We start from the raw sequence: 576,716 nt of genomic DNA, 5'->3' as shown, positions 1-576,716 counted from the left end.
CCACCGGGGGAGCAGCATGGTTGGGTGACCTGTATGACTTCCTGCGATTAGAGAAGATAAAGTATGAGTTAAGGGGCTCAGCAGAGGAGTTTTAGAAAAGGTTGGGATGTTTGTGACCGTGTTTGAGGAGCTGTTCGTCGCAGGGGGTTGGGGGGGTGGGGGGGTTGATGGGGAGGGGAGGGTGAAAGAGGAGAAAAATCTGTACAAACTGGATAGTTGATTGTTGGGAAGAATGTTTCCCGGGGTGTTTATTTGCTGTAACCTACTTTGATACAAGTTTGAATAAAATGCGTTTTAAAAAAAAAGAAAAATCTTTCCAACACAGCTTCGAAAATATTCAATGGAGCTTATTGGGCTGTTAAAGGGCAGCACGGTAGCATTGTGGATAGCACAATTGCTTCACAGCTCCAGGGTCCCAGGTTCGATTCCCGGCTTGGGTCACTGTCTGTGCGGAGTCTGCACGTCGTCCGCGTGTGTGCGTGGGTTTCCTCCGGGTGCTCCGGTTTCCTCCCACAGTCCAAAGATGTGCCGGTTAGGTGGATTGGCCATGATAAATTGCCCTTAGTGTCCAAAATTGCCCTTAGAGTTGGGTGGGGTTACTGGGTTATGGGGATAGGTTGGAGGTGTTGACCTTGGGTAGGGTGCTCTTTCCAAGAGCCGGTGCAGACTCGATGGGCCGAATGGCCTCCTTCTGCACTGTAAATTCTATGATAAGCAGATTTCCCTTTACCTCCCACCACCAGCCCTTTGAAAATCTGAAACTGTCCCAGAGGCATCATGATCCCAAGACTGTGATATTAAAATTGTGCCTGCACCGTGTCCCGTCCGTATGGTACAATCCCAACCTCACACTCCCTCTCATGGCAATGTCCTCTTGTTCTCAGTGAAGGGCATCATGACCATCACCATTATCACCAAGTCCCATAATAATTTCAACACCGCGGTTATCACTTGCTATCGCTAACAGACAGCTGTTCAGGCCCCCTGTCAATCTCCATGGCTATTTGTCCAACAGAACAGAAGGGTCTCGGGAAGGCTGACCTGGATATCTCTGTAGTGTTCTCCACTCTTTTTGACTGCAATTACAACATGAATTTATGTGAGCCTGGTATGTAGTGCATAGTGGGATATTGCTCTTCACTGCATCAGTGCATCATGATGCTCATTCACATATGCTCTGTGCACACTTACATGAGCTGCTTACACATACAAGTCTCAATGCTTTAAAAGAGGTATGCACCATGTCTTGTATCTTACCTGCAGCATTCAGATGTGACCCTTTCCCTTGAACCTCCATGTGAACTGAAGTGGATAATAGCCCCTTTTTGGGAAGATCCCGGTACTCCTCGGATGATCACTCTAATTTAAGGTCTCAGAGGTTTATTTGGAATCTCGAGCTTTCGAGGCGTCGCTCCTTCATCAGGTAAGTCACCCGATGAAGGAGGTACGCTCCGAAAGCTAGTGATTCCAAACAAACCTGGTGGACTTTAACCTGTTGTTGTAAGACTTCTTACTGTGTCCACCCCAGTCCAACACCGGCATCTCCACAAGACTCTAATTTAAGATTGAGAAAGACATGGTGTCCTGACATTTAAATGGGTCAAATAAATGGATCTAACTCTCCCTGAAGGGAAGGAACCAACAGAGGATATTACCGCCCTCCAGACAGTGTTTTTAACAAGTTTTAACCAGATGATAACAACCTGGATATTAAAAGTGTTTGGACATCTTTCCTCAGTAATATACCTCTCCACTGAAGAGCATAGGGAGATTTATTTCCAAGTTTGGTCACAGAAGAATATATGTGACGCTACATTTTCTAAATCAAAGAAAAGTTCACTAAAAACCAAACATGGTAAATCAATCACAACATTGACAGTTCTAGGAAAAGTAAATGCAATCTTGTTTCTATTAGAGAATCCAGGTCTTAGTAATGTGACAGTGAGACATTTAAGATATCCATCAATATTTAAAGTAGAATTTACCTTAAATCTGTGAGTAGATAAGTACCGAACCTAGCGAGATACCTCTAATCCCATTAAGAACTATTATTATTAAATTATAGCAGCTGATACCTTTACCTTCAGAAATGCTGGAGTGAATCCAATGAATGTGTAATCCTACTGTTCCAATATTTTTACATTATCGAAGAGCAGAAGCAGCAGGAAGCATATTGAGCACACATGTTGGACAAGATCCTTTGTTTAATCAACATCCTTAATTTTAGTCAACGTGCTTCAAACAAACAGGGTACTGAGGGGGGCAGATGGTGTTCATGACAATCATTTTCCAGGATTTAGCTGACAATTTATTTCAGATCATCCTTAAGATTATCCATTGTTAGGTTGCAGTATCTTACAATTTATCAACTTCTTGCTGAGGTGATGTAGAGGCCAGCTCCTAGTTTTTTTTCAAGAACTGCTTTGTGTTAGAGGATATATCATACCCTATGCTACAGGATGCTGGTGTCCTTGAGCACACAATGAGGCCCAGGTACGTTTATACACTTCCAAACCTTTGCCCAGCAGAGGAATTCTGCTTTTAATTTTTAATCCCTGCTTCGTTGGGGTATCACCCTTGTGAATCTTAAAACCCACATTTATAGCTGGATTTTCTATTGACTCCATATATATATATAGATGCATTCCTTCACCGGTTGAGCCAAGATACTCACCTTGCCGGAATGAAGCAGATCATTGAAGCTTTCCCAGCACTGAATCCACAAACCACGCTGCGCTCACTGCAGCTGCGATTTGAATCCAGGCACTGGTTGTGGCAGGCAGATTGCAATGGTCAGCAGGGGAAAGAACTGATCTCTTACTCTGAAGCTCTTCCACTCACACATGATGGTCCTGATCCGGGTAGCATGCAGGGCAACTGGGCCTATCACTTGTCCCACTCCTCTGTGTGATATTCTATGAATAAAAATGTGACAGGGTTGCGAGCCATTCATAGTACAGTGCTTTCATTCATGTTTTGTGCTTACAATAAACTAAATGTTTTCATCATATCATTAGAAACATAGAAAATAGGAACAGGATTAGGCCATTCGGCCCTTCGAGCCTGCTCCGCCTTTCAGTATGTTCATGGCTGATCATCCAACTCAATGGCCTAATCCCACCTCCCCCCCCCCCCCCCCCCCATATCATTTAATCCTCTTTGCCCCAAGTGCTACATCTAACTGTCTCATGCAGCTGGTGTGTGACCATCAGATGCGCATCATGCATGGCTGCGCCCGATACTGGGCAGTGTGCACAATGAATTCATCCTGGCACACTGGACAGTTCCTGGCCTCTTCGATGCGCACAACCCGTCTTGGGGGTTGGCTCCCCGGCGATAGGAGTTATCCGCTGCGGTCGTGGCTGATGACGCCTATCCGGAGGCCACAGACTGACGCAGAGACCCGCTACAACAACGCTTTGCCGCGACCAGAGCCGTGATCAAGTGGTGCTTCGGCATCCTGAAGATGTGGTTCAGGTGCCTGGACCACTCTGGAGTGGCCCTCCAGTATGACGCTGGCAGGGTTGCCCGCATTGTGGTGGCCTGCTTCGTCCTCCACAACATCGCACAGCAGAGGGGTGGTGTGCTGGAGGAGCAGGACGAACGGCAGTCTTCGTCCAATGAGGAGAATGCGAGGGGAGGGTGAGGATGGACAGGATATGGGACCTGGGCAGGCATGGGAAGCTGCACACCATGTGCGCCGTGGCCAACCGCATGGGGCGCTCTGATTGCTTCCAAGTTCACTGACAGGAGCGGGGGGGGGGGGGGGGAGGCTGGCAAGGGGCATGGACACAGCATCCCACCCCCATCCTCTGTTGGCAGTAACAGCGGGTCTGGCCATGGGATGGAGGATGATGACAACCTGCCCTGCGATGAGCTCTGGTGCTCCGCATCGTTCGACAATGTCTGATTCCTGCCGACAGTAGCACATTCCAGTGTCTCCCTGGGCGATCCATCCATGCGAGCTGGCCATTCCATCACACGGATCCATTGGGTCACTGGGGTGGTGGAGGTGGGGGTGGAGGGTGATGGGGGTGGGACACCGGATTGGTGAGCACTGGCAGAACTGCAGTCCCTGAGCTAAGCTCAGCGCCAACGTCCACCCATTCCCGCCCCTCCAGGGTGTCCTGGGATGCGGATCGATGGCTCCCGTCCATGTCGGCCCTTGGATTCTGTCTGTGCAGGTGGCTGGAGTCGGGAGCCGGGGACACCAGAGGGGCTCGCCCCATCGCCAGCAGTTCCTGCAATACCCCACGCAAGATGCAAGATTAGACCACGGGCCAGGGGGAATGGGGTGGTGGGGGTATGTTGGGGAGGGGGGGTAGGGGTGGTGGTGGTGGAGCAGGGGTGAGGGGTGGGTGTGACTGTGAGGATGGTGTGGGGTGAGGGTGGCGTGGGGGTGAGGGTGGTGTGGGGTAAAGGTGGTGTGGGGGTGAGGGGTGGTGTGGGGGTGAGGGGTGCATGTGGGTGTGAGTGTGAGGGTGGTGTAGGGTGAATGTGGTGTGGGGGTGAGGGTGGTGTGGGGGTGAGGGTGGTGTGGGGTGAGGGTGGTGTGCGGTGAGGGTGGTGTGGGGGTGAGGGTGGTGTGGGGGTGAGGGTGGTGTGGGGTGAAGGTGGTGTGGGGTGAAGGTGGTGTGAAGGTGGTGTGGGGGTGAGGGTGGTGTGGGGGTGAGGGTGGTGTGGGGTGAAGGTGGTGTGGGGTGAAGGTGGTGTGAAGGTGGTGTGGGGGTGAGGGTGGTGTGGGGGTGAGGGTGGTGTGGGGTGAGGGTGGTGTGGGGGTGAGGGTGGTGTGGGGGTGAGGGTGGTGTGGGGTGAAGGTGGTGTGGGGTGAAGGTGGTGTGAAGGTGGTGTGGGGGTGAGGGTGGTGTGGGGGTGAGGGTGGTGTGGGGTAAGGGTGGTGTGGGGGTGAGGGTGGTGTGGGGTGAGGGTGGTGTGGGGGTGAGGGTGATGTGGGGTGAGGGTGGTGTGGGGGTGAGGGTGGTGTGGGGTGAGGGTGGCGTGGGGTGAGGGTGGTGTGGGGTAAGGGTGGTGTAGGGTGAAGGTGGTGTGGGGTGAGGGTGGTGTGGGGGTGAGGGGTGCATGTGGGTGTGAGGGTGGTGGTTTTGAGGGTGGTGTGGGGATGGTGTTGGGGGTGGTGTGGGGATGGTGTTGGGGGTGGTGTTGAGGATGGTGTTGGAGGTGGTGTGGGGGTGTCACATGAAACCGCAACTCAGCGGGGTCTCACTTCCTCACCCGATGCCGACCTCCACCCTGGCAACTGCCCTGTCCTCGGGCCCACCGACCACGTCCAGGGCCCTCTGCTCTGCTGTGGTGATGGCCCACAGGTTTGGCAGTCCCCCTCCAGTCTTTTCCCACTCCCGGAGGAAACGGGAGGCCTTCTTCTTGCGGGGTGGGGTGGGGGGGTGGGGAGACAGAATATGCAAAGTGTCAGACAGTCTGACACATGCAGCACAGAGGGGTGGGCATCTGGTGGTATCTGTGGCCTGGGTACCCGGCCTTGGCGGCTATTATGGGTGTCGGCATGTGGAGGTTCGGTCCCTTTCTGGGTGGGGGAGGGGGGGTGGGTGGGGGGGGGGGGGGGGGTTTACAGGTGTGTGGGACGGGGATTGGTGCCAGGGGCACAGTGCTGCCTCCGCACCCTGTCCACCCTGAGGAGGTCATTCAGTTTCTTCCTGCTGGCCAGTGTTGCTCGCGGCGCTGACGACCTGTCACCTGCGCCCAGGCCCGGAGAATGGCGGCAGCTGGCAGCCTCCTTCCTTGCCCGGGCTACAGGATCGCCTGCTTCTCCTCCACCGCGTCCACGCGAGCTTGCCGTCCGTATCACAGGTTGCCGCTCTCCTCACTGCCATCGTGTTGGTTGGGATGGTGTGTGTTTGGAGTGAAGTGTGTATCTGCAGCTGCAACGTGTCAGTCTCCTGAGTGTCAATCGTGAATCCGGCGAATCCTGCATCTTTTCCCATTGGAATCGATTGTGTGCCACACATCGCCGGTGCTAACCTCTTAATGGTTGTTGAATCGGTCCGGGTGCGCTGCCAGTTTTGCTGTCGTAGAAGTCGACGAACCTGTCCCGGTGTCAACACTTAGGGCGGGGTTCTCCAGTTCCCGGCACCGATTTCATAATCAGCAATCAGGCGGACAATCCATTTTTATGACCGAATCAGGGGCGGGTTTTACGCAGGTTGCACCAATATGGCATCATCGCGGTGCCCGCCGCGAGCCGCTGGAACGGCCTCAGGCCGTCACCTGAAGGCCACCCCCCTGATGATCCGCCCCTAATGGGTTGAATTTCCGTCTGCGCGGTTGACGTGTGGCCTCAGCGGGCGGGAACCCGGCGTGGCGGCCGCGCGGCTACGGACCCGGAAATTGTACAGCCATTTATTTTGTGGAGGCCGGGCGTTTTACATGGTGCGGCTGCTAGCTCCTCACTGGTCGGAGGATTGGTGCTGAGGCGGTGCCAATTTTTCCTACGTAAAACGCCACGGATCCTCCGGACATAGGGCTGGATTCTCCGATTGCCGCGGCCGAAATCGCTACACACTGGTGGGGGGGTGGTGGTCTGGGGTTGGCGAGGGGGTTACAGGAGAGCAATCTCTGGCAGCCTGGGTCCACTCGCGGCCGGCGCCTTGTTGTACGGCTTGGCCGCCACAGGCCGCTGCCGTGTGCATGCGCGGCCACGGAGCCAGTAATTCTCTGGCCGTATCCACAGATAAAGCTGGGGGCTTTACTCGGCGCGGCTGCTTGCCTCCCACCGGGCGGAGGATCAGTGTGGGGAGGCGCCGACTTTTTGGTCATAAAGCCAGACGGATCCTGCGGACATAGCCTCTAAATCGGAGAATCCAACTCTTAGTCTCAGGAATGGAAATTTCCGCCGACAATGTTTTGGCCTCAACCACTTCCTGAGGTAATGAATTCCACAGGCTCACCATTCCCTGGGTAAGAAATCTCTCCTAATCTCTATCCTAAATGTTCTACGCCGTATCCTCTGGTGTGACCCCTGGATCTGGGCTCCCCCACCATCGGGAACATCTTTCTCGCATCTACCCTGTCCAGTCCTGTTAGAATTTTATACGTTTCTTCCTCATTCTTCTGACCTCCAGCGAATGCAATCCTAACCGACTCCATCTCTCCCCCCAGGTTCGATTCCACCATGGGTCACTGGCTGTGCAGAGTCTGTACATTCTCCCCGTGTCTGCGTGGGTTTCCTCCGGGTGCTCCGTTTTCATCCCACATGGCCCGAAAGACGTGCTGTTAGATGAATTGGACATTCTGAATTCTCCCTCAGTGTACCCGAACAGGTGTCCGAGAACAGGTGTACCCGAGTGGCGACGAGGGGCATTTCACAGTAACTTCATTGCAGTGTTAATGTAAGCCTACTTGTGACACTAATAAAGATTATTATTATCATACATTGTTCCTGCCATCCCAGGAATCAGTCTGGTAAACCATCAGAGACCCCCAGCTGCATGCCCTTTGGGAAGGGTGGTGCCCTGGCACTGCTGGTGCCACCTGTGTACCTTAGCTGTGCCAGCCTGGCACTGCCAAGGTGCCTGTGTGGCACTGCCAGGTGGCTAATGCCAGGGTGGAAGTTTGGCACTGCTAAGGTGCTAAGCTGGCATTTTTGTGTGTGCGTGATAGGGCTGGAGTTGCCCGGCATGGGTGTTGGGGATGGGGGGGGGGGGGGGGGGTGCGGGGGTGGGGGGGCGCAAAACCTCCCATATTGTATTTGGGCTGGAGGGTAAGTCGGGGATTGTTTTCGGGGCCTCGGAGTTCAGAGCGGCGTCCCAATCTCTCACTACATTGCGGAGTTCCAGTGAGTGGAGCTCTCCATTGTACAAAACGGATCTAAATGCGGCCTCAACCGCACGTTCCCCGTTCTACATAAAGAACAAAGAACAAAGAAAAGTACAGCACAGGAACATGCCCTTCGGCCCTCCAAGCCTGCGCCAACCATGCTGCCCGACTAAATTAAAATCTTCTACACTTCCGGGGTCCGTATCCCTCTATTCCCATCCTATTCATGTATTTGTCAAGATGCCCCTTAAACATCACAATCGTCCCTGCTTCCACCACCTCCTCCGGTAGCGAGTTCCAGGCACCCACTACTCTCTGTGTACAAAACTTGCCTCACACGTCTCCTCTAATCCTTGCCCCTCGCACCTTAATCCTATGCCCCCTAGTAATTGACCCCTCTACCCTGGGGAAAAGCCTCTGACTATCCACTCTGTCTATGCCCCTCATAATTTTGTTGACCTCTATCAGGTCGCCCCTCAACCTCTGTCGTTCCAGTGAGAACAAACCGAGTTTATTCAACCGCTCCTCATAGCTAATGCCCTCCATACCAGGCAACATTCTGGTAAATCTCTTCTGCACCCTCTCCAAAGCCTTCACATCCTTTTGGTAGTGTGGCAACCAGAATTGAACTATACTCCAAGTGTGGCCTAACTAAGGTTCTATGCAGCTGCAACATGACTGGCCAATTTTATTTTCCTGTCCCCTTATTCAACACGCGTTGAATAGCCATGTGACACTGCGAGTGCCAGAAACACACGGCTAAATGGGCTCACTAGGGAACTTTGTTCCCTTTTGGGTGAATTGTGCCCTTTGTTTCCTGTCTGCCTGCCAGTTTTCTATCCATCTGAATACCCTATTCCTAATGCCATGCACTTCAATTTGCCATCTTGTCCCTTCGGTGAGACTCTGTCAAAAGCCGTGTGAAAGTCCAAATATACCACATCCACTGGCCCCCCACCATTCACTCTACTATTTACATTCTTGAAGAATTCCAGTGGATTTGACAAGCATGATTTCCCCTTCATAAATCCATGTTGACTCTGTCCGATCCTGCCACTGTTTTCTAACTGCTCCACTTTGAATTCTTTGAGAACTAATTCTCGAACTTTCTCCACCACTGACGCCAGGCTTACCGGCCTGTAATTCTCTGTTTCCTCTCTACCTCCCTGATGCACGATCAATGACCACTAAAGCAAGGTTGTAGTCCAACTGAAGGCTTTAATAAGCTAGATGTTTCCCCCAGCGGCTCAGGTACAGAAAGAAGGCTGCTGGGGCGGCACGGGCTCTTATACCCTGCCTTTCAGGGCGGAGCTACCATGCAGCTTGACCAATAGGAAACGTACAATATCTACCGATGGTGTTCCAACATTACCAGGTACCGTAATACCTCTATACAGACTACCACACTCCCATTTTAAACAGTGGAGTTACATTAGCTACCCTCCAATTTGCAGGAACTGCTCCAGAGTCTATAGAATTCTGGAAGATGCATCCACTATTTCTTGATCCACTTTCTTAAATACACAGGGATGTAGATTATCAGGCCCTGGGGATTCATCAGCCTTCAATCCCATCAATTTCCCCAACACCATTCCTCTACTGATATTGATCTCCTTCAGCTCCTCCCTCGTGCTAAACCCTGAGTTCCCCACATTCCTGGTATCTTATTTATGTCCTCATTCGCGAAGACAGAACCAAAGTAGATTCTGTTAACTGTGTGGTGAAGAGAATGGCTTTGCATTGGTGGTTGGTGGCATGGGTGTTGCGGCCGTCATTCCAAAGTGGCATGCTGTGCCCCACGACCACTGACATCCCTACTGGCTGACTCACTTTTAGCCGCACTGTTACGCCATGACAAGTGTGTAGCTTTGAGGAACCTGGTAAGACATCAACAGCAGTGTGGGCGTACCTTGGTGGATGGGTAGCAAGAGAGCGACTGGATGGGCTCATGAGTGTGGCAAGTGTTCGTCATTCATCTACCCACTGAGTCCTGACAGCTAATTTCATCACTGTACCAGGTAGTGGCCGTTAGACGATGCTCGCTCCATGAATGTGAATCAAGAATTCACTCCATACTTTCAGTGGCTCAGTAGAGCACACATTGATTAAACAGGGAAAATGACAATTCTCCCATAAGAAAAGACCATGATGAGGCATCGATTCAAGGATCAGTTACCATTGGACATCACTTGCACTCACCTGACAAGGAAATGGCGTCTCCCCAGAGGCTCAGGAAGTTTACTATTGGCGATCTGCCTCTCAAATCTGCCTTCCCGAATGCCCACTTTTTGTAGGCACCCAAGTTGCCCAACCTGCCTCTGACCCTTTCACATGATTTGGGGGTCACCCACCCTGCCTTCTAATCTAGCATGCGTGGTTATATGCATCACTGTAAATACACAAGGGGTTAATGTAGACACACTAGGACACTGTAAATACACAAGGGGTTAATGTAGATACACTAGGACTGAGTAAACGCTAGAGGGAGCACCAGAGACATCATGACACACAGACATTCAACCAATAGGTCAGTAAGATAGGACACGGCCAATGGGCAGTCAAGACACCCAGAGGTGACACTGCCACAAGGGGGCTACCCATATAAAAGGACAGGGCACACATGCTCTTTCTCTTTCCACAGGCGACACAGGGGCAGATCAGAAGCATCACACCCACCGCATGGCTTAGAGCAGACTGGTTAGTTAGATTGAGTTACTATAGCAAGATCAGCAGGAGAGTCGAGCTCAAGTAGGAGAATTGTTAACTGTTCAATAAATGTGTTAAACCTATCTCCAAGCCTGAACCTTCCTTTGTCAGAGTGCACATCAAGGAAGCAGCTTATGCTACGTGACGAAGCAGAACACAACAGCCTGTCCCCTCGGACCGAAAACTGTAAGCTCAAGCAGGCATTTTTATGGGTCTGATTGGATGCTCGAGTCTCTGACTGCCTGACTCATGGACAAAAATCCAGGCCTGAGCAGGCATTAGTGGTTGGACGCAATCCTAGGGAGACTGTAACAATTTTGTCTGAATGTGAAAGTGCAATCTAATCATGATTACATTTGTAGCCAACACCAGGCAAGAGCCCTGTGCTGGAGGGACGGAGAATGAAACAGCTGTGTCACTGAGGCTGAATCGAGTGGTTGTATAGACATTCCGAGCATTTAGGGGGAAAATCATATTATTTCTAATAAGGTTGGTTCCAATCCCTCCTAAGAAAATCTTTGCTTTACCGTTGTGGTTTTTAGCAGTTTGTCTCCTGCACGCATCGAGGGAATTCTAACAGGCTCTTGTGGTGCAGAATTCTATTAAAAATGCATGCCCAGCCGAGGGGCATGTAAATTAACAAACCTCTCCCTTCGCTTCACAAAGTAATGGATCGAGACCAGAACGTCACATGACAGCATTAGATCAGAAAGACTAAACCAATTTTAATTTCGGGGGGGGGGGGGAGGAGGATGGGGGAGGGGGATGGGGGAGGGGGGGGGGGAATGTCTGCTTGTATCACATGACCTCCTGCCTCCAATTGCCCTGCCCTCACAGCCCTGCTATTGGTCGCACAACATGTCCGCCCTTCCCACATCATTACCAAAGTTAACAGTAGCCCAGTCAACAATTCGTGGCTGCCAATCAATCAGACCTTTTTTTGTCCCCCCCCCCCCCCACCCCGCCCCATGCTCCAATATACTTCATCCAGTTGTGGCAGTGCATTCAGCCACTGAGAGGAAAGGGGAAAGATATGTGCCAGAACTCCCAGCCGTGATCTCAATGACCATGCTGGAAGCTGCCTGCATGCGACCGTCAAAAGGATGAGAATAAATTCACTTGTGATGCCTCTGCAGTTGAATGGATTGCTGATGTATTCACATAGAGAATGGGGACTATAACAACATACTAGGAGGTAGAATGTTCTCCAATAAGGATCAGTGTTTTCAGAAGAGCTAGCGGAGAAGATTAAACAGCATGTGGACATGGAGAAAATGGCATTTGCTTTGGTACATGCAAGTTATTCAGCGTCTTTGAAACTTGTGACCTTTAGGGGGAGCACTTCATTGCTACCAGTCAGGTTGTAATTACAGTGCCAACCTCTGAATGTATTCTGGCATCTCCTGAGAATCTCCTAGATTTCACTCAGTCAAATTTCAAAGTGCAGTGTTCATGCGATGGAACAGTTGCAAGATTGAATTCTAAATGTCTGTGCTTTATTTCTCTGCTTCCCAAATGCCAGCCCGTCAATCAGTGGGGAGTTCACAGCCAAACGCCCATATGGCTGAGGTCACACCGTTTGAATTTGCACTGTGACGTTTGCAACTCCAACCAAGTGTTCCTCACAAGAAATTAAAGAGAAGTTCGTCATCATTTTCAGGAATATTTGAAAGGAAAACATGACTCCTGAAGGGTCGAATAGGTGAGATGCAGTGACATTTCCTTTTATCACTCACATCAAAATACATGTCTCACAGAAAACCTCACCGCAAAATGAGGCTCAGCACCTCTGTATTTACATCAAGCAGCAACCATCTTGCTATCCATCTGAACAAGTTGGTAAAATTGGTCAATATTAACAGTGTTTGTACAGAATGTTAATAAATGGTGATTAGATAAAGAGACAGTCCCTCTCCAAAACGCCAATATCTGTTGGCTAACTATTCGAACAATACCTGTGCATCATTGCTAACCGGCAGTGATTAATTGGCAACAATATTTGTACTGATAAGATATTGGGCGTTATTATGAAACTGTACTAATAAACAGGAGTAACAATGTGTGTATTTTATTATTTCTTCAGTTCTCTTAACAAAGATAGATCCAAACCACAGCACATCACCTGCACCAAGGGGATTGGTAGGGCAATGAAGCAGGACTCAAATCCACTCCAGCCAGAACAGGGATTGAACCCAGTGACTGTTGGCGTCAATTTGATCCAGATCAGAAGCCACCCACTGCACCACAAGACCGATTATTAATACTAACTAATGAACTAAGTTGACAATACTTATAGACTATTATTGAGCATTACTGGGGAATTAATTTAACAATCATAGAGTCCCTGCACCGACCCTTTAAAAGAGCACCCTACCTGGGACCCCGCCCTCACCCTATTCCTGTAACCGAACCAATCCTTTTGGACACTAAGGGGCAATTTAGAATGGCCATTTCACCTAACCAACACATCTTTGGACGATGGGAGGAAACCGGAGCACCCGGAGGAAATCCACGCAGACACGGGGAGAAAGTGCAAACTCCAGACAGTCACCCGAGGCCGGAATTGAACCCGGGTCCCTGCGCTGTGAGGTAGCACTGCTAAGCACTGTGCCACCGTACCGCCCATTATTACTTTTTCCACACTATTACTTTTATTTAACTATAATATTATTATTTTATTCCCAATTAGCATTTTACTGTGGCTAGTTAATACAGTATTAGCAACATTTGCTAACCTATATGAATTTGTTAAACACTATTACCGCCATCACTCGAGTTCAGTGGATATATAATTACTATTAATGTGTGGCTCCCCAATTCACTCCTTTCTGTGAATGGGCAGACAGTCAGCTGTGTTCTCCAGATCAACATGTTAATACTATGCAAAAAATAATTGAGGATAACAGAATTTCTCCAAGTCATTTAATGAATAGCTATTAGGAATAGCTTGGTCAATGAAGTAGAGTTCAAGGAGCTTCTTAAATGAGGAGACGTTGAGGGAGGGAATTCCAAAGCTACGGACCTCTGCCAATATTGGAGTCGTGACAATTGGAGGTGCACTCAAGGCCATTATTGGAGAAGCATTGAGATCCAGGAGGGATATGGGGCTCGCAAGGATAGGAGGCTCATCGAGGATTTCAATAGGGTAGTTCCAGTTTTCTTTGGTTCTGTTAGGGGTTGCTCTTATTAGCCTTAGTTTTATTAGCTCTAATTCTGTCACCTTTGCTCATGAGTCGCCAGGTATCTTTCTGATACCGCCACGTAGTTCAAGCTCAAGTAATGATTAATAATACAGCACACCGCTTAGTAAATGTTAAATCAATGATCATTTATTATATACAGCAATAAATACTTATACAATAATCCTACTTCTAGACTATTACCTACCACTAAAGGCCAATACTTAACTTTGGTGATGGCCCACCAGGTCAGGGAAACGAATGGTCTATCGAATTGGGTCTGGCCTGCGAGATTCAAAAAGGCTGGTACGGGTCGGTAGTCTGGAACACCTATCTGGTAGCGATCGCTGGAGTAAAACGTACTTGTTCTTTCGTCGGAGGGTCTCGAAGGTTGTGAGTAGGAGAAGAAGGGTCGATCTGAACTTGGCCCCTATTTTTATAGTTCCTAGAGGCTTCCCGCCTCTCGGGGCGGACCTTGACCCTGGTCCCAAGTGATTGGACTTGGTCCCAATCACTGGGTTCGATATGCTCCAATAATGGGGCGATTCCTTGATCGGGGGGTGGTCGTCCACCTTTCTTTGTCTCAGCCACTGCTGGCGCCGAAAAGTCTGGATCGGCTTTCAATTGCTAATTTGTAGCAATTGTTCCCGGGGATGGCCGATTAAAATGCAGATGGCTGGGTTGATGTGCTGTTAATGGTTGCAGGTATCGGTCTGGGCCGACTTCCCCAGAGCCGAATACACTGTTCTGCCTGCAGCTGTCCGTTTTGAGTCCTGTAGGCTGATTTTCCCATCAGCCTCTTTAGTTCGCCATTTTACATCGGGGTTTGGCCAAATACTCGGGAATCAGCCATTTTAGGTGGCTACAGCGTTAATGCCAATAACTGTATATGGTGAAAGAATGAGTCCGAAGCTGATCTTTTACCTTAGGCAGGTTTAGTCTTAACTCAGCTCAGCCGCGTGACAGACTCTTCCAGTCCCTTCCACATCCACTGTTCCAGCTGTGTCCATTTATATGAGGGAGACAGTAGTATAATAGTATTGTCACTGGACTAGGAATCCAGAGGCCCAGAACAATGATAATCCCACCATAGTAGATGATGAAATTTGAATTCAATAAAAGAAATAAATCTGGAACTAATGACCATGAAAGCATTGTTGCAAATACCCACCCGGTTCACTTTGGGGACGGAAATCTGCCATCCTTACCAGGTCTGGCCGACATGTGACTCCACATCTACAGCAATGTGGTTGACATTTAACTGCCCCTCCTAAAGGCAAGTAGGGATGGGCAATACATTCTGGCCCGGCCAGTGATGCCCATGTCCCGTAAAAGAATGAAGTACTCTTTTGAGAATCAAATTACGAATAAAGGGGACAAATTAACGGAATGTGTCCAGTTATATGTGAGCCAATGCTTATGACCTATCTTTAACAATGCAATTGGCTTTGCAATATAATTGGCAAACAATGTAATTGCTGATACATTGACATGAGGGAGGGAAAAATGGATCGACCAGGGTTCCAACTCTTGATCATTATCTAGTGACCCTGCTGGTGTGTGTGAATATCGGTTGAGAATACAATTAGCTTGGCTGTGATGCATCTGCTTTCCTTCCACCACATCTGGCCAGAAATCACAGGTTTAGGTACATATGTAGGCAATGTGGTGACAGGAGGCCAGAATGGAAGAAATTGTGCCTGGCTCGACTCACCAGCTTGAGGATAGAAGGGGGGAAATGCGTAATGAAAGTGAGAGGCCAACATATGAAATCAATACCGACGTTGCCATTTATGTGATGCCCGCAGCATCTTTGCTCGATTTAAAACGGCAAGGGTATCAGCTGTAGCTCAGTGGGCAGCGCTCTCACCTCTTGAATCAGACGATTTTAGGGACTTGAGCACAAAATGTAGGCTGACGCCAGTGTAACACAGCAGGAATGCCGCTCTGTTAGAGGTCCGCTTTTTTGGATAAGAAGTTAGACCGAGGCCCTCTCCGTCTTCCCAGATGGGCATAACAGGTCCCATGGCACTACTCGAAGAGCAGGGGAGTTTGCTCCTAAGCCCTGGTCATTATTCATCCCTCAGTCAACATCCACTAAAAATAAATTGTCTTGACTTTAACACTTTTGCTGTTTGTGAGACCTTGCTGTGGGTGGATTTGTAGCCGCATTTTCTACATTGCAACAATGACTACACTTTAATTTACCCAGAGAGTGGTGAGCCTGTGGAATTCGTTACATCAGAAAGCACTTGAGGCCAAAACATGTATGTTTTCCAGGAGTTAGATACAACTCTTGGGGATAAAGGGATCAAAGGATATGGTTGAAAAGCGGGAACAGGTTACTGAGTTGGATGATCAGCTATGATCATTATGAAAGGCGGAGCAGACTCAAAGGGCCAAATGGTCGACACCTGCTCCTATTTTACTCTGTTTCTATGTTTCTAAAATGTACCAGGTCCTGGAGATTCATTGGCCTTCAATCCCATCAATTTCCCCAACACCATTTCCCTACTAATACTGATTTCCTTCAGTTCCTCCCTCTCACTAAACCCTGTGTTCCCTGGTATTTCCGGTATGTTATTTGTGTCCACCTTTGTGAAGATGGAACCAGAGGTATGTATTTATATACCTTTTCAAATAATGCAAAAGCAACTTAACCATATTCTTTGACAAGCAAATGGTTTGAGGTCTCTAATTCTTCAGAAAACCAAAACTAAAACCTTTGCCAATTTATTAATAAACCAAAAGTTATTGTCAAATCTATTTCCGTTGGTCTGTTTCACCCTGTCCACCTTCATTGCTTTCCATTTCATTGTCATGTATTCAGTTGGTCAGTGTAAGGATCCCTCTTGTTATTTCCTTTGTTCCCATTTATTTTACTTTATTATTTTTGGTCCGTGGACCAATAATCAGATTGTGCCTTTAAACAGAAGACTAAGTTAAACCAGCTGTATTCCCAGTTTTTTGTATTTTGGAAAGAAGAAGCCAGACTCCTCGGCACCGAGTGGATCGTAGGAACCAGCTTTGGAGGGACTTGGTTCGATTGGTTAACTGGCAACCGGTGGGTTGACCAGGGACAGTGTTCTGCCTGACAGCAGTCTTTCTGAGAGAACTTAGCAGAAGTGTTTAAACCTTGGAAGTGAAAGGAACTCTCTCTCTTTCATGCTTGCTGAAGTGAAAGAACTGTTCGATTGTTCTGAAAGTAGTGAGTGCTTGGTACACACTTTGCTTTAACCTGAAATGATGTTGAGTCTATCAAGGAAGTAGACAGCCTTGCCAGAGAAAACCATTTCAAGCTTAGAAGGAAGAAGTACCAAAACGAAAGCCTGAACTTCAGAAAGATATTGTCATCCCAATGCATCAAAGATCCTTATCCTTTTATTTTTTATTAATATTTTTCTTTCCCTTTCCACCATCCTTTCCCCTCTGTGTTGCTTGTCTGTGTGCCTGTGTGTGTAGAAGCTAGGGCGAGTTAGGAAGGGGGTGGGGTTTAGAAAGGGGTAGTAGATCGTTATATTTTATGTCTGTTTAGTTATAATACTGTACATAATGAAAGGTTACTTGTGTTTCAAAGTTACAAACCTGGTGACTGCAGTTTATTGGACTCAAACAAGGACCTTGGGTATTTAAAGAAATCTAATTTCATCTGTGTTGCGTCTCCAGGTCACGTGCACTAGCCCAGAATGTCGTAACAGTCAGCTATTTCTTTGTTCCCCATTATAACTTCCCCCAGTTTATGACTGTAAGGGACCTACAATTGTCTTTTTCTCTTCACATACCTACAGAAGTCTTTACATTCAGTTTTTATGTTCCTCGCAAGCTTACTCTGATACTCTATTTTCCCCTTCTTAATCAATCCCATTGTCCTCCTTTGCTGAATTCTAAACTGCTCCCAATCCCCAGGTCTGCAGTTTTATCTGGCCAATTGGTATGCTTCTTCCTTGGATCTAATACTATCCCTAATTTCCCTTGTAAGCCATAGTTTGTCCATTTTCCCCATTTTATTTGTGTGCCAGACAGGAATGTACAGTTGTTGCAGTTCGCCCAGGCGCTCCTTAAATATTTGCCAATTGCCTATCCACCTTCATCCTTTTAAGTAATGTTCCCCAATCCATCATAGCCAATTCATGCCTCTTACCATCATAGTTTTCTTTTAGATTTGGCACCCCAGTCTCAGAATAATTTACGTCACTCTCCATCTTGATGAAGAATTCTATCATATTATAGTCACTCATCCCCCAAGGGCCTTGCACACAGATTGCCAATTATTTCTTCCACATTACACAATACCTAGTCTCTGATTGCCTGTTCTTTAGTTGGTTCCTCAACATATTGGTCCAGAAAACCATCCTGTATACACTCCAGGAATTCTTCCTCTACAGTACTGTGGCTAATTTGATTTGCCCAATCCATATGCAGATTAAAATCACCCATCTACAGATGTTCCTTTAATGCATGCTTCTCTAATTCCCTGTTTAACGCCACTCCCAAAATCACCACTACAGTTTGGGGATCCATATACAACACCCGCTCATACTTTTTGCCCCTTAGTGTTTCTCAGCTCTATCCATATAGATTCTACATTGTCAGAGCTAATATCCTTCCTCACTATTGCGTTAGCAACCAGGATCCCAGGTTCAATTCCTGCTTGGGTCACTGTTTGTGCGGAGTCTGCATGTTCTCCCCGCGTCTGCGTGGGTTTCCTCCGGGTGATCCGGTTTCCTCCCATAGGTCCCGAAAGACATACTTGTTCGGTGAATTGGACATTCTGAATTCTCCCTCAGTATACCCGAACAGGTGCCGGAATGTGGAGACTGGGGTTTTTTCACAGTAACTTCATTGCAGTGTTAATGTAAGCCTACTTGTGAAACTAATAAAGATTAGTATTATTAATTTCCTCTTTAACCAGCAATGCAACCCACCATATTTTCCTTTTTGTCTGTCCTTCCGAAATACTGAATACCTCTGGATGTTCAGTTCTCATCCCTGGTCACCCTGCAATCATGTCCCAACTTTCCCACACCCGTTTACACCTATTTGTATGATTGATTAATCCACCTTATTGTGAATGCTCTGCATATTAAGACATAAAGCTTTAAGACTTGACTTTTTAATATTCCTTGTCTCATTCCCATTACTTTTCACTGTGGCCCTGTTTGATTCTGGTCCTTAGTTTCTCTTGCCCATCACTTTTGTTATTCCCTTTTCTTTTGCTCTTGTCAGTGTTTCCCCCTCTTCTCATGTAGCTTCCCATTCCCCCTGCCATTAAAGGATAAGGCAGAACAATGGAGATGGAGATGTTTAGTGAGGGAATTCCAAAATCTAGAATCAAGATGTCTGAAGCCATGGCTGCCAATGGTGAGGCAACGCAATGAGGCTGCAAAAAATGCCAGGGGCGAAATTCTCCGTTATCGGCGGAAAGTCCGCCGATCGGCGCAAAAAACGGCGCAAATCCCACTTGCGTCACGTCATAAAAATGGGCCGATAGTCTCCGGCCCGAAATGGGCTCGCAGCGACGTGACGGGATCCGCGCTTGTGCAATGGTTCACGCCGTGCAGCGTCATACGCGCTGCACGGCGTGACAGCTCATAAGGCCGCGCAGCTCCCCCCCACCCGACCGGAACACCCGACCGCAACACCCGACTGGATGGCTAGCCGTCGCTCAGCCCCGAGGTTCGAGTCACGCAATGTGGAGGCGCTCCTGGACGCGGTGGAGCAGAGGAGGGACGCCCTGTATCCCGGGCACAGCCGCAGAGTTGCCCCACGCCACAGCCGGCGTCTGTGGAGGGAAGTGGCAGAGGCCGTCACCGCTGTGGCCCTAACACCACGGACTGGCACCCAGTGCCACAAGAAGGTGAACGACCTCGTCAGAGCAGGCAGGGTGAGCCTCCCCCATATCCCCCCTCCCCCATATCCCCCCTCCCCCATATCCCCCATATCTCCCTCTCCCCATATCCCCCCTCCCCCATATCCCCCCTCCCCCATATCCCCCCTCCCCCATATCCCCCCTCCCCCATATCCCCCCTATACCCCCCTCCCCATATCCCCCTCCCCCATATCCCCCCTCCCCCATATCCCCCTCCCCATACCCCCCTCCCCCATATCCCCCCGCCCCCATATCCCCCTCCCCATATCCCCCCTCCCCCATATCCCCCCTCCCCCATATCCCCCCTCCCCCATACCCCCCTCCCCCATATCCCCCCTCCCCATATCCCCCCCCCCAAACCCCCCTCCCCCATATCCCCCCTCCCCCATATCCCCTCTCCCATATCCCCCATATCCCCCCTCCCCCATATCCCCCCTCCCCCATATCCCCCCCTCCCCCATATCCCCCCCTCCCCCATATCCCCCTCCCCATATCCCCCCTCCCCCATATCCCCCCTCCCCCATATCCCCCCTCTCCTATATCCCCCCTCCCCCATATCCCCCCTCCCCCATATCCCCCCTCCCCCATATCCCCCCTCCCCCATATCCCCCCCTCCCCCATATCCCCCTCCCCCATATACCCCCCTCCCCCATATCCCCCCCTCCCCCATATCCCCCATATCCCCAAGTGAATCCAGCCCTAACCTTAACCTCTGCAATGCACGCGCAACCGATGGCGTGCATTCATATACCTGCCTAACACTGTTGCCTTTTACCCCTGCCACCACCCCCCCCCCCCCACAGGAGAAGCGCGCACACAACAATAGGGAGCATGTGAGGACTGGAGGAGGGCCCGCTGATGAGAGGCCACTGACCGTACACGAGGAAAGGGCCCTGGAACTGGCTGGCGGACCTGAGGACCGGGAGGTTGCTGATGTAGAGGCCGGGGCCCCACGAGCAAGTGAGCCACCAACAGCCCGTTCCCATATCCCCCCTCCCCTATATCCCCCTCCCCCGTATCACCTGATCACTGCCTGATTCTAACCATGCATGCTTCATTGTGTATCGCAGGACCAAACGTCCAGGCACCCATCCCCGCAGATGCACACCGCCCGCAGGATGCCCCTCGGAGACCACAGGAGACGGAGAGACCCGCACCCTCCAGCATGCGACGCCCGCAGGATGCCCCTCGGAGACCACGGGAGACTGTTGGAGGCTGGCACCTGGCCAGGTGGACCAACTCATTTGCCCTCCAATCACCCACCCCGGCACGGACCCCCTCCCCAACCTCCACCCCAGCACGGACCCCCCCCCCAACCTCCACCCCGGGACGGACCCCCTCCCCAACCCCCAACCTCCACCCCAGCACGGACCCCCCCCCAACCCCCAACCTCCACCCCGGCATGGATCCCCCCAACCTCCACCCCAGCACGGACCCCCTCCCCAACCTCCACCCCAGCATCGACCCCCCCCCCCACCTCCACCCCGGCACGGACCCCCTCCCCAACCTCCACCCCAGCACGGACCCACCCCCCAACCTCCACCCCGGCACGGACCCCCTCCCCAACTTCCACCCCAGCACGGACCCCCCCAACCCCCAACCTCCACCCCAGCACGGACCACCCCCCAACCTCCACCCCGGCACGGACCCCCTCCCCAACCCCCAACCTCCACCCCAGCACGGACCCCCTCCCCAACCTCCACCCCAGCACGGACCCCCCCAACCCCCAACCTCCACCCCAGCACGGACCCCCCCCCCAACCTCCACCCCGGCACGGACCCCCTCCCCAACCCCCAACCTCCACCCCAGCACGGACCCACCCCCCAACCTCCAGCCCAGCACGGACCCCCTCCCCAACCTCCACCCCAGCACGGACCCCCTCCCCAATCCCCAACCTCCACCCCAGCACGGACCCCCCCCCCACCTCCACCCCGGCACGGACCCCCTCCCCAACCCCCAACCTCCACCCCAGCACGGACCCCCCCCCCCAACCTCCACCCCGGCACGGACCCCCTCCCCAACCCCCAACCTCCACCCCAGCACGGACCCCCCCCAACCCCCAACCTCCACCCCGGCACGGACCCCCCCAACCTCCACCCCAGCACGGACCCCCTCCCCAACCTCCACCCCAGCACGGACCCCCCCCCCCACCTCCACCCCGGCACGGACCCCCTCCCCAACCTCCACCCCAGCACGGACCCCCCCCAACCCCCAACCTCCACCCCAGCACGGACCCCCCCCCCCAACCTCCACCCCGGCACGGACCCCCTCCCCAACCCCAACCTCCACCCCAGCACGGACCCCCTCCCCAACCTCCACCCCAGCACGGACCCCCCCCAACCCCCAACCTCCACCCCAGCACGGACCCCCTCCCCAACCCCCAACCTCCACCCCGGCACGGACCCCCCCCCAACCTCCACCCCAGCATGGACCCCCTCCCGGCACTCCCCCGGAGCCCAGCCTACTCTAACCACCCCCCCCCCCCCCCGCCGCACACACACACACACAAGCCGAGACACACCTCTCCTCACGCAATCAGTCTGCGGCCACGCCATTTCCTGCCCAGAGCCAACCCCCCAGGCCGTCACTCACCTCCTCGCTGGTCGGCGTGAGCCTGGAGCACCGGGTCACGCCGATGAAAAGGAGGTTTGATTCACGTTGACGTGAACGGTCATCACGTCGACGGGACTTCGGCCCATCCGGAAGGGAGAATATCGGCAGGCCGAAAATCGGCTGCCTTGCGCAGACCCGTGACATTCTCCGCGGCAGCGGCGCCATTAACGCCCCGCCGACTTTTCTCCCTTCGGAGACTTCGGCGGGGGCGGGGGCGGGATTCACGGCGGCCAACGGCCATTCTCCGACCCGGCGGGGGGTCGGAGAATGACGCCCCTGATGTGGTGGAATGCAGGGATCTCTGAACTCTGTAGAGCTGGAAGAGTTAGCAATGAAGGGCATGTTGCGGCTACGATGGAATTTGAACATGAAAATGAGAATTTCAAAACCTAGGTGTTGGTGAGGTAATGTAGGTCAGCTTAACAGTGGTGATGGGTGAATTGAGTTTGGCGCAAGTTAGGATACAGGCAGCAGAGTTTTGGATGAGTTTTTAAATGGTGGGCGGAAGGAGGCCTTCCCGCCAAGGCAGATGGTGAAAGTGTAATGATGACCATGAAACCATTGTTGATTGTCATTAAAAATCCATCTGGGTCACTAATGTCCTTTAGGGAAGGAAATCTGCTATGCTAACCTGGTCTGGCCTACATGTGAATCCAGACCCGCAGCAATGCTGTGGTTGACTCTAAAATGCCCTCCAAATAGGCCTAGCAACTCACATAGTTCCAGGGCAATTAGGGATGGCAATAATTGATGGCGCAGCCAGAGACACCTACATTCCATGAATTAATTTTTTTAAAGTACACCAGGAAATTGAGCAGAGATTGAAAATCAAAATCTTTGACTTTCCTTAAATTTGAGCTCAGTATCATACTACCTGGCACATTTAACAACTAACCAAGTTAACTGGATAGCTGCATGTCAACTGGCAAGTAGGGAACTCTAGATTAATCAGTAACTAAGTAAAATAAAATCCTTGTTAGTTCAGATATCGCTGCTACAGTTCCTTGTGTCACAGTCTATTATCATTACACAGCTTCAATAGTATATTTTTTTGCTTTTTTTTGACACTAAGTGTACCTAAAGGCTTTTTGTTATCTTGAGTCCCTGACTAAATGGGTTCAATTACTGTTATGTTCTGTGGGCCAGTGTCTACTAAGTACTGGATGGAGAGTGTGCAAGATAATTCAACAGACAGGAATAATTCAGGCTGGCCTGAATTTGAACTCCTGCCTCAAAAGAAAGACTCAGTGAACCAGATGGCACCACCCAGTACCCAGTTCCTTTCCTGACAGTGACAATCTATTCTTAGTCAGGGTCATCAAACCTGAACCTGAGCTGACAAATTCCCTTCGCTGGTTGACTGGCACTGAGAATGTCAGGCCTCGTGTCAAGCTGCCAACAGACATGTTTGTCAGGAACTTTTATTTTGTATTTGAACGGGCGAGGCAAGTTCCTCCACCACTCAAGAAAGTCATTGGCCAAGTGTTTGGAGGGACAGCAAGTTTATTCTTCATACTGACACACTATTCAATTTGGTTTGGATTTTATGTTTAGGACAAGATGCCTATGCGATTAGGGGCTAGTTTAACACAGGGCTAAAGAGCTGGCTTTTAAAGCAGACTGTGGTGAATGGAACTACTGTTAATTCACCAGTGCACTGTGATATCATGTTACTGCTGTATCGTGTTATGTTATGTGTTTAACCCTGTGGGCTCCACCTATGGGCCATTGTACAGCTTCACCCACAGGGGGATATGTCGGGGCATGTACGGGCTCACCCATGGCTTCACCCCTTACAGGAAGTATAAAGGCAGCTGACCTGCAGGGCCGCATTCATTGTTGTACCGGTCACAGGCAGGCTCAGTTGTAAGCTGATTAAAACCACGGTTTACTTCTCAACGTGTCTCTCAGTGAATTGATGGTCGCATCACAGACCAAGTCAGGCCAGCAGCACGGTTCAATTCCTGTACCAGCCTCCCCGAACGGGCGCCGGAATGTGGCGACTCGGGTCTTTTCACAGTAACTTCATTTGAAGCCTACTTGTGACAATAAGCGATTTTCATTTCATTTCATTCAAGTGATTTCTTTCATTCAAGGAGCTGTGGTCAAATCCAATCTAAGCTGATACACCTGTCTCCTTCCCCCAATTGGTCAAGAGCATGTGGACTGAATCAATCTCTTAATGGGCATGAGATGATTGTGGAAAACTTACATTAATGCATTGAAAATTTCACAGAGATCATAAAGATTGCTGGTAGCTTTCAGAGTTGGTTCTGAGGCACAGTGTTGGGACAGAGCAGAGGGAGATTTATTCTCTGCCTAACTCATGCTTTACCCAACCTGAGAGTGCATGATGCATGACATTATACAAACATCCCCACCTTGATAAACACAAAATAGATTGGTTTAGCGTGACAGGGTTTTTCTGCAATAGCCTTGAATATGTGTCAGATAAAAGGGAAGATCATAAAAAAAGAGGAGGCTTCACTGGTCCAGGGGAGGTTTTAATTGCAAAGTCTAACTGCTTGGTTACCATACTTATCTTCTTCCCAAGTTTAATTTGGATCTAGATCAGTAAAGCTCCATACTGACAAACGTACATGGTTGGAGCACTGGAGATGTAGCTGTTGTTGAAAATTCAGATTCAGTAAGATGGGTACTTTGACATTCTTGACATTAATGCCACCATTGCATGAGAACTTTGAGCTAATAGCAGCTCAAATCTTGGTATAACATAAATATGTTGGCTTTGTTGCCACCGTGGAAGCAATGCATCACATCGAGACATTTAACACAGTTTCTCCTGATGGAAAATGTGGACATTTATCACCACTTCACCTGGCCATTGGGAAGCTTCCCAGGATATGTGGCACAGAAATAAGGCCATCAGCCTAATCGGTCCATACTCCACTCCAACCTCCTCTCATTTTCCCTCATAGAACATAGAACATACAGTGTAGAAGGAGGCCATTCAGTCCATCGAGTCTGCACCGACCCACTTAAGCCCTCACTTCCACCCTATCCCCGTAACCCAATAACCCCTCCTCACATTTTTGGACACTAAGGGCAATTTAGCATGGCCAATCCACCTAATCTGCACGTCTTTGGACTGTGGGAGGAAACCGGAGCACCGGGAGGAAACCCACGCAGACACGGGGAGAACGTGCAGACTCTGCACAGACAGTGACCCAGTGGGGAATCGAACCTGGAACCCTGGCGCTATGAAGCGACAGTGCTAGCCACTTGTGCTACCGTGCTGCCCAATTAAGTCAGTCATCTAAGCCAGTCAAAGTCCTCTATTCCATTCTTCCCCATATGCTTGACAAATTTCTCAGTAAATGTGCCGATACTATTCACTTCAACCACTCCCTGTGACCATGAGACCCATACTCTTACCACTCTTTGGTCAAAGAAATTTCTTCTAATTTCCGGTTGAATATCTTACGGACTACCTTATACCTGATATGCTCCAGTTATGCTGTTCCCCACAAGAGGCTTCAACAGGCTTACCAATGCAATTATCTCACCCATAATCCCCATGGACCTTCTCAAGTCATCTTAAACTAGAAGCCAGAACGAATATTTGCAGTTTGTGACTTTGAAACAGTTCTAATCTGTTGGCAATGGTTCTGAAATTAACATCTACACCTACTCTATACCCATATTTTGTTTCTTTATCAGTCCTATTACCATCTCCTTTTGCCTTGCCCCATCATCTCTTTTGTCATTTAAGCACTCCAGAATTCTACCCTCTCACAGGCCTCCCCCTTTCATTTTTCTGCCCTTCACCTCTTTCCCTGCCTCGTACTTGCTTAAAATTCCATCTCCAACCTTTTCCAGTTCTGATAGAAGTTTGACCTGCAATGTTGGGGTTAGTTTAACCCTCATCCCCACCAAAAATGGATGGATTTGGATTGGTGGGATGTTAAACCTCTAAGAGTGTTGAAACTGAATTATGCCACCTTGAACCGACTCACTTCTGGTTATAATGAAGGCAGAATGGGTGCGGCAACCAATCTGCTTTCAGGACGGGGTTGCTCACTTAAATATTTTAAATACTTAAATGCCTCAGATTTTATTTCTCTTCCACTTTTTAATGCCGGCAGACTGGATTTCTCTGGCCTCGGGAACCTGGCAGTTAAAGGAAGGTGGGGACTCCTGCATAGAAGAGGTAAACACATTTCTAGCACAGCTTGTGGGCCAGAACCAGCAGGAGTAGGGATTTGACCTCCAGCCCTATCAGCTAACCTGCATCCCTCCCTTTGATTGGATCTGCCTCAGGATCAGAACATACCCTGCAATCATCAACCACTCTGTGATTGTACAACCTCCCCCTGCCCTATCTCTCACCCCCCCTCCCCCCCCCCCCCCAAAACCATGCCACGGTCATTAACCATCCCCATGAACATCGGCACTCCAACAAATTCCAGCGGCTGCCCTCAATATTTCTATGAACCCACATGATTACTCCCAGGATTCACCAAATGGTGCCACCGCTCCCTTCTCCACCCCTGGCAGTTTGTACCTGTGGTGCCAGGCTGTGGCTTATTCTGTAGTCTGATGCCTACCTAACAGGGAGGTAAACCATTCAGTCTGACAGGTTCCCCAGGAGGCAACAGGTGTCAGATCTCTTCCCCACTGCCCTTCAAATCCAGTCCTATTAAGTCTCTTCCTCGCTTCAGCGATGCTACCTGACCTGCCTGAGTGTTTCCAGCATCTTCTGTGTCTATCTCAGGTTTCCAGCATCTGCAGCATTTTGCATTTGTGTCGTGCTGTTATTGCTATGTTACCATAGCTTGGACTTGGCTCCTCATTCTGCAACTGGATCCTCGACTTTCTGACCCATAGATCACAATCAGTAAGAACAAACAACAACACCTCCTCCCAATAGTCCGCAATACTGGGGCCTGTAGCCATCTCAGATGGCCACCTGCAAAGGACCATGGGAATTATGGCCAAGCCAAGACTCAGACAGATTTAGAGCTTGTGTGTGCATTTGCAACCCAGATAGCTAGACGCGATCGAAACCCCTGCTCATTTGCAGTCTAATGGCCCATTTCCCCAGAACAAAAGGACTGTACTCAGGTAACCGATACAGATACAGACTAAGCGGCGCCACTCCCTTTACTAGGGAGCCCAAACAGCCAAGGTCAATGACCGCTAAGGACATGCCCAGACATCAAAGCACCCGCCCCTTTATTGGCCAAAATTGAAGGCAATGCTCGAAGCCTGTTGAATTATTGGGTCCAAGTTAAGGACCGCCCCAAAGACCGCAAAATCCCAGAGGGATAAGAAGAGACACAGCCATGTGCTCGGTCTCTCTTGGATGTGGCTTGTGCCAACCCACGTGCAGCATAACGACCAGACAGACAAGTTCAAGACCAACAATCGCTACTAGACGGATTAGCCCAGCAGAAACAGAGCCATTTCTTCCACCCAGCCACGCAAGATCCAGACAAAGGCCTTGTCCATCTGCATAGAGCCGGTTGCCTTGAAGTTACATATAGGTCATTGTAGTTGTTGGGTGTAGTTTAACTTCTAGTGTTTTGTGTTGCATGTCGAAGTAATCCTTGTGTATAAATAAACCATCTTTGAACTTGAACTGACTAACTGGTTGTGTGGTCCTTTGATCGATATCCAGTAAAGCCTTGTGGTGGTATCATTTGATACCTGGCGACTCTAAAGAGCATCATTATTAAAAAGAGCAACAGGCCCTGCAAGGCTGCGTACTTAGCCCCCTACTATACTCCCTTTACACACACGACTGCATGACAAAATTTGGTTCCAACTCCATCCACAAGTTTGCTGACGACACGAGTGTAGTGGGTCGGATCTCGAGCAACGATGAGTCAAGAGTACAGGAGGGAGATAAAGAACCTAGTGGAGTGGTGTAATGACAACAATCTATCCCTCAATGCCAGCAAAACTAAGGAGCTGGTCATTGACTTCAGGAAGTAAAGTATCGTACGCATCCCTGTCAGCATCAATGGTGCCGAGGTGGAGATGGTTGACAGCTTCAAATTCCTAGGTGTGCACATCACCAAGAATCTGTCCTGGTCCACCCACATCAACGCTAACCAAGAAAGCACAACAGCACCTATACCTCCTCAGGAAACTAAGAAAATTTGGCCTGTCCACATTGACTCTTACAAACTTTTACAGGTGGACCATAGAAAGCATCCTATCTGGTTGCATCACAGCCTGGTATGGCAACTGCAAGAAACTTCAGAGAGTCGTGAACACAGCCCACTCCATCACACAAACCTGCCTCCCATCCATTGACTCTGTCTACACCTCCCGCTGCCTGGGGAAAGCGGACAGCATAATCAAAGACCCCTTCCACCCGGCTAACTCACTCTTACTTACTCAGAGGCTTTACTCACTCTTCCAACTTCTTCTATCGGGCAGGAGATGCAAAAGTCTGAGAACATGCACAAACAGACTCAAAAGCAGTTTCTGCCCTGCTGTTACCAGACTCCTAAACAATCTTTTTATGGACTGATCTGATTAATACTACACTCCTGTGTGCTTCACCCAATGCCGATGTCTATGTAATTATATTGTGTACCTTGTGTTGCCCTTTACGTATTTTCTTTTCTTGTACTAAATGTTCTGTTATACCTGCACGCAGAAAAATATTTTTCACTGTACCTCGGTACACGTGACAAGAAACAAATCCAGTCCAATCCAATTGGTGCTTTGGACAACACTCGGCAATGTAGCCAGGGCGGAGTCCAGAGGACTGACAGCTTGCTATATGCAGGCTGTGCTTAAGAGGGATACACTGCAGGAACTAATTGGTGCAGCCTATAATTGGGACATCTTACATCCATCTACTGTGGTTACATATAAACCTGCAGTGCTGAAATTGTCAATTGGTGTAAAATCAGATTTGAAAGAATGCCCTAATGCTCCAAGACAGAAGTAGAAATGCCTCTTCACTACCTGCGTAAAGATGAAGCTGGTACATCACTTGCTACTTATTACCAAACATTTCCTGACGATACCTTCACACATTACTTGTAACTAGGATATACACTTCATACTGATACACAGCAGTGCATTTGTGTAGAACATTCCAATGTCAACCAGTAAAGCTGCTGCTCTCTAATCTGTCACCATTTGGAACAACGCAAGGCTGTTGGAAGTGAAAGATTTGCTTTAAGGACCTACAATAAGGGGGTCAAACAAAAGTTGCATTGCCACCCCATATCCAGTGGCCTCCCGTCATTGAGCAGCCGCCCCAGCAAGTGGTCACGGTGGCGCCGATTAGTACTCCTTTTGAAAAATGTGAACCTGGCGGATAGGCTGCTCTGGGGAGCCAAGGAGGTGAGCAGCCATCTTTGCTCACAGGCAATGAGCCGGGGGCCCTGCGCTTGCCACACCAGTGCTTGGGGAGTGGGGGCGGTGATGGGGGGGGACAACCAGGGTCTGCAGCCCCGGTTGGAGGTGGGCCAACATGGGGGACTGGGGATATCGGGACTGGGGGGGTGGGGGGCCCTGCAGTGCAGTTGGGGGGGCGGCGGGGGGCCGGACATGTGTGGGTCAGCCATGCCAACCCCTGGACTGTGCATTCCCGTACAGGGGCAACCCAGCCACTGCCTGTCTGCCCCACCCACAACTCGCATCCACAACTCGCACTGACCGCGGACGCCTCTGACCGTACGGCTGAAGGCTATTGCTAACAGGGATTTGCAATTGTGGTTAAGTCAGCACCACACACATCCCAAGTGGATCTCCAGAGTGGGCAGCCCATGTAGCATGCGGGGTTCATTGCCTAGCATTCCAATCACACCTTGATGCCTGGACACCGTGTTGAAGACTGAGGGAGGCAGCACCATAGACGCAGTGGCCAACCTTCGATCACCATGGGGATGGGCCCTTCCCCCAGCTCATGTCCATAGCCGGGTGTGCATGAGCAGGACGGGTCAGGTGGGGGGGAACGCGGGGTGCATGTCTGGGGGTGGGGGTGGGGGCATTGAATTGGTGGTCAGCCCGCATTGCAGAACAAAGAGACAAAAGCATTGTACTAGTTGTGTTGAGGGTATTTTAATGTTCCTCGTCCAACTGTACACCAGTGCCCCACTATCCAGATGGTGTCGCCCCATTAGCCCACCCTCCCCCCCTCCCTCCCCCCAAACCCCCCACAATGCTCTCTCCCCATAACGCACACTCCACTCCTTCGCCCCCACCACCCTCGCCCCCCCCCCCCCCCCAGTGTCAGTGTCCTCAGTGACCCTCGATGTGTTTGGCCTTCCTTGCTCTTCCGCTATGTCTAGGTGTATCCCCAGGATGCACATCAGAGGTAGAGGCAGCTCACTGCTTACCACGTCTCATGGCCTTCAATGCCCTGTTGGGCGTTCCCTGAGGGGTCTGGGGCCGGAGGGCCCTGGAGCACTTGTCAGAGGCACATGCAAAGCCGTGCCACCCTGTTCCGGCTGCGAGATATCGCCTCGTCAGGGGAGCTGGTAGACATCGTCGTATGTCCATTGGATGAGTCCAGGTTGCCACCCAATGCCCCCTCCTCCCAGCGGGTTTTCATAGGCCCCGGGGTTCATCTCGAGATGGCAATGTTTATCAGCAACTGTGTGGTGCTCACCAGTTTGAGCCCCAGAAGCCTGTCCACTAACGTTTTCCACGCGCTGCTGGAGGATGGGGATGACAACTGTGGCATCCTCGGAGCTCTCCTCCGAGGTGGTCTCATGGGAGGCAGGGGAGGGGCCATCCCAGATGGGTCGGCGCCGTTGGCTGAAGGACCTGCGGGAGAATGAACACGTGATCAGTCGGGGGGGTTGGCTCAGTCTGTACGGCATTAATAACTCACGTGGGACAGTCCATCTGCGTGGGGCCTGGTAGATCCTCACCTTTGTGGCTTGCGCTGAACTCCAGCTCTGTCCTCAGCCACCTCCGTTACCTACAGGGCCCATTCCTTGAAGGTCATGAGGATTCTCATATCCGTCACCCGTCCACTGCTCTGGGCCCTCTCCCGGCGATTGTGGAGAGCGTCTCCTGCGGAGATACAGAGAGGACATGGTTAGCCACACACGTGGTTCACAGTGGTGGTGGGGGGGGGGGGGGGGTGAAGGGAGGGTTGGGGTGCTGGGAGGACTGGGGTGAAGAGATGGGGTGGTGAAGGGTGATTTGGGGGGCATAATGGAGAGTTGAGAGGGGTCTGATCACATTGGGGGTGGGAAGGTTTTGGGGGGTGGGGGTTGGGGGGTGTCAAGTCACCCGTGCTGCCCAGTGTAGGTCATTGACCTTCTTGCAGCACTGGAGGTCAGTCCTCCTGGTCACACTGCCCAAGCTTATGGCCGGTGTCACTTCCTCCCAGCTGGCACTGGCTGCCCTGTGGCTCACCCTCCGGGACCCCTGGGGGAACAGGACATCCCTCCAGGCCTCTACTGCATCTAGGAGCCTCCCCAGGTCTGCATCTCAATGCCTTGGGGCCGGTCGTTTGGGCTCCATGGCTGTGAGCTGAGTGGGCTTGGCTGTGCAAGTGCTGTTTAAGTGCTGCTCGACCTTGTTAGCGGGGAGTGGGGGGGTGCGAGCGCGGTCCTGGCACATCGGCTGGCGAGCCTTCATTTGCGGCGTGAGGCCCGTAAGGCCTCGTTAAGTGGACGAAGTAACATTGAATAGTTTTTCCGGCCTCGCCGCTTGCCACCACACTTGGAAATCTTTCCGGAGAATCATGCCCAGTGACTACCATAACACAGTTGAACCATTTCCAGGTCTACCTCTGTTTAAAAATGATTACAAATCCCCACTTGTGACAAAAGTGGACCTCATTTTAATCCACCAGAGTACTCGGGAGCTAAAGGGCATGCGGGTCGCGATGTACCATCCACCCGCGCCCGTCATTGTAACAGAAGCAGCATGCCAACTTTCCACTACCTGTTCATTCGAACGCTTCCTGCATGCAACCAGCACTAACAGAGTTGCTCATTGGTTGTATTCTTCACCAGGGAACCCAAGATTGTGCGAGGTTAACACCAATTAAAGGTAGACTGCGCTGCCTAAAGGGGAGATGTATTGTGGTTGGGGCAGATGCTGGCTATAGAAGTATTGGGTTCCAATAACTGGCAATCAGGGACTAACAACAGTATATGTTTACTAACAGTGACTGAGCAGCTCTTAAATGCTGTGTCTCTGCTTGCGCTCCGGAAGAACTCCTGCGCTCCCGACACATGAGCACTTTTGCACCCGCCAAATCCCAACATCCACGTAACAACCCGATCTACACCAGCAACAATGCAGGAAGTGAGCCTGAGTTTGGAAAAAGTGATGATTAGCACAACAGAGCGAAGTGCGGATTCCAAGTTACTCCGACCTGGCACGGGACAGTGGCCTCAGTAGAAAAGCTGAAAAGAAGGCGAGATCTTCTGGATCCCAGAAGATCCTTCCTAGAAAAAGACTGAAAAGGCAGTGGTTGCATATCGAAAGCCTCGGAGGTCAATGGCTGGAGGCAAGCCCCAGAGAACTGTCTGAGGGCATTCTCCAAAGCTGCCTGTGGCCTCCTCTGCTGAATGCCAGCCTATTCCTAGCCATGCTGCGGTACTGAGGCAGCACTCCTCCGATAGGAGCACTGGCCAGTTAAGACACACAAAAAGAATGACATTTTTACATTGATACAACCACCGGGCATCTCAAAGCATTTGAAGTATCGTCTCTATCATAACTTGAGAAACGCAGCAGCTAATTTGTGCATAGCAAGCTCCCACAAATAGCAGTGTGGTAATGACCAGATAATCAGTTTTGGTGATGCTGATTAAAGTATAAATATAAGCATAACTGTTCTTTTTCAAAATAATGTCATGGGACCTTGCACATCCACCTGAGCAGGCAGATGAGGCCTCGTCTCAATGTCTGATCCAAAAGACGGCACCTCCAACCGTGCAGTATTACCTCAATACTATACTAGAGTGTCAGTCTTGATTTCTGACAGGCGCCAAGGGAATGTACAAGCTTGGTTCGTTGATTTTTCCTCACAAAATGGCATAATTTAATTTATAAATTTGCACTGTGGCCTAGGAAATGTGATGGTGCTCTTCATTTCCCATCATGCCCCTCTACCTCCTCCAGCTCATGCCCTTTTTTAAAAATTCACTCATGGAATGTGGACATCACTGGGCCAGCATTTATTGTCCATCCCTAATTGCCCTTTAACTGAGTGGCTTGCTCGGTGTTGCCTGATGAGTATGCGGGAAGACACCAGCAATGCCTGATGGTTAAAAAGGCTAACTCTGCATCAGTATAAGAATTATGGGAGCAGCATAAACTGCTGTGGCCTGCAGCAAAGAACAGTATAGGGCAGCCACGGAATGGGCACGGGAGATGTTTGGGCAGTCACCTCATGCGAGACATGGCTGTTGCTAAGACTTGGTTGCACAGTGATTGAACACAGACCTCTGTGAGTAGAAGTGCGCAGAAACACGACCTGCTGACACAAATATGACCCCCCTGAGCATTTGTGACCAAAAGACAGTGATTGATCAGTGCCATCAGGATCTGGATTAAAAAGTAGAGACAAAGGAACATCGGGAGCAACAACCTCCAGGAATAACCATTGGGAAGAAGCAAGCACCCTGGGCCTGAGACTCAGGGTATTGAGAGGACATTGGAATCCACCGAGAGGGAGACTGATCACCTCGCCTCATAGCAGGTGGTATTTAGGTCCAAGCTTTGAGTTTCGATAGTATTTATGGAGTTTTGATACTTTGTGTAAGAGAACATTTGATACCCTTTATAGTGGATCTTTGTTATTTTCGTGGTAACCTGGTGAGGTACAATAAAGAAGATTGTTGGGCGGGAATTTGAGAGTTTGAGTGTTTTGTCCATAATGCTGGTGACCCGTATCCGAGGCACAAAATTAGCTAATTAAGAGGGTGTGAGTCTGAAGTCCCATGTAGACCAGACCAGATAAGGATGGTGGATTTCCTTCCCTAAAGGAAGGCGTTAATGAATCAGATAGATTTTTAAGACAATTGAAAATGCTTTCATGGTGACCATTAGACTCTTAATTCCAGCTTTTTATTTATTGGATTCAAATATCACCATCTGCCGTGGTGGGATTTAAACCCAGGCCCCCAGAGCATTACCCTGGGTCTCTGGGTTACTCGTCCAGTAACAATACCAGTAGTCACCCTTTGGTTTGTTGTGGTGGTTCAAATGCATTGGTACAGCAGGCTGCCATAAGAGTGAAGATATCAAGGCTGCTGCTAGGGTACCAGGCACCGAGCGGTAGGGTTTGCTGGCAATGATCACACAACAGGTAAACACTGAGGGAGTGGACCCGCATGGCGGAGGAGACTCACTATTGGCCGTCAACAGGATCTTACATTCCACTGAGGTCAATGGAAATTTGCATGGATCGCCCATCCTGCCATTGGTGAACCTGCGGCGGGGTCAACTTCGGCAGGGCCAGAAGATCCCACCGACAGGAAGGGCCGGAAATTCCTGCCCATTGTGTGCGTGTCGTCAATGGCACCCTACACCATGGGGAAGCCTGCAATCCTAGTGAAGCCCTGGGTTTACCTTGCCTGCTCTGTATGTTGCTGGTAGCCATTCACTACATATGCAACACCTTCATCATGATAACATCGGACATGATTGATGCCACAAGTGTGTGCGAGCACCTCAAATCCATTTTGGTGCTCTACGAGCACTCATAACAGCCAAAAAAAAATGAGTGCTAACAAACTCAACTTCTTGCCACATTGCCTTTTAACTACCTATCATAGGTCATTTCACTGCAGTAATAATGCTGCCTGTCAGAAAACCATTAATTGAAGATTACGCTCAGTGCACCAGTACTACACGGCAGGAGATATTCTGTGCTGAAGACAATAGACAGATCCTTGGATTGAGAAGTAGGCCTCTTTACACATGCTGCTCAGACTTTGTAAGGTTGCTGGACCGATGTTCTCTGCAAAAGCCACCATCGCTTGCATTATGATTAAAAAGAATCAGTTATTCAATGCACATTGTGAACTAAGAAATGTTCATTCTGACCTTTAGAAGATTCTGTAGCTGGCATTTATGCAACGGTTTTAGACCTTGTAAATGAACAAATTTGCTTTTGTCAGTATGAGAGTAAGGTTTAAACAGAGATCACACATTTAAGTTACAGATGGCTATATTGATGGAAACAACAGAATTGCATGTTTTCTGAAAGAGCGACTGGAATAGGAACCGGTTGTGTTTGGCTGGTAACATTAAGTGAAGCCATGCAGACGGAAGTGCATCTTACAATCAGGGCTGATGAATGTGTATTACTGGGATGGAGCCTCACCTATTGGCTCTACATATTGGAAACGTACAAGCAAAATAAGTGGCACTTTCCATCTATCCCTTCATTGCAAGTAAACTAACTGGTCGCCCTCCGGCTTTGCAAGGACAGAGCACTGAGATAATTGCAGCCTTGACATCTGAGGGAATAAGGTCCTCTTCATGAGGACAGCTGTGAAAGTGTCCAAAGGGAAAACGCTGAAAGTATTTAAAATCTTAACAGTTCAGCAGCCACACATAATGCAATAGATGATGGGAAATTTACAGGTCTGGTCTAGCATTGAGGGCGTGTGAAACCCTAGACCGATTTGTAGTTGAAAAATGCAACAATTTACTTTTCATCTGGACCCTTACTTTAATTTAATGCAAATTGCTATTTGCAATTTGAGACCAAATCATTTCACTATGAACAGGCAGCATTGATATTTTGTTTGGGAGATTAGTATTTGTGGCCTGAAGTGTGAAGAAAGCGGCAGAGAACGAGTTCTATGGGCTGAGCAAAACCATGGGCCTGAAGCAAGACGCACGTTTCTTATTATGGGTAGAAATCTATCTGGAAATCTGATTTCAAATTAACTGAGAAAGCTTGTGCTAGTGAAATAGAATGAGGGAGATCAGTAGATAGGGAAACACTTTCACCCTCTCCACTGCTAAATAATTGGTTACGGTTCCATGCGCATCTGCTGACTTCTGTTACTTCATATGTACTTCAAATGGGAGTCTAAACAGTGTCAACAAATGGTTTTACCATGGAGGGCAGACTAACCTGTCTTCACTGATTGTCACCAGTGTCCTACTCCAAGGGTGTCTATCAGAGGAGGGAGCTTTGGCTGCCTTCCCCCCTTCACTGTCTGGGAATACTGAGGCCAATTGTAATGTTCAGAAACTCAAAGTTGTAAACTAATGTCAGCAGCAGGAGCAGGTCAAAGGTTAGGAATCCTGCAGTGAGTAACTCACCCCCTAACTCCCTAAAGCCTGTCCATCATCTACAAGGCACAAGTCATGATGGAATCCTCTCCACTTGCCTGGATGAGGGCAGCTCCAACAAGACTCAAGAAGGTAGATTTCATCCAGGACAAAGCGACCTGCTTGATCGGCAACTCTTCCACAAACATTCACTCCTTCCACATACATAGAACATAGAACAGTACAGCACAGTACAGGCCCTTTGGCCCACGATGTTGTGCCGACCATTTATCCTAATCTAAGATCAACCTAACCTACACCCCTTCAATTTACTGCTGTCCATGTGTCTGTCCAAGAGTTGCTTAAATGTCCCTAATGACTCTGACTCCATCACCTCTGCTGGCAGTGCATTCCACACACCCACCACTCACTGTGTAAATAACCTACCCATGACATCCCCCATACCTTCCTCCAACGACCTTAAAATGATGTCCCCTCATGACAGTCATTTCTGCCCTGGGGAAAAGTCTCTGGCTATCCACTCTATCCATGCCTCTCATCACCTTGTACACCTCTATGAAGTCACCTCTCTTCTTTCTTCACTCCAGTGAGAAAAGCCTGAGCTCCCTCAACCTTTCTTCATAAAACATGCCCTCCAGTCCAGGCAGCATCCTGGTAAATCTCCTCTGCACCCTCTCCAAAGCACTCACATCCTTCCTATAATGAGGCGACCAGAACTGGACACAATATTCCAAGTGTGGTCTAACCAGGGTTTTATAAAGCTGCAGCAAAACCTCGCGGCTCTTAAACTCAATCCCCCTGTTAATGAAAGCCAACGCACCATACGCCTTCTTAACAACCCTATCAACCTGGGTGGAAACTTTGAGGGATCTATGTACATGGACCTCAAGAAACCTCTGTTCCTCCACACTTCCAAGAATCCTGCCTTTAATCCTGTATTTAGCATTCAAATTCGACCTTCCAAAATTAATCACTTCACATTTATCTAGGTTGAACTCCATCTGCCACTTCTCAGCCCAGCTCTGCATCGTGTCAATGTCCTGTTGTAACCTGCAACAACCCTCAACACTATCTACAACTCCACCAACCTTTGTATATCGGCAAACTTACTAACCCACCCTTCCACTTCCTCATCCAAGCCATTTTAAAAATCCACAAAGAGCAGAGGTCCCAGAACAGATCTCTGCGGGACACCACTGGTCACCGATCTCCAGGCAGAATACTTTCCATCCACTACCACTTCTTTCGGCCAGCCAATTCTGTATCCAGACAGCCAAATTTCCCTGTATCCCACGCCCCCTAACCTTCTGAATGAGACTACCATGGGGAACCTTATCAAATGCCTTACTGAAATCCATATACACCACATCCACTGCCCGACCTTTATCAATGTGTCTCGTCACATCCTCAAATGATTCAATGAGGCTTGTGAGGCATGACCTGCCCCTCACAAAGCCATACTGACTATCGTTAATCAAACTATATTTTTCTAAATAATCATAAATCCTATCTCTCAGAATCCTTTCCAATATTTTGTTCACCACAAACGTAAGACTGACTGGTCTGTAATTCCCAGGGATTCCCCTATTCCCTTTCTTGAACAGGGGAACAACATTCGCCTCCCTCCAATCATCCGGTACTGCTCCAGTGCAGAGTGAGGACGCAAAGATCATTGCCAACGGCGCAGCAATCTCCTCCCTCACTTCCCGTAGTAACCTTGGGTATATCCCTTCAGGCCCAGGGGATTTATCTATCCTGATGCTTTTCAAAATTTCCAGCACATCCTCCTTCTTAATATCAACCTGTTCGAGTCTATTAACCTGATTCATACTATTCTCCTGAGAAACAAGGTCCCTCTCTCTATTGAATACTGAAGCAAAATATTCATTTAGGGCCTCCCCTATCTCCTCAGACTCTAGACACAAGTTCCCTCCACTATTCCTGATCGGCCCTACTCTCACTCTGATCATCCTCTTATTTCTCACATAAGTGTAGAACGCCTTGGGGTTTTCCCTAATCCTTCCCGCCAGGGCTTTTTCATGCCCCTTTCTAGCTCTCCTAAGTCCATTTTTGCGTTCCTTCCTAGCTACCTTGTAACCCTCTAGAGCCGTGCCAGATCCTTGCTTTCTCAACCTTACGTAAGCTTCCTTCTTCCTCTTGACTAGAAGCTCCACTTCTCTTGTCATCCAAGGCTCCTTCACCTTACCATTCCTTCCTCGTCTCAGTGGGCCAAAACTATCCAGCACTCACAGAAAGCGCTCCTTAAACAATCCCCACATTACTGTTGTGCATTTCCCCAAGAACAACTGTTCCCACTTTATGCTTCTCAGCTCCTGTCTAATAGCAGTATCATTTCCCCTCCCCCAATCAAATACCTTCCCATACTGTCTGTTCCTATCCCTCTCCATGACTATGGTAAAGGTCAAGGAGTTGTGGTCACTGTCACCAAAATGCTCTCCCACCGAGACATTGGACACCTGGCCTGGTTCGTTGCCAAGAACCAAATCCAATATGGCCTCCCCCTAGTCGCCTATCTACATATTGAGTCAGGAAACCTTCTTGTACACACCTGAGAAAATCTGCTCCATCCAAACCATTTGCAGTAAGGAGGTTCCAGTCAATATTAGGGAAGTTGAAGTCACCCATGACAACAACTCTGTTACTTCTGCACCTTTCCAAGATCTGCCGCCCTATCTGTTCCTCTATCTCTCTGCTGCTATTGGGATGTCTATAGAAAACTCCCAATTCAGTGACTGCTCCTTTCTTGTTTCTGACTTCCACCCATACTGACTCAGTAGACAAACCCTCCTCGACTACCTCCTTTTCTGCAGCTGTGATGCACTCCCTAATTAACAGTGCTACACCCCCTCCTCTTTTACCTCCCTCCATCCCCATTCTTCTTAAAATATCTAAACCGCGGAACATCTAACTACCATTCCTGCCCCTGTGAAATTAATGTCTCCATAATGGCCACAACATCGTAGTTCCAAGAACTGATCCATGCTCTAAGTTCATCTCCCTTATTCCTGACACTTTGCCCTATCAACTGTCTATCCTTCCTCACAGACTTGCTGCATACTATTTCTGTTTGTTCAACAGCTACCCTATCCTCTGATCCATACCTCTGGTTCCTATCCTCCTGCCAAACTAGTTTAAACCCTCCCGAAGAGCTCTAGCAAACCTCCCACCCAGGATATTGGTGCCCCTCCAGTTTAGGCGCAATCCGTCCTTCATGTACAGGTCCCACCTTCCCCAGAAGATATCTCAATGATCCACATATCTGAAGCCTTCCCTCCTGCACCAGCCCTGTAGCCACGTGTTCAGCTGCAATCGCTCTCTGTTCCTTGCCTCACTTTCACATGGTACCGGTAGCAGTCCGGAGATTACTACTCTGCTTGTCCTGCTCTTCAGCTTCCAACCTAACTCCCTAAAATCACTTTTTAGATCCTCATCCCTTTTCTTAGCTATGTTGTTAGTGCCTATGTGCACCACGACTTCTGGTTGCTTACCCTCCCCCTTAAGAATCCTGTAGACTCGATCCGAGACATCCCTGACTCTGGCACCCGGGAAGCAACATACTTCCGGGAGTCTCGTTTGCGACCACAGAATCTCCTATCCATTCCCCTAACTATTGAGTCTCCTCTCAATATTGCTTTTCTATTCTCCCCCCTTCCCTTCTGAGCCACAGAGCCAGGCTCAGTCCTGGCCGCTCGGGCCTTCCCCCGGTAGGTCACCCCCCCCCCCCCCAACAGCATCCAAAACGGTATACTTGTTTTGAAGGGGAACGGCCACAAGGGATCCCTGCAGTCTGCCCATTCCTTTTCCTTCCCCTGACTGTAACCCAGCTACTCTTGTCCTGCACCTTGGGTGTGGCTACCTCCCTGTAACTCCTCTCTATCACCTCCTCTGCCTCCCGGATGATCAGAAGTTCATCCAGCTCCAGTTCCCTAACGCGCTCTCTGAGGAGCTCGAGTTTGGTGCACTTCCCACAGGTGTAGTCAGTGGGGACACCAGTGGTGTCCCTCACCATCCACATCCTACAGGAGGAGCATGCAACTGCCCTAGCCTCCATCGCCCCGATCTGAATTCCCAAAGAGATTTAAAAGGAAAAAAATGATTAAACACCATTTGGCCCTTAAAACAATATATATATATATATATATACTGCTGCTACTCTCTCAAGTGAACCCTCTAAAATTGGTGATTATGCTAAACGATACAAAGGTAGCTTGCTGTCCCCCCCAAAAAAACCAAAAACAAACAAACAACTCTTACCTTACAGAATGTAGCTGCCCTGTGAACCAACTGGAACTCTGCTCCCAGTCAGCTGCGTTCTCTGTAAACTCTAGGCTCCCTTCATGCTCTTTAAGGAAATGTAGGAAATGAAATGAACGGAGCACCTTGCTCCCTCCTCACCTAACTCCCTCAGTCACCAAACTCTCACTGTAGCACTCAAATGCACCCAAATTCAGCACTCACGTGCAGTGGGAGCCTTGTGCACCATCTACAAGATGCACTGCAGGAACGCACCAAGGCTCCTTAGGCAACATCTTCCAAACTCATGGCCACTACCATCTAGAATGACAAGGGCAGCAGATACTTGGGAACGCCACCACTTGGAAGTTCCCCTTTAAGACACTCACCATCCCGACTTTGAAATATATCGCCGTTCCTTCACTGTTGCTGGATAAAAGTCCTGGGACTCCCTCCCTAACAGTACTGTGGATGTACATACACCACAGGGGCCGCAGCGGTTCAAGAAGGCAACTCACCGTCAACTTCTCAAGGGCAATTAGGGATAGGCAACAAATGCTGGTCTAGCCAGCAACACCCGCATCCCTTGAATTTTTAGAAAAGTTATTGAAACAATTTGTCCTGGATTATTTTTCTTCTTCGGGTCACCCACGTGCCGCCTCCCTATTTCTTGTTTCACAGCTCCTTCGAGGCAGGAAAGCCAACAATCTGCAAAGTACACTCTCAGTATTACCTAGTCTTTGGCCAGGGGTTGCCTTGTGGGGTGAGCTGAGCCCACCTAAGCTCTTCCAAGGTGGAGTGCATCACCACCAACCACAGCAAATCCAAAGAGCACACAGGGGACTGAGCTTAATGGATGTCATGGGTGAGATATAAACCTCCTGGTGAGAGAATGGAGGTGGGAGGCAATGGAGAAAGAGCCGAGTGTTGTAATTTTCTAACACTAACCTCTCCACGGTGTGGTGTTCTTTGTGTTGCTAAATTCAGGATGGTTGGCGTAGTGTTCACAAAGGCCACAATAGCTTTAAATTGAACAGAGCTATAAATTTATTAACACTACTTAATTGGATTCGACACTTACTCCTATATGATACACAGTTGATAATAAACATATTATCTACACTCATCTACTACTAATCTCGACACTATTACATCAACTATGATCTGTTCTCACTCACACTATCTTTCCTTCAATCTGTACTCAAGCTATCTCCTTATCTTCTCTCCCGCCAAGGCTCAGCATCAATGTCTCATATACTTGTACATCTATCTCCCTCTAGTGGTTGATTTAGACATTCCATTAACCCTTGCATTTCTTACATTTATGATAATGTCACACATGGTTGCTCAGGTACTCTATTGAAGTTATTGTCAAGTTCTAGAAAGCCTGATTTCTATTTGTGAAAGGTTAGTGTGGGAACATATGTTATGTGCCCATACCATCTTATGATTGACTGTAATATATAGCAGTTTGGTTTAAAATTTAACCAGAGGGCAAGTTTTAGTCAGAAAATAGAATTTGGAAAAATAGAAAAAGCTCCATTTTTTTTCTGCCTACAGGAGGCCGAAGGCAAGAGATTTCCATTTCAAATCGGAATCTGGGCAGTTGTTGTAGGAGTGATCTGTCACAATACGGTGCTATAATTGAAATATCCTGACATCCTGGCATGACCACTGATCCATGGAGTAGCAGACTTTCTGTGAAATATTTTGCAATCCTGAACTTGTTAAATAAATGCTGACTACAAATATGCGACGGCTGGGAAGCAGAATGAATCCAGTGTAAATACAATATTTTATTATTAGCTGAATAATCATGAAAACTGACGCTGTGCGAATTGGGGAGCGCTGCTAATTAATGGGTAATAAAGATGCAGATGTCGCAATTGTAATGATAAAGATATAGGGCCGCATACTGCCTGTCGACTCAACACTTTCAGTTATTGCCACAGCTATTGCTAAACAGCTGCGGGAAGTCATCTTTCAGCCCATTCTGTGGGAATAAAGAAAAATCTTTTGTTCACATAACGCATTCCACTTCACCAAGGTGGCTCATAGGTCATCGACTTCAACAACTGAATTCTGGTCCGTTTTCCTCTCCACCACCTGGGGCCATCCGAGCCAAATACCGGACATCTAGCGTGACCATCTCGGGGTCAAAATCAGTCTATCTGTCTCCTGAATCCTGTGGTATTGGGTTTGTTTCTGTCTCAAATCCTTTAGCACACAGTCTATCTCTGTCCTAAATCCTCCCTCACCCAGTCTATCTGTCTCATAAATCCTGCAACACTCAGTCCGCCTCCATCCTAAATCCTCTACCACTCAATTCATCTCCTAAATCCTGCAGTATATGATCTGTCTCTGTCTCAAATACTCTACCACTCAATCTTTCTCCCAGGACCTACACAACGCAGCCTGTCTCTTTCGCAAGCCTTTCCCCATTCCAAAATCAACAACTAGTTGGTCCTACTCTCCAACTTAAATTCCCTATGACTCATTCTAGCTCTCTCTGTCTCATGCTATATGCCTTCAGACAGTTTAATATTGTGACATAAATTAATAGTTGTAGTTGATGTATTGGCAGCAAAGTTAACCTTTTCGTTTTGGAAAGAAACACAGTGATGATAGTCTCTGTCTACCTCAACAGTGAGTATTGATTGAAATTTTCGGAGGCACAGGTGGCAATGCCTCCTCATCCTGGTAACCACGAGGGTACTGGCAACCATGGGTCGGATGATTATGCTTGGAAAAGTATTGCAGTGGTTTGCCATTGACGTCTATAGTCTGACTGACCAGGAAACTCTCCTAATCTTGGAAGCATTTTCAGGTTGATTATCAACTTGTTTAGCCGTGTTACAAACCTTCCATGGCCAACCAGTTCTGACGTGGGCCTTGAACCCAGCGATTTTGGCCCACAGATAGAGACACTGCCCACCACACCACAAGCCCCCCCCCCCCCCCCCCGGGGGAGTGCCTCACACCTTCCCTTTTTCTAGCCTCGCAATCAGTACTCTTATCTCAAACTCCTTTGAATGAAAACATCCAAATGTAGAGTTACCAATGGACAAGTGAGGTCTCCAATTGCCTCCGTCTGCTTTTTGTTGGGAGAAAAACACTTACCTGTAATCTTAGCAATTACAGAAATAAATTGGCGTCAGTCACCTCCTTAAATGACAATTATTTCTAGCTGCAGTTTCTGCCACTTATATAATCACAGTATCAAGTTAGCTGATGTAACAACACTCTCACCTCAGGGTCAGAAGATTGTCTGGCAAACCTCCATTTGAAGAACAGTGCATAATCTCTGCTTCCACTTTGGTATAGTGCTTGAGATTCTATCTTCAGGATGAAGCTGTAAACTGAGGTCCAGTTCATCCTTTCCAATGGATATAAAAGCTCCGAAGCCACATTTTGAAGACCACGGAGTTCGCCTGATCAATATAGTGCATATCATCTACAAGGTCCACTGCAGTAACTCGAAAGCATCTTCAAAACTCTCAACCTCCTTCACCTAAAAGGACAGCAGGTGCGTGGGAACACCACCGCCTGCAAGTTTCCCTGTGAGGCACATACGATCCTGACTTGGAACTACATTGCTGTTCCTTCACTGAGCGGGATTTCCCAGCCCTTCCCGTCAGTGAGATCTTCCCGCCCCACTGAAGGTGAACCCGGCCGGTGATCAACGCAAAGGTCCATTGACTTTGATGGGACCGGCAGATCCTGCTGGCAGCCAATGGTGAGCTGCCTCCGCTGCCGGAAAACTGTCCGGTGGGAGTTGGGGGACATGGAAAGTCCGGGCCACTATCTCTGGGTCAAAATCCTGACGCTCCCTTCCTGTGGGTGGACCTATACCAGACGGACCACAGGGGTTGGAGATGCTGCCTCACCACAACCTTCTCAAAGGCGATTTGATGTGGGCAACAAATGCTGACTTGGCCGGCGATACCCACATCCTGTGAAGGATTTTCTTTTAATATCTTCCCTCCTCCACTCCTCCATTAGCTGCTTGTCAGACTTTGAGCTATGCAGGTTGACCTGCTATATTTGCCCACATAACAAAGTGGATACACTTCAAAAGTAAATCATTGTGGAAAAACCTTGGGACATTCTGGAGAATTGACAGGTGCAATATCCATACCAGTTGCTTTCTTTCTCATCGTGTAGCACATGTTATGCCTGACCTGACAGAGCTAGGTACTAAGGATGGAACGTCTGTACTATTACCAACACCTACACTGAGACAAAGCTAATTAACATTTGGAAATGTATGCGCTAACAGATGAAAGTGCAGATTTGTTGAATTCTCCGCCGCCAGTAGCGGAGTTCCCGATGCAGCAGAGAATCCAGCGTCGTCCAGAAAATGCGGCAATCCCAGTACCCCACTGGCAGTGGCATCGAGGTTGGTGACCCGAACAAGTTGGGCACCGGATTCTTCATGCCCGCTAGACTCATCGGTCCGCCAGGCCAGGATTCAGGTGGGCTGGAACTGGTGCAGGCGTTTCCCAATGTGGTCTGGCACAGCAGACCTTGCAGTGGGACAACTTGTTACTCTTTAAAAAGGTAGTCCCCAAAGTCCATCGGAGGGTCCCCCTCCTGCCCACAATGAAAGTCCTGCCCATCCCACCCCTACTATATCCCCCACCAGACCGCTCCGCCAGAGACCCCCACCAACCCCCCCCCCCCCCCCCCCCCTGATGTGTTGGGTGCTCTGGATCCGTGAAACACATACAGGCCACCAACACTTAAAATAGTGCAACACTATTTTATTACGTTAGAAACTGTTGAACATACTTTCACTGTGGGTTAACACGATGTTAGATTAAACTAAAGACCTATGCCTGTCCGAACCAGTCTATGCACTCAGCGCATGGTGAGGACCTGTGCTGTAAGCTGTAAGCTCTGTCCTTGTAGGAGGCTGCATCCCGAATGAGCGGGAACTCTGATGCCCCCTGTCTTTATAGTGAGTGTTCTCTAACTGGTGATTGGCTGCGGTGTTGTGTGTGCTGATTGGTCTTGCTGTGTGTCCATCAATGTGTGTGTATCTGCACCATGATATACTGGTGTATATTATGACATCCCCCTTTTTATAAAAGAATGTATGTGTGTGGCAATAAATAATGTATGGTGAGAATGTTCCTAACTACGTGTGGGGTGCGAAGACATATTTACAGGACTATATACATGAGAACTAAGCTATTTACATGGGAAGGTGCCTGGTGCAGAGAAGCAGTATGCAACAAGATTAACGAGATCAACACTATATACAAACCAGGGAAACGATCAAACAAAGCAACAAAACAATTCAGAGACTCTATAAGTCTGCAAAGTTTAGAAATTAAGTCCCTGAGGTGGGCGACGAATTCTGGTTGACTGCCTCAAGGGGGGGTCGAGAGCCGCCGGTTCAGGAGCGGGCTGGACTGTGTCAGAGTCAGGCGGAGGCAGAGTGTCAGGGAGCTCTGCATAGTCCATGGCAGGGTCAGCATGAGGGCGAGGCAACAGTGGAGGATCACGTGGCGACCGTGGAACGAGACGAAGGGCGCGTCGATTGTGGCGCAGAATAGAGCCATCCGGTAGACGAACCAGGAACGAGCGGGGGGGCCACCTGCTGAAGGACAACAGCAGTTGTAGACCAGCCACCATCCGGAAGATGGACGCGGACGTTGTCATCTGGAGCAAGAGCAGGGAGATCAGCTGCACGGGAGTCATGAGCCGCCTTGTGCTGTGCACGAGACAGCTGCATCCGGCGAAGGACCGGAACGTGGTCGACATGGGTGGATGGCACCGTCATCCTCAGGGTACGACCCATATGTAACTGGGCTGGCGATAGGCCAGTGGACAGCGGGGCGGAGCGATAGGCCAGCAAGGCAAGGTTGAAATCGGACCCAGCATCGGCAGCCTTGCATAGGAGCCGTTTGACTATATGTACTCCCTTCTCCGCTTTGCCGTTGGATTGGGGGCACAGGGGACTGGATGTCACATGGGCAAAATTGTACCGCCTGGCAAAGTTGGGCCATTCCTGGCTGGCGAAGCAGGGGCCACTGCCCGACATAACTGTGAGCGGGACGCCGTGTCGAGCAAATGTTTCTTTACATGCACGAATGACTGCAGACGAGGTGATGTCGTGCAACCGTATCACCTCCGGGTAATTCGAAAAGTAGTCCACGATCAGGACACAGTCTCTACCCAGCGCGTGGAACAGGATGATGCCCACCTTGGTCCATGGTGACGTGACCAACTCATGGGGCTGCAGGGTCTCACGTGGTTGGGCCGGCTGGAAGCGCTGACAAGTGGGGCAGTTGAGCACTGTGTTGGCTATGTCCTCATTAACGCCGGGCCAGTACACTGCTTCTCGGGCCTGTCGGCGGCACTTTTCCACGCCAAGGTGGCCCTCGTGTAGTTGTCCCAGGACAAGTTGGCGCATGCTATGCGGGATGACAATGTGGTCCAGTTTTAGAAGAACCCCGTCTACTACCGCCAGATCATCTCTGACATTATAGCACTGAGGGCATTGGCCCTTGACCCACCCGTCCGTTAGGTGGCGCATGACACGCTGTAGCAAGGGGTCAGCCGCCGTCTCGCGGTGAATGTGGATGAGGCGTTCATCCGTGGCAGGTAGATTGGATGCCGTGAATGCCACATGGGCGTCAACCTGGCAGACAAATCCCGCTGGGTCACATGGAGTGTTGACTGCCCTGGAGAGAGCGTCGGCAATGATGAGGTCTTTGCCTGGGGTATACACCAGCTGGAAGTCATTTCGCCGGAGCTTGAGAAGAATACGCTGGAGGCGAGGCGTCATATCGTTCAAGTCTTTCTGTATTATATTGACCAGCGGGCGATGGTCGGTCTCGACGGTGAATTGAGGAAGTCCGTACACATAATCGTGAAACTTAACCACACCGGTCAGAAGGCCCAGGCACTCCTTTTCTATCTGCGTGTAGCGCTGCTCCGTGGGGTCATCGCACGTGATACATATGCAATGGGGGCCCATGATGAGGCCTCATCACGTTGAAGGAGCACTCCCCCAATGCCGGATTGATTGGCATTGGTCGAAATTTTGGTCTCCTTTGCTGGATCAAAGAAAGCTAAGACCGGGGCCGTGGTTAGTTTTGCTTTGAGTTCTCTCCATTCGCGCTCGTGGGCAGGGAGCCATTGGAAGTCTGCCGTCTTCCTGACAAGGTTCCTGAGAGCCGTGGTATGAGAGGCGAGGTTCGGGATGAATTTCCCTAACAAATTGACCATGCCCAGTGATGCGCAATCAATTACTCTCGAGACAAGGTGAGGCATAACTAATAGGCTTTAATCTGCTAGAACTCTTCCCCAGCAGCTTTGATACAGAAAGTGAAGGCTGCTGGGACGGCATTGGTTCTTATACTCCGCCTCTCAGGGCGGAGCTACGTACATCAGCCAATGGTAGACTCCTGGATCTAACCAATGGTCATCCACCTCTCAGGTACCGCAATACCTGGTATTACCACATTCACCCACTGTTAAAAAAGAGCCCGGCGGGGTGATGGACAGCGTTAATAGTCGTCTTTCACATGGTATGACCAGGTATGGAGGTACCGTGATGTCGAGGGTAATAACAAAGTGTTCATAGTGCAGCAATCAGTCGATCGGGTGGCCTGGTCGTCCTTCTGGAGCGTCTGGGCTTCGGCGGTGATTCTGATGGGGGTCCCGGCGGTTGCGACTCCGGGAGCGTGATGTCGTCCTCCCAGGCAGATTCGTCACCCCTAGGTGGCGCTGTTGGGGCAAAAGGTGGACAGGGGGGGAAAACGCCTGTAGGAGGCGTCGGTGTGTCCCCGGGCCTAGGCAGGGGAGGCGGGAGTACTGACCCTCCAGTTAGGTGCTGTGGGGAGGGTGGGGGTGGGGGCAATGGTTCGGGTGCGCGTGGGGTTCCGGAGGGCACCAGGTCCCGAAGTGAGACCGTGTCTTGGCGGCCGTCAGGGAACGCTACATAGGCATACTGGGGGTTGGCGTGCAGCAGGTGGATCCTTTCGACCAACGGGTCCGACTTGTGCGCCCTCACATGTTTCCGAAGCAGGATGGGTCCGGGTGCCGCTAGCCAGGTTGGGAGCGAGGTCCCGGAGGAGGACTTCCTGGGGAAAACAAGGAGACGTTCATGAGGTGTCTGATTTGTGGTTGTACAGAGCAGTGATTGGATGGAGTGGAGGGCCACCGGGAGGACTTCCTGCCAGCGGGAGACTGGGAGATTCCTGGACCGTAGGGCCAGCAGGACGGTCTACCAGACCGTTCCGTTCTCCCTCTCTACCTGCCCGTTTCCCCGGGGGTTGTAACTTGTCGTCCTGCTCGAGGCGATGCCCTTGCTGAGCAGGAATTGACGCAGTTCGTCGCTCATAAAGGAGGACCCCTTATCACTGTGAATGTATGCGGGGGAACCGAACAGTGTAAAGATACCCTGGAGGGCCTTGATGACGGTGGTTGTGGTCATGTCTGGGCAGGGGATGGCGAATGGGAACCGGGAGTACTCGTCAATCACGTTAAGGAAGTACGTGTTGAGGTCGGTGGAGGGGAGGGGGCCTTTGAAATCCATGCTGAGGCGTTCAAAGGGACGGGAAGCCTTGATGAGGTGCACCCTCTCTGGCCGGTAGAAATGCGGTTTGCACTCCGCGCAGATTTGGCAGTTCCTGGTGGCTGTCCTGACCTCCTCGATGGAGTAGGGCAGGTTGCGGGTCTTGATAAAATGAAAAAAACGAGTGACCCCCGGGTGGCAGAGGTCCTCGTGGAGGGATCGGAGGCGGTTCACTTGTGCGGTGGCACATGTGCCGCGGGACAGGGCATTGGGAAGCTCGTTTACCTTCCCCGGAAGGTACAAGATCTCGTAATTGTAGGTGGAGAGTTCTATCCTCCACCGCAAGATTTTGTCGTTCTTAATCTTGCCCCGCTGTGCATTATCGAACATGAAGGCAACCGACCGTTGGTCCATGAGGAGCGTGAATCTCCTGCCGGCCAGGTAATGCCTCCAGTGTCGCACAGCTTCTACTATGGCCTGGGCCTCCTTTTCGACTGAGGAGTGGCAAATTTTGGAAGCATGGAGGGTACGGGAGAAGAAGGCCACGGGTCTGCCCGCTTGGTTGAGGGTGGCCACCAGAGCTAACACAGACGCATCACTCTCGACCTGGAAGGGAAGGGACTCGTCGATGGCGCGCATTGTGGCTTTTGCAATGTCTGCTTTGATGCAGCTGAAGGCCTGGCGGGCCTCCGTCGACAGGGGGAAGGTCGTGGACTGGATCAGGCGTCGGGCTTTGTCTGCGTAGTAGGGGACCCACTTTGCGTAATAGCTGAAGAACCCGAGGCAGCGTTTTAGGGCCTTGGGGCAGTGAGGGAGGGGGAACTCCATGAGGGGGCGCATGCGCTCAGGGTCGGGGCCTATGACTCCACTTCGCACTGCGTAGCCTAGAATGGCTAGACGGTCGGTGCTAAACACGCATTTATCCTTATTGTATGTCAGGTTAAGGATTTTCGCGGTCTGGAGAAATTTGCGGAAAATTGTTTGACTAACTTGACAACCCAGAGGATGGCAAATCTGTGGAACTCTTTGCCGCAGAAGGCTGTGGAGGCCAAATCACTGAGTGTCTTTAAGACAGAGATAGATAGGTTCTTGATTAATAAGGGGATCAGGGGTTATGGGAGAAGGCAGGAGAATGGGGATGAGAAAAATATCAGCCATGATTGAATGGCGGAGCAGACTCAACGAGCCGAGTGCCCTAATTCTGCTTCTCTGTCTTATGCTCTAAGTCATAGAGCTTTATGAGGAGGATAGTGCAGTTGGTGTGTATCTAGACTTTCAAAAGGCATTTGACAGAGTAGCACAAAACAAAATTAGCGGCCGGAATTCTCTGTCTGTACACGCCAGCGGAAATCTCCGATCCCATTGTAGACAATGGAATTTTGGCGGAGCAAACTCGGATCGGAGAATCCTGGCTAAAGTCTGCAAGATTAAAGGGACAGCAGGAACATGGATGTAAAATTGACTGAGGAACAGAAAACAGAGCAGTGATGAACAGTGTGTTTGTTTCCAAACTGGAAGGAGAAGTACAATCATGTTGCCCTCTGGGCCATTATTAGGATAATTGCTCTTTTTGATGCACAACAACAAGCTGGACTTGGGTATGCAGGGCACGTTGACACGAAACCTGGAAAAGTGGAGGATAGAAAACAGACGTCAGAATGACAAAGGCAGACTGGTGAGTGGGCAGACAGATGGCAGATGAAGGTTTACATGGAGAAATGTAAAGTGATGTACTTTGGTTTGAAGAATGGGACGAGGCAATGTAAAGGAAATGGTACAATTTTAAAAGAGATGCGATAACAAAGAGGAACCCCGGGAGGAGTGTGTACACAAATCATGAAGGTGGCGGGACAAGTTGAGAAGTTAAAGAACCTGCAGGAGATCCCTGGCTTTATCAACAGGGGACTAGAATACAGAAGCAAGGAGGTTTTACTAAACTTTAATAAAACCCTGGTTGACTCTCAGATGTGGAGTTTTTTTTTCAATTCTGGCCATCACACTTTAGGAAGGATCTCATAGAATCATAGAATTTACAGTGCAGAAGGAAGCCATTCGGCCCATCGAGGCTGCACCGGCCTTTACAAAGAGCACCCCACTGAAACCCACATATGTGCCCTATCCCATAACCCAGTAAGCCCCACTTAACATTTTCTGGGCACTAAGGGCAATTTAGCATGGCCAATCCACCTAACCCGCACATCTTTGGACTGTGGGAGGAAACCGGAGCACCCGGAAGAAACACACGCAGACACGGGGAGAACGTGCAGCCTCCGCACAGACAGTGACCCAGCCGGGAGTCAAACATGGGACCATGGAGCTGTGAAGCAACTGTGCTAACCACTATGCTACTGTGCTGCCCTGAAGTCTCAAGGCTTTAGAGAATGTACAGGCGATTTACTGGACTGGGACAGGTGTGAGGGACCTCGAAGGGCCGAATGGCCTCCTCCTGCTCCTATTTTCTATGTTTCTATGTTTTTTAAGTTGGGATTAATCTACTTAGGACAAGGGAAGGCTAAGAAGAAATTGGATAGAGTTTTTCAATCATTTTGTTTGTGTCGGTGAAGAGAAACTGTTGCCAGTGGCAGAGTGATCACGAACCAAACTGTACACAGATTTAAAATGATTGGCAAAGAAGCCAAAGACTACATGAGGAAACATTTGTTTTTACACAGTGAGATATGTACGGTGTGCAGTGCATGAAAGGGTGGTGGGAACAGATTAAATGGTAAGATTCTGGAGAAAATTGGATAAATCACTTCCGGTGCAGAAGGAGGCCATTCGGCCCATTGAGTCTGAACTGGCTTGGGGACAGGGCATTCTCCCTAATCCCACTCCCCTGCCGCATCCCTGTAACCCTGCGCGCTCTTTCTTTTCAGATTTCTAAGTACATGGAAGGGAAAAACAAAGTTGCAAGGCTCCGGGTAAAGGAGAGGTGGGAGTAATTGGGTAACTTTACCAACTGGCCTGTAAAGACAAGATAAAATTAGTGGTCACAATCACAAATGGACACTGACTCAAACCAGGAGATATTAAGTGGGATAACCAAAGACTTAACCAAAGCTGTAGGGATTAAGGAGTGTCTTAAAGAAAGGCAGGAGGAGATAGAAAGGAGAGGATTCCAGAACATGGGGTCTATTAGATGACAGCACAACCACCAAAAAGGTGAAGAAAGAGGAGGGCAGTAGTGGCAGAATACATGAGCCCAGAGTAAAAGGGAATAAAAGTTCAGTGGGGAAGGTGGGGATTAGTTTCTGTTCCTTCAAAACTGAATTTGTGAATTGTCCACCCCACACTTTCTACATGCACAATCTCCAGCAGGAGTCACCAGGTAACTGTCAGAACAAGCGGCAGTATCGTTAGCATAGAATCCCTAGAGTGCAAAAGGAGGCCATTGTGATGGCCCCCTGAAAGAGTGCGCCACCCAAGCCCACTGCTCCCGTCCTTATCCAATAACCCCTTAACCTAACCTACACATTTTTGGACACTAAGGAGCAATTTAGCATGGCCAATCTACCTATCCTTCACATCTTTGGACTGTGGGAGGTGTGGGTTTCCTCCAGGTGCTTTGGATTCCTCCCACAGTTCAAAGATGTGCAGGTTAGGTGGATTGGCCATGCCAAACTGCCCTTAGTGTCCAAAACGTTATGTGGGGTTATTAGGTTACGTGGATAGGGTGGAGGTATGTGCTTAATTAGGGTGCTCTTTCCAAAGTCCGGTGCAGACTCGCTGGGCCGAGAGCCCTCTTTCGGCACTGTAAATTCTATGATAAGGTAGCTCACCACCACCTTCTCGGGGATAGTTAGGGATGGGAAATACATGCAGCCCTGGTCTCATCCCATGAATGAATTCTAAAAATAAGCAAGGATCCTGAGGGTACTCTTGAGTGTGAGAGTGGGAAGTCAAGCCATTTCGAGCCATATTCTGGCTAATATCGTACAGGGAAAAGTGGAAGCAAGAAAAGGTCATCTATATAAGTTGGACAAAGAAGAGAAGGGATCAGGGTGGTGCCAGGATCGATCTTTGATCTGAGCTGAGTTTATCGATTCAGTGAGCTAGTGGTAGGCCTGAGATAATTGACCTCAACAGCTCTGGGGACAGGGAGAGCCAATTGTAGAGTTTCTACCACTCACTCCAACAGATATCTGGTGACTCCTGCTGGAGACTTGTGAATGGCAAAAGTGTGGGGTGGGCAATTGACAAATGCCGGCACATTCTGCTATAATTCCATCCTATACCTCAAGAGACATGCAATCAAAGCCAGATCCATATGCTTGTCTATGGATTTTGCTGAACTACAGTGAGTCTTAAATACGGTGATGGTTACAATCAGTTACGTACTCCTCCAGAGGCATTTATTTTGCAAATCAATGGATGTTGAGCAGCCTTCAAAATCTAATAGTCATTTCCAAAACATTATTTTTTTCTGATTCGGGCCTTTACTTTCACATGTGCAACAACTAGAATCAAACCAAGAAAATCAATTCCCATTCTCATCGACACTTTGCTACTTCAAATTCAAAATTAAAAAGGAATGTCGAAGAAATTGCAGCTCGGATCTGTAAATTGTTGCCCAACCATCGATTAGAAATACTTTTTGAAAATGTATTGGAAATTGAAATAAATAGCGCTTTTTAACTGGTCGGAGGTTGCGAAGCTTCACAATGAGCACAGCATGCTATCCTTCGCCTGAACATCTGATACTGAGATGTATGCACAATTTTCATAGTGCGGAAGAAAGAAAAACGTGGAATTACATCTCAGGTCCTCACAACGGACTAACCTAGATTTTTAAAGCATCTTATCATGCCAATATGACCCAAAATACTTAACGCAATGAAATACAACTAAAGCGCAACTATAATTTTTCTGCTCGGCCGTCACTGAACGTTGATCCAGCAACGCAAAAGGGTGACAATAAAAACTGGGAAATAAGAACACTGTTCTGAACTGTATTTTCCTATTGGAAATCCACAAGCTCCAACAAGTAGCGAGTTAATTGATGTGTGGGATGGTTGGTTGGGAGAGAAATGTTTGCAATTTGCACCAGGAAATCTCCCATCTTTGTAGAATCCTAGAATCTACAATGCAGAAGGAGGCCATTTGGCCCATGGAATCTGCACCGGCCCTTGGAAAGAGCACCCTACCCAAGCCCACACCTCCATCCCATCCCCGTAACCCAGTAACCCCACCCAACCTTTTTGGGCATGGCCAATCCACCTAACCTGCACATCTTTGGGCTGTGGGAGGAAACCGGAGCACCCGGAAGAAACCCACACAGACACGGGGAGAATGTGCAGACGCCACACAGACAGTGATCCAGGCCGGGAATCGAACCTAGGACCCTGGAGCTGAGAAACAACTGTGCTAACCACTGTGCTACCGTGCTGCCCTAGAACCCAATAGAGTGCCAATGGGTTCTGGTACATCCACCTGAACCGCTGGTTTATCATTAAAACTGCTGGACCAGATTGCCAACAATGCAGCCACTCTGTCACTGCTGTGCTAAAGTGGTGTCAGCTGAGACTTTGCATTTGTGGTATGCAGATGGCTTAAATATGCAAACCGAAGACCCAGAAGTGAGACAATTCTTCTTTTTAAAAAAAAAATATTTATTAAGATTTTTAACACAATTTTGCACCCTTACAAACAACCCCCCCCCCCGTAACAAATAGAAAGAAAACGCGCATAGCAAGACATAAACATGGTAAAACGATATGTTACAGAACTTTGTACATTGGATTCCTCCCGTACATGTCATTTTTCCAGATCCTTCATGTATTTTCTTGCTCAAATACCCCACAGACAGACCCCCCCCCCGCAAGACATCCCCCCCCCGGGTTGCTGCTGCTGCTGACCGACCTTCATCTAATGCTCCTCGAGATAGTCTAGGAACGGTTGCCACCGCCTGTAGAACCCCTGCGCAGACCCTTTCAAGGCAAACATTATCCTGAAGTGAGACAATTCTAACAACTGAGTCCAATTTCCTAAATTGTGGAGGCAAATGTTGCAAACTATTTTTCATTTCATGGTGATGTACAGAAAGTATAAATTCCCAGCTCAATGCTTGTTCAGTGATTGTGCTCAATGACAAAATGTCCTCCTCGAGCACAGACAGATAATGAACCTCTCAATACTTCAAATTGGTGGCGATGTGTTATCAATACTCACATGGACAGTGCAACTCCACTAATAACTTGCTGTTAGCCAATTCATAAAACTTGCACCTCCTTAATCTTTACCAATTAAGGTGGCATTTTTCATCTGTCCACTTTACTAGCAATGGTCAATACGCTTTGATTTCATCTTTGGTGTTTAGCACGGCTGCCTCATAGCGCCAGGGACCCGGGTTCAATCCGGGTTCAATCAATGTCTGTGCAGAGTCTGCACGTTTTCCACCCGGTGCCTGTGTGGGTTTCCTCTGGGTGCTCCGGTTTCCTCCCACAGTCCAAAGATGCGCAGGTTAGGTGGGTTGGTCATGCTAAATAGCCTCTTAGTGTTCAAGGTTAGTTGGGTTATGGGGATGGTATGGGGGAGTGGACATAGGTTAGGATGCTCTTTCATAATCTTTAACTTTATTAGTGTCACAAGTCGGCTTACATTAACACTGCAATGAAGTTGCTGTGAAAAGCCCCCAGTCGCCACACTCCGGCGCCTGTTCGGGTCCACAGAGGGAGAATTCAGAATGTCCAATTCACCTAACAAGCACGGCTTTAGGGACTTGTGGGCGGAAACTGGAACACCCGGAGGAAACCCATGTAGACACAGGGAGAAGACTCCGCACAGAGAGTGACCAAGCTGGGAATCGAACCTGGATCCCTGGCACTGTGAAGCGACAGTGCTAACCACTGTGCTACTGAGGGTTGGTGCAGACCCGATGGACCAAATCGCCTCCTTCTGCACTGTAGGGATTCGAAGATTCTTGCCCCTTGCCCGGTTAATAATGTTTTTCCTTGCAGTGACCTCAGTAAATTGAGCTCAAACTTTATTGTAAAATTAATTCCCTTACACTTTCCTTCCTCCTTCAAACTTTTCAAATCAAGCAATGCTGTCATCTATTCACTATTACTTGATTCACCTAAAGGTAGGAATTAATGTGTGTAATGCGTATAAATCTTTAATGTGCCCATATTAAATTCTGCTCTGCATCTAATTTGATGGAGACATTAACCCAGCTCATTCTAGCTTTCTTCACAATGACGGCAGCTTTCCTTTGAATAAATCATTGTATTCAATCCATTCTTGCTTTTCTCGCAGCCATTTCCCATTCTGCTCTTCCCCCTTCACGGCCCATCCCCAACCATCACAATTTCGCCTGACCCCCCACCCCCACAAACCCCTGCTCAGATTTTCAAGGGAATATTGTTCCTGACCAACCTTTCACCCTCAACCAAAAACCATCAAGAACAGACCATCCATTCATTTGTTTAATTGCTATTGGCGGGACTTTGCCGTATGCAAATTGGCAGTCGCACCTCCTGCAATAGTCGCTACGCTGCAAAAGTACTTCATTAGCTATGAAGCACTTTGGTACGCCCTGATGTTGTGAAAGGCACTATATAAATGCAAAGCTTTCTCTTCTTTCATATGGCCATGTTACTCACCTGCATGGTAGCACAGTGGTTAGCACGGTTGCTTTACAGGTCCCAGATTCAATTCCCGGCTTGGGTCACTGCCTGTGCGGAGTCTGCATGTTCTCCCTGTGTCTGCGTGGGTTTCCTCCGGGTGCTCCAATTTCCTCCCTCAGTCCAAAGATGTGCAGAATAGGTGGATTGGCCATGCTAAATTGCCCTTAGTGTCCAAAAAGGTTAGGTGGGGTTATTGGGTTATGCGGATAGGGTGGAGCTGTGGGTTTATGTAGGGTGCTCTTTCCAAGGGCCGGTGCAGACTCGATGAGCAGAATGGCCTCCTTCTGCACTGTAAATTCTATAACTTCTAACTTTTTGACTTCTGTCCTTCTCTTTTCAACCTGGATGCTGAGTTGTACTGAAGGCCTAGATCGCTCAATCAGAAAAGAAGAATCAAACCATGATGCCAATTAGCATATTTGGCATTATTCAGGCTCCCTGTGGCCCCTATCTATAATTTTCTGGTCAGTTTAACCTCAACTGCACTCAGTAATATATTGAACTGGGCTAATGAGAAGTAATTTTCATATGCATCCATTTAACAAGTTGGTCATTTATAGCAACAAAGTCCTAATTTTACAAATCTCAGAGAGTCTAAACATTGCATTATTGGAAATAAACCAATACCAAACAATGCTAATTATATTCTGTTTGTCTATGCAAATAAGATTTGTTCAAGCATAAGCAGAAAGCAACAATTCAAAAGCTATAATTCTAATCTTAATGAATCATGGGGAGTAATTGAATCAAATCATTTTCTGATTCTAGTGCTGATTGGTCAGCATTATGCAATCTCAGTAAATGGGTGGCTTTATATGAAAGTAAGCAGTGAGCATGTTGTGAATTTGGTCATAAAGGGATAACACCAAGCCCAAGAGGCAATGTGTGTTGCCATGGTAAAACCACTTGAGTTGATACTATATTCAAGTTGCCCCCTTGGTTTAAAAAAAACTACTTTCAATATAGCACTACAGTTTCATAGAGATCACTCATTAATCCTTCAAGAGGAAACTGAAGTGTTGGGTGCTCTGAGGTACAGACGAACCAACACGGTTGCGATTGGTACAACGCAGTTTTATTCCATTAAATTATTTATATATCAGACTTGGTACTCAGCACGTTGTGACTGTGTGAGTGTCTTGCTTTGAGGTCCTGGCCCTGTGCTGTCTCCAGATGGACTGCCCAGGAAGTGTTGTGTTTCTTGACTTATACTGTGTCTGCTCTTGTCTGTGATTGGCTGTCATGTTATGTGTGCTAATTGGTCCGTTGCTCTGTCTATCATTATGTATGTGTTATGATGTATGTTTGAATATCATGACAGAAACTAAAGCATGTAAATCTTAGGAATTCTCAGTCGCCTCAAGGAGTGCAATTTGGAGACCATTGAGAGAGCCCTTGTTGGAGTTGGAGCAGGGTGAGGTCGAAGATGCTACTGAAATACCAAACCTACTCCACAATACTGGAATAAACCCAAGTGCGCACCACCACTTTTTGAACATCAAACACCCAGTTTAATCCCTTGACCCTTCGCCATGTACCAACCTGAGGCTGAAGACTGATCCATAAGTGAGCAAAGTGAACAGCCAAATATGAGTCCCCTCATTCCTGATGCTGGCGACTTCCGGTGGCGGCTATGAGGGAGTAGGTTGCACATTTGGTGGCTCCCGCTCGTGACGGACTTTTTGAACCTTTGCCCCCGACCTTTTTCGGAATTTTGTTGATGGGCCGGTGGTGGATGAGACTGTGAGGAGGAATCCCATCCAGTATATGGAGACAAGTTACAGAAGTGGACGTAAGGGAAGGAAGAACCGAATCAAGCACACACGTGCAGATTCTGCAGCAAAGGAAAGCATGGCGGATCTGCAGAGTACTGGCTCAGCGGCCCAGTGGACACTATACCAGCTGGTGGAGTTTATTCGGGAGGGCTTTGCCAAGCAAAAAAAGGAATGCCTGGACCCGCTCACTCAGGTGGAGCAGAGACTGGAAGCCCAAGGTCGGGCGGTCCAGAAGGTGGGGGAAACGTTGGCTGAGCATGAGGAACACCTAACTGCGCTGGAAGCGCAGGTGGGGCTGATGAAAGAGCAACAGAAAAGGCTGCAAGACATGGTGGGGGACCTAGAGAATAGGTCCCGCCGGCAGAACCTGAGGATCGTTGGCCTCCCTGAGGGATATGAGGGAATGGACGCAAGCTTATGTGGCGAATATGCTTGAGAAGTTAACGGGCAAGGGGCCCTTTTCTAGACCACTGGAAGTGGACAGAGTGCACAGAACTTGCGAGGTTGCCGCAGGTGAATGAGCCACCGGGGCCAATGGTGGTACGAATGCACAGATTCCTGGATAAGGAACAGATTTTGCGTTCGGCCAAGCAGACACGGAGCTGTAAGTGGGACTATAACATTCTGCGCGTCTACCAAGATCCCGGTGCGGACTTGACCAAGAGAAGAGGGGGTTTCAACCGAGTGAAATCGACCCTTTTCAAGAGGAAGATGAAGTTTGGTATACTTTATCCAGCTCGTTTATGGGTCACCTATGAAGAGCGGCAATTTTACTTCGAGTCGCCGGATGAGGGAATGGACTTTGTGAAAAGCAAAGGTCTAGATAGAGATTGAGGTGACTGATGTTTGCTGTAGGGATTCTGCTAAAATTGTTCTTACTTTTGCACTACATGAGAAATGCCTTTTGTAACGTTTTTTTCGGGCTGTTGCTAAGTTTTGGGAGTTAACTTTATACTGGTGGGGGATGGGTGGGTGAATCTTTGATTATTTTTTGGATGTGTTTGGGTACCTTTCGAATAGGTATGTCCGAGCGGGGGGAGGGGGAGGGAACAATAGGAGGTAAGATGTCTGATGCCATGGGGGGGAGTCACCAAGCCAGCTGGGCGGGTTGGCTCACGGAAGCGCAGTGGGGGGTGAGCAGATGTTTTGTTTGTTGAAGGGAGTTGCATTTATTGTGCTGCTAACGGGGGGGGGGGGGGGGGGGGGGGAATTTCTCTGATGACAGGGGAGGGGCGGTTGCTTGGAGATAAATGCGAGGTCGAAAACGGAGGCTACCTGTGGGCGGGCCAGAGGGAGCGCCCACAGAGCGCCCAAAGAGCTGGAGGTTGGCCTAGGAAGGCGGATGGTTGATCAGCAGGGGGTGGGGGTCAGAAGCCTCCTGACCAGGCTGATCACGTGGAGTGTCAGAGAGCTGAATGGGCCGGTTAAGAGGGCTTGCGTGTTCGCACATCTGAGGGGATTGAAGGCGGACGTGGTAATGCTACAGGAGACACACCTGAGGGTAATTGATCAGACCAGACTGAGGAAGGCATGGGTCGGTCAGGTATTTCACTCGAGGCTGGACTCGAGGGGTTGCGATCCTGATTAATAAACGAGTGTCATTTGAGGTGGGGAGAAAAGTTGCGGATGTGGGGGGGGGGGGGGGGGGGTAGATATATCATGGTTAGCGGGAAGGGTTGCCGGTGGTTCTTGTGAATGTTTACGCACCAAGCTGGGATTATGTGGAGTTTGTAAGACGGATGTTAGGGAAGATCCCGGATCTGTATTCACACAAGCTGATCATGGGAGGGGTCTTCAATACAGTCATTGACCCAAGGCTGGGCCGGTCGAGTTCAAGGACAGGCAGGGTGCTGGCAATGGCGAAGGAACTAAAGGGGTTCATGGAGCAGGTGGGTGGGGCGGACCCATGGAGGTTTGGACGGCGAAGAGCAAAGGAGTTCTCCTTCTTCTCACATGTACATAAAGTATACTCCCGGATTGACTTTTTTATTTTGAACAGGGTTTTACGGGCGGGGGTAGTTGACACCGAATATTCGGCGATTGTGTGTCGGACCATGCCCCACATTGGGTGGACCTACAGGTGAGCAAGGAGGGTGGTCAGCGCCCGCAATGGAGATTGGATGTGGGACTGTTAGCGGACGAGGGGGTGTGCGGGCCAGTGAGGGAATCCATCCAGAATACATGGAGATTAGCAATACGGGAGAGGTCTCAGCAGCAATGATTTGGGACGCTCTGAAGTCAGTGGTCAGAGGGGAGCTGATTTCAATTCAGGCCCATAGGGAGAAGGAAAAGAGGGCAGAGGCGGATAGGTTGGTCGGGGAAATACTTCAGGTAGACAGGAGATATGCGGAGGCCTCGGAGGTAGGATTACTGAAGGAGCGACGGAGGCTTCAGGTTGAATTTGGCTTGTTATCCACGGGGAAGGTGGTGGAGCAGTTGAGGAAAGCGAGGGGGGCGATATATGAGTATGGAGAGAAGGCTAGTAGAATGCTGGCACACCAGCTCAGGAAAAGGGAAGCAGCTAGGGAAATAGGGAGAGTGAAGGACAGAGGAGGCAACACAATCTTGGACCCTTCAGAGGTTAACGGGGTGTTTAAGGAGTTTTACAGCAGGCTATACGAGTCGGAACCCCCAGCAGGAGTGGAAGGAATGAAGCAATTTCTGGGAAGGCTGGAGTTCCCGAAGGTGGACGAAGGGTTGGTAGAAGGGCTGGGAGCCCCGATACGGATTGAAGAAATAGCAGGTGGACTGGAGGCCATGCAGTCGGGCAAGGCCCCGGGACCAGATGGTTACCCAGTGGAGTTTTATAAAAGGTTCGCTGAGATGCTGGGCCCACTGTTGGTGAGGACGTTTAATGAGGCAAGGGAGCACGGTGTTCTTCCCCCGACAATGTCACAGGCCTCGATCTCACTGATCCTGAAGCGGGAGAAGGACCCTGAGCTATGCGGGTCTTACAGTCTGATCTCCCTGTTGAATGTTGATGCCAAACTGTTAGCGATAAATCTTGTCCTGAAGGATAGAAGACTGTGTCCTGGGCTGATAGGGGAAGACCAGACGGGGTTCGTTAACGGTAGGCAGCTAATGACCAACATTAGAAGGCTCTTGAATGTAATCATGATGCCCCCAGAGGGTAGAGACATAAAGGTAGTGGTTGCAATGGACGCGGAGAAGGCCTTTGACCGGGTGGAATGGAACTATCTGTGGGAGATGTTGGGGCGGTTCGGGTTTGGTCGGGGTTTCATCGACTGGGTCAGGCTGCTGTACCAGGCACCAGAGGCGAATATTCGAACGAACCGGCTGACGTTGGGCTATTTTAGACTGCACCGGGGAACTAGGCAGGGATGCCCCCTCTCTCCATTGCTGATCGCTCTGGCCATTGAGCCACTGGCTGTGGCGTTAAGAGCTTCCAGTGCTGGAAGGGGCTGGTCCGGGGTGGGGTGGAACACAGGGTCTCGTTATACGCCGACGGCCAGCTCCTGTATGTTTCTGACCCGTTAGAGGGGATGGGAGAGATCATGAAGATTTTGGGGGAATTTGGCCGTTTTTCGGTGTACAAATTTAACATGGGGAAAAGCGAGATGTTTGTGATCCAGGCAAGGGGGCAGGAAAGGAGACTGGGAAAGCTGCCGTTCAGAGTGGTGGGAGGAAGCTTCTGTTATTTAGGGATTGGGAGGATGGGAGATTTATTTATAGATGGGAGCTTCCCCGCTTTGAGGGAGTTAGAAAATGAAAAAATGAAAATCACTTATTGTCACAAGTAGGCTTCAAATGAAGTTACTGTGAAAAGCCCCTAGTCGCCACATTCCGGCGCCTGTTCGGGGAGGCTGATACGGGAATTGAACCATGCTGCTGGCCTGCCTTGGTCTGTTTTCAAAGCCAGCGATTTAGCCCTGTGCTAAACAGCCCCTGCTGTTCCCCAGAGGGGAAGTTTGGGTTGACGGGAGGGAATGGGTTTAGATATCTGCAGATTTGGGACTGTTTGCGAAGGCAGGTTCCAACCTTCCCGCTCCTACAGCCACGTGGGATACAAGATAGGGTAATTTCTCGAGTATGGGTGGGAGAGGGGAAGGTCTCAGATATCTATAAAGAACTCATGGAGTCAGAGGAAACGCAGACAGAGGAGCTAAAGCACAAATGGGTGGAGGAGATGGGGGGACAGATAGAGGCTGGTCTTTGGGCGGATGCGTTAAGCAGGGTCAACACGTCCACATCATGAGCCAGGCTCAGCCTGATACAATTTAAAGTTGTTCACCGGGCACACATGATGGTGCATCATGATGATTTTTTGGGATAGAAGACAGGTGTGCAAGGTGCGCGGGAGGGCCAGCGAACCATGTCCACATGTATTGGGCATGTTCGAAGCTTAGGGGATTCTGACATGGTTTGCAGATGTCCCGTCCACGGTGTTAAAAACAAGGGTGGCACCGAGTCCAGAAGTGGCGATTTTCAGAGTGTCGGAGGACCCGGGGGTCCAGGGAGTGAGGCCGACTTCTTGGCCTTTGCCTCCTTGGTAGGATCCGGAGGCAGATACTGGAAGCATGGAGGGACACGAAGCCCCCGAAATCAGAGTCCTGGGTCAATGACATGGCTGGCTTTCTCAGTCTTGAGAAAATGAAGTTCGCCCTAACAGGGTCAATGCCAGGGTTCGTCCGGAGGTGGCAGCCGTTTGTCGACTTCTTCAGAGAAATTTAGAAAATTAGACAGACAGTCGCATAACTCTGCTTTCGAAGAAACCCCTGTTCTGACAAAGGGAATGTGGCCTGAAATTAATGGTTATAAGATGTGTCAACTGTGCATAGTTATGATGGGCGGCACAGTAGCACAGTGGGTAGCACTGTTGTTTATCAGCGCCAAGGTCCCAGGTTCGATTCCGAACTTGGGTCCCAGTCTGTGTGGAGTCTGCATGTTCTCCCCGTGTCTGCGTGGGTTTCCTCCGGGTGCTACGGGTTTCCTCCCACAAGTCCCGAAAGACATGCTGTTAGGTCATTTGGACATTCTGAATTCTCCCTCTGTGTATCTGAACAGGCGCCGGAATGTGGCGACTAGGGGCTTTTTACTTCAATGCAGTGTTAATGTAAGCCTACTTGTGACAATAAAAGATTATTATTAATTCCTCGGAATCAACAAAGGGACCAAGGCGGAGATGGTTAGCAGTTTCAAATTCCTCGGGGTACACATCTCCAAAAATTTGTCCTGGTCCACCCATGCCGACGCTACAACCAAGAAAGCACAACAGCGCCTATACTTCCTCAGGAAACTAAGGAAATTCGGTATGTCCACATTAATTCTCACCAACTTTTACAGATGCACCATAGAAAGCATCCTATCGGGCTACATTTCATAGAATTTACAGTGCAGAAGGAGGCCATTCGGCCCATCAAGTCTGCACTGGCTCTTGGAAAGAGCACCCTACCCAAGCCCACACCACCCTATCCCCATAGCCCAGTAACCCCACTCAACCAACACTAAGGGCAATTTTGGACACTAAGGGCAATTTAGCATGGCCAATCCACCTAACCTGCACATCTTTGGACTGTGGGAGGAAACCGGAGCACCCGGAGGAAACCCACGCACACACGGGGAGAACGTGCAGACTCTGCACAGACAGTGACCCAGCCGGGAATCGAACCTGGGACCCTGGAGCTGTGAAGCAATTGCGCTAACCGCTATGCTACCGTGCTGCCTGGTATGGCAACTGCTCGGCCCAGGACCGCAAGAAACTTCAGAGAGTCGTGAACACAGCCTAGTCCATCACACGAACATGCCTCCCATCCATTGACTCCATCTACACCTCCCGCTGCCTGGGGAAAGCGGGCAGCATAATCAAAGATCCCTCCCACGCGGCTAACTCACTCTTCCAACTTCTTCCATCAGGCAGGAGATACAAAAGTCAGAGAACACGCACGAACAGACTCAAAAACAGCTTCTTCCCCACTGTTACCAGACTCCTAAACGATCCTCTTATGGACTGACCTCATTAACACGACACCCCTGTATGCTTCACCTGATGTCGGTGTTATGTAGTTACATTGTGTACCTTGTGTTGCCCTATTATGTATTTTCTTTTATTCTCTTTTCTTTTCATGGACTTAATGATCTGTTGAGCTGCTCGCAGAAAAATACTTTCCACTATACCTCGGTACACGTGACAATAAATAAATCCAAACCAATCCAATCCAATCCAAACTTGCCCCCACCCACTGTGCGCGCACACACACATACATCGACACACGCGACAAAAAACACAGACGGTAAGAGAGGAGTGAAAATAATAAGTAAAAGTAAAAGATCAGAGTCTTTGTTTCAGATGTTTGTTTGACCACACTGTCCTTCAAACCAGGTTTTCAAGTCGCGATTTCTGCTTTCCATTCTGTAAATGTAGATTCATTCAAGTCTCTGCAGTTTCAGAAGAACAGCAGTTTTTTTCTGGAGAAACATGAGTGAGAGAGAGCAGTTCCTTTTCTCTGAGTGTCCAGGGGCGGGATTCTCCGACCCCCCGCTGGGTCGGAGTATCGCCGGGGGTGGGGGGGGGGCGGGGGGGCGGCCCCATGCCGGTCGGCGGGCCCCCACGGCGATTCTTTGGCCCGCGATGGGCTGAAGTCCCGCTGCTTCTATGCCAGTCCCGCCGGCGTAGATTGAACCAGGTCTCTTACCGGCGGAATCTGGCGGCGCGGTCGGGCTCCGGTGTCCTGGGGGGGGCACGGGGTGATCTGGCCCCAGGGGGTGCCCCCACCGTGGCCTGGCCCACGATCGGGGCCCACTGATCTGTGGGCGGGCCCATGCCGTGGGGGCACTCTTTTCCTATGCGGCGGCCATGTAGGCCTCCGCGATGGCCGACGCGTAGGTGATCCCCCCCCCTGCGCATGCGCGGGGATGACGTCAGCAGCCACTGACGCTCCTGCGCATGCGCGGACTCCCGCCGGCCGGTGGAGTCCCTTCGGCCCCGGCTGGTGTGGCGCCAAAGGCCTTCCACGCCAGCCGGCGGGGCGCCAACCACTCTGGGGCGGGCCTAGCCCCTAAAGGTGCGGGCCTAGCCCCTAAAGGTGCGGAGGAATCCACACCTTTGGGGCGGCCCGACGCCGGAGTGGTTCACGCCACTCCATCCCGCCGGGACCCCCCGCCCCGCCGGGTAGGGGAGAATCCCACCCCAGGTCTCAACTTTGCTTTCTTTAGACATCTGGAAATCATCCCACTCAGGCAGGATCCAATCATCGCCTGTTACTGGGCAGAATACGGCCGGTTGGCCAATTCATTGGCCATCAGCCATCCAATCCAACCAAATCCCACCCCATTTCTTGGGTGCCACAAAGTCTGAGTTCTTCTGTTCGAACACCAGCACTACATACTATGCTGCAACTTCATGACTTCCTCATTCTCTCTGCTGCTTGACCTAAAGATATGTTTCCATTAAGCATCCACAAATTTAAAATGATAACAGCAAAAATAAAGAAAGGGGAAATAAAGGAATCAGCAGGAAGGACCCTTAAAACATTACGTCTAAATCAAAAAATAATCACTCATCCCTTCCTTCCCCCCAATTTTCTGCCCTTCTCTCCTGAATGCACTGATTCTTATGTGGTTAGACTTCCTTGGGTTTGAGCAGTTTTCCAATACCTCAGCCAATTAGGCACAATACATACATGAACCTTGGCAGTTAGGTCAGAAGACTGTTTGGCAATGGAAGGCCAGGGGCTGGTTTAGCATAGTGGTCTAAATAGCTGGCTTGTAATGCAGAACAATGCAGCAGCGCGGGTTCAATTCCCGTACCAGCCTCCCCGAACAGGTGCCGGAATGTGGCGACTAGGGGCTTTTCACAGTAACTTAATTGAAGCTTACTTGTGACAATAAGCGATTATTATTATTATTCAAGTCCAATACTGTTCTCCCCCAACACCCCACATGCATTAATAACTCTCAAGAAACCCAACACCATCCAGGACAAAGCAGCCCACCTGATTGGCACCTCGTCCACAAACACTCACGGCCTCCACCACCGACGCACAGTAGCAGCTGTGTGTACCATCTGCAAGATGCACCTCAGGAACTCACTCCCCTGACAGCACCTTCTAAACCCACGATCACCACCATCTAGAACAATGTTTTTCAAACTTTTTTTTCCAGGGACCCATTATTACCAACTGGCCAACCTTCAGGACCCAACCCGGCCGACCTTCGCGGACCACACTGGCTGACCTTCGCGACCCACACCGGGTGGCCTTCACGGGCCACGGCGGCCGACCTTTGCGACCTACGCCAGTCAACCTTTGCGACCTACGCCGGCTGACCTGCGCGACCCACCATTTTCTCTTACCTTGTTTGCTGCTGACAAAAATGGAGGAATTGGTTTTGGGTCCCTTTCGCCCTCGTACACGCTCCTCCAATGGATGAAGGTGAAGCCTTCTGGCGTCGGAAAGTATGGAGTCTCCATCTGTCCCAAGTTCTGCATTTTTGTCCTGTAAAGTTTTATCAAATAAAGCCCCCCCGAACTTGTAAAAAAAAGAATAAAATAAATGAAGAAAATGAATAAAACCCCCCCGAACTTGTAAAACAAAAAGCTGTGACCGTTCAAAAAAAAAGCGGCCGCACTGTGCATGCATGCCAAATCATCGGGGCGCATGCGCAAAACTATGCGCATGCGGGCTAGTGATCTGTCACACATCTGCAGTGCGGCCGCTTTTTCTTTACATGTTCGCGGCCATTTTGAAGGCAGCTTGCAGCCGCCCTTATTAACAGCCGGCTGCTGCGGCTGTTGCGCACAGATTTGCGTGATTGGGAGCGACGCCACGGACGGCTCCGCGACCCTCCCGACACCCGCCCGTGACCCACCCGCGGGTCTCGCCCCCGAGTTTGACAATGCCTGATCTAGAAGGACAAGAGCAGCAGATACAATGATACACCACTACCTGTAAGTGCCGCTCCTAGTCTCACATCACCCTGACTTGGAAATATATCACTGCTCATTCACTGTTGCTGGGTCAGAATCATTGAATGCCCTCCCTAACAGCACAGTGGGTGTACCTACAGCTCAGAACCACCACAATTTAAGATGGCATCTCACCATCACCTTCTCAGGGGAATGACTGATGGGCAATAAATGCTGGAATAGCCAGCGATCTCCACATCCCATTGGAAGGACCCTTCCTGTTGATTGCTTTATTCCCCATGTCTTTTACTTTGCCATTATGATTTTTGATCCACGGATATTTAATGGACTTATTCCTTTAAGTCGAGCAGAGGAAGTGAGAAACTCAAAAATTGTACACTGAGCTATGAAGATTTAACATTTTAACAGAAGAACTCAGACGTTCTGGCACCTGAGAGATCGGAGGGATTTGGTTTGTTTGTTGACGGGTGGCCAATGGATTGTCCAAAGACCGTATTCTGCCTGGCAATAGACAGTGATTGGCCTCAGTCAGGTGGGACGTTTTCAGAGGATCCAGGAAGGAAACAGAACTCTTCTGGGCATGGCGAGAAGAAGCTGTGAGTTGCTCTCTCTCTCTCTTTCACCAGAAAGGTTTTCCTGCCTAGAATTGGAAGATGTCCATCTGGCATAGAGCGCTCTCGCTGAAGCGTAATGAGGCCAGGGAATAGCGGGAGAGGCCAAAAATGAGATCCGCGCCAGGCGCCAAACAGTTTGCGATGCAACTGGCCCGCTCCCATAGGTGAAATCGGGATTTCGCCGTAGCATGGCGAGAAACCAATTATCACCAATTATCAGCCACATTTCCATATTAATGGGAGCGACCCCATATCCAGCGGCCTTGTGGTTCACAGTGGTGGGAGAGGGTGTGTGAAGGAGGGGTTGGTTGGTTGAGCCGGGGAGGGGGGGGTGGAGGGAGGTCTGGGGGTCGCATTGGGAATTGAGGAGTGGATGCTCCCTGAGGGGGGTGGAGGTGGTGCATTGATGTCTACTCATTCGTGCTGCACAGTGTAGGTCATTGACCTTCTTCCTGCACTGAAGGCCAGTCCTCCTGGTCACACTGCCCGAGCTGACTGCTGCCATCACCTCGTCCCAGGTAGCACTGGCTGCCTTGTGGCTCACTCTCCCGGACCCCCGGGGAAACAGGACATCCCTCCTGGCCTCCACTGCATCTAGGAGCCTCCCCAGGTCTGCATCTCCAAATCATGGGGCCAGTCTCCTGGGCGACATTATTGCGAGCTGGCTGGGGTTGGCTGAGCAAGTGCAGCTTACGTGCTGCTCGACCTTGTTAGAGGAGGGCTGGCGAGCGTGGTTCCAGCAAATCAGCTGGTGTGCCTTCATTTGCGGCGAGGAGCCCATGAGACCTCGGTTAAGTTTACCAATTAACATTGAATTGCGTTGCCGGCCTCGCTGGACTAAGTGCCGGGAAGCTCATAGCATTTCCCGCTCGCTACCACACTTACAATTTTTTCCAGAGAATTGCTCCAGAGACTTTTACTCTTTTTTACACCACTCTTTCCCCTTTGTGTTTGCCTGTCTTGTGTGTGTGTGTAGAGAGTGGGGCAAGTTAAAGGGAGGGGGGGTTATGATTTAGATAATAATTAGCCAGTTGTATTTGCTGCCTATTTAATTATAGCCACTGTTATGAATAAAATGTAATTGTGTTTAAATTTAGAAACCTGGTGATTGTATTTATTGGGCAGCCAAAGACCAAAAACTTTGGGTACTTTTTAAGAATTAATAGTTAATTTCAATTATGTTGCGACGCTGGGTCAAGTCGGGCTGAAATTGACCGTGCACTAGCCCAGGATGTTGTAACACAATGAATGAATGAATGAAAAAAGCATTAGCCCATTTTTTCCTTTGCCCCACTAGCACTGAGAACAATTGTAATGGTCTAAATATCAATTACTATGCTTACTGTTAAACTCACCCATGGTCAACCTTTAGGTTTTACCCTTTAGCCTGATTTCTGGAGGATCTCCCACTCCTCATGGTCTATCATACTCTCCCAATCTTGAAGTGTTTCAAACCAAGTTTGGCATCACTGAGTCTGCAGCTTCCCAATTTATCTTGTCTTTTGTTTTTCACTTTTCGACCCTCGTTGTGGCCTCCCCTATGGGTCGTGATCCTTCATCTTGATTCCTGAATGATTCTTATCCAAATTCCAAATTAATTCCTCGCAGAATAATTCCCCCTTTCCTTTCCTGCTCTCCAAAGTAATGTGAAGAACTCTTGAATAGTCCATTATTCTTTCTCACTTCATAAAATCTGTGCCCCCCCCCCCCCCCCACCCCCCACACACAACCCTACCTCTGCCCTCCTGCAGAATTACCTCCTGATGTACAAAATCACGGTCGACATCCCAGGGCAATGCTGAGGGAGTGCTGCACTGTCGGAGGTGCCGGTTTCTGAATTAGGTGTTAAAGTGAAGTCCCAGTTGCCTTCTAGGAACACAGGAACAGGAGTATGCCATTCAGCCCCTCGAGTCTGTCTCGGCATTTTATGAGATCATGGCTGATCTGTGGCCTGCCTCCGGTGACGGGATTCTCCATTCCTGAGACTAACTGGTGACGCCAGGGCAAGATTGGTGGACTTCCATGACAGCAAAACTGGCGCCACACCTGGACCGATTCAATGACCGTGGCGGGGCTAGCACCGGAGCCAGGTGGAACACCATCGATTCCAATGAGAAATGGCGTGGGATTCGCAGTGTCCATGATTGACACTCGGGAGGCTGTCAAGCAGCAGCCATATATACACACTTCACTCTCCACATACACTCATCCCAGCCAACAAGATGGCAGTGATTGCACTGGAGGGCGCCCATCCTGCTGCTGGGTCGGCTGGGGCCAGAGGACACCTAGGGGCTGGCCTGGGGAGATACCCATATGACCCGTGGCCCTAAGTTCACAGTGGACTGTCAGTGGTGTGCGCACCAGCATGGCTGTCTGGCAGGCCGCGCCAATGGTGTTCCGTGCCCTTCCACCCCGACCTCACAGCCCACTGCCTGGCCACCCTCCCCGCTATTCCCCCCAGCCATGGCAGAAGCCCCCGGCCAGCGGCACGACTTCCAGCAAACTATGGCGATGTTGGACATACACCCTCTCTCCCCTTCAGCAGCCATGGCGCCTGTTTCACGATTGCTAAAAGCACAAGTGAACTGCGCCATCGGGAACTCGCCCCAGTGGAGACGGAGAATCGCGGAGGCCTCAGAGAACACCTGATCAGGCCCGCTAATGATATGCCAACGGCATTTACTATACGCGAGTTCTGGAACGCATTGACGCCACTATAGTTGCACTGGAGAATTGTGATTTGGTATGAAACCAGCGCCCACCATGATTTTGGCATCAAAACCGATTGTCCGTCGAATTGCGTTTCCCGATTCTGTGTTTCCCGATTCCCACGCAAAATCCTGCCTTTGACCCATGTCCCTGAATATATTTGCTTAACAAAAACCTATCTATCTCAGTTTTAAAATTAACAACTGATTTCGCTTCAACTGCTGTCTGTGGGAGAAAGTTCCAAACCTCTACCACCCTTTGAGTGAAGAAGTGCTTACTAACATCTCTCCTGAATGGTCAAGCCCTAATTTTTAGACTATGCGCCCTAATTTTAGAATCTCCTACCAGTAGAAATAATTTTGGCTGGATTCTCCACAGCCGCGCACCGTAATCGCGGCCAGCGCGGGGGCGGAGAATCCAATTTCACGCCGTAACCGGGCCCAGCGCCGGTTCGGCAATTCTCCAGGACCCGAAAATCGGTGTGACCACAGAGCACACCGCGCAGCCGGGGGGCCATTGCCAGAGGCCCACCCAGCTATCCTCTGCTCCCGACCGGCTGAGTTCCCGACGGCGTGGAACTAACCACCTATTGTTGGTCGGGATGCTGGCATGGTGGCTGCGGACTCAGTCGGAATCGGAGACCAGGGGGGGCCTTATAGGCGGCCGGAGATTAACTGTGCGGGGGTTGAGGCTCGGGCGCACGGCCAATCGGGGGTCTCTTCCTTCGGTGTGGCTCCGAGTCCACCATGGAGCACGGCGCGGCCGCTGAAGGCCACCACCGTGCGCATGCGCGGACTCCGAACCTGAAGTGCGGGGGCCCGTATCCGCAGCTAAAGCACTCCGGGTCCCCGCTAGCCCCCTGCAGGGGCATTAAACTCGTTCAACTTTTTTCTGGGAATTCTGAGAGTAAAACTCCACCGTTTTTACACCGGTGTGGAGACATAGTCTCATTTTGGGAGAGTCCAGCCCTTTATCTTTATCTCCTCCCGCTTTCCCTGTTAATAGCTTGAATAAGTGGACATACATAAGATCCCAATGCACGATTTCAAAGAGGGACAGAGAAGTTCTCCCCAGTTCCCTGACCCATATTTGTCCCTCAATCAACAGGTTAAAAAGAAAACAGATTATCTGGTCATTTGCATGTTGCCATCTGTGGGATCTTACTATGCACAGTTTGGTTGCTGCATTTCCTGCACTGCAGCAGTGACCACACCTCATTGGTCTTCAGGACATTTTGAGGCTGTGAAAGTTACCGTATAAGTGCAAATCAGTTTTTATTTATGCGAAGGAACCATTCAACTTACAGCTCGGAGGGGATCTTTATCCAAATTCCACTATAGGTGCTGAAAGTAAAACCCAGCCAGTTTCTAATTGTATGATTCATGAACAATCTGGAGAAGCAAACCTTTATTTGACTGTTGTAAATCATTCTGGCATGTTGCTTGCTTTCAACGATTATTAATGGCAAAATTACTCGCCCTGGAAAGGTTTCCTTAAACCGGGGCTATCCACACAGTGGGCATGAGGTTGACAGATACATCACTGCGTTACTGGTGCACGGTATCATTGTGAGGAAAATGGTACAAAACTCTCCTTGGTCTTCTCCCTGCCTAAGCACAAAACGTTTGTCAGATACATTTTCCATAAAAATGGTGCCCGAGGCAGTAGGACTGCTTACTTCTTCTTATCCACTTTGTTACTTTAAACACCACAGACATCAGTTATAAAAGCACAGAATCAGATCTTCAATTAATTAATGTTACATGATCCAACATTCAGGTGCAACACATTACACAATTTAATATGACTACAACATACAATAGATTATTCAAAACTCTTACGCATCAATTCTACGTTTATCCCTACGTTCCATGGATACAACCAATAACCAAACCACGGGATGGATCTCTGCTGCCTGGCGCCGGTAGCGAGGTTCCGGATGCGGTGGAGAATTGAGCATCAGATCCCCCTGCCGGCGGCGGCAGCGAGCTACACACACAGCGCCAGCGGGAGGATGCAAACAGGTCGCCTGAACTCACTTGCATCCGATTAAGAGGCTGGATGCTCAGTTCTCCATTCCCCATGATGTCCCAGCTCTCTCGGCCGCGGGGGGGGGGGGGGGTCAATTGGTGCAGATATTTTCAAATGCAGTCTTGGCGCGGTGGACCCCCTCATAGAAAGCCAAAAGCACAATGCATATAAACATCTAGCTATGATTGATGGGTCCCCACAAAATCAAAAGAAATTAAGTGCTTTCTGCTGAGAAAAAGATGGTTTAGAAACATGGTGGGTAGCTTCACAGCAGGGTGAAATGAAATGAAAATTGCTTATTGTCACAAGTAGGCTTCAAGTGAAGTTACTGTGAAAAGCCCCTAGTCGCCACATTCTGGCACCTGTTCGGGGAGGCTGGTACGGGAATTGAACCGTGCTGCTGGCCTGCCTTGATCTGCTTTAAAAGCCAGCTCTTTAGCCTGTGCTAAACCAACCCCAGTTGGTACCCGAGATGCAGTCAAACGTGAAGGGAAATTAAAATAAACAATCCTGACAGACGGTTGTCTGAAGCTATTACCCTCTCCGTACAGCCTACTGAAGGCTATTTCTCTTTGAAAGTGGATAGCGGCTTCGCAGATCAAAGGATCTCAGGGGGTTTAAAGCCTTGTAATGTGTTCTGGCTTTCTATGAAGTAGCAGCTACTGTTCTCAACACTTCTGTCTGAGCAGCAAGTGTAAGGTGCTAGTAAGTGAAAAGGCAATGATTTTTCATTGTTTCTGCCTGGACTGCTTTTTAGCTTCCAGACAGGGGTGAGTGTTGGGGGGTGGGGGGGGGGGGGGAGTTGTCTCTGACATGGAGGGTCTCTATGATGGGGGTGTCTCTGATATGTGGGTTCCTGTTGGGGGACCCACTGGTGGGGAGCCCCTGATACGGGGGTTTCTGATGGGGGGTCTGATGTGGGGGCCAGATTGGGGGGGGGGTCAGTGGGGGGGGGGCATTGTGTCACCCTCATGCATGCCTGCTTTGGGGGCTGCCCTTTAATTCCCATGGTGGGGGAGGGAGGATGCTCCTAGTTGTCAGCAGGAGGGTGGGGTGGGGGGGCGGATTTGCACTGTGGGGGGGGGAGGGGGAACCAGTCATCAGACCTCGATATCGGGGTGCCCATTCAAAATGGCGGCCTAATGGTGGGAATCCAAACGGAATCCCATGAACTCCCCGCTATGCATAAATGTGCATGGCAACGGGCAGTGAATTGCACTTGGGCGCTACTCCTAGCGTGAGTGCAACCAGGAGAGATTCTACTCCGGCAGGAGAACACAGTTTCGCAGAAGGAGAACCCTGTCGCACGGTACATCTAAAGACACACAAATAATAACTTATAGATGCATTTGAGTCTTCTCTATGTTTTTTAATCATTCTCCTACCATGGCTATATGATCCATATAACTCCTTCCAATCACTTTTTTGGTTCTGTTCATTCACGGGATGTGGACGTTGCTGGCTGAGCCAGCATTTATTGCCCTTGGACTGAGTGGCTTGCTGGACCATGTTTGGGGGCGAGAAGAGTAAACCTCGTTGCTGTTGATCTGGAGTTTCATGTGGACCAGACCAGATAAGGATGGCAGATTTCCTTCCCTGAAGGACATTGGTGATTTTTACCACAATCAACAATGGTTTTGTGGTCATTTAACTGCAGGTTTTTATTCAATTCAAATTTCACCTTCTTCTGTGATAGGATTCAAACACAGATGCCCAAGCCTCTGAATTACTAGTGCAGTGACAATACCACTACCTCGCCTACTTCCACACTCCTGCAAAACTGCCTCCTGATGGACCATGTACAAAATTAAGGGCAACACTGAGGGAGTGCTGCACTGTTGGAGGTGCCATCTTTTGAATAAAATGTTAAAGTGACTGTAAACACAGGGGTCCCAAACCGACATCTCCCAGATGATCTCGACATGGAAGAATGATCTTCACACATTCCTTCAGCTCCTTATTACCTTATTATGCCTTAGGCCTACTTCACATCATATTCCTAATTCAGCCGAAAGTTGTTTTCACTCATTGCATGCTAATCCCATAAACCGCCAAGATATTGAGGCACACAAGTCGTGGGAATCCCCATTCTCACGCCAGGGAGCACTGACTCATGCCTGGACAGGGGAAGCAGGTTATTCAAAAGTGGATGTATAATAAGGACACGGGAGCCCACACCTAGTAAGAATAAAGAACTTTGGTTTATTTGCAATTACATTATATGTAACTCCTTGGAGATGCCTAACGGGTCTCCTCAATCGGTGTCTTCCTGGCTGACCTTTTATACATATGGAGTTGCCCCACCCCTCAGCGGGGGAGCTCGTACTCCACGAGAACCAGGGGGAAGATAATCATTGCCACCCCATAAGTGCGGTGTGGGATATGGCAGGGTGATATCATGGTCAATCCCAAACCTCATTTTGAAAAAAAAATATTTTATTGAGGCATTTATATTTTCACAGAATGAACAGAATCACAAATCAACACAAGCCAACAGTGCTGCAAATAACAAATTCAACAAAATACCCCACCCCCCCACTTCCCAACTCCCCTGCCTCCCGATTTTAACGCCCCCCCCCCCCCCCCCCCCCCCCCCAATGCTGGCATCTTAACTTTTCTCTAAGGTCGATAAATGGCTGCCACCACCGGGCAAACGCCTCCACAGAACCCATCAAGGTGAACTTTATTTTTTTCTAACCTGAAAAACTCTGCCATGTCACTCACCCACACCCCCAGTTTTGGGGGCCCTAAGTTGCTCCATTCCAACAATATCCGTCTTCAGGCTACCAGCGAGGTAAAGGCCAACACACTGGCCTCTCTCGCCTCCTGGACTCCAGGGTCTTCTGCCACTCTGAAGATCGCTACTTCTGGACTCGGGACCACCTTCACCTTCAGGTTCTCCAATATAACGTCGGCAAACCCTGCCAAAATCTCCCAAGCTTTGGACAGGCCCAAAACATGTGGAAATGATTTGCGGGCCCCCCCCCCGCACACCACCCACACCTATCCTCCACTCCTTCAAAAAACCTGCTCATCCTGGCCACAGTCACATGTGCTCTGTGGACCACCTTAAATTCGAAAAGACTAAACCTAGCACACGACAAGGATGCATTCACCCTCCTGAAGGCCTCCTCCCACAGCCCAGCCTCTAACTCCCCTCCCACTTGCGCTTCATTACCCCGATCTGGGCTCCCACCCAATCCATCAGCTCCTTGTAAATTTTCGATACCTTCCCATCCCCACTCCTGTTCTTGACACCATCTTGTCCTGCAGCCCCTGGGGCGACAGCTGAGGAAAGGACGGTACCCGCCTCCGAAGAAAGTCCCTCACCTGTAAATACCGGAACCCATTCCCGAATGGCAGCTCAAATTCCACCTCCAACGCCTCCATGCTCGGAGAGCCACCGTCAATGAACATATCCCCTCCCAAACCTTATTTCAGTAAATGTCCGCAGGCATACGTTTTCCTTTGGGGATTAACTAAACAAGTACAAGAAACTCAATCTGATTTTAGCCTTTCCTTGCACATCAGCACACACTGGGAATTGAACCGAGGATGTTGTGTGCCACATTGGCCAGTGCACCCACCCATTAAACCGTTGGTAGGGCAACAAGTGCCAACTCCAAAAGAAAATATTTGGCAAACCACTACTCACTTATTTAGAAACAATTGACACAGTGACGTAATTTGTGTCACGTGGCTCACCCGCATCTAATCAGCGATTTTGGAACAGTTTCCGTTATAAAATGCACAAATAGGTTTGGAAAGAGCACAGTTATTTCCTGAGAATGCGAAGCAGCCCGAATACAGGTCAATAATTCGAAGCAAGACAATTGCACTGCTCTTTCAAACTTGAAAGAATTATTTCAAAACTGCCATTGTCTCAGGACCTACATGTATAACAAGGTCCTTCCGTACACGGTAGTTCTGCTTCATTTATTGATTCCACAAGGCTTCTTTTCCTGTTACGTTCCTTTGGGCTGTAATGGTGTTTTCTTTCGCATCGATAACCAAATCTGTTTACCTCCTAGCCATTTTCGCATTTTTTCCAATAAATGTCTGCACACCCTCAACACCTCCACCCAAATTATCCCCATCATGTGTAACTGTGGACCATTTGGGGCATCACAACTGAGGCCAGCTCTCTCCTCGCCCAGCATATATATTATATACACAAACACAAACACACAACTGATTTTCCCCTGCCTAGAGACAAATGGCAGCAACCTTACCTTCACCTTGAGAATTCAATTTGTCTTTGTTCAGCACTGCTTCGTTACCTATTGCCCTGACCAGCTGAGGAGCTATTTTTGACTATCTTCCCTTGGTCGAGGGGAGGACGATCTCCGGCAGCATTGAGGCCAGGTCCAATATAAACTGGTTAATGTAAAAGGTTATCAGCTGAACACAGGAGTCATCTTGTCCCCAGTCAAGAAGTCTGGATTGCAGACACTAAGCCAGATTAACAATGTCAATCCATATATCAATACCACAGCAGAAGCACCCTATTATTTAAGGACAGCACCAGACACAGTGATATTAATATTGTCTGCCATTCCCGGATGAACACTTATCACCGTCGCATCAAATTCCTCTCTCACTTTTTCTTTCACCATGTTTATCAACATGCCTGTGGTTCAAAGTAAAGAGGAATTTGTCAAGTGTTTGGATGGCAATAGCACTGATTGGAAACTATAGCCTAAACTTCTATTCACAGACATGCTATGAATGTATAAAGCCATGGGTCTCCTTTACAGGAATTATTTTCTCCAATGCTAGCTGTCTGCATATACCGTGAAAGGCTTAGACCTCACCCTATATATTTTTCTTATAAAATACATAGAGATATCCTCGTTGCTAATTCTAAAAATTTCAAAGTGGCCCAAATCCTAAAATGGCTGAATCTTTGTCTAACTGGAACCCCGAACAAAAGGAGCTGTATCGGGGGTAACCTACATATCGTTATCCCTGAAGAATCACCATCGACCCCCTGTCAACTGCATAGACTGAATTCAAAGCGAGCTATACAAAGGCCATCTGCATTTTATAAGCCAGGCTGGCCAACAGGAGTCTGCTCGTCTGCTAGGACAAAGGGCCCCACAACCTTCCTTTCACTTTTTATTGTTGAGACATTTAACAATCTCGGGGACACAGGCAGGGTACACATGTCTTTGGTCGAAGACAATGTGGAGAGGTGGGGGGTCATGTGACATGGGCCTCTGGCTTGTGGAACCAGTAATTTTGCCTTGCTGAATTGTAAAGTCTGAGTCTACTTTTTACCATCTGACTAGCAGCCTCATGGACAAGGAGCTCTGGCCTAAGTTGGACACTTGGCCCAATGTACACTGCTTCTACTGGAAACACTGACTACTAATCTCTACATGACTCTCTCACAGCGTGAAGTCAACACCACCGGAAAAGTGAATTATCCAGCATTGGTTTTCAACTCACCGACCCCCATGAAGGAATACCTCACTGGACTTTAATTCTGGACTCTGGAACCCAAGCGAAACAAAATGTTTCTTTTCTCTCCGACCTCTGTACAGTAATTCTTTTTTTCCTCTTTCCCCCTTTTGCTGTACGAATGCAAAGGAGACAACGTTGCGGCCTTACTCCCGTTTTTGAATGTGTGCAAAGTAAACTAGCCAATAAAATAAAATAACTAGTTCATCCTATCTCGAGCTTGCTGTCGGGTTAGTAATAGAAAGTTGGATCTTACAAGAACCGAGGGGGTTACAAAGAGGGAAGCAAATCAAAAACACCTTTGTGTTTGCAGACGTATAGTGAGAGGAGAAATTAATGCTGTTTAAATTAACTCCCACCCACTGTGCGTAACAATACAAATCAGGTTTTCCTTTTTTAGTTAAAACGTGGAATCTAAATGATCGCTTCCAACTCAGAAATCCACCCTACTTATGGACAACATGTGGACATCTTTACATATTTAACTGAATTAGCATTCTATTCTTGGTGCAATCTTTGACATAATGAAGAATTCAGGTGTAAATGTGTAGAGGTACATTTATGATCGGTGCTACATAAAATGTCTGCCACCGTTGATATAGAATTTCTCGTTCATCATAAAACTGTGAAATTTTACGTTTATTAATTCCAAATGGATAAAGCGCGCTGGCCCCTGTGACTTGTCATGCACATTGGGTGCAGCAAGACTGTGAGGTACACGCAGGTTTGCATTCCTGACTTTTCCTTTTTATTTATATCTGAATTTGGGTCAAAGATCGGTCGTACATATGTCTAAAATAATCATTAGAAATCCTTAAATTTTAATTGGAACACACACTGTGTGCAGCAGAAGGCAGTGAGCTGAGGTGTTGCATGTGAATGTAGGTTTTAGTATACAAATGATGCGTGAATGAACTGTTCCATCTGTTTATGGCAGGGGTGGGGCGCACAGTCTTTTGACCTTATGTCTTCAGGCAACTTGAAGATGGCATTTGTATATGGAGGTTTGTCTGGATGATAATTATTGGGTTTAATCACGGGGCCTACGGGGTGGGAATGGTTATCTTTCCCGTGGTCCTTGCAGAGAGCAAGCTTCCCCGCTAGGGGCGGGGGATCTTTATAAAATGTAGGCCAGTAAGGCACCGACCAGAACAGGAATCCGGTAGGGATTTACCGGGCTGTATATATATCGTGCTGTAAATAAAAGTACGTTTCTATATTTTACTCGGTGTGGACTCCCCGTGTCCTTATTAAACAATCGTAAAATAAGGGGCAGGGTTGCCCAGTTTCCCAGCCGCGCGTTTCTCGGTAGCACACCATTCGCTGGCACCGGGATTCTCTGTTCCCCCCGCTTGTCAATGGATTTCCTATTGAAGCCGTCCCATGCTGCCGGGAAACCCACGGGTGGGGGTGCACTGCCAGTGTGAAAAGAGAATCCGAGTGTCTGGAGAATTCCAGCCAGGATGCCTTAACCAGGGCACATCATTATGACTTACACACGCACACACACTGGTACCTAAGCGTGATTAAATATGGAACACTGGTGCATATACACACCAACATGTAAGTACACTTTTGCCAATCAATGCTATTGAATACTTTTGCCCAAAGTGTGATTGCCAAAAAATAATTGTCATGCCCCTTCCTGACCGTGGAAATCCACCCATGTGCACGATTACCAATGGTGGGTGCAGTACAAGGGCCTGGATGCTTGCTAATTTCCTCCTCTGTAACCTGGGGGGGGGGGTGAGGCTAATTGCAACATCCAAACAAGCTGTCACAGGACTATTTAACTGACTTTTACCTGCTGAGTCATCAAAGGACTGCTGTTGTGTATATTTTTATATATTAGACACAGTGAATGGTCCTATTACACTCCAGAGGTTATGTGATTAATGGCACGGGCAGTAAAGAGGGATCTGTTTCTGTGTCAGAAACTTACCTCTGGTCGGATACCGACTGAAGTACAGATTTTTGCAGGGGTAAGCCCTTAATTGCCATGGAGACGTGCTTCCTGTCCAATTAGAGCCAGTCGGGGTGGGAATGGAGGTGGGGCAGATGAAGCGTAGGATTCACTTGGACACCCCAAGGCAGCTATTACTGAGGCTGTTACAAGGATAAGATCTGTGGTTTGTGCCAAAGTCTTCCACATAGCAGAGGGAAACAAGATGTCACAGGAGAGCTGGAGGCCTGGTATCCATGAGGAAGTGGTGGAAGGTCCTCTCCCCGAAGGGTGGGAGTAGCCCACCTCATTGGGCAGCAGGGGGCACTTCTCACTTCTGTGCCACCTCTCTGCACCTCCAATTCTTCCTCCTCTTTCACCTTCTGTTCCTCCCCTCCCAGGGCCTCACCATCCTCACGGTCCACACCTCTCTGGAGGGCCTTGTTATGGAGAGTTCAGCAAATCACCACAGTGTCCAAGACCCTGTAGGAGAGTAATGCTGAGCACCATCTGAAGAGTCCAGGTACTGGACTCGGTGTCCTCTGAGCCGATGATGCCCGATCAGTTGTGAATCTGATGTGTTGCCCAGCCTTGGCGAAGAGGCACCTGTTACCTGGACGATACACTGGTGTGCTGCCGCCTATGAGACCCCCACAGAGGTCCACAGCTGTCTCTTGAAAGGTTGTACCTGTGAAGAAAATCAAGGGCACAGTTACCTTGACTGCTATGGGCAGGGCCTGGCGATTAATGATGCGAGGTTTGAGGCCCGCATCGACAACGATGCAGTCTGTGACCATCTGCCCAGAGAGTGGCAGTCTCCGTTAGTCATGTCCAAGTACCTTTACCTCCACCTGCTGATCCTGTGCTCAGGTAAGTGTCTCCTTCTCCCGTGTGCCCCTCCTGCCTTGCCTCTGGTCTCCTGATGCCGAGGACTCTGCCCTTAATTTGCAGCCGTCTACGTCTCATCTCCAACACCTTTGATTTCAGAGGGTAGAGCATTCATTTCTAGCTGCAGCTGTCCTAGTGCTCACATGAAATTGAAACAGCCTTGTCCATGCAATGATGTGGAGGTGATGGTCCCTGAACTGGCCGAGTTCTTCATGCCAGCTCCTCCCCTGAATTGTGATGGGCTACTGTAGTCTTTACTTCGAAGACGTTAGCTCTTTCACCGAGTTAGACATGCGTTCGAAATGTTTTCTGCCCTTCCTGACTCACCCCCGACTTAGTGCATGTCTGCTTCCAGCCAGCCTGGGTGAGACAGCTTGTAAATGCCTGCCGCCTCCCCAAAAGTTGATATCCTGCAGAAGGTTGGGCCTATGGCAAGCCCCCAACTAGGTTAAGTGGCCCCCGTACAAGCACAGGCCTGTGTTCTCAAGCCTTTGCGCGACTTCCAACCCCAGACCCTCCCAAGAATCTTTGGGTGACCAGAGCAGAGGCGAGATGTTGGCACATGCGACGCCACCGCCATTTTTGGTCAGGGGGCCCACCTCCGGTAGAACCTGATTCAGGCCACCGAAAAACCTGCCCAATACCTTTGAGATGGGCCAGTACCTCTAAACGTTACGTGACAGCCGAGGATTTCACTTCCCAGTCATCCCCAGCCAAAGAAATAATGGTTGCTGTCTCCCAGGATAGCCACTCGTTGGAAAGCTGAAAGTATAAAATAACCTTCAGAATTTATTAAATGTTCACCTTTAAATGATTTGGAGTGTCTGCAAGCAACTCCTGCCTTTTTAAAGACTGGCATTGAACCCACCGAAGAGGGTCACTCAGCTTACAAGCTATAGAATGAGGGATGAATGTGGAGAAACATTGCTATGGCGATGAATAAGCAACACCTGAAAAAGACAAAAGGGTGTTGGTGAGCGAACCAGAGTAACTTGACAGCTTCAGAAATGCAGCAATAGGAAAGAGCACTCTCTCGGTTTATTTAACCTGTTCCAATTTCTCTTAAAACGGCACACAATTTAATTTGAGAAAAAATCAGCTCTGTCTTTTTCTTTTGCGGCCAACCATCTTACTCCTCATTTCCCCGTCCCTTTCCCCGAGTCTCTCTCCCATTCCTACCCTTTTTCTCTTTATCCAATCCTCCCTTTCCGGTGCCCTCTCTTCACCATTTTCCTCCAGTTCTACTTTGCCGTGCTCTTCAGAGAATCATAGAATTTACAGTGCAGAAGGAGGCCATTCGGCGCATCGAGTCTGCTGTGGCCCTTGGAAATAGCACCCCACTTAAGCACACACCCGTAACCCAGTAACCCCACCTAACCTTTTTGGACATTGAGGACAATTTAGCCTGGCCAATCCACCTAACTTGCACATCTTTGGACTCTGAGAGGAAACCGGAGCACCCGGAGGAAATCCACACAGACAGTGACCCAAGCGCGGGAATCGCACCTGGGACCCTGGAGCTGTGAAGAAATTGTGCTAACCACTGTGCTGCCCCAGAAGTTGATAAATTCTTGATTTCTCGAGGAATTAAGGGCTATGGAGAGAGAGCGGGTAAATGGAGTTGAAATCAGCCATGATTGAATGGTGGAGTGGACTCGATGGGCCGAATGGCCTTACTTCCGCACCTATGTCTTATGGTCTTATTATATCTTATAATGATATAAGTCCTTGAGTTTATTTGACCAGTGTGCCGTGGTGCACTGGCGTGCCATGAAGACCTGCCAAGTGTGCCACGACAAAAGATTCAAAATGATTCAAAATTCATGTAATTAAACTATAACTAACCTTCGTCGTCAGCTCTATGGTTGGCATCTACAAGACCCGGTGTATCCCGGGACTCCCGCGCATGGCGCCCGCTAGGAAAGAGTTGCACATGTTGCACATCCGTGGTTTAGATTTTTTTCTGTCGGTCAGGCCCTTGCACATAACCAACGGGTCTTAGAGCTGAAGAGAAAGGTGCCCATCGCGCCTACGCAAAAAATGAAAACTCAAAAAGGGCGGAAGAACCCTGGGGGAAGTGAGAGAGACAGGGAGAAGTTTTTAAAAAAACAGGAGAGAGGACAAGGAGAAGTTAAAATCCCAATAAGGGAAGAAGACAGAGAAAATAGTAGGTGTGCCTGAAATGTTATTTATAGATGTGTACCGTGGCATTTAAAAGGTTGGGAACCACTGTTCTGGACACAAGGCACCAGTCACTCATAAGGAATTGACTGGGTAAACACCTTTCCCAATTCTCTTCCCACACCTAGTGGGTGCATTACTTTTCTACAGTTAGCAATTACCGGAACAGGTCGCTAGGCCGCTGCCAGGGGCTTACAGCTTGAGGAGGGGCCAGTCCACATCAAGTGTGGCTGAGCAGGAGTCTCTCCCACTCTCACCACCAGCCAGCGGCGCGTTTGGTTGGAAAGATTTTGAAGTCTGATGCTGTGAAACAACAGTGCTAGCCACTAGGCACATGAGAACAGTCTTACATTGTTGCAAAACGTGAATACACCCGGCGCTGTGTTGTCTGCTCTGATGTTTAAAATAAAATTGAAACTAAAACTAGAACGCACAATATATAAATAATTTTCCTTCAAGAGATGTATATAGAGACATACTGATATCCTTACATGTGTACCAGCACACACTCTTCTTGGTTGACCCTATGAGTATTTTTATGGCCAATCATACTTAGCTGCAGCTCTGCTCCAGCATAATATCATAAAATATCATAGAATCCCTACAGTGCAGATGAAGGCCATTCAGCCCATCAAGTCTGCACTGACCCCCTGAAAGAGCACCGCACCCAGGCCCACTACCCCACCCTATCGCCGTAACCCGGCAACCCCAATTAACCTTTTGAAACTAAGGGGCAATTTAGCATGGCCAGTCCACGTAACCTGCATATCTTTGGACTTTGACAGTGGCCTTTGATTCTCTCCCATATCACCGAGGGTCTTTAACCCTCCTTTATCCTGCGCTCTGTCCGATCATATTTTTTTCTGAAAACGTTTCACTTCAAAACAATCTTTGAGAGGTTTTACATGATACAATAACAAACTATCCAGCTCATCTCAACATAAATAAGCAAACTGACCGTCCCTCCCCACCCCTCCGAAATAAACAACCACTAGAAACTCACCCAGGGTCAGTCGGAAACTGATTGATTGTGCAGGAGAGGAGGAAGTTGCTTGCAAACTCTGCAACTTGTACTTGACCCCTCCCTGTGCAGCTGGATCCTTGACTTTCTCACCAACAGTCCGCAATCTGTCAGGATAGGCAACAGCACCTCCCCCACCATAGTCCATAACACCGGGGCCCCGCAAGGATGTGTGCTCAGTCCTCTACTGTACTCCCTATACACGCACAACTGTGTGGCAAGATTCAACTGTAACTCAATCTATACATTTGCGGATGATCAGACTGTGGTGTGTTGTGTTGGGTGCTCTGGATCCATGGAAAATGCCACCAACACTTAAAATTGTGCAACACTATTTTATTAAGTTAGAAACTGTTGAACATACTTTCACTGTGGGTTAACACGATGTTACATTAAACTAAAGACCTATGCCTGTCCTAACCAGTCTATGCACTCAGCACATGGTGAGGATCTGTGCTGTAAGCTGTAAGCTCTGTCCTTGTAGGAGGCTGCATCCCGAATGAGCGGGAACTCTGATGCCCCCTGTCTATATAGTGCGTGTGCTCTAACTGGTGATTGGCTGCGGTGTTGTGTGTGTTGATTGGTCTTGCTGTGTGTCCATCAGTGTGTGTGTCTGCACCTTGATATACTGGTGTATATTATGACATCCCCCCTTTTATAAAGAAATGTATGTGTGTGGCAATAAATAATGTGTGGTGAGAATGTTCCTAACTACGTGTGGGGTGTGAAGACATATTTAGAGGACTACGTGCATGAGAACTAAGCTATTTACATGGGAAGGTGCCTGGTGCAGAGAAGCAGTATGCAACAAGAGTAACGAGATCAACACTTTATACAAACCAGGGAAACGATCAAACAAAGCAACAAAACAATTCAGAGAGTCCATAAGTTCGAAAAGTTCATAAATTTAGTTTCTGAAGTGGGTGACGAATTCTGGTTGACCGCCTCAATGGTGGGTCGAGAGCCGCCGGTTCAGGAGCGGGCTGGACTGCGTCAGAGTCAGGCGGAGGCAGAGTGTCAGGGAGCTCTGCATAGACGGTGGCAGGGTCAGCAGGAGGGCGAGGCGACACTGGAGGATCACGTGGCGAGCGTGGAACGAGACGAAGGGCCCGTCAATTGCGGCGCAGAATAGAGCCATCCGGTAGACGAACCAGGAACGACTGGGGGGCCACCTGACGAAGGACAACAGCGGTTGCAGACCAGCCACCAATTGGAAGATGGACGCGGACGTTGTCATCTGGAGCCAAAGCAGGGAGATCAGCTGCACGGGAGTCATGAGCCGCCTTGTGCTGTGCACGAGACAGCTGCATCCGGCGAAGGACCGGAACGTGGTCGAGGTCTGGGACATGGATGGACGGCACCGTCATCCTCAGGGTACGACCCATGAGTAACTGGGCTAGCGACAGGCCAGTGGCCAGTGGGGTGGAATGATAGGCCAGCAAGGCAAGGTAGAAATCGGACACAGCATTGGCAGCCTTGCATGGGAGCCGTTTGACGATATGTACTCCCTTCTCCGCTTTGCCATTGGATTGGGGGCACAGGGGACTGGATGTCACATGGGAAAAATTGTACCGCCTGGCAAAGTTGGGCCATTCCTGGCTGGCGAAGCAGAGGCCATTGTCCGACATAACTGTGAGGGGGATGCCGTGTCAAGCAAACGTTTCTTTACATGCACGAATGACTGCAGACGAGGTGATGTCGTGCAACCGTAGCACCTCCGGGTAATTCGAAAAGTAGTCTACGATCAGGACATTGTCTCTACCCAGCACGTGGAACAGGTCAATGCCCACCTTGGTCCATGGTGACGTGACCAACTCATGGGGCTGCAGGGTCTCACGTGGTTGGGCCGGCTGGAAGCGCTGACAAGTGGGGCAGTTGAGCACTGTGTTGGCTATGTCCTCATTAATGCTGGGCCAGTACACTGCTTCTCGGCCCCTTCGGCGGCACTTTTCCACGCCAAGGTGGTCCTCATGTAGTTGTTCCAGGACAAGCTGGCGCATGCTATGCGGGATGACAATGCGGTCTAGTTTTAGAAGAACTCCGTCTACTACCGCCAGATCATCTCTGACATTATAGAACTGAGGGCATTGGAACTTGAGCCACCCGTCCATTAGGTGGCGCATGACACGCTGTAGCAAGGGGTCAGCCGCCGTCTCGCGCCGAATTTGGACAAGGCGTTCATCCGAGGAAGGTAGATTGGAGGCCACGAATGCCACATGGGTGTCAAACATATCGCCGGAGCTTGAGCAAGTCTTTCTGTATTATATTGACCAGCGAGCAATGGTCGGTCTCGACGGTGAATTGAGGAAGTCCGCAGACATAACCGTGAAACTTAACCACGCCGGTCAGAAGGCCCAGGCACTCCTTTTCTACCCGCGCATAGCGCTGCTCCATGGGGGTCATCACACGTGACGCATATGCAACGGGGGCCCATGATGAGGCCTCATCGCGTTGAAGGAGCACTGCCCCAATGCCCGATTGACTGGCATCTGTCAAAATTTTGGTCTCCTTTGCTGGATCAAAGAAAGCTAAGACCGGGGCCGTGGTCAGTTTTGTCTTGTGTTCTCTCCATTCGCGCTCATGGGCAGGGAGCCATTGGAAGTCTGTCGTCTTCCTGACCAGGTTCCTGAGAGCCATGGTATGAGAGGCGAGGTTAGGGATGAATTTCCCTAAGAAATTGACCATGCCCAGAAATCGGAGGACTGCCTTCTTGTCCTCTGGTGGATCGTATCTCAAACAACGACGAATCAGACTACAGAAGGACTACAGATAGATCACTTGGTTGCATGATGTACCGAACACAACATCTCTCTAAATGTCGGAAAGACCAAGGAACTGATCATCGACTTCAGGAAGCGTAGCCCGACACACACTCCCATCTGCATCAATGGCTCCGAAGTGGAGATGGTCGATAGCTTTAAGTTCCTGGGGGGTCACCATCACCAATAGTCTGTCCTGGTCCACTCACGTTGATGCAACAGTCAAGAAAGCCCAACAACGTCTCTACTTCCTACGGAACCTAAAGAAATTTGGCATGTCTGCATCGACTCTCTCAAACTTCTACAGATGAGCCAGAGAGAGCATCCTATCCGGCTGCATTACAGCCTGGTATGGCAACTGCTCGGTCCAAGATCGCAACAAACTGCAGAGTGTGGTGAACTCAGCCCAACGCATCACACAAGCTTGCCACCACCACGTTGATTCTGTCTACACCTCCCGCTGCCTCAGGAAGGCAGACAGCATTATCAGAGACCCCTCCCACCCAGGTATTGCCTTCTTCCAGACCCTTCCATCAGGCAGACGATACAGAAGTCTGAAGATCCGCACACCCAGACATAGGAACAGCTTCTTCCCCACAGCTACAAGACTCCTCAATGACTCCCCCTCGGGCTGATCTGTTCCCTGTAAGAACACTATTCACGAGCTCTTGCTCGTGTATTTGCTTTGTTTGGCCCCTTGTTCCACACTGTAACCAATCACTGTTTGTCGATGCACCATTTGTCAATGCACTCAATCGATTATTCTTTTTTGTCTACTATGTACGTAATGTGTACGTTCCATCGGCCACAGAAAAATACTTTTCTTTGTACTTCGGTACATGTGACAATAAATCAAATCAAGTACTGCCTCTGGAATACATTTACATGTTTGGGAACATTTTCCAGAATGTATGTGAAGTATAGACTGGACACTGTTTTTCTTGGACATCCAGAACATGAAGCTGACTGCTCCTAGCACCAAGTTTCAGGGCCTTAGCTGAAAGGGTGGGTTTGACATTTCTTAAAGGGAAACCTCTTCAGTTGCTTGTTTAAAGGGGAAAGGAACTAGGTAAGATGCCCATTACTGTCGCAATAAACAAGTGACTCCCAAAAACCCTTTTACAATCTAAAGGAGAGTAAACGTGACCACTAATGCTTGGATCAGTTCCAAAATTGTGTATTGTGAGATTACAATTATCTTGAATTATTTCATAACTGGATGGTGTTCCTTAGCCATATCGTCCGAAACCATGGGGTCAGGTCCCATGTGAATGCTACTGATATGTTGTACCTCTCCACCTCTCTTGTCTTCTTCCCCTCACCACCGCTATCAGACTGCCTGTCCTAGGTGAGCAGTCTCTTCCTCCAGTTAAGCATCGGGCAGAGAGAAGCCATTGTCTTTTGTCCCTGCCACAAGCTCTGTACTGTCACTACTGATTGCGTTGTCCTTCCCAGCCACCACCTCACGATGAAACTCTCACTTGTGCCTTTTGTCATCTCCAGACTACTCCTGGGTGGCCTTGCATTTATCATAACATTACCTGTGTCATGATATTCAGATAAACATCATGGTGCAAACACACATACACACTGATGGACAGATCAACGGACCAATCAATACACACGCAACATCACAGCCAATCACAAGCAAGAGCAGACACACTATAAAACGGGGAACACAACACTTCCGATTCTTTCCAGCAGGAGACAGCTCAGGGCACAGAGCTCACAACAAGCCACTCAGACATACACCATGTGCTGAGTGCCTCGCCAAGATAGTGTTAGGGCTGGGTCCACAGGTTAGAGGGTAATGAACGAACCACAGTAACCAGTTTACAAACGTTAATGTTGTTAGTAATAAAACTGAGTTGTACCTTCCGCAACCGTGTTGGTTCGTCTGTGTAGCAGAGCACCCAACACGACAATCTGAACCAGAACTTTGCTGTTTTTAATCCACAACACTTTCCCATCTCACTCATCCCTTCGATCTGCACTTATTCCTGGTCAGCTCATGTCTCAGTTAAAATGTTCATCCTTGTATTCCAATACCTCAATTCTTTCCACTCGCCCGACCCTATCTCCGTTTCTCCAGTCTTCCTGGGCGGGATTCTCTCAGCCCGCGCCGGTTCGGAGAATCCCCGTTCACGACTGCTTCTGGCGCGACGCCGGTCCGACGCCCTTTCGCGATTCTCCCAACAAGCCAAAGCGGCGTGGTCGTGATCGGCGCCGAGCAGCCCGGAGAATTGCCAGAAGGGGTCCTTTTAGCGATTCTCCGGGGCCCCGGCGATTTTGCGGCCCGGATGGGACGAAGTACCGACGGCAGGACCCCAGATCACGCCGGCGCCGTTCGAACATGCTTTTAAAAACCGTGAGCCAGTCGTGCTGGTCCACGATCCGGAGACAGGAGATGAGGGGGTCGGCATGGGGGGACCTTTGGGTGGCCGGACAGGCGCGGCCGTGGCTGTGGGGGCGAGGGGGTGACGGGGAGGGTGGGCCTCCAGGTTCGGGGGGGGTGGCGTGGGGAGCACAGCCGCGCCGGCCGATAACGGCCCGCCATGGCAGGGCGGTGCCTAAACCACAGCCGCCATTACGGCAGCCAGGCTGATGGGCACCGACTCTGGGCGCCGGCTGAGCACGAGCTCCCAGCCGTGCGGATGGGGGGCGGGCCACCCAGCCGGTGGCACCCACCGTCGGTTGGTTCAGGGCCACACTCATGGCATCCCCCAGTGAGGGCACTGCCATCCAGTGGTGGCGCCATCATGAGGGATGGGCAACAGGAGTCGGGGCACAGAGGGTGCGCCCAGGGGTGGGTGTGCATGCGTGTGTGTGGCGCAATTGGCCAACCAGGGCGGCCATTAAGACCATGGCATATGGTTGTGGAGGGGGCCATGCGCCATGGTTAAACCTGTTGTCTACCCCCCCACCCCCCTGCAGATCATAATGTTTGGTCACAAGCCAGTGATGTTGGCCGCCGTGGCGGGGGCCGCTGCCCTGCATGCAGCCCGTGGCAGCATCGGCACAGGGGGCTCAGAGAGGCAGCGGCAGCGGCGGGTGCAGCAGAGGGACAGGCTGCAGAGGTGGCACCCGCTCAGGCTGCAGGACCGCCCGCCCGACAGGCAGAGGAGGAGGAGGAGGACAATGACGGGGGCGAGGCACAGGATGAGGATTCCGATGTGGATGGGGGGGGGAGGAGGAGGAGGAGGTGGAGGAGGAGGAGGAGGAGGAGGTGGAGGAGGACAATGACGGGGGCGAGGCACAGGATGAGGATACCGATGTGGATGGGGGGGGAGGAGGAGGGGGAGGTGGAGGAGGAGGAGGAGGTGGAGGTGCCAAGGTGCCGGAGGTGCCCGCTGAGGCCTCGTGTCTACCGGCGCCGGACAGGGCATGCAGGAGGAGACTCCAGATGAGCCCGAAAATTGTCGCCCATATCTGCCACCTGGTGGCACACCTGGCACCGCGTTGGACGGGGGAGGACATGCTATCCCAGTGGCCATCAAGGTTACGGTGGCCCTGAACTTCTATGCCACGGAGTCGCTCCAGTCGCCGAGTGGGGACCTGTCCTGCATCCCCCAGGTGCATCCGTGCGTTGACTGACTCCATGTACGACAACATGGCCCGCTACATCCAGTTCCCTGTGGGCCGTGTCATGATATTAAAGTGAACATCACAGCACATACACACACAAACATAATGATAGACAGAGCAACGGACCAATTAGCACACATAACACGACAGCCAATCACAGACAAGAGCAGACACAGTACAGAACAAGAAACACGACACTTCCTGGGCAGTCCATCAGGAGACGGCACAGGGCAAGGACCTAAAAGCCAGACACTCACACGTGCTGAGTACCAAGTTTGTTATATAAATAGTTTAAAGGAATAAAACTGCGTTGTACCAATCACAACCGTGTTGGTTCGTCTGTATCTCAGAGCACCCAACACTTCAGACCGGGCCCACCAGAATGCCTGGGCAGCGGGATTTGCAGCCGTGGCGAGGATACCCATGGTCAAGGGGGCGATCGATGGGATGCATGTCGCCATGCGGCCACCAGAGGAGAATAGGGACGTGTTCATGAACAGCAAGGGGACCTACTCCATGAGCATTAAGGTGGTCTGCGACCATCCGATGAAGACCCTACATGTCTGCGCCCGGTACTTGGGCAGTGCGCATGGCGCATTTATCCTGGCGCAATCGTTCATCCCCGCCATGTTCGAGGGACGTCCACCCCGGCTGCAGGGCTGGTTGCTGGGCGACAAGGGTAACCCGTTGCGGTCATGGCTGATGATGCCTATACGGAGGCCACAGACCGACGCGGAGAACCGCTACAATGAGGCCCATGCTGCCACCAGGGATGTGGTCGAGAGGTGCTTTGGGCTGCTGAAGATGCACTTCCGGTGCCTGGACCGCTCTGGAGGGGCCCTCCAGTACCCGTCGGAGCAGGTCGGCCGCATCGTTGTGGTCTGCTGCCTCCTGCATAATATAGCCCAACAGAGAGGCGATGTGCTGGAGGAGGAGGAGGAGGCCGAGGGGAAAGGTACGGCTCTCCAGGTGAGGAGGATGGGGGGGGGGGGGGGATCGACGGGGCATGGGGGCCGGATATGGACGGGAGGCTGCACGATGCCACTGCTTGGCCAGCGAGCACGGGAGGCGTTGATCGCCGCACTTTTCACCAACTCGGTGGTTGGGGCTCGCTGAGCATGGGCTCTGACCCCACTGTACGGCACCACCTCACCCCCCCGCACCCCCACCTCTCACAACACCCATGAGGCGCACCACCCACACCACTCACCACCCTTATCTCCCACATGACCTCATGCACCATAACACTCCATTACACATCCACCTGAGGCACAACAGGGGCTCACAAGGTTGCTTGTGGAAGCGGTTGTTCTCGATGCCATGGAGGATGATGCCAACCCGCTCTACGATGGGCGTGGTGCCACCCTGTTCTGCCTGCTGTCCACCAGATGCACTCGGGACGGGACGGGGGAGCCCGAGGTGCTGCAGTGTTCCGGGACCTCCCCTGCAGGATTCACTGGCACAGGCCCCAGCCCCTCCTCCTCCCCCGGAGGCCCCCGTGCCTCTCTATGGGACGGGGGTGCGAGCGGAGACAAGCCCTGAGGCACCACCGACAACTGGCGCTGCTAGTCCTGGATGCCTGCTGTGGTATCGACCAGGGTCTGAATGTTAGCAGCGATGGAGCTCAGGGAGTGGGCCATCACTGTCCGGGGACTGCGCCACCTCCCTGCGCCACCTCCCTCGGGGCTTGTGCGGCGCCACCCAGCATCTGGCCAATGCCGCCAATGCTCTCAGCGATGGCCTGCTGAGACTGGGCCACCACCTGGGCAATGCCACCGATGCTGTGAGCGATGGCCTGCTGAGACCCGACAGACTGCGGAGCGCAGCTGCAATGTCCAGTTGGCTCTGGCACATGGCTGCCTGTGAGAGGGCGGCAGCTGTTTGCTGGGGCTAGGCTGCCCTCCGACCGTCCGGCCCCTCGGCTGCTCCTACCTCCACCTGCTGTACCAGTACAGCTGTGTAGTGCGCACCAGTCAGTGTCCCAGAAGCCTCATCACGAAAGTGTCCAAGCGAGGTGATAGTCTCTGCGATGGTGGAGGGTGTGGGAGACAGCAGTGCCGATAAGCCAAGGTCGTCGTTGGAGCCAAAGTCCAGGGTCTCCTGCGTCGACCCCTGGCCCGATGGGCCCTGATTCACCCCCATCTGCGTTTCACTGTCCGGTCTGTCAGCCCTCTGGGTTGCCGTCCTCTGTGTGTCGGTCCTCTGGGTTGGCGTGCTCTGTGTGTCAGTCCTCTGTGTGTCTGTTTCCTGGGTTTCAGTCCTCTATGTGTCAGTGTCCTCGGCGTCGTGTGCATCTGGGTCCTGGGTGTCCGTGTCCTGGCTTTCGGTGTCCTGGGTTTCCATCCTCTGTGTCCTGGGTCTCTGTGTCAGTGGAAGGGCTTCCCTGGCGTCTGGCCTCCCCGCCGTGGCCTGCGCCCCTGGGGGGGCCTGGCACTGACCGTGGGCCTGCAACGCCAGGCTGGTCCTGTAAGACACAAGACAGCACGTATCATTAGACAGGCGGACGGCGGTGAGGGGGTGCAGTGCGGCATGGGGTGTGGGGGAGTGCAGTGGGGCATGGGATGTGGAGAGTTGCTGTAGGGCATGGGGTGAGGGGGGTGCAGTGAGGCATGGGATGTGGAGGGTGCAATGGGGCATGGGTGTGGGGGGTTGCTGTAGGGCATGGGGTGAGGGGGTGCAGTGGGGCATGGTGGGATGGGGGGCAGTGGGCCATGGGGGGGATGGGGGGTGGGGAGTCAGGCAGGGGAGTCTCACTTGCTGGTTCACCTCCAAACCTGACAGCCGGCAACTTCCCGGTCCTTGGCTCCGCCTGCGAGGTCCAATGCCCTCCTGGGCGGTGAGCGGGTGCAGTATGGGTGGACCCTCTCTGGTTCTCTCCCACTCCCTGTGGTTGTGGGCAGTCCTATCCTGGGGGGGTGGGAGGGGAACAAACATCAGTGTTAGGCGGTCCGACGCAGGCAGCGCAGATGTTGGGTATATGATGGCATGGCCGCACGGGGCACCCGGCCAAAGCGCCTGGCATGGGTGGGTGCAGCCCATGTGGGTCAGGTAGGGGTTTGCGTCGTCCCCCAGGGGGTGGTGGGGGCGCTTTTCACATGTGTGGGTGGTATGGGGCTGGTTTAGCACAGGGCTAAATCGCTGGCTTTGAAAGCAGACCAAGGCAGGCCAGCAGCATGGTTCAATTCCCGTACCAGCCTCCCCGAACAGGCGCCGGAATGTGGCGACTAGGGGCTTTTCACAGTAACTTCATTTGAAGCCTACTTGTGACAATAAGCGATTTTCATTTCATTTCATTCATGTGGGGGTGGTGCCAGGGGTATGTCACTGTGTACTCACCCTGCCTGCCCTTCTTCCGGCACTGGTTGCTGGTACATGGCATGTGCCCCACGGTGTTGACGGCATTGCCCACCTCCCTCCACAAACGCCGGACAGGGCTGCGCGGGTGGTGTCCACGTCTGGGGCACAAGACCACCCTCCTCTCCTCCACCGCGTCCAGCAGCGTGTCCAGTTCGTGATCCCTGAACCTCGGGGCGGCAGGGCGGGCGGCGGCCATCTTGCAGGTCTCGGGACTGAGCACCACTTGTGCACCTTAAGCGACGTGGGCCGACGTGTCGCGCCTATCTGACGCCGGTCTGGGGCCGCTCCCACCCCGCTTCTCGCGCCGCCCATCCTAGCCCCTTTTGCAGGCCAGAATCGTTACTCACAGCGGCCCATTCATGCCATCGTAAAACTCTCCGGGTTTTACGACGGCGTCAACACTTAGACGCTGGATCAGAGAATCCCGCCCCCTATTCCTGCCCTATTTCCTGGAGGGATATCATGGTTGTGTTGTAATTCACCGACTGACCACTAGGAGTCTCATTAGGTATACAAGTGAATGATGTGGAGATGCCGGCATTGGACTGGGGTGGGCACAGTAAGAAGTCTGAAAACATCTGGACTTTAACTTGGTGTTGTCAGACTTCTTAATAGAAGTGAATGTTAGAGTCAGGTGACTTCAGACTGACTGGGGAGCTAGTAGAGAGGTTGCTGGTGTATATTCAGACTGTTATTCATCTGTTAGTTTTGTATATATTTGACCCACAGCTACTGTAAATAAATCATTTGTAGCTTTAGCTACAAGTTGTTCTTGTAATATATATCAGGCCATCCGACAAGAACATTACATTCCGTTCTGTACTCTCTGTTCCTGTAACATTGGCCACTTGTGCATTACCCCTTTCTCTCCCCCATTGGTAACTGTGCTTTCAGTCACTCAAATCCCACTCTGAGCCCCTCTTTCTTTCTACCCACTTACTTTAAGACCTTCCTTAAAATTCACCTGTTCAGTGCACTTTTAGTCAAGTTCCTTAATCTTCTCTTTGGCTGGGTTCCCATTTTCCTTTCACCTTGCAAGTGTCTTGGGACATTTCCGATTATAAAGGTGTTATTCAGGGTGGCATGGTATGACAGTGGTTAGCACTGCTACCCCACAGCGCCAGGGATCCGGGTTCAGTTCCAGCCTTGTCTGACTGTGTTGAGTTTGTACATTCTCCCTGTGGGTTTCCTCCAGGTGCTCTGGTTTCCTCCTACACTCCAAAGATTTGCAGTTTAGGTGGATTGGTCATCATAATGTGTCACTTGGGGCAGCACGGTGGCGCAATGGTTAGCACTGCTGCCTCATGCCGCTGAGGACCCGGGTTCGATCCTGGCCGCGGGTCACTATCTGTGTGGAGTTTGCACATTCTCCCCATGTCTGTGTGGGTCTCACCCCCACAACCCAAAGATGTGCAGGTCAAGTGGATTGGCCGCGCTAAATTGCCCCTTAATTGGAAAAGAAATAATTGGGTAATCTAACTTTATTTCTTAAAAAGTGATAAATTGCCACTTAGTGTCCAGGGATGTGAAGATGAGGTTATGGGACTATGGGGATAGGGCGTGGTGGACTTTGAATTGAATGAGTAAAGTGCTCATTCGAATGGTCGGTGCAGACACGATGGGCCGAATGGCCTCTTTCTAGACTGCAGGGATTCTTTGATTGTCCTGTCGCCATCTCCAGTTCCAAATCTTTCCATTTCAAACCTGCTCTACTTTCCATCGCACACACATCAACCCAATGATACCACTAATCTGTTTCTGCTTTTTTGTCCTTCAGCCTCGAACCTTGTTCCGTTTTCCCCTTACTCCTCTCCTGCTCTGTCTTCCTCCTCCCAGCTTTACTTTCTCCCTACCACAGCCTACGCTACCTTTCCCATTCTGCTCTCACTTACCTGTGAAAAGAAGGAACTTACGTTCACGTACCACCTTTCACACGCCTCGGGACAATCGAAAACTGGAGTGCCAGCGGAGGTGTTGCACTCAGATCCGCGGAGTGGGACGTGAACCCACCACCCTCGAGCTCAAGAGGTGAAAATGTCACCAACTGTACGCGGCCCCAGCCTATGTGGATTCCCCGAGTCTCTAATGTCAATCATCCCCCCTTCTCTGTTCCTCAATCGATTATCCTATGTCCACTGTACCCGAGGGGTCCACTGATTTGCTCGCCCTGTGCAATGGCACAGGAAATTAATGAAAGATATATTGGAAACCTTGGAGATAGCATACACTTCCTCAAAGTGCCAGGCTTGCATACTTAAGACATCACCCTTGAACCTTCTCCGACTTGCCATAAGAAACATCACGGCAGATCTACTAGCATAAATATATCATTGGTTGTTGTACTCGCCAAACCTTGCTCCATTGTACTACGTATGAACTTCCTTAGATTTTAACATTTGTACACTGGGCTTAATTGCATTTATATTCCTAAAATTATACAACTATCTCATAGTATGGACAAATGCAAAACTAATATTAATGAAGGGCTTTTAAATTCTCCTCCATCGTTCTGTTCTCTTTCAATGTACAACTATTTGCTTTTCGGTAAAACATTTTGGTCTTTTTTGACTCTCCTGATGACTCACTTTGGCATGGGTCTTGTGAAAGTAAATCTGGAAACACTCAGTTGTTGCGGTTTTGAGCACACGGAATTAGGTGGTCACAGTTGGGGCGGAGGTTTCTGCAATTTCTTTAGGCTGGGCTAAAGAGAGTAATCATCAACCATGATCCTGACATCATCCAGTATGTGCGTGAGTTTGTGTGGACACCAGGCAAGGGTAGGGCTGAGCTCAGCTGAGTTGCTCACTCCACATGGCTGGGTTGCTAGCTGACCTTTACTGTCTCGGTTCTCGTGGAAGACCATGAGGGAGAAAGGGCAGCAGAACCATAAAGAAAGACACACAATATTGGGTGCATTCACAATTCAAACATGGAGGTGCCAATGCTGTCAAAAAATATATCTTCTTTCATTTTGCAATCATGTTTGTATAAAGTGCGCTCGTCTTCCGAACATTCCGAACATGGATCCCAAGCCAGGCATCCTCCTGGCCTATCTGAATGTGTCTGCCAAGGTATTGCCAATTAGCGGTGAGTTACGGCGTGCAATGTAATGGATTTGCACCCACTGGTAGCCAGAGCTTTAAGTACCATCAATTCATTTCAAATTGAGCCCTCCCAGCCATTTAAAGAGATTTTAACCCAATGAGTCTGGGCTGGAATCAAACCCAGGCCTGATGGGGGTATGTTGCAATGCCCCACATAAGGCATTTAATATTCTCCTGAGTGAGTGCACATTTCATAAATAAATTACTATTGGGTATCAGTACCTTCCAAGGATTCTTCCTTCAATTCTTTTGACATTCTCCCCATTTTCCCAAACTCCGTTCCAGTTCTAGCCCCCCCAATTGGTCCATCTTCAGGTGGGTTTAGGGCTAAGGTCTGATTTTAACCCAGAGCGGAAATCAGGTGAACAGGAGGCAAAGTAAGTGCCAGCCCCGTCAATATATTATTAATCACTGTGGGTGGCAATTACCCTGTTAAGTGAATTGCTAGTTCAACACATGACATTGATAATGCTCTAAATACGGACAGCTGGATCACTTTGGTGTGAGAGCTTCTTGTGGGTCAGTTGCTATGGGGAAGTGTTTCACAATAACTAACCTAAAAGATCAGACTGGATTGATTCTTCCACCGTAGTTCCTGATTGTGAGTAACAAGCCCTTTCCTAATCTTGGTGATGTTAATATCCGAGCAATTTTGACTCCCAGTTTATATCTGAATGCTTTATTGTTCAACCACCCCCATCTGAAATTGGTGCAGCGTGGCAGCTGGCAGGCGGGCAGGAGCGGAACTTTGGGATCATCGGCTGGGTCAGATAGATCAAAGGGCAGAACTTGGGTACGTTGCACAGAGGGGTCGTGCTAGTAACCTGGTTGACCATGATGGAAATCGCAGTTCAACCCTGTCCTCATCAGACGCGCGCGCACGTACTTTGGTCATCGGTCACTGCAGTGCAATCAAGAACCATCACACAAACCGCTTCCGCTCTCTTAATCTAGGAGTTCTGAGAGCAACGGAATCAACCCTACAGTTTCAGATCAGTGAACTCAGCATGCACTGGAGCGTGAACCTGCAACATTCCTGAACAATATGACTCAGTTCCGTGTATTTGACAGGTGGCCTGGCAGGAGAGGCGAGGTTAGCTATTTATGAGTCAGAGAAGCTGAGCATAGGTCACAAACTCTGCAGCTTTTTTTTTACACCCTTATGCACTCTTTTCTATCACCAGTTGCGGCTTGGTAGCACCATCACTGATTGCCACCTCCTGGAGATGTGTGTAGCGTGTGGTGTGAGAATAATTTACTTGTCCTAGGCCTCCCAACCTACCTGTCACAGACGTGTCTGTCCATGACAGCATTGGTACGACTTGTCAGTTGTATCAATTAGGGTTAAGTGTCTATAGGTGGATGTCATTGATTGGAAGGTTACTTGAGCACATATAAAGAGAGACATTTACTGACACCGGAGAAGAGTGGAGTCAGAAGATATATACCTGTAATGTTTCACTCCGTGAATAAATCTGTTACAAGATTAGCTCTGATTCCTTCCTTCACCAACTGGCTATCAGCAATATAACAAATGTGACCACCAACAAGAAATGAAAACAAAGTGCTGGAAATACTCAGCAGATTGTGACAGCTTCTGTGGAGAGAAAAACAGTTAATGTTTCTGCTCTGTGACCCTGCATCAGAATTCTCATGAACGTTTTGATGAAAGGTCACAGGCTGAAGCGTTAATTCTGTTTTTCTTCAAAGATGTTGTCATAGCCTAATGGGTATTCCCAGCATTTTTTGTTTCTATTTCAGATTTCCAACTTCAGCGCTGATTTTTGACCACCAGTCCTTGTGGAGACTAGCGCTGGGATTATCCACTGGGAGTCCGGGACGCTCTGATGCTGGCGAAGGTGAAGAATTTGGTGTGCTGTTCCCTGGCAGCGGGATTCTCTATTCCCGCCACTTGTCAATGAGACTTCCCATTGAAGCCACCCCACACCGCCGGGAAACCTGTGTGTTGCCAGCGGGAACAGAGAATCCCACCGCCAGTGAACGGCTGGAGAATTCCGGCCCAAATTCCATCTTCACATTGACAGCACCCTCCAACGTGTTGTGTGGCACTACAACTGTGCTGTGGTGTAGATTCAGAACAGACGTAGCAGCCCAAAGTTAGCCACCCATGAGATGCTGAGGGCTGTAAGTAGCAGCAAGATTATAACCTAATGACCAGAAATCATAGGAGCAGAATTAAGCCATTTGGCCCATCGAGTCTGCTCTGCCATTGGATCATGGCTGATATGTTCCTCATTCCAATCTCCTGCCTTCTCCCCATAACCCCTGATCTCCATATTAAATTCCCTTATTTATCAAGAACGCCAGATTTGTGCCTGAGGTGCTGTTACAGTGATACGGACCAAGAGCTGGATGGTGAAATCAGACACAATAGTTATTTTTTTGAACATCAGAACAAGGAGCAAGAGCAGGCAATTTAGCCTCTCGGGCCTGCTCCACTGTTCAATACGATCATGGCAGATCTCATCCTGGCCTCAGTTCCACCATCCTGCCCACTCTCCGTAACCCTTCAGCCCATTACCAGCTCAGCCCCAGGACATTGTTTGCAGTAGTTACTCAGAGAGGTGTCCTAGGCCCAAATATCTTCAGGTGCATCATCGACAGCCTCCATGATAAGTAAGAAGTGGGGATTTTGCTGGTCATTTCTAGCCATAGAATTAGGATTCCATAGAATTCCTACAATGCAGAAGGAGGCATCGAGTCTGCATCAACCCTCTGAAAGATTACTCTATCTAGGTCCACTCCCCACCCTATCTCTGTGACCCCACCTAGCCTGCACGTCTTTGGACACTAAGGGGCAATTTATCATGGAAACATTCCCCAATGAAATCTACCATTCCATAGAATTCCATAGATCAGTCGAAACATAGAATGCCGATAGTGCAGAAGGAGGCCATTCAGCTTATCAAGTCAGCACATATCAAAGAACAAAGAACAATACAGCACAGGAACAGGCTCTTCGGCCCTTCAAACCTGTACCAGTATCCTCTGAAAGAGAACCCAATGTAGGCCCATCCCCCGCCCTATCCTTGTAACCCTACCGAATCTGTACATCTTTGGACACTAAGGGGCAAGTTAGCATGGCCAATCCTCCTTACCGGCACAGCTTTAGACTGTGGGAGGAAAGAGGAGCACCCGGAGGAAACCCACCCAGACACGGGGCAAATGTGTCAATGCCTCAGAGTCACCCAAGGCTGGAAACGAACCCGGTTCCCTGATGCTGTGAGGCAGCAGTGCTAACCACTGTGCCACCATGCCGCCTTTCACAATTCCTCAGGTAACGAAGCGGATTGTGCCCACGAGGAACAACGCTGATTAACCTGCAGGCTTGGGATGTTGTGTTGACGTCACATATGTCAGGCAAGACCATCTCTGACAAGAGATAGTCTAACCACCTCCCTGTGACACTTAAATGGCATTACCATAGCTAGAGGCTTACCGTTTATACACTGGGAGTCACTCTGGCCTGAGAACTCCACTGCACCAGCAGCATTAATACCATGGCTACCCGAGCAGCTCAGTGAATTGAGGAAGACCTAAAAACAAGAACATGGATTGTGATGCTGAATTAACCCACGGCAACTCATCATGCTGCAGACAGGACATTAAATTCATGCTGCCTGCTGATTCCTATAATTGCTGCATACAGTCAGCACTACCTGCGCTGTTTACTGGCTGCACACTTCAGCAGGGGGCATGGTATTCTGAATTGTGAGTGTTGCTTAAAGGCAACCTGCACTTCTTAAAGCAGTGCGGCTGCTGGATGAGGTATCCGGAATTTAACTGAGGTTTATGATTTCTGTTCATACGTCACATCCTACCTGACAGCGTGGACCAAGGTTTTCTGCTATTGACCTGGATGCCTTGGTACAGCACGTGGCGAGCAGGGCCCTCCGTCTGCACAGGGGGGGGGGGGGGCGTGACCCCATCTAAACTATGCTCAAGCAGCAATGGGAAGAAGTAGCGAGCGCCAGAGCTGTGGCATCAAGAGCATGGATTCAACACAGGATGAAGTTTGATGATCTGATACAAGTCATCAAGGTGAGTAAGTGCTATCTTCAAATGGCACCTCTCACCAACTGCATCAATAGCGCCAGTTCACAGCGCTGCATTACCCACCCCTAATACTCTCTAACACAATCCTTCAATCTGTATGGTTTGCCTAATCCTCATACATTCAGCATTATTGCAAGCTTCGCCGACGTTACTCACAGCTCATATACACTGGCAGCTATTCTACCACGACATCCACATCATACAAGCACATTGAAGAGCACTCACTGACACACTTCACTTTTTCTTGCATCAGGTGGCACGTGACAGCAGGAACGAACTGGAGAAGGACTGCACTCTAAATTCTATGATTCTATGACAAGTGCACCTGCACTTTTTACCAACCCCACTCCCTCCTACCACCCCACCCCCCAGGAGATGGTGTTGGCCATCACGAGTAAAGGCATCGCTGAGGCTGTGGCCATTGATGGATCTGGAGAGATTGATGGTGAGGCTATCCTCATCCTTGTTGCTCCCTCATCCCATATTCTCTCTGATTGACAAGTTGCAGGATCGAATCCCTTTACCAAGTTGGCGACATCGTGTACGTTTCAGGCACCAGCTAGCTTCAGAATAACTTTCCATCCCTGACAATGGTGTCGCCATTCTGACCAGGCCAGGGGGGCTCCCCAGGAGCCTGGAAGAAAACTGATGTCCGTAATAAAAATATCAGAGAAGTCTCGTGTGTGAATAACAGATGGTTAGCGCCATTGGGCATGTGTATGTCACAAGCAAAAATGATATCCGGGATAATGGATAATGGGAACCAGCCAGCATTAGCAGAAATAAGCTAGTGGATTTGAATTTTTATTTTGGACCAGCTGGGAGTGTGACACACGTGGATGTCCTTCACCACGTTTAAGAATCTCCAACTCACTAAAGAGCAGACTCACGAGCCATTCTTCACGTTGCTATTTGTCGACCTTACCCTAGCTTTCACGCACTTGAATTTCCACTTTGGCCCCCTTGACACACACAGATCAGCAGCAGCAAGTGCTGATGATGACGACTTACACAAAGAACACAAAGAAGTACTTTCTCTCGAGACTTTCCTCCTTGCTTTACTCCAAACACGTCTGTGACTTTTTGTTTTCACCATTGCGGGTCTTATCTTTGTGTCAGTTGAGAGGGACGTCACAATCATAGCAGAAATGCCCTACTCAACTGATTTAAAATAATCCAGGATCACTGCACAAACATTGTTTCTGTGCCGATGTTCCATCCCATGGGCCAGGACATGCCTTTGTACGATGAGTTGCTTTCAATATTTAAATAAGATTGAATATTCTGTGTATAGCACCTGCGCTGTGCATGGAATACTGATACATTTAGATTCTTCAGGTAGCTTTTGGCCAAACTATATTCTGCACCGTGACACATAAGGAGATAATGATGGGTGGGGGGGGGGGGCCTTGCTGGCAGAGGGGGAGAGATGGGAGGAGGCACTAGTTCGATTCTATGGATAATTCTACTCCAACTCCTCACTTTCAGTGACACTCCTGACTATCGACCTGTACCAGCTTGGAATCCCGCAGGCTCAGAACCCATACAAAAGGCCATTCGTTTCCCTGACCTGGTGGGCCATTTCCAAAGTTAAGTATTGGCCTGTTAGTTGTAGGAAGTAGTTTAGAAGTAGAGTTAATGTATAAGTATTGATTGCTGTATATAATAAATGTGCGTTGATTTAACTCTTACTAAGCGGTGTGTTGGATTATTGATCATTACTTGGACTTGAACCACGTGGCAGTATCAGAAAGGTACCTGGCGACTCAAGAGCAAAGGTGATAGAACAAGAGCAATTAAACTAAGGCTAAAATGAGCAACACGCCCTAGGGAGGGTGAACTCTTCCTCTTCGTGCGCGAGGCTCAGCCTCATACAGTTTAAGGTGCTGCACAGGGCACACATGACGGGGACAAGGATGAGCAGGTTCTTTGGGGGTGAGGCCAGGTGTGTTAGGTGCTCAGGGAGCCCAGCAAATCACACCCATATGTTCTGGGCATGCCCAGCGCTGGAGGAATTTTGGAAGGGCGTAGCGAGGACGGTGTCGAGGGTGGTAGGATCCAGGGTCAAACCGGGCTGGGGGCTCGCAATATTTGGGGTGGCAGAGGAGCCGGGAGTGCAGGAGGCGAAAGAGGCTGGAATTCTGGCCTTTGCGTCCCTGGTAGCCCGGCGAAGGATTCTCCTTCAGTGGAAAGATACGAGGCCCCCAAGCGTGGAATCCTGGATCAGCGATATGGCAGGGTTCATTAAATTGGTGAGGGTGAAATTCGCCTTGAGAGGGTCGGTACAAGGGTTCTTTAGGCGGTGGCAACCGTTCTTAGACTTCCTGGCAGAACGATAGACATTGGTCAATGGCAGCAGCAGCTCGGGGGGGTGGTTTACTTTATTTTTGTTTATGTTATTTACACTGGAAGGGTCTGAGGGGGTGTATACACCTGTTGTCTTAAGTTGGGGTGTTAATGTTAATTTATTATTTAGGCACAGGGGGGAGGGGTTTGGGGGGTTGCTTTTTTAGATTGTGTTTTGTACTTAACCCTGTTGGGTTCTTTTTTCTTTCTCATTTTGTTATTGATATTTTATGAAAATCTTTAATAAAAATTATTTTTAAAAAAATAAAACGAGCAACACTGCAGAAGGACTTGGACAGGCTAGGAGAGTGGGCGAAGAAGTGGCAGATGGAATACAATGTGGAAAAGTGTGGGGTTATGCACTTTGGAAGGAAAAATGGATGAATTAACTATTTTCTAAATGGGGAATGCTTAGGAAATGGGGAATGCTTAGGGCAGCACTGTAGCATTGTGGATAGCACAATTGCTTCACAGCTCCAGGGTCCCAGGTTCGATTCCAGCTTGGGTCACTGCCTGTGTGGAGTCTGCACATCCTCCCCGTGTGTGCGTGGGTTTCCTCCGGGTGCTCCGGTTTCCTCCCACAGTCCAAAGATGTGCAGGTTAGGTGGTTGGCCAGGATAAATTGCCCTTAGTGTCCAAAATTGCCCTTAGTGTTGTGTGGGGTTACTGGGTTATGGGGATAGGGTGGAGGTGTTGACCTTGGGTAGGGTGCTCTTTCCAAGAGCCGGTGCAGACTCGATGGGCCGAATGGCCTCCTTCTGCAATGTAAATTCTATGAAATCTATGAGTGTGTTACACACAGGCGAAGAGGAGTGGAGTGACTCCCTTATTCTCCGGCTCCTCATTTGACCATAACAGGGTTTTTCTATTAAAGAATATAGTGCTTTGCCTATTCTGTAAGTGTATCCCCGTTTAGGTGTCGAAGTTTTAGAGAATTACTCAGACAGGTTTTCATTGATTTATTGAAAGTATTCCGGAGCTATAAAATAGAAAGACACAACACTGTTCATATGGTTACACGCATTCATCTGGGCCCACACATATGTATGTACAATGGCAGAGTAAGAGGATACGTTTATAAGGCTCTTACAGCCATGAAATTAAAAGTGGAGTATACGGTGGTGTGGGGGATGGGAGGGCGGGGGTTGGGATGTTGGGGGGTTGCTTCTGGGCAGGGAGAGGATCCAGAAGTGGAAGCTGGTATTTGTACTGAGCTCTTGGAGAACAATAAAACAGTTGTAGATCCCAGAATATCTTCTGCTGCCTGAATTGGCCGATGGACATCCACCTGTTAAACACTTGGCAGGGGTTCACTTGAAATACCTTGCTGGTTGTCTACTCCAGAGTCGTTTGATTAGTTCATGCCTGCTGCAGTTATTGTTTCGGAACATGAATTGAATTTTAATGCCTCATCTCAGAAACATTTGCAAAGTCCCTGGTGTGGTGTGACTAGTCAGGAGGTGGGGGTCTTTCACATTCCCCGGAGGCTGATTGTCCATCTTCATTTTTACTTTGTGGAATGTGAAATCGTGTTTTCTGGCAGCTCGGCCTGTCTGAGCTGTTTCTTTGAAACAAAAGACAACCATCTGTACAGGGTTCCAGTTTAAAATCCAGCCAGTGGAAAAACAAATCCAGAAATCCTAAACTTAAAAAAACACACACTGCTTAAGACAGGTTTAAGGAATCATTCAGAATAAGAGATAGAGGAAGTGTGTCAGAAAATAGACAGAAATGGAGGAAGGGTCGATGGCAAAGAGCAAGGAGGGAAGTAGAAGGAGAGAACAAAGTTAGACATAGAATAACAGATAATTTGCAGATGATTAGATGTCAATAATGGCATTCAATTATTTAAACAACATCATTAACTATGATAAACTATCATAAATTCAGTTATAGCTATTAAATTAGCTCCGTGATTACTGCCCAGGAATTATACTATTCCTATCAGAGAGTAACAGAAAGAGCAGATGTGAAAGGGTTTGTTTTATTCTGTTCTGATTGATAATGTAGCTGGGAGAGAATGGTCCAGCAGGTTGCAAAATCAAGTATGCTCCTTGCAGTTAGTGTGTGTTGATATCTCACTGGAAGATGCAAAATGGTGATCATCAACAATTCATCAAAATGATATAATAGTCAACACATGTTATCAAGGTGATAACATGTTTTTTGTTTTAATCTTGTTGCTCTGATATTTCACTGCTGTTGTTCACCAGCAATTTGTTTTCATTCTTACCTTACAAGGCAATTTCAAAGGTGCTGCGTTGGCTGTAAACACTCTTGCAATCCCGGAGGCAGTGGAAGGTGCTAAAGAAATGCAAGTCCATTGCACTTCTTACTTTCCACGGCCCTGTTCTCATGTGTGTCAGTGTACTGGGGAATAAGGAAAATAACGAGAGGGCTGTGGTAGTCACCACTGTTTGTATAATAGTTGTATTAGAGGTAATACGGTAAGGCTCCTGTACTACAGGTACGGGGGTAGATCCCTGCCTGCTGGCTCCGCCCAATAGACGGAGTATAAATGTATGTGCACACCGAGCTGCTCCCATTTCTGGTAGCAGCTGCAGGAGGCCACACATCTCTGCTTAATAAAGCCTTGGTTACTCTCTACTCTCGTCTTGTTGTAATTGATCGTGCATCAATTTATTAAGCAGAGATATTACAATGATGGAACTATGCATCATGCCTGATCGCCTACAGCTGCACCTGAAAGCAGCCAATGCCACGTCGGCCTTAGACCACTGGCTCGCTTGTTTCGAGAGCTACCTCCGATCCGCGACGGACCAACCCTCGGACGCACAGAAGCTCCAGGTCCTTTACTCACGGGTGAGCTCCGATATTTTTCCCCTTATCCGGGATGCGCCTATTTACACGGTAGCAATGGAGCTCCTGAAAGGACATTATATTCGCCCGATCAACAAACTGTGCACCAGGCACCTCCGGTCCACGAGACAGCAACTCCCTAGTGAGTCTTTAGACGATTTCTGCCGTGCCCTGAACATCCTGGCGAGGAACTGTGATTGCCAGGCAGTTTCAGCAGTCGAACATACTGAACTTTGAATCAGGGACGCTTTTGTTACAGGCATGGGGTCAGCGTGCATCCGCCAGCGCCTATTATGAAAAATGAAATGAAAATCGCTTATTGTCACAAGTAGGCTTCAAATGAAGATACTGTGAAAAGCCCCTAGTCACCACATTCCGGCACCTGTTCGGGGAGGCTGATACGGGAATTTAACCGTGCTGCTGGCCTGCCTTGGTCTGCTTTCAAAGCCAGCGATTTAGCCCTGTGCTAAACAGCCCCGAGAGGTTACCCCCTTAGAAGGGGGTACGCTCAACCTTGCGGCAACCAGGCAGCTCACAAACTCACGGACTGTTGCCTTCCGTAACATACAGTTGTTCGCTCCCGACTGCACGGCACCCTCATGGACATCATGGGTCCCACCAGCTTCCGCCATCAGCCCACCCCAAGCCTGCGCCGCACGGCAGCCAGCCAACCCCGGGGGGCCCAAATGCTACATCTGCGGGCAGACCAAACACACCCGGCAGCGCTGCCCAGCGCGGAGTGTAAACTGCAAGGCCTGCAGAAAGAAAGGACATTTTGCTGCTGTGTGCCAGGCCCGGTCGATTGCTGCAGTTTCTAGGCCCAGCGTTACTGCACCCCCCCATTGTGCGACCCGTGGGCGCTGCCATCTTCCTCCCAGCAGACCACGTGCGGCCCATGGGCTCCGCCATCTTTAACGGCACCCACCATGTGCGTCCCGTGGGCACCGCCATCTTCGGCGCCATTTTGGACGGCACCTCAGGACCACGGTTCATCAGGAACTTCGTCTGGCCGTTCATCGCCTGCCACCGCCGCCGACCAGCCTGGGGCCTACCAGCACCAGCCGCAGCTCGCCTCCATCACGCTCAACCAGTCCCGGTCTCTCAACCTCGCAACCACAACAATGACGGTGAAAGTTGAGGGGCACAAGACTTCCTGCCTTCTTGACTCCGGGAGCACGGAAAGCTTCATCCACCCCTCTACGGTAAGGCGCTGCTCCCTCGCGGTACACCCCGTTACTCAAAGAATCTCCCTGGCCTCCGGATCCCATTCCGTGGAAATCCGGGGGTACTGCATCGCCACCCTCACTGTCCAGGGCGTAGAGTTCAGCAACTTCCGACTCTACGTCCTCCCCAACCTCTGCGCTGCCCTGTTAATCGGCCTGGACATCCAGTGCAACCTCCAAAGCCGAACTCTAAAATTCGGCGGACCCCTACCACCCCTCACCGTATGCGGCCTCACGACCCTTAAGGTCGACCCGCCTTCCCTGTATGCAAACCTCACCCCGGATTGCAAACCCATCGCCACCAGGAGCAGACGGTACAGCGCCCAGGACAGGACCTTCATCAGGTCGGAGGTCCAAGAGCTGCTGCGGGAAGGCATCATTGAGGCCAGCAACATCCCCTTGAGCACCCAAGTGGTAGTAGTAAATACTGGGGAGAAACACAGGATGGTCATTGACTACAGTCAGACCATCAATCGATACACGCAGCTCAACGAGTACCCCCTCCCACGCATATCTGATATGGTCAATCAGATTGCACAGTACCGGGTCTTTTCTACAGTGGACCTGGAATCTGCCTATCACCAGCTCCCCATCCGCAAGGCGGACCGCCAATACACTGCGTTCGAAGCAGACGGCCGCCTTTACCACTTCCTTAGGGTTCCCTTCGGCGTCACTAACGGGGTCTCGGTCTTCCAACGGGAGATGGACCGAATGGTTGACCGGTACCTAGATAACGTCACCATCTGCAGCCATGACCAGCAGGACCATGACGCTAACCTTTTCAAATTTCTCCACACTGCCAAACTCCTGAACCTCTCGTACAATAAGGAGAAGTGCATGTTCCGCGCCAACCGCTTAGCCATCCTTGGCTATGTTGTGGAAAATGGCGTTCTAGGGCCCGACCCCAACCGAATGCTTCCCCTCGTGGAACTCCCACTGCCCCAAGGCCCTGAAACGATGCCTGGGGTTTTTCTCCTATTACGCCCAGTGGGTCCCTAACTATGCGGACAAGGCCCGCCCACTCATCCACTCCACAGTTTTCCCCCTGACAGCTGAGGCCCGCCAGGCCTTCAACCGTATCAAGACTGACTTCGCCAAGGCCACGATGCACACGGTCGACGAGACCCTCCTCTTTCAGGTGGAGAGCGATGCATCGGACGTCGCTCTGGCCGCCACCCTCAACCAGGCAGGCAGACCCGTGGCATTCTTTTCCCGCACCTTCCATGCCTCCGAAATTCGGCACTCCTCTGTCGAAAAGAAGGCCCAAGCCATCGTAGAAGCTGTGCGGCATTGGAGGCATTACCTGGCCGGCAGGAGATTCACTCTCCTCACTGACCAACGGTCAGTTGCCTTCATGTTTAATAATACACAGCGGGGCAAGATCAAAAATGATAAAATCTTAAGGTGGAGGATTGAGCTGTCCACCGACAATTACGAGATTTTGTATCGCCCCGGGAAGCTCAACAAGCCCCCCGATGCTCTATCCCAAGGTACATGGGCCAGTGCACAAGTGGACCGACTCCGGGCCCTACTCGCTGGTCTCTGTCACCCAGGGGTCACCCGGTTCTTTCACTTCATAAAGGCCCGCAACCTCCCCTACTCCATTGCGGAGGTCAGGGCTGTCACCAGAGACTGCCAGGTCTGCGCGGAGTGCAAACCGCACTTCTACCGGCCAGACCGAGCGCACCTGGTGAAGGCCTCCCGCCCCTTTGAACGCCTCAGCATGGACTTCAAAGGGCCCCTCCCCTCCACCGACCGAAACACGTACTTCCTGAACGTGGTCGATGAATACTCCAGATTCCCCTTCACCATTCCATGCCCCGATATGACGTCTGTCACGGTCATTAAAGCCCTCAACACCATCTTCTCCCTGTTCGGTTTCCCCGCTTACATCCACAGCGACCGGGGATCCTCCTTTATGAGCGAAGAGCTGCGTCAGTTCCTACTCAGCAAGGGTATTACCTCGAGCAGGACGACTAGCTACAACGCCAGGGGAAACGGGCAGGTGGAGAGGGGGAATTGGACGGTCTGGAAGGCCGTCCTGCTGGCCCTGCGGTCTAAAAATCTCCCGGTCTCTCGCTGACAGGATGTCCTCCCCGACGCGCTGCACTCCATCCGATCGCTACTCTGCACTGCGACTAATGAAACACCCCATGAACGTCTCTTTGCCTTCCCTGGGAGGTCCACCTCCGAGGTTTCGCTCCCAACGTGGCTGGCAGCTCCTGGATCCGTCCTCCTCCGCAAACACTTGCGGCTCCACAAGGCGGCCCTGTTGGTCGAAAGGGTACAGCTGCTGCATGCGAACCCGCAGTACGCCTACGTGGCGTACCCCGACGGCCGCCAGGACACAGTCTCCCTCAGGGACCTGGCACCAGCTGGATCCCCACCCACAGCCCAACACCACCTGACACCCCCCCCCCTCCGATTGCCCGGCGCCACCCACCCTCCCCCAGAGCACCTCACTACAGCCCCTGCCCCAGGACGATCCGTCCTCCCACTGGTTCCACCCAGGGATGAAGATGAGGACAACACGCTCCCGGAGTCACAGGCGACCAAGTCAGCGCCTGCATCACCACCGGGACCGAGGCGCTCACAGCGGAGGGTCAAGGCACCCGACCGGCTAAATTTGTAAATTTTCACCAGACTGTAACCTTTAAATCCTCACAAACCTGTAAGTAGCTTTCCACCAACCCCGCTGGACTCTTTTTTTAACAGGGGGTGAATGTGGTAGTCACCACTGTTTGTATAATAGTTGTATTAGAGGTAATACGGCAAGGCTCCTGTACTACAGGTACGGGGTAGATCCCTGCCTGCTGGCTCCGCCCAGTAGGCAGAGTATAAATGTGTGTGCACACCGAGCTGCTCCCATTTCTGGTGGCAGCTGCAGGAGGCCACACATCTCTGCTGAATAAAGCCTCGATTACTCTCCACTCTCATCTCGTCGTAATTGATAATGCATCAAGGGCACAGATTTTAAATGATTTCCAAAACGAAACAAATTTGATGGGAGAAAATGCTTTTTCACCATGAGTGGCTCGGGTCTGGAATGCACTGCCTGGAACTGTGGTGGAGGCAGGTTCAATCAAGGCATTCGAGAGGGCATTAGATGATGTGCAGGAAAAAAAACGGGGGAATGGCAGTAAGTCATGATGCTCACTTGCAGGTGAGATGGGCCGAATGGCCTCCTTCTGCACCATAATAATTCTGTGATTCTGTGCACAAAGTACGGAGGCACCAGGAAAATCTTGGAACACTGAAAGATGGCAAGAGAGTAAAGAGGAGGAAAGAGGCAACGGCCTATCTAACTTGATCTGTCACTCAAATTAACAGCCAAATGGACCTTCATCTTCTGGTGCCCAGATATCAATGCCCACTTCCCTCAGAAGCTTTTTTTCCCCAAATCTATTATGGAATGTGAATGTTGCTGGCAAAGCGAGAATTTGTTGCCCAAAACTGACTGGAACGCCTTATATGGCAGGGTTCATTTTGCAAATGAGCAGACCCAAGGGGAGATGGATTCTGAGTGATCTTATCACTTGTGGAAAATTAAAATGTAAGTTTACCACATTCCTTCCATCTACTAACAGTACCACATCCTCAAAGAGCTGCAGTGTATTTGTCAGGCACAAGTTGTTTTTCATAAGAACGTAATAGATTGAATTTATTGCCTTCATTCTTGTTGGCCTTGGATAGCTTTCTACATGTTAAAGTTCAATATTCTTCACACCACAGATGTCAGGCTCACGGGTCCATGGTTCTCCATGATTTGTGATATTGGGGTGGGAGGTGCTGCAGCATGGGTGAGCTCCAATTTGGCCTCAGCATTTCCTCTAGTCACAAATGGAACTCCCACGTCCTCTGCATCGCTGGAGCTGCCTCCAAGAAGTATGGCTTCCTCTTGCACCAAAACACACTCATTCCACTCAACAAGCCCCCAGTTTGCTGCAAAGCTTATTTCAATTCAGACTTGAATCTTGTCTTTCTTGTGTCTCGTTCCTGATCCTGATCCTAGATAGAACTTGGGGTGGGGGGGGGGGGGGGGGGGATGGATGGAGAATGAATAACAAAGAATCTACAGGCCATTTTGCCCAAATGGTTGAAGCTGGCGTTCATTCTTCACACAAGCCTCTTCCCACCCGCGATTTTCCATTCTCTCCCCCGCCCAGCGGTGTATGTTCCGGCAGGGACTTTCCGGTCCCGGTGACGTCTACGCCGTTGTGCGTGCCCATCGGGGAACCTGCCGCGGGGTTGGGGGGGTTGCCGTCAGCGGGATTGAAAGATCTCACCAGTGGGAAGTGCCAGAACATTTTGGCCTACAGTATCTAACCCTATTACAATAACCTTCTATTCCTTTCTCCCATATCTGTTACATAGATTCTCATATGTTCTTCATTTCAGTTACTCTGTGTGGTAGCAAGTTCCACATCCTAAACACTCTCTGGGTAAAGATAATCAATCTCTTCTCTCTTTCTAATGCATCAACGGTGCCATCATCAGTGCTTCCAGATCTTCTCCCATTCCTACCATCCAACAAGTTATGATCCAATATACTAATCCTGCAAATCACCTCGTATTCCACACCAGATAATGCTCGAGCTCATTGGCCTGATGGGTAGGGTCGTGCTGAGGAAGTCACATTTCTTGACTTTGATGGTGATGCCACACTGTGTATTTCTACCTGAGTGGCCTTAAACAAAAGCTAGGTTCTTCTGTAATAGAATCATAGAATTCCTACAATGCAGAAAGAGGCCATTTGGCCCATTGAGTGCACCGACCCTCTGAAAGAGCACTCTACGTAGACCAATCGCCCATCCCCATAACCCCACGTAACCTTTGGACACTTAGGGGCAATTTACCATGGCCAATCCACCTAACTGTGGGCGGAAAGCGGAAACCCACGCAGACACGGGGAGAACGTGCAAACTCCTCGCAGACAGCCACCCGAGATTAGAATCGAATCCAGATTCTTGGCATTGTGAGGCAGCAATGCTAACTACTGTACCACCATGCCACCCTTGTCAATTAATGTTGTGACAGGTTTTCAAAACTGTAATTCCTGAAAACACCAAGTTCCGGATCTTGGTCTTGCTGTCGGTGGAGATATGGAATAGAGCAAGGCACCTTTTGCACAGGGACGGAAGGGAAGATGAAAGAGTACCCTCTTCCCAGGATACTCTTGAGATCTCTCAGAAGGTTTAACAGCAAAACTGTAATTTCTACAACATGCTGGCAGTGGTACCTCAGCCATCATGTCCCCGTAATCTGGAATTCCCTAATTACCCCCCTGAAACCCACCTCTTTGCCCGAGGATCTGGGGTGGGATTCTCCGCAAATGGCGCAATGTCCGCTACCCGGTGCCAAAAACGCGAGTATCAGTCCGGCGTCGGGCTGCCCCAAAGGTGCGGAGAATTCCGCACCTTTAGGGGTCCAAGCCCTTACCTTGAGGGACCAAGCCCACGCCGGAGCGGTTTCCGCTCCGCCGGCTGGGGGGGTCGGAGAATCGTGCCCCTGGTCAGCCTTCCCAATAATTCCTTCTTTGGTTTGGCAACCATTTTACTCGAATTATATCTCTGTGAACTGCCTTGTGTTAAGATACCGGACCAGTCCCCAAATTTTGTTAGGACACAGGACGCGAAACCCCAAACATTTTGCCATTTGTAAAGCTGTGAGGAAAGGTTACCTCATCCCAGGAGTGATGATACTGGCCAATGGCTATCTTTAATGTTAAAACAAACTTTAATGGAAACACAGAATTAACCACATTAACGTCAAAGAAATAGATTTACAATTCACAGTTAAGCCGTTCTTAAATAAAAGAAAAAGCTTTAACTCACTATCAACACCTGCCAGTATATATATCCCAAATAAGCAACCCAATACAGTTCAAAATACACTCATAAATAAAGTTAGCAGTCAGGGTTACTTGCTGTACTCTGTGCAGACATTTGGAGAGAGACCCTTTCAGGAACAACCTGAAAATCCTTCTGTCTTGTCAAACTCAAATCCTATGGCAAAACTGCCAAAGCCACAGAGAGACCTAGCTCCTCCCATAGATTGCATAATTTGTAACCCACTAAGATGTCCCATGGCCTGCTTAACTGAGACTAAACACCATGCCCTCATAAATTATCTACATCCCAGGGAATCTCCTGTCTATAAACAATTTGAAGATAGCACTTACTCACCTTGATGACTTGTGTTAGATCATTAAACTTAATCCTGCGCTGAATCTGGCGGTGCTCCTCCTCCTTACTGTGACAGCCAACGACCTTAACCTGGTTCTCACCTTCATTCACAACCTTTGTAGTTCTGAGTCCCAGCTGGTGACTGGTTAGTGGTGGCTACGGGGGTAGGGGGGGGGTGCCAAGGGGTGGGGACTGGCTGCTGGGGGCTGCAGATGGGCTTAAAAATTGGCTGCAGATCATTACCAAGTCAAAGTCCTGTTGGGCCATTGCTGGTGCAGCCACGATGGGCTGAATAACCTCCTTGTGCGACGTAACAATCCTGTGATTTCTTCTTCAAATTTAATCATGTACAGCACCTGCGCATACATATTTTGGAAGGGCCTGTTCACAGAGAAATGTTGTTTTTTTACAAAAATAAACCTTTATAAAATTTTTAAAGTACATTACATGGCAGTTCAAATTTGACATAAAAGTGCAACGCGGTTGTTTTTTTCAAGATCGTGCATGGCACTCTGAGGTGCCTCACGACACTTACAATTACATATTATATTTACAACATTCATTTATATTTCATACTGCACGCAGTCTGAGATATTTTACACCGGTTCCAAACCCTTGGTGTACAGTTACAGGAGTGTGCATTGAACTGTAGCCTCTCCGAGAACTGTGCATATTAGCTGGGCAATAATAAGGTGAGTGGGAAGTTAAATGCAATCTACGGGATTCTCCCTCGGCGAGATCCTCCGCCCGCCAGCAGCGCACCAACGCCCGCGGGATTCCCGATGGCGTGGGGTGGCCCACAATGGGAAACCCTATTGCCTTCCTGCGCATTGTGCCGGAATACGGGGCTGGCGGGCTGGAGAATCCCACAAAATGTGTGAGGATTATGTATATGTGACATATTGTGTACAATGACTGTGCTGGAGGTTGTACCTTTCCATGGTTCTCCTCGATTTTCTTTCATTTCAAATTCTTTCGTGAGTTATTCATTTAATGTTTGGAAATCATCAGTATCTAAATAAATGCCGTAATTCTCCGGCCTTTGTGATTCTCTGTTCCCACTGGCAGCCCATCCCCGGCCAAGGGTTTGCCGGCGGCGTGGGGTGTTCAGTGGGAAATCCCATTGACAAGCAGCGGGAGTAGAGAATCCCACCAACAGAAAACAGCGCACCGCTGAGAAATACCCGGCTGGGAGACCGGAGAATGCAGCCCCATTATCTTGGTTGTCACATTGTTTGTGAGGCCTTTGTGCAACTTGGTTAGGCCTTCTATCTCCTCCAAGAAATGATCTAACTATCGCCCCTTGACATTAATGGCATTACCATCGCTGAAACCCCACAATCAACATCCTGGGGGTTACCATTGATCACAAACTGAACTGGACTAGCCATATTAATACTGTGGCTACCAGGGCAGGTAAAAGGCTAGGAATCCTATAGCAAGTAACGCATTTCCTGACCCCCAAAAGCCTGTCCACCATCTACAAGGCACAAGTCTGTGATGGAATACTCTCCACTTGCCTGGATGAGTGCAGCTGCAACAATGTTCACCATCGATGCCATCCAGGACAAAGCAGCCCGCTTGATTGCTACCCCTTCCACAAACATTCAAACCCTCTGCCACCGACGAACATGGCACCATCTACCAGCATATGTACCATCTACAAGATGCACTACAGGAACTTGCTAAGGTTCCTTAGACAGTACCTTACAAATCCTAGACCACTACCATCTAGAAGGACAAGAGCAGCAGATACCCGGGAACCCTACAACCCGGAGGTTCCCCTCCAAGTCACTCACCTTCCTGACTTGGAAATACATTGATGTTCCTTCATTGTCGCTGGGTCAAACTCCTGGAACTCCCTCCCTAACAGCATTGTGGATGTACCTACACCTCAGGGACTGCAGTGGTTCAAGAAGGCTCCTCACCTCCATCTTCTGAAGGGCAACTCGGGATGGCCAATAAATGCTGGCCTAACCAGCGACGCACACATCCTCCTAAATGAATTTTTAAAAGATAAGTCTGATTGTGGCTTTAATTCTAAATCTAGATGCCCATTCACCACAGGCACACACACATACACACTGGACCTGCTACAGAAACAGAAAATTCTGTAAAAACTCAGCAGGTCTGACAGCATTTGTGGGGAGAGAGAAAATAAAAGGGAACGTTTGGAGTGCACACTTCAGAAAGATTGGGCTCAGCAGTCGAATAGCTGCCAAGAATAAATACTTGGGAAGCTGTTTGGCATTTTGCCTTCAGGAAAGGAAGGAGGAAAATGAACACAAAACGTTCCATTTAATTGAAATTTCACAAAATAAAATCTTAAAATGATTTTTTAAAAATTCTAATCTCCCTTTAAACCAGGAGGAGATTTAGACAAATGTATCTTTCTGTGAGCTATTGGATACATTAATTGTATTTAATGATATTCAAAGCATGTCGAAAGGTCGGGGGGGGGGGGGTTAAGTAGTGAGAGCGGGAGCTAGGCAGTAAAAGAAATGGTACCACAATTGGCAGAGTTAGAGTTAATTTTCCAAGGAGGAGACAAATGTGTGTTACAGAGAGAGAGGGAGAGAGAGAGAAATCCCCAGCATTGTTAAATCGGCTTAAAAACCAGAAATAGTGAAACCGTTTTCTGAACGGGGAGGGCTGGCTCCAGCTCGGGTTTAAACACATCCACTGTGTTTTAAAAAAAATACCAGACAGTGAGGGGAAGGGCTTGAGTGGGAGAGGTTTTAACAATATCTCCCAGTCAGTTTTTTTTTAAAACCCTGGTGTTTAGACTGAGGGAATGGAACAGAATTCTCATCTCGGAGATCCCAGCTAAACAGAAACACGCAACTGAGACAGAATTATTACATTTGATTCCGTTTCCAAGAATATCTCTCAAACTCCCATCAACTTGTCAAGGAAGGCTTGAATTTTTCAAGCAATGTGATTATTTTGGTGGTTTTTTTCTCTCTCTCTCAAAATTGTGTGTGTGTTTGGGTGGTTCGCGTGCTGGCGTTTTGTTTGCTTTAGGATGAGGATATGCCGGTGCTCGATGTTGGATGGAGCATTTTACCAGGCGCCTTCTGAGCCCCAAGTTTAAAATTGACCGAAAATGAACAGAAAGAGTGCTTATTTCCACCTCTCCTTCCTTCTGCATCATCTGGTGGACATTACTCTCGGTGAGTTGAACAGAGATAACATTTGTTACACTTTTATGGAGCGTGTTGTTGCATTGGAAAGATAGGTCTGTAGCAAAAAAAAAGATATGTTGAAAGAATGCATGCATTTATTATCAAGATATTTAGGATGCATAATCCCAATTTATGTTTAACCAACTCCCATCAATCTGCTGTTCGGTCCAGGCCACTTTTACACGGTATTTAAGTTCCGTGTAATTTATATTATACGTGCATGGTGGATTCCAATTGTTTTAATGAGAGCTTGACATGTTCTAACTGTAAATTATTTTATTATAAGAACGTCTCCCTTTAATGTATTCTTAGCCCTCAGAACACTCATCTTAAAAGGGATTAAAATGGAAATGAGACAGTGTGGTTTTCAGAAAGGCACGGACACGGGAGATCGTAAGGATATTAGGAGCTGGTTTTATTCCATGTTGGATCATTTTTATTCCCGGACTTTTCATCAGTCAGGAATTTCTGACTCCGAGCAGCCGGGGAGGGTGACAGAGAAGCTTCATTGCCCTCCTCTCCCCCCCCCCCCCCCCCTCCCCCGCCATTCATTGTCCCGCTTCACACACCCGCTGTGTTATTTCATATTTCTCCTGCAACTTTTTTTTGTTTTGGCTCATGCAGTTTGTTGCTAAACGCTGCAGCTGACGAGTGAGTGAGATCTGACTTGGGCAGGGCAATGACTGGGCTTCATCTCCTTATCCATTTCTGTGGAGAACTGTCCATTCGGGCAACTCCTGAATGAGGAGTTTGTCAACTGAGGGGAGAGGAAGGATGTGTCCCCCGCACCCCCCCCCCCCCTCCTCACTCCTCCTTCTTCCATCCTCCTCCCCCCGCTCCCCTCCCCATCTCACCCTCCCCTCCCCATCTCCCCTCACCCCTCACCTTCCCCTCATCACCCCTCACCCCTTCCCACTCACCCTCCCCCTCCCCATCTCCCCTCATCCCTCACCTCATCACCCTCCCCCTCACCCCTCCCCATCTCATCCTCCACTCCCCATCTCCCCTCATCTTCCCCTCATCCCCCTCACCCCTCCCATCTCATCCTCCCCTCCCATCTCCCCTCATCCCTCACGTCCCCCTCATCCACCGTCATCCCCCTCCACCCCTCATACCCCCTCACCCCTACCCATCTCATCCTCCCCTCCCCATCTCCCCTCATATCTCACCTTCCCCTCATCCCCCTCCCCCTCCCTCCTATGCTCCACCTCCTCCCCCTCCTCCTCATCCTCTCCTCTGCCCCTCACCCTCCCCTCACCCCCTCCCACTCTCCTCCTCATCCCCTCCTCCTACTGTCCCCATCCCCCAACCCCATCCTCCTCCCGTCTCCACCCCCCATCCTCCTCCCCCTCCCTCCCTTCCTTCTCCCCTCCCACTCGCCCCCTCCACCCCCATACCCCCTCTTCCCCTCTCACCCCACTCCCCCTCCCTCTCTCACACCCGCCCCCTCTCACCTCTCCCTCCCTCTCCCCCTCTCGCTCCACTCCCCTCTCCCTCCCCCTCCCCCTTCTCACCCCCTCTCCCCCTCTCTCCCTCGCCCCCTCTCCCCCACATCCCACCCCCTCACCTCCACTTTCCACCCCTCCCCCACTCACCTCCCCCTCCCCATCTCCTCCCACTCCCCCCACTCACCACCCACTCCCCTCTCTCTCCCCTCCCCTCCCACTCTTCCCCTCCCCCTCCCCCTCATCTCCATCCCCCCCTACCCCTCCCACTCTCCCCTCCCCACCACCTCCCCCTCCCCCTCACCCCCCTCCACCCCTCCCCCTCTCCCCCACTCCCCCTCCCCCCACCCCCACTCCCCCTCACCCCACACCCCCCCCCTCCCCCTCTCCCCCACTCCCCCCCACACCCCCTCTCCCCCTCTCCCCCTCCCACACTCCCCCACCCCCTCACCCCCTCCCCCTCTCCCCCCCCCACTCTCCCCTCCCACTCTCCCCTCCCACTCTCCCCCTCCACACTCACCCCCCACTCTCACCCCTCCTCACCCACTCGCCCCCTCCCACACTACACCTCTCCCCTCCCCTCCCACTCTCCCCCTCTCCCCCACCCCTACTCCCCCACCCCTACTCCCCCTCCCCCTCTTCCCCCTCCCCTCCCACTCGTCCCCTGCCACTTAAACCCCTCCCATCCCACTCTTCCACCCTCCCCTCCCACATTCCCATCCCATCCCACTTAACCCCCTCCCCTCCCACTCTTCCCCCTCCCCTCCCACTCTTCCCCCTCCCCTCCCACTCTTCCCCCCTCCCCTCCCACATTTCTCCTCACTTCCCACTTAACCCCCTCCCCTCCCACGTTCCCCCCTCCCATCCCACTCTCCCCCACCCCTCCCACTCTCCCCCTCCCCTCCCACTCTCCCCCTCCCCTCCCACTCTCACCCTCCCCTCCACACTCACCCTCCCCTCCCACACTCACCCTCCCCTCCCACTCTCCCCCTCCCCTCCCACTCTCCCCCTCCCCTCCCACTCTCCCTCCGCCCCTCCCACTCTCCCCCTCCCCTCCCACTCTCCCCCTCCCCTCCCACTCTCCCCCTCCCCTCCCACTCTCCCCCCTCCCCTCCAATTCATCCCCACTCCCACCCACTCTTCCCCCTCCCCACCCACTCTTCCCCCTCCCCACCCACTCTTCCCCCTCCCCACCCACTCTTCCCCCTCCCCTCCCACTCGTCCCCCTCCCCTCCCACTTTCCCCCTCCCCTCCCACGCTTCCCCCTCCCCTCCCACTCTCCCGCTCCCCTCCCACTCTCCCCTCCCCTCCCACTCTCCCCTTCCCCTCCCACTTTCCCTCCTTCCCGCCCACTCTCCCTTCTCCCCTGCCACTCTCCCTCCTCCCCTCCTACTCTCCCCCCTCCTCCCACTCTCCCCCTCCCCTTCCACTCTCCCCCTCCCCTCCCACTCTCCCTCTGCCCTCCCACTCTCCCTCTGCCCTCCCACTCTCCCCCTGCCCTCCCACTCTCCCCCTGCCCTCCCACTGTCCCCCTGCCCTCCCACTGTCCCCCTGCCCTCCCACTGTCCCCCTGCCCTCCCACTGTCCCCCTGCCCTCCCACTCTCCCCCTGCCCTCCCACTCTCCCCCTGCCCTCCCACTCTCCCCCTGCCCTCCACTCTCCCCCTGCCCTCCCACTCTCCCCTGCCCTCCCACTCTCCCCCTGCCCTCCCACTCTCCCCTCCCCTCCCACTCTCCCCCTCCCCTCCCACTCTCCCCCTCCCCACCCACTCTCCCCCTCCCCTCCCACTCTCCCCCTCCCCTCCCACTCTCCCCCTCCCCTCCCACTCTCCCCCTCCCCTCCCACTCACCCCCTCCCCTCCCACTCTCCCCCTCCCCTCCCACTCTCCCCTCCCCTCCCACTCTCCCCCTCCCCTCCCACTCTCCCCCTCCCCTCCCACTCTCCCGCTCCCCTCCCACTCTCCCGCTCCCCTCCCACTCTCCCGCTCCCCTCCCACTCTCCCGCTCCCCTCCCACTCTCCCGCTCCCCTCCACTCTCCCCCTCCCCTCCCACTCTCCCCTCCCCTCCCAGTCTCCCCTTCCCGCCCACTCTCCCCTTCCCGCCCACTCTCCCTTCTCCCCTGCCACTCTCCCTCCTCCCCTCCCACTCTCCCCCCTCCTCCCACTCTCCCCCTCCCCTCCCACTCTCCCCCTCCCCTCCCACTCTCCCCCTCCCCTCCCACTCTCCCCCTCCCCTCCCACTCTCCCCCTCCCCTCCCACTCTCCCCCTCCCCTCCCACTCTCCCCCTCCCCTCCCACTCTCCCCCTCCCCTCCCACTATCCCCCCTCCTCCCACTCTCCCCCCTCCTCCCACTCTCCCCCTCCCACTCTCCCCCTCCCACTCTCCCCCCTCCCACTCTCCCCCCTCCCACTCTCCCCCCTCCCACTCTCCCCCCTCCCACTCTCCCCCCTCCCACTCTCCCCCCTCCCACTCTCCCCCTCCCACTCTCCCCCTCCCACTCTCCCCCCTCCCACTCTCCCCCCTCCCACTCTCCCCCCTCCCACTCTCCCCCCTCCCACTCTCCCCCCTCCCACTCTCCCCCTCCCACTCTCCCTCTCCCACTCTCCCTCTCCCACTCTCCCTCTCCCACTCTCCCTCTCCCACTCTCCCTCTCCCACTCTCCCTCTCCCACTCTCCCTCTCCCACTCTCCCCCTCCCACTCTCCCACTCTCCCCCTCCCACTCTCCCCCTCCCACTCTCCCCCTCCCACTCTCCCCCTCCCACTCTCCCCCTCCCACTCTCCCCCTCCCACTCTCCCCCTCCCACTCTCCCCCTCCCACTCTCCCCCTCCCACTCTCCCCCTCCCACTCTCCCCCTCCCACTCTCCCCCCTCCCACTCTTCCCCTTCCCACTCTTCCCCTTCCCACTCTTCCCCTTCCCACTCTTCCCCTTCCCACTCTTCCCCTTCCCACTCTTCCCCCTCCCACTCTTCCCCCCCCACTCTTCCCCCTCCCACTCTTCCCCCTCCCACTCTTCCCCCTCCCACTCTTCCCCCTCCCACTCTTCCCCCTCCCACTCTTCCCCCTCCCACTCTTCCCCCTCTCACTCTTCCCCCTCTCACTCTTTCCCCTCCCACTCTTCCCCCTCCCACTCCCACTCTTCCCCCTCCTCTCCCTCCCACTCTTCCCCCTCCTCCCCCCTCTCACTCTTCCCCCTTCTCCCTCCTCCCCCGAGTCCCACTCCCCATCAGCCTATCCCCTCCTCTCCTCGCCCCTCCCCTCAATCTGACGTAAAACCATCCACTGTAACATTTGAATAGGATCAGGGGAAGTCACCTTTGGTCCCTGTTGGAACATGGCTAATCTGGTTATCTGGTCATTTACCTCATTGCTGATTGTGGAATCTTGCTGTGCAGATTGGCTGCCTTCTCACCCTAATTTAGAACAGTGGCCACACTTCAGAAGTATTCAATTGGCTGCGAAGCAATTTGAGACATCTTGAACTCCTGAAATGCATGTTTTCCAACTGATTTTTTTCATCATAAATTGGGCACAAAACCCTCCAACTCTGCTTCTTCAAGGCTCCTTCACTCCTCGCTCAGAAGAGCACCCTCTACTGTCCTGGGGACGCATTGCTGTCTCCTACACCAGGCTACTTTGTGTTGAGGCTGACAGCTTACAGCCAACTTAAAGAGACCTGTGTTTCTTTTTTTAAATGTATTCACAGGCATCGCTGGTTAGGCCAGCATTCATTGCCCATCCCTATTTGCCCCTCAGAAGGTGGTGGTGAGCTGCCTTGTTGAACCGCTGCAAACTGATTTGTGCCCAGCAGAAGCATCTCAGACTTCACTTCCAACTTCTTACAGCCAAAGAACTCCATTGCTAAAGTGTATTGAACACCTTGCTGGCTCTGTTGAATCGAATGTTCCCCGGCTATCTCTTCGGCTGAAAGTCGAGTTGTATTCCCTGTGAAAATAACCGCAACCATTTTGTGAGGTAGATGATTCTCCCTCTTTGGTGAACTCACTGGAAGGAAAAACATGGGGAATGGCCAACAATTACTCAGTCAGCAAACTTAACAGCTTAAAAATAGTGTTTTATATCTTTGACATAGGTATTTAGCTCGATAGCAAAGTAATATCTTAAACTAATCAGACTCAACCTTGAATCTGTTCTCTTTTAAGTACCTTGATTTTTGATGGATTATTTTCCTTCTGCGCATCGGACATGGGTTGAACCCTCGTCTGACTAACCCCCAGCAACCTGATTCCTTTTTAATGACAGAACTAATCTCACAGAACTGAATTCAAGTTGCTTGACAACTCGATTGTTCTAGATTTTTTTTTAAACCACCTGGTTGGTCTTGGATACAAGAATGAAAAGTGTAATTATGAATTTTGATGTGAAGATGCCGGCGTTGGACTGGGGTGAGCACAGTAAGAAGTCTTACAACACCAGGCTAAAGTCCAACAGGTTTGTTTGGAATTACTAGCTTTCGGAGCGCAGCTCCTTCATGACGCACCTGATGAAAGAGCTACTCTCCAAAAGCTAGTGATTCCAAATAAACCTGTTGGACTTTAACCTGGTGTTGTATGAATTTTTAACCACACATACCCATGGGTAATGGGACTCTGCAGTTTTGAGCTGCATAGTGGCGTCTTAAATCTCATGTAGGATTGCTGTGTGATCAAGGATAACTGGTTTTGGAAACGGGAAAGTAGGCAACACTTCCTTGCTGTCAATTTTCCAGGGTTACAGAAGGACAGCCCTCCCTCTCCCCCTCCTCCTGGGGATGGGCATTTTCAATGTAGATCTGCTGCAGGAACATGGGAACTGGATGAATTACACAGATTGAGGGCGATAAGGGAAACAGGGATATGGTTGAAGGGTGCAGTGTTAATATGCTTAACCCCAGTGCCACAGAATGCAGCTCAATCACCAAAGCCACCCACTCCCCCATCCCTGCTGTGAGAGAAAGTGTAGTCGAACCTAGTTACAAAAGGCAGCAAACGCTGTACCTGCCATTTTGGCCACAGAAAAGTGTCTGGCCAGGTAGATGAAAGTGAAAAAGGATGCAAATTACAACCGGAAGTGGGTGGGAGCAGTTTCAATAATCTGTCACTTCTCAGTCCATTGGCACTGTAGTGGAACCTTGCTGGTAGTAAGAGCCAGGAGCGGTACTGCCAGATGTTCCATCTATGAGCTTGGCAGGAATCGCCACCTCCTCTGCCGCTGGACCTTGGCGAAGGAAGATATGGAGGACTGCAGCTGCTGAGTTGTTGCCTGGGTTTCCTCTTCCCCATCGGGTGTTGGAGTATTTTCTACTTCAAAAAGCCTCAGGGAAAGGCGGAGGCTTGTTGGCACAGAACGCCACTCAGAGCAGAAACACTCTGCGCAAAACCCATAAATGTTCATGCTTCGTCGTAACAAATGGACAAAGCTGTGAACTTGGTTCTTGCCAAAGCTGTCTTTTAATTTGAAATCGGGGATTGGAAAAAAATATGTTTGACTTCTCCTTCCGCACACTTTTCTGCCTTTCACTCCCACTGTTAATGGGAACCAGGTTTATTGCTGCCTCCAGCACCTGACTCCAAGGGGCCATTTTGTCTTGTTGTGAGAATTCAGGTAATGAATGGTGTAATTTGACTTCTCAACCTTGTAACTCCAAATCCTGTTCTCACCTAAAATTCACCTGTACTTCCTAGCAGCTATTGCTGGAGAGTAAATGAGGCAGGGACGTTGGCTTGTTATTTTGGTTCGTTTTCCATCCCTTTGGCCACTCCATCCTGAGCTGAGATGCATTAACTGAACGTGGACTGTGTGATCAAACTGGGGGATTGTTCCGGTCGCTGTGGGGCTCAGCGTTACACCAAGCAGTAGACCCACTAACCTGAGGAGCTCTGGGCGACCAACTTCAATGGGGCAGCATGAGACCAGAAGATGTAGGAGCCGAAGTGTGGCCATTCGGCCCGTCGAGTCTTCTCTGTCATTCAATGAGATCAAGACTGATCTGATGTGATAACCCTCAACTCCACTTTCCTGTCTTATCCCCCATAATCCTTGATTCGCTTACTGATTGAAAATCTGTCCATCTCAGCCTTGAACGTACTTGATGATCCAGCCTCCACAGTTCTCTGTGGTAAAGAATTCCACATGTTCACCACCACGTATTTCAAAGGTGCGCAGCAATTTTGGGCCCTTACGATGGCGCTACAGATCAGCGTCCTTTGATGTGACGGTGAATGATTGTACAGTCGGGTGGTGTCCTCTTAGGTTCAGTTGGCAGCACTTTGCCTCAGTGGGTTTGGATCCCTCCTCAAAAACCTGAGTTCCCAATGCAGATGGACACTTCACTGGGGGTGTGCTGCACTGTCCGAGGTGCCGAGGGGCGATAAAAGCAGAGCAAGGGCGTTTTCCCTGGTGTCCTGGTCAGTTATTTTCCGCCCTCGACCAACATCACTAAATTAGAGTATCGGGTTGTTATCTGCTTGTGGGAGTGTGCTGTTTACAAATCGGCTACTGCATTTCCAACACTTCGAAAGGGCATTATTGACTGTACCTCACTGAGGGGTGCTGTGAGCGACATTCTGTAAAAACACATTTTTTAACAGAGAAAAGGTTTGTCAGAAATTTTGTTGTTGTTGTGTCCCTTCAACAGTTTTTCTTTGGGCGTTTGCATGCCACGGTGAGGCGTCGTATGACTAAGAATGAAATGCTTCAGCTACTAAGGTCATTTAAATACACAGGATTTGATCCTGGGGGTTGCACCGCCGTTTTCCACACTGCCACTCTCCAGGGTTTACTCTGCCAGATTTTGCAGGTTATCGAGCCAACACATGGGCACCCACGCCTCCAGGCACATTTTTGGCACCCCTGCCCATCCCGTCAGCTGCTGGGAGCTCTGTCGTCTGTCCTCAGCATCCATCGATCGCCATCCATGGCCACTCAATTGCACGATTGTTCAATGCCACATCAAAGGACACAGATGTGTAGCCATGGAGGAGTGAAGCTCCAACCATTGCAAAGCCCAGCAAGAAATTCCAGGGTTTTTTTCCACTTTAGCGTGGCCAATTCCACCTCACCTGCACATCTTTGGGTTGTGGGGGTGAGACCCACGCAGACACAGGGAGAATGTGCAAACTCCACACAGACAGTGCCCCAAGGTCGGGATCGAACCCGGGTCCTCGGCGCCGTGAGGCAACAGTGCTAACCACTGTGTCACCGTGTCGCCCCGAGAAATTACAATTTTAACGAAATTTTGAGCAGCCACTTCAGGCCTTTTATTTCAGCCATTCAGTCAGATTTTTTTTGTTGTTTATTTACGGGATGTAGGTTTCGCTGTTTAGGCCAGCATTTATTGCCCATCCCTAGTTGCCCTTTAGAAGGTTGTGGTGAGCTGCCTTCTTAAATTGCTGCAGTCCTTGAGTTGTAGGTACACACACTGTGCTGTTAGGGATAGAGTTCCAGGATGTTGCCCCAGCGACAGTGAAGGATCGGCGATATATTTCCAAGTCAGGGTGGTGAGTGACTTGGAGGGGAACCTGCAGGTGGTGGGGTTCCCAGGTATCTGCTGCTCTTGTCCTTCTAGATGGTAGTGGTTGTAGGTTTGGAAGGTGCTGTCAAAGGAACCTTAGAAAGTTCCTGCAGTGCATCTTGTAGATGGTACTCACGACTGCCACTGTTCCTTGGTGATTGAATGTTTGTGGAAGGGGGAGCAATCAACCGGGCTGCTTTGTCCCGGATGATGTTGAGCTTTTTGAGTATTGTTGCAGCTGCACTAATCCAGACAAGTGGAGAGTATTCCATTCCACCCCTGACTTGTGCCTTGTAGATGGCAGACAGACTTTGGGGGGTCAGGAGATGAGTTACTCGCTGTAGGATTCCTAGCCTTTGACCTGCCCTGGTAGCCACAGTATTAATGTGGCTAGTCCAGTTCAGTTTCTGATCAATGGTAACCCCCAGGATGTTGATTTTGGAGGATTCAGTGTTAGTAATGCCATTGAATGTCAAGGGTAGATCCTCTCTTACAGGAGATGGTCATTGCCTGGCACTTGTGTAGCCTGAATGTAACTTCCCCCTTGTCAGCCCAAGCCTGGATATTGTCCAGGTCTTGCTGCATTTGAACCTGGATTGTGAGTGCTGAAGCAGGAGTTTCTTAGAGTAAATTTGCTACCTTTGTGTCAATATCGGTTAGGTCCAAAGTAAAGGTCTTTCTATTCCACTGATGTTCACAGTTCTTCTGAATGGCTCACTTTTTCCAAATGTTGATAAAATCACAGGAAGTCCCTGAGCTAACCTGTGAAAGGCATCGTCCATTATTCAAAGGTACATCGTGCCATCACCAAAAGCCTCACTTCAGACCTTGCTAATATAATCTAGTTTGTCACCAGTGTCATATTGCGAAAATGCTTCATTGTCTCCCGATGAAGAACTAAACTGAAGTTCCATCCAAGCGTATTTTCTCTGCTATAGGTCCCAAAGCACTATGTGAGGGAGGACGGAGATCGCCTAATGCTCTGGCCAACGTTATTCCCCTAACCACCTGTGTCATCAACAGATTGACAGACCATTTGTTCACCTCATTGCTGCTGGCATTTGATTTTGTTGCCACAAATGCACACAGAACAACAATCACACTTCAAAGTAATTGAGGCGATGTGAATATTTGAGAGATATAATAATTCGCTGCATAAATTCCACTCTTTTGCTAAATGGCTTGTTTTTAAAAAAAAGCATGTTCTTTTGATTCCAAATATTGGACAAATTATACCTGTTAATATTCGATAATAGTGCTTGATAGAAATTCATTTACACAAAGATTTTTTCTGACAAAAGGGTAGTGTAGGTGGCTTGGCTGTGTGTCACAACAATGTCTCCTAATCTCTGGAAACTATCTTTAAACCCATCCTACGCCAACAAAGCACTGATAGGTGATGGGGGCTGGCTAAGTGGCACTGCAGTTCTTTCCCCAGTGAATTCTGTCCCATCGAGCAAACAGTGGATGTAAATCTCCTGTTGCTGGATGATAAACACTTGTGCTGGGGCAGCGTCTTTCATCCCTGGGACTGGAGTTCTGAATCAGATGGTAAGGACAATAAAGCTCTTTCTGACCAGGAGTGGGAGGCACTCTGTATTAGAAGTGAAACATTATCTTTCCACTCAAGGTATTCGGATTTGAAATGGTGCCGGGACCAATCTCCCATTTGCGACGGGCATGGGCCGGTGGAGGATATTATCGCACGGTACTTTCATTCTGACAGCTCAATTGAAATCCAGACTCGACTGAGCTGATCAAATCTGCCTTTGATAGAATGAGCTGCACAGTGGGCTTTAAACGCTGCCTGTTCAATGCTGAGCTTTGAGCTCGAACCCAAGTCAGATGGAGAAGATGAAAATCACCTGTCTTTGAGGGAAGTCCAACTGGTGCATGCTAATCGAAAGCACAGTCTGTCATCAAAGCATTACTCTGAGGAATTAGATCGCTCCCACCCCTGAACCTTAGTGACGGTTTTAAATAAAATCTTCACATGGATCTTGAGAATCATGTAGTCAATAGGATTGAGCGAAGGTTGCACATGTATAACCACACCACATTACACTGCAAAGCAAGGCTGGGCTCAGATGCAACCCATTACAGCGGAGTCAAGTCGTCCCTGCGTAGCTGTTTTTATAAGGGTTCCCTGTTGTTTCGGAAAGATACAGCGTATTACTCCCAGCACTCAACTTTCTCTTGGTTCTCCGAGAGGCCATAAGGGGTGTGGAAAACCGGACTTACCTCCAACAGGCCTTAGCGGGAATGGTGGCACAGCGTTAATGTTACTAGAACAGCATGAAGAGGCCTGGAAATATGCTCCGGGTACATGAGTTCAAATCCCACCGCAGCATGGTCATTGTGATCATGAAAATTCCCGTAAAAAAACATCTGGTTCAGTCATTCCTTCAGCAAAGGACATCTGCTGCCCTGACCTGGTCTGGCTTGCATGTGACGCCAGACCCCCAGCAAGGTGGTTGGCTCTGAGCTGCCCTCTCTGGAATGGCCTCGTAAGCCTTGTGTTAGGGGTGAGGAATAAATGCTAGCCTTACCAGTTGCTGCAAATGTGCTCGCTCCAACTTGGAGAAAGAGGATCCAGGCACTATCTAAAGGAAAAACGGTAAAGCATTACTCTGAAGAATTGGATCGCTTCCACCCCTGAACCTTAGTGACAGTTTTAAATAAAATGTTCGCATGGACATTAAGAATCATGTCGTCAGTAGAATTGAGTGAAGATTGCACACAAATAACCACCACATTACACTGCAAAGAAAGGGATTGGGAACATCGCAGGAAGTTTTATCTTTAATTCTTTCCTTGGCAAGGCTGAAATTTGGCACAGGTTAGCACTGCTGCCTCACAGCGCCAGTGACCCGGGTTCGATTCCGGCCTTGGGTGACTGTCTGTGTGGCTTTTGCACATTCTCCCCGTGCTCATGTGGGGTTTCCTCCGGGTGCTCTGGTTTCCTCCCACAGTCTAAAGATGTGCAGGTTATGTGGATTGGCCACGCCAAATTGCCCCTTCACCTCAAAGGATTTGCAGGGTAGGTTACGGGATAGGGGAGAATAGACATGGGTAGAGTGCTCTTTTGGAGGGTCGGTGTGGACTCAATGGGCCGAATGGCCTCCTTCTGCACTGTCTGGATTCCATGATATTTATAAACCATTCTGAGTTGTCCTGAGAAGGTTATAATGAGCCTTCACCTTGAACCACTGAAATCCATCTGTTGCCTTCCATGCAGCTTTGGTACAAGAGTCAACATATTGGCATGAGACTGAGTAAGATGGTTGGTTTCCTTCCTTAAAGGACATAATGAACTTGTTGGGTTTTTGTAACAGTCATTCCCATAACAGCCTTTTCAATTCCACATTTGAAAAAATAAATAATTTGTACTCTTATGTTCTCTGGATTTTTTGTGCAGTAACATAACCGCTCCAGCATGGTGCCCATTGCAGTTATTAATGTGCATGTTTCATTTATGGTCTACTTCAGCAAGGTGCTCCCGCAGTTGAAACTTTCCAATCTGGGTCAGTGTCATCAGCTGAATTTATCCCTCAGGGCAGCGGAAATAACAGCTGCAGTCGCACCCTTGCTCCTCGGCCTCCGACAGAGAATGCACCACAAATGTCAACAGTTTCACATTTTTACTACAAGAAAGAGCGCTACTCGTTAACTTTTTATCAAAGGCCATAAACCCAACCAAAGTCATTGAGGATCATCCTCACAAACAGGCTGTAACATGTGCTTGTATCTATAAAACAATTCTATTTTTTAAATTCAACGATTAATTGTGAAGAGCTGGCATCTTCCTGAATTTAAATGGTTCCGGGCAGCGTTAGCCCCGTTCCCCATGGACAAGATTTTGCTCCAAGATGAACGCTAATTGGGTAATCTAAAGTGACAAACTGTAAGAGATGAAGAGTGTGGAATGAAACATGCTAGGCCGATTAGAGCTCAGCTTGTGGAGACTCCTTCCCTTTGTGCACACACAATGCAGACACTAATAGATTCAGCTAACTGCTCTCCCGTCTATCGGTACACTCAAAAATGAGGACCAGCCTTTCTATTTTCCTCTCCTATTTCAATGCAAGTGCTCTCTATCGGCCCAGTTGATACTGAATGACACAAATTACCCACCGCCGATTCTCAATCTGTGCTTAGCTGCTCTAGGCCTGGGAGGCTGCAGACGTTGCTCTTCAGGTGAGGTGAGGGAGGCACTGCCTCACCTAGAATTCTCCTGTGGGGTGGCAGGCACAACCCCAATGAGCAGGCCTAGACCCTGCACCCCATTGCGCTGGCGGGATTCCACAAGAAGACTGGAAGTTGACAGGATTCCCTGGCTCTGAGATTAGAGGAAAAGGGTTGAAGGCTTACAAGGTGCAGATCGTGAGGAAAGCGCTCACGAAAACGAACTGGCTTGCCAGATGATAATTGACATCCTCTCCCCCCTTGTCTGTTTTCTGGCCCCCTTTCCTTGACTTTGCTCCTTGAGGTGAAACAGGTTTGTTCAAGAAAATGAAACTGTTGCTAACTTTGCCTTAGTTCAATTGCTCTGTTTTATTACCTTGGCTCTTGAGTCACCAGGTATCTTTATGATACAGCCACGTGGTTCAAGTCCGAGTAATGATCAATAATCAAATACACCAACTTCCGGTTGCGGCGATGCGGAGCTAAGCCGCACACTTCGGCAGCTCCCGCTAATACGGACTTTTGGGCTCTCCGGAGGAGCCCCAACGGAAATTTTTTGATCAAATCCCGTGTGGGAAGGTGAAGTAAGGTCCCCCTTCCATCGTATGGAGGGGATTAGCAGTGGAGCGGTGGAAAAAGAGGCTTTGGAGCTGCGGCAGAAACGAGGGGGAAAAATCAAGATGGCGGAGGGCGGAGATCGAGGAGCATGGGGGGCCGGTCCAGCAGGAGTTTCTCAGGCGCTGCATGGAGGAGCTTAAAAAGGAGGTGCTGGCGCCAATGCTGTTGACGATCGAGGGGCTGAAGGAGACCCAGAAGGCCCAGGCGGTAGAGCTCCGTGAGGTGAAGGACAAAAGTAACGAGAACGAGGACGAGATCTTGGGCCCGGCGGTGAAGATGGAGGCGCACGAGGCGCTGCACAAGAGGTGGGCCGAGAGACTCGAGGTCCTGGAGAACAGGTCGAGGAGGAAGAATCTCCGGATTCTGGGTCTCCCCGAAGGAGTGGAGGGGGCTGATACCGGGACGTATGTGAGCACGATGCTCCATTCGCCGATGGGTGCGGAGGCCTCTCCGAGCCCCCTGGAGCTAGAAGGGGCTCACCGGGTCCTGGCGAGGAGACCCAAGGCTGATGAGCTGCCAAGGGCGGTAGTGGCGAGGTTCCATCGCTTCGCGGACAGAGAGAGTGTCCTGAGATGGGCCAAGAAGGAGTAGAGCAGCAGATGGGAGAATGCGGTGATCCGAGTCTACCAGGACTGGAGTGCGGAGGTGGCAAAGAGGAGAGTTGGCTTCAACTGGGCCAAGGCGGTGCTGCATAAAAAAAGGGTGAGATTCGGAACGCTGCAGCCAGCGCGACTGTGGGTCACTTATTAGGACCGACACCATTATTTTGAAACGCCAGAAGAGGCTTGGACCTTTATCCAAACGGAAAAATTGGACTCGAACTGAGGGACCGTGGATGTGGGGGAGATGTTGACTGTATACAGGGCTGTAAATATGGGTAAAGAATGTTTCACGGGTGGGACGATGGATGGGGATGGGGGAAGAGTTCTTGATGGGGGGACAGTGAGGAATGTGGGCGTCGGTGCTGGAGGGAGGTGAGACTCGGGGATGGGGGAATTGGGATAAGGCTGCAACAGGACCTGCACCACAGTGGAGGAAGGCACAGGGGGCGATGTATGAGTATGGGGAGAAGGCGAGCCGGATGCTGGCACATCAGCTCCGTAAGAGGATGGCAGCTAGGAAAATAGGTAGAGTCAAGGATGGAAGGGGAACTACGGTGCGGAGTGCGGTGAAAGTGAATGAGGCATTCAAGGCCTTCTACGAGGAGCTGTATAGGTCCCAGCCCCCAGGGGGAAAAGAGGGGATGCGACCATTCTTGGACCAACTGAGGTTCCTGAGGGGGGGAGGAGCAGGAGGTGGCTGGTTTGGGGGCGCCAATTGGGGTGGAGGAGCTGGTTAAAGGACTGGGGAGCATGCAGGCAGGGAAGGCCCCGGGACCGGATGGGTTCCCGGTGGAGTTCTATAGGAAGTATGTAGACCTGTTAACCCCGTTGCTGGTAAGGACCTTCAATGAGGCAAGGGAGGGGGGGACTCTGCCCCTGACAATGTTGGAGGCGATGATCTCTTTGATCCTGAAGCGGGATAAGGACCCACTGCAATGCGGGTCGTATAGGCCGATCTCGCTCCTCAACGTAGATGCTAAGTTGCTGGCAAAAATCTTGGCTACGAGGATTGAGGACTGTGTCCCGGGGGTGATTCACAAGGACCAGACGGGATTTGTAAAGGGCAGGCAGCTAAACACCAATGTGCGAAGGCTCCTAAACGAGATAATGGTGCCATCGGTGGAGGGAGAGGCGGAGATAGTGGTAGCTATGGACGTGGAGAAAGCCTTTGACTGAGTAGAGTGGGAGTATCTCTGGGAAGTGTTGCGGAGGTTTGGGTTTGGGGAGGGGTTTATCAGTTGGGTCAAGCTCCTATATAGAGCCCCGGTGGCGAGTGTGGTTACGAATCGGCAGAGGTCGGAGTATTTTCGGCTGTATCGAGGGATGAGGCAGGGGTACCCCATGTCCCCCCTGTTGTTTGCATTAACAATTGAACCTTTGGCCATGGCATTAAGGGAGTCCAGGAAATGTAGGGGGGTGGTTCGAGGGGGAGAGGAGCATCGAATGTCGCTTTATGCAGACGACCTGTTGCTGTATGTGGCGGACCCAGTGGAGGGGATGGTGGATGTCATGCAGATCCTAAGGGAGTTTGGGGATTTCTCGGGCTACAAGCTCAATGTAGGAAAGAGTGAGCTCTTTGTGGTGCATCAGGGGGATCAGGGAAGAGGGATAGATGACCTACCGTTGAGGAGGGCGGAAAGGAGCTTTCGATACTTGGGGATCCAGGTAGCTAGGAGCTGGGGGACCCTGCACAAACTTAATTTGACGCAGCTGGTGGAGCAGATGGAGGAGGACTTTAAACGGTGGGACATGTTGCCACTCTCGCTGGCGGGCAGGGTACAGTCGATTAAAATGGTGGTCCTCCCGAGGTTTCTTTTTGTATTCCAATGCCTTCCAATTGTGATCACTAAGGCCTTTTTTAAGAGGGTAGGCAGGAGCATTATGGGTTTTGTGTGGGCGAGTAAGACCCCGAGGGTAAGGAGGGGGTTCCTGGAGCGTAGTAGAGATGGAGGAGGGCTGGCGTTGCCGAATCTGGGTGGCTACTACTGGGCAGCCAACGTGGCGATGATCCGTAAGTGGGTGATGGAGGGAGAGGAGGCGGCATGGAAGAGGTTGGAGATGGTGTCCTGCAAAGGAATGAGACTGGGGGCGCTGGTGATGGCACCGCTGCCGCTCTCGCCGACAAGGTACACCACGAGTCCGGTGGTGGCGGCAACGCTAAAGACCTGGGGGCAGTGGGGACGGCACAGGGGTGCGATGGGAGCCTCGGTGTGGTCCCCGATCAGAGATAACCATCGGTTTGTCACAGGAAGGATGGACGGGGGGTTTCGGAGCTGGCATCGGGCAGGGATTAGAAGAATGAGGGACCTGTTCATCGATGGGACGTTTGCAAGCTTAGGGGCGCTGGAGGAGAAGTTTGGGCTACCCCCGGGAAATGCTTTCAGGTACATGCAAGTGAGGGCATTTGTGAGGGGGCAGGTGAGGGAATTCCCGCTGCTCCCGGCACAGGGGATTCAAGACAGGGTGATTTCGGGCGTATGGGTCGGAGAGGGCAGGGTGTCGGCGATATACCAGGAGATGAAAGAAGAGGGGGAGGCTTTGGTAGAGGAGCTGAAGGGTAAATGGGAAGAGGAGCTGGGGGAGGAGATTGAGGAGGGTCTGTGGGCTGATGCCCTAAGTAGGGTTAATTCCTCTTCTTCGTGTGCCAGGCTTAGCCTGATACAGTTTAAGGTAGTGCATAGAGCGCATATGACAGGGGCTAGGCTGAGTAGGTTCTTTGGAGTGGAGGACAGATGTGGGAGGTGCTCAGGAAGCCCGGCGAACCATGCCCATATGTTTTTGGTCGTGTCCGGCACTGGATGGGTTCTGGAGGGGAGTTGCGAGAACTATATCTAAGGTGGTGAAAGTCCAGGTCGAGCCAAGCTGGGGGCTAGCAATATTTGGAGTAGTGGACGAGCCGAGAGTACAGGAGGCGAAAGAGGCCGACATTCTGGCCTTTGCGCCCCTGGTAGCCCGGCGGAGCACCTTGTTAGTGTGCAAAGATGCAAAGCCCCCCCCAGTGTGGAAGCCTGGATAAATGACATGGCAGGGTTTATCAAGTTGGAGAGGATAAAGTTTGCCTTGAGAGGGTCTGCGCAGGGGTTCTACAGGCGGTGGCAACCGTTCCTAGATTGTCTCGCGGAGCGTTAGATGAAGTTCGGTCAGCAGCAGCAGCAACCCAGGGGGGGAAGAGGGGGGGGGGATATCTCTCTTTGGGGGGGGGGAGGAGAGTGAGGGATGAGGAAGGGGGGTTTCTGGGGGGCATCTGAGCAAGAAAATACATAAATGATCCAGAAAACTGATATGTACAGGAGGAATCCAATGTACAAAAGTTCTGTATCATATTGACTTGCCATGTTTGTGTCTTGCTATGCAAGCTTTCTTTTCTTTTTGTTACGGGGTGCGGGGGGGGGGGGGGGGTGCAGTTTGTTTGTATGGTTGAAAATTTTGTTGAAAAATTCTTAATAAACATATTTTTAAAAAATAAAATAATCCAATACACCGATTAGTAAGATTTAAATCAACGCACATTTATTATACACAGTAATCACTACTCATGCACAAATTCTACGTTTAAGCTACTTCTACAACTAACAGGCCTATACTTAACTTGGAACTGGCCCACCAGGTCAGGGAAACAAATGGCCTTTCATTCGGGTTCTGAGCCTGCGGGATTCGAAGTTGGTACAGATTGATAGCTAGGAACGCCTATCTCGTAGCGAGCGTTGAAGTAAGACTTACAGTTTTCGACCAGCTGCTGAAGAGTGAGGAGCTGGCGAAGCGGTGGTGAAGAGCTGAAGAGCTGGGGAAGAGAGCGATTTGAATTTGGGGCTCAATTCTTATAGTTCCCAGGGGCTTCCCGCCTTTCGGGGCGGACCCTGTACCTGGTCCCAAGTGATTGGACTTTGTCCCAATTGCTTGGTTCGATTTTCTCCAATGCTGGAGCGGTTCCCTGATCGATAGGTGGTCGTTCACCTCCTTTTGTGTAGGCTTCTGCTGGCGCCGAAGAGTCTGGTTTTGCTTTATGTGTCTAAATGTTGCTTATTGTTCCCGGGGATTGCTCATTAATATGCAGATGGCTGGTGTTTTGTTATGCTGATGGTTGCTGGTATCAATCTTGTCTGGCCTTTCCAGAGGTAAATACACAGCCAAACTGCAGTTGCTCGTTTTTGTCCTGTTGGCTGACTTTCCCATCAGCCTTTGCCGTTCGCCATTTTGAATCGGGAGTTGGCCATTTTTAAGTGGCTGCAAAACCCACTGCACTTTGCAGAATCTTTACCGTGCACAAGGAGGCCATTTGGCCCATTAAGCCTGCACTGGCTCTCTGACAGAGCACTCTACCTAGTCCCACTCCCCTGCTTTATCGCCGTAACCTTGCATGTTCTTACTTTTCAGACAGCAGTCCGATTTCCTTCTGAATATCTCGATCGAATCTGCCTCCATCACCCGCTCAGGAAGTTTGTTCCAGACTCCGACTACCCTCTGAGTGAAAAACAAAATCCTCACATCACGTCTACTCCTCTTTGGCCATTATTTTGAATCTGTTGTATGAAGGCCCATTGCCATACCCAGTACTGGCTTGGTTAGTCATGTATAGCTGTACCCGACCTGTCATCAGATAGCAATGAGTGCCACGATGTGGCTAAATCAGATTAGAAAGCAAAACTATCAAAGGTGCCTTCGGGCTGATTCTTCTGCCATCTGCAACCTTGCTTTTCAGCAAACATTTCACCTCCACCTAAGTGACATTTTACATTGCACACATCACCCCTTAATTGTTCTCGCGTGACTACAGTTGGAAAGGGCTGGAGTACGGCTCGTGGACAATGACTGCATTGGGTATAACGGGAGGGCTTCAAATGGTTGAACCCACAGGTGCTCAGTATCCAGCTTTCCGCATGGCTACTTGAGCGCAGCACTGGAAACATGCTGTTATCCATGGAGCCATTGCCAACAAGAGAGGAAGAGTGGGAGAGATGGCTAATTTTCCTGACCCTCTCCACACCCACATCCACCCCAGTCATCTGATTGGAGCGGCATCTGTCTAGGCCCAGGATCGTCACTGTTTCCTGACCCCGATTATCACATGACCCAAGGACTTTCCAGGAAGTGACCCATCCCTTGGTAGGCCCAGCTGCATACCCATAGAACCTAGAATTCATAGAGTGTAGAAGAAGGCCATTCGGCCCATCAAGTTTGACCCTCTGAAAGAGTACCCGACCTAGGCCCCCACCCCTTCCCTATCCCCATAACCCCACAATCCCATCTAACCTGCACATCCTTGGACACTAAGGGACAATTTAGTATGGCCAATCAACTTAATGTGCACATCCATGGACACTAAAGGACAATTTAGCATGGCCAATCCACCTAACGTGCACATCTGGGTGCTCCAGAAATATGAAGACACCTTAAGTAGGACAGGGGCCCACCTTACTGCCCCGTTTTCCTGATTTCGCACCTGAGGCATTAATATTTTCTGGGGTCAAAGATTAGGAAACCCTGCCCCTAAATAAATATTAATAGGGCAGCACGGTGGTGCAGTGGCTAGCACTGCTCACCATGCCAAGGACCCGGGTTCGATCCAGGCCCCGGGTCATTGTCTGTGTGGAGTTTGCACATTCGCCCAGTGTCTGTGTTAGTCTCACCCCCACAACCCAAAGATGTGCAGGGAAAGTGGATTGGCCACGCTAAATTGCCCATTAATTGGAAAAATTAAAATCTATATATTAATAGGAACAGCAGCACGAACAAATTATCGCACTGTGTCATAATACATTAAACAGAATGAAAACTGGAATGTAATCATATATATAGCACTGAGGGGAAGAACACATACAGTATACCCTGTATGAGGAACCGCTAATTCCCTGTCTAACGTCTGCCCATTAGTGCACCTCCGGGATCTCCTCGTAGTTAATTATTTTCTCTACAGGTTGCAGGAAGAGTTGAGGCTTAAACAATAACCTGACTCCCATCCAAATTTCTCGTTTAGATTCATAAACATAAAATATTTCACGTCAATCATTATTATTTGCGGTGATATTGCTAATACTTTTAATGTAAATGATTTGGGCCGTAATCATTTTAAAAAATAAAAATTCAGCAAACAGCGAATGGAATTTTCTTCTTTGGTGCCAGTAATTAGAAGTGTTTTTGGAGTCAGTACTAATTAGACCGTGGCCTCATTAATTAACTGTCATTCTGCTGTAGTGCACTTGTCTGGTGTGATTGCATTGTATTATTTTAATTTAGTTTAATACAAACAAGCTTCTTGATTGATTTGTAGTTTCGGGATATTGTGCTCTTGTAACTTAATGTTGCGAAACGCCCATTCTCTAGATATCCCAACCTAACTCATCCTCTTTCCTGCATCCAGGATGATCATGCCATCTCCTATTGTAATGCATTCCCTTGCCAAAAGGGTGGAAGAATATTTCCTTCATGTCGCCCTTTCACCCACAATCTCTTCAGGTCTAGGAGACCATGGGCGGGATTCTCCAGCCTCCCACTGTGTGTTTCTCGGCAGCGGGAGGAGGCGCGTTGTTTACTGGCGGTGGCATTCTCTGCTTCCGCCACTGAGAATGGGATTTCCCATCGATGTTCCCCCTTGCCGCCGGGAAACCCGCGGACAGGGGTGCAGTGCCGGCAGGATCAGAGAATCCCACCACCAGCGAACAGCCGGAGAATTCAGACCAGTATCATTGTGGTAATATCACTGGTCCAGAGGTCCGGCCTAGTGCTCTTGGTTCATGGACTCAAATCCCACTGTGGCACCTGTGGAATTTAAATTCAATAAATAAACCTGGAATTATAAAATTCATCTCGGCAACCGTGACATCCATCATTAATTGCTGTAAATTAGGGAATTCTGTAAATTCATTTAGGGAACGAAATATGCCACCTTATCTGGCCTGGCCTACATCTAACTCCAGGTCCATGGCAATGTGGTTGACACTTAGCTGCCCTCTGAAATGGCCAAGTTAGCTCCTCACTTCAAGGGTAATTAGGGACAGGCAACCAATGCTAGCGCCCGACTCCCATGAAGCAATGAAGATTGGCCTGGAGTTTCCAGGAATTGAAGATCAACCTGTGTGCGATCTTGGAGCAACATCATCGGGACATTAAAAAGATTTTTTTTCTTTAATTTTCTTTACCAGATATGAAAATATTGAAAATGTTGCAGGATGGTAAAATCCAACTAATAATAAAAATAATCTTTATTAGTGTCAATAGTAGGCTTCACTGCAATGAAGTTACTGTGAAAAGCACCTAGTCGCCACATTCCGAGCGCCTGTTCGGGTACACAGAGAGAGAATTCAGAATGTCCAATTCACCTAACAGCCCGTCTTTCAGGACTTGTGGGAGGAAACCGGAGCACTCGGAGAAAACCCAAATGGGAGTTGCATTGGGAAATATTACTGAAATCCCGTCTCGTTGCTCGCGTGCATTTTTATTTGAGAGGACTGACCCTCCGAGGCTCTTTCATTTCACAAAAAAGTGATCCACTCCCACTTTCAATTGAGATTGTAGAAAATAATGCTTTAACTGATTAACATTTATATTAAAGTAAAATATATTAAAAATCACGCGCAAGCCAGATTTTTCCATTATAAATTTCCGCGTTTGCTATTTATAATAAAAATTGCCCGCGTAAACTCGTGCCTACATTGGAGTGACACGTTTACATACCAGTTTCCAATATAAACTGTAGACATGGAAATTATTAAGGAAAGATCTGACAGGAATGCATACAGACATAAGGTGCCATACTTGTATGTGTCACTGAAAACCATAATCCCATCAGAAGTCCTTCAGTGTGTTATCATCTGTACTCAGTTCGCTCATCATTCCTTGTTTTTAAATCCTTTCGGGAAGGTTTCCTTCTATCCAATAGTATGGAACTACTCTAACCGTGACTGAGACTGTACCTATTTTCTTCTCATCTTTGCTACAAACTTTGCCAGGTCCAAAGTACATCCTTCTCCAACAAGACAAATTGCTCTTGCTTGGTTCCACTCACATGTTACCAGATACCATCTATCATATAATAGTCAGGGCATCTTCAGCAATGCTTTCCTTTCCTGGCCCCGCACTATTACCTCCTGGAGTCCCCCAAACATTTAGCCTGCGTCTCTGCCATGCTTCATTTATGCTGCCTGTTGGCGATAACATTGACAGGCTCCCACCCTACACCCCCTCGCCACCACCTCTCTTGACTGTCTTCCTGCCTCTGAGCTGTCAGACATCTCTACCAGTGCTACAGATTTTTTCAAACACAATTCCTCTGACTCTGTACTCTTTTGTATTGTTATGGGCCAGGGTTTAGAGAACCCCAAAGTGTATCATGGAGTTCACCTGACCCACAACTTTTAATAGATTGTGGTATGGGGAGCACATGGCCCACTCGAGAGGTGTGGTACAGCAGAAATGGACCAGTATTTTTAAAAACAAAACAATGTTTATTCCATGAACTCAAGTTAACCTTTTTAAAACAAACAGTGAATATCTTAGCAACCATTAATTCAAATACACCCCCCAAAGAATACAACACTAAGTACTCTGTATGCTGTCCTTTTAACACCCAGAAGACTTAACAAACCTCTAAACAGAAGCACGTCAGGGTTTACATTCAATACTGAAAACATTTATAATTCTGAATTCACCAAATGATTAAGAGATAGTCCTTCATGGCAGAGAGCTCAGCAGTACAGCTGCTTTTTCTGACTTCAGCTGCAACACACTGAAAAACGAAACCAAAAAGACAGACACACCCAAGCTTTTCTCAAAGTGAAACTAAAAAGCAGAACCAGAGCTCAGCTCCACCCACACTCTGACATCACTGCAGTAACATGAGCAGCCAAACATTTCTTAAAGCGACATTCTCATGACAGTATGTAGCCCGCCATCAATCGTTGTGGAGGCAATTTTGCGCCCACATTTGCGGCAACATGGGCGTAAAATCTTGCGAGAATCGGAAAACGATATTCTCACTGGCAAGATCTTGGGCTGGATTCTCCGCCACCAGTAGCGGAGTTCCAAATGCGGTGGAGAATCCAGCGGGAGCAATCCGTTTCCGATGCTCTGAGGCATCGAGGTTTGCACCTCGCGCCAGAGAGAGGATGCAAGTAGGTCAAATGGACCCATTTGCATCCGACTAAAGGGCTGGGCACTGGATTCTCCATGCCTCCATGATTCTCCGGTCCTCTTGGCCAGGATTCGTGTGAGCGTGGATTGATGCAGATATTTCCCAGCTTGGCCCTGGCTTGGTGGACCTCGCGGTAAACTAAGTGGATAGGTCTTCAAGGCGGTTGCCCCCAAAGTTCATCGGAGGGCCCCCTCCACCTCCACAATGCAAATCTATCCCCACCAGACCGCCCACAAGAAACACCTTTCAGGTCCCCTCATTTTCAATCCCCCTCTTAACCCCCAGCCTTGGGGAGACCTCCAGGAACCCCCCTCACCCCACCTCACACCTTGTCGGGGCAGCACGGTAGCATAGCGGTTAGCGCAATTGCTTCACAGCTCCAGGGTCCCAGGTTCGATTCCCGGCTGGGTCACTGTCTGTGCGGAGTCTGCACGTTCTCCCCGTGTGTGCGTGGGTTTCCTCCGGGTGCTCCGGTTTCCTCCCACAGTCCAAAGATGTGCAGGTTAGGTGGATTGGCCATGCTAAATTGCCCTTAGTGTCCAAAATTGCCCTTAGTGTTGGTTCAGTGAGGTCACTGGGTTATGGGGATAGGGTGGTCTGGGCTTGGGTAGGGTGTGCTTTCCAAGAGCCGGTGCAGACTCGATGGGCCGAATGGCCTCCTTCTGTACTGTAAATTCTATGACCACATAACAGAGCTCCACACCACAGAACCCCATAACTGAGCCTCTCCCACCAGAGACAAACCCATAACAGAGCCCCACCACCAGAGACCCCTGCCTGGAAGACCGGGCAGTACCCAGACAGAGACATTGGGCACGATTGAGTGGCCCAGCCACGCCCGGCTTTGTGTCGGGGACACAGCTCAGTTAAATATGCGTTCACCAGATTCACCTGGCACCCGGGACTCCATGGCCACGCCTGGGAGACCTCACAGGGCGCCGTTTAGTACTGGTCCACACAAACATGGACCATACTGGCTCTCCTTCTGGCACCTTTGCACCTTGGCACTGCCAGCCTAGCACCTTGGTAGGCCATACGGGCACACTGGCAATGCCAGGGTGCCAGACTGGTGGTGCCTGGTGCCAGGTTGGCACTCCAAGAATTGGGTTCAGGGGCCTTGTCAAGTAGAAGTGGGGTGAGGGGGGTTCCTGGAGGTCTCCCCAAGGCTGGGGGTTAAGGGGGGGATTGAAAATGAGGGGACCTGAAAGATGGGGAAAAAGATTGGGGCAGCCTTCCAAAATGGTGCCTTGATTTACGAGAAACCTTTGCTCATCAGTAGGAAATTCCTTTAAGTGCGGCATCAGTGGAGAGAATCTCCCCGAGGCCAAAAGAAACATCAGAGGGCCATTGAACAGCAAGTCTGCTGAATCGTGCCCAGTGAAAATTATCACTGTTTTAACACCTGTGTGCCCAACACCTGCTGCCTCATACAGAGAGCACAGCAGCTATAAATTCCAAGAAAGCAAAATCACGGGCCGGAGTCTCCAATTTTTGGACTATATCCCCACGCCGTCGTGAAAACTGTGATCTTTTACGCCAGGAAAACTGGCATCAAAAGGCCACAGATTCATTGGCTTGCTGGGGACTAGAAGGCAGCTGTAGTAGAGCTCGCAGCTCTAGCTGCCAATACATCCCCCAGCACTTACGGCTCAGAGTCATGGCCTCCAGCAGCCGCACCGTGCTCCATGGCGGACTCAGGCCGTGGACGTGGATCGGCAAAATAGTGCCCACATCGGCCAGTCGCGGGCCCCGAACCGCCCGCACACATTGTCCCCAGCCTCGAATGAAGCCCCCCCCCACTGCCCGCCAATCGGCCCTCCCCCGACTGGCGGCCCCGGACTGAGTCCACAGCCGCCACGCGAGGATCCCGGACGTTGGGACCGTGAGAGATCCACGCCATCAGGAATTAAGCCGGTCGGGGACAGAGCATCGCAGGGCGGACCTCAGGCAATGGCCTGAGGCGGTGGATACTCGGCGCGGTGTACTCCCCGAGTATGCCGATTTTCAGGGGGTGGAAAATTGAAGAACCAGCGCCGCTCTTGATTTTGGGTGCCAAAACGGATTCTCCGCCCCGTCGCCAAATGCGATTTTGGCGTCGGGGAGCCGAGAATCGAGCCCCACATCTCTAGGGTTTAAATCCCTTCAGATCTTTGATATGCAAGGTTTTCATTGACATCAATGGGAAAGCTCTTGTACTAGGCTGTGATTGACATCTTCTGTACAGCCAGCTGTCTGGATTATTTAATTTAATTTCCCTTAATGCTTGAATGGACCTCAAGTAGCCTGCTGTGAAACTAACTACAATGTTTATAAATATTTCATAGAATTTCATAGAATTTACAGCGCAGAAGGAGGCCATTTGGCCCATCGAGTCTGCACCGGCTCTTGGAAAGAGCACCCTACCCAAGGTCAATATCTAGCTATAATTGACAGCTCTTGACCATATCAAAAGCAATTAAGTGGTCTCATTTCCTCTTTTTCTCTGCAGAAAGCACTTTACTCTGGGGGGGGGGGTTAGGTCACCCTCCTACTGTGGCGGATGGTGTGACCCACAAAATCCTGTGGTGATGGGGAAGGGGAATTACATTTTGGGGTGGAGAGGGGACCAGCCCCTCTTTTTCAGATTTTCCACACCCCTCGCCTCTGATGTAATGAGATCCTCGCCCAGGAAGGGCAGCAACTTTACTTAAATAAATTATAATAAACTCAAATATAAGTAAAGGGCTTCCCCGTCATATATTTCCCCCTCACTGAATATTCGTACATCCCATCAGTGAGGTTTACAAGAGGTGTTTAAAAATGGGAGACAGTCGGGGGAACCCATCGAGGGCACAAAGGTTAAGTAGGGCCCCGGGGGGCAGAGAGACCTGTCGCGCGGTACCCCGGGCACTGCCAGGTTGGCACACCAAATGGGCTGTGCCGGGGTGGGTTGCCCTTCTGTGTACGGGGAGTTGCCCCAATGTTTGGAGAGGGCTCCTCTATGTCCTTGTGTGGGTGTGAGGGAATTTATTTCAAATGCTGATTGGGGTGGCCTCTAAAGGTGGCGCTCCGATCTCTGTGTAGCCGGCGTTGCCGATTCTATAGGGCTTCACCCTGCCAGAGTGACGGCACAAACCACACCCCAGATTACCTGTGGACAGAGTGCCAGAGAACCTGTTGAGAAAACCGGGCTGTTCAGCTGGAGAGCTCAACGCCAGTTTTCTCGCTGAAACTAACACTCTGGGGAAAGAAATATCAGGAGATTCCACCCTGTGTCTTCAGTGTTACGTTCCGTTAATTTCCTCCATATCACTGCCACTCTCGCTCTTTCAGATACTCCATCAAAAATTACTTCTTTATTTAAGCTCTCATATCGTTTCACATCCATTTTATTCTTTCTGCCTCTATGAAACACCTCGGGACATTTTTCTATATTAGAGGAACGGTGACATTAGAAGTTGTTATTGATTAAATCTGGATGCATATGGTTGTGTCAGTTACATTATTTAAGTTAAAACGATAACACAGTGGGATGGTAGAAAAAAACATCAGTCTAAAAACTTCACGGCATCGCAGTTAAGCCACAGGAAATATTGAATCTTAGCAAAAAAAGTTAACATGGATAAGGGTCCGGGGGAGCACCCTTCACAACGTCACAAGGTAATTAAAAAATCGAGAGGCCATGCATCCCACTTAAATTTTACATATAGGGAGGATCTGCAACATCCAATTGTTTCTGAAAGATTCCAGGATTTTGGCTTCCACTATTTTATCTGGAAGTTGATTCCGCAAGATAATTACTCCTGTGCAAAGCAATTTTTTTGATTTCGTCCCAAAAATGACCTCTTGCTATTTTCAATCTATGTTCTCTGATGCTAGTCCTAAAGTTTAATTCAAAGTACTCTGCTAGAACGGCCTTTTCTATATCCTTAACAATCTTTTTTAAGATCACCTTTCAATGTTTATTTCGTGCTGAAAAGCCTAACTTTCTCCAGTTTGACCTCTTATGTTAAGAGCCCTGACACTCAGAATTAGCCTGAAATCCTTCACTTCAATGTCCCCAGCGCCTACATCTGATATCGAATAGACAAATCAGGAGCAGAAATAGGACATAGTCCACATTCCTATCACTCTTGTGTTAAAGCAATTTTTCCTGAATCCTCTATCAATGTATTAATAATTATCTTATATTTAGACTCTACTTTGAGCTCTCCTCAAACAAATGGAAACATTTTCTTGACATCAAGCCTGTCACCTATGTGTACCCTGTGCTCCCCTACCCCATGTTGACTATACTATCCAAGCAGAACATAGTCCCTTTATTCTTCATCCCAAAATGCACCCCCTCACACTTATATTTACGAATTACACGTCCATCTGTATATTTATTCTTGTAGTTTGTCACATTTTTTTCTTTATGATAAATACAACCCCAATTTGGTGTCATTCCCAAATTTTAAAATTGTCTTCCAATTGTTAATATAACTGATCCCTGTGGAATGTCACTTCCCTTCCTTTGACCCCCCCTCCTCTATGCTTCCTGCCAGGCTGCTATCCATTTTGTTACTTGTCCCCAGACCCAACGTGCTCCCACCATTTAGAATATAGGACATACAGTGCAGAAGGAGGCCATTTGGCCCATCGAGTCTGCACTGACCCACTTAAGCCCTCACTCCCACCTTATCCCCGTAACCCAATAACCCCTCCTAACCTTTTTGGACACTAGGGGCAATTTAGCATGGCCAATCTACCTAACCTGCACGTCTTTGGACTGTGGGAGGAAACCGGAGCACCCGGAGGAAACCCACGCAGACATGGGGAGAACGTGCAGACTCCGTACAGACAGTGACCCAGCAGGGAATCGAACCTGGGACCCTGGCACTGTGAAGCCACAGTGCTAATCACTTGTGCTACCGTGCTGCCCATGAATCTACTCTGTAATGTCCTATTAATGTTCTTTTGGAAGTCTGAGTGTATTGTATCCCGAATTGTATCCTCTCCTTTGTAAGCAATGAGAACTAGATGTAATAGTTAAAGAATAATCTAGTTGGATCATTATGTGCACTTTGATCATTTTCTTCTCTGACCTGTTATTTTAGCTGTGTAGGGCAATGTTCTGTTGATTTTGTTGATTGTTGTACAGCATTGATTGGATGTGCTTAGTACCAAGACTCCGAAGACTTCTAGATTTCTTTCAGCTTTATCCTTATCTTTTTCAACAACATTGAAACAACAGGCTGTGTACTATTCCTGTCTTTGAAGTTAATGCTTCCTTGCTTTAAGGGTCACTAACAAAAGGCCGATCCAAATTAACTTTGCCTCACTTGGCTGCCTTGACAACCAAGAAGCAGTAACACACTACTTCTACCAACTCCGTCTGTGGCTCTCACCCTGGGTGTTCCCAGTCTACATTGGGTTGATTTTAAAGAAAGAAAGAACTTGCATTTAAATAGCGCCTGTCGTCATCTCAGAACGTCCCAAAGCATTTTGCAGCCAATCAAGTACTTTTAAAGTGTACTCACTGTTGTAAAGTAGGGAATACAACAGCCAGAACAAAGCAGCCCACTTGATTGTCAGCCCATTCCACCTTATTTTACAACTTAAAACATTCACTCCTTCCACCACTGATGCACAGCGGCAGCAGTGTGTACCGTCTACAAGATGCACTGCAGCAACTCATCAAGGCTCCTTTGACAGCACCTTCCAAACTCGCAACCTCTGCCACCTAGAAGGACAAGGGCAGCGGATAACGCCACCAGCTGTAAGTTTCCCTTCAATCCACACACCATCCTGACTTGGAAATATAGCGCCGTTCCTTCATTGTTGTTGGGTCAAGATCCTGGAACTCCCTTCCTGACATCACGGTGGGGTGTAGATGTGGGTGTACCTGATGCACTACCAATTACGACGAGACGAGAGTAGAATGTAATCGAGGCTTTATTACACAGAGATGTGTGGCCTCCTACAGCAGCTTACAAAATGGCTGCTGTTCGGAGAGCACACACATTTATACTCCGCCTCCTGGGCGGGGCCAGCAGATAGGGATCTACCTCCGTACCTGTAGTACAGGGGCCTTACCGTAATACCCATATATACAATATAATACAACAGTGGTGACTACCACAGTACCTACACCACATAACAAGCAGAGTTCAAGAATGCAGCTCACCACCAGCTTTTCAAGGGCACTTAGGGATGAGTAATAAATGGTGGCATAGTCACTGACGCCCACATCCCGTGAATAAATAAACAAAGCCAGTCGACATACTGAAGGGTTCCGTAAACTGCGATACTGTGATGACCAGATCGTCTGTTTTTCAAAGATAAGCGATACGCTTGGTCAGAACATCAAGGAAAAGTCTGCCTGCTCTTCAAGCTCGTGCCATGTTCACAGCCATCGGAGGGGCAGACATGACTTTGGTTTGGTGTCTCATCAAAAGTTACCCTTTGACAGAACTTTCCCACTGTCCCAAACTCTTCCTAACCTTTCACGGGGCACTCTACGTTCCTGTTTATTCTGTCTGGATGATCCAAAATAATAATAAAGCTCTGTGCTGTTGGCCTTTTAAAAAAAAAAAAAAAAAAATTTTTTTGAATGGACTTGAATTCAAATTTAACAATAGGACTAGGAATTCAAAACATTGCCAGAACTGGGAGAATGAAAAGGATTAGGCTCCAGTCCCTGAAAACATGTGCTGAGTGCGGCTTTGGACAGTGTGGACGTTTGGTGAGAAGAGGGAGTTTGTGGGGAGAGGAGGGTGTCACTCCTGTGCTTTTCTAACTTATTCACTCTGTAGGAATTGGTTTCTGCTATTCTACAGGGGAGGAGGTGAGCTGTCAGTGAATAGCTCGTGAATACCCGGTAAGCGGTCAAGGTTTATTTTCCGAAGGTTTAGACTTGTCCTGCAGTTGGTGTTAAGATCAATTCGTAGCTAAAAGAAAATAAATCATTGAATAAAATAATTAAATGCTAAGTTAACGATGGTAGGACAGGTGATGTGTCAAGGCTGCAGCATGTGAGAGCTCATGGATACTGGTGTTACCCAGGGCTAACAGCAGTAAGTGTCTGCGACTCGAGGAGCTTTGGCTCAGAGTCATTGAGCTGGAGGCTGAGCTGTGGACACTGCGACACATAAGAGAGGGAAAGAGTTACCTGAATGCTTTGTTTCAGGAGGTAGTCACATCCCTTAGAACAGAATCTTCCGGTTTGGAGAGTGGTCAAGGACAGCAGGTTGCGGCTGTCGCTGAGGCAGGTAAGAGGACCCAGAGGGCAGGAATCAACCACTGCCATTGTCCAACAGGTTTGAGGTTCTTTCCGCTTGTTGGGGGCTGCAGCATGGATGGACTGACTGCCCATGGCTGGTTAGCAGACTGGAAGCAAAGAGTTGAAATAAATGGGTCTTTTTCAGATTGGCAGGCAGTGACTAGTGGGGTACCGGTACCTCAGGGATCTGTGCTAAGACCCTAACTGTTCATATTGGGCGTAATCTAATAGAAATGAAAGAGTCCTGTATTGAGTGCTCGCAGCGCCAAGAAAGACCCCGCTATCTAACGCGACTCTGTTTTATTTCAGGGCCTCAGCGGGGAACATAGAACATTACAGTGCAGTGCAGGCCCTTCGGCCCTCGATGTTGCACAGCCGCCGCCGAGGCTACATTTAGTCTAATTCCCGCACTGAAGATCTCTGCTCACCAGTGCAGGAAGAGATCAGATCGAGCCCCAATCTCGAGGCCCTCCAACGCAAACCCCGGACCCCCCAACTCGCCTAAAGGGGGTCATCAAGCCCCCAACACCCCACCTCATAAGGGAAGGACACCTCCAGGCCCGATCCCTGGAGCAAGCAAAATACCAGCTGGGCATCTTGGTACTGCCAGTGCCCCTTCCAGGCTGGCAGTGCCACCTGGGCACCCTGACAATGCCAGGGCGACACCCAGCTGTTGGTGCCAGGGTGCCCAAAGGTAGCATTAGTGTGCCAGGGTACCATTCTGTCCAGAGCTCAGCCACCCAGGGGTCCCTGATCCCCTGCAAGCCCTCCAACCCCCTCCCCCCCCAAGTGCCATTCCACCTCTGAGGCGAAGGGATTAGGCCTTGGATAGATCAGACGAGTGCATATTGAAGGGAGACTAGCTGCTCATTTAATATGCAAACTTGCCAAATATGGATCCTGCCCATTGTGAGCAGGATCTGGATCGCGAGATCCTGTTAGATCTCATGAGGCGTGGTGAGCCACATAAGTCTCGTGAGAGGCAGCACAGATAGATTTGGGGGTCCGCATGCATAAATCACAGAAGTCTAGCATGCAAGTTCAGCAGGTAATTGAGAAGGCAAATGGAATGTTGGCCTTTATTTCAAAGGAAATGGAGTACAAAAATAGGGAACTCTTGCTAAAACTATACTGTGGAGAGTATAGTTGGAATACTGGGAACAGTTTGGGTCCCCTTGTCTAAGAAAAGATATACTGGTATTGGAGGCAATCCAGAGAAGGTTTACAAGGTTGATCTTGAGTATTGAGTATGGAGGGATTTTCTTCTGAGGAGAGGTTGAGTAGGTTGGGCCTGTACTCATTGGAGTTTAGAAGAATGAGAGTTGACCCTTATTGAGACACATAGGATTCTCAGCGGGCTTTACAGGGGAGATGCTGAGAGGCTGTTTCCCCTTGTGAGAGAGTCTAGGACCAGAGGGCATAATCTCAGAGTAAGGGGTCAGCCATTTAAGACAGAGATGAGGAGGAATTTATTCTCTCTGAGATAGTGAATGTGTGGAATTCTTTACTGCAGAGGGCTGCAATGGCTGGGTCATTAAGTATGACCAAGGCTGTGATAGACAGATTTTTAATTAGTAAGGGAATCAAAGGTTATATGGATAAGGCGGGAAAGTGGAGTTGAGGATTATATTAGATCTGTCAACATTAAATGACAGAGCAGACCTGATGGGCCAAAAGGCCTACTCCTGTCCTACATCTTATGGTCTTATGGAGACTGCTCCCCATTTGCTATTGTCATGGGAGTGTCCATTGAAGAAAGGTTTTTGTCTTATCACATGGCTTCAGTGATGTCATTTTGTGGGTGGAGCTCAGATGTGGCTGCGAGTTTTTTTTTAGTTTCATTTTCAGTTTGACTGCTGTGGACTCAGAGGGATAAAGAAGTGTTTTTTCCTGTCTTTCTATGGTTACATTTTAAAGAGTTGTTCCAGTAAAAACAACATTTATTATAGCGACCTGCTTTGGTAACTTAAAATATATAGTTTGCTTTCCGGAAAGAGTTAAATCTGCTGGTGAGACGGGGTCAGAGTCTCAGGAAAAGCCAGTCTTATACAAGTGAGAATGCAGAGTGCTGGGCCACGCCCTTGAAAAGGGGTTTTTGGATTTTGTTTTTGAATTGGAACAGTTAAGGGAGAATTCATTAAGTGTTATACATAGATTAATGTAGCTGTAGGGTGTCTTTATGTTTGTAATTGATAAAAATTCTTGCTGTGTGTTTATATATATATTTATTAACTGAGTTCTTAGAGTAAAGCTTGATTGATCAAAGTGTCTTGGAAGACTGTTGAATCATACCTGAAGGGAAGGCTCTTGTGCTCATCTGAGCCAAATTCAACATAAAGGTTGCAGGTCAGGTGGACTTCATAATACGCTTTGGAGTTTCTAAGCCCTGGCCCATAACGCTATAAACTGGACAATGAGTATGTAAGTAAAACATTTGGATAGAAGTAAAATCCTGCACAGAATGTGTGCTGTGGCTAAATGAAATGAAAATGAAAATCGCTTATTGTCACAAGTAGGCTTCAAATGAAGTTACTGTGAAAAGCCCCTAGTAGCCACATTCCGGCGCCTGTTCGGGGAGGCTGTTACGGGAATTGAGCCGTGCTGCTGGCCTGCCTTGGTCTGCTTTCAAAGCCAGCGATTTAGCCCTGTGCTAAACAGCCCCAGCATTTCTTGAATTTCCTTCCACTTTGCCCACTCCTGAGCGGCTGACATATATTGCAATATGGTTTGTGAAGATCAGGAACACTTAGGGCGGAATTCTGCCGTAATCGGCGGGGTGGGCAACTCCGGCGGGAAAGAGTGGCGTGAACCACTCCAGCGTCGGGCCGCCCCATAGGTGCGGAATCCTCCACACCTTCAGGGGCTAGGCCGGCCCCGGAGTGGTTTGCGCCACGCCGGCTGGCGGAGAAGGGGCTTGGCGCCACGCCAATCGGTGCCAAAGGGCCTCCGCCGGCCGGCAAAAGTTGGCGCATGCGCGGAAGTGCCAGCGTGTGCTGGTGTCATCCCAGCGCATGCGCAGAGGGCTTCGTCTCCGCACCGGCCATGGCAGACCGCTACAGCCACCGGTGCAGAAGAATAGAGTGCCCCCACGGCACAGGCCCGCCCGCAGATCGGTGGGCCCCGATCGGGGGCCAGGCCACCGTGGGGGCAACTCCCGGGACCAGATCCCGGAGGCCGCCCTTGCCGCCAGGTCCCGCCAGTAAGGACATACTCTAATTTACGCCGGCGGGACCGGCAGAAAACGGGCGGCCACTCAGCTTATCGCAGGCCGGAGAATCGCCGGGGGGGGGGCCACTGCCAGCGGCCGTCGACCGGCGCAGCGCGATTCACGCCCCTGCCAAATCTCTGCCGCGGAGAATTCGGCAGCCGGCGGGGGCGGGATTCACGCTGCCCCCTGGCGATTCTCCAACCCGGCGGGGGGTCGGAGAATCACGCCCTTAGTATCTCAGCCAAGGTGCTACAGTTTGCATGTCAGCCTTGATATTGTATATCAACAAGCTCACAATTAAGTTAGATGCTGTCCCTGGTTAGCTTCCAACAGGGAAAAATGGATAGTAATAGGAAATGGGAACCTTTGTATATTTTATATTGCAGAGCTCTGCAGAGATGACACGCCAGCATCAAAGTGTGTTACAGGAATTTGTGCACAGTGCTTTCAACTGTCTGCTTTTCATGCTTCTCGCAGCCAGCTATCAGCTTTGTTTTCTTACCTCTGAGTCCACGCCCAGGTTTAACTAATTAAGCACAGTGAGCATCACTAGTAAACTGACTCACATAATTAAACACAAAACAATTCAACACTGCAGCAATCTGTGCTAAGGGAAAGCAACACTTCTATGTGAGGGCTTGCAAAAAACAAAAGACGTGCATTTTAACAACAGAAAGCCATTTAGAGAGGTGTGGTTTGAGGATTGTTTCTGATGATAATCTGCTGCACTGAGTGCCAGTGGGGCCTTGATTAGTGTCACAATATACACCAGTATATCATGGTGCAGACACACACACACTGATGGACATGCAGTGGGACCAATCAGCATACACAACACCACAGCCAATCACCAGTGAGAGCACACGCACTATAAAGACAGGGGACAGGAGAGTTCCCGCTCATTCTAATAACAGCCAGCTCGGAGCACAGAGCTCACAGCCTGCAACACAGACATTCACTATGTGCTGAGTGCATCGCCTAGTTAGGACTAGGCAAGGGTCAACAGTTAAAGCTGGTATTGCATTTACCCACAGTTCAAGTATGTTAATATAGTTAACCTTATCATAAAATAGAGTTGCACCACTTCCAGTCTTGGTGACCTGTTTGTGATCCAGAACACCCAACACATCATGGTACAAGGAGTGGTTGCATACTAGCACTTCTGAGACCCACCTGCAACTAATCAGCATTCCGGCATCCTGAAGTATGAAGAACATCAACCCGCTGCCACCGCTCCGCACCGCCGGCACCTCAGCGTACAGTGACAACCAGCAACGATACCCAGGCAAGATATTCAAGATCCGGGTTCCGCAGCAGCTCCAGTGCAACGGCGATCTCCGCGAAAACTGGCGGGCATTCCGGCAAATGTTTGAAATCTTCCTGCTGGCAGCCGAACTAGAAGACCTGGCCGAGCTTCTCCTCACCATCGCCGGTGCCAGAGCAGAAGAAATCCATTAAAAATTCAAGTTATCCAAGGGGCAAAACAGGAGCGACTTCCAGGCAGTCCTCGACAAATTCGGCAAATACTGTGAGGAAAACACACTCCAACCAGCAAGGAAAGGTAAGAGAAGCGCCAGTATCCCCCTCGAAGCCAAAATCCCGGCGCAGAGAACGATTTTGGTCGGCGGCCATCTTTCTAAAGGAACTGCACTTGCGCAGTTGCGCGACGCCACGCCTGTGCAATCACGAAAACGGCCATCAGTAAAGGAACCGCGATCTGCGCATGTGCAAACGCCTCCTACGTGCTACGTCACGCGCGTCATGACGTCAGAGGCCCCGGACCACGCCCATCTAAAGGGGAAACGTCCCAAATCAAAGCAAAAATCTTTCAAAGCTATAAAACAATCTTCCTTCACCTGGAATGACAGCACAATGCCTCAGATTGAATCAGGAAATGAAATAAACCTCCGAAGAACCCTGCAGCAAGCAGTTACCTATCCCCAAACCAAGTCCGATTCCAACTTCCCGCAGACCAGTGACACCGAGGACCCAAGGGAGCCTTTTCGAGTCGCTGTTATAACAAAGAACAGGCTGTCCCCGAATCAAAACCACCAGCCGCTGTCGGTGCACAGCATTGATCCAGACGACGAGTGGTGTGCCACTCTGACGGTCAACCAATCCCAGATACGATTCCGCCTGGACACTGGTGCTGCCGCTAATCTCCTAGTGTGGTCAGCCTTTCAGACCCTTGGGGTTAAACCAACCATTCTTCCGTCGACCTGCCAACTAGTGGACTACAATGGCAACGTCATTCCTGCTACCGGTTCATGCCAACTCGAAGTGACGCACAACTCGCGAAAAGCCATCCTTCCCTTCGAGATCGTGGGCTCCTCGAAGGACTCTCTGCTAGGCGCACAGGCGTGCAAACTCCTAAACCTCGTTCAACGAGTACACTCTCTCTCCCAGAGGACACGTCTGCCTTCCAGGATGCGGACTTCAGGGCGCAACTCAATGCCATCACCGCGACATTTTCGAAGGCATGGGCACGCTTCCATACACTTACAAAATCCTGCTCAAACAAGACGCCGCGCCTGTGGTTCATGCACCTCGCAGAGTCCCAGCACCCCTCAAGGACCGCCTCAAGCAGCAGCTGCAGGAACTCCAGGACCAAGGAGTGCTCTCCAGAGTGACAGAACCAACCGACTGTGTCAAATCCATGGTGTGCGTAAAGAAGCCTTCCGGCGAGCTCCGGATCTGCATTGACCGAAAGGATCTGATTCGCAACATAATGAGGGAGCATTACTCTATCCTCAAGCGCGAGGAGATCACGTGCGAGATGGCTCGGGCCAACATCTTCACCAAACTTGGCGCCTCAAAAGGATTCTGGAAAATTCAACTAGACAGGTCCAGCAGAAAGTTGTGTACCTTAAATACCCCGTTTGGCAGATACTGCTACAACGGATGCCTTTTGGGATTATATCGGCATCAGAACTATTCCACCGGATCATGGAGCAAATGATCGAGGGCATTGAGGGTGTTCGCGTCTAAGTTGACGACATCATCATTTGGTCCACCACCCCGCAGGAGCATATCAGTCGCCTCCAACGCATTGTCAAACGAATACGGGACCAAGGCCTTCGCCTCAACAGAGCCAAATGTTCCTTCGGCCAGACGGAACTCAAGTTCCTAGGGGACCACATCTCCCGGTTGGGTGTGCGGCCGGATGCGGACGAGGTGGCAGCCATCACGGCCATGCAGAAGCCAGCGGACAAGAAGGCGGTCCTCCGATTTTTGGGCATGGTCAACTTCCTGGGGAAGTTCATTCCCAACCTCGCCTCCCATACCACAGCTCTCCGGAACCTGGTCAGGAAGACGACAGACTTCTAATGGCTTCCCGCACACGACGCGAATGTGAGGAGCTTAAGACCAGGCTTACCACGGCCCCGGTATTGGCATTTGTTGATCCCACGAAGGAAACAAAAATTTCAACGGATGCCAGCCAATCTGGCATTGGGGTGGTGCTCCTGCAACGCAATGAAGCCTCATCATGGGCCCCCGTTGCATATGCGTCACTTGCCATGACCCCCACGGAACAGCGCTACGCGCAGATCGAAAAGGAGTGCCTGGGCCTGTCGACAAATTACATGATTACATGTACGGCCTCCCCCAATTCACTGTTGAGACCGACCATCGCCCGCTGGTCAACATTATACAAAAAGACCTGAATGATATGACCCTTCGCCTCCAGCGCATTCTGCTTAAACTCCGGCGGTACGATTTCCAGCTCCCATACACCACGGGCAAGGGCCTGATCATAGCCGACGCTCTGTCCAGGGCAGTCAACACCCCGTGTGACCCACAGGGGTTCGTCTGCCAGGTTGACGCCCATGTGGCCTTCACGGCCTCCAATCTGTCGGCCACGGATGAACACCTTATCCACATTCGCCGCGAGACTGCGGCTGACCCCCTACTACAGCGTGCCATTCGCCACATGACGGATGGGTGGCTCAAGGGCCAATGCCCGCAGTTCTACAATATCAGAGACGATCTGGCAGTAGTCGATGGTGTCCTCCTGAAACTGGACCGCATCGCGATCCCGCACAGCATGCGCCAGCTCGTTTTGGAACAGCTACACGAGGGCCATCTTAGCGTGGAGAAGTGCCGACAGAGGGCCCGAGAGGCTGTGTACTGGCCCGGCATCAATGAGGACATCGCCAACACAGTGCTCAACTGTCCCACCTGTCAGCGGTTCCAGCCGGCCCAACCACGTGAGACCCTACAGCCCCATGAGTTGGTCACGTCCCCTTGGTCGAAGGTCGGCGTTGACCTGTTCCACGCGCTGGGCAGGGACTATGTTCTGATTGTGGACTATTTTTCGAACTACCCGGAGGTCGTACGCCTGCACGGCATCACATCATCGGCTGTTATCCGTGCCTGCAAGGAGACCTTTGCTTGTCACGGCATCCCACTCACTGTGATGTTGGACAATGGCCCCTGCTTCGCGAGCCAGGAATGGTCCAACTTTGTCAGCAGTTACAACGTTGTGCATGTGACATCCAGTCCCCTGCACCCCCAATCCAGTGGCAAAGTGGAAAAGGGCATCCACATCGTCAAATGGCTCCTCTGCAAGGCTGCCGATGCAGGATCCGACTTCTACCTCGCCTTGCTGGCCTATCGTTCGGCCCCACTCTCCACGGGCCTGTCGCCAGCCCAGCTGCTCATGGGTTGCACCCTCAGGACCACAGTGCCGTCCATTCACGTCCCAGACCATGACCACGTTCCGGTCCTTCAGCGGATGCAACAGTCTCGTGCACAACACAAGGCGGCGCATGACGCTCGGGCAACTGATCTCCCTGCTCTGGCGCAGGATGACAACGTCCACATCCATCTCCCGGAGGGTGGCTGGTCTGCAACTGCTGTGGTTCTTCGGCAGGTGTCTCCCCGCTCGTTCCTGGTTCGTCTGCCAGATGGTTCCATTCGCCGCTGCAATCGGCGTGCCCTTCGTCTCGTTCCACGCTTGCTACATGATCCTCCACCGGTGCCACGCCCTCCTGTTGTCCCTGACCTGGACTATGTTGAGATTCCGAATACTCTGCATCCTCCTCACTCTGCCGTGGCCCAGCCCGTTCCTCAGCCGGTGGCTCCTGACCCACCCTTGAGGCGGCCAACCAGAATTCGTCGCCCACCTCAGAGACTTGACTTATGAGTTTTACAATGTTGGACTCTTTGATCTGTTCTGTTATCCTGTTTCATCGTTCCAGTAGTTTGTATATAATGTTCATTTCGTTGTTGGTGTGACACCCTATTTCTCGGCACCAGGCACCCTCCCGTGTAAATAGATTAGCCTCATGTACATAGTCAAGTAAATAACACGCACACACATAGTCAGGTACATTCACTACACGATATTTATTGACACGCAGGCACATGTTCTTTATATAAAAGTGGGGATGTCATAATATACACCAGTATATTATGGTGCAGATACACACACACACACTGATGGACATGCAGTGGGACCAGTCAGCATACACAACACCGCAGCCAATCACCAGTGAGAGCACTATAAAGACAGGGGACAGGAGAGTTCCCGCTCATTCTAGTAGCAGCCAGCTCAGAGCACAGAGCTCACAGCCTGCATCACAGACATTCACCATGTGCTTAGTGCCTCACCTGGTTAGGACTAGGCAAGGGTCAACAGTTAAAGCTGGTATTGCATTTACCCACAGTTCAAGTATGTTAATATAGTTAACCTTATAATAAAATAGAATTGCACCACTTCCAGTGTTGGTGACCTGTTTGTGATCCAGAACACCCAACACATCAATTAGGAGAACATTTACGATTGACTATCAATAAGGAGAAAAGTTTTGCATTTCATTGGTGCAAAGCACGTTTGAAACCAAGCAGCAGGGTATGGATTCGCATTGAAAACATGTAAGATCATGGTGCTTATCAGCTCAATGTGAAATGGAATCTAAGTTGGACTGAGAAATTCAGGACAAACTTCTACGGGTGAGAATGTGGAACCTGCCTCAGTGGTGAGTAGAGTGATTGAGGCAAATAGCATGTTTGCCTTCGATGGGAATCTGGATAAAGCACAAGAGAGAAAGGAAATGAACTATATGTCAATGGGTTCAGATGAAGTAGAATGGGAGGCCTCTTGGGTGGAGCATGAATAGTGGAATGGACCAGATAGGGGCGAATGTAAATCTGCGTGTCTGATTTTACCTCATCTTTTTTACACTTCTCAGTCTCGGCAGTGGCCTGCACTGTTGTCTTAGCCCTTTAGCTGCCTTTCTCAACTTCATGCTAACAGCAGGAAGGGTCTTAAGTAAATCACACAATGCTCATGGAAATGTTTTATAACAGTTTGATTTTATTTTTATGATTAGCCTTAAAGCAACGACCTGGAATAATTTAAAGATGGAAAGACCCCCACCTCTGGGCTAGAGTTTGACGATTTGAAGTAACATTATTCTCCTTGTTTCTTTTGGGATTACAGGATATTTGACGGTGAATATTGAACCGATTTCCCCCGTAGTGGCAGGCGATGCTGTCACTTTGAAATGCAACTTCAAAACAGATGGGAGGCTGCGGGAGATAGTGTGGTATAAGGTAAGCCATCGACTGTAGCCTGACACTGGACCTCTTGTAATTTAGTGCATGTGCTGGCTGAAATAGATGGAAAAGAATTCATGCTTGGCAGATGTGCAATCCTGTTAAGGAGGGTAGTCCACATTGTGATGGTTTCCCCCCTTTATCTTCAGCATTGAAACCAGCTTCCACAGGCGGCTGTGGTCCTGGCCCACAACATGGACCCACTTGCTCAGCATCAGCTATCTGCTCTTACTTTAGGCAAACCCTGGTAGAGTTAACCCAACATCGCACCTATGAGTCTGTTGTGACGTGGTTGATTACCCCAAACACTGGACCATTCATCCAACAGCATGTAGTCAATGGTGGGGGATCTCGATGTTTGCAGTAAGCTACACCTCAATGGTTGTCGAACTATCATGGTTGCTCTGAAGAACTAATAGAGGGAGGGCTTAAAGGGCCTTGCTGGCCCTCTGTGCTGGTACACAATCACACATATTGCCAGGCTTGTATAGTTGGACTGACCTTGTAGCAAATCCAGCACTTTGCAGGGTGTGATTGGCAATCAGCTCATTGCTTTAACTTGTTTGACAATGATTCATCAAATAACCTGACAACTGGTGCTTCTGCATCAAGAGGCACAGATGGTTTTTTGAGCAAAGAATAGAGCTGTCTTTAAAAATATTTCATGTGTCATGTTTAATGTGGTGGAAATGTTGTTCAAAAATCTGGCTGTCCAAACCAAAGTAGGAAAAGGGAGGCAGGTTTGGGAGGAGGGAAGGAGAATGATGAGGTGCGAAATGTGGAACTCCATGAAGAAGGCATTTTTAAAATTACAGAATGGGTTCAGCACTGAGGAGACCATTTGGCCTGTTGTGAACGTGTCAGCTCTCTGAAAGAACAACTCAGCTAGCCCCACTCGCCTGACTTTCCCCATTGTAATAACTTAGTTGAGTTAAGTCGCTGCAGTCCCAGATGACCACATGCTGCTTTCCCCTTTGAGGAGGAGAGCTGACTGGTACCGATTTAAGCTGAGTGTCACCACAACTTAGGCACGGAGCAAGGTTGAGAAGGGGGGGTTTTCATGAATGACCTCAACCAGTACAGGAATTGAACCCACGCTGTTGACCTCGCTCTGCATCACGAACCAGCTCTCCAGCCAACTGAGCTAAAGCGGCCATCTTAGTTGGGTAATCATGTACTGGAGTAAATCATTTAACACAATTTGTTCTCTTCTCCTTTTGTCCCTCCTAACCAGCCAAATTTGACACCCCTCACCCATCAAGGGCCTGTTGCTAGGCATCAGACGTTGCGGGAATTCACCTGATGTTTGGTTCACTTGAGGCAGGAAAGTCACCAAAGGCAGAAATGTTCTGCTGCTTCTGCAGAAAGCATTGTCATGTCCGTGGAAGTAACAGCCTCCTAAAAACTGGTGTTTCCCTGAGTCAGTTAGACCGTGTTTTAAAACTTTGAGATGAGTTGAAAAGTTTGAAGTTCAAACTTGGAGAGGGAATTGATTTCTGGTATCTTGTAGATTCCATGGATATGAGTAATTGGGATGTTAAATAAAGAGGCTGTATCGGGGTCACCAATTAACCAGGCTTCCATTGAGGAGACTCTCCTATCCAAGGACCATGTCCTGAGGGAAGATTTGGTTCCCAGCATTAAAATCAAACCTGCGGCGTGATTTACTGGCCATGTCCCACCAGAGTATGGATGGGATGTGGCTAGTAGATCCTGGGAGGGGCCTCTTCAGGGTTTCCTGATGGCCATTACGCCTCGGGAGGTCTAACGGGATCTCGTGATACGGCGCGACCTGGACCCCGTCCACAATGGGCTTAAAAGCTCACTTAACTCTGCCGATGCCAGATCTAACTGGCTCCCGGGATCTACCGGCCTTGCCGAGGAGACCCCAGCTGCTGCCGTTTAGTGCTGGTCCCCACAAATGGGGGCCGGGCGGGACGGCACGTGGGGAGGTTTCCCTGGCGATCTGAGTACCCCCGGGTGGCTGCTTTCTGGGCAGTGAGGCACCCTGTCATTGCTGTGCTACCCGGGCGCCTTGGCACTGCCAGTCTGGCACCTAGGCCCTGGTCCCGCCCTTAATGGACGTTTTTTTGGGGTTAGATTGCGCCCCTGCTCTTTTTTCCTCGTAGAATGTCCTTTGTGCTTTGTCTCCTCTTTTAAAATTCCTGGTTAAATCTGGGGTGGGATAAAGTGAGAGAGACAACCATATAAAGCAGGGGCTAAATGGCATATCATTAAACTGCACAAAATGGAGGGCGGGAAGTTAGCTCCGCAGTCTGAGGTGTTGTAAAAAAAAAAGGTTTTTAGAGTAAGAGATTGTCCATCTGGTGTTCAATACCGTGGAAGCCATTTACAATGCACTGCGGAGATTTAGACTGTGAAACAAGCAATGAAAAATAACACTGCTAGTTTGTGCTGGAGACTCTGATCAAGTTATAATTAGTTATTCTTAATTGAGGTCACAAGGAAGGTAATGCAATTTGCAGTGTGGTTTGATGAGATTAGTTTCATAACCAATTTCGGGACATTATTTGGAATTTCTACTATTTATCTAACATATGCAGAACTGCAATATTCACGGAACGTCTTGAAGCAGTAATTGATGCACAGATACTGCAGAAAAGGAAATGTCTCCTGAGTTTAACAGTCTGCAAAGGAATGGGACTGAAAGTGGTACGGGTACATTGAGACACAGGGGATTCATTCATAGAATGTTTGTGTTTTTTCTTATTTGATCTTGAGTTGCGGGCATAGTTGGCAAGCCTGCAATTATAGCCCACCCCACTTTCAATGAGAAGATGGAAATGGGCCCACTCCTTGAACATTTGCAGTTCTTGTGATGATAGTTCTCCCATTACATCACAGCTCAACTCTGCTTACCGTTGGCAGTTGTTTAGGTGAAAGTTAAAGATCTAATTCAAGGAACAATATGGAATTCTGGAGGGGATAGTGGCATAATCCATAAGGAATAGGAACAGGAGTAGGCCATTCAGCCCTTCGAGCCTGCTCTGCCATTTAACTGATCTAACACTCACAAAGTCCACTTTTCTGCCTTCTCTGTAACTCTTAATTCTTAAACCTATCGATCTCAGCCTTTGAAAACATTCAAGGACTCGACCTCCACAGCTTCGTGGGGTAAAGAATTCCAAAGATTCACCACTCAGTGAGAAGAAATTCTTCCACAAATCTGCCTTAAATAAGCTTTTCCTCATTCTGCGACTGTGCCCTCTGGTCCTACACATCCTCCCCACATTTACATTGTGGAAACGTCCTCCCAACATTTACATTGTGGAAACGTCCTCCCCACATTTATGTGGAAACGTCCTCCCCACATTTACATTGCGGAAACGTCCTCCCCACATTTACATTGCGGAAACGTCCTCCCCACATTTACATTGTGGAAACGTCCTCCCAACATTTACATTGTGGAAACGTCCTCCCCACATTTACATTGCGGAAACGTCCTCCTCACATTTACAATGCGGAAACGTCCTCCCCACATTTACATTGTGGAAACGTCCTCCCCACATTTACATTGTGGAAACGTCCTCCCCACATTTACATTGGGGAAACATCCTCGCCACATTTACATTGCGGAAACGTCCTCCCCACATTTACATTGTGGAAACGTCCTCCCCACATTTACATTGTGGAAACGTCCTCCCCACATTTACATTGGGGAAACGTCCTCGCCACATTTACATTGCGGAAACGTCCTCGCCACATTTACATTGCGGAAACGTCCTCGCCACATTTACATTGGGGAAACGTCCTCGCCACATTTACATTGCGGAAACGTCCTCGCCACATTTACATTGTGGAAACGTCCTCCCCACATTTACATTGCGGAAACGTCCTCCCCACATTTACATTGTGGAAACGTCCTCCCCACATTTACATTGCGGAAACGTCCTCCCCACATTTACATTGTGGAAACGTCCTCCCCACATTTACATTGCGGAAACGTCCTCCCTACATTTACATTGTGGAAACGTCCTCCCCACATTTATGTGGAAACGTCCTCCACACATTTACATTGCGGAAACGTCCTCCCCACATTTACATTGTGGAAACGTCCTCCCCACATTTACATTGTGGAAACGTCCTCCCCACATTTACATTGTGGAAACGTCCTCCCCACATTTACATTGCGGAAACGTCCTCCCCACATTTACATTGCGGAAACGTCCTCCCCACATTTACATTGTGGAAACGTCCTCCCCACATTTACATTGTGGAAACGTCCTCCCCACATTTACATTGCGGAAACGTCCTTCCCTCATTTACATTGGGGAAACGTCCTCCCCACATTTACATTGCGGAAACGTCCTCCCCACATTTACATTGCGGAAACGTCCTCCCCACATTTACATTGTGGAAACGTCCTCCCCACATTTACATTGCGGAAACGTCCTCCCCACATTTACATTGGGGAAACGTCCTCCCCACATTTACATTGTGGAAACGTCCTTCCCACATTTACATTGCAGAAACGTCCTTCCCACATTTACATTGCGGAAACGTCCTTCCCACATTTACATTGCGGAAACGTCCTCCCCACATTTACATTGCGGAAACGTCCTCCCCACATTTACATTGTGGAAACGTCCTCCCCACATTTACATTGGGGAAACGTCCTCCCCACATTTACATTGCGGAAACGTCCTCCCCACATTTACATTGCGGAAACGTCCTCCCCACATTTACATTGTGGAAACGTCCTCCCCACATTTACATTGCGGAAACGTCCTCCCCACATTTACATTGCGGAAACGTCCTCCCCACATTTACATTGGGGAAACGTCCTCCCCACATTTACATTGCGGAAACATCCTTCCCACATTTACATTGCGGAAACGTCCTCCCCACATTTACATTGTGGAAACGTCCTCGCCACATTTACATTGCGGAAACGTCCTCCCCACATTTACATTGCGGAAACGTCCTCCCCACATTTACATTGCGGAAACCTCCTCCCCACATTTACATTGTGGAAACGTCCTCCCCACATTTACATTGTGGAAACGTCCTCCCCACATTTATGTGGAAATGTCCTCCCCACATTTACATTGTGGAAACGTTTACCCCACATTTACATTGTGGAAACGTCCTCCCCATATTTATGAGGAAACGTCCTCCCCACATTTACATTGCGGAAACGTCCTCCCCACATTTACATTGCGGAAACGTCCTCCCCACATTTACATTGTGGAAACGTCCTCCTCACATTTACATTGCGGAAACGTCCTCGCCACATTTACATTGTGGAAACGTCCTCCCCACATTTATGTGGAAATGTCCTCCCCACATTTACATTGGGGAAACGTCCTCCCCACATTTACATTGTGGAAACGTTTACCCCACATTTACATTGTGGAAACGTCCTCCCCATATTTATGAGGAAACGTCCTCCCCACATTTACATTGGGGAAACGTCCTCCCCACATTTACATTGTGGAAACGTCCTCCCCACATTTACATTGCGGAAACCTCCTCCCCACATTTACATTGCGGAAACGTCCTCCCCACATTTACATTGTGGAAACGTCCTCCTCACATTTACATTGCGGAAACGTCCTCGCCACATTTACATTGTGGAAACGTCCTCCCCACATTTACATTGTGGAAACGTCCTCCCCACATTTACATTGCGGAAACGTCCTCGCCACATTTACATTGGGGAAACGTCCTCCCCACATTTACATTGTGGAAACGTCCTCCCCACATTTACATTGTGGAAACGTCCTCCCCACATTTACATTGTGGAAACGTCCTCCCCACATTTACATTGTGGAAACGTCCTCCCCACATTTACATTGTGGAAACGTCCTCCCCACATTTACATTGCGGAAACGTCCTCCCCACATTTACATTGTGGAAACGTCCTCCCCACATTTACATTGTGGAAACGTCCTCCCCACATTTACATTGCGGAAACGTCCTCCCCACATTTACATTGTGGAAACGTCCTCCCCACATTTACATTGTGGAAACGTCCTCCCCACATTTACATTGCGGAAACGTCCTCCCCACATTTACATTGTGGAAACGTCCTCCCCACATTTACATTGCGGAAACGTCCTCCCCACATTTACATTGTGGAAACGTACTCCCCACATTTACATTGCGGAAACGTCCTCCCCACATTTACATTGCAGAAACGTCCTCCCCACATTTACATTGTGGAAACGTCCTCCCCACATTTACATTGTGGAAACGTCCTCCCCACATTTATGTGGAAACGTCCTCCCCACATTTACATTGCGGAAACGTCCTCCTCACATTTACATTGTGGAAACGTCCTCCCCACATTTACATTGTGGAAACGTCCTCCCAACATTTACATTGTGGAAACGTCCTCCCCACATTTACATTGTGGAAACGTCCTCCCCACATTTACATTGTGGAAACGTCCTCCCCACATTTACATTGTGGAAACGTCCTCCCCACATTTACATTGCGGAAATGTCCTCCCCACATTTACATTGTGGAAACGTCCTCCCCACATTTACATTGTGGAAACGTCCTCCCCACATTTACATTGGGGAAACGTCCTCCCCACATTTACATTGTGGAAACGTCCTCCCCACATTTACATTGTGGAAACGTCCTCCCCACATTTACATTGTGGAAACGTCCTCCCCACATTTACATTGTGGAAACGTCCTCCCCACATTTACATTGCGGAAACGTCCTCCCCACATTTACATTGTGGAAACGTCCTCCCCACATTTACATTGTGGAAACGTCCTCCCCACATTTACATTGTGGAAACGTCCTCCCCACATTTATGTGGAAACGTCCTCCCCACGTTTACATTGGGGAAACGTCCTCGCCACATTTACATTGTGGAAACGCCCTCCCCACATTTACATTGTGGAAACGTCCTCCCCACATTTATGTGGAAACGTCCTCCCCACATTTACATTGCGGAAACGTCCTCCCCACATTTACATTGTGGAAACGTCCTCCCCACATTTACATTGTGGAAACGTCCTCCCCACATTTACAATGCGGAAACGTCCTCCCCACATTTACATTGCGGAAACGTCCTCCCCACATTTACATTGCGGAAACGTCCTCCCCACATTTACATTGCGGAAACCTCCTCCCCACATTTACATTGTGGAAACGTCCTCCCCACATTTATGTGGAAACGTCCTCCCCACGTTTACATTGGGGAAACGTCCTCGCCACATTTACATTGTGGAAACGCCCTCCCCACATTTACATTGTGGAAACGTCCTCCCCACATTTATGTGGAAACGTCCTCCCCACATTTACATTGCGGAAACGTCCTCCCCACATTTACATTGTGGAAACGTCCTCCCCACATTTACATTGTGGAAACGTCCTCCCCACATTTATGTGGAAACGTCCTCCCCACATTTACATTGTGGAAACGTCCTCCCCACATTTACATTGCGGAAACGTCCTCCCCACATTTACATTGCGGAAACGTCCTCCCCACATTTACATTGCGGAAACGTCCTCCCCACATTTACATTGCGGAAACGTCCTCCCCACATTTACATTGCGGAAACGTCCTCCCCACATTTACATTGCGGAAACGTCCTCCCCACATTTACATTGTGGAAACGTCCTCCCCACATTTTCATTGCGGAAACGTCCTCCCCACATTTACATTGGGGAAACGTCCTCCCCACATTTACATTGTGGAAACGTCCTCCCCACATTTACATTGTGGAAACGTCCTCCTCACATTTACATTGGGGAAACGTCCTCCCCACATTTACATTGCGGAAACGTCCTCCTCACATTTACATTGGGGAAACGTCCTCCCCACATTTACATTGCGGAAACGTCCTCCTCACATTTACATTGGGGAAACGTCCTCCCCACATTTACATTGTGGAAACGTCCTCCCCACATTTACATTGCGGAAACGTCCACCCCACATTTACATTGTGGAAACGTCCTCCCCACATTTACATTGTGGAAACGTTTACCCCACATTTACATTGCGGAAACGTCCTCCTCACATTTAGATTGCGGAAACGTCCTCCCCACATTTACATTGTGGAAACGTTTACCCCACATTTACATTGTGGAAACGTCCTCCCCACATTTACATTGTGGAAACGTCCTCCCCACATTTACATTGCGGAAACGTCCTCCCCACATTTACATTGGGGAAACGTCCTCCCCACATTTACATTGTGGAAACGTTTACCCCACATTTACATTGTGGAAACGTTTACCCCACATTTACATTGCGGAAACGTCCTCCCCACATTTACATTGCAGAAACGTCCTCCCCACATTTACATTGGGGAAACGTCCTCCCCACATTTACATTGCGGAAACGTCCTCCCCACATTTACATTGCGGAAACGTCCTCCCCACATTTACATTGCGGAAACGTCCTCCCCACATTTACATTGCAGAAACGTCCTCCCCACATTTACATTGTGGAAACGTCCTCCCCACATTTACATTGTCTAACTCCCTGCGAATCTTATGGCCGTGATTCTTCAAAACGACAGCTAAGTATTGACACCGGCGTAAACACCGGAGTGTTTCACGCCGGCGTCAAAGGACTTCCTGGCCCAGCCATTCCGTGGCCCACAGGGGGCCAGCATGCCGCCGGAGTGCTCAAGCAGCTCCAGCTGCCGATACGCGGCCCTGCACTTCCGTCCGCGGGTCCATGCATGTGCGTGGCGGCCGCTGCCGCGCCGGCCCACTGTGTGGGTCAGCCATGTTGCCCGGGGTGATAAGGCAGGCCCCCTCCCAGTTCACGCACACCTGCCAATCGATGGCCCACGATTGCGGGCCTGGCCACTGTGGAGCCCCCCCCCCCCCCCGGAGACTGATTCCTACCCACCCCCTACCAGGATGGCCACCGCCGGTCGACCGCGGGGAATCACTACGGGGGCCTCCTTTAACGGCCCCCGACCAGCTCCGCATCGACCGCGCGACCGGCGCCGATTCTCCGGTCGCTGGAGGTTCGTGTCCCAGCGTCGGACCTGATCGTGGGCCTGCACCCCATTCACCGCCCCTGCGCCGAGTGCAATTTCGGCGGGGAAGCTCGGAGAACCCCGGCCCATATGTTTCAATTAGATCACCTCTCATTCTGCTTTACTCCTAGAAATAGAGACCTAACCTGATCAATCTTTCATCATACAGCAGTCCCTCCATACCCAGGATCACCCTCGTAAACCAAGGCTGAGATTGATTTGTTTTTATTCAGTAATGCCTATGTATTGTCTCCAATGATAATCTGGGTGAAATCTTCCTAAAAAACTGCAAGGTGTCAGGTTCTGACTGAAGATTGATGTGTCACAGCCAGGTTTTCACTCCATATCTCTTCCCCCCCCTCCCAGCCCTCACACCATCAATGGCATCGTGGCATCAGTGCCCACCCCTTCTCTGCATCGCCCCCCCCACCAATATAATGCGACCCCCCCCAATGGGGTTCCCGAGAGGCCCTGCCTAAACCAGGCACGGCCAGGTTGGCAATACCGGAGGCCTGTGCCAGGGCACTGCCCAGCCGTGTTCCTCGACAACCGAGATCTATACTCACCTCTGAGCCTCCAGCATAGTCATCACGACTGGTTTCCTTCACACCTGCAAGGGGGGGTGGGGGAAGAAACATCTGGCGACTCCAGAAGCAATGGCGTTAAACCATTTATTACTACGGAGATGAATTCAAATTCATGGTAATTAGGTTCACACCTTCACTGGGCGTGAACCTGATTACGCTGCCGGTGATGAGGGGTAAGATCCCAAAGTGAAATCTTGCTACCAAGAACCCCATTACAGCCCCCTTATAAGTGTTAACGGCCATAGTGGGTTGTGCGCCCACGGTGAATGGGCCCAGAAAATCGCAGCGTATAAGCAGAATTCTCCATCGGCGGGTTCCTCCGGTCCGCCGACAGCGCACCCTCGCCGACGGGTTTTCCGACAGCATGGGATGGCCACAATGGAAACCCAATTCCGCCTACGGGAAAGGAGAATCCCGCTGCCGGCAGGGGCGCGCTGCACAGGAAAATGTGGCCGGCAGACCGGAGAATCCCGCCCCATATCTTTCCTTAAATAGCGGGACCAAAGCTGTACACGGTAATCTAAACGTGGCCTCACTAGCACCTTGTACAGTTGCAGCAACGCCACTTTACTTTTATAGTCTAACCCCCTTGAAGTAACAGCCGGAATTCCATTTGCCTTCCCCGTTACCTTCGCCGCCTGTTTGCCAGCTTTCTGGGTTTCATGAGCAAGGACCCTCCCCCCCCCACTCCCAAGTCCCTTTGTTCTACAGCTTTCTGCAACCTCTCTCCGTCTAAATAATAATCCGCCTTCTCATTCTTTCTTCCAAAATTAACAATCTCACATTTTCCCACATTGAATTCCATTTGTCAGTTTTCTGCCCAATCACTCAACCTGCCAATATCTCTCTGTGAACTATTTATATCCTCTTTACACCCTGTTTTCTCTCCCATCTTTTGTACACTCTGCAAATGCGGCCATGGTACACTGTGCGCCTTCTTCCAAATCATGAATATATATTGTGAAGAGCTGCGGTTGGAGCACTGATCCCTGTGGTACTCCGCTGGTGCTGCCCTCCAATCTGAGAAAGACCCCCCTTATCGCTACTCGCCCTGCTTCCTGTTAGTTTGCCAATCCTCCATCTTTGCCAGGTGAATCTGCACCTTGTCCTGCATGGGACTGGAAAATGTCTACAAAAGTCACATTCTTCAGCCTTGCAAGGAGAGAAATGGGAGAGATCTTTTGAGGTATATAAGATGACGAGGTTAACCCTGAGCTCTATTTTAAATTAAATCACAGCTGTCGCACAAGGGAACATATGTACAGGCTGGCAAAAGGTGCATTCATTTAAAAAAAAAATTTAGAATACCCAATTAATTTTTTCCAATTAAGGGGCAATTTAGCGTGGCCAATCCACCTACCCAGCACATCTTTGGGTTGTGGGGGCGAAACCCACGCAGATACGGGGAGAATGTGCAAACGCCACACGGACAGTGACCCAGAGCCGGGATCGAACCTGGGACCTCAGCGCCGTGAGGCAGCTGTGCGAACAACTAGGCCACCGTGCTGCCCAGCAAAAGGTTCATTCATGCCTGATCCCAGGAAGAAGTACTTCACATGAAATTATTATGTATGACATAGCCTCTGGGCAGGATAGTGAAGGAAAACATTTTAGGAGTCATGAAAGAAGCAAATAATTGAACATTTCCTACGAAAGGGTGGATCAGGTGGGCCGAATGGCCTATATCGTTTGTACTCTTCTCTCTCTCAGATCCTGAGGAACATACCCATTCCAAAATACTCCATAATATCCCCTGATTTCAGTATCACATGGTTAAGTAAAATGCAAAAGAGCTCAGATTTGAGAGGAGACAGGAAGGCTTTTTAAAAAATGTATTATTGAATACCAGATTTGAGTGCATTACGCTTGAAGTTCAAAAATACAATAACAGGTAATTGAAAGAAGCAGGCACAGACTTTGCTGCATTTTGAACTAGATGAAATCATCAAGCTGCCTTCACTATCAAAACAAAAAGTAGATTCTGTCTCGCAGTCTCTTCAGTAAAAAGATGACTGGCTTTCACGGCTGCATTTTGCACCACTCAACTCTATGTCTTTGCAATGGAGCAGTGATTTGGCAATTCTGCTTGGGTGATCCTTTAACGTTTAAGAACCAGCCAGGCTTCCCATTCCTGCCAGCAAATGCACACAGGTGGATGTTACATCAGGACAGGGTCAGACATCCGGAGTGACTGGCTACTTGAATGAATGGACAAGTGGCTTACAAAATGAAGCCAGTAAATACAGACTGCCTTCTCCAGTGGTGACATTGGTGTTTATTCTGCCCATGGGCAGTTAATAAGGGTGGTAACTGGTGGCCTATACTACAGAAAAAGATCAATACCTTCAAGAGATAATTGAGAGGCCATAAAAGAAAGCGAAGTGAAATAGAGGATATGATTTGTCCATTTAAGAAGAATTGGATTTTCAGCTTGGTTCCATCTTGCCAGAAGGTTTCCACCCATGGTGAGATTTACTATCTCATCTGTGCCGTACTATTTATTCAAACAGAGTCGGGGGGGGGGGGGGGCGGGGAATTGGAGAGAGGTGAGTTACCACTTCCCTCTCGTGCACCTCCCTGCAAGGTTGGTGCCAATATACAAATGCTGGATAAGCTCAGCAGGTCTGACAGCATCTGCAGAGAGAGAAGCAGTGCTAACTTTTTGGGTCCATATGACTCTTCTTCAGAGGTAAAGGGGGGTAGAAGTGTGAATCATAGAATCCCTACAGTATCAAAGCCATTCGGCCCATCAAGTCTGCACTGAGCCTCTGAAAGAGCACTCCACCCAAGCCACTCCCCCACCTGATCCCAATAACCCCTTAACCTAACTTACATATCTTTGGACGCTAAGGTACAATTTAGCATGGCCAATCCACCTACCGTTCACATCTTTGGACTGTGATGTATGATGTGATGTATGATGCGAGTGTGAGGTATTATATAGTCAGAGATGTGGGTGGAGGGGATGGAGCAGAATAGAAGGTCGGGGAATGGACAGAGCTAAGGAGAGATTGACAAAGATGCCATGGACCCATGACAAAGGGAGTGTTAATGGTAGCATTAAGGACTAAAGAAGGTGCTGATAGTGATATAAAGGTACAAAAGCGGAATGTATTAATAGGAGAACAAAGGCCCATTCCTGGTGAAAGCAAAACAAAAGAACAGGTGACAGGTGGCCCTGTGGGGGAGGGAAGGTTTGCGTTTGGACAAACAAAGGAAACGAAAAGGGGGCCGAGTTGGACTGGCACAATCTTCAGTGAGTTAATGGTGTCACTGGAAGACTCATCTGAAAGGTGGATAATCACGCAATGGTGCAGATTCACCTTTTTTGAGGTTGGAGGTTAAGGAGCATTATTGGGTCAGAGTAGAAGTGACATTGCCTGCCCTTGACAAGATTGACGGAGATCTTGGAATACAGTTCCACTTATGCCATTTTGGGAAGGGCAAATACCTTCATCCATAGGATCCCTACAGTGCATAAGGAGGCCACCAGGTCTGCACCAGCCCTCCTAGGTCCACTCCCCCGCTCTATCCAAGTAACCCCTTTCATTGATCATGGCCAGTCCACCTAACCTGCACATCTCTGGACTCTTCATGAGGGGGATGAGCTATTATATTGGTCCAAGACCTGCATTTACCCATTGACCTTATTTACTGCACAAAGAAATCTAATCGTGTCTGGTTTTGTTTGTGCTGTGAGCTGGCTCCATTTTCCATGGTTACCTGTTGATAATGGAAACAACAACTGAAGCACAGAGACTGGGGGAGAGAGGCGACATTTGAATGGAAAGCTATTCAAATCTGCCACAAGCAAAGATGCAAAGTTTCTGGACTGTGCCAGGTTTTCTGCCAACACCACCTGCCACCTTGTGTCAAAGTGCTAAACTGTGCCCTTCATTCCTATTAAACAAATTGTTTTGACTGGTTGGAGAATAAATTACTGTCTCTACCAGTGTTCCCTTTAAACAGATGTTCTCCGTGGCAGGATGCCAATATGACTAGCATCTACACCATTGTGCTTTGCCCTTCGAGGTTTGGCTCTGTACTCATTTCAGGCATTGCTGCACAATTCTTCATTTGGAGTAATTAAACAGTATTGACTGACTAATTTTGATTCCATGCAGCTTTTACAATCTAGACAGAGAATTACTCATCTCAATAAAGAAATGCCAATCATTGTTTTGGACGCCACTCTTTAAAAAGGAAATAGAAACGTATGACAAGCGTTCTTCATTTGGAGGAGCCCCATCCCCAACACATATTCAGAGCAACCTCCTTGCTGCCTTAAGGGAAACTTAAAGTTTTCCAGATTCGCCAACTTTTCTTAGGCTTGTTCAAGTGGCATCAGTGAAGCAGAGGAGAGACCCCTGCAGCCTGTGTCACCTAAGCAATCCCCCTGGCTTAAGATTGGGCCTGGGGGGGTCCGGTCAAGAGGCACCAACCCCACCCCCAGCCAGCAAGCTTGGTGCTGTAGGATTGGACGTGTCTCCGCTGCCTTTCCTTTGCATTAGCCGCCCCCAGGTCTTGGGTTCCTACTGGCGCGTCAGTGGATGAAACCAGTTTGGGATGCTAATGGACCTTCAGTAACGTCAACAGGGCAGCTTCCGGGAAAAGAAGTTTCAAAATGGCCATTTTCAGTGTACAGTTTAATCATTATTGATTTAGTTTAATCACGGTAGCACAGTGGTTAGCACAGTTGCACCACAACTCAAGGGACCCAGGTTAGATTCCCCACTGGGTCACTGGCTGTGCAGAGTCTGCACGTTCTCCCCGCGTCTGCGTGGGTTTCCTCCGGGTGCTCCGGTTTCCTTCCACAGTCCAAAGATGTGCAGGTTAGGCGGATTGGCCATGCTAAATTGCCCTTAGCGTCCAAAAAGGTTAGGATGGGTTACGGGGATAGGGTGGAGGTGTGGGCTTAAATAGGGTGCTCTTTCTAAGGGCCAGTGCAGATCCGATGGGCTGAATGGCCTCCTTCTGCACTGCAACACGCATACGTATCAAATTCCTTTTTTTGTTGCTGGAACTTAGGCATTATAACTGTACATTTCAAAATGCCTCTGTGCTTTTATTGTTTAAATAGGCATTCACACGCTGCAATTTCACTCCAAGCACTTCTTTTTTCAGACTCTGGGGAGCTACCTTTCGGCTGAAATTACTCCCCTGAGAGCTTCCTTCTCTTTTAAGCTTTGTATTTTACATTCTTTTCCCGCGATAGATACAGTCGTCTCAAACCACTCTGCTTGCACTTCAGTCAATAAAACAACTGTAAACTCAGTGCCCTTCTGAATTTTAAGGAATATGTTTGATTGAAGCAGTCTTCATCCAACCCTTTCACAAAATCCGATGATTGTTGTCATATTTAATTTGGTCGGAATAATTCCCAGATGGAAAATGCTGTGTGAGGGAAAGGAGTACTTTGCCGCACTCATTTCCGCCTTGATAACATGTTCAGCTCAATCACTTTGATGAGTACGGTAAATGCCAAACAAAGGCAATGGCCTGCCCAACATCGCTGGAGTCAATGTTCTGTGTGATAGTGACTCTCGTGAGTCCAACTAACTGTTGTCTCTATCCTTCATGAAGCATGATTCAAAGCAAAGTACATATGGAGGAAGTGAGGAATCTGCTGTGTTTTTAATTGAATTATTGTGCCTCATTACACTGTATCAGCCCCGTTGATTACTAGCATATTATCCGGTGCACTGACCTCTAGCTGTAGATCGAATGATGCGTGCTCACACACCTCGCTATTCTCAAGGGTAGATCTGACCATTTGTTCTCATTTACAGGCGTGCAATTAATGGTTTCAATAGTTTGCTGCCTTCACTTGCCTTGCCTTTTGTTCTACAGGCGCTAGTGTTTTATGGTACAGAGACACTGAGGTTAATTGTGGCTTCCATCCATTACCCAGCAGAAATCGGCTCACACAGCTAGACTGCCATTAGATCACAAGGGTGGGCAGGGGGGTCTGAGACCCAAGTAGGAATTGAGGAAAAGCCAAAGTTAATGGAGACAGCTACAATTTTGAGCCTCCTAGTATTTCATGTGAGGGTAAGCTGTGCCTCGAGTGGTTTCGCTCTTGTCTCTGAGTCTGCATGTAGGGAGGACCCCTTCCAAAGACGTGAGCACAGAATTCAGACTAACAGTCCAGTGGAAGGGGCGCTACATGGTTGGAGGTATACCGTCGTTTGGATGAAATGCTAAACCGAGGCATCATTTGCTTGCTAAACTGGATGTAAACGATTGTGTGGCATTGTTACAAAGAAGAGCTGGGGCGCTCTCCCCTCTGGCCAATATTTATCCCTCAATCAGCATCATTGATATGGGTTATCGGCTCATTATTATACTGCTGTTACTGGGAGCATGCTGTGTGCAATTTGGCTGCTGCTTTACAACAATGGCTACACTTCAAAAGTACGTAAATATCTGTAAGTGTGATGTTACGCATCAGCAATCTTTTTGAAAATATTGCACACGACCACCAACCAGCAGGTGGCAGTGTAAACCTACCTTGTGACTCGGTGCCGAGGGGAGTTGGGAGTAAGTTGTGTTGGTGGATAGATGTATTTTGCAGTAGCTCTAGATTAATTAATTAGTGTTAGTTGTTTGTTATATATTTATTCCAGTTATCTTTACCATGCATTTGTTTTATCACAAATTATTTTAACTAGTCAGGAACTAGATGTTCTGTAGTGCATCATTCATACCAACCAGTCTACAGAACATGACATGGTACCAGGTCACAAGATCAACTAAGAAAAAGAAGATTCTACAGAGATCCGAAAATTTAAAGATAACTCCGAATAAGAAGGAGGTACAATAAGTAAACAAATGTTTTCTACTAACCTCGGAAGCTACTGGCAACTCGTACTCAATGCGTGGTAAGACTTCATAGCCCAGGTTGGAAGGTCGCAAGGCACTTCAACAGCTTCGGGATACCAGTGGCGTAGACTAGAATTGGCGGGTGTTCAAGCAGTGGTTCAAACTCTATGTTGCAGCCCTTCATCTGCAGGCACTGCCCGATGAGAGGCGTATCCCGTTGTTGCTCACTGTAGCAGGTCCCCAAGCAATTGAAATTTCCAACACGTTTGTCTTAGATAGCGAGGTGGACAGCAAGAAATTCGACAAAGTTCTCAAGCAATTTGATCAGCACTGCTCTCCTAACAAAAATTAAATCTTTGAGGGCTATATATTTCACACGTGCACCCAGAAATTGGGCAGGTCATTTGATAGTTTTCTAACCGACTTGCGGTTGAAAGGGCAGTTGTGTAATTTTAGTACGTCCTGTCATCGATGATCCGTGATCAGATCGTGTTCGGGATCTCTAACGATAAGGTACACAAGAGACTTCTAAGAGAAAATGAGCTTCAAATTGATGCTATCAAAATATGTCACACTAGTGAACTTGCAACAAAGCAGATCAGCATATTGAATCGCCGACATTTTGGCGCAAAGGTAGAAGAGCGGCTGACGCCATTAGTGTAGTGACGCACTTGAATAAAAAACATCCCAGCGCAGGTGGCCATTTTAAGTGGCCAACCCGATCCTCCATTTCATGCCCGCGATGCGGCAGATGACGTTTGCCATGCGAATGTCCAGCATTTGGAACGATGTGCTCCAACTGTAACAGCAAAAATAATTTTGTGACACAATGCTTTTCCAAGAAAAAAGCGGAATAAACAAAAGTTATCAACACAGTTGATGAAGTGTGCCTCAAAGTCACATTTTATTGTCGACATGATTTCCAGTGAAGACAAGTATAGTCAAGTCATGCCAAATGACAATGCTGTCTTGACAATTTTCAGCAACAGTGAATTGAATGCAAATAATCCAAAAGACAAATGGACAGTTCCATTAATAATTAATGACACACGAATAAACTTCAAACTTGACACAGGTGCGAGGGCCAACCTTACCAACTTGCCAGATCGAAAAGAACTGAGAATTGAACCGCAAGTTGTAAACAAAGCAGTTTTATTAAGAGACCACAATGGAAATGCAATTACGACGTTAGGAGCATGCGAGCTCGATGTATATGTGAAAAACAGAATTCACACTGTAAAATTCTCCCATGTAGCGACGGAACGTGAATCTCTGCTAGGAGTAGAAGCGTGTGAGGAACTTCAGCTAATTAAGTGGGTTTACAGTGCAGACAACTCTGCGACCAGTCCACATGCATCAGTAGACTTCATACTGAAGGAATTTCCTGAGATATCTCAAGGCTTTGGCACATTACCGAACATGTATAAAATCCAATTAAAGGAGAATGGGAAGCCTGTGATACATGCACTGAGCCATGTACCAATTCCATTGAAAGACAAATTGAAGGCTGAGCTAGAAAGGATGACAGGTTTAGGCATAATTAAGCACATAGAAGAACCCACAGACTGGGCACACTCTATGGTTTGTGTCAAAATAAAGGAAGAGACAACCAAAGACTCCGTCTTGCAAAAGGTGAGATGAGAACATATATTCACGAGGGAAGGCCCAAAAGTTCCTGCCCAAGCTTTTACAATTCTAAGAGCAGAATTAAGTGATGCAAATGGATTTTTGCTACAAAAACATTAAAGAATTGTAACTCCACACACATTAAGGTCGGGGAAAAAAGTGTCAGAAAAAAGCTGAAGACACAGTCTATTGGATGGGCATCAGCCGAGAGATTGAAGCAATGGTAAAAAACTGCGCACAGGGCAAGGGAGTGAACTGCTGCACACAGTGTAGGAAGCTTCAATTCAAACAGCCAAAAGAGTCCGTTACTCAAATTTAGAGAGGAAACGGACCTTTCAAAAAATGAGGCAAAGGAGATTTGAGGACAAATCCACAAGGAGATTTGAGGACAAATCCACAAGGAGATTTGAGGACAAATTCACAAGGAGATTTGAGGACAAATTCACAAGGAGATTTGAGGACAAATCCACAAGGAGATTTGAAGACAAATCCACAAGGAGATTTGAGGACAAATCCACAAGGAGATTTGAGGACAAATCCAAGAAGAGATTTGACGACAAATCCGCGAGAAGACTCCAACCATTGCAGCCAGGTGACACAGTCAGACTGGAAGATTCCAAATGGAATGGATTGTCAAAGTATGCGAAGATACTGTGACAGGCAGGTCCAAATTCATATCTCATCATCATGGATGATGGCATAGTCTTAAGAAGAAACAAAAGAGCTCTGCTGAAAGTTCAGCAACCTTTTGTAATGCAAACGCAAGAAGTGGTTAGTAGTCCTAAGACAGCTGAAGAAAATACAGAGCAGCATACAGAGCCACAACAACAAGTTAAAGACACAACAATACAAGAATAACAACAAGCAGCATCCACGGCTATAAAGGAAGATGAAGTAACTTCACAAATTCAGCAGCCACTCAGAAGATCTACAAGGTTAAGACATAAACCTGAGAGACTGAATTTGTGATGGACTGTAAATAGTTGAATATTAAAGGGCAGCACGGTGGCGCAGTGGGTTAGCCCTGCTGCCTCACGGCGCCGAGGTCCCAGGTTCGATCACGGCTCTGGGACACTGTCCGTGGGGAGTTTACACATTCTCCCCGTGTTTGCGTGGGTTTCGCCCCCACAACCTAAAAATGTGCAAGCTAGATGGATTGGCCACGCTAAATTGCCCCTTAATTGGAAAAAATGAATTGGGTACACTAAATTTATTTATTTTTAAATAGTTGAATATTACAATGATTTGTGCATATCATGTTGAATTGTATAAAATGATCCCATGAATGTAAACCACTACATTTCCAAAGGAATGGGCGTGTAATAATAATAATCACTTCTTGTCACAAGTAGGCTTCAGTGAAGTTACTGTGAAAAGACCCAGTTGCCACATTCCGGCGCCTGTTCGGGGAGGCCGGTACAGGAATTGAACCCGCACTGCTGTTTTGTTCTGCATTACAAGCCAGCTGTTTAGCCCACTGTGCTAAACCAGCCCCTCGTGATGATATGCTTCAGCAATCTTGTATATAATAATGCGCACGACCTCCGAATAGCTGTTGGCAGTGTAAACCTACCACGTGACATGCTGCCTAGGGGAGTTGGGAGTAAGTCGGGTTGGTGGCTAGACGTACTTTGCAGTAGCTCTAGATTAATTAGTTAGTGTTAGTAGTTTGTTGTATATTTATTCCAGTTAACTTTACTGCGCATTTGTTTTATAATAAAGTATTTTAACTAGTCAAGAACTAGATGTTCAGTAGTGCATCATTCATACTGGCCAGTCTACAGAACATGACATAAAGAGTGTTAGCTGAGGCTGTGAAAGGCACTTTACAAATGCAAGATTTCCTTTGCCCATCCCTTCTCCACTGCTTTAATCAGGGAAAAGTAGAGAATGCTGAAGAGTGTGGAGACAAGACAGAGAAAAGGCAATGGGTGTCGCACAAGGTGTTGGACATGGCACAGACTGAGTGAGGAGTGGCTACTCCCCCTCCCATGGACCAGCCCTGAAGCCTTTTCTGGAAAGACATGTCGACAAACTAACTTTGCCTTTTCGTAGAGTACATAGAGTGCTCAATCAAAACCAATCCACTTCCCACATTGTCAATGCTATTGCAGGTCTGTCAAGCTCCACGCATTAATTGCACGAGTCATAGATTTTGACCTCCACCCCCATTCTCATGAATTATTGCTTGAATCACCTTCCAAATAGACTTTTTTTAAAAACTGCGAAATGGCTATACCTTATCAATTTTACATTATTTTTCCTGATTGGAGAGGGCAAGGCGGAGATGTGGGGAGCTGGTTACTTGTGATCAGTAAAACCAAAGCATCTGTATTCAGTGCAGAGTCTGGCACACAAAGTAGGGTTTTCTCAAAAGATAGGTATTATGAAATCATGTCGTTTTTATGCTGTGAGAATGTATTTGTGTGTTGTATTGCTGTACACAGCAGTTCTCAATTATAAGCTGTTATTGCTACTGTCTGACAGCTAAACTCGAGTTTCATGCACTGCACATGCCATGCACAAAAACCCTTCCTGTAGAGAGAGATTGCATCCTTCATCATCCACTTGTGCTTAATTCATTGTTCACTTCATTCTCCTTTCATCAAACTTCTATCTGTAGTCATATTTCATGCCTCTCCCGTTCTGTGTCGTAGAATGACAGAATTGTTATGACACAGAAGGAGGCCATTCAGCCTGTCCTGTCTGTGCTGGCCCCATGAATGTGTAACGTAGGTCGTGTCACTCTCCGCCTTTCCCCGTAACCCTGCACATTAATCAGTTTCAGATCTAATTCCATCTTGAAAGCCTCAGTTGAATCTGCCTTCACCACACTCTCCGGCAGTGCATTCCAGGCAAGCGTTCCTCTGCATGTCTCCATCACTTCTTTTGTCAATGACTTTAAATCTGTGTCCTCTCGTTCTCAATTCTTCCACCAGCGGGGACAGTTTATCCCCATCTACTCTGCCCAGACCCTCATGACTGCCTCGATCAAATCTCCTCTCAGCCTTCTCTTCTCCAAGGAAAACAGTCCCAACTTCTCCAATCTACCCACGTACCCAAAGTTCCTCATGCCTGGAACCATTCTCGTGAATCTAATGTGTGTCCCTATATATTTCCAATTCCCATTTATTAGACCAGTCAGTTCGCAGAATTTGCAAATGTTCACGGAAGGGTGTTTGGTGTTAGAGTGAGTGATGTGGTTTCTATCAGAGCGCCACAGGAGCAGAGTGTTGTGTGGATGGAGGGTGTGGGGTACATGGAGTGACAGTGAAGGGCGTGGGATACAACAGAGTGCTGGTGAAGGGTGCGGGGTATAGTGACAGTAAAGGATAGGGTGTATGTCAGAGAACGCGTTGGAGCGCTTTAGTAAGGAGGGTCAGGTAAAGCAGAATGCCAGCAGATAAACTACCTCCTTCCTTGAGCCAGATGTGCTGCAGTTAATTGAAATAACTGTACAATCACTAAGTTCAATTGATTCAGCAGAGGTTGGGGATCAAGCCTGTTTTATGTGGTTGGACTAATCACTCCTGCTCTAGCTGTCCTACAGGGGTGCTACTAAAATCATTTAACCCATTTGGCTTACTATTAAATCAGAAATGTACACACTTTCTCAAAATACTGAACTCAAGTCCATGCACAGCGCATAAGTTAGGAGTCCAAGAAAGTTAATGATAGGGTGGCACGGTGGTGCAGTGGTTAGCACAGCCGCCTCACGGCGCTGAGGACCCGGGTTCGATCCCGGCCCCGGGTCACTGTCCGTGTGGAGTTTGCACATTCTCCCCATGTCTGCGTGAGTCTCACCCCCACAATCCAAAAAGATGTGCAGGGTAGGTGGATTGGCCAGGCTAAATTGCCCCTTAATTGGATAAAAAAAGAATTGGATACTCGAAATATATAAATCAAAAAGGTTAATGACGTGAGGACAACGAGTCCTAAAGTTGTTTGCTTCAGTTATCTTCAGCTCTGATTGGTTTGTCGATTCAGGTTTCGTCCTAGTTATTTTGAATGTTCCTGTCAATAGTGCAGTGGTCAGGCCTCCCTCCGGATTGGCACAGGGGATTGTACTCTTACCTCGGAGTCAGAAGATTATCGATTCAAATCCCAGTCCAGGCACTTGGTCACCTATTCTAGGTTTGACACTTAATTGCCCTGTTGAGGGAGTGCTGCCTTGGTGGGGGTGCTATGCTTCAGGTGAAATGATCAACTGATGCTCCAGTTGCCCTCTCAGGTGAATGTAAAAGATTGCATGCAACTGGTTTGAAGAGCGGGGGAGTTCTCCTGGTGTCCTCGCCAATATTTAGCCTTCAATCAAGATTGCTAACACACTGTTGCATTTTTTTTAAAAAAAAATTTTATTAGGGTACTTGCAAGTTTTTATAATAATAACAAAAACAGCGACATCAACATGGTACAATAAACATTTCCGCCCCCATCACAATCTTCACACACCCCAACCATAAAGCAACACAGACACACTATTGCATTCATGGTTCCTATTGCATTGCTGTTTGATGTGCTGACTGGCTGCAATGTTTCCGACATTACAACAATAACTAGTGCTTTGGGACTTCATGAGGTTGTGAAAGATGCTACATAAATGCAAGCCACTCTTTGTTTATTTCTTTGTTGCTCATACAAGCATCGCTCTGGGACCTGAGCACATAATGTGAGCTGAGGATCCAGGCGAGTGCGGAGGGAGCTCTGTACCGTCCTTTGGATAAGACATGGTTAGGTTGCAATATTCAACTTTGCACGGGTGTCTTGACTGGCATTCCTGCATTGAGCAACACGACGGAAAAGCAGCAATCTCATCGCCGTCTATGCCATCTTCCCACAAAATTGGTCCTGTGTTTACTTGCATTAACAATTGCCTCATTTCCTACGGCAAGTTGTTGTATCGGAGCTGTTGCTGAGTGGTTTTCTATACATATAAGGATTACTTTCCCAGAGGGATCTCACTGGTGTCAGAGTCAATTTGCATGGATTTGCATTCTTATCAGTCTGCTATCTGGATTGGCAATTTCCTAACGGCATCCAGATCTTTTCATTTCCCCATGTTATTTAATGACATGCTCGTCAGATCAGAAGTAACCTTTTAAAATGACTATTTAGTTCATTAAAAATGAATCTTCACTCATGGGCTTTGGTGAGGTTACATTTTTTTTGTGCTTTTAATGAGCACAAATATCTCATTACCAGATATTTAATTTTCCTAATGTTACGCTCCGTTTGACTACCTCATTCTTTGGCCTCTTAAGCAAACCTTGCACAGTATTTTTTTTTTTGTCTTTTCAGCATCTTTAGTCATGCCTGGAGAGAGGGGAAAGAACAGCAAAGGAAACTGGCGGGACACACTGAGGCAGAAATTCATCCCGCGATGCTGCATTCATTTTCCAAACTGAGCCGGGGCAAAAATGATCAGGAATGTGGGTACATTGGTTAGCACTGCTGCCTCACAGGGACCCAGGTTCAATTCCAGCCTCGGGTCACTGCCTGTGTGGAATTTGCACGTTCTCCCCGTGTCCTCCAGCTGCTCCAGTTTCCTCCCACCGTCCAAAGACGTGGAGGTTAGGTGGACCGGCCATGCTAAAATCCCCCTTAGTGTCCAAAGGTGCGTGGGTTAGATTAAGGGGTTATTGGGATAGGGCGGGGGAGTGGACTTGGGTGGGTTGCTCTTTCAGAGGGTTGGTGCAGACTTGATGGGCCAAATGGCCTCGTTCTGCACTGTAGGGATTCTATGATTTTATTCTATGACTACATCCCACAGCCACAGGACACCTGAAAAAGGTCCAACACCCATATTAATCCCAGAGGATTTTCAGGGGGCCCTGTGTGGAACACGTAAGTAGGCATTGCCCCACTTACATATGTTAAAGGAGGGGCCTAACATCCATCTGAAGAATTTCTCAGCAACATTGATCAGTGCGGAGCACTGTATAACAAGGTTGTGGCCACTAGTCATTCTTCAATGACCATTGTGGGGTTTGAACTCGCATTCTCTGTATTGTTATTATTTCAGGCATTTATTGAACTGGTCCAGTAACAGAACAACCACACAGCCATGACCTAAGTTGCGTTTCATATTTTGCAATAAAAAGGAAGTTTGCAAAATGATTTCCCATGGGAATTGTTCTCTTTTTTGTTATTTTTTTTCCCTCCTTCCTTTTCCCTCTTCCCTTGCCTGTTCTGGCCTAGATTTGACTCCAAACCCACAGCCGTGTGACTGATTCTTAACTGCCCTCAAAAACGGCATCGGAAGTCACTCAGGTCCAGGGCAATTGGAGATGGGCAACAAATGCTGCTCTTGTCCGTGACACCCACATCCCATGAAATAATTTTTTTAAGTGGTCTACTTTTTCCATTCTGTTTACTATCATCTATCCATCTCCAAGATCATTGATATAACCAGGTAGGACAGTTATTGAAAAACCTGCTGTGCGAACAGGAATTCACGAGAGGAGCTGGATAGGTCAATCTAATTAATACTCATTCAGTACCTACACAACTATATTGTTGCAAGTCCTAAAAGATCAATCAGTCTTGTCTTTTGACATCTCGATAATGCCTTTGGTGGTGTTACTGGCTAAGAATATGGAATTAAATGTACTAGCCTAAGCTGCTTCAGATCCCCAGCTTTCGAGTGGAGGAAAGGAACAAATCAATGTGTTCAGACAAAGAACAATGTGTCTAGTCCAAGCTCTTAAGATGCTAGTGTCCCGCGGGGCACCTCCTGTAGAAGTAGATTTAGGAGCTTTTCTTCCCCGGACCCCTTAATACAGCAAAGTCACCACTTGAACAAACATGAAGAAAACTGAACAACATTGACAATGATTTCCCAGCTAACTAAACTTGTCTAAATACGCTTGTTCCTGATTGGTTGCCCCTGCAGCGTGTGAAACTCTTAAAATGAGATTCCTCGAGACGTGACATTTGGGTCGGTTGTAACGATCTCACCTGACCCTCGAGGTTGTGAGTTTTAAGCCCCTTTCCAGGTCTGGAGAGCATAACCTTTCAGCGTAGTGCTGAGGAAGTGCGACATTGTGGGAGATGCTGTCTTCAATCAAGTTCCACATCTGTCTGTTCTGATTAAGGTGAAGATAAAACATTCCAGCTCTACTCTGGCTAAGATCAAGCGTCAGAGCAAGCCCGAGATGGGGTGCACTTCCTTTTCTTGTCGGCTTGGATCTTGTACAACCCTCTTGTGGAGACTGTGAATGAAGTTCAATTTGAATTTCAATTGGTTTTTGGAGCAAGCAATGAATTGGATTAAGGGCTTGCCCTGTCCACTCTGTGCATTGGCTTTGTTACTTTAAGAATGCAATGTTAAAAAATTTAAATAAAACAATCAGGCACTAAAAGAGAAAAAAAGGGAAGTTTCCCGGTATCCTAACCCAGTCATTTTCAAACTCAGGGTCGCGACCCACAGACGGGTGTCGGGAGGGAGGTTGAGCCATCAGTCGTGGCGGTCCCGATCTCAGGAAGAAGTGCCCAAAGGCCATGACCAGCTTTTATAAATGCCGGTCGTGACCGGCTTTCTGAATGGCGGCCATCTCGCGCATGTGTGCCCCCCTCAGCAGTGCGCAGACCTGGAGCTCAGTGAGGCAGACCACCTCCTCCTGACGTCAGCGCGCTGAGCCAGGAGCTGATTCTTTTTGAAGATCTATGGAATCTTCTCTCCAGAAGTGGCAGCAGAGAGCAGGTCACGCACCCCGTACACTGACGTCACTTGCTCTGGGCACGAGAGAGTTTCCTCCATTTTGTAGCTGCCACCAATGCTGGTGTGAGCTTCAGGGCCTCTCATGAACAACCCATGAAGAAGAAGTTAAAATCAGGAGCAAAGCAGGATAAAGATGATTTCTTTCGCTTTGAGTTTATTAAATGTGCCAATGCAAATCAGGATGCAAAGCTCATGTGTGTTATATGCAGGGAAATATGACAAATGAAAGATTAAATCTCTCAAAACTTCAAAGGCATTGGAAGACCGATGAGGACAAACCTCTTGATTTTTTTTAAAGGTTGCAGTGAGAACTTAAATCATCAGCTGAAGCAGAAATATAACATGAGTAAGGAGTAAATCGGCTCACCTGTCATTCAAGCGAAAATGGTGGGTCGCGAAGGCCGGCCGGCGTGGGTCCCGAAGGATCGCGGATTGGTAAAAATGGGTCCTGGGCAAAAAGGTTTGAAAAACACTGTCCTAGCCTGTCATGCTTGCTCATTCAGCACAAAAAAAACCCAGATTAATTAGTGATTTAACTAATTGCTGTTTCTGGGATCTCTGCGTCTGATAATTGGCCAATGATTTTCACAGTAACTTCATTGCAGGGTTAATGTAAGCCTACTTGTGACACTAATAAAGATTAATGATTAATGCTCTTCTCTTCCGGAATACTGTGTACTGTTTTGGTCCCCGTATTCGTAAAAAGATATAATCATATTTCTCCCCGTGTTTGCGTGAGTTTCACCCCCACAACCCAAAGATGTGCAGGTTAGGTGGATTGGCCACGCTAAATTGCCCCTTAATTGGTAAAAATGAATTGGGTACTCTAAATATTAGGGAAAAAAAGATATAATCGCATTACAAACAGTACAGAGAAGGTTCACTTTACTCTATAAGGTGCACTGCAGGAACTCATGAAGGCTCCTTGGGTAGCACCATCCAAACCCATGAACTTTACCACACAGAGGGACAAGGGCAGCAGGGCGACACGGTAGCACAGTCGTTAACACTGTTGCTTCACAGCTCCAGGGTCCCAGGTTTGATTCCCGGCTTGGGTCACTGCCTGTGCGGAGTCTGCATGTTCTCCTTGTGTCTGTGTGCGTTTCCTCCGGGTGCTCCGGTTTCCTCCCACAAAGACATGCTGTTAGGTGAATTGGACATTCAGAATTCTCCCTCTGTGTATCCGAACAGGTGCCAGAGTGTGACAACTAGGGGATTTTCACAGTAACGTCATTGCAGTGTTAATGTCAGCCAATTGTGACAATAATAAAGATTATTATTATTATGTGGGAACATCAGCACCTTGAGGTTCCCCTCCAAGTCACTGACCATCCTGACTTGGAAATAGGTTGACATTTCTTCACTGTTGCTGAGTCAAAACACTGGAATTCCCTCCATAACAGCACTGTGGGTGCACCTACACCTCTGGGATTGCAGTGGTTCAAGTAGGCAGCTCACCAACACCTTCTGAAGGGCAATTAAGGATGGGCAATAAATGCTGGCCTAGCCAGTGACACCCACATCCGTGAATACTTTTAAATACAAATCTCACTCCTGGGATGAGTGGCTTATCTTATGAAGAAAGGTTGAACAGGTTGGGGCTATACCCATTGGAGATCAGAAGAATGAGAGATGATCTTATTGGAATGTATAAGATCCTGAGAGGATTTGACAGGGTAGATATCGGGAGGATGTTTCTATTTGTAGGGGAGACTAGAACCAGGGGGACACAGTTTAAGAATAAGGGGGTCTACCATTTCAGATAAAGATTAGGAGATTGTTTTCTCCCCCAAAGAGTTGTTAGTGTGTGGAATTCCCCTATCCAGAAAGCAATGGAGACTGAGTCACTGATTTTATTCAAGGCAAAGGCAAAGTTGGACAGATTTTTGATTGACAAAGGAGTCGATCATCATGGTGGGGCGGGGGTAGGGGGGGGGGGGGGCAAACGGAAAAGTAGAGTTGAGACTTTATTTGGCACTGATTGAAAATTCTGGGCCATTATATTTTCTGCCAGAAATATTACTGAAAACTGGCTTCCCTCTGCTACCCCTTGCCATTAGTGGTTATGATGGCAACCATCCGCCATGCTATAATCAAGAAGTCGGTGGTACAACACTTAACCTCTGCAGGCTGCAGGTTTCAAGCATCCACTACTGGGACCAAAGCACTTAGTCCAGGCTAACACGTCAGTGCAGTATCAAGAGAGTGCTGCATTGTTGAAGGGGCAATCTTTCAGACGTTGAATGAAACTATCTCCCTGGACGGATGTGAAAGATCCGGGGCGGGATTCTTTAATCTTGAGGCTAAGTGTTGACGCCATCGGAAATGCCGTCGCGTTTCTCGACAGTGTTAACACGGCCTCAGGATCAGCAGTAGGGGCCAGCATGGCACTGGAGCGGTTCATACTGCCCCAGCTGCTGATCCTGGCGTCAACTGGGCTCCGCGGGGTCCGCGCATGCGCAGTGGCACCGGCGCCAACGCGCACATGCACAGTGGCTCCCTTCAGTGCGCCGGCCCTGACACAACATGGCTCAGGGCTACAGGGGCCGGCGCGGAAGAAAGGAGGCCCCCAGCCAGAGAGGCCGGCCCGCCAATCGGTGGGCCCCGATCGCGGGCCAGGCCACAACGGAGGCCCCCCCCACCCCCGGGGTCGCCCCCCCCCCCCCCCCCCCCGGCCCCCCACAGACCACCCCCGACCCTTCCACGCTGAGGTGCCGCCGGCTGAGAGCAGGTGTGGACGGCGCCGGTGGGACTCGTTTTTTTTACGACGGCTGCTTGGCCCATCCTGGGCCAAGAATTGGCGGACCGGCGCCGCACCAACCACGCCGGCGCCAATGGCGCCGATTCTCCGCCCTGCGGAGAATCACGTGCTGGTGTCGGGGCGGCGTGGTGCAATTCGCGCCGGTCGCAGGGATTCTCCAGCCCGGCCCCAGGCTGAGAGAATCGGGCCCCCGGTTGCCTGATATGAAGCCGGGCACTGAAGCTCTCCTGATGGGGTTGTTAAGATTTGCCCGTCAATGACTATGTGTGTTTTGAACATCCCGTGAAGTCCTTCTGGTGTCACAGCCAACATTTTTTCTTCCACCAAATATTCAGATGGATTATCCAACCATTCAACTCATTGGTACTGGGACCTTGCCACGTGTAAATTGCCTGCTCTATATTTGTTTATATCTTTGAATGTCCTGAACCTATATAAATGCAAATTCTTACAAGGTATTATTATTCAGTTGATCTACACTGGCTGCCGTTGTCCAGTCGCAAAGCATGGACAACCTTTTGCAAGCCAAGAAAAGAGGCTGAACAGCTTCCATCACCGCTGCCCCAGATGAATATTGGGCATCTCCCAGCAGGACCGAGTGTCGAATATGGAAGTAGACCAGGGTGCAGGGAACCCCAGCATGCTTGCTCTCCCGAGTAGGTGGTGACTCCGTTGGCTGGGTCATCTGAGCTGAATGGATGTCGGCCGCATCTCCATAGACATGCCTTAAGGTGAGCTAGCTTTTGACACGAGATTCAACAGGTGGCCCATGTCTGCAATATAAGAACGTCTGTAAACAAGACCTCCAGTTGACTGGGATCGGAGTCAATGCATGGGAAAACCTCACTGTAGACCGAAGTTGCTTGGAGACAGGCAATCAGGAAGGGCATGGAAAAAGAAGAGGACAGAGAAATGACCAGATGGATTGGATTGTCTGGATTTTGTTTATTGTCACGTGTACCGAGGTAATGTGAAAAGTATTTTTCTGCGAGCAGTTCAACTGATCATCAAGTACATGAAAATAAAAGAAAATACTTAATAGGGAAACACAGGTACACAATGTAACTACATAACACCGGCATCAGGTGAAGCATACAGGGCTGTAATGTTAATGAGGTCAGTGCATAAGAGGGTCGTTTAGGAGTCTGGTAGCAGTGGGAAAGAAGCTGTTTTTGAGTCTGTTCGTGCGTGTTCTCGGACTTCTGTATCTCCTGCCCGATGGAAGATGTTGGAAGAGTGAGTAGGCCGGGTGGGAGGCGTCTTTGTTTATGCTGCCTGCTTTTCCCAGGCAGCGGGAGGTGTAGATGGAGTCAATGGATGGGAGGCAGGTTCGTGTGATGGATGATGGAAAAGAGAGCCCGCGGGGAGGAAAAACATCAGTTGACCTCGGGCCAACATCTGTGCCAGCTGTGGAAGAGACCGCCATTCACGAATCAACCTTTACAGCCACAACAGTGTCCAACCCAGAAGTGACATGCGCTGAAGGCAGACGGGTGCCATCGCACTGGCTGATATTTGTTGGCGATACCTCCATGGTAGTTCATGCCACCCTTCTTACTAAATCATATTTTGAATTTTAAACACCAACATAATACATGATTTAATTATTTTTGGTACAGTTTCTGTGTGTTGGTAAGTTTTTTTCCAGGTTAGTTAAGTTACTGGGGCTAAGGTTTTAGTAATTCCTGAAAAATTGTTTCAAGTAGCATTTCCCACTGGCAGCCTCAGGCCTCAGGGCAGAGGACAATGTAGTTCTGATGCTTAATGCAAATAACTATCTAAACACAACTGCTGGGCCATCAGGGATTGACTTGAGAGAGACTTTCATCTGATTATTTTGGACTTGCATTTGATGCCAGATCCCGGAGGCACAAGAGCAATTTTGCTGATATAAATAGCACTGAGCTCCTGTGTCCTTAGTGCATATGGAATGGAGTTTTTGGCAAATGAGAATGTCTGGTTCTTCATTGCTGGTCTGCAATAAAAGTCTGAGTCCTTAGGGGCAGCATGGTGGCGCAGTGGTTAGCACTGCTGTCTCACGGCACTGAGGACCCGGATTCGATCCCGACCCCAGGTCACTGTCCGAGTGGAGTTTGCACATTCTCCCCGTGTCTGCATGAGTCTCACCCCCACAACCCAAAAAGATGTGTTGGGTAGGTGGATTGGACTAGCTAAATTGCCCCTTAATTGGACAAAAATAATTGGTACTTTAAATTTATATTTTTTTAAAAGTGTGAGTCCATCTGAAAGGGTGGTTTGACTGTGCATAGGGTAGACAATTTCTCACATTCAGTACTTTTTCTTAAGTCTGCTCTTGTCTGTTTTTGTGTGAACAAAGTTGCCTACTCCAGGCTTATCTCACATATGAGAGCAGAACGCCTACTTATCCCATGACCATTGACGCAAAATTTCAGTGCTGGGATCCTCTATTTGGCTAGACCCAACTCCTGGTCACTCAAAGCCATATCAATACTCACCCAGTGACCATGAAACCATTGTAAAAACCCATCTGGTTCACTGATGTCCTTTAGGGAAGAAAATCTGCCGTCTTTAACCCGGTCTGGCCTACATGGGACTCCACACCCACAGCAATGGCTTCACAAACCATTCAGCTCAAGGGAAGTTGGGGTTGGGCATCAAATGTTGGCCTTGCCAGTGATGCCCACATCCCATGATATGGTGAGGTTCCCAGGTATCTGCTTCTCTTGTCCTTCTAGATGGTAGGGGTCGTGGGTTTGGAAAGTGATGTCTAAGGAACCTTAGTGAGTTACTACTCAGCACGGTAGCCTTGTGGATAGCACAATTGCTTCACAGCTCCAGGGTCCCAGGTTCGATTCCGGCTTGGGTCACTGTCTGTGCGGAGTCTGCACATCCTCCCCGTGTGTGCGTGGGTTTCCTCCGGGTGCTCCGGTTTCCTCCCACAGTCCAAAGATGTGCAGGTTAGGTGGATTAGCCATGATAAATTGCCCTTAGTGTCCAAAATTGCCCTTAGTGTTGGGGTTACTGGGTTATGGGGTTACTGGGTTATGGGGATAGGGTGGCGGTGTTGACCTTGGGTAGGGTGCTCTTTCCAAGAGCCGGTGCAGACTCGATGGGCCGAATGGCCTCCTTCTGCACTGTAAATTCTATGATCTATGATCTACACTGCATCTTGTAGATGGTACACACGGCTGCCACTGTTCGTCAGTGGCGGAGGGTTTGAATGTTTGTGGAAGGGGTAGCAATGAAGTGGGCTGCTTTGTCCTGGGTGGCGTTGAGCTTTCTGAGCTTTGTTAGAGCTGCACTCATCCACGCAACTGGGGAGTATTCCATTATACTCCTGACTTGTGCCTTGTAGATGGTGGACAGGCTTTTGGGGGGGCGGGGGGCGGGGGGGGTCAGGAGGTGAGCTACTCACCGTGGGATTCCTAACCTTTGACCTGCTCTGGTAGACACAGTATTAATATGCTACATGCTAGTTAAATGCTTTCACACCAGTGAACCTTGCACACCCTAAGGGCCATATCAATAGCATGAGTTGCATAACAAACCTTTATGCCCTAAAGGACTTATATGATCAGCACTCTCCAGAAAAGCCTTGGGAACAAACTCTGTTTATTGTTAGAGGGACAGGCATTAAGACAAAACAGATTAAATATGGTTTCTGGCAAAAATAAAGAGAGACCAATAATACCTAGCTGTGAGGAGTTCTACTCGGATGAACAATGTATCTGGAACAAAACCATCTGTTTAATATAAACCTATATGTAGACAAGATTGGAAATTGAACAATGTTCTGTATACTTGACCAACAGTGTATAAATAAGGTGAAACTCTGTGATTTGACAGAGTGCTGTATTGGGGATCTCTAAGGCAGGGCTCTTCCTGCATTCTTGAATAAATGATCATGACCTGTACCTGAGTCTCCTGTGATTAGTTCACAGCATTCCACCACAACACACTGAGGTATGCAGTGCTACCTTAGCCTAAGCAGAGGCTTGGACTTTTCGGAAGGCCTCAAATGAACCTTTGCCATCTTCCAAGTACCAACCATGGCTGTGATGAATAGAGGATTTTAGGAATAGTGAATTATAACTATTGGGCAATTCAAGGGATAAAAGAAGTGTGCTTGACTGCAGTGGTCATGTTTTTAAAAAGGGGTTTGTTTTATAGGTTCTGGGAGCTTTTAGCAGCCAGTAGGTGAAATTGACAGGAATGTGCTTTTCAGTTTAGGCTAATGCACTGTAGTTTGACTGGGGACAGTATCTGGGGAGTTAATGTGCTTTCAGTCCCTGGAAAGTTAATTCATTTTACTTTTTTAAAAAAATGTATTTTATTACCAACATGTATCAAAACAGGTTACAACACATAAACGCCCCGGGAGACATACTTCCCAGCAATCAACGTTAATTAATTTTTCAGCTAGGAGAGATGATGTCAGTGCTGTGTGGAGCTAAGAGATTCAGAGAGACAGCTTGAGAAAGTTTTTGAAGAGGTCTGATCTGGCTAGCACAGAGTCCACAAGTAAAAGAAGCTTTCTTTCCCAGTAGGATAGTTTAAAAAGAGTAATAATATTTTAAAGTAGAGCAGTCTTGTCTGAAGACAAGGAAGTGGCTGGAACAACCTAGTTGGAGCAGCTATTTGAAGATGTTCAGCCAGAGTCTGCTGGGGTTCTAGCTGGGCCCCAAATCTGTTCTGCAAAGCAAGTATTACTCTGCGCCCTGCTGCTTTTTAAGCTGGATTGAGAGCTGTATGTTTCTTTTCTTAAAAAATGAAAGAGAAAATGCTGGCAAATCTCAGCAGGTCTGACTGCATCTGTAGGGAGAGAAAAGAGCTAACGTTTCGAGTCCGATGACTCTTTGTCAAAGCTAAGTTTCTTTTCTTGTTTAATGGGGAAGTGAGCAGTAGTGTTCAGGGGTAATTGTAAGCTGTTCTTTTTGGGTATGAAGTTAAAGAGTTTAATATTGTATTCATAATCAAGTTTTGTTTTAAAATACCAAAGCCCTATTTCTTTATGCAATCACCCCTGGAGTGATCCATATAGTCTTACAAAATAAACTAAAATATTGAGGTTTTGGTCCAGTATCCTAGGCAGTGTTGGGGTCTGGTCTGGGATCATAATGTGGCTTAGTGGCCACCCTCTTGCCTTTTACTCAAATGGTCTTGAGTTCAAATCTTGTTCCGGGGACTTAAACACAAAATCATTACTGACACTTCAGTGCAGTACAGCCTCTTCATAAAGCCACTAAAGAACAGAGAGGTCCTGGCCAATCAGTATCAAGCAACGTCACTTAAACACATTATCTGGTCATTGTCGCATTGTTGTTGTTCGAACTACTCTGTCGGCGGCACTTGGGACAAGCTGATATTCTGAGGAGTGTTGTATAAATGCAAGTCTTTATTAAGGGTGTAATGAGTGAAATTCTGCAATTAGCCCAGGGACACCCCCTGACATGTCCCCTTGACGTTGTGGGAGTGGTCAGGTGAAGATCCAACAAGGCCCTCCAGTGAGAAGTGACTTTACCAAAACAAAATGGTGGGGTCAAATCTCAACAGAAACAGCCCACATTCTGGTTGCTGATGACACTCAGCAACCCTGACCTAGCCCAGAGTTTCAGGATTGTGATACCCGTGTGTTTATATTCTTCTCTCCTGCGTTGTGAACTCTGTTGCCCAAGCTCTGTTAATTCCCAAGAAAAACCACTTTTCCCTCATGCAACAGCGCACGCATGTACTGCCGAAGGCCAAGTCAGATCAAGGTTGCTTCAGTGTCGAGATGCCTCCGCTCTCGTGGCCTGACTGAAAACTTAATTTAAATAACATAATCATAGCTTCCTGAAATGCCTCAAAATACAAAGCCATGATGAGAGAGTTTGAGCTGTAATGATGGTAAAGAAGATAAATCCAGCAGCCCTGTTTCTGCACAGGAAGATCCACAAGCAGCCACCAGATGGATTATTGGTTAAGACGTTTTTGGTGATATTGGTCAAGAAAGTTCGGTGTTGGATAGGCTGGAGTTGCTTTCCTTGGAACAGAGGAGGCTGAGGGCAGGTTTGATTGAGATGTACAAAACTGTGAGGGGCCTGGATAGAGTGGATGGAAGGGGGGTCTGTTTATTTTCAGAGAGTAGGGCGTATAGATTTAAAGTGATTGGTCGAAAGATTAGAGGGCAGATGTGGAAACAATTTTCCACCCAGCAGGTAATGGAAGTCTGGAACTCACTGCCTGAATGGGTAGTAGAGGCAAAAACCCTCAACTGATACCGGGCACATGGTAGCACAGTAGTTAGCACAGTTGCTTCACAGCTCCAGGGTCCCAGGTTCGATTCCCGGCTTGGGCCACTGTCTGTGCGGAGTCTGCACGTTCTCTCCGTGTGTGCGTGGGTTTCCTCCGGGTGCTCTGGTTTCCTCCCACAGTCCAAAGATGTGCAGGTTAGGTGGATTAGCCATTCTTAATTGCCCTCAATGTCCAAAAAGGTTATGTGGGGATAGGGTAGAGGTGTGGGACTTAAGTAGGGTGCTCGATGGGCTAAATGACCTCCGCCTGCACTGTAAATTCTATGATTCTATGATTTAAAAGGTGTTTGATTTGCACCTCTAGTGCCATAACCTACGGGGCTGCGGACCCAAATACTAAGAAGTGGGATTAGGCTGGGTGATTCGTTTTTCAACCAGTGCCGACCGATGGGTCACGTGACCTTGTTCTGTGCCATAAGCTTTTTCACCTTTTCATGATTCTGAGAGGAATGTTGGCTGGAATAATAGGATGGCTTCCTCCCTTCCCCATTCTTTTCCAAATCATGTCATGTGTACTGTTCAGTTGTTCTGTGTTCGATGATGTGAGGCTGGTAACTGGACTATGTTCGCTGTGCTTGATTGGTTAAGCCTGGGTGTTGACTCAGAGCCAAAGTAAACAAGAGAAGCTAATGGGAGCTGTGCTGCCAGCATGAGTGAAGACCATTTGTGATTGCAGAGATATTTTAGAGCACTGCAAATAAATCTGATGCACACTTAGAAACCAGTGCCACCTCTGCATTTCCCTGAGCCAAATCAAATATATAAAATACACAAGAATGGCAAGTACATAGCACCATGGTGTCTTCATGACCTCCACTGCTCTGAAGGGCTGAGGATCAGAATGTGATACCATTTTTGTGCAAGAGTGAATAGTGGTAGTAGTCCAATAGGCAATGAAACACTGGGGTTTCTGACCTGCAAGTTTAATGTATTGCCGATGCAAAATAAAATCTAAAACAATCAAAAAAAGATAGCAAGACATTTAAAAGAGGGAAAAGGGCAGATAATTGATCAACTAATTAAAGTTGGAGTGGATAAAACTCCCCCAGTGCAGGTGGATCGCATCAACACACAATATAAACAGTTAGGGAGAAGATAGCACATTACAGAAAAACAGATTCAAATTGATCACTATGGCTTTGCTGATTATGGGAGCTTGCTGTGCCCAAGTTTACTGCCATGTTTCTTATGCCACACCGGCGCCCCCACTTCACTCAAATGGCTCTAGGGTGCTTTGGGGGAAACAGAGATCATGACAGGCGCTATATAAATGCAAGTTGTAGTTTTCAACAATCACAACAGTGAAATGAACCCGCTATTTTTAGAAATATTCTTCATGAAGGGATTTTTCATACATATGAAAATACAAAAGACAAACCTTGCAAACAGGTAGCTATTTATAAACATTGATTGGAAGTTGGTATAGAGCCAATGGGATGGTAGCCTGGATCCTCCATATGACTATATAAACCTTTCCTTGCAGCATCAAAGAAATCCGTTATACGCAAACCAGAAAAATATATCCTTAAAAAAAAGTGTATTGAAGGATCTGAAGTAAGATTGAACAGTGAAGGTGGGATGAAGCATGCGAAGAAAGAAAGGGGGGGAGCTTAAAGAAATGGGGGAGGCAGTGGTGTAGTGGTATTATCACTGGGCTAATCACCCAGGGACCCAGCACAATGCTCTGGGGACCCGGGTTCGATTCCCACCCCAGCAGATGGAATTTGAGTTCAATAAAAATCTGGAATTAAAAATCTAATGATGATTTTGCTAATCTGCCATCCTTACAATAGTCTTGCCTTTGTGTGACTCCAGACCCACAGCAATATGGTTAACTCTTCAATGCCCTCTGGAATGGCCTATCAAGCCACCCAGTTCAAGGGCAATAGATGCTCGCCCGGCCAGAGACACCCACATCCCATAACGGAAACATGAAAGCGTGCTTTTAACACCATTTTACTATTGTCATTGATAAAAAGTGTAACTTGCATTTATATAGCGCCTTTCAAGTCCCCAAGCTGCCTAAAAGAATTGTTCGAGCCAATTAAGTACATTTGAACTGTGGTCTGTTGTGGCAGTAAATGTATATGTAGCAATCTCCCATAAACGGCAATGTCATAATGACCAATTCATCTGTGGTTTTTTTTACAAATCTGCTAGTTGAAGGATATTGGATGGAAGTCCCCTGCCACGTTATCCTTTGCATCTACTTAAAAGACCTTGTCTCAACATCTCATCCGAAAGACAGCCCCTCTGACAGTATGGCATTCTCTATGCTGTACTTGAGCGCCTGCCTAGAGTTTAGTCTTTGTTATGTGCCATGAAACCACCACATTTTGACTCAGGGGTGAACTAGTTAATGTAATATGCAGGATAAAATAACATCCTTTAAGGTATCCGATTTAAGCAACACTGCTCCTGTGGCATTCCTGCAGTCTGGAATTTGGAGCACAATTGTGATGTTTAGTTGATCCTTAATCTGGTCATTGCTCTTCATGACTAACACAAGGTAATTTAGCACTTCTGTGGGCAAAGTTCAGACACCGAATGCTTCATTCTACTGTCATAAAGACCCAGCAAAATAAACCCAGTAGTGGTGGCAGAAGAGAAAAGTGGGCTGTGCTAACCTTAGATCAGACATGCTTGCCTGCTGTTGCACAACTAATTAACTTTTATAGTTCTAACAACATAATTACTGTGATTTAGGAGCACCTGAGGATCTTTTCATTCCAGGTTTTGATCATCGATCAAGTGAAGCCTAACACATCAGGAATAAGTGTAACATGCAGTGTCCTACAGGGGCAATTTGACAACCAACTACTGGAAGGTGGGCTTTGGGCCCTGTGCATTTGTGAGTTAACGTCTCAGATCCAACAAATATGTCAAAATTATTCCGTTTGGCCACAAAGACGTTTCAAACAGAGGTTTACATCATAGCGTGTTCCTGAATGATATCAAAGTGATGTTTCAACCAACATTTATCAGTTCTCTCAGGGAAAAAAAGATACAAATTGAAGCATACCATGTTTGGTCTTTGACTTTGTAATCTACCAATAACTTTTAGGCTGATCGCAGTCAGTTAAGTTCATCTAATAGTCAAGCGCAAGCCAGTGTCTGTGAGCACGTGCATGTGAGCATGTGTGTGTGCAAGCGTGTGGGCGTGTGAGTGCGTGCGTGCATTTGCTCGCCACGTTGTTCCAGATGGGTTCTGGACTGCTGAGTTTTTCCATTGGTGTCATGGCGGGTGTGGGGAGAAGATTCCGGTCAGGCCTTCAGCTGCATCCCCTTAGCAGGATTCAAATTGGTTTCATGCCGTCTTCCAGTGGGATTCCTGATCCCCCATGACGGGCAGCATCGGGAGATCCCGCTGTAATTTTATGCCCGCTTAAAACGGATTTTTGAGCCCCCTGTCAAGTGTTGCCCCAACATCCACTATTGATCCTACAGGTCGGGCATGGGAGAATTTTTCAGTATGTGTGCGACGGAGAGAGACAGTGGGGTTAATAATAATCATAGTAATAATCTTTATTAGTGTCACAAGTAGGCTCACATTAACACTGCAATGAAGTTGCTGTGAAAATCCCCTAGTCGCCACACTCCGGCGCCTGTTCGGGTACACAGAGGGAGAATTCAGAATGTCCAATTCACCTAACAGCACGTCTTTTGGGACTTGTTGGAGGAAACCAGAGCACCCGGAGGAAGCCCACACTGACACGTGGAGAACGCGCAGACCCCGCACAGGCACTGAACCTGCACCAAAAGCCATTCACTTTATATTGCTCCTGTGCTTACAGCCGTACACCATACACTTCCTCCATAGCCTGGCCACCTCCCTTTTTCTGTAATTTCCTCCAACCCCACAAGCCTCCGAGATATCTGCACTGCTCTAACTGCAGCCTCTTGAGCATCCCTGATTTAATTGCCCATGCCTTGTGCTGCTTGCCCAAAAGCTGTGTCTACCTAAGCCCCTTTGCCTCTCTCTGCCTCACTTTCTGCGTTTAAAGCGACCCTTACAAGCCTGCTTCTTGGACACTTTTGCGCCGTACTAGAGATCATTGTTCTTCAATTATCTGCCTGCTGGAATGGAACATTCCACGTTCAAAATTGGGCACGCGACCCAGCAAGGTGTTGAACTTGGTCAGCTGGGAAAGAATAGCCGCCCCTCACACAACTATGAATCACACCATTGATCCCTTGTGTAAAAACCATTGAGGAACCACAAAAGCGAGGTTACAGGGATTGGAGAGGGAGTGCGCCTAGGTAGAATGCCCTCTCTGAGAGTCGATGCAGACTCGATGGATAGAGTGGCCTCCTACTGCACTGTAGGGATTCTATGATTCTATGAAACAGAACCAGAAAATAAAGAGGAAGTGCTGGAGAACCTGAGGCATGCGGCGACAGCACGTAGCGAAGGGAAGGTAATAAACTGTAGACAAGATCACACTGCAAATTTCAAATGTGTAGAGTGAATTTCAGACTGGAGCACACAGCTAGTAATTGTGTGAACTCTCAAACAGAAGCAACAGGCGAGAGAAAGATTATTTCACCTGTTGACCCTGTATTTTCAAACAAAGAAGTGTGGGGGGTGGCGGGGGGTGGGGCTGGGGGGGGGGGTGGAAATGTGACAGAGAGAAAGCAAGAATGTGTGAGGAAATAAAGGCAAGAAAGTGTGCGGGCGAATGAACCAATGTCAGGCAAGTTCACCAAACAGAAGTTCCCTGTGGGGAATTGTGTTTGAAAGAAGTGAAGGCTGCAAATGGATTTAGCTGATTCCTTAATCACATCCAGAGCTACAAATACGAGATCTCTGCGCTCGTCCAATTATCATCTCTTGAGCATCCCTGACTTAAATCGCTTCACCTTTGGTGGCTGCACCTTCAGTTGTCAAGGCCCTCAGCTCTGGATTCCCCTGCTTCCACTTCTCTGTCTCTTGACCCCATGTTTCGCCCTTAAGGTACCCCTTAAAACCTACCTCTTTGATCAAACGTTTGGTCATCTGATTTAATATCTGCTTCTGTGGTGCAGCGTGCTACTTGTTTTAATAACTCCTGTGAATTACTTTTGGATGTTTTCATATTTTAAAGGCACTATATAAATGTAAGTTGTTGTTGGATTCTCCATGCATAAGCACAGCTTCCTGCTGGGACTATGGGATTGACAAATTTACACAGGTATGAGAGGGAGAACAAGTGAGGGTGGGCATGAGTAGGGGCGGGTGGGGGTCGGTGCTTTTGATGGGGTGCGCAAGGGTGGGCACGAGGGTGAGGTCAAGCGAGAGATGGAGCATGTGAGGGTAGGTGTGTGAAGGTGGGCAGGAGGAAGAGTGCGAGGGAGGATGTAACAGGGCGGGCAGGGTTAGAAACATCTGCCTAGAGCAAGTGTACTATTAACTCTACTAAAAATATCTCCAATCTTTAATGTTCTTTGCTGAGTGTTGATCATTCGCACTTACAAGTGACTTACAAGTGACTCCACACTTGACTTCACAGCTTGATTCTCCGCAATCCCAAGGGAATACTGGAAATCTGAAATAAAAGCAAAAAAAGCTACAAGTACTCAGCAGCAATAAAAACAGAAAATGACGAATAAGCTCAGCAGGTCTGGCAGCACCTGTGGGGAAGAGAAACAGAGTTAACATTTCGAGTCCTTATGACTCTTATTCAGAACTGAAGAGGGATAGAAATGTGATGAATTATATATTTGGGTGAAGGATGTGGGGCAGAATAGAAGGTCAGAGATGGAATAGAGCTGAGGAGAGACGGGGCCGAGGTGGAGATGGTTAGCAGTTTCAAATTCCTTGGGGTACACAATTCCAAAAACCTGTTCTGGACCACCCACGTCAACGCTCCCTCCAAGAAAATACAACAGCGCCTATACTTCCTTCGGAAACTAAGGAAATTCGGCAAGTCCACATTAACTCTTCCAACTTTTACAGATGCACCATAGAAAGCATCCTATCTGGCTGCATCACAGCCTGGTATGGCAACTGCTCGGTCCAAGACCGCAAGAAACTTCAGAGAGGGAGTTGGGAGAGGGTATGGAGGAGGGGTTTGGGTGTGAGGTGATCCGGAGAGTGAACGCCTCCACCTCGTGCGCGAGGTTGGGCTGATACAGCTAAAGATGGTGTATAGAGCATACCACACAAGGGCGAGGATGAGCCGCCTCTTTGAGGGGGTAGAAGATTATTATAGAATTTACAGCGCAGAAGGAGGCCATTTGGCCCATCGAGTCTGCACCGGCTCTTGGAAAGAGCACCCTTCCCAAGGTCAACACCTCCACCCTATCCCCATAACCCAGTAACCCCACCCAACACTAAGGGCAATTTTGGACACTGAGGGCAATTTATCCTGGCCAATCCACCTAACCTGCACATCTTTGGACTGTGGGAGGAAACCGGAGCACCCGGAGGAAACCCACGCACACACGGGGAGGATGTGCAGAATCCGCACAGACAGTGACCTAAGCCGGATTCGAACCTGGGACCCTGGAGCTGTGAAGCAATTGTGCTATCCACAATGCTACCGTGCTGCCCCCTGAAGATGTGCGTGAATATTGCGGGGGGGACCCCGCATACCACATCCATATGTTTTGGTCCTGTCCAAAGCTGGAGGATTACTGGAAGGAGGTTTTTAGGGTAATCTCTAAAGCGGTGTACGTGAAACTGGACTCGGGCTATTGGGAGGCCATATTCAGGGTGTCGGACCAGCCGGGGTTGGAAACGGGTGTGGAGGCAGATGTTGCAGCCTTCGCCTCGTTGATCGCCCAAAGGCGGATCCTGTTGGGATGGAGAACAACCTCTCCGCCCTGTATCCTGGTGTGGACCTGTTGGAATTCTTGACTCTTGAGAAGGTTAAGTTTGAACTGAGGGGAAGGATGGAGGGGTTCTACTATTTATTGGCGTTATTCAGTATGCACTTTCAAGAATTGGATAACATCGAACATTAGTGGGGGGGGGGGGGAGAGTTGGGAGGAGGGGGACTGTATGTGTTAATGGTGACTATGAGTGATTCCTGATTCCTTTTTGTTATTTGTTTATGTTAACATGCGGGCAGTTGTTTGGGGGTTGGTGGGAGGATGGGATAGTTGTTGTTGATATGGGGTTTGACATTATATTCATTGCTGCTTATTGTTTATTGTTGGTGGGTGCAAATTTGGGAGAAAATGTGAAAAAGGAGGAGAATAAAAATATTTTTTTTTTAAAAAGAAACTTCAGTGAGTCGTGAACACAGCCCAGTCCATCACACGAACCTGCCTCCCATCCATTGACTCCACCTACACCTCCCGCTGCCTGGGGAAAGTGGGCAGCATAATTAAAGACCCCTCCCACCCGGCTTACTCACTCTTCCAACTTCTTCCATCGGGCAGGAGATACAAGAGTCTGAGAACACGCACGGACAGACTCAAAAACAGCTTCTTCCCCGCTGCTACCAGACACCTAAATGACCCTCTTATGGACTGACCTCATTAACACTACACCCCTGTATGCTTCACCCGATGCCAGTGTTATGTAATAACATTGTGTACCTTGTGTTGCCCTATTATGTATTTTCTTTTCTTTTCTTTTCATGTACTTAAAGATCTGTTGAGCTGCTCGCGGAAACATACTCGGTACACGTGACACTAAACAAATCTAATCCAATGTCATCCTTATTTCTGCCTCCTCAGACGCTGACAGTCCTGCTGCGCAATTTCCAGCAATTTCTGTTTTTTATCTCAAGAAACTGCTTCCCTTGAAACAACAACAAAATCTCGAAGCGAGATTTTGAAGGTTTTTTTTAAGAAACTAAAGTTAATTAGTGGAAAGTGATTTCAGCTTTGCTAATTAACAGATCTTCAGAGATGAGTTTTTAATGCTACCGTTTGATCACAAGAACTCAGAAATGCTGCCAGCTATCACTCTCAAAACCGCTCCAAAAAGCAAAATTAAAAAGGAGGAAGGAAGATTTCTTCTTTAAGCTGAGAGACTGAATGATTTTAATTAACACAAGTACTACAGCATTCTGTCCTTCAGTGATAATAATCAGGCAGTGAAGGAGCTTGTTTCTTCACTGAGCGATAGATGCTGTGTTCAGAAGATGACTGGGTGACAAAACATTTTGCTCCCCATCTCATCACATCTTTTTTTTCTTCATTCTTTCATGGAAGTAGGTGTAGCTGGTGAGGCCAACTATACCCATCCCTAATTACCCTTGAACTGAGTGACTTGCTAGACCATTTCAGATAGCAGTTAAGCATCAGCCATATTGCTGACGGTCGGGAATGACACATAATGTGGGCCAGACTGGGAAAGCAGATTTCCTTCCCGAAAGGTGACCAGTAAACGGGATATTACAGCAATCTGCGATCATTGCCCCGATCACCATTACTGAGGCCATATTCTAGACTTAGTCATAGAATCCCTACAGTGCAGAAGTAGGCCATTCGGCCCAGCAAGTCACCACCACCGATGGGGCAGCATGGTAGCATTGTGGATAGCACAATTGCTTCACAGCTCCAGGGTCCCAGGTTCGATTCCGGCTTGGGTCACTGTCTGTGCGGAGTCTGCACATCCTCCCCGTGTGTGCGTGGGTTTCCTCCGGGTGCTCCGGTTTCCTCCCACAGTCCAAAGATGTGCAGGTTAGGTGGATTGGCCATGATAAATTGCCCTTAGTGTCCAAAATTGCCCTTAGGGTTGGGTGGGGTTACTGGGTTATGGGGATAGGGTGGAGGTGTGGACCTTGGGTAGGGTGCTCTTTCCAAGAGCCGGTGCAGACTCGATGGGCCGAATGGCCTCCTTCTGCACTGTAAATTCTATAATCAAATCATTTCGACCCTTCGGAAGAGCACGCTAACCGAGGCCCACTGCCCCACCCTATCCTCGTAACCCCACCTAATCTTTGGACACTGGGGGGTAATTTAGCATGGCCAATCCATCTAATTTCTCATCTTTCAGATTATGGCAGGAAACCGGAGCACCCGGAGGAAACCCACGCAGACACCGGGAGAAAGTGCAGACAGTGACCCAAGGTCGGAATTGAGCCTGGCTCTGTGAGGCAGCAGTGCTAACCATCGTGCCACGCATAAATGTATTAAATTTAATGATCAAATTTAAATTCCATGGTGAATTTGAGCACATTCCTGTTGGACGTCTTGATTACTGGTCGAGTAGCATTATTACTATGCACCCCCCCCCCCCCCCCCCCCCCCCCGCCCTTCTTATTCACTCTTATTGGAGATGGTCATTGCCTGACACTTGTGTGCCGCGAAAGTTATTTGCACTTGTCAGCCCAAGCCTGGAAATTGTCTCTGGACTGTTCTGGAAGAGCTCAGTAAACTGGACGGATCCATCCCTAATTGGAATTCACAATAGGGGGCGGAAGGAATGGTTGAGCAAGGAGTTTCATTGGATCGAAGCAGCATTGGTACCTTTGCCAATTGAGTGTGTCTACACATCCCCGCATGATGACAGTTGTCGGGTCTTGGGGCTAAAGGGAGGACGGGTGTACAGGTAGGGGCTCCATCTCTCTTGGTGTTTTTCCAGTTCTGTGTGTTGCTAAGCATCTGACTGAAAATATATTGTTCACTGGAAAGCTCTAGTGGACACTAAAGAGGTTGTTCTACAACCTGCTGAGTAGGTGGGTTAGTGAGTGAATGCTGGGACCCGTTCAGGGCAGAGACTATGCAGCAAACCCCCAGTCGGAGATGAAATTGAGTAGTGGGACAGTTTATCATCCAGCATCTCATTGGCACTCGACAGAACTTGCTCCCTCCCGAAAGCAGCGAGTGTGATGTCAGGGCCGATGGGCGGGAGCGGCAATTCAGCCGTGAGTGCATCGCCCCTGGAGACCCAAGGGAACGGTCCTGGGCATAAGGGAGAGGGAGGGTCGGGCTGGGAGGGTGAGAAAGGGTTTGAGTCCAGGAGGGGCAAGGAAGGGTAGAGTCGGGGGGGAGGCCGGGGGGGGTCGACGGATGCAAGGCTGGAGAGGTCAAGACAGCAATAATGCAATCATGTTGTCTCAATACATCATGGGTATGGCAATGGAAAATCAGCAAGTATTCACACCTGTCATCCAGCAGAGAATTGCACGTATGCACATCAGTTGAAGTCGAGTTGTGACACTCCAGTGATCAAATACTCTGCTGGCACTCATTAAGCTGACACTCATCAACGTATGAAGATTGGGCAACTTAGATGAGCTATCAGAAGGCTGGGCACATAAGCTGAGAAGGTCAAAGGGTGACGTGGCAGCAGCTTTTTAAATGATGAAGGATTCGGATGAGATGGGTAATGATAAATTGTTCCCACTGATCAGCCAGTGAGGGGGAACAAATTTAAGATTATGAATTTAATTAAAGGAGGGGCTCGGAAATTGTCTTGGAAAGTGTTTAAATTTGGAGTATCTTGCAATAAATCACTGAAGGGAAAAGGCGACAGGCAGCTGCTAAAGTAAAAGGGGAATACCAAAAAGGCACTGGGCAAGGAGAGGGACAGCGAGGCCGTGACTTATGGGAATAAGATCACATAAGGACCAGACTTAGTAGGCCTGATTTTCTTCCGAAACATCCTGAAAGTTGACTCTGTCAGGAGGGGAGCAGCAGGAAATAGGAAAAGGGCAAAAACGGACATCAGATTGGTACTTTCAATGCTTGCAGTTTGTGGAAACCTAATCTAGAAGTGGCTTTCGGAATTGGTATGTGTGTGAGAGTGTGGGTGGTTGGGGGGTGGGGGGGAGAGCGGGTAGTGGGGGAGGGTCACTCTGCCAACATCGCAACATTCCACCAAATTCCTTCTAGAGCTTTTTTGGATTATCAGTCCGAACCTGTTTGAGCTGGGTTTTTTTACAGCCTGGAACATTGTATTGGCAAGTTTTTTTTTTTCCATGCCGCCAATTTGCCAAATTGGAACTGAGAAACAAATGGTATCTCAGATCCTAAGGACAGCAGATTGTTAATGACAGGAGCAGCTATCACAGTTGTAATGCCACTATTTCAGCAGCTGCCTTCATTTCATTTTGAATGCACAAAGGCTTTGGCTCGATTCCCAAAGGCTGGCCTATAATTATAAACTATTTGGGTCAGTCACCAGCAATAGATTACCGGCATGGTGCTGAGGAGAGCTCCCATCACCTAGAGACAACATGTCTGTGTAAAAATGAGATTGTGTGTTTTGTAATTGAAACTTTTCTTCTGGTTACAATTTCGATTTTAATGCAATCAGAATGTTCCAGTAAATAAATGGCACCTCGCATGTCTGACTTCCCTCCAGCAGCATCTCTCTCGATTATTTTGTACAAAATGAAAAGCATTCAGTGTTTGATAATCTGCATTCTAATTATCGAAACCAGGGTAACTGCAAACCTTTCTTGTATACCCTGCAGAGTTTAACACTAAGATTCCTGCACTTTGATTTCTAAAACGAGCAGCCATATCATTTTGCGTGTGGTGCATGTTTGTGTGAGCTCTTTATGTAATGCACTTTGTACACCCTGTTACAATCGGTTCTCCATCAATCTCTTTCCCTCCTAAAGGTTACAATGCATGCCCGTTGCTCTCCAGGCTCTTACCCAAGGTTGACCCCTGCGCTTCCTGGGTCTAACACTGTTTAATTGCAACTGACATCTGGATCAGGATGACATTAACCAACACACTCACGCACACAGGGAGAGGGACACATACCACGCAGATCCACACAAGTGCCCTTTTCTAGCCGAAAGTACTGGGTAGTAATCATGAGAAGGAACCTGGTGTCATGATATGCAAACATGCAACCAATGAACACTCAGAATAGGACACAACCAATGAGCAGGCAGGACACGCAGAGGTGGCATCACCACAAGGGGGCATGACATAAACACTATAAAAGGGATGAGGCACTCACACCCTGCCTCTTTCCACAGACAGACATCTAGAGAGTTAGACAGGGTTGATCAGCAGCATCACACCCCAGCATGTGGCTTCGAGTAAGCTGGTACAGTTAGACTGAGTTACTGCAGTTAAATTAGCAGAGAGTCGCACTCATTTGGGAACTGTGTTAATAGTTCAATAAACACGTTGAACTCATTTCAGAGTCTGGAGCATCCTTTAGTTAAGACTGCATCAAGTAGCAGCCTGTGTTATCCGAAGCAGCATAACACAACATGATACCAGGAGTGACTGTTCAATCTATTTAGTTCAACTCAGCAAGACCCGTGACAACCAGCTACTGAATACAGGCACAATGGACAAGATTCAGGCTCCTCATCAGCTCCTCATCAGCTCAGGACCACCGGCAATCTTAGTGCCAACTGGCGATTTCAACTATGCGTGGAAGCATCCGACCTCAATGGTGCGATCGATTCTTGGAAGATAGCTCTTCTACTCACCATTGCGGGTGACCATGCGATAGAGATCTTCAACTCCATTCACTTTTCTGAAGGGCAAGACAACACGAAGTATCAAACCATCCTGGAAAAATTTGACAGCCACTGCGAGGTGGACACAAACAAAATCTTCGAGCGCTACATTTCACAGTAACTTCATTTGAAGCCTACTTGTGACAATAAGCGATTTTCATTTCATTTCAAGGTAAAGACAAATCCTTCAACTCCTATCTAACTAACCTCAGACTGCTATCACAATCCTGCAACTTTGGTGATATCACTGACTCCATGATCAGAGACCAAATCATTTTTGGAGTCCACTCTGATCCTATGTGAAAATTGTTGAAAATCAAGCACATGACCCTGCCAGTCGCGATTGAAATGTGTCCTGTGCATGCGCACTCTAAAAATCGCTATTCACAGTACAAAACGGCAGAAAGTGAAAAACAAGCCTCCCACGAGGTGGAGAGTGTTCAGGCCATCTCCCGGATGCAGCGCCTCCACATTGACGAAAGCGGCCATTTCGCGCGCTCTTCCAGGGGCCCGACGCATGCGCAATGCGATCAGGAACACGAAGCGGCCGAAAACCACACTGTGCAGGTGCAGACGTCCGAGAATCGCACCGCGCATGCGCAACGACGCATTGAGCGTCATGACGCTGATGCCATGACGTGTGCAAACTGCGGCACCGCCCATTTTTAAAAAACTTCCCTGCAAGAGGCAAACGCCGTTTAAACTGTGGGAAACTAAACCACTCTGCAGCCCTGTGCAGATCTGCACCACCAGTAAGGAGCCAGGGCTCCCAATTTCGACAGCGGCGCATCAGAAGTGTGCAACACCGAATGCATGACTCTGATCTAGGCAGTGCGACGGATCCAGATGATGAATACCTGGACAACACTTACCGAGTGAGCATTATTATGAAGTACGAATACGCCACACTGGACACATCGCGAGTCTAATCAATCCTGGCTGTGGATTCAGAGGACGAATGGCATGCAGTGATGAAGGTCAACCACTGCCCCATCCAGGTCAAACTGGACACAGGTGCCTCCACCAAACTTATTTTGCAGGTGGACCTCAAGAGAATCAAGAAGCCCCCCACAATCCTTCCAGCTGCCTGCAAACACCTGGACTACAAGGGAAACGCAATCAAGGCACTGGGGTCCTGCCATCTGCAGGTGTCCAGCTGACACACACAAGCAAGCTTACGCTTCGAGATTGTTAAACCAGACAGGGCGTCCCTGCTAGGTGCGCACGCCTGCAAGCAACAGAACATCATTCAAAGGGTCTACACAATGCCGTCCCATTCGATCTTCAGGCCAGCATCGACGACATCCTAACCCAGTGCCCAGATGTATTTAGCGGGATGGGCACGCTGCCGTACGAGGACAAGATTCTGCTGCGGCCTGATGCCAAGCCAGTGGTCCACGCACCACAACGTGTCCCTGCTCCACTGAGAGAGCGCCTGAAGGCAGAGCTCACAAGTCTACAACAAAACGGCATCATCTCCAAGGACACTGAACCAACTGACTGGGTCAGCTCGATGGTGTTCGTAAAGAAGCCTTCGGGGGACCTACGCATCTGCATTGACTCCAAGGTCTAAACAAAAACATTATGCCGGAACACTACCCCATCCCGAAGAGGGAAGAAATCCCGAGTGAGATGGCACACGCGCGCTTCTCACAAAATTGGACGCATCCCAAGGACTTTGGCAAATCCAACTGGAAGAATCCAGCAGAAGGCTCTGCACCTTCAACACGCCTTTTGGAAGATTCTGCTACAACCGAATGCCATTTTACATCATCTCAGAATCAGAGATGTTCCATCGCATCATGGAACAGATGATGGAGGGAATAGAAGGGGTTTGTGTCTACGTTGATGATATCATAATCTGGTCCACAACCCCAGAGGAACATGTGTCGCGACTCAAGGAAGTATTCCGACGCATACATGAACATGGCCTCAAGCTAAACAGGTCCAAGTGCTGTTTTGGGACATCCACACTGAAGTTACTGGGCGATCAGATTTCGCAACACGGTGTGCGCCCGGGCACAGACACAATTAAAGCCATCAAGGCAATGAAAGTCCCCGAGGTCAAGAAGGCAGTACTGCGCTTCCTGGGAATGGTCAATTTCCTTGGCAAGTTCATCCCGAATTTGGCCACACACACCACAGCCCTACGCAGCCCTGGGGAAAAAATCAACCGCCTTTGAGTGGAAGGCGGAGCACCGAACAGAGTGGCTGGAGCTGAAAGCCAAGCTCACCACTGCACCCATCCTTGCATTCTTTGACCCAGACCGAGAGACCAAGATATCCACAGATGCGAGTCAGGATGGCATTGGGGCGGTGTTGCTTCAAAGAGACGACACGTCATCCTGGATACCAGTAGCATACGCGTCACGGGCAATGACACCCATTGCGACCAGGTATACGCAGATTGGGAAGGAGTGTTTAGGTCTTCTCACTGGCATCCTCAAATTTCATGATTATGTCTACGGCTTGCCAACATTTACTGTTGAGACGGATCATAGGCCCCTGGTCCACATCATCCAAAATGGCCTGAATGACATGACGCCTCGTTTGCAGAGAATTCTGCTCAAACTCCGGATGTATGATTTCAATTTGGTGCACACACCTGGCAAGGAGCTCATCATCGCTGATGCATTGTCCCGCTCCGTCAACTCACCCAGTGAACCACTGGAGATCACCCAGCACATTGAATTGCAGGTACAATTGTGTGCAAGCACTCTCCCGGCAACAGATGCGAAGATCGTTCTCATCCAAGAAGAGACGGCCAAAGACCCCCTGTTGCAGCGAGTCATCCACAACCTCAGCAATGGCTGGCAGAAAGAGCAATGCCCTCAATTCTACAACGTCAAGGATGACCGGACACTGATCGACGGCATCCTGCTCAAGCTGGACAGGATAGTCATCCCGCTACGTCTCCAGAGCATGGTGCTGCGGCAGATTCATGAGGGACACCTGGGCGTAGAAAATGCAGACGCAGGACCCGGCAAGCTGTCTACTGGCCCAGCATCAACCAGGACATCACGGACATGGTCCTGAACTGTGACACCTGTCAGAGGTTCCAACCAGCGCAGAGCAAGGAGACGCTCCAACTACATGACCTAGAGACCACTCCGTGGTCCAAGGTTGGCATTGACCTATTCCACGCGAATGGTTGCGACTATATCTTAATCATCGATTACTTTTTGAACTATCCTGAGGTGCTGAAGCTGCTAGACCTCACCTCACGGACCGTCATCAAAGCGTGTAAAGAGACATTCTCACGGGATGGCAAACGAACACCGTCATGAGCGACAATGACCCATGATTCCACAGTCGAGAATGGTCCACGTTTGCCAAGAGCTACAATTTCAGGCATGTCACCTCCAGTCCGCACTATCCGCTGTCCAATGGCAAAGTCGAAAAAGAGATGCACATCGTTAAGCAGCCCATCTGCAAGACCTCGGACTCCGCTTCCGACATACACCTTGCACAACTTGCGTACCGGGCAACTCCTTTGTCCACTGGCATGTCGCCAGCTGAACTGCTGATGAACAGGGACCGGCGGACAACGCTTCCAGCCATACACCTGCCCAACCTTGATCACCTCCCGGTGCTGCAGAAGATGCAGCAGCTTCGCGACAGCCAGAAGCAGGGCTATGACGCACATGCCACCGATCTGGATGTGCTATCCCCAGCAGACACAGTCAGGATCAAGATACCAGATGGTGGGTGGTCTGCTCCGGCTGTCGTTGTTCGACAGGCCGCGCCCAGATCCTATGTCGTACGTATGGCTGATGGCTCCATTGTGCGAAGGAATCGAAGGGCACTGCGAAAAGTTGCTTGCCCGCAACCACTTTCCCCTCCATTTCCACATGTTGAATTGCCACCTCCAGACACCTCGAACCACGAGGCCACCAGTCATGCCTCCCACTCGCCTGTCAAGTCACCGTCATCCCCTCCACTACCTCTCCGGCGGTGGACGAGGATCAGACGCAAGCCTCAGAGACTGGACTTATGAGCATTTGTTTTGTTTGTTCTGTATTCCTCAGTCAGTCATATTAGACAGACACATTCACATGTATATACATCTGGGAAAAAAAAGGGGAGATGTCATGATATGCAAACATGCAACCAATGAACACTCAGAATAGGACACAACCAATGGGCAGTCAGGACACCCAGAGGTGGCATCACCACAAGGGGGCATGACATAAACACTAGAAAAGGGATGAGGCACTCACACTCTGCCTCTTTCCACAGTCAGACATCGAGAGAGTTAGACAAGGTTGATCAGCAGCATCACACCCCAGCACGTGGCTTAGAGCAAGCTGGTACAGTTAGACTGAGTTACTGCAGTTAGATGCGCAGAGAGTCGAACTCATTTGAGAACTGTGTTACTAGTTCAATAAACACGTTGAACTCATTTCAGAGTCTGGAGCATCCTTTAGTTAAGACTGCATCAAGTAGCAGCCTGTGTTATCCGAAGCAGCATAACACAACACCCGGGTCATTTCCCCGAGGTCACAATGCTCATTCGGAGAGCCGGGGCAGACTCAATGGGCCAAATGGCCTCCTTCTGCGCCGTAACAATTCTGTGGTTTCCTCCTTCTTGCCTGGAGATCCTGAGGCTAACCCTCGGGACTCATCTAGCCAGCATTACCTCATTCAGCAGCCAACATGGATCAAACCTGCCGGGTCATGGAGTCACAACAGGCCCTTCGGCCCAACTTGTCCATGCCGCCTAGTTTTTACCACTAAGCTAGCCCCAATTGCCCGTATTTGGCCCATATCCCTCTATACCCATCCTACCCATATAACTGTCTAAATGCTTTTTAAAAGACAAAATTGAACCGCCTCTACTACTGCCTCTGGCATCTCGTTCAAGACACTCACCACCGTCTGTGTGAAAACATTGCTCCTCTGGACCTTCTCACCTTAAACCTTTGCCCTCTGGTTTTAGACTCCCCTATCTTTGGGAAAGGATGTTGACTATCTACCTTATCCATGCCCCTCATTATTTTATCGACCTCTATAAGACCGCCTCCTACGCTCCAGGGGGAAAAAGTCCCAACCTATCCAGCCTCTCCTTATAACTCAAGTCCCGCTAGCATCCTCGTAAATCTATCTGGAATGAAAGGAGGAAGAAAAGACCCAAGTGATAGACATCCGAAATGCTGCAACGTCACAGCAGACTGTTGAGCATCTGTAAATAGAAAAGACGGGTTGACATTTCAGGGTGGACCGTTTATCATCAGCACCCAAACTCCCTTCCTGCTTTACCACACAATGGTCAGCACTTTCCTCAGTTGGTCCAATATGGGAGCTCATTAAAAAGATAGAATTCTAACCATGGACAACTGAGCAAAACAGTCAGGAGTCTCAGCAAAGGTACTTTAGAAGATTAGACTGATGACCACTTTCCACAATCAGGCATTATTGGAGCAAGCTTGTTCTGATTCTAAAGGTCCTGTTGCTGAAATCATCTGGTGAAGAGGGAGTCTAACCACTGGGACACCTTGATATATAACAGCTAAAAGACCTGTGATTACATTTAGAATCCTAGAAACCCTACTGTGCAGAAGGAGGCCATTCGGCCCATCGAATCTACACGGGCCCTTGGAAAGAGCAGCTTACTTAAACTTAAGCCTACGCCTCCACCCTATCCCCGTAATCCAGTCACCCCATCTAACCTTTTTGGACCCTAAGGGCAATTTAACATGGACTGTGGGAGGAAACCGGAGCACCCGGAGGAAACGCACACAAGGAAAGTGCAAACTCCACACAGTCACCCGAGGCCGGAATTGAACCCGGGTCCCTGGTGCTGTGAGGCAGCAGTGCTAACCACTGTGCCACCGTGCCATCCGACATTTGATGTCGTTTTTATTTAATTCTGAATTTTGGGGGGAATATCTTTGCTTAAAATGTGAAGAATCAGTGACATGGCTGGGGAAATGGATACAGATGAGGTTTCAGTCTATCAGAGCTAAGAAACTAAGTTATAATACACAATTAAAGTGTGAGATTTACAATCTGTTTGTGTTTTGCACAGTATACTAATTATGACCCACAATGCTGAAGTATTTAAGAGACTGTATAACCAGTAATTAAGAGGTGGAAATTTAGAATACTGTCCTGTTACCTTTCCCTACGGCAAACTCGATTGTGCAAAGTGGAATATGTGATGACTTATTTCAGGGGTTTTGTTTCTCCTTCTCCCTTGGCAGTTCTACTGTTGCTGAGTGCAAATCTACCATCACTGGTCACGCTTCGTGTGTTAGTTAATGCAGCAAGTGTCAGACTGTCCGTCAAACAGAGCACCACAGCCTAGCTCCATCAAGAATAGTTTTGACTGTGATAGTGCAAAGAGGCCAGTAAATCAACAGCTCATTTTACATCTTTCCCGATCTTCCCTTTTATCGCCACTGTACTCCAAAATTGTCCCCACTCACCCCCTAGAGTTATTGGATAAATACGAGAGATGGAAGCTTCACCTAATTCTTCATTTGTGTGCCATGTCAGTGCATGTTGACGATCTATTGAACAGCGGAGGGCATAAGATCATAACCTAATCCTGTCCTCACCTAATGCTTGTGCACACTTCCCAGTGGAGGTGGTCAGGGCTACCGTGGCAGCACGGTAGCATTGTGGTTAGCACAATTGCTTCACAGCTCCAGGGTCCCAGGTTCGATTCCCGGCTTGGGTCACTGTCTGTGTGGAGCCTGCACGTCCTCCCCGTGTCTGCGTGGGTTTCCTCCGGGTGCTCCGGTTTACTCCCACAGTCCAAAGAGGTGCGGATTAGGTGGATTGGCCATGCTAAATTGTCCTTAGTGTTGGGTGGGGTTACTGGGTAATGGGGATAGCTGGGGTTACTGGGTAATGGGGATAGGGTGGAGGTGTGGGCTTGGGTAGGGTGCTCTTTCTAAGAGCCCGTGCAGACTCGATGGGCCGAATGGCCTCCTTCTGCAGTGTAAATTCTATGATTATGTAATCTCCCTGTTCCAAGACTGCCAGACGGTACACGTCTACCCTGGCTGAGGTCAGCTAACATAGAACAGAGCAGAGGTTGACTGGGAAGCTGGGCATCCTTTTTAGCATTGGTTCGCGTGGAACGTGATCATCGCTGCAAGTCCTGCTACTCTGATTGCAGCTAGATTAGGTCTGGATCACTGGCAAAGATCTAGCACAAAAAGTGCATTTGTAAATATCATTTCATTTAATACTGGAGGAGACCCGCTCATTTTAGTTACGGTGTTGTAAAGGAGGAGGGGAAGAGGTGGAGGCGGGGGTTGGTGGGGTTGGGGGAGGGGGCGGCGGGGTGATGAGATATTATTTATTCACAGCTCAGAGTGCACCGACAGCAGAGGTATCAGGTCGTTTCCCAAATTTCCCTGCCTCGGGAGATTTATGCTCAACAGGCAAGCTGATCCGTGCCAACAATTGCAGGTTCTTTTCAACACTCCATCTATAATTACTAATGCATTACCCCGAGCCAAGAGGTTTCAACAGCCTCCGACTCGAGTGACTGTGGCCTCTTCCACACATCTAGTGTTGGGCAGATTGTCATGCACTCACCAGGTCACCAGGGGTTTTGTTTGAAAGATTTTAGTTCATAAATATGACAATATGTATATAGTTCCTATCACACTATCAAAATATCTCAAGTGCTTTACACAGTGAATTACTTTTGTGGCTGTTGTTGGCAATACAGTGGCAATGACTGGAAACATTGCAGAACTGCTGAGGGAACTCGGTGCAATTGCCTGTGTATGTCTTGACAGTGGGCACCTGTCCATAATACATTCTACATCTCAATAGAAAGGGATTCTAGTCCATGAATATCAAGTAGTAAAAAGTACCAAAATGCCGTTGCGGATTTTGAACCCAATTACCCTTATTCAATGGACGACGACTTATTTCTGACTCAATCATCCATGACCCAAGTCTTTAAGAGAGATAATGGACTCTTTTAAGATTTGTTAACTCAGTGACAGTGGATATGACCGTCAGAAATTGTTGGTGACTCTTATCCTTAATCCCCAAGACCCATAGCGCACGGAGATTGCAGTGCGCTGGCATTCGCATATGGTTACTGAGAGCATGTTTAACTCGTCGAAGATGATCTTCCGAAATCTCGGCTTGTCAGAAGTTGCATTGTAATAATCCGTGGGAAAATGAGGGAACGATTTGTGATCATCAGTCTATTGTGCATCATTATCACCCAGCGTGAACCTTTATGAAGCAGAGCGTGTGCCTCAGACCTGTAAGGCTGAGGAATTACATCGAATGGGGATAAAAGTGAGAGACCTGCTATGGCAAGAGAAATGGGACACTTAACCCAGTCGTCCTTATCCCAGTAACTGCCCCAACAATAGTGATTATTCTTGGTGCCTCTGTGGTACCACAGCATGTAGTCAGCTCTTCGTCACAAAGATATGATTGCAAGCAGTTCCACTACCCAAAGGTACTGCTTTAACATGGGCAGTTCCACGACCCCCATCATAGAGAATTGTTGTATATTTGGCTTTCAAAGACACAAAGGTCTTTGCTCCATGTGATTTCTGTTGACATTTCTGAAGTTGCTTCTTCCTGGCTACTTATGAAATAAATATTTCTTAGGAAGAGGCAGATCCATCCAGGCCAACAAGCCTATCCCTTTTTCAGTGATGGCTGGCCCATCTGCCTCCCTTCTGATCATCTCCCTTGATCCCTCTGACTCTGCAGAGTACACCTCCCTTTTGAAGCAATTTACACTGTCCGCCTCAATAGCCTTTCATGATAAGTTACCCCACATCCTCCTACACATCAGACAAGTCAGCTCACTTCTAATTTCCTCTCCCATTCCAGGCTCCTTCAGATTTTACTCACTCCCCACCCTGTTCAGAAAAAGGTGAGGGAAACCCAATTTTCTTTTGTGCTTTATGTGGCCGGCCATGAAAACCCCAGGGTATTAAGAATTTTGAAACTGGAACACCATTGCACCAGTGGGAATGAAAGCCAGCCGACAGCTTAAGAGTTCACTGAAGGGCAGTAAACACCACATGGGTGGTGAAGCAACTGCTGATTGTGTGATGCTTGCGCGAGAAGACTCTCCGATAACTGAGAAAATCCCCATTTACCCAGGAGGTTCTTCATTTTGAGGTTCGAGTCTCAGTGGGCAATCTAATCCTGCTGAACTTAAGGCACAAAATCGTGGCCTTTATTCAACCAGCTTGGCAGCATCTGAGGAGGGAGGCACAGAATTAACATTACAGGCAGGTCATTGACCTTTCGTCGGACTGGCAAAGGTTAGCGATGTAACAGGTTTTATGCTGGTACAGAGGGTGGGAAAGAGTGACAGGGAGAAGGTACAAAAGGGCAGGTCTGTGATGTGGGTGGGGAGGGGTGGGGGGGGGGAGACAGAAATGAATAAATGACAAAAGGGACGATGGTGCAGTGGATCGTTTTCCACCATTTCTGCCCCTCCAGTGTGACGCCGACACTAAACACATCTTTCCCTCCAGCTTCTTTTAGCATTCTGAAGGGTCCTCGCTGCAACACAACATCCTGAACACGACCGTCCTCTTGGCCCACTCTCCAACCACCCTCAATAACCTCACTGCTTCCAATGGCGCCTTCCCGTGCAAGCGTGGAGAGGTGATACGCCTGCCCTTCGACGTCCCCCACCGCAACCCCCGCTCTCCTGGGCCCCAAACCCACTCTCCAGGTGAAACTGCGATTTGCTTGTCATTCTTTCAATTTCTTGTACTGTATCCACTGCTCACGATGCAATTTCCTCTACACTGGGGAGACCAAACACAAATCACTTTGCTGAACATTTCCATTCAATTCGCAAGCATGATCTTGGTCGTTCAGTCGCTCACTATTGTAATTCTTTGCCCCACTCCCACTCTGACCTCTGTGACCTCGGATTCTTTCCACTATTGGGACGAAGGTCAAACAGATGCTCGAGAAACAGCACCATATCTTTCCGCGTGGTCATCTTGGCGCCTACCACACTTAACACTGAGTTCGACAATTTCAGATGATATCCACCAATCCCATTTTTTTCACATCGCAGGGGGTGCCATTTACAGATCCTCCAAAATAATTTTTTCTTTCTATACTTGTCCCATTACCACCTTTTTTTGCCTGACGCCATCATCAGTTTTGCCATGTCACCCGCCTGCCTCTCACCTTATCATAGACCTGCCCTTTTCTTCTTTATTGACTTGGACTTGGGTGAACAGGACACAATTCCCAAATTTGCAGATGACACAAATCTTGGAAGTATTGTGAACTGTGAGGAGGACGATGACATTTCAATAGGATGTCGACGGGCTGATGGAACAGGCAAACACAGGGCAGACTCAGAATCACAGAAATGTTACGGTGCAGAAGGTTGCCATTCGGCCCATTTTGTCTGCACTAGCTTTCCAAACGGGCATCATGACTTAGTGCCATTCCCCTGCCTTTTGTCCATACCCCTGCACATTGCTTCTATTCAAATAATCATATAATGCCCTCCTGAATGTCTCGATTGAACCTGCCTCCACCATTCCTGGAAGGGCATTCCAGACCCCAGCCACTCTTTGTGTGAAAATGTTTTTTCTCACATCACATTTGCTTCTTTTGCAAATCACTTTAAATCTGTGCCCTCTCGTTCTTGATCTTTTCACAAACGGGAATGGTTTCTCCCTGTCTACTCTGTTGAACCCCCTCATGATTTTGAACATCCCCATCAAATCTCCTCCTGGCCTTCTGACCAAGGCAAAATATAACGATTGGAAGAAAAGGAGACAATAATATAACGGTAGAGTTCTAAAAGGGGTGCAGTAACAGAGAGTATGGACGCGATTCTCTGGCCGCATTCTGCTTGAGCGAGAGCACAGCACGGCCGGAGAATTCTGGGCGAGACCTCCCGCGGGCCTCCAGGCAGCCTCTGCGCCTCGCAGGATGCACCCAAGTCCCATGAGGCGTGGGAATTGAACACCATCCAAAAAGGGCGGGACTGAAGTAGGTCTTAGACCCACTTCAGGCCTACCTACCCGGGATACACCGGCCTCTCTCGATTCTCTGACTTCCCCAGCGAGGCTGCAGCCGGGCATCGATCCGTACTGGCCCACAAGAACATGGACTAGGCGGAACAATACACGAGGGTGCTCCTGGGCTTTCGGATGGCAGGGTCAATGCCAGGTGGCTCCCTGGCCCTCCCCCTGGAACATGGGCACCTTAGCACTGCCCAGCTGGGACCTTGGCACTGCCACCCTGGCACTGCCAAGGTGTCCGGGTGGCACTGCCAAGCTGGCTGGATCACTTCCAGGGTGGCAATGCAAGGGTGTAAAGGTGCCATGGTGGCACTGCCAAAGGTCAGGGGCCGAGGGTAGCCATTGCCATGAAAGGCGGGTGGAGAGGGGAGGTTTGAAGGGCGGGGGTGTGTGGGGCAGGTAAGTAGGGGCATCCAGGAGGTGGGGGTGGTGACAAATGGGCATCCTGGAAAGGGAGGGTGCGCTGTAAGGAAGCTTGGGGGGGCCTGAAGAGGTGGCATTCCCAGGGACCCCATAGCGGGCTGTCCTCATTTGGGGGTGTGGGGTAGTACCCATGTGTGTGAGGGGTGATGTTTCCCATGGGTGGAAGCTGTGGAGGCTTGGGGTGTGGGGCTCACTGGATTGTTCTTGCAGGGAACCAGAATGGACTCAATGGGCCAAATGGCCTCCTCCTACAATGTAACCATTCCCTAATTATCTGAACCCAGCACAATTCGAACCTTTATCAGTCCTGATATTGGGTCCCAGGCCAACGAACCATAGAATTCCTACAGTGCAGAAGGAGGTCATTCAGCCCATCGAGTCTGCATCGAACCTCTGAAAGAGCACCCTACCTAGGTGCACTCCCCTGCCTTATCCCTGGAATTCCATAACCCCACCTAACCCGTCACATCTTTGGAGACTAAGGGGCAATTTAGCATGGCCAATCCACCTAACCTACACATCTTTGCAGACTAAGGGGCAATTTAGCATGGCCAATCCACCTAACCTACACATCTTTGGAGACTAAGGGGCAATTTAGCATGGCCAATCCACCTAACCACATCTTTGGATTGTGGGAGGAAACTGGAGCACCCGGAGGAAATCCACACAGACACAGAGAACATGCAGACTCCACACAAACAGTCACCCGAGGACGGAATTAAATTCGGGTTCCTGGCACTCTGAGGCAACAGTGTTAACTACTGTATCGCCCCGTGAACTACTAACAGTTCCGCAGCCGGAAAACCCACTGCAGAGGGAAGGGATAGTCTCAACTCTAGAGTGTTTCCAGCAAGCTCTGATTTTATTTCAGATTTCCAGCATCTGCACTATTTGACTGTTGTTTTAAAACTCACTCACTACACCACGTATTTTGACTTGGCTGAACAGAATGTAGTGCAAATTCCTCATCAGTGACCTTAATTAAGATTAGAACCAACATAAGTTAGATATTGCCTGAACTTTCTGCCAATATTCAATGATGCTTTTACCAGTGTAGCATCCAAATGGTTTTCAAATATTTCCAGGGCATTCATCTCCACTATATCTGAAGGCCTATTCCATTTATTGATCACCCATCTCTGGAGAAGGACTGATTGATATCAGTTTTTAAATTGCTGTACTTGTTTGAGTCAATCACCTTGTCCTACTGTTGCAGTTTAGCTCAAAGTGATTTTCCAGATTACGCCTTTCAATATTGTTTAATACTTTTTAATAACATGATACACACAGATGCCTCCTCTCCCCACTCATGCATTTGCAGTTATCACTCTTAATCCAAAACTCTGACCCTGAGGTCACTTTATCACCTTTCAGCTTCAATATTGAGTTCAACAATTTCATCTTCCAATTTTTCTGTGCAGCCAGTCGTTTAAAATAAATTTTGTGGGATGTGGGCATCGCTGGCTGGGCCAGAATTTATTGCCCACTCCGAGTCGCCCTTGAGAAGATGGCGGTGAGTGGCCATCTTGAATCGCTGTAGTCCCTGTGCCGGTTATATTTCTGCTGTTGCCATTTGCATCTCTTAACCCATCATTTTTTTCTCTTATCCCATTACCACCTGCTATTGCTGTGAATCATCATAATTTTTTGCCATTTAATCCCTCCTGCCTTCCACTCAGTCAGAAAACTTTTGTTCTTTCCTCCTCTTCCCCTTTCCCTCTCTCGGCACTTGCGAGAAGTTACCGAACAGCAAGAACTGATGACAAGAGACTAACAACAATGGGAGTTTATTAACAGTACTGAACAGCTCATGCATGCTGTCTGCATTCCTGCATGCCATGGGGAGAATTCCCATGCCACGGACATGTGATTCCTTTGTACCCTGTAATGATGCAAGTTCACAGACTTCTTTAGAAGCATGAAAGGATTTTATTAATAAGAAAAGCTGTACAGAGGCTAACAGCCCCACGACTGCCCTGGTTCCTACGTGCCTTCTGCAAGTCTTCCAGATATCTTCTGCCTAAGAGGGGACTCTGGCCCCTGGAGTGATTACCCATGCTCAGTCCCAATTGGTCCCTCAAGGAAGGTAACCTTCTTCTGCTGTGTTGCCCTTTAAGGGCCAATCACCACAAATCACCACATCCCTTCCCCTTTAATTCCTTTGTACAATCTTCAATAACTAATTTACACCGTCCTAAAACTCTAACTAAACATCAGACACATGAGTTGGACAATTGTAAATTGAGTCCTTGAGGGGTTTTTCTGTTTCCTGCAGAGCAGCGTAATTCTGTAGTCTGAGATGCTTCCACCAGATCGACATTAACAGCGAATTGCAGTAATGGGTACCTCTTCTGGCACAGGCAGTTCATTACTACTTGCTTCCATGGAGACATCCAGATATGTCCATAACAGGTCGATCAGGTACTTCAATGCTTACAGATTCAAAAACATTTCTTGATGGCAACATGGACTGCTGGAGTGTCCCTCTACACCAGGCATTGTCAATGGGGGGTGTGACCTACGGGTGGGACGCAGGCGGGTGTCGGGAGGGTTGTGGAGCCGTCCATCGCGGCGCTCCGGATTGCGCAAATTCACGCGCAACAGCCGCAGCGCTGGCTGCGTGAGCGTGCATGCCCGCTCATCGGTGCGCATTGCGGCCCCATTTTTTAATATGGTACAAAGGCCGCTCGCAGCCGACATAGTTAAAAGCCGGCTGCTGCTCACTCTGCCCGGTTCGGAAGTGCTCGGTTCTTCTGAACAAAGCTAAGGCCGAGTTTCCCCCCCGGCGACCAGCACCATCAGACCCACCCGCAGCGATCCAGCGCCACGGCCTCCACCTCGAAACTCGTCTGTATATACAGCGCGCTCATCCTGCACAACGATGAGGTCACTGTCACCGAACACAAACTCAATGGCCTGATTAAAACAACTGGTGTGACCTTTGAGCCTTTCTGGCCTAGTCTGTTTGCCAAGGCATTGGCTAATATTGACGTCAATAGTCTGATCTGCAACGTTGGTGCTGGTAGCAGTGCCCCCGCTGCCCCTGTTGCTGCCGAAGAGAAAAAGGAAGAGAAGAAACAGGAAGAATCTGAAGAGTCTGACAATGACATGGGCTTTGGTCTCTTTGATTAAACGTGCCATGCAACAACACTGTTACAATTAAAAATAAATAAATAAAAATTGAATATAAAAGCCGGCTGCTGCTGCTGCAGACCTTGAATTTGCGCAATCGGAGAGGCAAAAGATTTTTTTTTTAAATTCTATGTAATCTTCCTGCCAGAGGGAGGCAGAGAGCAGGTCACGGCCCCCGAACGTCGGCATCACTTGCTTTGTGTGCGATTGCGATTCCTCCATTTTGTCAGCAGCAAACAAGGTAAGAGAAAATGGTGGGTTGCGAAGGTCAGCCAGCATGGGTCACGAAGGTTGGCAAGCGTGGGCCACGAAGGTCGCCCGGCATGTGTCCCGAAGGCTGGCCAGTTGGTAAAAATGGGTCATAGAATTTACAGTGCAGAAGAAGGCCATTCGGCCCATCGAGTCTGCACCAGCTCTTTGAAAGAGCACCCTACCCAAGCCCACACATCCACCCTATCCCCATAACTCAGTAACCCCACCCAACACTAAGGGCAATTTTAGATACTAAGGGCAATTTAGCATGGCCAATCCACCTAACCTGCACATCTTTGGACTGTGGGAGGAAACCGGAGCACCCGGAGAAAACCCACGCACACACTGGGAGAACGTGCAGACTCCGCACAGACAGTGACCCAAGCCGGGAATCGAACCTGGGACCCTGGAGCTGTGAAGCAATTGTGCTAACCACCATGCTGCTGTGCTGCCCCGGGTCCCCGGAAAAAAAGTTTGAAAAACACTGCTCTACACCTCAAGTGATCCACATGTTTACAAACTATCCGTCCCTCCATGCTTACTGGGTATGACAGGAGTCCAGTTATAGAGACAATAATTTCCGGGATCCAGCTTGATCTGCTAACAAAGTTTCATATTACGACACCATGTCATACTATACACTTAATATGGGTTTTTGTATTGTTGCAGCGATGATGGTTCATTGAGGAGATCTTGAGGCTTGTGAGTTAAGCATAAACACTTTATTGATAGACTAACTATATACAGTTCCAAATACAGTCTTGCCAGTTTTTTCACAATTTTGGTCTGTCACTGGTGAAGGAACGGTGCTCTGTTTCTGGTACTTAGGTCATGTGATAACATTTCTTCTCTTTCCAAAATTTCACTTCAGCAAGTTTTTCGTCAACCATTTTATCATATTATTTCTTGCGCTTTGCCATTCACGTGACCGTTTCAGCAATCTGGTTCTGGCACGCAATCTCAGTTTCTTTCAAAGTCCATCATGTTTTTTTCTGGACATATACATTTCACAAATGGAATCTTCATTTCTACTTGTCTTAACTTCAGTCAAACCCTTTTGGCTTCACTGTTGGTCAGGCCTGTCTCAAACAAAGTGTTGACTAGTTTCCATTCTGCAATTCTCTCATTGCCCTTCATTTGGTCATTTATACTCTTTTGGTGCCGTTGTTCTGGGATCTTTCATTGTCCGCTTTTGGGACCTTTCATTGCCCTCCTTCTGGGGTCTTTCATTGTCCGCCTTCTGGGACCTTTCATTGCCCTCCTTCTGGGGTCTTTCATTGTCCGCCTTCTGGGACCTTTCATTGCCCTCCTTCTGGGGTCTTTCATTGTCCGCCTTCTGGGGTCTTTCATTGCTCTCCTTCTGGGGTCTTTCATTGTCCCCCTTCTGGGGTCTTTCATTGCCCTCCTTCTGGGGTCTTTCATTGTCCCCCTTCTGGGGTCTTTCATTGTCCACCTTCTGGGACCTTTCATTGCACTCCTTCTGGGGTCTTTCATTGCTCTCCTTCTGGGGTCTTTCATTGTCCGCCTTCTGGGGTCTTTGAGTGCCCTCCTTCTGGGACCTTTCATTGCACTCCTTCTGGGGTCTTTCATTGCTCTCCTTCTGGGGTCTTTCATTGTCCGCCTTCTGGGGTCTTTCATTGTCCGCCTTCTGGGACCTTTCATTGCACTCCTTCTGGGGTCTTTCATTGTGCGCCTTCTGGTGTCTTTCATTGCTCTCCTTCTGGGGTCTTTCATTGTCCGCCTTCTGGGGTCTTTGAGTGCCCTCCTTCTGGGGTCTTTCATTGTCTGCCTTCTGGGGTCTTTCATTGCCCTCCTTCTGGGGTCTTTCACTGTCTGCCTTCTGTGGTCTTTCATTGTCCGCCTTCTGGGGTCTTTCATTGTCCGCCTTCTGGGGTCTTTCATTGCTCTCCTTCTGGGGTCTTTCATTGTCCGCCTTCTGGGGTCTTTGGGTGCCCTCCTTCTGGGGTCTTTCATTGTCCGCCTTCTGGGACCTTTCATTGCCCTCCTTCTGGGGTCTTTCATTGTGCGCCTTCTGGTGTCTTTCATTGCTCTCCTTCTGGGGTCTTTCATTGTCCGCCTTCTGGGGTCTTTGAGTGCCCTCCTTCTGGGGTCTTTCATTGTCTGCCTTCTGGGGTCTTTCATTGCTCTCCTTCTGGGGTCTTTCACTGTCTGCCTTCTGTGGTCTTTCATTGTCCGCCTTCTGGGGTCTTTCATTGTCCGCCTTCTGGGGTCTTTCATTGCTCTCCTTCTGGGGTCTTTCATTGTCCGCCTTCTGGGGTCTTTGGGTGCCCTCCTTCTGGGGTCTTTCATTGTCCGCCTTCTGGGACCTTTCATTGCCCTCCTTCTGGGGTCTTTCATTGTCCGCCTTCTGGGACCTTTCATTGCTCTCCTTCTGGGGTCTTTCATTGCTCTCCTTCTGGGGTCTTTCATTGTCTGCCTTCTGGGGTCTTTCATTGTCCGCCTTCTGGGGTCTTTCATTGCTCTCCTTCTGGGGTCTTTCATTGCTCTCCTTCTGGGGTCTTTCATTGCCCTCCTTCTGGGGTCTTTTATTGCTCTCCTTCTGGGGTCTTTCATTGTCCGCCTTCTGGGGTCTTTCATTGCCCTCATTATGGGGTCTTTCATTTCTATCCTTCTGGGGTCTTTCATTGTCCGCCTTCTGGGGTCTTTCATTGCTCTCCTTCTGGGGTCTTTCATTGTCCACCTTCTGGGGTCTTTCATTGCCCTCCTTCTGGGGTCTTTCATTGTCCGCCTTCTGGGGTCTTTCATTGCTCTCCTTCTGGGGTCTTTCATTGTCCACCTTCTGGGGTCTTTCAGTGCTCTCCTTCTAGGGTCTTTTGTTGTCTGCCTTCTGGGGTCTTTGAGTGCCCTCCTTCCAGATCTTTCAGTGCCCTCCTGCCAGGGTCTTTTGATGTCCGCCTCCCAGGGGTTTCCGTTGCCTCTTCATTGAGGTCTTTGTTGCTTATGGATCTTTTTTTGAGAAGCCCTCTATCTGGGGTCTTCTCCAAAGTTCCTGTCCATTGCAGTTTGTTTCTTCTTAAGACTCTTATTTTTTTTAAACTGTCAGCAGCTGTCGGTTCGCTTTGTGTTTTCCTCTCACTTTTGAGGTCTTGGCATGGACTTGGCTGCTATTTTTTGATCCTTTGAAAGTTCACATTTACTGGTAGAAGCTCTCTAAGCGATCTCTGCCACTTTTTTCCTTTCCTTTAAACACCTGGAGAGTCCGTTTGTTGCCCTTCTCATTGATGTGCCTGTCCATTACGTCAATTTCGCTGCAAAATCCAAAGTGCCCCCACGGAACAGGCCTGCCCGCAGATCGGTGGGCCCCGATCGCGGGCCAGAGCCACTGTGGGGGGCCCACGAGGGGTCGTATCTCCCCGGACCCCCCTCCCCGAGGACCACCCCCACCGACTTATGTGCCAGGTCCCACCGTGTGGGGCCATATGTAACCCACGCCGGCGAGACTGGCCAAGAACTGACGGCTGTTCGGGGGCTGTTGTTTTTTTAAAAACTCTTTAACGTCTTCCTTTCAAACAGGCTGAAGTCCTCTCCTCTTTTTAAAACTTTAGAACATCGCTGCCTGCAGCCCCTCACTGCAGGGACCGCCGCCACGGACCCCACCCCCTGCAGGCGGTGCTCCAATTGGAACCCTGTCAGTCTCAGCCTCTTCATTTTGGAGAACTCGCTGCAGCTACTTCGGGCATTCTTTCCTTTCCACTCAAGCATTGCTTTCTGTGCTCTCTTTTTCCTTTTTAAATCACAGCTCCGCCTTCTGAGATTTATTTTGTCTACACATTTCTAAACTTCCGATTCCACCGTCCAATTCTGGTCCCCTCAGAGTCGGACAGTGTCTCAACATCTCATATTCGTCTATTTGCCCAATGAAGGGCATTCGGGTGAGTACTTTTTTCTTCAGACTTTGATTAAAACAGGATACTGGCAGGTGTTGGGCCAGAGGCAGTATCATCGTAATTTTATCCTCGTCGCCAAATGTAATGATGCACGGTTTCGGATTTCTTTAGCAGTACGAAAAGAGAATTGCAGGGACCAGCAGCCCCATGGCTGCACCAGTTCCTACATGTGTTCGACAAGTATTCTAGATGTCTTCTACCTAAGAGAGGGTTCCACCCCCCGGGGTGATTTCCCACTCTTGGTCCCACTTGGTCCCTCAAGAGAGGTGGCCATCTTCTGCTGTGTTGCCCTTAAAGGGACAATTGCCATAAATCGCCACATACCTGTGCCATCCAAGTGTCCACATGACCATCCAGCCTACGCTTGGGACCTGTTGCACTTTTCCGCTTCTGATGGAAGGTCATTTTCCAGAAATGTTACCTCAATTTTCAACTGCAGATGCCATCTCATCCATTACCTATTTTCAGCATTTCTGTTTCCACACTACATGCTGTTTTCCGTGTTTTTAAAAACATTTTTAAGACTTGTTTTTCAGTACACTTAAGCTGAGGCAGAAACTGTTTCCACTGTTCTGCCCAACACAATCCATCTCCACCAACCCTCCACCTTCACCTCAAAGTTTCTAAAGGCCGGCCAACTCACCTGCCACCTAATTTTCATGTGTAAGTGAGGCCCAGTGGCTTTGCAACTCTGAATTTCCTGGCTTTATGCTCAAAGAGTGCTGGGATAAGTTAGAATGAAGAAATATGGGATGTAGTTGTTGCCTGGTGCAGCTGAGACAGGTGGAAGTGAAGTGCTTTGGAGCCTAAAGGCTGTTGAATGTTTGAATATTACTGCAGCAGGGAATGGGTTTCTGCCCCCACTCGGTTCATCTTGCTTGCAGTTGCTTCAGGGAAGGTGAGACCACTGGGAAATATGGACATCCCCACAATGAGGACTCCTCAGGAGCAGTTAGGACATGTTGGCTGGGATTCTCCCTTCTGGGGACTAATTCTCCGCACTTTCAGGGGCTAGGTGGACGGTGGAGAGGTTGGTGCCGCTCCAGCTGTCGACGAAGGGACGGTGCGAGTTCGCGCATGCGCCGAAGGGCCGACGTGATCTCGCGCATGCGCGGAACCGCCGGCCTGGTTCCGCACATGCGCAGACCGGCCGTGGGGGTTCTCTTCTCCGCGCCAGCCATGGCGGAGTCCTACAGGGGCTAGCGCGGAAGGAAGAAGTGCCCCCATGGAACAGGCACACCCGCAGATCGGTGGGCCCCGATCGCGGGCCAGGCCACCGTGGCCCCCCCCCCAGGGGTCGGATCCCCCCGCGACCCCCCGAGGACCGCCCTCGCCAACGTACCTGCCAGGTCCCGCTGTATGGGACCATACGTAACCCACGCCGGCGGGACTGGCCAAAAACGGACGGCCACTCGGCCCATCGGGGCCCGGAGAATTGCCGGGGGAGGGGCCGCTGCCAACGGTCCCTGACCGGCATTGCGTGAATTCTGCCCCACCCGAAAAACGGCAGAGGAGAATACGGCAGCTGGTGTCCCCCCGGGGATTCACTGACCCGCTCGATATTTCCACCGAGAGGAGGAGGAATGAATGAAGGAAAAAGGAGAGAGGTAGTATTTAGGGAAGGTGGATTCTACCAGAATGAATCCATGGTCTGGGGACCACCGGGGGGGGGGGTGTCTTGGCCAGGTACACTTTATCGGTGAGGCATAAGAGGGGATGTGGAAGTACTTGCATAAGGATCTGCAGCCACAGCCACCTAACTACAGCTACCTGTAGAGATGGTGATGAGAATGCTGGATCTTTTGGCCATTCAGGTAGCCACATGGATCTCTGTAACATAGCATCAGAGTTAAGAAGTGTGTTGTTAGGATCCCAGAGGAGAACCCAACTATTTTCAATTTGTAAAATTATGAGGAAACGTTACTGCACCACAGAAGTGATAACACGACCCATCGGTATATTTTATGTTATAACAAACTTTAATTTAACCACATTGACAAGAGAGGAATTGCTTTACAGTTAACAGTTCTTAAGTAAAAGGAGAAACCTTTGCTTACTTTGCAAACCTGCCTCTGTAGTCCAATTAAGCAAACCAATATAGCCCAATTACCACCCATGAATACATTTAACAACCAGATTTCTATTTGCTTTTCTCTGTGCAGAGTCTTTGGAGAGAGAACCTTTCAGGATCAAAACTGAAATACCTCTGTTCAGATTAAAATCCCAAGAAGAACCTAAGAATCTCTGAGAAGAGCGGCACGGTGGCACAGTGGTTAGCACTGCTGCCTCAAAGCTCCAGGGTCCTGGGTTCAATTCCAGCCTCAGGTTACTGTCTGTGTGGAGTTTGCACTTTCTCCCCGTGTCTGTGTAGGTTTCCTCTGGGTACTCCGGTTTCCTCCCACAGTCCAAAGATGTGCAGGTTAGGTGGATTGGCCATGCTAAATTGCCCCCTTGTGTCCAAAAGGTTAGGTGCGGTTACGGGAATGGGGTGGAAGCATAGGCTTAATTAGGGTGCTCTTTCTAAGGACCGGTGCAGATACAATAGGCTGAATGGCCTCCTGCACTGTAAATTATTTGATTCTATGATAAGTAACTTTTCAGACAGACCTGGCTCCTCCCCTTAATTACATCATAAGGTATTTTTCTGTCAGCTCCCACAAGGTGACCCATGACCTGCTTAACCAGGACTAAACACCATACCCCTCTTGAATTATCTAGATCTCAGTTGTCCTGTAAATATAAACAACATTCTATTAGCTAACGAGCCATTAATAATCAAATGATTCTCAAACGTATTAGCAGAACCCTTCACCTGCAAAATCAATGATTATCTCACTTTTATGATCCCTTACTCACAGCTTCAGCAGACGTACTGTTTGCATGCATCTTAACACAGGTTTTAATAACATTACTGCAAAAATATATAAAATATGACAATTTCTAACATTCATCACAGTGTAAGTACTCATTCTGTGACTGACACAGTTGAAAGGAGAACTGTGGTATTCCAGATCCTTTGGCAGTGCAGCAAAACCAAAGCAGGACAGGGCCACCTGATTTATTGGGGTTACTGGTTTCCCCAATGGTGCAACATTTGGCACGATCCCCCTCTCCCACCTGAAAATCAGGACGAAAGACAATGCATTGGTAAGTCAGCATGACCATGTGTCACTGAGAATGTACATCCATCACTTGTGTTCCCCCCTACCTCAACTCTCTGTGGGATTCTTGAGACTCCAACATGAGAGTTTCAGATGAGGAGCTTGCTCATGGTTCTTATATCTCAAGTAGGGGCTGGATTCCCTGGTTCCCCCAACCACATGTTTCTCAGCGGCACACCGTTCACTGGTGGTGGGATTCTCTCTCCCTGCCGCTTGTCAATGGGATGTACCATTGGAGCCATCCATGCCACCAGCGGTCTCCCCCTTAGCACACCCCACCCCAACCATCTACCTTTGCAAAAGCCAATTCCTTTGATCAGACACTGAGTGTATTTGAATGAGGGTCTCCCCTCGGAGTCTACAGGTAAACCTGACATTCTTTTGCTTTTCGGGCTCCCGGCATGACAGCACCCCTACCTGCCTGCTGAATACCAGCGACAGAAGAACAAGGCCCTTAACTGAGCAATAGTTACGCAATTGAGCGGAGGCAGGAAGGCAGCAGGGGCCCGGTAATCTTACGCCCGATAACGAACCTCCAAACTCGCTTCATGGGAGCAATAAATTCCACCCCATGTTCTGGCCTCCAATGGTTCCCCTGACCTCCCAGAAAATGTATGGGCCTTAGATTTTTTTATTAGTTCATGGGATGGGGTTGCGCGGATGGCAAGGCCAACATTTGTTGCTCATCCCTGATTGCCTTTGAACTGAGTGGCTTGCTCGGCAATTTCAAAGACAGTTAAGAGTCAGACACATTGCTGTGGGTCTGGAGTCACATGTAGGCCCGACCAGATAGGGATGGCAGATTTCCTTCCCTAAAGGAACATTAGTGAAGCAGATGAGTTTGTACGACAATCGATGATACTTTCATCGTCACCATTACTGAGACTCGCTTACATTTCCAGATGCTTTGATTGAATTTAAATTCCACTAGTTGCCATGGTGGGGGTTACATTTTGACGTTGCATCTTCAGTATAATGGCCAATTACTGCAATGTTACAATTTACTGGACTCCTAGTTGCCATTGTACTTTTAGAAGTTTATATTAAGTCACCTTAAAATTCATCTCTCACAAAGAATGAATGTAGCCTCGGTCCTCCTTGTGTAACAGCTCTTGAGGTCTTAGTAAAAGGTGCAAAAGATTTACATTTATATAGCGCTTTTTACGTGAACACAGGACATCCCAAAGTGCATTAGAGCCACTGATGTACTTTTGGAGTGTAGATACAGAATGTCCCACAAACAACAATTCTCGACCCCTTCCCGCTGGCGGAGCCTTCTGGTCCCACCAAAGTCGACCATCGCTGCGGATGACCCGATGGTGGGATGGGCAAGGAATGCGAACTGCCATTGACCGAGGTGGGACCGGAAGGTGGGAAAACCTGCCGCGGGGGCCGGCGGCTGGAGAATGTGGGTCTGCATTCTCCAGCCGGGAAACCCGTGGGCAGGAACAGACTTCCCAACGTCCAGAAAATTCCGGTCCTGATGTTTTGTGATGTTGAATGGTAGACAAATATTGGGCAGGACACCGGGGATAATTCCCTTCCTCTTCTCCACCACCGAGTCTTTTGTGTTCACCTTGGAGAACAGAGAGTGCCTCAGTTTGATTTCACTGACAGTGCAGAGCTCCCTCAGTGCAGCACTGGAGCGCCAGCCTTGACTTTTGTTCTTGCATCCTGGCGTGAACCTTGAAATCCTCGGACTCGGAGGTGAGAGTGATACCCACTGAGACACACGGAATTAGTGCCAGATAGTGGGTCTGACACAGTGGGACCCAACCCGCAAGAAGGCAGCACGGTGGCACAGTGGCTAGCACTGCTGTCTCAGCGTTCGATTCCCATCTTGGGTGACTGTGTGTTGGAGTTTGCATGTTTTCCCCGTGCCTGCGTGGGTTTCCTCCGAGTACTCCGCTTTCCATCCACAGTCTAAAGATATGCAGTTTAGGTGGATTGGCCATGATAAATTGCCCCTTGTTGTTGAGGTCAGGTGGTGTTCCGAGGATAGGGTGGGGAAGTGAACATAAGTAGTGTGCTCTTTCAGAGGCTCGGTGCAGACTTGATGGGCCGAATGGCCTCTTTCTGCACTGCAGGAATTCTATGGTTCTAAAAGATACTCAGCTGATCAGTTAGGTCTCTGGTTGGCATGCTGACCCCAGAAAGGTGGGAAACGTCCTATCGTTGACCACAGTCCCCTCAGACTAAGGCACTGCGTACTAAAGCTGGTATAGATGGGGCAGGTGGGTTTGGGAATGGGGGGTTGCAGAGAGTGCAGGGTGGAATCAGCCAGCGATCTTGCTCTCAGCTGTATCCTTTACAAGTAAATAATAGGTGAGGACAGGATAAAGTACAACCATAATGTGCTTGATGGTGGAATCAGGCTTGATCGTCCCATTGTTAGCACAGGGCTAAATCGCTGGCTTTGAAAGCAGACCAAGGCAGGCCAGCAGCACGGTTCATTCCCGTATCAGCCTCCCCGAACAGGCGCCGGAATGTGGCGACGAGGGGCTTTTCGCAGTAACTTAATTTGAAGCCTTCTTGTGACAATAAGCGATTTTCATTTCACTTTTCATTTCAAATATTAGCTTTTCTCCTTCTGAATGCATTTGCTTGTCCTTACTCCATGGCTAATTAGCATCTTGAGCAATGTGCTCCCGTTCACTATTATTCGTTTAATGATATTACCACATAAATTAATCGCTGCTGTTAGTAGAGAAACAACCGTAAACATATTGCAGAAACAATTTCCTGGCGTTGTCAATTACCAGCTTACAGGTGGATGACAAGCCTCGTCAATTACTCTCATCTGCGTGCGTGAGAAGCTTGTCAATGGCCTCCACACAGGTATGAGCAGCTGTACCAGCTACAGGCACACGCTTGCGGCATACCGTGTCACGTCAGTTGCCTCTCCAGCTCCACCCGAGCAGGTTTCGTTGACAGTCTAACTAAATGAAAAATGAGTGAACAGGAAAACAAAGGCTCTTAGGGTAATTACGGTAGCCTCAATCAGCCAGTCTCTCAGGCCAAATACATGTGAATGGTATAAAGATTTCAACCTTTGATTCTGTTGAGTCTATGCAGAGCCTGGGTGGAGGGACAATGCCATCATCATCCTTGGCATGCCTGAGTGAGAAAGGCAATTGTCAGAGCGATATAATAGAAATGAAGCAGAGTCTTGTGTCGAGCGTGTTTAGCTGTGTGTTTCCCAGTGCTGGTAGCGCCAAGAATAACCCCGCTATTAAACAGGACTCTGCTTCATTTTGGACCTCGGTAAGGAATGCCCCACTGAGGCTGAATTTAGTCCAATTTCCACCACAAACAAGCACCACTCGCAGTGCAGGAAGAGATCGGGGCGCCACCCCATCATGGCCTCCGCCGGAAGCACCACCGGAATCCTTTTTTCATGGCCACTATTTGTTGCCCAACCCTAATTGCTGTTGAACTGAGTGGTTTTGCTCGGCCATTTCACAGAGCAGTAAAGAGTCAACCACATTGCTGTGGGCTGGATTCACATATAGGCCAGACCAGGTAAGGATGGCAGATTTCCTTCCCTAAAGGACAATAGTGAACCAAATTGGACAATCGGCGATAGTTGTCATGTTCACCATTAATGAGACTTGCTTTATAATTCCAGATTTATAAACTGACTTTAAATTCGACCAGATGTCATGGTAAGGTTTGAACCTGGTATGGGATTTGTAGTGGCACCCTTCCGATATTTAACTGGAGGAAATTGCAGGCCAAGTTGCTAGACCTGCAGCTCTGGGGACAGTAAGGTGGGATGGTGTTGGTGTGTGTGTGTGTGTGTGGGGGGGGGGGGGGGGTCACGACATATAAACTAGGTAATGTCAACATAGGTGTGAAAGCCGATCTTGATGTTGCTGATATTGCTGTGAGGGAATACATGGATGAAGAAGTGGAATGGGAGAAGGGTAGATCCATGGGGGTCTCCAGGGGAAGTGGTGCAGAGGAGGGAGACAGGATGCGGTGTTGGAGCTTCTCCACCTACGATTGAATGGTTACGAGTCTAGGGGACGGGGACCCCACTGAACAGGAGGTGTGGCATTGGAGGAAGATAATGTGCTCAACCGTATCTAAAGAGAAGCTGAGGAGCATAAGGAAAGGTTAGTGCACCCCAGTCATGCAAGGATGCCATTGGTGTCTTTAAACAGGACTATTTCAGTGCTAGGACAGCAACAGATATTTGACTGGGGAATTTCAAACAAGGAGCTGCAGGAAAGGCGGGCACGATATTTGGGAAATGGCAAAGCATTCAAGGAATACGAATAGAAAAAAATGGGAGACAAAGACAAAGGACTTTCAAGAAATTGGGATGAATTTTCCCTGTCCTGTGGAGATGAAGTTGAAGATGGTTGGGCCAGGAAAATGCGGGGGGGGGGGGGGGGTGGGGAGCCAAGTCGGGAAGGCTCCCTGAAACATTCCCACTTCCAAGGGATTTTCCCTGAGGCAGACTGGGAACTTCAGTTGCCCGCTCCGGGGGCGAGGGGGATGGGCAGCCAAAGAGTCCAATTAAAATCCCGCTTAGGGGCTGCTGGTCTGACATAGTTGGGAGTCCTTAAGGACGGATGTGGGCCGATAGGAGGCCTACTTACGGATTGTTCCATGGACCTCAGGATGTCTGTCCTACATCAAATCATGAATGAATCAGAGCTTCCACCAACAGATCACTCACAAGTTAAGGGTTGCACATGAGAAGTGAGCACAGTTTTCGTTAAGGCTGTGCTGGTGGGCACATTGACAACAGGGCTGGCCCCAAGATGCCCATAATGGACCTGACATCAGAATCCCAATGTCCATCTGAGAATACAGCTCTTTAAGTCTGCGGGGGTGGGGCGTGACAAAAGCATGGTCGTGGATTTCAATGACTGAAGAACTAAGGTGGGCCGTACCGCTGGCGTTGAAGCAAGTGGTCTTGATAATGAATCAGAATTTAGGTTTGAAATCCTGGGTCGAACAGGTTACCAAGACTTTCCAGAGTGTGGTTTAGCCTGAACATTTGGCCGGCGCAATGGGTAAAGAAGCAAAGTGGATCCGAGTGATCAGTTGGAGCAGCACTGTGACTCATTCATGACTTGACATAGGACAGGCTTCCTGCAAGCACTGCGATAATATCAGGATCAGGGGAACACTCTGGCTTGTATGTGTACTCAGCGTCCATAGAGAAATAGAGAGGCTCTTGAGTCAATACTTAACGAAATGCATATAATAATTTATTTAGACAAATGCTCCTTTGCATTTACAATAATTCAACAGTTTGAAGCAGCTTCACATTAAACAGCAGAGTATTATGGTTAGATTAGTTGGACACTGGAGATTAATGAGGCATTAAACTGACTGATTCTGTTAGTTGAACAATTAATATATTTGTATTTGTTTATGTGACAGCTCAGGCCATTAATCTGCTACATTATTTTTGTTCCATTTGTTCTCGTCCTTTCTCGAGCTGGAAGAAAACGGCATGGGTTCCGCGAAGGCTGTGCTCATTTTTCATGTGCGATTCAGAACTTCTGGGCATGCTATTCCGATGTGCAGGCATTACAGCCAAGTCTGATTTCATGTATGCACTCCTAGAAGGAGGGATTAAATAATGATCAGGAACAAGAGCCTCTGCTGAATTCCTGACCCACAGCACCCCATCTAATGCACAGTTGCTTCGGCTAATTGTATACCATCCACACTGCCAAGCCAAATGAGGTCAAACAACTCAGCATAGGCCAAGGATCAGAACTTCCTTTCTGGTCTGTGTAGTTCAGTGCCACACAACATGGCACTCCAGATTTTTGGATAGGAAGGGTTTGAAGGAGAAGTTGAGGTACAGGATCAGCCACTGGCCTGGATTATCCGACCCGAGATCGCCCCGTCACCACTGCCAGAGAGAGTGGAGAATTGGGCGTCCGCTGCATTCCTTACCCATTCTCCGACTCCTACCAAACGGAAAATTATTACCATTGGGATTTCCAATTAAAGCAGAAAGAGAAATTATTGAGTCATTAGTTCAGGAACAGCGTGTAGTGAGCAGCTTCCATTCACCGTGGGTTCAGGGGTCCTCTGCATACCTTGGCACAAAGAGGGAAATGTGTCAAAAATAGGAGCACAGGACTTAGGAACAGAGGTAGGCCATTCGGCCCTTCGAGACTCCTCCACCTTTCGACAAGTTCATGGCTGTTGGTTGTGGTCCCACGTTTGAATGTTCAATGGCCCAGCTTCCAACGCTTTCTGGTGAAGACAATTCTACAGACCAATGATCCTGAGAGTAAAAAATATCTTCTCATCTTTGTTTTAAAAGGAGGACCTCTTATCCTTAAATTGTGTTCCCTAGTTCCAGCCTCCCTGACAAGAGGAAACATCCTCCCAGCATCCAGTCTCCTCAATGTTGCGTATGCTTCAATAAGATCACCTCCCGTTCTTCTAAGCTCCAATGGGTATAGGCCTGTCATTGGGCTCCTTGATTCCATTAGAAAAAGGTTCACCGTTAGTTCATGAGTACTGTTATTTGATGACGTTTCTCAGTACTGCCCGCAACTCTGGATGCTAAGCACTGTGCTACCGTGCCGGCCATGTTCTACTGTGCCGCCCTATACCCAAGAGGTTGAGCCAGTTTGTGTGTATCTCACGGCCACATAGACCTCCTCATTCTGTGCATACCCTCCTTATTTAGCAGTCACTAATGACCCTTGATGATGGATAAAAGCAAATTCCTGCGGATGCTGGAATCTGAAACAAAAACAGAAAGTACTGGACAATCACAGCAGGTCTAACAGCATCTGTGGAGAGAGAAGGGAGCGAACGTTTCGAGTCCGGATGACTCTCTGTGAAAGCTGATGATGGAAGTGGGTACGAACTTGTTTTGCCTGGTTTATCCAGTGTTAACGCCGGCTCAGTCACTGATGCTGCTCCACATGAGGGGAGAGGCCAGTTCAATAAAAATGGGTTTCAGAACATGCTAGTCGAACTGGGTAATGAAGGGGCTGCTGCAAGCTGACGCATTGTGGAAGTTCCCCTAGTAGTTAAGTAGGGCAGCACGGTAGCATAAGTGGCTAGCACTGTGGCCTCACAGCACCAGGGTCCCAGGTTCAATTCACTGCTGGGTCACTGTCTGTGAGGAGTCTGCACGTTCTCCCCGTGTCTGCGTGGGTTTCCTCCGGGTGCTCCGGTTTCCTCCTACAGTCCAAAGACGTGCAGGTTCGGTGGATTGGCCATGATAAATTGCCCTTAGTGTCCAAAACGGTTAGGAGGAGTATTGGGTTACCGGGATAGGGTGGAAGTGGGGGCTTAAGTGGGTCGGTGCAGACTCGATGGGCCGAATGGCCTCCTTCTGCACTGTATGTTCTATGTTCTTAGTCATAAGAGAGTATAACAGAAAGGAAATGAATGAGCTCATGCCTATGTACCATTAGTTCCAAACACACCTCCTTACCTGATGCTTTTGAGCAGAATTCCCTGCTGAGCTGAGATAAACGGTGTCTCCAGCTGCACATCCTCCGTGGGATTAAAGGAGCCTTGGGGGATTAAAGTAACATGCACAGGAATCTACCATCAACGTTTTAACGAGTCCATATCTCGCTGAGCAATTAAATCCCAAGCTTTCATTTTGGAACATTTGACTGAACAGGCCCTGTCCTTTTCTTAATAGATTAATCTCACTTTAATCAGATTCCTTAATCATTTCAGCAGAAAAAAAAAGTCTTATTGCTTCCTGAACCTATTTATACTGTCATCTTCAATGTCCTTCCTTCATAAGTGACTGCACAACTCCATTACCCTTTCTGTGAAAATATTCCTTCAACATCGCCCCTCACACCTAACACTGTTATTTGACACTCACGTCCCCTGATGGTTGATACCATTGCTACAGTGAGCAATTGATCTGAATGAAGTTTGTCAATTATCTTTGTAGTCTTGAACTTGAATTGAGTTACCTCAGAAACCTCTTCCTTTTTCATCAGAAAGAAACCAAGCTCCTGTAAATTGGTAAAGTGCGCCCGGGGTGGAATCAGCCAACCAGTGCAAAACCGGCTCATCGCACATTAACCGCCAGCTGGTTTTTCACCTCGCTCGCATTGTCACTTTCAATTGGCTTGGAAGAAATATTGCCAAGGCTTTTCACGTCAAGCCAAGTAAAAGTGACAGTGAGAGGAAACGTGTCTCCGAAGAGAGTTCGAATGATCATTTCCAGAATTTCAGTGAAAAGATGACAAGGAGCAGAGAAGAATCAGCTCCAATTTGCTGGCATGTACCAATTTCGTCGCTCCTTGATCCTAACAACCAAGGGAAAACTGCGGCCATCATTTTGACACATCCACACCCGATCAAAGCGCGCCCGACCCAGTGTCATGATATGCAGACATGCACATAATGAGATACAAACAGGCAGCTAATGAATACAGAGAACAGGACATAACCAATCAGCAGGCACTTGGGGGTGGTATCTCACTATAAAAGGCACAAGGCACTCACACTCCGCCTCTTTCCACTGGGGACATCTACAGTGTGAGTCAGGGTGCGCATGTCATATAACTCCTACAGCACGTGGCTAAGAGCTAGCCTGGTTTAGTCAGACAGATTAATCACTCTAGGTTAGCAGAGAGTCAAACTCACAGAGGATTGAGCTAACTGTGTGACAAGTTCAATAAAACATATTGAACTAACTTCAAGGTGCGTAGTATCTCTCAGGTAAAGCTGCATCCAGTTGCAGCCCGTGTTATCTTCCTGTGCTTATCACGACATGATACCAGGAGACTGCAATCCCCAGATGATTTACCTCAATCTGTTCCGTGACGACCAGCAAATGTATCCCCGCACCATGGAGAAGATCCAGGCTCCTCAGCAGTTGAATACCTCCGGCAATCTCAGTGTCAACTGGCGGACTTTCAAGCAAAGGTTTCTGCTGTACATCGAAGCCTCAGACCTTGAGGGTGCATCTGATACAAGAAAGATCGCGCTGCTCCTCTCAACTGCGGGGGATCAAGCCATCCAACTCTTCAACTCGCTGAACTTCACCGAAGGCCAGGACAAGACAAAGTTTCAGACCGTCCTGGACAAGTTTGATAGTCATTGTGAAGTGGACACCAATGAAATCTTAGCACTATATGTTCAAACAACGCCTCCAAGGTAAAGATGAATCTTTCAACTCCTTCCTAACTAATCTCCGTCTACTAGCGCTGTCCTGCAACTTTGGTGATATTGCTGACTCCATGATCAGAGACCAAATCGTTTTCGGAATTTACTCTGATCCTCTGAGAGAGCAGCTCTTAAAAATCAAGAATATGACCCTGCCAGTCGCGATTGAAACATGTACAGTGCATGGGCACACCAAAAACCGGTATTCCCAATATAAATCGGCTGAAAAGGAGAAACCTGCCTCCCACGAGGCAGAGAGTGTGCAGGCCATTGCCCGGATGCAGCGCCTCAGCATTGATGAAAGCGGCCATTTTGCGTGCTCTTCCCGGAGCCCCACGCATGCGCGATGTGACTGGGATAACGAAGTGCTCGATCGCCACACTGTGCAGGTTCGAACGTCTGCCGACCGCACTGCGCATTTGCGACGATGCATGGAGCATAATGACATCATGATGTGCCCGAACTGCGGCACCGCCCACTTAAAGAAACTCTGCCCTGCAAGAGGCAGGCGATGTTTAAATTGCGGAAAGCCTGGACACTATGCAGCCGTGTGCAGGTCTGCACCGCCAGTAAAGGGCCAGCGCTCCCAATTCCAACGCAGACGCGTTCGGAGTGTACAGCAAGGTTTACAGGATTCTGATCCTGGCAGTACAACGGACCCAGAGGACGACTGCCTTGAGTCCCCTGCCAGCTCCTGGACTATAACGGCAATGCCATCACAGCACTGGGATCCTGCCATCTGCTCGTCTCCAACAAGAGCAATCGCGCAAGGCTACGGTTTGAGATCGTCAAGCCAGACAGGGCCTCGCTGCTCGGCGCACAGGCATGCAACAATTGTATGCCGTTTGGCATTGTCTCGGCCTCGGAGATATTCCATAGAATCATGGAGCAGATGATGGAGGGCATTGAAGGGGTTCGTGTGTATGTGGACGACGTTATCATATGGTCCACGACCCCCGAAGAGCACATCTCTCGTCTCCAGCAGCTATTCCGCCGTGTCCATGCCAATGGCCTCAAGCTGAACAGGGCAAAGTGGTGCTTTGGCATGTCGACACTTAAGTTTTTAGGTGACCAGATATCTCAGCAGGGTGTGCGCCCGGACGCAGACAAAGTCAGGGCCATCGAAGCCATGAAGGCCCCTGAAGACAAGAAGGCGGTGCTGCGCTTTTTAGGCATGGTAAACTTCTTGGGCAAGTTTATCCCAAACCTCACACACCACGGCCCTCAGGCACCTGGTAAAAAAGTCCTCTGTCTTTGAGTGGCAGGCAGCTCATCAAGCAGAGTGGTTGGAACTGAAAGCCAAGCTCACCACTGCACCTGTATTGGCATTTTATGACCCTAACAGGGAAACAAAAATCTGGACAGATGCGAGCCAGGATGACATCGGCGTGGTGTTGCTCCAGCGCGATGACACCTCATCCTGGGCACCGGTTGCCTACGCATCACGGGCGATGACACCCACCGAGCAGCGGTACGCCCAAATTGAAAAGGAATGCCTTGGCCTTCTCACTGGAATTACCAAGCTCCACGATTATGTCTACGGCCTGCCGTCGTTCACCATCGAGACGGACCACAGGCCTCTGGTCCTCATTATCCACAAGGACCTGAATGACATGACGCCCCGGCTGCAGCGCATCTTCCTCAGACTCCGGAGGTATGACTTTGAACTCGTGTACACGCCTGGCAAGGAGCTCATTATTGGGGATGCCTTGTCCCGCTCCATAACCTTGCCCAGTGAACTGCCGGCATTCATCCAACAGATTGAATCACAGGTGCAGCTGTGGGCCAGCAACCTCCCAGCGTCGGATGAAAAGGTGATTCGCATTCGCGCCGAGACAGCCAAAGACCCTCGTCTGCAGCGTGTCATGCGCCACCTCGCCAATGGCTGGCAAAAAGGGCAGTGCCCTCAATTCTTCAATGTGAAAGACAGTAGTTGATGGTATCCTCATTCCACTCAGTCTCCAGAGTTTGGTGCTCCGGCAAATCCATGAGGGACATCTGGGTGTCGAGAAGTGCAGGCACAGAGCCAGGCTAGCTGTCTACTGGCCTGGGATTAGTCAGGACATCTCAAATATGGTCCTCAACTGTCCGACCTGTCAATGCTTCCAGCCAGCACAGGGCAAGGAGACGCTTCAGCAGCACAAACTCGTGACCTCCCCATGGTCCAAGGTGGGCATCGACCTCTTTCACACCAATGGTTGTGATTATGTGTTAATCATTGATTATTTTTCTAACTACCCAGAAGTTGTGAAGCTCTCGGACCTCACATCCAAGACCGTCATCAAGGCCTGTAAGGAGACGTTCTCCAGGCATGGTATTCCACTCACTGTCATGAGTGACAACAGTCCTTGCTTCAGCAGCCAAGAGTGGTCAAGATTTGCCCAGTCATATCAGTTTAACCACGTTACCTCCAGCCCACATTACCGGCAGTCCAACGGGAAGGTTGAGAAAGGGGTGCACATAGTGAAGCAGTTCATCTGCAAGGCCGCGGATTCTGCTTCTGACGTCAACCTAGCGCTGCTTGCGTACAGGGCAACCCCTCTGTCTACCGGCATGTCACCGGCTCAACCCCTGATGAACAGGGACCTACGGACGACTCTTCCAGCCATACACTTGCCTGATCTGGATCACCTCCCGGTTCTGCAGAAGGTGCAGAAACTCAGGGACCGGCAAAAGCAGGGCTATGGTGCTCATGCCACCCATTTGCCTGTGCTATCCCCGGTGGATGCTGTTCGAATCAAGCTACCTGATGGTGGCTGGTCAGCTCCAGCTGTTGTTGTTCGACAGGCTGCTCCCCGATCGTATGTTGTGCGTATGGCTGATGGCTCTGTTGTGCGGCGAAACAGACGGGCACTATGCACAGTTGCCCACCCGCAACCACACTCTTCAGTGTTTCCATCCATTATTGTGCCACCTCCTGATATCTCGAACCACGAGGCCACCAGCCAGGCTTCAATCCCGCCTATCAAGGCGCCGTCGTCCCCACCACCACCTCTCCGGCGGTCGACCAGGATCAGACGCAAGCCCCAGAGACTGGACTTATGAACACTTGCTTTGTTTGCTATGTTCTGTTTTCGCACCTTAGACACCTGTTTTTACATGTCCGTATGTTCTCCTCTGCTACTGTATGTAAATAAGCTAGTTTTTCAGCCTACACATGTAAATACTTTCACATAGGCCATAGAAAAACATTTCAAAAGGGGAGATGTCATGATGTGCAGACATGTACATAATGAGATACAAACAGGCAGCTAATGAATACAGAGGACAGGGCATAACCAGTCAGCAGGCAGAACACTTGGGGGTGCTTTCCCACTATAAAAGGCAAGAGGCACTCACACTCCGCCTCTTTCCACTGGTGACATCTACAGTGTGAGTCAGGGTGTACATATCATATAACTCCTCCAGCACGTGGCTAAGAGCTAGTCTGGTTCAGTCAGACAGATTCATCACACTAGGTTAGCAGAGAGTCGACCTCACAGAGGATTGAGCTAACTGTGTGACGAGTTCAATAAAACATATTGAACTGACTTCAAGGTGTGGAGTATCTCTCAGGTGATGCTGCATCCAGTGTTATCTTACTGTGCTTAACACGACACCCAGTATGCGGCAAAGAATGCAAATCTTGCAAGAGGCCTCTCGCGAGATTTACCAGCCCCATCATGCGTCGCGAGACCTAACAAAATAAATTTGCATATTCAAGTGTGCAGTCAAGTTCACTTGAATATGCTCTCACCGGAGATACCCAAGGCCCGGGATCTAACCCCTGTGATTTCTTGGCCCCAGGCATACTGGCACTTGGGTGGTAGGGGGGGGGGGGGTCTCCTAAGGCGTTCCCCACTGAAGCCCCAAAATGAAGCAGAATTCCGTTGAATAGCGGGGTTGTTCTCGGGGCTGACAGCTAAATGCACTCAACATGGGATTCTGTTTCATTTCTGTTAAATCGAGCCTGGTGTTGTTGACACCGAATCCATTCCCCCTAAACTCCCCTTCCCCTGCATCCAACTTTGCCCACAAAAGCAGTTGAGGCCAAACTAGAGTGCATGGGGTCCTCAGCCTTTGTTCTACTTGGAGGTGAACTTCAAGCTTCCAACCCCTTGCTGCTTACTGCCAGCCTCTCAACATCACCCGTCTCCTTTCGAGTCTCACTGCAACAACTCCTAAAATCCATGACCACCTGCTTATCATCTCCTAAACTTGATTTCTCTAATTTCCAGAGGACTGAGGTTCCCCACCACCATAATCTCTTAATTTGTTCAATATTTACCTGCTCAAAGTCTTCCCCTTGTGAAGTCCAGCTTACCCATCCCGCCGGTTCCTGCATCGGTCCACTCTTCCCCAAAGCCCCAAATTTGAAATCGTTCTGCTCACCTTCAAATCGTACCATGGCTTCACCATCAGTCTATCTCTACAACAGCCCAGGGCCTTCTACCCCCTGCCGATCGTTGTGCTCCAAACTTGGCATTTTTGCGCATTACCATCCTCTTCACATCTTCGCAGACACTTCCGCCGCCTCTGTCCTGCTTCCTTGTGTTCCCTCTCTCTGAACCCCTCACTCCTCTTTCTACCTTTAAAAATCCTCCACAAAGGTGTTTCTGACAAACCATTGCTCACTTCTTCTAAAGTTTACATTGTGACCCCATGATTTACCCTCGAGTATTTTCTCCATTGAAGTCGCTATGTAAATGCATTGTTAAGACGAGCTGTTGTTGGTTTTTGTACTCATGAGTGGGATGCGAGGCCAGCATTTATTACCAGTCCTTAATCTGCCCTTGAGAAGGTGAAGCCTTCTTGCAGTCCATGTGGTGAAGATACATCCACAATGCTGTCAAGGACGGATTTATGACCCGACTGTTCCCCCCGCGTGAGCAATAATCCCCTCCCTTTGATATGGTAACTAGGGTTTACAAGCGATCCTCCAAGTGGAGTTGAATCAGCATCTTAAACAGCAACAATACAATATGTAGAGCAGTTCAAAAGAGGCAACAGATCTCATGAGCAGCGAATATATTCAAGGAGAATTAAGGGGATTCTTATCAAGAGATATTAAAACTATAACTTGGCATTGGAGACACTCGATGTAATTATAACCATCTCTCTGGGGGAGAATTGAAGGGTCATCAGGACAGAAAATATAGGAAGTTGTCTGTGATTGTCGCCTGAATGGGGGTGTTGTCTTGCTGGGGAAGCAAATACACAAAGCAGTTGGCGGGCGGCACGGTGGCGCAGTGGTTAGCACTGCTGCCTCACAGCGCTGAAGAGCCGGTTTCGATCCCAGCCCCGGGTCACTGTCCGTGAGGAGCTTGCACATTCTCCTCATGTCTGTGTGGGTCTCACCCCCACAAACACAAAAATATGCAGGGTAGGTGGGTTGACCACGCTAAATTGTCCCTTAATTGGAAAAAGAGAATTGGGTACTCTAAATGTTTTTTTTTGAAAAGCAGTTGGCAGGGACGGCAGGCAAAATGGAGATTGGTGTAGGAGCAGTAATTCTGCGGAAAAAAGTCTTGAATTGTTGACATTGTGCAATTAATTTACGAGGTAGATTTTCTGAATCATTGTTCCCAACACAGAATTCCATGTGACTGGGAAAATGCAATGAGAATTCCGTGATGGTTAGGAAACCAAAGTGGGGGTTGGAAAGAGCAAGTTGAGGTGGCACGGTGGCACAGCAGTTAGCACTCCTGCCTCATAGTGCCAGGGACCGGGTTTGATTCTGGCCTTGGTTGACTGTATGGAGTTTGCGTGTTCTTCCCTTGTCTGTGTGAGTTTTCTCCGGGTGCTCCGGCTTCCTCCCACAGTCAAAATATGTGCAGGTTGGGTGGATTGGCCATGCTAAATTGCCCATTAGTGTCCAAAGGTTAGATGGGGTTACAGGGTTGTGGGATAGGGGGGGAGAGTTGGCCTAGATAGGGTACACTTTCAGAGGTATGGTGCAAACTCAATGGGCTGAATGGCCTCCTTTTGCATGGGAGGGATTCTATAGTGCTGTGCTGATCTTAGCACCTAAATTCCTGATACAGTCCTGTTAGCCCAAGCTCTGTCCCTGCAGTGCTAAATCATATCTCTTGGCTAAAGCCAGGCTGTGAGGGAATTGTCTACAAGGGAAGGGACTCCAATCTCTGTTGAGTTAACTGAGTTCAGTCAAGGTGCCAGGTTCAAACATCGGTGAGCACAATTTGGGGGTGGAGTGGGTGCAAGATCTCTCTCAGCACCCACACTCATTGCGTAATTTAACAATCTAGAATTAAAAGCCTAGCGATGTCCATGAAACCATTGACAATTGTTGTAAAAAACCCACCTGATTCACTAATGCCCTTGAGGGAAGGAAATCTGCCGTCCTTACCTGGTCTGGCCTACATGGGACTCCAGACCCACAGCAATGTGGTTGACTCGTAACTGCCCTCCGAAATGAACTCAGTTCAAGGGCAATTAGGATTATGCTGACCCAGCCAGCAATGCTCACAACCCATGAATTAATTTTTAAAAAATTTTGTGCAGGAAGAACAGCCACTAGATCGGGTACTGGCAGACAGCTGAGTCCCAGTGAAAGTCAGTGCCTTCAGGGGTGAGCAGGCGGAATGAACACAAGGCACAAATACAAAGAAGCCATGAAATCCGGAAATGCCTCCAGAGTATATTTTGTGGATCTGGCACACAAGATGGGAATTGGCAATCCAGGTGTACATTCATCTAGCCAGATAGAACAATTGATCACAACGTTCCCAGCAGCATCGGCTGGGCTAATCTGTTTTCACCCAAATAGTGAGAGCTTTATTAAATATTCTAATTTAATTAAATGGAGTTGAACTTGCATGACTGCATTATCTGCTCTGTTAACCTGCCTACGGTAAGGGATGCTTCATAAGTAATGGAGTTCTTCAAAGGACAAAACAATTTCAGTTTAAGTCATAGAATCCTGGAATCCCTACAGTGCAGAAGGAGGTTATTTGGGCCATTGAGTCTGCACCGACCCTCTAAAAGAGCACCCTACCTACCACATAACCCCACCCAGTGGCAATTTAGCATGGGCAGTCCACCAAACCTGTGCATCTTTGGTTGTGGGAGGACGCCGGAGCACTCAAAGGAAATCCACGCAGACACAGGAAGAACGTGCAGGTCGGAATCGAACCCGGGTCCCTGGCGTTGTGAGAGAGCAGTGCTAACCATTGGACCACCATGCCGCCTTTCTTCCAACTTTGTGGTCCATTTTTATGACTGTCTTTGTTTTATTTTGGAATATTTGTGGAAAAACTGTAATTCATATGAAAACAATTTAGAGAACTGTTTTTCGACATGATGTTTGCAAGAAAAGCAAACTGGGTGGATAATGTTTACTAGTTCACCAGAAGATTGACTGTAACTGAGGCACTTCAAGCTATGACTCACCTGAAGCTACCTCCTCAAGCTTTTGTAAGCCGTGGTGAGTGAGATTCAGGATATTGCAACTTGAACTAGCACAACAATATGTTTGTGTGGCACTGTGTGGGTTTGACTGACAAGGAGACAAGATTTAAGAGCTGTGTGGCACTCATGCTAATGTTGACTCACTTTATCCTACTCCATCTGTGCTATTACATATTTAAAACAGCATTGTCAATGAGAAAAGTTGCATTTATATAGAGCCTTTTCAAAAGTGCATCACATCCAATAGGTACTCTGCGATCGCTGTTGCCAAGTGGAGAATTAAAGCAGCCTATTTGCACAAAGCAATGTTCCAACGTTGAGATAAACTCCCAGATTATTGGCTTTACAGGTTGAGGGATGAATGTTGGCTGAGACATGGGGAGAATACCACTGCATTTCAGGGACTGGTCTGACAGGGGGCGTCATTCTCCGACCCCCCCGCCGGGTCGGAGAATGGCCGTTGGCCGCCGTGAATCCCGCCCCCGCCGAAGTCTCCGGTACCGGAGATTGGGCGGGGGCGGGAATCGGGCCGCGCCGGTTGGCGGGACCCCCCGCTGGATTCTCCGGCCCGGATGGGCCGAAGTCCCGCCCAGGAATTGCCTGTCCCGCCGACGTAAATCAAACCTGGTATTTACTGGCGGGACCAGGCGGCGTGGGCAGGCTCCGGGGTCCTGGGGGGGGGGCGCGGGGCGATCTGACCCCGGGGGGTGCCCCCACGGTGGCCTGGCCCGCGATCGGGGCCCACCGATCCGCGGGCGGGCCTGTGCCGTGGGGGCACTCTTTCCCTTCCGCCTCCGCCACGGCCTCCACCATGGCGGAGGCGGAAGAGACTCTCCCCACTGCGCATGTGCGGGAAACTGACAGCGGCCGCTGACGCTCCCGCGCATGCGCCGCATTTCCGCGCCAGCTGACGGGGCAACAAACGCCATTTCCGCCAGCTGGCGGGGCGGAAATCCCTCCGGCGTCGGCCTAGCCCCTCAATGTTGGGGCTAGGCCGCCAAAGATGCGGAGCATTCCGCAGCTTTGGGCCGGCGCGATGCCCGTCTGATTGGCGCCGTCTTTGGTGCCAGTCGGCGGACATCCCGCCGTTGGGGAAGAATTTCGCCCAGGGTCTTTTACACACGAGGCCAGACAAGGCCTCATTTTAACATCCCCTCTGAAAGATAGCGGGCTGAATTTGATGTGCCTCCGGTGAGCAGGATTCCTGGGGGGGGGGTGTAAATTGGAATGGGCGCCCATCCCACCACCACCCTGCTCCCCCCACCTCCCAAAGGTCTCCTGCATATACCGGGGGGGGGGGGGTTTGGTAGACAGGCGCTGAAATCCGCAATCTTCCTTGATATTGAAATGAATAATTAACGGTTAATTAGTCTATTAGCCCTGATAATACACTGTCCATGCCATTAAACATTTGGCAGGAGCTGCAAGCATGTCCTTTAAACAAAAATGTTTAAAGGGTGAGAAGGACAGGGGGAAGGTGTCGCACTTCGGGGGGTCCCCATGGCCAATCGTTGGGTGGCTGTTCTTCTGTCAAAACCCCCACCCCCATCCCGCCCCAGCTCTCTCCTAACCTACACAAATCCTGTGGGCCCAAGACCCGAGACTTCCCTGCCCCGGGGAGTCATGGGCCTTGATTGCCCTCGTTACCTGCAGTCCCACTAGCTGCCACTGATGGGGCTGCTAGCTAATCTGGGTGGGTAGTTGGTGTGGAGCATTTACGACATGGGCCAAATGGCCTCCTTCTGCACTGTAGAGATTCTGTGATTCTATGTCGGATCCACTCATAAGTCATGCTGGCTCCACACCAACATGGTTTCCTGGGGAGGTTGGGTGTCTTATTCTGCATAGGAGAGGCAGTGGCATAGTGTTATTGTCGCTGGACTAATAATCCAGAAACCCAGGGTAATGCTCTGGGGTCCTGCGTTCGAAACCCACCAGTGCAGATGGTGGAATTTGAATTCAATTTTTAAAATCTGGAATTAAAAGTCTAATGATGGCCATGAAACCATTGTCAATTGTTATAAAAACCCACCTGGTTCATTAATGCCCTTCATGGAAGAAAATATGTCATCCTTACCTGGTCTGGCCTACATGTGACTCCAGACACAGCAGATGGTTGACTCTTAAATGCCCACATCCCATAAACGAATAAAGAAAAAAAAAAGCACCTCTAACAGGAGTGCTGCACTACCAGTGAGTCAAAGCGAGCACACTTTGCTGTGCCTGTAGAGATTTGGGAGATGTACGTTAAAGGATCACACTATCCAGTGACAGAGGTGTGCCCATATGAGCGGTGCTGTGTTAAGAAATAGGTAGCCAGGATATTCAAGATCCCTCCACATCATATCCACACCAACACTCTGCCCACCTAGTTTGTTATTTCCAACTTGGTAGCTCCCACAACCTGTGCAAGATGTTTATGTTTCGAGTGCCCGAGTTGCCAGCTTCTTTGCCTCAGTTCTCAGGGGTTGCCTTACAATGTAATGTGTATTATCAGGTCATAGTATTTACTTTGGTCTTGCTCCCTTTGCCTCCTTGTTGATGCTGCGAATAAAGACTGGCAGAGAAAGGCTTTGGAGGCAGGGGAGGTGTGTGGGCGGTGGGGGAGAGTCTGAGCTGCCCTTCTCCCCAGTTAATAGTCAGTTAATAGCTTTTATAGTGGGGGTTGGATACAGGGCTGGGGGGGTGGGTAGTGGGGGTTGGGTCGGGGGTAGTCTGGTTGGGTCGTGGGTCCCGCCACATTGGGTCAGGGGGTCAGGGATCAGGTCGACGGTGATGGGGGACATCCCATGCGGATTGGAGGTTGGGGGCTAGGGAATACCATGGAGGGGTGCTTTGTGGGGGTGAGGGAGTGAGGAACTCCCCTCGGGGCTCCATAATGTGTGGGGAAGTGGGTGTCCCAGGCTGAAGTTGTAGCTGCTTTTATTTCTTACTCTTTCAGAGTAACTATTAGTGCTAAACAGGAGAACCATCCAAAGTTTAACGATTTAAATCGCTGTGTTGGGTGGTTCCTGGTTCAGCACAGTTGTACCCAGGATATTAGCCCTTCTATACCATTGACAGGTAAACCCTTACCTGGGAACCTCCAAGAGGTTCATCTTTGGCGTACCCCAGCGTGTCTTTGGCAGAGGTTACATCTAAAATTATTGGACTCAATATGCCCAGAAGGCTGTAAGGTAGCCAGTTGAAGATTGTACTTTGAGTGTACATTGAGCTTCATTGGAAGACTGCAACAGGCCAAGGTCAGAAGGGATATGGAGTTGCGTGATCATTGAAAGAGCTGCAAAGTTATGTTGGAACTTGTCATGAGAAGCAGTGGATGTGAGGGCCAACATTTTGTGACATGTACCTTTGAGGTTTCTCCCTGGGTAGTTTTAAGGTGTGCCATCTTCCATATCATTTCCCACGACATGTGGATAATGTAATCTAATAGCCATCTCTCTAAAGTGACACTCATCACTTGCCCATGAATTCCATTTCCCTTCTCCACACGTACTTTATCTTCCCTTCTTTTTTTGCCCCTATCTTTGGAAATGTTGGAAATACGTTTAAAATATTTGCAGTCTTCAAAAGGCCAAAACAAGTTTTTCCCCTTCCCATGCCAACTTTAACTGGTCCAAACCCTTTAAATCTTCGCTCCAGTCTTTATAAGGATTAAGCCACATACCTTTTAGCCCTTGGTCTCTTTTGTTGGGCTGCCCGTGCAGATTCAATATGAACCAAGAGCTTGCCGGCCATGGGATCGGTTGGTCAACCTGACTAAAATCCAACAGTGCACAGTGGATAGCACTGTTGCTTCACAGCTCCAGGGCCCCGCTTCAAATCCAGCTTCGGTCACTGTCTGTGCGGCGTCTGCACATTTTCCCCATGCCTGCGTGGGTTCCCCCCGGGTGCACTGGTTTCCTCCCACAGTGTAAAGATGTGCAGGTTAGGTTGATTGGCCATGCTAAATTGCCCTTAGTGTCCAAAAAAGGTTAGGTGGGATTACTGGGTTATGGGGATAGGGTGGAGGTGTGGGCTTAAATAGAGAGCTCTTTCCAAGGACCGGTGCAGACTCGATGGACCGGATGGCCTCCTTCTATGTGATTGTGTCAAAGTGGTGACAGCAAACACGCAGTTCGTCTCCCGCAGTGCCAAAAACTGATAATCTGCCCTTCCATCTTCCCCATCTCTCCCTCTGCGTCCCCGCTGTAAGGTATGTGTTAATGATTGGTATCTACTTTTGCAAAGAGGCAGCCCAGTAGAACTAGGCTACGGCCTCTTCCTTATGTGAAGCTCTGCATTCCTGCTTTCACATTCTAAGCACAATGGAAGGATTCACTTGGGAAACGGAAACATTCTCATGTGTCAAGTGTAATATTCTGACTTTTCCTTTACTTTGCGATGCTTCACTGGGGAATGCAGGCTGCCTCAGGTGCTGTGTGCTGTGATAAAAAGGACTTTTTAATTTTCACTCACTCGTCGTTGACTGTGATGTATTGTTCCTTGATACCAGGTGACAGATGGAGGGACCATCAAACAGAAAATATTCACATATGATGCCCTGTTCTCTACAAATTACACTCACATTGATGAATATCAGAAGAGGGAGGATTTGGTCTATCAGTCCACTGTGCGGTAAGTGGAGTTTTATTTGTTCACAGTAGCTGGGACGCTGTCCAATTCACACGAGGCATTTTGCTGGTAGCTGAGCAGATGAGAAAACACTATTACCTTTATAAAAACAATTCCCATAGGGTTTCCTCCGGGTGCACCAGCTTCAACCCACAGTCCAAAGATGTGCAGGTTAGGTGGATTGGCCATGCCAAATTTCTCCTTAGTGTCCAGGGATGTGCAGGTTAGGTGGGGTTACGCGGATAAGGTGGGTGAGAGGGTAGTGTGCTCTTTCGAAGGGTCGGTGCAGACCAAATGGGTCGAATGGCCTCCTTCTGCACTGTAGGGATTCTAAGGATTCTATGAATATGGGAACCTCTGGTGGCCCAGCTCCCCTTCACCTCTGATCTTCAGCTGGCTGATTGCTCCTGGATTTTAAAATCATCTGCTTCCCTCCTCCATGGTTCAATTGTTGCCTCAGTTATTCTCCAAATTTGACGAGATGATGCCTCCCCCCCCACTTTGCTTTTCTTTTCTTTAAATAAACATTTTATTGAGGTATTTCTTTGGCAATGTAGCAGCAACAAAATCAACAATGTACATAACAAGGAAAATATAAACAGGGTGCAAATACCGCCTCCCTCTCCCACAGCTCCTAACATTGCTTACCCCCCCTAAACTACGCCAACCTAACCCACTCCCCCCCACTCCCCCCCACGCGCCCCCCCCCCCCCCCTTCTGCTGACAATTAATTCTGACAAGGAAGTCGATGAATGCTTGCCACCTCCGGGCGAACCCTAACAGTGACCCTCTCATGGCGAACTTAATTTTTTCCAGGCAGAGGAAGCCGGCCATGTCCGAAAGCCAGGTCTCCGATTTTGGGGGCTTTGAGTCCCTCCATGCTAGTAATATCCGCCTCCGGGTTACCAGGGAAACAAAGGCCAGAACATCTGCCTCTTTCTCCTCCTGGATTCCCGGATCCTGCGATACCCCAAAAATCGCCACCTCTGGACTCAATGCCACCCTTGTATTTAATACCTTGGACATGACGTCGGCAAACCCCTGCCAAAATCCCCTCCGCTTTGGACATGCCCAGAACATGTGGACATGGTTCGCTGCCCCCCCCCCCCCCCCCCCCCCCCCCCCCCCGCACACTTCGCACACCTGTCCTCCACCCCAAAGAATCTGCTCATCCGGGCCACTGTCGTGTGAGCCCGGTGAACGACCTTAAATTGGATCAGGCTGAGCCTGGCACATGTAGGGTCGCGTTGACCCTGCCCAACGCTCCCGCCCAAAGGCCCTATCTCTCCCCCCCCCCAGCTCCTCCTCCCACTTTTGCTTCAGCTCCTCGGTCTGCGTCTCCTCCAAACCCATAAGCTCTTTATATATGTCTGAGACGCTTCCCTCTCCTATCCATCCTCTAGAGACCACTCTGTCCTGAATCCCCCTCAGTGGGAGGAGTGGGAAGGTTGGTCCCTGCCTCCGCAGAAAGTCCCGCACCTGCAGATATCGAAATTAATTTCCCCCCGCCAATGCAAACCTCTCCTCCAGCGCCATTATACTCGGGAAGCTTCCATCTATAAACAAGTCTCCCTCATTCTCTCAATCCCCGCTCTCCGCCAAATTCGGAACCCCCCGTCCATCCACCCCGGGGCAAACCGGGTGATTATCGCAGATTGGGAACCATACCGACGCCCCCTCTGCTCCCACATGTCTCCTCCACTGCCCCCAGACTCTCAGGGCCGCCACCACCACTGGACTGGTGGAGTATTGCGCCAGCGGGAGCGGCAGAGGCACTGTTACCAACGCCCCAGACTGGTGCCCTTACAAGAAGTCGCCTCCATGCGCACCCACGCCGGCTCACCCCCCACCAGCCACCTCCTCACCATGGCTATATTCGCCGCCCAGTAATAATTGCGGACATTCGGCAGCGCCAGCCCACCATCCCCCCGACTCCGCTCGAGCATTGCCCTCTTCACACGCGGGGACTTGCCCCCCCCCCCCCACACAAAGCCCACAATAATTTTATTGATCCGCTTAAAAAAGGACCGCGGGATGAAGATGGGGAGGCATTGGAAAACGAATAGGAATCTCGGAAGGACTGTCACTTTTACCGATTGAACTCTGCCCGCCAGAGACAACGGGAGCGCATCCCATCTCCTCCGGAAATCCTCCTTCATCTGCTCCACCAGCCAGGCCAAGTTCAGTTTATGTAGCCTGTCCCAATCCCTCCCACTTGAATACCCAGGTACCTGAAACTGTCCCCTACCACTCTGAATGTCAGTTCCCCCAGTAGCCTTTCCTGACCACTTGCATGGACCACAAACATCTCGCTCTTCCCCATATTGAGCTTATACCCCGAAAACCAGCCAAATTCCCCAAAAATTCCCATAATTTCTTCCATCCCCTCCATTGGGTCTGAGACATACAGCAGTAGGTCATCCGCATACAGCGAGACACTTGTGCTCCACCCGCCCCTCCCCCCGGACCAACCCCTTCCAGCCCTTTGAGGCCCTCAGAGCAATTGCCAGCGGCTCTATCACCAGCGCAAACAGCAGTAGGGAGAGGGGGCATCCCTGTCTCGTCCCCTGGTGCAGTCTAAAATAGACCAAAATCGTCCTGTTTGCCCGTACAGTTGCAACCTGAGCCCGGTACAGCAACCTAACCCAGTCAACAAAGCCCCTCCCAAACCCGAACCGCTCCAGCACCTCCCATAAGTAATCCCACTTGACCCAGTCAAAGGCTTTTTCCGTCTCCATCGCGACAACCACCTCAACCTCCCTACCTTCCGGGGGCATCATGACCGCAGTTAGCAGCCTTCTTACATTGGCCACCAGCTGCCTGCCCTTAACGAACCCAGTCTGATCCTCCACAATAACGTCCGGTACACAGTCCTCAATCCTGGAGGACAACATTTTGGCCAGAGCTCTGGCACTATGTTCAGCAAGGAAATCAGCCTGTAAGACCCACATAGCTCCGGGTCCTTGTCCCTTTTCAGAATGAGCGAGATCATGGCTTGTGACTTCGTCTGGGGCAGAGTTCCCCTTTCCGTGGCCTCGCTAAAGACCTTCATCAGCACCGGCCCCAATATTCCAGAGAACTTTGGGGTCTTGCCCGACTGCATGGCCTTCAAACCCTCCACTATCTCCTCCAGCCCGATTGGGGCCCCCAGCCCTTCTACCAGCTCCCAATCTACCTTCGGGAAAGTCAGCCCATCCAAAAAGTGCCTCATCCTCACAGGGGGTTCCGACCTGTACAACCTGTTATAAAAATCCCGAAAGGTCTTTCTCACCCCCGCCGAGTCCCCAACTAAGTTCCCATCCCCGTCAATAACTTTCCCTATTTCTCTAGCTGCCTCCTTCTTTCTGAGCTGCTGTGCAAGCATCCTGCTGGCCTTCTCACCATGCTCGCTGTGGTAATCTGTTAGAAGGATTACGGTACCTGGTAATGCCGGAATACCATTGGTGAAGAATGTACTTGTTCCCATTGGTTAAGTCTGTATGTTAGCTCCACGCTGCAAGGCGGGGTATAAGAGCCTGTGCCGCCCCAGCAGCTTTCTTCTGTACCTGCGCTGGTGGGGGAAACATCTAGCGTATTAAAGCCTTCAATTGTCTCCAACCTCGCTTCTGGAGTTATTGATCGTGCATCAATTTAATACGCTAGTTTTTAAAGAATGGAGCTCCGAATCAAGCAGGAGTGTCCTCTACTCAGCCCCCACGCGGCAAACTCAGCGGCAACCTTCAAGCACTGGCTGGCGTGCTTCAACGGATATCTCGGGACGGCCGAAAACATACCCACGGGAGCACAGAAACTACAAATTCTGCACTCGAGGGTGAGTACAGAAATCTACACCCTCATCAAGGACGTGGACGATTTCGATACCGTAGTGGAGCTGCTGAAAGGACATTATATTCGCCCTGTAAACCAGGTCTATGCCCGACATCTACTAGCGATGAGGCGACAAATCCCTGGGGAATCACTGGAAGAATTCTACCGTGCGCTCCTGGTGTTGGGGAGAAACTGCAGCTGCCCGCAAGTTTCAGCAAACGACCACACAGAACTTTTGATTCGGGACGCTTTCGTTGTAGGTATGCTGTCCTCCCAAATCCGCCAGCGATTGCTGGAGAAAGAGACACTAGGCCTCAAGGAGGCACGGGCCCTTGCCGGCTCCCTGGATGTGGCCTCCCCAAACGCCCGCGCTTACGTCCCCGACCGCGCGGCAGCCCCCTGGACAGCGTGGAACCCCCCTGCGGCTGACCCCAAGGCATCTCCCATCACCCCACAAGCTTGTGCTGCGAGACGGCCTGGCAACCCCGGGGGGCCCCGCTGCTATTTTTGTGGGCAAGCCAAGCACCCCCGACAGCGCTCTCCGGCCCATTCATCCACCTGCAAGGGATGCGGCAAAAAGGGCCACTTCATGGCTGTATACTAGGCCCGGGCGGTCACTGTGGTCTCTGGAGGCGAATACGGACCACCACCACAACCCTCTCCACGGACCCCGTGCGGCAAGCGGGCACTGCCATCTTCCTCCTCCAGGGCCACGTGTGGCCTCCGGGCGCTGCCATCTTGTCCCACGGACGCCACGTGCGATGGATGGGTGCCGCCATCTTGGATGGACTCCCAGGACCCCAGTTTGGCTGACCACACACCGCCCGAAGAAAACATCCAACTGCTGGCACGATTAGCCTCGGGGACCCTGGACCAGTCCCAGCCCCGAACACTCTCGACTGCTACGACGACGGTGCTTATCAATGGGCATGAAACGTCCTGCCTAATCGCCTCTGGGAGCACAGAGAGCATCATATACCCCGACACGGTAAGGCGCTGTTCTCTCCCCGTCCACCCCGTTAATCAAAAAATCTCCCTGGCCTCCGAATCTCACTCAGTAGAGATCAAGGGGTTTTGTGTAGCTAACCTCACGGTCCAGGGAAGGGAGTTCAAAAACTACCGACTCTACGTCCTTCCCCACCTCTGCGCGGCCACACTCCTCGGGTTGGACTTTCAGTGCAACCTCCAAAGTCTAACCTTCAAATTCAACGGCCCTTCTGTTATATTCGCCCGGTAAACCAGGTCTATGCCTGACATCTGCTAGCGACGAGGCGACAAATCCCTGGGAAAACATTGGAAGAATTCTACCGTGCACGCCTGGTGTTGGGAAGAAACTGCAGCTGCCCGCACGTTTCGGCGAGCGAACACACTGAACTCTTGGTCCGGGACGCTTTCGTGGCACGTATGCTGTCCTCACAAATCCGCCAGCGATTGCTGGTAAAAGACACTCCAGGTCTCAATGAGGCACGGGCCCTCGCAGGCTCCCTGGATGTGGCCTCCAGAGACGCCCGCGCTTACATTCCCGACCGCGCGGCAGACCCTGGGCAGCGTGGAACCCCTCCGCAGCCGACCCAGAGACAGCCCCCATCCCCCCACAAGCTTCCGCTGCAAGGCGGCCTGGCAACCCCGGGGGCCCCGCTGCTACTTTTGCGGGCAGGCCAAGCAAATCCGCCAGCGCTGCCCGGCCCGCGCATCCACCTGCAAGGGATGCGGTAAAAAGGGCCATTTTGTGGTGGTATGCCAGGCCCATGCGGTTGCCGCGGTCTCCCGCGGCGAATGCGGACCGCCACCACAAACCTCTCCACGGTCCCCATGCGGCCAGCGGGCGCCGCCATCTTCCTACTCCAGGGCCACGTGCGGCCGCCGGGCGCCGCCATCTTGACCCGCGGACGCCACGTTAGATGGATGGGCGCCGCCATTTTGTGCACCCCCAGCCATATGCGACCAATGAGAGCCGCCATCTTGGATGGACCCCAGGACCCCTGCTCGGCTGACCACACACTGCCCGAAGAGAACACTCAACTGCTGCGATTAGCCTCGGTGACCCTGGATCAGTCCCGACCTCGAACACTCTCAACTGCTACAACAACTCTATTTATCAACGGGCACGAGACTCCCTGCCTAATCGACTCTGGGAGCACGGAGCTTCATACACACTGACACGGTAAGGTGCTGTTCTCTCCTCGTCCACCCCGTTAATCAAAAAATCTCCCTGGCCTCCGGTTCCCACTCAGTAGAGATAAAGGGGTTTTGTGTAGCAAACCTCACAGTCCAGGGAAGGGAGTTTAAAAATTCCCGGCTCTACGTCCTTCCCCACCTCTGCGTGGCCACACTCCTAGGTTTAGACTTCCAGTGTAATCTCCAAAGTCTAACGTTCAAATTTGGCGGCCTTATACACCCCCTCACTGTCTGCGGCCTCGCGACCCTCAAGATCGACCCGCCTTCCCTGTTTGCGAACCTCACCCCGGATTGCAAACCTGTCGCCACTAGGAGCAGACGGTACAGTGCCCAGGACCGGATCTTTATTAGGTCAGAGGTCCAAAGGCTACTGAGGGAAGGAGTCATTGAAGCTAGCAACAGTCCCTGGAGAGCTCAAGTAGTGGTGGTAAAGACCGGGGAGAAGCATAGGATGGTCATCGACTACAGTCAGACCATCAACAGGTATACGCAGCTAGACGCGTACCCTCTCCCCCGCATATCCGACCTGGTAAACAGGATCGCGCATTACAAGGTCATCTCCACGGTGGATCTCAAGTCCGCCTACCACCAGCTCCCCGCACTAGTGACCGCAAATACACTGCCTTCGAGGCAGATGGGCGGCTCTATCATTTTTTAAGGGTTCCCTTCGGTGTCACCAACGGGGTCTCGGTCTTCCAGCACAAGATGGACCGAATGGTTGACCGGTACGGTTTACGGGCAACATTCCCGTATCTCGATAATATCACCATCTGCGACCATGACCAGCAGGACCACAACACCAATCTCTGAAAATTCCTCCAGACCGCTAAAATCCTTAACCTTACATACAACAAGGATAAATGCGTGTTTAGCACCGACCGCCTAGCCATCCTCGGCTACGTAGTGCGAAATGGAGTTGTAGGCCCCGACCCTGAACGCATGCGCCCCTTATGGAGTTCCCCCTCCCTCACTGCTCCAAGGCCCTGAAGCGCTGCCTTGGGTTTTTCAGTTACTACGCCCAGTGGGTCCCAAACTATGCGGACAAGTCCCATCCCCTGATCCAATCCACAGCCTTTCCCCTGTCGATAGAGACCCGCCAGGCCTTCAGCCGCATCAAAGCAGACATTGCAAAGGCCACGATGCACGCCATCGACGAGTCCCTCCCCTTCCAGGTCGAGAGTGACGCATCTGACGTAGCTCTGGCGGCCACCCTCAACCAAGCGGGCAGGCCCGTGGCTTTCTTCTCACGTACCCTCCATGCTTCCGAAATCCCCCACTCCTCAGTCGAAAAGGAGGCCCAGGCCACAGTAGAAGCTGTGCGACATTGGAGGCATTACCTGGCCGGCAGGTCTGATTCACTCTCCTCACTGACCAACGGTCGGTTGCTTTCTGTTCGATAATGCACAGCGGGGCAAGATAAAAAACGATAAGATCTTGCGGTGGAGGATCGAACTCTCCACCTACAACTACGAGATCTTGTATCGTCCCGGGAAGCTAAACAAGCCTCCTGATGACCTGTCCCATGGCACATGTGCCAACGCACAAGTGGACCGTCTCCGAGCCCTCCACGAGGACCTCTGCCACCCGGGGGTCACTCGCTTTTTCCACTTTATCAAGACCCGCAACCTGCCCTACTCCATCGAGGAGGTCAGGACAGCCACCAGGGACTGCGAAATCTGCGCGGAATGCAAATCGCACTTCTACTGGCTAGAGAAAGTGCACCTGATAAAGGCTTCCCGTCCCTTTGAACGCCTCAGCATGGACTTCAAAGGCCCCCTGCCCTCCATCGACCACAACATGTACTTCCTGAACGTGATTGACGAGAACTCCCGCTTCCAATTCGCCATCCCCTGCCCCGACATGACCGCAACCACCGTCATCAAGGCCCTCTATAGCATCTTTGCACTGTTCGGGTTCCCCGCCTACATACATAGTGATAGGGGGTCCTCCTTTATGATCGACGAACTGCGTCAATTCCTGCTTAGCAAGGTCATCGCCTCGAGCAGGACGACCAGTTACAACCCCCGGGGTAACGGACAGGTAGAGAGGGAGAACGGAACGGTCTGCAAGACCGTCCTACTGGCCCTACGGTCCAGGAATCTCCCTGTCTTCCGCTGGCAGGAAGTCCTCCCAGATGCCCTCCACTCCATCCGGTCACTGCTTTGTACCACAACCAACTAGACACCTCACGAACATCTCCTTGTCTTCCCCAGGAAGTCCTCCTCTGGGACCTGGCTCCCGACCTGGCTGGCAGCGCCCGGAGCCATCCTGCTCCGAAAACATGTGCGGGCGCACAAGTCGGACCCGTTGGTCGAGAGGGTCCATCTTCTCCACGCTAACCCCCAGTACGCCTACGTGGCGTACCCCGATGGCTGACAAGATACGGTCTCCCTACGGGACCTGGCGCCTGCTGGACCCCCACACACACCCCCGCCACCAGTCGTACCCTCCCTCCCACCGGCGCACCCCACAGCCGCCCCCTTCCCAGGTCAGTCGGTCCTTCCACCGGCCACATCTAGGGGTAATGAAGCTGCCACAGAAGCCGAAACCACGCTCCCGGAGTCACAGACGCCCGAACCTCCACCGGCATCACCACCAAAGCTACGACGATCGCAGAGGATGACCAGGGCCCCCGATCGACTAATTGCTTCATTTTGAAATGTACATTACTGTTGTAAATAGTTAAGATGTAATAAGGCAAAACTGTGTAAGGAGGTATTGCGGTACCGTCATAACTGTAACCTCTACCACTTTACCCATCATACGAAGCCACCACCCCCGCCGGACACTTTTTTTAACAGGTGCTGAATGTGGTAGTCTGTGTTAGAAGGATTACGGTACCTGGTAATGCCGGAATACCATTGGTGGAGAATGTACTTGTTCCCATTTGTTAAGCCTGTACATTAGCTCCGCCCTGCAAGGCGGGGTATAAGAGCCCGTGCCGTCCCAGCAGCTTTCTTCTGTACCTGCGCTGCTGGGGAAACATCTAGCGTATTAAAGCCTTCAATTGTCTCCAACCTCGCTTTTGGAGTTATTGATTGTGCATCACTCGTAAATCGCCCCCTTCACCTTTCTGAGCTGTTCCACTGCCCTCCCGGTGGTTAACAAACCAAATTCCGCCTGTAGCCTCCGGCGTTCCCTTAGAAGCCCTGCCTCTGGAGCCTCCGCATATCTCCTATCCACTTGGAGAATCTCTTTTACCAGTCGGTCCGTTTCTGCCCTATCCGTCCTTTCCCTGTGAGCCCGGATCGAGATCAGCTCTCCTCTCACCACTGCCTTCAGCGCTTCCCAGACCACCGCTGCTGAGACCTCCCCCGTATCGTTTACCTGCAGGTAGTTCAGCATGCACTTCCTCAGCCTCTCGCACACCGCTTCGTCTGCCAATAGCCCTACATCCAGCCTCCATTGCCTTCGGAGGGTCCCCCGCCCGCGGCATCCTAGCAAGCGCCCAGTACGCCCTGTCCACCTCCAATGGTCGGGGGAATGCCCCCTCCCCCAGCAGCTTTTCGAACATACCCGCCACGTATGCCCCAGAATCTGCTCCCTCAGCTCCCTCCGGGAGCCCGACAATTCTTAGGTTCTGCCGGCGGGACCGATTCTCAAGGTCCTCCACCTTCTCCAGGAGCCTTTTCTGCTGTTCCCGAAGCATTCCCACCTCCAGTTCCACTGCTGTTTGATGCTCCTCTTGTTCCAGCAGCGCCTTCTCCACCTTCTGAATCGCCCGGTCCTGGGCGTCCAGTCTGCTCTCTAGCCGATCAATTGACTCTTTGATCGGGTCCACGCATTCCCGCTTCTGCCTGGCAAAGCCATCCTGAATGGCCTGCATCACTGGGTCCGTTGGTCGCTGCGCTTCCACCCCAGGGGTCCAGCCCTCGGCCATACTGTCTCCCGTTGTAGCTTCAACACAGCTCGTGACTGACTTCTTGTTTCTGCCCTTTCGTGCACTTCTGGTCCTCTTCTCCATACACCGATGCGTGGAAACGATGCCCAATTGTCTCAGCCTTCGAATTTGCCATTTAAAACCGGAAAAAAGTCCAGGGGAAAGGTCCAAATGTCCGACCAGAGCGGGAGCCACCAAATGTGAGACTTACTCCTCCATAGCTGCCACCAGAACCACTTTGCATTTCAATAAGAAACAAACACTCTATCTGTATTCCTATGGTTGGAACATATAACCTAATGTTCTGATAGAACAATTGGAAGTGCAAAATGTAATCAAAAAGGTTAACCAAAATTAGGCTTTCAACGCAAATGGGTTGAAGGGTAACAGTGAGGATGTGATGCTTCAATTAGATGGAGCCTTGATGAGAGCCCATCAGGAGTGTTGCTCTCAAATTCAAACTCTGTGCCTCAGGTAAGAAATATTGGAGATTCACCAGAATAATACCAGGACTTAAATGGTTGCATAATGAGGACAGGTTTGTAGCCCCTTGAGTTTAAAGGTTATGGGGTAATGTAATTGAGGGATTTAAAATGATAAAGGTATTTGATAGAGCTGATGCTGAGAAACTATTTGGTCTAGTAGGAGAATCAAAAACAAAAGGGCATAATCTTAAGATCTTAAATGAAATCCGTAAATACCTTATCCCACAAAGACCTTTTTTCAAAATTGAATCATACAATTTGGGCCTTGCTGCCTCGGTCAGCATTTGTTGCCCATCCCTAATTGCCCTTGAGAATGTGGTGGTGAGTTGTCTTCTTGAACCGCTGCTGTCCATGTGGGTAGGTACACCCACAGTGCTGTTGGGGTGGGGAGGGGGGGGGGGGGGGAGGAGATGGAGTTCCACGATTTTGACCCAGCAACAATGAAGGAGCGGTGATATATTTCCGAGTCAGGATGCTGATTGACTTGGAGGGAGACTTCCAGGTGGTGGTGTTCCCATGTATCTGCTGCCCTTGTCCTTCTAGATGTTAGTGGTCTAGATGTTGGAAGGTGCTGCTTGAAGGAGCTAAGGTGTATGTTGGGCCGTTGAAATGGTCAAGCCTATTTTTTTCTTGGTTGAGGGTGTCAACAGATATGATATAAAGACAATCATATGGAGTTAAGATACAGGTGAGCCATGTCTAATTAATTTGCAGAACAAACTCAAAGGGCTGAATGGCCTACTCTTATTCCTATGTCATGATTTTGTTTTTCTATCTTTGTGGGTAATGCCTAGCAGATCTCTCCTGGTATACTTAAAAATAAGAGCTCAGTGATAGGGGAAAGTCACACTGAGCAGAACCACACCCTGTGAATGTCTCTCAAGGAAGACGTTTGTTGGGAATTGTAGCTTTTGATGTAGTAAGTGAGTAACATCGTAGAGTAGCTCTATACGCCGAAGGATTTTTTTTTATAGTGCTGAGGGGGTGGGTTTTATGATCTAGCATTCATGGCACAGAGATGCAAGGCTTGACTTTAACTCTGGGACTCTGTGGGTGAATGGGCTTTGAGCGAGATTGCCTTAGGTGGCAGGAAATACAGGTTGGGAATTAGCCATGGAGTTTGGAATGCCTTTCCTTCCCCACCCAAGGGCTTCCCATGCCTGCCTCCAATTTGGTTCCTCACAGCATGCCCGTTAGGGGTGAGCTAAGAAGTTGATTTCCGTATCTGAGAAGGAGGGTGTATGACCAAAATGGGATTGTGATCAGCATGACTCTATCCTGTGTCATTGGGGCATTTGAACAAGTCCTGGTTGAACAAGCCGAGGTTGCTCAGTTGCTGTTGAATCCATCACAATAGCAACCAGATGGCACTTCAGCTTAGCTTCCAATGAAAGAAACAATCCTGTCAAAGATCAGAGGTAAAACATTGGAATATCAGGCTAGTGGAAGAATTCCTACCTCCCCGTCACGACAGCCGAAACAGAATCGAATGCAAATCTGTTGTTATCTATTAAACACTTCTTGCCTTGCAGCCTGACAAATCTGATTGTAGAAATCGTTTGATATTGGAGTGGTGATGAACTGATTAAATTTGCAGCAAAATCCAATCTTTGCTTTTGCAGAAAGATATCCTTAATAGCTTTGCCTGCTCTCTATCTCTTCGGTGTGATGGATTTTGATAATTTTCCAACAGTGCAGCTCTGCAAGTTTCAAAGCCAATCTGCTTATGATGCCTTTCAATCGTAATTTCTTAACAATCAAGAAAAAATAAGCACAATAAAGTCCCAATTATGTTATGGATCAACAGCAATCAACAACAAAAAATTATCAGTTCTCTGAAAGCTCTTTAAACGGTGCTGTTTTTGCAACATATTTAGGTGGTTATTTCTAAGAAGTCAAACTCTCTTTAGCAGCCAGTTCACTCTGTAATGTTCTCAGCAAATTGGAGCTCAACATTGTCTTGCACTGGTTGGTCCTTCTTGGATGGCTGCTAATTCTCTCATGTAACCTTTTTATTACCAAACTTTCATTTTTACCAATGCTGCTCTGTCGTTGTCCCTCTAAACTTTCACGCTTGCTCTTTCACTCTTCACTCCTGAATCCGAATGTACCAGTCTCCATGCTTTTCACCTTCCCTGTCAATCAAGGTCCATTGCGCCAACTTTTGTTGTGACTTACTCTTCTCCGAGAGATGCCTTCCCTCCTTCCTGCTTCCTTCCCTCCCACACTCAGCGGCTTCAGCCTGTGTTGTCATTAGTATCGTACAGCACCGATAATAGCCATTCAGTCCATCATGCCTCTGACAGATCTTTGAAGGAGCCATCCCTTGCTCTCTTCCCCCGAACCTTAACAATTGCTTACTAATTTACCCCCTCACCTCATCTACTCCATTTTAATTAACAGGAAATGCTGGATAAACGCAGCAGGTCTGGCAGCATCTGTGGAGAACTGTTCACAACTGTAGAAGGGTCATTTACACCTGAATTATTAACTCTGACCGGAATTATCCAGCCGTTGGGATGCTCTGTTCACGTCGCCAGCGCACCCCCGCCTGGTTTCAATGGGAACCCCGTTGACAAGCGACAGGAGTAGAGAACCCCACCGCCAACAAATGGTGGGGCATCAAGAAACAGGCAGGCGGGGGACCGGAGAATCCCGCCCTCTGTTTCTCTGTCTCCACAGCTGCTGCCAGACCTGCTGAGTTCATCCAGCATTTTTATTCTATTATTTCAGATTTCCAGCATCTGCAGTAATTTGCATTTACTCCATTTTAATGTTGGTAAATTGAGGAAATGGTTTTGCATCACCTGATCCCCTCATTATCTGTGATTAAACTGCACTAAGTTCAATGTGAAGTTGAAAATAGCATTGAAAGCAACATTTCAAAATTTAATTTTGAACCTTTTTTTATTGCTGGCAATGAGTCAATTGTCCCATTGTCTGCTACCAGTGAAATACAATCTGCAGACATTTGCTTTGCTTGTCTAGAAAGTAACTGGAACCATCAGCAGAATTTGGGCTGTTAACTCTTTTTTACAGAATGTGAGCATCGCTGGTTAGGCCAGCACTTATTGCCCATCCGTTGCCCTTCAGAAAGTGGTGGTAAGCTGCCTTCTTGAATGGCTGCTGTCTTGAGCTTAAACTTGTGTAATGCCTTTAACCGAGTGTAGTGACCTAAGGCTACCTAGTGTAGTGATCCATGGTAACCTAGTGTAGTGATCCAAGGTAACTAGTGTGGTGATCCAAGGTAACCTAGTGTAGTGACCCAAGGTGCCTAGTGTAGTGACCCAAGGTAACCTAGTGTAATAATCCATGGTAACCTAGTGCAGTGACCTAAGGTAACCTAGTGTAGTGACCCAAGTTGTTTCACAAGATTAAAGAGGGAAACAAGGCCACAATTGGAAGGAGATTTGGGGGAGGTCATTGCGAGAGAATATGAGGAGCCATAACTGGTGTCCTCTATGATTCACTAGCCTGCTGATCCTCACTGTCCAGGTTCACACCTAGATTCTGGTTGTTGCCTTATAACTGTAATCCAGCAGCATCGTCAAGTCAAGAGTGAAGAAAGTAAGAGAAAGCAAAGCACCGATTTAGTTGCTTGGGCCATATACTTCATTTACACAAGACTATTTTACCTCTTCATAATGCCAAGATATTCCAGCATTCACACACTGTTCCCATTCTCACACTTCACTTCTCCTGAATTCCTCATCCCTTTCTCATCTTTATTTTACTGATAAAATTGCGGCCTTCCTCCTCCCACCTTATCTCTGCTGTGCTTTGGACTGTGTCCAACTCAACTAGTTCTCCCCCTGTACCCGACAATTGTGGCCTTTTCCACTCACAGACTTCCTTCCTTCCACCATTTCAGGTTTTTAAAATCCAAACCTGGTGTCACCTAAACACTGCCCCCTGCCTTATCTCATCATGTCTTTTACCTGTTTTAATGGTGATGCCCTGCATTACGAGCCTTTCATTTTTCCAATTAAATACATAAATACCTTTTAAAAATCTTTTCCCACTCTCCCCCGTGCATCGCAAAGAATCGTTGGGCAGGGTTCGCTGGCCTTTCCCGCCAGCAGGGTCTTCCGGTCCCACAGCCCACAGAACGTGACCCCCCTCCCCGCCCGCCTCCCAACAAGGTGGTGGGACGGGCATGCCATGCGAAACACCAGAGACATTGGTGGGGGATGGGGACGGGGACAGTGGGGGGGGGGGGGGGGGGCTGGCGAGGACTGCACCAATGGCAAGTTCCTCCAGTAAACACACTGTGAGTGGGGATGGTGGTGGTGGTGGGGGGGGGGGGGGGGAAATCCTGCCCATTATCTCTTATAATGCATGCTTGTCCTTTTTTGGTGATTCAAGCTTAGCCCTGCCAAAGCAACAGTCACTGTGGGCATTGTAATGTTCTTTGATCGGGCTGATGTGAACAAAGAACATTAGACTTTGTTTTATAAACAAAGCTATTCATTACTAACAATACATAAATCGGGCTGATGTGAACAAAGAACATTAGACTTTGTTTTATAAACAAAGCTATTCATTACTAACAATACATAAACGAATAACTAAAATATCTAAGATGAATACAGTTGGAAATAAACATCTATCACTAACTTACACTAAGATACAACGGAGATACTTTAAACTGCGACTGCTATCAACTCCTGACAAACACCTTCTGAAGGAGCACATGCTGCATCCCGGGTCCTGGGTCTCCTTACGCGCCCCATCTGCTGGTCGGATGGTAGAACTACAACAGTAAAACATATAACTTATACTACACATGCAGATCATAGATCATAAAATTTACAGGGATGATGAACTCATATTATATACAGATGATAGTCTGCCTATCGTCACAGGTATTACCCTCACTGAGCTCATGGCCGTGGTCCGTGGCCGGGATGGGAGAGTGATTGAAACTCCTGTTCCCTTCCCTTACTGTCTGAAATCAGTGTGCTTTTGAAAAGGAAGGAGTATGTGCTTCTTAACCCCTGAATGTGTGGACAATGTGCATGACCAACAATCAGCTTTTCGTGGATTTAAATAAAGAGGATAATTTATTCAGATATTCACCCGAAAAGCCTAATGCTACTTACTCACCACTCACACACACACACACACACACACACACAATCCTGAGGAAAAATATAGTTAAAGAGAATAATACACATCTGCTGTTAGAAATAGTCATTCATGGGATTGGCTTGATTTGGGAGAAAAAGCAAGCTTTGCAGGTACGGTGAAGATGGTGTCTTCACTCATGGAATCATAGAATTTACAGTGCAGATGGAGGCCATTCAGCCCATTGAGTCTCCAGCACCTCACTCAAGCACACACCTCCTCCACCCCATCCCTTTAACCCAGTAACCCCAATTAACCTTTTTGGACACTAAGGGTCAATTTATCATGACCAATCCACCTCACCTGCACATCTTTGGACTGTGGGAGGAAACCAAAGCAGCCGCAGGAAACCCACGCAGACATGGGGAGAACGTGCAGACTCCGCACAGACAGTGATCCAGCCGGGAATCGAACCTGGGACCCTGGAGCTGTGAAGCAGCTGTGCTAACGACTATGCTGCCATGCTGCCCTAAAGGGATTCAATAGCCATAGTGGTAAATTAGAATTGTTGCAGGATTCCATCCAAGGGACTGGTTTAGCACACTGGGCTAAATGGCTGGCTTGTAATGCAGAGCACGGCAGCAGCGCGGGTTCAATTCCCGTACCGGCCTCCCCGAACTGGTGCCGGAATGTGGCGACTAGGGGCTTTTCACAGTACCTTCATTGAAGCCTACTTGTGACAATAAGCGATTATTATTATTAAGAGCTGGATTTTCAGCAGGTTACAGAGTTGGTTACTTGTAATCTCATTACCAGGAAGTCGGTTTTCTCTACTGGTGGACTTGAAAAGGAACAGGAATAGAGTCCTTAAGATGTTGCAGTGTCTAGTCTTTAAAAGAGAAAATAGAAAATATTGCTGCCCTTTTTGCTGTTCCTGAATCTGCAATTGTTGTTCTGTCGTCTGCAGTCAGCACTTAAAGCCTTTTTATATGGCTGCCTTATCATGTGCTCCTTCACAGCTGTCTTCCAAATATGGCATTGGGCTGAAGTTAATTAGCCACAACTTGGGTCTTTTAATGTAGACATTGACCGTGGGGCTGTGAAACAACCACTGCCTTTGTTCCTGAAAAAGACCCATTCAAGTCAGGAAATCTCTTCTAGGTGGTCGCAGGATATAGATATTAATCATTCTTAGCCTTGAAGCTCCCTTCTGTCCTTCCCAGACGGTGCGGCAGTTTGAAAAATACACAGATCAAGTCAGAGGACACTCGGCAGCCATCTTTTTCAGCATTTTGATGTCCATTTTTTAAATGAAAAGCTGGTTCCAGAGGATTCCAAACTGATGACAGTTCATGTTTAAAAGTTATGGATAGGACTTACCTGTGCTAGGCATGGCAGTCTGAAGCTCTGTGCAATAGTTGGCAGGCCAGTGTAATTATGTTCGGAATCTTGCGAATGTAGGAAGCCATTCCCTTTCTCTTACATTTATGAGACCACCAAGGAATTAACTTAATTGCAGGATAAAGGCAGTGCCCCTTGTTGTGTTGGTTGCTCTGGATCCGTGGAACACATACAGGTCACCAACACTTGAAATAGTGCAACACAATTTTATTGAATCATTAACTGTTGTAACAAACTCTGACTGTGGGTTAACACGATATTGGTTTAACGAAAGACATTTGCCTTGTCCTAACCAGTCGATGCACTCAGCACATGGTGAATGTCGGTGTTGCAGGCTGTGAGCTCTGTCCTCCTAGCTAGCTTCAGCTCGAATGAGCGGGAACTCTGATCCCCCTGTCTTTATAGTGCGTGTGCTCTAACTGGTGATTGGCTGTGGTGTTGTGTGTGTTGATTGGTCCCACTGTGTGTCCATCAGTGTGTCGTCTTTTAAAATCTTTCCTACTTCAAGACTGTGAAAGAAACAACTTTACACCTTGGTTTCGATAAAACTAACTTCGTCTTTATTGACCAAAGTCTGCATGCAGATGGCTACAGGTTAGAGAGAGAGAGAGCTGTTAAGGTAAACCTGCTCATTCTTTCTCAAGCTCAAAACGTTCAATATTTATACAAAAGCTGTATCATTTTACAAAAACAGACCTTGTTCAAAAATGTCAATACAGTCATAACTTCTGATCAAACATGTTGTCATGGAAAGACCCTGACTCGGCTTATTTGCAGTATTTTGTCTTTAGAGGATTTAAGACGTGGTCCTATTTTGTTTTTCACCTCTGCCCTCATGATGCCTTGACGCAGATGGACCTAGGTCATGAGGAGGTTGTGTTACTAAGACATTCCTAGATCGTGGCTTTGTTATCAGGTTTTACTAAGGTCAGGCACTATTTTCCCTCTTCTGGCCTTATATGATACGATTATGTGGATTCTTAGCTTTGTCTAGTTTGTCAGGGTCTGATCTTGGCACTTAGCTGACACAGCTTTCTTACACTTGGTTACATAAGTTGACTATTTTTCCCATCATGCTATTGCTGAGTTTGTACACTTTCACAAGTGTGTGTCTGCACCATGATATACTGGTGTATATTATGACATCCTCCATTTTATAAAAGAATGTACCTGTGTTGCAATAAATAGTGTGTGGTGAGAATGTCCCTGACTACGTGTATGCAAAATATTTACAGGACTATGTACATGAGAACTAAACTATTTACATGGGAAGGTGCCTGGTGCAGAAAAACAGTGTGTCACAAGAATAACGAGATGAACACTATATACAAACCATGTAAACGATCAAATGGAAGAACAGAACAAATCAGAAAGTCCATAAGTCCCCAAAGTCCACAAATGAAGTCTCTGAGGTGGGCAACGAATTCTGGTTGACCGCCTCAAGGGTGGGTCGGGAGCCGCCGGCTGAGGAGCGGGCTGGACTGCGTCAGAGTGAGGAGGATGCAGAGTGACCGGGATCTCTCCATAGTCCATGGCAGGGTCAGCAGGACGGCGAGGCGACAGTGGAGGATTACGTAGCGAGCGCGGAACGAGATGAAGGGCGCGTCGATTGCGGCGTAGAATGGAGCCATCCGGCAGACGAACCAGGAACGAGCGGGGGGGCCACCTGCCAAAGGACCACAGCGGTTGCAGACAAGCCACCATCCAGAAGATGGATGCGGACATTGTCATCCGGAGCCAGAGCAGAGAGATCAGCTGCACGGGAGTCATGAGCCGCCTTGTGCTGTGCACGAGACAGCTGCATCCGTCGAAGGACCGGAATGTGGTCGAGGTCTGGGACATGAATGGACAGCACCGTCGTCCTCAGGGTATGACCCATGAGCAACTGGGCTGGCGACAGGCCAGTGGACAGTGGGGTGGAGCGATAGGCCAGCAAGGCAAGGTAGAAATCGGACCCAGCATCGGCAGCCTTGCAGAGGAGCCGTTTGACTATGTGGACGCCCTTCTCCGCTTTGCCATTGGATTGGGGGTACAGGGGACTGGATGTCACATGTGCAAAATTGTACCGCCTGGCAAAGTTGGACCATTCCTGGCTTGCGAAGCAGGAGCCATTGTCCGACATCACAGTGAGTGGGATGCCGTGTCGAGTAAAGGTGTCCTTACAGACACGGATAACTGCAGGCGATGTGATGTCGTGCAACCGTATCACCTCCGGGTAATTTGAAAAGTAGTCCACGATCAGGACACAGTCTCTACCCAGCGCGTGGAACAGGATGATGCCCACCTTGGTCCAACGTGACGTGACCAACTCATGGGGCTGCAGGGTCTCACATGGTCAGGCCGGCTGGAAGCGCTGACAAGTGGGGCAGTTGAGCACTGTGTTGGCTATGTCCTCATTAATGCCGGGCCAGTACACTGCCTCTCGGGCCCGGCGGCGGCACTTTTCCACGTCAAGATGGCCCTCGTGTAGCTGTTCCAGGACAAGCTGGCGTATGCTATGCGGGATGACAATGCGGTCCAGTTTCAGAAGAACCCCGTCTACTACCGCCAGATCATCTCTGACGTTATAGAACTGAGGGCATTGGCCCTTGAGCCACCCGTCTGTTAGGTGGCGCATGCCACACTGTAGCAAAGGGTCAGCCGCCATCTCGCGGCGAATTTGGACGAGGCGTTCATCCGTGGCAGGTAGATTGGAGGCCACGAAGGCCACATGGGCGTCAACCTGGGAGACAAATCCCGCTGGGTCGCACGGAGTGTTGACTGCCCTGGAGAGAGCGTCGGCAATGATGAGGTCTTTGCCTGGGGTGTACACCAGCTGGAAGTCGTATCACCGGAGCTTGAGAAGAATACGCTGGAGGCGAGGCGTCTTGTCGTTCAAGTCTTTCTGTATTATATTGACCAGCAGGTGATGATCGGTCTCGACGGTGAATTGAGGAAGTCCGTACACATAATCGTGAAACTTAACCACACCGGCCAGAAGGCCCAGGCACTCCTTTTCTATCTGCGCATCGCGCTGTTCCGTGGGGGCCATGGCGCATGGCGCATTTGCAATGGGGGCCCATGATGAGGCCTCATCGCGTTGCAGGAGCACTGCCCCAATGCCGGATTGGCTGGCATTGGTCGAAATTTTTGTCTCTTTTGCTGGATCAAAGAAAGCTAAGACCGGGCCCGTGGTGAGTTTGGTTTTGAGTTCTCTCCATTCGCGCTCGTGGGCAGGGAGCCATTGGAAGTCTGTCGCCTTCCTGACCAGGTTCCTAAGAGCCGTGGTATGAGAGGCGAGGTTAGGGATGAACTTCCCTAAAAAATTGACCATGCCCAGAAATCGGAGGACCGCCTTCTTGTCCTCTGCCGTTTTCATGGCTGTGATAGCAGCCACCTTGTCCGCATCCGGCTGCACACCCAATTGGGAGATGTGGTCCCCGAGGAACTTGAGTTCGTCTGACCAAAAGAGCATTTGGCTCTGTTGAGGCGTAGGCCCTGCTCACGTATGCGTTTGAACACGCACTGGAGGCGACTGATATGCTCCTGCGGGGTGCTGGACCAAATGATTATGTCGTCGACATAGACGCGAACACCTTCAATGCCTTCCATCATTTGTTCCATGATCCTATGGAACACTTCTGAAGCAGATATGATCCCAAACGGCATCCTGTTGTAACAATATCTGCGAAAGTGGGTATGTGGACAGTTTCCTGCTGGATTTGTCGAGCTGGATTTGCCAGAATCCTTTTGAGGCGTCGAGTTTGGTGAAGAGCTTGGCGCGAGCCATCTCGCATGTGATCTCTTCTCACTTGGGAATTGGATAATGCTCCCTCATGATATTGCGATTTAGATCCTTGGGATCAATGCAAATTCTCAATTCGCCGGAAGGCTTTTTCACACATACCACGGAACTGACCCAGTCGGTTGGTTCCGTGACTCTGGAGATCACTCCTTGGTCCTGGAGGTCCTGCAGCTGCTGCTTGAGGCAGTCCTTAAGGGGTGCTGGGACCCTGCGAGGTGCGTGCACCACAGGCGTGGCATTCTGTTTCAATAAGATCTTGTAGGTATATGGGAGCGTGCCCATGCCTTCGAAGACGTTGTGGTGCTGATCGATGATGGCGTCGAGTTGCGCCCTGAAGTCAGTGTCCTGAAAGGCAGACGTATCATCAGGAGAGAGAGAGTGAACTCTCTGAACTAGGTTCAACAGCTTGCATGCCTGCGCGCCAAGCAGGGAGGCTTTTGAGGAACCCACGATTTCAAAAGGAAGGATGGCTTTGCGTGACCTGTGCGTCACTTCAACTTGGCACGAGCCGCTAGCAGCAATGACATTGCCATTATAATCTAATAGCTGGCAGGCTGATGGAAGGATGGCTGGCTTGACACGAAGTCTTTGGAAGTCAGTGAGATTGGCGGAAGCACCAGTGTCCAGGCGGAATCGTATTTAGGACCGGTTGGCCGTCAGGGTGGCACACCACTCATCGTCTGGATCATGCTGTATACTGACAGCGGCTGGTGTCTTTGCTTCGGGGACAGCCTGTTTTTTGTCACAACACCGATTTGAAAAGGCGCCTTCGGGTCCTCGGTGTCACTGCTGTGTGGGAGGTCCGCATCGGACTCGGTGACCGTGGGTTGAATTGCCCAGACATTCCTGCAAGGCTGGCTGAAGCGATATGAATGGGCAGGCTGAGCTGCTCGGCATTGTCGAGATTTGGCAGGGCATTGCCGTTTTAAATGGGCGGAGCCACAATTGCCACAGGTCGTAGCGTCAGAACGTTCGCTGTGCCACCGCGCATGCACGGTGCGGTCGTGCGTGGTGCACTGCTGCGCATTACGTTCTTCGACGTCGCCATCCCCTCAAAACTTTCATTCACCTCTACGCTGCAGTGAGTGTCAAACTTGAGGAGGACCGTCTTGAACTTTGTTTTTCTTCCTCATCCGCAAAGGTGAGAGAATTGAAAATGTGGATGGCATGGTCTCCGGCCGTGGATAGGAGGAGAGCAATCTTCCTGGTATCCGAGGCGCCCTCCCTGTCTGTGGCCTCAAGGAAGAGCTGGAAGCACTGTTTGAATATCTTCCAGTTGGCCCCTAGGTTGCCGGCAATGCGGAGCGGTGGCGGTGCGCTGATGTTATCCATGTTCCAGGATGACGGAATGCTGGCGGAAGGCAGATCACTTGCAGGTAGGTCTAAGAAGTGCTAATATCCCTCAACTCCTGGTATCATGTTGTGCTGGGTGCTCTGGATCCGTGGAACACATACAGGTCACCAACACTTGAAATAGTATAACACTATTTTATTGAATCATTAACTGCTGTAACATACTCTGACTGTGGGTTAACACGATACTAGCTTTAACTAAAGACCTTTGCCTTGTCCTAACCAGTCGATGCACTTAGCACATGGTGAATGTCTGTGCTGTAAGCTGTAAGCTCTGTCCTCCTAGCTAGCTGCTACTCGAATGAGCGGGAACTCTGATGCCCCCTGTCTTTATAGTGCGTGTGCTCTAACTGGTGATTGGCTGCGGTGTTGTGTGTGTTGATTGGTCCCACTGTGTGTCCATCAGTGTGTGTCTGCACCATGATATACTGGTGTATAATATGACAAGCACCATAGTGGTTATCACTGCTACCTCACAGCGCCAGGGACCTTGGTTCAAACCCGACCTCGGCCGACTGTGTGGAGTTTGCCCATTCTCCCCGTCTCTGCGTAGGACTCCTCCGGGTGCTGCGGTTTCCCACAGTCCAAAGATGTGCAGGTTAGGTGGATTGGCAATGCTAAATTTCCCTTTAATGTCTAAAAGATTCGGCGCAGCTACTGGTTACAGGGATGGGATGGGGGGGGGGGGGGGGGGGGGGGGGGGGCTTGGGCCTTGGTAGAGTGCTCTTTCGGAGGATCGGTGCAGACTCTAAGGGCCGAATGACTCCTTCTTGACTGTACGATTCTGTGATTCTATGATATGAGATCACTTTGCATGGTTCTACTGTCTCCAAATTATAATTTTCTCCAGGATTAGAAATGCTATGTTGTTCTCATGTGAACATAATACCTCAAACAATCTGTAATAGAACATGGATAATTGGAGAGATAAGTAACTGGAGACCTGATGCAAGCACATATAATTACAGGAGAGATAAATCCCCAACTCATCCCAGCGGCTACTGGATGAAATACCGATGGCCAAACCACTTCTATTTGGTACAATTACAAATACCCAAATTCCTTCCAATTCCCTTCATTGTGCAAGATCCTTGCTTCTAAAAAATGTTTTCATGTTGTATCCCACTGAGCGCATGAACATATCCCAATTGTAAGTCTTGATGCTGAACAGGCTAAATACAGATAATCTAGCGTGAAATTTAATTCCAATGTCTGCAGTGCACTTCATAATTCTAATCATTTGTGAGCAAAAGGTTCTTTGTTTAAAATGTTCTGGTGATTTGGAATCGATGGTATCACTGAATGAGTTTACAAATTGTCTCTCTCAATCCACAATTTTAGGAATACTGATCCAAGCAAAACAATTCTCGGGAAATTATTTATGCATTGATCATAGCTCAAGTAGTTGAAGTGCTCCTCTAAGACCATTGCCGTGCATTAACCAGCTAAAGCTGACTGTGATTGGTGCAGTGAATTTTTGTAGCATTAGCTTGTTGAAGTTCCAGTGTCCATTTTTGAATGATTATACTTCTGTGAAGTGCCTTGAGACATATTTTGATGTTATAACGGTGAACTGTTGTTTTTGCTGGATGTTACAAAATTAAGAAAGAGACTTGCCATTAATTTAGAACCAGATATGCCATTTAAAAAAAAAATTTGAGTACCCAATTATTTTTTTCTCCAAATAACGGGGCAATTTAGCGTGGCCAATCCACCAAACCTGCGTATCTTTGGGTTATGGGGGTGAAACCCACGCAGACATGGGGAGAATGTGCAAACTGCACACAGACAGTGACCCAGGGCCAGGATTCGAACCCGGGTCCTCAGTGCTGCAGTCCCAGTGTGCCACATGCCACCCCACATCCATTTTTGAGATGTGGATGTTGCATTTCCATGTTTGCTTAAGTCAAGCTTGCCAATATCACATAGGGCTAGTAAACTAAATCTAGGTTTGATTTATTTGAACAAGTAGTACAGAATTCCTCAGCAGACAGATTTACTATAAAGATTTAACAGCTTTGTTAATAGGAAAGCTGTGATTCATTCACACCACAGGCTGCTAACTAAAGTGAAAGTTCCCTCTGCACATTGTCTGCTGGTCACATGGTTTTCACCCTGGCTCCTTCCTCATATTCTCTCTCAAAGCGATATCACAACAGTGCAAGCTTAAGATAGGACCGTGGAAACAGCATGCGAGCCAGCAGTGTGAAGTTATGCACCAACCCACCTCTATTCCTGCCCCCCTCCTGGTTTCACTAGTATTGCGATCCCAGCTGATGTTACTACTTGCCAGTCAGGTCCCAGAGTGCAACCTTAGCTTGATAGATCACAACTTATTTTTTTGTTCAGAGATAAACAGAGGTGCAGGACTGCTGATTAACTTTTGACAAAAGAATAAAACATTTATTACTCCAGAAAAGACTAACTATAATATACTACTCCTTCACCTTACCTATATATCTTTACAGATGTACAAGGATTTTTAAGGAAAAAGGTTAAACTAGAGGCTGCAGATTCTGTGTATTGTAAATTTACCAAATATATCATGGGCTGTATTTTCCCAAAATGGGACTATGTCCCCACGCCAGCGTGAAAAAACTGGCGTTTTACCCTGGGGATTCCTGGGAATAAGTGGAGCTAACTCACAGCCCAGCAGGGGGCTAGCAGGGACGCAGAGTAATTCACGCAGCTTTAGCTGTGGATACGGGCCCCCGCAGTTCCGGTTTTGAGTCCGCGCATGAGTACGGCGGCGGCCTCCCGATCGGCCGCGCGCCTGAGCATCCGACCACGTGAATCTGTCCCTCGGCCGCCTATAAGGCCCCCCCTGGTGTCCGATCCCCCCGCCCCCCCACCAGGGCGGCCATGGACTGAGTCCGCAGCCGCCACATGAGCATCCCGACCGGCAATAGGTGGTTAGTTCCTCGCCGCCAGGAACTCGGCCGGTCGGGAGCGGAGGATCGTTGGCCGGGCCCCTGGAAATGGGCCCCCAGCCGCGCGGAGTGCTCCGCGATCACGCCGAGTCCCGGGTCCCGGAGAATCGCCGGACCGGCACTGGGCCCGATTTCGGCGTGAAATTGGATTCTCCGCTGCGGAGAATCCAGCCCCATATATTCTAATTTTCTTGGTAAGTACACGGACTATGTAAACCAAGAGGCCAAATGTGGTCAGACACACCACACTCTGAAATCAAGTGGGCAGATGCCACCCAATGCAACTTCTGTGGATTTCTCATCAAATCCTCCCAGATGCTTATCACACTGTAAGTCAACTGGCCCCACTGGAACTCTGGTATCTACACAAGTGTTTCAAAACTCTACTCTCGAAGAACATGCTTGGAATCTTCTCCTAAACAAAGCTTCATTTCATATACCTTTGCCAAGGATCCGCCTCCAGGATTTCCAACTCTCCTTTCAGTATTCCTCTATGTTGAATTGCCACGTGCATTCAAACTTCCACACAATCTACCCAGTGCCCAGCCACACTAACAGAATACTACTGCTTCACAGGCTGTATTTTTTAAAAAAGAATTTAGTGTACCCAATTAATTTTTCCAATTAAGGGGCAATTTACCGTGGCCAACCTACTTAGTCTGCACATCCTTGGGTTGTGGGGGCAAAACCAACGCAAACCCAGGACACAGGCTGTATTAAGGTGTCACCAAGCATTTGATTTACCTCGGATGTCTGGCTTCTCACCTAACCAACTTTAAATCTGGTTCTTGCAGCTGTCTTTTTACCTTTGAGCACTTTATTTGCTTTTTACTTTAACTTCGTCGAACAGGGTTATTGTAATCAATGAGGGGTCTCAAAAAGGCGAGTCAAAAGTCGTTTATTTCCTACTCATAGCTAGGGAATACAGTAACTAAGCAACAGCCCAAGTCCCAGCCGGCACCGTCCTGAGATGCCGGCTCCATTCTGGGCCAGCTTTTATCTCAAGGAATTAACGAGCCCACTGTTGGGCCTCCGACCTCAGCGGGTGAGCTCGTACTCCACGAGCCCTGAGGGGGGATCAATAATAATAATAGGGCTGGATTCTCCGTTGTCGGGATTCTCCGTTGCGCCGGCAGCCCGGGGATTTGCCGGCGGTGTGGGGCTGCCCACAATGGGAATCCCCATTGGCTGGAAGGCGAGACGGAGAATCCCGCCCATAATCTTTATTAGTGTCACAAGTAGGCTTATATTAACACTGCAATGAAGTTACTGTGAAAATCCTCTAGACACCGCACTCCGGCGCCTGTTCAGGTACACAGAGGGAGAATTCAGAATATCCAATTTACCTAACAAACACGTCTTTCGGGACTTGTGGAAGGAAACTGGAGCACCCGGAGGAAACCCATGCAGACGCGGGGAAAACATGCACACTCCGCACCAGTTCATCCACGTATGTCTCAAGGGGTTATAACAAGGACCCTGTTCAACTTCTTGTTCTTTGTTCCTTTAATTTAACTGTCTTCCTGAGATATTCTTTTTGTCACTACTTCCTGGCTTTTTGGAATCTTTTTTGTTGTTTTTGGAAATTTCCTCTCTGCAGACCCTGTGTCCCGTTTATTCCTGCACCAGCTGACAACTAACTCTAAAGTTAATTTCTGTTCTAGGGTAACCCCTGGTTGCCTAGCAACAGCCTAGTTTTCTGTTAAACCTTGTTTGCTCTCACATCATAAACCCTCATTACCATACATGCATCTAAACCAAACTGCAGCCATTAACCCTTTCAAATACCGAAGCACAAAATTAAACTTACTTAAAGCTTTACCCCATTTCTAATACCCACAAATACAGATTTAGATAATTTAAAACTATCTCTGTTTCCTGACACCAGGATGGGTTTTAAGGAGAGTGGGAAACTTTAGTGGATATTCAGTAATTCTGTTTTTAACCTGTAATTCTAGAACTTTACAGCCAGAGTATGGCTTTGCTGATCTGAAACTTGGCAGGATCAAGAAGGCAAGAACACATTGTTCATTGAAGTTGCCAGCCTGGAACTTATTAGGTGGTGAAACTGATTTGCTGCAGCTCTGCCTATAGGAAAAGCTTTTGATCTCAGCGCTTGACCTATGAACCTGATGTTCCAGTTCAGGACCCCAGGGGGCAGTAATCCGGCCGCAGAGGCCAGCGGCTGGGCATTGCTCGGCAGCACCACTGGAGAGGCGGTGGCTGCTGCCAGTAAATCACCCAAAAGAGGCTCAGCATCATTGAGGATCTCAGACCACAGGTGAGTGACGACAGGGGTTGGGAGTGGTGTTTGTGCGGTTGGAGGGGGGAATAGTGGTTGGCAGCAAAGGAATGGGGGTGGCTCTCAGCAGACCCCCTCCTCCCTCTCCGCCCATCCTTCCCAATTTGGGATTCCGCAGGCAGACACAAAGTTCTTGACAAAGAACAACCCCCTGGAAGCTCTCAAGCAACCTTGTCAGGGTTGGGCCTCCTGCATGGTGAGGCCCCGACCTGCAGTTGTATGAATAACAATGGTGGTGTAATGAGGCCCTTAAATGGCCATTAATTGGTCAATTGAGGGCCTCAATTGGTATCGGAGTAGGGCTCCTCTCAGCATGTCTCGAGTCAATCGAAGCTTCTTGCTGTGACGTTTGCCGCACAAAATAGTAACTTAATTAAAATTCAACAATGCTGGGAAGGTGGAAAAGGTGTTGCAAGAACTAGGCAGGGCTACTTAATTATTTAGCCTGAAGCCCATTAAATTGGTGGGCTTGGAGTTTGCAGTCCAAAAGAAGCACGAGTGACTATGTTAGTAGTTAAAGAATAGTTTAATGCTAACTAAAATGCTTTCATATATTTAGAGCAAGTGGTTTTGCATTGCTTGCATTTAGAAACTAGTCATAAATATTTTTCACATTCCAACATGTACCACAGCCAATATTCGAGTCACCTAGGCAACTCAACCTTTCTCATGCGCACTTCCAGATTGAGAATAACCTTGCATTTATATTGCATCCCTCAGGACATTCCAAAGCACTTCACACACAAATAATTGCTTCTAAAGTGTAGTGGCCTCTGCTATGAAGACAAACACTGCGGTTATGTGGAGCACAAACAACAATGAAACAAATGACAAATTAACCTGATTATGGTGTTGCTGGTTGAGAGACAAAGGCGAGTCAGGACTCTGGAAGAATTCCCTTCTCTTTTTTTTATATTCATCCACAGTGTGTGGGCATTGCTGGCTAGGCTGGCATTTATCACCTATACCGAATTGCCCTTGAGAAGGTGGTGATGAGCTGCCTTCTTGAAATGCTGCAGTCTGTGTGGTGTAGATACACCCACAGTGCTGTTAGAGAGGGAGCCCTGGAGACAGTGAAGGAATAGCAATATATTTCCAAGTCAGTATTGGAGAGGAACTTCCAGGTGATGGTGTTGGTATGCACCTGCTTTCTTGTCCCATTTGGTAGTGATCGTGGGTTTAGAAGTTGTTGGGTCACTGTCTGCGCTCCGGTTTCCTCTCACAAGTCCTGAAAGACTTGCTTGTTAGGTGAATTGGACATTCTGAATTCTCCCTCAGTGTACCCAAACAAGCGCCTTGGTATGGCGATGAGGGGATTTTCACAGTAACGTTTTTTTTAAATTTAGAGTACCCAATTATTTTGTTTCCCCAATTAAGCGGCAATTTAGCGTGGCCAATCCACCTAACCTGCACATCTTTGGGTTGTGGGGGTGAAACCCATGCAGACACGGTGAGAATGTGCAGACTCCACACAGACAGTGACCCAGGGCCAGGATTCGAACCCGGGTCCTCAGCGCCGCAGGCAGCAGCGCTAACCACTGTGCCACGTGCCGCTCTTTTCACAGTAACAGAATTGCAGTGTTAATGTAAGCTTACTTGTGACAATAATAAAGATTATTATTATTATTGTAGCAGGAGCTTTGGTGAGTTCCTGCAGTGTATCTTGTAGATGTCACACACTGCTACCACTATGCGTCAAAGGTGGAGGGAGTGAATGTTTATGGATGGGGTGCCAATCAAGCGGGCTGCTTTTTCCTGGATGGTGTTGACCCTTTTGAGTGTTGTTGGAGCTGCATTTGTCCAGACATGTGGGAAGTGTTCCATTACATTCCTGACTTGTGCCATGTCAATGGTGTGCAGGGTTTGGGGGTGAGGAGGTGAGCTACTCTCCACAGGATTCCCAGTTTCCGAGCTGCTCTTGTTGCCATACTAATTATATGGCCAATCCAATTCAGTTTCTGGTGAATGGTCACCGTCAGGATGGTGATAGTCGGGGGATTCAGTGATAGTAATGCCATTGAATGTCATGGGGCGATGGCATTGAAGAGTCACATTGGATCGTTCACGTCTACCTGAACAGGCAAACAGGGCCTTCACTTGACAGAAATTGTCCAGGTCTTTCTGCATTTGGATATGATAACATGATGTCAAAATGTGTGAGCCTCAGTGATAGTTTCAAATGAAGCAGTTTTATAGGTGAAAGCCGTCAAGAGGAGTTCGTGAGACAGAACGAGACTGGAGCCAATCAGTGTCGAGCTGGACCATAAGAGTGGTGCAGTAGGGAGAGCTCAAAACCGGAGCTGGGCCCAGGTCAGGAGGCTCCAGTACCTCGCGACAAAACAGGAGGCAAGAAATGGCATTTTGAACCTCTGTGCATTGTGAGATATTAAAGAAGATTAAAGCAATATTAATAAATGTTATGTCACACAGTCAATCATGTGTTCTAGATTTATAGATCTGCCGGTCTTGATGTGTGTGGCCAGGCTGTAGGCTGTGAAAGGGAGCTGTTGAGGGGAAAAGGAAAGATTGCAGAAAAAGGGAAGCTGGGCTCCTGAAGGCACCTTTAATAATTAAACTCTTTTTAAAAAATCGTTTTCTAAATGCAGACATTGCAGGCACAACAGCATTTATTGCCCCAAGAGATTGGTGGTAAAATCTCTTCTTGAATTAGAAGTTGGCATTTATTTTCAATGTTGCTGCCTGGGCAATAGCCAAAAAGGAACCATTGAACTCAACGGAAATTAAAATTGGGCGGGTTTTCATAGAATTTACAGTGCAGAAGGAGGCCATTCGGCCCAACGAGTCTGCACCGGCCCATGGAAAGAGCACCCTACCCAAACCCACACAATCACTCTATCCCCGTAACCCTATCCAACCTTTTTGGACACTAAGGGCAATTTATCATGGCCAATCCACCTAACCTGCGCATCTTTGGACTGTGGGAGGAAACCGGAGCACGCAGAGGAACCCACGCAGACACTGGGAGAACGTGCAAACTCCACACAGACAGTGACCCAAGCCGGGAATCGAACATGGGACCCTGGAGCTGTGAAGCAACTGTGCTAACCACCCTGCTACTGTGCTGCCCACAGTTCTGTTATGGGCATGCGATTCATTTCACTGCGTAATCACTTGCAAGGGAAGGCACACTGAATTAAGTGCCACTGAGGCACTTAACAGTTGCAGGCATTCCCGGGAACAAGGATCCTGGGGGCGCAAGTCATGTCTGCTGAGAACTGCCAGGCAATCAGAGACCGCCAGGTCTATTGAATAGCAGCACGATTGGGGAGGTGGTGCCGTTGCTGGTACGACTCCCACCCAGGGCCTAGGATCGCTGCTGGATCCCAGACCAGATGGCGGGAGTGGAACCATGGGGTGGGGTCACACGGGAGGGGTCTGCTTGTCATACTCTTCTCACGGTGATCCCCTTCTTGCCATTGGGCTAATTGCACTCTTAAGGGCCTCAATCGATGGCACGGTAAGAAGACCATCTCAGGGCCTTCCCTCCACGGACTTAATTGGGGTGGAGGCAGAGAGATGGCGGAGTCCACATCCAATGCCCTCCTGCCCCTCACCACCAACCTCTTCATGAGCGTGGGCATTACATTTCCTTCCTTCAGTGTGTCTTTCCCCTGAAATTATTTAGCCTTCTCCCTTCAGCTGGAAAGGTAGGGAATTGCGAAACAAAAGAAGATCAAGACCAATCTATTCTGCCTACCTTCCACACCTACACCCAGCTCTTCAGACAATAAGATGATACTAGAATTGTTTACTGCTCCTAGCTACTCATTACTGAATCTGCAATAGACCATGCACAATCCACGGAAACGCCAGTACTGGACAGCTTTGGAAAATGTTGGTCCAGAGCCATCGGATCCTCCCAAGCATGTTCCAATATCCATTTTTCCGCCTGGTTTCGGTGGTCAACAGAGTTGTAAAGTGTTGGTTACAGTTAGTTAGGTCTTAAAGTCAAACATAGGTTAATGGTAAGTCTTTATTGACTCTTGGGAATTATTTACAAATATACAGTAAAGTACAAGCCAGGAGCTGTCTCCATGCTTGCTGTGACACACCGCTCTGTCCAACACTCGACTGACCCGGGGTGCAGGTCACGTGCCTCTTACATCACTGTGTGGGCAGTACAGTACTCGGTCCCACACTAACTCTATATATGCCAGACCTGTATACTACAAACAGTGACCAAACGCAGCTCGCTGATCATTACACTTTCATCTGCCCGCAGAATCTGAGTGGGTTTTCATGCACAAACCTATGATAATTTGCACAGCCCAATTGCCAAGGAATCCGGGGCCTGGATGAACAGAGCACGTGTACTCAACCAGTGAGATTGAAAAAATGCTTATTGAGACATGCAGGATGAGATCTTATCATGTTAGATTTTAAGTGAGGACGGGACCATTGCTTGGTTTCGTTTACACCTACCCCGTTCCCCCAGCCCCAACCCCACCCCACACCATCTAGGCCAATGTCCAATTAACAGGTAATTTCCAGGAACCCAGACCAGTAAAGGACGGTGGACACGCTGGGCAGAAGGGATAATCAGTGGTAGTGTCGGAGGCTCTGGGTGCCCAGCAATGCCACTGGTAGACCTGGCTGCTGCCGATTGTAGGAGGGAGAATGTGAAGGTGCCTCAAGATGGAGGAGTCCTCTGAACATTTCAAAAATAGATGAAATAATTTGTGACAACAAACTGTCAATCACTGTGGAGGGGTCCCCTTTCACAGGATGACCTGCAGCTACAGCCTTGGCCCTCAGGCATAAACGGTTCTGGGAGTGGGTGGGATTTGGAGAGGTCTTGTTGGCTCCTCTATTATTCTGTCAGCTTTGGCCTCAGTGGAGGCCCATACACCACTGGTAAGATCCTGGCGACTGCACCAATTAGCCGCTGTGGGCACCTAATTTCTTATCATTAGCTGCCTGCACTGCCATTCAGGTAGCTGATGTTGGTAACACCCCACCTTTGGCAAGAGCACTTGGAGGGAGAAGCGCGTCAGACAGAAGGCCCAATGAGTAGATTTCAAAAATTCTCCGTTCCACATCCAAAGCCAGCTCCATGCATATGAGGATCTGCTGCAGAATAGAAATAGAAGGAATATTCAATTCAATGTAAAAGCAGTACAGAAAGCAAAAATAAAAAGAGGAATAATTGCGGGATTCAGAGACGGAGGGAACTGAAAGACATAAGGAAAAAAATAAGAACAATTTTTTTCTTTTTCAAAATCAGCAAAAATTGAAATCTGTAGGAATGTGACTCCACACTTGTATAAGTCCATTTGTAGTGTAAGAGGTTGTTTGTTAGTAATTAAAACTTGCCACGTCAATAATAATTGATTAATTGTTCATGTACAATCTTCAACTTTTATCTGGTGAGCTTAGAGTGTTTAGGGTCTAATGGGTAGATACTGCAACTTCATATTCAATGTGTTTAATGTCAAATCTCTTGCCAACGTAGCAGTGCTGCCAAGCTCCTGGAGGAGCAGGGAAATTCTTCCAGCAACTTCCTGATTTCCACGTTGCATTGCATGTGTACGGACGCCGCAAGTCGATGTCTGATTTACTCCTAAGTAATGGTCAGCACCATTTGCCTGCCACAAAACCTGGGCCATCAAGTCTCAAACTGCTCATTGACTGCATCACCAAATGTTGTTCACTAAATGAAATCCATCTCATTTGCAAGGTGCCTTGGCTTCTTGACTTACTGCCCTTTCAAAATTCCTGTCTGGAAGGAATTGTACCGAGCACTGCAGGCAGAGATAAGGCAGAAGTCAATTTATGATGTATGTGGTGAGGTATTTATTATGATGAATTGATATCTGCCTTAGTGCTCTTTCAGAATTCCCAACTGGCAGAGCTGTTTAGGGCTTTTGTTACATCCCAATAATATATATTGAAAGCAAACCCAGCATCACCACAGTTTAAATTAAGCAATTTTCTGGCTGGGGCTTTTTTGTCCTTCCTTTCTTTGTTATCACACCTCTCATCTGCGAACATTGTCCCTCCAGCCTTCCCACCTGAGCTGCATTCACAGAGCAGTGGCATTCCGATTACTCAATCTTCCTGCGAAAGGAATTGAGTTTGGATTAGTGGCTGTGGTGTGGCTGGATTTAGCGCAGGCCTGATAAGCATCAGGGGAAAGAATGTTGGTCAGAATGTATAACCTGTGGTTGCCCGTCTCATTGGGTCCAGAGGTTTGCTAGGGCAGGCTTCTGAGCTGAGAATCATTGCTGAAATGAACCTATTTGGCTTCAAATCGGCTGACGTGAATAACTAACCGTTTGGAGGATTGAGACATCAATCATGCTGTCGGCTCCTGTCACGTCTGCCACCACCACTTGGAGATCCTTAAAGCCAGAGGGGAAACATGATTGGGTAAACTAAGCCACTGTGTGCATAATTTTGAATTCAAAGCTGCCGCCATTGTCTTCACCCTCGCTGAAAATTATTAGGCCACCAGCCAACTACGATTAAAAATGTCTTTCAGGCTCATCCTATCAAACTGGGAGAATGTGAGTATTGTTCAGGCAAATTCTAGGCTCACAATGATAAGGGTAATGTGAACATATCTTTAGACATCTCTGCCAACTCTCGTTTGAGGTAATTGAAGTATTGTGTCTTTACATTGCTCTCTTAGTTTAGCCTTAAGCTCCCTGTGGTCACAAAAGTATCTTTGCTGGCCCCGAGATATTTCTGATAACCTGACCAGGGACAAGAAAAGCCCCAGAAAACCTTTCTGTTAATTACTTTAGCCCCTGGATCTCTTGTGTAGCTCTGCAAACATTTTCTAGGTTTAAACGTATTACGCCTGACCTCATTCCGGCTTTAACAGCTGAGGAGAAACTTCACTGAACAAAAACGTGAATAAGTGCAGGACAGATTTAAGATGTTACAGCAGCTCCTCAAGAGGAAAAAGAGAAACCTTTACAATCTCTGCACTGAATAATTGTGGCTTTGATTTAAACCTTTCTAAATATATCGTGGTCCAGAAATTGGATTGCACCAATGTGCTTATAGCGGATGGTGACAGGCAGCTGCAGCGAATTGGGCCATCGGCCTCGTTTGCATGGTTCCTGATGCAGATTATCAATCAGGGCGACTGTGTGGGTGGCGGAGGGGGGAAGGATCCACATGCTTAAAATGGCAGAGTTGCGGGCACCGAAAATCGGAGATGCGGGCAGGGCGAGTGATGTGCAGTGGCCTGCAATTTTATAGTTGATCTGGAAAGGCATTCCGGCTCCTCCCAGCTCTACGTTGAGCTAAGTATAAAGTATTTCACTTAACACTGTGGGGACTGTTGATTTAGCTGCCACGCACGTCACCTGGACTACTTGCTTGTGGGCTCTCCTGTGTTTCTCACAGACCCAAACACTCACCCAATACATCATGGGCAGGATTCTCCGACCCTCCGTGCCGGAATCTCGCCTGGCGTGGGGGCGGAGAATAGCCGTTCACGCCAGAAATCCGGCGCGACGGGGCTTCCGCGACCCTCTGCGGACCCACCAGTAGCGCGCGGGCGGCCGACGTGGCGCCGGTCAGGGGCCGCTGAAAGAGGCCCCCGCGGAGATTCTCCGCGGTCGACCGGCCGAACTCCCGCTGGCGTGGTTTACATCTGGTACCGGCGGGAGCTCGGACCAGCGGCCACAGTGGCGGTCCTGGCGAGGGGAATCTGACTCCGGGGGGGGCCTCAGCGGTGGCCAGGCCCGCGATAGGGGGCCACCGATCGGCGGGCCATCGCGATCTGTGGGGGACCTACATTACGCCGCACGGGCCCGCTGTGTGACTCCGCCATGTCGGCGGCGCCCGTGCCGAAGTGGGCCGCCATGCATGAGCTCGCTTGCGGCCGCCGTGCGCATGACCGGTGCAAGCGTGGTCTGGACAGCTGGCTCCCTCGGCAGCCAGAGCTGCGGGACGCACGCCGGGGCTCTGCTAGCCTCCTGGAAAATCACCCCGGACTTTCGAGGAAAACGGCTGGAGTGATTCTCGCCCGATTTCCGGCGGGTGTGGGGACATAGTCCCCAGAAGGGAGAATCCCACCCCATATATTTCTGCCTTCTCACCGTTAACCGGCACCGCGGCTTTTAATTCACTTGCCAGCTCAATTAACTTTCGAAGCCCTTGTAAATAAACCAAAGACAAGTCCTCCACCTGGAGAAAGGTTTTAGCAGCTTCCAGCACCATCCTGTTATTCTTTTACAAACCTGGTGCCTCTTTAATATATACTGTCCCCCAAATCGTTGCTGTCTACTGTTCCAAGGATCCCGGGATGGGCCCCCAAACAATGTCACGACACTCTGGGTTAATTCCAGCCCCACTTGACCCGGAGTTGTATCACAGGTGAGATTAAATTTTATTTAAAATACCTGAGGTCCTTGGTTGAGCCCAAATAGACTACAGTCACCAGGTTTGTAACTTTAAAACACCATCAAAACACAAACAGCATCACTAAGTAGGAAATTAATGGAACTAAAGAGTGACAAATCTCCAGGACATAACTGTTTCCACCCGAGGGTGTTCGAGGAAGTAGGGGAGCACATTGTAGATGCCTGAACTATAATCTTCCAGCGTTCCCTGGATTCAGGGATAATCCCTCTGGATTGTGAAATTGCTCATGTCACTCCACTTTTTACGAAGGGTGAAAGGGGGGAAACTAGGGAATTACAGACCAGTTAGTCTAACATCTGCAGTGGAGAAATTGCTGGAGCCTATAATCAGGGATGGAGTAACTGAGCACCATGAAGATAAAATTCCACACAAGAAACTGTTAACTAAGCTGAAAGCCAATGGGTTGAAGGCAAATTATTGGCATGGTTAGGAAATTGTTTGAGAGACAGACGATGGAGAGTGAGGATAATGGGTAATTACTCTGATTGGCAGGAGGTGACTAGTGGTGTACCACAGGGATCTGTGTTGGGGCCCCAATTATTCACACTATTCATTAACAACTTGGATGATGGCATAGAAAGTCATATATCCAAATTTTTGGAAGATACAAAGTTAGGTGGCATTGCAGACAGCCCAGATGACAGCATAAAATTGCAAGGAAATATTGACAGACTAGTTAAATGGGAAAAATTGTGGCAGATGGAATTTAATGTAAGCAAGTGTGAGGTTATCCATTTTGGACAAAAAAAAGAATAGAGCAGAGTAGAATCATTGAATCATAGAATTTACAGTGCAGGAGGAGGCCATTTGGCCAATCAAGTCTGCACCGGCTCTTGGAAAGGACACCCTACTTAAGCCCATACCTCCAGCCTATCCCCGTAACCCAGTAACCCCACTTAAACTCAGGGCAGTTTAGCATGGCCAATGCACCTAACCTGCACATCTTTGGACTGTGGGAGGAAACTGGAACACCCAGAGGAAACCCGCGCAGACACGGGGAGAATGTGTAGACTCTGCACAGACAGTGACCCAAGCCGGGAATCGAACCTGGGACCCTGGAGCTGTGAACCAACAGTGCTACCGTGCAGCCCTTTCTAATTGGAAAGAGGTTAGGTACAGTGGATGTCCAAAGAGACTTGGGGATTCTGGTGCATAGGTCCTTAAAATGCCAGGAACAAGTGCAGAAAATAATCAAAAAGGCTAACGGAATGCTAGCCTTTATATCTAGAGGATTGGAGTATAAAGACAGGGGTTGTGCTTCAGCTATACAAAACCTTGCTTAGACCCCACTTGGAGTCACAGTGAGCAGTTCTGGGCACCACACCTCAGGAAGGATATTTTGGCCTCTGAGGGAGTACAATGTAGGTTTACAAAAATGATATCTGGACTGTATGGGTCGAGTTACGAGGAGAGATTCCACAAATTAGACCTGTTCTTGCAAGAATTTAAAGGTTAAGGGGTGATCTGATCTAGGTACTCAAGATATTAACAGGGAAAGACAGGGGGCTAGATTCTCCGCACCCTGACGCCGAAATCGCGGCCGGCGGTGTGGGGGGGGTGCGGAGAAACCATTATCCTGCACGGAATCGGGACCGGGGCCAGTTCCCCGATTCTCCGGGCCCCGCCTGGGACCTACCAGAGGCCATTGCTGGAGGCCCGCCCGCCATTCTCCGGCCAAACTCCTGACGACGTGTATCTAATGTGGTCCAGCCGGTTGGGAAACTAGCGTGGCGACTACGGACTCACTCCACGGCCACCCTGATCGGGTGCGGGCCGATTGGAGGGCGGGGGGGGGGCCTTATTCGCGGCCGGGAAATGTTTGTGCGTGCGGACAGGGTCAGGCGCGTGGCCGATCGGGGGTCTATTTTCAGTGTCCAGCTCCGTGGTCCGAGTCTGCGGGGCCACCGCACCCATGCGCGGCCTCCGACCCGGAAGTGCGGGGGCCCATATCTGCAGCAAAAGCTGCTATATTGACGCCGAGTCCCTGCTAGCCCCTGCAGGGCTAGGATTAGTGGTCCTTTCATGCCAGTTTTTCACGATTTTGGCGTTGCCGGTCGGAGAATCCCGCCCAAAGTATTTCCACTGGTTGGAAATTCTATGGGCTGGATTTTTACATGCCCGCCGCAGGAACGCCATGGGCATGACGCTGACAATGGAAAAATCCATTGACCTCGGGCGGGATTCTCCGGTTGCCGGGCGAATCCGACTGGAGAATCCCACCCTATAATTAGGGGGCTTATTCTAAAACTTAGGTCTAGATCGTTCAGGAGAGATGTTAGGAAGAACATTTTCACTCAAAAGGTGATTGAGGTTTGGAACTCTCTCCCACAAACAGCAGTTGAAGCGAGATCAGTTGTTAATTTTAAATGTGAGATAGATAGGTTTTTGCTGAGCAAAGATATGGGCAACAGGCAGGTATATGGAGTACCAGTCATGATCTCATTAAATGGTGGGGCAGGCTTGAGGGACTGAATGGCCTACTCCTGTTCAAATGTTCCTAATTAATCTGTTATTATGTACAGTATTATATTAAATGGACAGAAAATGTAACTGACTACAACCCCTTTCCCAACCCCCTCTCCCTAACTCTCCCCACTCTCTACAAACACACACAAAGACAACTGTGGTGGAACGAAAAAGAAACTGTGAATAAAAATAAAAGGATAAAGATCTTTGATACACTGGGATGATGTCCATAACTCTCATGAGGGAAAACAAAATCCCTCTCCAGTAAGAGAGTTTGCGTAGCCCCTCTGTCCGTTAAAATAGTTATGGGTCATCATTTAGTGAATTGGGGTGATCTTCCCCTTAGACAAAAGCCCTGTTTATGTCTCATCTACCTCATTCACCACATCTGCTCCCACAACAGCGTTTACCTCCGGTCTCCAGGTTCTTGCTGGAGCTACAGCCTGCCCTGTCGTATTCTCCATAGAACATAGAACAATACAGCGCAGTACAGGCCCTTCGGCCCACGATGTTGCACCGAAACAAAAGCCATCTAACCTACACTATACCATTATCATCCATATGTTTATCCAATAAACTTTTAAATGCCCTCAATGTTGGCGAGTTCACTACTGTAGCAGGTAGGGCATTCCACGGCCTCACTACACTTTGCGTAAAGAACCTACCTCTGACCTCTGTCCTATATCTATTACCCCTCTGTTTAAAGCTATGTCCCCTCGTGCCAGCCATTTCCATCCGCGGGAGAAGGCTCTCACTGTCCACCCTATCCAACCCCCTGATCATTTTGTATGCCTCTATTAAGTCTCCTCTTAACCTTCTTCTCTCCAACGAAAACAACCTCAAGTCCATCAGCCTTTCCTCATAAGATTTTACCTCCATACCAGGCAACATCCTGGTAAATCTCCTCTGCACCCGCTCCAAAGCCTCCACGTCCTTCCTATAATGCGGTGACCAGAACTGTACGCAATACTCCAAATGCGGCCGTACCAGAGTTCTGTACAGCTGCAACATGACCTCCTGACTCCGGAACTCAATCCCTCTACCAATAAAGGCCAACACTCCATAGGCCTTCTTCACAACCCTATCAACCTGGGTGGCAACTTTCAGGGATCTATGTACATGGACACCTAGATCCCTCTGCTCATCCACACTTTCAAGAACTTTACCATTAGCCAAATATTCCACATTCCTGTTATTCCTTTCAAAGTGAATCACCTCACACTTCTCTACATTAAACTCCATTTGCCACCTCTCAGCCTTTCATTCCCTTTTCAAAATCCTCCTTATGAATCCAACAAGTCCCACGGGCTTTCCTCGCAACTTCCAACATACTGAATGAATGTGTCCCACTTTATTGAAAAGGTAACACTTAGGCCTTGGAGTCTCACTTCCACCCTCAGGACCTTCCTTCCTGGTCTGAGGAGGGAATCTCGGAGCTTTCCCAGCTATCAAGTCCTTACTTTGGCTACCTGCCTTCCTTTCATTCTCCCGCTTTCTATCCTTTTCAAAATTATGGGGGTGGGGGAACAAAGGTTTAATTTTATGGATCAGGTCTTAATCATCAGCTATTATTCGTGCTTATCTTGCGGTCTTCACCCTTTGGTCTTCAACATGTGTTCCTATCACAGAGGGTAGTGAATTTTTTTTTTTTAAATATAAATTCAGAGTACCCAATTATTTTTTTTCCAATTAAGGGGCAACTTAGTGTGGCCAATCCACCTACCATGCACATCTTTGTGTTGTGGGGGTGAAACCCACGCAGACACGGGGAGAATGTGCAAACTCCACACGGACAGTGACCTAGGGCCGGGATTCGAACCCGGGTCCTCAGCGCTACAGTACCAGTGCTAACCACTGCGCCATTGTGCTGCCCTAGTGTAGTGAATTCTTAAATTCTTCCAAGAGAATGGTTTGTCTCAGAGCCTCATAGGTAGTTTCAACTCCTAATGCTCATCTCCACCAATTAAGATTGTTCTGCTTAACCCTTTTCAATTCAACATAAATCTGACCTGACTGTTTCCTTATATTCTGAATCTTTTGCCTATATGCCTCCAGAACTAATTAATTGGAACCCTGAATAGTCTTTTTGACCTTGTCGTAAATAAGCTCTCAGTCATTTATGTCAATGTGTCAATCACACAGCGTTGTTTCTAATTGAATTCTGGGGCTTACTTACTTCAACTCTCTCAAACTTGCAAGCTGGTTTAGCACAGGGCTAAAGAGCTGGCTTTTAAAGCAGACCAAGGCAGGCCAGCAGCATGGTTCAATTCCCGTACCAGCCTCCCCGAACAGGCGCCGCTTATTGTCACAAGTAGGCTTCAAATGAAGTTACTGTGAAAAGCCCCTAGTTGCCACATTCCGGCGCCTGTTAGGGGAGGCTGGTACGTGAATTGAACCGTGCTGCTGGCCTGCCTTGGTCTGCTTTCAAAACCAACGATTTAGCCCTGTGCTAAACCAGCCCCTTGACCTAATCGACCTGTTATAGACATAACTAATGTCTCCGTGGAAGCAAGTAGTAGAAGAGGTACCTGTTATTGCAGTTTCCGTTAATGTCGATCCTGTAGAAATATCTCCAACTACAGAATTATGCCGCTCTCCAAGAAACAGGAACACCCCCCGCCCCCCCCCCCCCCCCCCCCGCCCCCCCAAAAAGACCTGGGGTAGGATTCTCCAGCCTCCCAGGCGCATGTTTCTCGGTGGCAGGAGGCGGCACGGCGTTCGCTGGCAGTGGGATTCTCTGCTCCCGCCATTGTCAATGGGAATTCTCATTGAAGTCACCCCCACGCCTCCAGGAAACCCATGGGCGGGGGTGCACTGCCGGCGAGACTAGTGAATCCTTTATAATTTATAATTGTTCAACTTATATATATCTAATGTTTAGTTAGCATTTAAGATTGAGTAACTTAGTTATTGAAGATTGCATAAAGGAGTTAAAGGGGGAGAGACGTGATGGTGGTCCTTTTAGGGCAACACTGCTGAGTAAGGATCATCTGACTTGGGGGACCAATTGGGACTTGGAGTGGGAAATCATCCCAGGGGGTAGAGCTCCGAGGAAAAAGAGACATGTAGGGGGCTAGCTGTAGCCATGTGGCTGCTGAACCATTCTTATTAATAAATATTCTTAATATTTTACTAAGAAACCAGGGAGCCCAGGACCACACGGTAGGAAGGACAACACTTATAGCGAAACGAGTAGGGCAATTGATAAAATAGACCGAAAGATTGTCATAATAAGGAGACAGCAATGAAGTTGTCTTTAAAAAACTAAAGAAAAATACTGACAGTGTTGGAATACTGAAATATAGAAAACAGAAAATACTGGGAGTACTCAGCAGGTCAGGCAGCAGCCGCGGAGGTTGAAGCCGAGGTAACATTGCCACGTGATGGCCTTTTATCTGAACTGGAATATGTTAGAGATGAACAGCTTTTTAAGCAAAAACAAGACCAAGGGAAATGAGCCCATAAGAAAACAAAAGGGAAGGTTTGTGATAGAGTGGAGGGCTGCACTGATTAAATTGCAAGGAGGATGATGATTGTGCAAATCAGAGATGGGCATTAAGGGGCACATAAACCAAAGGCGGGTCAGAAAAGGAACCTGTGAAAGGAATACCAGTGATCTAGAATCCAAGGATCGACACCACCTCCCGGAAACACCTGCCAAGCGTGCGGTCAAAGATACGGCTCTAGGATCGGGCTCCTCAGCCACGCAAGGACCCAGAGAACCCATAATCAGTTTCATGGAGTTTCTTAGATGGACAATCATACTTGTCAGTGAGTAATCACCAAAGAAGAAGATTAAGAAGAAATGGTCACGGCAGTATGGCAGAGTGGGGTAGAGAGCACAAAAAAATCTGGTACAGGTTAAGTAATCCCTTATCCGAAATGCTTGGGGCCAAGTTGAGTGTGTGTCAGATTTTGGAACTTTTCAGATTTCTGCATATAGTGTGATAATGCCCCTGTGCGGCAGGTTGGGACCTGCGCATGTGCAGATCGTTGGGACCTGTGCATGTGCAGCACATTTGGACCTGCGCATCGCCCGGGTACCATCCCAGAGCCTTGTGGGATTTCCCACTCGTGACGTCACATCAGCATTCGAAAAAAAGTGCGGATTTTGGAATTGTTGGGCTTTCGGAATGTCGGATAAGGGATGCTGAACCTGTAAAGGCGAAGGCTGGGATAGGCTCAGGGATGCTGCCCCCCACACCTTGATAGGGGATTCCCAGCACAGGCACCACCCTATACCTCCTTTGCTCAGGCAAAAAGCTTATAGGCTGCAGAAGGAAGTAAACCTTACAACACCAGGTTAAAGTCCAACATGTTTGTTTCGAACACTAGCTTTCGGAGCAGTGCTCCTTCCTCAGGTAAAGGAGCAGTGAGGATTCACCTGAGGAAGGAGCAGTGCTCCGAAAGCTAGTGTTCGAAACAAACATGTTGGACTTTAACCTGGTGTTGTAAGACTTCTTACTGTGCTCACCCCAGTCCAACGCCGGCATCTCCACCTGAAGGAAATAAAGACTGAGAGAAATTACAGATGAAACGCTAGACTAAAAACTGGAGCCAAGAGTGCTGCAAATTGCACCTTTAGTTTTCTCCTGTGTGCTTCTGTCATGTTTTCACTGAATCTTTTTTTTTGCCTCCTTCTCTTTTCACTCTTTGGTCCTTAAGCGCACTTTTCCTTTAAGTCTCCTGTTCTCTAATCAGTGACCCGTAAGTTCAACCGCTCCCAGCAAAAAAAAGGGGCAAAAGAATTTAACTGAACAAAATTCATTGAAACAAACAGCTGAACCCCAACCTCCAGGTACTGAGGTGACAGATTGAGCGTGGAAGTGAATTATTGCCTTCAAATTGCAATACTGTAAACTCTGGGAAATCAATTTCTTATCCGTTGGGAATGACGGTATTCCGAGGAGGTGGCCACACGAAAGGATAATGCTGGTTTTTGTTCACATGCAAACAGGCAGAGCCCCAGAGGAGTGCAATCCAAAATCCAATATCAGCCTCAAAACACTCTACATTGTTCTGTCGAAGATCCTTCAGGCACAGTCTTTGCATGTTGTGGTGAATGTATTCACCTAATGCATGTATGGCACTGTAACCTATGACCTGGAAGTGGTGATATGAGCTGCGTCCAGGTACTGTACTGTAACCCCGGTGGGCTCCGCCCTCACCGGGGCCATATATAGACCGGCCGCCTGTGGGCGGCATTCATCTGTGCAATCGACTCTGGCTAGGCAAGTTCATGATTAATAAAGCTTAATGTTCACTCGCTCTCTCTGCCTCTCGGTGAATTGAAGGTATATCACACCTGCTTTTAATTCCTTCCTTTTTCCTCTCCTCAAATCGTTGACTATTTCTGGGCTGTGGTACAATAGGGGTCTGCTGCTGTCAGCATTTTAGTGAAGCCCATCCTTCATGTCCGAGACCGACAGGCCCCGAGTTTAAAGGGGTGCAGGTCCTGGACAGACCTCATTGGAATGAATTTTCTCCAGCTCCCCCACCCAAACCTGGCCATGCCCACGTTCCTGTCGGGCAGCAGGAGCTAGACTCCAGCTGCACGAGGCCACAGCCAGGGCCTCCTGGAATTAGGTTTGCCAACTGTGATTAAATGTATTCCTGGAGGTCTCATCACATGACTTTAATTGGCCAATGCATTCATCCTTTTGGCCTTGCAACCCCAATTGGGAAGCAAAAAAGAGCCATTACCCAATTGGATGATGCTCGACAGTCAGCCAAAGATACAATTTCCCCCACCCCCCCTCCCATTTTCAATATTTTTATATCTGGTGAACGAGAAATGCTCAAAGGAAATGTTCAAAGAAAATCCCAATGATTTTTTTCTGTCTGCTGGAATCTTCAATTCCTGGAGACTCCAGGCCATTCCTGAAGGGTTCGCAACCCTATGTGGGAGAGGCCTCCAGCAGTCATTTATACTGGTTGGGGAGCAAGGGAGGCTTTGGGGGTGGGAGGAGGTGGTGGTGGGGTGTGTGGGGGGGGGGGGGGGCGGTTGGGGTGGCGGTTCCGCATGTCTAATGCTGTCCTGCGTCACCTCCCCAGCAATGATCACCAGATTGTGATCAGCAGCAGGAATCTCAGGTTTTATTTCCCCTTCGCCTCCTCCCTCTGTAGTAATATTGCAACAGGACCCATTGTAGAATCTTTCTGAGTACTCTGGCTGACAGGGACAATCACAGGGACCTTTGGCTTGGAGGTCAAGGGGATTTGGGGGAATGTCAGGAGGCCACCGAATGGTCAAATGGATCGGGAAAACGATGTTGGAGAGGATGGCGGAAGGGCAGGAGTGGGGTTAAGGAGATGCTCTGTAGTGGAGAAACGAAACCAGTGGTTGCCCTTTGCAATCCTGGAGTGGTGAGCTGTTTTGCTAAAGAAGATCGAGGTCTGATGTTGCTCATTGTGGCCCAGCCACATCTGACGATGAAATCGTCCAAAGATGTTGAATGCCATAAACTTTCAAGTCCCTTGTACAAAAGAGAGCAAGAATGGGGGCCATACCAGGGCGAGAAAGAGTGAGGTTTCCTTTCTGAGATTTGGATATCAAAGGGGGAGGGGAGAGCGATTGAGCAGATTAACGCCTGACTTCACAAACAATGCTGGGAATGGAGGATCGAAGGCCGGACAGTTCATGGCTTGAAAACTTTGTACATGACTTGGAGGACAGATTTCTTTCCCCCAGGAGCAGGCTCAGGAAGGACGTGGAGTTGGAAGGGTAAGGAAGAGATGTGAGCAATGAGGGATGCAATCAATTAGAAACCAGAGACGACCTTTTCTGAGATTGAGATGATGGGAATGGAGCAAACATGCGATGTCAAGGTCGAGGAGTTGGATTGGTACAGAATTTATATGAAGTGGAGGTGGCGAGGGCAGTGAATTCCAAAGAGAGAGGGCATGATGTTTTGAGATGAAGACTGAAATAATTGAAGTAAAGGAGCCGCCCCAAATTCAGGCTGAGGGAAGAAGAGCATGAAACGTTGGTGAGAATGAAGATTTAAAAGAGTTAAGGGCAGCATGGCAGCACAGTGGTTAGCACAGTTGCTTCACAGCTCCAGGGTCCCAGGTTTGATTCCCGGCTTGGCTCACTGTCTGTGCGGAGTCTGCACATCCTCCCCGTGTGTGCGTGGGTTTCCTCCGGGTGCTCCGGTTTCATCCCACAGTCCAAAGATGTGCAAGTTAGGTGCATTGGCCATGTTAAATTGCCCTTAGGTTAGGTGAGGTTACTGGGTTATGGGGATAGGGGGAGGTGTGGGCTTCAAGTATGGTGCTCTTTCCAAGAGCCGGTGCAGACTCGATTGGCCGAATGGCCTCCTTCTGCACTGTAAATTCTCTGGAAAGGGAGAGGCAAGAAGGGCGCAATTTAATGACCTTGTCGCGCCCGATTTTGTTTCGTGACTAGGCCATTGAATCTCAGAAGAGACCTCTTGCGAGATCCGTGACGCTCCAAAGCGCCTCACAAGATTAAATGGAGTCTTGCGAGAAGTCACGATCGGGATGTCGCCCTTGTTGGCCGTGATTCAGATCAGCATATTTAAATGAGTTTGCCAGATTCTCCCGGCGCCCGGGGCCTAACAGCTGTGCTTGGGGGACCTCACCAGGGTGCCATTTACTACTGGCTTCCACAAACGTGGACCAGTCATAATGGCACCTGGGAGGTTCCCAGGCCATTAGAGACCCCCGGGTGGTCAGGGACAGGGCAGGGTGGCACCCTGTCACTTTCTCTGGCACCCGGACACCTTGGCTCTGCCAGCCTGGCACTGGCAGAGTGCCTGGGTAGCACTGCAAGGCTGGCAGGGGCACTGCCAGGTACCCAGACTGGCACTGCCAGGGACCAGGCCCAGGGGGGCCTTACCAGGTGGAGGGGGGGTGAGGGGGTGTCCCCAGGGGCTTCCCTGAGTATGGGAGAGGAAAGGGGCTGTCGGAAATGGGGAGCTGAGAGGGGGGGGAGATCAGGGCAGCCAGACAAAATGGCCAATTCCCATTTTGCATGCAAGGAGCCTTTTCTGCTGGGACTGCCAGCAGGAAATGACTCGAAAGTGCGGCCTCAGTGGAGAAAAACTCCCGTTGCCAAAAAAACCAGCAAAGTGCCGTCGAATAGCGGGGTGTTTCTCGGCGCTGCAGCCTCTGAGGAACACTCCACTAGACACACCCAAAACCGGACATCGGGGGGGTTTTCTGGTTAAATCGCGCCCTAAGTTGTTGCATTAAATCAACGCTGTCCAATATTTCTGAAGCATTGGCAATAAACCCAATGCGTCAGTGGGTCTTTCTGCAAGGAGCGGGAAATCCAAGCGGTGAAAAATAAAAAGCTGAAACCTTAATTAAAGGAGTTAGTGTAAAAGTGCTTTAACTGGACATCATTGGCAGCAAGAGACAGCATTCAGAACCACACAAAACCTGGCACAGAAGCTGCAGCCTAAACATGGGAAAAGAATGAAAGCAAAACATTAGAGACAAACTGACCGCTGTTGTGTCCCTTTGTTATGCAAAACAATCCGCGCTGAATTCAGTTCCTCCACTGGGAACACATACACAGCCTTTAGTAAAGTCACTAATTAAAAATGCATCAGTATAATTATGTGTCATTATCACAATAAGCAATTCAACATTTTATTACATTGAACAACATTCACTGTAAGGTGCAGCTTAGCTCAGTGTTTCTTTAGTTATGTACAGTTGGTTTCAGCTCAGTGGTTGACTGTTATTCTATTGGATTTTCTCAATTCTCAGGAATGTACAGTAATATATAAAGCCCCACGTTGGCAGTCTCAATCCCGCGGAAAAGCTCCCTCTCACACTGATGTGCAAATCCGATAGTAAGGATTTCCTCTCACTCAGGTCGACTGGTCAATCCACTGCTGAAACCTCCACTGTACGCTGGAAACTGATTCCCCCATGGTGAGGGCCTCTCTTATATAGTCCAATCCCACCATGAGAGCAGCCTCACACCTGACCAGTCTGATTTTCACACTGACCACCCTTCCCACATTCACAGTTCTCGGCCATAGAGAGTGTCAGGGGTGACATTAGGACTGTGCAAACCTTGCAATTGCCCTGAATTAGTAAGATCAGTCCGAAGGAGAGTCGTTGAGGAGTCTAGTACGGTAGCATAGTGGTTGGCACAGTTGCTTCACAGCTCCAGGGTCCCAGGTTCGATTCCCGGCTTGGGTCACTGTCTGTGCGGAGTCTGCACGTTCTCCCCGTGTGTGCGTGGGTTTCCTATGGATGCTCCGGTTTCCTCCCACAGTCCAAAGGTGTGTGGGTTAGGTGGATTGGCCATGCTAAATTTTCCTTAGTGTCCAAAAAGTTTAAATGGGGTTACTGGGTTACGGGGACAGGGTGAAGTGTGGGCTTGGGTAGGGTGCTCTTTCCAAGGGCCGGTGCAGACTCGATGGGCTGAATGGCCTCCTTCAGCACTGTAAATTGTATGATTCCATGATTCTTATAGCTGTGGGGAAGAAGCTGTTCCTATGCCTGGATGTCCGGGTCTTCAGACTTCTGTTTGCTAGTGTCACACGGGAGGGTTTAAACTACTATGGCAGGGGGGTGGGCATGGGAGCAATAGGTCAGAAGGTGAGAGCATTGAGGGAGAACTAGGGAATAGGGACAGTGTGGCTCTGAGGCAGAGCAGACAGGGAGAAGTTGCTAAACACAGCGGGTCTGGTGGCCTGAAGTGCATATGTTTTAATGTAAGAAGTATTACGGGTAAGGCAGATGAACTTAGAGCTTGGATTAGTACTTGAAACTATGATGTTGTTGCCATTACAGAGACCTGGTTGAGGGAAGGGCAGGATTGGCAGCTAAACGTTCCAGGATTTAGATGTTTCAGGTGGGATAGAGGGGGATGGAAAAGGGGTGGCGGAGTTGCGCTACTGGTTAGGGAGGCTACCACAGCTGTACTACGGGAGGACACCTCAGAGGGCAGTGAGGCTATATGGGTAGAGATCAGGAATAAGAAGGGTGCAGTCACAATGTTGGGGGTTTACTACAGGCCTCCCAACAGCCAGCGGGAGATAGAGGAGCAGATAGGTAGACAGATTTTGGAAAAGTGTAAAAACAACAGGGTTGTGGTGATGGGAGACTTCAACTTCCCCAATATTGACTGGGACTCACTTAGTGCCAGGGGCTTAGACGGGGCGGAGTTTGCATCCAGGAGGGCTTCTTAAAACAATATGTAGACAGTCCAACTAGGGAAGGGGCGGTACTGGACCTGGTATTGGGGAATGAGCCTGGCCAGGTGGTAGAAGTTTCAGTAGTGGAGCATTTCGGGAACAGTGACCACAATTCAGTAAGTTTTAAAGTGCCGGTGGACAAGGATAAGAGTGGTCCTAGGATGAATGTGTTAAATTGGGGGAAGGCTAATTATAACAATATTAGGCGGGAACTGAAGAACCTAGATTGGGGGTGGATGTTTGAGGGTAAATCAACATCTGACATGTGGGAGGCTTTCAAGTGTCAGTTGAAACAAATTCAGGACCGGCATGTTCCTGTGAGGAAGAAGGATAAATACGGCAATTTTCGGGAACCTTGGATAACGAGAGATATTGTAGGCCTCGTCAAAAAGAAAAAGGAGGCATTTGTCAGAGCTAAAAGGCTGGGAACAGACAAAGCCTGTGTGGAATATATGGAAAGTAGGAAGGAACTTAAGCAAGGAGTCAGGAGGGCTAGAAGGGGTCACGAAAAGTCATTGGCAAATAGGGTTAAGGAAAATCCCAAGGCTTTTTACACGTACATAAAAAGCAAGAGGGTAGCCAGGGAAAGGGTTGGCCCACTGAAGGATAGGCAAGGGAATCTATGTGTGGAGCCAGAGGAAATGGGCGAGGTACTAAATGAATACTTTGCATCAGTATTCACCAAAGAGAAGGAATTGGTAGATGTTGAGTCTGGAGAAGGGTGTGTAGATAGCCTGGGTCACATTGAGATCCAAAAAGACGAGGTGTTGGGCGTCTTAAAAAATATTAAGGTAGATAGGTCCCCAGGGCCTGATGGGATCTACCCCAGAATACTGAAGGAGGCTGGAGAGGAAATTGCTGAGGCCTTGACAGAAATCTTTGGATCCTCACTGTCTTCAGGTGATGTCCCGGAGGACTGGAGAATAGCCAATGTTGTTCCTCTGTTTAAGAAGGGTAGCAAGGATAATACAGGGAACTACAGGCCGGTGAGCCTTACTTCAGCGGTAGGGAAATTACTGGAGAGAATTCTTCGAGACATGATCTACTCCCATTTGGAAGCAAATGGACGTATTAGTGAGAGGCAGCATGGTTTTGTGAAGGGGAGGTCGTGTCTCACTAACTTGATAGAGTTTTTCGAGGAGGTCACAAAGATGATTGATGCAGGTAGGGCAGTGGATGTTGTCGATATGGACTTCAGTAAGGCCTTTGACAAGGTCCCTCATGGTAGACTAGTACAAAAGGTGAAGTCACACGGGATCAGGGGTGAGCTGGCAAGGTGGATACAGAACTGGCTAGGTCATCGAAGACAGAGAGTAGCAATGGAAGGATGCTTTTCTAATTGGAGGGCTGTGACTAGTGGTGTTCCGCAGGGATCAGTGCTGGGACCTTTGCTGTTTGTAGTTTTTATAAATGATTTGGAGGAAAATGTAACTGATCTGATTAGTAAGTTTGCAGACGACACAAAGGTTGGTGGAATTGCGGATAGCGATGAGGACTGTCAGAGGATACAGCAGGATTTAGATTGTTTGGAGACTTGGGCGGAGAGATGGCAGATGGAGTTTAATCCGGACAAATGTGAGGTAATGCATTTTGGAAGGTCTAATGCAGGTAGGGAATATACAGTGAATGGTAGAACCCTCAAGAGTATTGAAAGTCAGAGAGATCTAGGAGTACAGGTCCACAGGTCACTGAAAGGGGCAACACAGGTGGAGAAGGTAGTCAAGAAGGCATACGGCATGCTTGCGTTCATTGGCCGGGGCATTGAGTATAAGAATTGGCAAGTCATGTTGCAGCTGTACAGAACCTTAGTTAGGCCACACTTGGAGTATAGTGTTCAATTCTGGTCGCCACACTACCAGAAGGATGTGGAGGCTTTAGAGAGGGTGCAGAAGAGATTTACCAGAATGTTGCCTGGTATGGAGGATATTAGCTATGAGGAGCGGTTGATTAAACTCGGTTTGTTCTCACTGGAACGACGGAGGTTGAGGGGCGACCTGATAGAGGTCTACAAAATTATGAGGGGCATAGACAGAGTGGATAGTCAGATGCTTTTTCCCAGGGTAGAGAGGTCAATTACTAGGGGGCATAGGTTTAAGGTGAGAGGGGCAAGGTTTAGAGTAGATGTACGAGGCAAGTTTTTTACACAGAGGGTAGTGGGTGCCTGGAACTCGCTACCGGAGGAGGTGGTGGAAGCAGGGACGATAGTGACATTTAAGGGGCATCTTGACAAATACATGAATAGGATGGGAATAGAGGGATACGGACCCAGGAAGTGTAGAAGATTGTAGTTTAGTCGGGCAGCATGGTCGGCACGGGCTTGGAGGGCCGAAGGGCCTGTTCCTGTGCTGTACATTTCTTTGTTCTTTGTTTCGTCTGCCTGATGGAAGAGTCTGGAAGAAGGCAATACCTGGGTGGGAGGGGTCTCTGACAATGTTGTCTGCCTTCCTGAGGCAGCGGGAGGTGTATACAGAATCAATGGGAGGCTGGCAAGCTTGTGTGATGTGTTGGGCTGAGTTCACCACACTCTGCAGTTTGTTGCGATCTTTGACCGAGCAGTTGCCATACCAGGCTGTGATGCAGCCGGATACGCTGGTCTCTATGGCACATCTGCAGAAGGTTGTGAGAGCCGATGCAGACATGCCAAATTTCTTCAGCTTCCGTAGGAAGTAGAGGTGTTGTTGGGCTTTCCTGACTGTTGCATCAACGTGAGTGGACCAGGATAGATTGTTGGTGATGGTGACCTCCAGGAACCTAAAGCTATCGACCATCCCCATTTCAAAGCCATTTATGTAGTTGAGGGCGTGTGTCATACTACACTTGTTGAAGTCGATGATCAGTTCTTTGGTTTTACTGGCATTCTTGGTTTTGTGAGAAGGTGGTGCTGAGCTGCCTTCTTGAGGAACGTTTGAGGACTCAGGGTCTGTACTCGTTGGAGTTTAGAAGGATGAGAGGGAATCTTATTGAAACTTACAAGATTCTGCGATGCCTGGATAGAGTGGATGTGGAGAGGATGTTTCCACTTGCAGGAAAAACTAGAACCAGAGGACACCATCTCAGACTAAAGGGTCGATCCTTTAAAACAGAGATGAGGAGGAATTACTTCAGCCAGAGGGAAGTGAATCTGTGGAACTCTTTGCCGCAGCAGACTGTGGAGGCCAAGTCACTGAGTGTCTTTAAGACAGAGATAGATAGGTTCTTGATTAATAAGGGGATCAGGGGTTATAGGGAGAAGGCAGGAGAATGGGGATGAGAAAATATCAGCCATGATTGAATGGCGGAGCAGGCTCGATGGGCCGAAAGGCCTAATTCTGCTCCTATGTCTTATGGTCTTATGAACCCCAGCGGTACAATATAGTAGATACACCCACATTGCTGTTAGGGAGGGAGTACCAGGATTTTGACCCAGCGACAGTGAAGGAAAGCTGATATATTTTCAAGTCAGGGTGGTAAGTGACTTGGAGGGGAACTTCCAAGTGGTGATGTTCCCAGGTATCTGTTACCCTTGTCCTTCTAGATGGTAATGGTCGTGGGTTTGAAAGGTGCTGCCTAAGGAGCCTTGGTGAGTATCTACAGTGCATCTTGTAGATGGTACACACGGCTGCTACTGTGTGCCGGTGGTAGAGGGAGTGAATGTTTGAGGAGGGTCACCTCTCCCACAGGCAGTAAGGATTCCCCATCACAATGAATGTCCAGTCCCCTAAAGATAACAGAATCTTGTTTCAAAAATCACACATGGTCTGATCCCACCCCTCCCGCACTGACAGTCCCCAATCCCATAGTGAGTGGGCAACTCCTCTCTCAGTGACAGTTGCTGCTAGCCGAAAATACTAACATAGACACAAATAAGCTCCATAAAAATGACATATTCTGAATAGCAAAGGGTTACTAGGAATGTTTGGAGATATAAGGCAGGATACTCTGACTCCCCCGGCCAGGTCGGAGGATCCCCGGGGGGGCGGTGCGAATCCTGCCCAGACGCCTGTTGGTATATTCTCTGGCGTCGTTTTTCGGGCGGGGGCGGGGTTTACGCCACGCCGGCCGGGGGCCGTTGGCCGTCCGTTTTTGGCCAGTCCCGCCGGCGTGGGTTACGCATGGTCCCACACGGTGGGACCTGGCAGGTAAGTCGGCTGGGGCGGACCTTAGGGGGGCGCGGGGGTATCCGACCCCGGCGGGGGGGGGGGGGGGGGGGGGCCACGGTGCCCTGGCCAGCGATCAGGGCCCACTGATCTGTGGGCCTGTGCCGTGGGGGCACTTCTCCCTTCTGCGCCGGCCCCTGTATGGCTCCGCCAAGGCCGTGGCGGAGAAGAGAATACCCCGCGCATGCACCAAAACACGCCGGCGGTTCCGCGCATGCGCGAGATCACGCCGGCCCTTTGGCGCATGCGCGAACTCGCGCAGTCCCTTCGGCACCGGTTGGAGCTGCGGCAACCCCTCCGACGTCCACCTAGCCCCCGGAAGTGCGGAGCATGCCATACTTGCGGGGTCTGTTGACGCCGGAGTGGTTGGCGTCGGTCCTCCAGCCGGTGGGGGGACTTAGTCCCCAGAAGGGAGAATCCCGGCTATAGAATCCAATCTTGAGCCTTGTATCATGGTTATGGATCATTCCAAGAGTTTAGGATCGCCAGTGAACACTTTGATTAGGTTCCAACTGTGCTGTAACTCACAAACCTCCATTATTTTATGTACAATTATGATGAGGCATTTACAGAGTACTGTTATCAGTCTCCTGTGAATTACTGTTGAGTAATACGGCACTGTCTGTATACTGTTTACAGCAGGCAGTTAGAGTTTAAAATGGCTTTTAAACCTTGCTAAAATTAACTTTCATTGTATCCATGGTAAAAGGTAATAATTTCCAGCTGTCTAATATTGTACAGCTCATGCATTTTTCAATGTTGGCTTCTGTACATTTATATTGCACAGGGTAAAAGCTAACAATTCCCTCACATCTGGTGCCGTTGGCTCCTGTGCAAGTGCAGCGTACCCAAGGTAAAAGAATGATTCACTTCCATCTGGTTCTCTCCACCTTGTCAATGTCTCAGAATCAACTTGTGCACACATACACGACACAACAGGTAAACGAGAATGATGGGTCCTCATGTGGCTTGTCTATGTCTGAGAGTATCTCTGCCTGTGTACAGTACAGAAGGTAAAATGGAATAATTACTTTCACTCTGATACTGTGCAACTTGTCAGATTTGCTATCTCTTCCTGTCTATATACAGAGCACACTGAGGGAACAAGGGGCCCCTTATTCCTGTTTTCTCTGGGTTTCCTCACCTTCATATGTTCGGGGTTATACATTTGATAGGGCGGGATTCTCTGATCCTGAGGCTAAGTGTTGACGTCGTCGTAAACGCCGCTGCGTTTCTCGACGGCGTCAACATGGCATCAGAGGCAGCAATTCTGACCCCTACAGGGGGCCAGCACGGCACTGGAGCGACCCACGCAGTGGGACCGGCGGCAACACGCGCATGCGCAGTGGGACCGGCGTGATTGCTGCGCATGTGCGGTGGCTCCCTTCTCCGTGCTGGCCCCGATGCAACACGGCGTAGGGCTACAGGGGCCGGCGCGGAACAAAAGAGGCCCCTAGCCCGAGAGGCCAGCCCGCCGATCGGTAGGTCCGAATTGCGGGCCAGGCCACAGCGGAGGCCCCCCTGGGGTCGACTGCGTGCATCGTGGCCTTGGCGATGTCTGCCTTGATACGGTTGAAGGCCTGGTGAAAACTGTGGACTGAATGAATGGGTGGGCCTTGTCCGCATAATTAGGGAGATATAATTAGGGCATAGTAGGAGAAAACCCCCAGGCATCGTTTCAGGGCCTTGGGGCAGTGGGGGAGTGCTGTTTCCATGAGGGGGCGCATGCGGTCAGGGTTCGGCCCTAGGACTGCATTTTCCACAACATAGCCAAGGATGGCTAAGCTGTTGGTGCAGAACATGCATTTCTCCTTATTGTATGTGAGATTAAGGGGTTTGGCGGTCTGGAGGAATTTTTGGAGGTAGCTTTCGAAGCAGGCTAGCCAGTGGTCAAAGGCGGATGTAGCGTTGGCTGCTTGAGGGCTCAGCTGCAGGCGATCAGGCTTGATGCGGAGATCCATCGTTTAAAAAAATCTTTGCTCAATAAATTGATGCACTATCAACCACCACAAAGACAAGAGTAGTGGAATAATCGAGGCTTTATTGAGCAAAGCTGTTGCGCCTCCTGTAGCTGGAACCAGAATGTCTGCAGCACCGGCGAACACACACATTTATACGCCGCCTACTGGGCGGAGCCAGCAGGCAGGGATTTACCAATGTACCCCTACTATACGGGCAGTGCCGTAATACATGTCATATACTACTAGTGTGACTACCACAATCAATAATAAGCAAGATTAGATAATCAAACACAGAGCAATTGAACACTACGGGCGGGATGTTTGAGTCTCACCTCAGGTCAACGGACCATTTGCTTGTCCATCAAATTCTCCATCCCGCTTGCGACCATTTAGGCCTAAGGTCAGGATCAGCTTCTGCATCTATCAATAAAGGAACACAGATTTGAGCCTTTGTTAAACGGCTCCTGCATGTCTCATTGTCAGCTTTTGCACAAATACTTTTGACAAATGGTTCAGATAATTGTCTATTTCACAGAACAACAGCATTGGATTGGATTGGTTTATTGTCACGTGTACCGAGGATCATTCTGTACATGAAACGAAAATACATAATCGGGCAAACATAAAATGCACAAGTAAATACATAGACACAGGCATCGGGTGAAGCATACAGGAGAGTAGTACTACTCAGTAGAGAAGATGTATGAAGAGATCAGATCATTCCATTAGAGGCTTGTTTCGGAGTCTGGTAACAGCGGGGAAGAAGCTGTTTTTGAATCTGCTGGTGCATGTTCCCAGACTTTTGTATCTCCTGCCCGATGGAAGAAGTTGGAAGAGTGAGCATCAATTTGTACTAGTGAAAAATAGATAGCCCAGTGTGCACATGAGGGCACTTTTATCAGCTGTGCTGTGCTCAACACACAGGTCCCCATGTTGGTTGGCTTTTGAGGAAAGATTGGACAGACTGGGCTTGTTTCCGCTGGAGTTCAGAAGACTGAGGGGTGACTTGATTGAAGTATGTAAGATCCTGAATGGTCTTGATAAGGTTGACATGGAAGGGAAGGATGTTTCCTCTTCTGGATGAGTCCATAGTTCGGGGGGGGGAACTGTTTTAGGATATAGATGAGGAGAATCTTTTCTTTGAAAGTTCTGCGACTTGGAACTCTCTGCCTCTGAAGGTGTTGGAAGAGGGGTCATTGAATATTTCAAAGGTGAAGGTAGATAGATTCATGCTAGGCAAGGTTATCGGTCAGCAATATTCTTATTGAATGGCGGAGAAGACTGGAGGGACCGACTGGCCTTCTGCTCCTATTTTGTAAGTTCGTAAGGAAGAGCAAAACTCATCATGGGCAGGGAGTCTAGCCAAAAGCAGTTGTTCAACCTCAGTCTGATTCCTAGTGACTGGCTTCAGATTGATGTCACAAGAGGCCGGTGCCTGCAGTTGCTGCAAAGCCAAGGAGAAAAGGGCCGGAATTTTACGTTCCTCTGGATTCTCTTTTCCCGCCAGCGGCGCACCCCCATCCATTGGTTTCCCGGTGGAGTGGGGTGGCTTCAATGGGAAACCCCATTGACCAGCAGCGAGAAGCGAGAATCCCGCCGCCAGCGAACGGCGCGCCGCCGAGAAACACGCGCGGCTGGAGGACCGCCGAATGCCGCCCAGGAAGAGGGGGGAAAGAAAAAGGAGCCGCTGCATAGCCTTTCGGAAAAACATCCATTTAAATGTTGCTTTCACATTTGCACCATCCTCCGGCAACCAAATTGAACACTCTGTAACAGCCCCAATTCTAAATATGATGCATTTAGTATATCAAGCAGCTGACAGATCCAGGGAAATTACCATCTCTCTGGGCCAGCTGTTTTATAAACAGCTTTCAGCTACCACCGTGATACTGAAACAAACACTAATACTACAGTAATAAAATCACCCGAATGTCAGGGGGAGCATTCTGCTTTAAAAACAACAATTGAAACATAAAGCAATCATTTTAAACACCTTGATGCGCCTCATTTATTTTGCCCTTTATTCTCCCTCACCATTTTCGAGCCAATATTGTCTCATCTCGGATGCCAGATCCCCTCGCCTCAGCGGAATGCCAGACAATATTGGTTGCGGTTCTCACAGGAAATTTAATCTGAATGCTGTGAGGAATGATGTGGTTTTGACTATTACAAACTGTCAGGTCGGCGCAGCTTCACCCTACGCTTATGCTCTTGATACTGAGTTTCCCAAAGCAGAATACATTGTCAATATTTGGAATGGTTCCCTGTACGTTCTGTGCTGTGCCTCAGGAATAATTTTACTTCACTTCATTTGGGCAGCACGGCGGTTAGCACTGCTGCCTCACAGCGCCAGGGACCCGGGTTTGATTCTATGAACAAATGATTGAACCACTCCCCACCGCCCTGATCTTCAGTGAAGAAGATTTCCAATGCTTCTTGTTTCTTCCACTCTTAAACACGGCTTATTGCAATGGGTTTCAAAGATGTTTCAGTTGAAGTTTATCAATATTCAGTCAGAGAAGGTGCCACGCAGTCGAATACTGAACCTCAGCCCGTGGCAAGTTGGCGAGTCTCGATTTTCTCCCGATTCCTTTCGTCTGCTGGGATACAGCCCCAATGTCTCCCTACCCTACCCGGCTACTCCTGAATGCGGTGACTTGGTGTTTGGGCTCTGGTTCATAGGTCCTGAATGCCCCTCTGGTACATCATCCATCTGTACATTCTCCATGTGCGAGTAGAGATAGTGATCAGCGGCAGACTTAAACACAACGGGCTGGATTCTCCCTTTCTGCAGCTACGTGCCGACGCTGACATGGGAACCGTGGTGTTTTATGACGCCAAAATGGGCACCGAACCCCCACCGATTCTGGGACTGATGAGAGGATAGCAGCGGCGCCGAGTAAAACTCCTGTGACAAAAACCGCTGGAGAATGGCCGGGTCTGGGGCTGTGCATGTGCACGCCGATTACCTGCAGTGGTCACGACGTACAACATGGCGCCGGCCAAGTACGGCCCCACTGGACAACCCCTGGCCACCCCCCAACCCTCGCGGAAGCACCTCCAGCCAGCAGCACAGCTGCCGGCCGACTGTGGCGCCGCTGGACACAGTCTGTGGCCGCCACGCTGGGTTCCCGACCTCTCAGACCATACGTCAACCATACGGTCGGGAACTCGGCCCATCGGTGATGGAGCATCGGGGGGGGGGGGCCTTCCGATGACGTGCCAACGCTGTTCCAACGGCATGCTGCACAGGAAGATGCCATTTTTGGGGGGGCGGGGGCAGAGTCTCGAAAACCACCGTCAAACCGCGCCCCCCCCTGATTTGAGCATCGCAAGGGATTCTCCGCCCGATTGCCGATTACGATATCGGCGTCGGGCAACGGAGAATCCCACCCAGCATATCTAGATTGCACTCTCCCGTGCAGGACTGAGGGATAGCTGAACCGTCAGAGCTGCCATTTTCCCACATGAGGCCCCTGTCCATCCTCTTTGGTGGACGTAACAGTCCCATGGTACTTTTTCAAAAACGAGTTGTGGAGTTATCCCTGATGCCCTGGCTAATAATTATCCCTCAGACAACATCATTGAAACAAACTATCGGGTCATGGGCCATCTTTGACAAAGAGTCATCCAGGCTCGAGACCTTAGCTCCGTTCTCTCTCCACAGATGCTGTCAGACCTGCTGCGATTTCTAGGCATTTTCTCCTATTGTTTCAGATTCCAGCATCCGCAGTAGTTTGCTTTTATCATTATCACATTGTTGTTTGCGGTAGTTTGCAGTGTGCTCCTTCCATTACAACAGTCATCACGCTTCAGAAGGACTTCATTGACTATCAAGCACTTTGGGAAGTACTGCGGTCATGAAAGGCGCTATACAAATGCAAGTTTTTCTTCCTTCGTTTCAACCAACCAGAAATACAAACTAAGCATGATCCTGCTTTCGAATCCCCTCATGTCCATTTTCCAACAGGAAATACAGGACCGTTAGCCCTCCGCCAGTGTAATCCAGAGAGTCAAATTATAGCATCCGTGCCACAGTGCTGGGTGAGCCTTATGGTTGCTGGTCAATAGCCTATCACACACACACTAATAATGGTTGCCTGGGCTGAGGTATCTGTGGTAATCAATAGTTAACGGAACAGCGCGTGCCAGGGAATCAACGCCTTCGCGAAGGAAGGGATGGCAGGAAAACTGCCCGAAAGAAAAGAGCATTCTTCCTTTTACCTCTAGAAAATGCACCTGAGCTGGATTTGAATCTGCTGGAACTGATGCGATGGAAATCTCCTCTCCACTAACATCGGAGAATCCATGGGGATTAGGTCTTATCGTCATTATGGTACAAAAGACCATTCATCCCATCAAATTCATGCAGGCACTGTAGAGCGATTGAGTCAGTGCAGTTCCCCTGCTTTTTCCTCATAAATCAGCAAGTTTATTTCTCTTAACTCTGCAGTCATTGACCATTTCAATTCACTTCCCACTTGGTGCCCATTGGAGGCTGGAGTTGATACACTATTGGGTGAGTCTACAGACAGCTCTACATTTTACCATAGCTCAGAGCATTGTGATGTTGACATTTTGCCTCTCCCTAAAGTAGGAAAAAGTTTCAATTCCAACACTGGCATCACTGATTTAACCTTAATAAACACTAAAATACATTGACTGACTCCAGACAGAGAAAATATCATATTAATCTTTCTCAAATGCTGCAGGGGATAAGAGTTCTTAATAAATAAAGCTTTTTACACTGGTTGGATTTTAAATATGCACTGTGGCACTGAAAGCTGAAATATAAATGAAACTACATAATGTAAAATGCAAAAAACACTGGGCTGGCTTCTCCGATTTTGAGGCTATGTCCGGAGCCTGTGTTTAGTCTTACGACCAAAAAGTCGGCGTCACCCCCCGCACAGATGCTCCGCTCGGTGGGGGGCTAGCAGCTGCAACACCTAAAACCCCCGGCTTTACCTGCAAATATGGACGGAGAATTGCTAACTCACCTTGGCGATCAAACCAAGGATTAAAGTGGACCCTTGTGCTTACTGTTACAAACAGAACCTTTTTCTGACAATGCCCAATATTGATGATTCCTGATTGAACCTGCAAAAGATTACTAAGGTTGACTCTGCTGCAGCACAATGACTGACGGGTGCTAAGCTGTTCTTCGGGAACATGACAATCGGAGTTCCACTGAGAATCGGCTGAGTGTTAAACATGGACTACTTATGCCAACTCCTTCAACATCCTGCTTAATCATGTTGCCGATCAAATCCTTTCATAGCTGTTGACTGACAAAGGGTCAGGATGAAACCCAAAGTATTTTACAACACTTTCCACACTGTTGTGGAGCCAAGTCTCACTGAGCAGGAAGACCCCAGCACCAATCCCTCATCTTGACCCAGCTAGCTGGCCTCAGCCAAGATGGCCGTATGGATGCTGCCATTGATTTCAATGCTATAAAGTCATAGAACCATAGAACCCAACAGTGCAGAAGGAGGCCATTTGGCCCACCGACCCTCTGAAAGAACATCCTACCTCGGCCCATCCCCAACATTGTCCCCGTATTCCCATAACCCCACCAAACCTGTACGTCTTTGACACTGAGGGGCAATTTAGCATGGCCAATCCACCTAACCTGCACATCTTTGGACGGTGTGAGGAAACCGGAGCACCCAGAGAAAACTCACGTAGACACGGGGAGAAAGTGAAAAATCCATAGTCACCCAAGGCCAGGATTGAACCCCAGTCCGTGGTGCTGTGAGGCAGAAGTGCTAACCACTGTGCCATCGTGCCGCCCACAGCCAGTGTGGCTCCTGCCAGCTATCCAAGGATACACATGGAGTGAGGTTAAAATTGCGTTGGATTGTAATTTGCCCACTTGAATCAATAGCCTCCCAACATTCACGGTCTTGGATCAGCCATGATCATGAATGATGCCCACCTGAGTGCAAGGAATTCCCTTACAAACAGACCAAGCATAACGGCCCTTCATCAGAGAAAGCGTAGCAATCAGGGAGGAGGGTTGGGAAGAGACATTTGGAGGGTGACTGCTTTTTTGTAAACATTAAATCTGTTGAATGTATCTTTAATATGAATCAGCTCTTTTTTATTAGAGTAATAACTCTGCCAAGGTCCCGAAGGGTTGGATGGTATACTCGTACAGGCCCTTATGGGTGTTTGTCATAAAGTATTTACAGGAGGTTTCGTCTAGTTCGAGCTGGAGATGGGCGTGGTTCATGTCACGTTTCATGAAAGTCTCGCCACCTGTTAGCTTGGCATACAGATCCTCAACACATGCATGGGGTACATATCCAATTCTGAGACCCGGTTGACTGTTTATAATCCCACAGAGGGGGACTGATATATCGGGTTTGAGGACGGGAACAACGGGTGGGGCCCTCTCTACAATGTCACGTGTTTAATTATTCCGAAACCCCCCAGATGCCCAAGCTTAGTCTCTACTTTCTCTAGCAGCACATATGGAACCAGCCATGCTCTGAAGTATTTTGGCCTGTCGTTGAGGTCAACAGAGATTCTGGCTCTGATTCTTTTTATTTGTCCAAACCCCTCTGGGGAAACATCAGGGTATTTACTAATAATTTTGCCAAGTCCACCAATGCCCATTCTGAAAATTTCCAGCCAATCCAGTCTAATCCGTTGGAGCAAGTCTCTGCCCATAAGACATGGTTCCTGCCCTCGCATGACATTGGGGGGCTAGTCGGGCTAACTGTTGTCTGTAGGTCAATGGGGCGGTCAAGGATCCCATGACCCATAGACATTCCCTCATATAAGTGGCTAATCCAGATCTGGCATTCTTTAAACTCAAAGACAGGATGCCTGTCTGAGGGCGGCACATGGCACATGGCGCTGAGGACCCGGGTTCGAATCCCGGCCCTGGGTCACTGTCCGTGTGGAGTTTGCATATTCTCCCCGTGTCTGCGTGGGTTTCACCCCCACAACCCAAAGATGTGCAGGTTAGGTGGATTGGCCATGCTAAATTGCTCCTTAATTGGGAAAAAAAAATAATTGGGTACTCTAAATTTATATTTTAAAAAAGGATGCCTGTCTGGAGGTGATTAAACTTCTCATCTCCAATGATGGAGACAGCAGCCCCTGTATCCACCTCCATTTCTAATGGATGACCATTCACGAGGAGCCTTATCATTTTTGGGCAACTTTAGTTGGAATGATACAGTTTAATTGCATCGTCTCGTTGTCTGGACGTGGACATACTTGCATGTTACAAGCCAGTGCTGGCCTGGCCTTCTTGCCTGGGTGATATGCATATTGCCGATTCTGACACAGTTACCTTGATTGTACCATCTGCGGTGCTTACTGCAGTCTGTAGATTGGTACTTGCACTCCTCCAGAGTGATTTCTCTGGTGTACCTGGGGTTGTCCTGTTGATTCATCAACTGTCAGGATGATTCTGTGGAGCTTTGGCTAGGCAACGGGCGACTCCCATGGGCGCTTTCATCTCGGGCATGGCCTTTCTTGTGCGAGGCCCCTCCCCTCCCAACCTGAGAATGCTACTGTTCAGTGCTCCTTGTAGTTCTTGAGTGTCATCTCAACAGCCTTTTCCGGTCTACAGTAGGCTCTGCCAGTAACTTCATTTTGAGTGGTGACGTTATTTACTCCGCACACCAGGCTATCACGTAGCATCTCGGTCAGGGATGGGCCAAATTCCATAATTCTGCCAACGTGTGCAGCCTCCTGAGCAATTCAGGAAGGAATTCCCTCCAGGGGCCTCCTTGCCATATTAAAACGGTATCTTTGGAGGGTGACAGCTTTGGGTCATAGTGATTTCTCACTCGTTTACAAGCTTGTCAAAAATCTTCGAGTCAAGACCTCTGGGTAGATTAGGCTTTCTTATTATACTGAACACTGGGGCATCGCAAGCTGTTAAGAGGGTTACTTTCTGCTTCTTGTCCTCTGCAATGTTATTGGCACAAGAAAAAAGCCACATACACTCCACATATTGGGCCTAGTCTTCTCCATCAATATTGTAAGGCTTGACTTTATCGAAAAAAGGCATTTTGCATTACTTACGGGAGAGCTATTTGTTTCACTCTGAAGGCTGTCCGAACATCTCGGTTTTAGTCCTCGTCGCCAATGTAATAACTCTGCAAGGCCCTGGCTGCCTACAAATGGTAGTTTATTTGCAAAGCAAAAAGAGCTGCAGACACAGCGTACAATGCTTACGTCCCAGCCCAGGGACCGTTGGGAATGCCGGTCCAAGTCTGGGCTCCATGTTTTAAACTCCCCCTGGGAATGGGCGAGCCTCCACCCTCTCAATAAGAGAACTCATATAACACGAATCCCACGGTGAGATCTATCGACGATCCCCTCTGGCCTTCGGGGCCGTCACAACAATCAGAAATATATTTCTCTCTCATTGTTAGCTAGAAAAGTTCTGACCCACATTGAAGTATGTTTAAAAGAGCACAGTTTGCCTGCCTGCCAATCCCACAGCCTCTCCTCCTCACAGCACTGTGGCACAGTGGTGAGCACCTATGCCTCACAGTGCCAGGGACCCAGGTTCAATTCCGACCTTGAGTGGCTATCTGGGTGGAGTCTGCACTTTCTCACCATGTCTATGCGGGTTTCCTCCAGGATCTCCGGGTCTGGATTCTCCGGTCGGCAACGTCGAAATCGCGTTCGGCGACCGGCCGGAGGATCCGAGCTCCCGACCAAATCGGGGACGGCGTCATTTTCGCGATGCTCCGCCCCCTCCAAAACGGTGTGCTCTAGCAGTACGCTGCACCATGTATCGATGGCCTCAGGACATTGCCTGAGGCCCGCCACCCGATGCTCCGGCCCCCTCCGGCCGAGTTCCCGATGGCGTTGGACATGTGTGGTATCACCCATCGGGAACTCGGCGTGACGGCTGTGGACTCAGTCCAATGCTGCCACTGTTGGGCGAGGGCCGATCCGTGGGCAGGGCGGGGACATTATTCGGAGCTGGGGCACTGTGGGGGGGGGTGGTCTGGGGCGGACGAGCCGGCCGAAGGGGGGACTATTTCGCGGGCCGGTCCGCGAACGGCCGGTGACATGTAGCACGCCGTGGCCTCTGCAGGCTGCCACCGTGCACATGCACGCCCACGGACCCGGCAATTCTGCGGGGTGTGTCGGCAGCTAGAGCCAGGTGTTCTACGCTGCCATCCTGCTAGCCCCAGCAAAATGGGGATCGGTGGCCGTTTTGGGCCATTTTGTCTGGCATAAAACGCCACCGTTCCCATGCCGGACATAGCCCCAGAATCGGAGAATCCAGCCCTCGGTTTCTTCCCACAGTCCAATGATGTGTAGGTCAGGCAGATTGGCCATGCTAAAATATCCCATAGTGTCCAATAGTTAGGTGGAGTTACAGGGTTACAGGGATAGGACGGGGCAGTGGGTCGTGGTAGAGTGCTCTTTCGGAGGGTCGGTGCAGACTCGATGGGCTGAATGGCCACCCTCTTCACTGTAGGTATTCTATGATTCTACGATAATCTCTACGAATCTTCATTCTATCCTCATCCCACAATTATTACCTCACCCAAAGAATAAGCTGATGTGCTGGTTTTAGCCATTCTGTATCCTGCTTTTGGCCACTTGAATCTTTCAATTATTCAAGACCAGTTTCTTTATGCCTGGCAGCTCTAAGCAAAGCACCTCTTACTTTTCATGGGCCCATCACGCTCCTCCTTCACCAAGCAACGGTTGTCTCCCTCTCAGATGGAATTCCCACATGTCATGCTATCTCCGGGAACCTTTGTTTTCTTGTGCGCGCCGAACCTTTCCTCTCCCTTCTACATTCCTCCCAAAACACAAGCGAATTTAAGGCCTGAACCCTACTCCTAAATCTGGTAAAGTTCTTCTATTACTACTTCTGTGGACCCGCATCCACTCCTGCACTGAATCCAATATATAAATAAAGTTTTTTCTTCATATGGCTGATCCCTCTCTAGCCTCTAGCTCCCCTTCCCAGACTTTTGGGCTCTCTCTCTGTTTTATCAATATTCCAGTCATCATTGATTCTCTAAATTTTCTTCCCGTTGCTATAAGTTACAAGCAGCATTTCTCTACACTCGTCACCCTCACTGTGTTAAAATCAAGGCTGGTCACTCGGTCTCTTACTTACTCTTTTGCCCAGCCTCAAATTGCTTGGTTTGCTCCATCCCGCCCCGATTGCTGTGTCCTCCTCCAATATTCAGACCTTTGGAGCATGGCAACACCAGGAATAACTTCCTCACGTTCCTTTCCCGATGGCTTCTATATTCCGAGCCATGACCTTTTAGATGAGAACATGTGCTTCCATTTTACTGGCCAATGATCTGACAGCCAGCTTGGATTTACCCATGTTTGCGCAGTGTGTTCAGATTAATTCATGCTGTGTACTTAGATTGACTTGTACTGTGTACTTAGATTAATTGATGGAATATGTTTCGCTTGACTTGTGCTGTGTAAGTTAGAATGACCTGCAGTGCAATAACATATATCATAGCAGTTTTTAGAGTCATAGGGCGAAATCTAACGGCCGTGCCTAACTCGGGACGCGATGCGGCCGGTTTACGTGGCTCGTTACACCTCGCAAGATCGAAGCGATTTTGCTGGACATTGCAATCTGGATCCTGCCCACAATGGACCAGACCTAAATCTGTATATTAAAGTGTAGAGGCGATTGGAGGCCTCCGGGCGGTCAGCCTCTGGGCAGGCTAGCACCCTGGCACTGCTGATGCCACCTGGGCACTTTGACACTGCCAGCCTGGCATCCTAGCAATGCCAAGGTTTGACGGGGCCCAGTAGTGCTCTGCCCTTATGAGGTGGTTTGAGAAAGGCTCGAGAACCCCCAACAGGTAGGTTGGGGTAATGGGGGGGGGGGTTCGGAGGTGGATCGCATTTTAAAATGGCGTCCCCATATCTTCCTCAACTGGCGAGCGGAGCGCCTCTACCAAGGCCCTTCCCGCCGAAGACCAAAAAAATCCCAGAGTCCCATTGGATAGCGGAGTTATTCCTGGCACCACAAGCACTGGGAAACACCCCATTAAACCTGCCCACAAGGAGACTCTTTTTCATTAAGTTGCACTCATAGAGTTTTACAGCACGGAAAAAGGCCATCGCCCTATCGCTTCTGCGCCAACCACCAAGCACTGAACTATTCTAATCCCATTTTCCATCACTTGGCCCATGGCCTTGTATGCTATGGCATTTCAAGTGCTCATCTAAATAACTCTTAAAAGATGTGAGGGTTCCCACTTTAGCCATCTGGGATGGCCACTTACAAAGGAAACATGGACACTTGCAAAGACTCAAGGGAAATATGGCCAATACAGGATTCAGGCAAACTCAGAGCCTAAATGTATATTTGCTAACGGAGAACCAGACAATATCGATACACCGGGCCGATTTACATTCTAATGGCCCATTTCCCCAGGACAAAGGACTGGTGCTCAGGTATCAGATACAATTCCAGACACATTGGCGCCACTCCCTTCACTCAGGAAGCCCAAACAGCCAAGGTCAATGACTGCTCAGGACACGCCCAGCCATCAAGGCACCCGCACCTTTATTGGCTCCAATCGAAGGCAGTAATCAAAGCCTGCCAAATTATTGGGTCCAAAGATAAGGACCGCCCAAAAGAGCGCGAAACCCCAAAGGATAAAGAGAGACACTGCCATGTGTTCGATCTCTTTTGGCCCTGATACACCAGCACTCTTCGGCCCGGCCTATACCTGAAGCCAACTGCAGCACCACGACCAGAAGCAAGTTGAAGATCAACAATCGCTACCAAATGGATGAGCCCAGCAGAACCGAAGTTACTTCTCCAGACCCAGCCACTCCAGATCCGAAAAAAGGCCTTGTTCCTCTGCCAAAGCCGGGTGCCTGAAATTAAGCACAGGTTGTTGCAGTGTTAGGTGTAATTTAGCTTGTAGTGTTTTTATGTTGCATGTGTGAGTTAATCTTGTGTGTAAATAAACAATTATTGAACTTGAACTAACTGACTGGTTGTTGGGTCTTTGATCAATATCCGGTTGAACCTTGTGGTGGTATCTTTTGACTCTGAAAAGCAATATCATCATTATTAATTGGCAACATTATTGGTGACACTGATGGGATAATATCCCACTCATTAAAAAGGGCAACATCACCTCTTCCACCCTTTTACGCAGTGAGTTCCAGATTCCCACCACCCTCTGGGTGAAGCAAGTTTTCCTCACATCACCACTAAACCTGCAGTCCCTTAACTTAAATACATGCCCCTGGTTATTGACCCATCCACTAAATGTTCCTTCCTATCCACTCTTTCTATGTCCCTCACAATTTTATACACCTCAATCAGGTCCCCCCTCAGCCTTCTCTGCTCCTGGGAAAACAACCCCGGCCTAACCAGCCTCTCTTCATAGCTGGAACGCTCCTGCCCAGGACACATCCTGGTGAATCTTCTCTGCATCCTGTCCTGTCTAATCACTTCATTTATATAGCGTGGTGACCAGAACTACTCACAGTACTCTAGCTGGGTCCTAACCAGTGTTTTATACATCTCCATCGTAACCTCCCTGCTCTTATATTCAATGCCTCGGTTAATAAAGGCAGGATTCTCGTAAATCTTCTTAACCACCTTATCTACTGTCCTGCTGCCTTCAGAGATCTGTGGATATGCACACAAAGGCACCTATGATCCTGTGTACTTCCTGGGGTCTGACCGTTCATTGCACATTTCTTTGCCTTGTTAGTCCTTGTTAGTTGTGGAATCCCAATCAAAATCAAGGAGTTGGTGTGCGTGTGTGTGTTTGTGTGTCTTGTAATATTATTTTTAATATGATGAAAAAAATCAGAATGTGTGCAGACCGATGTTCCGCGTCAACCCAACTCCTGTACAGCCTCATCTCCGAAACCTCATATTCAGGCTACGCACCTTGGCATTGATGTTACTTTTCATTGTGCCTGGGGAACACTTAGGCACAGTGAGGCAGAATTTGTGTGCGGAGACATGTTGGAGTAGGTCTCCGTCCCTGCAAATCTAGCCAGGGACCTGGGGAATTATTAAAGTGGGTCTGTGTGCAAATCAGATGCAGGATCAGCATCACAATGGTTGGAGGGTGGCTGTTAAATGCAGAGAGGGTGAGTACATTGGGAGGGTGGGGAGGTTTCTTGGGAACACCTCAAAAGAAAGAAAGGGACATAACTGTAGGCCTCTCATACCTTCAGATCTTCTCCTGTTGTCATCCAACCCATTCCCAGTACAAAGCACCACCAGGGGGCTACCAGATGAGTGGCCACACCCTGGTGGAGGCCAAAGAAAATTGGCTGAATGCTTGCCCTTATCGGGGCAGCTCCCTTCCAGTAGGCTTAGCCATTGAGGGAAGGCCCAAGGGGAAAGTGAGTCCTCATACCAACGCAGACAAATGATTGGCGGGAACCCAAAATGCTCTTAGAATTGTTCAGGTCTCAAGAAGCGATTACCCTAATGATCTACAGGACAAGCTTGGTCCTGAAACAAGGAAAATGATGCAGGTTCTTGGCTGAGGCCAACAATGAAGCTCCCTTTGATCAATAAATATATACAAACTGCCAACTGAAACAAGCGCTTATCCCCGAAAATACCAACAAGAATAGTCAAAGGGTTGTGTTTGTAAATAGAGCCGGAAATCTAGAACGAATTAGGATGGTTTGTATATTTTGTACACGAAAGTGACCTTGTGGATCTGTGTACATTTTTTTCAAATGAAGAATGTGAAGTGGTGATAAACCTCATCTTAACCTGGAGCCGCAGTTGACAAACTGGCAGGCAGCCAGGTCAGAGAGTCGCGTATGGGTCATCCAATTTACCAAAAAAACAGGGGGGTCCAATTGAGCAGTCCATATCATCTCTTGAGTGTCCCAATTTGCCATCCCCCCACAGAGTGATTGTCCATGCTGGGAGCACAACTTTAGTGATCTTTGTCCCTTAATAAGCATTGGTCCTGAAAAGCTCCCCCTGATTCGCCACTGATTTGACACAAATACGGCAATATGTGATACTCCAAAATAATGGTTAATGAATGATTATACTCATTAGCACCACTCAAAGAAAGAAAAAAAGGACTTGCATTAATATAGTGTTTTTCATGACCTCTGGACATCTGAAAGCACTCTACGGCCAATAAAGTACTTTGGAAGTGTAGTCACTGTTGTAATGTCGGAAACTTTCTGCCTGGGTGAACTCGGTCATGTACCTAACAAATTAAGTTCTTGATCGTTGTGCTTTAAGAAAGTAAAAGTTGTGGACAGTGGTATATTGAGTTTGACACTGGCCTTTCGTGCTTAACTCCTGGGCTTGAGTCAGTCCAGACTGATGGAATGGAGGCTAGCGTGGGTGAAGTCTCCTGTGTGAACAATTTTGGTCATCTCAGTCCAGATCCTTTCAATTCAGTTGAATAGTAATGAGCACAAAAGTGACATCGTCCTCGGAAAGGACACAGGTCCTCGGCGATGGGGAATGGAAAAGTGTCCCATTGCCGTGCAATATGTGGTACTCACTGAGATTGGTTGCTGAACCACTAGTGGGGATCCTCTTACTCTGCGCTCATGCATTGCCTGACCTGGAAATGTCCCAGGCTGAAAATGCTCCATTTTCCCCCAGCGCTTGCATTTTGATGATCACAAAATCCATTGAAACAAATAGAGTCACATGTTATAACATTCAAGTGTGACACAGACTGACTTTGGTGTGAAGGCATCACTTTTACTCCACAACTTTGCATCCCTCTATAGACCAGACTTCCTTTCTATGATCCAGACCATGAGAAACTGTAATGTCAGTTATATTCAATCCACATGAAGGATAATTACACACCCAGCATTTTCAGTGGGGAGTTATCCTCACACAACGCACAACTGAGCCTCCAATGTCCTAGCCCAGTTATAACCTGTGCTTCCTTCGAGTGGGAGAGCAGTTTGGAGAATTTCCCTTATTGTATTTTCATACCAAAGCGTGACTGAATCATGTTTCTGTTCATTGAAGTGTGTCTAACTTCTTTACCACTTATTTTTTTCTTTTAAAAAAAAAACAGAATTCCAGAAGTCCGTATTTTGGATAATGGGCCTTTCGAATGCCATGTCGGGATCTATGACAGGACAAACCGAAAGAAGTTTCTGGAAGCATATGGTCATGTCTTCCTCAATGTCATGTGTAAGTTAACAAAACTCAATATTGTTTTTGCTATGCGTGGAAACAGTCAGAGCGCGGGAGGATTTCTGTGTGGGACGAGAGATCTTCTGTGGGATACAGTTTGTACATGGTGGGCCCTCCTCAGAGTGAGTAGGTATATCCATTGATTGCAATTTTGGAAGGAAGAACATGTTCGAATATTAGCACTGCAGGATTGTGGGCCCCTTTCAGCATGACTGCCCACCTCACTACCAATCTGGTGGTATTCCCACTGGATCAATGTACCAGGCCAGAATTCCCAAGAATTTGTTGCCTTGAAAAAGAGAAAAGGCTTGTTTCATGCAAAAGGAAGGAAAACTTGCATTTATACAGCACCTTTCACAACCTCAGGATGTCCCAGAATGCTTTCCAGCAAGGAAAGTACATTTGTTTGAAATGTAGTCACTCTTGTGGAGGTCTTGTGAGTCAGAGGCTCCAGTTTCAAGTTGCACTCCAAGACTTGATGGCCAAGGAAGGTGTGTTCATAGCACAGCCAAACAGGTTGAGTATCAATTTGTAAATCCTTCCAACACATGTTGAGTGTGGGAGAGAGTCCCAGTCAGCCATCTGGAGAAGGCAATGACAAACCACTGCAGTAACTTTAGCCTGAGATTGTATCCTCTGGTTCTAGTTTGTCCTACAAGTCGAACCATCATCCCCACATCCACTCTATCCAGGCATCGCAGTATCCTGTAAGTTTAAATAAGATTCCCCTTCATCCTTCTAAACTCCAACGAGTTCAGACCCAGAGTCCTCAACCATTCCTCGTACAACAAGCTCTTCATTCCAGGGATCATTCTTGTGAACCTCCTCTGGACCGTTTCCAAGGCCAGCACATCCTTTCTTAGATACGGGACCCAAAACTGCTCACAATACTCAATGGAGTCTGACCAGAGCCTTATAAAGCCTCAGAAGTACATCCCTGGTTGTGTATTCTAGCCCTCTCGACATGAACGTTGCATTGCATTTGCTTTCCTAACTGCCGGCTGAACTTGCACGTTAACCTTAAGGGAATCATGAACAAGGACTCCCAAGTTCCTTTGTGCTTCTGATTTCCTAAGTACGTCCACTGATTCTCCTTTGTCTAACTTCCTTGTTACCTCCTCAAAGAACTCTAACCGATTTGTCAGACACGACCTCCCCTTGACGAAGCCGTGCTCCGCAATCTCATCTTTAATAATGGACTCTAAAATCTTACCAATAACCAAAGTCAGGCTAACCGGCCTATAATTTCCCATCATATGCCTCCCTCCCTTCTTAAACAGCTGTGTTACATTAGCCACTTTCCAGTCCTCTGGGACCCTTCCTGCCTCCAGTGATTCCTGAAAGGGCCCTGCCCCTCAGCCGGGAAGCTCATTGGGAGGCTAATTGCTCCATCCCCGTAGGTTTGTGCGGGCTTTGATAGTTGCAGGTTCAAGTCCCATTCAAGGACTTGCGTTCGTAAATCTAGGCTGACACTCCAGTGCTGTACTGAAGGAATGCTGCAACTTCAGAGTTGCTGCTTTCAGAAGAGGTGTTAAACCGAGGTCCTGTCAGCCCCCTCGGGTAGGGTTGAAGGTTTCCATGACTCCATCTTGGAAAAGAACAGGAAGTTCCCCCTGGTCTCTTGGCCAACATTCATCCATTCATCAATCAACATCACAAAGAAACAGATTATCTGGCATTTGTTGCATTCCTATTTATGGAACCTTACTGTGTGCAAATTGTCAACTGCATTTTCTTCACTACAATAGCACGGTAGCATGGGCAGCACGGTAGCATTGTGGATAGCACAGTTACTTCACAGCTCGAGGGTCCCAGGTTCGATTCCGACTTGAGTCACTGTCTGTACGGAATCTGCACATCCTCCCCATGTGTGCGTGGGTTTCCTCCGTGTGCTCCGGTTTCCTCCCACAGTCCAAAGATGTGCAGGTTAGGTGGATTGGCCATGATAAATTGCCCTTAGTGTCCAAAATTGCCCTTAGTGTTGGGTGGGGTTACTGGGTTATGGGGATAGGGTGGCGGTGTTGACCTTGGGTAGGGTGCTCTTTCCAAGAGCCGGTGCAGACTTGATGGGCCAAAGGCCTCCTTCTGCACTGTTCTATGATAGCGATTGCACCTTTAAAAATACATTGGCTTGAAAGCATTCTGGGGTATTCTGAGGCTGCGCAAGGTAGTGTATAAATGCAAACCTTTCTTCCTTCATTTGATTATGGGCGGCACAGTGGTTAGCACAGTTGCTTCACAGCTCCAGGGTCCCAAGTTCAATTCCCGGCTTGAGTCACTATCTGTGCGGAGTCTGCACATTCTCCCCGTGTGTGCGTGGGTTTCCTCCAAGTACTACGGTTTCCTCCCACAGTCCAAAGATATGCAGGTTAGGTGGATTGGCCATGCTAAATTGCCCTTAGTGTCCAAAATAGGTTAGGTGGGTTATGGGGTTAGGGTGGAGGTACGGGCTTAAGCAGGGTGCTCTCTTCAAGGGCCAGTGCAGACTCGATGGGCCGAATGGCCTCCTGCTGCACTGTAAATTCTATGATTCTTTGATTCTATGACCCATACTTCATCTTTTCACGGAAAGATATGATCCCATCAATTACCGAATCTAACTGTCTCTTGAATATGTTTGAGTTTTTCTGAATGGTGTCCATTCGGATATTAATCATTCTCTGAGCAAGAGCATAGAATCATAGAATTCCTACAGGCAGAGGTTGGCCATTCGTACCATTGAGTCTGCACTGACCCTCTGAGAGAGCACCCTAGCTAGGCCCACTCCCCGCCCTATCACCGTAACCCCACCAAACCTGCACATCTTTGGACTGTGAGAGGAAACCGGACCACCCGGAGGAAATTCCACGCAGACGGGGAGAAAGTGCGAAATCCACACTGACAGTCAGCTGAGGGAGGGAGAGCGGGTCTGAAAAGTGTCCAACATCGCTATAATGTGCTTACGTTTGTGCTGCTGGCCGAGAGACTTCTGCCGGGGGGGGGGGCGGGGGGGAGTAGCAGGGGGCCGCCAGGAGGTTGGCCATGGGGTCGGGGTGGGTGGGGGCATTGCTGCAGCCTGCAAGGCAGCCATGTGGCTGCGTGCGTCACTTACTGCCCACTGTGAACCTAGCGCCATGGGTCATATGGATGCCTCCCAGGCCACCCGCCCAGGTACCCTCTGGCCCCAGCCAATCCATCAACAGGATGGATGTGCTCCAGCGCAACCAGTGCCATCTTCTTGGCTGGGTTGAGAGTGTGTGCGGAGCGGAGTACCTATACGCAGCTCCTGCTTGTCAGGCTCTCGAGTGCCGATCCCCATCCCTGCGAATCACATGTCAGCGTTCTTTGGAATTGCACTACTTCCACGAGGCATCTGTGCTAGCCCATTATGATGTCCTGAATTGCCTCAGGACCGGCGCCTGGCCGTAGAACTCGCGTAATTCAGTCCCAACGTCAGCACTTAGTCTCTGAAATGGAGAATCTGGCCCAATATATCTTCATCGCCATTCACCCAGAATGTACAATTTTCAAGAGCATACAATAGCAATGAGAATTATCTTAAAATCATTGGAAAACTTTGAATCCTTTATCTACAGAAATCCTGATTTCAAACTCCTCATTATTGAGGTACCATGAAGGGTGATCTTATTGATCCTGAGGGGACTTGAGAGGGTAGATACACAGGAGGACATTTCCTCCTGCAGAAGAGACTAAAACTAGGGCGAGGCGGCCTCTCTTTTAAGACAGGTGACAAATCTTTTCTTCCAAAGTATCTTTGGTCTGTGGAATTCTCTTCCCCAGGAAGTAGTGGAGGCTGGGTCTATCAATTTATTCCTGGCTGAGTGAGATAGATTTTTATTAGAAGCGAGTCAAGGATTATGAGGGGTAGACAGGAAAGTGGAGCTGAGACCACAGCAAAATCGGCCACGATTTTATTGAATGATGGAGCAGGCCCGAAGGGCCCAACGGCCTATTCCTGCTCCTATATTCTTCTCATTGATATGGACCAAAAAACCGAAAGGAAAATGATGTTATAAACTTTGTAGCGCAGATTAGTTTTGTAAACAAACAAGCTACCACATCGAAGACATATTCCGTTACTATAGGCTGGTAAAAATTGCAATAGTTTTGGATCAATGTGAACACCTACTGAGATGATGCTTTTGAAACCCAGCCAAGCATTCACAATGGAATAGCTGCCATAGCTAAGATTTCTAGCTGCATTGACAGATAGATATCTATTCCAGGTAGAGTGCCAGTCAATCAATGGAGGGGGAAGCAGATGCAGACCAGTATTCTACCTTCATAAGCGGTGTTTTTTCTAAACAGTCAGATCAGCTAGTTCAATTAAATCAGAGTACAAAAATAAGACCGCAGAAGACATTTAAACAAAATTTTAAAACTACATTATTGTCCTTTCTCCATTGGGAAAATACAAGTTGAGCATCCCTATCCGAAATTCCAAAAACTGAAAAATTTCAAAATCCGCCTTTTTTTCGAGCACCCCACACATGCGTAGTTCCCAATGAATGCTGCACATGTGCAGTTCCCAATGTTCTGCAATTGCGCAGTTCCCAATGTGCGGCACGGCACACATGCTCAGCTCCCAACATGCACCACAAATGCGTAATTCCCAATGCACATCGCACATGCATAATTCCGAATGCACGCGACACCTGAGCAGTATATTGGGAAATCCCCAAAATTCCGAAATACACAATCGGCCCCAAGCATTTTGGATTGGATTGGATTTTGTTTATTGTCATGTGTACCAAGGTATAGTGAAAAGTATTTTTCTGCGAGCTGCTCAAAAGATCATTAAGTACATGAAAAGAAAAGGAAATAAAAGAAAATACATAATAGGGCAACACAAGGTACAAAATGTAACTACATAACAACTGCATCGGGTGAAGCATACGGGGGTGTAGTGTTAATGAGGTCAGTCCATAAGAGGGTTGTTTAAGAGTCTGGTAACAGCGGGGAAGAAGCTGTTTTTGCGTCTGTTCGTGGATGCTCTCAGATTTTTGCATCTCCTGCCTGATGGAAGAAGTTGGAAGAGTGAGTAAGCTGGGTGGGAGGGGTCTTTGATTATGCTGCCCGCTTTCCCCAGGTAGCGGGAGGTGTAGATGGAGTCAATGGATGGGAAGCAGGTTCGTCTGATGGACTGGGCTGTGTTCACTACTCTCTGATGTTTCATGCGATCTCGGACCGAGCAGTTGCCGTACCAAGCTGTGATGGATAGGATGCTTTCTATGGTACATCTGTAAAAGTTGGTATGAGTTAATGTGGACATGCCGAATTTCCTTAGTTTCCTGAGGACGTATAGGCGTTGTTGTGCTTTCTTGGTGGTAGCGTCGACATGGGTGGACCTGGACAGATCTTCGGAGATGTGTACCCCTAGGAATTTGAAACTGCTAACCATCTCCACCTCGACCCCGTTGATGCTGACAGGGGTGATGCTTTCTGAAGTCAATGACCAGCTGTTTAATTTTGTTCGCATGAGGGTTAGATTGTTGTCGCTGCACCACTCCACTAGGTTCTCAATCTCCCTCTTGTATTCTGACTCGACGTTATTCAAGATCCGGCCCACTATGATGGTATCGTCAGCAAACTTGTAGATGGAGTTCGAACCAAATTTTGCCACGCAGTACAGGGAGTATAGTATGGGGCTAAGTACGCAGCCTTGCGGGGCCCCGGTATTGAAGACTATTGTGGAGGAGGTGTTGTTGTTTATTTTTACTGATTGTGGTCTGTGGGTTAGAAAGTCGAGGATCCAGTTGCAGAGTGAGGAGCCAAGTCCTAGGTTTTTGAGCTTTGATATGAGCTTGGCTGGGATTATGATGTTGAAGGCAGAGCTGTAGTCAATAAATAGGAGTCTGATGTAGAAACGCACCTTTGCACCCAGGCGGAAATTCGGCCTGTTGATTTTGGATTCACTTGTTTCATTCCACTTTCTATTCCTTGTACATCTAAAAGTCCACACTCATTTGCCTTTTCACAAGGTTATGTATAATTGGAGGCAGCCGGTAATTTGTAGTGTTCCTGCCTCTGAGTCAGAAGGTTGTGAATTCAAGCTCGGCTCAGGCCCTGATAACATTAACTTGAGTCAACAGTGCAGGGCTGAGGGAGTGCTGCATTGCCAGAGGTGAAACATTGAGCCAATGCCTTTGGCTCCTTGTGCAAGTGGAATTCAAAGACAAAAAGAGCAGATGAATTCTCCTCGAGTCCTATACAATATTTCCTCTCCAGCCACTAGGTGCCCAATACTGTAAGACAAATAATCTGTTTTCAAAACATGAAACACGGAATTCTTTTTGATTTGGTTTCAACTCAGGTTGAACCTGACAGTGCACAGCTTAATTGTTCTATTTGAGCCTGAACTGAGTTTCAATAATCCATTCATTACTCAGCTCATTTATCTCCACTCGTACTGCAGTGCCCACCTTTACTCCACTCTCAGCCTCACATTTGCTGCAATGATTTTCTACACTTCCGTTATCTTCAGTTTCAAAGCCCCAATCCACCCCTCTTTCGTTTCCTCTGCCATCCCCATTACCTTGGCAACCATCTGCTCTCCACCCTAGACAAACTTCAACACATCCAGGACTCTACGGTGCACATCCCGAATACATGGAGTCCTTCTCGCCGCCTTCCTTGCTGACACCTACTTAGGTGTCAGTCTTGTCTCAGTGATGATATTCCTCCTACCTGTATGAGAGACGGTTGTGAGTTTGTGGAGCTTATAACCCAGGCTGTCACTTCAGTGCAGCACTGAGGGAGTGCCATCATGTCGGAGGCTTTGTGATTTTGATTAGAGGCTAAACTGAGTCTCAATCTGCCACCTCAGGTGAATGTGATAGACCCACAACACTATCTGAAGATGAACAGGGGCCCGGCTTCATTCTTCAACCAACATCAGTAGAATCAGATTATCTGGTCATTATTTCATTGTAGTTTCTGGGACCATTCCTTGTACAAACTGCCTGTCACATTTCTCTATATGAACTGTGACGATATTCAGAAGTGTCTTGTCGGCTGCAAGTACTTTGGGATATCCTGAGATTGTGAAAGGCTCTCTATAAATGCAAGTCCTTCCTACCCGTGAGTTTCCTGTCCTCACTATACGTTGAGTTGAATAATCCTCTTCATTTACAAATTGCTCACTACTTCACCCACCTGTACCTCACCCCACCCGACCACATCCCCTCCGACCTATCCAATCCTACCACATCCCACCCTATTCATCCAATTCTACCTCATCCCACCTCACCACACCCTACCTCACCCCACCCTACCTCACCCCACCCTACCTCACCCCATCCTACCTCACCCCACCCTACCTCACCCCACCCTACCTCACCCCACCCTACCTCACCCCACCCTACCTCACCCCACCCTACCTCACCCCATCCCACCTCACCCCACCCTACCTCACCCCACCCTACCTCACCCCACCCTACCTCACCCCATCCCACCTCACCCCACCCTACCTCGCCCCCTCCTACCTCACCCCACCCTACCTCACCCCACCCTACCTCACCCCTTCCTACCTCACCCCACCCTTCCACATCCCATCCTACTTCACCCCAGCCTACCTCACCCAACCAATCTCACCCCACCCTACCTCGCCTCGCCTCACCAACACTACTTCACCCCACTCTACCTCATTCCACCCTACTCATCCCACCCAACCTCACCCCATCCTGCCTCACTCCACCCTGCCTCATCTCACTCTACCTCACTCTATCCTACCTCATCCCACCCTACCTCATCCCACCCCACCTCACCCCACCCTACCTCACCTCACCTCACCAATGCTACTTCACCCCACTATACCTCACCCCACCCTACCTCACCTCACCCTACCTCGCCTCACCTCACTCAACACTACTTCACCCCGCCCTAACCCACCCTACCTCACCTCACCCTACCTCACATCCCCCTACCTCACCTCACCTCACCCAACACTACTTCACTCCACCCTACCTCACCCCACCCTACCTCACCCCACCCTACATCATCCCACCCTACCTCACCCCACCCTACCTCACCCCACCCTACCTCATTCCACCCTACTTCACTCCACCCTATCTCACCCCACACTACCTCATCCCACCCTACCTCATCCCACCCTACCTCACCCCATCCTACCTCACCCCACCACACCTCACCCCACCACACCTCACCCCACCCTACCTCACCCCACCCTACCTCACCCCACCCTACCTCATTCCACCCTACCTCACCCAACCCTACTTCACTCCACCCTACCTCATCCCACCCTACCTCACCCCACCCTGCCTCATTCCATCCTACTTCACTCCACCTTACCTCACCCCACCCTACCTCACCCCACCCTACCTCACCCCACCCTACCTCACCCCACCCTACTTCACTCCACCATACCTCACCCCACCCTACCTCCACACCCTACCTCACCTCACATTACTTATCTCACCCGACCTCACCCCAGCCTATCTCAACCCACTCCACCCTGCCTGTGAAATCTGCTCTCGTCACCCATCTTAGTTCATACTCTCTAGTCTTCCAATGGCTGCACATATGCTGCTCCATCGTAGGTGGGGAGCGTGGTCAGCCATGGTTAGTCCTGCTCTCTTGAACTCTATTCCTAAGCCAATCTGCCTTGCTACCTCTCTCCCCACCTTCAAAACCTTCTTCAAACCCATCCCTTTATCTGTACCTTTAGTCAGCTCACCTCATTCTTTTGTACTTGTTCAATGTCTGTAAAGCATTTGGGCTCTTTACTGATTTAAAAGCACCACATAAGATAAAGTGATAGAAGGATCTCAGTGCTTAACGGTACTGGGAATGTTCTCAATTCAAGAGGGGTTGAAGCAGAGAGAGGGGGAGAAGTGATTTGAAAGATAGGACGTTAATGTAACACCGTTGTCCCTTCCTTAGACTGCACTGAATTGGAGCAATGGTAATTATGGGCTTCAGATAATGATGAGCCTCAATAAATTGGAGGTGATGTTGGCCATCGTTTCACTAATGGCCAGACCTTGGAGAGTGTGATCTCATGGTGACAGATTAAACAATGGAGTCAGGATAACTGATGCTCTCTCAGCGATCTTTTCATTCTCCTTTTATCGTCCTCTTGCCTCCAAAATATAACTTAGAAAGCGTAAGATATCAGAACCATCCACCTAACAGTCCCTGGGGCCCCCGAGTTAAAATCAACTGCTGGGTGCGTCTCCTGCTGCCACGATGACATTGTTTGTGGGGGAATTACAAGCCTTGGCTCAGAAACATACCGTATTGTAAAGGATATTGCATGGTTCCACAGATTGATTAATTATTTGCAAAACAGATATGCTATGCCTTCCAGATTAACTTTCACATTGAGTTATCGCAAGCATCAATCAAACTGTAAAATATAAACAAACCCGGGGCTATTTAGTTCACCGCTGACAGGTGAACTAGCTGAGCACCGAATGCATATTTGGCCCATGATTTCCCGAAATCAAAACTCGTTCTCCAGCACACAACCCGTTGGTTCTAACAAATCCTAGCCTGTTTAGACTGAACACTCAGTTATCATCTTTAACTTTATACAGCGTCTGTTGGATGGATTTGTCCCATTAGCTTGAATGCCAAGTTAACTGGCATAGAAAATGGATAAGATAGTCAGGTAATGGAATAAAGATGCTGCGGTTCCATATAGTTCCTTCACTGTCAAGGGACTAATGCTCAATGATGTGATCATACTCAGAATAAGGAAATGTGTCCAGCCCATTGAAACTCACTGGGTGGGATTCTCCGACCCCCCGCCGGGTCGGAGAATCGCCGGCGGGCGGATTGAATCCCGCCCAGCCGGCTGCCAAATTCTCCAGCGCCGGAAATTCGGCGGGGGCGGGAATCGCGCTGCGCCGGTCGGCGGCCGCTTGCCCCAGCGATTCTCCGACCTGCAATGGGCCGAAGTCCCGCTCGTTCTATGCAGGTCCCACCAGCGTAAATTGGACTAGGTCCCTTACCGGCGGGACCTGGCGGCGCGGACGGGTTCCGGGGTCCTGGGGGAGGCGTGGCCCCGGGGAGTGCCCCCACGTTGGCCTGGCCCGCGATTGGGGCCCACCGATCCGCGGGCGGGCCTGTGCCATGGGGGCACTCTATTCCCACGCGCCAGCCGTGTAAGCTTCCGCGATGGCCGACGCGAAGGTGAAACCCCCCTCGCGCATGCACAGGGATGACGTCAGCAGCCCTGATGCTCCCGCGCATGCGCGAACCTGCGCCGGCCGGCGGAGTCCCTTCGGCCCCGGCTGGCGCGGCGCCAAAGGCCTTCCATGCCAGCCGGCGGGGTGCAAACCACTCTGGTGCTGGCCTAGCCCCTGAAGGTGCGGTGGATTCAAGCCACTCCGTCCCGCCGAGACCCCCCGCCCCGCCAATCCCACCCTCCAATGCTCCAAACAAAGTTATGAGTAAACACTCTCTGATCTCCAAAGGTTGGCAAAGCCCAGAGCAATCATCCATCCTTTTATATCGATGATTGAATCTTGGTCTACTGCCCTTCAAATGTTGTCCTCTACCCCAGGAGTATAGGAGCTGTCTGCCATAGAAAACTTAATTATCTTACTCTATTCTCAACCCACCGGGGGCTGAACTGGGCTCTGTGGCACCAGTTTATTATGTGCTACAAAACCACTTAATGCTCAAAATGAGATTTCAGAAGCTCTCATTCACATCCCAATGGCAAGTGCACAGGACGCCCTCTTGGCAAAGGTGTTTGTGCACCTAATGACAGTGACCATAGCATCCAGTTGATGTGTAGTGTGCATGTAATTTGACATTGGTGTTGCCATTTTCTAACTGCATACTCCAGCCCTGTCTTCATCTTGCACAGTTGAATGCAACTTAAAATTCAATGAAGCAGGGCAGCACGGTGGCACAGTGGCTAACATTGCTTTTTTAAAATAAATTTAGAGTGTCCAATTCTTTTTTTTCCAATTAAGCTCAGCCAATCCACCTACCCTGCACATCTTTGGGTTGTGGGGGCGAAACCCACGCAAACACGGGGAGAATTTGCAAACTCCACACGGACAGTGACCCAGAGCCGGGATCGAACCTGGGACCTCGGCGCCGTGAGGCTGCAGTGCTAACCACTGTGCCACAGTGCTGCCCTCTGGTTAGCATTGCTGCCTCACGGCGCTGAGGTCCCAGGTTTGATCCTGGCAGCAGTCCCGATTTCTTCATTCTGTGGCAGTTGTCTGTGCCAGTTCTATTTGACACCATGGCAAGTCAAAGGCTGGCGACTGGTCAACAAGATCTACTCACTCAGTACATGGCTAATGATTCTGGCCTTGAACCCATAAATATGTACACAACGCATGCATTGAGATGCATGCTCCCATGAGGATCATTATTGGCACCCTTGGGCAATGTTACCTGGACTGCTTTGGAGGAGGCCTTAAGGCCTCAGCTGAGGAGGTATCAATATACTGGCTGTTGTGAGGGAACAGATCGTTCCATCACCTCTCGGGTGAGAAGCTGTGGTAGGTAGCATGAGGAAGAGGAGGAGGAAGAAGTGAAGGAATGGGAAAAGGTTGGGAGATTGAAGTCTAAACAGCCCCTTTCTGCACAGGTCCCTGTGATCAAATCATTAATTAACAGCCTCAATAACCATAACCATATTTCCCATTCATTAACAGTCTCACATTCTTACCTTTCCTCTATCACTGAACATCTCATTGATCTCTTTTCAACAACACAAAACTAAAAACCACCAGAAAATGCACATTCCAACCCAATTTTATGAATTCAGTCTTTACATGATGCATGTGTGAGTAAAACAATCAATCATCAATGTGGGTTCCCATGCTGCCAGTCTGCCATGTGCCTTTCCTATCCAAATTCTCCTACAAGGTGCTTCCCCAATAGCTGTACCACATAGGTTGGTGAGCTCCAATTGTGGGGACCACACATGGCATTTTATAATCACCTAAGCCTCGACAATCCAACTTCAGACTGCACCATCCTGGGGGCTGCAGCAGTGACATACTGGTCGACAGGCAATATCAAGGGCACTGACAGTGTGCCAGAGGTGGGAGAAGAGATGCTGCCATCCTGAGAGAACATAGCAGGGTTGTGTTCCATGGAACCACTGCCAGTCCCCTGGGTCAGCAGTTCAGCATCCTGGTGATCGATTGGAGAACAGATTGATGGACTGCTGTGACTCCCGAGAAGCTCCTTCGAGCAGTAGTATCCACAGTTGTGATGGCAGGAGTTTGAGCTTCCACGGCAATTCTTTGACCTTTGATGGACGTTGCACTGCAATGGAAGCTGTGAACATCAGATGGTGTACTATGGTGGGTTCCACTGATGGGCTGATGGAGGTGAGCACCTGTTCAATGTTGGAAAAGAAGGGCTTCCAGCTCTGCACAAAGCCCCATGCGAAGTTGCCGCTGGACTCGTCCATGCAACTTGGCATTGTGCATCGGATCTCGGTCAAGCTTTCCCAAGCACCAAGTATTTGGTTCTATACAGTCAACTACCTCCTTCAGTGAAATCAATGAAAAGTGCTGCGGGATGTGGAAATCTGAAATAAAATTGAAAACACTGGAAAATCTCATCAGGTCTGGCCGCATCTGTGGAGATAGGAGGCGTGATTTTAAAGGGAAAAAACGAGTCCCGTTTCAGGCACCTGCGGCATCGAGAATGACCCCGCTATCAAATGGGACCTTTTTTTCAAGCCTCAGAGAGGAACGCCCCGCCAAGGCTGCACTTACCCTCATTTCCCGCGCCATTTTTAACGCTGCCCTGATCTCTTGACCGCCCATTGAGGGCGAGACCCAGATCATGGTGTCTCGCGAGATCTCATTAGATCTCACGAAGCGTCCCGAGTGTCGCAAGTCTCGCGAGAGAGAGGCCTCTCGCACGTTTATCGGCCTTGTCGCGTCCTGAGTAGGCCGCAACGAGGCCGTACGATCGTGCCAGAGTTAACATTTCAAGGCTTCAGAACTAAAGAGATGGAGAAATGTGATGGATTTTATACTCTTTAAGAGGGAGGAGGAGCAAAATAGAAGGTCAGTGATAGATGGGAGCGAGGAGAGATTGCACAAAGAAGTTTAGTTTCAGGATATGTGCTAATGGAGAATTCCTTCAGTTGACTGGTCCTCTGAAGTCCTCTACATCAAAACCAGTGCGCGACCCTTTGTCAAGTTGTCACCTGCACTATCCTTGCCCCCAGCCCTGGCCCTTGCGCACTTGTGCCAAGAGTCTCGTGGTTTCTAGACCCCTCCCCTTAACTCAACCTCGAACGTGCATACTTCATCAGATTTTGAACTGGTGGCTGCGAGCGCATATCGAGTGGCAATGTCGCATCATCGTCACTGTCCTCTTCCTCCACTGGCTGGGAATGTTCCAGTTCTTCAGTATCTGAAATGAAGAACAAACAAGGATAGTGTTTTAGTGCTGACAGAGAGGAAGGTGAAAGGTGCGTGCTTACCCCACATGCAGCTTGTGAGTCAGAAGAGATTTGGGGCTGATGAAGGGGTGATGGGGATGGAGAGAATTTATGGGGGTCGTGATGCAGGCTGGTAGGATATACCTTTTGAGGATCCACTCACTCAGCTCGACAACCCGTGTCATATCGTTAAGCTTCTTCCCACACCGCATCCGTATTCTTGGAGCAACATTCCTGATGGTGACCACCACCGTTCCTTGTTTTCACTACTTCCTAGGTGGAGGTCCTCCTGGTCCCATAGATTACAGGGTGTTTCCCCTTCCCTCCACATCTTGCACAGTGCATGGCATTGCACCAGTCCAGTGCATTTTAAGAGTATCTTTAATGCACGCTCTTTCATATATCCAGCCATTCATCATAATATCGCAGCCCAGATTCACATTACAAAAAGCTCCCACCACTAGGTTGCAGACATCCCTTTAAGAGAGTGCAAGTCACCTTTAAGTACCACGAACCACTCATGACATCAGGATTCAATTTTGCCAATGAGCGTAGCCAATGAACAGCAGGGTTATTGCTGTCTGCACACAGCAATCATTTGAAACAGCAGGCAGCATAAATTTAAATTAACATTCTGCCAACATCTCAAAGAACGGGCATGGGTTAATCATGTGCCATAACCCCATATTCAGGGATTATGAATAAATCCAAGCATTCATCTGCTCTACTTTGAAGAAGTTTTAGCTGCTTTTAATTGGGAGTTTTTCCCAATCTCAATGCAGCCTGATCATACAACCCAGAAATACAGGAAATACTCAAAAGGTCGGCCAGTGTCTGCAGAGAGAGGAATGAATCAACATTTCATGTTGATGAACTTTCATCATAATCTTTTAATCTCTAGTTTCACTCAGGACTTCTGAACTTTAGGACAGATTTCTCCTGCTCTGCGCAAACAGTCTAAATCAGATCACTTGTTTGCAGGTACATCATTTGTTCATTATCATGACTGTGTAAAGATTACGTTAGGTCGTGAGTTACATGCACACTGAATTATTGAAGGAACTTGCTCTTCACTTTCATGTCATTGGTCCCTGAATGCTAGAAGCTTAAGATGTATCGGAGACTTGAATGCTGCTCCTTTTCCGTGCCTTTTTGACCCCCAGCTCCAACAGCTTCCTTTTCCCTTGCAGCCCCTTGTGTGTACAAATCAAATCTCATCTTGCCATCTTCCACTCCATCCTCTTCTTTCCCAAGACCACCAGCATTGGCTGTCCTTACATCCCTTGGTCGACTCATTTCAACGTGACAGATGTCCTCCTCAGTCCAGTATTGTGTCATGCTCAGGGAAGGTCAGCGATACAGAAATAATTCCTGCTGCATTTGAACTCCTTTACTCTGACTCTGTCTTCCACAGGTTTGCATATCAGGACTCTCAATGGCGTCAATAATCTTTGTGGTAGACGATAGTCTGAAGTGCGAAACCTTTCAAGTCGCTATTACTTGCAAATCAATATATTAATCATTATTAATGGTAGCTTTGTGTTTGTTCAACGAACCAGAGTCACATAACAGTGGCTGTACGTAATCTACATGGAGAAGAATCAATTGCAGACCCACATTAAGGGTATAGATCGGGGAGGGGAAGTTTCTCTTGGATGATAAAGAATCGATGAGTGTCGGCGAGGGCTCCTTGGTAGCATTCTCACCTCCTGGGCCAGAAAGTTAAGGATTCAAGTACAGGGGCTTGAGCGCAGAATTTAGGTTGACATTCCAGTTCAGCACTGAAGGAGTGCTGCACTGTCAGAGGTGCCACATTTCAGCTGAGGCATTAAACTGTGCTGTCTCTCTCCAGTGGGTATAAGAGATCCCATTGCACTGTTTGGACAGGTGTTGGGAGCACACTGGTAATGCTATGGAGTAATACCCTGGGGGGTGGGGGGGGAAAGCAATTAAATGAAGATGTCAAATTAGGCAAATAAAAATCTCAAGCAGGTATGGTGGCTGACAGTGACCCTACATAGCTTTTTTTTTAAATTTAGAGGACCCAATTTTTTTTTTTAAATGAAGGGGCAATTTAGTGCGGCCTAACCACCTAACCTGCACATCTTTGGGTTGTGCGGGTGAAACCCATGCAGACACAGGGAGAACTCCACACAGACAGTGATCCAGGGCCGGGATTCGAACGCGAGTCCTCCGCGTCGTTGTCCCAGTGCTAACTACTGCGCCACATGCCGCCCTCATCATACCTAATTTTTTATGCAATTCCCCCAGTATACACTCCAGGAAAAAAAACTTGGCTTTGATCTTTTCACCACCCCTGAATCAGAAACCTCTCCTGACAGCTCCCTTGAGGGAACCCATTCGAAATATTGACCTGCCATCTCCCTCGGGGGATGAATGAGACAGGTATATCTTCTGTTTGGAAATAGGGGTCGATTTAGATATGGCCACCCCAGATCCTCACTCATCAGCGAGGGCAGATCATACATTTGGCCGAGGGGGGGGACACTACTTACTCTCTCCCCAGATTCTTGATTTTTCCTTTGCTAGTTTTAATGATTGAGTAGGTGGTGAATTGGGTCCACCGCTATCTGCCCGTGCCTGTCCTATCAGCCTTCCTATGATGCTCACATCCGTACCATTTGTGCATAGTACCATCTCCCACCAGAAGTCTTCAAAAACTAGTATCATTACCTAAAGAATCATACAGTCCCATCTGCTCTGTCAGCCACAGATTGTCTGAAACAGTGTCACAGCCAAAGAGCAAAGTAGCAGAACACCATATGGGGCGACCACGCAGAACTTCAAGTCTGTCAAGCTGGAGCACCTAATGAAGCAAGAAAAAGGACATCCATCTCCTGGCATCAGGATATGAGACTGGCGGACATTCTCTGCAGCCTTTTCTAAGGTGGAGGCCTTTTGTCAGCGATATCTCCAGAGAACAGTTGCAGCTCGGCCTTGAGTCGAGTCAAAGCATAGACACTCTGGGGCTCGGCCCTCAGCCCGCCGAGTGCGAGGAATGGCTTTGGCAGCAAGAAGGAAGAATCTGCACTGCGGCATTCGCAAATATAACTGATGTGCTGCTTCCACCAGTTCAGTGACTATCCGTGAGCGTTTCTGCTGAACATTTAGAATTTTCCAAATTTAAATAAACTTCCACAGTATTTTCGATTCTCCATCTGCACTCACATAACTGAATAATTTGAGCAAACAGTTACTTATTTCACTGGGGAGATTTATGATCCCGTCATCAAAATTTAAACTTCCCTCTGAAAAGGTTCTGTCAGCAAGGTTCTTACATTCCTTTTTAAAGAAACCTGCCTGGGTTGAGACTCACTCCCTCAGAAATGGGCATTGTTCCTTTGTCGGAGTTGATATTTAATTTCATTTGCAAAGAACCTGCGGGAATTAATGGAGAGCTCAGCTGGGTTTAATAGATTACTTGCTGGCACAATATTCTGCCAAGGATTGTGAATCGGGGATTATTTTTGCAAAAGTCAAAGCAAGTCTTTATTACTTTTCCAGCAGCCAGAATGGCACTGGTTGTCCATTGCGAGATATTCCACCCAGAGTTCATTGGAGGACGTAGAAAAATGGGTTCCCTTCCCTTGATGAAGAATGAACATGTCTCGGACGCTGAGCGACGTTCGCCCATTGTCCAAAAGGTCAAGGTTCGCTGTGTTCAACCAAAGGCTTTGACAGGGCCGCTGTCAATTTATTTCAGTTAGATTCACACTGCAGGCCAGCTGCCCTTCTCCTGTGACCCGACTGTGCAACAGGATTATCCAAGCGTCAATTCAGCATGTTGAAAGGACCCGATTAAAATAGAACTACCTGCGCTATGGTTTCTAAAAACTAGAATCCAATTCATCTCCTGCTACTCTTGAAGCACTTTTAAGTGTAACCCCAAGCAAGAAAATGCTTTGTTCTTGTAACATGGGATTTAAGCACGCGGACTGCACAAATGTTATTTGACAAGGTCCCTTTATTCCACTGGCATCAAAACTGTATAAACGTACAAGAGAAAGCATAACTCCAAGAAACAGACTATTTACAGAGACTATTCACTGACGATGCTTCAGATCTCTGTCCCATTTGGGCCTCATCTCCTCCACACAGTCACTCACCAGGCTTGTTCTGCTGCCCAGCTTCTGCCTCTCTCTCATGAGGCTGCTCAGGCTTAGGAGTACTGCCAGTCATTTTGACAAGCTTTATTATTCCCTCCCTGGTTTCGTTGCCCCCCCCCCCCCCCCCCGCCCCCCACCTTTCAGGCTACCGTTGGCTCCTGCCACTCACAAACCCTGGAACAATCCTTGCTCCATGCTTTCTCCCTCACCTCCTGACGTCTGGCATGGCCCCACAGCTTCCCAAAGTCACTGGGCTGGATTCTCCCATTTTGCGGCTATGTCCGGAGGAAGCGTCCTGTCTTACGACCAAAATGTCGGCGGCGCCCCTGCACCGATACTCCGCCTGGTGGGGGGCTAGCAGCCACGCCACGTAAAGCTCCCGGCTTTACCTGCAGATATGGACGCAGAATGCCAGGATCCATGGCTGCGCTTGCGCACGGTGGTGGCCTGTGGCGGCTGCGCAGTACAACATGGCGCCGGCCGCGCGCAGACCCCGCCTGCCAGATAGTGCCCCCCTGTAAATCCCCTCACCACCTCCGGACCAGCCCCCACCAGTCCCCCCCAGCCCCCGCTGAGGCCCCCGCAGAACAGCTCTACCCCCCACCCCCCCCCCCCACCCCACCCCCCGCCAATGTGGTGCCACGGGACACAGTCCGCAGTCACCACGCCAGGTTCATGGAAATTGAGAGGACACGTGTCTCATGCCGTCGGGACGTCGGCCCATAGGGATGGAGCATCAGGGGATGGCCTCAGGTGACATCCTGAGGTCGGCCCAATGGCGTGCGGCGTATTCCCCGATGATGCTGTTTTTGAGGGGGCGGAGCATCCAAAAAACGGCGCCACCCCCATTTCAGCGTAGAAACGGATTCTTCGGCCTATCGCCGAACGCGATTTTGGCGTCGGCAATCGGAGAATCCCGCCCTCTGTTTCCTGCAAGAAGATGCCTAGGGGGGCCACCCATTCCCCTTGCTCAGTGCTCTTCCCCAACATTCCTCCCCGCTACACTCCCAACAAAAATGAGTCACACTCTCTTTGACCATGCTTCGCAAGGTATTCTACAAACGGTTCTACCTAAAGAAGTCAATGCGATGAGATCATTGATGCACGGCCATTATCCTTCCAGATAGCTTCTGTGCCATAACAACTCATTTTACCATTCACCGCCTGCAACATTGTGGCCTCATGAACCCAGCAGCTAACATGCACAGTTAATCCACCGAGCAGATAGATTGTTGGAGCATGTATGTGGTGATTGTCCCTTTTAGGGCAACACAGCAGATTAAGGGTCAGTCACCAAAATGTGTTCGGCAACAGTAAGTTTTCCTCGTGACACTTCAGGACAAATTCTTCAGGAATTAAAAACAGAAAAGGATAAAATTCACAGCAGACCATTTGGTGTCCGGAAATGGGTTAATGCTTGATTGAGTGGGCCCTGCTCCAAACAATGAAGTATATAGCAGGGAAGACCTCTGGAGATCTGTACAGAACAAAGAGGTAAGGGCAGGAGGGAAGCAGGCAAAATAATCAAAGTTTTTCAAGCCAAATATTGTATTTAACCAGAAAAGGTTAAAAATGTGGACGGGAAGGGGTAAACTGGGTTCAGTTATGGGGGTGTCGCATTTTGGAATGAAAGTTGGACTTGCTGAGCATCTTCCCCCTCAAAGGTTATTTCAGAAATTCCAAACCAGGAGTGGTAGAGGCTTCTTCTGTCTCCTTCAGTCATAAAAGTGGCAGTTCTGGGAGTATTCTTGAGATTCCCTGGGAATTCTCCTTGGCTCACCCCAACAGACCGAGCAGGTCCATCGTCTTCTAAGGGTCAAGTACAGACATGCAAAGGTTTTTCCCCGCTCTCCCTGGGGAACATGAAAGAAATATTCCTGACCATGGCCTGGTCATACAGATTCCTCACCCCCCCAACCCCCACCCCTCACAGTGGCACGGTGGCAGTCCAGATTCCGCTAGCTCAGTGCGTTCAAACTCCAGCAATTTACTTAGTCTGGCCTACATGTGACTCCAGATCCACATCAATGTGGTTGACTCTTCAATGCTCTCAGGGATGGGCAATAAATGCTGGACCAGCCAGCGACACCCACATCTCCTGAACAAATAAACAAAAACAGCTTGCGACCTCGCTGCCATTCCCACTGCCCCCCCCCCCCCCTTCCCAGGAGTCTTCACTTAGTTGCAGTAACAGGTCAGACCCTAAATGTGAATTCAAGCTGAAATTGCACTGTGACTGCTGCCGAGGAGTGCAGCGATGTACAAATGCACTCTGAACTATTGCGCCACCCAGTTTTCCATCACCGCCAAATTTTAAAACGGGATACAGGTCTAACACTGCGACCGCGGTAGCACAGTGGTTAGCAATGTTGCTTCACAGCTCCCGGGTCCCAGGTTCAATTCCCGGCTTGGGTGACTGACTGTGTGGAGTCTGCATGTTCTCCCCGTGTCTGCATGGGTTTCCTCCGGATTCCTCTCACGGTCCAAAGATGTGCAGGTTAGGTTGATTGACCATGCTAAATGGCCCTTCATGTTCAAAAACTAGGTTACTGGGATAGGGTGGAGATGTGGGCTTACATAGGGTGCTCTTTACAAGGACCAGTGCAGACTCGATGGACCGAATGGCCTCCTTCTGCACTGTAAATTCTATGAATTGACTTGCTGACACATGGTAGTTGCCGTGACATGATCAGAAGGTCAGTTATTGTCGGCCTTTGCTCCAAGTCACCTCGCACAACAATCTTCCAGCCAGCAGAGGGTGGAGATTTCAATCCCATCAGTCTAAGGTAGATTGGAAACCATATCCCAGGAGCGAAAAAGAGAGTGTTCTAATTGAATAAGCTCTTTAATGTTTCTGTGGAGACAAGTCTATAAGTATTCACTAGCTAATGAATATTTCTGGAGCTGTACAGCAGTCTATCTCCATTTTATGGTTGCAATTATGCAAGCTGATGGGGTGGAGTTAGTTTTTGAATAGTCAGGTTATTGCACCAATTCCGTCAAGTGGAGAAGATGCATTACCCCTCAGTACAGCAAGCATGACTGAGATACTAAAGCCATTTCCCAAAAAAGAGCAGCAGTACTGTAGGATTATCTTATGCTGCACTGTTTATTGTATACCTGATGTGTGTACGTCCTCCATAAATGCGCAGTGTAGTTCCATTGACCTGGAAACTTGGACAATAGAGAACGACCTTACATTTGTACAGTGCTTTTCATATCCTTGGGATCAAGTGCTCTGCAACGGATGCCCTGTTGCAGCGTAGCTGATTTATTCGCAGCAAAACCCCACAATCAGAAAATGAGTTAAATGCTGATTAATCTGCTCTGGGGTGGAGGTTTATGGGTGAACCTTGGCCAGGAGTTCTGAACAGGTATAACATTTATCTGGAAAATGGTGCCTTTGTCATTACAGCACTCCCTCGGTACAGCAGTGAACTGTCACCCGTGATTAAGCTTCTTAAGGCAAGGGTAGTCCAGAGCTGAACTGACAGACAACCTCTGTAAATTATAGGCACATCCACTTCAAAATCAAACCACAGAGATGAGTCGCACTGACTCAGTGGGAGAATGCACTACTCAGTGTGTCACTGAGCTGTGCTGATCAGCAAGGACTTAGTGTTAGTCACCCTGCCTAGACTGAGAGTAGATCTAAGCTGGCAATCTAATTAGACTGAGGTGCTGTACTAATTGTACCTGTTAGCCAGATGGCCATTGGAACGCCCAAAGCTCCACTTCAAGGATGCTTGAAGGCCATAAACATCGATTATCGCAGCTGGGAGTCACTAACTGACGACAGAGGAAAATGGCGACCTCTTCTGCGCACCACCACAATGGCCAGCAGCTTGGCAGCAGACGCCAATGTCGAAAACAACAGGGTCGAAAACTCCACACAGACAGTCGGCCAAGGCCAGGAATTGAGTCCAGGTCCCTGGCGCTGTGAGCCAGCAGTGCTGACCACTGTGCCACCCCAATCAGCAGCTGGAAATGAGAGTGGAATTCTGGACATTTCTCACCATCAGCTGTTGAACATAGTTGGGGGGGGGGGGGGGGGAGCTAGTCAGTGGAAAATTTCAAACCTCAGATGGAAAGATTTTAGTCAGTCAAAGGTATTGAGGGGTATGGAACCAATTGTCATGTGAGGGTCCCTATGAGAAAAGTATGTTTTATCAAGTGGCTGCAGTGATGTCATTGTGTGGGTGGAGCTGAGCTGTGTTTCTGGTTTTTACTTTCGTTTTGAGCTGGAAGCTGTTTTGTAGCTGAGCTTTTGGTTTTGTTTTAAGTTGGGAGCTGCATTCAAACAAGAAGGTGTATTTTGATCTCTCCCTCTCTGCATGCTAAAGAATATCTTCAGATCACTTGATAATTTAAAAGTGATAACTGCTTTAGGTAGAGAATTCAAACCTGCTGTCTTTGTTAAAAAGGATATTTGACTTATGGATGTTGTTAGGAAAGTTATTAAAGGTTACCTATAGAGTATTGTATCTTTGGGGGGGATATCTGTGTGGGTAGTTGATAAACTGTTTACTGTGTGTTTATAAAATGTTAACTGGATTTAGAGAATAAAAATTGTTTTGTTTAAAAATACTTAAGATCTCTGTTGCATCACACCTGGAAAGTGGGCCCTTGTGCTCCCCATAAGCAAAATCAATTAAAAGTTGTGGGTCAGGTGAACTCCATGATATACTTTGGTGTTCTCTAAACCCTGGCCCATTACACAATCAAGACACATCATGGGAGTTATGGTGCTGAACAGCCAGGATCTAATTTAGTAGCGAAACAGGCCAGAAGGCCAGACTGGCCTATTCCTGCCTCTATGTCCCTGAAGTGTTGGAACACCCTATCAGAAACAATGCTCCTGCTCTGGTTGTGTAAATCCATGCAGGATTTTGGATATATTGCTGCCTTTTTACCGCACGTGACTCTGTTTGTAACACCCTCACCTCTGAGTCTCTGTGTTAAGTTCCCGCTCCAGAGCTTGAACACAACAATCAAGGGACACACCCCAGGGGACGGCATGTGGCGCAGTAGTTGGCTCTGGGACAGCGCCGTTGAGGACCCGGGTTTGAATCCCGGCCCTGGGTCACTATCCGTGTGGAGTTTGCACATTCTCCCCAACCCAAAGATGTGCAGGTCATGTGGATTGGCCACGGTAAATTGCCCCTTAATGGGAGAAAAAATTATTGGGTACTCTAAATTTATAATATTGAACGGCTGACACCCCAAGTGCAGTACTGAGGGAGTGCTGCACTGTTGGGAGACACTGGGCGGGATTCTCCGACACCCCATCGCCACGTATTTCCCAGCGGCGGAAGATGGCGCGCCGTTGTGTGGCGGCGGCATTCCCTGTTCCTGCCGCTGTCAATGGGATTTCCCGTTGAAGCCGCCACTGTGAAACTCGCAAGTAGGGGTGAGCTCCCAACGGGATGAGAGAATCCCGCCACCAGCAAACGGCTGGAAAATTCAGGCCACTATCTGAGGCCCCAGCTACCTGCTCGGGTGAATGTAGTGGCACTATTTGGTGGAAGCACAGTGACTTGCTCCCTAATGTCCCGGTCAATATTGAACCCTCAGTCAACATCACAAAAAACATACGGCGGGATTCTCCGTATGGGGGGTCCCGGTGGGACGGAGTGGCATGAACCACTCCGGCGTCGGGCCGCCGCAAAGGTGCGGAATCCTCCGCTGACGTCATCCCCACGCATGCGCAGGGGGGGTCACCTACGTATCAGCCATCGCGGAGGCCAGACCGCCCCACGCGCCCCCCAGGACCCCGGAGCCTGACCGCGCCGCCAGGTCCCGCCGGTAAGGGACCCAGTTCAATTTACGCCGGTGGGACTGGCATGGAACCAGCGGGTCTTCGGCCAATCGCGGGCCGGAGAATTACGATTCCCGCCCCCGCCGAATCTCCGGTGTCGGAGAATCCGGCGGCCAGCGGGGGCGGGGGATTCACGCCGCCCTCCAAGTGATTCTCCGACCCGGCGGGGGGTCGGAGAATCCCGCCCCTGATTGTTGGCATTTCCTATGTGCAAATTGATTGTCGCGTATCCCACAAAACAACAGTAATTGTACTTCAACACGTACTTCCTTGGCTGCAAAGTGTTCTCAGGCAGGTAGCAGTGAACAGTGCTCTATAAATGCAATACTTTTTATTAGGAGCTGGCGTGAACAATTGACTCTACTCCATCCCTCCGGTGCTATTGGAACTGGCTCCCAGGAATTTTGAGCACGTTGTCTGTAATATTCTTATAGATCATACTTTACCATTTGCCATTTCATGCATGGAGGTAGCGTGGCGATGTTGTCACTGGGGACCCGGGTTCGAACCCCGCCACACCAGATGGTGAAGTTTGAATTGAATAAAAATCTGGAATTAAAAGTCTAATGATGACCATGAAACCATTGTCGATTGTTGTAAAAACCCATCTGATTCACTAAGGTCCTTTAGGGAAGGAAATCTGCCATCCTTACCTGGTCTGGCCTACATGTGACTCCAGACCCTCAGCAATGTGGTTGAGTCTTAACTGCCACTTAGTTCAAGGGCAATTATGGATGAGCAACAGATGCTGACCTTGCCAGGGATGCCCACATCGCATGTAATTTTTTTAAAAGGTTGGGTGGGGGGTAGCGGCCTACACTTTAGGATAACAAAGGAGCTAATTGGGAGAGAAGAGGACTCCATTATACCAGGTCCCCAGGGGTCTGTGCTAGTGGCGAATTTGAGGCAAAGAAGATGCCAAAAATACTCAACGTCCAACTCCATGACATTTTGCCATGAGAAGATTAGGGCTGAATATCCATGCAGTTGCACGCCTGGGTCCCACTTTGCATTTTCAAAAATTGAATTATTCATCACAAGAAATTCAAGAGATGTACCGAGTTATGAGTTTCCACCAGGATAGCCACTGATAATTAGAGGTGACCTGGGGCCTTTGATATATTTGCAAGTCAGGCACTCAAGGTCAGCGCTTACCCTTTTGCCCTCATCAACACACAATGGATTCGCATCCCATTGGATTCAAAGGCTTTTTACCCTTGTTTCAATTGCAAAGAAAAGATTCAAAATAGGTCAGTAATGGGCAGATATTCCACAGCTTCTAGTAAGAGTATGGGGTATGTGAATTTACTCGGCCAATTCCCACTCTGTGCTGAGTTGGCTGATTTTAGAGCCATGGAGTTTTACATCACAGAAAGAGGCCCTTCGGCCCATCGTGTCTGTGCCGGCCATCAAGCACCTCTCTATTCTAATCCCATTTTGCAGCAGTTGGTCCGTAGCCTTGCATGCTATATTTATATACTCCTGCGCCACCCAGGGTCCCCTGTCTTCATCCCTACCCAATGAATCCAGCATAGACGGGTGAGGATCGAGCTGTGCTGCCTCCCACAGTCAAACAGCCTGCCAGCACTCATTCTGCAGGCTCACAACTGAAGACAGGGCAAGGCGTGCTGCGGCCTGCAGCGCTGATTCTCGGCGAAAGGCAGCGGCTTCAGAGTGCGAGGTTGAGGTAATTGGGAGAGACGGTCACAGTCGTGGATAATGATTACTGCAAAGAGTAAACATCGGTAACGGCACTTTCCTCAGCCGCCACGCCTTCCCCCACACTGAAAACGAGCATTAAAGCCCGAGGCTAAGATTCAGAGTTCCATTAAATAGTCCTGTGTAATCGAATACAGGTATGTCGCTGTTAGGCATAGCTAATCTTCGAACATAGCGAAAGGCTGCCTGTTCATACTTTATTAATGTGTTGCATTGGAAGAGCAAAAAAAAAATCTAATTAAAAGGAGAGTGGGTGAGGTGGTTCTAATTTTGCGAGAAAGACAATTTGGTCCTTTTTAAACACTGATCAAAATAAAATGACAATTTAAATGCGGGCGATATCAATAACCCCAATCTGACGAGGGAGGAGTGAGCCTGGTTGTTGGAACATCAATGATATCTATTATGAAAATGATGATAAGATCATACGGGCGAGACTAGAATCTAAAAAAGGGGTATCTCTTCAAGCCCAAAGCTTCTTGATGCTCTTTAATCCCCCAGTGATGCAGTCGTTTCAATATTAAATGCACGGTGCTGACAATGTTCCCACGTCATCTCAAAGCCTGCTTATCTCTGTTGAAGCTGCACATTCTCTCTCGGCCTATTAGTCAATTCCCAATAAACAGCCCCTTGTAAAATCGACTTTCACTCTGACCAGCACTCGCAGTAATCCCAAGGCTGCTGCAAATAGGCCATCAAAGCCGTGTGTACCTTCTAATTCTTAGACTCATTTACCACCACTTTGAACCTTTACGCCACAGCGCTGTATTTTAAATGATTATTAAAAGGAGTAATTTGAGGATTTTTATAAAATATGCCTCGGGAGCTGACAGACCATCCTATCTGCGAGTTGACAGGATGTGGGACTGGGGTCACATTCAAACACTTGCAAGTAAGAGGTTAATTGCCTCACGCTTGTGTCTATGATTCTTTAAGGGGGACAGGAGGCGGCCTTGAATTAAAAAAAAAATCTTTCCCATTAAGAGGCAATTTAGCGTGGCCAGTCCACCTGCACATCTTTGGGTTGTGTGCGTGGGACCCACGTAGATACAGGGAGAATGTGCAAACTCCACAGTGACCCAGGGCTGGGATTGAACCCCGGTCCTCGGTGCTGAAAAGGCAGCAGTGCTAACCCGTGCCCCATCGTACTGCCTTAACACATTTCTATCCAGAAATAGATGGTCACTCTGCTTGCGTTTTAGAGGGGATATTTGATGAGGAAATGATTGCATTGCCAATGTCGACCCAGGGCAGGATAGTGTTCTGTCCAGTTTGGACTAGTTTATAAAGTGCATGCCCTGCTCCTTGTCTGACGGAGCAAAGTGCAACACTGCTCAGTGTGGAACTGCTCAATGTGCCAACATTCCGGGCCAAACTTCTCAAGTTAACTGTGTTCTAACAGAGAAGGCAGTCATGAGCAAAGGAGGACCAATACAAGGTGAAGCAATCGAGAAAGCACAGAGAGGGAAGTGAATATGAATGCATGAGAAAGAAAGGCAAAGGAGTGGGGGTAAAAAGAGATGGAGTGGCAGCAACTATCTTCTCTTCATTCACCAATTCAAGTGAGTGGGCAGCCAGGTGTGGTGTACAACAGTTGGCACCTTCGGTATTCTCCCTTTTACACTATTTTTCCCAAAGAAGCAGAACTAGTCGGATAAACTTTCAACTGGCCAGCCAGAGATATTAAACTTCCTGTTAAGTAGCTCCCAAAACTTTGTTTCTCCAGCGCTTTTGATCAAGGGCAATCTTGTCCGCATCGCCAGTTTTACATCTGGCTGACAAGTGTTAACTCCTCCAGTGTTTGTGCACGAAATGTGTGGGAGCGTGAGAGAGAGAGACAGAGAGAGAGAGTCAGAGCGAGAGAGAGTTTGAATCGATCCCAGAATAATAGGATGGAAGGAAGGCTTCTCCTTGCAAGGTGTCCTTGGTCTGCAGTCCAATCTGTTGAGTCAAGTCTCAGACTTAGTGGGCGCAATTCCGCAGCGCGGGTCGCCATCAAACGGTTCATCTCAGGCAACTCTCAGTGCTTAGAGTGGGAAATGGTGAACTGGGATAAAGAGGGGAAAAGATGTGTATCTGAACTTTTGAGAAAGGGAATGCGAGGGTGGAGGAAATAAGACAAAGGGATAAAAGATCCACAACAGCGAAAGCATAGTGCTGCTGGCATTAAGCAGGAACATTTCCGACGGTAATTCCATACTGGATAGAGTAACAGTTGGGGGCCTGGAGCAAGGCTGTGCACCTAGCAAAGCGACAGAAGGGGTGACACTGTTGTTGCTTTTCATTTTAACTGACAGTCGATTAAAAAAAAAATCAATAATTTAAGGCAGCAATTGTGGTAGATTCAGATAACATCAAAGTCTTTCCAAAGCATGGAGCTGCATATAAATATTTCACCATCTTGACAGCATCGCATGTGGCATAAGAAATATGTATAAACACACGCACCATACATTAGAATGCATTTTAATTATTTCCTCACCCACCACCAACGCCAACCCACACCCCTTGGCTTTTTTTCCCTTCAACCACTAGTGCTGACAACTTAGGCTACGGTCCCCATCAAGACTTCCTCCCCTCCCACTCCAGGGATCATTGTGTTTTGTGTGAGCCAGATTTGCTGACCGGCTATTTGACCACACAAAGAATCACAGCCCAGCCTTCTCCTGCCTTTGCCCAGTGCTTACACACATGCCCACTCTCCAGCAGGGGTCAGTAGCACGCAGAAAGGCTGTCTGACTCCCTTCTCCAGTTCAAAGGTGGTGTGGCAAATTGTACTGCCCCCTACCCACTCCCTCAGCTTCAGAATCGGGTAACTCCTTACAGAACAGAGGTGTAGGCTCGAATCTTCCTGGGCTCACTGGCTCAGTGCCCACAGCAGGCCGCTGCCCAGAGAGTGCACAAAAAGCATTAATATATCTTGGCTGAGATGTCCAAAAACTCAAAGCAAAATAAATCAACTTGCACATCATCGTCTCTGACATGTGTTAATGACAGCTTCACAAATGCAATCTAACAGAAGACGCTGACTTAAAAACTGAACACCTTTTCATAAAAACTATTGTAAAATGTGCAGTTGCATTGAGATACAGTTTGGTGGTGTTATTTATGCTGCTGCAGCAACTTGTATTTAAATAATGCCTTTAATGTAATAAAACATTCACACTTGACAGTTATAAAGAAAACTTGTCACCAAGTCACATTAGAGGATATTCTGGCAGATTACCAAAAGCTTGCCAAAAGAGGTTGGACTTAAGGAACATTATGAAGGAAGTGAGGGGGCAGCACGCTGGTGCAGTGGGTTAGCCCTGCTGCCTCACAGCACTGAGGTCCCAGGTTTGATCCCAGCCCCGGTCGCTGTCTGTGTGGAGTTTGCACATTCTCCCCGTGTCTATGTGGGTTTCACCCCCACAACCCAAAGATATGCAGAGTAGGTGGATTGGCCACGCTAAATTGCAGAGGGCTGGATTCTCCGATCCCCGACACCGCAATCGCGTTCAGCGACGGGGCGGAGAATCCTGAAAAGCGGCGTACGCAGAGTGTACCGCGGGCCGCATCCACGCCCTCCTTACGTTGGCTGAGGCCCACCCCGCGATGCTCCGTCCCCGACCGGCCGAGTTCCCGACGGCATGGGTCGTGTGTGGTCTCACCCGTCGGGAACTCAGCATGGCGGCTGCGGACTCAGTCGGGGAGGGCTGCTCCATATTCGGGGCTGGGGGCACTGTGGTGGGGCGGTCCCGGGAGCACGAGCTTGCCGAAGGGGGGGACACTATTTTTGAGGGCTGGGTCCACGAGCGGCATCCGCCATGAAGCATGGTGCAACGTCGGACCCGGCAATTCTCCAGGCCATATCGGCAGCCAGAGCTGGGAGCCCCGTTTTCGCGCCAATGTGTGGACTTAGTCTCCAGAATGGAGAATCCAGCCCAGGGACTGGAAACAAATACCAGGTGGGAATTGTGGGAAAGTGGAGGTGAGGGTTGTTAGATCAATCATGATTTTATTGAATGGGGGGAGAAGGCTCAATGGGCTGGATACCCTACTTCTGATTCTACATCCTATGATCTAGGTCTGTTGCCCACAAATGGCATTTTAACACTTCTCAATTATGAACCCTATCAGCACACAAGGAGGCCATTCGGTTCTTCACACCCCAGCCGACTCTCTTAACCCACCTCCCCAGCTCTTTCCCCATAGCCTGTATTCATGCAATTTCCTTTTGAAAGTTACAATTGAAGCTGCTTCCACTACCATTGCAGGCTCAATATTCCGGATAACTATATCACTGTGACTGACCGCATAAAAATTATTGGGCGCGATCCAAAGGCCACGCTGCGCCGGAAAAGCAGCAAGCCACGCGCAGGGCAGCGTGGCCTTTGAAAGCCGGGAGACCCCGCTCCAGGGATCTACCCGGCTCGCAGCGCTTCGTGAGATTCCATGGAATCTTGTGAGACATTGCGATGTGAATCCTGCCCACAATGGGCGGGATCACTCTTTAGCAAATCTGCATATTAGAACGAGGCAGTATATCTCACTCTAATGTCCAGATTCTCTGAGGCCCCAGAGACGTCGGGCGAGCACCTTCAGCACTGGTCCACCTGACACTGCCAAAGTGCCCAGGTGGCACTGCCAGCTGGCATGGCACTGCCAGGGTGCCAGATTGACACTGCCAAGGTACCAACCTGGCATCTTGTGGCACACGCGATTGAGCCGGGGGTGCACAGCGTGGGTGTTGGAGGGGGTGGGGTGGGGGTGGGTGGGGGGTGGTCAGGGGACCCTCCAATAGTACATTCGGGCTGAGAGGAGGTCGGCGATTATTTCGGGGGCCTCAGAGATCAGGACGCCATTTTTCCGATCTCTCTCTACAATGGGGAGTTCTGGCGAGCGGAGCTTCAAACTGTGCAAAGCAGGTCCGCGCGTCCCCCATTCAGGCCCCTTATTCAATGCGAGTCGGGTTGAATAGCCATGTGTTTCTCGGCACTGTCAGTGTTGGGACACACGCAGGTAAACACGCTCGCTAGGGGACTTTGCTCCCTTTTGGGAGAATCACGCCCATTGCTCTTCACACTGTATTTATTTGTGTGCCAATTATCTTAAATCTGTTTACCCTGGTTAACAATCCTCCTTCCAAATGGAAGCGCAAGTAGAAACTGCTTCTCCCGACCTACGTTTTATGTACAAAAAATCTGAAGGTGCATTTTAAAGGGGGTACCAAGCAAGATTTTGGGAGAATGTGGTAACCCTCATGAGGGGCGAAATTCTCCGGTATCGGCGCAATGTCCGCCGACCGGCGCCAAAAACGGCACAAACCAGTCCGGCATCGCGCCGCCCCAAAGGGGCGGAATCCTCCACCCCTTGACTAGCCGAGTCCTAACCTTGAGGGGCTAGGCCCGCGCCGGACTGATTTCCGCCCCGCCAGCTGGCGGAAGTGCCCCGCCAGCTGGCACGGAAATGACATTGCCGGGCGGCGCATGCGCGGGAGCGTTAGCGGCCGCTCACGGCATCCCCGCGCATGCGCTGTGGAGGGAGTCTCATCCGCCTCCGCCATGGTGGAGACCGTGGCGAAGGCAGAAGGAAAAGAGTGCCCCCCATGGCACAGGCCCGCCCGCAGATCGGTGGGCCCCGATCGCGGGCCAGGCCACCGTGGGGGCACCCCCCGGGGTCAGATCGCCCCGCACCCCCCCCCCCAGGACCCCAGAGCCCGCCCGCGCCGCCTTGTCCCGCCGGTAAGAGAGGTGGTTTAATCCACGCTGGCGGGACAGGCATTCTAGCAGCGGGACTTCGGCCCATCCGGGCCGGAGAATCGCGGGGCGGGGGGGGGGGGGCGCCAACCGGCGCGGCGTGATTCCCGCCCCCGCCAAATCTCCGGTGCCGGAGAATTCGGCAACTGGCGGGGGCGGGATTCACGCCAGCCCCCGGCGATTCTCCGACCCGGCGGGGGTTCAGAGAATCTCGCCCGAGGACCTGGGGAGAATCACTCAACGGCCTTCCTGTGGAGCTCAAAGTGTACGCGTTTCCGTGGTAGCGGGGGGTGGTTAAATCACCGCCAGTCAGCTCTCCCACTCAAGGGGGAAAGCAGTGACTTTACCTTTTACTGGAGGAGGGGAGAGTTAGGATGGGAGCTGAGTAGTCTTCCAGAGGTCAAAATAGACATTGCTGGTGATTCTGGGAATTCTCCGAGGTTGCGTTGACCCCTTGGTTCCCCCGGGTATTTTGGAAGAGGGAATATGATTTACTTTAAAACGGGGATTTCATTCACTGAAACCAGTTTGTAAAATGGATCTTTCAATCAAATGGCCAGAGCTTGGGGGCCTAGCATGGGCGACACCATAAACGAGGCCAAGTCAAACAGTGTCCACGTGCATGAGGACTGCTGTCATGCAAAATACTCATGGTACTCCCAGCCTAACAGCACCCAGATAAATGACGTCTCAGGAGAGGATCTAGATTCACCCCCCACCCCATCAAAGACACATTTCGGAAAAGCATTTTAAAAAAATCAATCACAGTTTGCTGGAGAAATGAGCAAATAAAACAGAGACTGTGATCATGTTTACAGTCATTCTGAAATCCAGTGCAATAGAAATGTTGTGGAGCTGCACTCAGTGAAATGACTAATTAATCATGCATTTTTAATAAGGAATAATAAATAAGAATGATATTCGTTTCTTTTGAAGAGCATTTTGATTAAATCTGGATCCCCCCACGTGGTTGTTGCTGACCCTTTCACTCCCTGTGCCGCGTTGCAGACTCAGTGGAGAGATCCAAGTTGCATCTCTCTGATACCCTTCCCCCCCCCCCCCTCCCTCCCTCCCCACCTACATCTAGCTCCCTCTAGTGGTTGATTTGGACATAACATTGACCCTTACAGTTCTGTGCATTTATCATAATGTCACACCAACCTAGAATTGCTGGGCATCAGCCTATCTGTCTGTAATGTAACATAGGTTTGCATTAAATAGGCAAACTCAGTAATGTAACCCAGTCGGTATTGGGGGAAATAGAGCTGCTGTAGTGATGCAAGAAGAGCCACTCTTTTGAAGTGTATTGGAAACTGGTCACCAAGATATGCATCTCTATTGCACTTAATCAGACAGGGCTAGATGGTGCCACTGGAGCCAGACATAGAAAGATTTGCCCAATTCTCTTATACCGATGTCCCGCGTCCTGATGATCATACAATCAACAAATAAAACGATTGACAGGAGGTACCGGCAAGGGGTAAACAAATGTGAATGATTCTTGTACCATCACCTACCATTCAGGTCCATATCAGCAGAAGCATGCGTCCTACAGGAATCTGTGTTTATACAGTCAGCATCACTATTCCCTTTTAACTGCTCTGAAGATATGTTTTCCTGAAACGCAAGTCCCATTGTGGCTCTTCAACATATTCTGAATTGGTAACTGAAAATATTTTTCCAGCGCAAGGAGAATCATGAAAGGAAAGCATTGTGTGAGAGTTTTCTCAAGGCTGCAGTAACTTGGCCAACAGCAGGCTGATGATGCTGATAGCAACATGCACACCTCAGTTCTTGACAGATGTTGATGGGAAGTCTCACTCACGGCAAGTGTAGGTCAGAGAATAGTATTGTAATGATATCTCCAACACATGCCTGAATTTAGCGAAGCTTAAGCATCAAGAGACAAGCCTCTGAAAATTACCATGCATTGCAGGACCATCTGCAACTATCCCATAATCTTGCAATCTTTTATTTTTTCTCTTGGAATGTTCAGCGTCTATTGCAGAAGATGGTGATATAATGGTGCTATCAGTGGCCTATTAACCTAGAGGCCCAACATAATGCTCTGGTGACATGGGTTCAAATCCCACTGCGGCAGCTAGTGGAATTTAAATTTAATTAATAAATTTGGAATATAAAGCTCATCTCATTAATGGGATCATGACAACTATCATTCATTAAAGCCCTTTAAAAAAAAAATTTAGAGTACCCAATTCATTTTTTCCAATTAAGGGGCAGTGTAGCGTGGCCAATCCACCTATTTTGAAGAATAAAGGGATTAAGGGTTCGGGCCGGAAAGTGGAGCTGAGTCCACAAAAGATCAGCCATGATCTCATTGAATGGTGGAGCAAGCTCGAGGGGCCAGATGGCCTACTCCTGCTCCTAGTTCTTATGTACCCTGCACATCTTTTTGGGTTGTGGGGGCGAAACCCAGGCAGACACGGGGAGAATGTGCAAAACTCCACACGGACAATGACCCAGAGCCAGGATTGAACCTGGGACCTCAGCGTCGTGAGGCAACAGGGCTAACCCACTGTGCCACCGTGCTGCCCTCATTAAAGCCCATTTAGTTCATTAATGTCCTTTAGGGAAGGAAATCTGCCATCCTTACCCGGTCTTGTGACTTCAATGTGGCTGATTCGTAACTGCCCTCTGAAGTGGCCTAGCAAGCCACTCAGTTCAGGGTCAATTCGGGATGGGCAACAAACGCTAGCCTTGTCGTCGATATCCACAACCCATGAAACAATTTTTAAAAACTAAGGTATGACCAATACTACATAATGTGGCACAGGAGTCACAGATATAGCAGACTGGGTCAGGTCAGAATGTCCCCTTCCCCGAATGCAATTAGGAGGCCCGTTGGGCTTTTACAGCTGCTTCCATGCCACTTGTTCAGCTACAGTACAAATCTCAACACAGGTTATTACTGAGGATCCATATTTTATTTGTCATTAAGAAGCCAAGGTGAAAAGGACAAGGGCTCTAGTGCAGAACTTCATCCTTGAGAGGAGTAGGTGAAATCTGAGGTAAATCAAGCCAATGCGTGCACAGCAGGATCCCACAAACAGCCATTGAGACAAATGACCCACCCTGCTGGTGGAGGGAAGGCGATTAACCGGGACATCAGGAGGGATCCTTGCTGGTCTTCGAATGCTACTACAGGATCTTTGATTCCTGAGCCATTGGCATTTGATGGGTTTTGGCAAAATGGTTGCAAAAGAAAGTCCGTTATTAAAAAGCTAATTTTTAAAACATTGTTTATTTACACCATAAATGGCAACTTAGTGCAGCCCAAGAGGTTACCTTGGGCTGATTGTCATCTCCAGGCCTATGTCCATGTTCCTTTTCATATATTAATATGAATAGCTTTCATTTTAAGAAGAAATCTCAGCGTAAGATTTTAAGGAGGTAATTCACTGATGGGGTATGCCAGTTAAATCTAATTCACAAGATTACTTGGAAGCAGTTCACAGAATCACAATTGTTACGGTGCAGAAGGAGGCCATTCGGCCCATTGTGTCTGTACCAGCTCTCCAAAGACACATCATGACTTAGTGCCATTCCCCAGCCTTTTCCCCATACTACCCCTGCACATTGTTTCTATTGAAGTACTCATCTAATGCCCTATCGAATGCATCGATTGAACCTGCCTCCACCACACTTCCAGCCTGTGCATTCCAGACCCCAACCACTCGTTGTGTGAAGAGGCTTTTTCTCGCATCACCTTTTGCTTCTTTTGCAAATCATTTTAAACCTGTGCCCTCTCGTTCTCAATCCTTTTGCGAGCGAGAGCAGTTTCTCCCTGTCTACTCTGTCCAGCCCTCTCATGATTTTGAATATCTCCATCAAGTCTCCTCTTAGCCTTCTTCTCGCCAAGGAGATCAGGTGGCACCTTCACCAGGGCCTAAGCTTCGCACAACCTATAAACACAATGCACTATAATTTTACAATGCTGGAAGGAAACCACTTTGCCTCACCACATTGGCTCCATCACTCCGAAGGAACTATCCACTTTTTCCCATTCCCCTTCTCCCATAATGAGCTAATATGCATAACTCCACAGGCAAGGAATGCCATCTGGCCACCTCATCCAGGGTAAATTGGCATCCCTGGAAAACATAAATGGCACTTTGTGCCTGTGATGCCTCGGGCAAGCTGATGCAAAATGTGTTTATTTCTATGGATTTCCTTGTCATGCTAGAATGTGCAAAGCACAGAATATCAATTTGTAACATGTCCATGTTAGGTTCCATCCAAAACTTCTTCATCTGCTTTTTTAATGCAGCTATTCATTCACAGGATGTGGCTGACTCCAGTGGGAGTGGTGGGGCACCTTTCTCGAATACAGCTGGGTAGCGAGTAGAGCATTTCACAATCAACCGCATTGCTGTGGGTCTGGAGTCACATGTAGACCAGATTGGGCAAGGATAGCAGGTTTTCTTCCCCAAAGGAATGGGGTTCTTTTTAAACACCAATCCAGTCGGCTCATAATCACGACCACTGATATCAGCTTTTTAGTTCCAGATTTATTTAATTGAATTTAAATTCCCTTGCTGCCACAGTAGGTTACGAACCCATGGGCGGGATCGGAAATACCCGCCCGAAATCGGGAATTTTGCCGGTCCATCAAATTTTCCGTCCGGCCCGTGAGGATGTTCTGTCCGGTCTGCGCTGGTTCCAGTGGTGGGCGGGGATGGAAAATCCCATCTCCACATCATTAGTCCAGGCTTTGGGATTCGCAATCAAGTAACATAAACACTATGGTGTTCCAGCCTTTTTTAAAAGATGGATTTTTGAAAATGTATTTTATTTTCAGAGCATCACAAAATGGTTCACAGTATCAATCGTTTCTAAGTGTAGTCATTGTTATTATATAGACCACAAAGCAGCCAATTAGTATTGTTACGACTCCCTGGGCTAGTGCGCAGTCAATTCCAGCCCCACTTGACCTGGAGTCTCAACACAGGTGAAATTAGATTTTATATTAATACCCCGTGGTTTCGGCTGAGTTAAATTGACTACAGTCACCAGGTTTGTGAAATATAAACAAAAGTAACCTTTTATTTTAACAGCAATTATAATTAAATAGGCAAAAGAAAATACGACTGGCTATCCATTATCTGATTCCCAACCGCACGCCTTGTTCTAACTCCCCCCACTCTCTAAACATACACACACACAAACAGGACAGTGGGAAATGGGTAGTTGAGAGGTAAATAAAAGCTTTGATTCAGATAGGTGTCTTCCAGTTAGTTTCTTTCTCAAGGTTAGGCCTTCAGTTAGGTACTTGGTTTTCCTTCAGCTGGTAATGATCTTCACTGCAGACTCACAGAGAGAGCAGGCAACCGGCATCTGAGAGAAGGAGAAACTCAACTCCAATTCCTTCGAGGGTACAGAGGCTTCTGGCAGGTTCACTCTGAAAAAAAACACCTGGCAGGAACCAATCACTTACTGTTGTCCGGCAGAACACTATCCCTGGCCACCGGTAGCTAGGTAGCCAATAGAACCGACTTCCTCCAAAACCGGTTCCTACGATTCACTCAGCATCGACGAGTCTGTTTCCCCTCTCCAAGATACAAAACCTAGGAACACACTGTCCTGGCAAGCAGTCTTCTGCTTAAAGGCACATTCCGATTATGGGTCCATGGATCTAAAATAATATAAAAGAAATGGGAACAAAGGAAATAATAGGAAGGATTCTTACAGTATGCATTCATCTCCTACAAATTATGTAAATAATCAGTTAATCTGTATTATAGTGATTTTTGGAAAGCGAGGACTGTTGGCAAGGATAATGGGAGAACTCCCTAGGCTTCACATAGTTTATAATTTGAATATCCATGGGCCTGAATTTTTTAGATGGCAGGGGGCCACCTGGAGGATCGGCAGGGAACTCATCCCCACCGACTCTGAAAGTGTCCGGCCCATGAGGGGAGGCCCCGCCCCTCCTCCAGTCAGAAGGGGATTCCCACCTGGGTTCGAGGCCAATTACTTTTTTCTATTTCCCACCCTCAGCTATCCGGTGCCCCCCCCCCCTCATGCCTGAAAACTGAGGCTGGGCAGGAAAAGTGGTCACTTCAGGGCCTTAATAGGGACAAGTGCAGACTGGAAGCCCCATCCAAAAATCATGTCCTGGGTCAGGGTGGGCGAGATTCTGAAGGGAATACCGTCCCATGCAAATTCACGCTCCCCTCCACCCTGCCTCGAAATCCGCCCTAGGTGGTGAGTGTAAAGCTCAGGCCCATTTGAATGTGGGGGCTGGTTAGCTTAGATGGCTAGCATGTGGTCCTGCGAAGTACCAACAGTATGGGTTCGATTTCTCTTCCAGCTGAGGTAGACCTGGGATCTGTCTTCTTGCCCTGTCGCCATGAAGGGATGGCAATGACAAAACACCACTGACAGAAACTGCCAGGAAAGCAGTTCAGGTGAACGCATCATCAGGCAAATGAGGCAAATTGTTCACTCTCAGGATATGGGTGTAGCAAGCCTATTGTCCATGCCAAGTCGCCCCTGTACAGAGGTCAGTGAAGTTTCAAAAATGTGGCTGCAGTGATGTTTAGGCCACACCGGACAAGGACAGCAGGTTTCCTTCCCTAAATTATATTAAAGATCCCATTAGGTTTTCATAATAATCTTACAGTTTTGCGGTTACTTTTGCTGGAAGGGGGCCGGTTTAGCTCAGTTGGCTAGACAGCTGGTTTGTGATGCGGAGCGAGGCCAGCAGCGCAGGTTCATTTCTGGTACCGGCTAAGGTTAGCCATGAAAGCCCGCCCTCTCAACTTTGCCCCTCGCTTGAGGTGTGGTGAACCTCAGGTTAAGCCACCACCAGGTGAGGTGAGGTGAACCTCAGGTTAAACCACCACCAGGTGAGGTGTGGTGAACCTCAGGTTAAACCACCACCAATCAGCTCTCCCTCTCCAAGGGGAAAGCAGCCTCTTGTCACCTGGGACTATGGCAACTCTTGCTGTTCATGGTTTTTTGGAGTTCCAAATTTTTAAACACTGAATTCACATCCTCAAAATGCCATTCTGGGATTAGAACTTCCATTCTCGGGCCTCTATGTTACTCTCCCAGAATGAAACGTTTAGTGTGGAGACAAGTTAATGTAGTGTCTATTTTGTTTTAAATGGATGACAAAACTGATGCAGGCAATGAATAATCCATTCGACTGACTTCCATTTCTTGGAAATTAATGGCATTTTTTAAGTGGAGTAAATGTGAAGATCATCTGTACATTAAACTATTTAACAGTGCTCAACATGAATTCAGAAAGGGGAGATGCTGCTTTGCCAACCCTCTCGACTCCTTTGAGCAAATCATAGATTATCATAGAATTTACAGTGCAGAAGGAGGCCATTCGGCCCATCGAGTCTGCACCGGCTCTTGGAAAGAGCACCCTACTCAAGGTCAACACCTCCACCCTATCCCCACAACCCAGCAACCCCTCCCAACACTAAGGGCAATTTTGGACACTAAGGGCAATTTATCATGGCCAATCCACCTAACCTGCACATCTTTGGACTGTGGGAGGAAACCGGAGCACCCGGAGGAAACCCACGCACACACGGGGAGGATGTGCAGACTCCGCGCAGACAGTGACCCAAGCCGGAATCGAACCTGGGAACCTGGAGCTGTGAAGCAATTGTGCTATCCACAATGCTACCGTGCTGCCACGATCAGCCACGTGTGAGAAGCATGAGAAGGGGCATGAGAAGTCCTTGGCGGGTTGGATCAAGGAAAACCCTAAGGCTTTTTACTCTTATTTGAGAAATAAAAGAATGACCAGGGTGAGGGTAGGGTCGGTCAAGGACAGTAGTGGGAACTTGTGCATGGAGTCAGAAGAAATAGGAGAGGCGTTGAATGAATACGTTTCTTCAGTGTTCACAAAGGAGAGGGGCCGTGTTTTTGAGGATGAGAGTGTGATACAGGCGGAGAGGCTGGAGGAAGTAGATGTTCTGAGGAAGGATGTATTCGCAATTTTGAAAAACCTGAGGGTCAACAAGTCCCCTGGGCTAGATGGGATATACCCAAGGATTATTTGGGAGGCAAGGATGAGATTGCAGAGCCTTTGGCTTTGATCTTTGGGTGCTCGCTGTCCATGGGGATACTGCCAGAGGACTGGAGAGTGGCGAATGTTGTTACTCTGTTCAAGAAAGGGAATAGGAATGACCCTGGTAATTATAGGCCAGTTAGTCTTACTTCGGTGGTCGGGAAGATAATGGAAAAGGTCCTGAAGGATAGGATTTATGACCATTTGGAAAGATGCAGCTTAATCCGGGATAGTCAACATGGATTCGTGAAGGGTAGGTCTTGCCTCACAAATTTGATTGAATTCTTTGAGGAGGTAACTAAGTGTGTAGATGAAGGTAGAGCAGCTGATGTCGTATATATGGATTTTAGTGAGGCGTTTGATAAGGTTCCCCATGGTCGGCTCATGAAGAAAGTAAGGAGGTGTGGGATAGAGGGAAATTTGGCCAATTGGATAAGTAACTGGCTATCACATAGAAGACAGAGGGTGGTGGTGGATGGAAAATTTTCAGACTGGAGACCAGTTACCAGCGGTGTACCACAGGGATCAGTGCTGGGTCCTCTGCTATTTGTGATTTTTATCAATGACTTGGAGGAGGGGGCTGAAGGGTGGGTCAGTAAATTTGCTGACGACACGAAGATTGGTGGAGTAGTGGATGAGGTGGAGGGCCTTTGTAGGCTGCAAAGAGACATTGCTAGGATGCAGAGCTGGGCTGAAAAATGGCAGATGGAGTTTAACCCTGATAAGTGCGATGTGATTCATTTTGGTAGAAAAAATTTGAATGCGGATTACAGGGTCAATGGCAGGGTTCTGAGGAATGTGGAGGAACAGAGAGATCTTGGGGTTCATGTCCACAGATACCTGAAGGTTGCCACACAAGTGGATAGAGCCGTGAAGACGGATTATAGTGTGTTAGCGTTTATTAACGGGGGCTTGAGTTTAAGAGCCGCGGGGTTATGCTGCAACTATACATGACCCTGGTGAGACCACATTTGGAGTATTGTGTGCAGTTCTGGTCACCTCATTATAGGAAGGATGTGGAAGCATTGGAAAGGGTGCAAAGGAGATTTACCAGGATGCTGCCTGGTTTGCAGGATAGGTCTTATGAGGAAAGGTTGAGGGAGCTAGGGCTTTTCTCTTTGGAGTGGAGGAGGATGAGAGGCGACTTAATAGAAGTTTATAAGACAATGAGAGGGATAGATAGAGTGGACGCTCAGAGACTATTTCCTCGGGTGGATGTAGCTGTTACAAGGGGGAATAACTATAAGATTCAGGTTGGGAGATATAGGAGGGATGTCCAAGGTAGGTTCTTTACTCAGAGAGTGGTTAGGGTGTGGAATGGACCGCCTGCTGTGATAGTGGAGTCAGACACTTTAGGAACTTTCAAGCGGTTATTGGATAGGCACATGGAGCACACCAGAATGACAGGGAGTGGGATAGCTTGATCTTGGTTTCAGACAATGCTCAGCACAACATCGAGGGCCGAAGGGCCTGTTCTGTGCTGTACTGTTCTATGTTCTGAGTTCTATGTTCTATGTATACTGTGATTAGTCTTATGATGTGTTGAGATACATCTCAATTTCCAAAAGGCTTTCGACAAAGTTCCACTTGAAAGACTCTTATTTAAACTTGAAGTTGTGAAGATTCAGGGTCAACCCAGGGAATTGATAAGAAACTGGTCACAAGGTAAGAAATAATGAGCTGAGTTACGTTGGAGTTGCTCACACGAACGTGTATTCCTTACCAGCTGCATGGATTGCAACATTGTGCAGTTTGGCTACCAGTGTGAAGCCTTGCTGGATGAGACCTCAAGCTTCAGAATCTGCTTGGTAGCATTACGTGCATTCTCATCGACAGGGACTTGAGACTGGAGATTCAGTCTCCCAAAACCACCTCAATGCTCGTTGTGTTGTAACTGTGGTTCACAATGCCTCCATGCAAACCACGTACCAGCTGAAAATATGATGCCATGAAGTCCATGCTCAGAACGGGGAGCTGACTGAGTACATCTTTAGTGTGTTCACATCTGCCCTGAGAAAGTCACAAATTGTATCCTCCACAATATTGTCATTGATAGAAGCGGCAGCATTAAACTCTTAATAGAGGCCGCTGGCTAGATAGGATAAGAAGCACCAACACCTCCCCCCCCTCCACCCCCCCCACCCCACCCCACCCCCACCCCCCCCCACCCCCACTCCCCCCCACAAAGGAAACACCAACCCAAAGATGAATTTATCAAGGATTTAGACATTTTGTCCTTTGCTTTAATCTATAAGTCCTACATGTTGTAGTCCCGAAGGTGTTGCTGATGGGGTGGGGTGGTGAGGAGTTTGAGGGGGCTCATGATTTCACTTGCCTATCACTGAGGAAACAAGCCACTCATTGCCTCCCAGCTTCATACCAGCCTGAAGAGGTTGCCCCTACAATTCAGATTGGAATTTCCTACCTGTGCCAGAGGTACATAGGCTCTTCATAAGTAAAGGGAGAGGGTGAAAGGTTATAGGTGTTAGGCGGGAATGTGGAGAAATCAGATCAGGCATGATCTCATTGAATGGCGGAGCAGGCTCGAGTGGCTTATTCCTGCTCCTAATATATATATGTGTGTATGTTCTACTGATAATCGTACTGGGCAAGCTATTGACATAGGGCTGTCTCCAGCATGAGAGCCAACCGCAAGCCACGCATGCTATCTCACATCATGTTGCAGAGGGCATGTTCACTCAACATGCACAGGTTGTCAGAACACAGTAGGAGATACTACAGTCCCTCAGGTAGAGTAGTTTGTAGTCTTGCTGCTAATGAGAGAAGTTAATATGAAAGCCAGCAGCAACATTTTCCTAATGAGTTGGAACAATCCTTCACAGCTTCCTGTATTTTGTCATCCAAAGCTTCCCCAGGGCTACAGTGTGAGCATTGATGTGAGATATACACACGCTCCTTATGGTCCTACAGAGGCTACAGCAGAATATACAATGCCAGCTGGCATTTTGCTGCACATCAGACTTGAGACTAAAGAAGCCTTCCCTGATTGTCTGTTAACCTTTTGATTCAGACTCCTCAAGCTATTGACTCTCTCAGAGTATCCGGACCTCGCCACGCAGCCTTCCACAGCCAGGTGAAGCCGACATACCCCATACATGGTCCAGCATTCCCCATTCGCGAGCATTATTTTTATGCACTAAGTTGTTATGATCTGGAAGCACTGTCTGAAAGGATAGTTGGAAGCAGATTCAATAGTAACTTTCTGAAGAAAAATTGGTAAATTCTTGATTTTTAAAAATATCTTTATGGGATGAGGACTTTGCTGGTTAGGCCAGGATTATTGCCCATCCCTAATTGTCCACAGTACTGTTAGGGCAGGAGCTCCAGAATTCTGACCCAGCGGCCTTGAACTTCTAGGTGGTGGCGTTTCCCAGTATCTGCAGCTCTTGTCTGTTCGATGGTTGTGGTTGTGGGTTTGGAGGGTGTTGTCTAAGGAACCTTGGTGAGTTCCTGCAGTGCCTGTTGTAAATAGTACACTCGGCTGCTACTGTGCGTCGGTGGTAGAGGGTTTGAATGTTTGTGGAAAGGGTGCAAGTCAAGCGGGCTGCTTTGTCCTGGATGGTGTCGAGCTTCTTCAGTGTTGTTGGAGCTGCACTGATCCAGGAAAGGGGAGAGTAGTCCATCACACTCCTGACTTCTTGTAGATGGTGGACAGGCTTTGGGTGTTAGGAAAGAGTTAATGTTCCCCAGTGCTGAAGTCAGAATTGGAGCTTTAATTGTTTAATAGACCACACTTAATGTTTGATAGATTGCATATATATATATATATATATATATATAAAGGAGATACATAGAAACATAGAAAATAGGAACAGGAGGAGGCCATTCAGTCCTTCAAGCTCCTCTGCCATTCATTATGATCATGGCTGATCATCCAACTCAATAGCCTAATCCCGCTTTCCCCCAATATCCTTTAATCACTTCGCCCAAGTGCTAGATTTAACAGCTTCTTGAAAACATACAATGTTTTGGCCTCAATTACTTTCTGTGGTAACGAATTCCACAGATTCACCACTCTCTGGGTGAAGACATTTCTCCTCATTCGTGTCCTAAATGGTCTACCCCGTATCCTCAGACTGTGACCCCTGGTTCTGGACACACCCACCATTGGGAACATCCTTCCTGCATCTACCTTGTCCAGTCCTGTTCAAATTTTATTGGTTTCTATGAGATCCCCCTCATTCTTCTGAACTCCAGCGAATACAATCCTAATCGACTCAATCTCTCCTCTTCTGTCACTCTTGCCATCCCAGGAATCAGTCTGGTAATCCTTTGCTGCACTCCCTCTAGAGCAAGAACGTCCTTCCTCAGATAAGGAGACTAAAACTGCACACAATATTCCAGGTGCGGCCTTACCAAGGCCCTCTATAATTTCAGCAAAACCACCCCTGCTCCTGTCCTCGAATCCTCTCGCTATGAAGGCCAACATACCATTTGCCTTCTTTACCACCTTCTGCACCTGCATGACCTTCAGTGACTGGTATACGAGGACAAAAGAAGAAATTCCCCCTTATTTCAGTTTTAAAGGATTGTCCCTTCAGTCTGAGGTTGTGCCCTCGGGTTCTAGTTTCTCCTACTGGTGGAAAATCCTCTCTCCGTCCACTCTATCTGGGCCTCTCAGCATTCTGTAAGCTTCAATGACGTATAACAATTCTGTGATTCCCACCGCAGTTACTTTTTTTTGCCTAAATACCTCTATGTTAACCTTTATATTGACCACAGATATATTGGGCGGGATTCTCCAGCCCCCCAGCCACGTGTCTCTCAGCAGCAGGAGGCGGTGGGCCATTTGCTGGCGGCTGGATTCTCCGTTCCTGCCGTTATCGATGGGAATTCCCATTGCAACCGACATACGCTGCCGGGAAGCCTGCAGTTGGGGGTGCACTGCTGGTGGGACCAGACAATCCCACCGCCAGGAAACGGACAGATAATCCAACCCCCCCCCCCCCCCCCCCCCCCCATCCCACCGTCAGCCAACCCTCCCACCTCTGGGAAACTACTCTGAGAAGGATTTCATGGCTAATAAAATCACCGAGCTAAGCCTCCCATGGAAACATGATGACCTTCTCACAGAGACTACCCCCTCTCATGCTACTTCTGTTCTGGGATTGTAAGACAAATGTCACGCTTTAATCTAAGGTATTGACAACACACAATAATATAGTTGTTTGTGTAGGTGGATGAGAGAAGCACCTTTGTAATTCTTGCAGTGCCAATTGATAGTCAGTTTAATTCAGTTTGAGCATTTTCAAAGATAAATGACATAGGATGTAGCTGCTCCTTCCCCACATAAAACATCTTTTTTCCCAGAGAGTCACCTGGCTTCGACATTGTCTTTCCAACGAACATAAATTTACACTAAATAATTTTCTCTGTATATGAGCATTTTAACTATTTGTTCAGCCTTTAGTGGTACATTAATCTCAGTTATTACACTATATTTAGCTCATTTTACAACCTGTACGTTACGAGCAGCTATAGACGGGCTCACAATCCGGATCGTCTCTTAGAGCTTCTGTTAAGGATTCGGATTTCCAAATGTTGCGGAAGCTCTTAGATGGGTTCTAAGATTCACCATTCAGCCCCGTTGGAAATTTCATGGCTGGACTTGCTGATTTTGACTTCAAATAACCAAACAAACTGTACAAGCACGGGCGCTATGGTGGCACAGTGGTTCGATCCCGGCCCCGGGTCACTGTCCATGTGGAGTTTGCACATTATCCCCGTGTCTGCATGGATCTCACCCCACAACCCAAAGATGAGCAGGGTAGATGGATTGGCCATGCTAAATTGCCCCTTAATTGGAAAAAAAGAATTGGGCACTCTAAATGTTGTTTTAAACTGTACATGCCCTGCATCCACAAGGCCAACCGGTGCCCCACACGAGATGAGGTTTGGAACAATGCGACTAATGTAGAGTGAATTCTGAAATGTGTCCTTTGTAGTTGGGTTAATGTTGGCTGAACCACTGCAGTGAAATGGCTGTTAAACCATTGGCAAAATGTGGAAGTGCCTTGAGCAGAGATCAGTTGGGATTGGACAGATTTCTTGTCTTACACTGGAGTGATATAATAAACTGAGGGAAAAAGAGCAGGAAGCATGTCTGATCAGTAAAATCTACTTTCTCCCTCAGCTTTGCTGTCCCTTTCTTGGCTCCTTTACTCGAAAATGTTGACACGAGTAGCGCGAGCAATGTGAGAGAGCACCTTCCAGGCTTTGGAGGCACTCTTCTAATGAGGCACCTGAGAGTGGAAATGCTATGGGGCAGCCTTCATACACTGGTTCTGACGGTGGCACGTGGATTGCCACTGCCATCTTGGGCCCAACCTGTTCACTGTTTCCTCACTGTGATGAAATGGGATGAGTCGACCCCAGACCAGTAAGCACTTTCATTGAGGCTACTTCACTCATGTCCAAAGGCCACTGAAGCCCCGTTGAGTTTCTGGCACATCAGGGGCACCATTGTCGCTGCGTTGAAAAGGCTCGACGCGTAGCGTACCAGCGAACTTTGTGCCTCAGGATTGCGCCCTCACATCGATTTCAACTGTACTGATATTAGTCATTTTTGACATTCCTGTCCGTAACGCAATGGTTTCAAATGTACCCCAGAATTCACAGGGTAGGATTTTCCCGCCCTTCCCTTCGGCAGGATCCCTTTGGTCCTGCCGAAGGTGACCCCCCTCGCCACGGTGTGTTTCCGGCTGCGGAGGCAGCTCAACATTGGCCGCCAGCGGGATCTTCCAGTCCTGCAGGAGGCCATGACGAACTGCCTCTGCCGACTTTGGGGGGTCCAGATAATCCCACCCATGGGGTCATCACACATTACCAGCATGGGAGTATATATCTTTTTCGAAATCTTTTTAATGTGGCTCCTCAGAGATACCAGGCAGGTTTTATGGATTAAAACTCTTTTGTTGGCATGACAGAGCGGAAAAAGATACCTTTTCTGATATTGACTCACAGAGGTATCGGCCATGAGATAAACAAAATTCCCATCAACACACAACAGTGTAAATATGCAAATTTGCCTTGTCAAATCTAAAGGGTTTGGGCTCCGAAAAAGAAACACATGCGGGAGAAGACTTCAGACTTTTATTACCAGAATCACTTTTTTGAGACCATGGTCAGGATTCTCTGATCCTGAGGCTAAGTGCTGACGCCGTCGTAAACGCCGTCGCGTTTTACGACGGCGTCAACAGGCCCCCTGGTCAACAGGAGCAGCGTTCCTGAGCCCTACAGGGGGCCAGCACAGCACTGGAGCGATCCACGCCATTCCAGCTGCCGATACTGGCGTCAAATGGGCACTGCGGGTCTGCGCATGCCCGCTGCGACCGGCGCAAATGCATGCATGCGCTCTGCGACCGGCGCGAAAGCATGGATGCGTGGTAGCGCCCTTCTCCACGCCGGCCCCGACGTAACATGGCATGGGGCTAGACAGGCCAGCGGGGAGCAAAAGAGGTCCCCACCACGAGAGGGCCGGCCCGATCGCAGGCCAGGCCACGGTGGAGGCTCCCCCTGGGATCGGACACCCCCCCCCCCCCCACCCCTCCCTCCCAGGCCCCCCCCCGCAGAATGCCGAGGTCCCGCCAGGTAACACCAGATGTGAACGGCGCCGGCGGGACTCAGCTTTTTTGGGCAGCCACGCGGCCCATCCCGGGCGGCGAATCGCCGGAGAATCGGCTGACCAGCGTCGCATGATTTGCGCCCGGCTCGCCGATTCTCCAACCCGGCGGGGGCTGAGAGAATCCCGCCCCATGACTCAACATTGATGATCCAGTGGCCACCTCAGCTCCCTGATAAAGACATAGCAGACAATTCACACTGCTTTCCTGAGACACCTTCAGAGATGCAAATAGAATTCTAACAATGAGAGAGGGTCTGACAGGCAAAGCCATCGACTGCTGCAGCCAATTAAGCATCAAAGGAACTACGTACAATATCTTGAAAGAGAAAGTACGCCTCTTTCTCTCCTCGAACCTATTCCATTTTCCAGCCTACCTGCAAAAAAGCAATTTCCGGGTCGATAAATTCAAGCTTTGATCCCAACTGCTGAGAAATCTCTGCATCTTAGAGACGTTCGCTTTAGCTGGAGTAATAACTCAACTTCCAAACAGCAGGGGCGGGATTCTCCCATTCCAGCAGCCGCCCAGTGGGGTTTCCCATTGTGGCCACCGCTCGCCGTCGGGAAACCCGTGGGCGTGGATACGCTGCCAGCGGACCGGAGGATCCCGCTGATGGAGATTTCCTCTGCAGGCCTGGGTCAAAATAGGGTCCGGAATTCTCCGGGCATTCCGATTCAATTTTCCCGCCGGCAGCACATCCCCGGCAGCGGGTTTTGCGACGGCGTGGGACGGTTACAATGGGAAATCCCATTGACAATCGGCGGGAAGATGGAATCCCACCACGAGCGAACGGCGCGCAGCCGAGAAACAGGCGGCTGGTGGTCGGCAGAATCCCGCCCAGGGCCGGAGTTGAATTCCATTATTATAATCACTGTTTTACCTTCAACTGCGTCCAGTTATGGTGAAGGCGAGTCGTGTGAGTGAGGCGTCACATTTTCGTTAACCTCTGGGGCAAGTGTGTGAGAAATAAACCACCCTTTTCCATTTTAAAACACAAAAGCTTGCTGGTGGGCTATTTAAATTTGCTCAGTCTGTCCAAGGGTTCAGTACACGCACACAGGCACATACTTTTTTTCCGCCCATGAGGAAATAAATTTGTGATTCCTTCAGATTGTCTGTGTTAACAGCAATAATGAAAAGCTTCTGTCAAAACTATAGGGCTGGTGGGTAGTGTCATGTTGGGTGTTTCGCTGTACAAACGAACCAACGGTTGTAGATGGTACAACTCTGTTTTATTATTCTTGATAATATCTACTGTATACTTCTGGCTGTGGTTCGTACTTTACCCGTTAACCTGTGGACCCAGCCCTAACACTATCTTAGAGAGGCACTCAGCACATGGTGCATGTCTGAGTGGCACGCTGTGAGCTCTGTGCTCTGAGCTATCTCCTGCTGGAATGAGCGGGAACTGTGGTGTTCCCTGTTTTATAGTGCGTGTGCTCTCACTGGTGATTGGCTGTGATGTTGCGTGTGTGTTGATTGGTCCGTTGATCTGTCCATCAGTGTGTGTGTGTGATTGCACCATGATATGTTTATATGAATATCATGACAGGTAGCTCCCTCACAATCTTCAAGTTACGTGCCAAGAAGACACATTGCCCGGTAGCAGAGAGGAGAACTGAGCTACTGAGAACAGGTTTACACCACTTGTCAGCTCTCGTTGGCTCCATCACAATCTGTCAGTGTTGTATCCCATTCTGAGATAACAAATTTAATAATTAGTCACTCAAGTTAGGTGGTGCTAATTGTGTGATGTAGCCCCGTTTGAGTCGGCACCATTTGAAGATCAGGGAGGAACTTTTCCACAGAAACGCCTGTGTCCCTGTTCTTGGTTCTTGAGATCCTGTAAAGTCTCTGGTGCGTGGGTGGGAGGGCTGCCCACCCTAGTGGGCCGGCAGATGGCGGACACATGAGCATTCCCCCAGCGAGAGTCCACCCGGCCATTTTCTCTCAGTGCCCGAAGGGTAGAGCACCACGCGGTGCCTCACCTGAGAGATGTGTGACGGGATCCAGGTCTCAATCCTGCCATCCCGTCACGCTGTAACGTTGTGTAAGCGCCAACTGGAGCAGCTATTCCCTTCTCCTGTTAATGGCGTGAGTAACATCACATTCGTGAGGCAGCAGAAAAGTTTGGCCGATTATAACAACCACAAAAGGGCTGCGTCTGGATCATTGTCACAACAAATTACCATCGCACTGCAGGGCATCCATTAGCATGATGAACCTAACCCACACACCACATATTAATAGAGGTCAGTATAGCAAAACAATAATTGGACGTGACACACATTACCCTTTCTTTATCTCTTTTTTTCTCCTATACAATTATAAAACCTGGATTCAGATGTCTCAGTTATGCTAATCCAGCGACAAATTACTTCTGCTTTAATGAATGAGCTCACTGGTAAGAAAACACGATGCAGGATAATCATCTGGCCCTCTCCCTCCACAATCCTCCACTATACATTGACTGTGGCTGAGGTACCGGCTCCCCCTTCTAACACTTTTCCCAAGAAACAATCCTTCAAGTGTCGCCATGAAATCTTGCCATGCAGGGCAATTCGGGCCCAATGTCCACTCTTTCCTGAAAGGAAACAAGGTCATAAAGCAGAGGTCGGGGTTGATTTTCATTGAAGTTGTCCTGGGTAAGGGGAGCATTATCAAGCAGATTTTAACCTAGGATCTTGCAATCCATATGGCCTTGTGCTATATGGCTTGGCGTCCTTTACTCATTAACCTATCAGGTTAGCCAGATTTTTATCTTGAGCAGGTGGTATGCTGTGATTTTATTGCTGGGCAGGGGTGTGGGGGGTGGGGGGGGGGGGGGGTGGGGGGGGGGGGGGAGTGGGGGCACAGAGGGACCTGACTATAAAAGTCTGTTTTGTATGTGATATTAGCTGGGAAATGTGTATCCCTCTTCATCGAGGTGAATTCAAACCATGGGCCTAACTGCAAAGGTAGTGTCCTAATAGACTCTTCAATCACCTACTATGAGCGATGATGCGACCATCAATTCACACAAAACCAGGAGTAGAAGTAAACTGTGGCATTAATCAACTAGAACAGTGCCTGCCTGCGACTGATCTGTTCGTGGGAGCCGCCTACAGGGCGACTGCTCTTTATACCTCCCTTCAAGGTGTGGAACAAGGGGCGGAGCCCACACAGGCCCCAACATGCTACATCACAGGTAATACCTTACAATGGTCCATAGGTGGAGCCCACATGGGCAACAGCGTAATAGATATGCACATGGTGAATTGTTACAGCAATACATTCACCACAAGTGACAATCATTTGGGCCTAGATTTCAATTGGTGCGTCGGGTTCACAACCTGGTCAATTTTCAGCTCCATGAATCCAACTTCTAAAAGTATCTGACCGAGCGTCAGAATTTCGGTCCCAGGGGGCACAGGTTTATTTAGTTGGTGCGGTTAACCCCGGTGGGACGTAGGCCTGGTTGGGTGACTCGGGTGCGTATAATAAGCAGGCCCTCAGAAAAGCCCATTTGAGAGGTCGCTCATCCATGGTGAAGAGTGTGCGCCTCAGAGGAGACGTCACTAACTTGTCAGGTGAGTGGGAAGTCTGTAAATGTTCTCCAGTTGTTATCTGATCCTGGATTGGAAGGCCCCTCATGGGCTTTCCCTGGGGGAATAAAACTGGCATTGATGCTGCCTATTCACAGTGTACTGTACTGAAGCACTGAAAACATGCAGTTGATTCACAAGGCACAGCCATTGTCTGGCCACCACTACCTGGTACAGATATTCTGCAACAAAGTAGTTGCTGCCAAGACTCAGAAGATGAATGGTGAACAGTGCCATGGTCATTAGCCCATCTACTTGCCCTCTTGTAACCCACCTATCAGGATGCACACACACAGTTAACCCTTGCCCAGGCTCCTCACATCTACACACTGTCACAATGTAACAGAATGACTCAGAGGGAGTAGACCAGTATGGCTGTCCGTGATCGTAGAGCACAGCATTCCACATTGGAGACACAGCCCAACACACATGGCACCAAACAATTGTGCGGAACCAATTTCTCCACCTCACCAGTAACAGTCATCATTGATGATATGGTGAAAATGGTTAAGTGCAGCTAAGTTAAATGGCTCACAACCGTTTGTTTACATCTTACATTTTTATTCATAGAAGGTCACACAGCGGGAGCATTGGAGGAGAAATGGGTCCAGTTGGCCCATTCTTTTCCAATCAGGGCCTTCGAGTTTTGGTGGAAGAGATCCAGGATTCAGCCCTATACCCTGTTGGCCGGCATAACCCGCCTGGATTACAATTACAGCTGTGGTGAGTGCAGCAGGAGGCCGTCAGCGTTCATGGGTTCAGTACCGGAAAAGAGTCAATGACCTGCCGCGTTCCGGCAAGGTAAGTAGCTTGACACAGCCTCACTGAGATCCGAGGGAAGGGTCACATCTATCAGCTGCTGATACAGTGTGACACCTGGCACATACCTCTGCTTCAGCACTCAGGCTTGTATGTAGATGCTGTAGGTGTGCATAGTGTCATGTGAGAGTACCTTTAAGAAATGGGTGTTTAAGAAATGTACCTTTAAGAAATGGGTGTTTATCAGTGATGTCAGAATGTGGGTGGAGCTGGGCTTTCTGTCAGCTTTTTACTTTCGTTTTAGGCTGTTTGCTGCCGGGTGTATTTTAGTTTCGTTTTCAGTGTTGGAGCTGAAGCCAGACAGAGCAGGTGTACTGTTGATCTCTCTGCCATGAAAAGACTATCTATTGATAATTTGGTGAATTCAGAATTATAAATGTTTTCAGCAGTGAATGTAAACCTGATGTGCTTCTGTTTAAAGGTGTTTCTTCTGTCTTCTGGATGTTGTTTGGGAAGTTATTAAGGATTACTTAGTGTTGTATTCTTTGGGGGTTGTATTTGAATTGATGGTTGCTAAGATGTTCACTGTATGTTTCAAAAAGGTTAACTTGAGTTCATAGAATAAACATTGTTTTGCTTAAAAATTACTTTTCCATTTCTGCTGTACCACACCTGTAGAGTGGGCCGCGTGCTCCCCATACCACAACCGATTAAAAGTTGTGGGTCAGGTGAACTCCATGATACACTTTGGGGTTCTCTAAACCCTGGCCCATAACAAATTGGGGGCTCGTCCGGGATAAAAGTCTATCTATTGGATTGGCTTTGTGAACTTAAAGACAGTGAGGGGTGAGCGTATTGTGGGTGCTTTACAGGTGTGGTATTTTAGCTTAAGTAGGGAGTGTGTTGTGGACAATGGCTCTTTCAGAGGATCTGAAGTTTTTGGGGGTGGAGATGGTCACTCGCAGTACCGTACGGACAGGGATTAAAAGCAGACTGTTAGATTTAGCAAAACCATTGGCGGCGATTCTCCGGGTCCCGCTCAGGGCCGGAGAATCGGAGCAACCGCGCCACGACGCCCCGACGCCGGTGCGCTATTCTCCGAGGTGTGGAGAATCGGCGCCATTTGCACTGGCGCGGCGCTGGCAGTGGGCCGCTGGAATCGGCAAGGCCACCGATTCTCTAGCCTGGATGGGCCGAGCGGCCGCTCAAACACAACAGAGTCCCGTCGGCGCCGTTCACCCCTGGTCGCTGCCGGCGGGAACTCTACGGGAATGCTCGGGGGGCGGCCTGTGGGGGGTGGGGGGCTCCCTCACCGGGGGGGGCCTCCGATTGTGTCTGGCCCGCGATCGGGGTCCACCAATCGGCGGTCCGGCCTCTCTGTCGGCGGGCCTCCTTTCCTCCGCCGGCAATGTTATATCCCTGCGCCATTTTTGTGCGGGGCAGCCTGGGGGAGGACGGCCACTGCGCATGCGCTAGTTGGCACATGCCCAACTGTGCATGCGTGGGACCCAAGGCGCCGCGTCTTTTATGCGGCGCCGGGTCTCCGATGCCGTGCCGAGGCCCCGCCCCTGCAAATCGCGCCACGCCTCTGCCAGCCCCACGGAGGCCACAGAATGGGGCCTGGGAACGGGCGCTGACGCCGGAGCAAAACACTCCGGTTTTTACTCTGGCGTCGGCACTTAGACTCCTGTTGGAAGAATCCTGCCCATTGCAGTTAACATTACCTGACAAAATGCGAAAAGATAAGGTAATTATGGCGGTGGCTAAGCATTTAAAGTTGCCTGAGATACAGTTTGACTTAATGGTAATGGAAAAATTCAGTTACAAATTAAACAAATGGAACATGAGAAAGAATTAAAGCAGCTTGAATGCGAAAGAGAGAGAGAGGAAAAAGAAAGAGAAAGAGAGAGAGAGATAAAAGAGAGAGAAGAAAAGAAAACAGAAAGAATAGCCCTAGCAGAACAAAAAGAAAGAGAAAGGGAGATACAGATCAGGGGAAAAGATAAAGAGAGAGAGTTTGAACTTCAGAAAATGGCCATGAAACATGACAGTCAGTTAAAATTGGCAGACGTAAATGGAAACGTACAGTTGGTTGATAGTGATGAGGATAGTGAGAAAGGGCGTCATAGTCAAAGGCTTGGTGGGGATCTATTTAAATATGTCCAAGCATTACCAAGGTTTGATGAGAAGGAGGTAAAAGCCTTTTTCATTTCATTTGAGAAGGTAGCTAAACAAATGAAATGGCCACAGGACATGTGGGTATTACTGATTCAAACAAAGCTGATAGGTAGGGCTAGTGAAGTGTTTGTATCACTACCGGAGGAGGTATCTGGGATGTATGAGGAGGTGAAAAAATCCATCTTAGGTGCATATGAACTAGTGCCTGAAGCTTACAGACAAAGGTTTAGAAATTTAAGGAAAGAACCTGGTCAAACATACATGGAGTTTGAAAGAATCAGAGTAATTTTGATAGGTGGATAAGGTCTTTGAAAATAGACCAAACGTATGAAGCTCTCAGAGAAATTATACTTTTGGAGGAGTTTAAAAATTCAATTCCGATGTAGTGAGAACTCATGTGGAAGAGCAGAGAGTTAAAACTGCGAGATTGACAACAGAAATGGCAGATGATTATGAATTAGTTCATAAGTCAAAGCTTGGTTTCCGACATCAGTTTCAGCCTGTGAGGGATAGAAACTGGGAACATGGGAAATACTCAAGTGCTAAAGGTAAAGGTGATCTGATGGGAGGTAATAAGGAGAGTGTACCTCAGATTAAAAAGGAAATCCAGGAGGGTGGAAAAGAAATGAAAAATTTCAAATGTTTTCACTGTAATAAACTAGGCCATGTAAAGTCACAGTGTTGGTGGTTGAAGAAAAGCACTGGGAAGGTTGATGTGGTAAAACAGGAAAAGACAGTGGGGTTTGTTGAAGTGGCAAAGGAAAGCCCAAGTGAAGCGAAGGAGGTGCAAAAGATTGTACAGCCTGATCAAGAGGTGATTGATAAGAAGGTGCCAGATCTCTTTAAAGAATTTACTTGTGTGGGTAAAGTTTACTCATGTGGATCAGGAGGAGCAGGTAAAGAAGTCACAATTTTAAGAGATACGGGAGCTAGTCAATCTTTAATGGTAAGAGATGAGGAGTTATGTAGTCTGGGAAGAATATTGCCAGAAAAGGTGGTAATATGTGGAATTCAGAGTGAGAGGAGTAGTGTTCCATTATATAAGGTAAGGTTGGAAAGTCCAGTGAAGAGTGATGAAGTGGTAGTAGGAGTAATAGAGAAACTATCTTGTCCAGGAATACACTTTATCTTGGGTAATGATATAGCTGGATCGCAGGTGGGAATTATGCCTACTGCGGTGGATTTGCCAGTGGAAACTCGGACAACTGAAGTGTTGAAGGACGAATATCCTGGGATTTTTCCGGATTGTGTAGTAACAAGGTCGCAAAGTCACAGGTTAAGACAAGAGGAGAAATCAAAGAGTGAAGATGATGTTGAAGTAGAATTATCAGAAACGATTTTTGATCAGATGGTTGAAAAAGAACAAGAACAGGTAGAGGATGAGGCGGATATTTTTAGTTCAGGTAAATTGGCGGAGTTACAACAAAAAGATATAGAAATAAACCGGATGTATCAGAAAGCATACACGGAAGAGGAATCTGCGTGTATGCCAGAGTGTTATTACCGTAAAAGTAATGTCTTGATGAGAAAATGAAGACCTTTACATATGCAGGCGGATGAAAAGTGGGCAGAAGTTCATCAAGTAGTAATGCCGGTAGGATATAGAAAGGAGGTGTTGCGAGTTGCACATGAGGTATCAGTGGGAGGTCATTTGGGAATCAGGAAAACTCAAGCTAAAATTCAAAAACATTTTTATTGGCCTGGACTACATAAAGATGTAGTTAAATTTTGTCCATCATGTCACACATGTCAAGTGATAGGGAAACCTCAAGCAGTGATAAAACCAGCACCTTAATATCCAGTCCAGCATTTGAGGAACCTTTTACAAGGGTCCTAATTGATTGCATAGGACGGCTTCCGAAAACGAAAAGTGGGAATCAATATCTTTTGACTATAATGGATGTGTCTACTAGATTTCCAGAGGCCATTCCAAATATGTAATATTCCAGCTAAAAAGATAGTGGAGGAGTTACTTAAATTCTTTACTAGATATGGACTACCCACAGAAATACAATCGGATCATGGATCGAATTTTACCTCAAGATTATTCAAAGAAGTTATGGATAGCTTAGGAATAAATCAATTTAAATCAACTGCATACCATCCAGAATTGCAGGGAGCGTTAGAAAGGTGGTATCAGACATTAAAGACAATGTTGAGGGCTTATTGTCAAGATTATGCAGAGGATTGGGATAAAGGAATTCCATTTGTACTGTTTGCAATTAGGGATGCACCTAATGAATCAACCAAATTTAGTCCTTTTGAACTAATTTCTGGTCATGAGGTAAGAGGACCACTTAAATTGATTAAGTAAAAATTGGTGAGTGAGAAATCAGAAATTACATTATTGGATTACGTGTCAAATTTTAGGGAACGATTAAATAGAGCAGGTGAATTGGCTAGACAACATTTAAAATTTGCACAAAATGTGATGAAACGGGTAGCGGACAAGAAATCCAAAGTTCGTAGTTTTGCCAGTGGAGATAAAGTTTTAGTGTTGTTTCCAGTGATAGGTGAACCTTTAAAAGCTAGGTTTTGTGGACCTTATCAGATTGAAAGGAAATTAAGTGAAGTGAATTATGTGGTAAAAACACTAGACAGAAGGAAGACTCACCGAGTGTGTCATGTGAATATGCTTAAAAGGTACTTTGAAAGGGAAGGAGAGAAAAAGGAGGAGGTTTTAATGATTCTAATTTAAAGTGACGAACCAAATCCAGATGACTGAGAATTTGACATACCACAAATTAAATTGGAAAATGAGGATGTTCTTAACAATTGGGATAAATTGTTGAGTTACCTTCCAGAGGAAAAACGAACTGACCTGAAAGAGTTATTGATATCACGTGGGCAAGTTTGTAGAGATAAATTGGGAAGTACTAAAATGGCTATACATGATGTAGATGTGGGAAATGCTGTTCCAATCAAACAACATCCATACAGACTTATCCCTTTAAAATTGGCACAGGTTAACAAAGAGATTGAGAGTATGCTTAAAAATGGCAAAGTTGAAGTGGGTTGTAGCCAATGGAGCTCACCCATAGTGATGGTACCTAAACCAGATGGTACCCAACAGTTGTGTGTGGACTATAGAAAAGTTAATGCAGTTACAAGAACGGACTCTTATCCAATCGCACGTTTGGAGATTTGCATTGAGAAAGTGGGACAATCAGCTTTTATTTCCAAACGGGAGTTACTTAAAGGTTACTGGCAGGTACCTTTATCCGAAAGGGCGAAGGAGATTTCAGCTTTTGTGACTCCAGATGGTATATACCAATTCAAAGGTATGCCCTTTGGCATGAAAAACGCCCCAGCCACATTTCAACGGTTAACTAACAAATTTGTTTCAGGATTACACAATCGTGCGGTATACATCGACGATCTGGTAATTTTCAGCCAGACATGGACAGAACATTTAAAACATCTGATGGAGTTATTCGATCAACTTCAGGAGGCAGGTTTGGTGATAAACCTAGCCAAAAGTGTATTTGGAAAAACCCAAGTCACTTTCCTTGGCCATACAATCGGACAGGGTCGAATGGTCACACGGGATGTGAAACCAACAGTTATTGAGGAGTTTTCGATACCCTCATGACGAAGGGAAATAATGCGATTTCTTGGCATGAGTGGATTTGATCGAACATTTGTGCAAATGTTTTGTAGCGTGGTTGCTCCACTGATGGACTTGCTGAAGAAACGTCGAAAATTTCAATGGACAGCAGAATTTTAACAGGCATTTGACTGCCTGAAAGCTGTGATAACCAATGCTCATGTGTTGGAGAATTACAAGGGACTCTGTGATCAGATTGAACTAAAGTATCTGACTTTGAAGAGACATGCCGAGGTGTAGAGGAATGGATGGATCTTGCAGAGACCTTCTTGTTCAACGAGACTGTCAATCAAGCGGGATTCCAGTTGGTGGAAGAACAAAAATGGACTATATTATTATACCTGTTTGCGTGTGTTGTTTTTTGAAACAAAAAAGTTTATTTAATGTGTGCATTTGTTAAACGATAGTGAAAAGGTGAAAAATGAAACCATCTTGAAGTTGATGGTTTATTTTTTTTTCTTGGAGGGAGGTGTCATGTGAGAGTACCTTTAAGAAATGGGTGTTTAAGAAATGTACCTTTAATAAATGTTTATCAGTGATGTCAGAGTGTGGATGGAGCTGGGCTGTCTGTCAGCTTTTTACTTTCGTTTTAGGCTGTTTGCTGCAGGGTGAGTTTTAGTTTTGTTTTCAGTGTTGGAGCTGAAGCCAGACAGAGCAGGTGTACTGTTGATCTCTCTGCCATGAAAATGATCTCTGGATCATTTGGTGAATTCAGAATTATAAATGTTTTCAGTAGAGAATGTAAACCTGATGTGATTCTGTTAAAAGGTGTTTCTTCTGTCTTCTGGATGTTGTTTGGGAAGTTATTAAGGATTACTTAGTGTTGTATTCTTTGGGGGTGTATTTGAATTGATGGTTGCTAAGATGTTCACTGTATGTTTCAAAAAGGTTAACTTGAGTTCATAGAATAAATATTGTTTTGCTTTAAAAATTACTTTTCCATTTCTGCTGTACCACACCTGTAGAGTGGGCCGTGTGCTCCCCATACCACAATCTATTAAAAGTTGTGAACTCCATGATACACTTTGGGGTTCTCTAAACCCTGGCCCATAACAATAGAACATGTGAATGAGCACCGTGATTCCAGACACAGTGAAGAGAATTGTGCAATATATATCAGGCAAACATGAATTCATGTTGAAACTGCAATCGAAAAGAGCAAAGAATGCTCAGGTGTTGGCCCAGACTGGGGTTGGTCAGCCTGGTTGAAAACAGATGACTCTGTTAAACAGATAGCCGTGGAGATTGCCAGCATCCCTGAGCAGCTGTCTATTGGTGAGTCGCTGGTCGCAGATGATAAATGTGGTGTTAAAATTATCTTGGGACATGGAACGCCCCTCAGAGGAGGGAGGAATGTCCCAATGATGCTAAATTGGGCAGGAACATAGAGCCTCAGGAGTCACCTTTTGGGGAACAGTATTTGTCCAATCTGATGTGTAGACATCTGCCGGAGTTCCCTAAGGCAGTGGGAGCTCCTGGGCTCTGAATTCAGGAGCCCATCGCTGTCAAGAGCTCCACATTGTCCAGGGGCTCAGCCATATGGTCTCTGACCATGGGAGACAGGCCAGTCTCATGGAGAGACACATGCAGCAACACTTGCAGTGGATGCAAGAGCAGCGCCTCGGCCAGGAAAGACTCCCTCAAGAGCCTGGATCGGCCCACTCAGAGTATGAACACTGACAACTATAGATGTTCATCCACAGGTGGACAGCACGGTACCACAGTGGTTAGCACTGCTGCCTCACGGTACCAGGGACTCGGGTTCAATTCCGGCCTGGGACGACTATCTATGTGGAGTTTGCTTGTTCTCCCCATGTCTGCGTGGGTTTCCTCCCAGCGCTCCGGTTTCCTCCCACTGTCCAAAGCTGTGCAGGTTAGGTGGATTGGCCATGCTGCGCTGCTGCCTCATGGCACCGAGGACTCGGGTTCGACCCCGGCCCCGGGTTACTGTCCATGTGGAGTTTGCACATTCTTCCCATGTCTGTGTGGGTCTCACCCCCACAACCCAAAGATGGGCAGGGTAGGTGGATTGGCCACACTAAATTGCCCCTTAATTGGAAAAAAATAATTGGGTACTCTAAATTAAGAAAAAAAGGATTGGCCATGCTAAATTGCCCGTTCGTGTGCAAAGGTTGGCGGGGTTACGGGATTGCGAGGGAGTGCGGCAAAGTGGGGTGCTATTTCGGAGGGTTTGTGCAGACTCTATAAGCTGATTGGCCTCTTTCTGCACTGTAGGGATTCTATGTTGGCACAACGGTTGCTGGAATGGACGACTGCTGCACTCTAAAAGCCAGGCCCCATCAAGCACACCTTACGGCCAGCCCAGGGCTGTGGAGGTCACTGAGGAGGGTGAAGGTACCGGAAACCACTCGGCACCCTCATCGGCATCCAGCTCCCCTCCAGAGCCCCTGTCAGCTCCAGCCAGTGACCACGGCTGCCTATGTAGGGTTGGAAAGGCCGCAGTCGGCAGGTGATCCCCAATGGGTGCCAGCAGGACGGGACAGACCACCCACGCCCCTCATTACTGTGTAGGCCGCGAGGTGAGCAGCCTGCCTCCAACTCCCACCCCCCAAGCAACACAGGGGCACTTTGTAGGAGTGTGTGTGGACACAGGGCGTCAGCTGCGAGAGCACTAATGAATTCCCTGTTGTTACACTATTCACATCGTATGCATCACATTTGAGCACTTTTGGAATATAATTTGTCTTTGACTCATCCGTGTTTGAACACTGTAGATCTCCAAAAGAATAGTAACAATGTGAAAGATGTTTTTACCAGGGACAGAGTATAAAAATATGTCTCCCATTTATGACAGAGATGAGGAGAAATGTTTTCTCTCAGATAATTGTAAATCTTTGGAACTCTCTTCCCGGAGAGCGGAGGAGGCAGGGTCAATGAATATTTATAAGGCAGAGGTAGATACACTCTTGACTAACAAGGGAGTCAAAAAGGTTTTTTACCCCTTTATTCATTTGCGAGATGTGGGCCAGCATTTACTGCCCATCCTTAACTGCCCCCCCCCCCAATTTCAGAGGGCATTTGAGAGACAACCACATTGCTATGGATCTGGAGTCATATGTAGGCCAGACCAGGCAAGGATGGCAGATTTCTCCCCGTTGTATTTCTTTAGTTAGCTGCAATGAGAAAAGAAGTAAAGTTGCCACGCTCTACATTCGTCAAAAACACAGTGCAGGGTTTATTTGGAGATGTTGCTCTTTCAGAGCAAGATAGTGAACCAAAAGCCCACGCAAACACTCTGCTGATGTCACTATAGATCACGTGACATTCTACCTGTAAGCTGTGTTACTTGAATATATAACACCTCCCTAAAGGACATTAATGAACCAGATAGGTTTTTCCAAAAATCGACAAGGTTTCATGGCCATCATTAGACTCATAATTCCAGAAGGAAAACATATTGGGCTGGATTCTCTGTTTCTGCAGCTAAGTGCTGACGCTGGTGTGGGAAATTTGACGTTTTACGATGGCAAAATCGGTGTAAAACCCTCACCAATTCCGGGACCGGTGAGGGGCTAGCGTGTGCGCCGGGTAAAACTCCCGGCTCCCATGCCAAAACGGCCGGAGAATGGCCGGGTCCGTGGCCGCGCATGCGCACGGCGACGAGCTGCAACGGTCGCACCGTACAACATGGCACCAGCTGTGCGCGGATCCGACCTGCCCCGTAGGACTGCCCCTGACCAACCCCCACCAGTCCCCCAAGCCCTCCCCAAAAAACCCCGGCCAGCAGCACAGTTCCAGGCCGGCTGTGAAACATTTGATAAGACCATGGCTGATCTGGCTGTGGTTTCAATTCCATTTTCCTGTCTGCATCCCCTCCCAACCCCCTTGTCCCATGATCCTTGATTCTCTTGCCCATCAAAAATCTGTCTCAGCCATGAACAAATTCAATGACTAAACCTCCACTGCTTTCTGGGAAGGAGAATTCCAAATACTATCACTCTCTGAGAGAGAAATAAAATTCGACTCGCCTCAGTCTTCAAAGGTAGGCCCCTTGTTCTTAAACTGTGTTTCCTCATTCTCATCTTATCCACAAGTGGAAAAATCCTCCCAGAATCCACCCTGTCAAGTCCCCTCGGGATTTTAGATGTTTCAATAAGATCGCCTTCTCAATGGGCAGAGGTCCAAACTTCTCAGCCTTTCTTTATAAGATTCCAGGAATTCCCTCTCATTCCAGTAATGAATTGATAGAACTTTCTCTGTACTGATTCTAAACCACTGATATCCTTTTACAAATAAGGAGACCAAAACAATACACTCCATCAACCCACAGAAGAATGTGAGTTAATAGAGACAAGAGGTAACATATACAGTTGATAGTGAACTGAAAGGTCAACATTGGTGGCCACCATTGAGGCCAAATAATTTGCCATGTGTCTATAAAGTTCACCCATTTTTGAAAGAAATTCTATTACTTGGGCAATGAATTTTAAACCCAGTAAAATGTACTGCTGCAAGAACTATAATTATGGATAGAAAATTCTAGAGATATGGAAGGTATCTTAATGAATTGCATTCTGCCAACCGCCATTTTAATCTTGCTTGATATTCCTTCTGGCTCCACTGTAATATGGTTAAATGTGCTGAAACCTCAAATGTTTTTCTCCTCCAGCACCCCCTTCCTCAATCTCAGTCATCGCAGCAGACGCACCGGCAGCTTTCAGCCGCTACGAGGCTCAGAACTTCACGCTGGTCTGCATCGTTTCTGGAGGGAAGCCAGCTCCCACGGTATGTCTGCAGGAGGAGGGGAGGGACAGCAATTTTATCTTGTTTTCATTCCTCTCCCTCGCTCTCTTCATCTTTTCCCCGATACCATGTTCAGAAAGGCCAGGCTCAGAGCTAATCCATTGACTCTACCATTTGTACAGGGGGAACTGGACAGTAGATGTCCAAGCGTGTCTCTTAGGGCAGTGTCATGTGAGTGTCCCTTTAAGAAAGGTTTTTGTCTTATTACATGGCTTAATTATATCATTGTGTGGGTGGAGCTGCGCTGTGGCTCTGTGAGCTGTTTTTTGGTGTCGCTTTCACATTTGGCTGCTGGGGACTCAGGCAGAGAAATGTTTTGGCTTGTCTCTCTATTTTCATTTTTAAAGAGTTGTTCCAAGACAAAAAAATTGATTATAGCTACCTGCTGCTTTGGTAACTTAAAAGATATAGTTTGCTTTCCAGAAGAGTTTAAACCTGCTGGTGAGATGGCGTCAGAATCTCAGGAAAATCCAGTCTCATTCAAGTGAGAATGCAGAGTGCTGGGCCATGTCCTTAAAAAGGAGGTTTTGGTTTCTGGGATTTTGTTTTTGAATTGGAACAGTTAAGGGGGAATTCATGAAAGGTTATACATAGATTAATGTAGCTGTGTGGGGTCTTTATGTTTGTAATTGATACAAATTCTTGCTGTGTGTGTTTATACAAATGTTAACTAAATTCTTAGAATAAAGCTTGTTTTTGATTAAAGTGTCTGGGAAGACTGTTGAATCACACCTCAAGTGAAGGCTCTTGTGCTCATCCTAGCCAAATTCAGCAAAAAATGATAGGTCAGGTGAACTCCATAACATACTTTGGAGTTTTTAAACCCTGGCCCATAACAGCAGGATGATTGGCAGTGCGGCCCATTGCGTGGCCCTCACCATTATTGACATGCTGAACAGGATCTCAGTTACACTCAGATATGAACTACAAAGAGAGCATGACATCAGACTGTTTCATGTTGTAGTACACTAAAGGTTCCATCCTTGCTATGTGCTACACCTTCACAAACTTCTGAAGTATTCCTGCCCCTTAAACAGATGAATCAGCGGAAGAGTTCACATCATGCTTCAACAACCACATTTGTTTTTCGGAATTGTGAATATTCCGATAGCATCAAGCCATAAATAGGCTGATTCAACTTCTCCCCTTTCTCCAAAAAGGATGGGGAAGCCTGACTCACAGAATTCCTTCTGTCTCCAACATTTAAAAAAATTCTTTCATGGGATGTGGGTGTCACTGGCTGGGCCAGCATTTACTGCCCATCCCTGAGGGTATTTAAAAATCAATCACATTGCTGTGGGTCTGGAGTCACATGTAGGCCAGACCAGGTAAGGACGACAGATTTCCTCCCCTAAAGGGCATTAGAGAACCAGATGAGTTTTTACAACAATGGCGCAAATTCCAGTCTTTTAATTCCAGATTTTTATTTAAATCTAGTTTAACCTCTGCCATGGCGGGATTCGAATGCGGGTCCCCCCAGCATGCCTCTGGGTCGCGGGATTACTAGTCCAGCCACAATATCACTATGCCTCCCACTGTGACAGTGCTAATGGTCTTGCTTTCCATCAGAGATTTTATTGTCTGATTTTTACCTACGCCAGCAGCTCCATGATTTTGAGGATTCATCACTGCCTTAGGTACTTTTGAGATATTTTGTAGCATTTCCATCTCCTTGCAACTGAGCCTCACTGAAGCACAACAAGGTCCTTGGCACACTGCACAGAGAGAGACCAGTTAGCACCCTCCCCAGGCTTCCTTCTTTCCTTTTAACCCTTGCCATGAACATTATGCCAATTTCCCAATTTACATGGCAGATAAAGATTTAGAGGGGTCTGAAAATGTGGTAAGACGGTGGGCTAGTTGGTTTGATTCATCAAAAGCTTGTTGGTCCAAATGACCGTTTTCTGTTCCTGAAACCTCCCAGTGTACGGCCCTGCCTTATCTGTTTCCTGAAGGTATTAAATTTCTGTGTGTTCCCAATAGGTGTACTTCAAGCGGGACGGTGAACTGGTTGAAGTCCTCCACGTGTCTCAGACATCTTCTGATGCGGGCATGAGGAAAACCCGAGTCCCTCAGAACCTTATCAGCCGGGATATGGATGACACGAAGATGCAGAAATCTTTGTCCCTGTTGGATTTTGAAGGTGGAGGCAGGCTATTCACGGAGAGGCCCTCACAGAGTATCACTGACAGCGCTGCCTCAGCAACGACTGAAGCGGAAAGGATTCCAGAGACAGTCATTAGCCGGGAGTTCCCCAGGTGGATTTATCCCAGCGATCCCGAGTATCTGTTCCGGCACACGCAGATTCCCGTCAGCGATGGGACGGTCGAAGTTCGGGCCATGATCACCTGGACATTGAATCCTGACCTGGATAATAATGCCTTGTTCAGCTGTGAAGTGAAGCACCCGGCCCTGTCAATGCCAATGCAGTCCGAGGTGGTACTGGGTAAGTCTGAGAAATTGACGCTTCAATAAAAACAGGTTGCAGGATAATTCATGTGAATTACCTTGAGGGCAAGGCACCAACTCCCTACCTTTCTTCAAATATATATTTTTTTTTTCTAAAATTTAGAATACCCAATTCATTTTTTCCAATTAAGGGGCAATTTAGCGCGGCCAATCCACCTAGCCTGCACATCTTTGGGTTGTGGGGGCGAAACCCCACGCAAACACGGGGAGAATGTGCAAACTCCACATGGACTGTGACCCAGAGCCGGGATCGAACCTGGGACCTTGGCGCCGTGAGGCCACAGTGCTAACCCACTGCGCCACCGTGCTGCCACTTCTTTGAATATTTTAACGTCCCACCCAAAAGATGGCACCTCCGACAGTACAGTGCTTCCCCACATGAGTGTTCGCCCCATCCACACACTCAAGTCTCTGGAGTGGAGCTTGAACTCGCAATCTTCTGTCTCTGAGGCAAGAATGCCGCCACTAAGCCACAGCTCCCACCGCCTATCATGCAAAGACTATGAGGTATTAAGTGTGCCATGGCCCAAACTGAACTGATTCATCGTTCCTGGGGGCAGCAGTTAAAGTGCCACAATTATTGCCTCAGCATCGTCGGGAAGTGATATGTCACCCAGATTTTCGGGATCACTATCCAATTGTTTTTGTTTGAATAACAAATAATAGCATCTTGTTGTCCACTGGTTGTGGCAACAAAAAGGTCAGGACTCAAAATGACGTCCCAATGCAGCTCACTTGGTTCCAGCTAGCACAGTATCAGGAAGGCCAAAGTCGCTCAGCAAACAGAAAGATAAAACCTGCTGGGGTTTGTGACTGCAGAGGGGAAGAGGTCTGGACGGTAGTAGGCCAGTTATTTTTGGGGGGGGATGGAAGGGGGGGTTCTCGGAGGACTACTCTTGTTCCTCCCAGCTCAGCAAAGGTAATCTAAAATCTATCGTTGTTGATCCTCATTTGCAGCATTGCCAGTAAATCCGGTCAGAATGTACAGGTGCAAGCTTGGACTCTCTGCCTGAGCAGTTCCCACCTTTCCCAGTGGTGGATACAGCTGATCCTCTCTTCAGCCCCTCTGATAGACACTCCCATGCCGGTTTGCCATCTGCTGCCTAGAATTGAATGGCGGACACGGAAGTGGCTAAGTAATTAGTTTGCCCTGCGGAAACACACGTGGGGTGGGGGGGGGGAGGGCATTTCCCAAAATGTTTCCAACATTGGGCTCCCGACGCCCGGGATACAATTAATCCCCAAGCCACGCATGCTGGGGCTAATTCTAGTGTCCCCAACCATCATCTGAATTGAGATGGAGCAGCACAGGAGTGGCCAAGTATTGAACTGACCACCTTCCCTTGGCAGAACCCTTGGAGTGGGGGTGGGAGGTGAGATTGGGGGGGGGGGGGGGGGGGGGGGAAGAGAGAAAGTGATGGGGAGGGGAGGGGGGGGGGGTGATGGGGGAGAGGGAGGTGGTATTTTTCGTGTTGTGTGCACAGGATTCAGAACATTGATTTGTAAATCGCACCTTAAGTGGAAAGAGGAATTATTGCCCCTTTTTCTACAGCAATCCTTGCAATTCTTCTCCGCTGCGTTCCACAAACAAATGTTTAATGATGTGATGGACATTTAACTAAGCCCTGGCCTTGTACTGCACCACATGGCTAGTATTGAATAATGATGTAATCTAACAACTCCATTTTATAGCTTGTGTTTTACAGTGTCTTAAAACGTAATTCTCTGGAATCTGTTTCACAAATTGGAATTAGTTGTGTCTGTTGGCATCAGTTGATGAAGTAGTAAATATGAGAAGTAGGCGTCCTCAGTAGCCAATTGGAATGAATCCTGTGCGAACTTTTATGTGCAACATGTCAATTAATCGCTAGCACAGAGACCAAAGCAAGATACTCTCGGTTCTGGAAATCTGTGGAATCTTACCTGGGGTTTATGCTGGACCCAATTCAGAATAGCAGACAGCCAGAATTTCCTTGTTCCTGTGTTTGTGTGTCCACCCCCCTCCCCCACTCCGGATATTCACCATTAAAGTATGCGGAAGGTCGACAGGAGTGCTAGTCCCATTGCAGAAAGAGGATTCCGCCACCAATCTTCCGCTGAAGTTATAGCAGCCAATCAGAAGGACTCCTGGGTAAATTCACACAGTTTTTGGATGAGTTAGGAAGGTTTAGCAGTGAGCACCTGCCTGTGTTGTGTAAATCAAGGAACTCACTTGCCAATGAGTGACACCAGCTGGAGTCATATCTGCTCTTGCCTTGCATCAAATTCCATTTTCCCCTCATTCGTATCCTTTACTGAACTACAACAACTTCCTGTCCGCTGGAACACGGGATTTAAAATGATCCTCCTCACCTCCAAATTCCTCTTTTCCGGCCTTTCTTGTAGTCCCACAGTGACTCTTGGTTCCGGTACACCCCCACCTTACTTCTGTCCCGCTCTCGCTGGCGGAGCCCTCTGTTACCCCCTCCACTTTAAAAAAAATCATCTCAGTATCCAATTCCCACCAGTTCTTCAGCCTCTTTGCCTAATCTTCTCGACAGTGCTTGGCGCTAATTCCTTCTCTCCTCTACGAAGTGCTTTGGGGTATTTTCCTGCATTAAAGTTGCAATATAAATGCACGTTACCGTTGTTGAACCAGCACGATTTAACCAGGAGAGAAACAGCCCCGGGTCCGCCAGCTCCCATAGCCTTAGTAACAGTTTCACTGACAGGTCATTCATCCATTCTGAACACCGTGACAGCAGTCTTGGATGGTTTACTGACTCGAAATAGGACTGAGGAATGTAAGGACAAACGAGAGCAGAGGTAATTGAATAGTTGATGTTGCACCGAAGGGCACATTGTTCAGGGCATGCCAACATCATCGGAACAAGGTTCACAGATTGGACTACCTAGACATTTTCCAGGGACCAGATTTTCCTGCCCCAGGGACAGGACCGGAAAATGCGCAGAGACATTCAAAAGTCCATTGAATGACTTTTGGCGGGACTGGAAAATCCCACCAGTGGGAGGGGCAGTATAATGACGTCCCAGGGTATTTTTATCACCTCCTTCAGGAAATTGAGATCAGTTTAAGCCGCCACAGTACAATTTACGTAATCCTTGATGGGGGAATGGACTCAATAAGCTGAATAGCTTGCCCACCTTTTTCACTTTCTCATGTTGAGAACTGTCCACTCAGCTTCCCTTCCTAACCTAGCTGACATTGTAAATAGTTCCTTTTCTGTCCCCCAGCCTTTCAAAACAATGTCATCCCTTCTTCCTCAAAAAACTCTCTACTTCCTGCTTTGAGATCCTTTGTTAGGTCCAGCTCTTGGATGAAGCTTTTGGCTAACACTCCTTAGTATCCGGGCAGCACGATGGCCCAGTTGTTAGCACTGCTGCTTATGGCGCTGAGGACCCGGGTTCGTTCCTGGCACCGGGTCATTGTCCGTGTAGAGTTTGCACATTCTTCCCCTGTCTGCGTGGGTCTCAACCCCATAACCCAAAGATGTGACAGGTCGGTGAATTGGCCACACTAAATTGCCCCTTGAAAAAAAATAATTGGGTGCTCTAAATTTATTATTTAAAAAAACACTCCTTAGTGTCCATTTCCATGGCTAAGTGTCCACTTTTTGATTACTCCTCTGAAGTACCATGAGACATTTTTCCATATTGGCCAGTACACAAAGCCAATCTGTTGGTTGTTGATTGCTGTCTGTTGTGTTTGAGTGACAGCGGCCGATATGTGGAGGCCCCTATTATGGCCCCCAAGTATTCCATAGAATCCCTACAGTGCAGAAGGAGGCCATTAGGCCCGTTGGGTCTGCACCGATCCTCCGAAAGAGCACACTACCCAGGCCCACTCCCCCATCCTATCCCCGTAACCCTGTGCTTTGATCATGGCCCAATCACCTAACCTGCACAGCTTTGGACATTAAGGGACAATTTAACATGGGCAATCCATCTAACCTGCTCATCTTTGGACAATAGACCCGTCCTTTAACAACCCCATTCTTTGTTAATTCGACTCATTCAGAGGGATAGGGTGCACAGACATAGATTGGCACAAATGGAGCAGGACACAAGACGTCATGTTCAGAAATGTGTCAACGATTCTGCTCACTGATTTCACAGCTGTTACCATGGAGATGTAAAGTTTGGCTGTTGTGCTGATATTGGGTGAGTTTTTCTGCCCCACCCCCGACACAATTTGCTGCAGCTAAGTCGGCCTGCCATTGGCCCGCGGCGGAATCTTATTCTATACAATTCATGGCCCAGATCCTTCCACCTGTGACTTTCACTCGGGCTTTTGGCAGGAGAGCTGCCGGGGTCCTTCGCTAAATTTGCAAATCAAATGGCATCAACAGATCCTGAATGCAATTTTAACACGGACCGAGGAAGGCGGTTGGCTGCATTTTCTATTCTCTTTGGACCGCTTTACCATTGAACTGCATCTCCTACTCCTCAAATTCAATGCCCCACCAAAGAACGTGCCTGGCCCAAATACTCCATGTCCATGAAAATCTTTAAAAGTTCCGTGAATTCCTACCCAAATCCCATCCACAGCTTCTCACAAAGACCAAAGTCCTAAATTGGCCATTCTTTCCTCCTCAGCTTGAGAATGGGACTTATAATCCTCCTCTGTAATTCCACATCTTACCTGCGACCTCTAGCCGAAGACAAGGACTATTCCACAGACTGGCACTCAGAGTTTGGCAGGGAGCTGAGCTCACCACTCTTGAGGGCAGGCTGCCAGGCCTCCCTAATATTTATTCTAATCACACTGCTGTGTATATTCAGCAATGTCTTCCTTCATACATGCTGCTTACAAGATCTACCTGTTCTGTATCATTCTTTTAGGAGCCTTTTGTGTGAAATGTTTAATTGTGCAAAAGTTTTTTTAATGTTATTGTAGTTAAATTTTAGTGGGTATTAGAGATCTGTGCAAAACTCTAAATAAGAGGCCACTCGGGATCTGGGTCTGCAATTAGCATTCCACAGGGCAGAGAGACTGTTACTGTCACAGTAACACCATACCAGTGCACCCAAGTTGGTGTTTGTTGTACGGACGCTGGGATGATATTTGCTGGTCTGTGGAACATCGTCCTTTCAGAGTCCTATTTCCGAGTTGCAGTGAATAAACCATTCAAGTGAGGCAGGAACCTCAGACGGAGAAAGAATATTTGTAGTGGCTCATTGACTGTCTCTCTCTCTATCTCCCCCGCACATTATTATTTCATTTCTGTTTTCTCTCCGTTCCATGCTAACTTTCTGTTTGTGACTGCATCACCCGATCTCTCCATCACTCTCACAGTCCGCCTATTTCTTTGTGCCCCACTCCAGCTGCCTCACTGTGTTTCTTTATGTGGTGTTCTCTTCTATCCTTTTCATTATCACTCTATCACCTCTGTGACTCACCAGCTTTCTATCTTTGTGTATCTCACTCTGAATCTTGCTCTATTTTTCTATCTGCTTCCTTCCCTCTTTCCCTCTCTTTCAAAGCTCACCATTTTTCTCTCTTGTCCTTTTATGCCTCTTGCCACCTCTCTCAGTATGGACGGGATTCTCCGGTCCCGCAGCCGCGTGTTCCTCGGCGGCACGCCATTCGCTGGCGGCGGGATTCTATCTTCCCCCCCGCTTGTCAATAGAATTTCCCACTGAAGCCACCCCATGCCATTGGGAAACCCGTGGGCGGGATGCGCTGATAGCGGAAAAATCTAATTACATTGGCTGGAGAATTCCAGCCTTTATCTTTATTTCTATTTTTCTTCATCTCACTATTTATCTGTGTCTCACTTTCTATCTCTTACTCCACACCCTCTCTCCCTTCCTATTTTGTTTGTCTAATTTTGTCTCATGTCTGAGAATCTTTTGAACTTGTATTTGTGGCTGCATCTCTTTCTCACTGTCCCTGTTGCCCTATGCCCAAGGGTGGCCAAATTTTCTGAACCTTCGAGCCTCAAAAGATCACCTGCAGGCATTCGAGAGCCACAAGACAGGGACAAACATTACAGACATATTCTCATTACTATTGCACAGACTTACGTGGCACACCCTTCTGCAGCCCCCCCCAACTCAGCCCCAGCACACTCATTAATGCCTTACTTCCCCAATCAGCCGTAGTCACTCACACTCTCCATCCCATTCACTCACCCACGCCCTCTCTCTCTCTCCCATCTTCTCTCACTCACTCGCCCTCCCTTCCCCCAACTCCATTCACTCACCCACGCCCTCTCTCTCTCCCATCCCACTCACTCACTCATCCTCCCACCCCATTCAGACCCCGCTCACTCCCTTCCTCCTTCTCTCCCATCGCACTCACTCACTCGCCTTCCCACCCGACCCCATTCATTCACTCACACCCTCACTCACTCCCATCTTCACTCACTCACTTGTCCTCCCTCCCAACCCCATTCACTCATTCACGCCCCTTCTCTACAATCCCACTCACTCACTCACCCTCCCTCCAAACTCCATTCACTCACTCACGCCCTGTCTCACTCCCACCCCCACTCACTCACTCGCCTTCCCTCCGGACCCCATTCACTCACTCATGCCCTCTCTCACTCCCAGTCCCACTCATTCACTCATGTCCTTCCACCCCATTCAGCTCCCCCCCCACTCCCTCACTCACGAACCTCATCTCCATCCACCCATACCCTCTCTCCCCACTCACCTATGCTCACTCATTCATGTCCTCCCACTCTCCCATCCACACTCACTCACTCATGTCTTCCCGCCCCATTCAGACCACCACTCACACACCCTGCCTCCCATCCCCACTCATCACTCACTCCCCTCCCTCTCTCCCACCCTCCCTCCCACCCCCACTCACTCCCTTCCTCCTACTCCACACACACCCCCATACCTAGATATCTCCATCTTGCTCGAATGTGGGAGAGCTGCAGTGGAGAGAAGTGGCTGTTGGGGCCTAGACACCCAGCTCTTCCCTGGCCCCCCCCGTCCCCACTCTCTCCAATCCTGGCCCTGCCATCAGCCTCCACTCCCCCCCCCCCCCACCCCCCCCCGCCCATTCCCCTGCCCCGGCCCCATCCTACCCCAACCCTGCTCCCGGTCCCGGTCCAGGCCTGCTCTGCCCAGGAAGGCATTCTGCAGGCTGCATATGAACGCAGCAACTCCTGGGACCATAGCCTCTCCATCGCTGAATGACAGAAATCGGGCTGGGCCGGTCATGTTGGGATTGGGCTGGTGGATGTGGTAGCTCTACACGCCCAAACAGGACCGCGCGCCCCCCCCCCCCCCCTTTAGCTGGAAAGTAGCCACATGCCGTTCACCTCTGCGACTGAAGGTAGGGATTAAACCTACCTCTTTAAATATGTCTTGTTGGCTCTGGAAGCAATCGCCTCACGTCTCAGTACTGGCACTGCCAGCACTGCTGCGAGAATGTAGGCATGAATATTCCTAACAAGTTTTATCACTCATGAATTATTCCCTGTAGTGCGCCCCAGGAGTTATAAACATCACTGCGTTTAGCACATCTACAAGTTCCTCTAGTAAAGCCACAGGATAAAGTAATTACCGATGGTAACTAGACTCACTTTACAACAGCTAAAGCAGCTCAAATCCTGGTAAGTGATCTATGTACTTCCCAGTGTGAAAGTGTCACAGCTTTCCTGGAGGTTATGGAGAGAGCCAAGGAGACCATTCACTGCAACCAGTAGGTGTCGGGGCTTACTCTGTAATGGAGCATATGCCGTCCAGGCAGCATTTATTTGGGCTTCATTCGCCGGTGTCAGAAATGTCATGAGAATGTCGCTTTAAGAAATGTTTGGCTACTCATGTTACTGCAGTGATGTCAGAGTGTGGGTGGAGCTGAGCTCTGGCTCTGCTTTTTAGTTTCACTTTGAGAAAAGCTTGGGTGTGTCTATGTTTTTTTGGTTTCATAGAACATAGAACATAGAACAATACAGCGCAGTACAGGCCCTTCGGCCCACGATGTTGCACCGAAACAAAAGCCATCTAACCTACACTATACCATTATCATCCATATGTTTATCTAATAAACTTTTAAATGCCCTCAATGTTGGCGAGTTCACTACTGTAGCAGGTAGGGCATTCCACGGCCTCACTATTTGCGTAAAGAACCTACCTCTGACCTCTGTCCTATATCTATTACCCCTCAGTTTAAAGTTATGTCCCCTCGTGCCAGCCATATCCATCCGCGGGAGAAGGCTCTCACTGTCCACCCTATCCAACCCCCTGATCATTTTGTATGCCTCTATTAAGTCTCCTCTTAACCTTCTTCTCTCCAACGAAAACAACCTCAAGTCCATCAGCCTTTCCTCATAAGATTTTCCCTCCATACCAGGCAACATCCTGGTAAATCTCCTCTGCACCCGCTCCAAAGCCTCCACGTCCTTCCTATAATGCGGTGACCAGAACTGTACGCAATACTCCAAATGCGGCCGTACCAGAGTTCTGTACAGCTGCAACATGACCTCCCGACTCCGGAACTCAATCCCTCTACCAATAAAGGCCAACACTCCATAGGCCTTCTTCACAACCCTATCAACCTGGGTGGCAACTTTCAGGGATCTATGTACATGGACACCTAGATCCCTCTGCTCATCCACACTTTCAAGAACTTTACCATTAGCCAAATATTCCGCATTCCTGTTATTCCTTCCAAAGTGAATCACCTCACACTTCTCTACATTAAACTCCATTTGCCACCTCTCAGCCCAGCTCTGCAGCTTACCTATATCCCTCTGTAACCTGCTACATCCTTCCACACTATCGACAACACCACCGACTTTAGTATCGTCTGCAAATTTACTCACCCACCCTTCTGCGCCTTCCTCTAGGTCATTGATAAAAATGACAAACAGCAACGGCCCCAGACCAGATCCTTGTGGTACTCCACTTGTGACTGTACTCCATTCTGAACATTTCCCATCAACCACCACCCTCTGTCTCCTTTCAGCTAGCCAATTTCTGATCCACATCTCTAAATCACCCTCAATCCCCAGCCTCCGTATTTTTTGCAGTAGCCTACCGTGGGGAACCTTATCAAATGCTTTGCTGAAATCCATATACACCACATCAACTGCTCTACCCTCGTCTACCTGTTCAGTCACCTTCTCAAAGAACTCAATAAGGTTTGTGAGGCATGACCTACCCTTCACAAAGCCATGCTGACTATCCCTGATCATATTATTCCTATCTAGATGATTATAAATCTTGTCTCTTATAATCCCCTCCAAGACTTTACCCACTACAGACGTGAGGCTCACCGGTCTATAGTTGCCGGGGTTGTCTCTGCTCCCCTTTTTGAACAAAGGGACCACATTTGCTGTCCTCCAGTCCTCTGGCACTATTCCTGTAGCCAATGATGACATAAAAATCAAAGCCAAAGGTCCAGCAATCTCTTCCCTGGCCTCCCAGAGAATCCTAGGATAAATCCCATCAGGTCCCGGGGATTTTGTTTCAGTGTTGGAGCTGCAGTCAGCCGCAGGAGGTGTAATGTTCTCTCTGCCATGTAAAGACTATCTCTTGATCATTTGGTGAATTCAGAGGGATAAATGTTCTCAGTAGTGAATTTAAACCTGATGTGCTTCTGTTAAAAGTGTTTTTACATCTTATGGATGTTAAAAGGAAAGCTTAAGGATTACTTAGTGTTGTATTCTTTGGGGGTTGTATTTGAATTAATGGTTGCTAAGATGTTCACTGTATGTTTTAAAAAGGTTAACTTGAGTTCATAGAATAAACATTGTTTTGCTTTAACAAATACTGTTAGATGTCTGCTGCACCACACCTGTAGAGTGGGCCATGTGCTCCCCATACCACAATCTAATAAAAGTTGTGGGTCAGGTGAACTCCATGATACACTTTGGGATTCTCTAAACCCTGGCCCATAACAAATAGCACTCAAAATTGGATGTTATCAGCTGAGCTTGGTGGTCTGGTGGAGATCGATTCTACCAGTTTCTCCAGTTACTGCCCGTTGACCTTCCTCCAGACCCATGTGGGTATCAGGTGAGAATGGGATTGAGTTAGGCTGCAATGCCCCAACTGTTCAATAGAGACAGCTGACACTTCAGAATCAGGCTGGGGAAACAGCAAGAAGCAGTGTCTTTAAGAGAGAAGGGGAGATGACTGGGGGAGGAAATCAGCCCATGTTCTCCTTGGATATTCCCAGATTTGTTTTGCTGTGATTGATTTACTATCATGAAAGATAAGGAGCTATATTATAGAGTGGAAATTCCAATCAGACACATTCCCATGTCAGTGTATAAATCGGCCATATCCAAATTCCTCTCCATGCAAGTTCAATGCATTTAAATGAGTTCAAACTTGCGTTAAAATATCACAGAGGGAAATTTTGCATGGATGAATGAATTAATTTTTATAAAAACTGTGCTGATAATAATTCAAAAGTGTCAGCTTAGTTTATCGATAGCACTGCTACTGCTGAGTGAGTGAGGGAAGTATGATTTCAAACTTTACTCCAGCAGCTAAACACATAATCTGGGCTGCATTTCAGTGCTGAGGGAATGCAGCATCACTACAGGTCGTATTTGCCTGGTCAGGTGGCTACGTGGAACTATTTGACGTAGAGCCGGGGGTTATCCCAGTGTCCTGGCCAACATTCCTTCCTCGCTCAACTGCCGGAAATAGACTCTTTGGTTATTCATCCCATTTCTTGTTTCTTAAATTTGCAAATTGTCAGCCTCCATGCCTGTCTGACAGCGAATGTGCTTCAAAACTAATTCATTATACAGGGGCGCACTGTGGCATGTCTCGAGGATATAATGTATATATGCAAACTCTTTATGTTTAAAATTTTATTATGCCACCAAGCAAGTAGATGGGGAGCAACAGCCACTGCATCAGAAAATAATTCATTATGCCGAGTGCTTTAGGACATTTTGATAAGAAGCTAAGCCAGCACATAAATGGAAGGATTTAAAAAAAATATTACCATGGACTAGTTCATTACTTAATAACAGTGAATAAGCAAATTCTTGAGGAGAATAAATTTTCCGCTGGCTGTCTTAAAGGAGCACTGCCTGGAATGTAATCTGTGAAACACTTCAGCATGCGTGGAAATCAAGGATCACTCATCAATGTCATGGACGGTACAGTGACATTATTTATTAGGGTGCCCTGACCATAATTCATCCCAATTCTTTCACATCTTCTACTGAAGGGGCTAACTCATACTGTGGTACTGGCTTCACAGGCCCCAAGCCTGAGATTTCTCACTCACATTCTTCTTGTGTGAACCTAAGCTTTTCAATCGTGGGGACTCCAATCCTATTTTAATTGATTTTCAATAAGGGTTGGAAAAAGATTGCAAGGTAGAAGTCTGTAGAATGAATACTGTTCCTGGCCCAGGGAGGTAAGAGCCAAGCTGGCAGCGATCAGAACTTCTAAATTTAATTTAAAAGTCTCAACACTCAAACTCACTTCAGCGGGTGTAACATCAAATTACCAGGATGGATGGCACGGTGGGACTTCAGGTGAATTTTCCAAGTGAGCTTTTCCAGTGTAGATAATTAAATTCGCTCCTAGAGAGGAAGACAATAGATTTAGAAGCTGCATTGACATAGTCGATTCTACGATCAGACAACCACCTGCCTGAATTATTTAAGCTGGATGGATGGTGAAATGATGCCCGGTCATCGTCAGGAATTCTCTTTCTGGAACTGAACAACAGACTTGCAACGCCACCTGGGCCAGGCCCCGGGGCTGCCATTTTCGTTGCAAGGTCCCCGATTCAATTGCAGTCCATCTGTCCTTCACCTGCTCCTGAGGTTCTGTACGTAGATTCTTCAGACCCAAGAATGTTGCCTGAGCCGGGACTCAGCGCTCTTTCCTCTGTCTGCTGCTAGAAGGACAACATTTGATACAGAATTATCCTACCTTCCGCGGTGACGTGAGCAGCCCCCTGATGAATTCGGAATATTTGACAGAACATGATTACTGTTTTCGTTTCTTTTCTTGGTGGCAGCTTTGCCTGGTCTTGACTTGGCCCCATCCCAGAGCGTGACGGTTTGAAATAAGAAGCTCATTTTGTGGAATTCACGGGCAGGAGCCCATGTCCCATTGTTCTGTTGGTGCCGCAAGTTGCAGCTTTGCTGTGATCGGCATTCGAATATCCTGACCCTCACCAGAAAGTTGTTGATCAACTCAAAAGTATAATACAGCACAGGAACAGTCCCTTCGGCCCTCCAAGCCTGCACCGACCATGGTACCTGCATAAACTAAATCCTAATGCACTTACGGAGTCCTTCCATTCCCACCCTATTCGTATATTTGTCTAGATGCCCCTTAAATGCCGCTATCGTACCTGCTCCCACCACTTCCCCAGGCAGCGTGTTCCATATATTTACCACCCTCTGTGCAAAAAACTTGCCTCGCACATCAGTTCTAAACTTATCTCCACGCACTTTAAACCTATGTCCCCTAGTACTTAACTCTCCTACCCTACGAAAGAGCATCTGACTTTCCACTCTGTCCATGCCACTCATAATCTTGTAGACTTCTATCAGGTCGCCTCTCAACCTCTGTCGTTCCAGTGAGAACGGACCGAGTTTATCTAACCTCCCCTCATAGCTAATGTCCTCCATACCAGGCAACATCGTAGTAAACCGCTTCTTTCCCCTCTCCAAAGCATCCACATCCTTCTGGTAGTGTGGCGACCAGAATTGTACACAATATTCCAAATGAGTCCTAACTATGGTCCTGTACAGCTGCAACTCGTCAGAGAGTGCAGGATTTTGTCAACAATTGTTAAACTGAATAATCAAGGATGAGAGCTTAAATTTAATTGAACTGAGCCTTTATCCCTGAGGTTTTTGTTTTTTTACAGAATTTACAGTGCAGAAAGAGGCCACACCTCTCCCCTATCCCCATAACCCAGTAACCCCTCCTAACCTTTTTGGACACGAAGGGCAATTTAATGGCCAATCCACCTAACCTGCACATCTTTGGACTGTGGGAGGAAACCGGAGCACCCGGAGGAAACCCACGCACACACGGGGAGAACGTGCAGACTCCACATCGACAGTGACCCAAGCCGGGAATCAAACCTGGGACCCTGGAGCTGTGAAGCAACAGTGTTAACCACTGTGCTACCATGCCGCCCATTTTGTTAGGACACAGGAGGTGAACTGCACCCTCTGGCCCAGATGAAGGAGGTCAATAATTGAGCAACCCCCCCCCCCCCTCACATTAACCATTGATTGTCATAGGGCTGGAGACCCCACCTCACCCTTTCATGACTATTGCCACTTGTCACTTTGACCAGGGTATTTCACTCAAATATTTCCTTCCTTCACTGAAAAAGGTGGCCATGAAATTTGCACCCAGAGGAAATATTTGCGCCAGAGGTGTAGACTCGATGGGCCGAATGGCCTCCTTCTGCACTGCAGGGATTCTATGATTCTATGATAAATTGAAGTGCGCCCATGCTATTCCTGGTTCTGACAAAACACTTCTGTTTGCTGTTCCCCTAATGAGAGCAGCATGATCAAATTTCAAAGCAGCAGGCAATGAAACAGAAGGCAGCACAGCAGTACATATTGATGTGTTTGATTTTATGTGCAAGTGTTCATCAAGGCAATGGGTGTCACAGTTACAAGAAAGAGGTTTTAATCACCAGTGAAAGCAAAGATCGTCAAGTATTTCCAAGCAAGGTGCAGCACGACCGAAATGCAATATCAAAGGATTCATCTCCTTACGCACTGCCCATACTGTAGCCTTTCGATGGGCAGAATTTAATGTCCCTCTCCCTTCCCTCAGAGGAGGGTGCAAGGGCAAGGGAGCATTTCATCAAATGGGAACGTTTGGGGAGGGAACCCAGCTTCCTTTCTGTCCAGCTCCGACTAATTCAATCCGGAGCGGGAAGGCTTGTGGTCAGCCTTCCTGTCTGGTTGCTAATTGTGATCTGTAAAGTGGGCAATTAATGCCCACTTAAGTGCCTCTTCCCACCACCACTTGGAGCCATGCAGGAGGCCAAAAAGCAAGTCTGCAGGCTTATCCCAGAGGCCTGCCATTCAAACACACTCAGTGCCTGATCCAGGGGCCCAACATCAGGAAGAGAAGTCCGTTAAACAGCACACCACTGCCCTTTCCTCTAACCCATCCCCCACCTCTAGCTAGAGATCTCCTTTGGCGAACCCCCCCCCCCCCCCCCCCCCCACCACCACAACAGGCAGCGACTTCCATCTCATATCCCCCAGTGAATTGTGAAGATCTGTTCATGGGTCAAACGACTGAACCACAGTGGAGAACGTTTAACGCATGCAGGGCAAGAATATACCCCTGAGAGGAAAACGCTCCACTTCAAACACAGCCATAGACAACTAAAGAGGTTAGGGGCGGCATAAAACTAAAAGAAAGGGCTTACAAAAATGCAAAACACAGCACAGATCGGGACGAATGGGTTCGATACAAAGACCAGCAACGGGTCACATAGCAGCTTAAAAGAACTACTAAAAAGGATTATGAAAGGAAACTTGCAAGGAACATCAAAATCAATAAGAAGACATGTTATAGTTATATAAAGGGCAACGTGGGTGGTCAAGAGCAACGTAGGCCCACAAAAAGCTGAAAATGGAGATATTGGGCAAACCGCTCCACCTTGCACTGCTGGTAGTGGAGTTCCCGGAGAGGCGGAGAATCCCACGTTAGTGAAGAAAACGGGATCCGCACCGACCCATTTCTGATGCTCCGGGATCGAGGTTCGCGTCCCGCGCCAGAGGGAGGACACAAATGGCTCATTAAGACCCATTTGCATCCACTTAGTGAGCCGGGCCCCATATTCTCCTGGCCCGTGTGATACCCCGTCCTCTGGGCCAGGAATCACGTGGACGAGAATCACTACAGACCTTAACAAGCGTGGCCCTGATGCGGTGGACCTCACTGTGGTCGAAGGGGGTAACTCTTTAAGGGAGTTGCCCCCAAGATCCACCTGAGGGCCACCCTCCTCCCCACAATGCAAGACCTGCCCACCCCACCCCCACAAGACCCAACCACCCACCCATCAGAGACCCCTAAATAAAGTGACCCGGCCCCAGAGATCCCCGAATGAGACAGAGCTCCAGAGACCCCCTAAATAAAGGGACCCACCAGAGACCCCTAAATAAAAGGACCCCCCATAGCCCCTACTGACCCCTAAATAAAGGTGCCCCACGACAGACCCCCTAGAAGCGAGACACCTGTCAGAGGGCTCCCCAGAAGAGAGAGCTGTGTCAGGAACACCCCCACAAGGGAGGCTCCTGTCAGGAAGCTCCCAGAAGAGAGACTCCTGTCAGGGAGCCCCCAGAAGAGAGACTCCTGTCAGGAAGCTCCCCACCAAAAAAGGATAGAACAGAGTACTTTCTAAATGGGAAGAGGTTAAGTACAGTAAACATCCAAAGATGTTCAGGTGCATAGATCTTTAAAATGCCATGAAAATAATCAAAAAGGCTAATGGAATGCTAGCCTTTATATCTAGAGGATTGCAGTATAAATACACAGGGGTTATGCTGCAGCTATACAAAAATGTGGTTAGGCCCCACTTGGAGTATTGTGAGTGGTTCTGGGCACCACACCTTTGGAAGGACATTTTGGACTTGGAGGGAGTGCAACATAGATTTACAAAAATGATACCTGGACTACAGGGGTTAAATTACAGGGCGAGATTACACAAATTAGGCCTTGATTAGAATTTAGAAGGTTAAGGGATGATCTGATTGAAGTCTTCAAGATATTGACAGGAAACGACAATGTAGATAAAGATAAACCATGACCAGTGGTTGGAGATTCTAAAACTAGGGGGCACATCTACAAATTAGGGCCAGACCGTTCAGGAGAGATGTTAGGAAGCATTTTTAAGGGTGTAGAGGTTTGGAACTCACTCCCAGAAACAGCAATTGAAGAAAAGCAGTTGTCAATCAGAGATAGATGGATTTTTTGTTGAGCAAAGACAAGGGATATGGACCAAAGGCAGGTCTATGGAGTTTGGCTACAGATCAACCATGATCTCATTGAATGGAGGGACAGGCTCGAGGGGCTGAATGGCCTACCACTGTTCCCGTGTTCCACTGTCACTCCCTTGTGGCCTGGCCCCCTGGCCGATCCCGGAGGCCCCACGTTGGCCAGTTGGCATTTATTTCTGGTGAGCCTTCCCCGATGGAGGCAGCTCCCATTGGCTCTCCCACTGGAGGGCAAGACCTCCTTTGCCAACATTAAATTGCGGCCAATGTGTGTGTTCAAGTAAATATCGCCGGTGTGTTTGCCAAATTGTAAATAATTTGTTACGTCTATTTGCATCACTGCAGAACTGGCATCTGCCATATCTGAATATGAGACTTCCGTGTGGTATCAGAGACAGGAGATAGAACATAGAACATAGAACAATACAGCGCAGTACAGGCCCTTCGGCCCACGATGTTGCACCGAAACAAAAGCCATCTAACCTACACTATGCCATTATCATCCATATGTTTATCTAATAAACTTTTAAATGCCCTCAATGTTGGCGAGTTCACGACTGTAGCAGGTAGGGCATTCCACGGCCTCACTACTCTTTGCGTAAAGAACCTACCTCTGACCTCTGTCCTATATCTATTACCCCTCAGTTTAAAGTTATGTCCCCTCGTGCCAGCCATATCCATCCGCGGGAGAAGGCTCTCACTGTCCACCCTATCCAACCCCCTGATCATTTTGTATGCCTCTATTAAGTCTCCTCTTAACCTTCTTCTCTCCAATGAAAACAACCTCAAGTCCATCAGCCTTTCCTCATAAGATTTTCCCTCCATACCAGGCAACATCCTGGTAAATCTCCTCTGCACCCGCTCCAAAGCCTCCACGTCCTTCCTATAATGCGGTGACCAGAACTGTACGCAATACTCCAAATGCGGCCGTACCAGAGTTCTGTACAGCTGCAACATGACCTCCCGACTCCGGAACTCAATCCCTCTACCAATAAAGGCCAACACTCCATAGGCCTTCTTCACAACCCTATCAACCTGGGTGGCAACTTTCAGGGATCTATGTACATGGACACCTAGATCCCTCTGCTCATCCACACTTTCAAGAACTTTACCATTAGCCAAATATTCCGCATTCCTGTTATTCCTTCCAAAGTGAATCACCTCACACTTCTCTACATTAAACTCCATTTGCCACCTCTCAGCCCAGCTCTGCAGCTTATCTATATCCCTCTGTAACCTGCTACATCCTTCCACACTATCGACAACACCACCGACTTTAGTATCGTCTGCAAATTTACTCACCCACCCTTCTGCGCCTTCCTCTAGGTCATTGATAAAAATGACAAACAGCAACGGCCCCAGAACAGATCCTTGTGGTACTCCACTTGTGACTGTACTCCATTCTGAACATTTCCCATCAACCACCACCCTCTGTCTTCTTTCAGCTAGCCAATTTCTGATCCACATCTCTAAATCACCCTCAATCCCCAGCCTCCGTATTTTTTGCAATAGCCTACCGTGGGGAAGCTTATCAAATGCTTTGCTGAAATCCATATACACCACATCAACTGCTCTACCCTCGTCTACCTGTTCAGTCACCTTCTCAAAGAACTCAATAAGGTTTGTGAGGCATGACCTACCCTTCACAAAGCCATGCTGACTATCCCTGATCATATTATTCCTATCGAGATGATTATAAATCTTGTCTCTTATAATCCCCTCCAAGACTTTACCCACTACAGACGTGAGGCTCACCGGTCTATAGTTGCCGGGGTTGTCTCTGCTCCCCTTTTTGAACAAAGGGACCACATTTGCTGTCCTCCAGTCCTCTGGCACTATTCCTGTAGCCAATGTTCAGAAAGTGTGAGCTTTACTTGTCAAAAGACCTTAGGTGGGATTTTGCCCCCCCCCCAAACCCCACGACGGTGTGTTTGGCGGCGGCAGAGGCGGCCCACCAGTAGCTGGCGAAGGGATCTTCCAGTCCCGCCACTGTCAACGGGCATTGTTCGCCCCCTTCTCTGCCAGATAATCCGCGGCATGGGATCGGCATCGGTGAGACCGGAAGATCCCACTAGAGGGAACGGCGGAAAGTTTCGGCCATTGAAATACCGAGGGCAGATTTCCCCGTCGGCATCGCACTCCCGTCCGCGGATTTCCCAACGGTGTGGGGTGGCCACAATGGGAATGAGGACAGAGGGTCCCGCTGCCGGCGGGGGCGCGCCATGCCAGGAAACGGGTCTGGCGGGATGGAGAAGCCCGCCCCAAGCTCTTATCAGAACGTGTTGATATTCTGCATAAGAGTTTTCAGGGACAGATAAGGGCCATTAGAATCAACAAACCTGACCTGTGTTGATAACTGGTAGGGTTAAAGATTGAACCGATCAATCCACTGCCAATAAGTGCCTTCTATTTCATCTTGATGCAAATCCAGAGTTGTGAGGTGAAAGATCAGTGTTGTAAAATATAGCTATACTTACATAAACATCACAGGAAGAACCTTAACAAGATTAGTTTATATGAAGACCTTTAGGCTATCTGGTCTCATCTTCCGGGATAACAAAGCAGATGGCTTAAATCGGTCCAATATTCCGTCTTCAACCAGCTTTTCGAGAAAATAAAAGCAAATTACTTCGGATGTTGGAATCTGAGACAAAAACAGAAAATTCTGGACAATCTCAGCAGGTCCGAGGAGAGAGAAGGGAGCGAACGTTTCGAGTCTGGATGACTCATAAGACATAGGAGCAAAATTAGGCCACTCGGTCCATCGAGTCTGCTCCGCCATTCAATCATGGCTGATATTTTTCTCATCCCCATTCTCCTGCCTTCTCCCCATAACCCCTGATCACCTTATTAATCAAGAACCTATCTATCTCTGTCTTAAAGACGCTCAGTGATTTGGCCTCCACAGCCTTCTGCGGCGAAGAGTTCCACAGCTTCACCACTCTCTGCCTGAAGAAATTCCTCTTTATCTCTGTTTTAAAGGTTCGTCCCTTTCGTCTGAGATTGTGCCCTCTGGTTCTAGTTTTTCCTATAAGTCTAAGCTTTCCTAGAAACCTACTCTCTGCCTCTGGCCAGGAGATGAAACCAAATTCCAGAATTGAAAGGACAAAATTCCAAACTCCCAAAAAGGGAGAGACAACATTTTGACCCCATCTTCCTGGGTTAAGTCTGAAAAGCAATGGACAAACTTCCCAAAACATGTTTGAAAATTCTCCATCAGTTTAAAGTGAGCAATTTTCTAAACCATTATAAAGGAGGTGACTGGCATCTAATTAACTGTGAAGAGTAGAAGAGAGTGCAGTCAGGTGGCACAAACAGAGAAGAGATTTGTTAATGGGATTTGGGTCTTATATTGGCATATCAGTGGATTTGCTTGTAAAATCTAGCTGAATCTTCGTTTGTTCATTCTCAGGATATATTCTCACTGCTTCTACTCCATTATAAAATTAATTTTACATTTAACCTAGTCACGCAATCAATGAATGGCACAGTGAACTCCATCACTGATGGTGTGCTGGGCCATCTAATCAAAGAAAGTGTGGCTTGCAGCACTCACCAGGGTACATCCATAGGCTTTGCAGTAAAGCCCAGCTAGAGGAGGTGGTGGCACAGTGGTCTGGCCGCTGGCCTAGTAATCTAGGGACCCAGGGTAATGCTCTGGGGAAAGCAGGTTCGAATCCCACCATGGCAGACGGAGAAATCTGAACCCAACCAAAATCTGGGATTAAAAGTCTAACTGTCAATTGATGTAAAAAAAAACGTCCAGTTCTGGTTCACTAATGTCCTTCAGGAAAGGGAATCTGCCATTGTTACCCGGTCTGCCCTACATGTGACTCAGGATCCACAGCAATTTGGTTGACTCTTTTTTTTTTAAATTTTTTTAATTCTCCTCCATTTTCACATTTTCTCCCACATTTACATCCATCAACGATAAACAATAATCAGCAAGATACGTCAGTCCCCATAATAACAACAACGATCCCATCTACCCACCAACCCCCAAACCTCAACCCGCATGTTTACATAAACAAACGACAAAAATAAATCAGGGATTACCCGTAGTCACCCTTAATCTTACACAGCTCCCACCCCCCCCACCCCAGGGCTCCAGCTCCTCCCGTCCACTGCCTCTTGTAAAACTCCTCCCCCTACCCTCGGTTCCTTCCCCCCCAACTGTCCACCCCGGCTAGACCACTCGGACGCTGTTCTGCCAGGCTCCGATGGCCGCAGCCCCTCCCCCCACCTCAGTGATCCCGTTCACTGGCCGGCACACACCGCCCGGGTCCCTTTCCCACTTGCTCGGCCCCAGGAAAGCCCAAAGATCCCCTTTTAGCACACAAACCCCGCCTATCCACCTACACCCCAAAGAACTCTCATTTCGAGTGAAAGTCCCGTCCCTTCCCGCGTCCAAATACATACCACCCTGGCTCCTTTAACCTCTACACAGTGATACAAAAAAGAAGAAAATACAGTCATGAGGTTACATCGGCACATGACCATTCCTCAATTTGTCAGTTCTGCCACAGTCCTCCTGCTTTCGCAAACTCCTCCGCTGCTTATGCCGTTCCAAAATAAAAGTCCCTGAGCTTGTAAGTCACCCTCAGCTTCGCTGGATATACAATGCCGCACCGCACCTTGCTAATGTACAGTGCCCTCCTCACCCGGTTGAAGGCAGCCCGCCTCCTTGCCAGCTCCACCGTAAAGTCCTGGTATACACGTATACGAGCTCCAGCCCACTGCACCACCCGCTTCTGCTTGGCCCAGCTCAGGACCTTCTCCTTCACCCTGTACCTATGGAAGCACAGAGTCACTGCCCTTGGCGGCTCACTCGCCTTTGGTACAGGCCTCCACGACTGATGAGCCCGATCCAGTTCATATCGGGAGGGGTCCTCCCCCCCCCCCCCAGTAGTTTTGCCAGCATCGCGGCAAAATACTCAGTCGGTTTCGGTCCTTCAACTCCTTCGGGCAGCCCCACAATCCTCAAGTTCTGTCGCCTGGATCTATTTTCCAGGTCTTCCATTTTTCCTCACAGATCCTTGTTAGTATCCATCACCTTCCGCATCTCTTTCCCCATCGAGGCAAGTTGATCACCGTGCTGCAATAACGTCTCCTCCACTTCCTTCAGCGCCTCCCCTTGCTCTCGCACCTCCGCCACTGCGCTCGCCACCTCCGTCCTCACCGGGGAAACCGCCTCCTCCACCAGCACACTCAAAGCCTCCCTCATCTCCTTCCTCACCGTCTCCATGCATTTCGCAATCTGCGCCAACTGCTTTTCAAATTCCGCAGCCATCACCTTGGTTATTTCTTCAGCCGTAAGCAGTGCGGCCTTCCCTGGTGCTCCAGCCTCAATATTTTTCTGGTGACCCCGCAATGACCTTTCCACTCCCCGACGGACCTCGAGCTGGTTTTTTTTCCGGCCGTTTTTTTGCTCACCCTCGACATTTTTCTTTGGGGTTTTTTTTCCCTCCTGTGTCCTCTCGGTGCCTCCTCCGTGCCTTCTCCCTTCTTCTGCCGCCTCCGCGGACCCTAGGACCGGGCTTAAAGCCCCGAAATTGCCGTTCCCGAGCGGGGGCTCTCCATTGTGCGGCCACCTCCTGCCCGCCGTCACCGGAAGTCCCAATTTGGTTGACTCTTAAATGCCATTGAGTTCAAAGGCGATTGGGGATGGGCAGCGACGCTCACATCCAATAACTTTTTTAAAACAACAGCATGTTGGTTCCCAGGATATACTGGCAGCAAGAATCCTTCTTCTCAATCTATTATAGTATCCATCATTCATTTTCTTCATGCTGGGCTCAGGTTCTCTAAGCGCCAGCAAAGTAGTTAAAGCTCGAAGAAAAATGAGGGGCATTGACCCCATCAATAATTGCAGGCCATTCAGGTTTGAAGAGATGTGCCCTCTGGTGTGAGCGGTCAAGTTAAATAGGTGAGTTAAAAATGTTAACTTGGTGGAAATCTGCCTTATCAACAGCATTATGTCGCTCCAAAGTGGTTCTTCATCTGTGGGTCCAGCCATGTGTGTGGGCAGCTGGTTAATTGCAAAAGGCATCAGTGCTTAGTTAACAAAGAGTTACCTCTTGGTCCATTGTGAGCTATGACTTGCATTAATTAGCATCTTGGCTGAAGTTCCGGAATGTTCCAGGCCCAGTTCTGGGGAAATAGTTAGGGCCACAATTGGTCTCAGTGCATCTAGCAATAGAGAGGTCATTATTATCTTTTTGGATTCCTGCTCCTGACCACCATCAACTGGGAAGACCACGTTCATGGCCATTGAGTAAGGAGAATATTGTGCATAGTTTGGATGCTTTCTGCAGTCACATAACCTGCCAGCGATTGCCCCTTTGTCTTGCATGTGAAGAATGGTCACTTGAGCAAGATATCAAAAGGCATTCAGCAGCATTGATCCATAGCACAGAAAGAGTCAGCTACTTTGGGATTGGTAGGGTTAAATAGGGGAGAAAACTGAACAGACAAAAGGATTGCACACAGGATACAGGAACATAGGGGGCGATTCTCCGAGCCCCGCGCCTCGACTCCCCAACGCCGGCGCGCGATTCTCCGAGGTGCGGAGAATCGCCGCCATTTGCGCGGGCGCGTTTGGCGCGCCGCAGGCCGCTGCAATCAGCAAGACAGCCAATTCTCCAGCCCAGATGGGCCGAGCGGCCGCGCCGATACGACAGAGTCCGACCGGCGGCGTTCACCCCTGTGCTGCCGGCGGCAACTCTGCGGGAACGGTCGGGGGGCGGCCTGTGGGGGTGGGGGGGCCTCCGATGAGGTCTGGCCCGCGATCGGGGCCCACCAATCGGCGGGCCGGACTCTCCCCCCCCCCCAGGCCTACTTTCTCGTACCCAGGCCCGGTTCGGGCCGTCGCAACGGCGATCACGACGGCACAAACACTTGGGCTCCATATTGGAGAATCGCCCCCATAGTGGACTCCAATCCATTATTATGTTTGGGCCTATATTTCCACCAGTTGCACGCATTGCCTTATTTTCCACGACACCGAGTAATTCTGTATGTGATGCTGTCTTACAAAATGTCACTGTCACTTCCGGGTGCGGCTATGCCGAGGTAGGTCGCACGTTCGGCAGCTCCCGCCGGGAATGGACTTTTGGGCTCTTCAGAGGGGCCCCAACGGCAATTGTTCAACGGCTTCCAGTGTGGGAAGGTGACAGCAAGGTCCCCCTGACATTATATGGATCGGACCAGGAGTGGAGCGGTTAAAAAAGTGATCCTGGTGCAGCGAAAGGTGTGAGGGAGGAAAAGCAGGATGGAGATGGGTGGAGACCAAGCAGCGTGGGCACAGTGGTCACAGGAGCAGCAGGAGTTTCTTAAACGCTGCTTTGAGGAGCTGAGGACAGAAATGCTGGCGCCAATGAAGGCGGCGATTGAGAAGCTTGTGGAGACCCAGAAGGCCCAAGGGGCGGCGATCCGAGAGGTGCGACAAAAAGCCTCGGAGAACGAGGATGAGATCTTGGGCCTGGCGGTGAAGGTGGCGGCGCACAAGGCGCTGCACAAGAGGTGGGCGGAAAAATTTGAGGACCTGGAGAATAGATCGAGGAGGAAGAATCTTCGGATTCTGGGTCTCCCTGAAGGAGTGGAGGGGCCCGATGCTGGGGCATATAGGAGCACGATGCTCAATTCGCTGATGGGCGCGGGAGCTTTCCCGATGCCCCTGGAGCTAGATGGGGCTCATTGGGTCCTGGCAAGGAGACCCAAAGCCAACGAGCTGCCAAGGGCTGTAGTGGTGAGGTTCCACCGCTTTATGGACAAAGAGTGTGTCTTGAGATGGGCCAAAAAAGAGCGGAGCAGCAGGTGGGAGAACACGGAGATTCGAATTTACCAGGACTGGAGTGCGGAGGTGGCTAAGAAGAGGGCTGGTTTTAACCGGGCTAAGGCGTTGCTCCATCGGAAGGGGGTGAAGTTCGGGATGCTACAGCCTGCGCGATTGTGGGTCACGTTCCAAGAACGGCACCACTATTTTGAAATGCCTGATGAGGCATGGAACTCTATACAGACTGAAAAGTTGGACTCAAATTAAGGGTTTGTCGTGGGGGGGGGGGATGTTTACTGTGTTTACTGCGTTTGGGGAATGTTCTTTTCGTTTGAGTGCTGGGTGGGGATGGGTGAATGGATTTGATGTGGGGGCTGTGAGAGAGTGTGGGCGTCGGTGTTGGAGGGGCAGGGCCCCACGGAGGAAGAGGGAGGGTGGAGGCTCGGGGATGGGGAGTTGGGGTAAGGCCGCAAAAAGGAGCTGCGCCGGGGGGGGGGGGGGGGGATGGGGGGGGGGGGGGCGGCTCAGGAAAGCGCGGGCTCTTTCCCGCGTTCGGGAAGGATGGGGCGGGGCCTGGGGGGGGGGGAAGGGCAGTGCTGGAGGGGGGCGCACACTGACTGCCATGGGGTGGGGGGATTCTCACACTGGGGGGTCGATGGAAGGGCGGGAGAGGCCGGGGTCAGCAGGAGTCAGCTGACTTACGTGAGTGTCATGGGGGGAGCAAAATGGCTAGATGAGGATCTAGTGGGGGGGAGCAGGGGGAACTGGGTTGCTGCTGCATTGGCCAAAGGGGAGCTAGAGTAGGAGAGGTAGTCAGGGCAGGGGGCGGCCGCCTGGGGGACTGGAGGGTGCGGAAGGCACGGGCACGTGGCTGGCCTAGAATAGGAGATGGCTAGTCAGCGGGGGGGGGTGGGGGGGGGGAGTAGCCCCCCGATCCGGCTGATAACTTTGAATGTGAGGGGTCTGAACGGGCCGGTCAAGAGGGCCTGGGTGTTCGCGCACTTAAAGGGACTGAAGGCAGACGTGGTTAGGCTCCAGGAGACACATCTGAAGGTGGCAGATCAGGTTAGGCTGAGAAAGGGATGGGTAGGGCAGGTCTTTCATTCAGGGCTGGATGCGAAGAACAGAGGGGTTGCAGTACTGGTGGGGAAGCGGGTGTCATTCGAGGCACTGAATATTGTAGTGGATAATGGAGGTCGATATGTGATGGTGAGCGGTAGGTTGCAGGGGGTGCGGGTGGTACTGGTGAACGTATATGCCCCGAATTGGGATGATTCAGGATTTATGAAACACATGCTGGTTGGATTCTGGATCTGGAGGTAGGAAGCTTGATAATGGGGGGGGGACTTCAACACGGTGCTGGACCCAGCACTGGACCGGTCTAGGTCCAGGACGGGTAAGAGGCCGGCTGCGGCCAAGGTGCTCAGGGGGTTTATGGACCAGATGGGGGGAGTGGATCCATGGAGGTTTGCCAGGCCGCTGGCCAGGGAATTTTCCTTTTTTTCCCACGTCCATAGACCCTACTCCCGGATAGATTTTTTCATTTTGAGTAGGGCGCTAATCCCGAAAGTGGAGGGAACGGAATATTCGGCCATAGCCATCTCGGACCACGCCCCGCATTGGGTGGAGCTGGAGTTGGGGGAGGAGAGGGACCAGCGCCCGCTGTGGCGCCTGGATGTGGGACTGTTGGCGGATGAGGGGGTGTGCGGGCGGGTGCGGGGGTGCATTGAAAGATATTTGGAGGCCAACGACAACGGGGAGGTGCAGGTGGGGGTAGTCTGGGAGGTGTTGAAGGCGGTAGTCAGGGGGGAGCTAATCTCCATTAGGGCCCACAGGGAGAAGAGAGAGGGGAGGGAGAGGGAGAGGTTGGTGGGGAGATTTTAAGGGTGGACAGGAGGTATGCAGAGGCCCTCAAGGAGGGGCTACTTAGGGAGCGACGGAACCTCCAGACGGAATTCGACCTGTTGACCACGGAGAAAGCAGAGGCACAGTGACGGAAAGCGCAGGGGGCGACGTATGGGTATGGGGAGAAGGCGAGTCGGATGCTGGCACATCAGCTTCGTAAGAGGGAGACAGCGAGGGAGATTGGTGGAGTTAGGGATAGAGGGGGGAATACGGTGCTGAGTGCGGTGAGAATAAACAAGGTATTTCGGGACTTCTATGGGGATCTGTACAGGTCTGAGCCCCCAGCGGGGGAGGACGGGATGCGACGATTCCTAGATCAGCTGAGGTTCCCGAGGGTGGAGGAGGGGGAGTTGGCTGGTTTGGGGGCGCTGATTGGGCTGGAGGAGCTGGTTAAAGGATTGGGGAGCATGCAGGCGGGGAAGGCCCCGGGGCCGGATGGGTTCCCGGTTGAATTCTACAGGAAATACGTGGACCTGCTGGGCCCGTTGCTAGTGAGGACTTTTAATAAGGCGAGGGAGGGGGGGACCTTGCCCCCGACAACGTCCAGGGCGCTGATTTCTTTGCTCTTGAAGCGGGTCAAGGATCCATTGCAATGTGGGTCGTATAGACCGATCTCGCTCCTCAATGTCGACGCTAAGTTGCTGGCAAAGGTGCTGGCTACGGGAATTGAGGACTGTGTCCCGGGGGTGATTCATGAGGACCAGACAGGATTTGTGAAGGGTAGGCAGCTAAATACAAATGTGCGGAGGCTCCTCAATGTGATTATGATGCCCCCGGTGGAGGGGGAAGCGGAGGTAGTGGCAGCTATGGACGCGGAGAAGGCCTTTGATCGGGTGGAGTGGGAGTATCTTTGGGAAGTGTTGCGGAGGTTTGGGTTCGGGGAGGGGTTCATCAGTTGGGTCAGGCTGCTATATAGAGCCCCAGTGGTGAGCGTGGCCACGAACCGGCGGAGGTCGGAGTTCTTTCGGCTGTACCGGGGCAATCCCCCTTGTTGTTTGCACTGGCAATTGAGCCGCTGGGCATGGCACTGAGGGAGTCCAGGAAATGGAGGGGATTGGTTCGGGGGGGAGAGGAACACCGGGTGTCGTTGTATACCGATGACCTGTTGTTGTATGTTGCGGATCCAGTGGAACGTAGCGGAGGTCATGCGGATTCTTAGGGAGTTTGGGGACTTTTCGGGGTATAAACTCAACGTAGGGAAGAGTGAGCTCTTTGTGGTGCACTCAGGGGACCAGGGAAGGGGGATAGACGAGTTACCACTGAAGAGGGCGGAAAGGAGCTTTCGGTACCTGGGGATCCAAGTAGCTAGGAGTTGGGGGGTCCTGCACAAGCTCAATTTGACGCGGTTGGTGGAGCAGATGGAGGAGGATTTTAAAAGATGGGATATGCTGCCGCTCACTGGCGGGTAGGGTGCAGTCGGTAAAAATGACGGTCCTTCCGAGGTTTCTCTTTGTGTTCCAGTGCCTTCCCATTTTGATCCCCAAGGCCTTTTTCAAATGAGTAAGCGGGAGCATCATGGGATTTGTGTGGGCGAATAAGACCCCGAGGGTGAAGAGGGTGTTTCTGGAGCGTAGCAGGGACAGGGGGGCTGTCGAATCTGTGTGGCTATTATTGGGCAGCCAATGTGACGATGATCCGTAAATGGTAATGGACGGAGAGGGGGCGGCGTGGAAGAGGCTAGAGATGGCGTCCTGTGTGGGCACGAGCCTGAGGGCGCTGGTGACGGCACCGCTGCCGCTCTCGCCGACAAGGTACACCACAAGTCCGGTGGTGGCGGCGACGCTGAAGATCTGGTGGCAGTGGAGGCGACACAGGGGCGGGCTGGGGGCCTCGGTTTGGTCCTCGATTCTGGAGAACCATCGGTTCATCCCGGGAAGGATGGATGGGGGGTTTCAGAGCTGGCATCGGGCGGGGATTAGAAGAATGGGGGACCTGTTCATCGATGGGACGTTTGCGAGCCTGGGGGCGTTGGAGGAGAAGTTTGGGCTACCCTTGGGAAACGCTTTCAGGTACATGCAAGTGAGGGCGTTTGTGAGGCGGCAGGTGAGGGAATTCCCGCTGCTTCCGGCACGTGGGATTCAGGACAGGGTGATTTCGGGTGTATTGGTTGGAGAAGGCAAGGTTTCGGCGATTTATCAGGAGCTGCAGGAAGAGGAGGCGGCCTCGGTGGAGGAGTTAAAGGGCAAGTGGGAGGAGGAGCTCGGGGAGGAGATAGATGAGGGTCTGTGTGCTGATACCCTGAGTAGGGTTAATTCTTCCTCCTCTTGCGCCAGGCTCAGCCTAATACAGTTCAAGGTTACTCACAGAGCGCATATGACAGGGGCGAGGTTGAGTAGGTTCTTTGGAGTGGAGGACAGATGTGGGAGGTGCTCGGGGAGCCCGGCAGATCACGTCCATATGTTCTGGTCGTGCGCGGGGAGGGAGGGAGGGGGGGGGTTCTCTTGTGGGGGGTGTTTGGATCAAGGTGGTTTTTTTTCCCCCTATTTGTGCTGGTTACTGCTATAAGGGGGGTTACTGTACATTGGGAAATCCAATGTATAATTTCTACTTGTTGTGTTCTTGTTGCTTTCTTTTTGTTGGGGGGGGGGGGGGTTTGTTGAAAATTTGTTGAAAAACTTGAATAAATATATTTTTAAAAACAAAACAAAATGTCACTGTTTTTTTATATAAATTTAGAGTACCCAATTCATTTTTTTCCAATTAAGGGGCAATTTAGCATGGCCAATCTACCTACCCTGCACATCTTTGGGTTGTGGGGGCGAAATCCACGCAAGCACGGGGACAATGTACAAACTCCACATGGACAGTGACTCAGAGCCGGGATCGAACCTGGGACCTCAGCGCCGCGAGGCCGCAGTGCTATCATTGCGCCACCGTGCTGCCTCAAAATGTCACTGTTAAGTGTAGTCAGTGATAAGCGATGGCATTACACCAGCTCCTCTTGTGGGATTTGAACCCATGTCACCAGAGTATCGGGATTACCAGTAATATTACCACTAACCCCCCCGGATTACCAGTAATATTACTACTAACCCTCCCGGATTACCAGTAATATTACCACTAACCCTCCCGGATTACCAGTAATATTAGCACTAACCCTCCCGGATTACCAGTAATATTACCACTAACCCTCCCGGATTACCAGTAATATTACCACTAACCCCACCCCCCATCTTCCTGTCATTAGCTTTGAACATTTGATTCTGTCCCCCTCCAGTCTGTTAATAAGCTCTTCAATGAGCTTAACAAGTTTATTTGAGGCATGTAGGTTGCCAACACACCACACCTCATCCTCCCTTTAAATAATCCTGCGCCTTATGGAGGAGTGGGAGGAAGACTGACACGCCATTCGAATGCGCTATTTTCAGAGTGCGCCTGCACCCGACCTCGCCAAAACGTCGATCGAAAATCCACCTGGAAAACAAAACAGAGACAAGGAAGAATGCAATGTGGGGGTGGATGTGAAAGAGAGAGATTGGCTTTCGGTTTCTAAGCTTTCATTTGTACCCTGTTTGAAAGAAAGTCGATTTATTCTCCAAATGGTGAAGAATCGGGGAAATTTAATCCTTAAATGTTTTGCCGTTTTTCTTTTGAGTCAGTTGTCCACCCTGGCATTGAGCTTGGGAATATTACCTGCCGCAGTTGTATATACAGTTGTATATAAACAGGGGCTGTTTAGCACAGGGCTAAAGAGCTGGCTTTGAAAGCAGACCAAGGCAAGCCATCAGCACGGTTCAATCCCCGAACAGGCGCCGGAATGTGGCGACTAGGGGCTTTTCACAGTAACTTCATTTGAAGCCTACTTGTGACAATAAGCGATTTTCTTTTCATTTTCATTTCATTTCATATGGGTATTATCTATTTTATGCTTGTGTAGATCCTTACTTTACATCTGGTACTGTCCAGCTTGAGCAAACCATGTATGTAATCGTTATGAAGCAAGGCAATGACCAGCCATTCATAGCAAAGGAAGAGATGTTGTACAACACTGGGAAGGTCTTTATTCTGCTATACCAGTGTTTTTTTTAAATATATTTTTATAAATTTAGAGTATCCAATTATTTTTCTTCAATTAAGAGGCAATTTAGCGCGGCCAATCCACCTAACCTGCACATCTTTGGGTTGTGGGGGTGAAACCCACGCAGACATGGGGAGAATGTGCAAACTCCACACGGACAGTGACCCAGAGCCGGGATTCGAACCCAGGTCCTCAGTGTTGCAGTTCCAGTGCTAACCACTGCGCCACATGCCACCCCCTATTCCAGCTATTTTGTGGGACTACATAAGGTGGAAGCAGGTCTGCAGAAGGATCATATTTCTTGGTTTTGCCCACTTCATAATGTGTGGCACAAGGCAGTGGCATTGCTGGACCGTGGTCTATTCATGCCCGTTCAGGCTGGCATGTGCTCTAGGTTCCTGTTCACTCCTTTGCCGTTTTCCTGAAGCCTTCCCTTTACATTAGGTATGGATCAGACAAAGCATCCATGAGCAATTCACATCGCAAGTCTCCCGCAGCTGGAAAAATTGCGCCCGCACCCACAATCGCACACACCGATACACTTAAGGGAGGTGCAGTTGAAGAGAATAGCGAACTTTTACAAGTAAAAGAAAAAGAATAGTTCCTACTTCACGTGGTTATCTTGTTTTGGAGAAGGTACACTGCAGGTCTGATCTGAGGTCTTTGTCACACGTGAAATGCAGTTTCGGTGAATTCACTAGCTGAAGTCACACGTCGAAGCTACTTGCAGAACGTTCTCCAAGTGATGGACTTTCACCAGGTCACAAACTCAGTTTTGTTGTCCAGTTACCGGGCGGTCAGTTGGTTGGTTTTTGGTGGGCCCAAAATGGAACAGGCTTTTTAAAGATATTTATCCATGGGACGTGGACATTGTGGGCATGGCTAGCATTTACTGCCCACCCCTAATTGCCCTTGAGAGGCTGAGCTGCCTCCTTGAAGATCGTGGAGAGCTTACACTATTGTAGCATTCAGATCTTCCCCAGGCATAAATGTTTTTTTTTAAATTAAGGGGCAATTTAGCGTGGCCAATCCACCTACCCTGCACATCTTTGGGTTGTGGGGGCAAAACCCACGCAAACACGGGGAGAATGTGCAAACTCCACACGGACAGTGACTCAGAGCCGTGATCGAACCTGGGACCTCGGCGCCATGAGGCAGCAGGGCTAACCACTGCACCACCGTGCTGCCCTCTCCAGGCATAGATGTTAATGCCTTTTTCTGATGTCTCCCTTTCTGCAGGCAGCGTGTAAAGATTAAAACGGAGAGACATGGCTGTACCACCATATTACTTCTCACAACTGTGTAGTTTCTTTAGCGAGTTCAGTTGATGAGCAACATTCAGCTTTATTGTTCCTGGATTACTGTTCCATTGATTTGCGACATATGCATCTTGAAGAGTTAAGACAATTACTTTCTTTCTTTCAAAAGAGCCACTCAATTCAGGCATGTCCTCTGATGCTCGTTAGGATATGTGTAATTAACACCTTTGATTCTGGACGATTTCTGTTTGTTCTTGGGAGACAGTAAATCAGTTGTTAAGTTCAGAAACGCTGGTCATTTAACCTTTTGCAGTCATCTTTTGCAGCATTAGCAATGCAGGTTTGTGGTGAACGTATTATGGTAACCATTCGCCACATTGTACTATGCTGTTGCCCATGTGGGCTCCACCTACGGACCATTGTACTGTATTACATCGCTTGTGTCATGTTGGTGCCCTTGTGGGCTCCGCCCCTGGCTCCGCTCCCTTGAGGGGAGGTATATAGAGCAGCTGTCCTGTAGGCGGCTCTCAGTGCAGAGCAGCCGCAGGCAGGCGCTGTTCTAGTTGATTAAAGGCACTGTTCACTTCAACTCTCTGTCTCGTGTGAATTGATGGTCGCATTAAGGTTTTTGCAACAAAATCCCACGGTGGGATTTGAACACATGCCTCTCACGTTTTTGTCCAGATTTCTGTACTGAAAGTCGCCATAGTCCGCGAGGACCAAAGGCTATTCTCCCCTTCTAAGAGCGAGCTGGTTGGTGGTGATTTAACCCAAGGGTCACCACACCTCACGCAAGGAGTAAAGTTGAGAAGGCGAGGCCTTCATGGAGAACCTGAGCTAGTACAGGCCGACCATCGACCACTCGTCTACATTTCCCATTCCAACATCAAGGCCTCTTGGATCAAGAATTGTACAAGTAGAATCAGGATGATGTTCCAATGACACATCTTGTTTAAGTACTCCCAGATCACATACAGTCGTACAGCACAGTTAGAAGTACAAATAAGTTCCATACAGATTGCCGCAGCAATATGCCTCGATGACAACCCTTAAAGGGTGGCTCCTTACTACAATTTGTCCTTTCCCTGCACTAGCCTGTGAGTTTTGGCTGTATTTAACCCACGTGAGCAGCAATGCTTACCTCACTGCATCCAGATAGTGAGAAGAGGTCTTTGTCTAATTCTCTGTGATCAAATCCAGCATAGGCCGATGGGTTGAAAGTATCATCTCTCCGAGGGCTGGAAGCATACTTAGTCAAATGAGCGTGAGTCTTAAGGATATGGGATAGAAACTGCCACGACCTTCAAAGGTTGAGGTGGACAGATGAAGGGGCCTTACTTTGCCCGTGACAGTTCACTGTGCCTGACATGGGATTTCTTGATATAATGAATCACAGAATCCCTACAGTGCAGAAGGAGGCCATTCGGCCCATCGAGTCTGCAACGACCCTCTGAGAGAGCACCATATCTAGATCCAATCCCCGACCCTATCCCCATAGCCCCATCTACAGGCAATTTAGCATGACCAATTCACCTAACCTGAACATCTTTGGACTGTGGGAGGAAAGTGGAGTACCCGGAGGAAACCCATGCAGATACGGGGAGAATGTGCAAACTCCACGCCGACAGTCACCCAAGGTCAGAATCAAACCTGGGTCTCTGGCGCTGTGAGGCACCAGTGCTAACCGCCATGCCACCCAATGCTGGGTGATCAAGGGAGCAAAGTTTGTGAACTGACATCTCTCCCCACATAAAGGAACTAGCATTGATTTTCAGTGTGAGTGCTTAAATAAGTGCTGATCTTTCTTTATCCAAACCCTAAGCTGCTGCTGGTTATTCATAATGTCCAGACACTCGGGGATTAAAGAAACACGCACGTGTTTTCCTGCCAAAAATTCACTGATTGAAGATGGTTGGGAAGGGGACAGGAATTCCGGCAGTTCTCTCGCATCCTGTCCATGACACTGTCCTTTACCCGGTATGGCCCATATGGTGCTCCAGGCCCAGAACAATGCCCTCTGAAATTGCCTAGCAATCCAGTGTCAAGAATGTTATTTGTTTTTTACAGCTCAGAAGGGGGACATTCGGCCCTCGCTGTCTGCGCCGGTTCCCCAAAGATCAACCGAGCTAGTCCCATTCCCCAGCCCTATCTCCATAGCCCTCTAAATTCATCACTTTCAAATATATATCCAGCTCTCTTTTGAAGTCTCCTATGGAATCCACCTCCACCACTCTCCCAGGAAGCACATTCCAAACCCCAACAACTCTCTCAGTAAAGATGTTTCTCCTCATCTCACTCCTAGCTCTCTTGCTGACCTTCTTGAAATTCTGACCCCCTAGTCACTGACAGTGGAAATAGAATATCCTTCTTTATCCTGTCAAAATTGTACAGAATTTTTAACACCTCAATAAGGTCGCCTCTTAACCTTCTCTGCGCCAAGTTGAACAAGCCCAATTTCTCCAATCTTTCCTTGCCTCTAAAATTCCTCTTTCCTGATATAATTCTAGTAAATCTCCTCCACACTCTCTCCAGGGCTTTAACATCCTTCCTTGAATAAGATGCCCAGAAGACCACAATACTCCAAATGTGGACTGACCAATGATTTGTAGAGGTGTAGCATCATTTCCTTGCTTTTATACTCCATGCCTCCATTTATAAACCCGGGGATGCATTAAGCCTTCTTAACAAATGTTTCAACTTGCCTGGCTACCTTCAGATAATTATGCACTTGAACCCTGAGGTCTCTCTGCTCCTGTACTCCCCTCAAAGTTGAACCATATGGCCCATAGGGGCTGGTTTAGCACAGTGGGCTAAACAGCTGGCTTGTAATGCAGAACAAGGCAGCAGGGTGGGTTCAATTCCCGTACCGGCCTCCCCAAACAGGTGCCGAAATGCGGTGACTAGGGGCTTATCACAGTAACTTCGTTGAAACCTGCTTGTGACAATAAGTGATTATTATTGTTATTATGTTGTCTCCCCATGTTTCTTCGACCAAAATACATTACCTCACAATGTGGCTCGATCATCATCCTTGTGCAGTTAGGGAAGGGGGAATACATACAGCCATGCCCACATTCCGTAAACAAATCTTAAAAAAACCTCCATGCCCAAAATGGATAGTGTCTCAGTCCCTCCCGCACTAATGTCCCTCATATTGACGGGAGTCAGTTGAAACACAGATAGGAGAAAACCAAACTGCTCCTCGCAACTGGACTTGATGCTTCAGTGAATCTCCATTCATCAGGATGACAAAGATCTATTGATGTAGGACTGAAAAATGACACAGCACGCACCCCGAGAGAGTTCTGGCCCTCCCTATTTTTCTCTTCTAACCAAAGAGACATTCCTGAACCAAAATTAGAACATGACGAATAGAGTCACTGAGCCCCAGCTTAAAGCATTCAGGAACACCTCCCTGATCTCCTGCTGATCGCTCCGGTGTTTGTCAGTCATGCAACATGGTTAAAGAAACCTCAACTTTCATGACTAAAATTAAACAACAGTTTCCTTTCCCAGGGATGTTTACAAGGGAAGTAACCCACCTCTTAATGTGGGAGGGCTGCAGCTGTTTCAGTATATTTGTTGAACACAACTGGATATTGTCGTGAACAGTCAGGTCGAACATCACTCTAGTTGGGGAGGTAAGGTGGTGCAGCGGTTAGAACTGCTCCCTACGGCGCTGAGGGTCTGGGTTTGATTCGGCCCCGGGTCACTGGCCGTGTGGAGTTTGCACATTCTCCCCGTTTCTGCGTGGGTTTCGCCCCCGCAACGCAAAGATGTGTGTCATAATATACACATCAGTACATGATGGTGCAGCGACACACACTGACTGACACTCTGCAAGACCAATCAACACACAACACAGCAGCCAATCACCACGGGCACGGTCACTATAAAGACAGAGGGCACTAGTTTTCCCGCTCATTCGGGATGCAGCCTCTGAGACAGACGGAGCCCGCTGTCAGTAGCACAAACATCCACCATGTGCTAGCAGTATAGGCTGGTCAGGTTAGGTATAGGTCTTCAGTCAATCTAACATAGTGTCGACCCACAGTGCAAGTATGTTTAACAGCTCTTAGTTAAATAAAATAGAGTTGTACTGTTACAAGTGTTGGTAGCCTGTCTATGTTCCTTTTATAAGGGGTAGCCTGTCTCTGTTACTGCTAAGGTTAATGCAGTCTCCACAGATCCAGAGTACCCAACACATCATGGTACCAGTATGTGATGTTAGAGTTTAATAGACCTACCTTCAAGTGATCTGCCTTCGACCAGCAATCAGCCATCCGGTAGTATGGACAGCGTCCGCCCTCCCCCACCGCTCCGCATCACCGGCAACCTCGGTGCGAACTGGAAAATCTTTAAACAACGATTCCAGCTATACCTCGAAGCTACAGACCTGGAAGCTGCTTCAGACGCCAGGAAGATTGCTCTCTTCCTTTCCACGGCCGGGGACCACGCCATCCATCTCTTCAACTCTCTCACTTTCGCTGAAGGTGAAGACATGTCCAAGTTCAAGACAGTCCTGCTCAAATTCGACAGTCACTGTGACATCGAGGTAAATGAAAGTTTTGAGCGCTATGTCTTTCAACAGCGTCTGCAGGGTAAGGATGAACCTTTTCAATCTTTGAAACGGTCCGCTCAAGGTCCCCATGAGGCAGAGCGGGTGCAAGCCATTAAACAACTCCAGGGCCTAAGCCTGGATGAGGGCGGCCATTTTGCGCACTTTTCGCGGGCTCCCACGCATGCGCGCACTGACCGAGGGGACGGCGAGGCCGAAGACCGCACCGCACAGGCACGCAGTACGTACGACCGCACCACGCATGCACAGTGGCGTACCAAACGTTCTGACGTCACGACGCGTGGCAACTGTGGCTCCGCCCACTTAAAGCGGCAATGTCCTGCAAAATCCAGACTCTGTCTCCAATGTGGCAAGCTTGGCCACTATGCAGCCCTATGCAGGTCTGCTCAACCTACTACCTCTCGTTGCTCCAACCAGCCACGCAGGGATGTCTGAACCATCCAGCCACCGGTCACCGATTCAGACTCCGAGTTGATTCCGGACCTTGACACCGAGGACCCTATAGCACCATTTTGGGTGGGCATCATCACCAAACACAAGATGCTCCAGAAGACAAAAGCCAAGTCTCTCCCAATATTCCGCATTGATCCAGACGATGAGTGGTGTGCCACCCTCACGGTCAACCGATCCCGCATCCGATTCCGCCTGGACACCGGCGCTTCAGTCAACCTCATTGCGCGGTCTGACCTCGAAAGCCTCCATGTCAAGCCGACCATCCTGCCATCCACCTGCCAGCGTCTGGACTATAATGGTAATGCCATTGCTGCCAGTGGCTCTTGCCAGCTTGAAGTGTCGCACCGGTCATTAAAGGCTAACCTGCCATTTGAAATAGTGGGATCCACTAAAGCCTCCCTGCTTGGTGCTCAGGCGTGCAAACTTCTAAACCTTGTCCAAAGGGTTCACTCCCTGTCACCCGCTGACGCTTCCGCATCTCAGGACGCTGACTTTTGGACACAGCTGAACGCCATCATCACCCGATACCACAGTGTATTTGAGGGCATGGGCACACTCCCTTACACTTATAAAATCTTGTTAAAACCAAATGCCAGGCCTGTGGTGCACACACCTCGCAGGGTACCAGCAGCCCTCAAGGACCACCTCAAGCAGCAGCTGCAGGACCTCCAGGACCAGGGCGTAATTTTGAAAGTTACAGAACCGACTGACTGGGTCAGCTCTATGGTGTGCGTGAAAAAACCATCCGGCGAATTACGCATATGTATTGATCCCAAGGACCTCAACCGCAATACTATGAGAGAACACTATCCCATTCCAAAGCGCGAAGAACTCACCTGCGAGATGGCTCGCGCCAAATTTTTCACCAAGCTAGACGCATCTGAGGGGTTCTGGCAGATCCAACTCGACGCATCCAGTCGGAAGCTCTGCACCTTTAACACCCCATTTGGCCGGTATTGCTACAACCGGATGCCGTTTAGCATCATCTCTGCGTCGGAAATGTTCCACAGAATAATGGAGCAGATGATGGAAGGTATCGAAGGGGTTCGTGTATATGTGGACGACATCATCGTCTGGTCTACCACCCCGCAGGAGCACATTGATCGCCTCCAACGCGTCTTCCGACGAATCCATGAGCATGGCCTCTGCCTCAACAGGGCCAAAAGCTCCTTTGGTCAAACAGAACTTAAATTCCTCCGAAACCACATTTCACAGTTTGGTGTGCAGCCGGACGCTGACACGGTATCTGCCATTAAGGCCATGAAGACACCGGAGGACAAGAAGGCGGTCCTCCGCTTCCTGGGCATGGTCAATTTCCTGGGGAAATTCATCCCTAACCTCGCCTCACACACCTCGGCTCTCAGCAACCTGGTTAAGAAGACGACCGAGTACCAATGGCTCCCCGCCCACGAACAAGAATGGCGGGAACTCAGGGCAAAGCTGACCAAGGCACCGGTGTTGCCATTTTTCGATCCGGCCAAAGAAATAAAGATCTCCACGGATGCCAGTCAGTCCGGCATTGGAGCAGTGCTCCTTCAACGTGACGATGCCTCCTCATGGGCTCCTGTCGCATACGCGTCACGTGCAATGACTCCCACCAAACAGCGCTATGCGCAAGTTGAAAAAGAGTGCTTGGGTCTTCTTACCGGAGTCGCCAAATTCCATGACTATGTCTATGGACTCCCAAAGTTCACAGTCGAGACAGACCACAGGCCACTGGTCAATATCATTCAAAAAGACCTTAACGACACGACGGCGCGCCTGCAGCGCATTCTCCTTAAACTCAGGCGGTACGACTTCGAACTCGTCTACACCCCGGGTAAGGAGCTCATCGTCGCCGATGCACTCTCCCGATCTGTCACCACACCCTGCGACCCAGCGGGCTTCGTGTGCCAAATTGATGCTCAGGTGGCATTCGGCGCATCCAATCTGCCCGCCACGGACGAACAACTCATCCAGATCCAGCGTGAGACGGCCAACGATCCCCTGCTCCAACGTGTTATGTGCCACCTGACAGATGGGTGGCTCAAAGGCCAATGCCCTCAATTCTATAACATTAAAGATGACCTGGCGGTGATAGATGGAATTCTACTAAAGCTGAACAGGATCGTCATTCCGCGCAGCATGCGGAACCTCGTCCTTGAGCAGCTCCATGAGGGCCACCTGGGAGTGGAGAAATGCCGCCGACGGGCCCGTGAGGCAGTGTACTGGCCTGAAATCAACGAGGACATTGCCAACTCCATTCTTAACTGCCCAACATGCCAGCGTTTCCAGCCTGCTCAGCCAAGGGAGACCTTGCAACCCCATGAGTTGGTCCCCCTGGACCAAAGTGGGCATCGACCTGTTCCATGCACTACGTCCTCATAGTGGACTATTTCTCAAACTACCCAGATGTAGTTAGGCTACACAACCTCACCTCAATTGCGGTCATCCGTGCGTGCAAGGAAACCTTCGCTCGCCATGGCATCCCGCTCACGGTCATGTCCGACAATGGCCCGTGTTTTGCCAGTCAGGAGTGGTCCAATTTTGCCAAACGATACAACTTCACACATGTCATGTCCAGTCGCCACTATCCCCAATCCAATGGCAAAGCTGAAAAGGGGGTGCACATTGTCAAACGACTCCTGTGCAAGGCGGCCGATGCAGGATCCGATTTTTACCTCGCCCTGCTTCCTTACAGATCAGCGCCATTGTCCACCGGCCTGTCACCAGCTCAATTGTTGATGAATCGCACGCTGCGGACGACGGTGCCGGCCATTCATGTCCCGGACTTGGACAACCTTCCGGTCCTTCGTCGAATGCAGTTGTCTCGGGCCCAACACAAGTCGGCGTACGACGCCCGCGCCACGGATCTCCCTGCTCTAGCTCCTGATGACGAGGTCCGTATCCAACTTCCCGATAATGGTTGGTCCGCCACCGCTGTGGTGCTCAGACAAGTGGCCCCCAGGTCATTTTTGGTTCGTCTACAAGACGGCTCTCTTCTTCGCCGAAATAGGGGGGCACCCTCTGAGTCTGACACAGTCCCGCCCATTCCAGAACAGGCGGCCCCTGACCCACCTTTGAGGCGGTCGACCAGAATTCGTCGCCCACCTCAGAGACGGAATTTATGAACTGCTAGAATTCATGGACTCTTTCAACTCTTGAACTGATTGTTTCGTTACCCTGTTTGATTAACTCACTGGTTTGTACAGACTGTTGTTCTAGTTATATTTTGTGTTACATACTGTCCATCTGCACTAGACACCTTTCAATGTAAATATCTTAGAGTTTATGTACATAGTCCTGTAAATATGCTCGCAAGTGCCACACATAGTTAGGAACATTCGCATACTACATTATTTATTGCCACAAACACACATTTTTTTAGAAAAGGGGGGATGGCATAATATACACATCAGTATATGATGGTGCAGAGACACACACTGACTGACACACTGCAAGACCAATCAACACACACAACACAGCAGCCAATCACCAGTTCGGGCACGGTCACTATAAAGACAGTGGGCACTAGTTTTCCCGCTCATTCGGGATGCAGCCTCTGAGACAGACAGAGTACGCAGTCAGTTGCACAAACATCCACCATGTGCTAGCAGTATAGGCTGGTCAGGTTAGGCATAGGTCTTCAGTCAATCTACAGTGCAAGTATGTTTAACAGCTCTTAGTTAAATAAAATAGAGTTGTACTATTACAAGCGTTGGTAGCCTGTCTATGTTACTGCTAAGGTAAACGCAGTCTCCGCAGATCCAGAGTACCCAACACATCAATGTGCAGGGTAGGTGCATTGGCCACGCTAAATTGCCCTTAATTGGCAAAAACATTATTGGGTACTCTAAATGTGTGGGGAAAAAAGAACATCATCCTGGTTGCTATTTGAAAGATGCTTGTCTCTAAAGGCGAATGTTTGTTCCGAAGAAAAATCTTTTCAAAGATTCTTCCAAATGCTGATACGTCCACGAGCTACCTGCCCCCATTTTCTGCCAGGTTTGGCGTTTGATCTGGGGACTCCAGAGAGGAGAATGGTCAGGAAGAGGAAGGGAAATGAAGTAAAGGCGATAAAAATGAACAGACCCGAATTCAAGAGGCCAACCAGCATTCCTATTGGGAATGGAGAGTCATAAGCCAGAGGCTGCCAATAAAACAGCCTAAGGGGGGGGGGGAACGTACTGGAAAGTAGGAAAATATTGTGCGTCTCAAAGTCCGAAAATACATCAGAAAAATAATTCATGATTATAGAAAAGCAGCAAGAATTTTACTTCATTTGGCACTAAAAGTCCAGCACAAACACAAGCCACTTTGGGAGCATTCAGTCCTATAAAACTGTCTGAAGGAGCAATACAGAAGCTTGACCATGACAGAGGGGAAAGGGGCAGTGGGCATGCATGAATCATGGTGCATGAGGCAAGTAGATGGAGCCAAGTGAATATCTCAGTCATTGGCTGTTGGTTCCATTTGTCTCAAAGCACAGAAATAATTAACTGGAAAAAAACTGTTGAGGCAACATTTGACAAACTCTATGGCTGTGCATTCCAATTGCCTTATGATTATAAAAATGTATCTAAACACATGGAGGCAGAAGTTTGTCTTTTATTGAACAGAAGCTTCTTCGTGGCCAAGAGGAGGTGTCTCGCTCACTGCTGTAATCCACTGCGGTGCTGACCTTACGCTCCACAACTCCCTGCCTCCCAAGTGGGAAGCGTTCACGCACGGTGCCAGATAGGGGTTCTTTAATCAAACACAGCCTCGTGAGCAGCTGGGGATCAGAATCTAAAGTACACCACAGCAAAGAGCGGAGCAGATTAATTTATTATGATAAATCCGCAGGTTTCATTTCATCTGGAGTAACCCGTTGATTGCTGACTAAACAGCAACTTCACACAATTACACAATGAGTAGCTTTTACCCTGTTGAAGAAACACGTTACAGAGACAAAAAAAATGGAGACATTTTTTAAAATTCTTTTTCCATCACGCTCTCTTGCTTTCCTTTCTTTGGGCCTTTTCTTTCTCTATGTTTTTCTCACCATGGACCATCTCGCTGTCGGATTTGCAAGTCTTTTCTCTTCGATTTTTTCATAATGAGAAAAAAAGAGGAGAGCTGGTTATAGAGGCCCAGTTTTCGAGTGTTGTTGCAGTAGAAAGTTTGGGCGGGATTCTCCGAGTCTCTGCACTGAAATCATGATCGGCGCGGGGGTGGAGAATGGGAGTCCACGCCGAAATCCGGCACAACGCCGCTCCTGCACCGGAGAATCACCGCGAATCGCGCGCGCGGTCTACGCGGCGCGGGTAGGGGGCCATTGACAGAAGCGCCCGTGGTGATTCTCCAAGTGAAACTAGCCGAGTTCCCAACGGTGTGGCAGCTGCGGACTCAGTCCGCGGCCGCCTTGGTGGGGGGCAGGGGGATCCTTCACCGGGGGGTGGGGGGCCTCACACATGGCCAGGCTAGCGCTCAGGGGCCACCGATCCGCGTGATCTCGGGGGGGGGGGGGGGCTATCTTTTTGGTGCCAGTCCGCGGTGTGGGTCCGCATGTCGCGTGGGGCGGTCGGCGCTGGCCGCCGCCGTGTGCATGCTCAGACCCCCGACCGGAAGTGCTGGGCCGCATATCGGCAGCCGGAGCTGCGAGGAACATTCCGGGGCCCTGCTAGCCCCCTTCAGGCAGGAGAATCACTCTGGACTTTCTTCAGGAAAGTCCAGAGTGATTCGCCTGCGTTTTGACGCTGGAGTGGGGACATAACCCCATTATTGGAGAATCCCACCCCCTGTATTCAGACGACAGGTCGAAGAATGCTAGGGGACAGCTCTGCATCTCTTGCTTTGTCTTATGGCACAGTGCTGCCCAGGCTCGATTCCGACCTCAGGTAACTGCCTGAGCGGAGTTTGCACGTTCTCCCCGTGTCGGCGTGGGTTTCCTCCAGGTGCTCCGTTTCCTCCCACAGTCCAAAGACGTGGATTGGCCAGGCTAAATTGTCCAAAGGTTAGGTGGGGTTAGGGGATAGGGCAGGGGAACTGGGCCAAGGTAGGGTGCTCTTTGGAGGGTCGGAGCAGACTCAATGGGCCAAATGGCCTCCTTCTGCACTGTAGGGATTCTATGTCCTATTCGATATCCTACCCTGCAAAAGGAGAAGTGCCAGAACCATGGAGGTGCACATAGTATATAAGGATGGTGGAATTGCCTGGGAAAATCTGAAATGAACAGCGAGGGAGCGGCTGGGGGAATTGATTGACTAGCAACATCTGCCTTTGTGCATACTTTTGAACACCCAGAATGCACCGCTGGTACAGAATTGGTGCTTGAAAATAAACAAGGAGCAGAATGAAATGGAAGCTGCAGCCAGTGTCACTGAGCCAGTGCTCAGCTGGGTGGGAAAGAAAGCGTGGGCATCCATGTCAGGTTCCTTTTATACGATATTTCGCTACCCACTACTTCAAAATGGGGGATATTATACCTTTGCATTTAAATGGATGGGCTGTGGCTGAGGAGTGACGTATTAAAGTGTTAATCATTTGCCCCCGAATCATTTCTGGGCTGGTGCATTGTTTCTATTTGCGAGCGGTGGTGGAGACAAAGCCACTGGCTTGTTCTTGCCATCCCCTTGGGTGTCAGAGTGGCTGCATTCTAACAATGGGCATCGGAGCTGGACTGAAGCACTGAATTGTAACAATTTGCTGGAGAGTCAATCACTGGAATGCTAACAAGGCTGGTGACTGATTGTGTGTGATGTGGGGAGAGTTGCATCAGTTTAATGCTTCAATTAGTGTCAGAGGTGAACATCGCCTGGTAAATGAAGTGTAAAGCAGCGAGCCTAAACATCCTCATGCTACAGCACTTCCCATTCACAGACTCCATCCAATCAGTCAGTGGCCACAACTTCACAAGCCATTTAGTGCACAATTGACTGCCCAAGGGCAAAGAGAAATGTGAGTTATTCTCCACAACATCTATCAGGAGAGTCAATGAAGGAATTTACTTCTCGCTTTTTTTCCTTTCTACCTTATTGTACATCAGTTTTGCTCATGTGGCCAATGCCCTTGTCCAGCCAGCAGAGCTGGCAGTCCAACCTGCTCTCGATATCATGTATTTTTACCATTTGAAGTTGATAAGTGTTATTAATATATAAATGGTTCAGCACTTTCTACAACTCGTTATGAAATATTCAGTGTGCACTAAATGTATTTAATCTTACTCATAAAATCATGGTTAGTGAACAAGGCCGATTTCAAGCTTGCGGCCCACTGAGATGAAGGAGGGTCACTCATGCGGCCCACTCACCAGCCTCAGTTGCTCATCACTGCATCAGCTGTTTGTACAGTTGCGATTAGTCCATTCATAAGAATATTTTTTTTAAATATTAATTTAAAGTACTGTGGTACCCTCAATAACGACGCTTAGAGTGTGAACAGTAAAGAAGGCTTTAATAAACTAAGAACTAGGCTAAAGCCGAGACGTGTGCTAACTGCTGCACTGCCCACAAGGCGGCCCCTTATATACGGCTCACAGATGGGCGGGGCCAGAGGCAGAGTTACCCAGGGTTCCAAGCCCGGTCTTAAAGGGGACATCACCTTACATGATGACAAGGGTACAGTGTTACAGTAACTGTTCATCACATACACCCCCTGTTTAAGAAAGAGTCCGACGGGGGTGAAGTGCCATCATAGGTCCATCCGTCTCGGTGGCCGGATCGTCCACAACGACCTCCTCAGTTCGTGCGGCGGGCACGGACGTCCTGGTTGAGGGTACGTCCGGGAGCGCGGCGGTCGGTGCTTCGATCCGGGTCGGGGCAGGGAGACTAGGCAGGGCCGGGGGTAGCGGTGCCGAGGCCGGCTGGGTGTGTAAAGGGGGGGCGCTAGGGGGGGCGCGCGGTAGGTGCTCACCAACGGGGGGGTGTTGTAGGAGGCGCCGTGTCCTGCAGGGGAGTGGCGTGGGAAGGGGCGTCTGTAGTGGGGAATCCAGCGGGTGCCAGATCCCGGAGGGAAACCGTATCTTGCCTGCCGTCGGGGTACCCAACGTAGACGTAACTGGGGTTGGCGTGGAGCAGTCGGACCTTTTCAACCAGGGGGTCCATTTTATGACTCCTCGTGTGCCTCCGGAGAAGAACAGGTCCCGGAGCCATCAGCCAAGGTGGAAGCGAGACCCCGGAGGTAGACTTCCTGGGGAAGACAAACAATCGGTTGTGAGGGGTCTCATTCGTGGCCGTGCAGAGAAGTGACCTAATGGAGTGTAGGGCATCGGGTAGGACCTCCTGCAGGCGGGTAGTTGGGAGACTTCTCGACCGTAGGACAAGAAGGACAGCCTTCTGCACTGTTGCGTTCTCCCTCTCCACCTGCCCATTTCCCCGTGGGTTATAACTGGTCGTTCTGCTCGAGGCGATGCCTTTGCTGAGCAGATACTGACGCAGTTCATCGCTCATGAACGATGTACCCCGGTCACTGTGGATATAAGCGGGGAAACCGAACAGAGTGAAGATGCTGCGCAGTGCCTTAATCACCGTGGCTGAGGTCATGTTGGAGCAGGGAATGGCGAATGGGAAACGGGAGAACTCATCGATAACGGTGAGGAAATAGGCATAACGACTGGTGGATGGGAGGGACCCCTTGAAGTCCACGCTCAGTCGCTCAAAGGGGCTCGAGGCCTTCACGAGCCGAACCTCGTCTGGCCGGTAGAAGTGCGGTTTGCACTCCGCACAGATCTGGCAGGCCCTGACCATGGCCTTGACCTCCTTGGTTGAGTAAGGTAGGTTGCGGGACTTGATAAAATGGACGAGCCGAGTAACCCCCGGGTGGCAGAGCTCATTGTGGATGGCTTGCAGGCGGTCCTCCTGCGCGTTGGCGCATGTGCCGCGGGACAGGGCATCTGGGGGCTCATTGAGCTCCCCTGGACGATACTTGATATCGTACGTGTAGGTGGAGAGTTCGATCCTCCACCTCAAAATTTTATCATTTTTTATTTTGCCCCGTTGCATGTTATCGAACATATAGGCGACTGACCGTTGGTCGGTGACGAGGGTGAACCCCCTACCGGCTAGGTAGTGTCTCCAGCGCCGCACAGCCTCCACAATGGCTTGTGCCTCCTTTTCGACTGCAGAGTGTCGAACCTCGGAGGCGGTGAGGGTCCGGGAGAAGAACGCTACTGGTCTGCCTGCCTGATTTTCGGGCCGGCTGTTCGTTGTTCTTCTGGCCCCTGGCCTGGGCCTGGCCAGGCAGACCTTCGCAAAATGCCCCTCCTTCGCGCAGTCGCTGCAGATCGCAGAGCGGGCTGGGCAGCATGGGCGTGGGTGCTGGCCCTGCCCGCAGACATAGCACGGTGTGCCCCCATGATGCGCGGGTCGCCTAATGGCGCAGGCCTGTAATACGGCTGAGTCTGAGGAAGTCCGGGGGGGGCTCGCAGGGTCCGCGGGGTACGTACCCAAGTTAGGTTGGGCCACCTCCAGCGAGGAGGCGAGCGTTAGCCTGTCCTGGAGGTCTTTTGCCCCGTTTTCGAGCAGCCGTTGCCGGATGTAGGTCGAGCGGATGCCGGACACGAAAGCGTCTCTGATGTGCAGGTTCATATGGACCTCCCCTGTCACATCCTGGTAGTCACAGTCCCTGGCTGCGCGGTTAGTTTCTCGACGAATTCGTCTAGCGATTGCCCCGAGTGCTGCCGGTAGGTAGAGAGCAGATGCCTGGCGTGCACCTCGTTGATGGGTTTGACGAACCGCTTGCGGAGTAGCTCGACCGCCTCTTCATAAGTCGTCGCCTTTTTGAGCGTGGCGGAGCTTCTGTGACTCACCCGGGCATGGAGTAGGCACAGCTTGTGTGGCCCCAGGATGGGAGTCTCTGAGGAGTCCAGGTAGGCCTCAAAGCATCGGAGCCAGTATTTAAAAATTTGCTTTGCCTCCAGTGTCCGTGCTTCCAGGTTGAGCTTCTCTGGTTTTAAGTCTGCGTCCATCCTGATGTAGTTTAGTTTATTAAATTGTGGTACCCTCAATAACGACGCTTAGAGTGTGAACAGTAAGGAGGGCTTTAATAAACTAAGAACTAGGCTAGAGCCGAGACGTGTGCTAACTGCTGCACTGTCGACAAGGTGGCCCCTTATATATGGCTCACAGATGGGTGGAGCCAGAGGCGGAGTTCCCAGGGTTCCAAGCCCGGTCTTAAAGGGGACATCACCTTACATGATGACAAGGGTACAGTGTTACAGTAACCGTTCATCACAAGTACCCAATTCATTTTTTTCAAATAATGGCAATTTAGCGTGGCCAATCCATCTACCCTGCACATCTTTAGGTTGTGGGGACGAACCCCACTCAAACACGGGGAGAATGTGTAAACTCCACATGGACAGTGACCCAGGGCCGGGATCAAACCTGGGACCTCGGCGCCGTGAGTCTGCAGTGCAAACCACTGCACTGTCATGATATTCATGTAAACATATCATGGTGCAATCACACACACACACTGATGGACAGATCAACGGACCAATCAACACACACGCAACATCACAGCCAATCACCAGTGAGAGCACACGCACTATAAAACAGGGAACACCACAGTTCCCGCTCATTCCAGCAGGAGACAGCTCAGAGCACAGAGCTCACAGCGCGCCACTCAGACATGCACCATGTGCTGAGTGCCTCTCTACGATAGTGTTAGGGCTGGGTCCACAGGTTAACGGGTAAAGTACGAACCACAGCCATGAGTTAACAGATGTTGTTATCAAGAGTAATAAAACAGAGTTGTACCATCTACAACCGTGTTGGTTCATTTGTATAGCAGAACACCCAACACGACATGCACCACCGTGCTGCCCCCATTCATTAGGATATTGAGGAACAGAGTTGTCCAACTCCACACATTGGCTATGTGAAAGGTAGCCCTGATCAGCGTCTCATCAGTTATTCAGTACTTGACATGGTTATTGCATCGCAGGTATAACTACAATGGTTATTACTGCTTCAGTGCAGTCTCGATAACAGAGCTGGACAACGGAGGAAATACTGAGACTGTAGTGTTACAGCCCTGTCCACAGACTGTACTGAGACTGTAGTGTTACAGCCCAGTCTACAGACAGTACTGAGACTGTAGTATTACAGTCCAGACTACAGACTGTACTTAGACTGTAGTGTATTGGCCCTGTCTACAGACTGTACTGAGAGTGATAGTGTTACAGCCCAACCTACAGACTGTACTGAGACTGCAGTGTTTTGGCCCTGTCTGGAGACTGTACTGAGACTGTAGTGTTACAGCCCAGTCTACAGACGGTACTGAGACTGTAGTATTACAGCCCAGTCTACAGACGGTACTGAGACTGTAGTATTACAGCCCAGTCCACAGACTGTACTGAGACTGTAGTGTTACAGCCCAGTATACAGAATGTACTGAGAGGGTAGTATTACAGCCCAGTCTACAGACTGTACTGAGACTGTAGTGTTACAGCCCAGTCTACAGAATGGACTGAGGGGGTAGTGTTACAGCCCAGTCTACAGGCTGGACTGAGGCTCTAGTGTTACAGACCTGTTTACAGATTGTTCTGTTACTAGTGTTATGGCCCTGTCTACCAACTGTACTGAGAGTATAGTTTTACGGCCCTGTCTACAGACTATACTGAGACTGTAGTGTTACAGACCTGTTTACAGATTGTTCTGTGACTGTAGTGTCACGGCCCAGTCTACAAACTGTACTGAGAGTGTAGTGTTACAGCCCAGTCTACTGACTGTACTGAGACTGTAATGTTACGGGCCAGCCTAAAGACTGTACTGAGGCCGTAGTGTTACAGCCCTGTCTACAGATTGTACTGAGAATGTAGTGTTACAGCGCAGTATACAGACTGTACTGAGACTGTAATGTTACCGCCCTGTCTACAGACTGTTCTGTAGTTGTTGTATCCTCAATAACGACGCTTAGAGAGGAAAACGGTAAAGAAGGCTTTAATAAGCTAAGAACTAGCCTGGTGCCGAGACGGTGCTAACTGGGGTGCCGCCCACAAGGCGGCCCATCTTATACGGCTCCCAGGTGGGCGGAGCCGGAGGCGAGGTCCCCCAGGATTCCAAGCCCGGACTTAAAGGGGACATCACCTTACATGATGATAAGGGGTACAGTAATGCAGTAACCGTTCATCACATTCACCCCCTGTTTTTTAAAAAATGTGAGGCGGGGGTGAAGTGCCAACATAAGTCCATTTGTTTCGGTGGCCTAATCGTCTTCATCGACCTCCTCAGCTCGGGCGGTGGTGCGGCGGACACGGACGTCTTAGTTGAGGGTACGTCCGGGAGCACGGTGGTCAGAGCCTTGGTAGAGGTAGGGGATCGGGGCGCAGGGGAAATAGCTGGGGCTGGGGGTAGCGGCGGGGTGTGTAGATGGTGGCGCTAGGGGGCGCACGCGGTCGGTGTCCACCGACGGGGAGTGGGACCGGGGGGTGGGTGTTGTGGGTGCCGGGTCCCGCAGGGGAGCTGTGAGGGAAGGGGCGTCTGTAGTGGGGGCACCAGTGGGTGCCAGATCCCGGAGGGAAACCGTATCTTGCCTGCTGTGGGGTACTCGACGTATGCGTATCTGGGGTTCGCGTGTAGTAATCGGACCCTCTCGACCAGGGGATCCGTTTTATGGCTCCTCGCGTGCCTCCGGAGAAGAACAGGGCCCAAAGCCATCAGCCAAGGTGGAAGCGAGACCCCGGAGGTGGACTTCCTGGGGAAGACAAACAATCAGTTGTGAGGGGTCTCATTCGTGGCCGTGCAGAGGAGCGACCTAATGGAGTGTAGGGCGTCGGGTAGGACCTCCTGCAAGCGAGTGGTCGGGAGACTTCACGGCCATAGGGCCAGAAGGACAGCCTTCCACACTGTCGCGTTCTCCCTCTCCACCTGCCCGTTTCCCCGCGGGTTATAACTGGTCGTTCTGCTCGAGGCGATGTCCTTGCTGAGCAGATACTGACGCAGTTCATCGCTCATGGACGATGTACCCCGGTTGCTGTGGATATAAGCGGGGAAACCAAACAGGGTGAAGATGCTGCGCAGTGCCTTTATCACGGTGACTGAGGTCATGTCGGGGCAGGGGATGGCGACTGGGAAGCGGGAGAACTCGTCGATAACGGTGAGGAAATAGGCATTATCATAGATATCATAGAATTTACAGTGCAGAAGGAGGCCAGTCTGCACCGGCTCTTGGAAAGAGCACCCTACCCAAGGTCAACACCTCCACCCTATCCCCATACCCCAGTAACCCCACCCAACACTAAAGGCAATTTTGGACACTAAGGGCAATTTATCATGGCCAATCCACCTAACCTGAACATCTTTGGACTACGGTTGGTGGACGGGAGGGGGCCCTTGAAGTCCACGCTTAGTCGCTCAAAGGGCCCCGAGGCCTTCACGAGCCGATCCTTATCTGGCCGGTAGAAGTGCGGTTTGCACTCCGCGCAGATCTGGCAAGCCCTGGTCATGGCCTGGACCTCCTTGGTTGAGTAAGGTAGGTTGCGGGACTTGATAAAATGGACGAGCCGGGTAACCCCTGGGTGGCAGAGGTCATTGTGGATGGTTTGCAGGCGGTCCTCCTGCACGTTGGCGCACGTACCGTGGGACAGGGCATCTGGGGGCTCGTTGAGCTCCCCTGGACGATACTTGATATCGTACGTGTAGGTGGCGAGTTCGATCCTACACTTCAACATTTTATCGTTTTTTATTTAGCCCCCTTGTGCGTTATCGAACATATAGGCGACCGACCGTTGGTCGGTGACGAGGGTGAATCTCCTACCGGATAGGTAGTGCCTCCAGTGCCGCACAGCCTCCACAATGGCTTGTGCCTCCTTCTCGACTGCAGAGTGCTGAATCTCGGGGGCGGTGAGGGTCTGGGAGAAGAACGCTACTGGCCTGCTGCCTGGTTGAGGGTAGCAGCCAGTTCCTTTATGAAATGAAATGAAAAAATGAAAATCGTTTATTGTCACAAGTAGGCTTCAAATGAAGTTACTGTTAAAAGCCCCTAGTCGCCACATTCCGGCGCCTGTTCGGGGAGGCTGTTACGGGAATCGAACCGTGTTGCTGGCCTGCCTTGGTCTGCTTTCAAAGCCAGCGATTTAGCCCTGTAGGGGGCACATGCGGTCGGGGTCGGGACCTAGGACCCCGTTTTCCACGACATAGCCGAGGATGGCTAGCCGGGTTGTGTGGAAGAGCCGGCCGGATGCTTCGAAGCAGTATAGGGGCGGTCTTTCGGTCGGATGGGGAGCTGGTGGGAGGCGGATTTGAGATCGACCGTGGAAAATACCCGGTATTGGGCGATCCGATTTACTATTTCTGCTATGCGGGGAAGGGGGTACTCATCGAGCTGCGTGAAGCAGTTTATGGTCTGGCTATAATCCACGACCATCCGTTTCTTTTCCCCGGACCAGACTACCACCACTTGTGCTCTCCAGGGGCTGTTGCTAGCCTCGATGACCCCCTCTCCCAGTAAACGCTGGACCTCTGACTTGATAAAAGTCATGTCTTGGGCACTGTACCGCCGGCTCCTGGTGGCGACGGGCTTACAGTCGGGAGTGAGGTTCGCGAATAGAGAGGGGGCTGCGACTTTCAGTGTCGCAAGGGTGCATACCGCGAGGGGGGGCAAGGGTCCGCCGAACTTCAGTGTCAGGCTTCGGTGGCCGCACTGGAAATCCCGTCCGAGCAGCAGGGGGGCGCAGAGGTGAGGGAGGATATACAGTTTGAAACAAGCGTATTCGGCGCCCTGGATCGAGAGATCCGCGATACAGTGCCCCTTGATTTGTACCGAGTGGGACCCGGATGCGAGGTCTATGGTTTGGGACATGGGATGGGTGCGCAAGGAGCAGCGCCTTACCGTCTCAGGATGAATAAAGCTCTCCGTGCTCCCAGAGTCGAAAAGGCATGGAGTGTCGCGCCCGTTGACCTGGACCTTCATCATAGAGTTCCGCAGATGTTTTGGCCGCGTGTGGTCGAGTGTATTCGCTCCCAATTGCGGGTAGTCCGAGTCCTCAGCCGAGTTGGATTCGTAAAATGGCCGCCGCCGTCGGTCGCACGTGCCGGGTCGAGAAGGTGGCCGCCGACAAGATGGCCGCCCCCATGATTCGCACGAGGCGGATGACGCGTCAGAAGGGGGCGTGTCGGTCGATGCGCAGCCGCATTGCGAGGTCTGCGGGCCTGTGAGCCTGATTTTCGGGCCTGCTGTTCTTTGTGTTTCTGGCCCTTGGGCCTGGCCAGGCAGACCCTCGCCTGCCACCTTTTCCCGCAGTCGCTGCAGATGGCGGAGCGGGCTGGGCAGCGTGGGCGTGGATGCTGGCCCTGCCCACAGAAGTAGCTCGGTGTGCCCCCGGTCTGGGTGGGTCGGCGCGCGGCGCAGGCCCGTAGCGTGGCCGAGCCTGGGGAAGTCCAAGAGGGGCTCGCAGGGACGGCGGGGTATGTGCCCAAATTATGTCGGGCCACTTCCAACGAGGAGGCGAGCGTCAGTGTTGCCTGGCGGTCTTTTGCCCCGTTTTCGCGTAGCCGCTGCCGGATGTAGGTCGAGCGGATGCCGGACACGAAAGCGTCTCTGATGTGCAGGTTCATATGGACTTCCCCTGTCACATCCTGATGGTCACAGTCCCTGGCGAGAGCGGTAAGTTTTTCTACAAATTCGTCTAGCGATTCCCCCGAGCGCTGCCGGAAGGTAGAGAGCAGATGCCAGGCATGTACCTCGTTGATGGGTTTGACAAACCGCTTGCGTAGTAACTCGATCGCCTCTTCGTAGGTAGTCGCCTTTTCGAGCATGACGGAGATTCTGTGACTCACCCGGGCGTGGAGTAGGCACAGCTTGCGTGGCCCCAGGATGGGAGTCTCAGAGGAGTCCAGGTAGGCCTCGAAGCATCGGAGCCAGTACTTTAACATTTCTTTTGTCTCCGGTGTCCGTGTTTCCAGAATGAGCTTCTCTGGTTTTAGGCCTGCATCCATCCTGATGTAGTTTAGCTTATTAAATTGTTGTACCCTCAATAACGACGCTTAGAGAGTAAAACAGTAAAGAAGGCTTTAATAAGCTAAGAACTAGCCTGGTGCCGAGACGGGTGCTTACTGGATGCCGCCCACAAGGCGGCCCCTTAAATACGGCTCCCAGGTGGGTGGAGGCGGAGTCCCCCAGGATTGCAAGCTCGCTTTTAAAGGGGACATCACACATGATGATAAGGGGTACAGTAATACAGTAACCGTTCATCACAGTAGTGTTACGGCCCTGTCTACAAACTGCACTGAGAGTGTAGTGTTACAGCCCATCTACTGACTGTACTGAGACTGTAATGTTACGGGCCAGCCTACAGACTGTACTGAGGCCGTAGTGTTACAGCCCTGTCTACAGATTGTACTGGGAATGTAGTGTTACAGCGCAGTATACAAACTGTACTGAGACTGTCATGTTACAGCCCTGTCTACAGACTGTTCTGTGACTGTAGTGTTACGACCCTGTCTACAAACTACTGAGAGTGTAGTGTTACACCCCGGTCCACAGACTATATACTGAGACTGTGGTGTTGCAGACTTGTCTACAGATTGTACTGAGACTGTAGTGTTTTGGTCCTGTCTACAGACTGTATTGAGACTGTAGTGTTATGGCCCAGCCTACAGACTGTCCTGAGACTGTAGCATTACCACCCTGTCTACAGACGGCATTGAGACTGCAGTGTTACAGCCCAGTCTACAGACTATACTGAGACGTGCTACACAGCACAAGCAGCAGATGATAGGCAAGGCTAAGCGATCCCACATCAACAGATCAGAGCTAAGCACTGCAGTTGTGCCACACCCAGCCATGAATTGCAGTGGACAATTAAACAACCCAATGGAGGAAGAGGCTCCACAAATATCCTCATCCTCGATGATGGAGGAGCCCATCACATCCATGGCAAAGAAATGGCTGAAACATTTGCACCAATCTTCAGCCAGAAATGTCGAGTGGATGATCCATCTCGGTCTACTCCACAGGTCCCCAGCATCACAGATGTCGCTCTTCAGCCAATTTGATTCAATCTACGAAGTCTACTTGACATCAAGAAACTGCTAAAGGCATTGGATACCGGGCACTAAGCTTTGACAATATTGCGGGCAACAGTCCTGGGGCGGGTTTCGCCGACTCCCCGCCGGGTCGGAGAATCGCCGGGGGCTGGCGTGAATCCCACCCCCGCCTTGTCCCGAAGTCTCCGCCATCAGAGATTTGGCGGAGGCGGGAATCGCGCCACGCCGGTCGGCGGGCCCACCCCCACCGATTCTCTGGCCCGCAATGGGCCGAAGTCCCGCTGCTGGAATGCCTGTCCCGCCAGCGTGGATTAAACCACATTTTGAATGGCGGGACAAGGCGGCGCGGGCAGGCTCCGAGGTCCTGGGGGGGGGGGGGGGGGGGGCGCGGGGCGATCTGGCCCTGGGGGGTGCCCCCACGGTGGCCTGGCCTGCAATTAGGGCCCACTGATCCGCGGGCGGGCCTGTGCCATGGGGGCACTCTTTTTCTTCCGCCTTCGCCATGGTCTTCACTATGGCAGAGGCGGAAGAGACCCCCTCCCCTGCGCATGCACGGGGATGATGTCAGCAGCCGCTGATGCTCCCGCGCATGCGTCGCCCGGCGAAGAACTTTCGGCCCCTGCTGGCGTGGCGCCAAAGGCCTTTCCCGCCACCCGGCGGTGCGCAAACCACTCCGGCGCAGGCCCAGCCCCTCAAGATGAGGGCTTGGCCCCGAAAGGTGCGGAGACTTTCGTACCTTTGGGACGGCCCGACGCCGGAGTGGTTCCCGCCACTCCATTACACCGGAACGCCCCGCCCCGCCGGGTAGGGGAGAATCCCGCCCCTGAAGTCTTGTGCTGCAGACCCCCCCCCCCCCAGCCAAGCTGTTCCAGTATGGCTACAACACTGGCATCTACCCAGCAATGGAGAAAATTGTCCAAATATGTCCTGTGCACGAGAAACAGGACAAATCCAACCCGGCCAATTACTGCCCCATCAGTCGATCATCTGTAAAGTGATGAAGGGGTCATCAACAGTGCTATCAAGCCATTCTTACTCAGCAATAACCTGCTCGCAGACACTCAGTTTGGGTTCCACCAGGGTGACTCAGTTCCTGACCTCATTACAGCCTTGAACTGAACTTCAGAGGTGAGGTGAGAGTGACTGCCCTTGACATCAAGGCATCATTTGACCGAGTATGGCATCAAGGAGCCCTTACCAAACTGGGGACAATGGAAATCAGGGGGTAAACCCGCCATTGGTTGGAGTCATACCTGGCCGGAAGGAATATGGTTCTGGTGGTTGGACTTCAATCATCTCAGCTCCAGGACATCACTGCAGGAGTTCCTCAGGGTAGTGTCCTAGGTCCAACCATCTTCAGCTGCTGAATCAATAACCTTCCTTCCATCATAAGCTCAGAAGTGGGGATGCTTGCAGATGACTGCACAATGTTAAGCACCATTTCTGACTCCCCAGCCATATAGATTCTATGGCTACGAGAGCAGGTCAAAGGCTAGGAATAATTCCGTGAGTAACTCACCTACTGACCCCACAAAGCGTATATACCCAAGGCAAAAATCAGGAGTGTGATAGAATACTCTCCACTTGCCTGGATGAGTGCAGCTCCAACAACACCATCCAGTACAAAGCAGCCCACTTGATTGCTCCCCCTTCCACAAACATTCAACCCATCGATGCACAGTGGCAGCCGTGTGTACCATCTACAAGATGTACTGTAGAAATCTACAAAGGTCCTTAGGCAGCACCTTCCAAACACCCAACCACTACCGTCTAGCAGGGCAAGAGCAGCAGGTACATGAGAACATCATCATCTGGAGGTTCCCCTTCAAGTCACTCACCATCCTGACTTGGAAATATACCGCCATTCCTTTAATGTCGCTGGGTCAAAATCCTGGAACTACTTCCCTAACAGCACTGTGGGTGTACCTACACTTCAGGGACTGCAGTGTTCAAGAAGGCAGCTCATCACCACCGTCTCAAGGGCAACTAGGAATGGCCAATAAATGCTGATCTAGCCAGAGACATCCACATCCCGTAATTAATTTAAAATAAATAGACAGCCCGCCCTCGATATTTAAATATATACTCGAGTCAATTATGCTTCTTACCATAAATCTTTGGCATGGGCAGTCGGGCATGAGCAGGAACTCATTTATATCCTCTTTTCAAAGTGTGGAAAGGAAGGGGGGATTCTACCATCAGGGGCTCCCCTTTACAGACCGTGGGGCAGCCTCCCTAAGATAGAACCCCTCTTTTTTTCTACATGCCTCTGCCTTAAACCCATTGCCCCTCCGCCCCCATCACTGACCTGCCCAAACCCTCCTTGCCCAAGCCCCTAGGGTTACCCATCTCCAGGGATCTGAAAGCCTCTTCCTCCTCCTCCTCATGCAGTCCCAGCAGTGCCCACCAATGCAATCCCAGTGCTGCCAGGACAGATGGAGCTGCCAGCCATTTGGAGAGTGGGACTTGCTCCCTGGTGAGGTTTCTTGTTAAGCCCAACCGAGGCGGGTTATGGTTATGGGGCCAGCAGGGAGCAGGTTGGCTCCATGTTGACTTTGCTTCCCAGGGGCGGGGTATTGACTCGTCCACCCAGAGTCTGTATGTGTCTCCAGCCACATACTGCCTGGTTGACTCCTTACGCCCTGTGAGGTGGTCGAGTAAACATCTCCCCATATCAGAACAACTAAGCTGGGCACTGAAGCCAATCCTGTCAGTATTTCACAGATCCTATGAACAAATAATCAAAACATTATGTGAACACGACAGGCTGTACCTTGTACACATTACGGGCGGGATTCTCCAAAATGGAGGCAGAGTGTCCACGCCGTCACGTTTTACGACGGCATGAACAGGCCGCTCCCACGTTGAATTCTGGCCCCTAAGGGGGCCAGCACGGCGCTGGAGTGGTTTGCGATACTCCAGCCGCAGATCCCGGTGCAAACTGGGCGCCGCAGGATCCACGCATGTGCAGTGGCGCCGGTGCCAACCGACGCATGCGCGGTAACCTCGCGGAGCGCTCCGGCCCCGCACCAACATGGCGCCGGGGTTCTGGGGCTGGTCGCGCAAGGAAGTAGGCCCAGGAGGGGGGGGGGTGAGGCCAGTCCGCCGATCGGGGAGCCCCGATCGTGGGCCAGACCCCATCGGAGGCCACCCCCCGGGAACGGAGTCGCCACCCCCCAAGCCTTCGCGTCGAGTACCTGCCGGCAGCGACCCGGTGTGGACGGCGCCGGCGGGACTAGGCCGTTTACACGCGGCTGCTCGGCCCATCTGGGCCGGAGAATCGTCGCTCGCCATTTGCGCCGATTCTCCGAGCGGCCCGCCGCGATTCGCGCGTCGCTGGTTTCGGGGGATGGGAGAATCGCGTGCGGGGGTCGGGGCGGCGTGGCACGATTCGCGCGGCGCCCTGGCGATTCTCCCACCCGGCGGCGGGGGGGAGAATCCCGTCCTACATGTCAATGGGCCAGTATTTGCTGGCAAAATAACAGAGAGCTTAACGCACACATTGTTATCAGTGTCCAAACTGTCGCGCAAATATTGCTGGAAATACAATTTGCCCACAGCGAGGCCCCACAAACAGCAAGGTGACAATCTTCCTTCTTGTTCACTGAGTCATAAATATTGTCCAGGCCTCTAGGGAGAACCCACCTGCTGTTCTTCAAATAAAAACAGAAAATGCTGGAAAAACCCAGCAGGTCTGGCAGCATCTGTGGAGACAGAAAGAAAGTTAATGTTTCGAGTTCGTATGGCTCTTCTTCAGAACTAAAGAGGGATAGAAATGTGATGGAGAGATTGGCAAAGATGTCACAGACATAAAACAAATGGGGTATTAATAATGCCATTAAGGTCTGAAGAGCGCAGATCGTGGCAAAAGGTAAGATGGCAGAATGTGTTAATGGGAGAACAAAGATCAATGCTCAGCGGGAGCACAGCGGAACAACAAGGTGGCCCAGTGGGGGAGGAGTGAGGTTGTTTTGGGGACAGCTAAAGTTTAGCTTCTTCAAATAATGCCTCGTAATCTTTCTCATCAGTCTTTCACAGACAGGCAGGGACTCATTTTAACATTTAATCTGTAAGACTGCACACTGCCGGCAGTGCAGAACTCCCTCAGTACTGCTCTGGAGTGTCAGCCGAGAATTTGTGCTCAGGTCTGTGGAGTGGCACTGGAACCCATGATGGGGCAACATGGTGGCGCAGTGGTTAGCAGTCCCTCAGAGCGCCAGGGACCCGGGTTCAATTCCGGCCTCGGGTGACTGTGTGGAATTTGCACACAGCAAGTTCCCACACGGAGCAGTGTGATAAATGGTCAGACAATTAATCTCTTTTGGTGATATTAGCAAAGGGATGAATGTTGGTTGGGACACTACTCTTCTTCATGGGATCCCTTTTGGGCTTTAGAACAGGAGCGGACCGACAGGGCCTCCATTCAACGTCTCAGCTCCGACAGTGCTGCACTCCCTCAGTACTGCACATGACGTGCAGCTCAGTTTATGCGCCCTGGAGTGAGGCTTGAAGCTAATACTTCCTGAGGCAAGAGTGCAAACACTTGAGCCCCACAACCTCCTATATATAAAACGTATTCATGATCTTTTGCACGCTGTGTGGAAGCGGGGTGACCCTGCTGCCCAAGAACACCAGTTGGCCTTTGCTATCGAGGAAAAGAAAAAGCAAAAGAAGGACTGAATCAAATTGGGTCATCCCACAGTTAGGAAGCTTGGGAATAGAGGCAAATGGAGGAAAAGGCCTGCAGAAATGAAAGAGAGGTATGCCTGCAATGTAATGTACAGTACTGTAAGTGCCAGGCTAAGGGAATGAACATACTGCATACCAATGATGGAAGCTAGCTGCCCCACACAGCAGAGTTGATCACAAGCTGTGCCGACATGGAGGAGACGGTTTTTGATCATAAGATGTGCTGTTTTGATGGTGGTTGAGTCTCACAGCGTGGCAAGCTGGGCTATTAGTAGGAACAAAAGCCAATATTGCAAGTGGAACTCACTGTTTGACCAAGATAATTGTGCTCACACCCTTATCAGAGTGTTTCGTGGCTCAGATATTGTAAGCCTCATACAAATCGTGAACATCCCCCCCACCCCTTGGTTATCCAGGCACATACAAATGAATAAGGATAAATTGGTGATGGGTAATAGAGTTTGATGCCAGGAAGCTGGCATTTGAGAGCAGGGCAGATTGTGTTTGGTCAAAGCAAAGCTCAAATATGTGCGCTGTAAATAGAATCAGTAGTAAAGCAAAATCCTGTCAGATGCAGCAGGTTTGAACTGACCAATTGGTATATATATCAAGACATTGTCACAAGCTCCTGACACCTGGCTGGTATTCACATGGATTAACTGAATGAAGAAATGAAAGAGCCTGCAATGAACGGAGGCAGCGAGGAAGAGAAATGTTGAAACAAGGAAAGGACTGAAAGGGAAACGGGTAAGGGGGAGGAAATGAAAAATTGCAAACACAGAATTGTGAAGCAAAAGTAGGAAATTGCCAGAACCTCACAGGATCATTCAGAAGATGAAGAGTGGCGTTTCCCTCAATACTCATGGCATTGTACTCACAGGGAAAGAAAAGGCAGGCCCACGGATCAAGTGCAACCTTTCATTACAGGCAAGGTCATTTGGAATGGAAATATCTGGAAATGCTTGACATGTCGCCAGGAAGGAGATGGGCAGAAGAAAGGGAGAGAAGAGGAGGAAGGGAGTGAGCGAAGTGGCAAGCAGTTGAAATGCAGTTTTGGTCGTGACCCATACTATGTCCTGCCTACAAAGCTCTGTTTTGTTTCTGATTGGGTTTTATTTGCTGCCATGTGTTGGTCACTGGCATAATTACCTGACTGTTGGATTTGCCCAAAAAATCAGTCAACGTGCAACACTGCTTCTGTTAATAATATTAACAATAAGTTATTGTAGCATTGTGTTTGCAAGAGTAGGGCGGGGGTGTAGTTTTGACATTGGCTGAGAGTGTGGAAGAGGCAATATTAGCTGAGTTGATTTCAATTGGAACCAAAGTTAGAGAGAGATGTATAACAGATGGCTGATCTGTTATCACCCAAAGTCACAATTACCCCTTTGGGTGTCAAGATGCAAGTCTTGAGACAATGCAAGGATAGAGGGCGGGGTCATATCTCTGTCCTTACTTCTGTGCTTCCATTACACATACCAACATACCAACTTGGGAGCCGTCTGTGTTAAGGTGTTACACTCTAGTTTCACAAACCCACTCATGGTGGAATAGTGTTCAGGAGTGTATGCAGACGCTATGGGTGTGATTCAACCAAAGCATTTCAATGTGTAATTTTGGGCAGGTTTGGCGAGGTGTTTGCTGCCACCTTTTTGGGTGAGATCCGCAAAGCTATTCACTGCCACTTAGTCATTTTTGGGGGCCTTGGGGAGCTTCCCCCCAGTCAAGCCCACGCTTTTTTCAGCAGTGGGGAGTCGAACTCATCAGCAAGAACAGTTCCTCAGAGATTGGGCCACCATTTTGGAAAAGTGCCCCTATCTCTAAGTGAGCTTGAGGGCCCCACACACCCTCCACCCATGGCAATATGTCCCCCCCCCCCCCCCCCCGTAGGCATGGGCATTACCCCAACCCCCTCCAAATGAGGACACACGGCTATGGGATCGCTGAGGGGCCTCCCCTTTTCAGGACCCTCTCCTTCACCCCCATAACCTTTATGAACCCTTCATAGCATGCTTTATCCCTCACCCTTCATACTACCTTCACCCCTTCACCCCACCTTTCATGGGCTTGGTGCCCTCAGGCCCTGACCTTTGGCAGTGCCTACATGGCATCTGGGCACCGTGGCACCTGCCGGGTAGTGCCCAGACACCCTGGCAGTGCCAACCAGGCATACCACTGGAGGGTACCCAGGTGACAGGGAGTGCCAGGGTACTGCCCTGCCCTGTCCTGGGGGGCTTCAATTGGCTCCAAGACACCCAAGTGGCCGTCACTACTGGACCCTGCTTGTGGAGATCAGTACTAATTGATTCAGGCCTTGCTGGTTCTAAACCCACTTAAGCATGCTGACGCTGGATCCAACCGGCTCCAACAAATGTGGACCAGGTAGAACAGCACCTGGGGGTGTTTCTCAGGCCATTGGAGGCCCATTGATGGTCAGGGACAGGGCACAGTGGCATCCTGCCTCTCCCCCTGGCACCCGGATACCTTAGAACTGCCAGGCTAGCACCATGGCACTGCCACCCTGGAACTGTCAAGGTGCCTGAGTGGCACTGGCAGGCTGACAGGAGCACTGCCAGGGTGGCAGTGCCCAGGTTCCACGATGGCACTGCCAAGGGTCAGGGCCTGAAGCGGAGGGGCATGTCTTGAAAGGAGGGTGAAGGGGGGTTATGAAGGGTGTGGGGGGGTGAAGGATGGGGTTCCTGGAAGGGCGGGGGTTCCCAAAAGGGGGCACAGGAAGGCCTGAAAAGGGGGGGCCCCTCAGCAACCCCATAGCGGGATGTCCTCACTTGGGGGGGTGTGGGGTAATGTCCATGTGTGGGGGGTGACATTGCCCGTGTGTCGGGGGCGCGGGGGACCCTCGAGCCCACTTAGAGATTGTGACACCGATCAAAATGGTGGCCTGATCTCTGAGGAGCTGGTCTGGCCAGCAGGTTCAGCTCCCCAGTGATGAAAATAATTCTGTGTGGGCTAGCCCAGAGTGAAACTTCCCAAGGCCCAGAAAAGTGACTAAGTGTGTTTAGATAGCGGTGGGGAACTCGCCGACAGAGCCGGCGGGAAACTCCCAGCAAAACCCGCCACAAATGACACTGAGAAACGTTTCCGTTAGATCGTCCCCTCTGTCTGTCTCCCTCAGTCTCTCCCTTTTTGTCCCTGGCTATCTCATTATTTAGATTGTCTCTCCCCACCCCCCTTAGCCCCCCACCCAAAAGGATGATATTTGCCTTTCTGAGGGCTCTGTGCAAAGGCTGTGTTTAATTGGGCCCCAAGACTTTACTAGGCAACGATACAACATACTTAACAATTTAATATGGTGTCAAATTTACTACATCTGCATCTGAAAAGGAAAAATGATTCTCCGAGGAGGCTCATGGATTTGCCTCTTCGCATTCTGAGAGTAAGTCGACATTTATTGGTTTAACTGCAAAGAATTGAGTATTAACTAGCCTGGATTTTTTTTTCAGTGTGATTCTTTTTCGGAGACATTCCTTAAATGAATGCAGTCTCGGTGCCATCCAGCGATAGGTGAGGAATGGAGGGAGGGGAGAAAGAAAGGGAGGAGGGGAAGGGTAGAGGGAGGGAGGAGCTGGTAGGGAGGAAAGGAAAGAGGAAGGGAGGGGCGGAGGGAAGAGAGAAGGAGGAGGGTCCTTTGGAGCTGGGGGCTACTGTTGTTAACTCAATTCATGTGCCCAGGTGACAGTGCCACGGTGTCAGGCTGGCAGTGCCCATGTGCCAGTGGGAGTGACAGGGTGCCATCTTGCCCTGTCCCCGAGCACCCAGGTGTCTCCAATGCCTGGGAGACATCCCCAGGTGTCGTTACGAATGGTCCACGTTTGTGTGGTTCAGTACTATAAGGCACTCTGGCGAGGCCTCCCAGGCAAGGCCGTTAGATCCCAGGCCCCGGGTGAATCCGGAGAATGCATATTTCAATGAGCCTAATTGTTCATATAAATATGCTGATTTGGATCTCACCTGGCGTGGAAGAGATCCAGATTGCGACGCCTCAGTTGAATCTCATGTGATGTCTCGAGCATCACGAATCTCGTGAGATTCAACAGCCTAGTTGCAGCACCAAATTGACCGTTAAATCGCACCCTTTATTTCTGTAACATGATTAAAGGGTGAAGCATGATCAACACATTTTATTTCCTGCCATACTGTCTGTGAGAAATTTTCAATCTGATTGGCTGCTTAGCCTGCTTCATGATGTCACGTGATGATGCTGGACACCAAAGACCCCGATAGGTGGCACTGGTTAATGCTTGAAAGCCTGATAAATCTTCATGGGTAGCTTTCTTTCGCAAGCACCATCAAGGCCACAAAATATGGGGCATTAGGGAAGGTGACCAAATGTTTCGCCAAAGTGGAAGGTTTTAAGGGGCAACTCAGGGAAGAAAGAGGGACAGAATTCCAGAACCTACAGTCTTGGTAGCTAAAGGCATGCCCAACAGAGATGGGGGAAGTGCAATGGCCCGAATTGGAAGAGTGCAGAGATGCCAGTGGGTTTAGGACTAGAGGAGGTTATTAAGGTATGGAGGGGTGAGTACTTGGAATGAAAACAAGAGTGAGTCTTTTAAAATGAAGGTGCTGCTGAACTGGGAACCAATGCAGGTCAGTGAACATGTGTGATGGATGAATGAAACATGCCACAAATTAGGCCACAGGCAGCAGGGCTCTGTGGAAGCAAAACCCCAGCTCTGACCCTCGCCCATTAATAATGTCACCCACCTACTGCAAAGCACTGCAGTCAGTTTGGGCATTTTTGTTCTGACATGGAGTCCATGGCTTAACAGGGAATCATTGAAAATCACTTCTGACATGTTCAGCAAGACACTGGAGACCTGAAAAGAATTCTGCGTAAAACTGCAACGCTCAGGGGCTGGATTCTCTGATCCTGAGGCTATGTCCCCACGCCGGCTTGGGAACGGTGGCATTGTACGCCAGAATAAAATAGCATAAAACGGCCACCGATTCCCCATTTTGCTGGGGGCTAGCATGCCGGCAGCATAGAGCACCCGGCTCCAGCTGCCGATACGGCCCGGAGAATTCCCGGGTCCGTGGCCGCGCATGCGCAGGGCGGCGGCCTGCGGTGGCTGCGCCGTGGTACATGGCGGAGGTCGCTCGCGGACCCGGCCGGCAAAATAGTGCCCCCCCCATTTGGCCGGCTCACGCGCCCCGGACCACCCCCCAACAGTGCCCCCAGACCCTAATAAAGTCCCCACCCTGCCCGCGGATCGGCCCTCCCCCGACTGTGGCAGCGCTGGACTGAATCCGCAGCCGCCACGCAGACTTCCCGACTGATCCAGTATCTGACAATCCGGCCACCGGAAGATTTGAGCCCAGAGTACTCATTAAAAACCAGTTTTAATTGGTCAGATTCCAATAGAGAAGAGCCTATAGTGAATGTAGTACTGCTTTCCATTCTCCTGTTAAGTTCCTGTCCACTCTAATCTATCACTCAGGATCAGAGAATCCCTCCCTCTGTTTCTGCTGCCTTTTGAGGAAGGGAGTTCCAAAGACTCACAACCCACTGAGAGAAACAACCCCCTGAGAGAAACAACCCCCTGAGAGAAACAAGCCCCTGATAGAAACAACCCCCTGATAGAAACAACCCCCTGAGAGAAACAATCCCCTGATAGAAACAAACCCCTGAGAGAAACAATCCCCTGAGAGAAACAATCCCCTGATAGAAACAACCCCCTGAGAGAAACAACCCCCTGAGAGAAACAATCCCCTGAGAGAAAAAACCTCCTGAGAGAAACAAGCCCCTGAGAGAAACAACCCCCTGAGAGAGCAACCCTCTGAGAGAAACAACCCCCTGATAGAAACAACCCTCTGAAAGAAACAACCCTCTGAGAGAAACAATCCCCTGAGAGAAACAACCCCCTGAGAGAAACAAGCCCCTGAGAGAAACAACCCCCTGAGAGAAACAACCCCCTGAGATAAATAACCCCCTGAGAGAAACAACCCTCTGAGAGAAACAATCGCCTGAGAGAAACAATCCCCTGAGAGAAACAACCCTCTGAGAGAAACAACCCCCTGGGAGAAACAATCCCCTCAGAGAAACAACCCCCTGAGAGATACAATCCTCTGAGAGAAACAAACCCCTGAGAGAAACAACCCCCTGAGAGAAACAACCCCCTGAGAGAAACAACCCCCTGAGAGAAACAATCCCCTGAGAGAAACAATCCCCTCAGAGAAACAACCCCCTGAGAGAAACAATCCTCTGAGAGAAACAATCCCCTTAGAGAAACAACCCCCTGAGAGAAACAACCCCCTGAGAGAAACAACCCCCTGAGAGAAACAACCCTCTGAGAGAAACAATCCCCTGAGAGAAACAACCCCCTGAGAGAAACAACCCCCTCAGAGAAATACTTCCTTCTCGTCTGTCTTAGTTGAGAGACCCCTTATTTCCAAACAGTGACTCTGAGTTCGAGAATCTTCCCAAAGAGGAAACATGCTCTCTATGTCCATCCTGTCAAGGCCCCTCACACCTGGCTTGGATGGAGACCAGCAGGATTGAGCCATTGAGACCTGGGTGAAAGGTGTGAGTGATGCATGATTGTCAGTGTTTGCTCAGAGTACTTCTCCAGTCTGGCTTTCAAATGGGCACATTGACGATCTGGGATCTGCTCACTGCTTTACCCGTTTGTTATGCCGCAAAGTTACATGATGTTCCCATTGGTCCACAGAAACACATTTCTTTCACCACACATATTGACTACAAGGTATAGTAAAGTAGAATTTTTACTGAGCACACGAGGAGTTGGAGTGAATAGGTCTTTACTCTTCTTCTTCGCAACTCAATGGGCCGAATGGCCTCCTTCTGCACTGTAAATTCAATGATAATCTATGATTAATCTAGGACAAAGGTTCGGCACAACATCGTGGGCCGAAGGGCCTGTTCTGTGCTGTATTTTTCTATGTTCTATGTTCTATGTTCTATCACATTCATTAACCTGCTTCCCAAACGAATGATGGTTCACCCAGCAGAATAATTTAAACTGTGGTAACCAAAGCAACAGAAATAACCAAAAGAAGAAGCAGGAACTCTAAGTGAGCTGCAACGTGCGCAGTCCAGAAACTTACCCCATAAAACACAAGTTACAGTGTAAACAAAATCACCCATTTCACACTCCCCTGTTGGAGTTGCAAATGATGGCAGCATTGGGAATTGGCTCTCCAACCCTATCTCCGCACTGCATTCTGCCTCCACACGGAGCATGCAGATCAGTGGTTTTACACGTAGACCTTTTGGAGACCTTGGGCACAACTTAACGGGACAGAAACTGAGTTTGTTTTGGGCGTGTTTAGCAGGGTGTTTCTCGGCGAACGACAAGGCTGTTTAACAGCACTTTGCTGGTTTTGTTAGCCTCAACGAGGAATGCCTCACCGAGGCCGCACTTTAGTCATTTCCTGCACTGCCGCGCTCAGCTCAGCGCAGGAAGAGAAATCGCGGATCGGGGCGCCATTTTTAAATGCCACCCAGATCTTTCAACCCCCCCTCAGCCACCCCACCGAGGCCTCTGGACCCCCCCCCCCCCTCTAAACTGCACCCAATATACCTCTTCCAGGATCCTTGAGCCACCATCACCCGACCTCTTCAGGGCAAGGCACCCACAGACCCAATCCCTGGCACGGGCAATCTGACATCTGGGCATTTTGGCACAGCCAGTCTGGCACCATGGCAGTGACTCTGCCATCCTGGCAGCGCCAGCTGGGCACCCTGGCAGTGCCAGACTGGTGCTGCTAAGGTGCCCGGGTGTCAGCAGGATTGCGAGGGTACTACCCTGCCCAGAGCCGGACCACCCAGTGGCCTCCAATGGCCCAGAAAACTGCCCCAGGTACCGTTAGAGTACCCGATTTTTTTCCAAATAAGGGGCAATTTAGCTTGGCCAATCCACCTACCCTGTACATCTTTTTGGGTTATAGGGGTGAGACTCACAAGTGCTTATCTAAATACTTCTTAAATGTTGTGAGGATTCCCGCCTCTACCCTCCTTTCAGGCAGCGAGTTCCAGATTCCCAGCACCCACTTGGTGAAAGGGTTCCCCCTCATATCCCATGTGAGCCTCCTGCCCCTCACGTTAAATCTATGCCCCCTGCTTATTGGCCCCTCAATAAGAGGAAATGTTCTCTCCTATCCATCCTATCTATGTCCCTCATAATTTTATACGCCTCAATCTGGTCTACCCCTCAACCTCCTCTGCTGCAAGGAAAGCAACCCCAGCCTATCCAATCTCTCCTGACAGCTGAAACCTCCAGCCCAGGCAACATCCTGGTGAATCTCCTCTGCACCTTTTCTAGTGCAATCATTTCCTTCCAATGATGTGGTCATTTTGTCCATAAATGCTTATAAACATTGTGGTTCGGTTCAAAGCAGGGTATTGAAGATGCATTCAAGTGTGAAGAGAAATAAAAATAAAACAATCCAAAAACTTGGCTGTCTGGAAGCTATTACCATGTCAATTGTGGCCTACTAAAAGCTATTTTTCTTTGAAAGTGAATAGAAACCTCACAGATCGAAGAATCTGACAGGGTTTAAAGCCTTGTAATGTGGTTTTGTCTTTCCATGAAGTAACAGCTGCTGCTTTCTACACCTCTACCTGAGGCAGCAGGTGGAAAGAACGGGAAAGTGTAAAAGCAGTGCTCTTTCTTTGTTTCTGCCTGGACAATTCTTTAGCTAGTAACTGATGGGACAGGAGGAGAGTCTCTGATATGGGGGAGTCTCTGATCTGGGGGTCACTGGGGGTTCAATGGGGGATCGGATAGAGGTTTCTGATGTAGGTCGCTGATGAGGGGCTCCAATGGGCGATCCACTGACTGGAGTCCTGTGGGGGGTTGTGGGGGAGGGTCAGGTCACCCGCATGCATGCGTGCTGTTGGGGGGGGTTGGTGACCCAGCAATTCCTTGGTGGGGGCAGGTTGCCCCTGTTAGTCAGCAGGAGTGGGGGCAGGATTTGCATCATGGGGCAAGGTGGGGCATCCACCAGACTTGGCATCAGGCAACCCGTTCAAAACTGTGGCCCAATAGCGTGATTCGGAACGGGAACCCTCGAGCTCCCGGCAATGCATAAATTAGCATGGGACTGTGAGTGAATGGCTCCTGGGATTGACTCCGAACACCAGTGAAAACCAGGGACTATTCGCTTCGGGTGACAGACATGGTCTCAAAAACAGAGAATCCAAGCCAAAGTTTCAGATCTGATGAAAGATCACTGACTTGAAATTTTAATCTGCTTCAGTCTCAACAAATGCTGCCAGATCTGCTGAGTATATCCAGCATTTTCTACATTATTACCGTGAGACGTGTGGGGTATATCAGTGTTACAGTGAGAAGGGTGTGAGGTATATCAGTGTTACAGTGAGGGGTGTGGGTATATCAGTGTTACAGTGAGGGGTGTGGGTATATCAGTGTTACAGTGAGGGGTGTGGATATATCAGTGTTACAGTGAGGGGTGTGGGGTGTATCAGTGTTACAGTGAAGGGTGTGGATATATCAGTGTTACAGTGAGGGGTGTGGATATATCAGTGTTACAGTGAGAATGTGGGGTATATCAGTGTTACAGTGAGGGGTGTGGATATATCAGTGTTACAGTGAGGGGTGTGGGGTATATTAGTGTTACAGTGAGGGGTGTGGGGTATATCAGTGTTACAGTGAGAAGGGTGTGAGGTATATCAGTGTTACAGTGAGGGGTGTGGGCTATATCAGTGTTACAGTGAGGGGTGTGGTGTCTGTCAGTGTTACAGTGAGGGGTGTGGGGTCTGTTAGTGTTACAGTGACGTTACTGTGAAAGGCCCCTAGTCGCCACATTCCGGTGCCTGTTCGGGGAGGCTGTTACGGGAAGTTAACCCGAGGCTGTTATCAGTGTTACAGTGCGAGGTGTGGGGTATGTCAGTGTTACAGTGAGGGGTGTGGGGTATATCAGTGTTACAGTGAGCGATGTGGAGTATATCAGTGTTACAGTAAGAGGTGTGGGCTATATCAGTTTTACAGTGAGGGGTGTGGGCTATATCAGTTTTACGGTGAGGGGTGTGGGGGATATCAGTGTTACAGTGAGGGGTGTTGGGTATATCAGTGTTACAGTGAGGGGTGTGGGGTATTTCAGTGTTACAGTGAGGGGTATGGGGTGTATCAGTGTTACAGTGAGGGGTGTGGGGTATATCAGTGTTACAGTGAGGGGTGTGGGGTATTTCAGTGTTACAGTGAGGGGTATGGGGTGTATCAGTGTTACAGTGAGGGGTGTGGGGTATATCAGTGTTACAGTGAGGGGTGTGGGGTATATCAGTGTTACAGTGAGCGATGGGGCAGCACGGTAGCATGGTGGTTAGCACAATTGCTTCACAGCTCCAGGGTCCCAGGTTCGATTCCGGCTTGGGTCACTGTCTGTGCGGAGTTTGCACGTTCTCCCCGTGTGTGCGTGGGTTTCCTCCGGGTTCTCCGGTTTCCTCCCACAGTCCAAAGATGTGCGGGTTAGGTGGATTGGCCATGCTAAATTGCCCATAGTGTCCAAAATTGCCCGTAGGGTGGGGTTACTGGGTTATGGGGATTAGGTGGGGTTATGGGGATAGGGTGGAGGTTTGGACCTTCGGTAGGGTGCTCTTTCCAAGAGCCGGTGCAGACTCGATGGGCCGAATGGCCTCCTTCTGCACTGTAAATTCTATGTCTATGTCTATGATGTGGAGTATATCAGTGTTACAGTAAGAGGTGTGGGCTATATCAGTTTTACAGTGAGGGGTGTGGGCTATATCAGTTTTACGGTGAGGGGTGTGGGGGATATCAGTGTTACAGTGAGGGGTGTTGGGTATATCAGTGTTACACTGAGGGCTGTGGGCTATATCAGTGTACAGTGAGGGGTGTGGGGTATATCAGTGTAACAGTGAGGGGTGTGGGGTATATCAGTTTTACGGTGAGGGGTGTGGGCTATATCAGTGTTACACTGAGGGGTGTGGGATATATCAGTTTTACAATGTGAGATGTGGAGTATATCAGTGTTACAGTGAGGGGTGTGGGGTATATCAGTGTTACAGTGAGGGGTGTGGGGTATATCAGTTTTACAGTGAGAGGTGTGGGGTCTGTCAGTGTTACAGTGAGGGGTGTGGGCTCTATCAGTGTTACAATGAGGGGTGTGGGCTATATCAGTGTTACAGTGAGGGGTGTGGGGTATATCAGTGTTACAGTGAGTGGTGTGGGGTATATCAGTGTTACAATGAGGGGTGTGGGCTATAGCAGTTTTACAGTGAGGGGTTTGGGCTATATCAGTTTTACAGTGAGAGGTGTGGGGTATATCGGTTTTACAGTGTGTGGTATATCAGATCTACAGTGAGGGGTGTGGGGTATATCAGTGTTACAGTGAGTGGTGTTGGGTATATCAGTTTTACAATGAGGGGTGTGGGATATGTAAGTGTTACACTGAGGGATGTGGGGTACATCAGTGTTACAGAGAGGGGTGTGTGGTATATCAGTTTTAGAGTGAGGGGTGTGGAGTCTGTCAGTGTTACAGTGAGGGATGCGGGGTATATCAGTGTTTCAGTGAGTGGTGTGGCGTATTTCAGTGTTATAGTGTGTGGTATATCAGATCTACAGTGAGGGTGGTGGGGTATATCAGTGTTACAGTGAGGGGTGTGGGGTATGTCAGTGTTACAGTGAGGGGTGTGGGGTCTGTCAGTGTTACAGTGAGGGGTGTGGCGTATTTCAGTGTTATAGTGTGTGGTATATCAGATCTACAGTGAGGGTGGTGGGGTATATCAGTGTTACAGTGAGGGGTGTGGGGTATATGAGTCTTACAGTGAGGGGTGTGGGGCCTATCAGTGTTACAGTCAGAGGTGTGGGGCATATCAGTTTTACCGTGAGGTGTGTGGGCAATATTATTTTTACAGTGAGGGGTGTGGAGTATATCAGTATTACAATGAGGTGTGTGGGGTACATCAGTGTTACAGTGAGGGGTGTGGGGTATTTCAGTGTTACAGTGAGGGGTGTGGGGTATTTCAGTGTTACAGTGAGGGGTGTGGATATATCAGTGTTACAGTGATGGGTGTGGGCTATATCAGTGTTACATTGAGGGGTGTGGGGTATATCAGTATTACAGTGAGTGACGTGGAGTATATCAGTGTTACAGTGAGGGGTGTGGGGTCTGTCAGTGTTACAGTGAGGGGTGTGGGGTCTGTCAGTGTTACAGTGAGGGGTGTGGCGTATTTCAGTGTTATAGTGTGTGGTATATCAGATCTACAGTGAGGGTGGTGGGGTATATCAGTGTTACAGTGAGGGGTGTGGGGTATGTCAGTGTTACAGTGAGGGGTGTGGGGTCTGTCAGTGTTACAGTGAGGGGTGTGGCGTATTTCAGTGTTATAGTGTGTGGTATATCAGATCTACAGTGAGGGTGGTGGGGTATATCAGTGTTACAGTGAGGGGTGTGGGGTATGTCAGTGTTACAGTGAGGGGTGTGGGGTCTGTCAGTGTTACAGTGAGGGGTGTGGCGTATTTCAGTGTTACAGTAAGGGGTGTGGGGTATATCAGTGTTACAGTGAGGGGTGTGGGGTATATCAGTGTTACAGTGAGGGGTATATCAGTGTTACAGTGAGGGGTGTGGGGTATATCAGTGTTACAATGAGGGGTGTGGGGTATATCAGTGTTACAGTGAGAGGTGTGGGGTATATCAGTGTTACAGTGAGGGGTGTGGGGTATATCAGTGTTACAGTGAGGGATGTGGGGCATATCAGTGTTACAGTGAGAGGTGTGGGGTGTATCAGTGTTACAGTGAGGGGTGTGGGGTATATCAGTGTTACAGTGAGCGATGTGGAGTATATCAGTGTTACAGTGAGGGATGTGGGGCATATCAGTGTTACAGTGAGGGGTGTGGGATATACCAGTGTTTCACTGAGGGGTACGGGATATTTCAGTGTTACAGTGAGGATGTGGTTTATATGAGTGTCACAATGAGGGCTGTGGGGTATATCAGTTTTAGTATGAGGGGGGTCGGGTATTTCAGTATTACATAAGAACATAAGAACTAGGAACAGGAGTAGGCCATCTGGCCCCTCGAGCCTGCTCCGCCATTCAATGAGAGCATGGCTGATCTTTGTGGACTCAGCTCCACTCTCCGGCCCGTACACCATATCCCCGAATCCCTTTATTCTTTAGAAAGGTATCTATCTTTTTCTTAAAAACGTTTAAAGAAGGAGCCTCAACTGCTTCACTGGGCAAGGAATTCCAGAGATTCACAACCCTTTGGGTGAAGAAGTTCCTCCTAAACTCGGTCCTAAATCTACTTCCCCTTATTTTGAGGCTATGCCCCCTAGTTCTGCTTTCCCCGACCAGTGGAAACAACCTGCCCGCATCTATCCTATCTATTCCCTTCATAATTTTATATGTTTCAATAAGATCCCCCCCGCATCGTTCTAAACTCCAAGAGTACAATCCCAGTCTACACAACCTCTCGTCATAATCTAATCCCCTCAACTCTGGGAGCAACCTAGTGAATCTCCTCTGCACTCCCTCCAGTGCCAATATGTCCTTTCTCAGGTAAGGAGACCAAAACTGAACACAATACTCCAGATGCGGCCTCACCAACACTCTATACAATTGCAGCATAACCTCACTAGTCTTGAACTCCATCCCTCTAGCAATGAAAGACAAAACTCGATTAGCCTTCTTAATCACCTGTTGCACATGCACACCAACTTTTTGCGACTCGTGCACCAGCACACCCAGGTCCCTCTGCACAGCAGCATGTTTTAACATCTTACCGTTTAAATAATAATCCATCCTGCTGTTATTCCTCCCAAAATGGATAGCCTCACACTTGGCAACATTGAATTCCATCTGCCAGACCCTAGCCCATTCACCTAACCTATCCAAATCCTTCTGCAGACTTCCGGTATCCTCTGCACTTTTTGCTTTACCACTCATCTTAGTGTCGTCTGCAAACTTTGCCACATTGCACTTGGTCCCCAACTCCAAATCATCAATGTAAATTGTGAACAACTGCGGGCCCAACACTGATCCTTGAGGTACGCCACTAGTTACAGGTTGCCAACCAGAGAAACACCCAATTATCCCTACTCTCTGCTTGCTGTTAGTTAACAAATCCTCTCCCCATGCTACCACTTTACCCTCAATGCCATGCATCTTTAGTTTATGCAGCAACCTTTTGTGTGGCACCTTGTCAAAAGCTTTCTGGAAATCCAGACATACCACATCCATTGGCTCCCCATTATCTACTGCACTGGTAACGTCCACAAAAATTAGTCAGACACGACCTACCCTTTATGAATCCATGCTGCGTCTGTCCAATGGGACAATTTCCCTCCAGGTGCCCCGCTATTTCCTCCTTAATGATAGATTCCAGTATTTTCCCTCCAACCAAAGTTAAGCTTACCGGCCTATAATTACCCGCTTTCTGCCGACCTCCTTTTTCAAACACTGTCACGTTTGCTACTTTCCAATCCTCTGGGACCACCCCAGAGTCGAGTGAATTTTGATAAATTATCACTAGTGCGTTTACAATTTCCCTAGCCATCTCTTTTAACACTCTGGGATGCATCCCATCAGGGCCAGGAGACATGTCTACCTTTAGCCCCATTAGCTTGCCCAATACTGCCTCCTTAGTGATTACAATCATCTCAAGGTCCTCACCTATCTTATCTTTATTTCCATCAGTCACTGGCATGTTATTTGTGTCTTCCACTGTGAAGACTGACCCAAAAAACCTGTTCAGCTCCTCAGCCATTTCCCCGTCTCCTATTATTAAATCTCCCTTCTCATCTTCCAAAGGACCATGTTATAACCTGCCTACTTACCATTGGCTGGGGACTAATGACTATCCCACAATCCTGTGGGAGTATGAGCTTCCCCAATGAGGGGGGCGGAGAAACCACTAGTAAACTCCTAGTATAAATAAAGCTGGCCAGTTCAGGAACCAGCAGGAAGGAGTATGTAGCAAGGGAAGTTACTGCTACTGTTATGTATCTATGTTATAGTAAATAAATGTTATTACTTTGTATCCTTAAAACTCGTGCTGGATTCTTCGTGGCCCTTACAAAACTGGCGACGAAGGTTAAAGTGAATAGCTGTCTACACTGCTGAAGCCACCTCCCTGGATTTTTGTTGGATACAGGTTGGAAGTTGTTTTCTATTATACCATGCCTCTGTATGGACGTTTGGATGTTTTTGATGCTGCGCTGGAAAGCTGGAACCAGTACACACAACGGATGCGTTACTATTTCCGGGCAAACAATATCACCGAAAACGAGCGCCAGGTGGTCATATTGCTCACCGCCTGCGGGCCGCATACGTTTGGGGTGATTAGGAGCCTTACGTACCCAGCTGCGCCGGACACCAAAACGTTTGATGAACTTGTGAATATCGTGGGGCAACATTTTAACCCAACCCCGTCCACGGTAGTCCAGCGTAACCGGTTTAATACCGCTGAGAGGACCCCTGGAGAATCCCTTGCCAATTTTCTATCCAGGCTACGCAGGATTGCGGAGTACTGTGACTATGGTGAGACCTTGTCAGAAATGTTACGCGACCGTTTGGTTTGCGGTATTAACAATGCGGCCACTCAGAGAAAGTTGTTAGCGGAGCCAACATTGACTTTTCAACAGGCCATTCAAATAGTATTGTCCCGAGAGAGCGCAGAGCGAGGAGTACAGGAGCTACAGGGAATGGAAGTGCATGCCTTGGGGCGCAACCCCTTCCATCCGAAAACGTCCCCCCGCACTCCTGCGGTACCTTGGGCGAAGCAACGTCCGGACCGACGGCAGTGGCCGTCGGACATTCCTCCCCGAAGGGAGCCTTCTCCAGAGCCAATGGATGAGGAGCCATGTCCGTGTCAGACTTGTAGGCCCGATCCCGTCGCTGACGGCGGTCCTGGGGGCGCCAGAGGCGCCGTCGTTCCGACCGAAACTGGGACCAGCCCAGGGGCCGTAACTGGGACCAGCCCAGAGGCCAAACCTTCCATGTGGATGAACCTGCGGCGACTACTCCTGAGGACGTGGAGACGGAGGACGACTGCCTGCAGCTGCATTGTGTGGCAGCTCCCCGTGTGGCCCCCATTAAGGTGACAGTACGGGTCAATGGCCACCCACTTGAGATGGAGTTGGATACTGGCGCAACAGTCTCCGTGATCGCCCAGAGGACATTCGACCGCATCAAGCAGGGTATACAGACCCTTACATTAACCGACTCACAGGCCAGGTTGGCCACCTACACGGGGGAACCACTGGACATTGCAGGAACTACAATGACCCCTGTTGTCTATGGACGCCAAGAGGGGCGTTTCCCACTTATCGTGGTGCGCGGCCATGGGCCCAGCCTGTTGGGTCGGGACTGGTTGCGCCATTTGCGGTTGCAATGGCAGCACATCCTCCAAACAGTTTCTGAAGGGTTGACTGAGGTGCTAGGACGATACCCAGATGTATTCCAGCCTGGTTTGGGGAAAATAAAAGGGGCCGTAGCCCGTATCCAAATTGAACCAGGAGCCACGCCGCGCTATTTCCGGGCGCGCCCAGTGCCTTACGCCTTGCTCAAGAAGGTAGAAGGGGAGCTCACTCGTTTGGATAGTTCGGGTATTATCAGGCCCGTCCGTTTTGCTGACTGGACAGCACCAATTGTACCTGTAATGAAGCCAGATGCCACAGTTCGCTTGTGTGGCGACGATAAACTTACAGTGAATACGGCTTCCCAACTCGACCGATATCCAATGCCTCGCATAGAGGATCTCTACGCGAAACTTGCAGGTGGACTCTCGTTCACAAAATTAGATATGAGTCACGCCTACCTGCAGTTGGAGCTGGACCCTGCCTCCCGACCATATGTAACAATTAATACACACCGGGGCCTGTATGAAGATACACGGTTGCCCTTTGGAGTATCCTCTGCCTGCGCAATTTTTCAACGTGTTATGGAGGGCATTTTGAGAGGTTTACCACGTGTGGCTGTCTACCTAGATGACGTTTTGATTACAGGGACGTCGGAGCAGGAACATTTGGAAAATCTGGAGGCTGTCCTTAGACGCCTTTCGGAGGCTGGAGTCCGTTTACGTCGCACAAAGTGCGTATTTCAGGCAAAGGAAGTAGTCTACCTAGGTTATCGGGTGGACCGCGAAGGTCTGCACCCCGTCGCAGAGAAGTTGCGTGCAATTCAACATGCCCCCGCCCCGACTGACACTTCGCATCTTTGTTCTTTTCTCGGTCTCGTAAACTATTACGGGAAGTTCCTCCCCAATCTGGCAACTACGCTGGCCCCTTTGCACCTTCTGCTAAAGAAAAATCACACCTGGGTTTGGGGTCATCCGCAAGAAACTGCTTTCCGGCGGGTAAAGCAACAATTGTCGTCATCTGGGTTACTAACCCACTATGATCCTGGAAAGCCTTTGCTCGTCACATGTAATGCATCCCCGTATGGTATTGGGGCCGTCCTGTCCCACAAGATGGAGAACGGGGCCGAACGACCGTTAGCTTTCGCCTCCCGCACATTGACTGCAGCGGAGAAAATGTACGCGCAGATCGAGAAGGAGGGCCTGGCAGTGGTTTTTGCGGTGAAACGCTTCCACCAGTACATGTACGGCCGCCATTTCACTATCGTGGCTGGTCATAAGCCCCTGCTGGGACTTTTCAGAGAGGATAAGCCAATACCGCCCATTGCTTCTGCACGGATCCAGCGCTGGGCTTTGTTGCTTGCTGCATACGAGTATTCTCTGGAGCACAAACCAGGTACACAGATAGCAAATGCCGACGCACTGAGCCGATTGCCTTTATCGACCGGCCCCATGTCGACCCCCGCGACCGGTGAGGTGGTTGCAACCCTAAATTTTATGGACACCTTGCCTGTCACGGCATCACAGATCCGTGAGTGGACCCAGACGGAGCCAGTCCTGTCAAAGGTTTGGCACATAGTCCTGTATGGTGTGCAGCATAGACAGCTCCCAGGCGAGTTGCGGGCATTTTCCTACAAGCTGTCAGAATTCAGCGTGGAAGACGGCATCCTCTTGTGGGGGACGCGTGTGATTGTCCCGGAAAAAGGCCAGCAGCTGATACTAACAGACTTGCACAATGGGCATCGAGGCGTGACCAAAATGAAAATGTTGGCCCGGAGTTATGTCTGGTGGCCAGGCCTTGACACCGACATTGAGAAGGTGGCCCAAAACTGCTCCATTTGCCAGGAGCATCAGAAGCTTCCGCCGGCCGGACCCCTACATCACTGGGAATGGCCAGGGGGGCCTTGGGCATGCTTGCATGCAGATTTCGCAGGCCCTTTTCAAGGATCCATGTTCCTTCTACTAATTGACGCCCAGTCCAAATGGCTAGAGGTGCATAAGATGCAGGGGACAACGTCCTGCGCAACAATTGAAAAGATGCCTTTATCGTTTAGTACGCATGGCCTCCCCGAGGTGCTGATCACGGATAACCGTACTCTATTCACGAGTGAGGAGTTTGCGAGGTTCACGAAGATGAACGGCATCCGCCATATCCGCACTGCCCCTTACCACCCGGCTTCAAATGGGTTGGCAGAGCGCGCAGTGCAGACATTCAAAAGAGGCCTAAAGAAGCAGTCTTCCGGATCAATGGACACGAGACTGGCTCGCTTTTTGTTTACGTACAGGACCACCCCCCATGCAGTAACTGGGGTAGCTCCCGCAGAACTCCTAATGGGCCGGAGACTTCGCACCCGCCTTAGTATGGTTTTCCCGGACATTGGCGCAAATGTACGCAGCACACAAGAACGACAGGGACAGGGATTTTCTCGGCATCGGCCGATTCGGCAGTTTGCGCCTGGTGACCCACTGTTCGTTCGGAATTTTGCTGGTGGTGCCCAATGGGTTCCCGGTGTAATCTTTCGCCAAACGGGCCCTATATCTTACCAAGTGCAAGCCCAGGGTCGTCTCCAGCGAAAACATGTAGACCACGTTCAGTCCAGAAGACCATCCCCTCAAAAGATTCCCCGCCCCAGGAGCTCATTTCAACAGCCGCAGAGACCAGAGACAAGGGAAGGTATTCCTCACAATCTTCCACTGGTGCCTCACTCGAAGCCTGCGCAGGTTGTTACGGGACCGAATGGAGATAGAGACGCTGACATGACGGAGGCAGCAGACTCTGACTCCGAGATGGAGACACAGGATGCATCAGAGGGGGAATCCTCGGGTCCACGGGCCGTGGATGTACAACCGTTGCGCCGTTCATCACGGAAGCGCCGGTCTCCGTCTCATTACACGCCGCCTGATCCAGCGCCAGATGCAAATGGTGTCCAGCCTGCGGCCAAACGAGTCCGACGCCCTCCTTCGCCAGGGTCTTCGGTGGATTCCTTGGACTTTGGGGGGGGAGGGATGTTATAACCTGCCTACTTACCATTGGCTGGGGACTAATGACTATCCCACAATCCTGTGGGAGTATGAGCTTCTCCAATGAGGGGGGCGGAGAAACCACTAGTAAACTCCTCGTATAAATAAAGCTGGCCAGTTCAGGAACCAGCAGGAAGGAGTACGTAGCAAGGGAAGTTACTGCTACTGTTATGTATATATGTTATAGTAAATAAATGTTATTACTTTGTATCCTTAAAACTCATGCTGGATTCTTTGTGGTCCTTACAGAAGACCAATATTTACCTTAGCCTCTCTTTTTTGTCTTTTTATTTGTAGAAGCTTTTACTATCTGCTTTTATGTTCTGAGCCAGTTTACTTTCATAGTCTACATTACTCTTCTTTATAGCTTTTTTAGTAGCTTTCTGTTGTCCCCTAAAGACTTCCCAGTCCTCTAGTCTCCCACTAATTTTTGCCACTTTGTATGTTTTTTCCTTCAATTTGATACTCTCCCTCACCTCCTTAGATATCCACGGTCGATTTTTCCCCTTTCTACCGTCTTTCTTTTTTGTCGGTATGAACCTTTCCTGAACACTGTGAAAGATCGCTCGGAAGGTTCTCCACTGTCCCTCAACTGCTTCACAATGAAGTCTTTGCTCCCAGTCTACCTTAGCTAGTTCTTCTCTCATCCTATTGTAATCGCCTTTGTTTAAGCACAAAACACTAGTGTTTGATTTTACCTTGTCATCCTCCAACTGTATTTTAAATTCCACCATATTGTGGTCGCTCCTTCCAAGAGGATCCCAAACTATGAGATCATTAATCAATCCTGCCTCATTACACAGGACCAGATCTAGGACCGCTTGTTCCCTTGTAGGTTCCATTACATACTGTTCCAGGAAATTATCCCGGACACATTCTATAAACTCCTCCTCAAGGCTTCCTTTACCAACCTGGTTAAACCAATCAACATGCAGTGTATTACAGTGAGGTGCGTGGGGTGTACCAGTGTTACAGGGAGGTGTGTGGGGTATATCTATGTTACAGTGAGGGTGTGGGGTCTGTCTGTTACAATGAGGGATGTGGAGTCTGTCAGTGTTACAGTGAGGGGTGTGGGGTGTATCGGTGTTACAGTGAGGGGTGTGGGTTATATCAGTGTTACAGTGAGGGGTGTGGGGTATTTCAGTGTTACAGTGAGGGGTGTGGGGTATATCAGTGTTACAGTGAGGGGTGTAGTGTCTGTCAGTGTTACAGTGAGGGATGTGGATATATCAGTGTTACAGTGAGGGGTGTGGGGTATATCAGTGTTATAGTGAGGGGTGTGGGGTATATCAGTGTTACAGTGAGGGGTGTGGGGTATATCAGTGTTACAGTGAGGGGTGTGGGGTATATCAGTGTTACAGTGAGTGGTGTGGGGTATATCAGTGTTACAGTGAGGGGTGTGGGGTATATCAGTGTTACAGTGAGGGGTGTGGGGTATATCAGTGTTACAGTGAGGGGTGTGGGGTATATCAGTGTTATAGTGAGGGGTGTGGGGTATATTTATGTCACTGTGCAGAGTGTGAGATTAATCAGATTGACAATAAGATGTGTGAGATCGATCACACATATTTATAGAGTATTTTGACACAGAAACAACAAATGCCAGGCAAGTCACATACCACCCATCTTCATTGAGGGTGCATTATTGTTTGTGAGTGCGGTGCATGGGGTTTATCAGTGTTACAGTGAGGGGTGTGGGGTCTGTCAGTGTTACAGTGAGGGGTGTGGGGTATATCAGTGTTACAGTGAGGGGTGTGGGGTATATCAGTGTTACAGTGAGGGGTGTGGGGTATATCAGTGTTACAGTGAGGGGTGTGGGGTATTTCAGTGTTACAGTGAGGGGTGTGGGGTATATCAGTGTTACAGTGAGGGATGTGGATATATCAGTGTTACAGTGAGGGGTGTGGGGTATATCAGTGTGACAGTGAGGGGTGTGGGGTATATCAGTGTTACAGTGAGGGGTGTGGGGTATATCAGTGTTACAGTGAGGGATGTGGAGTATATCAGTGTTACAGTGAGGGGTGTGGGGTATATCAGTGTTACAGTGAGGGGTGTGGGGTATATCAGTGTTACAGTGAGGGATGTGGATATATCAGTGTTACAATGAGGGGTGTGGGGTATATCAGTGTTACAGTGAGGGGTGTGGGGTATATCAGTGTTACAGTGAGGGATGTGGATATATCAGTGTTACAGTGAGGGGTGTGGGGTATATCAGTGTTACAGTGAGGGGTGTGGGGTATATCAGTGTTACAGTAAGGGATGTGGATATATCAGTGTTACAGTGAGGGGTGTGGGGTATATCAGTGTTACAGTGAGGGATGTGGATATATCAGTGTTACAGTGAGGGGTGTGGGGTATATCAGTGTTACAGTGAGGGGTGTGGGGTATATCAGTGTTACAGTGAGGGATGTGGATATATCAGTGTTACAGTGAGGGGTGTGGGGTTTATCAGTGTTACAGTGAGGGGTGTGGGGTATATCAGTGTTACAGTGAGGGATGTGGATATATCAGTGTTACAGTGAGGGATGTGGATATATCAGTGTTACAGTGAGGGGTGTGGGGTATTTCAGTGTTACAGTGAGGGGTGTGGGGTATTTCAGTGTTTCAGTGAGGGGTGTGGGGTATATCAGTGTTACAGTGAGGGGTGTGGGTATATCAGTGTTACAGTGAGGGGTGTGGGGTATATTTATGTCACTGTGCAGAGTGTGAGATTAATCAGATTGACAATAAGATGTGTGAGATCGATCACACATATTTATAGAGTATTTTGACACAGAAACAACAAATGCCAGGCAAGTCACATACCACCCATCTTCATCTGAGGGTGCATTATTGTTTGTGAGTGCGGTGCATGGGGTTTATCAGTGTTACAGTGAGGGGTGTGGGGTCTGTCAGTGTTACAGTGAGGGGTGTGGGGTGTATCGGTGTTACAGTGAGGGGTGTGGGTTATATCAGTGTTACAGTGAGGGGTGTGGGGTATTTCAGTGTTACAGTGAGGGGTGTGGGGTATATCAGTGTTACAGTGAGGGGTGTGGTGTCTGTCAGTGTTACAGTGAGGGATGTGGATATATCAGTGTTACAGTGAGGGGTGTGGGGTATATCAGTGTTATAGTGAGGGGTGTGGGGTATATCAGTGTTACAGTGAGGGGTGTGGGGTATATCAGTGTTACAGTGAGGGGTGTGGGGTATATCAGTGTTACAGTGAGTGGTGGGTATATCAGTGTTACAGTGAGGGGTGTGGGGTATATCAGTGTTACAGTGAGGGGTGTGGGGTATATCAGTGTTACAGTGAGGGGTGTGGGGTATATCAGTGTTATAGTGAGGGGTGTGGGGTATATTTATGTCACTGTGCAGAGTGTGAGATTAATCAGATTGACAATAAGATGTGTGAGATCGATCACACATATTTATAGAGTATTTTGACACAGAAACAACAAATGCCAGGCAAGTCACATACCACCCATCTTCATTGAGGGTGCATTATTGTTTGTGAGTGCGGTGCATGGGGTTTATCAGTGTTACAGTGAGGGGTGTGGGGTCTGTCAGTGTTACAGTGAGGGGTGTGGGGTATATCAGTGTTACAGTGAGGGGTGTGGGGTATATCAGTGTTACAGTGAGGGGTGTGGGGTATATCAGTGTTACAGTGAGGGGTGTGGGGTATTTCAGTGTTACAGTGAGGGGTGTGGGGTATATCAGTGTTACAGTGAGGGATGTGGATATATCAGTGTTACAGTGAGGGGTGTGGGGTATATCAGTGTGACAGTGAGGGGTGTGGGGTATATCAGGGTTACAGTGAGGGGTGTGGGGTATATCAGTGTTACAGTGAGGGATGTGGAGTATATCAGTGTTACAGTGAGGGGTGTGGGGTATATCAGTGTTACAGTGAGGGGTGTGGGGTATATCAGTGTTACAGTGAGGGATGTGGATATATCAGTGTTACAATGAGGGGTGTGGGGTATATCAGTGTTACAGTGAGGGGTGTGGGGTATATCAGTGTTACAGTGAGGGATGTGGATATATCAGTGTTACAGTGAGGGGTGTGGGGTATATCAGTGTTACAGTGAGGGGTGTGGGGTATATCAGTGTTACAGTAAGGGATGTGGATATATCAGTGTTACAGTGAGGGGTGTGGGGTATATCAGTGTTACAGTGAGGGATGTGGATATATCAGTGTTACAGTGAGGGGTGTGGGGTATATCAGTGTTACAGTGAGGGGTGTGGGGTATATCAGTGTTACAGTGAGGGATGTGGATATATCAGTGTTACAGTGAGGGGTGTGGGGTATATCAGTGTTACAGTGAGGGGTGTGGGGTATATCAGTGTTACAGTGAGGGATGTGGATATATCAGTGTTACAGTGAGGGATGTGGATATATCAGTGTTACAGTGAGGGGTGTGGGGTATTTCAGTGTTACAGTGAGGGGTGTGGGGTATTTCAGTGTTTCAGTGAGGGGTGTGGGGTATATCAGTGTTACAGTGAGGGGTGTGGGTATATCAGTGTTACAGTGAGGGGTGTGGGGTATATTTATGTCACTGTGCAGAGTGTGAGATTAATCAGATTGACAATAAGATGTGTGAGATCGATCACACATATTTATAGAGTATTTTGACACAGAAACAACAAATGCCAGGCAAGTCACATACCACCCATCTTCATCTGAGGGTGCATTATTGTTTGTGAGTGCGGTGCATGGGGTTTATCAGTGTTACAGTGAGGGGTGTGGGGTCTGTCAGTGTTACAGTGAGGGGTGTGGGGTATATCAGTGTTACAGTGAGGGGTGTGGGGTATATCAGTGTTACAGTGAGGGATGTGGATATATCAGTGTTACAGTGAGGGGTGTGGGGTATATCAGTGTGACAGTGAGGGGTGTGGGGTATATCAGTGTTACAGTGAGGGATGTGGATATATCAGTGTTACAGTGAGGGGTGTGGGGTATATCAGTGTTACAGTGAGGGGTGTGGGGTATATCAGTGTTACAGTGAGGGATGTGGATATATCAGTGTTACAGTGAGGGGTGTGGGGTATATCAGTGTTACAGTGAGGGGTGTGGGGTATATCAGTGTTACAGTAAGGGATGTGGATATATCAGTGTTACAGTGTGGGGTGTGGGGTATATCAGTGTTACAGTGAGGGATGTGGATATATCAGTGTTACAGTGAGGGGTGTGGGGTATATCAGTGTTACAGTGAGGGGTGTGGGGTATATCAGTGTTACAGTGAGGGATGTGGATATATCAGTGTTACAGTGAGGGGTGTGGGGTATATCAGTGTTACAGTGAGGGGTGTGGGGTATATCAGTGTTACAGTGAGGGATGTGGATATATCAGTGTTACAGTGAGGGGTGTGGGGTATATCAGTGTTATAGTGAGGGGTGTGGGGTATATCAGTGTTACAGTGAGGGGTGTGGGGTATATCAGTGTTACAGTGAGGGGTGTGGGGTATATCAGTGTTACAGTGAGTGGTGTGGGGTATATCAGTGTTACAGTGAGGGGTGTGGGGTATATCAGTGTTACAGTGAGGGGTGTGGGGTATATCAGTGTTACAGTGAGGGGTGTGGGGTATATCAGTGTTATAGTGAGGGGTGTGGGGTATATTTATGTCACTGTGCAGAGTGTGAGATTAATCAGATTGACAATAAGATGTGTGAGATCGATCACACATATTTATAGAGTATTTTGACACAGAAACAACAAATGCCAGGCAAGTCACATACCACCCATCTTCATCTGAGGGTGCATTATTGTTTGTGAGTGCGGTGCATGGGGTTTATCAGTGTTACAGTGAGGGGTGTGGGGTCTGTCAGTGTTACAGTGAGGGGTGTGGGGTATATCAGTGTTACAGTGAGGGGTGTGGGGTATATCAGTGTTACAGTGAGGGGTGTGGGGTATATCAGTGTTACAGTGAGGGGCGTGGGGTATTTCAGTGTTACAGTGAGGGGTGTGGGGTATATCAGTGTTACAGTGAGGGATGTGGATATATCAGTGTTACAGTGAGGGGTGTGGGGTATATCAGTGTGACAGTGAGGGGTGTGGGGTATATCAGTGTTACAGTGAGGGGTGTGGGGTATATCAGTGTTACAGTGAGGGATGTGGAGTATATCAGTGTTACAGTGAGGGGTGTGGGGTATATCAGTGTTACAGTGAGGGGTGTGGGGTATATCAGTGTTACAGTGAGGGATGTGGATATATCAGTGTTACAATGAGGGGTGTGGGGTATATCAGTGTTACAGTGAGGGGTGTGGGGTATATCAGTGTTACAGTGAGGGATGTGGATATATCAGTGTTACAGTGAGGGGTGTGGGGTATATCAGTGTTACAGTGAGGGGTGTGGGGTATATCAGTGTTACAGTAAGGGATGTGGATATATCAGTGTTACAGTGAGGGGTGTGGGGTATATCAGTGTTACAGTGAGGTATGTGGATATATCAGTGTTACAGTGAGGGGTGTGGGGTATATCAGTGTTACAGTGAGGGGTGTGGGGTATATCAGTGTTACAGTGAGGGATGTGGATATATCAGTGTTACAGTGAGGGGTGTGGGGTATATCAGTGTTACAGTGAGGGGTGTGGGGTATATCAGTGTTACAGTGAGGGATGTGGATATATCAGTGTTACAGTGAGGGATGTGGATATATCAGTGTTACAGTGAGGGGTGTGGGGTATTTCAGTGTTACAGTGAGGGGTGTGGGGTATTTCAGTGTTACAGTGAGGGGTGTGGGGTATATCAGTGTTACAGTGAGGGGTGTGGGTATATCAGTGTTACAGTGAGGGGTGTGGGGTATATTTATGTCACTGTGCAGAGTGTGAGATTAATCAGATTGACAATAAGATGTGTGAGATCGATCACACATATTTATAGAGTATTTTGACACAGAAACAACAAATGCCAGGCAAGTCACATACCATCCATCTTCATCTGAGGGTGCATTATTGTTTGTGAGTGCGGTGCATGGGGTTTATCAGTGTTACAGTGAGGGGTGTGGGGTCTGTCAGTGTTACAGTGAGGGGTGTGGGGTATATCAGTGTTACAGTGAGGGGTGTGGGGTATATCAGTGTTACAGTGAGGGATGTGGATATATCAGTGTTACAGTGAGGGATGTGGGGTATATCAGTGTGACAGTGAGGGGTGTGGGGTATATCAGTGTTACAATGAGGGGTGTGGGTATATCAGTGTTACAGTGAGGGATGTGGGGTATATCAGTGTGACAGTGAGGGGTGTGGGGTATATCAGTGTTACAATGAGGGGTGTGGGTATATCAGTGTTACAGTGAGGGGTATCGGGTGTATCAGTGTTACAGTGAGGGGTGTGGGGTATATCAGTGTTACAGTGAGGGGTGTGGGGTATTTCAGTGTTACAGTGAGGGGTGTGGGGTATTTCAGTGTTACAGTGAGGGGTGTGGGGTATATCAGTGTTACAGTGAGGGGTGTGGGGTCTATCAGTGTTACAGTGAGGGGTGTGGGGTATATCAGTGTTACAGTGAGAGGTGTGGGGTATTTCAGTGTTACAGTGAGGGGTGTGGGGTATATCAGTGTTACAGTGAGGGATGTGGATATATCAGTGTTACAGTGAGGGATGTGGATACATCAGTGTTACAGTGAGGGGTGTGGGGTATATCAGTGTTACAGTGAGGGGTGTGGGGTATATTTATGTCACTGTGCAGAGTGTGAGATTAATCAGATTGACAATAAGATGTGTGAGATCGATCACACATATTTATAGAGTATTTTGACACAGAAACAACAAATGCCAGGCAAGTCACATACCACCCATCTTCATCTGAGTGTGCATTATTGTTTGAGAGTGCGGGGCATGGGGTTTATCAGTGTTACAGTGAATTTGTGTATTAGAATCAGGCACAATGTGATTTTACACTAACTTCCTGCTTCCCTTTCAAATTGATGTTCATGTGAGTGGAAACAGACTTATGCGAGGGGACAGCAGGAGGAAACCAGTTCCCTTCCACCCTCTTTGGCTGCACATACAGAACGTTATATAAAAAACAGCTCATCATGGCCAGGACCGTGAACAACTTGAAAATAAAATGAAGGCCTGATTGAATCCATCTGCTGCACCTGGTGGTCATGTTTATCCTAATTGGAGGAAATGAGATGCTGCCGGTGCAGTGTGAGTGGAGTAATGGGAGACGGCACTGGCGGCAACAATATCAGATCAGCGAGAGGCCTTTCTGTAAAAGCAGCCCTCCTCAGCACAATCCTTTCAGTCAGAGAGGCAAGACAAAGCCAAAGCTGGGACAAATCACCAAATCCATCGCTACAGATGAAACCATTGCTGCCTTCCTTCAAATGTATTGCATGGTGAAGGTCTTACAAACTGCAGATATTTTCATGACAGGTTTCCCCTATTCCACCTGAAATGCACTGCCTGTGTACGGTTATAATAGGAGCTGTCCTTCTTAGGACCTTGTCGGACATGGGGTCATTTCGCCAGCCTTCTGTGTGATACGAAGAGGCACAGATAAGTAGAGTAACTTGGGAAGGTGGGGAAAGCAACAATAACAAAACAACTTGCATTTATTTAGCACCCACAAAGTGAGAAACATACATAGGAACATAGGAAATAGAAGCAGGAGGAGACCGTTCGGCCTCGGCTGATCATCAAGTTCAACACCCTGATCCCGCCTTTCCCCCAATTCCTTTGATCCCTTTAGCCCCAAGAGCTATATCTAATTCCTTCTTGAAATGACAACGTTTTGGCCCCAACTAGTTTCTGTGGGAGTGAATTCCACAGATTCACCACTCTCTGGGTCAAGAAATTTCTTCTCACCATAGTCCTAAAAGGTTTACCCCTTATCCTCAAGCTGGACCCCTAGTTCTGGACTCCCCCACCATCGGGAACATTCATTCTGAATCTACCCAGCCTAATCCTGTTAAAATGTTGTAAGTTTCTATGAGATCCTCTCTCACTCCTCCAAACTCTAATGAATATCCCAAGGTGCTCACAGAGGCATAATCAAAGAAATGGATGGCAAACCACGGAAATGGTAAAATTGACCGCAAGCTTTTCGAGTTTTAGCGAGGGCAATGCAGATTTGGTAAGGTATAGGGAGGGAATTCTGGAGTCAGGAACCTGGGCAGCTGAAGCCATGGCCTCCGATGGTCAAGAGATGCGTAAGGAGCCAGAGTCATAGCAAGAGAGAGGAGTTTCAGTAGGGGGTGAGGTTGGAGCTATTTGTTTGGGACGGGTGAGGTAATATAGGAATTGAAACACGAGAAGGAGAACTCGAACATTGGCGCTGTGAGGAAATGGGAGCCAGCACAGGTCAGCAAGGACAGGGGGATTTTAAAATTCATTTTTGTGGGTTGTGGGTGTCACTGGCTGGACCTGCATTTATTGGCCATGCCTTATTGCCCTTGGGATGGTGCCTTCCTGAACCGCTGCAGTCCATGTGGAGTAGGTACACCCACAGTGCAGTTAGGGAGGGAGCTCCAGGATTTTGTCCCAGCTACAGTGAAGGAACGCCGATATGGTGGGCAGCACGGTAGCACAGTGGTTAGCACTGTTGCTTCACAGCACCAGGAACCCGGGTTCGATTTCTGGCTTGGGTCACTATCTGCGGAGTCTACAGCTTCTCCCCGTGTCTGCGTGAGTTTTCTTCGGGTGCTCCAGTTTCCTCCCAAAAGTCCCGAAAGACGTGCTTGTTCGGTGAATCGGGCAATCTGAATTCTTCCACGGTGTACCCGAGCAGACGCCGGAGTACACGGTACTGGTACACTGAGGGAGAATTCAGAACTAGGGCCAGGAGGCACGCAGTTTTCGAGTACACCGTTTTCGAGGGGTGGAGCATCGCAAAAAGGGCACCGCCCCCGATTCCGGTGCAAACAGGGATTCTCAGGCCGATCGCCAAACGCGATTTTGGCGCCGGCGACCTGAATTCTGCCCCAAATCTTTTTAATTGAATTCAAGTTTCACCATCCCATGATGGGATGCGAACCTGGGTCCCCAGAGCACTACCCAGGGTCTCTGGGCTCTCCCCAGAGAGGCGAGTCGGACCTGCGGTACTGTAAGGAATCAGAGACAGCAGAGTTTACAAACTGCTGATTAAATATTTCCGAACAGGAGAAGTGAAAACCAAACTTGTTTCAGACCTGTCAGAGGAAACGGAATTCATAAACCCTTGCCAGAGTTCGAGGTTTTCAGAATCTGCCAGTCTCCAGAGCTTCAGGCTTGTGTGTTTATTGAGAGTTGCACATTCCTTGATGCCAACCTTGGCATTATGCTTGATTCTGTTGAATATGTAAGCCTCGCTCAGGCTATGAAATCTGCTGGAAGCTCTAAAGGATAGAATTTCTAAAACAAGATTTATTTGTTTTTTGCCTCCTAATCAGCTGCAATGAAAGTTTCCCTTCTAACAATCTATATTAGCTCTGAGAACCAAGCAATATTGACACCTCCTCATTGACACCTTTCTCTCGATCTCTTGAGCCTGTTCCAGATTCAAACATTCCCTTGCTTTTCTTCTCAAGTCCACTCATTACGCTTTCTCCTGGAGAACATCTGAGATACATCAGAGGATTTTTAAAATTTCAAACCATACAGTAATGTGATGCTATCTGTTCCTTCGACCACTGGTGCGCTGTGACTGCACCGCGTACAATCTGCGGGATGCATTGCAGCAACCCAGCAGGGTTACTTTGGCAGCTCCTCGACCACAGAGAAGGGCAAGAACAGCATTGATGTGGGATCACCATCACCTCCAAATCCCCTCCAAGTGAGGCGCTATTCCGTCTTTGGATATGAGGCTCTTCCTCCATTGCGCCTGGTCAGTGTCTGGAAATCACCATGGAAACAATCCTATCTCAGGGCAACAAATGCAGTCTTGCCAACACCAGAGGAATGAACGCACTAACAGGAGTGCGCACACCTGAAATTCCTCTTTCTGCCACTCCAAGGAGAGAATTTCAAAGAGCGAGGGCGGGAATTTCCAGCCCTTCCCACTGGTGGAATCTTCCGGTCCCGCCACTGGCGATCCCCCTGCAGCGGTTTTCCCGGTGGTGGGATGGGCATGAAATACAAAACGGCGTAGACATCTGTGGGACCGGAAGATCACGCCAACGGACAATGGCCAGCCGCCTCCGCCGCTGGAAAACACGCCATGGAGGCCGATCTCGACATGCGGAGTGGGGCTGTTGAAGCCTCTGCCACAAAGGATAAGGTAACAGGAGTGAGGGGCGGGTGTGCAGAAGGCAAGAATCTGAAGTACTGAGTGTTCTGGAGGGCCGACAGGACTGGAGGAGGTGAGGTTAAAACCATTGTTCACCATATTACAACACATTTGTCTGTAATCTCTGTTGTGTATTCATGTTTGGTCCTTGTTGGAACAAGGCCACCAGAACAGTCCAATCACATGACGTATTGATTACATTATTAGCCGCTTGCGTGGGTAAACAAGCAGTCTATCCTAACAGCCTGCAAACACCTTTCCAATAAAGCTCATGTTTGTTTGTATCTTTGTGGTCAACAAGACTATCCTTTAAAAATATCACCAATAGAAAAATGGTGATGAGAATCATAACACCATGAGATGTAGGAGCAGAATTAGGCCATTCGGCCCATCGAGCCTGCTCCGCCATTCAATCATGGCTGTTCTGTTTCTCATCCCCATTCTCCTGCTTTCTCCCCATAACTCCTGGTTGCCCTATTAATCAAGAACCTATCTACCTCTGTCTTGACACTCAGTGATTTGGCCTCCACAGCCTTCTGCGACAAAGTGTTCCACAAATTCACCACCCTGTGGCTGAAGAAATTCCTCCTCATCTCAGTTTTAAAGGATCATCCCTGCAGTCTGAGGCTGCGCCCTCGGGTTCTAGTTTTTCCTGCTCGTGGAAGCATCCTCTCCACGTGCACTCTATCTACGCCTCTCAGTATCCTGTAAGTTTCAATAAGATACCCCCTCATCTTTCTAAGCTCCAACGAGTACAGATATAGAGTCCTCAACCGCTCCTCCTATGACAAGCTCCTCATATGATGAGCTTTTCATTCCAGAGATCATTCTTGTGAACCTCCTCTTGGCCCTCTGCAAGTCCAGCACATCCTTCTTTAGATACAGAACACAAGTATGCTCACAATGCTTCAAATAACTGTACAGCATACAAGAAACAATACATTTCACTGTATACTAATACATGTGACAATAATAAATCAAATCAAATCAAATGGGGTCTGACCAGAGCCTTATGCAGCCTCAGAAGTACAACCCTGGTCTTGTATTCTAGCCCTCTCGACATGAATGCTAACGTTGCATTTGCCTGTTAACTGCTGACTGAACCCTCACGTTAAACTTAAGAGAATCTTGAACTAGGACTCCTAAGCCCTTTTGTGCTTCTGATTTCCTAAGCCTTTTCCCATTTAGAAAATAGTCTATGCCTCCATTCTTCCTACCAATGTGCACAGTAGCATCGTGGTTAGCATTGTTGCTTCACAGCTCCAGGGTCCCAGGTTCAATTCCCGGCTTGGGTCAATGTCTGTGCGGAGTCTGCATGTTCTCCCCGTGTCTGCGTGGGTTTCCTCCGGGTGCTCCGGCTTCCTTCCACAAGTCCCAAAAGACGTGCTGTTAGGTCATTTGGACATTCTGAATTCTTCCTCTGTGTACCCGAACAGGCACTGGAATGTGGCAACTTTTCACATCAACATCACTGCAGTGTTAATGTAAGCCGACTTGTGACAGTAAAGATTATTATTATAACCTCGCACTTTTCCACATTGTATTCCATCTGCCACTTCTTTGCCCATGCTCCTAGCTCCTCGTCATTAACCTGTACTTCTACCCTCTCCTTTAACTTTGATTCTCTAATTCTACATACAACTGAACCCTTGCCCGACTATTTAGTTTAAAGCCCTGTTTACAGCGCTTGAGGAGGTTGAAACCTGGTTGGCAGACTCCTGGAGAATTAAAAAAATATTGTCATGTGAGAGTACCTTTAAGAAATGGGTGTGTATATAAATATCTGGAGTGAGAGTACCTTTAAGAAATGGGTGTTTATTACTGCAGTGATGCCAGAGAGTGGGTGGAGCTGGGCTGTCTGTCAGCTTTTTACTTTCGTTTTAGGTTGTTTACTGCAGAGTGTGTTTTAGTTTCGTTTTCAGAGCTGGATAGCTGCAGTCACAGCCAGAAGGTGTATTAGAGTCTCTCTCTGTAACCTAAAGACTGTAAATCAATCCTGGTGATTTAAAACTAACAACAGGAGTGACTTTAACCTGATGTGCTTCTGGTAAAAGGTGTTTTAAGTGTTATGGATGTTAAAAGGAAAGTTTAAAGGGTTACTTAGTGTTGTATCCTTTGGGGGTTGTATTTGAGTTAATGGTTGCTAAGATGTTCACTGTATGTTTTAAAAAGGTTAACTTGAGTTCATAGAATAAACGTTGTTTTGCTGTAAAAAAATACTTTTCCATTTCTGCTGTACCACACCATGTGCTCCCCATACCACAATCTAGTAAAAGTTGTGGGTCAGGTGAACTCCATGATACACTTTGGGGTTCTCTAAACCCTGGCTCATAACAAATTGGGCCTCTCCCAAGAAAAAAAAATAAACCATCAACTTCAAAATGGTTTAATTTTTCACCTTTTCACCATCCTTTAAGAAATGCACACAGTAAATATACTTTATCGTTTCAAAAATCAACACACGCAAAAAGGTATAATAATATAGTCCATTTATTTTTCCGTTCTTCTTCCTCCAAATTAAATCCTTCTCAATTGACAGTCTCTTTGAACAAGAAGGTCTCTGCACGATCCGTCCATTTCTCTACGCCTCAGCATTTCTCTTTAAAGTCAGATACTTTAGTTCAATCTGATCACAGAGTCCCTTGTAATTCTCCAACACAGGAGCACTGGTTATCAAAGCCTCCAGACAGTCAAATGCCTGTTGAAACTCCTCTGTCCCCGGAATTTGTTACGCTTCTTCAGCAAGTCCATCAGTGGAGCAACCACGCGACAAAACCTTTGCACAAATGTTCGATCAAATCCACTCGTGCCTAGTAATCGCATTATTTCCCTTTGTCTTGAGGGTATTGGAAACTCCTCAATAACTGTTGGTTTCACATCCCGTGTGACCATTCGACCCTGTCCGATTCTATGGCCAAGGAAAGTGACTTGGGCTTTTCCAAATTCACTTTTGGCTAGGTTTATCACCGAGCCCGCCTCCTGAAGTCGATCGAATAACTCCATCAGATGTTTTAAATGTTCTTTCCATGTCTGGCTGAAAATTACCAGATCGTCGATGTATACCGCACAATTGGGTAATCCTGAAACAACTTTGTTAGTTAACCGTTGAAATGTGGCTGGGGCATTTTTCATGCCAAATGGCATAACTTTGAATTGGTATATACCATCTGGAGTCACAAAAGCTGAAATCTCCTTCGCTCTTTCGGATAAAGGTACCTGCCAGTTACCTTTAAGTAAATCCAGTTTGGAAATAAAAGCTGATTGTCCCACTTTCTCAATGCAATCCTCCAAACGTGGGATAGGATAAGAGTCCGTTCTTGTAACTGCATTAACCTTTCTATAGTCCACACACAACCGTTGGGTACCATCTGGTTTAGGTACCATCACTATGGGTGAGCTCCATTGGCTGCAACCCACTTCAATTATGCCATTTTTAGGCATACTCTCAATCTCTTTGTTAACCTGTACCAATTCTAAAGGATTAAGTCTGTATGGATGTTGTTTGATTGGAACAGCATTTCCCACATCTACATCATGTATAGCCATTTTAGTACTTCCCAATTTATCTCCTCAAATATGCCCTGTGATATCAATAACTCTTTCAGGTCAGACAATTTTTCCTCTGGAAGGTAACTCAACAATTTATCCCAATTTTTAAGAACATCCTCGTTTTCCAATTTAATTTGAGGTATGTCAAATTCGCAGTCATCTGGATTTGGTTTGTCACTTTGAGTTAGAATCATTAAAACCTCCGCCTTTTTCTCTCCTTCCCTTTCAAAGTACCTTTTAAGCATATTCACATGACACATTTGGTGAGTTTTCCTCCTATCCGGCGTTTTTACCACGTAATTCACCTCACTTAATTTCCTTTCAATCTGATAAGGTCCACAAAACCTTGCTTTTAAAGGTTCAACTACCACTGGTAACAACACTAAAACTTTATCTCCACTGGCAAAACTACGAACTTTGGATTTCTTGTCCACGACCCGTTTCATCACATATTGTGCAACTTTCAAATGTTGTCCAGCCAATTCACCTGCTCTATTTAATCGTTCCCTAAAATTTGACATGTAATCCAATAATGTAATTTCTGATTTCTCACTCACCAATTCTTCCTTAATCAATTTAAGTGGTCCTCTTCCCTCATGACCAAAAATTAGTTCAAAAGGACTGAATTTGGTTGACTCATTAGTTGCATCCCTAATTGCAAACAGTACGAATGGAATTCCTTTATCCCAATCCTCTGGATAATCTTGACAATAAGCCCTCAACATTGTCTTTAATGTCTGATGCCAGCTTTCTAACGCTCCCTGTGATTCTGGATGGTACGCAGTTAATTTAAATTGTTTTATTCCTAAGTTATCCATAGCTTCTTTGAATAACCTTGAGGTAAAATCCGATCCTTGATCCGATTGTATTTCTATGGGTAGTCCATATCTAGTAAAGAATTTAAATAACTCCTCCACACTCTTTTTAGCTGTAATATTACGTACTGGAATAGCCTCTGGAAACCTACTGGACACATCCATTATAGTCAAAATGTATTGATTCCCACTTTTTCTTTTGGGAAGCGGTTCTACACAATCAATTAGGACCCTTGTAAAAGGTTCCTCCAATGCTAGAATGGGTATTAAAGGTGCTGACTTTATCACTGCTTGAGGTTCCCCTATCACTTGACATGTGACAGGGGCTGGTTTAGCACACTGGGCTAAATCGCTGGCTTTTAAAGCGGACCAAGGCAGGCCAGCAGCACGGTTTGATTCCCGTACCAGCCTCCCCGAACAGGCGCCGGAATGTGCCGACTAGGGGCTTTTCACAGTAACTTCATTGAAGCCTACACGTGACAATAAGCGATTTTCATTTCATGTGTGACATGATTGACAAAATTTAACTACATCTTTGTGTAGTCCAGGCCAATAAAAATGTTTTTATATTTTAGCTTGAGTTTTCCTTATTCCCAAATGACCTCCCACTGGTACCTCATGTGCAACGCACAACTCCTCCTTTCTATATCCTACCGGCAATATTACTTGATGAACTTCTGCCCACTTTTCATCCGCCTGCATATGTAAAGGTCTCGATTTTCTCATCAAGACATCACTTTTACGGTAATAACACTCTGGTATACACGCAGATTCCTCTTCCGTGTATGCTTTCTGATATATCCGGTTTATTTCTATATCTTTTTGTTGTAACTCCACCAATTTTCCTGAACTAAAAATATCTGCCTCATCCTCCACCTGTTCTTGTTCTTTTTCAACCATCTGATCAAAAATCGTTTCTGATAATTGCACTTCAACTTCATCTTCAGTCTTTGATTTATCGTCTTGTCTTAACCTGTGACTTTGCGACCTTGTTACTACACAATCCAGAAAAATCCCAGGACATTCGTCCTTCAACACTTCAGTTGCCTGATTTTCCACTGGCTTATCAACCACAGTAGGCATCACTCCCACCCGCGATCCAGCTATATCATTACCCAGATAACCTGTATTCCTGGACAAGATAGTTTCTCTATTACCCCTACTACCACTTCACCACTCTTCACTGGACTTTCCAACCTTACCTTACATAATTGAACACTACTCCTCTCACCCTGAATTCCACATATTAGCACCTTTTCTGGTAACATTCTTCCCAAACTACATAACTCCTCATCTCTTACCATTAAAGATTGACTAGCTCCCGTATCTCTTAAAATTGTGACTTCTTTACCTGCTCCTCCTAATACACATGAGTAAACTTTACTCACACAAATAAATTCTTTAAAGCGATCTGGCACCTTCTCATCAATCACCTCTTGATCAGGCTGTACAATATTTTGCACCTCCTTTGCTTCAATTGGGCTTTCCTTTACTACTTTAACAAACCCTACTGTCTTATCCTATTTTACCACATCAGCCTTCCCAGTGCTTTTCTTCAACTACCAACACTGTGACTTGACATGGTATAGTTTATTACAGTGAAAACATTTGACATTTTTCATTTCTTTTCCACCCTCCTGGATTTCTTTTTTAACCTTAGGTATACTCTCCTTATTATCTCCCATCAGATCACCTTTACCTTTACCACTTGAGTATTTCTCATGTCCCCAGTTTCTATCCCTCACAGGCTGAAACTGATGTTGGAAACCAAACTTTGATTTATGAACTAATTCATAATCATCTGCCATTTCTGCTGCTAATCTCGCAGTTTTAACCTCTGCTCTTCCACATGAGTTCTCACTACATCAGGAATTGAACTTTTAAACTCCTCCAAAAGTATAATTTCTCTGAGATCTTCATACGTTTTTTCTATTTTCAAAGCCCTTATCCACCTATCAAAATTACTCTGTTTGATCCTTTCAAACTCCATGTATGTTTGACCAGATTTGTTCCTTAAATTTCTAAACCTTTGTCTGTAAGCTTCAGACACTAGATCATATGCACCTAAGATGGATTTCTTCACCTCCTCATACGACCCAGATACTGCCTCCGGTAGTGATACAAACACTTCACTAGCCCTACCTATCAGGTTTGTTTGAATCAGTAATACCCACATGTCCTGTGGCCATTTCATTTGTTTAGCTACTTTCTCAAATGAAATGAAATAGGTTTCTACCTCCTTCTCATCAAACCTTGGCAATGCTTGGACATATTTAAATAGATCCCCACCAATCCTTCAATTTTGACGCTCTTTCTCACTACCTTCTTCACTATCATCCATCTGTACGTTTCCCTTTACGTCTGCCAATTTTAACTGGCTGTCATGTTTCATGGCCATTTTCTGAAGTTCAAACTCTCTCTCTTTATCTTTTTCCCTGATCTTTATCTCCCTTTCTCTTTCTTTTTGTTCTGCGAGGGAGATTCTTTCTTTTCTCCTTCCTTCTCTCTCCTTTTCTTTTTCCTCTCTTTCGTATTCAAGCTGCTTTAATTCTTTCTCATGTTCCATTTGTTTAATTTGTAACTGAATTTTTGCCATTTTCAATGAGTCATACTGTATCTCAGGCAACCTTAAATGCTTAGGCACCGCCATAATTACCTCACCTTTTCGCATTTTGTCAGGTAATGTTAACTGCAATGTTTTTGCCAAATCTAACTGTCTGCTTTTAGTCTCTATCCTTAAGGTACTGCGTGTGACCGTCTCCACCCCCAAAACGTTCTGAGCCTCTGAAAGAGCCATTGTCCACAACACACTCCCTACTTAAACTAAAATACCACACCTGATAAGCAACCACAATATGCTCACCCCTCACTGTCTTTAAGTTCACTAAGCCAATGCAATAGATAGACTTTTATCCCCCTCGAGCCCCCAATTTGTTATGGGCCAGGGTTTAGAGAACCCCAAAGTGTATCATGGAGTTCACCTGACCCACAACTTTTAATAGATTGTGGTGTGGGGAGCACACGGCCCACTCTACAGGTGTGGTAGAGCAGAAATGGAAAAGTATTTTTTAAAGCAAAACAATGTTTATTCTATGAACTCAAGTTAACCTTTTTAAAACATACAGTGAACATCTTAGCAACCATTAATTCAAATACAACCCCCAAAGGATACAACACTAAGTAATCCTTTAAGCTTTCCTTTTAACATCCATAAGCCTCAAAACACCTTTTACCAGAAGCACATCAGGTTAAAGTCACTACTCTTATTGGTTTTAAATCACCAGGATCGATTTACAGTCTTTAGATTACAGAGAGAGACTCTAATACACCTTCTGGCTGTGACTGCAGCTATCCAGCTCTGAAAACGAAACTAAAACACACCCTGCAGCAAACAGCCTAAAACTAAAGTAAAAAGATGACAGACAGCCCAGCTCCACCCACTCTCTGACATCACTGCAGTAATAAACACCCATTTCTTAAAGGTACTCTCACTCCAGATATTTATATACACACCCATTTATAAGCACCCATTTCTTAAAGGTACTCTCACTCCAGATATTTATATACACACCCATTCATAAACACCCATTTCTTAAAGGTATTGTCACATGACAATGTATAGAAAAATTCTCGATCATGCACAGCCATGGAAAAAGATTAAAAAGCTCAGAGCTTCGCTACACCAAAGTCGGAGATGGAGGAGTGCCAAATATCGGTAGCAGCCATCGAAGGAACCAAAATTTAAATGTAGATTTCGGAGGAAACAACATTGAAAAGAAGCTCGCCACATGCTCTGCCCAGAAAGATCTGGAACAGTACAGGGAGCACTGTGAGTAGCAAGCACCCTGCAACAATTACTTGGAGCTGGGGGTATTCCAAAACCTGGAAGGAAACATGCTGAGTTCAGGGGTATCTTGTTTGAAAAAAGAAGCAAGGAAGTGCTAAAACGTTTGTGGCACATTGTGCTTTTGCAAGCACTTTCCATAGTAAAAATGGCAGGTATTTTTGGCACCGTGGGACCCTAGGATGAGAGCACTGAGGAGTGGAGCTCATATACTGAAAGATTCAATTGTTTTGTCCAAGTGAATAAAATTGCAGCAGATATTGTAGTCCCAACTTTCCTGAGCACAATGGGGAGATTGTACCTCCTGTGAAATCTGATGCAGGCAGAAAAAACAGGCTCAAAAACCAATGATGAGATTGTGGAGATATTGCAGGGCAACTTCTCACCTTAACCTTTGGCCATCGCCGAGACGTTTCGGTTCCATAAACATTTTGTTTTAAATTTAGAGTGCCCAATTTTTTTTTTTTCCAAATAAGGGGCAATTTTAACGTGGCCAATCCACATACCCTGCACATCTTTTGGGTTGCGGGAGTAAGACCCACGCAGGCACGGGGAGAATGTGCAAACTCCACCCGGAGCCAGGATCGAACCCGGGTCCAAGGCGCGTTGAGACGGCAGTGCTAACCACTGCACCACCGTGCCGCCCTGAAGTTCCAGAAACCTAACCAACAAGAAGGTGAATCAATCATGCAGTTCGTAGCTACTTTGAAGAGATTAGCTGAATACTGTGAATTTGGAAATGCCTTGAACGACACCTTTTGAGACAGACTAATGTGTGGGTTAAGAAGCGAAGCTATTCATAAAAGGCTGTTAACAGGAAACACCTTGACCCTGAAGAAGACTTTAGAAGTCATGATCTCTATGGAATTAGCAACTAAGGACAAAGGTTCGAAAGTGCCACCAATGTCAAAGGCTGCGCATGCAGCAGAAACTGCTGGTGCAAAGATGCAAAATGCAGGAATTATAGTGAAAACGGGCACATCAAACTTGCGCGTCAGGGAAAGAAACAACAAGTTCCGAACAAGAACTAGAAGAAGCAAGAACTAAGTGATTCAAATGGAAAACTGAGTCAAGGGGAAAGGATCCACATGCTACAAAAAGGGTGCAAAAAAAGAATCACAGTCAGATGATGAACTGTTGTTGAACATATTGGCTATTGCAGTCACTGGTCACTCCTTTAATGGACAGGCAACCAATGAAAATGGAGATGCGAGCAGCAGTTTCGCTGGTACCAGAAACTGTTTACCAAGAGAAACTACGACATATTGCTTTAAAACCCTCAAAGGTAATACTAAAGACATATACTGGGGAGGTATTGAGGTAAATGTGCAGCTAAATGGACAGACCGCAGACTTGCCAATGCATGTCATTAAAGGTAACTATCCAGCCCTAATGGGAGAACCTGGCTGGAGAGAATCCAGCTAAACTGGACAGAAGTCAATCTCATGTCGGAGTCCGAAGCAGATCTCCCGAAACATGCCATTGTCTTTAATGGAGAGCTGGGAAGCAGGAAAGAGATCGCAGTCAAGCTAAAGATTAGGGAGGAAAGCAAGCAAGATGCATGAAGGGTCGGTCAGTGCCATACGTTATCAGGACTAGGTCAAGGCAGGTCACGAGGGGAGTCATTGAACCCATTAATGTAAGTGATTAGGCCACACTGATAATTCCAGTGATGAAAAAAAATGGTGTTGGTGTTGTCACTTACTTCTCCGGACGGATTTCGCTGCCGCTGCCGTCTCGCGTTCACCTCCGTTTCAGCCGTTCATCCCGTCTTTCGCCTGGGTTTTCCTTGCTCTCTGTTCCTGTAGATGCCAAGTTTGTTATAATTTCCCGTGCCCTCCTTCCAGCTATCATTCCCCTGTCTCCCCCCACCCACCTCTCTGGTTCCCTTCTATTGTTCCCTGTCTCCTCACTCTTCCCCTCCTCCCCCCGCCCTCCTTCTGCCCCCTTCTCCCCCCCTCCCCCCCCCTCCTCCCCCCCCCCCCCCTCCCCCCCCCAACCCCCCCACCCTGTGGTTCGCATTTCTTTTCTCTTAGGTTTAGCTGTCCCTCCCCGGTCTATACGTCCCTTTCATGCCTTGGCTACTTTCCCCTGATTCTTGGCTACCTGTGTTGCCTTTTTGTCCCACTGTAAATAAGGCCATTTGAAAGGTTGCCCTTCTTTCTTTTGATATCGATATTATATTGCTCAGAGTCGCCAGGTATCAAATGATACCACCACAAGGTTCAACCGGATATTGATCAAAGAGCCAAAGACCAGTTAGTTAGTTCAAGATCAAGGGTACTTTATTTACACACACAATCATGCAACATAGACACTACCAGTTAAACTACACCTATCAACTATGACAACCTGTCACCTGGCTTAGGTCAGAGGAACAGTGGCCGTTGTTCGGATCTGGGTCTATTGGGCCTGTAGAAGTAACTGCTGCTCAGCTGGGCTCATCCGTCTAGTAGCGAGCGTTGAACTTGAACTTGCTTCTGGTGGTGCTGCAATTGGAAGTAGACGTTGCCGGAGCGCCAGGTCCAAGAGAGATCGAACACATGGTGGTCTCTCTCTTTATCCTTGGGGGTTTTCGCGCTCTTTTGGGTGGTCCTTCGGTTTGGACCCCATTAATTGGGTAATTCTTGATCACTGGATTTGATTTGAGCCAATAAAGGGGCGGGTGCCTTGATGGCCGGGTGTGTCCTAAGCGGTCATTGACCCTGTTGTTTACGCTTCCTGAGTACAGGGAGTGGCGTCAAAATGTCTGGGATTGTATCGGTTGCTCAAGTATAAGTCTTTTGTCTGACGGAGATGGGCCATCAAAATGCTAATCGGTTGGGCATTTCGATGCTGTCTGGATTCTTCGCTCACAAATATACATTCAGGCTCTGAGCCTGCCTGAATCTTGCATTGTCCATTTTTCCCGTTATGCTTTGCAACCGTCCATGTTCCTTATTGTAAATGGCCATCCCAGATGGCTACAGTCCATCCGCTTGATCCTCAACGCGAAGCGCCAAGGATCACACTACTGAATCTGCTCCTGTTCTCTGATATGCCGGGTACGCTCAATCAAGGACAAGTTCTATCCTACTCTGTCCTATGGGTCAAAACATTTACCTAATTTTTCCTAATACAACACATATTTCTAAATATTCTAAGGGGGCACTATAACATTCAAACATACACTTCAGTCTCTTTACACAAGAAGGGGAACCTCTAACAGTCCTTAACTAAACTACACTCATGCTGCTATCTAATAACCAAAGAACTTATATTACAGTACAAAATAAACAATAGCAGCATCACATTCCTACTTAACACTAATGTCAATTTACAGAGAAAGTAACTTTATTAAAAACAAACCGCGGAATTTATTAGGGAGGAAAAAGTTCAAAAAGAGTGTGGGGTTTGCTGGAGTCCGAGGAAAGGGTATACTGGAGGGCAGGAGGCTCTCCTTTGTCATTTCCGAAGTCTGATCGTCTAGATGACACTGCAAAGTATAGCTATAACCAGTAGGGCCTCTACTGTGTACGAAAGGGAGTACCATTTTATGATATCATACCATGTGGGGGTATCAGTGGCGGTGTCTATGTGTGGTGTAGTGTCCGATCATCAGGTTCGTCTTCATCTTGTCTGTGTCTTCTGATATATTTGTATCTTTCTGGGGGGGGGGGGTACAAGCATAATATCTGTTATTATCTTGTTGTTTAATATCTCGTTTGTCTTGTCTGTTTCTCCTTAACGTCAATTTCCCATTGAGAATCGTCACCATATGTGACTCGCTCATTTTTCTTTTTAACAACCATTTGGGAGACAAGACATCCGAAAAAATAATTCTGTCACAGTGCGAGCACTCTCGTAGCCTATGTTTGATGGACTGAGTGGGCGGACAATTTCTCCGTCCAGTGCAAATTTGTTTCAACCAAGTGTTTTAACATGTAAGTAGCAGGTGGGGGTAGCAACCGAAGGGTCGCCGGAAAGGAAACAAAAGTTGTGGCAAAGTGCATTCTTTAAACCACAGTTTTAAAGGAACAGCAAAAGAGTTTCAAAAAGAATTTTCCGAATGGGGTGCATATGAGCCGCGTGCAGGGCAAGAATGGGTGGCATCCCCAGGTAGGGCGGTGACCAGTGCCATTACTCCACTACCCGAACTTGGCTGACCAAATACATAGGGGGTCCTCAGGCAGGGCGGGGATAAGTGCCATTACTCCACTGCCTGAGTGACCTTCCACGAACGGTAAGAATTTGAATATTTATGGACTTTCAGCAAACTTGTGCCTTTATCTGCCATGTGGCATCAGAGTAGTCATAACCGTATCAAGACATTTTTGTGGGATCGACAAACAAAGTCATACAAGGGAGAGAACATTCAACATTAAAAATAAAGAAGAAAGCGGGCAGGCTCCATCAGAGAAGAGGACACCGTAAATCACATTTGGCCTGGGGTGTAACGAGCATATGGAGTCAGTGTAGTGAGACCGAAGAAGAGAGGAAGGAGGGGAGAAACAAAAATAAAGTGGCATTGCTGAGGTGTCCCTGCCATGAGAAGTGGCGGGTAAGCGCTCACAGTTTGCATGGGGCAGCTGGGACCTTGTAGCTGCTGTGGGTGGTGTTCTCTTTCATATCTGGGGGCTAGTCTAGCTGGTGGGGGTCTCCTGCAATCTCGGGCGAAGTGTCCTGACTGCCCACAGTTGTAACATGACCCCTGGGGCACGTAAGGTGGAGCAGGCTCTCTGGTGTATTGCTCCCTTGGGTATGGTTCGCTGGGTGGGGGGTTGGGCTGTTGGTGTCATTGCTGGTTCGGGGGGGGCATTGCATTCTCGGGCGTAATGTCCCTCATGTCCACAATTATAGCATTCCTGCACTTTAGGGTGCTGCGTGTTATTTCTACCTTCATTTACCCTTGGTGTGCCCTTACTGGATTCATGTTGGCGTCTACTCTTTCCTGCTCTGTCTTTTTCTGTAGGGACTGTTCCCAAGCTCGAGATAATCGCTTCAGTACCCACAGTTCACTGTGTGCTGGGTCTGAGGGGTCGTAATTCGCACATGCCTTTTGCCCTGCCTCCGTGGCGTGGGAGACTAGAATATTGTCTACAGATAAAGGGGCGTGTGTTTGGTTATGCGGTGAAGTGGATCCAGAGGTGAGGTACCCTCAATAATGATGCTTAGAGATTAAACTGTAAATGAGGCTTTATTAGATTAATAACTATACTACAGCTAGAGACGAGAGCTGACTGTTACACAGACCATGAGGCAGCCCTTTATGTATGGCTCCCAGATGGGCGGAGCCAGAGGCGGAGTCCCCAGGGTTCCAAGCCCGGTCTTAAAGGGGACATCACCTTACATGATGATAAGGCAGTAACCGTTCATCACATTCACCCCCTGTTTAAAAAGGAGTCCGGCGGGGGTGAAGTGCCATCATAGGTCCATCCGTCTCGGTGGCCTGATCGTCCTCCTCGACCTCCTCAATTCGGGCAGTGGTGCGGCGGGCACGGACGTCCCGGTTGAGGGCACATCCGGGAGCACAGCGGTCGGAGCTTTGGTCCGGGTCGGGGCAGGGGAACTAGGCAGGGCCGGGGATAGCGGAGCCGGCGCCGGCGGGGTGTGTAAAGGGGGGGGCGCGGTAGGAGCTCACCAATGGGTGGTAGGGCCGGAAGGGGGGGTGTTGTAGGGGGTGACGGGTCCTGCAGGGGCGCGGCACGGGAAGGGGCATCTGTGGTGGAGGATCCAGCGGGTGCCAGATCCCGGAGGGAAACCGTATCTTGCCTGCCGTCGGAGTACTCCACGTAGGCGTAACTGGGGTTGGCGTAGAGCAGTCGGACCTTTTCAACTAGGGGGTCCGTTTATTGGCTCCTCGCGTGCCTCCGGAGAAGAACAGGTCCCGGAGCCATCAGCCAAGGTGGAAGCGAGACCCCGGAGGTAGACTTCCTGGGGAAGAGAAACAATCGGTCGTGAGGGGTCTCATTCGTGGCCGTGCAGAGGAGTGACCTAATGGAGTGTAGGGCATCGGGTAGGACCTCCTGCCAGCGGGTGGTTGGGAGATTTCTCGACCGCAGGGCCAGAAGGACAGCCTTCCACACGGTCGCGTTCTCCCTCTCCACCTGCCCGTTTCCCCGTGGGTTATAACTGGTCGTTCTGCTCGAGGCGATGCCTTTGCTGAGCAGATACTGACGCAGTTCATCGCTCATGAACGATGTACCCCGGTCGCTGTGGATATAAGCAGGGAAACCGAACAGGGTGAAGATGCTGTGCCGTGCCTTAATCACCGTGGCTGAGGTCATGTCGGGGCAGGGAATGGCGAATGGGAAACGGGAGAACTCATCGATCACGGTGAGGAAATAGGCATAACGGTTGGTGGATGGGAGGGGCCCCTTGAAGTCCACGCTCAGTCGCTCAAATGGGTCCGAGGCCTTCACGAGCCGAAACTTGGCTGGCCGATAGAAGTGCGGTTTGCACTCCGCACAGACTTGGCAGGTCCTGACCATGGCCTTGACTTCCTTGGTTGAGTAAGGTAGGTTGCGGGACTTGATGAAATGGACGAGCCGGGTAACCCCCGGGTGGCAAAGGTCATTGTGGATGGCTTGTAGGCGGTCCTCCTGCGCGTTGGCGCATGTGCCGCGGGACAGGGCATCTGGGGGCTCGTTGAGCTCCCCTGGACGATACTTGATATCGTACGAGTAGGTGGAGAGTTCGATCCTCCACCTCAAAATTTTATCGTTTTTTATTTTGCCCCGTTGCGTGTTATCGAACATATAGGCGACCGACCGTTGGTCGGTGACGAGGGTAAACCTCCTACCGGCGAGGTAATGTCTCCAGCACCGCACAGCCTCCACAATGGCTTGTGCCTCCTTTTCGACTGCAGTGTGTCGAACCTCGGAGGTGGTGAGGGTTCGGGAGAAGAACGCTACTGGTCTGCCTGCCTGATTGAGGGTAGCAGCCAGGGCGATGTCTGATGCATCGCTCTCTACCTGGAAAGGGATGGTTTCGTCCACCACGTGCATAGCGGCCTTGATGATGTCAGCCTTGATGCGGTTGAAGGCCAATTGAGCCTCAGCCGAGAGGGGAAAAGTGGTGGTCTTTAGGAGTGGGCGGGCTTTGTCCGCATACTTGGGGACCCACTGGGCGTAATAGGAGAAAAGCCCCAAGCACCGTTTGAGGGCCTTGAGGCTGCGGGGGAGAGGGAGTTCCTTAAGGGGGCGCATGCGGTCGGGGTCAGGACCTAGGACCCCGTCTTCCACGACATAGCCGAGGATGGCCAGCCGGGTGGTGTGGAAAACGCATTTGCCCTCGTTATAGGTCAGGTTAAGGGCTCGGGCGGTCTGGAGGAACTTTTTGAGGTTAGCGTCATGGTCCTGCTGATCATGGCCGCAGATGGTGACATTGTCCAAGTACGGGTATGTAGCCCGCAAACCGTACTGGTCCACCATTTGGTCCATCGCCCTTTGAAAGACGGAGACCCCATTTGTGACACCAAAGGGGACCCTGAGGAAGTGGAAGAGCCGGCCGGCTGCTTCGAAGGCAGTATAGGGGCGGTCTTTTGGTCGGATGGGGAGCTGGTGGTAGGCAGATTTGAGGCCGACCGTGGAAAAGACTCGGTATTGGGCGATCCGATTTACCATTTCCGCGATGCGAGGAAGGGGGTACGCATCAAGCTGCGTGAATCGGTTTATGGTCTGGCTATAATCCACGACCATCCGTTTCTTCTCCCCGGACCGGACTACCACCACTTGCGCTCTCCAAGGGCTGTTGCTAGCCTCGATGACCCCCTCTCCCAGTAAACGCTGGACCTCTGACTTGATAAAAGCCATATCTTGGGCACTGTAGCGCCGGCTCCTGGTGGCGACGGGCTTACAGTCAGGAGTGAGGTTAGCGAATAGCGAGGCGGGTGCGACTTTCAGTGTCGCAAGGCAGCACACCATGAGGGGGTGGCAAGGGTCCGCCGATCCTCAGTGTCAGGCTTCGGTGGCTGCACTGGAAATCCAGTCCGAGCAGCAGGGGGGCACAGAGGTGAGGGAGGATATAAAATTTGAAACGGATGTATTTGGCACCCTGGATCGAGAGATCCGCAATACAGTACCCCGTGATTTGTACCGAGTGGGACCCAGATGCGAGGGCTATGGTTTGGGATGCGGGATGGGTGCGTAGGGAGCAGCGCCTTACCGTTTCAGGGTGGATAAAGCTCTCCGTGCTCCCGGAGTCGAAGAGGTATGCAGTGTCGTGCCCGTTGACCTGGACCTGCATCATGGAGTTCTGCAGGTGTTTTGGCCGAGTTTGATCGAGGGTGATCGCACCCAGTCGCGGGTAGTCAGAGGCGTCAGCCGAATCGGACTCGTAAAATGGCCGCCGCCGCTGGCTGCGCGTGTCGGGTCGAGAAGATGGCCGCCGACAAGATGGCCGCTCCCATGATTCGCACGAGGCTGATGACGCGTCAGAAGAGGGCGTATCGGGTCGGTGCGCAGCAGCATTGCGAGGCCTGCAGGCCTGAGAGCCTGATTTTCGGGCCGGCTGTTCTTTGTTTTTCTGGCCCCTGGGTCTGGCCAGGCAGACCCTCGCAAAATGCACTTTCTTCCTGCAGTCGCTGCAGATCGCGGAGCGGGCTGGGCAGCGTGGGCGTGGGTGCTGGCCCTGCCCGCAGAAGTAGCACGGTGTGCCCCCATGGTGAGCGGGTCGCCGCGTGGCGCAGGCCTGTAATACGGTTGAGTGTGAGGAAGTCCGGGGGGGGCTGGCAGAGTCCACGGGGTATGTACCCAAGTTATGTCGGGCCACCTCCAGCGAGGAGGCGAGCGTTAGCGCCTCCTGGAGGTCTTTTGCCCCGTTTTCGAGCAGCCGCTGCCGGATGTAGGTCGAGCGGATGCCGGACACGAAAGCATCTCTGATATGCAGGTTCATATGGACTTCCCCTGTCACATCCTGATGGTCACAGTCCCTGGCAAGCGCGGTGAGTTTTTCAACTAACTCGTCGAGCGATTCCCCCGAGCGCTGCCGGCAGGTAGAGAGCAGATGACGGGCGTGCACCTCATTGACGGGTTTGACAAACCGCTTGCGGAGCAACTCAATCGCTTCCTCATAAGTCGTCGCCTTTTCGAGCGTGGCGGGGATTCTGTGACTCACCCGGGCGTGGAGTAGACGCAGCTTGCGTGGCCCTAGGATGGGAATCTCTGTGGAGTCCAGGTAGGCCTTGAAGCACCGCAGCCAGTATTTAAACATTTCCTTTGCCTCCGGCGTTCGTGCTTCCAGATTGAGCTTCTCTGGTTTTAGGCCTGCGTCCATCCTGAATCTAGTTTAGTCTAATAAATTGAGGTACCCTCAATAATGATGCTTAGAGATTAAACAGTACAGAAGGCTTTATTAGACTAATAACTATGCTACAGCTATGGACGAGAGCTGACTGCTATACAGACCATGAGGCAGGCCTTTATGTATGGCTCCCAGATGGGCGAAGCCAGAGGCGGAATCCCCAGGGTTCCAAGCCCGGTCTTAAAGGGGACATCACCTTACATGATGATAAGGCAGTAACCGTTCATCACAAGAGGCGTTCAGCAAATGCTGTTGGATGCTCTCCCTTTTTCTGTCTACACCGGTTGATTCGTTCTACTGGATCTCCTCTATTGTAGCCAATGGCATCTAAAATGGCTGTTTTCATATCTTGGAGGCTACCTCCTCCTACATTTTGTGGGTCAGGAAGGACTGAACTAACCGACGGGTCAAGGCTCATGACAATGAGCTTTACTTCTTCCTGCTCGTCCAGACCGTACATGACGGTCTGTTGCCTAACCCGTTCGAAAAAGTGGTGTGGGTCTGACGTGGGGTGAAAAGTTTCAATTTTATCGTGGACATCTCTTAACTGGGTGATGGTTAGTGGGGTGGTGTACACAAAATCAGGTTGGTCTTCTATTGTTACTCTACGCTGCGTGGTGATGGGATTCATTGGGTTGGATGCTGCCTGTGCAGTCGGTGATGCGGGTGCTTTCCTTTTCGGGGCCGGGGGGGCTCTATTCTGACTTTCACTCTCATTCACATATCGATGGGCCGTTTCATTAAGTTCCTGCCAATCGGGGGCATCCTCCAGATCTAACTGTGGGCCAAATGTATCTCTGAACCCGTTCTGAACTGAGAGCAGTGATTGCAATCTTGCAATTTGCTGCCTGCACTTGGCATGATCCACCGAACTCTGCCTCTGTTCCGCGGTGGAACTATGGAGTGCTCGTAGGGCTGCCTTTAAGTCCTCACATTGTTTTCTTAACTGTTCTGCTTGGTTTTCCATCTCCTCTCTTACCAAAACTGCACGTTGCGTGTCCTGGTAGGCCTTATTGTATTGAATCTGAAAGCTACTTAGGTGGGCGAGACAAGATTGGTGTGCCTGTTTAACATCAGCCAACTCCTTGTCCTTCGCCGCTAGCTGCTCTCGGAGTTGCTCGTTTACTCTCTCACACTCGCTAACATTTCCCTCTCTACTCCTCTCTTTCTCCTCAAGCTGTCTCCGGAGCGTCCTCACGACCTCCTCTGTGCGTCGCAATTGTGCCAAGCAGGACACGATTGCCATCGGCTTACGAACTCTACTCAAATTCATCTTGTGGATCTCGGTCAGGCTGTCCCACCAAGTTTGTCCTGTGCTACCAGGACCTGTTTCCTCATTCGCACAAAATTCCGACCATAGGGGCCATCCTTTCCCCTTTAGGTATTTCCTAATCTCCTCTTCCCATATGGGACACTGTTCTGCTCTGTTGGTCGCTGTGACCTCAGGCTCTTGTGGATGCATAAGGCGTTCCATTGCCTTCATTGCCATCTCTACGATTATCTCTGTTTCTACCAGGAATTTGGGACAAGGGGGAATAAAGCGGTGGTGCAAACACAGGTACAGCTCAAGCTATTTTCCGGTTTACGCAACTCCCTAAAGTTTCACGCAACAAAATCTATCGAAGTTACCTTATATCCCTTGTTAGTGTGCATGCAAATTACATACTTCCGAATTCTGTAGGTTTGATCGATACTGGTCTTACGCTTGTGGTTTCTTTTACTTTGCCAATTTGGATTTCTGATTCAAACGTTTTGTGGGTTCTCGTCACTTCTGGGTCGAGTACCACCAGAGTCGCCAATAACTGTTGCCTTTTTGTCCCACTGTAAATAAGGCCGTCAGTAAGGTTGCCCTTCTTTCTTTTGATAGCGATATTATACTGCTCAGAGTCGCCAGGTATCAAATGATACCTCCACAAGGTTCAACCGGATATCGATCAAAGAGCCAAACACCAGTTAGTCCTAAAGTTGCGATTGTTCCCGGGGATTGCTTATTAGTATGTAGATGGCTGCTACATTATTATGCTGATGGTCGCTGGTATCGATGCTGTCTGGGCTTTTGCAGAGTTAAATACACAGCAAACCTGCACCTGCTGGTTTCTGCCTGTGTTGGCTGAATTTCCCTTCAGCCTTTGCTGTTCTCCATTTTATATCGGGAGTTGGCCAACTTAGGTGGCTACATTTAGGGTCCAGCTCCGCTGTCTGAGTCCGCCATGGAGCACGGTGTGGCTGCTGGAGGCCGCCGCCGTGCACATGCGTGGCCTCCGACCCGAAAGTGCGGGGGCCCGTATCTGCAGCAAAAGCTGCTAGTTTTGCGATGGTTCACTGCTAGCCCCCTGCAGCACTATGAATATGTGGCCCTTTCGTGTCTTTTTTTCAGACAGAAATTAGCATCCTCTGAAATGTCTAACTCATTGACTGTTGTGTTTATTACTTGTTCATATTGTACATTTTGATTGTTAATGTTTTATTGTGTTTCATTGGAGGAACCTCAAATGTAAAGTGGGAGGAAAGGGTTGTCTATTTATGTTTGTTGCTAGTTGGAACAAGCTCACTTTAATAGTCTGATGACATGATGTATTACTGATGTCATCGGCTGTTTGCACGGGTAAATGGGCAGTGTATCCTAACAGCCTGTGAGAAAACATCTTTCCAATAAAGCTCTTGTTTGTATGTAGCTTCATGGTCTGAAAACCTATCCTTTCAAAATACCACAATCTGTGTTTTGCTGTTTGTAAGATCCAAAGCATTAAAAACATCTTTGATGCTGCTATTAATCTTCAAAAGGCATTGTAGGGTTTTGAGAACCAGCATGTTGGATATACAGCAGAGCACTCCAGGTATTGTTTTTCACTGTAGAAAATGCTCGGAATGAAACATCTTTACCCGTGACTGCAAGAGACACTAATTCTGGTTCCCATAAATGAAGATCAGCCTCCATGGACAAGTTAATTTAGGCTGTCACTACCTCTGCCGTCTGTGTGAGCTGAACCATATCAGTTTTATAATCACAGGTTCCAGCACTGTTTGTTGTACACATCACCAGGCAAGTTTTCAACGTCAGACCCCACACAGTTACTGTCAAACAAACTCAAAATATATTCAGTTACATTTCTGGCTTTGTGGGTAGCTTGGTGCTTCACATAAATATCAGTGAAATACAATGGTGCATATTTAAGGGAATGACGAGTTAAAAGGATGAATTCTGTTCCAATGTTACATTATTGTAACCACAAAGAGAATCAATCAAATCAAGAATGTATCTGACATTCATACACCTCTCTGGAATATACCAACATGTCAATCTTATTCCACCAGCATATTCTAGCATTTTAATCACTTCCCACCAACGCAATAATGTTACAGATCAACAGTGCATTAATCACTGCCACATATCAGTGGTATGCCAATCACTTCCCAATGTCAATCAGTGCCAACATGACATTGGTCACATTCGATCAGCATGCTACCCGTTTAATAGAAGCATTAATTGCTGATCCAACTATAAGAACAAAATCCCTATTCCAATTCTCTTCCAACACTTAGTGGTGCACTAAGGCAGACATTTTGTCTGTTTCCATAGCTAGTGGTTCCCGGAACAGGTCGCTAGTCAGTTGCCAGGTGCTTACAGCTTGAGGGACGTCAGTCCATGTCAAGCGTGGCTGAGCAGGAGTCTCTCTCACTCTTACCGTCAGCCATTGGCATGTTTGGAAGGATTTGCCGGTCGACACTCAACCTGTTTGCCCGTATTATGAACCCACCTTGCTTGGCCATCAAGTCCTGGAGTGGGAATCGTACCCGGAGCTTCTGGCTACGAGACAGCTAGCTGCCCACTGCGCCCACAAGACCTCCTCAAGAACAAAATGCATCCCATGAACAATTTTTGCAACAAATAAACAGGGGCTGTGCACAGAGGTTTACCGAATGACCGTACTGCGAATGTGTGTGTTGAAGGTGACCAGGGATGGTTACCTGTTGTTTGCCAAAGTGCACGTGGCCCATCTGTACCGGAATTGAGACTTTGATGGAAATCGGACAGGTTTTACAATGGACGGCCAATGCTGCAACCACTTACCCCCACTGACTCCAGGTTAGTTGGAGTAACAGGGACAGGGCAGGGGAGTGAGCTGAGGTATGGTGCTCTTTCAGAGGGTCGGTGCAGACTAGATGGGCCGAATGGCCTCCTTCTGCACTGTAGGGTTGCTATGATTCTATTAGCTTGCTCTAGAGATATCACATGAATGGGAAAGCTTGACTTAGCTTTAACATTTGACCCCTTGGCAATGATGTGTGATATTAAATGTGATGCTTGCTGTGTTTTGAACTGCAAAAAGTACCAAACTAAAAGGCATACTGGCTAATAGACTTATTTAATATACAGCATTGGAGATTAATATAATTTGTAACATGGTGTGCTATCTGCAGGAGGGGAGCAATGGGGTCAGACTTCAAGTGTTAAAATACCATTTTTTAAATGTTTTTTTAATATAGCACAATAATTGACAAGACTCCCAGTTGAAACATTTTTTTTAAACAGACATTTAGGTCACAATTTTCCACAGACCAATATGATTCCTAGTCAACCGATGGAATTCAAGTATCGGCCGGGATTCCACCCTTGCGCGCGGCGTGCTTTGCGGGGGCGGAGGCGACCTGCTGCTGTCCGGCGGCGGGATCTCCCAGTCCCATCCCTGTCAACGGGGTTTCCCGCTGTTCACACCCTCTGCTGCCGGGGAACACACATTGTGTGTCGCCATTGGCAGGAGCAGAAGATCCCGCCAGCAGAAACGACCGGAAAATCCTGCCCATCATGTGAGAATTAAAGTCATAGAGCCTGATTTTCACAGGAGTCGGAACGACTCCACAAACCGAGGGAGGCAAATGGAGTAGAGAACTGAGGGGGGGGGTCTACAGGTCAACACCCCTCAGCACTCGCCCAGCCTGAGGCCGCCTACAATCTGCTGCCAGGTGGGAAGGACATCTCCCTCCATTTCAGCAAATTGATGGAGGGGTCCAAAACCGAGGTAAAAACGAGAAGAACAAAGAAAAATCCATTTTTTAAAATAAATTTAGAATACCCAATTCATTTTTTTTCCAATTAAGGGGCAATTTAGCGTGGCCAATCCACCTACCCTGCAGATCTTTGGGTTGTGGGGGCGAAACCCACGCAGACACAGGGAGAATGTGCAAACTCCACAGGGATGGTGACCCGGGGCCTGGATCGAACCCGGGTCCTCGGCGACGTGAGACAGCAGTGCTAACCACTGCGCCCCTGTGCCGCCCCTAACAAAGAGAAATCCAGGTGGAAACCTTTCACCCAATGGTTGATTGTACAATAGGTTACCAGTGTAGATCATTGAAGCAGATCAAATAAATGGTGCAAGGGACACTCTTCTGGTGAGACAAGGTGCCGGGATTCTCCAGTTCCCCAGCCGTGTGTTTCCCGCCGCGCCGTTCGCTGGCGCCGGGATTCGCTATTCCCACCACTTGTCAAATGGGATTTCCCATTGAAGCCACCCCACGGAAAATGCCAGTGGGGAAAGAGGATCCCAACAGCCGGAGAATTCCTACCAAGGCCTCCTCCTTTAGCCTGGCATCAATTTTCTTCTGATTACAACTCTGTGAAGTGCCTTGGTATATTTTTCTCCTTTAAAATTACGATATAAATGCAAATCATTGAGATTCCATGTAAAGGAGATTGATGAAGACTGAGGTCAATCAAAATGGAACATGTTTGTGAGACCAAATGGCTTTTTCTACATTCTTGATTGTCCTGCGTGGTCGCACGGCTTTCGGGTCAGGATTATTTAACGTTACAAAGCGATGATGTAATTTATTGGTCCCTCTCTAATTATAAATCTCTGCCCTGTTTGCTCTAACTAGTAACAATGTCATAAAATGGGACACAGGTTTATGAGCCAGTACACTTAATTTACAATGTCACTGGTAAGAGAGCATCATCTTTCGAACCATCTTTGACCAACAGTTTGAAAACAAACCAAAAAAATGAGGAGATTTATAGACACCAGTAAGCAAAGAGGCATTTTTGTACAACATCTGAGGATTATGTACAACTTAGCTGAATATCCTCCACCTTTAACCTCGGATTTCATTACGTACGAAGTAACATGCTTGTCTTTGAGTGTTGCCATGCCAACTGTGGATAGGGTAAGTCTCGGATTAGGCTAGCTGTGACACTGGGAGAAATCACAAATAAATTGTTTCTCCTGAAGTAAAGTTTGTCGACACGAGGCCAAGGGAAAGGGTCTGTCGTGGTTCACCATCGCTTCGAAACCAAGCAATGTTTGTGCTTTCAAATGTTTTAGTCAGCCGTGTTGCATGACAATGTGGTCTCTGTAACTTATAAATAATACATCGGCCTTGGCAGATAAGGAAAATATAACAAGATCCCATTAATTCACCCGCTTCTGGCATGAGCCGGTCAGGAAAAATGCTAATAAGTGGTAAAATAAAGAGTTCCATTAACTCTTCAACACATCCACTTTGCTTGTGTGATAGAGCAGAGAGTTCTATGTTGGTAACTGCGTCTCAGAATGCCGTCTCCGACCCTCATAAATAATACATAACTCCCTCTCTCTCTGAGGTACACAACTCACATAAAGGCGCCTGCTTAAAAGGCATTTTGCAAAAGAAACATCAGGAAAGTGGCAATGCTCTTTGGGGTCCTGCACATTTAAAATACATGATAGGGAGCTGGCTTCATCCTGAACTAACGTAACCCCTGTTTGTAACAACCGACTATCATTTACATAAATAAATTATTGTTTCGACCTGCTCACCTCACCACAGGAACTCTGAATTACTGAACGCTGAATAAGGAAGCAGCGATCGTACTGTTACAGACTTTGCCCTAATACTGTACTGGAGAAAAGTCCATATAGGCAAGGCGTCTGTACTGTGTTGTTCTCTGCTTTACTTTACCCGGATGGCTTTGATGCGTAGTGTTGATCAAAAAACAACGAGCTCTGTTAACAAACAAAACTACTTTATTTAACACTACTAACTGGACTCGGCACTTATCCCAGAGAAACGTACAGTTGCTAAATAACACATAAACTACTCTCACCTACATCTAAACTCACGACCAGTTAAAACTACTATCTGCTCTCTCTCACTATCTTCCTTCAGTCTGTCTCTAGCTGACTCCTCACTCCTTCTGCTACCACCTTCTTTATCCTCTGCCCCACAAGGCTCAGCATCATCCCTTATATACTTATGGGACTAGCTCCCTCTAGTGGCTGTCTGTATACATTTCATTAACCCTTGCATTGTCTTCATGTATGATAATACCACATGCACAAGTGGACCGAGAGCTTGGCTTGTATGGACGGGCTGCTCCACATGAATGTTGTTTGCAGACAGGGGCTGCTCAACACTGGCTTCCCCCTTGTCAAACAAATGGGGTGTACAAGATAATGGAGTCTGACCCATGTATTCATCATCGGGATCGAGGCACAGATCCACCACTGACTTCATAGAATTTTTTTTTCATAGAATTTACAGTGCAGAAGGAGGCCATTCGGCCCATCGAGTCTGCACTGGCTCCTGGAAAGAACACCCCACCCAATGTCAACACCGCCACCCCATCCCCATAACCCAGCAACCCCACCCAACACTAAGGGCAATTTTGGACACTAAGGGCAATTTATCAAGGCCAATCCACCTAACCTGCACATCTTTGGACTGTGGGAGGAAACCGGAGCACCCGGCGGAAACCCACGCACACACGGGGAGGACGTGCAGACTCCGCACAGACGGTGTCCCAAGCTGGAATCAAACCTGGGACCCTGGAGCTGTGAAGCAATTGTGCTATCCACAATGCTACCGTGCTGCCTTGTGTAATGATGTACTTGTGGAATGATGATGGTTTTCTTTCTTTGCTGACCAATTTGGATGAGTTATCTGCATTTCAATCAATTGTTACTGGGTCTAGAAGCTACGCTCAATACTGTACATATTGATAGTCTTATAATAATAATCTTTTTTTTAAATTTGTTTTTATTCAAAATGTTTCAATAATTTTTACAAACCACTACAGAAAGAAAACAACAAAAAGCATAGTAATAATTAAGAAAACAACTTAACAAATTAGCAAAACAAGGTGGGGTATCTGCCCTTTACGAATAAAATCTATCCTCCCCCCCCCACCCGCCCTCTGGGTTGCTGCTGCTGACCTCCACTTAACATTCCGCGAGAAAGTCAAGGAACGGTTGCCACCACCCGGAGAACCCCTGCAAGGACCCTCGCAAGGCAAACTTTATCCTCTCCAACCTGAGAAATCCAGCCATGTCACTGACCCAAGCCTCGACACTTGGAGGTTTCGCGTCCCTCCACATCAACAAGAGCCGCCTCCGGGCTACCAAGGAGGCAAAGGCCAGAACTCGGGCCTCTTTCGACACCTGCACTCCCGGATCGTCTGACACCCCAAATATCGCTATCCCCCAGCTCGGTTTTACCCGAGTGTCCAAGACCTTGGACATAGCCTTTGCGAAGCCTTTCCAAAATTCTGTAAGTGCTGGGCATGCCCAAAACATATGGACATGGTTTGCTGGGCCCCCTGAACACCTCACACACCTGTCCTCCACCCCAAAAAACTTACTCATTCTCACCACTGTCATATGCGCCCGGTGCACCACCTTAAACTGAATCAGGCTCAGCCTGGCGCAAGATGAGGAGGAATTGACCCTGCCCAGGGCATCAGCCCACAGGCCCTCACCTAGCTCCTCACCCAGTTCCTCCTCCCACTTGCCCTTCAGCTCTTCCACCAAGGCCTCCTCCGCCTCCTGCAGCTCCTGGTATATGTCCCATACCTTGCCATCCCCCACCCACACGCCCGAGATCACCCTGTCCTGTATCCTCCGGGCAGGCAGCAGCGAGAAATCCCCCACCTGCTTTTTCACAAATGCCCAAACCTGCATGTACCTAAAGGTATTCCCTGGGGGCAACCCAAATTTCTCCTCCAGTGCCCCCAGACTATCAAAGGTCCCATCAATAAACAAGTCCCCCATCCTTTTGATACCCACTCTGTGCCAGCTTAGGAACCCACCATCTATTCTACCTGGAACAAACCTGTGATTGTTCCATATCGGGGTCCAGACTGAAGCCCTTGCCTCCCCCCTGTGCCATCTCCACTGACCCCAGATCCTCAGTGTCACCGCCACCACCGGGGTCGTGGTGTACCGTGTCGACGGGAGTGGCAGCGGAGCCGTTATCAATGCCCCCAGGCTAGTATCCCTGCAAGACGCCACCTCCAACCGCTTCCATGCCGCCCCCCCCCCCTCCTCTACTACCCACTTCCGAATCATGGATATATTCGCTGCCCAATAATAGCTGCAGAAGTTTGGCAGCGCCAGCCCACCCCCGCCCCGACTGCGCTCTAAGAACAGTCTCTTAACACACGGGGTCTTGTTTGCCCACACAAATCCCGTAATAATCCTGTTTACCTGCTTGAAAAGGGACTTGGGTATGAGGATGGGAAGGCACTGGAAGACGAACAAGAACCTGGGGAGGACTGTCATCTTGACGGACTGCACCCTGCCCGCCAGGAAGAGCGGCAGCATGTCCCACCTCTTAAAGTCCTCCTCTATCTGATCCACCAGCCGTGCTAAATTGAGCTTGTGCAGGGCATCCCAACTCTTAGCCACCTAAATGCCCAAGTAGCGAAAGCTCCTCTCCACCATCTTAAGCGGTAGCTCTCCCAGTCTCTATTCCTGGCCCCTCGCATGTATCACAAAAAGCTCGCTTTTCCCAACATTCAGCTTATACCCCGAAAAGTCCCCGAAATCTCTAAAGATCTGCATGACCTCCCCCATCCCCTCCACCGGATCCGCAATGTACAGGAGTAGGTCATCCGCATACAGTGAAACCCGATGCTCCTCCCACCCCCGAACCAGCCCCCTCCAGTTTCTGGACTCCCTCAACGCCATGGCCAGCGGCTCGATCCTTGATGTAACGTAAAGTACTCCGACCGCAGCCGGTTCGTCGACCGGGGCCTGATACAACAATTTAACCCCCCCTATAAATTCCTCTCCAAACCCAAATCTGCCTAACACTTCCCACAGGTACTCCCACTCCACCCGATCGAAGGCTTTCTCCGCGTCCATTGCCGCCACCACTTCTGCACCCCCCCCCTTCTGTGGTCATCATGATCACATTCAGAAGCCTCCGCACATTCATGTTCAACTGCCTGCCCTTCACAAATCCTGTCTGACCCTCATTGATCACTCCCGGGACACAGTCCTCAATCCTAGTGGCCAAGATCTTGGCCAACAGTTTGGCATCTACATTAAGGAGCGAAATCAGCCTATAGGAGCCACATTGCAATGGGTCCTTATCTCGCTTAAGGATGAGCGAGATCAGAGCCTGCGACATCGTAGGGGGAAGGGTTCCCTTTTCCTTAGCCTCGTTAAAAGTTCTCAACAATTGCGGACCCAACAGCTCTGAGAATTTCCTGTGAAATTCTACGGGATACACATCCGGTCCCGGGTCCTTGCCCGACTGCGTACCCTCCAAACCCTTAACCAATCCCTCCATCTCAATCGGGGCCCCCAATCCCTCTACCCGCCCCTCCTCCATCTTAGGGAACCTCAGTTGGTCCAGGAATTGCTTCATCCTCTCCTCCTCCCCCCCCCCCCCCCCCCCGGGGGTTCTGACACATACAATTTGCCATAAAAGTCCTTGAAGACCTCGTTGATCCTTGCCGAGCTCTGCAACGTGTTACCCCCCCTATCCCTAATTCCCCCAATCTCCCTGGCCGCCTCTCAGTTCCGCAGTTGATGCGCCAGCATCCTGCTTGCCTTCTCCCCATACTCATACACCGCTCCTTGTACCTTCCTCAACTGAGCCTCAGCCTTCCCCGTGGTAAGCAGGTCAAACTGCGCCTGCAGACTCCGGAGCTCCTTAGCAACCCCTCCTCGGGGGATTCCGCGTAGTTCCTGTCCACCCTAAGTATCTCCCCCACCAACTTCTCCCTCTCCATCCAGTTCCTCTTCTCCCTGTGGGCCCTGACTGAAATGAGCTCCCCCCTGATAACTGCCTTCAGCGCCTCCCAGACCACACTCACTGAAACCTCCCCCGTATTATTGGTCTCCACATAGCTTTGGATACACCGCCGAATCCACCCACAGGCATCCTCATCCGCCAATAGTTTTACGTCCAGTCTCCACAGAGGGCGTTGGCCTCTCTCCTCCCCCAGCCCCAACTCCACCCAGTGCAGGACATTGTCCGAGATCTCAATGGCCGAATACTCCACCCCCCTCCATTCTTGGGATTAGCGCCCTACTTACCACGAAAAAATCAATCCGCAAGTACGCCTTGTGCACATGGGAGAAGAAAGAAAACTCCTTCGCCCTTGGCCTGGCAAATCTCCACGGGTCCACTCCCCCATCTGGTCCATGAACCCCCTCAGGACCTTGGCCGCTGCCGGCATCTTACCCAATCTCGACCTAGACAGGTCCAGTGTCGGGTCCAGGACCATATTGAAGTCTCCCCCCATTACCAAACCCCATTACCAACATCCCAGCGCCCCCCTCAACCCCCCCACCCCAGAAAACATCCGCTTAACCCCCCTACCCCTCCCATTGCACTCCCGCAAGTCAGCTGACTCATGCTGACCCTGGCCGCTCCCACCTCCATCTCCAATCCCACTGTCAGCTCCCCTTACGAGTCTCCAACCCCGCCCCTCCACCTAAGTGAGGTAAAGAGAGGTCCCCCCCCCCCCTTACACCCCGTGTGTACAGAGAAAGAAGGAAAAAAACAAGGCACAATACTCTCAAACCCCCTAGCTTCAGGTACTGCCCCCACCATTGAGCGGATAAACCGCTCTCCCTGTCTGGGCCAACCACACCACCTGTGACGAAGCTCTTCCCAACTGCGACCTTGCCCAAAGCCTCGAGGGCCCAGGGCAAAGGGGGCAAAAAAACACAAGAGAACACGGGGAAAACCCAAACATAACATCGGTCTCCCCCCCCCCTACCCCCCACCACCCCACCAGCAACCCCCACAACATACTACAGTCCATTAGCTCAAGTCCAGCTTCTCATTCTTGATAAAAGTCCACGCCTCGTCCGGCGTATCAAAATAGTGGTGCCGGTTCTGATATGTAACCCACAGCCTCGCCGGTGTAACAGTCCGAACTTCACCCCTTTGCTGTGGAGGACCGCCTTAGCCCGGTTGAATCCCGCACGCTTCTTGGCCAGCTCTGCACTCCAGTCCTGATAAATACGGATCTCGGTGTTCTCCCACTTGCTGCTCCGCTCCTTCTTCGCCCATCGCAGGACACACTCCTTATCGGTGAAGCAGTGGAACCTTACCATCATAGCTCTCGCCGGCTGGTTCACCCTAGGCCTCCTTGCTAGGAATCTGTGCGCCCCATCCAGCTCCAGGGGCCGCGGGAAAGCCCCCGCGCCAATCGGCGTACCCAGCATCGTGGTCACATACGCCCCAGCATCTGACCCCTCCACGTCTTCAGGGAGACTCAGAATCCGCAGGTTCTGCCTCCTTGGCCTATTCTCCAGGTCTTCCAGCTTTTCCTGCCATTTTCTGTGCAGCGCCTCGTGCGCCTCCACTCTAACCGCCAGACCCAAAATCTCATCCTCGGTATCAGAGGCCTTCTGCTGCACTTCTTTTATTGCCGTCCCCTGCACCTTCTGGGTTTCCACCACCCTCTCAATCGACGCCTTCATAGGGGCCAACACCTCCGCCTTTAACTCCGCCAAGCAGCTTCTCAAAATTCCTGCTGCTCCCGTGACCACTGGGCCCACACTGCCCCGCCAGCCGCCATCTTGTTTTTTCGCGCCTGTTCTCCTCTCTTTTCTAAAGCCACTTTTTTGATCGCCCCGCTCCTGGTCCACTCCATACAGCACTGGGGAACCCTCACTGTTTCCTTCCCACACCGGGAATCGCCGTCAACGTGCCGCTGGATCTCCGTAAAAGGGCCCAAAAGTCCGTTATCAGCGGGAACTGTCGACTGTGCGACCTACCTAGGCATAGCCGCAACCAGAAGTCAATAATAATCTTTATTATTGTCACAAGTAGGCTTACATTTACATTGCAATGAAGTTACTGTGAAAAGCCCTTTAGCGACCACACTCCAGCGCCTGTTCGGGTACACTGAGGGAGAATTCAGAATGTTCAAATGACCTAACAGCACGTCTTTCGGGACTTTGGGGAGGAAACCGGAGCACCCAGAGGAAACCCACGCAGACACAGGGACAACGTGCAGACGCCGCATAGAAAGTGACCCAAGCCGGGAATTGAACCTGGGACCCTGGCGCTGTGAAACGACAGTGCTAACCACTGTGCTAGTCGAACGTAGTTGAGCTTAAGATGGTAGAGCTACGCAGATGAACTTAGTGATGCTAATAGCAAAATAATAAATGCATTTATAGCTTTTACAGTGTCACTGAACCTTCACACAACAAATTACTTGAAGAATGCAGGGACAAACACCATAGCCATTGTGTGGCAACACTTCATAAACTGCAATGAATAATATTTGTTGAGGGATCAGAAGAAAAGGAAGCTCCCTGCTTTAATGTTCCAAATAGTGCCATTCAATCTTTACCATTTAGCTGGATGGGTCTCTGGTAAGCTATTTTAACCTTTCTAATCCAATTTCTCTTTCCTTTCCTGGCCTCTGCAAACTGGCTCCCACAGTGGAGTGGCTGGTATGTTCAAATGCCAGCATAAAAATATCTAAATCCTGAATTACAGGGATGCTATCCGGCTAGTGTCCAAGATTACACTGACAGTCAAAAAACCTATGCTGGCCATTCGAAGGTTAGCCTGGAAAGTCATAGGTATGGTGACAATTGCAATTTTGAAAAGTCAGTTCAGCCCTTTGTTATTCGAGAAATGGGCAGAGAGCAAGGACTCAAGAGTAGAAATAGTCACATGGTAGAACAGAGCTCGAGTATTGCTGAAATAAGAAATGTGGTCAAAGTTTTTTGCTAAATTGTAAAGGGAACAACAATTTATACCTCATGAAAAGTGAGTTGGGAAGTGGACTCTGATTGGTAGAGGCATTCCCTGGAGTATGCACCAGTTAATGGATAACTGACAGTTAACTGCCAAGCTTTGTTTAAATTCAAACCAGGCAGGTTGACTCTTATAAAAACAAATTACTGCGGATGCTGGAATCTGAAATAAAAACAAAAATTACGGCCAATCTCAGCAGGTCTGACAGCATCTGTGGAGCGAGAAGAGAGCTAATGTTTTGAGTCTGGATGACTCTTTGTCTAGCTGAGGATGACTCTTGGGCGGGATTCTCCCGCACTTGGTGCGATGGCCCGACGCCGGCTCCAAGAGCGGCGCGAACCACTCCGGCGTCAGGCCATCCGGGGGCTAGGCCGGCGCTGGAGGGGTTGGCGCCACGCCAACCTGCGCCGAAGGGCCGCTGTGGTCCTGCGCATGCGCAGAACAGCCGGCGTGTTCCTGCGCATGCGTAGAGGGGTTCTTCCCGCGCCGGCCATGGCGGAGCCCTACAGAGGCCGGGGCAGAGGGAACAAGTGCCCCCATGGCACAGGCCCGCCCACAGTTCAGTGGGGCCCGATCACGGACTAGGCCACCATGGGGGCCCCCCCTGGGGCCTCCCGAGGACCCCGCTAGATGGCAACAAGCCAGGTCCCACCATGATGGACCATGTCCATTTCACGCCGGCGGGACTGGCCGAAAACGGGCGGCCGCTCGGCCCATCAGGGCCCGGAGAATTGCTGGGGGGGGCCGCTGCCAATGGCCCCGACCAGATCGGCGTGAACCCGCCCCCGCCCGAAAGTTCGGCAGCTGGCGTCGGAGCAGCGGGGCGGGATTCACGCCGCCCCCCCCCGGGGATTCTCCGACCCGGCAGGGGGTCAGAGAATCCCGCCCCTTATCTGTGATTGGTCAAGATATTGCCATGGGGAACGTACCAGGGAATGGCCGTCACCTAATTAGTTTAGTTGAGAAAGGTGCATTACGTGTACATGTGCTCTTTCAGTAAAGAACATTTGGACATACAAATTAGGAGCAGGAGTAGGCCACTTGGCTCCTTGGGCCTGCCCTGCCATTCCCTAAGATCATGGCTGATCTAATCTTAACCACGACTTCACATTCCTGCGTACCTCCGATAACCTTCCACCCTTGTGAATTAACATACATAGCTTGTAGCAGGCACAAGTGCGCCATGCTGCGAACCTAACGGATCATCTTAAATTGGTTGTCAGTGTAATTCAGGTTTGTTTAGTAAATGTTGCGGAATCACATCTAATGGTGTGTTTTGCAAGCACGGGCTGGTGTCAACAGATAACTGGTACATTTGCCATGGCAATCAGAACCCACCTGCCAACCGATTGGCACTCTTTTCTCACGCAGAATGAATTGTTGGTCACTTGACAACTTGGCATTGTTGTGAATTGTCCTGATGATTGCAAGACAGAAAGCTTCAATAACATGTGTCTTTTTTTTAGCAAGAACCAGGAATACAGCAATAGAGCTGTCACAGCTGGCAAAATGGCAGGGCAGCCTTGATGGGCCATGCACATTGCTTATTGCCAGTACAAATGCTCTATTTTTGCATTAGTTTTGGTAAATATCCCAAACAAAAGCAAAGAAAAATCACCAACTCTTGAATCTTTGCAGAGCTGTGCTTCTGCTTCAGGGATTCGAACCATCTGGCCTGGCTCCGTTTGTTGTGAGCCACTTCAATGTCTTGGCAATTTGCCTCCTTCAAACTTTAAAAAAAAACTGCCCAAAAATTCCTGCGTCTGGCCAGAGTTTCCAGCTTGAATTGTCAACAAGGTTTCCAGCTGGCATCCGTAAGAGCTTCTTGTTATCAGGAATTTTCTGTGACACCTGTGAAAAGGTCACCTTCTGCTGGTGGAGTTCTAGGGTCCCATTCACATCTGACTTGACCGAGGAGGCCTCCCACCCAGCTGCTCTGCTGGGCAAACGCAGCCTGGTTTGCAGCCAAATTACAACCAGAATTGGCTGCAAAACACAACTGCTTATTCCCTCAGCAGTTTCCTCCTCTTGGGCGTCCATTATTTTCACCACACAAATTGGAGCAAAAGATTTAATTTGAGGTCTAAACGCTACACATGATTGGTCATTTGCAGTCATCACATCGGTCCCAAATTGGGTTTATTTTGAATGCTAGGAAAAGAATGGGCAACAATCTGGTTGTCAACTTTGGTTGGATGTATTCTGGAAGGCGTCGGTGGAAGTGATATCATGGAAAGCCGACGGCGTGGTGCCAATAAGTCTGGGAACGTTTGGGAATGGCAGCACATTCCCAGGGAATCATCTCTGAAATATATCCCTGCCTAAAGAAGTTACCACAAAAGGTGCACATTATTCTGCCAATAAGCCCCCCTTCACCAGGTTTTGACTGTCCTGTGTAAAGACCGCAAGAAATAGAAACAGAGTAAGCCATTCAGCGCTTTGAGGCTGCTCCACCATCCAATAAAATCATGCTGATCTAACACTCAGTAAGTCCACTTTCCTGCCTTCTCTCCAGAACCCTTAATTTCCCCACTGATTAAAAACCTATTAACCTCAACCTTGAAAATGTTCAAGGACTCGGCCGCCACAGCTTCCTGGAGCAAATTCTAAAGATTCACCACTCTGTGAGAGAAAATTTCTTCCTCAAGTTTGTCATAAATGAGCACCCCCTTATTCTGCAACTGTGCCCTCTGGTCCTGCATTCTCCCATGAGTGGAAATATTCTCCCAACATTTACCCTATCTAACCTCCTGAGAATGCAGGCAGGATGACCGCTTTACAGAACACCTTGGTCCGTTCGCAAGCAGGACCCAGACCTCCATGTCGCTTACCATTTCAACTCACCATCCTGCTATCATGACTACATACTCATTCTTGGCCTGCTGCAATGTTCCAGTGAAGCCCAGCGTAAACTGGAGGAACAACATCTCATCTTCCGATTAGACCCATCACAGCCTTCCAGGCTTCACATTGAGTTCAACAACCTCCGACTGTGAACTCTCTCCTCCACCTTCACCCCATTTTTATTTCTTTCAATTTATTTTCAATTTTTTCCAGTTATCCATTTTCCCTCACCATTGTCCCCCCTCTTCCCACTCCATCCCACTAGGGCCATCTGTTCCCTGTTCCCAGTTCTACTTTGACACACTGCTTACCTCTGTTCAGCCATTAACACATTCTGATGTCTTAATGTGCCACTGTCAGCACACTTCGTAGCCATGATCACCCCCATTTACATTCTCTTTGTCATTCTGTCCACATGTTTGTCCATCTCCACCTATCGCTGGACCCCTACCCAGTCCCACTGCTCCAACTGCCCCCCCCACCCCACACACACACACGCAACAGTATAAATGTGACCTTTTTCCAGTTCTCTCCAGCTCTGACAAACAGTCATCCAGACTCGAAATGTCAGCTCCCTTCTCCCTCCACAGATGCTGACAGACCTGCTGAGATTGTCCAGTATCTTCTGTTTTTGTTTCAGATTCCAGCATCCGCAGTAATTTGTGATTATCCCCTAAGGATCTTATATGTTTCAATCAGATCACCTCTCATTCTTCTGAACTCCAAGGAGTACAGACCCAACCTCTTTGATCTTTCCTTAAATGGCACTGTCCCCATACCCGGGATCATCCGAGTAAACTCCTCTCTCCGGCCTAGAGTGATAATATATCTTTCCTTAAATAAAATTACCAAAACCGTACACCGTAATCTAAATGTGGCCTCACTAGTATCTTGCACAGTTGCAGCAATACCACTTTACTTTTATACTCCAACCCATTACCTTCTGTACCTGTATGCTAGCTTTCTGGGTTTCATGAACAAGAACCCCCCAATCCTTAGCTGTCAATTTCCAGCTCCAGAACCACCAGTTAAAGGATTGGTGCCAGAGAGCTGTTGTAACCAATCAGAGCCGCAGTTCTACACTTTGGGAAGCGAAGTGATCGTGTCCAATCAGTAGCCAGCTGGAGTGTCTGGATGTTGGGCAAGCACCAAGGAGGCAGGCACAGGCCCCACACGTACGAATCCTCAGTGTCAGCTACCTGGGTTAAAATGGCACTGATTAAACAAACGCAAATGAGAGCGAAGAAACTCTGCCTTGGAAAGCCCGGTCTGCATACCTGCCCCCTTTGCAGTTTAAAATCTCCCAGAATGGGGCCAGCACTGCTGTCTCACGGCGCTGAGGATTCGGGTTCGATACCGGCCCCGGGTCACTGTCCGTGTGGAGTTTGCACATTCTCCCCGTGTCTGGGTGGGTCTCACCCCCACCACCCAAAAAAGATGCGCAGGGTAGGTGGATTGACCACGCTAAATTGCACCTTATTTTGAAAAAAAGAATTGGGTACTCTAAATTTATCAAATAAAATAAAATCTCCTGGAAGGCTTTCTTTGGCCCACCGGGAGATTAATGCCGATCCCACAAGACTCCCCGCCATTCTGGGATGGGTGGTAACAACCCAACGGCTGCACAAATGAACCACAGTGTCTCGTGGGGTTAAACTCCAGTCTGTTAATGAGTTGTCGCAAATTCAGCAAACCTTCCTTTTCACTGTACCTTGTCAGTTTGAGTGTTTAAGTTTTGAACTAATCTTTCCTCCTGGGCTCTGTATTTATGTAAAAGAAACGATGCTCTGTGCCTTTGGTGTTTTTATATTTGCTCATACTTCATCCAGCTTTAGAAGAGTGAATTCTATTCACTTTTAACGTGAGGCTGGGGGGTTTGATCTCCGTAAATCATTCAACTTAAAATTTCGTACAAACGGCAACTTGCGCCTCTCCCCTACCATACCTACATCGGAACCTCAGAGCAGGTGGAGACCATTCAGCCCCTTGAACTTGCCCCACCGTTTAACTGGATCATGGCTGATCTTCCACCTCAACACCATCTTCCTCTACTATCCCCATATTGCATTGACTAAAGCCCCGCCCCGCTGTCCTGCTAGAGAATCGTAAACCTGCATTTTTCTGGATTTATGAGACATTGAGATACGGGAACTGACCTTGTTAGCATTACATCATGCAACCAATTGAGGGAAAGGAGAGGAGAGAGGAAGGAAGGAAGGAAGGAAGAAATCTGAGCAGTGAAGGAAGGTAACAGGTAATTAGTTTAAGACTGAGCTTGTGGTCACCTCTGTCAGCAGTAGTTTTTTTTAGTGACTGGCACAAAAATTCTATTCCAAAGAAACAAGCACATCACTTTTAATTGCTTCAAGCCCTTATGATTTTCTCCCTCGTCTTAATGATTCTTGTGTAGACAGAGATTGTTATGTTCCAGAGAGTTCCAACCTGAAAAAGCTGCTCAGTCAGCAGTGCAAACATCCTGCAATGATTTGTCTAATTGATGAAAAGAACCTGGGATTAAATATCAGTCTGTCAGTAGCGCCAAAGACAATCCTTAAGAACGGTCTCAATTTGATGGGACTTCTGTGCAAACTGGATTCGCCCATACCCGTGTGCAGTCTGACATGAAGGAACCAGGACGGGGGGAATTTACATATCTTCGAGTTTCTTACAGTGGGAGTGATGGTAATTGGCCAAGCTCATCATTCCTTTTGCCCACCAACATTTCCCTTATTAGTGAATACATGCTTTCAAGCCCTGGGATACTCTACTTCAATTCAACGCCTGACTTATCAGCTTCAATTTATTAGAATTGTCTTAAATAAATATTAGGCATCTCAACAACACATGTTATCAACGTGTATTTCATGAATTGCAAATCATAGAAACATAGAATTTACAGTACAACAGGAGGCCATTCGGCCCATCGAGTCTGCATCGGCCCTTACAAAGAGCACCCTACTTAAGCCCACATATCCCCATAATCCAGTAACCCCCATTTAGGATTTTTTGGACACTAAGGGCAATTTAGCATGGCCAATACACCTAACCCGCACACCTTTGGACTGTGGGAGGAAACCGGAGCACCCAGAGGAAACCCACGCAGACACGTGCAGACTCCACACCGACAGTGACCCAGCCAGGAATCGAACCTGGGACCCTGGCGCTGTGAAGCAACTGTCCTAACCACTGTGCTACCGTGCAGCAAGTTGCTGGACGATTTCCGCTGCTCCAGTAGCCTTGCGTAAAAGACATTTTAACCTCGCTGTGATTTTCATGAAGTTGCTGTATTTGTACATTAATTGCCCGTGGAGAGTTAAACCTGACAGTTGACAGCAAAAACGCTCTATTAAAGATGTTGTCATTGTTGATGATTGGCAATCAACCACTCTTACCCAGAAGGTGAATAATTAAAATTGTGAATTGCTGTTGGAGATATTTTTTAAAGTAACAATGGGTGCAGAAAAAGTTTACAAGAATGGGTCCATGGATCAGAAACGTCAGTTAATTTTTTAATTTAATTTTTGTTAAAATTCCAATTCTGGGGCAATTTAGCGTGGCCAATCCACCTACTCTGCACACCTTTGGGTTGTGTGGGTGAGTCCCACACAAACACGGGGAGAATGTGCAATCTCCACACAAGCAATGACCCAGGGCCGGGATCAAACCTGGGTCCGCAGCGCCGTGAGGCAGCAGTGCTAACCACCGCGCCGCCCTTAGAAACTTCAGTTATAAGGATAGATAGGAGAGGTTGGGATTGTTCCTCTTGGAGAGGAGAAGGCTACGAGGGGTAAAAATACAAAATGCTGGATAAACGCAGCTGATCAGGCAGCATCTGTGGAGAGAGAACAGAGTTAACGTTTCGAGCCCAGAAACTTTGGGGGGAAACATTTTTTTTATAAGCTTAGCATGTAAACACATTTGACCATTCGGGCAAACCACAAGGATGGCAACTTTGCTCTGGGGGTGCGGGGGGCACCTCGATGGGAGTACGGGTCAGAGAATCAGGCACAGCGGTCAGTCGACGGTGCTCCGCGTCTGCATGAGGGAGATGTATGAATACAGACGATGCAGTAAATGTTAGAACAATAATATTAGAACTGTGGTCTTTTGTGTACACAGCCTCGCCCAAAGGTCCACGGATCGATGTGTCTCCCACACGTGTTCAAGTCGGCGATACTGTTAAAATCGTTGTCCTGGGCTTTCAGGTGAGCATGTTCTCTCTTTGCTGAGGGACTGTTGAAATGTGAATCGCTCGTGAGAATTGGTGAGAGTGTACATATCCCCGCACAGTCACAACTGGTCACCAACTGACTGTGAAGCACTTTGGCAAATGTTGCCATACTTAAGGTGGGATATAAAAATGGGCAGCTGCTTTTGTAATATTGGTAGCACTTAGGCTAAACAATTATTTGTATCTATATGTTTATCCCTATTTACTACCAGTCATTACAGGAGTCGGAGAGCAGTGATTAAGACAAGCAAAGCCTCTTAAAAATGAAGTGTTCAATGGAATCCAGTGACACTCCTAATATTAATAGGGAAAAGGGTTGAATAGGATTGTTTAGCAAATAAAATAATTGAAGCAGTGACTAGTTGTGTGAATTGTCACAAAAGGCAATACCTTCATTGCCGATATTGACTGTGGGAGATGTATTAAAATAATGGTGAGTTGGATGGAGACTCTCTCTCCCTCGCTCCCTCATGAAAGCAGCCTTAATAAGTCACTCCTGTCACTCCGATGAACTACACTTCTCTGTACAACCTTGGAATGTATAATTGGGCTTAACTGTTCTCCAAAGGAAAAGTCTGGAAAATAGAGGCAATGGCAGATGGCTGGTCCCAGTGCTGCAGAGGGAGGCAACGGAGCCAAAATGTTTCAATGTCTCCGGAAGAGTTGTTAAGGATGTAAAGAATAGAAGAGAGGAAATTACCCCCATCATATTAAACTAGTGGCTGGAAAGTAGGAATTTAAACCCACCACCAGGCAATCCATGTTCGATTAGACATTGTTTCTCCTCTGGGGCCCATAACTGTGTACAGCATGACCCGGTCAACAGTGAAAGATGACATTAAGTTCTTCAGGGGACACTGGCCTATTATTGCAACGTCCCCTCCAGCTTTTAAATTCTCTATTTGATCGCTGCTCCTCTAAGCTCTTAACTTGCGATCTTCACAAGTCCCGTCTGAAATATGCTTCCTTCTCCCTCACCTTGCATTCCATTGAAAGCAAGACTTGTTGCACTGTTTCCCATATTCCAGCTCAATCTGTTAAAGGAGCCCAAGTCTGAGGATTTTTTATCTCATAAGGTCACACGAGCTGGCCTGGCGACGGGCGGGTCTTGGGTATCGACAAAGAGAAGTGCGGAAAATGGAGGGTTGGACAGAGGGAAGGGAGGTTGGATGGTAAACAAGAGGTCCGTGGTCACACCATCAGCAGCTTGCACCATGGCAGAGAGCAGGAGGCAGATGAGGGGCGATTCTAGGAGGAACATAACCAACATTCTGGAAGTTCCCAGTCATGTAAAGGTGATCTTAACCATCCATATGAGGTCAGTGAACTTCTTGTGGGCAGCACGGTAGCACAAGTGGGTAGCACTGTGTCTTCACAGCTCCAGGATCCCAGGTTCGATTCCCCGCTGGGTCACTGTCTGTGCGGAGTCTGCACGTTCTCCCCGTGTCTGCGTGGGTTTCCTCTAGGTGCTCCGGTTTCCTCCCACAGCCCAAAGACCTGCACGCACGTTAGATGGATTGGCCATGCTAAATTGCCCTTAGTGTCCAAAAAGTTTAGGAGGGGTTATTGGGTTATGGGGATAGGGTGGAAGTGAGGGCTTAAGTGGGTTGGTGCAGACTTGATAGGCCGAATGGCCTCCTTCTGCACTGTATGTTCTTTGTTCCATGTTGTGGCACTGCTGCTGGATGTCACAGGTTCCATTGTAGCCATTCCCATGATGCAGATCAGCACCATCTCCTCGAGACAGCTCAGGCGACATAGGTGTGCCTGACCCCTGCCAGTTGCACGCCCATCCCTCCTGTTCTGGGCCACCTTGTCCGATAAGAGAGAGGGAAGAATGCCAAATATTTGCAGAGTTTGGGTGATGTGCCAGCCATAGCTGACGATATGTGGAGGCAGCACGTGTGGCAGCTCTGGCCCATGTGTGGGGGCAAATTGGAATCTCTGAATGTTAGGTGTGATTCCTGATTGTTGATGGAGCATATGCTGCATTGAGCAGTGTGAGGTGGGGGTGCAGAGGTTGCCACGCGGAGATGCATTTACTGACCTCAACCATCTGTATATAATGTCATTGAACTTCTTTCAGCACGACTGCCAGGTTCTCAGGGCCAGGCGCTGGGTATCTACCTTCCCACTTGCCCTTCTCAGCAGTTGACTCGAAGGCCTCCTAGCCCGCAGCAGAAATACTTTTCCTGTCCCCCTTTTCACTTCCTCTACTAATGGCTCCTGTGCCACATCAGAACGCCTGGTAGAGCTCGCTCACCTCCTTCTCCACTGGACGGGCCTTGTAAACCATTCCGATGCGAAGAGTTAGCAGCAGCTTCAATATAATGAGTGCACCAATCACTCCACCAATGTCAGATATGGTACCTTCTGAACCAGGTACTGCCCTTCAAAAACGCAGGCACTGTTACCCAGGCAACTCTCGCAACCACAGAGAGTGAGATAAATGGCCAATTAACCTGTTGATGATTGAGGGAATTGTGTAGGCCAGGACACTGGAAAATCGATCTCCCTGCTCTTCTTTGAATCGTGAGATCCTTTCTGATCAGCTAAGCAGGCTGACTGACAACCTTGATTTAACATCTCATTCAACAATGCAGCAATCTGCTTCACACTGGAGTGTCAGCCTGGATTATAAGTCTCAACCTTGGAGTGCCTCTTGAATCCTCAACCTTTGATTCAGAGGGGACAGTACTGTCGTGTTGGGTGTTCTGGTTCACAAACAAGCCAATTATGCTGGAAGTGGTGTAACGCTATTTTAGTAACTGTTCAACTATGCTAACATACTGTAAACGTGGGTATAAGCAATACCAGCTTAACTGTAGACCCTTTCCTATCACTAGCTATGGTGAGGCACTCAGCACATGATGAATGTCTGTGATGCAGGCTGTGAGCTCTGTGCTCTGAGCTGGCTGCTGCTAGAATGAGCGGGAACTCTCCTGTCCCCTGTCTTTATAGTGCTTGTGCTCTCACTGGTGATTGGCTGTGGTGTTATATAAGCTGGTTGGCCCTACTGCATTTCCATCAGTGTGTGTATGTGATTGCACCATAATGTACTGATGTATATTATGACATCCCCCTTTTTTACAAAAAACATGTGCCTATGTGAGAATAAATAACGTGTAATGAGTGTATCTGACCATGTGTGTGCAGTATTTACATAACTATGTACATGAGGCTAGTCTATATACACGGGAAGGTGCCTGGTGCAGAGAAAAGAAAAACAAGGTGTTACACCAACAACAAAACTAATAACGAATGCTATAAACAAACTAGTGAAATGCTGAAACAGGATGAAAGAACAAAGCATTGAGTCCAACATTGTAAGGCTCATAAATTAAGTCTCTGAGGTGGGCGACGAATTCGGGTTGACCGCCTCAAGGGTGGGTCAGGAGCCACCGGCTGAGGATCGGGCCGGGCCACGGCCAGGTGAGGAGGATGCAGAGTATTCGGAAGCTCTACAAAGTCCAGTTCGGGGACAACAGGAGGGTGTGGCACTGGTGGAGGATCGCGTAGCGAGCGTGGAACCAGACGAAGGGCACGCCGATTGCGACGGCGAATGGAGCCATCAGGCAGACGAACCAGGAATGAGCGGGGAGCCACCAGCCGAAGAACTACAGCAGTCGCAGACCAGCCACCCTCCGGAAGATGAATTCGGACGTTGTCACCTGGCGCCAGAGCAGGAAGATCAGTCGCTCGAGCGTCATGCGCCGCCTTGTGCTGCGCGCGAGACTGTTGCATCCGCTGAAGGACCGGAACATGGTCGAGGTCTGGGACGTGAATGGACGGTACAGTGGTCCTGAGGGTGCGACCCATCAGCAGCTGGGCTGGTGACAGGCCCATGGACAGTGGAGCCGAGCGATAGGCCAGCAAGGCGAGGCAGAAGTCGGATCCTGCATCAGCAGCCTTGCAGAGGAGCCTCTTTACGATGTGGACGCCCTTTTCTGCTTTGCCATTTGACTGAGGGTGCAGGGGACTGGACATCACGTGTGCAAAGTTGTACCTGCTGGCGAAGTTAGACCATTCCTGTCTCGCGAAGCAGGGGCCATTGTCCGACATCACAGTGAGTGGGATGCTGTGACGAGCAAAGGTCTCTTTGCAGGCACGGATAACAGCCGATGACATGATGTCGTGCAGGCATACAACCTCGGGATAGCTGGAAAAATAATCAACTATGAGAACATAGTCCCTGCCGAGCGCATGGAACAGGTCCACGCCTACCTTAGACCAAGGGGACGTGACCAACTCATGGGGCTGAAGGGTCTCCTGTGGTTGGGCCGGCTGTAACCGCTGACAGGTGGGGCAATTGAGCACAGTATTGGCAATGTCCTCATTTATGCCAGGCCAGTGGACAGCCTCTCGGGCCCTCCGTCGGCACTTCTCTACGCCGAGATGGCCCTCGTACAGCTGCTCTAAAACCAGATGGTGCATGCTGTGTGGGATTACGATGCGGTCCAGCTTCAGGAGGACGCCATCAACGACTGCCAGATCGTATCGAATATTATAGAACTGCGGGCATTGTCCCTTGAGCCATCCGTCAGTCATGTGGCGCATCACACGTTGTAGCAGCGGGTCAGCCGCAGTCTGACGGCGAATGTGGGTTAGGCGTTCATCCGTGGCCGGCAGATTGGCGGCCATGAAAGCCACATGGGCGTCGACTTGGCAAACTGACCCCTCTGGGTCGGACGGAGTGGTAACTGCCCTGGACAGAGCGTCGGCTATGATCAGGTCTTTACCCGGTGTGTACACGAGCTGGAAATCGTATCTCCGGAGCTTGAGCAGAATGCGTTGTAGGCGAGGGGTCATGTCATTGAGGTCTTTTTGGATGATGCCGACCAGCGGCCAATGGTCGGTCTACACAGTGAACTGGGGAAGGCCGTACACGTAGTCATGGAACTTGTCGACACCGGTCAACAGGCCTAGGCACTCCTTCTCGATTTGTACATAGCGCAGCTCTGTGGCGGTCATGGCCCGTGACGCATAGGCAACAGGGGCCCATGACGAGGCGTCATCTTGTTGCAGGAGCACCGCCCCTATGCCAGATTTTTAAGCGTCCGTTGATATTTTTGTCTCCCTTGCAGGATCGAAAAACGCCAATACCAGGGCAGTGGTCAGCTTGACCTTGAGCTCCTCCCATTCACGCTGATGGGCGGGAAGCCACTGGAAGTCCGTCGTCTTCCTAACTAGGTTGCGGAGAGCCGTGGTGTGGGAAGCGAGGTTAGGGATGAACTTTCCTGGGAAGTTGACCATTCCTAAGAACCGGAGCACCGCCTTCTTATCCACCGGCCTCTACATGGCCGTGATGGCTGCCACCTTGTCCGCATCCTGCCGCACACCCAACCGTGAGATGTGGTCTCCTAAAAACTTGAGTTCGGTCTGGCCGAAAGAACATTTGGCTCTGTTGAGGCGCAGGCCTTGGTCCCGTATTCGCTTAAAAACGCATTGGAGGCGACTGATATGCTCCTGCGAGGTGGTGGACCAGATGATGATGTCGTCCACATAGACGCGCACACCCACGATGCCCTCCATCATCTGCTCCATGATGCGGTGGAACACTTCAGATGCTGATATGATTCCAATTGGCATTCTATTGTAGCAGTACCTGCCAAATGGGGTGTTGAAAGTACACTGCTTTCTGCTGGACTTGTCCAATTGAATCTGTCAGAAGCCCTTTGATGCATCCAGCTTGGTGAATATGTTGGCTTGAGCCATCTCGCACGTGATCTCCTCACGCTTGGGGATAGGGTAATGCTAACGCATGATGTTACGATTTAAATCCTTCGGGTCGATACAGATCCGGAGCTCGCCGGAAGGCTTCTTGACGCACACCATGGAACTGACCCACTCGGTTGGTTCCGTCACTCTGGAAAGCACTCCTTCGTCCTGGAGGTCCTGCAGCTGCTGCTTGAGGCGGTCCTTGAGGGGTGCTGGGACTCTGCGAGGTGCATGAACCACAGGCGTGGCGTCCTGTTTGAGCAGGATTTTGTATGTGTAGAGAAGTGTGCCAATTCCTTCGAAGACATCTCGGTGTTGAGTGATGATGGCACTTAGTTGCGCCCTGAAGTCCGCATCTTGGAAGTCAGACGTGTCCTCTGGAGAGAGGGAATGTACGCGCTGCACGAGGTTGAGGAGGTTGTACGCCTGTGCGCCCAGCAGGGAGTCCTTTGAGGAGCCCACGATCTTGAAGGGTAGGGTGACTTTTCGCGAGTTGTGCATCAACTCGAGTTGGCATGACCCGGTGGCGGGGATGACGTTACCATTATAGTCAACCAGTTGGCAATTGGATGGAAGAATTGTTGGTTTGACCCCCAGGGTTTGAAATGCTGACCATGCGAGGAGATTGGCGGAAGCACCCGTGTCCAGACGGAATCTGATCTGGGATCGATTGACCGTCAGGGTGGCACACCACTCGTCGTCTGGATCAATGCTGTGCACCGACGGCGGCTGATGCTTTCGATTCGGGGACTGCCTGTTCTTGGTTATGACAGCGACTCAAAAAGGCTCCCTGTCCTCGGTGTCACTGGTCTGCATGAAGTCAGGATCGGACTCGGTGAAGGTGGGGTTGGATTGCCCGAACATTCCTGCGAGGCTGGTTAAATCGTTGCGAGTTGGCAGGCTGGGCTGCTCGACAGCAGGCAGCATAATGGCCAAGCCTGCCACAGCGTAGGCACTGTCGCGATTTTGCAGGGCATTGCCGCTTTAAGTGGGCGGAGCCACAGTTGGCGCACGTCGTGACGTCAGTGCGTTTGTTGCGCCACCGCGCATGTGCGGTACGGTCTTGCGTGATGCGGGCCTGTGCATCGCGTTCCTCCACGTCACCGTCCCCTTGTTTGGCGCGTACAAGGGAGGCCTCGGAAAGCGTGCGAAATAGTCGCCCTCCTCCAGGCTGCGGCCCGGGAGGTATTCGATCGTTTGGACCCGTTCCGCCTCATGGGGCCCTTGCCGCGCCGTTTCAGCTGCCTAACTGTAGGTGTACCTGCTGGTGGCATTCTCATGCAGGACACAGGTCTCGATGGCAGTCGCTAGGGTTAGTTGCTTAACTTAAAGGAGCTGCTGACGCAGGGTGTCTAACACGACCCCAAAAACAATCTGGTCGCGTATCATGGAGTCGGAGGTGGGCCCGTAGCCGCAGGATTGCGCGAGGATGCAGAGGTGTGTTAAATAGGATTGGAAAGGCTCGTCCTTACCCTGCAAGCGCTGCTGGAACAGGTACCTTTTGAAGCTTTCGTTGAATTCAACACTGAAGTGTGTGTCGAATTTGAGGAGCACCGTCTTGTGCTTGGTCTTGTCCTCGTCGTCCGCGGATGTCAGGGAGTTAAAGATGTGGATGGCATGTTGCCCAGCCGTGGAGAGAAGAAGGGCTATCTTCCTGGTGTCCAATGAATCTCCCTGTCCGTGGCCTCGAGGAAGAGCTGGAAGCGCTGTTTAAATATCTTCCAATTTACCCCGAGATTGCCAGCGATGCGGAGCAGCGGTGGCGGGTTGATGTTCTCCATGCTGTAGAATGCTGAGAAGTTGCAGGTAGGTCTCACAAGTGCTAGATTGCGGCCACTCCTTGTACCATGTCATGTTGGGTGTTCTGGTTCACAAACAAGCCAACAATGCTGGAAGTGGTGTAACGCTATTTTATTAACTGTTCAACTATGCTAACATACTGTAAACGTGGGTATAAGCAATACCAGCTTAACTGTGGACCCTTTCCTATCCCTAGCTATGGTGAGGCACTCAGCACATGGTGAATGTCTGTGATGCAGGCTGTGAGCTCTGTGCTCTGAGCTGGCTGCTGCTAGAATGAGCAGGAACTCTCCTGTCCTCTGTCTTTATCGTGGTTGTGCTCTCACTGGTGATTGGCTGTGGTGTTATGTATGCTGGTTGGCCCTACTGCATGTCCATCAGTGTGTGTATGTGATTGCACCATGATGTACTGATGTATATTATGACAAGTACCACCACTGAACTAATTGCTTTCACCCACTTTATACAGTGCCAAGAGAAATATTGATTAATATTTTCCTGAGAGCAGATATAAAGCTAATGGCTCGAAGTAATAGCGAGGGAACAGTAACTTAAGGAATAGGTTACTGGCTTGATTGGGTCGTGTACTGTGTTTGAATCATAGAATCCCTACAGTGCAGAAGGAGGCCATTTGGCCCATCAAGTCTGCACCGACCCTCCGAAAGAACACCCTGCCTAGGCCCAATCCCCCGCCCTATCCCCATAACCCCACCTAACCTTTGGACACTAAAGGGCGATTTAGCATGGCCAGTCCACCTAACCTACGCAGCTTTGGACAGTGGGGGGTGGGGGGGGGGGGGGGGGGGGGTGCGGGGGGGGGGGGGGGGGGGGAGTGGAGCACCCAGAGGAAACCCACTTAGACACGGGGAGAATGTGCAAACTCGAAACAGTCATCTGAAGTCGGAATCAAGCTTGGGTCCCTGGCACTATGAAGCAGCAGTGCTAACCACTATGCCACCATGGCGCCCATTCAAGTCCATAGAACAGTGGTGGGCAACCTGGGCCAGTGAGTGGGTCACATAGATGGCCCTCCTTCATCTCAGTGGGCGGCAAGATTGAAATCAGACTTGTTCACTAACCATGACCCCATGAATATGAACATTTAACACAAGCTGAAAATTTCATAATGAGTTTTAGAAAATGCTTAATCATTTATATTAAGAGAACTGTCATCAACTTCAAATGATAAGAACAAAATTAATATTTACACTTTGGACACAGAGGGAGCACCCGGCTCTCACTGTCAATGTTGTGAGCAATCAACACACACCTAGCTTCACTCGCCCTTGCTTTATGTGCCAATTACTTCAGTCAAACCGATAGGAAAAAACTACGTGGACAGAAATCAGCGGAATGTGGCGACCCTGTGCTGAGGCAACAGTCAACAAAATATCTTGTGGGGCCCACTCAGAACCCAGATGGGCCGCATTGGTTACTAACCACTGCCATAGTATGTTTTGGGTTCAATCTCAAATCTGTGCTGAGGTAGCTGATTTCAATCAGGTGTTATACTTGCCCCTCAATAATCCTATACAGAGGGATGGATTAGCCATTATCCCCAATGAAACGAGAGTGGACTTAAAGTGGGGACAGGATTAGTTGCACTGTGATATTCTTCTATATGACTGACTGCCCAACTTGCACTCCTAAAGATAATGGACGCAATCTACCCAAATGGGGACAGAGTCCTGGAGCAAAAAGTTATCGGGTTGTTTCCCGATGCTCAAGGTGCCGAGAAACACCCCTCTATCTGAGGCCCATCGGGTAGATCGGAGGCCTCAGCGGGGAACCCCCCCCCCCCCCCCCCCCCCCACCGACAAGGCTGCACTTAGCCCCATTTTCTGCACAGAGGATCTCTTGAGCCCCAGACATGACCTTCCAACCCATCCCCCAAGCCCCAACTCATAGCCGCCCCCCCCCCCCCCCCACCACACCTGCACAGGACATCTCCCGGCCCAATCATGTCATGCAAAATATGGCAGCCAAGGTACCACCTTGCCCAGAGGGCATGCACCTGGGCCTCCAATCCCCTGGGAGACCCCCACGAGTGCCTATCCGGCTGCTGCCCATTTGTGGAGACCAAATGAACAGCACTCATCTGCGCACGTGAAGGAGACACAGCCAGAGTGGGAATTGGAACTTGGTAATTTGGTGCAGTGAGATAATCAGGAAAGGTAAGTGGTAAATCTAATTTTGCTGTTTTTCAGTTAAAAGTGCAGTGTGTAGCTTGGTGTCTGTTTGGCTGAAGCTGCCCCCACCCTAATTGCTGAGAGGAAGTTATCTGTCAGTCACCTGAAGCCTGCTTAGTGGCACAAGGGTGTACATTGTATTCTTGTTTGAAGCTTAAGTAGTGTGAGTCACCCTGGTTTAGCTGAGTTCTATATAAGAGACAGGCATCAAGTGCACACTCAGTAAGCTGCTCACATGAAGGAGACACATCCTTTCGGTGCAGAGTGGAAGAAGGTGCTTTTTCCCTACTGTTTTGTTTCCTTTCTTCTGGCTTGTAACTGTTAATCTGCAGGGAGAGAACCAGAGAGCATTCTGGGAAGGTAAGTGATTTTTATTACCTTTTCAGATTGTGGGGGGGGGGGGAACTGAAGTGACATCACAATAAAGCTGTGACTTGATTGGCTGGTTGGGAATCTGTTAAATTCCCATAATATTGCAAAATAAATCTAATTGATTAACTAGATAGTGGAGTAATTAAACCTGAGGGCAGAGATCGGTGTTTACCATTTAATTTTACAGTAGAAATCTAGCATCAGGGCCGTATAGATAATTGTAACTCAATCTAACAATAATTCAAGTGTTTATTTTAAATTAATTAACTTGTGCTTAAATGTCACTCAGCGGGGTGCAGTGCTCCAACTGTGAGATGTGGCAGATCTGTGACGCTTCCAACGTTTCGGTCGACTACATCTGCAGCAAGTGTAACCAATGGCAGCTCCTCACACACTGCGTGGTTCAGTTGGTGCAGAAATTGGATGCACTTAGGAGCATGCAGGTGGCAGAAAGTGTCATAGATAGGAATTATAGAGATGTCGTCAAACCCAAGGTGCAGGCAGAGAGATGGGTGACCACCAGAAGGGGCAGGCAGTCAGTGCAGGGATCCCCTGTGGTTGGGCCCCTCTCGAACAGGTATACCGCTGTGGATACTGTTGGGGGGAATAGCCTATCAGGGGAAAACAGCAGCAGCCAAAGCAGTGGCACCACGGCAGGCTTTGATGTTCAGCAGGGAGGGTGAAAGCGCAGAAGAGCAATAGTCATAGGGGACTCTATAGTCAGGGGCACAGATATGCGCTTCTGTGGATGTGAAAGAGACTCCAGGATGGTATGTTGCCTCCCTGGTGCCAGGGTCCAGGATGTCTCAGAACAGATAGCGGGCATCCTGAAGGGGGAGGGCAAACAGGCAGAGGTCATTGTACATATTGGTACTAACGACAAAGGCAGGAAGGGGGATGAGATCCGGCAGCAGGAGTTCAGGGAGCTAGGCAGAAAGTTAAAAGACAGGACCTCTAGGGTCGTAATCTCGGGATTACTCCCTGTGCCACGTGCCAGTGAGGCTAGAAATAGGAAGATAGAGCAGCTAAACACGTGGCTAAACAGCTGGTGTAGGAGGGTGGGTTTCAGTTATCTGGACCACTGGGAGCTCTTCCGGGGCAGGTGCGACTGTATAAGAAGGACAGGTTGCATTTAAACTGGAGAGGCATAAATATCCTGGCCGCGAGGTTTGCTAGTGTCACACGGGAGGGGTAAACTAGTATGGCAGGGGGGTGGGCACGGGAGCAATAGGTCAGAAGGTGAAAAAATTGAGGGAGAACGATAGAATAGGGCCAGTATAGCTCTGAGGAAGAGCAGACAGGCAGATGTGGCTGAAAACAACGGCACTGGTGGCCTGAAGTGCATATGTTTTAATGCAAGAAGTATAACAGGTAAGGCAGATGAACTTATTCCTTGGATTAGTACTTGGAACTATGATGTTGTTGCCATTACAGAGACCAGGGGCGAGATTCTCCGACCCCCGCCGGGTCGGAGAATTGCCGGGGGCTGGCGTGATTCCCGCCCCCGCCGGCACCGGAGATTCGGTGGGGGCGGGAATCACGCCGCGCCGGTTTGCGGGCCCCACCCCGCGATTCTCCGGCCCGGATGGGCCGAAGTCCCGCTGCTAGGATGCCTGTCCCGCCAGCGTGGATTAAACCACCTCTCTTACCGGCGGGACAAGGCGGCGCCGGCGGGCTCCGGGGTCCTGGGGGGGCGCGGGGCGATCTGGCCCCGGGGGGTGCCCCCACGGTGGCCTGGGCCGCGATCGGGGCCCACCGATCCGCGGGTGGGCCTGTGCCGTGGGGGCACTCTTTTCCTTCCACCTTCGCCATGGTCTCCACCATGGCGGAGGCGGAAGAGACTCCCTCCACTGCGCATGCGTGGGGTGCCGTGAACTGCCGCTAACACTCCCGTGCATGCGCCGCCCGGCAATGTCATTTCCGCGCCAGCTGGCGGGGCACTTCCGCCAGCTGGCGGGGCGGAAATCAGTCCAGCGCGGGCCTAGCCCCTCAATGTTAGGGCTCGGCCCCCCAAGATGAGGAGAATTCCGCACCTTTGGGGCAGCGCGATGCCCGACTGATTTGTGCCGTTTTTGGCGCCGGTCGGCGGACATCGTGCCGATACCGGAGAATTTCGCCCCTGGTTGAGGGATGGACAGGATTGGCAGCTAAACGTTCCAGTATTTAGATGTGTCAGGCGGGATAGAGGGGGATGTAAAAGGGGTGGAGGAGTTGCACCACTGGTTAGGGAGAATATCACAGCTGTACTGCGGGAGGACACTTCAAAGGGCAGTGAGGCTATATGGGTAGAGATCAGAAATAAGGGGCGGGATTCTCCCATCGGATGGCTAAGAGCCAACGCCGGAGTAAAAACGGGAGTGTTTTACTCCAATGTCGGCGCCCATTCCGGACCCCATTCTGTGGCCCACAGGGGGCTAGGACGGCGCTGGTGCGACCTACGCTGCTCCAGCTGCTGATCCCAGCCTGAACCCGGTGCCGCGGGGTCCGCGCATGTGCAGTTCGGCCGGCGCCAACTAACGCATGCGCAATGGCCTTCTTCCCCGCGCCGGCCCCGATGCCAAATGGCACAGGGGGATGGCCAGAGAATCGGCGCATTGGCCCGTGCCCGCCCAGGCCGGAGAGTTGGCGCATACCGCGACCGGCGCCATGCCGACCATGCCGGCCCCAATGGCGGCGATTTTCCGCTCTGCGAAGATTCACATCGGGGCGGCGTGGAGCAAATCGTGCGGCCCGCTGGCGATTCTCTGACCCGGCCGGGGGTCAGAGAATTCCGTCCAAGGAGGGTGCAGTCACAATGTTGGGGGTTTACTACAGGCCACCCAACAGCCAGCGGGAGATAGAGGAGCAGATAGGTAGACAGATTTTGGAAAGCAGTATAAGCAACAGGGTTGTTGTGATGGGAGATTTTAACTTCCCCAATATTGACTGGGACTCACTCAGTGCAAGGGGCAGAATTTGTAATAAGCATACAGGAGGGCTTCTTAAAACAATATGTAGATGGTCCAACTAGGGAAGGGGGTGTACTGGACCTGGTATTGGGGAATGAGCCCGGCCAGGTGGTAGAAGTTTCAGTAGGGGAGCATTTCGGGAACAGTGACCACAATTCAGTAAGTTTTAAAGTGCTGGTGGACAAGGATAAGAGTGGTCCGAGGGTGAATGTGCTAAATTGGGGGAAGGCTAATTATAACAACATTAGGTGGGAACTGAAGAACCTAGATTGGGGACGGATGTTTGAGGGTAAATCAACATCTGACATGTGGGAGGGTTTCAAATGTCAGTTGAAAGGAATTCAGGACCGGCATGTTCCTGTGAGGGAGAAGGATAAATACAGCAAATTTCAGGAACCTTGGATAACGAGAGATATTGTAGGCCTCGTCAAAAAGAAAAAGGAGGCATTTGTCAGAGCTAGAAGGCTGGGAACAGACGAAGCCTCTGTGGAATATGAGGGAAGTAGGAAGGAACTTAAGCAAGGAGTCAGGAGGGCTAAAAGGGGTCATGAAAAGTTATTGGCAAATAGGGTTAAGGAAAATCCCAAGGGTTTTTACACGTACATAAAACGCAAGAGGGTAGCCAGGGAAAGGGTTGGCCCACTGAAGACAGGGGAAGGAATCTTTGTGTGGAGCCACAGGAAATGGGTGAGGTGCTAAATGAATACTTTGCATCAGTATTCACCAAAGAGAATGAATTGGTGGATGTTGAGTCCGGAGAAGGGTGTGTGGATAGCCTGGGTCACATTGAGATCCAGAAAAACGAGATGTTGGGCGTTTTGAAAAATATTAAGGTAGATAAGTCCCCAGGGGCTGATGGGATCTACCCCAGAATACAGAAGGAGGCAAGAGAGGAAATTGCTGAGGCCTTGACAGAAATCTTTGGATCCTCACTGTCTTCAGGTGTTGTCCCGGAGGACTGAAGAATAGCCAATGTTGCTGCTTTGTTTAAGAAGGGTAGCAAGGATAATCCAGGGAACCACAGGCCCATGAGCCTTACGTCAGTGGTAGGGAAATTACTGGAGAGAATTCTTTGAGACAGGATCTACTCCCATTTGGAAGCAAATGGACGTATTAGCGAGAGGCAGCACAGTTTTGTGAAGGGGAGGTCGTGTCTCACTAACTTGATAGAGTTTTTCGAGGAGGTCACAAAGATGATTGATGCAGGTAGGGCAGTGGATGTTGTCCATATGGACTTCAGTAAGACCTTTGACAAGGTCCCTCATGGCAGACTGGTACAAAAGGTGAAGTCACACGGGATCAGGGGTGAGCTGGCAAAATGGATACAGAACTGGCTAGGTCATAGAAGGCAGAGAATAGCAATAGAAGGGTGCTTTTCTGATTGGAGGGCTGTGACTAGTGGTGTTCCGCAGGGATCAGTGCTGGGACCTTTGCTGTTCGTAGTATATATTTGGAGGAAAATGTAACTGGTCTGATTAGTAAGTTTGCGGACGACACAATGGTTGGTGGAATTGTGGATAGCGGTGAGGACTGTCAGAGGATACAGCAGGATTTAGATCGTTTGGAGACTTGGGCGGAGAGATGGCAGATGGAGTTTAATCCGGACAAATGTGAGGTAATGCATTTTGGAAGGTGTAATGCAGGTAGGGAATATACAGTGAATGGTAGAGCCCTCAAGAGTATTGACAGTCAGAGAGATCTAAGTGTACAGGTCCACAGGTCACTGAAAGGGGCAACACAGGTGGAGAAGGCAGTCAAGAAGGCATACGGCATGCTTGCCTTCATTGGCCGGTACACTGAGTATAAAAATTGGCAAGTCATGTTTCAGCTGTATAGTGTTCAATTCTGGTCACCACACTACAAGAAGGATGTGGAGGCTTTAGCGAGGGTGCAGAAGAGATTTACCAGGATGTTGCCTGGTATGGAGGGCATTAGATATGAGGAGAGGTTGAATAAACTCGGTTTGTTCTCACTGGAACGACGGAGGTTGAGGGGCAACCTGATAGACGTCTACAAAATTATGAGGGACATAGACAGGGTGGATAGTCAGAGACTTTTTCCCAGGGTAGAGGGGTCAATTACTAGGGGGCATAGGTTTAAGGTGCAAGGGGCAAAGTTTAGAGGGGATGTACGAGGCAAGTTTTTTACACAGAGGGTAGTGGGTGCCTGGAACCCGCTGCCGGAGGAGGTGGTGGAAGCAGGGACGATAGTGACATTTAAGGGGCATCTTGACAAATACATGAATAGGATGGGAATAGAGGGATACGGACCCAGGAAGTATGGAAGATTTTAGTTTAGATGGGCAGCATGGTCGGCACAGGCTTGGAGGGCCGAAGGGCCTGTTTGTTCTTTGTTCTTTGTTCTTTGAGTTCTCCATAAGACCATAAGAAATAGGAGCAGAATTAGGCCATTCAGCCCATCAGATCTGCTCTACCATTCAATCATGGCTGATATGTTTCTCATCCCCAGTCTCCCAGGATGTTTCTCATCCCCAGGAAATACTTTTCATCAGAGGGTGGTGGGTATCTGGAACTCACTGCCTGAAATAGTAGTAGAAGTGGAAACCCTCCACTTGCTTGGATATACACTTAGACCATAAGACCATAAGACATAGGTATCAGAATTAGGCCACTCGGCCCATCGAGTCTGCTCCACCATTCAATCATGGCGGACATTTTCTCATCCCCATTCTCCTGCCTTCTCCCCATAATGCCTGATCCCCTGACTAATCAAGAACCTATCTCTCTACGTCTTAAAGACACAGTGATTTGGCCTCCACAGCCTTCTGCGGCAAAGAGTTCCACAGATTCATCACCCTCTGGCTGAAGAAATTCCTCCTCATCACACTTTTAAAGGATGGTCAGATTCCATTCCTTGGTTAGATCTCAGGAGCACATATAAGAGGGAGACTGGCTGTCTCACTCGAATATGCAGATTTGCCAGAATGTGATCCCACCCACAGTGGGCGGGATTCCCATTGCGACGTCTCGCGACATCACGATAGATCACGCGAGCTGAGTAGATCCTGGAAGTGGGATCTACCGGTTGCGTGGCAACGCACCACACTGCTTTTCGGGCACGATGCTGTCGGTAGATCCCGCCCAAATTCTTCACTCGCCCCTCTCCTCATGATGAGTACAATGGATGAAAGGTTATAAGCAGTGCACTCATGGCTTTCCTCTGCTGCTCCTGGCTGCGGACATGATCTTACTGACCTGGGGATATTTGTCCAGAGCGTTGGTTAGCAGCGTGAAGAAAGGACCTCTGGGTGGGCCATGGTGGGGGGGGGGGGGGGGGGGGGCGGGGGGGGTAGTTGCTGCTGACGGCTCTGGAACTGTGCTGTAGAATGTGGCGGCCCATTCAGGAGATAAAATGGTAATAAAGGAAGCTTTTAGTTACAAAGCATGGGAGAACTGGGCCTGATGATAGGAAGAACAAAGGTAGCCCGGTGGAGTTTTCATATAGTGCCAGGTTCTGACAAGATAGAAATATTCTCACTATATTCCATTCAGTTAACATCCTGACACCCAGCAGTATAATTATCGCAGTTCTGCAGATGATTACTCCTTCAGGTAGCAGACTGTAGGAAAACATTTCCATTCCACAAGGTCATAAAATATTTGAGCAGAAAAGGAGAGGTGGGTTGTGGGGGGGAGGGCGATGCTGGGGGTGCTTTTAATATAAATGAGACTCGCACATCACGCCGAACTACACTTGTCAAGCGGGTTTGATTGTGTTATTCATTTCCCGTGGAGGTATTTTTTTTTTTAGGTAAATTTCAAGTTAAATTAAAAAGGCAGCTGCTGGGAAAACTGCGCTCTCCTGAAGTCATTAGCTCTCCCCTGCCTTCATTTTGAATGTTTAATAACTGTGAGAAAAGATAAATAGTCTACGCGAGACGAATGGGGAATATGAAAATCAGGTTATTAGAAACAAAAGACAAATTCTCCCCTACCCGGCGGGCGGCGGGTTCCGGCGGGATGGAGTGGCGGGAAATCTCCGCACCTTTAGGGGCCAAACCCTCACCTTGAGGGGCAAGGCCCGCGCCGGAGTGGTTTCCGCTCCGCCAGCTGGCGGGGTAGGCCTTTGGCACCACGCCAGCCGGCGCCGAAAGGTCTTCGCCGGGCGACGCATGCGCGGGAGCATCAGCGGCCGCTCACGGCATCCCCGCGCATGCGCAGGGGACGGGGTCTCTTCCTACTCCGCCATGGTGGAGACCATGGCGAAGGCGGAAGGAAAAGAGTGCCCCCACGGCACAGGCCCGCCCGCGGATCGGTGGGCCCCGATCGCGGGCCAGGCCACCGTGGGGGCACCCCCCGGGGCCAGATCGACCCGCGCCCCCCCCAGGATCCCGGACCCTGCCCGCGTCGCCTTGTCCCACCGTTCAAAAGGAGGTTTAATCCACGCCGGTGGGCGAGAGTTGACAGCGGCGGGACCTCGGCCCATCGCGGGCCGGTGAATCGCCGGGGGTGGGTCCGCCGTCCGGCGCGATTCCCGCCGACCAGCTTGGTGTGATTCCCGTCCCCGCCGAATCTCTGATGGCGGAGAATTCGGGACAAGGCGGGGGCAGGATTCACGCCAGCCCCCGGCGATTCTCCGACCCGGTGGGGGGTCGGAGAATCGCGCCCAAGGAATCCTGTTCAAGGGAAATTGTCTAATTTTACCGAAAAGTACTGCGAGCACATGACAACAATTTGAATTCACCAAGAGGGCGGCACGCTGGCACAGTGGTTAGCACTGCTGCCTCACAGCACCATAGTCCCAGGTTCAATTCTGACCTCGGGTGCCTGCATGCAGTTTGTACATTCTCACCGTGTCTGCGTGGGTTTCCTCCGGGTGCTCCGGTTTCCTCCCACAGTCCAAAGATGTGCCGGTTAGGTGGATTGGGCATGATAAATTGCCCCTTCGTGTCCAACGGTTAGGTGGGGTTACGGGAATATTGAGCCTAAGTAGGATTCTCTTTCGGAGGGTTGGTGCAGACACTGTAGGGATTCTGAAGAGGCCTGCTATTTTTTTAAAATATATTTATTAAGGCATTTATATATATATATATATATATATATATATACATTAAACACAATAGGCTTGCCATATTTTAATGCCCCAGTTATTCCACAATACTGCCTCAAACGTCACGTTGGAAATGACAAATACCACCTCGAAAGGCACAGTGGTACCAAAAATAAGAGAAGCATTGTTCTGCGATGGGTAGATCCGGCTCCCAACCTGCTCATACAGGCAGGCAACGCAAGCTTTTTATTTCTTGCCAGGGCAGACTATTTTAAATGAACGGCCCAGTCGTGAATTGAGTTGGTCAACAACCTCTGAATCACCCCTCCCCCCACCCTCCAACCTCCTATATTTTGATGGGCGATTGAAGACTCGATTCCACAATTGTTTATTATAAGCAGTGCTTAGGCATTTCAGAGTTGCATTGCTCAACAGTGGCAACATTTGGGATGGGTGCATCCATCGGTATACGGCAGGAGCCCAGTCCACAGCGAGCTCGCCAAAAACAAGCCATGAGATAAAGACCAGGTAATCTCTCATGTTGACATTGGTTCATAAATAGGAGCCAGAGCAAGAAGGAGAACGTGCCTACTCCTCTTCAAAGAACGCGATGGAATCTGACAGACCCAGCCACGAGGCAGGATAAGGCCGAGGTTTAATGTTGATCCGTGACAGCACTTCTGACAATGCAGTGCTGCTCAGAAATGTCACCCTCAATGATGTGCTCAAGTCTCTAGAATGTGCCTTGAACTCACAAACCTCTGACCCAGAGGCCCAAACATTGACCCAAGGTGTTTCCTGAAAGTTTTATAAACAAAGGTGATACCGAGCCACTGTGATTAACGGTTACTGTAACACTGTACCCTTGTCATCATGTAAGGTGATGTCCCCTTTAAGACCGGGCTTGGAACCCTGGGGGACTCCGCCTCCAGCTCCGCCCACCTGGGAGCCGTATATAAGGGGCCGCCTTGTGGGCGGCACCTCAGTTAGCACCCGTCTCGGCACCAGGCTAGTTCTTAGCTTATTAAAGCCTTCTTTACCGTTTTACTCTCTAAGCGTCGTCATTGAGGGTACAACAATTTCACCCCCTGTTTTTAAAAAGTGTCCGGCGGGGGTGAAGTGCCATCATAAATCCATTCATCTCGGTGGCCTGATCGTCCTAATCGACCTCCTAAGCTCGGGCGGTGGTGCGGCGGACACGGACATCTTAGTTGAGGGTACGTCCGGGAGCACGGTGGTCGGAGCATTGGTCCGGGTCGGAGTTGGGGATCGGGGCGCAGGGGGAATAGGTGGGGCCGGGGGTAGCGGTGCCGGCGCCGGCGGGGTGTGTAGAGGGGGGGCGCTAGGGGCACGCGTGGTAGGTGCCCACCAACGGGGAGTGGGGCCAGGAGGGGGTATGTTGTCGTGGGTGCCGGGTCCTGCAGGGGAGCTGTGCGGGACGGGGCGTCTGTAGTGGGGGAACCAGCAGGTGCCAGATCCCGGAGGAGAACCGTATCTTGCCTGCCGTCGGGGTACTCGGCGTAGGCGTAACTGGGGTTTGCGTGTAGTAATCGGACCTTCTCAACTAGGGGGTCCGTTTTATGGCTTCTCGTGTGCCTCCGGAGAAGAACAGGTCCCGGAGCCGTCAGCCAAGGTGGAAGCGAGAGCCCGGAGGTAGACTTCTGTTTCTGGATGAATAAAGCTCTCCGTGCTCCCGGATTCGAAGAGGCATACAATGTCGCGCCCGTTGACTTGGACCGTCATCATTGAGTTTTGCAGATGTTTTGGCCGAGTTTGGTCGAGGATGATCGCTCCCACTCGCGGGTAGTCCAAGTCCTCAGCCAAGTCGGACTCGTAAAATGGCCATCACCGTCAGTTGCACGTGTCGGGTCGAGAAGATGGCCGCCGACAAGATGGCTGCTCCCACGATTCGCACGAGGCAGATCACGTGTCAGAAGGGGGCGTGTCGGGTCGGTGCGCAGCCACATTGCGAGGCCTGCGGGCCTGAGAGCCTGATTTTCGGGCCGGCTGTTCTTTGTTTTTCTGGCCCCTGGGCCTGGCCAGGCAGACCCTCGCAAAATGCCCGTTCTTCCCGCAGTCGCTGCAGATCGCGGAGCGGGCTGGGCAGCGTGGGCGTGGATGCTGGCCCTGCCCGCAGAAGTAGCACGGTGTGCCCCCAGGATGAGCGGGTCACCGCGCGGCGCAGGCCCGTACCATGGCTGAGTCTGAGGAAGTTCGAGGGGGGCTCGCAGAGTCCGCGGGGTACGTACCCAAATCATGTCGGGCCACTTCCAGTGAGGAGGCGTTATCGTGTCCTCGAGGTCTTTTGCCCCGTTTTCGAGTAGCCGCTGCCGGATGTCGGGCGAGCGGATGCAGGACACGAACGTGTCTCTGATGTGCAGGTTCATATGGGTTTCCCCTGTCACATCCTGATGGTCACAGTCCCTGGCAAGCGCGGTGAGTTTTTCAACAAATTTGTCCAGCGATTCCCCCGAGCGCTGCCGGCAGGTAGAGAGCAGATGCCTGGCGTGTACCTCCTCGTTGATGGGTTTGACGAACCGCTTGCGGAGTAACTCGACCGTCTCTTCATAAGTAGTCGCCTTTTCGAGTGTGGCTGAGATTCTGTGACTCACCCAGGTGTGGAGTAGGCACAGCTTGCGTGACCCCAGGATGGGGGTCTCTGTGGAGTCCAGGTAGGCCGCGAAACATCGGAGCCAGTATTTAAAAGTTTATTTTGCCTCCGGTGTCCGTGCTTCCAGGTTGAGCTTCTCTGGTTTTAGGCCTGCGTCCATCCTGATGTAGTTTAGCTTATTAAATTGTTGTACCCTCAATAACGATGCTTAGAGAGTAAAACGGTAAAGAAGGCTTTAATAAGCTAAGAACTAGCCTGGTGCCTGGTGCTAACTGAGGTGCCGCCCATAAGGCGGCCCCTTATTTACGGCTCCCAGGTGGGCGGAGTCCCCCAGGGTTCCAAGCCCGGTCTTAAAGGGGACATCACCTTACACGATGACAAGGGTACAGTATTACATTAACCATTCATCACAGCCACATAAAACGGTGTTAGGGAGATGAGGAAAACCTTGGTCAAAGATGGTAGTTTCCCGGATCTTCTCAAAGGAGAAAAAGATAGTGGGGCGATATAGGGTGGGGTTTTCCCCAACACCCCCCCTGTTCCCGGGGCATGTTTTGTGACAGTGTAGGTGGCCTGACATTGGCCTGTGGTGGGATCTTCTGGTCCCGCCCCCGTCAATAGGGTTTCCTGTTGGACGCACCCTCCACCACTGGAGAACCCATGGCGGGCGCCCGCCCTTCACGTGACCAGATGATCCCGCTGACAGAAACGGACGGAAAATCCCACCAATGGGGAAGTATTTTGGGGCTCAGGAAGCTAATGGCAGCCACCAATGGTGGAACAAGCAAAATCAGGAATGTGCAACAAGCCTGAATTCGCACAGATATCTCAAAGGGTTGTAACTCTGTCAGAGATTATAGTGGCAGGGAAGGTGGAACCATATACAGATCTGAAAACAAGATGAGAATTCAAAACATCAAGGCATTGCCCAACTGAAAGCCATCTAGGTCAGCAAGCACAGCGGTTCTGTATGGACAAGACTTGGGCTCAGGCAGCAGAGTTTTGCGTGACCCCATTTTACGAAGACGAGAACACGTGAGGCAGGCCAGGAACGTGTTGGAATCGTCACGTCTAGAGGTTACAAAGGACGGCATGATGGTGCAGTGGTTAGCACTGCTGCCTCACGCCGCCGAGGACCCGGGTTCAATCCCGGCCCCGGGCCACTGTCCGCGTGGAATTGGCACATTCTCCCCGTGTCTACATGGGTCTCACCCCCACAAACCAAAATGATGTGCAGGTTAGGTGGATTGGCCACGTTAAATTACCCCTTAATTGGAAGAAAAAATAATTGGGTACTCTAAATTTATTTTTTTTAAAGTCTAGAGGTGACAAGGCCATGAATGGGGGTTTGAGCAGTAGATGAACTGAGACTGGGTCCAAGAGGTGGGTGATGTTAACTTGGCGGAAATAAGTGTTGCGGGATTCTCCGTCGGCGGGATCCTCCGCTTTGCCGACAGTGCAACCTTGCCCGCGGGTTTTCCGACGGTGTGGAGTGGCCACAATGGGAAACTGCATTGGCCGGCCGCGGGAATGGAGAACCCCGCTTCCGGCAGGGGAACAGCTCACTGGTGCACGGGGCTGGTGGGACGGAGAATCTCGCCCATGGTTTGAGTGATGGTGCGGATGTTTAGTTGGAAGCTCTTCTCAGGGTCAAATACGACACCAAAGTTGCAAACAGACTGGTTCAGCCTCCGACGGGCGAGGAATGGAGTCAGCTAGCGAAGATAGTTTACAGTGGCTTCGACCTGCCGAATAATTAGTTGGAGGAAATGTTTTCACAGTACTGTATGTTAGGGAAGCAGTGTGACCAATTAGCGACAGTGGAGCTGGGGTAGGTGATGGTGAGGCCGAGCTGGGGGGGGGTGGTCAGCGTACATGTGGACACGGTCAGTGTTTTTGGATGATCTTGCCACGGGGCAGCATATAGCAAAGAAATAGGAATGGGGTCAAAGGTTAGATCCTTGGGGGACAACAAAGGTAATGATGTAAGAGAAGGAAGGGAAGGCATTGTGGCTGATTCTTCGGTTGCAGTTAGATAGATTCGGAAGGCAAATGGAACATTGGCATTTATTGAAAGGGGAATGGAAGTAGGGAAATGTTGCTATAGTTGTACAGGGAATTGGTGAGTCTGTGTACAGTTTGGTCTCCTTATTTAAGAAAGGATGTAATTTGTTTGGATGCAGTTCAGAGACGGTTCACTCGACTGAATCCTGGGATGGTGGGGTTATCATATGAGAAAAGGCTGGACATGTTGGGCCTGAATCCATTGCTGTTTAAAAGAGTAAGAGGTGATCTTATTGAAACATGTAAGATCCTGCGGGGACTTGACAGGATGGTTGCTGAGAGGATATTTCCCCCTATGGGCGAGACTAGAACTGGGGCACGCAATTTAAAAATAAAAGGGGCAAAATTCTCCGTAATCGGCGCGATGTCCGCCGACTGGCGCCAAAATCGGCGCAAATCAGTCCGGCATCATGCCGTCCCAAAGGTGCGGAATCCTCCGCATCTTGAGCGGCCGAGCCCTAACCTTGAGGGGCTAGGACCGCGGCGGACTGATTTCCGCCCCGCCGGCTGGCGGGAAAGGCCTTTGGTGCCCCGCCAGCTGGCGCGGAAATGACATTGCCGGGCGGCGCATGTGCGGGATGCTCACGGCATCCCCGCGCATGCGCAGTGGAGGGGGTCTCTTCCGCCTCTGCCATGGTGGAGACCATGGCGAAGGCAGAAGGAAAAGAATGCCCCCATGGCACAAGCCCGCCCATGGATCGGTGGGCCCCGATCGCGGGCCAGGCCACCGTGGGGGCACCCACTGGGGCCAGATCGGCCCGCACCCCCCCAGGACCCCGGAGCCCGCCCGCGCCGCCTTGTCCCGCCGGTAAGAGAGGTGATTTAATCCACGCCGGCGGGACAGGCATTCCAGCAGCGGAACTTCGGCCCATCCGGGCCGGAGAATCGCCGGGGGGGGGGGGCCCGCCAACCAGCGCGGCGCGATTCCCGCCCCTGCCGAATCTCCGGTGCCGGAGAATTCGGTAACCGCCGGGGCGCACGCCAGCCCCCTGCGATTCTCCGACCCGGCGAGGTGTCGGAGAATCCCGCCCAAGATCTCCCATTTCAATCAGATATGAGGAGAATTATTTTCTCTCAAAGGTCCATGAGTCGGTGGAACTCTTCTCCAGAGGGTTGTTGAGGTGACTGAATATTTTTAAGATTGAGGTAGATAGATTCTTGACTAACAAGGAAGTCAAAGTGTGTCAGGGGCAGGCAGGACGGTGGCGTTGAGGCCCCAATCAGGGGCGACATTCTCCGACCCCCCGCCGGGTCGGAGAATCGCCGGGGGCTGCCGTGAATCCCGCCCCCGCCGGTTGCTGAAGTCTCCGGCACCGGATATTCGGCGGGAGCGGGAATCGCGCCGCGCCGGTTGGCGGGCCCCCTGCTCGATTCTCCGGCCCGGATGGGCCGAAGTCCCGCCGATAAATTGCCTGTCCCGCCGGCGTAAATTAAATCACCTAACTTACCGGCAGGTTGGCGGCGTGGGCGGGCTCCGGGGTCCTGGGGGGGGGCGCGGGGCGATCTGGCCCCGGGTGCCCCCACGGTGGCCTGGCCCGCGATCGGGGCCCACCGATCCGCGGGCGGGCCTGTGCCGTGGGGGCACTCTTTCCCTTCCGCCTCCGCCACGGTCTCCACCATGGCGGAGGTGGAAGAGACTCCCTCCACTGCGCATGCGTGGGAAACTGTCAGCGGCCGCTGACGCTCCCGCGCATGCGCCGCCCGGAGATGTCATTTCCGCGCCAGCTGGCGGGGCACCAAAGGCCGTTTCCGCCAGCTGGCGGGGCGGAAATTCCTCCGGCGTCGGCCTAGCCCCTCAATGTTGGGGCTCGGCCCCCAAAGATGCGGAGCATTCCGCACCTTTGGGGCGGCGCGATGCCCGTCTGATTGGCACCGTTTTGGGCGCCAGTCGGCGGACATCGCCCCGTTTCTGGAGAATTTCGCCCCAGATCATGATCTTACTGAATGGTGGAGCAGGCTCGATGGGCTGAATGGCCTATTCCTGCTCCTAATTCATATATTCGTATTTAGATAAGGATGGAGCCAGGCGTGAGCAGACCCATACAGCTGAGGATGGAGATATGGTCAACCCATGTCAAAGGCTGCAGGCTGGTCTAAAAGGATGTGGAGGGAAAATTTACCTTCAACGCAGTCACATTGGAGGTTATTTGTAACTGGTGCAGCAGCAAGGCCAGAACCCTGGCTGAAGAGGTTGAGGGTCAGGGGGTCAGGCAGACTATGTTAGATTTAGAGGAGAGAGAGACCAGAACCTGAGGAGAGACAACTATTCACAATATCGAGTTACATGAGGGCTTGGAGGGGAGGTTAGGTGATCAGTAGTTTAAGGAAGAGGATTGAGGGAGCTCAGAGAGGGCATGAAGTTAGGAGAGAAACTAGAGGAAGTCGTGAGTTCAAGGCTCGGGGAGGAGCAAGACTTCAGAGGGAGTTTGGCCTGATGGAAAGGAGAAGGGAAGAGTGCAATAAATTGCATGGCCTCAATCTCAGTATCTCCATGAGTATCTGCCACTTGCTGTTGCAGGTGAAGGCGGAGGAACCAGGAGATGATTATGAGAAGATATTGGCAGCAGAGAAAATAAGCCAGAGGGTTATCTTGTGTTCCAGGATGATGTTGGATCAGTGAACAGACAAGAGCAGGACCTGATGGTGCATTATGTGACCCAGCCAGATCCGGGAGTGAATGGCTAAAACAGTTATCCATCGTATCTGTTCAAATCTGTGTCCCTTAGCTTCATGGAGTGAGGGTGAGGACCATACCAAATGAAGGCCAGTATGAGAAAGAGAAATGGTTTTCATGGAGGCTAAGGCATCAAAGGTGGAGATGCGAGTGTGGTCAAGCACATCGGTAATTTCAAGGATGTCCTGGTGAACCGAGGTTCAAAGACTGAACAGTTGCGATATTAAGAGTGCAGTTGAGGCAAATTTGGAGAACTTTTTTGCCCTGAGGGGCAGACACAAAAGGAAATAAAGTTGGAAAGGGGGATGTGGATGGAGAACAAAATGAGGAAGGTATCATGCAGAGATGATCTTGTCTGTGAGCGACATCATGGGAACAGAGATGTGAGATGGCAACGTCAAGGGGTGGCCGTGAATATAGGTGGAGAGTTTCTTCTGGAGGGAGAAATCGAGGGAAGCCAGGAGGGCATTGAACTCAGAGCAGAAGGAACATGATGAATTGGGATGGAGGTCACACGGTGCAGAGTCACTGACCCTAGCTGACACAAGAGTTATCAAGTATTGCATGCAAGTGCTGCAATGTGAATGGTAGCAGCAGAGATGGAGCACTTCATTCTATGGCCAATTGGAGAAAACAGTGGATAGAATAAGCAACCACTGGTGTATATTTTCCTGTCACCGTTCCTGGCATTCGGACAGCGCCAAGCTGAAAATCGGGGCTGGCCTTTCCACCCAAACCACCAGGATGATTTCAGTATGGGCCTTCTACAGTCTTGGCAAGGATCCGCAGCCAGATGTACAATGTAATTCTTCACTTGATTTACCTGTGGCCAGCTGGCTGCCTGAAATCCAGCCCCTAGTATAAAGCGAGTGGATTCCAGAGAACCTGAAGTCAACAGAAATAGAACAACCCCCACACAAAGTAAGTCGGCAGGAGGGGACCTTGAGGGCAGGCAGCAGGGAAACAGTATAGAGAAGAAAATTCTGGAGCACCACTTCATGGTAAGCCAGACAGCAGAACAAATCTGAATGCATTTGAAATTGTGACAGCTCGAGATAAATACAACATTGAGAGAAAGCTTTTCATACAGAGCGATGAACACATGGATCATGGGATCCACATTGCATGCACTCAAATGCTTCCTGGGGCATCAAATATTTGCATCATTCCCTCTTCAATTTCCTGCTGCTCTTCAGGACGACTCACTGTAGATGCAAATCCCGGCCATAGTTTGTTAGATTGGAAGCACAAAAGATGCACCTGATCTGGTACTTGTACAAGCCTGACCCATACAAGTGAAGTGCACGTCCACTGATCTCACTAACTCCAGCAGGGTCAGTGATAGAGGGCAATAGAAAACATTCTTGGGGTGGGGGTATTGCTGGCAGGGCTAACATTTGTTGCCCATCCCCAGTTGGCCTGATGCAATGATGGTAGATGGCTTCCTTCTCCAATCGATACAGTCCATGTGCTGAAGGTGCACAATGGCATTAGGTTGGGAGTTCCAGAATTTTTAATGGCAAAATAGGGAATAACAATTACTCAACCCATTGGCACCTCCTTAATGATGGACGTTTGATCAGAGATATGAGATTGCCACCCTAAAGCTGTGGAATCCAGCTGGAATATCACTCTCTGCAAGATAAATAGGAGGGTAAGGGATACAAGCTCAGTGAATATGGAACCAACTACCAGTGTAATGAAATTCTGCTTCGTGCAATAGTTACCACCACACTCTCACTTACACATTCCTCCATTCTTGTGTCCACCGTCCCAAACTTCTTGGAAGATTTAAGCTTCTGCAACATTGCATCTCAGGAATTTAAGGACAACTTGATATTTGCTGCACTTTGTGCCTTAACAGAATGAAGTTTTCCCGGAGCCTCTCTTTACGTGGACCAGAGTGGGCGGGCGTTTATTGGGTGGAAGTGCTGAGTACGATGGGAAAGAGCTGGTGTTGGAGAGAGTACCGGCAGAGCTCAATGGGTCCATGTACCGTTGTACCACCCAGAACCCTCTGGGGTCAACAGACACTCATGCCAGGCTCATCATTTTCGGTAAGTGCGAACATATTACCGGTTGCGGTTGAACGTATCAGCATCTTATCTTTGCCCCGCCTTCTTCTCCTGGAAGCAGTGGCTTCTGTCTGGTCACCATTCCATGGCAATTATTTGGTGCCTCACTCAAGTGGCTTAATGCTTTAGCATAAATTGGCAGACTGTTCAGTCAGCATCACTGCCAAACACTGCTTGTTCTCACTCAACACCCAAGCAAGGACATTTTTCTGAAGAAGTCACTGGATAGTGGTTGGGAGCAAGAAACCCAGTTAACTTCCCTCCTCCCTACCATTGGGGCCACTAAGGCCCTTTGCAATACCCGATCACTGAAATCAGACTAAGGATCAGGCCAGGTGTCTGTCTCACGGTGAACCAGCAGGGAGCTCAGTCATCCACTGTTTAAATAGTCCTCCCTTGCTTCATGCTAATTACTGGCCCTCCCCATTCAACAATATGCATACGTTCTCCTTATTTGCTTTACGTTTTCATCTTTCAGAAAATCCAAGCATTCCTAAAGGCACTGATGATAAAAATGGTGAGTTTATACATTTTGAAAATTATTTTAAATTCTGTGTTGGTCCCATCAGTAGCTGAGCTACGGGCAAGTGATGGGTGGGATAGAGGGGAAATGGATCAAATTCCAATTTGAGCCCAGATCTCACTGGTTCAACCTGTACCCTCAGTGGTCAAGGACAGAGACAAAGTGGGGGATCTCCGCAGGAGGGCGAACTGAACTGGGCACTGGGGAATGACGACTTATCTGATCTAAAGTCCAAAATGTAATAGCTGGTGACCTGAGCCACCGGGATTCTCTGGCCGTTGGGGTTCTCAACTCCCCCCGGCAGCGCACTCCTTGCCCTCGGGTTTCCCGGCGGCATGGGGTGGCTTCAATGGGAAATCCCACGGACAAGCGGCGGAAAGAAAGAATCCCGCCACCAGCGAATGGGGCATCACCGTGAAACAGATGACTGGGGGACTGGAGAATCTAGCACCTGATGCTTTTGGGGGCAAAGTTCCCCAACACTTAAATATTTGGAGGTCTCAGAATAATTGCGTTGGGGAGGGACAGGCGATTCATGAGCCCACTTTGGCTCTGCTGCTGAATGTCCCAGCCAGGGATATTAATCATTCTTCTTTGCTTAAATAGTCCCCATTGCTCAAAACGGATGAATTGGCGCAAATGTAATTTGTGCGCTGTATGCACTGGTTGGTTCATACATCAGCGTTCCACCTCAGCGGTCTATAATTCCGAATGCACTCATGTATTTTTTCAGTGTGGTATTTATTGTCTTACGTGATCCTCAAACTAGCGGGACATGACCAAGCACCATAAACCCCTTGCTTGGGCTTTCAGCCTGATTCTGCCCACAAAGATCATTCAAACTTACCCGGCTTGCCTTTACCTGAATTCTCAATGTGGCTCTAAAATCGAGAATTACAATAAATAACTGTACCATAACAATGTACAAACAGCCCAAAGGAACCAGCACCATGGAGCACAATGCGAGAGGAGGCTGATGAACAGCCAATTAAACTCGATCAGATAAACCCCATAATGTTACAGTGGGACCACAGAACTCACTCGCCATGCATACAAATTGTAATTGTCGCTCCTGATTTGCTCAGCTATCACGTACCTAAATCAGCAGAGAATCACAACTGGGTAGAGAGGGAACTGAGCCATGATCGGTAGCAGAGTGGTTAGCACCGTTGCTTCACCGCGCCAGGGTCCCAGGTTCGATTCCCGGCTTGGGTCACTGTCTGTGCAGAGTCTGCATGTTCTCCCCGTGTCTGCGTGGGTTTCCTGCGGGTGCTCCGGTTTCCTCCCACAAGTCCTGAAAGACGTGCTGTTTGGTCATTTTGACATTCTGAATTCTCCCTCTGTGTACCCAAATAGGTGCCGGAATGTGACGACTAGGGGCTTTTCACAGTAACTTCATTACAGTGTTAATGTAAGCCTACTTGTGATCTTAATAAAGATCAATATTATTATTATTTTAAGTCACATTAGTAGATTAAATTTTAACATACCCAAGTAACAACAGTTTAATTTATCTGAGATCATTCATCTCAACTGGTCAGAGAGCAGTTTAACGGTCCAATCGGATTTTAGTTGAACTGTATAAGTGCCTTAAAGGGACAGTCCATGTTATACAAACATCCCTCATAAGACCATAAGACATAGGAGCAGAATTAGGCCCCTCAGCCCATCAAGTCTGCTCCGCCATTGAATAATGGCTGATATTTTTCTCATCTCCATTCTCCTGCCTTCGCCCCATAATCCTTGATCCCTTTATTGATCAAAAACCTATCTATCTCTGTTTTAAAGACACTCAGTGATTTGGCCTCCACAGCCTTCTGCGGCAAAGAGTTCCACAGATTCACCACCCTCTGGCTGAAGAAATTCCTCCTCATCTCTGTTTTAGAGGATCGTCTCTTTAGTCTGAGATTGTGTCCTGTGCTTCTAGTTTTTCCTACACGTGGAAACATTCTCTCCACGTCCACTCTATCCGGGCCACGCAGTATCCTGCAAGTTTCAATAAGATTCCTCCTCATCCTTCGAAACTCCAACGAGTACAGACCCAGAGTCCTCAAACGTTCCTCATAGATCATTCTTGTGAACCTCCTCTGGACCCTTTCCAAAGCCAGCACATCCTTCCTTAGATACAGGACCAAAATTGCTCACAATACTCCAAATGGGGTCTGACCAGAACCGTATATAGCCTCAGAAGTACATCCCTGCTCTTGTATTCTAGCCCTCTCAACATGAATGCTAACATTGCATTTGTCTTCCTAACTGCTGCCTGAACCTGCACATTAACCTTAATAGAATCTCATGGAATGAATTTTCCTCAATCCAGTCGTTGTACACCTCTCTAGAGAAGACCATCAAAATATAAACCCTCTTTCCCCTTTTCCTTTATAATATGGGTTATTATATATAATATAATGTGCATGTCAGATTGTTAGGAGCAACCCCAAGGGTGGCCCACTTAGAGTTTGATGGAAATAGCTGAAGTAAATAAGGTTGAGTTATGTCAGTAAGAATTGAAAATCAAAGCAAGGTCAGACGATGTTCTTTATTAAATCTGCCTATGGTTGTCAATTTATTTTATCCACACTGCCAGGCCATCTAATAATGCAATAAGCCAAGAAAATGAATTTTGATTCTGATTTCAGGTGCATCATCATGCAACAAAAGTGTCAAACTCGCCTTAGCGATGATCCTAGCAGTCATATTGGATTTAACGTGAAAGATCGTCAAGGAACAGAGGGGGAAATTATCCATCCTGCCATTGCACATCATAAGATATTTTTATTTTAACGTTTTTCTTTATCAAGTTCTGGATGTTCCACTTACTGTAGGGTTTTCTCACTTGAAAAATGTCTCATTGCTTCATGTGTTCCTGAATAAAGGTTCCATCTGTTTAAAAGATACCCAGATCCTTGCTGTCTTCTATGGGAAGTCTGTGATACATGGCAACAAACTTGTATTCATACTTTGCCCTTTGACAAGGGCATTCGAATATATAAGTACGGTAGCATTGTGGATAGCACAATTGCTTCACAGCTCCAGGGTCCCAGGTTCGATTCCGGCTTGGGTCACTGTCTGTGCGGAGTCTGCACATCCTCCCCGTGTGTGCGTGGGTTTCCTCCGGGTGCTCCGGTTTCCTCCCACAGTCCAAAGATGTGCAGGTTAGGTGGATTGGCCATGACAAATTGCCTTAGTGTCAAAATTGCCCTCAGTGATGGGTGGGGTTACTGGATAATGGGGATAGGGTGGAGGTGCTGACCTTGGGTAGGGTGCTCTTTCCAAGAGCCGGTGCAGACTTGATGGGCCGAATGGTCTCCTTCTGCACTGTAAATTCTATGATTCTATAACATCCAGACATCCAGACAATGGCGAAGCATTATACACCATCTACCCATCATAGAACCACACAATCCCTATATAGGAGAAAATGAAACTGCAGCCAATTCAGAGACAACGCGTGAAACCTCTGTCTAAAACTCAGAGACCGCGTCCTTTAACTCCTCATGACCACATCAATGAGGGTTCCATCCCGGCCCCGGATCACTGCCCGTGTGGAGTTTGCACATTCTCCCCCCCATGGCTGCATGGGTTTCACCCCCACAACCCAAAGATGTGCAAGCTAGGTGGATTGGCCAAGTTAAATTGTCCCTTAATTGGAAAGAAGTGAATTAGGTAATTCACAAAATACATTTAATGAGCAATTTGTCAATCCTGCCAGAAATGTCCTTTCATCTTAAGAATTTGTCACGGTCGTGTTTAAAGGACTGTCGGATAATGTTACAAAGTACAGTAAACTGCAACAGACACTGCCCACAAGTGATGGACTTGGATGACCGAAGGAATAGTCAAATAGATAAATTTTGAGAAGACGTCAAAAGCAGAGAGATGAAGTGGAGGGATTTCAAAAGTCTCTCACAAAGGGGAAAAAACTTGTCCTGATTTATATGTGTTCCATTCCAGTTTTTGTCCCACACCTAGTGGTGCACTGGGGAAGACTCTTTGTCTGTTACCATCACTAGTAATCCCCGGAACAGGTAGCTAGTCTTTCGCCAGGGGGGTACCATTCCACGTCAAGCATAGCTGACCAGGAGTGTCTCCTGCTCTTAGCGCCAGCTACTGGTGCGTTTGGAGGAATTTGCAGGTTGATACTCAACCTGTTTTACTGTGTTATGAGATTTGAACTAGAAGCCGCTAGCTCTTGTCAGGGGTGCCACCCACTATGCTGCAAGACCTCATTTATACGTGTTACCACACGAGAAATTATTCATTTAAAAAAATTAATTTAGAGTGCCCAATCTTTTTTTTCCAATTGAGGGGCAATTTAGCGTGGCTAATTCACCTACCCTGCACATCTTTTTGGGGCGTAGGGGTGAGCCCCACGCAAACGCGGGGAGAATATGCAAACTCCACACAGTGACCCGGGTCCTCGTTGCCGTGAAGCAGCAGTGCGCCACCGTGCTGCTGCTATAAATGATTCATGACAGTTTCCTCTGGTTGGTATCTCTGCTGAAATAATAAGTGTTCAAAAGTTACAGGAATATTTGATCTCAAGAAAATTACCAGGCAAGTGGCCACTTTGGAATGATTCGCGATACGAATGGTTCTGATTGTGAGGCCATCTCTTTAAACTTATTAAATCATTTTGCGAAACTGCATTTGTGTATGAAAGGCTGAGTGCCCATATACTGTGTCATATCTGTCAAGTGTCTCAGATTGACTTTGCAAATATGTTGCTCACAAAAATGCCTGGTATCAAACTCCTTGTTTGATGCCTGTTACCTGCAAGGAAATTTGCATTCCTGTGTAACCCAGATAGTGTGTTCATGTCCGTTATCATGTATTGCTACTCATCATGTGCAGCACGTCAATTTGTTTTTTAGCATTGCATCACTGGATAACAAATAATAAACATGTCAGATGGTTAAACATGTTTTTCAATTGCCAGGCCACACACTTCAATGGACTAAATGGCTTCCTTCTATGCTGGTATGACCCTCCGATACCAAATTTTGTGGCAGGGTTTGCTGTTTCACAGGAGCAGGAACCCTGCCTAATAATACCCCATATCCAGCTCAAGAGGTGATAAGGTCAATGCAGCCAGCCCCTTGGGTGCCATGGCGCGAACCCAGAAGGTCTGAGCTGATCGGCTCAGTACCATAGGCCATTCCTTTTCTCTTTAGGCCACAGGAAGAAGTCGTTGTTTGAGGCATTTTGAAATAAAGCTTCTGTTGCCATTTTGGTTGGTTACTTTACAGCTCATGAGAGAGGAGATATTGATTAAATAATCATGCTTCTGTGGGCCTTTTGGTCTGTATCTAACCATGGACAAGATGTCATTCCGCTAAAAACGTAAGAAAGACTTGCATTTGTCACTCAATCGACACCACAAAAGTACATTAACCTGTTGTTATGACATTGATTCTGTGGGAGCTTGCTGTGTGCAAATTGGCTGTGTTGCTTCCAGCTGTGACTACAATTCACAAGCAATTCGTTGGCTGTATATACTTTGAGAGGTCTAGTTGTTATGGGAAATGCGATGTAAAGGCGGCACGGTGGCACAGTGGTTAGCACTGCTGCTTCACAGCATCAGAGACCTGGCTCAGTTCCAGCCTTGGGTGACAGTCTGTGTGGAGTTTGCATTTTCTCCCCGTGCGTTTCCGCCTGACGCTTCAGTTTCCTCTCAGTCACAAAAGATGTGCAGGTTAGGTGGATTGGCCATGCTAAATTGCCCCTTAGATTCCAGGGATGTGCAGGTTAGGTGGATTGGCCATGCTAAATTGCCCCTTAGTGCCAACGGATGTGCAGGTTAGGTGGATTGGCCATGCTAAATTGCCCCTTAGATTCCAGGGATGTGCAGGTTAGGTGGATTGGCCATGCTAAATTGCCCCTTAGTGCCAACGGATGTGCAGGTTAGGTGGATTGGCCATGCTAAATTGCCCCTTAGTGCCAACGGATGTGCAGGTTAGGTGGATTGGCCACGCTAAATTGCCCCTTAGTGTCCAGGGTTCTGCAGGTTAGGTGGGGTTACGGAATTAGGGTGGGTGTGGGCCTAGGTAGAGTGCTTTTTCGGCGGGTTGGTGCAGACTCGATGGGCCGAATGGTCTCATTCTGCAGTGTAGGGATTCTAAGGGGCGACACAGTGGCAGGCACTTCTACCTAACAGTGCCAGGATACAGGGTTTGATTCCGACATTGGGTGACTGTGTTGTTTGTACGTCCTCCCCATGTCTGCGTAGGTTTCCTCCGGGTGCTCCGGCTTCCTCCCACAATCCAAAGATGTGCGGGTTTGGTGGATTGGCCATGATAAATTGCCCCTTAAAGTTCAGAGTTGTGCAGGTTACGTTATGGGGCTATGGGGATAGGGCGGAGTGGACATGGGTAACGTGCCCTTTCAATGGGTCAGTGCAGACTCAATGGGCCGAATGGCCTCCTTCTGCACTGTAGAGATTCTATGAAACGTAAGTCTTTTGTTTGTTTCCCTCTTTGTGAAGGGGTGTTGAATTGTGCTGCCTTGAGTTTGCAAAATTAGCATTAAATAAGTGAGAGAAAATCAAAGCGAGAGAATGTGGAGGGGATTTTGCTCTAAACTGGGGTAAGCATTAAAGTTTTATGCTGTGTACAATTAGTTCCAAATGTTATATTATGATGTTTAGTATGGTGTAAACTGGTCACAATAAGAGGACTGCTGTGACCCTTGTTGTGTGAATCTTTTTGGAGTTTGGGAGTTCCTAGTTGCTTTGGGCACCCATCCAGCACGAGGATCAAGTCCGGGATCAGGTGTAATGCCTGTTCTTGTCAGCTTGGATCTAGTTTGTCTCTTTCGTGGGGACCATGGATTGGATTCAATTTGAATTTGAATTTGATTTTGGAGAGAGCAAGGAGATGGATTAAGGGCTTGTCCTGTCCACCCTGTACATTGGCTTTGTATCCCTGACAATGGAATATATTTTTTAAATCCAGCACAAACAATATCACAGGAAGAATTTGCAGCTTCATTCACACAAGCTCAAAGTTGCTGAGCTTGATGAGCAGCAGGAGACAGACTGTCACATATGGAAGGTGGTTAGAAGATGAAAGTCTCCACCCTCGTGACGCAGGATCCATGCATTGTTTCAGGGGCGTCATTCTCCGACCCCCCACCGGGTCGGAGAATGGCCGTTGGCCGCCGTGAATCCCGCCCCCGCCGAAGTCTCCGGTACCGGAGATTGGGCGGGGGCGGGAATCGGGCCGCGCCGGTTGGCGGGACCCCCCGCTGGATTCTCCGGCCCGGATGGGCCGAAGTCCCGCCCAGAAATTGCCTGTCCCGCCGGCGTAAATCAAACCTGGTATTTATCGGCGGGACCAGGCGGCGTGGGCGGGCTCCGGGGTCCTGGGGGTGTGTGCGGGGCGATCTGACCCCGGGGGGTGCCCCCACGGTGGCCTGGCCCGCGATCGGGGCCCACCAATCTGCAGGCGGGCCTGTGCCGTGGGGGCACTCTTTCCCTTCCGCCTCCGCCACGGCCTCCACCATGGCGGAGGCGGAAGATACTCTCCCCACTGCACATGTGCGGGAAACTGTCGGTGGCCGCTGACGCTCCCGCGCATGCCCCGGGAAACTGACAGCGGCCACTGACGCTCCCGCGCATGCGCCGCATTTCCGTGCCAGCTGGCGGGGCAACAAACGCCATTTCCGCCAGCTGGCGGGGCGGAAATTCCTCCGGTGTCGGCCTAGCCCCTCAATGTTGGGGCTAGGCCGCCAAAGATGCGGAGCATTCCGCACCTTTGGGCCGGCGCGATGCCCGTCTGATTGGCGCCGTCTTTGGCGCCAGTCGGCGGACATCGCGCCGTTGGGGGAGAATTTCGCCCCAGAAGTGAATTGGACAGTTGTTTGAGAAAAGGGAAATAAAGTTTGCGAATGGGGTATGCAGGAGATTGGGGAGTGGATTTCCTGAGAGATGCTTCCACTCTGCCACAAGTTTGACCATAAGTGTGGCGGAAGTCCCAAAACTGGAATTTCCCTTGCTATTTTGATGAAGTTGCTGCAACAATTCCCAGGAAATCATAGGCCTGCGTGGCTCATGTGGACAAAAGCATGCCTGATGGGTCAATCAGCCTTTGCGCTGTAACACGCTATAGTTAGAGCTTTTCTGTCAGGCACTTTCATTTATTTTCCAATTTGTCACCTCTCCATAGGCCCCAGCACCTCAGCCTCATGGCTTTGTATCTTCTGTGAGAATTCATAGAATTCCTACAGTGCAGAAGGAGGCCTTTTGGCCCATCGAGACAGCACCGACCCTCTGAAAGAGCTCCCACCAAGGTCCACTCCCACACCCTATCCCCTTAAACCTACCTAACCTGCACATCTTTGGACACTAAGGGGCAATTTTAGCATGTCCAATCCTGCTAACCTTTGGACTATACGAGGAAATCGGAGCACCCGGAGGAAACTGACGCAGACACGGGGTGAACGTGCAAACTCCATATAGACAGTCACCCAAGGCCGGAATTGAACCCAGGTCCCTGGCGCTGTGAGGCAGCAGTGCTAACCACTGTGCCACCTCTGAGCTTGGAGATGCCTGATTATTTGGCCATGGGGTAGTCACAACAATGCCTTTCCTTCCCCCAATGTCCAAAATAGCACTTTGCAGTACAAGTCACAGGATAGCAATGAGTTTATTTACCTGTCTTTGACTTAAGCCAAGAAAACGCTGACTGAGGACTGGCTTACCAAGCAATCAGCCTTACAGTTAACGTGGCTTGCTACCACCTCAGTGATGCCATTAGCTAAAAATGGGAGATCCATTAATCGGCAATACTTTGAAGCATTCCTGCTATCGATTTTGCCATTTGTTTGTCCACTAAAATCAATAATAAGTCACTTCCATTTTACAGCATTTTATTGAATTTAATCCGGTTGGACAATTTGTATTATTAGATAAATTATGCATATCCGTCATTGAGGCCTTGATGATTTTCATATTGAATTTTCTGCGTTTCAATGTGAAACATAACACTTAATTTGCAATTCAATGTGTAAGGCATTGTCCAATCTTGTGGACGTATAAAGTTATTGTTTTAGAAAGGGAAGAACCTAAAAAGCTCCCGCAGAGTTTGCAAATCTCAATATTATATTTAATTTGAAATGTGCCACAATTTAATAGAAAAGCTAATGCAGAGTGTGGTGGCTTGAGACATACACTGGAGGCTTCCAGTAGTACAGCTTCCAGCACGGTAGCACAGTGGTCAGCAATGTTGCTTCACAGCGCCAGGGTCCCAGGTTCGATTCCGGCTTGGGTCACTGTCTGTGTGGAGTCTGCACGTTCTCCCCGTGTCTGCGTTGGTTCCCTCCGGGTGCTCCGGTTTCCCCCCATAAGTGCAGAAAGCCGTGCTATTAGGTAATTTGGACATTCTGAATTCTCCCTCTGTGTACCCGAACAGGCACCGGAATGTGGTGACTAGAGGTTTTCACAGTAACTTCATTGCAGTGTTAATGTAAGCCTACTTGTGACAATAAAGATTATTATTACTCAACAAAAGGGTTTACTGATGAAAGGCAAAGGCAGTTAGATAACAGGCACAGAGCTCCAGGGTTCCCACAGCCCGGGGTCCTGCTCACAGGGCCCCGCACAAACGTCCTATTGGCCTGGGGGCGAGTACTCCAGCGCAATTGGACCCGGAGCTGGTCACGAGACCCCTGGAGCCAGCCCCCTTAAAGGGACCATGCTACCACATCCCTCCTCCCATATGAAGTCCCTTACTACAACTAACCCAAAACATGATATTTCCAGAAGTTACAAATGTTATAAGAGACAACAGGGGAAAGAGAATCCGTCTAAGAGTCAATCAGTCCAGAGGCCTTTGGGTCCTTCCGGAGCTCCGGAGCCCTGCCACACGCTCAGCACCCTTCTGGGAACTCGAATTGTCAACAGTCAGTGTCATCCCTGTAAGCACAACCTCAACAACAGGTGGGCCAGCCTCGACGGGTGAAGCTGGTTGAGTAGATTCAGGAGCCCTTGGCTCCCTTTGGCCAGACGGAGTTACAGGAGTGTTCACGATACTGGCGGGCATAAGTTGAGGGTTGCCTGGACCTGGCTTCTCAATTGGTTGACGTCCTTTCTGATGGTCTTCCCCGACACTGGCCACAACTGGGCCACAACCATCCCGCGAACCAAGGTGGAACGGAAGTGAAATTATTGACCAAAACCAGGTCTCCCACTCGGAAGAATCTGTCTCCTCTGTGTTCTGACCGCTGCAGAGAAAAAGAGGAAGTGAGAGCACTTAACTGCCTTTGATGTGGTCCAGGAGCTGTCAATCATTGCTAGATGTTTATAAACATTGCGGTTAGCTTCACAGCTGGGTACCTGAGATCCATTCAAGCATGAAGGTAAATTAAATTAAACAGTCATGACAGCTGGCTCGGTGCAAGAGGTCAACCAGACCCCAGTAAAACCAATTTCCCAATAATGTGAATGAATGTCTTGCAGATCTTAAATATCTGAGCGAGTTTAAACCCAGCTGATGTCGTTCTTGTCTTCTCAGAATTTACAGCTGCTGCTTTCTCTGTCTGAGGTAGTAGGTGTAGGGCACAGGTGAGTTTTAAAGCAGTAATTTTTCACTGTCTCTGTCTGGACTGCTCTCTAGCTTCCAAGCAGGGGTCTCTGCCATAGGGGGGGGGGGGTCTCTGAAGGGGGGATCTACTGGGGGTATCTCTTATGGGAGGTCTCTGGTGGGGTCTCTCTTATGGAGGGGAGGGGGTTTCTGGTGGGGTCGCCATTACGGGGTGTCTCTGGTGAAGGTCTTTGTCATGGGGGTTTCTGATGGGTTCCTCATGGGCGGATCTTTGATGGGAGTCTCTCTCATGGGGGTCTCTCTTACGGGATGTCTCTGGTAGAGGTCTCTGTAATGGGGAGTTTCTGCTGCGGGTCTCTCTTCTGGGGGGTCTCTGGTGGAGGGGTCAATGGAAGAGAGGGGGCTCTGTGATGAACTTTGGGGGCAGATCCCTTAAAGAATTACCCTCATGGACCACCGCGAGGTCCACCGCTCCAGGGCCACGTTGGGAAATACCTGCACCAATTCTCGCCCACATGACTCCAGGACCAGAGGACCAGTGAATCACGCAAACATGGAGAAACAGGTGCGCAACCCGCCAAAATGATCCATTTGCATTCTCCCGCTAGCACGGGGCGTGAACCTCGGCGCTGCCATCAGCAGGGGACCAGGTGGATGCCAATCCCATTTGTTTAACAATGCTGGATTCTCCACCACAGTGGGAACTCCACTAACAGTCGTGGGTGGCAGAGAACCCAGCCCCAAGTTATTTTTTGGGCAGGATTTATTGAGCAATCCGCCGTGTGTTTTCCGGTGGCGGAGGCATCCCACCAGCGGGACTTTCTGGGCCCGCCATTGTCAACGGTATTCCCCATTGACTGCACCCTTTGTCGCCTGGAAACCCGTGCACCAACGTTGGGACTGTGTGAACAGCCGTTAAATTCCACCTACTGTATTGTAAATTCTGGGCTCGATCGTACCAAATCGGAACGATGCTCCATAGTGAGCGCATTTAGTCGCGTGTTTCCCACAGTCGCAATGCCGAGAAACACCGCTATCTAACATGGCTCCAGTTAGCTAATGGGCTTCAGTGGGGAACGCCCCGACAAGGCTGCATTTAGATCCACTTTCTGCACTGAGGAGCTCCACTGATTTCGCGAGGCATGGCGAGCCGGGTAGATCCTGGGAGCGGTTTCTCCCAGCATTTACCGGCCACGTTGCGCGACTTGCTGCCTTTCAGGCACAGCCGGTAGATCAGGCCCTCTTATCTTTTGATCACAATGCATTGATAACTTGCCAGAGAATGACATGACTGTACTGCAAGGACAGGCACGTGGTGATTATTAAATAAATAATCTCTTTGCATTAATAAAATATGGAGGTAAAATGTTTGTTGGGTCGAGGACAGGCTTTTCAAAAATAAGCTTTTATTCACAGCCGGGGAGGCATGAAAGAAGGAAATTACTGCAGTAAAAAACACTCCAGAAAGAAGAAGACAATGAAAGAAAAGTGATATTAAAAGACAACTTTTCACTCAGCATCATAACTACCTTCAAGGCCAAGAAACATGAATGGACTTGGATAAGCAATGCTCACAATTCCCGCATAGATCTCTGCACTTCGGTATGCGATAGAAGGCTTTAATGCCTATTATTTTTATGTGGGATTTTAAGATTAACTTTCATCTCTCTCTAGTTCCTTTCTTAATGGCATAAATTGAGGTTAATGGGTATGATCATACAGCCATTACAGAGACATGGTTACAGGGAGATCAAAGCTGGGAACTAAATAGTCCAGGGTAGACAACTTTTCATAAGGACAGGCAGGAAGGAAAGAGTAGTGGGGTAGCTTTGTTAATACGAGATGGAATAAGTACGATAGCAAGAAATGATCATGGATCGGAAAATGTAGAATCCATATTGTGACATTATGTAAAATGTCTAGTATATATAGGGTTAATGTACTATCATAATTGACCACTAGATGGAGCTAGATGCAGAACTACATAAAGCACTGACTCTCAGGCTTCTGGGAGAGGGCTGGAGAGAGTGCAGAGGAGAGGTCTAGAGAGTGCAGAATACAGTTATAGATAGAATGTAGAGACTAGCGTTAGTAGAGTGTAGATTGTAGATTACTAGATTATTGCTTGCTACAGGACTAAGTAATCGAGCTTTAATTAAAAAAAAAATTTAGTGTACCCAATTCATTTTTTTCAATTAAGGGGCAATTTAGCGTCTTCAATCCACCTACCTTGCACATCTTTGGGTTGTGGGGGCGAAACCCATGCAAACACAGGGAGAATGTGCAAACTCCACACGGACAGTGACCCAGAGCCGGGATCGGAGCTGGGACCTCGGCGCCGTGAGACTGCAGTGCTACCACTGCGCCGCCGTGCTGCCCTCTAATCGAGCTTTAATAAGTAGTGTAATAAAAGTTAGCTTTGTTATTGAACTCAGCTTCTGTGGTCTTTGTGAACACTACAACATCCAACCTGAAAATAAGAATCGCAAAGAACACCACACATATGGGTGGAGGTAAGAAATGACAAGTGGAAGAAGACACTGGTGGGAATCTATTTAAATTCATTTACGGAATATAGGCTTCGCTGGTTAGGCCAGCATTTATAGCCCTAAAGAGTCTGAGAGCTATCTTTAAGCTATTCACTTACCACATACTCACTGTAGCCACGGAGATGACTCACAGAAGGCATGCCTCCCAAGGTCGGAGGTCCGAGGTGGACCCACAGCTCCATGCCAGTGAGGTCCACCTCTTCTCCAGGGTGGGCCACAAACCCAAGCCCGCCCCTGAACAACGCCTGGGGGTTGTTGGCAGAGGCAGTCAGCACTGCCAGCCTCACCAGGAGGAGACAGCTGGTGATCCGGATTGGTGGGGCTCACGAGTGAGGGAGGCCTCTTCCCTGAGAGGGGCATAGATCCAGGGAGTTCTCCAAATGCCACGGTGCAGGTGTCCTCGCGTTGCAGTGAGCTCTGCCGATTCCCTGCTTCCTCTGCAGTGGGGAAGCGCTTTTTCTTGTTTTTTTATAAATTTAGAGTGCCCAATTATTATTTTTTTCCAATTAAGGGGCAATTTAGCGTTGCCAATCCACCTAACCTGCACATCTTTGTGTTGTGGGGGTGAAACCCACGCAGACACAGGGAGAATGTGCAAACTCCACACGGACAGTGACCCAGGGTCGGGATTTGAACCCGGGTCCTCAGGGCTGAAGGCAGCAGTGCTAACCACTGTGCCACGTGCCACCCTGGGGAGGCGTTCCTGAAGAGTGCCAACACCTGGCACCCTGTTTGAGTTTGGCCACGCCGATCCCTTTGGTGACACACCTGGTGTAGAGGGTGTCCAGAGGGACAGCCTGGGTGGGCTCCCAGATGACCAAAGTCCTTCTGAGCATTTAAAGGATACAGGCAGCATTCAGCCGTGTGAGCAGCCAGGAGCCTGTAGGTAGCACCAAAGGAGTGCATTTAAAAGACAGACGGCAGCAATGGCGGTCTGAGCCAGGCCACTTTGATCCCGAGGAACTTCGAGTCCACAGATATGACACCAAGTGGTTCCCCGCTATGACCCCAGCTCGGCCCAGCCACCCCCCAGCAAGCCCAACAGATTTCAACGGTTTTTCAGTGTTATTTTAGTCTCCCGCTCGCCCTCCGCAGCCATGGTTCCTAGTCCCCTTTTGTTAATACGCGCTGTAATTCATGCATGTGAGACTTCCACCTGAGAGGAAAGTGTTGAGCGGAAGGGTGGAGCATGTTGTGTCCAAGCTACTAATCACATTTAAATGCATACAAATGCCGGTTTTGCATGTCCCCGCCAGCGCAGGACACAAACCTCGTTTTTGCCACCGGGGAGGGACCAGAGCATGGCGCCCAAATCGGCACCGGACGTGTACCTTGAACTTTGCCGGACGCCCAATTCTCCGCCCGATCGCGATTCACGTTTCCGGAGTCGCGAGGCGGAGAATCAAGCCCAGTAGCTACACTGTAGGATGGAGAATAAATCAGGAGATAATGAGGGCATGTATCAAAGACAGTACATCAATCATGGGTGACTTTAATCTTCATGTGGATTGGGAAAATAAAACTGGCTAAGGACGCCCATGATGAAGAATTCATGGAGTGCATTCAGGATATACTGTTTCCTAGAACAATATGTTGTAGATCTGGTGAGGGATCAGGCTATCATGGATCTGGTAATGTGTAATGAGCAGGTTTCATGAGCAATCTCAAAGTAAAAGATCCCTTGGGTAACAGTGACATAATGCTTGAATTAATATTCAATTTGAGAGTGAGAAACTTGGGTCAGAAACAGCGTTGCTAAACTTAAATAAGGGTAATTATAAAGGAATGGGGGAAGAGTTGGTTGGAGTGAACTGGGAAGAGGTTGATCAGCAATGCCAGACGTTTATGAAAATAATTCATGATTCACAACAAAGATATATCCCAGTGAGGAAGATGGATTCTTGGAAGGGGATAAATCAACCATGGTTGGCCAAGGAAGTGAAGGATAGTATTAAACTGAAAGAAAAAAATTACAACGTGGCACAGATTAATGGTAAGCCAGAGGATCGAGAAAGTTTTAAAAACCAATGAAAGAAGTCCAAAAAAATAAAGAGGGAGAAGATAAACTGTAAGTGTAAACTAGCAAGTAATATAAAAGCAGACAGTAAGAGCTTCTTTAAATACATTAAAAGGAAGAGAGAGGCCAAGATGGTTGTTGTTGTTGGATGTCAGTCATCTCAGTCCCGGGACATCACTGAAGGAGTTCCTCAAGGTAGGATCCTAGGTCCAACCATCTTTAGCTGCTTCATCAATGACCTTCCTTCCAATATAAGGTCATATGTGGGGATATTAGCTGATGATTAGGTTCCCGTACCAGCCTCCCCGAACAGGTGCCGGAATGTGGCGACTAGGGGCTTTTCACGGTAACTTCATTTGAAGCCTACTTGTGACAATAAGCGATTTTCATTTTCATTTTTCATTTCATTTTCATCATTGCACAATGTTCAGCACCATTCGCACCTCCTCAGACACTGAAGCTGTCCACATGCAAATGCAGCAAGACCCGGACACTATCCAGGCTTGGGCTGATAAGTGGCAAATTACATCCGTACCAAACAAGTGCCAGACAATGACCATCTCTAATAAGAAAAAATTAAACCATCAACCCTTGACATTATGGCATAACCATCATTGAATCCCCCACTATCAGCATCCTGGGGGTTACCATTGAGCACAAATTGAACTGGCCTAGTCACATAAACAGTGTGGCTACAAGAGCAGGTCAGAGGCTAGGAATCCTGCGGCAAGCAACTCGCACCCTGACTCCCCAAAACCTGACCACCACCTACAAGGCACAAGTCAGGAGTCTGATGGAATGCTCTCCACTTTCCTGGATGAGTGCAGCTCCAACAGACTCAAGAAGCTCGACACACTCCAGGACAAATCAGCCCACTTGATTGGCACCCCTTCCACAGACATTCATTCCCTCCACCACCAACGCAAAGTAGCAGCAGTGGTTACCATCTACAAGATGCACTGCAGGAACTCACCAAGGATCCTTAGGCAGCACCTTCCAAACCACGACCGTCGCAACCCATGCCAACCAACCTTGGCGACCTACGCTGCCCAAACTTCGCAATCCACCATTTTCACTTACCTTTAATGTGACAGGTGAGCCTGCATGGTCCATGTCATGATATGCAAACATGCAGCTAATGAACACATAGAATAGGACACGACCAATGAGCAATCAGGACACTCAGGGGTGGTACCTCACTTAAAAAGGGATGAGGCACTCACACCCAGCCTCTTTCCACAGACCAACATTGACAGAGTGAGACAGGGGGCGAAATTCTCCGGTATCGGCGCGATGTCCGCCGACTGGCACCCAAAACGGCGCAAATCAGTCGGGCATCGCGCCGCCCCAAAGGTGCGGAATGCTCCGCATCTTGGGGGGCCGAGCCCCAACCTTAAGGGGCTAGGCCCGCGCCGGACGAATTTCCGCCCCGCTAGCTGGCGGAAAAGGCCTTTGGTGCGCCGCCAGCTGGCGCGGAAATGACATCTCCGGGCGGCGCATGCACGGGAGCGTTAGCGGCCGCTGACGGCATTCCCGCGCATGTGCAGTGGAGGGAGTCTCTGCCGCCTCCGCTATGGTGGAGACCGTGGTGAAGGCGGAAGGAAAAGAGTGCCCCCACGGCACAGGCCCGCCCGCGGATCGGTGGGCCCCGATCACGGGCCAGGCCACCGTGGGGGCACCCCCAGGGCCAGATCGCCCCGGGCCCCCCCCAGGACCCCGGAGCCCGCCCGCGCCGCCTTGTCCCGCCGGTAAGGTAGGTGGTTTAATCTACGCCGGCGGGACAGGCATTTTAGCAGCGGGACTTCGGCCCATCTGGGCCGGAGAATCGCGGAAGGGGGGGGCTGCCAACCGGCGCGGCGCGATTCCCGCCCCTGCCGAATCTCCGGTGCCGGAGAATTCGGCAACCCAGCCCCCGGCGATTCTACGACCTGGCGGGGGGTCGGAGAATCTCGCCCCCTGTGTAGCCCCAGCATCACACCCCAGCACGTGGCTAAGAGCAAGGCTTGTTCAGTTAGACTGAGTTACTACATTTAGACTAGCAGAGAGTTGAACTCATTGAGAACTGTGCTAATAGTTCAATAAAACACATTGAACTCACTTCAAAGTCTGGAGCATCTTTTACTCAAAACTGCATCAAGTGGCATCTTGTGTTATTCCAAATTACATAACACAACAGTCCTCACGATCTTACTTGCTTTGTTATTCAATGTTACATTTCTGATTATGACTTCAGCTGATGGTTTGAGATTTCACTGCACCCATTGAAAAAAATCAAGAGGTTTGACTTCGAACTCGCCATGCTTAGTCTTCAAATGTCTTTGAAGTTTTGAGGGTTTTAAACTTTCATTTGCCAGTGCTTCCCTGCATATAACACACATGAAGTTTGCGTCCTGATTTGCAGTGGCATCATCAATAAACCATCTTTGTGGTAATCGTCTTCTGCTGCTTTGTCCCTGTTTTCAGCTTCTTCTTCATGGGCTGTTCACCAGAGGCCCTGGGGCCCTCACCAATACTGCCGGCAGCTGCACAATGGAGGAATCTCTCCTGTGACCTGCTGTCTGCCACCGCTACCGACAGGAAGACTCCAGCCATTTTTTAAAAAACATCTGCTCCTGGATCAGCCTGCTGACGTCAGGAGGAGGCGTTCTGCCCCACTGAGCTCCGGGCCTGCACACTGCTGAGGGGGCACACATCCGCCCGCGACCCACCCGCGGGTTGGAACACTGGGTTTGAAATTGACTGATCTGGAAGGGTGAGGCCAGCAGATACATGGAAACATCACTGCCAAGTCACTCACCGTCCTTCCTGACTTGGAAATATATCGCCATTCCTTCACTGTCGCTGGGTCAAAATCTTGGAACTCCCTCCCTAATAACACCGTGGTTGTACCTTCACCATAGGGACTGCAGCGGTACAAGAAGGCAGCTCACCACCACCTTCTCAAGGACTATTAGGGATGGGCAATAAATCCTGGCCATCTAAATGCTAAATATTAAAGGGGCAGAATGGGAAGGGGTGCAATTACTATCGCTGGAGAAAAAGTACTTGAGAAACTAATGGGGCTAAATGCTGATAAGTCTCCTAGACTTGGAGGGTTTTACCCCAGGATATTAAAGGAAGTAGCTAGAGAGATGGATGCACTGGTAGTAATCTTCCAGGAATCCTTAAAAGTTGGCAGATGGAATATAATGCATGAAAATGTAAAGCTCTGCACTTTGGTAGGAAAAATAAAGGAGCTGATTATTATTTAAATGGAGAAAGACTGCATAAGCTGCAACACAGAGGGATTTGGGAGGTCCTCATGCATAAATCAATTTCGGCAGATAATAGGCAAGGCAAATGGAATGCTGGCCTTTATTTCAGAGGGAATGGAGTATAAAAGTGTGAGTCCAGATCCACAGCAATGTGGTTGACTCTTAAATGGTCTAGCAAGCCACTTGGGCAATAAATGCTGACCCAGCCAGCGATGCCCATGTCCCACGAATGAACAAAAAAAAGTATCTGGGATAAGTGTTGCTGTTGCCACTTTTGTGTGCTTTTCTGAAGCTCACCCTGTTACAATTGTAGCCTTCTCTGGACCTATTTTTAGGAGTTTTCTTTTGTTTGGTTGACTCTTCCTCGCTTGCTCTTGATCCAGCCCACAGTCTGCTCACTCGCCTTTCCCAGTTGAGTAAACGTAGTGATGGTCCTCCCGATGCGCTGTCCCACTCACTGACCTGACAGGTTGTGCGCTGCAATCTCACCACAAAAGATACCAGCTCTTTGTTTGAGCACTATCTCTTGTCATGTGAGAGTACCTTTAAGAAATGGGTGTTTAAGAAATGTACCTTTGGGAAATGGGTGTTTATCAGTGATGTCAGAGTGTGGGTGGGGCTGGGCTGTCTGTCAGCTTTTTACTTTCGTTTTAGGCTGTTTGCTGCAGGGTATGTTTTAGTTTCGTTTTCAGAGCTGGATAGCTGCAGTCACAGCCAGAAAGGGTATTAGTCGCTCTCTCTGTAATCTAAAAACTTTAAATCGATCCTTTGGTGATTTAAAACTAATAACTGCTCTCAGTAGTGACTTTAACCTGATGTGCTTCTGTTAAAGGTTTTGTTTTTAAGTCTTATGGATGTTAAAAAGAAAGCTTAAAGGATTACTTAGTGTTGTATTTTTGGGGGTTGTATTGTAATTAATGGTTGCTAAGATGTTCACTGTATGTTTTAAAAAGGTTAACTTGAGTTCATAGAATAAATATTGTTTTGTTTTTAAAAAAACTTTTCCATTTCTGCTGTACCACACCTGTAGAGTGGGCTGTGTGCTCCCCATACCACAATCTAGTAGAAGTTGTGGGTCAGGTGAACTCCATGATACACTTTGGCGTTCTCTAAACCCTGGCACATAACACTCTGCACCGTGACTTCACAGCTTTTCCGCGCATTCAGCACATTGTGTTCTCAACACTCTCCAATGCTGCAGCTCCGTTTCAGTCTGACCAAAAGGTTGAGGGGAATCTCATGTCATGTAGCATGATCTAAAACCGTTCACCATGTCATACTTGTATTTAATCTTGCTGTCAGGTTGAGCACCATGTTGTGTCAAAGGAATCAATGCTGTGATGCCATGTCATGTTTGCTACAGGCACCAATCACACATAGTGGATTGAGTAAATACATTGTGGACTCGCTCATTGAGGCCAGGCTCATGGAAACATATTTACAAAGCTATAACGCTTGAATTCACCAGCAGCAGAGCTGTGCACTGTGTGATCTGCTTAAATCCAAAAGTGAAACTAAACTGAATTGTGCGACACATTTTCTTTATCGTGATGTAATGCTGGCATCCCTCAAAGACATATTTCAATAGAAGCTACATTGAATTCTCTGAATATTTGTTCTGCAAGCAGATTAAATAATTTTGGCAACAGTACGCAACCATGTCATATCCTTATCTTTACTTGAAACACGTCTGATGTCCATCTTCTAGCCTGATGCTCACTAATTGGTCCCGAGGCTCTGAATAAATCTGATATTTTTACTGTCAGTATCACATTTCAACGGCATGTATATTAGCATTTTGTGATAAACATGATCAAATGCTTTTTCATCATTTATGAAGCATACATATTTATATACTTGTATACTTTAGATGTCTATTCAAGATTGTTTTCAGGTTAAATATCCCCCCTCCAGGTTTAAACACAGATGATCTTGCACCAATTTCTGCTGCATTAACGTTATTCCTTCTTTCCATTTTGATTTTTCAAGGTCAGTTCAATGCAAAGATTCATTAAGCTTATAGTTCCAAATTGATTGGACTCCAACGTTTTAACTTTATTTGGTAACTTAACAAATGCCTCTTCAGGGCGCAAGGGGCCCAGGTTCGATCCCAGCCCCGGGTGACTGTCTGTGTGGAGTTTGCACATTGTCCCCATGTTTGCGTGGGTCTCACATCACAATCCAAAGATGTGCAGGCTTGGTGGATTGGTTACACTAAATTGCCCCTTAATTGGAAAAAAGAATAATTGGATACTCTGAATTTTTTTTAAAAACTTAACGAATGTCTCACATCATTTGGAGTGTATCTATTGATATATATTTGATCACAAATGTTTGTTATCACTTCTAATTCTGCTTCTCCAAGGCTTTTTAGATGTTCTGTTGCTACTTCATCTATGCCTGGAGCTTTTCCTGTGCTCATCAATTTCAAAGTATTCTTTATCTCTGATCACGTAATGTTTGATTTTTGCCTCCATATCTTGAGGGCTCCCTCGATTTGGATTATCATACAGTTCACACATATATATTCTGTCCATCATTTTGCTATTGCTTCCCTTTCAAACAATATTTATTTGTCTTTTATGCAACCACTATCTGTCATTATCCCTTTCTATCTATTTGTCAAAGATTTCACCTTCTGGTGCACAACTCCCATTTTGTGACTCATTTCCAGCTCCAATACTTCACCACATATCTCGTTAAACTATTTCTCTTTCGCCAGCCTATATCCATTCTTCATTTTCATTTCAACTTCATTGTGCTGAGGTATGTTTCTGTTATAACCTGCCTGCTTACCACTGGCTGGGGACTAATGGCAATCCCACAATCCTTTGGGTGTATGAGCTTCCCCAATGAGGGGGGCGGGGAAATCATGAGCAGATTCCCTGCATAAATAAAGCTGGCCAGTTTGGAACCGGCTAGAGGAGAGTGAGCAGCAAGGAGTTGGTGCTGCTGCTGTTGTATATATATGTTATTGTAAAAAATGTTATTTCTTACTTTCCTTCAACACGTGCTGGATGTCTCTGTATGGACGTTTGGATGTTTTTGACGCTGCGCTGGAAAGCTGGAACCAGTACGCACAACGGATGCGTTACTATTTCCGGGCAAACAATATCACCGAAAACGAGCGCCAGGTGGTCATATTGCTCTCCGCCTGCGGCCCGCATACGTTTGGGGTGATTAGGAGCCTTACGTACCCAGCTGCGCCGGACACCAAAACGTTTTATGAACTTGTGAATATAGTGGGGCAACATTTTAACCCAACCCCGTCCACGATAGTCCAGCGTTACCGGTTTAATACCGCTGAGAACACCCCAGGAGAATCCCTTGACGATTTTCTATCGAGGCGACGCAGGATTGCGGAGTACTGTGACTATGGCGAGACCTTGTCAGAAACGTTACGCGACCGTTTGGTTTGCGGTATTAACAATGCGGCCACCCAGAGAAAGTTGTTAGCTGAACCAACATTGACTTTTCAGCAAGCCATTCAAATAGTATTGCCCCGAGAGAGCACAGAATGGGGAGTACAGGAGCTACAGGGAATGGAGGTGCATGCCTTGAGGTGCAACCCCTTCCATCCAAAAGCGTCCCCCCGCACCCCTGCGGTACCTTGGGCGAAGTGACGTCTGGATCGATGCCAGACATTTCTCCCCAAAGGGAGCCCTCTCCAGAACCAATGGATGAGGAGACATGTCTATGTCAGACTTGTGGGTGCCGACCCCGTCGCGGACGCCGGTCCTGGGGACGCCAGAGGCGCCGTCGTTCCGACAGAAACTGGGGCCAGTCCAGGGGCCATACCTTCAATTTGGATGAACCTGCGGTGACTACTCCTGAGGATGTGGAGACGGAGGACGACTGCCTGCAGCTGCATTGTGTGGCAGCTCCCCGTGTGGCCCCCATTAAGGTGACAGTACGGGTCAATGGTCACCCACTTGAGATAGAGTTGGACACTGATGCAGCGGTCTCCTTAATCGCCCAGAGGACATTCGACCACATCAAGCAGGGTATACAGACCCTTACAATAACCGACACACAGGCCAGGTTGGCCACCTATAAGGGGGAACCATTGGACATTGCAGGAACTACGATGATCCCTGTTGTTTATGGACGCCAGGAGGGGCGTTTCCCACTTATCGTGGTGCGCGGCCACAGGCCCAGTCTGTTAGGTTGGGACTGGTTGCGCCATTTGCGGCAGCAGTGGCACCACATCCTCCAAACAGTTTCTGGAGGGTTGACTGAGGTGCTAGGACAGTACCCAGATGTATTCCAGCCCGGTTTGGGGGAAATAAAAGGGGCCGTAGCCCATATCCAAATCGAGCCAGGAGCCACGGCGCGCTATTTCCGGGCGCGCCCGGTGTCTTACGCCTTGTTCGAGAAGGTAGAAGGGGAGCTCACTCATTTGGAGACTTTGGGTATTATCAGGCCCGTCCGTTTCGCTGACTGGGCAGCACCAATTGTACCTGTAATGAAGCCAGATGCCACAGTTCGCTTGTGCGGCGACTATAAACTTACAGCGAATACGGCTTCTCGGCTTGCAGGCGGACTCTCATTCACGAAATTAGATATGAGTCACGCCTACCTATAGTTGGAGCTAGACCCTGCCTCTCGGCCACATGTAACGATTAATACACACCGGGGCCTGTATGAATATACACGGTTGCCCTTTGGTATCCTCTGCCTATGCTATTTTTAAACGCGTCATGGAGGGCATTTTGAGAGGTTTACCGCGTGTCGCTGTCTACTTAGACGACGTTTTGATTACAGGAACATTTGGAAAATTGGGAGGCTGTCCTTAGATGCTTTTCAGAGGCTGGAGTCCGTTTACGTCACACAAAGTGCGTCTTTCAGGCAAAGGAAGTAGTCTACCTGGGTTATCGGGTGGACCATGAAGGTTTGCACACTGTCGCCGAGAAGGTGTGCACAATTCAACAGGCCCCCGTCCCGACTGACTCTTCGCATCTTCATTCTTTTCTCGGTCTCATAAAATATTACGGGAAGTTCCTCCCCAATCTGGCAACTACACTGGCCATGTTGCACCTTGTGCTAAAGAAGAATCACACCTGGGTTTGGGGTCAGCTGCAAGAAACCACTTTCCGGCAGGTAAAACAACAATTGTCGTCATCTGGGTTATTAACCCACTATGATCCTGGAAAGCCTTTGGATTGGATTGGATTTGTTTATTGTCACGTGTACCGAGGTACAGTGAAAGGTATTTTTCTGCGAGCAGCTGATCAGATCATTAAGTACATGGGAAGAAAAGGGAAGAAAAGAAAATACATAATAGGGCAACACAACATATACAATGTAACTACATAAGCACTGGCATCAGATGAAGCATACAGGGTGTAGTGTTAATGCAGTCAGTCCATAAGAGGGTCATTTAGGAGTCTGGTGACAGTGGGGAAGAAGCTGTTTTTGAGTCTGTTCGTGCGTGTTCTCAGACTTCTGTATCTCCTGCCCGATGGAAGAAGTTGGAAGAGTGAATAAGCTGGGTGGGAGGGATCTTTGATTATGCTGCCCGCTTTCCCCAGGCAGCGGGTGGTGTAGATGGAGTCAATGGATGGGAGGCAGGTTCGTGTGATGGACTGAGCGATGTTCACGACTCTCTGAAGTTTCTTGCGATCCTGGGCCGAGCAGTTGCCATACCAGGCTGTGATGCAGCCCGATAGCATGCTTTCTATGGTGCATCTGTAAAAGTTGGTAAGGGTTAATGTGGACATGCCAAATTTCCTTAGTTTCCTGAGGAAGTATAGGCGCTGTTGTGCTTTCTTGGTGGTAGCGTTGACGTGGGTGGACCAGGACAGATTTTTGGAGATGTGCACCCCTAGGAATTTGAAACTGCTAACCATCTCCACCTCGGCCCCGTTGATGCTGACAGGGGTGTGTACAGTACTTTGCTTCCTGAAGTCAATGACCAGCTCTTTAGTTTTGCTGGCATTGAGGGAGAGGATGTTGTCGCTACACCACTCCACTAGGTTCTCTATTTCCCTCCTGTATTCTGACTCGTCATTATTCGAGATCCGGCCCACTATGGTCGTATCGTCAGCAAACTTGCAGTTGGAGTTGGAACCAAGTTTTGCCATGCAGTCGTGTGTGTACAGGGAGTAGAGTAGGGGGCTAAGTACGCAGCCTTGCGGGGCGCCGGTATTGAGGACTATTGTGGAGGAGGTGTTGTTGTTCATTCTTACTGATTGTGGTCTGTTGGTCAGAAAATCGAGGATCCAGTTGCAGAGTGGGGAGCCAAGTCCTAGGTTTTGGAGCTTTGATATGTGCTTGGCTGGGATTATGGTGTTGAAGGCGGAGCTGTAGTCAATAAATAAGAGTCTGATGTAGGAGTCCTTGTTTTCGAGATGCTCTAGGGATGAGTGTAGGGCCAGGGAAATGGTGTCTGATGTGGACCGGTTGCAACGGTATGCGAATTGCAGTGGATCAAGGCGTTCTGGGAGTATGGAGCTTCATGATCAACCTCTCGAAGCACTTCATTCCGACTGAAGTCAGGGCCACCGGACGGTAGTCATTGAAGCACATTGCCTGGTTCTTCTTTGGTACCGGTATGATGGTAGTCTTCTTGAAGCAGGTGGGGACCTCGGAGCGGAGTAGGGACAGGTTAAAGATGTCTGCGGCTACCTCTGCCAGCTGGTCCACGCAGGCTCTGAGTGCACGACCAGGGATCCCGTCCGGGCCCGTCGCCTTCCGAGGGTTCACTTTCAGGAAGGCCGATCTGACTTCAGAAGCTGTGATGGTGGGTATGGGTGAATTATGGGCTGCTGGGGCACGCGACAGCCAATTGTTGGTTACCTGCTCGAACCGAGCATAGAATGCATTGAGTTCATCGGGGAGGGGTGCGCTGCTGCCAGAGATACTGCTCGGCTTCGCTTTGTAGCCCGTTATCTTGTTAGTCCTTGCCACAACCGCCGAGAGTCTGTCTGTGACTCTAGCTTGGTTTGATATTCTCTCTTGGCATCTCGGATGGCTTTGTGGAGGTCGTACCTGGATTTCTTGTATAGGTCAGGGTCGTCTGCCTTGAACGCCTCAGATCTGTCCTTCAGTAGGGAGTCAATCTCGCGATTGAGCCATGGTTTCCGGTTGGGAAACGTATGTATGGCACGCAGTCATCCACACATTTGCTGATGAAGTCTGTGACGGTGGTGGCATACTCATTTAAATTGGTTGCTGAGTTCTTAAATATGGACCAGTCCATTGTCCTAAGCAGTCATGTAAGAGCTCTTCTGTCTCCTCGGACCAGCACTGCACAACCTTCTTAGCCGGATTCTCCCGCTTGAGTTTCTGCTCTTTTTGCCGGGAGAAGGAGCACTGTCTTATGGTCTGATTTCCCAAAGTGCGGTCGGGGGATGGAACGGTAGGCACCCTTGATTTTTGAGTAGCAGTGGTCAAGAATGTTGTCGCCCCTGGTGGGACATGAGATGTGCTGGTGGAATTTTGGCAGTACACGCTTGAGGTTGGCCTTGTTGAAGTCTCCAGCCACGATGAACAAGGCCTCCGGGTGATCTGTTTCGTAGTTGTTTATAACTGTGTACAGTTCGTCCAGTGCCTACCTCACTTCTGCCTGGGGTGGGATGTTGACCGCTGTGATAATGGCTGAAGTGAACTCACGTGGAAGATAGCATGGGCGGCACTTCACGGTCAGGTATTCCAGGTCTGGGGAGCAGTAGGTCGCTAGGGTCGCCACATCCAAGCACCAGGAGGAGTTGATGAGAAGGCACACCCCTCCAATCTTTGCTGTGCCTGATGATGCCGTGCGGTCCGCCCGGTGAATTGAGAAGCCTTCAGGTTGTATGGCACAGTCCGGTGAGGCGGGGGTGAGCCATGTCTCTGTGAAACAGAGCACACAGCAGTCTCTTACTTCCCTCTGAGAGGTAAGTCTGGCGTTAAGTTCATCCAGCTTGTTTTCGATCGCTTGGACGTTTGACAGGAGTATGCTGGGGAGAGGGGTCTTAAAACCGCGTTGCTTCAGTCTAACCTGCAGACTGCCGCGTTTCCCTTGCTTCCTCGGTCGGCGGCTGCGGCTGGATGATCCTGGGATCCGATGGGAGACGTCAGCCCTTGTGGAAGGTAGGTGGTTGCATCTGGCGGGGTCCAGGGTGCTGACGGGGACCAGGGTGCTGTTTACATATCCGGGGTCGCGTCTGGCAGGGACCCGGGCGCTGGTTGAGGTAGAGGGGTTGCTAGGGGGGTGAGTTTGTGATCCGGATGGGTCCCGGCATTCTGCAGGCGCGGGAATACCTTGCAGTGCGTTCGGGTCCTCGCGCGGGGTCACCGCCATTTCTGGAGTCCTAGGTCGTGGGCAGGGGCTTCCTGAGGCAGGTTGGGCTGGGTCCTGTGGTCTGTTCCCTCCCTGGGGTCGGATCTTGAAGTAGGCCCAGTCGGGCCTCCACGTGGATTTTTCTTTCTTCCATCACCAGGTAGGTCGGGTTGTTGGGCGGGCCTCTCTGGGTCGGGTCGCTGTGCGGGTCTCTCGGTGTCGCGTTGGGCCGGGTCTTGCCGTCGTGGGTCGGGTCGGGAGCTCCGGGGACTGGGCCGGGCGATCCGGGGCTGGCATCGGTAGTTAGGCCGGGTTGGGAGCTCCGAGGTCCGGGTCAGCTCCATATCGAGGTTGGGGCTTCACTTCCGGTTTGGGCCCGATCTTATTCCAGGTCGCGGAGGTCAGGTCGGGTCGGGTCAAAAGGTCTCCAAGTGCCTCGGAGGATGTTCAAGACTGCAAGAGAAGATAAAAGAGAGAGGTTAGTAATAATATTAGTTTTAGAATTAATTTTTAAATGATTAGAACGAGTATAAGTTAAGTAAAAAGTGGATCTGTTGGGGAGAGCTCGCAGAGAGTCGCCTCGCTCCGGCGCCATCTTGGAAGCCTTTGCTCATCACATGTGATGCATCCCCGTATGGTATTGGGGCCGTCCTGTCTCACAAGATGGAGAATGGGGCCGAGCGACCGATAGCTTTCGCCTCTCGCACATTGACTGCAGCAGAAAATAAATACGTGCAAATCGAGAAGGAGGGCCTGGCGGTGGTCTTTGCGGTGAAACCTTCCACCAGTACGTGTATGGCCGCCACTTCACTATCGTGACTGATCATAAGCCTCTGCTGGGACTTTTCCGGGAGGATAAGCCAATACCGCCCATTGCTTCCACACGGATCCAGCGCTGGGCTTTGTTGCTCACTGCCTACGAGTATTCTCTGGAGCACAAACCAGGAAACCAGATAGCAAATGCCGACGCACTGAGCCGATTGCCTTTATCGACCGGCCCCATGTCGACCCCCACAACCGGTGAGCTGGTTGCAACCCTAAATTTTATGGACACCTTGCCTGTCACGGCATCACAGATCCCGTGAGTGGACCCAGACGGAGCCAGTCCTGTCAAAGGTTCGGCACATAGTCCTGTATGGTGGGCAGCATAGACAGCTCCCAGGCGAGTTGCGGGCATTTTCCTCCAAGCTGTCAGAATTTGGCGTGGAAGATGGTATCCTCTTGTGGGGGACCCGTGTGATTGTCCCGGAAAAAGGACAGGAGCTGATACTAAGAGACTTGCACAATGGGCATCCGGGTGTGACCAAAATGAAAATGTTGGCCCGGAGTTATGTCTGGTGGCCAGGCCTCGACACCGACATGGAGAAGGTGGCCCAAAACTGCTCCATTTGCCAGGAGCATCAGAAGCTTCCACTGGCCGCGCCCCTACATCACTGGGAATGGCCAGGGCGGCCTTGGGCGCGCTTGCATGCGGATTTCACCGGCCCTTTTCAAGGATCCGTGTTCCTTCTATTAATCGATGCCCAGTCTAAATGGTTAGAGGTGCATAAGATGGTAGGCACAACGTCCTGCGCAACAATCGCGAAGATGCGTTTGTCTTTCAGTACGCATGGCCTCTCCGAGGTGCTGGTCACGGATAACGGCACTCCATTCACAAGTGAGGAGTTTGCGAGATTCATGAAGGTGAAAGGCATGCGCCATATCCGCACTGCCCCTTACCACCCGGCTTCAAATGGGTTGGCGGAGCGCGCAATGCAGACATTCAAACGAGGCCTAAAGAAGCAGTCTTCCGGGTCGATGGACACGAGACTGGCTCGTTTTTTGTTTTCATATCGGACCACCCCACATGCGGTGACTGGAGTAGCTCCCGCAGAACTCCTAATGGGCCGGAGACTTCGCACCCGCCTTGGCATGGTTTTCCCGGATATTGGCGCAAAGGTACGCCGCACACAAGGACGGCAGGGACATGGATTTTCTCGGCATCGGCCGATTCGGCAGTTTGCGCCCGGTGACCCAGTGTTCGTTTGGAATTTTGCTGGTGATGCCCAGTGCGCCCCGGACGTTATCGTTCGCCGAACGGGCCCTATCTCTTACCAGGTGCAAGCCCAGGGCCGTCTCCAGCGCAAGCATGTAGACCACGTTTGGTCCAGAAGACCATCCCTTCCAAAGATTCCCCGCCCCCGGAGCTCATTTCTACAGCCACAGAGACCAGACACAGTGGAAAGTATTCCTCACGATCTTCCTCTGGTGCCGCGCCCGAAGCCTGCGCAGGTCGTTACAGAACCGCGTGGAGATAGAGACGCCGGGATGACGGAGGCAGCGGACTCCGACTCCGAGATGGAGACACAGATCACCTCAGAGGGGGAATCCTCAGGCCCACGGGCCACGGATGTACAACCGTTCCGGCGTTCATCACGGAAGCGCCGGTCTCCATCTCGTTACACGCTGCCCGATCCAGCGCCTCGTGCAAATGGTGTCCGGCCTGCGTCAAAACGAGTCCGACGCCCTCCTTCGCCAGGGTCTTCGGTGGATTCCTTGGACTTTGAGGGGGAGGGATGCTATAACCTGCCTGCTTACCACTGGCTGGGGACTAATGGCAATCCCACAATCCTTTGGGAGTATGAGCTTCCCCAATGAGGGGGGCGGAGAAATCATTAGCAGATTCCCTGCATAAATAAAGCTGGCCAGTTTGGAACCGGCAAAGATCTGGGGCCAGTGGAGACGACACAGGGGTGCAATGGGAGCCTCGGTGTGGTCCCCGATCAGGGGTAACCATCGGTTTGTCCCAGGGAGGATGGACGGGGGGTTTCAGAGCTGGCATCGGGCAGGGATTAGAAGAATGGGGGACCTGTTCATTGATGGGACGTTTGCGAGCTTAGGGGCGCTGGAGGAGAAGTTTGGGCTACCCCCGGGAAATGTTTTCAGATACATGCAGGTGAGGGCGTTTGTGAGGCGACAGGTGAGGGAATTCCTGTTGCTCCCGGCACAGGGGATTCAAGACAGGGTGATCTCGGTTGTATGGGTCGGAGAGGGCAAGGTGTCGGCGATATACTAGGAGATGAAAGAAGAGGGGGAGGCGTTGGTAGAGGAGCTGAAGGGTAAATGGGAGGAGGAGCTGCGGGAGGAGATTGAGGAGGGGCTATGGGCTGATGCCCTAAGTAGGGTTAATTCCTCTTCTTCGTGTGCCAGGCTTAGCCTGATACAATTTAAGGTGGTTCACAGAGCGCACATGATGGGGGCGAGGCGGAGTAGGTTCTTTGGGGTGAAGGACAGATGTGGGAGGTGCTCAGGAAGTCTGGCAAACCATGTCCATATGTTTTGGGCATGACCGGCACTGGAGGGGTTCTGGAGAGCAGTGGCGGGAACAGTATCTAAGGTGGTGAAAGCCCGGGTCAAGCCAAGCTGGGGGCTAGCACTATTTGGAGTAGTGGACGAGCCGGGAGTGCAGGAGGCGAAAGAGGCCGGCATTCTGGCCTTTGCGTCCCTCGTAACCCGGCGAAGGATCTTGCTAATGTGGAAGGAGGCGAAGCCTCCCAGCGTGGAGGCCTGGATAAATGATATGGCTGGGTTCATAAAGTTGGAGGGGATTAAGTTTGCCTTGAGAGGGTCTGCGCAGGGGTTCTACAGGCGGTGGCAACCGTTCCTTGGCTATCTCGTGGAACGTTAGATGAAGGTCGGACAGCAGCAGCAGCAACCCGGGGGGGGGGGGGATGTCTTGCGTGGGGGGGTGGAGGAGGGAGGGAGGGGGAAAGGGGTTCTGTCTGGGGGATATTTGAGCAAGAAAATACATGAAGGATCTGGAAAACTGACATGTACGGGAGGAATCCAATGTACAAAGCTCCGTAACATATCGCTTTACCATGTTCATGTCTTGCTATGTGCGCTTTCTTTCTTTTGTTACAGGGGGGGCGGTTTGTTTGTAAGGGTGAAAAATTGTGTTAAAATTCTTAATACTTTTTTTTTTAAATAGTTTGGAACCGGCTAGAGGAGTGTGAGCAGCAAGGAGTTGCTGTTGCTGTTGTATATATATGTTATTGTAAATAAATGCTATTTCTTTCAATCCTTCAACTCGTGCTGGATTCTTTGTAACCCTCACAAAAGTTTCTTTTCTTTCCTTCTTTGCCAGGATATCACCTGTCATCCACTCCTTGTCTTTTTCTTTTCTGTTTTGGTAATATGTAATCATATTACATGTAATCATATGGTCCACAACCCCCGAGGAACACATATCTCATCTCAAACTAGTCTTTCGACGTTTCCATGCAAACGGCCTCAAGTTGAACAAGGCCAAGTGCTCCTTTGGCATGACAACCATCAAGTTCTTGGGCAACCAGATATCCCAGCAGGGTGTGCGACCAGATTCGGACAAGGTCAAGGCCATTAACGCCATGAAGACCCCGGAAGACAAGAAGGCTTCCTCAGAATGGTGAACTTCTTGGGAAAATTCATTCCCAACTTGGCCTCACACACCACGGCTCTCAGGCATCTGGTGAAGAAGTCCACTGCATTCCAGTGGCTACCCACACATCAAGCAGAGTGGCTCGAGCTAAAGGCAAAGCTCACCACTGCTCCGGTACAAGCGTTTTTTGACCTGGACAGGGAAACAAAAATCCAGGACGACATTGTTGCGGTGCTCCTCCAGAGGGATGACTCCTCGTCCAGTTGCTTATGCGTCAAGGGCCATGACTCCCACTGAACAGAGGTACGCCCAAATAGAAAAAGAGTGCCTGGGCCTCCTAACCAGCATTGTAAGGTTCCATGACTACGTCTACGGTCTACCTAAATTCACAGTGGAGACTGACCACATACCCTTGGTCCATATCATTCATAAGGACTTGAATGAAATGACACCCAAGCTTCAGCGCATTCTCCTTCGACTCCGAAGGTACGATTTTGAGTTAGTATACACACCAGGCAAGGAGCTGATAATTGCGGATGCCCTGTCCCGCTCCATCACCTCGCCCTGTGAACAGGTTGCCTTCATCCGCCAGATTGAGGCACAGGTGCAGCTGTGTGCCAGCAACCTCCCAGCCTCAGATGAAAGAGTGATCAGCATTCGTGAAGAGACTGCCAAAGACCCTCTTCTGCAGCATGTAATGCACCATCTTGCAAATGTCTGGCAAAAAGGGCAATGCCCTCAGTTCTTTAATGTGAAGGACGACCTGACAGTCATCGCGGGGATCCTCCTCAAGCTTGATCGTATCGTTATTCCTCACAGTCTGCAGAGCTCAGTGCTCAAACAAATCCACGAGGGACACCTAGGTGTCGAAAAGTGTAGGCGCAGGGCCCAGCAGGCTGTCTATTGGCCTGGAATCCGCAAGGACATGAGTAGCACGGTAGCATTGTGGATAGCACAATTGCTTCACAGCTCCAGGGTCCCAGGTTCGATTCCGGCTTGGGTCACTGTCTGTGCGGAGTCTGCACGTCCTCCCCGTGTCTGCGTGGGTTTCCTCCGGGTGCTCCGGTTTCCTCCCACAGTCCAAAGATGTGCGGGTTAGGTGAATTGGCCAATGATAAATTGCCCTTAATGTCCAAATTGCCCTTGGTGTTGGGTGGAGGTGTTGAGTTTGGGTAGGGTGCTCTTTCCAAGAGCCGGTGCAGACTCAAAGGGCCGAATGGCCTCCTTCTGCACTGTAAATTCAATGATAATCTATGATTAATCTAGGACAAAGGTTCGGCACAACATCGTGGGCCGAAGGGCCTGTTCTGTGCTGTATTTTCTATGTACTATGTACTATGACATATACAATATGGTCCTCAATTGTGCAACCTGCCAGCGTTTCCAGCCTGCTCAAACAAAAGAAACACTCCAGCAACACGAGACCGTGACCTCTCCGTGGTCCAAGGTGGGAATCGACCTTTTTCACGCCAATGGGCATGACTATGTGCTCATCATAGATTACTTCTCAAATTACCCGGAAGTTGTGAAGCTGTCAGACCTCACTTCAAGGACAGTCATCAAGGCCTGCAAGGAGATATTTGCCAGGCATGGCATTCCACTCACTGTCATGAGTGACAATGGTCCCTGCTTCCACAGCCAAGAGTGGTCCAATTTCGCTAAGTCGTACCAATTCAACATCACCTCAAGCCCACACTACCCGCAGTCCAACGGGAAGGTTGAGAAAGGGGTCCATAAAGTGAAGCAACTGCTCTGCAAGGCTGCGGACTCTGCTTCTGACTTCAACCTTGCGCTGTTGGCGTACAGGGCAACCCCTCTGTCCACCGGTATGTCTCCGGCTCAACTCCTCATGAATAGAGACCTGCGAACGACTGTTCCGTCCATGCACTTACCAGACCTGGATCACCTCCCAGTGCTGCAAAAGGTGCAGCAACTCAGGAACCGGCAAAAGCTGACGTACGATGCTCATGCTACCGATTTGCCTGTGTTATCTCCGGAAGATGCTGTTCGCATCAAGCTACCTGATGGAGGCTGGTCAGCTCCAGCTGTTGTTGTTCGACAGGCTGCTCCCAGATCGTTTGTAGTTCGTATGGCTGATGGCTCCATTGTCAGGCGCAACAGAAGGGCGCTGTGCAAAGTTGCCTGCCCACCACCAGATCCTACTTTTCCATATGCTGTTGTACCTCCTCCGGCCACCTCGCACCACGAGGCCACCAATCTGGCAGCAATCCCGCCTGTCAAACACCTCCACCTCTCAGGCAGCCGACAAGGATCAGACGCAAGCCCCAAAGATTGGACTTATAGACATTTATCTTGTAAATTTTGTTCTGTACGCTAGACACCGCTTATGTATATATTCATCCACTCACTTTCATTTACTCGCCATTTAATGTGAATAGTTCTACATGTAAATACAGTCGCATATGCTCCAAGCAACCAACATTTTTTTTTAAAAGGGAGAGATGTCATGACGTGCACTCATGCACATAATGAGATACAAACAGGTAGTGACAGACACCCAGTACAGACAATCAACACACAGGACAGAACACAACCAATCACCAGGCAGAACACTAGTAGGTGGTCTCCCACTATAAAACACACGAGGTATCAACACTCTGCCTCTTTGCACTGGTGACAACTGTAGTGACAGTCAGGGTGTATATATCAGTTAGCACCTTCTGCACTTGCCTCAGAGCTAGTCTGGTCTAGTTAGTTATAGTAAGCATGCTTAGATTAGTAAAGTGTCGACCCCACAGCGAACTGTGTGCACTGCTTAACAAGTTCAATAAAGCGTATTGAACCAACACCAAAGTTTGGAGTCTACTTTTAAGTACAACTGCATCCAGTTGCAGTCTGTGTTACCCCTGGGTGATTAACACGACATTCTGGGCATGCCCGAAGCTCAGAGGGTTTTGGCACGGGTTTGCGAAGTCAATGTCCACGGTGCTAGGAACTCGGGTGGTGCCGAGTCCAGAGGTAGCGATCTTTGTAGTGTCAGAAGATGCAGGAGTTCAGGGAGTGAAAGATGTCCTGGCCTTTGCCTCCCTAGTAGCCCGGAGACAGATCCTTTTAATGTGGAGGGACTCGAAGCCCCCGAGTGTCGAGACCTGGGTTAGTGACATGGCTGGCTTTCTCAGTCTTGAGAAAATAAAGTTTGCCTTAAGAGGGTCAATGTTGGGGTTCTCTCGGAGGTGGCAGCAGTTCGTCGATTTTCTCGGGGAAAATTAAAATGTCAGCAGAAGCAGTATTCCAAAGGGGGGGGGGCAGATAGGTGTTAGATGGTTGTGGTGTGTGAAGATTGGGTCGTGTGGGGAAATGTTTATTTTACCATGTCAATGTCATTGTTATTGTTTTTGTTATTGTTATAAAAATTTGCAAATAATTTAATAAAAATATATTTTTTTTTTTAAAAAGATGCTTCATAAAATGAATCTGTTGACCAAGTATTTAATGATCTATCTAAATATAATACGCGGCTCAGTGCCAAACTTAGTTGGATAATGCTCCTTCTCCTTAGGACATTTTTATTTCATTGAAGATGCTCTATAAATGCAAGTTGTTGTTGTTGAATTGTTTTGAGATAATAATAAGGGAAGTTAATTATCAGACATATCGCGTACTGTAGCTTCACAAATCTGTAAAAAGGATAGAGTCCAGCTGTCAACCATGGTAATTTTTCCTCAAAATGTAATAAATATTGATATTCAAATATTGATAATATCCAGGAAGTAGCCGGCACATCCTCTGTGCATATTCTTTCATAGTTCATTTCAATTTTGAATTGTTATCATGGCTGTGTTTAGTTTACTTCAAGGCCAGCTCCATGCCACCTCTTGTGCTTCTCGCTTTGTATAATAAGCACAGATTTGAATTCTATATTTCCTGCGATTGTCGGATTTGCTCTCTTTAATCTTTTGCCTGGTGCCTACTATCCTTAGAAAGAAAGCTGTAGAAGCTACAACAGCGGTCTTTTTCTGTTTCCAGTTTTATTTCCCCCCTCCTCCCTCGAACGTGCAGACTGTTGCCTAGTAACAGTTCCCTTGACGCTGGCCACTCTCCAGTACCTCCCACAAATGGCACCTTTGTGTGTGAGCTTGGGCAATCAATGCTTGAAGGCTATTTCATCACGGATGACACCGCAGTTGAACCTGATCCAGTCCATGTCTCACATCTAAAAACCTAGCTAGGGGCTGGATTGTACGGTACTTTGGTGGGGTGAGAGAGGCGGAAAGGATTGTTCCCACCCCTGCTGTCTTTGCACGTTCAGTAAAGCATTGGATGGCTAATTAATGGCCGACCAGCAGAAGGGAGACCAATTATAAGTGCAAGGGAAGCTGTCTTCCCAACCGCAAGCCATTCCCCTTGCTCCTTTCAAACCTTGCAGCTACTATCAGGGCCTATTCTGATTGTTCTTAGCTTTTCAAAAGTTAGTCAGCCCTCGTGACTTTGAGTAAATATAAAACATAAACACAGTGATGAGGTTTTTGCTGCAGTTACATTCACAGAGGAATATGCATCACATCCTGGGGTGAATACATAACTTGTGGGTTCTGAGAATCGCCACTCGAGGATGTCATGCGACAGAGGGGTAATGCCGCAGTGGCAGCTGATTGGAACCCCTCCTGCTCTCAGAATCAGTCTACATTGTCAACTGGAGGACCAAAAAAGTTATTAAAATGTCATTGAAAATCATACAGGTGCTGCTATCGTGCCCGGCAGAAACAGCTGGTACATTCAACCATTGTCCCCCGTGGCAAGTCTTTTCTTCACCCTTGTACCGCAGACCCTCAACCATTTGTGTGTCCAACGTCCGAAAAATGCCGGCGATTGGGTTGTTAACAAGCTCAATATCTTTTTAATTATTCCAAAATGGCCGGTGGGCTGCCAATTCCGGCTCATTATCGGAATCGAGTATAACAACATCGGGCTGTCATCCTGGTGTTGTCACGCTGAATGTGTTGCCAGTGCAGCAGGGCTGTGTGCCCGATTTGGGACATAAACTCCAGTCAAATGAATATAAGAATTAGGAGCAGGAGTAGGCTATCAAGCCCCTCGAGCCAGCTCCGCCATTCAATGAGATCATGGCTGATTTTATTTTGGACTCAACTCCGCTTTCCGGCCCGAACACCATAACCCTTAATCCCTTTATTCTTCAAAATACTATCTATCTTTATCTTAAAAACATTTAATGAAGGAGCCTCAACTGCTTCACTAGGCAAGGAATTCCATTGATTCACAACCCTTTGGGTGAAGAACTTCCTCCTAAGCTCAGTCCTAAATCTACTTCCCCTTATTTTGAGGCTATGCCCCCTAGTTCTGCTTTCACCCACCAGTGGAAACAACCTGCCCGCATCTATCCTATCTATTCCCTTCATAATTTTGTACGTTTCTATAAGATCCCCCCCCCCCCCACATCCTTTTCAATTCCAACGAGTACAGTCCCAGCCTACTCAATCTCTCCTCGTAATCCAACCTCTTCAGCTCTGAGATTAACCTAGTGAATCTCCTCTGCACACCCTCCAGCGCCAGTACGTCCTTTCTCAGGTAAGGAGACCAAAACTGAACACAATACTCGAGGTGTGGCCTCACTAACACCTTACACAATTGCAGCATAACCTCCCTAGTCTTAAACTCCATCCCTCTAACAATGAAGGACAAAATTCCATTTGCCTTCTTAATTACCTGTTGCACCTGTAAACCAACTTTTTGCGACCCATGCACTAGCACACCCAGGTCTCTCTGCGCAGCGGCATGTTTTAATATTTTATCATTTAAATAATAATCCCTTTTGCTATTATTCCTACCAAAATGGATAACCTCACATTTGTCAACATTGTATTCCATCTGCCAGACCCTAGCCCATTCACTTAACCTATCCAAATCCCTCTGCAGACTTCCGGTATCCTCTGCACTTTTTGCTTTACCATTCATCTTAGTGTCGTCTGCAAACTTGGACACATTGCACTTGGTCCCCCAACTCCAAATCATCTATATATATTGTGAACAATTGTGGGCCCAACACTGAACCCTGAGGGACACCACTAGCTACTGATTGCCAACCAGTGAAACACCCATTAATCCCCACTCTTTGCTTTCTATTAATTAACCAATCCTCTATCCATGCTACTACTTTACCCTTAATGCCATGCATCTTTATCTTATGCAGCAATCTTTTGTGTGGCACCTTGTCAAAAGCTTTCTGGAAATCCAGATCTACCACACCCATTGACTCCCCGTTATATACCGCACTGGTAATGCCCTCAAAAAATTCCGCTAAATTAGTTAGGCACGACCTGCCCTTTATGAATCCATGCTGCGTCTGCCCAATGGGACAATTTCCATCCAGATGCCTCGCTATTTCTTCCTTAATGATAGATTCCAGCATCTTCCCTACTACCGAAGTCAAGCTCACTGGCCTATAATTACCCACTTTCTGCCTACCTTCATTTTTAAACAGTGGTGTCACATTTGCTAATTTCCAATCCGCCGGGACCAGCCCAGAGTCTAGTGAATTTTGGTAAATTATCACGAGTGCATTTGCAATTTCCTTAGCCATCTCTTTTAGCACTCTGGGATGCATTCCATCAGGGCCAGGAGACTTGTCTACCTTTAGCCCCATTAGCTTGCCCATCACGACTTCCTTAGTGATAACAATCACCTCAAGGTCCTCAGCTGTCATAGCCTAATTTCCATCAGTCACTGGCATGTTATTTGTGTCTTCCACTGTGAAGACCGACCCAAAAAACCTGTTCATTTCCTCATCTCCCATTATTAAATTTCCCTTCTCATCCACTAAAGGACCAATATTTACCTTAGCCACTCTTTTTTGTTTTATATATTTGTAGAAACTTTTACTGTCTATTTTTATATTCTAAGCAAGTTTACAAGTTTATAGCTTATTTAGTAGCTTTCTGTTGCCCCCTAAAGATTTCCCAGTCCTCTAGTCTGCCACTAATCTTTGCCACTTTGTATGCTTTTTCCTTCAATTTGATACTCTCCCTTATTTCCTTAGATATCTACGGTCAATTTTTCCTTTCTACCGTCCTTCCTTTTTGTTGGGTATAAACCTTTGCTGGGCACTGTGAAAAATCGCTTGGAAGGTTCTCCACTGTTCCTCAACTGTTTCACCATAAAGACTTTGCTCCCAGTCTACCTGAGCTAGCTCTTCTCTCATCCCATTGTAATCTCCTTTGTTTAAGCACAAAACACTAGTGTTTGATTTTACCTTCTCACCCTACATCTGTATTTTCAATTCCACCATATTATGATCGCTCCTTCCGAGAAAATCCCTAACTATGAGATCATTAGTCAATCCTGTCTCATTACACAGGACCAGATCCAGGACCGCTTGTTCCCTCGTAGGTTCCATTACATACTGTTCTAGGGAACTATCGTGGATACATTCTATAAACTCCTCCTCAAGGCTGCCTTGACCGACCTGGTTAAACCAATCGACATGTAGATTAAAATCCCCCATGATAACTGCTGTACCATTTCTACATGTATCAGTTATTTCTTTGTTTATTGCCTGCCCCACCATAATGTTCCTATTTGGTGGCCTATAGACTACTCCTATCAGTGACTTTTCGCCTTACTATTCCTGATTTTCACCCAAATGGATTCAACCTTATCCTCCAAAGCACCGATGTCATCCCTTACTATTGCCCGGATGTCATCCTTAAATAACAGAGCTACACCACCTCCTTTACCATCCACTCTGCCCTTCCGAATAGTTTGATACCCCTGGATATTTAACTCCCAGTTGTGACCATCCTTTAACCATGTTTCAGTACCTTTGCGTCCCTAGTAGCCCGGCGAAGGATCTTGCTAATGTGGAAGGAGGCGAAGCCCCCCAGCTTGGAGGCCTGGATAAATGATATGGCTGGGTTCATAAAGTTGGAGAGGATTAAGTTCGCCTTGAGCGGGTCTGCGCAGGGGTTCTACAGGTGGTGGCAACCGTTCCTAGGCTATCTCGCGGAGCATTAGAGGAAGGTCGGTCAGCAGCAGCAACCTTGGGGGGGTGGGGGGGGGGGGGGGGGGGCGGGGGGGGGGGGGGGGGGAACGTCCTGGGAGAGGGGGGGAGGGGGGGAAAGGGGGGACTGCCTGGGAGGGTGGATGAGCAAGAGATAACGTGAAGGGTTGGGGAAACTGGCATGTACGGGTGAGGGCCAGTGTACAAAGCTGTGTAAATATATCATTTTGCCATGTATATATCTTGCTCTGCACGATTTCTCATTTTTTTTGTTACGGGGGGGGGGGTTATTGTTTGTAAGGGAGAAAAATTGTGTTAAAAAACTTTAATAAATATGTATTTTTTTAAAAACATGTTTCAGTAATGGCCACTAAATCATAGTCATTCACGATCAACTCATTTACCTTATTCCGAATACTATGAGCATTCAGGTAAAGTACACTTATGTTGGCTTTTATACCTCTGTTTTGAACCTTAACACCTTGATCAGTAACCTCTCCAGCATGGTAGCATAGTGGTTAGCACAATTGCTTCACAGCTCCAGGGTCCCTTGTTCGATTCCTGGCTTGGGTCACTGTCTGTCCGGAGTCTGCACGTTCTCCCCATGTGTGCGTGTGTTTCCTCCGGGTGCTCCGGTTTCCTCCCAAAGTCCAAAGATGTGCAGGTTAGGTGGATTGGCCATGCTGAATTGCCCTTAGTGTCCAAAATTGCCCTTAATGTTGGTGGGGTTACTGGGTTATGGGGATAGGGTGGAGGTGTGGACTTGGGTAGGGTGCTCTTTCCAAGAGCCGGTGCAGACTCGATGGGCTGAATGGCCTCCTTCTGCACAGTAAATTCTATGATTCTAAGTTATTTTTCCTCTTAACGTTTCTCCTAATTTTCCTAGTCGTTGAACCCATATCTTCATGTAACAACCTGCCGCGTCGCTTTCCATTAATGTTTTTACTTCCCGTTTTGTTCCTTTTAGTATTACTGGGCCTATTCACTGAGCTCCCCTCAGTCACTGTACCTTGTACTGTCGCCCTTTTTGATTTTTGACTATGGCTTCTCTGCCTTACACTTTCCCCCTTACTGCCTTTTGTTTCTGCCTTGTTTTACTACCTTCCGACTTCCTGCATCGTTTCCCATCCCCTGCCACATTAGTTTAAACACTCCCCAACCGGCCTAGCAAATAGCCCCCCTAGGACATCAGTTCCAGTCCTGCCCAGGTGTAACCCGTCCAGTTTGTACAGGTCCCACCTCCCCCAGAACCGGTCCCAATGCCCCAGGAATCTGAAACCCTCCCCCCCCTAGATATCCTGTCATTTCTATTCTGACTGGCACAGGTAGTAATCCTGAGATCACTACCTTCGAGGTCCGATTTCTTAACTTCCTTCCTAGCTCCCGTATTCTGCTTTTAGGACCTCATCCCTTTTTTTACCTATGTCATTTGTACCGATGTGTACCACGACCACTGGCTGTTCACCCTCCCCCTCCAGAATGTCCCGTACCCGCTCCGAGACATCCTTGACCCTAGCACCAGGGAGGCAACATACCATCCTGGAGTCTCGTTTGCGGCCACAGAAACGCCTGTCTATTCCCCTTACAATTGAATCCCCTATAACTATTGCACTGTCACACTTATCACCCCTCCCCTCTGCAGCAGAACCAACCGTGATGCCACAAGTTTGGCTGTTGCTATTTTGAGAGGCCATTCCCCTCAACAGTATCCGAAGTGGTATATCTGTTCTGCAGGGGAATGGCCACAGGAGATTCCTGCACTACCTGCCTCACTCTCTTGCTCTGTCTGGTGGTCACCCATTCCCTTCCTGCCTGCGGAGCCTGAGCCTGCGGTGTGACCACCTCTCTATATGTGCTATCCACGATGCTCTCCGACTCGCGGATGCTCCACAGTGTCTCCAGCCGCCGCTCCAGCTCTGAAACCCGAGCTTCCAGGAGCTGTAACTGGAGACACTTCCTGCACACATGCTGGCCCCGGGGAGTGGATCTCTCCCCAGCCTGCCACATGGAGCAAGAGGAGCAGACCACGCCTTGGAGCTGTCCTGCCATGAATGTTTCCTTTATATTAAACCTTTATAATTAAACTTAAGATATTTTTGTGTCAGATTAAATCCAATCCCCGTGTACTATTTAATTTGCTTTATCCCTGAGTATTTATCTTGCTT

General features: G+C 49.1%; 1 protein-coding gene and 1 long non-coding RNA gene across 2 annotated transcripts; one reads left to right on the top strand and one right to left on the bottom strand.

Annotated features, from left to right (window-relative positions):
* Positions 1–116,306: 116,306 nt before the first annotated feature.
* Positions 116,307–538,446, top strand: igsf21a (immunoglobin superfamily, member 21a). The gene is made up of 10 exons (XM_072478415.1): positions 116,307–116,915; positions 157,313–157,425; positions 247,485–247,606; positions 316,967–317,085; positions 378,341–378,456; positions 380,458–380,920; positions 507,458–507,543; positions 534,820–535,012; positions 535,509–535,547; positions 538,193–538,446. The coding sequence occupies exons 1-10, from the start codon at positions 116,849–116,851 to the stop codon at positions 538,264–538,266; spliced, it is 1,392 nt and encodes a 463-aa protein (XP_072334516.1). The 5' UTR covers positions 116,307–116,848; the 3' UTR covers positions 538,267–538,446.
* LOC140392361 (uncharacterized) lies at positions 321,577–333,831 on the bottom strand. Its single transcript, XR_011935307.1, has 3 exons — positions 333,179–333,831; positions 330,348–330,456; positions 321,577–323,333 (listed from the first exon to the last, which is right to left on the bottom strand). It is a non-coding gene; the product is annotated as an uncharacterized lncRNA (long non-coding RNA).
* Positions 538,447–576,716: the final 38,270 nt, after the last annotated feature.

Source organism: Scyliorhinus torazame, chromosome 16 (genome assembly GCF_047496885.1).
Source record: "Scyliorhinus torazame isolate Kashiwa2021f chromosome 16, sScyTor2.1, whole genome shotgun sequence".
Taxonomy (NCBI): domain Eukaryota; kingdom Metazoa; phylum Chordata; class Chondrichthyes; order Carcharhiniformes; family Scyliorhinidae; genus Scyliorhinus; species Scyliorhinus torazame.
This window is presented reverse-complemented; position numbering and strand designations above follow the sequence as displayed.

Bases quoted from the DNA above. Each gene is read 5' to 3' on its own strand.
- igsf21a (XM_072478415.1), top strand. From the start codon at position 116,849: ATGAACAGAAAGAGTGCTTATTTCCACCTCTCCTTCCTTCTGCATCAT. The intron at 507,544-534,819 runs GTGAGCATGTTC...GTGCCTTAACAG, and splicing joins TCGTTGTCCTGGGCTTTCAG to AATGAAGTTTTCCCGGAGCC. The intron at 535,548-538,192 runs GTGAGTTTATAC...TTCTGATTTCAG, and splicing joins AGGCACTGATGATAAAAATG to GTGCATCATCATGCAACAAA.